This window comes from Microtus pennsylvanicus, chromosome 2 (assembly GCF_037038515.1).
Source record: "Microtus pennsylvanicus isolate mMicPen1 chromosome 2, mMicPen1.hap1, whole genome shotgun sequence".
Taxonomy (NCBI): domain Eukaryota; kingdom Metazoa; phylum Chordata; class Mammalia; order Rodentia; family Cricetidae; genus Microtus; species Microtus pennsylvanicus.
The window spans coordinates 51264444-51841159 of record NC_134580.1 but is presented as its reverse complement, the minus strand read 5'-3'; the positions used below and the strand labels follow the sequence as shown (position 1 = coordinate 51841159).

General features: G+C 42.4%; 2 protein-coding genes and 1 pseudogene across 3 annotated transcripts; 2 read left to right on the top strand and 1 right to left on the bottom strand.

Annotated features, from left to right (window-relative positions):
- Positions 1-36780: 36780 nt before the first annotated feature.
- Med30 (mediator complex subunit 30) lies at positions 36781-52509 on the top strand. 2 transcript variants are annotated; one of them, XM_075961026.1, is made up of 4 exons: positions 36781-37053; positions 44458-44616; positions 46044-46148; positions 52130-52509. In XM_075961026.1, exons 1-4 carry the CDS (start codon positions 36877-36879, stop codon positions 52223-52225), a joined length of 537 nt encoding a protein of 178 aa, XP_075817141.1. In that variant the 5' UTR covers positions 36781-36876; the 3' UTR covers positions 52226-52509. The 2 variants fall into 2 exon arrangements, with proteins under 2 accessions (XP_075817141.1, XP_075817142.1); XM_075961027.1 differs by lacking the exon at positions 46044-46148.
- Positions 52510-171363: 118854 nt separating this feature from the next.
- Positions 171364-172054, top strand: LOC142844813 (phosphatidylinositol N-acetylglucosaminyltransferase subunit P pseudogene; annotated as a pseudogene).
- A 127772-nt stretch (positions 172055-299826) lies between these two features.
- Positions 299827-576279, bottom strand: Ext1 (exostosin glycosyltransferase 1). The gene is made up of 11 exons (XM_075961024.1): positions 574655-576279; positions 337389-337482; positions 335825-335932; positions 331029-331148; positions 322248-322380; positions 320725-320843; positions 318887-318982; positions 313566-313655; positions 308054-308214; positions 304781-304952; positions 299827-300156 (listed from the first exon to the last, which is right to left on the bottom strand). Exons 1-11 carry the CDS (start codon positions 575614-575616, stop codon positions 299971-299973), a joined length of 2241 nt encoding a protein of 746 aa, XP_075817139.1. The 5' UTR covers positions 575617-576279; the 3' UTR covers positions 299827-299970.
- Between the last annotated feature and the right edge of the window lie 437 nt (positions 576280-576716).

Here is a 576716-nt window from a genome sequence, read left to right as displayed (position 1 = left end):
TGTGAAGAGCAGCCCATTACCTTAGCATCAGCCTTGGTTGTTTGGAGATTTCTATGGGACTCCCTAGACCAACAGTTCAATCGAATGCAACTCATTCCTGGTACAGCAAGCCTCATTTGGTGACAAAAGATGGCCAGTTGGGATTCTGGTACTGATGGGGAAGCTCAGCCAATCACATCTGGTTAGAGTGTGGCCGCCTGTAGCCCAAGTAGAAAAACGGGGGTAGGTAGGCACGTAAGCTCTCTGTACGCGGTACTCGCCAGACCATTTTGGATTTCGGACCTTCCACTCTTGTAGCGTGAGTTCCCCCCTTTTTCAATTATTAAATTATATCTGTTGTTCTTGAGCTGGTCTGGTTATTTATCGTACAGACCGAATACATCAACATGTCACCGCTGCTACTAGGAGACCTTGTTAGGATCACCTTTGTATATATTAGAGATTTTCCACTGCACTAGGTTTCCTTACACTGTTTGCATTTTGCTGGATTTCTTTAAGGGATTTATCAACTTTTTTTTTAAGGATCCCTATCATCTTCAGTTTTAAGGTATTTTTCTTGTGCTTCAGTTATGTTTAAACATTCATGGCCTACTGTGGCAGGATAGCCGGACTCTAGTGGAGAAGTATTACCTTGGCTGTTAGTGATTGTGGCGTTTCTCTTTGTTGTGGTTTTCTGGCATTTAGGCATTGGGATTGCATTGATTACAGACCTAGGCGCTGTGTCCATTGTGTTTTGCTCTTTGGCTTGAGTTTCTTCTCCAGATTTTCATAGAGTATGATACCTGTGTGTTGCCTGACCAGAAATTTCGTTGGACCTGATAATTGTGCCTTCTGGGCTATACAGGTAAAATGTGTTTCTGGGTGTTAGGAGCTGACAGAAATGGGGATAGGTGTAAGGGGTTGTATAGGAGGGAGGAGAGCAGGGTGTTTAATAGCATCTGCTTATTTCCTCCCCTTGGAATAGGGGGAGACGGGAAAGAGAGGTCACCCCAGAGGGCCTGGTATAACATTGAGGGATGAGACTGGAGAAAGTTAAATCTAGAGGAACAGAAGGATCTGTCAACATCCATAGACAGCCTACTTGCTTTCTTGTCAAAAGTGGTCTGTAGGTTAATCAGTAGTACATGCTGGAGTATGGGTACAGGGACAAAGCTACAAGAGGGACAAGGGAGGACAGAAGGGGAAGGTTTGTGGGATCCACAGAAAACGTGGGTATGGGAAAGGAAGGCAGCTGGTGTTCTATTGCAGAGCCAGGGATGAGCCTGGGGTATTGGGTCTGGGGGACAAAGGGGAAAGAAAAGATCTCAGATAGCCAACCAGCTTTCTGGCAGGCATGGCCTGTGGGTTAGCAGGGGATGCCTACTGGGGTTGGGGGCTGAGATACTATGACAAGGGGTGGACAAGCTAGAAATGGAAGATCTGCTGGATCCACAGGAGATGGGAGAGGGCAGGAAAGGCTGCCATAGGGTCTCTGCTGCAGACCTGGGGATGAAATTGGTAGATTGGACACAATGGGAGGAGGGAATGATGAAAGTCTTCAGTTGGTTTACCGTTTCTCTGGCTCTACTCAGCTGCTGTGTGTTCCCAGTCAATGCCTGCAGGTGTTGGAGGCTGGGTTTCTGGGATGAGTTGGGGGAGGGCAAGTTGGAGGGGAGGATCTTTGTGATTGTTGGGGATGGGGTCAGAGAGTAAAGGGAGACCACAGCAGGTTTTCTGCTACAGAGCTGGGGATGAGACTGCGGACTGGATCTGGGGTGAAAGAAAGAGAGGTGTGGCTCCTTTGTTAGCCTAAGTGTTGCCCTGGTTGGAGTGGCCCTTGAATTAGCAGAAGGTGTCTGCTGAGCTTTGGGGCTGGGACAGAGAAATGCATGGGGGCAGGGAGGTTAGAAGGAGATCTGTGGCATCCATGGGAGATGGGAGCAGAGAGGAGGAAAGGCTGTTCTGCAGAGCTGGGGATGAGCCTGGGCTATTGGATCTGGGGGCAGAGAGGGAAAGGAGAAGATTTGCAAGCAGTCTATCTGGTTTTCTGCCACCTTTAATCTAAGATATTTTACAATCCGTAGAACAGTAATCACATGGACATGCATAATCATTTGTATGCACAAACGTTCATATACATTGAAGCTGTAATCTGACCATCCTAGAATTCTCTTTGAGGTATTTTAAGCATGTTTTTATTTTTAACTTTTAACATGTGCTTGAATGAAGACTTAAAAACTCCCACAAGCAAAGTCAGTCCTAAGTGTCCCAGCAGGCGTTGAGGTAGGAGAGAATATTAGGGGATCCCTGCCCTCCTCTCTTTTCTTCTCCTTATCACTTCTTTGCCCACAGAAACCGTGTTTTATGACAAGAGATGAATGAACCCTCCCAGAGTTATTACAGAGATGGTCTGTGTTCTTCTTTTCCTAACACATGGATCAATCTAGGAGGAGGGGTGCCCTTTGCATCTTTACCAACAGAATCTTGATAAAGATGGCAATGGAAACTAAAACAAGCATTGTGAAAAGGTTCTCTACATTTATGCTGTGAGTTGTGATGTTGATCTAAGTGTCTAAGAAGCCACCTATTAGTTTCCTGTTATACACCATTACTCTGCCTGTCTCAACAGTAAATACAGTGGCAGCTGGCTTCTCAGATGGCAATCTTTGACTTCTAAAACTATTTGGAAGAATGACTAACTAATTGCTTACTTTTGAACTCTTGTCAGTCTGCGCATTTGCCTAGGTTCTCGGGGTTCAGTTGACCAGGATCTCTATCAATTTATTCATGCGAGCAAAGCTTTATAAACCACTCTTTATGCTGCCTTCTTGAGGACATGTATCTGCTATATAAATTTTGAAAAATAAATCAGTTTCCGATGAGAGGTAGGCTACTGACACCATATACATTGCATGATGGCTTTTCTCTATGGGCCAGAGAGATTCCTATTATCTTAGAGACAACTTCAGAAGTGACATGATCTATGCTAAGTTAGCTTTTATTGTCTTCACCACCATCTTAATAGGGCCATGCCTCAGTGTAATAGAGAAAGTAGTTGGCATTAAAATGACTTGTTTGTGCAAATTTTATAGCAAACAACTCCTGAGATGGCCAGGCACAGAATCTGCCCTAGAGCATCACTAATAAGTCTCCAGACACATGCTAACAGAACACTCTATACCTGTAGAGATGCACACATATATAAAATCATCCAAATAGTTAGTCATTGCTGTTAAAACTCGAGACTACTTTTCTTACATAAAGCAATAATGATGTAATTAAGGAGAATCAGCTGTATTTCATTCCAAATGTCACTCAATTTAGTCGCAGAATATTGGGCAAGAAGCAGATATTCCTCATACTGAATAATAGGAAATTAAAGACAGCTCCAAGTGACATGGTGGATGAGTCACGGGAAGGGGACCACGTAGAGCATCCACTGGAGTTAGCAGTAGACTGCCAGGCAGAAACAAGAATTAGCATGGACCATAACAACAAGCTTTGGTCTTACCATTGACTAGATCAAAACTGGGTAGGAATCAGAAAAAAAAATATCCACTCATTAACTATTAAGTTTGATCTTCCATAATGTAGATTCTTAATAAAAAATATTTGCAATCTAACAAATATGCTTTATACAGTGTAATTGAATTCTAACTGACATTTAATAGCCCAGTGTTGTGTAACAGATGCTTCCGAGCTTGAAACATCCCACCCCATAGGGAAGCTCCATAAGCAGGAAGGTAAGCAAGTCAAGAGAGCTTCAGAAAGTCTCTGAAACTGACCAGATTCACCAGGCCTCTCCCTGTTAGGGTAGGCAATAAAAGCCAAGAGTCCATCTCGGATTAGCAGAATCAAGTTGTGAAGAGACTCTCAGACCCTACCAGTTCCCTGGAAGAAGCAGAAACCAGCCAAGGTGCCTGGAAGAGTTTTAGGCTAACTGAGATATCAGGAGAGGACACTTTCTAACCTGTTGAGCTGCCTGCAGGCTGTGCGGTGTGCTCTAGATTCCCATCTTTGTGGGCCGTCACTGACTCTGGGGTGGGCCTTGGTGACACAGTAGTCTTTGAGTCATTTCTGTTCCTGTAAGTAACCGCTCACCCACATGCCTGGAAGTAACCCTGATAAAACTCTTTGGTTCACCAAACTGGACTTTGGTGGTATCCTTACTTTGTTCTCTAGTGAGATCCCTGTCTGTGGGTGAGGAGACATATGTGCTCCATCTCTCCAGGAAAAATTTGTCCATACAGCACCCAATTATAAGATATATAATGTACATGGTGGGAGCCTTGTCTTTAGCTTAAGAATGAGTGTCCACTCAGTTCTGAGCTCCTCTAAAGCTTGAGAGAAAATAACATTGATCATATACATATGGGAAGAATACGAGTGCACTGTATAGATCTGCGGGACCCATGATTTCACATGGCGTAGAGTCAACAGTCTCTCCTTAATATGGACATGGAACGAACATCCTGATAAACTGCCTGTACCCAATGAAGGCCTCAGGGAACAGATGCAAGGGAGTTGTAGTTTAAGCAGAGGTTAAGAGTCTCATATCAATAAGAAAGTTAAAGGATATGTATAAACAATTACCCTTGAAAAAGTCTCTCTGTTATGGATTGCAAAGTTTTTGAAAATGACTGATCTACACTCTAGAAAGAGAAGGGAGCTCTAAATTCAGGTGCCAGGCTCTGAAAGCCATCCAGTTTTAGAAAATAATTATCAAGTCCCTAATGGTTAATGAGGGGCTGATGGAGCATTTTGGAATGTTCCACTATGCTAATGGATTGCCCTATTCTCTTAAAAAAATGACATCTCTTAAACTTGAACATGTAGCAGCAGACTGACAGACTTGTTAACTCCTATGAGGTCGTGGATGAACGAGGTTGGACGGGAATTGCAAGAGTGAGGGGACTCCATTGGAAAAAAATCCCTGACACAACAGTGACCCCTGAAGACTTGAAAGGAGTAAAAGTTTGGTCAACCTCACTTTTTACATTGAAACTTTCCTCATTTTACAACTGGGCCTAAAGTTCAGTTTCCTAAAAGGACAATGAAAGAGATATCATGTACACAGAAAAGAGGGAGATAATACGCACCAGGCCTGAGCTAGCTCTGCACAGAACCTCAGGGCAAGGACCAAACAGGGGTAGTACAAACACGCCCAAAGACGGAAGAATTGCATCCCTAACCAGCCCCTGCTTGCTCTAGCCAATCTGACTTATACTAACATAACTGATGCTTGCTTAGCCAATTACATGTGCCATGATCTAGCTGTCCCTGAAACTCCCCCTACCCCCAGCTGTGCTTGTGTGCTCTTCTCAGGGTCGCCATTTGTCTGTGTGCCAGCTGTGTAACCCCAGCATGCTGGAACCTGTACTCTTGGGATATTACATGCTCTTGCTGATTTCATATATGTCTGCTGGTCTTTTGTGGGACTTCTCTAAGACTTTGACTTTCCGTGATTTCTTCTTTTGTGTTGTACGAGTGAAAAATAACAGGGAAGCAAACGACCAGGGTCAGGGATTTGTTTCCATCCTTAACAGAGAAGCTTTCAGTGGTAGAGGGCCTACTTAGACCTGTTTTCAAAAGGTGGGATACTCAGAGTCATGTCCAGTAGCTTTCACTTCTTCACACACACACACACACACACACACACACACACACACACACCCCTAATGTATGATAACAAGAGCCAATTTCTTATTTCCAAGGAGTAAGATCCTTCTATGAATCGACACTAGGTTGCTGTGTAGTGATCAGCAGATGGCCTGTGATTAAAGATGGGAAAGGAGAAAATGTGCTCTCCTAATGGTGGTGACTGTGTTCTCATGCAGAGGGCCATTCCCTAACAAAGCTCAAGAATGGATATCAATTCCAGATGTTAAGTCAAATCCTGGGCTTACTTATAACAGCACTTTTCAGATTGAGTGTTTTCCTTTGCTTTCACTGAAATTGCCATTTAAGAAGAGATTAACATTCCCAAATTAGCTAGCTGTCAATAAAGAAAACCCCCTTCTATAAACAATGGTCCCTCTCTCCATCATTAGTTTAATGAAAATGGCACAATTAACGCTTCTCTGCTCCTCACTCTTCCTGTGATTAAAAAACAAAAAATATCTTCCCAGCAAATGTTCTTTGCAAAAATGTAAGTGGCATGGTAGAATTATTTCCTGACTTCACATACGCTGTCCTAGTCTAAGAAAGCAGTTCCCAAAGTTTCCAGAAGTTAGCTGAGTTACAATATAAACAAGCACTTTAAATATGACTAAGACCGTATCCCCTACCTCCCCTCCAACCTTTTATTAAAAAACACATACTTTATTTCAACATTCCGAGCAGGTCCTAGACAACTCTGTGCATGTAAGTCCCAGAGCAGACATAAAAACCAGATGGGAAAGAGATTTACAAGAACCAATCTCAAAAGAATATTTGCAAGCAGAATGTCAACTCAACATTGATTTCTGCAATGTATTTTGATTTACAATACAGATGTCTTTTCAGAATTTTCATCTCTCCTTTTGCTTGAACAAAGTGCAAGGAGGATATAGTCCCAGATGCTCACTTCAGATGTTCCAGCCCTAAACAACAACAAAACAAAAAACTCCCCAAGTCATCATTTACTTTTATACTCTGGGAAGTTCAGGAGTTTTCGTAGATTTTATAGGCAAATTGTTAAATTGAGAAGTAGTTCCTGTGCTTATGAATATTTCCTGAGGCTATGATACTGTTGCATCTCAAGGATCTGAACAAGGTGGAGGGAAAAATCAAAGCACAACAGTATATTTAGAGTTTATGGTGGTGACACTGGACACCAGGACAGATACAGAAGATGTAAAATATACCTCCTTGTTCAGAGTCTCCTTGAAAGAGTGGTGAGGAAAATAAAAGGTGAAGTAGAATGTAAAAAGGATGTTTGAACACAAAGAAAGCAGCACATAATTCTGTTAGGTGAAATGGGGAGACTAGGAGGTAGGAAGCAGTGAGTCACAGTGAAGCCTGGCCCTTAAGGATGGCGTACTTCTCATCCTCATGGGAAACGAAATACTTTCTGAAATCTCATCATCAACAAACATTTATTGAACTAACTAGAATAATTTCCAGTTCATAAGCAATAGCTATTCCATGGAAATTCTTAAATATACTTTGGTAGCTTGTGTGTGATATGCCCCTGTTTTTTTTTCATTGTTTGAAAAATGATAATCCTTAAATTTTTTTTCTAGAGCCTTATGTTTCTGAAGCCATATGTAGGTATCATGAATTCCTCCCTCCAAGATGTGCTGAGTTCCCATTAATTTGATAATTAGATTTATTGTAGGTAAAGACAAAATGATGGTCAGACTGATCATAATGAGTATGTGTGCATTCCTAAAGCACTGCGATCACATGATCTAATATCTTTTGGAGGGCCTTATGCATTAATTGGCATATTAAAGTTTTGATGGTATAACTTAAGAAAAATATTCAAACTTCTTTGATTCTATCAACCTATTGATTGGTTTTTGCTCATTTGGTGGGTTATGGATGTTTGTTATTGTTTAGAGGGTTGGTTATAAGTTGTTGGTCATGGTCAGGGAAAAAGCTGAAAAGAGGAGATTAGATTCAGAAATCTTGTTCTAAAGGGGAAAAGGGGATGATATAGTATAGAAATTATGGTATTAACAAAATAAATTGTTGAGTCTACTTTTGAACAACCACTAGTTTCAAGTATTTTACGTTGGTATATTGGATTTAAGGATATTTTTGTTATATTGTTTATATGTTTCCATTCTTGTTTAAGGTATTATACTTATGCAGCTCATTTAAAAATGTAATGTAAAATTCTAGTCCTAAAAGCTATTTAGGATAACTAATAAATACAGGTTAGTAGTTAGTCATCTATAATAATCAAAGGTGTAGTCTTGTGAGGTATGTTTTCAAGGTCAAACAAAGATTTATTTTATATAGATGGGTGGTCTTCAAATACTTCAGAGATCTACAGAATATGGCATTTAAGATATTTTAATAGTGTAAGGCTTTTCAAGACAGTGAGACACATGTCTTTCTGATAGTACCAATTTACTTCAAAAAAGAATGAGAGGCATCAAACACCTCGATATACAGTTTGACAGTTTGCTTTCAATATAACAAAGCTAGTCATTTGGGTAAGAAACTGTCCTTGTCTTGACTGCTGACAATATACTGTCCAAACTGGACAAGCAAGATACAGAAGAAAGGAACAGTTAAACTTCACCAAGACAAAGTGGAACAGCCCTTCAAAATTCCTGCTTCACAGAAAGTCTGTCAGATATTTAAGGCCTGTAGGCTGAATATTGATGCTCCAACATTGCAGAGGAATTTTGTGTAACTTTCCAGGAAGCCAGATATTTTTGTTACTATAGTTTTGGAAGTTGCTTGCTCTGTACTTCCTGTGTACTCAGGGAATATTATATCTTTCTTGGATCTTTGATGGGATTGAGTACTAGATAGTTATAGTTACAATTTTTCTTGTTACCAAATTCATAAAAGAAACTCACTAAAGAGGTATAAAATATATAGGATTGAGAGATGTAAAAGTTTAAGTTATTTAAAAAAATGTTTTGAGGTATAAAAAGATAGTTTGGGGTTGTTAATACAAGTTAGGATAAAAAGTAAATTAGGTACGAAATTTTGAACATACAAAGACAAGATAGATACTAGAATATTTTCTCTGAGTTTGACAAATACAGATAGACTGGACAATGTAAATGCAACTCTTACCTGATAGTTGTTCTTATTGTATATAGTTTTACTATGTTAGAGCTAAAAACTTTTCTTTTTATGTTGTGGGATATTTGTACACTATGCGAAGATATATTGCTTGATTTGTGTAATAAAAAGTTGAACAGCCATAGCTTGCCAGAAGGTGTAGGTGGGACTTCCAGGCAGAGAGAGGAAGGAGGAGGAGGAACCTAGTCATGAGAGAGACACACAAGGAGACACAGTAGAAGTGGGGTGGGTGGTAAGTGATGGAATGTATATTAATACAAATGGATTAGATTAATAGATTAATGCATAGATTAATAGAAATGGCCCAAAGGAAAGTCCAACTACAGATGATAATGGACTAAACCTCTGAAAGTGTGAGCCAACGCCAGTTAAATGTTTTCCTTAATATGAGTTGCCACAGTCTTGGTGTCTCTTCACAGCAAATAGAAACCCTGAGACAATCTCTGTTTCACTGCCCATTTTCATCATAAGAGTTCCCATGATTTGAAAGCACTTCCATATTCATTATTTCACCTGCTTGCTAAAGTAAGAATTGGAGGTAAGTAAAGTGTTAATAGGCCCATTTTTAGATGAATAAGCATTTTCAAAATGCTTATGAAACTTAACAAAGGTCATTCATCCAGCGATGCATATTCATAGTGGTGAACTCTAGACCTCATAAGAATAGCTGAACATGACCTACACTGCTTGTGTTAATTATCCAGTCTTATTTTATTTCAATTCATTGAAAATATGCAATCTAAGTGTAATAAAAGGGGACACTCAGGATTATCCAGAATATTTGATTAACCTTAATGCCCTAAAACAGTATTGAACAACCCAGTTTTGATGGTTTAGAAATAAGCCCAGATTTGTAAATGACTTTAGGAAAGCAGAGCAACCCTGGGTTAGATTTTTTTGAGGTGTAAATATCCAACGTTCCCTTGAAAGCAACAATACGTCAAAATCTGTCTTTGATGGAAAACTGGGCTGAGACCTTGGAGGCATGTGATTGCAGTTGGTTTATGCACCAAGTTTCCAAGAACATATTCCACACCACCGACAGCTTCAAGAATGACAGGGAGATCTGTGAGAGTTTTTCTTTTTCTCTCCAGTTCAGCCTCCTTGGATTGACAAATTGGTTTCCCTGCACCCTTCCAGAAAGACATTACTCAGGGCTTTGCTGATTTCCTCGCCCAGCACTGGGTAGAATCTGGGAGGAGACTGAAAAAAAGGAACTGAGTGTCAAACTTAGACTCCAGCGGAGGGAGCTCTTACTTAAGAGCTAAACTCTGAGAACACACTGAAATTTTCAACTTTGGTTACCTGTGCTTAAGATAAGTACCAGCCATTGTTCTTGAGTTCTCAGTAGTCCTCATTGTCCGCTATATTCAGCTAGTCCGGTTTTATCCCAGGCTTTTTCAGACCCAGGCCAGCTGGCCTTGGTGAGTTCCCGATAGAACATCCCCATTGTCTCAGTGTGTGGGTGCACCCCTCGCGGTCCTGAGTTCCTTGCTCGTGTTCTCTCTCCTTCTGCTCCTGATTTGAGGACTACTGAGAACTTAAGAACAATGATCTTACTGCACGTACTGGCTTTGTGGGAGCCTAGGCAGTTTGGATGCTCACCTTACTAGACCTGGATGGAGGTGGGTGGTCCTTGGACTTCCCACAGGGCAGGGAACCTGATTGCTCTTTGGGCTGGCAAGGGAGGGGGATTTGATTAGGGGAGGGGGAGGGAAAAGGGAGGCGGTGGCGGGGAAGAGACAGAAATCTTTAATAAATAAATAAAAGATAAGTACCAGCAACACACAAAGCTGCATCTGGGTCTATGTTTACAGAGGCATACTGAAGAAAGTGTTGCATTTTTCATCTGCTAAGCTACTCTATCAATTCCGCAAGTGTTTACTACTGAAAGGGCCAAAGAATTTAACTCAGGTATTCTGATGATAAAAACAAAATTTTGTAGTAAAAGGCCTTTCTCGTTTCATTGGGGTAATTCCACTTAAAAGTGGAATCTACATGAATTTTTAAGTCAGGCCTATTGATAATTTCATCACCTTTAGAATTCAAAAATATTTTTGCCCCTTTTTGATCAAATCCTTTTAAAAGGTACTAAAAGATTTTCCAAGAAACTCGGGGTTCTTTTAGAGACAATGCAGTACTTGTCACACATACTAGTAAAAGTAGTCTGCTGTAATGAATTACTTAAGAAATGCAAAGCAGGTGTGGATCTGAGTAATAATGAAGGCATTGGCAAAAATGCCTTCCCGCTCTTCTCTGGGAGGCAGTAAACAAGCCACTTCTTAGCAAGCTACAGAGGTCTAAAGGGAGGCAACCAGGGACAACTCTAAATCCGTGATAAAATGGACACAGCATTGTATGAAGGGCGCTTGTTTGTCCCTGACTCCTCAGTTTCGAAATAGTCACATAGAAACTATATTATTTTTTTAAAATCAGCTTCTCAGTCATCATCTGGAAAGAAAATATTCTGAGCAACATCATTAAAAACAGCTCTGATAAAGCACGGTCACTACTGTGTATCATAAAGCAGGGACAAGCTATTTTACACTCACAGAGGTATGATACAGTGCTGTCCTACATCTACAATACTGGAGGATACAATGGAAAAGGCATTTCCAGATGATGATTGAGAAGCTAATTTAAAAAAAAATGGTTCCAGGTACCACAAAAGTAACAGAACTGTTCCGTTTTCTGGGATTTTGTTTTTTACTTTTTTTAAAAAATGGAGTGTGCTGGATGTCTTTACAGTTTTGTTCAAATGACTGCAGAACCTGGAAAAGCTGTTGCTGCTATTGATGGATAACATACTGCTATTATTGGTCTTTTTATATAAATATAAATATATATACATATATATAATTTGAATTTTTGGAAACTTTAGCTGTGCTGTCAACTTTGGAAAAAAGTATCCCAGTTTACCATGTTGAGTTGGCATTGTACAGAAATTAACACCCATATTGGTCTAGAAATGTTGAACTTAATTTTTTTCTTATTTGTACAGGGGTAACGCACTGTATTAAATATGTAAGGTCTTATCTACGTGGGTTTGATTATAAAAACTAATAAAGTATTCTCTAAAAAAAGAAACTATATTATTTAAACCACTGCTTGGACTATTAGCTCTAACTTCTTATTGGTTAGTGCTTACATATTACTTTAACCCATCTCTATTAATCTGTATATCACCATGTGGCAGTGGCTTACCGGCAAAGTTTTGGTATGTCTGACTCTTGGCGGCGGCTCCATGGCTTCTCTCTTACTACACAACCTCATTCCCATTCTTCTTTTCCAAGGCTTTCTTTAGGTCAATGTTTTGAATGAGAGTTGAAGGTGGAAAGAAAATAGGAGGAGGAAAGATAAAGGGTTGACTCAACTTCTTGATCCCTTAGTCTTTCCAACCCATATGGTTTTATTAACATGTCTGTGCTGGATTCTCTTGCCACTCTATTTCTAATAGAAATTGATGGCTATGGAAGTAAACCGTGAAAAAATGAACATGTTTTTAGGTGATCACTGAAAGTGATCATTCTGCCTCTATTTCCCTTCATTTCTCTTTATTCCCTGTGCTAGGTGATGCAACAGCCTACTGGATCATAGGATGACCTCCCAGCAGCCCTTTCCTAATCTAGAGTTTATCACTGCATGACAACAGTTCATGGCAAAGGAGTCAGAATGTTACAAGATAAATGACTCAGTGGGTAAAGGGTCTTGTGGTAACCTGAGTTCAATCCCTAGAATCTACATGAAGGTGAATGAGAGAATCAAGTTCACAAGTTTGTCCTCTGACCTCCATGCCTGCACAGTGGTATACAAGGAGAAACACATGTACACACACACACACACACACACACAAACACACACACACACACACACACACAGAGAGAGAGAGAGAGAGAGAGAGAGAGAGAGAGAGAGAGAGAGAGGACTACAGGCATTCTGGGGACTAGAGTGTATTAAATTCAGGCCAACCAAACATTGTGCTTCCTATGGTACAGGGTGAATTGTAGATGTAGTAACTTACTTGAAAGGAAATAACCCAATGCACCCTCCACCCTGCATGCTAACATGGTTAAAGACTGGCAAGTCTCTGGGACCCTTTCCTCCTCCTGTGATGCCTCATCCAGACTTAATAGGAGAGGAGGTGCCTACTTTTTTTTTTAACTTGATACGCTGTGGCTGGCTGATATAGATGGGAGGCCTGCCCTTTTCTGAAGAAGCAGGAGGAGGAGTGGATGGGGGATTGCAGAGAGGGAATGGGAAGAGAGGAGAGAGGGAACGGAAACTGTAATCAGGCTGGGAAAATTTAACTAATTAATTTTTTATAAAAAAGAATGGCAGGCCCTTCCATCTCCTATAGGGCATATTTCCCTTCCAAGGTCTCTAAATGCTGCCCTCTTTTTGCTCACCTTCCCTGCTCATCAGCACTCCATCACGTAAATAACTGGCCTAGTGCCTTGAAGGATATGCTCTAGACTTCTGCTGCCTTCACCATGACAGGGACTGAGAAAATTCTACCTTGAGGCAAAATGATAGATAAAATTGGGTGTCTGTTTTTTTCTTGTGAAAGGGGATTGTTTCTAGTCTTCTTTCTTGACTAAAGGAGAAACAAAAAGCCGCTCACTGTATCACTGAATCTGTACTGTTTAATCCACATTCATCTTCTCTAGCAGTGAACACCCAGTGCCACGTCCAGCGCTATGCTCGGTACTGCAACACAAATGACGTGTGTCTGTGGTTATTTCCTCGGACACATATGGGTTCTATGTGTGACGAATGGAATGAAACTGGAATATGCTTGAGACCACCACCACAGAATTCTTTAGATTTTAAAAATTATTTTTTTCAATTTTCAATCTGCTCCTTAGGTACAGTACCATTTTTTTTTAAATTTGTGATTATGGCCAAAGTATAAAGAGACACTTCAACTTACTCCATATAATGGTTATTATGCCTTAACACCAAAATGCAATGTAAAAATTACCACCTAGCAATCTCAATTATTGCTACACATCAAAATACTATGTCAATTTCATGATACATGTAGGACCTGGGTTGACTATTAGGAGCCTTCAGATTTAGGGGGTCAACAAAACCCACTATTGACAAAGGTTCATTACCTTCCACCCTTATACTCCTCGATAGCATAAAGATGCTTTTACATTCTTAGATATTCATGTCAACACAGATCTTGCATCCAGACAGACTTGAGACAATTAAGTATTATGCTCCCTTTAATATAAACTCACACATGTAGGTTATTGAATCCATTGAAGGAGGACTGGAAGGATCCTTATGATTGGTAACTGGGACTGGTCACCTGAGCTACCTATCCTATCCACTTAGTAGATTCTACTTTAAAAACTATTTTTTGTCCAAAAATCATTCAAAGAAATATGGCTTTACTTGAGAAACTGTAACTGGCCACCTGCTAAACAGCTGTTCATCCTTTACTGCAGTTCGACTATTCTACCCAATGAGAAAGCTCTCTTAACCACCTCCCCAGTTTTCTGCAGGCCAAGACCCTTTGACTCTCACTCTGACCTTGTCTGTTCTTGAAAAAAGGAATTGGTTTAAGGGGGAAAGTAGATCAAGCTAGATTCCCCTATTCATTTTATTTTTACTTGGAAAAGTTTGACTATAATTCTGTTTAGATTTAAAGAATGCATAAGACTACTTTTATGCATGTCATCTGCTGCCTTGAAGAGAAGCATTAAATTAGTGGTGAGATGTTCAAGTCTATGTAGATGAGGCTAAGCAAGATCAAGCTGAGATGGTCATCCCTCTGTCTTTGCCGATGACCGGTTTGAGAGTGCATTCAATGGACTGTACAAAAGAGTGTATTATAAGTAGTTCAAATGAACTGTTTTACTAGAAAAGTTTACTCCACAGTCAGAGGAGCACTGAAGTTATGATTGTACCACCTATATTTGCAACCAACTGATGCTACTAGAGCACAGAGAGCTGCTGACAGTTTAAGATAATACAGAAATCCGCTAAAAGTATCTTCAGGGTTCCATCCAGGCTAGAAAGCTCAGAATTCCTTTACAAGCCCTTCCTCATTGTCCATCACTCCTCCCGCAGATTGCTACCTTCCAAATCAAGATGGGAAAATATAAAGCACCAAATTTTAAAATGCTAAACTTAAAAATCTACATATTTCTAAGAGTAGTAACTAGTGGTTTGTTTGTTTGTTTGTTATAAATGACTGGGGAAATCTTTTCCTCACCTTTTGCTGAACTAAAAGGCATTCTGCTCCCTTAACTACATAGAAGCAATATGAAATGCAAATGCCTGGCTGAAAAAAATTGGAGAGATGGGAAATACGAACGGTTAATGATTAGAATGGACAGTTCTCTAGTGAATGTGACTAAAATACACTCAGGAGAAGGATCTTGGAATGAAATTAAAGTTAAAGTTGGAAAAATAAATTTGGAGGGATGCCATGGCAGATTTAGAGGCAGGCAAATTAACAGTAGTGAATTTCAAATTAATTTCACAGATGGTATCCAATTCTGGTGTGGCTGGCAAGGGTCCAGATTATATAGGAAACATAAAGAAAAAGAAAAAAATCTTACTTCAGTTTTCTTGTGAGATGTGAGATGGCTGATCTCTGTAATTGTATGTTTATATATATGTTGGTATGTGTTTGTGCACATGAGTGTGGGTGTTTTATGTGTATCTAGTCAATATGGTATAAAAATTAACAAGGAGAAAAAGTAAACCAGCCTGCTAGTCTGCTAGGAAATAAATTCTCAGACACTTGTCAAGGGAAATATCAAGTAAATATTTATTCGATCTACTTTTAGGAACCGCCAGGCACAGCTTGTTATGACATTGAAAATAAACTTGATCCTTACTCAAGGGACATAGCTGTGCACCAATGACATATACACTAAAGCTGGAGTCTTGAATCTACGCTACTCGCATAAAAGTAGCGAAAAACATAGCTGCCCCGAATCTATATAATATTGACTACTTTATAGCCAATATCACATATATGCACATTTTACTAACCCAGAGAACTGTAGGATATTATTTCACTGGTAGTTACATACATAAGGATTGTTTATCTGGTACTTCCTTCTTGTCCCCTGAGAGATTCTGTTCTCTTTTTCTATTGATAAGTATATCTGTATCAATTTTGCGACTTCTTAATCCCTCAACATTATAAAGTTTAAAACCTTCTATATAATTTAATAATTCTATATAATTTCAAACATAAGACTCTTATCAGATTTAAATATAATTCCTCTATAATTTTAGATACTTTTCACAAATTTTAAAGTACATGTTTCCTTAAAGGTGAATGTTTGTTTTGCTCTCATGAATGACATTTATAATTTTCATAACTCAACACAGATGGACTGAAATGCACTTCATGTAATAATACACTTTGTGGGCATTTAATTATACTTGTATTAATTTCAAGTTTTAGATTTTTTCCCCTGATTTGAAAGCCAATAGATGTTTTTCCACATTTCAAAAATTCCATTGCAAGGTGGTAGACTCATCTAGACACCGTGCCCATAACACCTAATGGCTAAAACAGCTGTTACGTTACCACTAATGATCCTGTATTTGGTATAAAACCAAGGTTTCCATGCTGGCCTAAAATGTCCCACAGGCCCTTTTTTGTGCCTTCCTCAGTTCTGTCTCTTACATTCTTTTCTTTTTGACTCTGTTCAAGCCACACCGTGAATGTTTTATTTTGTCTTAAAGATTTTCTTAGAAAAATGATCAGAGTTTGAGAAAATACCAGAGGAGGGGAAAGCTTTTGGTGTTTCATTGTGATTTGAGCAAGACAGGGAAGACCTGACCACACTCATTGGCAGATAGGAAAAAAAAACAGCTGGAAAACAGAAGACTTCCTTTTTTTTTTTTTTTTGATTTTTCGAGACAGGGTTTCTCCTGGAACTAGCTCTTGTAGACCAGGCTGGCCTCGAACTCACAGAGATCTGCCTGCCTCTGCCTACCTAGTGCTGGGATTAAAGGCGTGCACCACCACCACCCAGCTAAGACTTCCTTTTTATTATTAAACTTCTTTCCTAATTTATTGCCTGTAAATAATGGAAGGAGACTTCAGACCAATCTTGAAGGAAAGAGTCAGGTACAGCGGAATTTGCCTGAAATCTTAGAATTTGCAAGGTTGAGGGTTGATGATCAAGAGTTTAAAGTTCTTGGCTACATATCAAGTTCAAGGCTAGCCTGGGAGGATACATGAGACCCTGCCTCAAACAAATAAGGAAAATAATATTAATAGTATATGTAATGTGTATGTTTTGTAACCAAAGAAACAGGGATTATTTATTACTGGAAAAGAGTGTCTTCTAAGCCCTTTCAAGGGATTCTAGACAGGTACAAGTTCTGCATAGGCTATGAATGAAATGCTCCATTGCCTACCTTCAGCTAGAAACTTCCTTCAGTTTCTTGTGACACGGGTGTCATTGCACAACTCACAGCATGGCAGCTGTCTCCTCTCAAAACAACTAAAAGCAAGAACAAGTCAGCACTCAAGACAGAAACTGTCTGTGTAACTGTTTCATTGCTGTGAAGAGACACACTGACTACAGCAACTCTTATAAAGGAAAGCGTTTAATTGAAGGATTGCTCATGGTTTCAGAGGTAAGCTAAGGTACATTATCATCATGTGGAGGAGTATGGTGGCAGGCAGGCAGGCACTGTGCTGGAGAAGTAGTGGAGAGTTTTGCATTCTGATTCTTAGGCAGCAGGCACAAAGAAAGAGAGACAGGGACAGAGACAGAGAGTCAGAGATAGAGACTAGGCCTGTCTTGCACTTTTGATATCTTAAAACCCACTCCCCATCCCCAACCTCACCACTGAGACACTCCTCCAATAAGGCCATGGGTACTCCTATAAGGCCACACCGCCTAGACCTTTCAAATAGTTCCACTCTTTGGTGGCAAAGCTTTCAAATACATGATCCTACAGGGCTATCCTTATTCAAACCACCACAGAAGCCACAGCCTTTCCCTAAAACCAATATAACCTGTTCAACATGGATCCTATTTCTTCTACCCCTATCCCAGAAAGGGGATTTCACCTGGGCATGACTCCCTGGAAGTGAGCATTGATGGGAGTCATCCTAAAGTCATGATCATTCCTAGTAGGAGATTCAGGATACTTGAACAACTATCAGTAGAGTATGCAGAGGAATATTTTCAAAAGCAGAATACTTATGCCTGTTTGATGGAGTAAAAAAAAACTTCAGTGAATGTGACATTGAAACTAAAATTTGGAAAAAAAAACAGAAGAAGAAGAAGAAGAAGAAGAAGAAGAAGAAGAAGAAGAAGAAGAAGAAGAAGAAGAAGAAGAAGAAGAAGAAGAAGAAGAAGGTAAGAAAGAAAGTCAGATTTTCACATGTTTCTGGCACAATTTGAGGGTTCTAAAATTTCAGTGAGCTTGAAGGATGTTAGGAAAAGGGAATTTCTCTTCCATTATACTGAAGAGCTTAGGGTCCATCATCTATGCATGCATAAGTAACCAAGGAAATCACAAAAGTCATATTCTAGGAAAGTACTCCTAAGTTAACAGGGTACAGACAAACTGAGCATGGGAAAACACAGAGGTCAAGTACGGCCCTGTAGCATGGCCCAATCTGGTAAACACGGCTCTAAACAGAGTCAGAGAAACTCTAAACAGAGTCAGAGATTGTGAAAAAAAGAGGTAGAAATGTACCTGAAAAATATAGACATAGATTGAAAGTGGAAAAAGAAACCGCAACAACAAATTGACTTTAAAGATTCCTGGCATGCCTGACTAAGCAGATGTTGTTGGCATGAATCAGATAAGGGAAAGAAAGAATGGCTTTCTCTTTAGATACACAGAGTTTTAAGGACTTTACAGCACTCATCGTAATACAATATGGACAGGCTCGACTCCAGAGACAAGGAAAGGGGGGCGGGGACTCAGAGCTTTGGATGGAGACATGTAGGACTGAATTTAGTTTTATGAATATTTATTAAACGTTTGCTGTAATTCTTGGCAACATCCTGACTATAGTGTCATAATGACTTATACCAAAGCACTAACACACAAATTCTATTATAAGGGGGAAAATGAGTGTTCTGACTTATCAATGAGTTCTATTTTACCCTTCTAGCCAAACTGTCCTCAGAACACACTCTGAACTTTCAAAATAAATGTAGACATCAAGATGGATATGAAGAATAAGGAAAATGAATGGCTGATACATACACCAAGCAACTCAATTTCATCATGTTGCAGACACATATACTGCTTCCTTTCCCCGAGTTTACCTTTGATTGGAATTTATTTCCTCTTGATTCAATTAGAACTGCAGCCCATAATTTGGAAGCAAGTCCACACTTTATATGAGTGAGTTTCACATGAACTGCTAATAAAAATGTATTATTAAAAGACAATGCTCAATGAATCTTGCAGGCTCCGACTTGATTACTAGAATTAACATGGCCAGTTCCATTTAGCACATAATGCTCATGTAGCTTGGGCCAGTTTGCATTTCTCCGCTTCGTTAATTAAAGTTGTAGTTACTTATTAAAACTGTAATTGCACAGTGTTGTGATTGGGGGACTTTTAAAAATTAAACTGTTGTTTACCCAAGTGGTGCTGAGGTTTTAGCGTTGGGTATGTCTTAAGAGTAAAATATTTAAGACATTTTCCCTTCGTAAATCTGTCCTTACAAAAAAAAAAAAACTGGTTACAGCTGTTTCATTTGGGTATCAGGTTAGTTTGCTCTGGCTCCAAGTGCATGCCTTCCTGCTTTTTCTCTCACTTGCCAGAAGCACGACTTGACGAGCTTTCTGTATTATGTAAGGCTCCTATACTTCACAGATTTTGCTTCAATTTATACACACTTGGTAGGTGGCTAATTTGGTAAAGTACTAAACCTGAGTTTGGATCTCCAGCACCTATATGAAGAGGCAGATACAGGAAGTGCTCTATAACCCTAGCTCTGGGAGGCAGGAACTGAGGACCTCTGGAGCAGCTTGGCCTCCAGCCTAGCCAAGTCAGTGAGTTCCAGGTTCAGTGATAGACCCTATCTAAAAACACGGTGACTGAAGAAGGTACCCAACATCAATATATGACCCCCATATGAACACACATTCTCATGCACACAATGATATGGGTGGAGGCCCCAAAAATGTGAGCCTATTTCCACCTTGTCTGACAATCAAAGACAGTTTGGAGGCTGCTCAAAATGGTTGACAAGCGTAGCTGCACATCCCAGCTCAGGATGTGATTACTTGGTTCTTTTACCAGTAAGATGGCTCATACAAATAGATCCATTCCATCCTGACAGATGGTCATCACCAATACCAACAGTCATGTGCAAGTACCCGCACATATATCCAAATGCACATATATAGTTTAAAAACATTTTAGCCTTTACAATGCTTACCTGCTGGAACACCATCTTCTTTAATGACCAACAATTAAAAGTAGTGAGCTAAAAGTGCAAAGTTAGAGATGGAAACCACATGCTCTCCAATGAATTCTTCCAAGAGCTAGCTGATAAGTTCTTGGCTCCAGTTCCTTCACTTTGATAAGTGAAAGAATTGATCTCCCCTAGCTTTACGTTTTTCAATACAATCAATAATTTATTATGCCTTTGTATTACATGCCAAAGTACTCTACAATTTACAATTTCTTCTTACTAAGATTTTTGGTAATTGAGCAGAAATCCAGTATTCTCTGCCAAAATATTCAACCTCTCCTCACTCCTCTGAATACAGCATCCACCCCTTTTTCTTGGTCTGAAGTCTTCCATTATGTCCCAGACTCCATTCTTTCTCACTCCTATGCTCAGTCAATGTATCCCATCTCTCCTGAATCAGTGTGTCTTTTTATGGGATCAATCTAGGGATCCAGAGATATGGTATGCCTTCTCTCTCAACTTATTAAATAGGAAGAGCTGTCATGAGTCTTCATGTATCTGCAGCTACTCCCTATTGTTTCTCCCTTTCAGAAAAAGCTCCAAAAAGTATTTATTATTAAGTTGGCCATCTGCTTTCTCCCTCTTTCAATTATCTCTGAAAGAGTTTGCAGCCCGGCTTTTGGATCCTCTACTCTGATTGAACTGATTTCACATGACCATGGGCTCCAATGGCCTCCACATTGGTGTTTTTTGAGTTATTTGATCTGTTAGAATCACTAGTTCATCTATTGCTAACACTTGACCTCTTTTATGAATTTAGGATCTAGGACATGATCCTGTTTTCCTTTGCTTCTCACAATTCACTGGCCACACCTCGCCAGAACATCTCTTATTGATCCTCATCTCTTATTGATGTTCCTCATCTCACAGATCTGTTATTTTTATAGCATTCTGTGTAATGAAGAGGGCTTGTTCATTCCCGCCTGCCCAGCTAGCTTAGACCCGAAATAATTACACAGTAACTGTATTAATTAAATCACTGTTTGGCCCATAAGCTATAACTTCTTATTGGCTAACTCTTACATTTTAGTTCAACCCATTTCTAGTAATCTGTGTATTACCTCGAGGCTGTAGCTTACCAGCTAACGTTTCAGCATACCTGATTCTGGCAGCAGCTCCGTGGTGTCTCACTTTCCACCTTCCTTTTTCCAGCATTCCGTCCAGTTTTCCCTGCCTAGCTCTGTTCTTTTGCCCTATCACTGGCCAAGGCAGTTTCTTTATTCATTAACCAATAAAAGCAACACATAGACAGAAGGACCTCCCACACCAATTCTGGGGTCCATAGGGTGCATGTCTTAGTTACTTTTCTATTGAGGTGAAGAGATAGCATGACCAAGGCAACTTAGAAAACAAAACATTTATTTGGGCTTTTGGCTCTAGAGGCTTAGATCCATGGCTATCGTTATGAGGGAAATGGTAGCAGCAGGCAGGCATAGCTTTGGAGCAGTAGCTGAGAACTCACCTGTGGAGAAAACAATCACAAGATAGAGAGAGAAAGATAACTGGAACAGGGTGGACCTTTTGAAATCTCAACGTCTTACCCCAGAGACACACCTCCCCCAATAAATTTAAACTTTCTAAACTCTTTCCTAAACAGTTCCACCAATTAGGGACCAAGTACTCAAATATGTTAGTCTATGGGGGCCATTCTCATCCAAACCACTAGAACAATATAACCATACTCGTGGTATTAAATGACACCTATAGTCAGATAACACCCAGGTTACTTGTCATCAGTTTGAATTCTGGATTTTTGTATCTGGACACCAACTGACCACTTCACTTGGGTATTTGAAGACCATTTCATACTTCACATTTAATACCTATATTCTTATTATTTGATCTCCAGCATGGTTCTCTCACACCTTTCTCTCTCTTCATTAATGGCAACCATGTTGCTGCTGCAGCTGCTTTGAATTCTCCAATTAGTTCATAATCCATTCAGCAAGTCCTTTCAGCTCTCCTTTCAAAATGTACCACTGTGTGAGCACTGTTCATCTTTCTCCCTGTCATTGTCTGGGCTCCTGTTTTCAAGATGTCTTTTACAACTGTTTCGTCAGCCTCACCTACTTTTCTCCTGTGATCTCAGTTTCCTACAATCTCTCATGTTCCAAGAAATTCTGCTAAATGAGAGTCAGACCATCTATTTCCCCTGCTCATCTAAACTACCTTCATGTCTTAACCTAGAATAAATGCTTTCTGTGGCTTGGATCTCTTTCTCTGTCTCTCTCTCTCTCTCTCTGTCTGTCTCTCTCTGTCTCTCTGTCTCTCTCTCCCTTCCCTAAAGTGTGCTACTCCAACTAAAATTCTTGCTGAAACTCCCTACTCAAGGCCTTCTATGAGCTGCTTCTTCAAAGTTGATTCTATGAACTGCTGGTGGCTTTGGCTTTGCAGTACTTTTATCCAGTACCTCACAATTTGATCTCATATCTTTTAGTTCTTTTGCTTAAAGTCATGTGCTATGCACATAAACTCTTATTTACCTACCTTATTTCAAACAACATGGTCACACTTTTCTTTCTTAAGTATTTTTCCATATCCCTTATCACTACTGGCACAGCATATATTTAACTCTTATTAGTATTGTATGTAGCTAATCATTTATCATTTGTTTCTCCCACTTAAATATGGATAGCAATGATTTTTGTTATTTTACTCACTGCTTTAGACCCAGGACCAAGAACATTACCTGCCATGTTTTAGATTCTAAATAAATGTTTAGCGAATGAACACTGAATGAGTCAAAGAAAGAAAGAATGAAAGGAAGAAGAGCAAGCCATTTCACTAATCAATTTCACAGACACAAACAGAAATATAATGTTGTGTTAATAATAATAGTAAGAACATTCGCAAGATTTTCTATTATTGATTTAAAAAAAACAACCAATAGACAAAAACCAAAAACAGAGAACTCTACAAAAGAGTTATTGTTTTAAGGCTGTATAAAACTTCCTGATATTGACATTTTCATTCATTAGTCTTCATCTCTTCTTGTGTGAAACAGAGGGGGAAGAAAAGAAAAGAAAGAAGTCTTGCAAGTGAAGGCAACCATTGATCATCAGAGACAGAAAACAAGCTCCTAATGAGCTCTGAGTTGTTACAGTGAAGGAGCTAATAGATCTAAGCTCTGTATAATTCTGAGCAGGCATGATCCATTCAACCATTTGTTTGATCTAATACTTTCCCAAGGATGCAATTCATTGCATTGAGCACCTATCTATTCAAGGTTTCTATGAGTAAATACCTGTAGTGACATTTTGATAAAAGAACTCCCTAGAGAGTAAGTCTCCAATGTTTATAAACTCTGGAAATACATCGCTTAAATGAATATCACTCTGAGAGGGGTTCCTAAGCCATCAAAAATAAATGATGCATATGAAAAAGAAGGTCAAAGACAACACAGTGCCCTACACCTGGAATCTTCCCACACCTGGGGCCTCAGCACTTGGAAGCTAAAGCAGGAGGGTTATCTGAACTCTGAAGCCATCCTGGGATATATAGTGAGTTACAGACCAGGCTGGCGAGAGTGAGATAGCTTGTCCCAAGAAGTGGAGAACAAAAGGGAAGTTCATCATTTTTCTTTTTTCTTTTTCTTTTTCTTTTTTTTTTTTAAGTTTTTCTGAGACAGGGTTTCTCTGTAGCTTTGGAGCCTGTCCTGGCACTAGCTCTTGTAGACCAGGCTGGCCTCGAACTCACAGAGATCCACCTGCCTCTGCCTCCCGAGTGCTGGGATTAAAGGCGTGCGCCACCACCGCCCGGCCAGTTCATCATTTTTCATCAGGAGGAAAATGAAAAATAAGTTACCTTTAAATACCTTTTAGAATAATTAAAATTAGCCAACTTCCCATATTCAATATTGAGGATAATGTGCCCCCCAGAAAAACTGCTGCTGGGAGCATAGGGGGTGAAACAGCCCAGCAGGGCTCTATACATCCACATAAAGGCACTGCAAAAATGTTCAGGTCATCCTTCCTGTGACCATCCAAAATTGGAAATGACTCAAATGTCTATTCGTAGTGACTAGATAAACAAAAGAGGTGAAATCATAGAACCGCCCGAGGGGTTTGTCTCTAGTACATGCTCAACACAGATCACTTTAGCATCAAACAAAAGAATGCTGGGAAAAAAGAAGTGTCTTCAATATGTTCCCATTTTTGTAGAAACCTCGAAATAGTGACTATAGCCCTATAAAGACAGATCAGTGGTTTCCTGGTATACGGTACAAAGACATAGAAACTTTTGTGAATGGTAGACATATGTGCCATCTTGACTGTGCCTATAGGTTCGGGTATAAAAATGTATCAAGGCCTAGCACAGTATTTGGCACACTTCTACAATTCCATCAACAGGGAGGTTGAAGCAAGCCCAACCCAGGCTATGTAACAAACCCCCATCTTAGCAGAAAGTTCAGACTTCTTAAACTATATATAGTTTTTAAACTTCTCAAAACTTCTTAAACTGTATTTTATTTTATATATATATTGTATATCAGCTTTATTTAGTAGAAGTAAACTATTAAAATAGTAAGCACTAATTCTTTTAAAATAAGAATATATGACATCTACTTACTATAAAAGATTTTCATGATATAAATGTAGAATGTGGTAAAGATAAAATGGTCAGTTGATGTGGGAGTGTCATATATCAATCTGTTGATTTCATTGGCTCTAAGCAATAAAGAAACTGCTAGGCCCATTGGATAGGCCCACCCTTAGGTGGGTGGAGTAAACAGAACAGAATGCCGGGAGGAAGAGGAAGTGAGGTCAGACTCCACAGCTCTGCTCTCGGGAGCAGACACCTCAGAGAGAGACGCCATGCTACCTGCTCCAGGGAAGACGCACGCTATGAAGCTCCGACCCAAGATGGACTTAGGCTAGAATCTTCCCGGTAAGCGCACCTAGGGGCGCTACACAGATGATTAGAAACGGGCCAGAGCAGTGTTTAAAAGAATACGGTGTCCGTGTAATTATTTGGGGCATAAGCTAGCCGGAGCCGAGCCAGGCGGCTGGAGTTTTGGGGACTCAACCCCGCAGCCCCGCCGCTCATATTACTACAAATGGCGCCCAACGTGGGGCTCGAACCCACGACCCTGAGATTAAGAGTCTCATGCTCTACCGACTGAGCTAGCCGGGCATGAGGCTGAAAAGCTAAGGAATGGGCTGGATCCAGCCGTCAAAGCCACGCCTTTAGTCCTACTGATATTGCTTGGTAAATTAAAGGCTCTTGTGGTCAGAAAAAGAGAGATATACAGTAAAGAGAGATTCAAAGACAGAGAAAATTTCTGAATGGTTTACTGTGTGTTAAAAATATATGCAGACTAAAAGTTAAAATTCTTAAAGTAAACCTCAAGTAAACTTCAAGGTGTGGTAGCACACGCCTTTAATCCCAGTGCCTAGAAGGCAGAGACGAACAGATCTCTGTGAGTTCAAGGTGTAGTAGCAAACACCTTTAATCCCAATGCCTGGGAGGCAGAGACAGGCGGATCTCTGAGAGTTCAAAGACAGCCTGGTCTACAGATATACGCTCAAAAAGCAAAAAGTTAACCTAGGAATGTCACAGCTTAGATTCTTAAGCGCCTAGTGATTTAAAGGTGCAAATCAAAAGTGCTCCTGGATAGTAAAAAATTGCAGATTCACAATAGGACAGATTCAGACCACTGAATGAGTCACACTGTTGGATGAATGTACGTAGGCTTGGGACAGAGAAGAAAAAGAATATAGAGAATAAAGTTAATGGTTTAAAAAAAAAGGTAAAGTCTTTAAAGAGACAGGATAAAGTAAAGTGATAGAGTAAAAATAAGCCGCGTAAAGATGAAAAATTCACAGAGAGTCTGGATTCTTTGTATTATTGTGTTTTCTTTAAAATTTTTGACTGTGAAGGAGCTAAGTACAGAGAGACATTTCATTACATGGGCTGCCAAGCTAAACCAGAATGGATATAAGGGTATTACGATTTCAGAATTTGGGTCTAAGGATATGATGCTTTGGAGAGAGTCTTCTTTTGTTTTCACAGAGGATGAGACTCTATGGATTTCTTCTATTCCGATTTGGTATGATGGACCACGTCCTCCTGAAGGGTTGCTGTGAACATCTTCAGAAAATTGCTTTGCTCAACTGCCAACTGAGATGAAACTAGCACACAGGTTATACCAAGAAAGACCTAATTAACGACGCCCCCATTCAGCAGGAAGCAGTTTGGAGAGAAAAAACTGCGCCCATGTTCCCAAATATGGTTTATAAATGTTCTTTTACATTTAAAGGGGGAAATGATATAGGTATGAATAATTTGCATTGATAGAGATTTAAGGTCAATTTTGTTATATGTATAAATGTTTCTGATGTAACTTTTACTTGATAACTGTTTCGTTATATGTAATTTTGCTATGTTAAGGTTAAAGCCTTCCTTTTTTTGTTTAAACAGAAAAAGGGGAAGTGATGTGGGAGTGTCATATATCAATCTGTTGATTTCATTGGCTCTAAGCAATAAAGAAACTGCTAGGCCCATTGGATAGGCCCACCCTTAGGTGGGTGGAGTAAACAGAACAGAATGCCGGGAGGAAGAGGAAGTGAGGTCAGACTCCACAGCTCTGCTCTCGGGAGCAGACACCTCAGAGAGAGACGCCATGCTACCTGCTCCAGGGAAGACGCACGCTATGAAGCTCCGACCCAAGATGGACTTAGGCTAGAATCTTCCCGGTAAGCGCACCTAGGGGCGCTACACAGATGATTAGAAACGGGCCAGAGCAGTGTTTAAAAGAATACGGTGTCCGTGTAATTATTTGGGGCATAAGCTAGCCGGAGCCGAGCCAGGCGGCTGGAGTTTTGGGGACTCAACCCCGCAGCCCCGCCGCTCATATTACTACAGTCAGTTGTAAGCAAACCTTTTCGTGGAAACTTCTGGCTTCCCAGTAACTACATGGAGACATTATTCATTATAAAAATGGCCATAGCTTAGGCTTGTCACTAACTAGCTCTTACAACTTAAATTAACCCATTTCTATTAATTTTCATATTGCCACATGGCTCATGTCTTTACCTGTCTGTCCTCCAACATGTCTTGCTCCCTCTGTGTCTCCTGATGACCTTGTCTTCTTCCCAGCATCCTCTATGTCTCTGTGTCTGGCTGTCACACCTATACCTCCTGCCTAGCTAACACATCTTCACAGTGTACCAATAGAGCACTCCACAACAGTCAATAAATAAGGTAGAGTGAGTCCAGAAAGACAATGATTTTGAATTGGGAAGATTTGATCTAACAAAATGTTAAGTGCAACTTTGGATGCATAAGCAAAGCCTACTCGCCATTTATGATTTCTTCCACACAGAAGCAAGCAGGGAATTTGATTATTAGTATTCAAGGCACAGCATGTGTCCTGGTTGTCTGTTTGAGCTTTAATTGAAAAGCACATTAGAACTATGGTTGGGAATGAACCTTAACGTCCCCCAGTGCTTGCTCCAGAGTGCTGCATCTGTGGACCTCCCGTTATTGATCATTAGGGCAATGATCAAAGAAACCATGATTTTAAAGACTTCTAATGTGTGAGGAACAACAAGAAAGAACGGGGTCTGCCCCTGTAGCCCACTTCTGGGGACCCCAGCCTCATCACGAAACTGCCCCACAGACATTTGAAAGAGCAAGTGAGGAACAGAAAATCTTGGCCTAGACAGCTTATTCCTGCAAATTTGGCAGGCAACACATACTTACCTCCTTTATATCCTGAACACCTGTGACTGCCCACACTTGATTTGCATCCACTACCAACACACATGATATACCGTCTTCATTATTATCAGCAGCCCCTCTTGCAAAAGTTTAAGTCAAAGGTGAGGACATTTACCTCTAATCTTAGTAGAGAGGAAGCTGATGCAGGACCACACATGAGTTCAAAGCCAGCAGGAATACCCTGTAAGAACCTTTGTCAAAAATGAGGGGGGGGGGGGAGAATCCTGCCGAATTTCATTCTTCCTTTGTTATTCTGTGAGAAACCCTGTGAATTATCATCCCTTCACTTTTCACCCCTCAGAATATAAAATATTGCATTACAATACAGATTAATTTGACCTAATATTGCCATCCTATGTAAATAAAATCACTAAAGCAATTCTCTCTGAAGCAATCACCTGTTTTGAAAGAGCTCACTGTGTTTACTCTAAGTTTCATTTGTGATAATATGGAAGCTGTAAATTTTGTCTGGTTTGGAATAGACCAAGTCTGGGCAACAAAGGTATTTTTGAACACATGTACGATTTTTTTGCGTTAAAAAAATCTAAAGACTATTTTGTAAACCATTAGCAATAATGCCAAGCACATTTCATGAAGAACTCTCTGAAAAATTGTAAGAACAGGGAACTTCAGAGAATGTGTATGAGAGAACAAAGCAGAAACTCTGGTACATGGATTTTTTTGCTTTACACTCCTTCAATAACTACTCCTCTGGAAATGTTATCAATCGCAAGACCTTAATGTGTTCTAATAGTTCTTTTAATGTCTGTAAAACTTTGAAAAGAGGACGGGGTACTGATTTCTAGCATAACAAAGAGCCCCTCCCCATCACGTACTGGGATATGTGGTTACAAAATGATTCAACCGCAAGCAATCGAATACTTCCCATGTAGCAAGGCTCCTTTCATCCCAAACCATGTTTATTTAATTAAATCTGATGCCCTCGTTAATGGTGTTTTCAAGTATCTTTTGATCCCAGCTAAGTGTTTCTAAATACTGGACTGCAGTTGGCAATAGCCATGACATTAATGGAAAGATGTTAGACATTTAAATTATCCAAAGCAGTTGAGGAGAGCTTATAAGTCACCAAAGTTGCATGAGGAACCGTTCTGCGATGTGAAGTTGTGATTTAAATCTTGCATGTCTTTAAGTATGGGATTCTAAGTGAGCATTTGGGAAGCAAAGGAAACTTTCACTAATGAACCTTCAGGGACCAGTTAGTACAGTTTGTTAAATTGGAATGCTTATTAGGTCTAGGCAATAGTCTAAATCAACCTAAGTGCTTGTTAGTTTGACCAATTATAGGTGCTCGATAAGTGTTTGTTAAAATTCAATAATTCTGTGTCCAGAAGGGATAGTCTATGAACAGTTGAACTGGAAAAAAATAGGTGATTAGTCATGAGTAAATTTTACATAAACTGGACATTTTGTCACAACTACTAGAGGACCAAGGTCGCACCAAGGTTATAACAGTGATAGCTTAGTCACAACCTTTACTTCTGCCAGGCCCTATAAACAATGTTTCCTGGTGAATGCAGATAATTTGAAGGATCTTTTGGTGGCATATGCCACCTAACAAAGAAAGCAAGAGCTGAAGATGAAGCACAGTTATTAGTCAGTCCCAGACACCAAACCATTAAATGACAATAGCTCCATACATTCATATATTTGAATATATGAATATATTGAATGGAATTGTTTAGGAAGCATTAAAAAGTGTGGCCTTGTTGGAGGAGGTATGTCACTGGGGTTGAGCTTTGAAGTTTCAAAAGCCCACACCATTCCCAGTTGTCATATTCTCATTCTCTCTCTTTCTCTCTCTCTTCTTTATCTCTGCCTCGTGTTTATGGATCAGATGTAAATTTTCAACTTTTGCTTCAGTGATAAACTAGCCTACCTGCTGCTGCCGTGTTTCCTGCCTTGGTGGTTATAGACGCTACTAAATTTGAACATGAAATTTATGCCCTGACAATGCTAAGGCATCCATGGGCAGCCTGCATATGGCGGTTTTGTATAGACTCTACTACCTTTGAGAAAATGAGCCTCAAATCAAATGCTTTCTTTTATGAGTTGCCTTGGTCATGTATCTTAGCATAGCAATAGAAAAGTAAGTAAGACAATGACAAGCCAAGTCTGAAACCTACGATGGTCACCTTGAGGTGGCTTCCTCCATATTGTTTTTTAGATCTTTTTTCATTTTATAACTTCATCGCCTATCTCTAAAGCTTCATCCTTCAACTCAGTGTGTTTTTAAATACTAATTCTTGGGTTTAAACAAGCGGAGGCCAATGCCTTTTTAAATTACCCATTAATTACACTGTCCTGACTCCACAAAACCATCTCAGAAATTTTTACATATTTCCTGGGTACTAGAAATGCAAAGGCCAGCATGTCTCATGACAACATACACAAGGCTGACTTAAACTTGAAATTACATAAGAACCAGGGGCACTGCTATGGGGAGTGAGCAAGACCAAAAGAGATTATAATTTGCCTTATGGGGAACTTGAGTAGAGTCAGCGAATCACTGTGTTGAGGGAGGATGCTTTAATTTCAAATACAAAGGTGGTATTTAGGGAAAATGTAACCAAACTGCTGGCTTCAGCAGTAAGTATTAAATTTATTTAAAAGTAGCAGAAAACCCCTAAGCAAGGATTTATTTGAGATACAGTCATGATTTCCCTCTTAAATTACTAGGAAGAAAAAAAGCAGGAAGTCCTTTCACATTAAGGATAATTACCAATAGTCACATTCATAGCTGACTGACCAGATCTTAATGAAATAGCCTGGACAAGATACAAGGAAGGCCGAGACTTATTTTTTTCACCCTGGGTATCCGAATAAAAACCATGTATCCTCTCTTTAGAGAGGAAGATACTGTAGACAGATGCTAGAGACCTCACTAGCACAGGGTCTTTGAGTAAGAATTTTCTGCCGGAAGCCTAAATGAAGGTGATATTTATTGTCTTAGTTGATTTTCCTGGTGCTGTGATCAAATACCCTGACAAAAGCACCTTCAGACAGAAGTGATTTATTCTGGCTTGTGTTCAAGGATCTAGTCCATCGTGGCAGGGAAGCCGAGGCAGCAGGAGCACATTAGGAAACCAAGGAGAATCCGCGCATGCGTGCTTGTCCTCAGCTCACTTCTCTGCTTCATAGAGTCTTGCCCAGGGAAAGCCGTGCCCACAATCAGCATGTGTCTCTCCACATCAATGATCATGATCACGATATTCCCAATCACACATGCCAAAAGGCTCATCTCCTGGTGATTCTGGAGCCTGTCAAGTTGAGATTTGGCACTAATCATTCGGCTTTTGTTGTTTCTTAGTCTCCAGTAGTTTATAATCCTCTCCCGCATTAGCTACTTCTCGGAGTAGTTTTTCCTTCATAGCCTGATACTGTTATGATTTTCTCCGGCTGGCCCCAACTTTTGTTATTATTGTTCTTCTTTGTCCTCTTTCTGTCTCTTAGTGTCCTGTGGCTCTGTCCTGGAAAAAAAAATTCTTCCTCACTTTCCTGTGATGCACACTGAAAGAAAATACAGCACAAATGTATTTATACACACGCTAGGCTGGAAACTATAAATGCTTTCCACACGACATCTCATTAAAGCCTGCTAGTAACCCTGAAGGGAGATAATGTTCTCACTCCTGTATTTTATATGGAAGATAATGTAGTTTTTGCTCATCACTGAGTAGAATATCACTGAGTTGTATCATTTTTTAAAATTTTAGCCCAGGATGTCTACACACACACACACACACACACACACACACACACACACACACACACACCAGGGAGGCTTCATCATTTATTATTCTGCCCCCCCCCCCAAATTTACCTTCCTGGTAAATTCATAGTCCTTTGACTGGTTGTTTATTGAGCTTTAGCATGGTCAGGTCCTGCTGGTGGTGCTGAATCTACCAAAGTAAACAAAAGGAACAATCTGAATTCATGAAGGTTACTGTCTCTTTAGGGAGAGGAGCCATAAAATAAATCAGTTTGTGATAAGTGACAGAACTGAACATAAAATAAATTAGAAAGATCCAGAAGGCTATCTGGCAGATAGAAGAGTGGCCCCAAAAAACATCCATTGCAAATCCTTGGAGACTGAATATCTTAATAAAGTTTACAGAAATGGGGATTTTATAGACATGATTAAGGAACCTAACATCATGAGATTATCTTAGGTAATGTGGTCAGCCCAAGTTTAAGCACATAGGCCTTTAACTATGAAATGTCAGCGGTTGTTTACTATGACAATGAAAGAAGAAGCAGGAAACATTTAAAGGCTGAGAGACCCAATGGTCATGACTATCTTTTGAGTAGAGGGATAGGCCACAAAGGCAATGAATGGAGCATTTTCCAGAAGCGAGCTTGGTTTATAACCATTGATAAAATGTGGGTATGGGTCATCCTATAAATACAAGGTGCAGGATTTCTAATGGTGTGAGCAGAAAGGTTCTCCAGGACTCGCGAGAAACAGTATGGCACTGCTGGTGGATTATATTAGGCTGATAAAACCAGTGTCATCTTCTGACCTACTGAAGCGTTTCTGTAACTCTAAGCCACTGGACTGTGATAAGTCATTGTGGTGGTTGGACAAAAGCATTTCCATAAGCTCCTGTAGGTGAACACTAGTGGTACTAGTTCAAGGATGCTTAGGGGGTACAGCCCTGTTGGAAGAAGTATGTCACTAAAGGAGTACCTCTCTCTGTCTCCTTCTAGCTGGACTGATTAGCTGAGACTTTCTCTGAGGAAGAACCTGATGTATGGAAATGGAACATAGCTCCTTCCCAAAACTAAGAACATGCTTGACAGAGCTGGTAATGGTTTGGGACCAGGGCCTTGGGGGAGCTGCAGCTTCAGATCCTGAGAAATCAACTCTCCCGACCTTAGGGGCTACAGTTATTGGTCCCACCAGTCCCAAGGCCACTATGTACTGGGTCTCTGGTGTATTTCAGATGGTTTGTGTTTCCGTTGTGCAAAATTGTTTGATTTAGTCCCCCACTGACTTAGTACCATTGTATTATAGTTTTTGTCCCATTTCTTTCCTGGATTCAGTGTTACTAAGTTAGCTTGGCCTAACACATAGCTTGTGCAAGACCTCTTCACCCTAGCTTTCCTTTGTCTCATATCTTTTCTGTCTTTCTCATCCACTGGATCCTCCCCTTGAGGACCTTGTCACTGAAAGATGAACTGCTGGTTCAAGTGTTGGTCTCCCCAACACAACACACCTCGTGTGTGTGTGTGTGTGTGTGTGTATGTTTGCCATTCAGTTTGTGAGCTCTCAGCTTGCTGCTTTATCCACCATACCTACCTGTTCTTATTCCCCTGAAACCATAAGCCCAAAAAAGTTCTCCTTTCTATACATTACCCTGGTCATAGTTTTTTATTACATAGTTTTTTATGACAGCAACTGTTGTAGCAGCAAAACAAACTAAATTAGGTTCTTGTTAATTATAGTAGCCGTGGAAAACACTGTGGAGATCTTGAGAGACGAGCTTCCCAAGCAAAAGAATGACCTCAATGGGAAGTCAAAAACGAGCAACAAGGCCACTGTGCCTGGCATGGAAAGATGCTAGGGCAATGGGTGGTAGGAGACCAGACAGCACATGGGTGATATGCAGGTCATTCAGTGTTTATTTTTCTCTCAGAATTATAGGAAGGCACATCAGCCAATGTTTAAATATTCGCTCAAACCTCCCCATGCCTAAGTGCTGCTCTTCCCCTGCTCACTTCATCCTTCTTCTATTGCACTTTTCTACATCTCATTGGCAGGCATTTGTGCTTAGCTATGAGTTCTGCCATTTCTCTTTTCTATCCTAATTCCAAACTTGGTTTGGGGTGAGGAAACTTTCCTGTGTTAGTTGGTTTTCCAACCCAGGTCCCTGAGTCTTGATTAACATGTAGTTTGGAATGGAGGCATGTAGTGAACAGAATAGCTGCTTTCCCAAAATATTTACACTCAAAACCTCTGAATCTATGAATATATTGACAAGGGGCTGGAGATTGTTGTCAGGGTTTCTGTCCTGCCCAGTTCCCGCAATTGTTAATTCCCAAAGAAATCACACAAAGGTTGACATTAACTATAAACTGATTGGCCCATTAGCTCAGGCTTCTTATTAACTCTTAAAACTTATATTAGCCCATTATTCTTATCTGTGTTAGCCATGTGGCTCAGTACATTTTTCAACGGGGCAGTCACATCTTGCATCTCTGTGGTCGGGTCAGGACTGCAGAGGAATGGCCTTCCTCCTTTCCAGAATTCTTCTGTTCTCATTGACCCACCTCTGCTTCCTGTCTGGTTGTCCTGCCTATACTGCCTGCCTGGCTACTGGCCAATCAGCGTTTATTTAAAATAAAATTGACAGAATCAGACCATTCACCCACACCAGGAGATCAAGGTAGTAAATGGAATTGAAGTTGAAGAACATCTGACCTTAAAACTAAAAGGTATCCTGAACTGCTTGGGGGACATTCCAATGCAAGTATTAGATCCTTGAATGAAGAAGAGGAAAGCAGAGGACTTAGAAGCAGAGATGGCATTGGGAGAAAATCTTGAGGGGGTCAATGATAGCTTCAAAGATGCTAGGAGTAGGGTGCTGAGAGGTAGGGAGCTGCAAAGCATAGGATGGATGCAGCCCTTAGGAACTAGAAGAGACACAAAATCAGAAACTCCCTGATAGTTTAGAAAGTCACAGCCCTGGCAACCTCTGAAGTTGGTTCGGGGAATCTGAGCTCTAAAACTGTTGGCAGGGGTGGATACTATCATGGCATTAGGCAAACAATAGGATGCACACCTTCTTTGAAACATGCTTTTTCTTCAGGGTACCCTATCTTGGTAAATGGAAGAAGCTTCACCCATTTATACAGAGCAGAAGAAGCTGCTTCCTTTATTCCACCTCCTTCACATGTATCCATCCTTGTCAACATCAACATCTCTAGTTTCACCGCTAACTCATCCACTGTGCCCTTCCCTAATTCAGGTCATCAGGATCAATACCTTTCAGGAAAGAGGGAAGCAACATTCACCCACCAGCCACAGCCCATTGAAAAGCAAGAGTAAGTCTTCTACCCTGGAGATTCCTTGTGTTTAGATCGCTCTCCTGAAAACACCTCAATGATTTGTGTTTTCACTCAGATTCAGAGCTTTTGGCACTGTGTTGGGTCCTCCAAATTGTCTTCAATCATATTTCCCAGTACTTATCCTCATATTAAATTTCTTTTACTTTATGGAAAGCATTCCTGCCAGTGCTGGTGACGGCTTCTGGGTCTCCGAAGCTACAATGTGGGCATAGTTAGCTCTCCGCCTCCACACACTTTGAAGTCCCAGATTATCCCTTTCATCTTGTACCAGCTCTGCTAAAGAGTTCGCGCCCTGATGTCAGGACCTCAAATCTTCCTTCCAATACAGTCTTCACAGTAATTAGTGCTTATTCCCCACGAGAGCGGTTTTTTACTAAACTTTCTCACTACACCATTTCTATCCTAGTATTCAGCCCACAGTAGGTGCACCGTGAATGCTCTTCTGATCACCAGCAGAGCAGATTAATAAACAAATAAATCTCCATAGCAACGGTTCTCAGCATGTGGGCCATGACCCTTCTGTTGGTCACGCAGCAGATTTCCTGCCTATCAGATATTTACATTCTGGTTGCAGCAAAATAACAGTTATGAAGTAGCAGGAAGGAAAATAATTTTATGGTTTGGGTCACCACAACATGCAGAACTGTATTAAAGGGTCACAGCATTTGGAAGGCTGAGAACCACTGCTCTACAATGTTTCCTAAGCCATTTTTAGTAGCTGTTTTCTGGAAAGTCTGAATGAAGTACATACTTCTTAAGATGTAATCATTCTGTCCCTGTTACCAATTTTCACATTCTTGACTTTTTCTTTTTCATTTGAAATGTACTGTAAACTGTAAGAGAATAGTTTTTCTTTCTTTTCCTTTTTGTAATTGTTTATACATTCCTTAAGCTATTTAAAAAATCATTTACTAATTACTTATTGAGCCATTTCCATTAAATCCAGAGACTATAGGAATTGAATAAAATAGAACAAGTTTGTTTTTTTTTTTTTTTTACTGAGATTGACTTTTAGCATGTCCATAGAGTAAAGGGAAATCAGAAAGTAAACAAACCACACTATTAGGCGGTAGAACAACTGTCCTTTGCTTGCCATTTCACTTTTTACCATTTAGTTGAGGTCAACTGTGGTTCAAAACTGTTAAATTACAATTTATAGAAATAATTACCAAGTCGGAAATAACTGTGACAATATATTGCTATACTTACAATATCATTAATATCTTACACTGTCTAATTTATATTTTAATATTTTCATAGATATTTATGAATAGAAAATGCAGAGAATTATCCGGGGCAGGATACTCTGCAATTTCCGACTCACATTGGGGTCTTCCTGTGAGGGATGGTTCCCGTAATTTCACAGCCAGAAAGTAGTGCATGTGGGCAAATGTGTTACTTAAGAGAATCTTCGAAAATATTCGAGCAGGGAACAAAAACAATCCCCGGGGTTGAGTTTCTTGTTACTGAAGTAAACAAGAAACAGAAATCATATTTTCTGCTTTGAACAGCAGAAAGCTATACTCAAGTGACAAGTTCTTCAGCCCTCTGAGCCTGCAACCTGACAATAATTAGAAACATCTCATAAGTTTGTTATGAGAAAATGCTCCACAAGAACCAATGCAAAACTTGAGCTCTATGAAGACACCTAAGGCAGCCCAGACTGGACTCTGGGAGAATCCATCCAATCCACCACTGGTACCGCCCCCTGGCCAGAACTCCACTGATGATTGGTTAACTTCCCGTCCGTCTCAGGCGCGTAGCCCAATCGCGATCGGTTTTGCGTGGCGACTGGTTCCCAGGTCTTCCGGGAGGACGCCTGCGTCGCGGCGGGGCGGAAGTGGCGCCGCCGGTTTGAAATCAACAGAGTCGGCTCCAGCCCAACGGAGCAGCCGAGTGCCATGTCCACCCCACCGCTGGCGCCCGCAGGCATGGCGCCCGGGCCCTTCGGCGGCCCGCAGGCGCAGCAGGCCGCGCGCGAGGTCAACACGGCCACGCTGTGCCGCATCGGGCAGGAGACGGTGCAGGATATCGTGTACCGCACCATGGAGATCTTCCAGCTGCTCCGGAACATGCAGGTGGGCGCCTGGGGTGAGAGGGCTGGTGGAAGGGGGCCTCTCCGGGCAACCTGGGATGGCCGTGTCGCTTTTCCACCCCGTGACCTCAGCGTGAGCCTGCCCCTTGCCCTGGGAGTGCAGACGCCCCCTCTTCCCCTTACCAGTGTCCCCAACTCTGGAAGAGCTCTGGATGGCAGTCCCCCTTGTATCCCTTGTTCCCGGCTCTGTCCGCCCCATGCCCTGGGAATCTCTCAGGCGTGGACACACCCCCTTACCCCCAGTGTCCGCAGCATGAGTCTGCCTCCTGGCCTGGGAGATTCCAGATGTAGTCACCCCACTTTTCCCAGAAGTGTTTCCCAGTATGCATCTTTCCCCCACCCCAGGACACTCCTGGAGCGGCTGTGCCCATTACCCCCAGAAGTGTCCCCAGCGTGTGTCTGCCCCCCATCCCCACCCCGCTCCAGGAGACATCAGGTGTGATCCCCCTTACCACCAGCTCCACATAGCTCCAGTGCCTATCTTCAAAGATCTAGGACGTCGTCGGTGGTATTAAAAGTACCACCAATTTCTTGATTGGACCAAGTTGTGTCAAGCTTGTTTTATAAACTTGTTTGTGTTCTCCAAAGTGCAAGTGGATCACACCATACCTGCCTTTTAAAATGACTTTAGAAGATTTCTAGCAAAATTTCTCCTTGAAGGAAATGGCTCTGAAGCTGAAGAATTGAGACAATAGTTGTCCCCCTTTCTAGGCTTAACTAGACTATACAGTAAGCTGTGCTAATGGAACGTTTTGACATATTTAGGGATATACTTGTGACTTGATCATAGTCACAACAGTGAAAATAGCCATTACCCAAGAAGTTTCCTTGTACCACCTGTGACTTTTTTGCCTCAATCCCCAGGGAACCGCTGCTAGTTTGTGTTTAAGAGCGTTGTGTAATAGTAATCACATAGCAGGTGAGCTTTGTGGGCCAAGGTTGTTCTTTCAGCATCTATCTATATAGATGCCATTTCTTTTTCTTACTATTTTATTGTATGAATACATCGTGGCGTTTGCATTTGTTAATCTGTGGGTGCGAGTTTGGGTTGTTTCTACTTTGGAGCCCTTATCAACAGCGATGCTCTCATATATAATGTCAAAGTTTGTTTTTTACGGACTTCTGTGTGGGCATGTGCTTCATTTCTTTTCAGTAGATGGTTTAGAAGTGTAATTATTGAATCATGTATATATCGTGTCCATAATATATATGTTAAATTTATAAAGTAATTTTTCTGATGTGGCTGACCTTTTTGAATCTCCATCAGCAGTCTTCGGGGGTTCTAGTTTCTCTCATCTTCATCTTCATTTCTTATTGTTGTGCCTTTTTACTTTGCTGGATGCTCCTGTCACTCTGTGGCTCTCACTTCCTTCAAACCATCTTTTGAGGAGCAGAGATCTTATAATTGTGGTGGAATCTCATAACACTTGTTGATTTGTTCTGCTACAGATCTTTGGGTGTCAGACTCAATTCATTTGTGTGTAACCCAAAGCACTAAATGTTTTCTCCTAGAAGTTTTGCTCTTTAAGTTTTCCTTTATGTTTATAACCTGTCTAAAATCTGGAAGGGTAATTATAATGATTATCTGGGTCTAAGTTCATCTTTGCCTTCAGATATCCATATTGTTCCCACACACTTTGTAAGTTGTTGTTAGTGTTTGCTTATCCTAAGACTACATGATGGAAAAAGCATCTTTGTTGAACTGATAAGGTTTCTATGGGCCAGAGAGTTAAATTGGCGCCCTAAAGCTGCTCAGTGTGGAGTAATTGAGGCCTGTCTTATGACTTTAATAACTTTTACTTCTACGGATGCCTTAAAGAGCATTTTATTGCTTTTCTTTGTGTCAAGAAAAGATAGTTGAGATTTTTGTCTTCTATCTTTATAAATGTGATTTTGTTTCATGGGAGTCTGTGTCAGTTACTCAATGTGCAATGTCATACAAAGATAGTATCATTATAAATGCACTCAAAGAAAAGAATGAAATTCTATGGCAGTTCCAAGGGAATAGATTACTAACAAAAATGACTGGAGTGTGGATTTCATGATGTCTCGAAATTTAGCATGCACTGTTTGTTATTTTTAGCTTGCCCTGTGCCAGCATCTGAATTAGATAGAGCATGGAGAAGCAGGTATGGTCACAGATAGCTAAACAACTATCAGCTACTTGGCTAGGTCCACAAATCTAAGAACAATTTTGAGAGATGTTTTTAATTCCTATTTTATAGTTAAAGAAACTGAAGGTTAAAGAGAGGATAAATAGATGACCTACCATCACAGACTGATGTGAGAGTCCCCTCTGTGTGCTGTCATTACCATTAATGAATAAAGAAACTGCCTTGGCCTGTTGATAAGGTAGAACTTAGCTTAGGTAGGCAGGGAAGACAGAACTGAATGCTGGGAGGAAGAGGGGCAGAGTCGAGAGACGCTATGGATCCCCTGCCAGAGATAGATGTATGGAACTTTGCTGGTAAGTCATGACCTCATGGTGATACACAGATTAATAGAAATTGGTTAAATTAAGATGTAAGAGTTAGCCAATAAGAAGTTAGAGCTAATGGGCCAAGCAGTGGTTTAATTAATACAATTTCTGTGTGGTTATTTTGGTTCTGGGCGGCCGGGACAAACAAGCGGTTCCTTGCTATAGCCGACTGCTTTGATATCCTCCTGTTACATCACTTCAGTTGTTCCTGAGGCATCTGTATTATTAAGAGAGCTAGAGCTGCACTCATCACCTGAGTAGAATGAGACTCTTTCTGAAAGTTCCACAGTGTGCATCTACCTTCCACTTTGTGCTCAGACTCATCTCAAACCCTTTGTGGGACCTTACAATGACCCAAAAAGGCTGTTGCGTTCCAAAAAGTCAGAAGTGATGATGTAAATGGATGTTCTTAAAAGAGAACAGCATGGCTGTTCATCTAATTGTAGGCAGCTTATCCAACTTCCGTTACACGTGCTTCGTAGTAGATATTTAAGAGGACGTTTTGAAAAACGGAATGATGTGTAGACTGTTTGTCCCTAGCTTTCATTCCAGCACACTTATCTTTGCTCTGCTGTGCTTTTATTAATTTTGTACTCGGTCGTCATCTGTAGACACTGGTCAGACCCTACGAATAGGGTTATCATGCCACAGTTTCTGGCATCCTCTGGGAAATGAGGATCTTCTAGGACTCCAGTAGGCGGGACAACCCCAAGCTCTTCAACATACTCGGATTTCAAAACATCTGTATTAGTGCATGAAAGCGAAGCAGCATAAATACACACTGCTAAAGTTACTTCCACACATTTCTTTGAGAAAAAGTTTGTCTGTTAGATCTTTTTTAGCTCCTCAAGATTCTGAAAACTATAGACTTTCCTTAGAAACAAAATAATGAATAAACACATTTTGAAAAATGTTTGCAAGGTGTTAAGAAGCGTCTCCCCAAATATCCCTGAATCCTAGATTAAGATTCCCTGTGAACAAATAGCATTGCTTTGATTCTGCTTATTATCCTTTTAATCTTTTATTGCATATTTTGGCTACATAATATATTCATAATTTAGGAATAGCAGAACACTGCAGAGAGCATTCTCCTTTCTATTCCCTGTCTGCTAGGTACCTAATCCCTCTCTGTGAGCAGTGGCTGTTAATGATTCTAGCCACTGGTTATGTTTATCTTGCAAGTGCTCTTTGCATATTTAATCAAATCTGTGCCTACATACTGTCTCATCTATCCCCTTTGCACAGATATCTGTGCATAATATTTTGTACTTTGCCTTATTTATTTGCTACACTGTAACTTACTCATATCCATAAAGTACTCCCTTTCTCTTCTTATACCATATAGCAGTCCACTGGGTGGAAATACTCTGGTGTTGGAGCAAATGATTATGTCCCATACAAAGGAGCACTGTAGGGCTGGAGAGATGGCTCAGTGGTTAAGAGCATTGTCTGCTCTTCCAAAGGTCCTGAGTTCAATTCCTGGCAACCACATGGTGGCCCACAACCATCTGTAATGAGGTCTGGTGCCGTCTTCTGGCCTGCAGACATACAGACAGAATATTGTATACATAATAAATAAATATTTTTTAAAAAAAAAAACCAAATCACTCTACCTGCTGATGAGCTTTTAGAATCGGCTAACTTATAAGAATTGTAACTGAATGAGTCCTCTTGTACTGTCCTCTGAAAGTTATTCCTGTGTCCTGACTCAGACCATCACAATGGATTGATCATGCTTTTAGGTGCTTGATTACCTGACAGATAAACTACCTAACCTTTCTCCTTATTTGATTGAGTTTGAACATTTCATCATATATTTATGAATCTTGTGTGTTTTATTTTCTGCTATTGCTTATTCCAATTTTACCGTGTGTGTGCTTGCATATGTGTGTTGGTGTGATTTTTTTTTTTATCTCCCTTGTTTTCTGTGATATATTTGCAATTGTTTTCCCCAGGTTTTACTTTTGTTTCTTCTCTTTTGTTGTGGAATTGAGTCTCACTGTGTAGCTGGAGCTGCCCTGGAACCTGTGATGCTGCCTCAACTTCCTAAATGCTGAGATTACAGGATTTTAGACCTGTGCTACTGTGCCTGGTATATTCAGTCTGGTCTTTCTATTTTACCTTTTGATTCCTCTAGGTAGTTTTTGCCCTGCTTATTTTTTTTAATGTATGATTTCTTGATTTTCCAGTTCATATGATTTATTAGGTTACAGATTTTATGTCTAATTAGGAATGCCTTCTCAAATGATGAAGAATTCTGTGTGTTTTCACTGGAAGTTTTGCTTTGGTAAACCTTTGGTCCTTGTGGGATTGATCCTGTTAGGAAGTGTGACGGACAGCACTCACCTTGTTGCACAGTGGCTGATTGAAAGCTCACCTCACTGCTCATTTGGTCCGCTTGCAGCTCTGTACAGATGGATCTGGCTGGGGGTGTTGGGTTCTTTCCCCTTCGCTTCCATCACTGAATGTTTTATTCTCAGATAGTCTTTGAGTTTCTGTGGTGGGTTTATATTTCTATGTCAGAATAAGTGTCCTTTCTACTTTTCCACATACATCTTAGATCAAGAGAAACCTGTTAGTGGTTTTATTAGTTTTTTTTTTTTTTCAGTCTAGAAAACCTTGACACTGTTAAGTCTTAGTAACCAAGATCATGGAATCTTCTTTTCTTGTTTTGCATTTGAGGTTTTTATTTTTATCTTTCCTAGGTTTATTCCTAAATCTTTTCTTCCTTCTTTCTTTTTTCTGATGTACTAGGTTCTTGCTCTTCCATTTTCTTTGTAGAGATGCAAGCACAGCTCTTTCTTCCCCTCCTTTAGCTTTACACTTACCTCCGTATGGAATTCCTTTACCGTTGGTGGCTTTTTATGATGTCATTTGGAAACAGTGGTCATTATACTACTTTCTTTTTTATGTTTCAACCTTTCTGTCTTCCATAGTCACCCTGGCCAGCTCCTTCGCCACAGAGTACATCATCAGTAACAGTGGTCTCAGTATGTGTCTTTTTCTGTTCCTGACCTGAGTGGGAATTCCTCCAATGGCTGCACATCCATCGTGATGCTGACTTTATAACCTAAATATGTTTTTCATATATGGGGGCTTTTATTATAAGAATAGATGATGAATTTAGTTGTATGCCTTTTTAGTATGTGGGAGTGTGATATATTTATGAGGTTTCATCCATATTCATGAGGGCGATGGTTATTGATGAGCTTTCCAGCTGAGTAGCTCCACCACAGCATGCAGCAGGGAGCTTAGGTGCGATTACCATACGTTCTGTAGTGTATGGAAGCCTCATCACTCATTCAAACTGCCACTCTCGCGTCCAGAGCAATGTTTGACACACGAAAGGTGAGGAGGAAGTATAAAAACTAATATCTAAACGTACTCAGTTGGCAGATTTCAGGTGGATAATTCGTTGCATTTCAGCAAGATTGCTTTTCTTTATAATAAGACTCATCAATCATTTTGTGCATGACATACGCTTCTCATAAACACGTAAACACACACTTAGGGGTAAAATGCTCATGAGAATTATTCAGACCATACACTAAAACTCTTGTGCCAAATATGCTACAAAGAGGAGTTCTGCTTTTTACCAAGGAGCAAACCGGGTTAGATGCCATGATTCAGGAGGCCACTGCTTCTCTGCGTGAGATGTAATCGCCACACCGTTATCAGACAGGACGGTGGGGTCATCTGACTGTCTGCGTCGCTGGTGCCTGTTAATGTCTGTAAAAGGGGTTCTTAGGGGAAATCCCACACTGTATGGACGTATGAACCCTTCTAATGCCATCCTGCTTTAAAATGTTGTGAGCCACAGGGCCCTTGGTATTTCGTCATACTTCCAGGTGCATTTTAACATGGGTTAATGCTGAGGATTCCTGAAACTAGAAAGCATTCAGAAATTTCAGAAGATCTGTCTCCTGAGCTGAGAAACTGTAACATTTATCAAAGGGAATCTGGGAAACAGAAACAAATTACTCAAGTCTACCCAAATTCCATCTGACAGTGACTTTATTGTTTTTTTTTCAATGAATATTTCTTTGGAAAAATTATGTTACCGATTAATTAGCTTTGATAATTATACCCTTGGCTGATATACCTTGGCCCTTGTGTTGGCCAGGGGGTGGGGGGTGGGGGGGACACGACAAATGCTATGCCTCTGGGCTCTAGCACCTGCCTGCTTTGTACTCTGTATTTGAAACGTGGTCTCATTACATTTCCCCAAGCTGCCCTTGAATTCACGTTAGGTGACAGGCTGGTCTTGAACATGTGAACCTTCTGAGAGGAGTTACAGGCCTGGCTGATTCTTGAATTAAGAACATTTGATGACTTAGAACATATATGATAAGAGTAATTTGCAATGATTTATTAATGATGTTTGAGTATATGTTCATTTGTACCCATATCTTCTATTAAGACTTTCTATTAAGACTCTGGTGGTTTGTGTTTTAGTTTGTACTTTGCACATCTTACCCTCTTGATCATTATAGTTAAGATTTGAAAATGCTTCTGCAACAGAACAGAGAGCACACTGTTCCAATTCTGCAAAACAAAACCCTACGCTTCAGTTTTAAATGTATGTGCATGTATATAATATATGCATGTATATTATATGGATGGATGGGTATATATGTGTGTATAAAATTCATATAAACTTATATAATACATAAAAAATTGTGTATTCTCAAAGGTTCATCAGCTTTCTGCTTTCATGTGGTAGTGATATTAAAATTGTATATTTATGACATTATAGGGCAAAAGCCTTTCAGCTGGTCAGCAGTCTATTCACAGAGCCTTTTTTAAGACTCTTTTATTGCAGTGAAACACTGTACCAGACTGCTAATAAATTAATGTAGATTACTTTTAAATCTTCAATATTTTTATTGTTTTCTTTTACCTACCAAGCTGCCAAATGGCGTCACTTATCATACCGGAACTTACCAAGACCGGCTAACAAAGCTACAGGACCATCTTCGCCAGCTTTCTATTCTCTTCAGGAAGTTAAGACTGGTCTACGACAAATGCAACGAGAACTGCGGGGGCATGGACCCCATTCCTGTCGAGGTACGTGTCCATAGCAGGAGTGCGCATGTCAGAGGCAAAGGAAGGTCAACACATCAGGTTTTTTCTTTCTCCTTTTAGCAATATTCCCCATTTTTAATATTATTTGTTTTGCTTTTGAGAAGAGATAAAATTGTGAGTGTATATGTTTATTTTTCATTAATGATTTTTGTAGCATTTGTTTTCCAGCCTTGTAGTGATATTTTTGTGTTTATGCATTTGTTGGGATTTTAATGACAGTGATTTCTTCTGTTTTTCTTAGAAAAAAATATTTAGTTATCATGGCAGTTTTTAACCATTGCTAAGAAAAGTTGTATTTGATAGAACTTGATCGAAATGGTAGTGACTAGAAATCAGAACACAGTTGATCTGGGAATGAAACAGGAAGTAACAAGCTGAAGCCAGCGGTCGGAGATCAGACTTTGAGGAGACGTAGATTAGAAGTGAGGAGGAAGCGGTGAAGGGGAGGAGGACTGGAATCGAAGGTTGGGGCACTGACTTCTGCCACCAAATTCTAGAGACCAGAACATATGAACATGATAAAGGGGGGAAAGTCTGTGGAGAGGTTGAAGGAATAAAGAGAAAACAGGAGCAGTGCCATTCTGCTTGTGGATGCAGGTCAGGTATATGTGCCCCAAGAATACGGAACCATTTGCCAAATGGATCCTTCTCTGACCGCTCCTTCATGATAATTTTCCATGTCCGCTGCATGTACAGGGGTTTTCTCCAGTAAGCGTTCACAGGCCGCACGTAATTAAGAATACTTGTTGCTAGAAGTATCACTGCTCTGTACATTTCTTTTTTTTTCCTTTTTTATTAGATTTTTTTTTTTTAAAAAAAAAATACCAATCCAAATTCCCACTCCCTCCCCTCCTTCCATTCTCTCCACACACCCTCCTACCCACCTCCCTCTGATCCTAAGAGAGGGCAAGGCTCTGTTCATTTCTTCCTATTAAAAATAGTTCTCATACCTCAAAGAAATTAAGACAAATAAAAATTCTTGCAGCCACTGGAGTTCTGAATGTCAAGTTGATGGCACTTGCATCACACGTGTCCTCAAAGGTCCGTTCTTGTAGTGTAAAGGAAAGACTATCTTACTTGAACAGACTGAAGGTCTCTGAGTAGACGCTGCATCTCACTTGACATGCGTCTTTCAGTGATTTAGCCAGCATCTAGCAATTACGTATTTGCAGACTGAATGAACAGAGTCTAACTTGATATATGACAGCCAGTAGGTTTTTGAGGGGAGGATAAGCTTTGTTATCATTGCTGGTTTCAGTTAAACACAGTGAACTTTATTGGAAAATCAAGGTTTTTTGTGATTAATCTTTTAAATTTTTGATTAAATGGATCCTCAGTGGATGTGGTCTCTATAGTAGTCTGATTCACATATCTGGACCCCATTTTGTATTTCTCTTGGTCACTTCAAGCAACTTATTCCATATGTGGATGAGGATGGCTCAAAGAACGACGACCGGGCTGGCCCACCTCGTTTTGCTAGTGAAGAGAGACGAGAAATTGCAGAAGTCAATAAAGTGAGTTATAAGTCTGTACATTGTATACTTCAGAGTCCTTGATTAAGACTTAACCCAGAGTCTATATAGTTACATTAGTGAATTGCAGGTTGTTACAGAGAAGAAACATTCAATTTAGGTATTTTAAATTCCCCATTAAAGCAAAACTCTGTATTGTGTGGAAATTTTTTTCAAAGGAATGTGGGGTGAGAGAGGGAGTATGTATCTTCTCTTGACAGGCCAGAGACAGCACGTGTCTGATGACCTCTAGCTTTCCTGTATTGCTTAGGAGTTCTCAGACCTGCATTCTCTGCTTTGCATGCATGTGTGTGTGCGCATGTGCTGGCCAGAGATGTAGGGTGGCCTACCCTATCACGCCTCACACAGTTTCTTTGAAGCAGGGTCAGTCCTCTGAACCTGGAGCTTGGCGTTTTGGCTAGAGCAGTTCATGGGACCTGGGGTTAGAGATGTGCGTGGAAGCTCCCAGCTTCTATGTGGGTGCTAAGGATCCAAACCAGGATTTCTATTCTTAAATAGCACACACTTTCCCCATGGTGTAATCTCCCTAGCCCCTGTTATAGATTTTGGATACCAGAGAATGGTGGTGACCAGAAGTCAAAGATAGAAGGGCTTAGGATTTGATTAACTTAAACTTCAGACCAGACTGATGAATAGAATAAAATTCACTGCTGGAAAAAAAAAAAATGTCAGTAGACTGGGAGGATATTGAGGTCAGAGGACAACTTTAGGGGATTGGTTCTCTCCATGGTGTGGTTCAGTGATCAGATTAGGTCCTTGGATTTGGCAGCTGGTACCATTACCCACTACCAGCCAGCCTTGAAAATATTTATATACTGGTTCTCCTGGTCTGTTGATATACACATACAGGTATATGTTTATGTGTGTATACATTAGATGATGAATGTATAAATCTAATCACATGGTTGCTATACTGAAACAAATATTTCATTGGGTTCATTTGTAAAGGAGTTATAATATTCATAAATGTGATATATTTGTCTTCCTCACATATGTTATGTTAAAGCACATATTCTTAATGCAAATCCATATTTTCTCTTTTCCCCATCAGTTCATACAGTTCTGAAGTAGTCAGGACTGTACCTTAACGTGTCAGTCAGTAGCAAGTGTGAGACAAACAAGCGTAAGCAGAGGGAGCATTTCCTTTGCTTCTAATCTATGGCTGCTGACCCTGATGCTCTGGGCCTGCTGTGGCCCAGCACATTATAGCTTTTACAAATAAGGTGTTTAAAATCTTTTACAAATAAAACCAGTAAACCTTTGTTTTATTATAGCAACCATGTGATTCCATTTATACATTTATAGGTAGCTACTTAGGACATTATATACACATATAAATATATACATATAAGTATACACATGTTTGTGGCGAAAGACCATGAGAACTCAGTATATATAAGTAGTTTTAGCACACGGGACTCTGACAGGTGCTTACCTGAACCGTAGCAGCAGAATATGCAAAATGTGTTTTTACCAATTATGATAGATAATTTTAATTATGAAAATGAATACTTTAAAATAATAGCCATGTGTGGTTTTAAATCTGAAAGGCAATAAACAATAACAACAGAAAGAACAGTTCTGAGATGATTGCCAAGGATTTCCAGTTTCCTGTCTCTGAGGGCCTTCTAAATTTTCTGTTGAAGTTATTTTTAACTTAACTTTTTAATATTCAAATATCTGAGTGCTGGCTATATGCCAAGTGTTGCTGACTGCTGAAAGTCTGGCCACATAGTAGTAAGCCAGTGTGTTTGCTCCACCCTCCTGTGCTTGGTGGACAGGTGGATGGGACTTTAATATTCTTAGGCTCTGGCTGGACTGTGGTGGCACACGCCTTTAATCCAGCTCTAGAGATGTAGAAGCAGGTAGATCTCTGTGGTTCGAGGCCAGCCTGGTCTACAGAGCCGTTCCAGGACAGCCAGGACTGTTACACATAGAAACCTCACCTCAAACAAACAAACAAAAAGATTGTGAGATTCTAGAGAAAGCAGCAGCGTTCCGCACCCCCCTGGCATGGTTAGGGGATATTTACAGAAAGAAGACTATTTGTGCCATATATTAGTACAGTGTCATTTGTATTAAATAAGGTGCTTCATGGACTTTGAGTCATGCACTCGGCCCTCTATATTTGATGGAAATGGCCTGGTGGCCATAGCCAGGTTTTGCTGTTTTAATACCTTTCCCATTCGCATCTGGCTCTTGAGATCCTTAAGCCCTGTTTTCCAAGTAAAGGGGAGTCTGCTTTGGGATCCTCAGAATTGAGTTTCCTCTCGCCTAGCAGTATTCTGTTGATGGGAAATGAGATTGAAAGAGGGGCTGGGTAGTATTGAAAGATTGACGTGTAATCGAGCCCAAACATTTGGAAATTAAAGCATTTTTTTTTCTCAAGTGCCACAGCCTTTATATGAATATTAAATTACATGGTCTGACTTAGCAGAAACTTCCTTTGTAAGATCCACTCTGCTTCCACGCTCACCTGTTAATGGAACAAACTATGCACAGCTGATGGATTTTGAAAATAGCAGCTGTCAGCCCCTGTTAAAATCAATCAGTGGCAAGATTGTATACATTATATCTTATATCGTGTCATGAAAATGTATTTACAGCTTAGGCACTAATAAGCATGACTGTCAGCTTTCCTGTTGACAGTCTCACGGCGTGCTTTGACTCCACAGATTTTACTTGTGTGATAACTTTTTCGTTAAAACTTTGTCTTTTTTGAGTCAAACTACCCTGATACCTTGTTTTATACTTAAAAAAAATAGTGTTGCTCGGATTTTGGTGTTAGCTTAGAAATACCCTTTGGTATAATTTAAATTTTAGGAGCTAATGAGACCAGCATATCAGAATTCATATTTGTAAAAGAGTGTTCTTAAAATGTGACGGCGCCATCAAGGGCGCCCTCTACAAATGCGTTTTGGATACTGTTTAATAAAATCTGTTTTAACTACCCAGGAACATGATTTTGTTTCTTCTAGTTGCTTCCAAGTCTTTACTGACGTGTGAAGGCTAGGCTTGTTCCTGAGACTTAGTTTTAGATGGTTCTCAGCTGTCTCTAAAGCCGAAGTCCCCGCTCCTGCCCCCTGTGCTCACATCTGCAGTTCACCTTTGCATTTCATTTTCATGGCCTTTCGCCCTCCACGACTTGTAATGGTCCTCGTCACCCATCGTCTCACCAAGTCCTTTCACTCTGCTCACTGCCGGCTTGTTGAGATGCCAGGAGGATACTGTCATTTGCTGGCCTTTGGGATGCAGTCTGGTCGTGCCTTCTCCCCACTTGATGCTGAGGTTCCGAAAACCCTCAAGGTGGTCACACTCAAGATATGTTAAAACTTAATACTTCGAATTATTGTTTGTTTGTTTGTTTTGAGAACAGGTTCCACAATGTAGCTCCGGCTGGTGTTGAACTCACTGTGTAACTCAGCTGACCTCAGGCTTACAGCAGTTATCCTGCTTGAGCATCTCAGCTGTTGGGAGCGGCCATGCCCCACTTTCAAAATTAGATTTTTTTTTAAATTACTGTTTATCCTTTTATTCTTTCTCAATAGCTCTCTGTCTCTGTCTCTCTCTATCTCTCTCTTTTCATAACAATTAAAAAGTTGGAATTAAAAAGAAGACCCTGGTACCCAAAGTATTCTCCAGCTAGAAGTGATGGTTTGTTGAAGCACCAATAGACTTGAGTATCCATGGACCCACTGTGAAGCCATGTGTCAACAACACTAACTCAAACTCGGTGCTTTTCAGCCACAAGTCTGTGACTGATTATCACTTCCTTTGCGATAATCACACCGAAAGTGTGATTAGGAAACTGAGGGAAAAACTTAGTCTGAGATCAAATAACCGGTTCCAGAGGTGAAGGCTGTGACTGAGATTGCCATCCTTCCAGTGTAATGCCACCCTTGGTGTCTGTCAGGGCGAAGGGTCCCTGTGGTAATAAAGTGCGTCCTCCTCTGGTCCCGAATTAGACAATATACACACCACTTTACTGACTGACTGACTGCCACGTCGTCACAGGAGATGAGTCATCTGAAAACCTAGTCTGTCAGTCTTCTTTCCCAAAGGCCGTTCAAGCCCTGAGAGAGTAGCGGCCTGTGTGCCGTGCCGTCAGACGTTTCTTCTGTGCCTGTGCTACCCTATTTTCAAACGTGAATTTAATTTAATCAGTATTATTAGTAGCATTAAAGTGTCTGTAATTGCTTCTCTGCTTTCTAGTAAAAGTATTTAATGTCCCCTTTAGTGACCTTCTTCCTGCTTGTGACTTCTGAGTCTATATACAAGTAATAAAAGCAGTTCACTTAATCTCAGCTTGCTTTTTAATGAAGTAATAATACTTTAGACCTTTTCCTAGTGTACATATAATAGTTTACCTGGAGGCAATTAAATAGAGTATTTTTAAAATAATCTAATTAAATTTTTATATCTTTGGATTTAATGTTTCCCAAGTGTTACTGAATAATAATTATTATTATATCTGGTAAGGATGCTAACCAGAATCTCTGTTTGTATCACATGTTGTCTAAGCTGATATCTATCACCTAGAACTTGAAGAAAGGAGTCTTAAGATATGCATGAACTATAGTCTAGTCTAGCCCAGGAATAGAGATGCAGGGGCATATGCAAGGCTTACTGTGGGTGTCTTCCTTGTCACTAGGCCACTTTCTTTTCATTTCTAGAATTAGAAGTAGTCTGTACTTCATCTTAGGACAGTAACTTCTGCTGCACCTGGAAGAGTGATTTTGCATTTATTATGTTTCTTGTCCTGACAGCTTACATTCTGTGTCTATCACCAAGTGTCAAGTGCTTACTTCTGTGTTAGGCAACTGTAATATTTTAGGCAAATCAAACCACTTGATTCTCCCATGAACTCTTAAGAGGAAGAGTCAGTGATTACCTTCATCCTTCTGGTGTGAGGTTGAACAATTTGGCCAGTGTTCTCCATTTATAATTAATACAGAGCTGAGCATTTGATCAACCATAACATCTGGATGGAAAGCGTAGTAGTAACCATTATGTTCCATTGCCCCTACAACATCTAAGTACTAGATTTATCACAATTAAATGTGTCACATAGTTAAGGTAGAATGGGGGCAGAGGCCAGATGCCCCTGTGGACTTATGTTAGAAATAAGGGAATGAATCTGTTAGGGTCTGTGAAAGCGAGAAAGGGTAGAAGCTATGATGCTTCGAACGAGAACGGCCCCCACAGACACATATGCTGTGGTAATTCCTTCGGCCAATAGCCTTTAAAATACTGGCCCACTTTGGGCATGGTCAAATGTACTACATGCACAGATGTGAAAAAGTGTGTGCAGCCCGGGGCTGCTGGATTTGGTTCCTGTTCCCTGCTCATGCAGAGGACTGCTGATCTGAGTCTACCCCTAAATAAAGAAATCTTTATTATGCTCCATTCTGGGCTAATGCGGTACCACTGTATTATAATCAACAGTACTCATATATTGAATATTTAGCCCTTAGTTGGTAAGAAAAAAAAAAAAACCTGGGCAGTATAACCTTGTTGGAGGAGGTGTGTCACTAAGGATGGGCTTTGAGGTTTCAAAAGTCTCAAGCCATTCCTAGCTTCTCTCTCTTTCTTTCTCTCTTTCTTTTTTTCTTTCTTCCTCCGCCCCCCCCTTCTCTCTTTTTCTCTCTCTCTCTGCCTGGTAATAGTCGTCTCAAAATGTGAGCTGTCAGCTATTGCTCCGGTTCCATGTCTGCCTCCCTGCTGCCATGTTCCTTGCCTTGATAGTCATGGGTTCTAAACCTCTGGGATTGTTAACTCTAGATAAATTCTTTGGTCATGTCTTATTACGGCAATACAAAACTAACCAACACAGAGAGCTTCTGTCTGGCAGGAATGTTTGGGTTCGCTTCTGTCTGGAGTCTAAGCTTAGTGCAGTTCAGTCGTCTAGTATCATTATCTATATATTTTACTTCACATTGTGGTAATTTCTTTTGTTTTCACAGAAACTGAAACAGAAGAACCAGCAGCTGAAGCAGATTATGGACCAATTACGGAATCTCATCTGGGACATAAATGCCATGTTGGCGATGAGGAACTAAACTGATATTTAAATCTCTTGTTCTACGTGTGTGATACAATTGGATTTTCCCCCCAAGTATTATCCTTTGGAAAGATTATTTATCTCTCTATTTTAATGGCTAGCACTGAAGTTCCTGTTTTCAGTTAAAGTATTCACTGCCTGTTTTTTTTTAAATGCTCTTGGTTCTATACAAGATTATTATAATAGTCTTTGATAAGGTGTGAGTTTTGTTTAATCTTCATGAATTGAATAATTGCTTTTTAAAAGCAAAATGAAGCTTAATAAATAAATTTTTAAACATAACCAGTATGTTTGCTTCTTTTAGTTATCCTTTTCAAAGAGAGGTAAAGTATAAATATTTCAGTATATTACCAACCAAAGTTTATCTCTGAAAGAAATTAATTAAAATTAAAAATACATTACCACCTAAGCTTCTATCTTAATTCAATTTCATTTTCAAACCAGTAAAATAAGAAACTAGCTTGTTGCTCAATTACTTTTCTCGGGTTCTTCGGGTGTTTTTCTGAACTGAAATGAGAGAGGCGATCCAAAGACTGTACAAGCTGGTCATAGATATGCGCTCAGCTGGGACCCGCCTGTCAGAGACATGCTAGTCCCAAGTGTGTTTCCAAACACTGACTTTTAAGAGTTCTCACCTAGACAGTTCTTAGGACATTGACTCTCACCCTTCCTAATGCTGCGGCCCTTTAATAGAGTTCTTCATATTACGGTGATCCCTTCCCTAACCATAAAACTACTTTTGTTGCTGCTTATAACTTTACATTGTGAATTGCAATGTAAATATTTGATATACAGACGGTTTTAGGTGGCCCCTGTGAAAGGGTTGTTTCACCCCTACCCCGACCCGGCAAGGAGTCACGACCTATAGGTTGAGACTCACTTATTGAGGCCAAGTACATTTTCAGTCTACATGTCTGGTAGTGGTGGGCTTTCCAGCCTGAGTCACAAGCTGCTACCAGGCCTGATTTGACTATGACAGTCCTGCATTTGACTCTTGCTTGTGGATTAAGTCTTTCCAAAAGGTTGCATAAGAAACTAGTAACCAGCTTCCTCTGGGAAAGGGAACAGCTTGGTTGGGGTTCAGAGTTCAGAATGTGCTGGCCTTTCGTCGTCTATGCTTTTGCACCCTCTCGATGTTATAGCCTGTGCAAATAGTACCCCATCAAAACCGCACGTTTCATCCTGAGTCATGCACATTGCCACCAGTCGCGGGTGACAGAGCACAAGAAGACATAGGTTTACTTTTGCTGATGCAGTTCTGGGCAAGCCCATTGTTGGTGAGAACCATAGGGCACTCTCTGTATTGTTGCAGGGCAAAAGCAACTGTATGAAACTGACATAGAGAAGCACTCAGCAAAAGTCTCAGCTTAGTGTGGTGCTCCACACTGAGGACCTACAGATACCACAGTTTGTTAAGACACTCAGGATTTGTGTAGGTTTTTATATGCAGCCTAGTCTGTGTGCTGTTTACCACTGTGACACTGTGGCTTTAGTATATGTTGTACTAACAATACAATGACACACACATGCATAGCTAAGAGTACTAACCTGAGCTCTACTTGGCTTAAACTAAGCACACCTCTGAACAGTTTGAGGGCATACCTGTATGTGTAGAGTATGGACGCCCGTGTGAATAATTCACCTAGCAACCTACTTGCATCAAGCCACATACTCTCTCTGAATAGTGGAATGAGTCTCTTTCTTTTAATGACCATCAAACTTGGACTCTACTCAGTTATCCCAAGAAAGTAGAGGGGGCCTGTAGTGGGAGCTGCGGACCGCGTTCCTGCCACCCCAGCTCCTGGCCGCCTGCTAGCTTATGCCCCGAAATAATTACACAGAAACTGTATTCTTTTAAACACTGCTTGGCCCACTAGCTCTAGCCTCTTACGGGCTAATTCTCATATTTTGCCTAACCCATTTCTAATAATCTGCATAGCACCACTAGGTGCGCTTACCAGGAAGATTCTAGCCTATGTCCATCCTGGGTCGGAGCTTTATCGCATGTGCCCCCAAGAGCTGAGCTATGGCGTCTCTGAGCTCACTTCCTCTTCCTCCCAGCATTCTGTTCTGTTTACTCCACCCACCTATGTTCTAACCAATAAAATGGGCCAAGGCAGTTTATTTTTTAACCAATGACCTTCCTCCATCAGGGGCCAGCTATAGCTTAGACTAGGAAGGCCTAAACAGATATTCAGGGCTCTTGGGTGTCTTCACTCAGTGTATTCTGACAGATTCTATCACTTCCGTTTGAATGAACTTTCCTTGCTACTTTCCAGTCTGTGTGGAACTTTTATTTCATCCTTGAATAAGATGCCAAGACCCAGGAAATATATGGCCACGTTGACCACTGGTAATAATGACACTTGTTAATTTCGTCTTTCATTCCTGACAACCATTACAGCAGTAAAAGGTTTGACCTAGGGTCTGGGTGTTTGAAATGTCCTACTCAGCCACTTAGATAATTCATGGTAGCACAAACCCAGCTCTAAGAAGGAAGGTAGAAATTGTATGCTTTGGGCTTTGAATATATAGAGAATATCTTGGGGGAGCAGAAATGAGTATGGCTATACTGTAGAGTTACCACCCCAAGTTATGGGCTGCTGCGCATGCTCTCTCAACTGGGGCTACTCATTCACAAGTAACAGGTGACCACGTGATCAGTTGTGAGTGTGATGGGGGCTTCTAAATGCAGACCTCGCTAGCTCCAGTTCTGCCTTCTGTAGAAAGACCACACCAATAGATTAATGCACAAACAAAGGGACTTTATTGTAATCCATGTCCCTAGGCAAGATAACCTGCTCTCTCCCTCTCCTGGGAATTGATTTATGAGATTAGCTAATATTCTACTCTAGGTTAGAATTTTGCTTGGAAATTTTAGAAACTCGCTTCAAAACAGGGATTTACTAGTTCCTACGGTGACAAAAAATGAAAATAAAAAATTGCAATGACTAAAACATCAAGAATTAGAGCTCAGATCTGATACTTTCAGAATCTCTTGGTCCACCCAAATTCCCACTTACATCTGCTCCTCCAAATGGCAAGAACAATGCTCTTCTATGGTCTGGACATTTCTATATCCTGACCTCAAAAGTCGAGAGGCCTGTCGATGCTTAAGTTAAAAGTCTTCACAATAGACCCAGAATCCTTGAAATGGGTCTGTTGTGTAGATGGATGCTATGGCTGAACTACCCATGTTATCAATCTATCTGTAGCTAGGATGTGGGTGGGGAGGGCCTAGAAAAGCACACTCCCCAGGGAACAGGATTACAGAAGAAAAGAGGACCAAACAGGAACGTTTTGAAGAAAAAGAAACCATGGTAACCACAGGTAGTGGTGGTCTCCATTATTATTATACCATTTCAAACATAATAAAGGAAGTTATTTGACCTTCAAAACCCCCCAGGACATTTGCAGAAAGCCAAATGCATCATTCACCGCCTTGGAGAAATGTCTTATCTTCGTCTGAGCTTGCAGACTTCTGACTAGAGTTTTTCTCTGCAGCTGTTTTCCTTGCAGCTGTTTCTGTTTATTACAAGGCGAACTTGTCAGGCCTCCTTTTACGGGTTAAAGCTCAGACAGGACGGAGTTAAGAAACTGAAAATTCCACCATACTGGTAAGGACGTTATCTTTAAATGACTTGGCACCCTCCGGCCTTCATCATTCAGACATTACATCCCATGGCACCGTTACAAGCCAAAATGTGTTAATTTGACAGTCTGATGTAGTTCCAGCTTGAGTGATTCATTTTCTTTCCCTAAATTCCCACTGCAGCATATGCTAGACAGAGGGGATTTTTAGCTTAGGCTAAAATGTGTGCTTATCCTAAAGCCTCAACATGTAAGTTACCCTAGGCACCCTTAAGTTGTTTTAACATACTGGATGCCTTAAATTTTTCTCTAATCCTCTCAAACACAGAAGTGTCAAGGGTTATTTTTTTTCCCCTCAAACAAACTAAAAACATTCTCAGTGGAGGAATTTTTTTTTTAATATGAGAATGCTGAATTCTTTTCAGTTTTCTAAAACTGAAGAATTGAAGTTATTAGGCTTATTGAGTACTTTGTTAGTTTATATTTTTAAACAGATTGACATTGCATAATGTCAGAGATTCATTTTTCCCCCAAAGTCTTACTTCTGCCAAAATGTATTATGCATTCAAATAATTACTAGAAGATTATCAAAGATAAAATAAATCCGTATTTTCTCTGTAGTCTGAAGTACATATTAATCTAACAATGGGAACACAACACCATGGGGTGGTGTGCCCTGGGTAAGACCTACTTGAACCTGTTCTCATGTTCTCATTAGGTGTGCTGTAGGAGCAGCATGCAAGTAAGCACACACAAGAATCACTGGTGTGGCGGTCCTTTATTATATGCATATTTTTGGAATTATCACCAAGCTAAAGTGGACTTCTGAAAGTCCGCACCTTTGACAGGTTTTCTAGGTGATCAGCCACTGGGTCTGAGCAATGTTCTCAGCAGTTTGCTGAAAATGGCTGCAAGTGTTTCAATAGGAGAAGCTTCAAAAATAGTAGTAGTGGCACAAAATAAAACTCACGGGACCGTATTTGGAGCTCTGGCTTTGAGTATTCGGGGTTCTGTCAGCGCATCTCAACCTCAGCTGCACACTAGAGCCCCCTGGGGAAATGGCACAATTCTCTATGCCAAAGCCGCAGCTCAGACCAATTAAATTAGAAGTCTGGGTGGGATCCAGACTTCAATGGGCTTTCCATTTCCTCTGGTGATTTCCACGTGAAGCCAGGGTACAAGCCATTGCTGGATCTAGGTTTGGAGGCAGGGAAAGAATCTTGAAAAACCCACTAGTCTTTGGAACAAGAAACTCTGAGAGGACAGAAATCTGACACCCACCTATGCGTGCTAGTGTTTTGGCGTTGGAGGTTTTGTTTTTGTTTTTAATCCTTATTTTTATGTGTATGAGTGTTTTGCCTGCAATTATGTCTGTGTGCCACGTGTGTACCTGGTGTCCTGCTGAGGCCAGGAGAGGGCGTAGGATGCCCTGGGATGAGTTACAGTGATTATTAGCATCATGTGGGTTCTGGGGATCGAACCCAGGTCTCTTGGAAGAGCAGTAAGTACTCTTAACTGCTGAGCCATCTCTCCAGCTGTATGATTTGTCAGTGATACCCTTGCCCTCCACACTTCCACCATCAACAGAAACAAGAGAGGACAGCATGCTACCAGCAACACTTTTAGGCAAAAGCATAGAACATATTTATTGTGTAGAACATGGTTATTGCAGGGTCCTTTCTCTCTAAGCAGGTGTGGCACTTCGAAAACATTACAGGTCAAGTGGAGTCCAAGGAAAGACTACACTCCCCTTTGTTGCCAGTTCCAATCAGCACAGGGCCAGCCACAGCTTGTTTTACACTGACAAGGTAGTTAACCTGGATTCTTAGTTTACTTTCTAACTACCACTCATCACAGACCCTAGGAAGCAGACAAGGAATGTGTGTGCCAGAATCCCAAAATTCTGGAATGCAAGTTGACTCTACAACAGCCCTTGGATTTCACTTTGATAAATTCGATATATGCCTCTCTCTCTCTCAAAAAAAAAAGTTAATGGACTGACCTTATGACCTTATTCTCTTGAAATTTAAATATTTCATGGTGCTTATAACAAACTTGGAATTCAGAGTCTTCTGCTCATGTTGCACAAAGCATTTCGGTGGTAAAAAAAAAAAAAAGTTAACAGCTGTATATGCCCAAACCTGTAGCAATATAACCAGACAAAGAGGCAAGCAGACAATGCTATAAAGATGCTCAACTCTGAAAGAGGAGGAAGCAGTGCAGCTTTAGCTGTAGCAAGTGGGGGAAATAGTTTTCCAAACTGCTTGAAAAATCTAGGGGAAAAAGTTATTTGTGAAAGCCGGGTATCTACAATCTGCAGATGGCACAGCTACCAAATAAATCAATTAAAGACTGCAAAGTGTGAGCAGAAACATAAATGTGAATTAAAGCCATAGAAACTTCAAGTTATGTATGAAGTAAGTATTTTAACCACTGGCACTAAAATCTTAAATTGAATTCTCCAATGAAACAGAAAGCTGATATAATTGCCTACATAAAGGGTAGTTTGAGAATTACAGCTGGTGGAATAAAAAAAAATAAATGTCTCTGTATTTTGAATAGACAGTAAAAGCATGACAGATGAATAGAGAGCCTGCCAAGACACCGACAATGGTCCAGGTGAGGACGAGCTAAAGTATAATGCAGTTTCTGTGGCAGACGGGGATTTAGGAAGCAGCGAGTTTGTTGTCTTGTGATGCTTATGGTGAAGGTTTGTTCTCCCCCACCCGTGGAAGGTGTTCTGTGGTCTGTTGACTTAGTTCAAAGGATTCAGGGTGTTTCCCGGAGCAGCTGGCTTCTGGTTTATTTATTTTTTCACTGGACTGTCAAAATATTTTATAATGGGTACCTTGTTCAAGTATTGGGTTATTTCTGGGAAGATTTACTTTGTAGTAGTAGTATGTGGTATTATGGTGTGTGTGTGTGTGTGTACGTGTGTGTGTGGTGTGTGTATACACAAGTGTACAGATCAGAGGACAACTTTTGTGAGTTGATTCTCTCCTTCTCCCTTGGGATCTAGAATCTAGCTCAGCTCCTTCTTGTTGCTAATACTTGCTGCATGTGGAGCAGTCGGAATGGATAAGGGAACTCTCTTCCTTGCAGGAAACAACGCCCCCTTCATTCAGAGGTTGCTCCCTCTTCCATAGCAGAGCTGGAAAGAGTCAGTGTGTACCTGAATCCCCATTTCCCTTAGCACCTGGTCTCTGGAGAAAAAGTATCAACTTGCCACTCTTCAAACTTTTACTGAAACTTTCAGACTTTCAGTTTGTCTTCTGTAAAAGGGACAAATAGAACCTCTTCAGTCATTTTTTTTCTTTCGAATTTCAGAAGAAAGAGTATGAGCACCACGTGCAAGGCTCTGCCACTGACTGAACCACCAGCTCCGCCACTTGTCACTCAGATCGGGCGCAGTGTAGCTGTTTCCCCCAGATTTAAGTTTTCCCTCCTGAGAGCCCTTGGAGAGTTGGTGAGGAGTTGTCTTGAGGCTCATGAGACAAAAAACTAGGAGTTACAGAAGCCTAGGAAGCTTTTCACCCAGTGCTTGCTCAAGGACATATAGACAGTAAAGTACTGTAGGATGGTCGACTCCAATGGCCGAGCCAACTTCAGGCTGTGATTGAGGTTGCCATGAGTCCTCACCCACATTGAGATGGGCTTTTTGGTGATGTAGTTGCTGTCGTCATCATTCCCAATTAATCCCTCAACTCGCCAAGCTGGACTTCAGTAGAACTGACTACTTGGTCTGTGTTGCCCTCACCATCTGGAGAGAAGAAACATACCCACCAGGAAACGCCAAGCAACACAAGAGCTTTTGGCACCGTGTGCTCCACAGAGGAGGAGAGACCTATACATGTCAAATATCACTATCACTACCTGGATAAAACACAACTGGTCTTTTAAATAAGTAAGCTCATCTTCACTCAGTTTCCTCTTATCACAGACCAGCCCCCCACTGGTTCCCTTCAGCAGGTAGCACTGGCAGCCTCACACTCACAGACATCCTCAGCATTGGCTGGGCTCTCCCTTAGTTTGATGCCCTGTCTCCTCCTCTTTCTGTCTAAAACGTGGGGTTTGATAGGTAGAAGTAGAACAAGAGCAGCAAGGTTTGCAGGGTTCACACAAGCCAAATGTAATATCTCTGGTAGCAGCGTTGTACTTGCTAAAGAAAGCAGTTGCCGTAGGAAGGGCGTGGCTTTCAGTGGACACACAGCCATCGCAGCTGTAGCAGTGGTTTGTGATGATGTGTAAGCCATGAATCTTCCAGGGTGTGTGAAGCGGAGCAATATGAGTGTCAGCAAAACAAGAGCATTTCCTGCACATCACAGGCATTGAATCAGGATTTGTTTAGTCCACGGCCAACTCTGAGAAGGTTGCCTGGGATTTGCAAAAACATAGGGCATCATATATAGACTTCTGCATCACGCGTGTTTATAGTCTTTGCTTCACCTCATCCTTGCAAGACATTATTGTGAATTATGTTTTCTCAAAACCCTCATTTTGCAAATGGGGAAACTGGGTCGGATAACCTGCCCTTGAAACTTTTTAGTGATAAGTGATAACAGAGAGATTCAAATTCAAGCTGTTGTTATTATAAAACTTCTGTTCACAAGTACTGTGTGCTCCACTCTTAAAGGAGTACCCCTCCTTGACCAGGTATATCATAGAATTACCTGAGAAGGAAGCATGGAGTTTCTGCCCCCTTCATGAGCACTCTCCTCAGGAAAATTATTTTACAAGCAACATTTGGGTTCTCCATTTGGTGACATGTCACAATCACAGAGTGTCATTCTCTGTGGCCAATGTTTACTAAAGAAATAGTTCTCAGATCTTGAAGTGTAGTGTGTTGTAAGACGAGAAAGCTGGGCAGAGGAACTCACAAGTTGTCAATTCTATCCCCTTGAGAGTTTCCCAAGAAGGAAGGGCCAGTTATGCATCTGCGGAGAAGGAAGAAAGACACGGGCACTTAACCCATCACTTGAGAAGCAGAGTGTCACCTGCATTCTTCTCCTCCAGAATTGGAAGGGGCTGGTGCCTTTGGAATTCTACTTGAAGACAGAGAGGAGGTTGCAAGGGCTATTGTTGCCTTGACAATGGAGAATGATTTTCATAGACAAGTTGATTGCTTTTGAAGCTGCAGAAAAATAAAGCCAGTTTCCACAACTACCTGAAACTGAGAGCGGCCACTTCTGAAGGGACAAAGCTAAGGGGAATGAAATGGTGGCAGCTTTACCAGTCAGCTGTCCCCCATCTGGGAGGACAATGAGACTCATGATGTTTCCATATTAGATCATTGCACACCCTTTCCAAGGTTCTGGCAAAGTTTGTGCCTGCTAAAGTTTATGCAAGTTTATAGAATATAGCCAGGAAAAAGGATAATGAAGCTCAAACCCATGTGTGTGCTCTCTATCGGCACTAAATGGATTAGTTAGTGTATATCAGAAGCTGTTTTATGAGCCCTTGAACATTGAACTCTGAAAAAAAAATCTATCTCCTCAGATAAGAAGGGACTATCTTACGTAGGATCAAAACCCCTTGCCATTGTCCTTGGCGTCTCATCAGCTCTCATTGTTCGCCATGTTCATAGAGTCCAGTTTTATCCCATGCTTTTTCAGTCACAGTCCAGCTGGCCTTGGTGAGCTCCCAATACATCAGCTCCGCTGTCTCAGTGGGTGGGTGCACCCCTCGTGGTCCCGACATCTTTGCTCATGTTCTCCCTCCTTCTGCTCCTCGTTGGGACCTTGGGAGCTCAGTCCAGTGCTCCAGTGTGGATCTCTGTCTCTATCTCCATCCATCACCAGATGAAGGTTCTATGATGATATGCAAGATATTTGTCAGTATTGCTATAGGATAGGGTCATTTCAGGTTCCCTATCCCCAGCTGCCCAAGGAATTAACTGGGGACCTCGGCTTGGGCACCTGGGAGCCATTCTAGGTTCAAATCTCTTGCCAACCCTAAGGTGGCTCACTTAACTAAGAATTGTGCTTCCGTGCTCCCCTATCCAACCTTCCTTTATCCCAATCCTCCTTTTTCTCCAAGTTCCCCCCTTCCTCCCCTTCTCCCTTTTCTCTCCCCATCTCCCCTTACCCCCATCCCACCCCACCCCCAAGATCTCAATTTTCTCCCCAGCAACTTTGTCTACTTCCCATAGCCAAAAGGATAACTATGTTTTTCCTTGTGTTCACCTTCTTACTTAGCTTCTTTAGGATCACCAATTGTAGGCTCCGTGTCCCTTATTTATGGCTAGAAACCAATTATGAGTGAGTACATCCCATTTTCATCTTTTTGGGTCTGTGTTACCTCACTTAGGATAGTGTTTTCTATTTCCATCCATTTGCATGCAAAATTCGAGAAGTCATTGTTTTTTACCGCAGCATAGTACTCTAATGTGTAGATATTCCACACTTTCTTCATCCATTCTTCCATTGAAGGGCATACCCAGTTTGGATGTTCACCTTCCTAGATATGGACGGAGGGGGGAGGACCTAGGACTTACCACAGGGCAGGGAACCCTGACAGCTCTTTGGACTGGAGAGAGAGGGGGAAAGGAGTGGGGGGAAGGGGAGATGGGTGGGAGGAGGGGGAGAAGGGTGGGAGGAGGGGGAGGGAAATGGGAGGCTGGGAGGAGGTGGAAACTTGTTTTTTTTCTCGTTTTCTCAATAAAAAAAAGAGAAAAAAATGTTATGTAGGAGGTGTTTCAGGATTGAATGTGATCAAATGACATTGTAGGATATTGTAAAATAATTAATACAAGTATTGCAAATAATAGATTATCTATACACAAATTTTCTTCTCCAAAGAAAATGAACTGCAGAATAAATCACAAAGGAAAACAAGAGAATACACAAGTTTTATATGCAAATTAACATATTATAAATTTTAATATTAAGAGATTGTGGATAATTTTAAAATAGATTAATAATATGTATCTCTCTAAACAATTAATGATTCAAAATGTATTCTTTTACAGATATAGATAATGTTACACTTAAATTCTGTGGAATTTAAAACAAAGAAAGAATATTGCCATCTTCCAAAATGAGTACCACTAAAAAAGTTATATTTTCTGATTTCGTGTGATTTTACACAACAAAAAAAACATGTAATACTATCATGAGAGCATTCAAGAAGGTTTGAACTGGTACAAAGAAATACTCTTTCATATACTGTGAGGTTTTATTTTAATGTGATTTTTATCCTTTCAGTTTCTTTCATTTCAAAGCCTGATGACAGTCAACAATATGGCAACAAAGCATCTTTCTTTCTCTTTGGACCATAATTTGAGTTAACTATTCAAAGTTAAATTTTACATTTTTATGTGAAGAAGACTTAGAAAATATTTTGTGATAATTTTCTATGTGAATTTTTATATCATTTTCATTAAAGATCTTTGCAACCCCCCCCCCAAAAAAGAAGGGACTACCTTCTTGTAAAGTCAGAAAAGTATGGTAGGAAGAAAGAGATATGAATGGAAGTACACATACTGGCACATCCATGAGATGTGTCTGTGAAGTGATGATATACAGCCGACTTCATGACACCAGGCACCATGCTACATATTCATTTCCTCTAATAGAAGGTTCGCCACTCAGCTCCAGCAATCATCACATTACCCCAAAGCAAATCTCTGCACGGATAACTGATGAACCAAACGGGTGGACAGCATCATACCCAGTGGCCTGTGTAGATCATATAGATCAAATGATTAACTACCCCTCACTTTCCTGGGTGGTATTGTCCTACTTCTCAGATGATTCATAGAGATTTGGTGACTTGTGTGTTAATAAGATACAATGGCACAGGTACTGTATTAATCAGAGTTCTCTAGAGTCACAGAGCTTATGGAATGAATATGTATGTGTGTGTATATATATATATATATACACACACACAATATACACACACATACACACACATACACACACACACACACACACACACACATATATATATATATATATATATGGAATTTTTAGAATGACTTACAGGCTGCTGTCCAACTAGTCCATCCAGTAATGGCTAGTTGTGAACGGAAAGTCCAAGAACCTAGGAGTTGCTCAGTTCCATGAGGCTGGCTGTCTCATCTGGTCTTCCGCATATGCTGGAATTTTAAAGAAGTGGGTTCCAGTGCCAGTGAAGGAGTGGATGTGCTGGCAAGGCAAGGGCAAGCAGGCAAAGAACCCTTTCTTCTTCCATTGTCCTGAAACAGGCTTGTAGCTGAAGGTGTGGCCCAGATTAAAGCCTTCCTGCCTCAAGATCTAGACCAAAGGTGTGGGTCATCCCACTTCAAGATTCGGATCAAAAGCCTTGTCTTTCTGTCTCAAGATCCAGATCACAAGTGTGCCCTCCTTTTCTGGATTGTGGCTCACTCCACATATAGTCAAGTTGACAACCAAGAATAACTGCCACAGGTTAAACCCTAGACCCATATGGTAGAAAGAGATAACCATTTATCACAAACTTTCCTCTTCATATCCATGGACTCACCTACTCCACACCACCCTCGCATATAAAAGAAATAAATGTAAAAAGTTAAATAATAAAATAACCCTTTTATCCGTGTGTGGAAAAACAGTAGCTCTTCCGCTAGTAGGCACAGAGCAAAATGTTTAATATTAATGCCATCACTTTGTAAACAAGGAGAGATTTGTCATACTTGCTAAGGTTGGCTTTCATAATTCCCAGGAGCCAGACCTAACCTTTCAAGGGTGTTTCCTGAGTCTTTAGATGGTATTTTAAACCAGCAGCAGCATACAGAACTCCTGTCTCAGTGGCCATCTCTGCTCCTTCAGTGGGTATAGCTTTTAGATATGGTAGTTTGATGATGTCCATGCTGGACCATCCATTTATGATATGTATAACCATCAATAAAGCAGGTTTCATGGTGAGATTTTCCTGCTGCACAATCTTAGTCACCCACATGATCTGAGGATTGACCTTCTGTTTTGTTTTGCTTTCAAGCCCAACAAAATATTGTGAGTTGATCAGATGGATACCTAGACAGTCTCCCAGCGTCTGATGCTGTTTCCACTTCCTCTGATGCTAGTTAGAGTGCTGCTTCTTGCTGCCTTATATTAATAAATCCTGTGGCTTTGGTCAGGCCTCAAAAAAAAAAAAAATAGAAGCTTAGTGGGTCAGTTCACTGTGAGTGTTATCCATGATTAGGAAAGTCTGGTCCACAGAACAACATCCTTAGCCCCACAGGAAGCTTGTCAGCAGCATCAACTCTCATGCCATAGCCTAGGGTGTGCTGAACTAGAAGATGCATTTTAACACGACTCATAAGAATTCCATCTGTAAACTAATTTTATTTAGCTAAAACAGTTTTATAGCTAGTCCAACCTGGACCACTGTCCTAAGATTTACTGTAAACTCTGGTTTGTATATATTTGGTACTTTCTCCTTTACACAGTTTCTTTATATACAGTGTTGTCTTTGCCCTCCCTGTGTTTACGTTTCCCTCTGTGCCTTCCTTGTGAGGGGCTCCCCTTTGGTGAGCTCCACCAGCTGGCACAGGCTCTCGGGAGCCTATTCTTGATGATCTTCCCAGATCTGCTGTCACCGATGTTCTGTTAGCTGCCTGTGTTAGTCACTGTGAGAAAACAGACAGCCTTGAGATAGGAAGACACTACAGCTCAGAGTGTTGTGTTCCCAGAGAGCTAGCTTATGAAGCTAACCTGGTTATAAGTTATAAGTCAGGTAGACCGAGTCATGGCATAGTAACTTTCCAAAAGTTTCCTAATCTACTGTCATTTCCAACATATTAGTTCTTCATGCAATGGACTAAGCCTTGGTCAAAATGAGCAAATGATACCATCTGATAATCTCAATGAAATGCTATAGCTCCAGATTTTAATATCACAAAGAGAACCTGAGTAATCCATTAAAATGTTCCTTTAGGGCTGAGGTTTACGCCAAAGACATTTGTCTAGCCTGCCTACAGGCCTGGGTTTAATCTCCAGAAACACACACACACATGCACTCTCCTTTATAACTTGACTCCTAGAATTTTTATTTGCTAGGTTTACAATTGGACATAGGATTCCTCGTTTTAAGGCTATCCCCTGATTAAATGCAATTGATTTTTAGAATATCATCAAGGAGAGCAGCTGAAGTGATTCCAAAGTAAAGGCACATACTGAAAGTTTCATGAGACCCAGGTGGTGGGAGGACCGAATCTAACCAACCCCTGCAAGCCTCTCTCTATCTCTCTCCCTCTCTCTTATGTGTATGTGCACACACACACACACACACACACACACTTGCACACACACAAGGGCATAAAGCTATGTGCTCTGTGAACACGGTATCCCAGCTTCCATCTCAATTGCATACCATCAGCAAGACAAGCAGTCTACAGCAGCCACCTATTTAAGTCCCGCAGCATGGTCATGCAGCCTGATTTCTACTTTCTTGGCTCCTCCATCAGATGTCAGCTCCTCTGGGATAGCATCTCCAGTTGAAATCCGCAAGCACTTCCAAAGGCTCAGGTTTCCTAAGTCCATCATTATTATTCAAATGGATTTGGTAAATTACATGTTTCCTATTAATAACCCACAAAAGCAACACACAAATAGAAATGCAGAGAGAAGTGACTTATTAGGGGCCTTTGGAGGTGCTGGTGAGTGAGTAAACTCAGCTGTTCTTAATTGATGGGATTAGATTAAGTCAGGTCAACTGGTCCTGGCTGACTAGAAACCGTGGAATTTTCCATCACAATGTATATTCTGGGCTTGTGAATTAAAGTGAGAAGGACTGACGTCACTGGGCTGACAATGTGTGGGGCGCTAGCTTGGGGCAGTGCAAAGGCAAGTGTTTGTCATGAGGCAGGAATTTCTACAATGCAGTAGTTGGGATGGTTGCTACTTCTAACTTTCCTTCTCTGTCGGTTTCCAGCTGAATCTCTGCTAAGCTCCACTTCCTTCCAACCCCTCTGAAAGCCTTTCTTGAGGGTGAGTGGTAATTATCTCTTTTACAGAATAGCTTGGGAGGCAGGCCTGTGGGAATGCCTATAGAGGATTGTCTGGCTTATAATCATTGAGGTTGTCCACAGTGGGTGGCAACATTCCTTGGCTGTGATTGTGAACTCTAAGAAGGGAGAGCCGGAAGCCAGCAGCAACATGCTTTCATCTCTCTTGGTTCTTGTTTGTGCCTGAGATGTGACCTGTTGCTTCAAGCTTCTGCTGCCTTGATTTCCCCACCATGCTCAAGTGTACCTTAGAATATAAGCCAAAATAAACTCTTCCTCCACTGGGGTCGTTTGCTAAAGAACTTTATCAAACAAACAAGAAACCAATACATCTGGTAAACGTCCCAGCACATAAAGACCCTAGAAATGCTTGCTTGCTGTTACAATCTGGTGCAAACCAGCCTCCCACTTTGTAACTATTATGATAGCAAGACCAAGTCCATAAGAGAGCTCACCCAACTTTGATTTTGCCTTGAATCTCACTGAGATCCTACACAGACTGTGTCAGTAAGTCATGGGTGGCCTGATTCTGTGCGCTAGCACACCCCCAGCTGGTGCCCAACTCTGTACCATGGCTAGCAAAGGTGTAAATTTCTGTCCCCAAAATTCTGTGCCTAGGGCTATGAGAAATGCAATTTAAGCCATGGATAGTGTTCACAGAGAAACAAAACAATCACAAAATCTACTGCATAAAGTGACTCTGAGTAGTTGTGCTCACAGCTCAGCATAAACCCAAAGTGATGGTAAAAGGAGGGGAGTCGATTAATCTGGAAGACCTGGGCAACCTCAGAGTTGGTTGCTAGATGAGACAACTGCCACTGCAACAGGCATTGGAACCAAGCTTCGGGCAGCACTGTGAAGAGTTTGGACTTCGGGCATTGTCGGATGGTTACGCTCCATGTATGAGCAGGAATGCCTCCATAATATTTAAAATAAGCATAGCTAATTTGCATATTTATGATGCTCATAGCTAATCTGCATATTTTGAACACCAGCAGTTTTGTCAGAGTCAGCCTGTTTATGAAAACATGCTAATAGCTGAACCTCTGGTGTCACTGGAGATAAAGATAGCTGGATATTTGTAGTAACCACTGCTGTACTTTGCCTTTTGATTAAATGCCAGCAACCCCCCCCCTAGAATGTGTAAACAAATTAGGGCAACTAACAGCACTTATTTTATCAGTCTTTGGAGAGATATTTTAAAATAAATTACAGACCACATAACAGACTCTTAATAAAAACAGGAGATTCAAATTGGACTCTGAGGCAGGAAAGATCAATTTAACAGCTGAGAGCTGTCAGTGCGAAGGCAACAGGCGGAAATAGCCTCTTTCCGTGGGACAGAAATGTTCTACTAACATTTCCTTACCAAGAACTGAGGGTCACCCCCAAAACTTGGTGTCTGTGACATACATTATTTTCCCAATACATTTCTGCCTGGTCACCTTTGTTGTCACGACTCCAGAACAGCACAGCCTCCTGTCAGCCCATGAAAAACAGAACCACATAATTCAAATCAGAACTGACAATCCTAGAGCTTCTATAGCCAATGCTTTCCAGTCTTCGCTTTAAAACCTTTGCTCAGACCTCTTATTGCCCTGTAGTGCCAGCACATAGCCCCCGCAAGCAACAGAATGGTCCTAGGTGAAGCTCTCCTTCCAATCTCATTGAATCTTTGTCTTTGTCCTTGGAGGAAAGTTAACCTGATCTAGCCAGTCTTCAGTCAGTCACTTAATCAGCTAGGAAACAGAGCCCTCAGGAGATAAGCAATGTGCTCCAGTTCACACAAATGGGTGACTCAAGTTTTGAACTCATTTTGTCCTAAAACATGGTCAATGAGGCAGCGAGGTGGAGTTGCGCTCTCCTCTCCTGAGATGCTGGAAGCTCTGTAGAGCTCAGGGCATTCCTAGAGCTGGATTCCTCACTTCTCCAGCCAGTTAGCTCTATGCTTCGGCTCCAGGAATACTGGGCCTTGCTTTTCCTTTTATCCGATAGAAATTTGTCTTTCCATAATGCCTGGTTTCACCCCCCAAAATCCACAATTAGGATTTTCTCTTTTCTCGGGGCCTTCTGGCACTTGAAAGCAAGCTGCTAACCAGACCCATTGGCAACTCATAGCAAAGACAATATGGCTATTCCCCCACCTGAGAACATTTTTCTTGAATTTCACAAGTGTGCAATGCTCAGAATTAAACTTGTTTTACACACAGCTCATTCACTGGTGTGTGTCAAATCATTTCATTTTGGATTTCCCCTTTTTAGTCTTCACTTCTTAATCCATTTTTATACTTAGTCTTTTTATGTCCCGTGAGATCTCAAGTTAGACAAAAATAGGCTTCCTTGAAGTACTCTTGCTCCTCATTGTCACTAGTTAGAGTGGCAAACCATAGTGGGAAGGGAAGATGGTAAGGGGAGGAGGCAAAGAAGAATGGAAACAAAAGCCATGGAGAATCTGGAGGTAACACCACACAGTATAAAGAATCTGAACAGGTCACTTCCCAGAGTACTTTGCTAGGTCGTTATGGGGAGAGTCTTCTACTGTTGCCAGTAGAAGTACTGTTCCAAACCTTGTCTCATTTGTGTGGGTACCAAGGCTTAAAATTGACTACAACTCAACTAGAGTGGGCCTTCCATTTTGTTTGTTGTTGTCTTTATGTTTGTTTTGTCCCAGGGTCTCATAAACCTCCAATGGGCCTTGAACTTGCTGTGTAGCTGACACTGACTATGTTTTGTTTTGTTTTGAGACAGATTCTCTATGTAGCTCTGGCTGTCCTGAAATTTGCTCCGTAGGCTGGCCTCAAACTGACAGAGATCCGCCTGCCTCTGCCTCCCGTGCGCTGAGATAAAAGGCGTGTGCTGCCACTACTGTGCCAAGGCTTGACTTTGAACTCCTGATTCCCTTGTCTCCACTTCACAAGCACTGAGATTTCAGGTGTGCACCCCTAGCTTTTTTGTTTGCTCTTGTTTTGTTTTGTTTTTCAGCCTTTTCTCCTCTGACACCCAGTGAGATAATTGACAGAAGCATTCTTAGGAGCCTCCCACTAGCAGCTCCTCTGATGACAAGTTGATATCACCTCTAGACCGCTCCATTTTCTCAACTGTAAAAGGAGGCCTTGGCCCAATTGCTCAAAAGTTCTCGTGAATAACTCAATACAGAGCATTTATTCTCTCATATCCTATGATTCTTCAGTTGGTATCTAACCCACACAGGTTCAATGTCTGGGGCCTCTCTGGACATATTTCATCTGCAGGGCTCATTCACACCCACCCTCTTTCTCCAGCACCAGCTGACATCTCCTCAGAGCCTCAACGATACTTCAAGCATGAAATAAAAAGCAGTTCCATTCCCCAGGCGCCTGCTCAGAAAACCTGTAAATTCATCTCTTGTACTTTTGTTGCACTTTTAAATATTACCATGACGACAGCAGACAGTGATAATGGGCAGTCATTGTACCATAGGTTCTTCTAATTATCTTACATTTAATTAACAACTATTTTAACATTCCTAACAATCCCATGACTTGGTTATTATTAGTCGTACTAGGAGAGGGAAGCAGCAACTGAGATCGCCTGAGCTGCTGGGCTAGGAATCTGCCTGGGTCTTGGGGAGTAGCCAGTGGAGGCGGGGAACAACCAAGTTCACAAGGAGAACAGAGGCAGAGAAGGCTGCTAAGTCTCCTGCAAGGAGAGACAGCCCAGCTGCTGCTCCTGGCTCATGTGTCAACTCAGCTCTGACAGGGCCAGCAGCTGTTCTCTGCCAGCCCTGCATAAATCTGCAAACTGGAGACGACTGCCGACCTCCGTCCTGTTCTACGTGCATTTCTTCTCCCTGGTGACATGCCACAGCAGAGATGGAAGGGCCCTTGTGTTCTCAGATGTCAGCAAAAGGCTGCTGCTTGATTTCCTCATCCTTTTCCCTAGGGTGCTGGGTGCATGTGGCCTCTAGCCAAGCAGGAGGGAGCTCTGAGTACTGGATAGGAAAGGAAGCAGGTACTGAGAGTGGAGGAGGTGACTTTCTGGATACCAGCGAAATGGTAACATGCACCCGAGGAGACCTGCTGTCAGCATGGTTATCAGACCAGCTCTGTCATTTTATAATGGGGCTGGGGGACAAGTTGCAGGCTTGGGTGGCTGTAAAGGGGTCAAATGTCACCATGCATTCAGAAAGCTAAGGAGATTTTGTATCCCTAAGCTTTGCCTCATGAGACCACAGGGTGGCCTGCCCCTTCTGTTCTCCCTCTGTGTGCCTGCTGCTGCTCTCCCATCAATGAAGGCAGCTCACTGAGGGACAGTGATTTTACAACAAGGGTCAGAACAATTTGAAAAGTGATGTAAATTCACCTTAATTCTATTCAGGGGGGAGTGGTTGTTTCTTTTCCTTCGTTCCTTTACAAAGTGGCTTTGGGTTCTTTTCCAAAGTTTCTTAGTCTCAGAAGTTGCCAAGACATGCTGAGAGAGATTTATGTTTTACCATGCCATTTAATACTTGTTAACATGCATCCTGTTTCACACAGGAGTGTCTTTGCTCCTCAGAGACAGGGTGAATGTCAACATGGGTAGAGACAGCCTCTTCCCCTTCACGCACACTGGATACTGTGTCGACTGCATTTGCATGTCTGCCTAGAAACTAAGAAACTGAAGCAGCTCCCAGTTCTTTAAATTTCCGTGTCTCCTCCCTCGATCTTCCCTTCATTCTTCACTGAGGTTGATAACAGTAAAGGCTTCGGCGGTCCAAGGGACGTATCTGAAGGAATCCTGGAGACAATCTCAGTGAAGTAAGAAGTCCTTCCTGATACCAGAAATATCCCAAAATGCATTTGCTTTCTTCATTTGCACTTAGGTCAATAAATCTTAGAAATTGACAGGAATGTAGTCAAGGAACTTCAAGAATTTCCAGTACAAAAAGAGCATTATAACATCTTTCTCCTGTGATGAAATCTTGACAAGGCCAATGTATGTAGATAGCTTCAGATGCAGTGAGTCAGTTCATGGCCATGGCTAGGCGCATCCAGAAAACGTCCATATCTCTCCACCCTCCAGCTCTTGCTCCTCTTCCTCGGTGTCCCTGAGCCTTGGGAGGGGCTGTCCCAATTGGGGCCAACACGACATAGTCTCAGCTTTCTGGCCCGCTATGGTTTTCTCTGTTAGCTTTAATCCACAGCAGCAAGAAGCATTTCTCATGAAGGTTGGTTACAGCACTAATCTCAAATGACGCACTGAAGCTGGGCTTGTTATTTTTAAATTAAACTTGACTTTTATCAAAACAATTTATAAACACAGTCAAAAATCCAAACAGTAGTTTAAAAAAAAAGCCTGCACTCTATAAACTATCATTCATGCTTCAGTATCAATCTTTCTGGTTTTCAATTGTTTTTCCTAGAGTACATACATAATTCTATAATACATTCTTTTTTTCTTTATGTGTCAATTTAAAAGTTTATATTTTGGTGAATGAACTCAGCTCACTGACACACATGACTGCCCTTCAAATACATTTATATCCATATGTTTAGATTAAATTATGTTGCATGTTCATGTTTATTTTTGTGGCTGCATGTAACATTTCATATAAAGCCTTTCCTTTATCCTGGAGTTTGCATCGTCTTGCTTCTTATTTGGTTAACTTTCCTGTGCTGGTCACTGAATCACCCCTTCAACTCTGACAGATCTATGCTCTTCAGTTCCACCATTCCTGCTATACTCCTAAGTAAAGGAATGTAACAATCAGCCACAACTTGTTCCTAGGGCTCTGGCTCTCAGTCTGTAGGTCACTATCCCCAGGGAGTCAGGCAGTCCTTTTACAGGGGTCACATATCAGATATCCTGCCTAGCAGATATTTACCTCACAGTTAATAACAGTAGCAACATTATATAGTTGGGAGTCACCACAACATAAGGAATTGCATTAAAGGATTGCAGCATTAGGAAGGTTGAGAACAACTAGCCAGCAAGCAACTATCACTCATTACCTTGCCAAGTAATAGGACCAAGAAGGCAAGCTCTGGACTCCTTGAATCTCTGAAGATCTAGTTGGGCAGAGTTTGGAATTCATAGTTGACAATCTGTTTTCTCATCATGGATGTGGTATCTTCTCTTTATCCTCTTGGCTGGATCTAGTGTTTCTCTAAAGAAGCTGAATTTCATTCTTATTTTAGGATCTTCTCTGTACTGCCAGCATGTGAAATTTCAGCATGTCTTAGTGTGGGTTTTCTTCATCTGGCCTGTGGAGTGCTCCAGGAGCCATTTTAATGTACGAACTGGTGCAGTTCTCTGATTGGCAATTTTCTTGGGCCATTTCTTTGGTAATTTGATCCCTTTCTTGTTTTTTTTTCTTCTGGAATTTGTGTAAGGTAGATTGAAAAAAGACAGTTATTTTGTGTTTCTACTTTTCCTATGTTTTCCCCTTTAATTTTGGTGTGATTTTCCATTGTGTTTTTTCTTCCAGAATGTTCCCTCAAATTTACTTTCAAGACTCTGAATGCAATTTTAAGTTTGACCACATGTTTGCTTAGTTCTAAGAATGTCCCTACATCCACGTTTTTATTTTTCTTATTTCTGATGCAAGAATGCAATATATAAATATACTTATATATTTATAATATTGTGTGTGTGTGTCTTCCTAGTGGGTAGGGAGAGCATGAGAGAAGAAAGAATGGAAGGTAAAGGGAAGGAGGAGGATGGGAAGGGAGGGGAGGGAAGCAGAAGAAAGGAGAATGGAGAAGAGGAGAAGGGAAAGGAAGGGAGGGGGAGGAGAAAGAATAGCTTCAGGGGTTTGCTCTTTTTCATCAGTTCATCCAGTTCTTTTTTTATGTTTATTACTTGGGGATCAGGCATTTGTGGAGAAAGATTTCCCCAAATGTGAAGAGACACTTGGATGAGAAATTAAACTTTTAATGTGTGTGTGTTGATGGGTCTTGTGAACTGGCAATTATGACCACTGGGCAATTGAGATTTGTGTTAGTCTTTTGTTGCAGGATTTCTACATATCATTATCTCTAAGTCTTTTTTGATAGAACTGTTCAGCCTCTTCATCAATGCCCACTCATCTCTTCTGTTTACACACTCGGCTCTAGAGATAAGGGGACTGAAGTCTCTCCGAGCTTCAGCTTTGACTTAGCTCCCTCATTTTCAGCCTCCTCTCTTGCCACTTTGGTCCACTTCTGTGATTAAATTTTTATAAAGAATAATCTTTCATGTGTGTTCATACGCTTACTGTGTGAATATGTGTGCAGTGCACATCTGTGTATGTGTGAGAGAGAAAGAGAGACAGACAGACAGACAGAAAAACAACAGAGGGGGGAACAACACCAAAATCCTTATGAATGGGTGAATAGATAAAGAAAATGTGCAGAATACTATTTAGCCATAGAAAGGATTAGTTGTTTTTGTTGAGATAATAAGGATGGAACAAACTGGAAGTCATTTTATTAAGTGAGACAGACACAAAAAGATAAATATCACACGACCTCATGCATGAAATTTAAAAATATCAGTCTCATGGGAGTAAAGAGTAGAGTTGTGTTTTCCAGAGGATGGAGTCAGCAGAAGTAGAAACAAACATCAGGTTGATGTCTGTAGTGCATTTACAGTTAGATAAGAGATCTCCAGGTCTACTGTGCAGTGAGGTAACCACAGAAAACAATTACATACTGTGTATTTCATAAAAGTCAGAAGAAAATATTTTGAATACTCCATCACAAAGAAGTCTGTGTTTGGGGAGATATATGTTTAACCTGATTTGAAATTATGTGGTGTATACAAGCAGTGAAACATCACAAATCAGCTCTTTCTTCTTCTTCTTCTTTTTTTTTTTAAGATTTATTTATTATGATACAACATTCTGCCTTGATGTATGTCCGCATGCCAGAAGAGGGCACCAGATTTCAGTGCAGATGGTTGTGAGCCACCATATGGTTGCTGGGAATTGAACTCAGGACCTGTGGAAGAGCAGTCAGTGCTCTTAACCTCTGAGCCATCTCTCCAGCCCCAGCTCTTTCTTCTTAATGCATCAGTTAAGAAAAGAACGTTAAAAACATGACTACCAGGATGAAGACAAGGGTCCAGGAATCCGAATGCATGACACACACTTTTCACTAATCACCTGTCCTTAGCCCCTGTTTCTCTCCTACATCCCAAAGCACTAGTGTCCAAACTGTGGCTTCTGAATCTCGGACACTCACTTAACTTCCTGTGCTTGCCAATCACCTTGCAGACACCCACCCCTGTTGTTTGGCTGGTGCCATCCTTTGGCTGCGTTCTCGTCCATGGTGCTCTCAGGATTTTCCCTATACAATTTTTCTTCCTCCATCCTCGTGTTGTTTCATGAGGAGGGAAACACACACTGCCCATGTTAAATCTGAAGTCTCTTGGCCTTCTTCATGCTCATTCAAAACTCTGTACATAGCCTTTATCTAAGGGCACTTCATTTTTTATGAAGAAATAAATCCACCACTTTCCTCAAGAGTGGCTCTTTTCTTGCAATGAACTCCGTTGTGTTGTGCTTGATGAGTTAGCAGTTAACTTTTATGGGATGGACAAATATCTCAAACCACACAGACACACAGACATAGACACAAGCACAGATACACAGACATACACACACATACACAGACACACGCACACACACACAAAGGTACACACACAGATACACAAACACACAGACACACACACATAGGCACACACACAGACACACACACAGATACGCAGACACACACATCAAACTCGGTCTCAGTAAAAAGACATCACAGTTGTTGTTTTGGGAAGCAGAGAGTGGTTCATACATCCAAGTTTAATTCCCAAATCCCATTGTACAGTTCCAGTTCAGATACACAGAAGCCCAGAGGAAGCTTGCTAAAGACTCACAATGTATGCACACATATGCACCAACACATCTAATTCACACACCCTAGCAATCTCTGGTCCCAGGTAAAGGAGATGCATTTCGTTTCCATCCTCTCTGACAGAGGCTTCTTTTAAAAGACAAGGCATTTATCTATCTCAGGCCTGGAGGTTCTGTCTCCGTGGCTTATAACTCTGCCCCCAGGCATCCTTCCTGATTGCCGTTCACCTGGAATGTGCCCTTGCCAAATGGAACTAGGTTTACTTTCTGTACTCGTCTTTCTCTGCCAAACAAGGACGCAACTGCAATCCATAATGCAGTGCCCGCAACTTCTGCTGCAACTCAGCCTTCCAGATGATAAGGGCCTTCAAATTCCAGGTCCCATAAAGAAAATTTAGAGCCCTTAGTTGAAGATAAAGCCCTTATGTTGCCCATCCATCAGAAACTCCCCCACTCTTCCCAAATCCCGCTCTGGCTGTGTTCCTGGATTGTGAATGCACCTGGAGTGAAGGGCAACCGGGCGGCAGAGTTGAGGAACACATAGAGGGGCAAATGATTAGCAATGTGACTATAGAACATTTAGAAAACTCACCAGGAGTTCTGCCTAGGTGTACCACATCCCTCCTGTAATGAATCATGTCCATGTCTTCTAGGGAATAAACTTTCCTCTTGGAAAAAGACCTTTTTACTCAGAGATCCTGAGTTCAGTTCCCAGAAACTATGTGGTGACTCCCAAGCATCTATAAGGGGATCTGATGCTCTCTTGTCTCTGATACCCTCTTCTGTCATGCAGGCATACACACAAGACAGAGTACTCATATACATAAAATACATGAATAAATAAATCTTTTTTAAAAGTTGTTAGGGTAATTCTCTTTACCTTTTAGTTATCAAAATCAGAGACTCATTGACATTGAGAGGTAATTTTTTTTTTAATAGATATCAAGGGGAAGTAACTAAGCAGGGCCATCTTCACCTGCTAAAGTATCCAAAAGTCAGCTGTATTTTTAGAACACCTATCAGAAACAGCTTACACTGTTACGGATGCCTTTCTCTGAGACAGTTGTCTTGTGTGCATGTATCTAATAGCACAGCCTGGAGGAAGGTGGGTTTCTTTGCAACAGAAACAGTTGCAAACTCCCTAAATGGAGATCATACCTTATCCGCCATCACATTAACTATTCTGCATGGGTCAACAACAGCTTGATGAGGTACCTGATTCTGCAGAAAGAACATACTACTCTGGACTTTCTGTTCCTTACAGGAGCAGGGGAATGTATTCTTTTATTTATCAACATCGGGTCTCTCTGAGGCTTAGTACCAAGGGCTCCGTTTTTAAACCATGCGTAGTAGCTCCCTAGACAGCCTAGGAATTAACTGGTCAATTAGACATCTAGCCTGGATGTATGTCTAATTGACAATGACTACATTTTGATACTATATCTGCTTAGGAGATTATCTACAAATTGCTTTATGCTTTGGATGGTTCCAAATTGCTCTACGGACATCTGTTTTTGTTGGCCACAAATGTGCTATTTGCAATGACAGTCTTGTCATTAACATGAAATCATGGCTTTACCTACCTTATTATTTTCTCTAACTTTCTTATAAATAGCTGGGGTTTTTATTTTGTAGGAGTATGATATTTATAAGGAGAAGAATTTCTTAGGAAATGTCCCCGATTCAGCCATCCAAAAGACTTCTGCATACATGTTTACTTTCTCTAATGCTGGCCCTGGAGTAGCAAAGAATTCCTTTTGTCATCTGTACACATAAGACTTAACATGAGCTTGTTTGCTTTTTTTAAGGGTGTGTGTGTGTGTGTGTATATACATGAGTTCAGGTGCTGGTGGCCCCAAAGGCATTAGATTCCACTGGAGTTGAAGTTACAGGTGTTTTTAACCTGATGGATATGGCTGCTGGGAACTGAACCTGGGTCTTTTGCAAGATCAATATGAGCTCTTCCCTGCCAACTCATTTTTCCGGCTCTTAGTTATAAAAGGCTTGCTGTGTAAACCATAAGTACTTAGGTTCAATCTCTAGAACCTGGATTAACAATAAAAGTTGGATGTAGCGGCACCCACTTGCTAGTCCCTCTTGGAGGGGCAGAGACCTGCAGACTCCTTTGGCTCAGTGGCCAGACAGCCTCGAGCACTCAGTGAGTCCCACATCCCAGTGAGAGACTCAAAACTCGAGTATCTAGTACTACACCTGAGGAAGGAAACCCAAGGTCAACCTTTCACTGTTAGGAACCCTTCTGCAAACACACGCAGACACCCAGATATCAACAACAACGGATCTACATTCATTGTGAAAAATTTAGTGGAAAATAATCTGATGACTAATCTATTGGCTGTGGAAAGTTATCACACTAAAGTAAGATGTTAAGAATCAATACAGGTGCATAGTTGTGACTTCTTTAAAGGGATAAATATTTGAGTAGTTTGAAAATAACTTAAAAAACAAACAGAAAAGGAGAATGCCTTAAAGGCATTTTAAAACTTGTTCTGCAAGGGTCCTTGAGTTCTGGGTTAAAAATCTCAGTCACTAATTATATTCTCATGCTGTGATTAATGTATACCTGAGGGCTGGAGAGATGGCTCAGCAGAGGTTAAGAGCATTCGCTTTTTTGGAATAGGACTTAGGTTTAGTTCCCAGCAACACAGGTCAGCTCACAACTGCCCAGAACTCCAGTTCCTAGGATCTAATGCCATCTTTTTACCTTCCGACACACCAGCCATATCATATGCATATGGTACACAGACATACATGCAGGCAGAACATGGTACGCATAAGATTATTTAACTCGTCTTAAATCATTTGGGTAAGTTATTTTCTGTGAATCCCTGCATCCTCACCTATAAAATGGCAGTAAGTATGTCTACTTTACAGCTACTTCCAAAGACTCATTGGGATAAGGTTAAAAAATGCTCCATCCTGTATCCAAATAGGGGGTGTTTACATAAGTAGTGACTGAGGGAGAGACGAACAAGAGGGGCCCATCTCTTCCTGGAGCACTGGACAGATGCTATGCGGTGTTAATTCACTGGTGAAATTCAGTAAAAAAAAATTTATCATTACTCCCTCTAAAAATCATTATTACTGATAGGAGTGGTTCCTCGCTATAATAATTTCTTCTAACCTGATTTTCCTGTAAATAAATTTGCAAGGACAAAGACTGACGTCACTCTGTAATTGACAGCTGTTCATCTCTTCCTTGCTAGCCTGGCTACCGGGAGCAATGGGGCTTTTGTTTAGGCAGAACCATTCCTGCCCCAGTGACAGTCACTCTGAATACTCACAGAGTTGTTGCTTTCCAAGGGTTGTGTCACCACCAGTCCCATAACCTGAGTGACAAGGGCTGCCACTTGGATCCATGGCATTGTACGGTGTCTGGGTCTGTGGTCCCGCCACAACCAGGGTCCACATTGATTTCTGAGGCTCCTGTGGCCATCTGGGTCACCATCTGGGTCTTTGTTGGTGCTTGAGAGCCACTCTGCCACTGGATCTATGCTGATCAGTGTGACCAACTGGGGCAGGGGTGACATCTGTGCCCAGGCTACTGCCAAGGCCATGTCTGGGTTCATGGAAGGCCATGTCTGGACTTGTGGCCCTGATGCAGCTTCATCTGTGTTGAAGTCCATGGCTCCTGTTATCACTGCAGGAAGTGAGGCTGGAACTACACAGAGTTGCCCCACCCCTCACTGGCTGAAGCACTGGGGGAGTGGATAGTTGAACTTTTCTTTGGGTCACCAGCTCACAAATAATGACATGAAGGCTTATTATTAAATATAAAAGCTTGGTCTTGAGCTTAGGTTTGTCCCCAATTAGCTCTTTTAATTCAAATATATTATCTATTTTCTGTCACATGGCTCTTATCTTTCTCTGTTTGTCCAAGCTGTTCTGCATTTTGCTTGTGTCTCTCTTGTGCCTAGATTTATCCTGAGTTCCTTTCTTGGCCAGAAAGTCCCACCAATTCTCTCCTGCCTAGTTATTGGTCATTCAGCTTTTTATTAAACCAATCAGAAGGTGCCTTGGCAAAGACATATCTTCACAGTACACCCATAACACCCTTCACCCTTCACCTTTCCTCGGCAGCACAGCAGAACTGTCCCTATTTGTGGGGGTATCAGTCAGCCGGCCCTGGAGATGACGGAGTGGGAGAACTAGTCTGTCAGGAAGTAGTGGGGGTGAGGGAGAGATCCCACCCTTGCTTCTCACCCCTTATCCCTCACGACCTACTGCAGGCAGTAAAAGCTGGGCCCAGGCTCACGAGAATGAGAGCTGACCCTGCCCCTCACTGATTGCAGCCCTCAGAAGAGTTGGTCCTGCACCTCACCCAGGTAGCACATTAGAACTGACTTTCTTGATAGGGGCAGAAGTGATTTGACCCATGAATGTTTGTCTGAGTGGGAGATCTGGCCCCACCCTTCATCTGCCATATGGTGGAGTGGGCAAGGGAGAGAAGACCTCTCCCCTCCAAGGCCCTTGACTTCTGTGGTGGCTGGAAGAGCAGGTCCTGCTCCTCACCTGGGCAGTACAATAGAACTGATCCTTTAGTGGGGGTGCAGTTGAGCCCACCCTAAGTGTGAGATAGCAGAGGAGCCAATATCCTTACCCTCACCTGCCTTGTGGTGGCATGGGTGAGAGAAAAAAGGTGTCCCCCACTTGCTGTAGGCAGAAGAGCTAGCCCCAGGTCACAAGAGTAGAAGAGCTAACCATGTCCCTACACTTAGAGCTGATTCTGTTGATTGGAACACAGGTGATCCAGCCCAGAGGGTATGAGAGTTGAAGAGCTGATCCCACCCCACCCACAAGTTCCCCCATAGCAATCACGAGAGTGGGCCCGGCACCTCATCTGGGCAAGACACTAGAGCTGGCACTGGTGGAGCGAGTGCAGGCAAGCTGGACACAAGGATCTGAGATTGGGAGAACTAGCGCTGCTCCTTGCCACTTGATGCACTGGGTGAGCTAGCCAGGGCAGAACTATAGAGATCTCTGGAGTGGTGACGGCAAGGGAAAGCTGGGGTGTAAACCACCCCAGCTACCACCCAAGCCAGAACCAGGGCTGTGAGTTAGCCTACCCTAACGCCCACCTCATTTTGAACTGCAGGAGCTTGTGAAGGGGCTGGACCTACAGATCCAAATCTCCATGACACAAGAAAACAGGATATCCAAGGGGAGCCCCAGTGAGGACCCATTAGTGATAGAGTAGCAGAAACTGGAGGCCTCGAACCAGACCAATGACTCACAGCAATGAACACTTACAAGTAAATATGTACGGACTAAAGGGTAGACTGTGTGACTCAATGGGCCACAGTACAGCTTCCACACCAAGAATTTAGTTGTTGCTATTGTTTTGTTTGTCTGGTTTTGGTTTTGGTTGGTCTTTTAAATTTTATTTCGTTTTGGGGGTAGCCTGCAAGGGTAGAGGGCAGAGGCAAGGAGACGAGACAATGAGTGGTAGCAGGATGTTTAATGTGAAATCCACAAAGAATGAGCAAACGGTTAAAAACAACATTAGGTTCAATCAAAGACTTCTCTTGCAAAGCTCCTGCCTACTTTTGCTGTCTGCCGTTAGTGCAGGGCGCCCTGGTAACATGAGGAACAAAGAGATGCTAGAGGAGATGGCCACGCTCAGAGACTGGAAGGCCAAGCTGCAGAAGCAGCAGAGGTAGAGAGCGGCAGGCGACTTTAAGAGCCACAGAAGTCTCCGAGCCACAAGCTTAGCGCCTTCGCTGGAGTAGTAAGCAGCGGCGGCGGCAGTCAAGAGCAAAACCAGCTGTAAGCAGAAGCAGTGGCAGCTGCCACCCAGCAGCAGCAGCCTTGGCAGTGGCTGTTGCTACAAAAGCCAGCTGAATAGTTCAAATGAGTGCATGAGACAGGAATAAGAGGAACGGCAGAAATAAAAGAAAGCAAGAAAAGGCAGAGAGCCAAGCCTATAAGGCTGGAAAGAGGCAGGGAATAGAAGCGTCTGGCCTCCATCGACGGAAAAATTGCAGAGACCTGTCAGATCTTTTCTGCCAGAGGTCTAAGGCACCATCGTCCCAGGAGTTATAACACTGGTCACTCTCAAGGCCTACGGGATCCTAACCTCCCAGAATGGACAAAGATTTCCTTCAGTAATGAAGGGTGGAGCTGAGAACTTGCATGACAGCTGCGACACTAGAGGGCTCCACCTGCCGCTACTTAGGGCTGTCTGCTGCCACCACTCTCTGCTGTCAATCAAACCATGAAGGAAAACAAAGGCTGCCCAAGTCCAACGGTGGGAGAGACTCTCCTTTTCCACTGTGGTTTGCAGCACATAGAGCACAAGGCTCCCAGCTGATCTGTGATATAGGCATGCCACATAACAATAGAAGTTTGAATTCACCTGTTCTCCAGCTTCTAGCATCCAGAGGAATGTCTTAAAGAACCGTGCTCAGTTTTCTTGTCAACAGAGTTGCTGGGTTTTAGGAACTTGCATCAAAGATGTTCCATGTGGACAAGGAGAGCCCAGAGAAGGGAATGAAGTTTGTGAAAGCAGAGGTCTCTCCTAAATTGAAGGAGATCAATGGCGTAGGAGCCTAACATAGATTAGTCACACATTGTTACTCGGCTTAAATTCATTGAGACATCTCAGCGGCAGGTCAGGCAGTGGGCAGAAGGCGGAGAGACGTGAGTAAATAAGGCTGCCCTTGTCTGCTCTTTGTGAGGCACAGCCTTCCCTGCAGGAGTCTGTGCATCATGGCGTAGCCATCTACATACTTGTAGCGATGATGGGTCATTGATTTTCACATTCAGTTTGATGCTTGCCTTGTGGTTTGCGATCTTAAAAATCTATTCTGCACAGAAGGAAGCCACAAATGACCATCAGCAATAACAAATCTTGGACTCTTAACTACCCAGAAAACAACAGTCTCTGAAATTGATGACCTGGTAGTCAAGGGCATTTTGTCTTCTGCTTCCAGAACTCTGACAAACAGCCACTGTATTCAGGGCAAAGGAAACATACCCTCCACTTTCCAATCCAACTGATAAATCCAAGTCCTTCCCAAGCCCTTTAGGCTGTTTCCTTGGGAAGTCTTCAGTCTTCAGAGGGTCAACCTTACTTGAATGCACCGTTAAGAGGGCTATTTCGTTTAACATGTACATTGCCCATCTGAATGGCCTGCTGTGCTAACAGCCATATGAAAATCAGTTGCTGGAAGCATTATTTCCAAGAGTAGGACACCATCAATAGCTGGGTAACAACCTTCTTCTCACATTCCCATTGCCAATTGGGAGAGAGGTATGTAATTGACTACTTTAAGGATAACGCCATCACCTGGATTCACAGAACCTAGTTGGGAGCAGCATTACAGCCATCATCCTGAATTCAAGTCCATCATAGTAAAAGTACCCAGAAATAGACGAGAAAGCAATTGGTATGTTTTCTAGCTAAGGAAAATAATTGTTAAATATATGTACTGCACAGCCATACTGGGTATTTGTTTTTCTTGGTTGGTTTTTTCTTTGCTTTATTTATTATTAGCAATAGTATTTTTGGTAGTTTTGTTTTATTTGTTATTATTAGTAGTATTTTTTATTTTGGTAAATTAAAGGGCAGCCAATTCTCCACATACGCAAGCACAGTTGTAACAAAATGAGGTCAGTGTCCCTGTTCTGATTGCACTGGAGAGTTCACAGGTAATGACCATTTTAGCAAATACCCATCAGAAAAAAAGCTGCCATCTCCTGAAAAAGAGTCCCCAGTCTCAACCCTTGTCTGACTATTCTCAATCATCATCCACTCAAAAAGATTCCAACGCACTGAAAGAGTCCATGTCCTTCACTGACGGTGTTGCCAAAGACTGCATGCACACTGTAAAGAGAAACTGGTTTTCAAACATACTTCAAACCCATAGAAATCGCTTCAGTAAAATACACTCTGTGGGGTTGCTGCTTGGAAGGGGTGGTTTCTGCCCCTTGAATTCTCTATCTTTTATCTCTCTATAAATAATTATATAATAAATAATCTATTATCCCTCTGCTTTGAGAAGGAGGAAACAATTCCACGTTTCCCAGTTAGCACCATTCCCTCATTTCCATAGAGTCATGTCCACTATGGCCATGATTTCCTGCTTTCTGATACAACATCCAGAAAAATATACAGATCCCTATGGGCAAGGTTACCCACGCAAATGTTTCCATACCATGCGATCTTCATTTCACGCCCTACAAAACTGGCACACTAGGAACAACTAAGCATGTTTTAAAGCTATAACCTTCTGAAAAGTTTGTGTTTATCCAGCATGGTAGACTGAGGTTCTTTGTGTGAATTACCTTAACCACCTCCTCGTCTACAGGAAGAAAAAACCCACCTCAGCTCACTTGAAGGTAAGAGAAATACCTTACTTGCATTTTAATTTCTATTCTATTAGGCAGAAGACCAGGAAGCAAGCAAGTGCCTCCTGTAATCAATTCCTGCCAAAGCCACGGCAGACATATTTCATCTTCCGAATGGACCCTCAAGGGCTGAACTTGCAAAGAGAGCATCCTAAGCCATTAAAGCCAATAAATGAACCTATTTTCAAAGGGCCCATTTAAGCAGTTAGCTCAGTCACTTAGAGGGGATTTGAAAGTATGAAGCTTTGGGTTGAGGGATGGAGGGGATGCAGCCTCGATCTCATTTTCTGTTCCTACTGAGCTGTCACAAGGGAAGCTGGTGGTGACAGTGAACACACAGTTGCCCCGTCCATCCACTTCTCTGTCCCTGGCATCTAGATGCATGAAGAATTACCCGCACACTGCCCCCCTTCAACTTTTGAGCCCACACCAGGGTTGAATGTCTGTCTGCTGCCATCAAGTCAAATAGCAACCAAAAATGAGTATTAAACTTTGTCTGACAGAGAGGTAGGAACTAAAGGATTTAATTCCATCCTGATCTTGTGAAAATGGTGTGAAAGCATCTTTCTCTTTACTGTGTTCTAATCTTCCATGTTTTATTATAATGAATTCCACAGTAACTGTGATTCAGTTAAAAATGGAACCTAATCGCTGTCTTTTCTCTCAGGGCTTATGAGCAAAAGCAAAATTTCTTTGCCAGCTTTCTCTTGGCTCACACTTCAAATCTGTCTCCTAAGGCCCAAGGATGACGCTGGGGTTTTATTATTTATATGATTGCCACACAAAGGTCACATCTAGTGCTCATGTTTCTCAACGGAAACCATCTGCATTCATCTCTGCTTCTCAACAGCTTTGCCATGAGGAGTCCCACTGAAGGCAGCTCTGACAAAGAGACTCTTAAAGGACAACGGAGAGGCTCATAGTTAAGTCAGTGTGGGACCATTCCATTCTGCATCCTCCCATCCAAGATTCATTATGTGTGACCTCCAAGGTTAAAGGCTTAGTAAGGTTTGCATCTGGAACATCACCCAAGCCTTCATGTGACTCCAGTGGATTTGCTTCTCAGCTTGGTGGCACTTCTGCGTGGAGACTTTCAGAAACAAGGCCTATTTGGAGAAAGTGGGTCACGGAAGGCGTGGGCTGGAGAGTATAAGTTGTCTCCAGCCCCCTTTCCTGCCTGCCTTTCCAGCTGCCTCAAAATAAGCAACTCTGCTCTCCGTGACTCACTCCCGGCTCTGATGTCCTACCCTGCCTCAGTGCAGGTGGAAAAAGAGTAAAGCTTTTACTCTTACATCAGCTTTTACCTGTGAAACCATGAGCCACAATAAACCCTTTTCTCCTTAAACCGATTGTCATCAAGTATTTTGTTCATGCCAATTGAAGACTGAGTGATACAAGATTCTTCAAAGTCCTTCAGGAAACCAATCCTAGAGACCATGCACCACCAGTTTTTTAGAAGGCATCAGTAGAAGGAGAGATGACTCAGTGGTTCAGAGCTCTCGCTGTTCTTCCAGAAGACCCAAGCTAATTCTTAGCACCAACATGGCTGTCAGAATTGCTTATAACTGCAGTCTCAGAATATCCACCGTCTTCTCCTGGGTTCCACTGGCACATGCTGCACAGACTAAAGACACACATGCAGGTGAAGCTCCCATTCACATAACATAAAAATAAGTAAATCTATTTTTTAAATCATTAACTGTTACAAGGTGGCTACCGAAAGGATAGGTTTCCCAATTCCTTCTTCTCCTCTGTCCTCAGCTTTTATTTATGGAAAGTTTTGGACATGTATACATTGTATTTTGGTCATATTCACCTTCACTCCTTCCCTGCAATTCCTCTTGGACCCTTCCCAACCCATTTATTATCCTCCCAGCTTCATGTCCTCTTTTAAGAAAATCAGCCACTGAATCCAATTACTGTTGCCCATATGTACACTGGTGGGCTGAGTCATGGGCAGCCTACCAAATGGATACTTTCCACCAAGAAAAGTGCTTCTCCCTCCTTCAGAAACCATCAGCTCCCCTGAGCTCCCCAAGTAGTGTGGACATCAGGAGCCCCTCCCCTTTCCAAGCTGGAATTTTCAACAGGCTTGTATTGGTGGGAGTTCCTGTGTATCACAAGCCTGTCATGTCCCTCGACAAGCCCTTCACACCACTCGTCTCCATTGCCTAGTTCTTATAGTCTTTCTGTCTCTTTCCCAAAATGCTTCCTGAGGTTTGGAATGTAGAAGCTCATCTAGACATCCTCCTAAGATTATATTGACTGGTGAGGTCATAGTCATTTTGGTTTGAGTAAGCATACTCTGGGATGGTCAGGCAATGACGACATTGCCTGTTGGCATGCTTCTGAGAGGACGTCACCATCATTAAGCAATGTACTAAATTATGTTGTGATTTTAAAACTGCAGTTGCACGCCTGGCTTCAGCACTCGCTCTTAACCACCAGTATGTGAAATATCATTGTATATAAATCATCCTTAACTATGTCAGCCTTTTCTAGTTCTCATTCTTCTACCAAACTGTGAAAGGACTGTGTATTTCTAAAAGAATTAACATCCAGAAAGTATACTTAGATGTCTAGGGGACTTTTACATAACAGCACAAACCACCACATGAAGCAGAGAAGACTCAATCTCCCTGCTGCTTGTCCATAAATGTCAAACAACCAAATTCTTGTTTTGATTGATTTTTCAAATGGTACTGAATGAGTGGATTGACAGTTCTTATGTAACAAGCATACTACTTAATCTTTCTCTTTCCAAAATGGCTCTCTGTGCTCAGCATCAAACTGTATCGTCGCTAATTATGACGATACCCACACTATGAGTATTCCCCACTGTGAAATGTGTTACTTCCCTGTATGAAGAGGCAGTTGTGTTTATTAGATTTTTTTTTTTATGGAGCCTGTACTGCAGAAAGAAAAAAATACTTAGACATGGTCTCTGCCTTTGAAGTATTTTAAAGAAAGCAACCTTCATTTGTAGTTGTGAACTCAAGTAAGGATGGAGCAAGAGGGATTCAGGGAGATGATAGGTTTGACCCGAGTCTAGACTTGGAAGGAAGAATTAAAGGCACTAGGAGGAAGGGGATCATGTAAGAATACCACAGAGAGCTAGCACTGTGGTCTCATCGGCTTTGGTCAAGGTGTCACACCTACGGCAAGGCCCTTGGTCTGATCAATAACGTGGGAGCCAACTTGCAACAGTCATGGGTGTTTAGATTCAGTGCCTGAACCTCACTAAGTGGATGTGGAGAGCTTCAATGTCTCGCCTGTGTCCTGGGAGCCTATAGTAGTGTAGCTGAGAGCTGCTGCTTCCTGGCGCATTATTTAATGCCTCTAAACTTTGGTGGCTTTGTCTACGCATTCGTGTCTGTGTGGTCCCTTGAATGTCTAAGGGTATTTTATGTAACAGCAGAGACTACCTTGTGATGCAGAGGAAATTCAATTTGCTTATTGTTTTGTCTCCAAATGTCAAGCAACCAAACACCTGGTTTGATTAATGCAGAACACAATAGCTCCGTTCTGCCAGGGCTGAAGTGAGAATTAGGGGAGTTAGTCATTCAAATACAAATATTTATCAAGCATGTACTATTTCCTAGGCTTTCTTCTGAGTTCCAGTGACAGCTCTGACAGCAATAGGATGGACTCCTGAGCAGGGCTCCCTCCTAATGGGGGAGGCAGACAGGACGTCCGATAGCTGAGGCTTATCAATTATGACAAGCGCTGCAAAGAAAAAGTAAATATGGAAAGGGAGTCTGAAACAAAGAAAAAGTAAATACGAGGAGATTTGAAACAAAAGGATATAACAAAAGGCTTAAGAAGAATTCACCGAAAGTGACTTTCAAGTAAAGACTAGAAATGCGTATCAGTATATAAAAATTGCAACACCAGTTCTGAACACACTATTTTCAGATGAGAAACTTACAGGAAGGTCCTGGGGTAGAAGAGTGGCTAAGGTCTTTAAAGGAGAGTGAGAAAACCCATTGTGGCTGGGCAAGATGAGAGGCAGGTTCATAGAGGTTACAGTAGGTTTGTGGTAGGAAGCCTGTAGGTGAGGGCTATGCAGAGCTCTTGAAGTTTATAACAAAGACTTATGATATTGGAAGCTACTGAAGAATTTCAAAAGGATATGTAATAAGCCTTTCTTTAAAGTAGTATATTTTATGCTACAAAATCATAGATATAGATGACATAGATATACAGATATACATATCAACCTAAGACTAGAGATTTGATATAGCCTCAAAAGATATTAGCTATTATTATTTTCTTTGCTGTTAGCATTACAATATATAGGAAAAAGCAAAAGCCCTGGTATTAGCCGGGATCCACGGGATAAAAGAGAATAAAGCTTTTTCCTATAACTGTTTTCATAATATGGTGTGTGCGACTGTGACAATGGGCCCCTCAACTGGAAGACAGTATCAGATAGTTCAACAATCAGCTGTGCCTTCCTCAGTGATTGTGTCCCCTGACTTGGGGAGCTGATTGCCTATGCAAATGCTAAGCTATTGTCAAGTTGTAGCATAGAGATCTAGTAAAATTCTATAGGCGAGAGTTGCCACAAAAACACTTTATGAAAATTCTAGAGGCTCTTGGATGCAACATTGGGTCCCTACCAGGATAGTTGGTGACACCCTGTCACTAAGACCCCAACACTCAAAATTCCTCCAGGAAGACAGGGAATTGCGGCTTCTAGTGTATGCTGGATGCCGATTTTTCTTGCTCTGCTCTCAGAAACTAATAAACATAACAACGTAAGAACAATACTAAGTATAACACAGGAGAGGACGTATCCCAGTCACTCATCTTCCCACACAGTCTGTGCAAACATACATTATGAAAAGCTTCCTGGAGAGAACTTATGTAATAGCTATAAAGAAATCTCCGCCATTTTACGTAGTAATTTCATCTTTTAACAGTACATATTTTTTTTTTAAAGAAAGTAACTTGAAACATCTACTTTGCTCCTCAACAACTTGAAAAACAAGGGAACGGCTCTGTGTCCTTCCAAGGTGGTCTCAAAGCTGTACTCCTTATGGACACAACATCCACTGAGTACAGCCAAGTAGTGGGCGAGTGGTACCAGGGGAAATTGAAGTCACTCAAGAATGAGTGTTACCCAAAATGACAATGGTGGCAGGAAGCGTCTGAGCTGAACTTTGCAGAATAAATGCATGGCTTTTGGCTGCATTTTTTTTTCAAGTCAAGCCCACATCTCTTTCCATAATTACAGTCCCTGGGTCACATTGGGACAGCATGTTCCAAGCAACAGGAGCCCTTTTTCCTATGCAAGATTTTCCAAACCATGCTTTGTACCCTGTTAATTGATATGAACAGGTGTTACTAGAAACTGTTTCACAATTGATTACTTGGAGTGATGTGGTGGAATTTATCTAAGTATCTTGGGTACAAAGTTTCTCAGAACATTGATTTCATAATTGATACTATATATTTTATATTACATATAAAATTGTATATTAGGAAGCAGAGTGAATCAACATGGGCAGAAGAATGGCCCAGACAAATTATAGTGCCAAGATTGGGTGGGTATCTTTTTAACCTATTAAGTTTCCATCAGCCAAGAATAATGAACACATAACTTTGGAAATTTCTAGATTTACAAAAGAGATTTTTAGATTGGGCCTTGTCAAGACAGGAAAGTCCGTTTTCAGGCCTGCCTTTTGCTAGAATTACTTCAGGAGGGTGACTTGGCTTGATATACTGGCCACTGAAGAACCCCATTTAGACGAATTCATGGTAGGAGAAAGAACCAGCAACTATAAAGAGTGCTGCACTCATGATCTTCCGTTCCTTCCAAAAAAAAAACAAATGTGCCCGTTGCCAGAAGATTTACATGTTTAGACAGCAAAGCCATGCAAGCTGTCACTCAAGAGAAGCCTGCAGAATTCTCAAGAGGGTTTTCAATGCCCGGGCAGATGTGTATCTGGAGCACAATTCCACATTCCATTCTTACCCGAAACACTATCTTGAGGGTAAGGGATCCATATTTGAGAGGACTGCAGGGTTCACCTTGTGTTGTCAACAGTAAATATGTCAATCACACACGGAAAATGCCTGACAGCTTCTTCTTCGTGTTTGCATTCCATCTAAAATAGCTACCCACAGCTGCCTTTGGGTGGATGACAGGCTCAGGACTCAAAAGAGGAGCCTGTCCCGAGGACATAGTCACTTGCTCTTCATTTGTCACTTTGAGCATGGTATGCCTAGCCTTTACTACATGGAGACCTTGAACCTCAGAGATCTGTTTCTGTGATACCGAGTCGTGGTGTAAGATACATCAGCTCGGCCCAAGACAGCAACACTTAGCACTCCCTGGCTCTGCCAGTCCAATTGCGAACCTTAGGCAAGAAAAGCTACTCAGAGGGTTCTTACCAGATGATGAACCATCAGGTGTCTGCAGAATTAAGTGCCTACAGTTAACAGAGAGGGTTTGGGTTTACAGCTAGTGTTGACAAGCTAATTCCTATGATATACTACATCACATCATGGTAAGGTTTTAGGGAGGTGGAGTGGAACATGCTGGCGGTAGATCTCTCAGATTTGACCTTTTACTGCACCACCCGTGGTCTTTATCCTCCTCAGGCATGTTTACTTAATCTGCCTGAGTTTCAGATGCTTCTCCTGAAAGACAAAGAATGCTATAATTTTTTATTTAATTTGCTCCCATTCATGAAGCCCAGACCAATATACTGAGTATTTTGAATGTGAATAAAGTCCAACTATGGTCCTTTCTTCAAAGCTAGAAGATTCTATTTCTGAGCCAAGAGGTAGATGGAAGATGCTCCATTTTCTTCCTTCGGATGTTTTCTCTAACTCTCCATTTCTCCCTCTTTTCTCATGTACACTCGTCAACAAAATGCATGGTTCTCTAGGGAGAAAATTGAATTTCCATCTCCTTGTGTGTCTGAAATATGTTTGCAAATCACACAGAATGGGTAGGAAAGGATGTTGTAGGTTAGGTACCAAGCCATTGCTAAATCTGGCCTGCCTGAACCTTTCATCCTTTTGCAGAGGTTAAAAGTTGACTGGGTATCACAGCTAAGGTATGTGTTTTAGTTTAATAAGTTGCCCTTGGGGATCTATTTTCAGGAACCTCATTTATCCCATCCTAAGGAACAATTCCATCCTATGAAAACAAATGGTTGTAAACAGAATCCATCCATGACCAGAGGGCCTGATCAATAACCCAGTATTAGCTGTGCAGTCAATGATGGATCCCACCTACATGAGGGTTATGTAACATCTCCACAGGAGTCCTTATGCCTATGCATATCTAATAGGGTGACATAGGGACCAGGAGGAAACTCTCAAACAAATGGATATACTTTCTGTCTAGAATTCTTTGGATCTCACCAGAAAGTCAGCTAAGTTATCTCCACTAGGAGGAGAAAGTAGGGTCTGGCAGAGGCTAAGCAGAGAATCTGAACATGCAGAAGATGTCAAGAAAGCTAGAGTTAAGAGCCATTGATGTTTTTGTAAAGATCCAGTCTTTCAAATGAGTACAAAATCATGGCCAATTTCATAGACTTTGGGACTGAGGAAGGAAAAGAATCCCAGTGAATGCCCAGACTGAATATAATTCTAAAATGCCTTTGGCATTAACATCTTCTCTGCTCCAGAGGAATGACTTCCAATAACAAGACACTTTAGACAAGGACAATATGGTGCTAATAATAATGCCTACCATTTATTCAGAATCTCTAGGCATTGTTTCAAGCTCCTGAAATAAACGAATTCTGTTAATGCTCACAGTTCTATGACGCAGATTTTTATTATCTGGGAACTAAAGCCATGCCCTTAAGAAGATAAGTGTGAGCCTGAGACTTTAATGGCTGAGCTATCTCTTCAGCTCAGACTTTTATCATCTGTACAGGTCAATATTCTGAAGCATAATGAGGCTAAATATCTGACGTCACAGCAGTAAAGGGCAGAGCTAGGCCTGGAACCCAAGGAGCCTGTCAGCCTAGCCTATAATCTTAGCCTTTATGTTTAGCTATGATAGATAAATATGTAGCACGAATTCTTATTTGTGCTAATAATAAAAACCCAGAGTCAGATATAGGGGCTAATGCTGAAGATCAGAGAAGCAGAGTGGCCAGTCACTAGGGAGCTCTTTTACCTCTACCAATGCTATTCTCAGAATGCATCTATTGACTGCACCTGTCTCCACCAAATCGTAGACTGCACTGAGCTCCTGTCTCCTCCTGCTTTATATTCCTCTCTCTTCACGGCCATATCACTCCTGTGTCCACCTCCCTAGTGCTGGGATGAAAGGACTGGAATCCCAAAAGCTGGGATCACCTTTGTGAGAGCTCTGTTGCTCTCTTAGACAGACTCAATCTCCTATAACCCAGGGTGGCCTTGAACTAACAATAGATCCCTTTGCCCCTGCCTTCCAAGTCCTGGAATTAAAGGTGTGTGCTAACACTCCCTGGCCTTAACTTTGAATTCTGATCTTCAGGCAAGCTTTATTTGTTAAAACACAAACAAAATATTACTCCATAAATACCATTGCATCCTTGCCCAAAATCTGAAAACTCTCTTAAATTAAGTCATATTTATAACTAAATTTTCAGATTACAACATTTAAAATGCAATACATTGATTGATTGATTGTATATGTGTGTGTGTACATTTGTAGATGCATGCCTATATGTATGTGTTTGGATGTGTGTTTGCCACAATGTGTGTACATGTGTAGATCAAAAAGACAACATGTAAGAGTTGGCTCTCTTCTGCCATTTAGGGACCAGGAATTGAACGTGGGTTATCAGGTTTGACAGAAAGTAGCTTCATATGCTAAATCATCCTGCTACCACCACATTAAAACTTTTATCATTCACAGATTTCTGTGCCATTCATGCTCTGTGATACTTACCTGAACTTCCAAAAGACCCTATGCTTCTAAAAACGAGGTCCTTCATATACATATATGCTTTGGGTGGACCAAACGCCTGGCATAGAGCAATTGCCCACTATCCATTTGGCAAATAGATAAAGAAGCTACAGTGAAGAATTGGCTCATGCCATCAGCATCCTCCCAAATAGGAAGGCTCCAGTTTTCCACTCAGCCACTGAAGTATAAGTAATTGTCTCTTGTCTCCAGTGTCTGTCTCTTTCAGTAGACCTACAGGTTGTATGAGTACAGGGACTGCATATTTATATTTTGTTTTAGCCCAAGTGAAAATCAAAACACCTGGGACATGGCTGAATGCAATAACTTTTTGGTAAGTAGATGAATTAGGTTCATAGACCCTCATAGCTCCCTGTGGAGAGAGCTGAATTCAGTGCCAAGAGTTAGCTGATGAGTGTTGCTTGGGTCACCAGGTTTCTGCTATGATCTCATTCTGACTATGGGAAGGATTTGTTGTGTTAAGTCAACCCGTGTTCCCTGAAATGCTGTGGTTTTTCTTAAGCACAAGAAAGTATCTGTGGCACACTAGAGCTGGGGAAACTGGGGCGATGCCCTGCGAACTAAGGGAATGAGAGACAAAAGAAGTCACCAAGTACTCTTCATTGAGGAATCTCTGCCTCAAGCAGAGGGCTGCAGCTCAGAATGTGGACTGGATGCACTGAGAAGTGATGGAAGTTGAAGTTGGAAAGGAACAGCAGGATTCATCCGTGGAAGCTCTTGAACCCGGGGAAAGAAGTGACTCAGAATCTCTTTCAAAAAGACAGAAGAATGAAGGAAAACAACAGAATTTCAGGGGACCTTTGTGTAGAAAGTTCTGAATTAAGGTGGGGTCTTTTAACTAATGGCATCCTAAAAGCTTGACCGCCTAAGACAAAGACAATTTTGTTTTTGTTTTGTTTTGTTGGGGGTGTTTATTTTAGTTTCGATATGGGGGGGGGGGGTCATCTATTCCAGGCTGACCTGGGACTGCTACACTTCTGAGACTGAGTCCCTGTTCCTCCTGCTTCATCCTCCCAAGTTCAGGAGTATGCACCACCGCACCTAGCTGGGAAGATGATTGTGATCCAAAGAGATGCCAGGAATGACACCTTCCCAGTAATAATGGCAGCTTTAATAGACATTGAAGATCTGAGAATTAAATTTGACACTTTTTCATAAAGACACCGTGTGGTCCCCAATAGTCAATGATTCTCGGTGCTCATGTCTCAAGTCCCATGGCTGTGGTATAAGATACAGATGTCTTAAATGTCCTCTTCTGAGAAAAGTGCCTGGATGCTCCAACGTACCTGGAAATCACAGCTGCAGAAGGGAGTTCTGGATCAGAAATCAGGATACCTGAATTCACATTCCAGATCTGCCACTTGGTGGTCATGTGGACTTGGTAAGTCCTTGCATCTCTAAATTCTCAGCACCTGGGATTCTCAGTATAAAATGCACTAATGCCAATTCCTAACCAAATGCAATAGCATGTGAATCCTTCTGAAATGAACACAGAGTAAAGCCACATGAACAGAGTAATGAAGATTTGTCACGAACCTTACACCTTATCCATTTTACATATTCATATCCAATACTCAGACTCTAACACATTTTGATTGTGCCTTGACAAAAAGCTTTTGATTAAGGTTGAATGAGTTATAAGAATGAAGCCCTAATATAATAGGGTTGGCGACTTTATGAAAGGGAGAAAGAGATCATTCCCTCTCTCCACACACTCAAGAAAAGACGTGCAGATGCACTCAAATATATGTGCACACACATGTGTGCCCACGCATATCAAAACAAAACACACTTATAAACATTTTAAACAGCAGAAAAGATCCTTGGAAACACAGCGAGACTTTTTATTTCAAGAGTTTATTTTCTTTTTAATTGTGTGTGTGTATGTGTGTGTTCATGTGTGTGCAAGTGTCATAAAGGCCAGAATAAAGTGTCTGATCTCCTAAAGCGACATATAGGCAGTTGTGAGGCACCAGACATAGGAGCTGGGAACTGAACTTGGGTCTTCTGGAGAAGCAACAAACTCTCTTAACTGCACAGTCATATTTGCAGCCTCCAGATGAGGACTTCTAAATGGCACCAAGAGGCTGGACGAGGTCACATGATATCAAGAAGTCATTTGAATGTTGGGTCTGCATTAATTCTTGGATCTACTCATTGTACCAGATTATTGGTTCATTCCTTGATTCATCTGCAGCAGATAGATAGCATTTATAATAGCAACAGAGAAGTTCATAGAGTTTAAAATATAAAGAAAAAGGCAAACTATAAACTGTTAATTGCATGATTCTTTTTGCTTAAAGATAACATAATAGCTATAAAAGAAGTATCCAAGAGTCTGACACTATCACATACAGGGTCCTTATCTAACCCAGCATAAGACAGGAAAGTCTTCCCTAAAAACTCGTTTTGGCACTTGGAAGTCGGGAAAGGTGATAAAAATGTAAGGAAAAGGAGAACATTTATCCTCAGGAAGGGGTCCAGGTGTGGGACAGGACAGCAGGAAGACCTCATAGTGGGGTGACAAGAACGACAAATGCAGTCGGAGTGTGAGGCGCAACAGGGAGCCTACTGCTGGAGAGAAAGGGTCAAGGTCAGGTAATTTATGGGCTCATGAGCATTTGTGAGACACACGTGCTTTCAGAGTCAAGGGAAATCTCTGGAGCCTCATCTAAGAGGCTGTAAGTTGGGAACAGGATGACTTTCTCTGTCCCCTTTCACACCATTGTCCGTCAGGGCTTCACTTTCCCAAGCAGCCTAGTCCTGCTTAGAGGAGAACAAAAGGTTCTTCCATCTGCATTTAATGATGTCAGGGACTGGTCTGGCCAGTTTTAGTTGAGGAACTGTAGTACTTTTTGGAACACAGTTAAATATTTAAAGGCAGAGCACTGGGCAGCCATGGGCATGGATCAGAGATAAGCAATTAGTTGATGACTGCAAAGTGTTTTATGGATGGGAAGGAAAGTGGAAAATAGAATTAAAATGATCTGCATGGACAATAGCCATTGATGGAGGTGCTGGGCAAAATTTTCTACTCTACTGTGTTGTGGAATAATCTTCTTTTTGTACACTGTGAAGATTTGTCACTCAGATTGGGCTAATAAAAAGCTGAATGGCCAATAGCTAGGCAGGATTTTTAGTGCAGAGAGGACACTGAATACAAGAAGGGCAGAGACACAGAGAGTCAACAGCCAGATGGGGAGGAAGTGTCATGGGCAGAAAGTATACAGTAAAGATAATAAAACCATAGGTCAGAAAGTAAACTGATAAAAATGGGTTAATTTAAGTTGTAAAGGCTAGTTAGTAACAAGCCTGAGCTATTGACTGAGCTTTCATAAATAATGATAAACCTTTATGTGGTTATTTGGGAGTTGGCATGTGGGACAGAAAAATCAGTCTATATTACTGGTCTTCCTCATCAGATTGGCTAGTCCTGCTATCATAGATAAGCACAGGCCATTCTAGCAAGAAAATCTACACAGAACCTGTTTTCTGTGTTTCCACTCCATCTGGGCACAGTCATTAGAAACTATGTAACTTGCCTGGCCTCTCACTGTCTTTTCCTATCCAGCAGAAGGTACCAAGTCCCGACACAACCAGCAGATGCCCACATAAACTTTGTGCATTTTAGTTAATTGCTGTTAATTAATTAAGTCAAATCTTCAGTTGTTCAAAAGCTTCTCCATTCAAAGGCTCATTAAATAAATAACTTGAATGTCCTTTACTAAAAGACATCCTAGACCTGGAGGCATAACAGTAAACAGGATTGAGTTCTTGTCCTCAAGACAGAACTGCAAACTGTAGGGTAAGGATCATATAGTCCATAGTAAGTTCTGTAAAAATGGAGAATTACTCCTAGTGTATCCATTGCTTCTAAGTTTTCATTATTAAATAATTTCATATTCACAGGAAGTTGGTGTATCCTCCCTATCCTCCCCTCAAAGAAATATATTACATGACTATGGTACGGTGTCATATGTGACTATGGTACAGAACATTGATAGTACAAACTACAGAACTTATTTATGCTGCACCATTTTACATGCATGTAGGTCAGCATTATTTTATTGCAAATATAGATTTGTGTAACCTACCATTACTTGAAATGTGTGGTGTGTGTGTGTGTGTGTGTGTGTGTGTGTATGTGTGTGTGAAACAAACATTAAAGATATAACAAAATGAGGTATGTTTGCACTGAAGATGGTATTTTTCTTAGTTAGGGTTTCTCTTGATGTGAAGAGACACCATGACTACGGCAACTCTTTATAAGGGAAAAACGTTTAATTTGGGTGGTTCACTTACAGTTCAGAGGCTTAATCCATTATCACCCAGCATGGTAAGAAGCAAGGCAACATACAGGTGGACATAGTGCTGGAGCTGAGTCCTTACAACTTGATCCAAATAAAACAGAAAGTGAACCGAAACATTGGGTGTGGCTTGAACATGTATGAGACCTCAAAGCCCACCTGCACAGTGACATACTTCCCCCAACAAAGCCTCACCTCCGTAGAGTGCCACTCCCTTTGGGGGGTCATTTTCTTTCAAATCACCACAGGTTTCTTGTCCCAGCTGAGCTGCTCTAGAAAAGAGAAAAAACGCTGGGCTTCTGAAACCTTGTTACAAGTGTTACCTTATCAACTTGTGTTTATCCCACAGGTCTTCAATTTCATCTACACAAGTCCTATTCCTGTGTGGTTGAAGGGGCTCAGTAAGTTCATAGTGTAGGGTGTTTTGTTTTCTAGATACTCAGGTACTCAGTAATGGTCATGAAAAAGCCAGTGAGTGGTACTGGACCATTCCACACTGGAGGAACAGAACAAGTTGTTTTTTATTCTTTGTTACTTTTGAGAAATACCCCAATGTAAGTTCTTTGCTGATAAGAATCATTTATTCCATGGGAATATTTGTATTTCCAATAAGCACCATGTTACCAACTGCAAGATACTCAGTATCAGGTGATTGCTGTCTCTGACTTGTCAGTGAGTCTTGACTAAAACAAGACTCAGTTTTTTACACTCAGCTGAAGATAGACGGTTAATGAGATGAATGATAGAGCAATGAGCTTTGCTGTGAATCTATTTTTAAAAACAAAGCAGAGAATAGACTATTATATTACCACACTGAAATCTATATTTTGCTCTAAGTATATATTATTATTCACTTTTTCTCTTCCCACCATATTATATGTGGGGGAACATGTGTGAGGAAGTGTCTTTGCATATGTGAACACATATGGAGTCAGTCCCAAGGTTGAGGCCAGGAATCATCTCCCATCATTCATTTCATCCACATTATTGATTGGGGCAGAGTCTCTCGGGCAAACCCAGCACTCACCAATAACGTCAGTTTCCCTGTCGAGCTTGCCTGTCTCTGCCTTCCTAGACTGGAATTACAGGTTCTCCATGCCTGCCTAGCATTTAAATGGATTCCGGGGGATCTAAATTCTGGTCCTATGTTTGCATGACTAGCTCTTCATCACTGATCCATTTCCCCAGACCCCGTTATTCCAAACAGCACTCACCTCCCTAATGCTGCCCAGGGAGGAAATCCTCAGTGAAAGACACTTCTTTGCAACACTCACCTATAGCACTTAGCGTTCTTTTCATGTGTCAAACTTGATGAAAAGACTCAATGAGGTTTGATACACTTTTGCCTTTATCTGTCGTTTACATCCCAGTAAGAAATAATGAAAACTTGGTTCCTAAACACAGCTAGAAATCAGGCTGAAAAACTGGAAAATGTCTGACTAATGGAGCAAAAATGGATGAGCAGGAAACCAAACCCTGCCTATGTAAGACAAGAACCACTCTATAAAACTCTATAAGTTGTTCTAGATGGTCAAAAGAGCTATTCTTGTGAAGGCTTGATCTTGACTGGTTTCACATAAGCCAGTTATCAGTAAGTTAAAACTAGAAACATCTATGTACATTAGAACATGATGAACTATTACATAAACACCCACAATTTTCCATTCATCCCAGAGCCTGTGCCCTTCACATGCCTATTTTGTTTGTTTCTTATTTTTCGAGACAGTGTCCCTGTATGACCCAAACATGCCTTGAACTCCCTGTCATCTTCTTCCCTGTGTGCTGAAATTACAGTTATACCCCATCATGATTGGCTTACATGTGATTTTGAAGCTTTTTCTATGTCCTTGAATCTGGGTTGCTGAAGATTTGCTGTGGCCAGGAAAACATGAGAAAAGTCAAAGCCTCCCCATTCTGCCCTGTAGCCACTCTGAACGAGTGCTTTCCCTTGCTCTCTTAGACCCTGTCTTCCCAAGAGAACAATCCAGGATTAGCCTATTGAAGAACGAGAAGTCACCGAGAGCAAAACCAAGACATGTGAGCCATGGCCACCATCAAAGCCGCCCTTAGAAGACCTGCCAACTGACCACAATGCGTTTTAAGCCCAGATAAAGGAACCACACCTGACCCAGATTATCAACATCTCTTCACTCTCCCAGAAAAGGATAAGCAAGATGGAAGTCTTATTAATACATCGAGATCTATGCCTGCTTTTCTGCCGCACTACAGTGGCAATAGCCAACACAGCAAGACTCTTAATCCCTTCCCTATCAGTGTTCCATTTTCTCTGCCTAGATACGGGGACTCTGAAGCTTTATCTGGGTTAGGCTGGATTTCTGCCTGGTGAGAGCAGGCGACACCCTTCTGGTAGAAAGACAGTGATGTGTTTCCCTCTTGTGTACAATACAGCCCACAAATCTCTCGTAGGCCGCTCTGTGGCAAAGCCGGAGGGGAGATGCTGGCATCATCTTTCAAGCCGAAAGAAGCTAAATCGAACACTAGCTCCCGGGCGCAACCATTTTCCATCCAGTCCCTAGGAAGAGTGAGAGCTGAGGCGAGAACTTCAGCCCCTGAGTTTCGAGTTTGAAAGGCGGGAACCACAATCTTTCCCCATGCAGATATGCGTTACAAATATTTATAGGCAAGGGAAAAATCATCTGGGTGCTGCCTGAATTGTGATATTCTCTGCCGTCAGTAGATGTCATGTGACTCCATAGTTTCTCTGCCCCTGGTGGATTTTTTTTTCTTCTTAAAAATTGCTTCAAACAGAATATTGATCTTCCTGGATTCCTTTTCAAAGGCTGAAATTTTCTGCACTAGAATAGGAAGGAAAGTATCGTGAGGATCTATTAACGAGAATTTCACCAACTGATTCTTACTCATACTCTATGGCTAAATCTAGCAAGTCAGCTAGCCTTGGGTATCCTAGTTTGTGATTCAAAATGCAAAGACATCAATAACATTGACAAGCGCTTGTGTCCATTACCCGTCCTCACCAGAATGCAATGCAAGGCTTTCATTTCTAGGCAAGCTACTAATACAACTCAATTGCGCCATTGCTGTGCATCAGCAGACTCAAGGCCGGCTTTAACCAATCAATAGAAACACTGAACTCCCTCTCTCCTGTGAAAACAGAGGCCAAGGACCCAGAATTAGCTAATCAGTAAACCTGAAAAAGCTTATTTGTATAAAGAAACTAAAATTTATTATAAATCTGCCTACTTGAAGGCTCATGTTGTTCTTTGTAGACTAAAATACATACACATACACACTACAGTATTCAACTTTACACTCAGTAATATATATTGGACCAACTCAGAAGCTTCTAGAAGTGATACCCTTCCACTCACAGTCTTTATTTTTTTTTCTTCAGAAATTTGGAATGAGACAAACACAGAAATAAGAATAAAAGAGCTAGTTGTTGCCAGCACTCAGGAGGAAGATGCCGTGAGACAGAGAGTTCAAGGCTACTCTGGGCTTTCTAACAACACTCTGTTAAATCAAAATATAATGATGATAATAATAAATAAGTAAAAACTTAAAAAATAATTTTAGTAGAGTCATATTCAATATAGCAATTAAAATCTGGTGAGATTAGACTCCAACTGAGAAGACAGTCTATCCCCTGTGTCCTTACTCAGTACAGAGACTATTCACTGACATGATGTTTATTGGGCATGGAACTCACACCATTTAGTTATTAAGTATTTTTTCACTCTGAGCGCATGTCATCTAAGTGGTGACTGTTAATGCCTCACAGTGAAGGTCCAGTACGACAGTGTAGCAATTATCTTTATCACTAGGCTTTAAGTGCCTTAAGGCCAAGGACCACATTTTTCTGTTTCACTGCTATTGACTTAGCTCCTGGAGAGACCATTTCCTCTGCAGTGAACACACAACACCTAGTTGTTGAATGAATGTATAAGCAAATGAATTAATTAGTGCATCAACAATTGAGCAATTTCAGGATTATGGTGATAATGGTCACTCTGTTCAAATAAGGGGTTTAAAGCTCTCACACGTCCAGAAGATTCCTTAGCCATTCATCCCGCAGAAATTTCTCTCTCTGTAATAGGACTGTTGGCACCTTCCCCAGACCCTTTTACAAGGCCAGTCACCCATCCTCCACCTTTTACGAGTGTCAAACTCCAAAGACACATGGCCGTGCCAATTTTTTTTTCTGGAAAACCTCCCTCAGCTGACAAGAGGTGCCTTGCCTGTAGATGTCTGGAAGGTTGCAGAGTCCTTTCCTAAGAATAGTCAAGCTTCAATGTCAGGATGAATTAAGACTATGAAAATCCATTCCTTTGCCTTAAGATAGAGCGAGGCTGTGGCATTCTTTGGTTACTAGATCTCCACTTGCGAACAGGAATAGACTGGATTTTAGCTAGTCTCTTATCTAGACTCAGTTTCACTCCCTGCCATATACCACATCCTTAATTCTGTATAGGTTTCCCTAAGAACACTAGCTTAGTAAATACACTCCACAAGAATCATGATTTCATTTTGCTTTTACTTAAAGCATCCTTCCCAAGGAGAGATGAGTCATCAAAAAGTCTCATGTGCATGTATATATGGATACATCTTTTATCTAGGATGAACTGGCCTTAGTACAGGTTGACTTTGCTTCTGTGTAATGTCCAGCATCGGAGAGGTACTATATTCTACAAAACCTGTAGAATGGAGTATCAGAAATTGACAACTATTTGTTGAGGGGAAAATATTACGATTTTGGTAAAGTAACTTACAGTCTTTTTGGTGTGACTATCTATGATTGTTTGAATGTTATTGTACCCTGTAAGTTCATAGGGAGTGGCACTGTTAGAAGGTGTGGATTTGTTGGAGTAGGCATGGCCTTGTTGGAGGAAGCGTGTCACTGTGGAGATGGGATCTGAGATCTTATATATGTTGAAGTCATGCCCAGTATCTTAGACTTTCTGAATTCCTTTAAACAAGTTTTTGGATAGTGTCTTAGGGTGTCTATTGCAGTGAAGAGACACCATGACAAGGGCGCCTCTTATAAAGGAAAGCATTTAATTAAGTTGGATACACTTTAAAGATTCAGTCTGTTATCATCATGATCTGACATGGTGATGCGCAGGCAGTCTGGTGCTAGAGAAATAGCCAAGCATCCTGCATCTTGACTTGCAGGCAACCGGAAGACCCCTATTTTCAATAATTGGAGAGAATTGTTCTAAAGTCTGAGACCAGGACCTACTTTTAAAAAGCAGAAAACTTTTCCAGGGATTGTTACTCTCAATTTTGACAAGGCTTCTAGCATAAAGTCAGGTACCGACAGCAGAAGGATTTGACCTTGATACGGAAAACAACCCGGGAAAGGAACTTCAAGGTGCTGTCAACAAAGGTAAGCTATGAAGCTGGAAGGGGGATAATTTACTGATATGGAACACCTCCCATGACCCAAAAGTTAATATCCTGAGATGAGTCAAGGCACAGCTTCTGCTGCACTCCTGGGATGCCTCCAGTAGATTGAAAAACGTAATAGCTGCATTAAGTACAATAGAGATGTCAGGATTTTAGTTGCAGGGTGTAGAGGGATAGATTAAAATCTCCAAGAAATGAGGATGCAAGAATGATTTCACCTATCTGGTCAGGAGCCTGGGATATGACACCATTACTTTGCAGGGCCCAGGGAGCTATTTGTTTTAGAAGGTGCGGGTGATGGAGTGAGCAGCATTATGAGAAATCCACAGTGAATACCCTCGGTGGACCAGGATGGACAGCAGGCACTGTTGTTATAGAACTGGCTTCCCTGGGAACCATGTGGATAATTAAGAAACAGAGCTGTACGTGCCAGGTGGCAGCACCTGACCATCCAAAGGAATGTGGCTTATCTTAGTTGGCATCCAGGTTGAAACATCTGCTAAGTCTATTCCCCGGAGCCTCCCATGGCAGCCTGTATTGTCCACTGTCTTAGCAATGACAGACTTGTCTGAAACCAATATTTCTAGTATGCGGAATCTTATACTTAATGCAACCTTGCGGTTTTCATATATAAAAGGACATTTTGGGGGAAAAAAACAATCTTTTCCACATTGCATATTATGACAGAGTGGGTTTTGACCAGAAAACTGGGGGAAAACATATGTTTCAAACAAATGAATAGTAGGCTATGACGAGCACATACGCTTGGACACGAACGAAAACACTGGTCACTTGAGACGCTTAAACTATGAATTATCTCATTCACTCACTCAAGTTCATTTCCCATTCGTACGCACAACCTGGAGTGTCCTTTTGCATGCTCCATACATAAGGAGGTGTATGCTCCAAAAGCATCTGTAGTTTTGAACACCTGATTTCAGCATTTGATTATGGAACAATAGCTGTGTTAGTAAGGGGACTGCGATCACAGCCGTCCCCAGACCTCCATCGCTTCCCTTATTAACCATAGTTCTCAGTTACATCGCAGGCTGGAAGAAAGTATGCCTCGAGAACATTCTGTGCTGGGGATGGGGCCGTGGTTCCGTGGTGAAAAGCACTTACTGTTCTTGTTAGAGGACATGGGTTCATTTGCCAGCCCCTGTGGCAGGGGGCATGAACCATCCTTAACTCCAGCACCAAGGGGATCTGAGTCATCTGGCCTCAGGGGCACCTGCATTCAAGGGCACGCATACCCACTCTCAGACATATGCACATATGAATAACTAAATACACCATGGTGTGCGTCTCTGTCTAAATGAAAACGCTACAAGAATGTCATTCAGTGCAGGATAGAGAGAAAGGAAGGAGAAACAAGATCTCCGGAAACACCAGCTCTCTTTCTTTCAGCGGGAAATTTCCATTTAAGTGCTGTGTTCTTTAGCACCCCCTGGGAGATTCAGATAGAGCCTCACAGGAAGGGACTCCAAGAAAGCAGATCTCCGCTCCTCTCAGAGGAACACATCACATCGTAAGCTCTTTGCCAGTGGCAAGGCTAAATGGCAAGCCTGCCAGTTCTCTGGGAGACAAACATCTCAGCAGTTGGTATTCCTAATATTCTGGGAAACAGAACACGTATCTTTTGACTCCTTAGGCACCGAAGCTTCTGCAGTACATCACAGTGTGTGTGTGTGTGTGTGTGTGTGTGTGTGTGTGTGTGTGTGTATCACTGATCATAACAGTTGTTAAAAAGGTGATGGGCAGATTTCACAACTGGCAACACTGGAAAGGGTGTCTGCGGGACCACAGCCACTTTTAAAGCTGCTTGTTACCAAGTACTTTTCTACTGTTGGGGGAGAGCCCGATTGAACTAGATTGTCATTAGTTCTCCTCTACTTTGAATTGCCCCTCCTACCATCATCCCTGCCTCCTGATGTTGGTGCCCTTCTGCATCCCCTTCTTCTTGAGCATTGGCTCAGTGTTTTGATTTACTCGTGAAGAGTGTGACGAGCGTCTCAGAATGTCAGCCCCAAGTTTACATTCTTAAAAAGGTTGTGACTGTCATCTTGGCGCTCACGCACTAGCATGAAGAGGAGCCAGCTGCTTCATGATGAGCTGAATTATGGTGAAGCCCAGGTGGAACATGGTGAGAACTATTTAGGAAATAAAATGAGGAATTGAGGTCTTTCTTCTCACAGTCAATGAGAAGCTGGGTGTCTTAGTTAGGGTTATCATTGTTGTGAAGAGACACCATGACCACAGCAACTCTTATGAAGGGAACATTTCATTGGGGAAGCCCACTTACAATTTTAGAGGTTCAGTCTATTATCATCACGGCAGGGAGCAAGCATGGCAGCAGGCAGGCAGATGTAGGGCTGGAGGAAGAGCCGAGAGTCTTACATCTTGCAGGCAAAAGGAAGTCAACTGTATCACTGGGCAGTGTCCTGAGCATAAGAAAACTCAAAGCCTGCCACCATGGTGACACTCTTCCTTCAACAAGGCCATACCCACTCCAACAAAGCCACACCTCCTAATAATGCCACTCCCTATGAGATTATGGGTTTAATTACATTCAAACTACAACATTCCATTCCCTGGCCCCCATAAGCTTGTAACCATATCATAATGCAAAAATCATTTAGTCCAATTTCAAAAGTCCCCATAGTCTATCACAGTCTCAAAGATATTTTAAAGTCTGAAGTTCAAAGTCTCTTTTGAGATTCATGAAATCTCTTAACTGTGATCACCTGTAAAAATCAAAATCAGAAAGAAGATCACATATTTCCAGTAGGATACACATTACCATTCCAAAATGCAGGGAAGGGAGCATATCAATAAAATACTTGGCCAAAGCAAGACCAAAACCCACCTGGACAAACTCCAAACTGTACCTCCATGTCTGATGTCAAAACACTGTCCACATCTCCAACGCCATCCAGTTTTGTCAACGGCAACATACTTCTTTCTCTTGTGCTGGACCCACTCCCTGTTAGCAGCGTTGCTTAGCAGGTATCTTACATCTCTAACATCTTGGGTTCTCCAAGGCAATTCAAGCTTCACCTCCACAACTCCGTGCAATGACCTCTCTATTAGGCCACCATTCAGGGACCCCCCCCCCCACACATGCCCAGTCTCAGCAACTTTATTCCATAACTCCTTTCTTCTATCCTAAACTCTAAAACCAGAACCACATGGCCGAAGCTGCCAAGTTCTGCCACTGCTAGGGCTGGAATACGTCCCCTCTTTCACTTACATCTTCACCAGCTCTCTGTCTCTCACTGCCTAAGCTTGGCTGTCCTGAAACTTGCTCTGTAGACCAGGTTGGCCACAAACTCAGAGATCTGCCTGCCTCTGCCTCTCTGGGATTAAAGGCTTGCACCAAGACACTCTGCTCTAAGCTGTTCTTCAATTTCTTTCCACAAATTGGAAACAAAATTGGGGGGCAGGGATCCTGCTCTGAGGTCACTACCCCCTTTATTCAAATTTTTACCTTGAACACAGGGTTTAGCTCTATTCCACTTTCTCATGCTCTTTTTCTCCTCAAAATTTACCTTCCTGTAATTTATCCTGCTCCTTTTCATTGTATATCTTCATTAGAATTACCATTAATATCATATAACAGAGTCTATCCTAGGCTGTTTTGAAATTTCTCCTACCAACAGAAATAATACAAAATTCTTCACTTTTAGCCTTAGGCAGACTCTCTGGACACCAGCCACTTTCTTCATCAAAATATCACAAGAATGATCTCTAGGAAACATACTAAAATTTTTCTCTGAAACCTCTCGAGTGAGCCCCCAACAGTTCAAATAACTTAGCACCCTTGTCTTCCATGCTTCTACTACTAGTTTGGCCCATTAAGCAGAGTTTAAATCGTTCCACTGTTTTCCTAACCCAAAGAACTAAAGTCCATATAACTGCAAACAAATGCATGGTCAGGCCTATCACAGCAATACCCCAGTCCCTGGTACCACCTTCTGTCTTTGTTAGGGCTTTTATTGCTCTAAAGAGACACCAAGACCAAAGCAACTCTTATTGTGACAGCAAAAGTTACATTTTAAATTTTAAATACCATGCCTAAGAGATCCACAAAACAAAAATGTCTTTGATCTGCAAACCTCCTGCTCAATGACAGTTCTGGAGGCTATTGTGTCTGGGAGATAACAAGCCACATGTTTTTCAATCCCCTTAACAAGTTTGCTTGACCCATCTGCACTGGATGTGCTTGATCACACTGTAGGCAGGAGGTTCATAGGCAGAAATTAAGTTAGGATGGATGCTTGTCCCTGATTGGATGTAGGCTGGAGGTACTTCAGGATGTATGATTGCTCCTGATTGGACCTGATGGGAAACACTTATCTCCTGCAGAACTTTAACTGGGGCCATCTTCTGGAAACCCAGAGCCCATTCACGTGGCCAGTATTTGCTTCAAATCTGGCTTTAAATTGTAGAGATGGTCTGATTCTTGATTGTTGGGATTAATATTATAAAGGAAATGTTTCATTGGAGTGGCTCACTTACAGTTTCAGGAGTTCAGTACAGTATCATGGCAGGCAGCATGACAGCTTGCAGGCAGATGTGCTAGAAGAATGACTGACAGTTCTACATCTTGCAGGCAACAGGAAGTCGACTGTATTATTGGGCAGTATCCTGAGCACAGGAAACCTCAAAACTAATCCCCACAGTGGTTTTTTATTTTTTTTTAGTTGTTGAAAAAAAAAATTACCGCCTCCTCCCCGTTTCCCATTTCCCTCCCCCTCCTCGCACACATCGCCCCCTCCCCCTACTCCCTTCCCCCTCTCCCCCTCCCCCCACTCCATTCCCCCTCCCTCTCGAGAATGAAGAGCAGTTCAGATTCCCTGCTCTGCAGGAAGTCCAAGGTCCTCCCACTTCTATCCAGGACCAGGAAGGTGAGCATTAAGCAAAGAAAACCAGCCCACAAATCACAATACAGAGAACCATAACACAACACTTTAATGGGAAAAAATACTTTCTGATTGGAGTAGGGGATGAAAACAGAGTCACTACTTACATGAACTGAGCACCGTGGGTACATGGCCATGAGTCAACAGAAAAGACATTGACAGTAATGTTAAGCTCATGGTCTTAGAACCCCTCTATTCACAAAACAAATGAATTAGAAGGGCTTATAGTAGCATAAAGACAAACCAGTATTTCTCACAGTGTCTTTCAAGCAAGAGAGCAATGAGAGGCAGCTCTCTGAATATGACATAGGCCAAAGGGAATCCATGTACTAGACAACGTTTGATGGATATTTGGCTCACAAATATAAAAAAGCATTGCTTATATCCACAAACTTCTCATCTAAACATTTGGATTCTATAGTTTGGGGTTTACAGACAGGATTCTTCCCCTTTGAACAAGCTTTAGGAAATGATTCGGAGGCATTTATCTCAGCATCATATCTGGAGAAATTCCATTCTGTTGCGTTTTTCCTTTCCCTGGATGTACCAGTCTTAAAAGACTTTCCCATTTCTTTCTACCTTTGATAATGCAACTCACTAAGTTAACACTAGTCATTAAATTGTATCTAGAAAACGGGCTTAAAAATGGCACTGGTTTGAGACATGTCCTGTTAACCCTCCCTCACACAGCCTGTTGGCCGAACTTTGAGCTGCTTCTGCATGCTGGACCTGTTACATTCTTCCTACAGTTTGTGTTCAGCTCTCAAAACATTCTTTGACTTAAGCCAGTACATAGTAGGAGTGCCATACACCCTAACTAGTTTTTGTATAACTCTTCCCCTTCCTCATGCATTATTTGGAAGCCTGGATCTGCAGGATCTAGCTAACCTGTCCCTTCTTTTTCGGCTATTGGTAGTCTCCTGGTCTGCTGCTGTGTCTAGGCTATCGATAACCACAATGCATTTTGTTACTGCTTTCACTTCTGCTGTTCAGGTGGAAGTTCTATGGCATGACATCCCCCACATTAATAATTTCTGTGGGCCAACTGCCAATAAAAATAACCACAGGAAGGACCTAAAGGCTGATTTTGTTTTTCAGTACATTTTCCCCTTTGTAAAAGACACCATTATTAAAACATTCTTAACAATTTCTGGAACCAGTTACCTCTTTACAAGAGTCTCTGGTTGGTAATGGAAGAATGAACGTTAAATGCTTTTACATAAGTGGCTGGGGAGGAAAATAGGAATGGGTATGTTAAGAACAGTTATTTAATTATGAGCATTTTATGGTACTGTTAAGGTATCAGAAACCCACAGCTTGCTTTTGCCAACACCACGTTTCTAAATCTAGCTTATACTGGTTTCCTTCCATTTTCAACATTTTGTTTCCTGGGCAATTTGAAAACAGCAGGCCAGTTCAGGGATAAACATTAAAGTACAAATACTTCAGCTCTAGTGACTTTGCAAAGCAGCCACACAAAGCACTTGTGGGTTTGAGAATATTTTTCAAAAATGTACATTTCTGGGGACCGCTGTGCCATAATATCTTACCTTCAATGGGTTGTTGATTCGTGGTGACACATTTAAGGTCAGTGCTTTTATTACTTAGCATAAAATTTGGCAACAGGCCTGGTCCCTGATTCAGAGGGAGAGAGTGCTCAGAAATCTGCTTTATTGATCTCTTTAGTGGAGAACCTGAATTTGTAAAAAGGAAAAAGAAAGAAAGAAAGAAAAATACATTGACTGGATGCATCTAGGGGTCCTTTTAATAACATGCCATTGTAAATGAGGCTTCTATCATGATTATCAGTCTTGTTAATAGACCGATCACCAAGGGTACTAATAATAAGTGTGTCTCAAGTAATACTTGCAGTCTGCAAAGGGATGTTTCTTCCATGCATTGACGCTGCTGAAACAGTTGCTCAGAGGGTTTCTGTTTTTTCCATCCTGCAGATGTGGAAGCAGAGGCTTTGGTGAGTAAAGAGCTTCTATAAGCACTAACTGGGAGAAGCTGAGTTGAATTCAGACGCCTTATAAATCTCTGCTTCTCTTGTTTTATATTAATGCTTTTTAATCACTCTGTCAGATGCCTGAGGAAAATAACTCCAGAAAGGGAAGGTTTGTATCAATTCATGGTCTTAGTCCTTGGTCTTCTGGCTCTGTTACTTCCCGATCCACACTTGGTGAGGCACAGTGTCATGGGAGCACGTGATGAAGCGAAGTGATAGAGGGCAGATGGAAGGGAGAGACTGGAGATGAGGTGCAGCTTTTTAGAATACCCATTCAGTGGACTGCTTACCAAACCAGGCCCCACCTACTTTCCACCACCTCCCCAGCATGTTGTCATATCATGCCATCAATCCATTAAGATATTAACTGTTTGAAAAGGTCAGAGTTCTCTGGCTCTAATCACTCTCCAAAAGCCCATCAGATGCCAATCAAGCCTTGAATGGAAAAGCCTTTGGGGAGGTATTTCCTATCCAAACCATAAAATCGAATACAAATTTCCCGCAGATGCCAAAATAATGACATCTTTCAGGTAAACAGTAGATTCATGTAGTATCGATGAATTCAATGGCCAGGTATTTAGGAGTGGCCTAGCGGTTTGAAACATCCACATGTGCGTTTCCCCCTTCAATCCTATTCTGGCACACGCAACCCTCCACGTTCTCACCTTCCACAGCAGTTATATAAAATGCTTTGTGCATTTGGAATTATGCTAAGTGTTAGAGATTTAGCAGGACGCATTCCTGGGCTTTAGGATATTGCTGTCAATTGTGGAGAAATTATTAAACTTGAAGTTACAAAGGAGACTTCATAACAAGAGCAAGGGTTTTTCTTGGACATACAGTGAGAACATGTGAGCTCGGTGGGGGTAGAGAAAGGAGGACAAAGATGGCAAGGGGGTATAGTTAGAGCATAGGTGATAGGCTTCTCTGAGAATGCAATATGGCTTGTCCTGTCTAGATAAGAGCTGATAGTTTATGTATTCTCCAATTAGTCTCTTTCTTCTAATGAAAGAAAACACATTGCCCTTGTATTTCATTCATATCTATGTTTAAGATAGGAATTCAGTGACATTATAATTGGGTTTTTTTTTTCTTTTTTGTACCCATAGAAAAGATGAGTCAACTCTCTTTTCTCTCAGCCACAGGAAAAAGGATAGACTATATCAAGTTTACAGCTGCTTATTCTGGACTTGTCAAACAACATACAACATGGCAAGAACTGTTTGCTGGAATTTCTTCAGTCATGTCCTCCCCTAGTGTTGCTATTGTCCTTGGTAAACTCTGTGTTATAATGTTCATTGTCACATATGTCTTTAAAAGTATCTCCTATGTCCATCCATCATTCACAGGTGTTAGCAAGACACCATATAGTTATATTAGCTATGATTTATTATATTCTTTAACAATATCACTTTTATAGAACACTTACTTTGTCCTGAAGTATTTTCAAGCCCCTTCATATTTTCTCGTGGAGAGGAATTAGGGTTTCCCAGATGAGAAAACAGATACAAAAGTTTAGTGGGTTGGATCAAGGACCAGTTAAAGGTAACCGCAGAATCTGAGCTCGTCGGTCTGCACTTGGAGCCTGCAATCTTGGGGCTGTACAAACAGATGTTTCTCTGTGCTTTAGCTCACATGACATCCACTTGGCCCAGTTGTCGTCCTTATGCTGCCAAGTTTCCTGTTTCATTTGAAAAATAATAGTTCTGTGGCTGGCCCACGAGTCAGTGCCTTCAAACCTGAAACTACGTCGTGACAGCAATTCACTAGGGGAAGGTGGCACTTTTCCTAAACCTATAGATAAAGGGGTGGGATGACTTTTTAATCAATAACCCACCAGTTGATTATCTGACTGACCTGACCCATTAAGAGAAGGTTTGAACTGTTGTTTGTTTAATTAATAGACTTTACAGGCACTGAAAAAGTTTCAATCCGCCGGTCTCCTCTAAGGAATTCAGAACTATTCCCGGATTAAATCTGCAGATCTTCAGCAATTTTATTTTGCTTTGTTTTGTGTTTTTGTTTTTAAAGAGACAGTTTCGCTGTATGACAGCCTCAGCTGTTCTAGAACTATCTCTGTACACCAAGTTGGCTTTGAGCTCTCAAAGATCTGCCTGCCTCTCCACCCAAGTGCTAGGATTATAGGCATTTCGGCAAATTTTGATAAACACAAATTACAATGACATTTCCGTGTCTGTTCTGTAGAATCTTTTTCTTTTTCTTCTCACATGAGAGGAGCCCCGGGCAGATAGACCAGGATATTTGGAGCCAGCTTATATATTTGCCACACCACACACGTTTCTCTCATGGATCCAATATGGGAAGATCAAACAGACTTCCACTGCCTCTACTACCTCCTCTTACCCCCCTCCCTAGTTAGTGCTCGATTCTCCACACTACGAAACACAAGGGTGAGGAAATATTTGGTTGACGCATCCATTCATCTCCTAGAAGGGCTGTCATCCTCGCTCCCCTTTAATACCACATGAGAATTCACAGTCCCTCCTCGTTTTCATTTTTGATCCATTCTATTTGCTGCCTTAGGATGATGATCCTCTCTGTGTATACATAGCTCCTGATCGTTTCTCTTCATGGACCTCTCTTAGTTTCCTTCTTTCCCACCGCTTGGCCACCAGTCTTCAACGTCTCCTGCTTCTCCAGCTATAACTGCTGCCAAGTGCTTTGGAAGGCTTAAAATGTATGTTTGGTCTAAAGAGTCTTCTCCAGAGTCAGTCAGATGCTCTGATCCCCTCCTAAGGTCATCTTCTTTATATATACAGTGATATGTGAATAGGTGGTTGGATCATGAAGGACCTTGCCAAATGGAAATTTTTTTTCCACTTTTCTTTATTTCTGATTGTTGTTGAAAAATTTTGACTTTTTTTTCAAAGTATAATGGATAGAGAGTGGACCCAGTGAGACGGCTTCCAAGGGTAAAAGCACCTATAGTGGAAGGAGAGAAATAACTCTTGAAAATTGTTTTTTGATCTGCACATGCATGCTGTGGCATGCCTATGCCTACACTCACAAACATGTGTAATAATAGAGAAAGGTCAGAATTAGGTAGTCAAGTATTTGCCAAGTATGACTTGGTCTAAATTGCATTCACAGAGAGGAGAATAAACAGTCATTCTTGGTTCACAGGCAGTTTCTAGGAAAAGCAAATCATCTTGCAATCCTGTACCCTGTAAGTGACAGACCACACAAGGGGCAAGGATAATCCAAAACTCGATTTTTGCCATGACCACACTTGACCCTGTTGGCATGTCTTATCCAAGTAACTGACTCTTATCCAAATGGCTATCTACCAAAAATAGGCAGAGGGAAACTTAAGTGTTTGTGGATTTGGGTGGTTCTTCCTGATATTAATCTCCTGTCAGGGGATTTGTCCCTGAACCCAGAGCTGGCACCACGCATGGTATGAAAAAACAAAAGTACTGCTTTATTTTATTTGATATTTCTAAAACTTCATCTTATCTCTTTGCACAGTTATACAACCCTACAGATTTGGAAGTCACCCTCTGCACAATTCCCAGAGACTAGCATGTTTCTCTGTTCCTTTCACAGCTGGTTCTTCAGAAGAACAATTTTGAAACTCAGACAGATGTGGGATGTCCTTCTGTATATGTGTTGTTTTTATTGGTTGACAGATAAAGCTGTTTCAGCCAATGACTTAGCAGAGTAAAAACAGGTGGGAAATCTAAACAGAGATATATAGAGAGAGTAGGAGGAGTCAAAGCGACCCTATGTAGCTGCCAAAGGAGAAAGATGCCAGAACATTATTGGTAAGCCACAGCCTCATGCCGAAAATAGATTAATACAAATGTGCTAATTTAAGATGTAAGAGCCAGCTAGGGATATATTTGAATTGGCCAGACTGTTATAACTAATATAGTTTCTGTGTGATTATTCTGGTCTGGGTGGCAGGGAAACGAAAGCTCAGTCTCAGTCTACACAAGACAAGGGCAGTACGTCACAATGAGATACTTGCTGCAACTACAGGTGTCTATTGTAGTAGTTGTATCCCCTCTTTCAAAGTCTTCCCACTAATGTGCTTGAGGAAACATCATTTGCCCTTGTAGTTGACAAATAAGTAGTGTATCTCTTTAATTAATATTCATGGCTTGTCTTGAATTTTATACTATCAAAGTTTTTAATTAAATATTGAAAACTTCTGTGGCACAACATGACAGCCTGCTGCCAGATCAGTTGCACTATTATGCTACATTATTTTTTAAAGCATTTTCCCTGGTATACAGAATTTTTAAGACATGTCACCTACCAAAAACACTCAGGTTTTTCTACAAACTAAATTGTATGAAAAAGGATGATTATAATTTTGGTTAGCATTTCTCCTTCTACAAGACTCAAGGAAAAATGTCTTTCTTTAGCATACTTCTTAATACTGAACCATTCAACTTCTTAATTTCTACTTTATGTGACAATATGTTGATTTATTAAATACGTTACTTTGTAAACAATCTGGAGTTTCAGATTGTATCTATACCATACCGCATGCCCTATGATTCAGAGGACATTGCAGAAGAGGGAGCAGAAATATTTCAAGAGCCAGTGGCTGGATAAGACCGTTATGAAATAGTGTCTTCTGGATATGACAGGCGGTTATACTCATGAGCTCATAGCACCTCAAGGTCCTGTTATGTCCAGAAGAGACTGTTTCACAGAAGCCACCCTCACACCCTCCTAGTTGAAGGGATGAGATGAGAATAAAGATGGCAGCTGATGACTGCAGGGGTGGGGAGAGTCAGTTGCCTTTAAAGGTGTTGTTTCTGAACGCACCGTCTAAGGTCTAGTGAATGGCCACACATCCATGTGCACACAGACAGCACCAACTGAACTTGGTGAGTTATTGTGAGAGCCAGAGAAAGAACTTGAAGTTGAGAGGGGGTGCTGTGTTGTGTGTAAGAGGATTTGGAGGTTGGGAGTGGAGGGTAGATGTGATCAAAACACATCGTATACATGTGTAAAATTGTCAAATAATAAATTAAAGTATTTTAAAATGGAGCATAATAACTCTTACTTCCCTTTAAAAAATGAGAAAACTGAGGTCGAACTGGAAGGGTAGTGTGTATAAACTCATGGGAGAACTGACTGATGAAGCTATGATTTTAGTTATTTCAACTCACAATATTTTCTCACATTCTGGCCCTAGGCTTCTTTCTATTTAACTTCATTAGCACATTTTCCCCTGAGATTTGAGAGAATGATTGGTGATTTTACCACTTTCTTTCTAATCCTGTGATCTTGTGATATTAGCTAATTCATTTCTTCCTTCTTCTACTTTACTGAGCATCTTTCAAGTTGCTACTGTTAAACACAGGCCCAAAGAGAAACTGTAAGCCATCAGTCTTGGGATGTGTATGTCTTCCCATCCTAAGGCAGTCTCTAGTGTTTACCTGGGCAACCACTCACTACTTTACAGAGTCTAAGTCTTGGGCATAATAAACCCTTAAAATGGAACAAATAATTTCAAGCTTCCTTCCTGAGCTCAAACATGCTGTGTGTGTCCACCTGGTCCCCTCTTCATTTTCTCTCTTTGTTCTACAAGCTATGTCATGGGGGCTTTGTTAAGTCATCAGTCCTGGCAATCTCAGAAGGTTAGGGGCACATTTACCAGTTGAAATTAGCATTATGAGATGTTCTATTAGCCACTTATTTCTGTGGATTTCTTAGCCCTTGTGATGCTGGATAATCTTTCCTTTATTCTGTTTCTACTTTTCCTTATTTCACTTTTATATGACCTTTTATGTATCTTGTTTACACTTCCCCCAAATTCCCTGCAAACTCTTTGAGCCACTCCATGATGGCTCTACACACAGAACTGGCTGTAAAATATCCACTGAATAAATTCAAGTCCATTTCTCTGTCTCCTGTTGCTGCTGTGTGTCTATAAACATGAGGTGGCAACTCTGAAATCGAGTAATACCAAGCTGTTGTAAATATGAATAATACATATACCCCAAGAAAATTCACCATCCTAGACAGCCAACACTGCCCATAAATGATTTGACCAGTGACTATAACTTCTTGATGAATAAAAAAATGCATTCCTAAAAGAAATTCTCTCCTAAAAAGAAAGTTTTAAACTTTTCTTCCCTTCTCAATAGAAAAAAAAATTAGAGTTGGGTGGTAAAAGAAGGGGTAGAAGAACCGAAGTTGTCACATTGATCTTGACATTAACCTTGTTGACCTCATCTTGGATGTACTGAAGACAGAAGCTACCCTAGCTACACTTCTAAGGCATGAGAGTCTCTTTATAAATAAAACAATATTTATAGTGTAAGCAAGGTTTATACTACATATTTTACTTACCATTGGAAAATATTTATTTTTATTTCTTCACCTCCTATTTTCTGCTTTCATCATGACAGTTTAGTGGCTCGTTTCTTTAGGGATATATTCTCAGCTCTAACTATTTATAGCTGGATGATCATACTAGATAGTGCTTCATTAGCAGCTGACTCCAGACTACATTAATAGCTTAAGGATCATTGGATCTTTCTTCCCCAAGAAGCAAACTAAGGTAAAATTTAGAAAATTGGACACTATTCATCCCACAATTTACAAAGGTCTATGATCTTCTTGCTTCTTCCAAGACTAACAAACCTTGTTGGAAGATCTCTCAATGTAATACTGTAGAACAGTCAGTTATGAATGTTTAGAAAGAATTACCATGGTTCATTTGTGGCAGTTTGACACACTAGACATCTCTGGGAAGAGGGAATCTCAATTGAGCAGTCACCTCCATTGAAGTGGGCTGTGCGCATGTATGTCTCTGGGAATTTTCTTAATTGCTAATAGCTATTAGACACATCCCTGTGTGGGTGATGACATCTCTGGGCAGGTACGCCACAGCTTTATAAGATATGGAGCTGAGCAAGCCATGGAGAGCAAGACATTAAGCAGAATTTCTCCATGGTCTCTGCTTCAGTTCCTGCCTACAGGATACCAATTCCTGCTTGGGTTTGCTCAGTAATACATTAGAAAGTATAAGATGAAAACAATATCTTTTTCCTCCCTACGTTAGTTTTAGTCAACATTTTTTACAGCAAACAGAGAAACAAACTAGAACAGAAAATGTAAATAAGAGTTAATATTTTTCCACCCTTAATTAACACCTATGCCAAATATAATCCTGTCATATACAGATCAGTTAAGTCTTCACTGCAATCCTGAGAAAAGAGGTATTACCTTTCATTAGTAAGGAGAAGCAAAAGGCCTGGGTCCATCGGTCTAGCCTCTGACCTGTCCAGTCTGTTACCCAGCCATGATGAGTGCCTCTGCAATGGTGACTGTGAGCCCTCAAAGTTTCCCAAGAACTATGAGGCAAACAAAGATCCCTGGTTCTGAAGATTCACAATACCTGATCAACAAAACTCGGTCTCATCTTTTTTCCCCGCCTAGTCTTCTTTTCATGTATTTTTAAAGCCTCTCATAACTTCATTTTGGTGCATCATCACCATTGACTAACACTTATTCATTTCCCAGAAGTTAGCTTACAGTTCACCTCCACTAGGCAAATACAGATGTTTCTGATTGTGTTCCCATTGCCGGCCATGCACTTGCCTGTGCGTTGGTAAATGAAGGCCTTCCATACTGTCAGCATCTGTTTACCTACTCATCCAGCAGAATTCCTCTCCTAGAAAGCGAGATGAGCTTTTCCTTCTCCATTTAACAAGCCCCTTGCATGCTATTTGGCACAGGAGGCATGATTTGCGGCCCATCATCTTTGAGTAGAACCGGAATAAAACCAATTTTATATTAATGAAAACTGCATCAAGAATCAGAATTCTGGAAAGCATTAGGTATTTCCATTTTCTTCTGTGGTTTTCCAACTCAGGGAACTACCTGGGAGGCATGTTAAATGGCTTAAAAATTGAGTAATGAAATGAATCACCCATGTCTTGTAATCAGTACTGTGCCATATGTAAGCGGATTTAGGGGGTGTGTGTTTTCTGTTTCCTTAATTTCTGTCCTTCTCATGCTCCTTCAATGAATTTTTGTCCTACTCAGTCATTAGAACATTGGGTGTGGCATTTGTAAATTGAATATAAAGTGGCAGTCTCTGGAATTCTAGACAAGAGGAAGATTAAGGCAATGAACTCAGCTGACTTCATTAATTAAGAACAAGCTGAAAAGACAAGGCCAGAGAAAGCAAGAGACAGCCTTGACTGAGTTGGGGAATATGGAGAATGGATGAATGAAGATATCTGCAACAGCTGCCAGGTAAGGCGAGCAGGGTGATTCATGGGAGTTATGACAGATAAGGGAAGACATGACCTCTCACTTGGTGTTCGGGTATATGTGCTTTTGCTTAGGTGCATAAACTTGTGTGCCTATGAATGTGGAGGCCGGAGGCCTATGTCAAGTGTCTTCTTCAATAGCTCCCCATCACATTTCTTGAGACAGGAGACTCTTACTGAATCTTGAGCTTGTATGTTTGGCTTGACTGATTGGCCACACATTTCAGGGAGCCTCTTAGTTCTGCTGGCTAGCACTGGGATTACATGTTTGTATCCAAACTCATGCCTGGCTTTTTTTCCATGCATGCTAGGGATTGAAGTCAGATTCTCTTGCATGTATGTCAAACACTTTGCCCACTGAGCATCTCTTCAGTCCCCATTCTTTCATGCGATGTTAGTGAAAACAACTTTTCTTTAATCTTTTTTATTGTTTTACAATTTCCTACATTTGTATTGTGGTCATTTTCACCCTCTTCTCTCAGATCCCTCTCTCTGACATTAGAAAGCCACTTCTCAGCAAACCCCTGTCCTCCATTAAAAGCTTCTTTCTCTGTCTAATTAGAGTTTCTTTCCTGAGAGTGAGTGGGGAGTTATTTACTGGGGCAAGGACAATTCACCAGGGGCTGTACCACTGGTGAAAATGAAACTTTCCGTTGATTACCAAGAGTCCCTCAGGGAGGGGTGGAGCCTCAGGAACTCCCCCTCCATCCACCACAAAACACTGGTTGGCTCGATCTTGAGTAGGTCTTGTGCAGATAACCTCTGCTGCAGAAAGTTCGTTAGTTCAAAGGCTGTCATGTCCAAAAAACATATCTCCAGCCTCTGGTTCTTGCATAGTTTCTTTCTCTTCACCCATGATATCCCTTGAGTTTCATAGGGACACGCTGACCCATTTAGTGCTAAGCACTTCATTATCATGTATTGTCAGCACTTTGGCCAGTTATGGGGTCTTCATTAAGTGCCTTTCTCTGAGTAAAGCTGGATGCAGCGGTAATCTATGAATGTAATTATAAATACTTTAAGAAAAGTATTGCTGCATGACAATTTGGCAAATTAGAGGTAGTGTGTGTCCTCCCCATCCTCAGAGCCTATGATCTTCCCAGCTATAAGCTCTTGGCCAAGGTTACAGAACTAGGCAAACTTTCCCTTGTGGAAGACAGAATTCAAAACCAATAAGAGATCGGTTCATTACATTTAGAACTCTCATCAATTCTAGTGCTCTACACACACACACACACACACACACACACACACACTGCTAGAAAGAGACAGAGAGATAAGAGACAGAGACAGAGAGAAAGAGATAAACACTATAAATAAATCTAAGAAAAATTCAATAAAAGCACACACAAAATTGTTTACACTTTGTATAGACTCAGAACTCTCCTAAAACCCTTCTATGGAACTCATGGACAGTTCAAGACCTGGATTACCCATCCCCTCTCCTAAAGTAGTTTCACTGAACTTCACATAACACCATGTTTGGCTATTCCATCTTTATGGTTCAAACAATCTAGCACTATTCTGGGAAACCTGGGATTTTATTTAACCCAAATCAATTTGTGTATCTAGAAATTCCAGACTTATCCTTTCACCTATAACTGGAGGTCATAGTTTCATTCAGTGTATTAATAAAGGCAGCTACTGATTTGGATGTCCCGTAGTGGGCATTGATTAATACTTGATCCATGTTTATGAGTGGCAGATCTGTTAGAAACAGCGAAGGTTCTAGGGAAGAAGAGTAGCCCCAAAACAAAGCAGGCTAGAAGAAATCAGGGATACCAGCGCTCTTCACATTTCCCAAAGGAAAAGCCTTGAGGGCACTGGTGCTGTTTATAATTGATGGTTTCAAAGCCATCTGCAGCTAACATTTTGCAGTAAACCACTCAGACTATATTTACTTACAGGCTATAAGTCTCTTAACTCAGAGTGTTCACCTGAATCAGCCCTTGGAGAATATGAGTAGAGGGTGAGCAGAGATTGGAGATTTTTCTCCTTGTGCTCTTTACATCCCCCCACCTCTTCCTCCCTCAATAAGCTCATTACCAATCTTATTACCAAATGAAATTTTGAAATTCCCTTTACTGATCCAAATAAATTTTCTACAATCAAAGAAGGTGACAATTCCAATCAGATGTCATATGCTTTTAAGGTACAGGTTTTAATAGCCAGCTTCTTTCCTTTAATCATTTTTATGAGGAACATTTATATAAATATTATGCTCTAAAGAAATACACTGTGCTGCTGTTTTGCCTTTGCTGAGGTAGAAGGCTTTCTTTTCCAGTAGGATATCAAGATCACAAAGAGGCTTCTTTTTCTGAGACGAAATTAGAGTTTCTAAGAAAAGGATTTAATTCAGATTCAAGCTTGAAAACTAAAAGACAAAGACACACACCCAAGAGAAGAATAATAGTACATGTTCAAGAGTACATACCAGATATCAAAAGCGAGACGCTGGCACAAAAGACAGTCTTACTACTGAACTGCCAACAGCATTTACACTATCAGACTGGAGTAAAAACTCAATAGTATAGTCATAACTGCATTTATATTATATAATAGGCTGAGCTGTGGACTGGCTTTTACTCCTCAGAGACAGGCAATAAGCACTCTCAGAAACAAAATGTCAAGTTCATGTGAAGTAATCTAAAGCCTGTACAAGCGGGGGGCAGGGAAGACAGAAAGAGAGAGAGATGAGAAAATATTAGAAAGCGATTGAATGAGAACAAAGGACATTAACAGCGTTCAGAAAAGGAATATTCATGATAAAAATCAATCTAATGGAAAGTAAAGGATTCAGTTTTGTGCCAGTTAACGCCAGAAGGTGGTTAAGCCTCATCAAGAGTAATTTCTTCCATATTAGCCATACCTGGAGTATTATGACTTGGGTCCTAACATCTGTGTGTTGTTTCCTTCTTTCAAGTCAAGAGAGCACATCTTCCTTCAATCTTGCCTTCAGTGGAAGAACTTCACGTGTCTGTGTTGATATCATCAAACAGGAACTGCAAGTCTGTCCTGTGATGAACAGTTGTCATTCTCAAAGAGAATGGCTTAAGTTACCCCGGCAAAATCTGAAGTTGGCTTAATATTGATGTAATTCTGGGGTCTAGAAATGTTGAATTTGATCCTTTAACCTGTAAACTCAGATCGCCAGCCTCCTGGTGGACACAGCAGAATTTGAGTATCCTTCCAGAGGCTGAAATTCTTGGTGATTATTCATAAGAAGATCTTCCACCTAGACTCAGACACGTGATTTGCCTTCACCAAGCTGACTCTATGCTCTGGACTTCACGTTGAATATGCTAAAGCTTAAAGCAGAGGGCCCAGCCTCAGATGGTAGTCATAGAAAAGATTAACCATCATGAGCAATGACAGTCACTATGTAGATGGTATTATCTTATTGAAAGTCAAGTTTCCCTAAGGCAGCATCACACTTATAGAGGTGGCGGCAAGGCCCACCGTGATCTACCTCCAACTTGTGGCTTATACCATCATTGACTATTTTGTAATTCATCTATTCTTAAAATAACATATCTCATGGCTTACCTTCATCATCTCCACAGAGTAAAACAGTGTGTTGCTGCAATTAAGCCTTCCATACATGCCTCACTAGTCAATTAAAAAAATTTTAGTATAATCAACCTAAGCAAAAGTGGCATACAGTTTAGAGAGTGGTGAGATATCCCTTCATCCCTTCATTCAGATTTCTAATATTAATGGTATTTTCTTTATAAATATTTTCTCTGTATCTCTCTGTATTTCTGCCTGTCTCCCACACTCACAGTTAGTTAATATAACCCATGCTGTCTTTCTCTTGAAATATCATTGTGTGCTTACTGAAAAGGTCCTCTCATATAATCACAGCACAATTTTGAAAATCACAACATTAACGTGGATATAATTGTATTATCTGTTCTACACATCTTATTCAGAATTTACAGTTGTCCCAACAACTTTTATTATATGAAATGAAAATTCATAATCATTCCAAAATCATTTAGTACTTTTCAGATAAATTCCTCCCTGGTATAAATCAGCCAGAATTATTTGCTGCTGCTTATGACAGATAACTCAAACTAATTTTTTTTTAATTTGCAAAAGGAATAATGAACTTTAAATGTACAATTGCCTTTGTGAAAAAGATAGGAGTCAAAAGGAGAATGGATCTCTGTGCTGGGCTGGCAAGGTGTGGAACTATTTCATGTTGAATCTTTGAGACTGCCGACATACATAAAGAATCCAGTAGATGAATGCTGAGCCTAAGAATTGCTCAAAAGCTTGGCAAATGCTTGTCTTTTTTATAAATACCAGTTAAACCCTAAAAGAAAAACACACAATGAAAAATGTCCTTCTTTCTTCCATGAATATACTTATAAATATCTGTAGCTCATACCTGGCAACCAGGAAGAGCTCCCGAGAACGGCATGCCACCAAAGGGTGACACTGGGACCTTCAAACAGTGCCTAGCATTCAACCCCTAGACTCTGTGTTTACTTATTACTTAGCCTGGTGTCTGCCATGATTTTCTGTTATTCACAGCTGAAAATACCCTAAAGATAGACAAACTCAGTTAAATGACGATAGACACACTCTTAAATGACTCTAACAACTGTGCTGACATTTTGTTTGATGGGTTGGACATTTTGGTAAGTATAAAACTAGAGATGGGGTCATTATCTTCAACTATATTACACAGCTGGCTTCCTAGATCCCTGTAACACACGTCTTCTCTTTTTAAGGCATCAAAACATAGAATAAATATGTTGACGTACTATAATACGCAAGAAAACAATATGAAAGGTCCTCTTAAAATTAGCTGCATGTACAGATAGGGAGGAAGCTGTTATTCTGTGGCCTATCTGGGTGAATATAATTAACAATCGTGTATTATAATTCTCAAAATAACTAGATGATAAGATTGGGGACCTGGAGTAAGGCAATGGTAGAGCACTTACTTGCAATTTGTAAGACCCTGTGTCAACCCACTGCAAGGAGGGGAGGGATTTAGAATCTATGCACCATAAAGACATAAATGCTATGCAAATTACTCTGAGCCAATCAGCATCTGATATATACAAGAGTCACAACAAAACACGGAACCTTATACATATGCACAAGTATTACTATAAGTTGATAAAATAAGGAAATGATTTTTAAAACACTACACATGCTAAGAAACCAATAGGATGTCCCATTAGCATTTTTTTAATTCAAGTCACCCATTTATATGGATTCATTTATTAATACACATTGTGCTGTAGAGCAGTGATTTCCATTTTCTAGATGATGAAAGTGAGTATTGGAGAGATTAATCAACTTCATCAATTTCACAGGTATCCTCAATGATAGAATTAGGATTCTGACTGAAACAGTCCAGGTCCAAGATGATGCACTACCTTTTGATAATGAGGCCAAAGTAATGGCTCCCCTCAAGGCAAAATTAATTTAAAGGTTCATTTAAAGTGAGATCTCTGTGTTGAGTGAGGGGTGTGGGGGAAAATGTCATTTCTAAATTTTGCTGGGTGCTTTCAAAAAGCCTGGAACTGTGGAATGTGGTAATAATTTGTTTATGTCTTAACAAAGCTTGCCTGGAGATCAGAGGGCAGAGCTGAGCCACTTGAGGCCAGGGAATGGTGGCACACACCTTTAATCCCAGGACTCAGGGGACAGAGGAAGAGGGATCTATGTTAGTTGAGTCCACACAAAAGATTGAATCTGTCTGAAAGAGAAACAGCTCACACAAAGGTAATCCCAGCACTTGGTATCACATGCCTTTAATCCCAGGTGGAGACAGGAGAGATATAGTTGGGTGGAGATAGCAATATAAGACAGGAGACAGGAGCTCAGTGCAGGCTGAGGTTTGGTGGAGACAGACAGAGTCTGAAGATGCAGTCTGAGAATAGGATCACCCCTTTGGTCTGAGCATTGGCAGAGGTAAATGAACTTTCTAGTGCCTAGCCACTCTGCTTCTCTGATCTTCAACATTAACCCCTATATCTGACTCTGGATTTTTATTATTAATACCAATCAGAATTCATGCAACAGTGGGCTAGTGGGAGGGGGATTCAGAAGCACCCATCAACAAAGTGTCCTGCTCTCTCTCGAGCGGTCAGTGCCCCCCAGCTGCCTCTATAGTGGAAAGTGGTTGGCACAGATGAACCATAGGGTAACTGGAACATTTTCGAAGGAATTGTTATGTTTAACAAAACATTTTCAGGGAGCAGCTAAGGCTAATGGCCTCATTTTCTGCAAAATGAATCTGACATACTTGCTCAATTATATCCCTGACCTGTTCTCTCATGCTTCAGAGGATAAGATAGGCCTGTGAGCTACCTCACAGGTAGAAAGGTGTGGAAGGGCCTACTCATTTCAACACAGTTCTCGACCCTGTCTCAGCTCTGTAGAGCTCCTATTCCCACCATATCTGCTCTTGCTCAAACTGCTACTCCAGTCTCGGAGTCAATTCTCCCCTGGAGAAAACCCTGCAGCCTGTATCTCCTAAGCCATGACTCTTATGTTAACACTCCCCTTGGCTTTATAAATTCAAGTTCTGAAAGAGACAACGTATGTAGTAGACTGTGTAGAGTCAACGTTAGAGAATTTGTTGATTGTATTATGCCTTTGATTTGCATCGTTCAGCAATAATGTCTAAATGTTCTCTCTCCAACATCCTTCCAATTCATTAACCAATTTATCTGTGTAGTTACCTTTATATTACCATGACTAAATATTTAAGGAAAGCGTATTAGGAGAGGAAGGAACAGATATGGCTCCCAGTTTCAGCCTGTATTTCTTGACTTCATAGATTCCAGGCCTGTGGTGAGGTGGAACATCATGGTAGCATGAGCAAATGGCAGAAGATGTTCGCTTCCTAGTAGTCAAGAAGCCCAAAGAGCAGGAAATTGCAAAGAAGACATGAGGCGTGACAAGACACAGTCCTAAAGATACCCCCCACCCGGCGAGCCACTTCATTCAGCTAGGCCCCACTTCCGAAAGTGTCCAGAACTTTCCGAAATTTAGCCACTAGCTGAAGATAAAGGTCTTCCTTTTGGAGGGAGACCTCCTATCCAATCCATGGCATCATCTTCTGAGAATTATTTGAGAGTAATACAACTTCAGAGTCAGCCAATCAGAGTATGGGAAAGAGATAATCAAAGCTACCACCTGAGATCTGCTTATCAGCTGCCTGGCCCTGAAGACAGTGCTTTCTACACATCAGTTAATATCCAGAATAAACCTCTGCATAAAAACTGGTATCCCAAGATAGCAACAAGGAAAAGAAGGCTCTCAGAGACTGCACAACCTTCTCACACTGGTGGAGTTCATGTTCATGTTGCTTTTCTTGTCAGGAAGGTCAATCCTGAAGCACAGACAGCTGCCCCTCCTGGTTAATCACTTGCCTTGCATTCAGCTAATATAACCACGTAAAGGGCAAACACAATCCAAGAAGCACTTTTCATTGTCTAACTTTGTTTCTATTGCAATCAAAAGCTAAGGAGCAAAGCATGGGGCTGTGTTTGTGAGAAATATAATCCAGAAAATGGACTAGGGCGTTAACTGATTTGAAACCTGTAACTTCTTCCCTGAAGAAATGCCTGCCCTTGATGTTCGGAACAGTTCTCACGCCTACTTCTCCTCCTCGGATTCCATTTCACACCCCTTCTCCTCTGCTAACCCTTAGCTTTGTCCTCCACCCTCTTTTCTCACTAAATTCCTTTCGTAGGTGATCTCATTCTCTTGTGTGGCTTAAAATAATATTTTTGTCCCAGTGACTCATAACTCTCTATCCCCAACTCTTAACACTCCCTTGGGCTCTAGATTTATTTATCCAACTGCCTAGTTGACATCACCTCTTAGCCATCTAATAGACATCTTAAGTTTAGCACGTTCACAATAAAATTCTTGATTTACCCACATCCGTCTTCTTTATCACAACTAGTGATGTCACCCCTACCAAGCTTCTTAAGGCAAAAAGGTAAAAATGACCCTTACTTAGTTTTTTTCCTTATACTTCTCATCTAGTCTCTCTCTGCACAAATGTTACCAACACTTATGTCCAAATATATGTATCCAAGGTCCCATCACTTATTACCATGCATTTGGCTCCATTCGTAACTGAAGTCACCAATCCACCTGGGCTACTTTTACTCCTTCCCAACAAAAGCTCATTCTTTGTTCAGCAGCCAATCGAGGTGACTATTCCAAAGTGCAATTAGGTTCATTATCTTAAAGTGTGCTATGGTTCACTCAGGTCTAGAGTAAAACGTAGCCAGCACAGCTGGGTATCACACACTTGTTGCCATGCTCTCAGACGTGACCATTTTCCCCTTTCCCCACCATTCTTCCACACCCTTGGCTTTTTCTTCTCCTCTAACACACTGAGTTAAAAGACATTCACATCATGGACTTTGCCACCTACTCTTTCTTCAGTATTGTGAGCTCAACCCTTAAATCTTCATTATTACTCCCTTCCCCCTCATTTGAGTCTCACCGAAAATGTCACAACCTTGGCACCACTTTCAATGGTTGTTCTAGCTAAAATGACTTCTTCCAGTCACCTATCCAAATTCACCATATACCCTGACCCAGTGTTACTATTTTAAAAGCACCCACATTGCTCTGTGGGCATCGAGTATTCTCTATCTCTGCTCCTTAGAATGCAAAACACAAGTCAAACCTGGCTAAAAGAAGATGTCTCAGTTGGTGAAATGTTTGGTTCTGTGGTGTCAGAAGGGAGGTTAATATCCTAGAGATTGGGTAAATTAATCTCAATGTCATCTACTTGTGGTGGAGCAATCCACTAGCAATTGGTTATCAAGAAGCCTTCAGATTAAAATAGTGGTTTCTGTATTCTCCTGACTCATATTTCAAAACAGCAACAGCCCAGCCTCTTAGGTGTACTTTCCATTTTAAAATGTGTACTTTCCATTTTAAAAATGTGAAACCATCACCCTTGGCTGTAATCCCTTAGGGGTTTGAATACGCAGTCATGTTGCCTGGGAGCAAATCACTTGATGATAATCAAATTTCAGGACCCTATAAAACAAAAGGTTACATACATTTCTCTTTTCCAATACAACAATGCATGCCTAGAGTCCAACAACTGTATCAAAGCCACAAAATATGTGGTGCTGGCTCAGTGGTAAGGCGGCAGGTAGTTAGGAAATGTCAGTGCTGCTAAAACTGCAGCCATATTATTAAGCATAAATTTTATACTATGGACATAAGAGTGTCACCTGTAGAAACTTGCACATTTATAGTTTGAGGGGAAAAGACATGAAACAAAGCACTAAAAAAAAATAAAAGTGGCGATTTACAAGCAAGTGTAAGTCATGGGGAAGGTCTGAAAAATTTGGGAACTCGAAAGATTGGAAGGAGCAATTATTATCATCACCAATTGGTCAAAGTATTGATTATTGAAAACATAAGAGCCAGAAGATTGGGAAACTGGCTTTGAGACTGTGTCTCTTAGGAGTGTCAGAAGCTATGCCCATAAAGTCTTATTAATATGACTGCCTTAACGTGAGTCAAACAAGGACAAAATCAAATGAAACACCAAAGTGGATAAGGGAAAAAAACCCACAAAGTCTCAACCCTACAAAAAGAACTGTAGGCAACTAAGAAATAAATGCTGAGAGTGGAAGAAATAGTCTTCTTCGGGGAAGAGCACAGCAACTGGTTATCCAATACCAAATGGTCAGCCCTGAAAGCATACATACAAGTAACATTATACAAACCAAGCAGGTTATGTTTAAGAACATGTATATATGTGTATATACATAAGCATATATGTAACAAATATTACTAAAAATAAGCTAACTATTTAAAAGAGAGCAAGGAAGTGTGCATGGGACGACTTGGGGGGAAGGAAAGAAAAGAAGAAATTAAGTTATTTTTTTCATTTTTAATTGTTATTTATTTATTTATTTATTAAAGATTTCTGTCTCCTCCCCATCACCGCCTCCCATTTTCCTCCCACTACCCCAGTCAACTCCCCCTCTCTCATCAGTCAGGGTTCCTTGCCCTGTAGGGAGTCCAAGGATACTCAAAAGAAAAATAATTGATTCTAATAAAACTTTCTTACAAAAAGAGTGAAAGGTTTATACCAGTATCATATCAGTTTACTGACCTAAAAAAATAGGTTAATATTTACCAGTTTAATAAAAAATACTGAAGTTGTGATTCTTTATCTGAATTTCAGTTGGCTTAAGATACCTACATTTACATGAAGTAGAAATGCAGGTATCCAACAAAAAACTGGTGTGTGTGTGTGTGCACACGCGTGCATGTGTGTGCATTGGCACAAGATGTTGATCAGAATCAGCTATCAAATGAAGCTGATTAAATTTTTGAAAAGTTATCCAGGCAAATAAACAATAAGCCTATTTGTCGCAGTTTTATGTGGCAAAAAGTTTAAAACACAAATAGTTGTGTTTGTGAACTTCTATAAGTACACTGTTGGCTCAGAAAGCTTCTCCTTCCAGAAGGAGGAAATATTTGAAAACCCACTCTTTAGTCCAAAAGGCCTAGCCAAAGGCAAGAGAGGCCCATTGACTGGAGAATCTCTACCCAAGGGAAATTTAATTTAATCAAGAACACACATGGAGGGGGTGGGGGAAACTTGTAATATGATTTTAGAGCAGATGGGACTCACCTCCTTCTCTCCAAATGGGAAATATACACTACCACTCTATACTAGGTGAAAGAATAGGGGGAAACTTTATTTCCTCTTTGTGCCTTGCTTAGAAAGAACAATATCCACATGTGAAAGTGAGACTACCTGATTACCATTCAGAGATCGTAAACTTGGAGTTCTATACCTTGCGCAGATAGGACTTTGGTACACACAAAAAGCTCTAAATAATCTCTTATTCAAACTGAATGCGTGAAACATATGACTGATTTCACCACTGAGGTGGGATGAAAAGCGACACATCTTTTTTTCCAAATTAGAGTACTTATGGGAAACCATGCCTTGAAAAGCATACTACTTACCAAGGTAGGGGCATGGGGATTAAAAAAAATACGTAAAGAGAATGAAGATGTGAGTGAAAAAAAAACAGAAAAACAAAGGATAGTACAGGGAAGGAGTTCCAGTGAATACTGAAATCGCCCTTGTTTAATTTTCATTGGCTTGAAATATCCTGAACCCAAAAGGTAGGAGTAAGATTTAAAACAACAACAACAACAACAACAACCCGCATTAACATGATAAAAGGAAATGAACACACGAGTTGAAGGTTGTGGACTACATTCATACTTAAACATTCTGTTTCTAGAACAAGACAAATAATGCTCACACCCTAGACCCAAACATTCTGTAGGCAAACCACTCCCTGAATAAAATCCAAAGTTTTCTCCCTAAGGGAGTAGAAACTTAGTTGGATTCTTAGACTTTTGTTTGAGGTAGAAACAGATCTTCTCTATACCTGAATTACAAGGTCCGGATATTACCCACACCTGTTGACAATAACCTTGAGAGAGCAGAACTCTCTAATCTAAATTTAGGTAGGACCTTTGTTTGAGGTAGAAATAGACAATAACTTTAAAGGAACAGAAGTAAGTTCCAACTCTCTGACCTTTGGTGAGGGTGGAAAGGCAACAACTGAGCAAGCTAAAACACTCTGACCTTCAGACAAGGTGGAAATAGGCTCACAGTTTTGGGCCTCAACAAGTAATTAAGTCCCAGTGGGAAACCACACAGAAGTCCTTTGCGTAGAGACTGGTGGCTAGCTGTAGTTTGATAGGCTTCTCTTTCTGGACTCCAGAGCAACATAATGAGCAGAGCAACTTCCTCACAAGAGATGTATGTACAAACCATTGCTATTTCTGAATTTTAGCTGAGTTGACCTGTGTCTCAGCCTCTGGTACACTCTTTTGAAATTCTTTATTTTTTTAATTCTTATTTTTATCATCTCTAACAATCTACACACTATTTATGATCCACTCATAAAACAGGTTCATGTATCTTTCTCTAACATTTGATGTATTTTTCTGCTACATCAGTATTCATGGATGCCTAATAATCCAAGTAAGAATGGTATAAAAGTTTTTACACAATCCCATATTTATAAACCTTGATGAGCTATTTCTAGGTTTTAGTACTATATGTAATAACAAAATGCATAGTCTTACAGCTAGATCCTAACATTAAGTTCATAATGATTACCACCACTTCCTATAATTTGTACATCAAAGCAATATGAAATTTTAAATATTTGGGCATTCAATCATTTATTCCCATTGCATCCCAGGCAATGACGATAGAATAATAAATATGGCATATAAAGGATCTGTGAAGCTTAGTAACAAATTGCTTGCAAAGCATTTACTAATACCCTCAATACTTGTGCAGGAAAGAGTGCATAAGTACCACCCTTCTCACACTCTTGGCCACTCTCTCATGGACCCAAACATAAGTGTCCTTTTGCCATCCATAGCATTATATATCTGGAATATCCTATGAACTTTTTTGAAGATGACAAGATTATAGTAATTTCTCAAGCACAGTGTGATCCAAATGCATGAGATTTTTTTTCACTTTCAGAAGAATGTGCACCGCAAACTAAATTAAGCTGAGTAAATCTCAAATATCCATGGAGCTACTCTAGTCCACAACATAGCACTTTTATATGTAGCATTTATTTATTTAATTAGTTAGTCTTTTTTCCTCCATAGATTATGAGACCCTTGAAAAAGAACAAGAAAGAATCTCTAAAGAAGTACAAAGGTAGCCAATTGTTGAGTCAAGCTGAGGGAGATGGAGGGTGAATGGATCACACCCTTGCTTACTCTTCAGAAGCAAGACAGTGAATGCCTGCAGTCTCTTTCCAGTGTTCCATGCATCACCCAGATCTCATAGCTTTACACTTACTTATATAATGGTTGCATTTGTTGTTTGTTGTTTGTGTTTTGTTTTCTCAAAATTTTGAGGAGATAAATTTTTCAAATTTACAAAGTATCAATAAGCTTTGTTTTTGCACCAAGTTAACTTCCTGTGTGGTCTCCCATTTTATTGCAGTATTTTTATTAGCTCATTAAGAATCCCATGCAAGCATGCAATGAATTTTAATCGTATTCAACACCCCCCATACACGTCTTCCCCTTGCTATTCCCAGATCTCCCCACCCCCTTTTCAGTTTCATGTCCCAACTTTTTCTTATAAGAAAATCGCCCACTGAGTCCGATTTGTGCTTCCAATATATAAATGGATGAGGAAACATTCACTGAACCATTCAATGGGCCATGTTGTTTGAATCTTACATTGAAAAACTCACCTAAAATGCTCTTGAAGAAGTTTAGAGGTGCAATAGCATCAGCTCTCAAAAGTATCTTTGCATAGTATCTATTCATTGTCTTTGGGTTCCCTTATTCCTTTTATGATGTCTAATACACAGAGAGACAAATAGACCTGTAGTTAGCATGCTACATTTGGACATAGATGTGGGCTGATGGACATATATAGGTTTGTTATGCTATTGGCCTTATAACTCCTTATGTCAGTGGATCACTTTAAAATAAAAATCCTCAAACATTGAATTATCCCCTTTCTATGTTGATCACACATATTACTAATGAATATAATTCTAACCCTGCTCATATTTGCTTCTCAAATCTGTTCCAATAAAGGAAAATCTCTAGCTCTCTCCAGAAAAGCCCTTTTGGAAGTTACCTGATTAAATAAGTGTATCTAGCTGTTTTTACACTCTTTGTCAGGAAAGAAAAGAAACAACTCAAGACTGAGAAATGTTAGGTAATATTTTTTGCATGATTAGTCCTTATGAGATGAGATGGTATTGTATAACTGAGACCTGAATTGTAACTCTCATTTATGGTGACTGTTTTAACTTTAGGAGATCATTTTCATTAGCCATTTGACAGGGAGAAGCAAAAGCAAACAGTCCTGTATCCTCTAACAGCTGCAGATTCTGAGCAGAGTAAATGGCAGAAGTATATTTGGATCAAAGTGTGAACATAGTTTTCTTCCAACACTCGTTCTCAGCTCCATTTTTAAAAACTAAGAACAAACTCTCAAGTGCACCCTCCAACTCTAGATTGACGTGGGAGTCACTAATGAAACCCACAGCCTGTAATCCTCCAGGATTCTGGAGGGAAGCTCATCTCAGTATCTTTTCCAGAAGCGGAACTTCTTGCTGCTCCTCAGCCCAGCACAAGCCCCAATTCTCAGATTCCATCCTCCAGTAGCAATACAACAGACAGCCTGTTAGGGTCACTCCCACATGGAAAGCAGAAGGACATTATGATTATAATGTAAACCCTTGCTGCAAATATCCAAACCCTAAGACAGCTCTCTTCTCAGATGAAACACTTCATCTTGCTTCTGGCTTAATGAAAATATCTTGTCTACTCCAAACCATGGCAGAGGCGATGAGGAACCACACAGTGTAGATTCTAAAAGACAAGGTCAATACTTTTTTGTTATTCTTATTCTGTTGTTTCATTTATTTTATTAAGGTTTACAGTGAGTATACAAAACAAATGGTTTTATCAACAACCATACTTATGAGTGCAAATATATTGTTTCATCTTGCTTATATTAGATCCTCATTGCTTCCCTTTCTCCTTCCAAATAGTTTCACCGTTATGTCTTATATAGTACATGAATATTATATGAATATATCTTAAGTCCAGATTCCACATATGCGAGAAACCATGCAATATGTTGTTTTTTTTCTCTCATTTCTATTATTATCTCTTGTTCCTGCCTCCTACTTCCTTTTAGGCCTCCTCATCCCCATCTCATAGTCACTCCTCTACTTTCATGATAGGTGTGTGTGTGTGTGTGTGTGCTTACATTTAGATTCTATATATAAAGAAAACATGTTATTTACTTTTTTGAATCTGAGTTATTACAAGTCATGTGATTGTCTCAAGTTCTATCAATTTTCATGCAAATGGCATAATTTCATTCTTTGTGGCAAAACAGAATTTCCACATATATATGTGTGTTTGTGTGTGTTTCTATACTAGTTTTATCGTATGTACATATATATAAATTTTATTTTGTTTTTTTGAGACAGGGTGTCACTGTATTCCTGAAACTAGCTCTTGTAGATCAGGCTGGCCTTGAACTCACAGAGATCTGCTGGCCTCTGTCTCCTGAGTACTGGGATTAAAGGTATAAGCCACCTTTAATTTCTTTATCCATTCATCTGTTCATGTGATTGTCCTGTATGACTCTCATTCAAGTTCACACTACTTACAGATTAAATTTCATTTCTTAATATTGATTATGTGGCCACCATAGCCATGCTCATAAACTAATTTTAGAAAATTCTAGCAAGATTTTGTTCATTCATATAATGTAACCGCATGCCAACTAGAAGTCAAGTACTATGCTATAGTTTTGAGGTACAATGATAAATCAAATACAAAATCAATATGAAATTCATTCAGTCTTTAAAGGGCCAAGTATTTAGGCTTGTGGACTGTAGTGTTTTTCTACTCACTGTCAGGAGCCAATTTCCTCCTAAAATCATTACAGGAACCATCACCCTGGGGAGTCTGCAGAGAACCCCACACCCCTAATTGTGTTAAGAATGGTTCTATTGACAGAGCCTACCCCACACCCAAATTGGTTGTTAATGAGAGCTATCTGTTAGCGGAACCCACCCCGCATTCCAAACTATCTAGAGAACTAGGTGTGTCATCTCCTAGTTGTAACTTCTTGGCCTACTGTGACTTGACCGAAGATAACCTCCTGCCTACGTGACCAACGAGGACCATGTGACCAACGTGAACCACGCGGCAAGAGCCCAGAACCCTGTGCCCATCCCCCCAACTCCTTACCCTATAAAAGGTTGTATCTCGTCCCTAATAAACGGAGGCTTTGACAAACTTTGCATAGCCTTCTTCCTCTTTCTTAGCCCATTATCTTCCAGGTAGTGCCTCTCCGTGACCCTGGAATAACTGAACTGCCAGGCGGGCTACTAACCCTAGACTAAGTAGCCTGCCAAGGCAATCGACAACTCACAGTTATTCAACTATGCTCTTGTTGTAGGAAAACATGCATAGACTCATAAGCCAATGAACCGGCTCTGCTCCTGTAACATTTTATTTACAAAACATATGACAGACTAAATTTGGTCCTCCACTGTGGTTTGCCGACCTCTGTTCTAGTCATTAACCTAGGAGTCTATGTTGTCCAATAAGGATGCAGTCAACACAGAGATATGTAAACATCTAAATTTTGAGCTTAGAACACTGAAAAAAAGTAAAACACTTAGGAAAGTTAGATCTGATAATGTTTATTGACCTTGGTTTGCATAAAGTATTATTACTTCATCAAGAAACAGTGTATTTATCTTATTACTTGCTTTCATCTTTTAATTCGAGGTCTTTTATATGCACAGTTCCTTTCAATGCATCCCTGCCATGTTGCTAGTGCTCAGTGGCCACCACAATACTTAGCGGACAACACTAGACACTTGTCTAGGTCTGTATAGAGACATAGATTGTTGTATGAATTTTCTTAAGGAAATAATTCCTACTTACCCAAGTAGAGAAGACCCCCCCAAAAAATGCCAGTTAAATTATTCCACTCAAGTCCAGCTTGATACCTATGAGTTTATTTAGGCTGATGGGGGATAGGTGACTTACAGGATCATGGGTACTCTTGGGTCAAAATGGCCATTCCGACATGGGTGATGACTGATAAAAGTTGCGTCACTGGAGCCACCCTGCACAACCTGTAGACAATTATACTACCAAAGCCCCTTCTCTAGCGACAATTATTTACATAATCTTCAAGTGGTGCTTATGAGTCTTGTGTGTGTTGTATAAGTTTCATAAACCCCAAGAGTTTTCTGAGTTGCAGGAGCCTCCGGATATCTGCCCTTATTACTTAGTCCCATTCAATAAGAATAAAATGTGATGTACAATTGCACACATTGATAGAAACATATACATATATGTTGGTATATAGTTTGAATATTTAAATATAGATGCCCAGGTGATTTAGAATAAACATAGAAAAGGAAAAGACAATTTCATAACTGTGGAAGATATGGCTGTTAGAAAGGGTCTTTAAGACAAAAACAATCCTGTGGGATGAGCAAGGCTTCCGGAGATGAGAACAGATAGAAACAGGACTCTAGTTGGAGGAAAAGATGCATGTAATGACCTGGAGAGAGGAAAGGCAGCAGCTTCTTCAGAGAATAAAATATATGTCAGTGCACAGAGCCAGATGGAGGTGCTGACCCCGAGCCTAGGCAACACCTTGGGAGCAGTGTGCAGTGAGATAAATGGACGTGAGCCAAACTAACAACAGAACTGATAAAACCAAGAGATCTAACACAGGACAAGGAAGAAGCCAGAGGGTAGGATGATGTTGAGAATCTGGGAGCATACCAAATGCAGAGATGGAACTGACATCTGCCAAGATAAGACATTGAGGGACAGGGACAGGTTTGGATAAAGATGAACGGTTTAGTCCTGACCTTCTTCGAGCCCTTGGGGAAATGTGAACCAATAACAGAAAACAGAAGCATCACGCACACAGCAGACTTTTACACTGGGAAAGCTCTTTGTGCCTTTTCTGATGAAATCAGAAGCTCTCTCGGGGCTAGGGAGATGGGTCAGGTGATAGAGCATTTGTCAGGCAAGCACTGGGACCAGATAGAGTTCAGATCCTCAGAACTCACATAAATGGCTGTGGAACCCGGCCTGTAATTCTATGGTTCAAAAGATGGAGGAAGGAGATGCCCCAGGAGAATGCTGCCTACTTGGACTAGCTGTATCAGTTCAAATATGGGGTTCAATATGGATTTAAATAAGGGGCCCTGCCTCAGTAAACAAGAGGAGAAACATTTGGAAAATATACCCCACATCTACCTCAGGCCTCCATACTCACGCACATACTTGTGCACATTTACACACACACACATACACACACACACACACACACACACACACACACACACACACATGCTCGTGCACACACATACATACAGAGACACCTTCACACACACAAATTCATACCACACATACACATACATGCAAATCAGAATAAAAGAGCTCTCTCTCCCCTCCTTCCAGCTCAAACCATTTGTATTAACTCTCTTCCACTTTTAGGAGAATGAGACTGTCCAGCCTGTCTAGCTCTTGGGCTTTTTCTGCTCTTTCTGTAACTAGCCTCTGTTCATTTTCATATGTCAATTCTAATATCACTTCTCGGGAAGAATTCCCAGTCTCCCAGATGTGGTCAGAGCCCCTAGCTGTCTCGATTCCCTTATATATTTCCTCCGGGGAAACTTTCACCGTTGTAATTTCACATCTATTCACACAACTGTTTGATTAATGACTTTCTGCCTCAAAAATAGTGATTGGTAAACAACTCTTCTGTTCTTAGTTGACATTGTAACAGTAGCCTCTGTCACTTGGCCCAGGGTAGATGTTAAATAAATAGTTACCAAATGAATAAACATAATGCTAAAAGTCTCTTTTGAAACCCAAAGTTATCTGAGAAGGGACATAAGCCTTAGCATGGATTCTACTCTTCAGCCACAAATGCAATCAAAGGTATTAACTTTTTTTATTTTCTACAATTTGACTTTGGGTTTTAATTCTTCAGTCACAACTGAGGTGGTAGAAATTTAGTCCTGGTTGTTTTGTGTTTCCCAAGACTAGTAGAGGCATTCCCTGCCCAGGAATCCATCTACTAGCCTAGGGAAATGGAGAAGAACCCTCATTTTCCCCAGGTTTCTTCTAAGTTAGGGGTTATGCTAAGGGACTTTTCCCTTTCTTTGGTGACACATTCACACAGACGAAGTTGGCCCCTTATGATTATCTGCTTTGTAACATCTATTTTCATAGGCAATAAATGTACTATACTTTAGCTATACGAATGGAGATGGAGGAAGAGAAAAAATGAAAGCGAAATTCTAGGTTAAAAATGGTAGGCATTTTTTCCAAAACATGATGCTTATTAGCTTCTGTGAAAAATTAAAGGTGACAGATGACTTTGGGTGAATAGATTTTACAACTTCAGAAGAAATATACAGAGGCAAGAGATGCACAGAAGAAAATGGAATTGTTTTCTAGGTCAGTGACGCAGTCTGGGAGACAGGAGACCTTTGCTCATAGCCCCTACATGAAGCACCAGCTCACATTTCTCCCTTGTAGTTATTCATTCATGGCTACTGGGTTGTAGGATCCCCAAAGGCAGGGATGCTCAATCAGAAAGTGACCACCTGAGCCGCTGCTGTGTTGTCAGCCCTGGCACAAAACAATGCTCAACAAATTATATTGAATAAACCAATCTGTTGAACGGTGTTCTAACCTTGTTTATGTTGCTATGTTAGAACACTCTCACCAACAATGACTTAGGGAGGAAAAGGCTTATTTGGCTTACATGTCCATTAATGAGAGATGCCGGGGAAGAAATTTAAATAGGAACTTGAAGCAGACTGTGGTGAAATTGCTGCTTCCTGGATCACTCACAGACCCATCTAAGCAAGTTTTTATATACAGCCCAGAACTACCTGCCCGATGAATGTACACCCACAGGAGGCTGGGCCTTCCTATACCAACTAGCAATCAAGACAACTCCACACAGACATACCCAGAGATGGACCTGATCTGATACCTAAACTACGGTTCCTTTTTCAGGTAATTGACTGCAAGCTGTGTCAAGCTGATGGCTGAGGACAAACATGGAAAGCGTGGATGAGGATATAAAGATTTGAATTCCCCTCTTCTTCGAGTTCCAGCTCTCCTCTGAACCTTTGGAAAGAAACTTTTCATTGATGCCTCTCACCACCCTGAAAAGCACCCCTCATTCCTTTTAGAGCATTTATCAAGAAACAGTGGTTGCAGCAGTTTAAAGGATAAACTCCTGGGACCAAAATTATTTGTTTAAATAGCAGCTAAGTTTTCTAACAAGAGAAAATGAGTTAAAAACCCTGAGCACTGTTTCCTACAAAATGGAGAGACAACTGTAGAGTCAATGTCATTAGGTTTATTATGAAGAGTAAATGGGGCAATATATATATATAACTTTTAGTTCATTAACACATTTAAGCACCCAGAAGTCATCTTTTATACTTATGACTCTCCAGTTTTAGGATGACAATCTCAAAACTGCTACATTTGCTGAATACATGCTATTTTGAGCAGTCAGAATCATATTCTATGTGGGCTTTCACAGTGAAGTCATAGTTAATTCTATGGCTTATTATTTTACCTCTCCACCATTATGAAACTTCGGCTCAAGGGGGTTACATAAATTGTCCAAGGTCTCATAACTAGTAATTAGATTTATTGTCATTGGACCCCAACTGATAACACAACAGCTTTCTACACTGTCTCCAGAGATGTACGCATCTTACATCTTGTGCTAAGTTATAAATTTCATGCCAGGCAAGGATTTGGTCTGATTTATCTTTGTATCCCCCAAAGCATCCAGCTTAATGCCTTATATGCCAACAATGAGTAAATATTTATTAAGTGATTGAACACAGAGTGAAGGGACCCCAAAGTCAAACTCCATCAATGTCATAATATTGTTCTGGCACTGAGTCTGCAGAAGGCACTCCTGTGCATGTTGAACAGGAACAATCTTTTCATGGTTGGAGCGGCACCTTCAGGAAGACTCAGGTTATAAATAGAAGACCTGTCGTGTGCTCAGGCACATTGTGTCACCCGCGTCTCAGTGTTGTGTGGACTCATCTGGAAATATGTACATCTGCACAGGGGACCGCACCCCATTACTGATTTAAAGAAACGTTTTTCCAAGACTGAGAGGATAACTCATTGCAAGCCTGAGATACTGAGTTGGATTTTCTAGAATCCACTTAAAGAAGCTGATCACGGTGGTAGGATCTCATAATCCCAACACTAGGGAGGCACAAACAGGGAGATTCTTGCAGCTCACTGGCCAGCAGCCCAACCTACTTTGGCAAGCTTCAAGCCAATGAGAGCTAAGTTAGCACCTGAGTAAAAAAGAACCCGAGGCTGTCCCCTGGCCTACATACATGCACACACATATTCTCTCTCTCTCTCTCTCTCTCTCTCTCTCTCTCTCTCTCTCTCTCTCTCTCTCACACACACACACACACACACACACACACACACACCTACAGAAAAATGATCTGAAGGGCAGAGGGGGAACATTGAAATTCTTTGTATGGCATTTGGTATATCATTCCTGTGAGAGCTGAAGAAAATTTTGGTCAGATTAAGTTTATTAATGTGTCTATAATAATTTTGCTTTGGGGGCTATGATCTACCCATCTTCCAGTTTCAATTTTCCAGTCATTTTACGGCCTGTCAGGGATAGATGGTCATGTCAACATCCCTTGAAGAACTGGCCATGAAGGAATTTCAAGCTGTAACTACTATACAATAGCGTCAATGATAAATCTTTGCGTTTGTATAAAATTTCGAATCCTCAAGGCTTTTATATTATATATAAGACTTAGACATCGGATTCTATTAATTCCAGAAAGTTTGAATTACTTCTCAATAAACTACTTCATAATAAAATTGCATACTTTAAAAATAAAACCTCACTTGTGATGGATAACAGTTAATTTGCTCAGAAAACACCACAGCACCAAGTGATGTGTTTGGAACTTACAGAAAAAAAAAATCCAAGAACAGCTAGGCAGTGCATGGTTATCTTGTGGGCAGAAAGGCCGAAAAGTTTGAGTCTTAAACTTTAAGAACTCACACCATCCTAGAATGGCAGCTCTTAGTGCTGCAGGAAGTCTTACAGCTAATGGTTACCCTCCCACTGGGGCGTGGCCTCTTATACTATACAGGCTGATGTAGAGCCTGCATCCGGCCTCTTTTCTAGCCTCTCTCTTCCATTTGTGGATTTCGGTTTCTGATCTCCGTTCCAACAGAGAATTCTGATTTGTGAGTCTACCCCTAAATAAATAACCATCTATTTCTCAATTCTGAGCCAGCGTGGGATTTCTTTTAAAGCGTCCTTCTTCATCTTAGCATCTGGTCCATTCACCACCAGCATCAGGACCTCAATAATAGTGCATATACTCAGTCCTCACTCTGACCTTCAGAATTAGGACATTTGTGGGGACCACAGAGATCAGTGCTTTAGCAAGATCTCAATGATAGTTCATTTAATGTTCATTTGTGAACACTGCTGGAGCTACTGCCTTGATCTTTACCTGTGGAGATGAATACGAGAGCCATTCACTTTTCTTATGGGGATGAACGTCCCGATAAGTAATTTTTCACCACCACCACACAAAGTAATAAAGAATATCTAATTTCTAACTTAGGTTAAAAGAGTAGAGTGGTTGGCAAGGGTGCGGATGAGCCAGCCCTGAGGGAGTGAGGGTGGAATAACGGGCCATGCCCCCTCATCTGCCAGGAGGTAAGATTTTTTTCCCCACTTGCCCCTGAAACCTGAGACAGGCAAGGGAGCTGACCCTCTCTCTTACCAGCTCCAGCACTCAGGAAAGTGCATCTTGCACCTCACCTGGGCAGCACGGTAGAGTTGAGCCTATTGACTGGGGTCCAAGTGAATCACCTGAGAACCTAAGATACCTATCCATTCCCCTCATTGGCCACATGGTGGCATGGGTTGGGGAGAGATGTCCCCCTTGCCTCCTGTGATGAGTGGGAGAGATGCCCCTGCCCTCACCAGCTACATTACTCAGGAGAGAGGCCCGTAAACCTCACATGGGCAACACAGTAGAGCTGGCCCCAAAGGTGTAGGTACGGTGAGCCACCCCTGAGGGTGTGAAAGTAGAACTGGCCCCTCCCCTTGCTCATGGCTGCAAAGGGTGAACCAGTGGGGACAATGCTGGAGAGCTCACCCTGGTAGAGAAGACAGGAGAGATCTGGTAGATTGACCAATCCTATCACTACGCAGGCCCAGTACCAGAGTTCTGAGTTGGCCTACCCCAACATCCACCCCATCTGTGATCTGGTGGAGCATGGGAAGGAACACATCATGCAGATCCAAAGCAACAGGATTACAACGACAGAGGGCAAACACGGGATATCCAAGAGAAGTCCAAGTGAGAGCCCAGCATCAGTGGTATAGCAGAAACCAGAGGCCTCAAATCAGACCAATGATACCTTGCAATGAACACTTGCAAGTAAAGATACATGGAAGAAAGGGTATACTGAATGACTCGCTGTGACACGCTATAGCTTCCATGAGGAGATTTTTCTTTTTCTCTTAAATTTTACTTTATTTTATTGGGGGTGTATTTCAAGGGCAGAGAACAGATACAAAGGGACGGGGAGATGAATGGGATCCAGATGTGTTGCGGGAGGTCCTCCCACTCCTCCAGCCAATAGCCGCTGAGATACCAGCCCATTGGGGCGTGGTCTCTCTCCCTTTAAAAAAGCAGCCACTTCCCTCTCCTCTCTCTCTTCACTTCCTCTTCCTCCCGGCATTCTGTTCTGTTTACTCCTCCCACCTATCTCCTAACCAATGAGAGCCAAGCAGCTTCTTTTAATTTAACCAATGACCTTCCTCCATCACAGATGCATATTGTGAAAGACACAAAGATTAAATAAAAAGAAATTTTAAAAAAGAGTAGAGTTGGGTTATGATGACTAGGAAGTGATTTTATATTCCCCGCTCCTAGTTCTCATTGGTACCTTAAAATTCTGAAGTGGAAGCTCCTCAAGACCGATTTTGTGTGTGTGTGTGTGTGTGTGTGTGTGGTGTGTGTCTGTGTGCACGTGTGTGTGAGAATTTGTATGCATGAGTGTGTGCATGCATGAGCACGCGTGTGTATGCATGCATGTGTACATGTGTGTGGTGCGTGTGCATGTATGTGGTGTGTATTCATGAGCATGCATGTGTGTGCACAGGTGTGCACATGCATAGGAATGGACACACCATGGTGGGATTGGGGAAGTCATAGGAAGCATTCAGGAGTTGCTTATCTTCTTCCAGCGTGAGTTTTAGGCTTCTCATGGTGTCAAGTTCACATGCAGTGTGAGTTCCAGGGTTCTCCTACTATCAAGCTTGCATACCATCTGCTTTTACTGACTGAACTACCTCATTGGCCCAATTTCCAGATTTCTTATCTCAAACTTTATACTAGGAAATAGGATTTTTAAAAGTAGGAATTCCCAGGAACCATAAAGTTTGCCTGTGGCCACCATACAGTTCTGCTTCTGTTTTTTAATGCCAGATGTTAGTTCTGGACTAATGTGCAGAGGAGGGAAAGCAATAGGAAATTCTGATCTACACGAAGCCAAAATAGCAAGCAATTTTTGTCTTAAATGGTTGATTTATATAAAAAGTGTCAATCAAGCCAGCCAGAATCCAAACTGCTTATCGCATAGTCTATAGATTGCTAAAGAACCGTGGTTCTCAAGGGTTGATCCCCCTTGGGATCATAAGCAGCATTTTAAGAGTATGGACTAACTTGATATGTTTCCAAGACATTTCCATAGAGTTTTGCTATTTTTCTGTGGAACCTATAACTTATGCAATCACTGGATAATTTCAGCTTCATGTGGATGTAGACAAGAAAATCTGGACTTTTCCTTTAGTTTCAATTCTCATGATTTCTCGTTTTTTCCCCTTCTCTCCTCCCTCTCTCTCTTATTCTTTTTATTAGCATATATTCATTGTACCAAATAATGAGCTTCACTAATACATTTTCATGCATGATTATAATGTGCTTTGAGCATACTAATACCCCATTACCCTCTCTTGATTCCAATGATTATTAATTATGCTCCTATAAAATATTCCTGTGGCTCATTCTCCTTCTATTCTGCTCTCATTTCAGTCTGCATTCTAGTTTTCTTAAACTCCAAGCCTATTACACGCAAGCTTTGAAAACCTCCGACCGAGCTACCGTCACCCTCCAGTTCACACACAGGGCTTCCGACCTCTCACCAGGTTCTGGCTACCATGCCTTCCATTTCCTGTTTGGTGAACCCTCCAGTTAATGGACAGCTTGTTTCTTTGAAAGACCTTTCGACTTCTGATTTATCTCTTTGGAGATACCCATCTCTCACTTGCTCTTTTCTCAACATTCTTTATGCTCTTGACAAAAGTTGCCTCTTTCATGAAATCTCCAATTGTGTCCCTGAAGTCCCGATGTCTCAATGCCTTTGTGAAACTGTTCATATTTGAAACTACACAAGTATTACTGGCACACTGGCTAGCCTCCAAGGCTAGTGTACAGGAACTGATAAAACTATAATTTCCATTTTGTCTCTGCACATTCCTTATGGTTTACCCTATTCAGGAATACCACTAACAAAGTAATATTGGCCCCTTGTGTATTTCTCAGAAATGTCTGAATTTTTTCTTTCTGTTTGGAAACCCAACTGTAGATATCAACTGTATAGTCTGGCTTTTTCTCAGATGAAAGAATACAGTTAAGACAGACTAAAAAAAAGAGAGAGAGAGCAAAGACCCTTTTCCCATCTCTGCTCTGTGAAGTTTCTGCTTAGGAGTCATCATATGTTTTCAGAAAGACGAGTCAAAAATAAAAAAAAATATTACTATTTTACATACCAACCACAGTTCCCCCTCCCTCTCCTCCTCCTACTCCCCTCCACCTTTCCCCAACTCAATCACCCCCATCCACTTCTCAGAAAACATAAGGCTTCCCATGGTGAGTCAACAAAGTCCAGCATATCAAGTTGAAGCAGTACCAAGTCCCTCTCCCTGTATCTAGGATGAACAAGGGATCCCTCCATTGGAATCATGGTTTCCTATATCCTATCTACAATGCCTTGGTTTTGTTCTTATTCCCCTTTTCTTCCTAGCAAATGCATTCCTACCAAAGAAGAAAGGAGGTCAAGAATAGAAAATAACAATAATAGTGGCAGATGGAAGTAGATGGTTGAATTTATGATCCTCAATTATTGTTATTTCCTATGCTTGTTCTCCTTTCTTTTTTGGTAGGAATGTGTTTACTAGGAAGAAACGGGGAATAAAAACAAAAATAAGGTATTGGAGATAAGATGTAGGAAGCCAAGAGTCTTTTTTTTTAACATGGTTGGAGAATTCCGGACTATAAAATTCCAGCCAAATTTGGAGCACCCAAGACATACAGGGAGTTAGAATTCTATGTGTGGGTTTTCTAGAATCACACTCTTCACAGGGACTAGTAGACTCAGCCGGGAGGAAAGAAGATATGTCCCCCACTTGTGTTCTGCGAGATGTTTTACTCTTTTGGCTGTTTTTTTGGGGGGGCACCAACCAGCTCCCAAATAAATCACACATGGAGGCTTATTCTTAATTATGAATATGTGGCCTTAGCTTGGCTTGTTTCTTGCCATCATTTCCTAAATTATCCTGACTACCTCTTGCCTCTAGGCTTTTATCTTTCTCTATTTCTGTATACCTTTCTTTCCACATTACTCCGTGACTGACTGGCTGGGTAGCTGAATCCTAATGTCCTCCTCTCCTTGTTCTCTTTCTCCTCTTCTTCATTGTTTCTCTTTCTATTTATATTCTCTGCCTGCCAGCTCCACCTATCCTTGCTCCTGCCTCACTATTGGCTCTTCATGTCATTGGGATCATCAAGTGTTTTAGATAGGCACAGTAACACAGCTTCACAGAGTTAAATAAATGCAGTGTAAACAAAAGTTACACACCTGAAAATAATATTCCCCAACACACTTGAGCACAGGGTTCTTTGGATTCTGCTTTGGCCAGACACTTCAATGAAATTGTGGTAGGAAAGAGTAGCAGGTGCCTGTTTTAATTGCTTTTTTGTTACATTAGAATACTATGGTCAGAGGCAAGTTAAGGAAGAAAGGATTTGTTTTGGCTTACAGTTCCAAGAGCAGGAAGCTGCTTGACAACATTTTATTCACACACAGGAAGCAGAGAGAGAGAGAGAGAATGAGAACGAGAGAGAGAGACAGACAGAGACAGAGAGACAGAGAAAACATGAAGGTGGATTTCTTCCAGTGGGGCTATTGCTCCCAAAGGTTCTATAGACTCCCCAAATATCACCACCAACTGGAGACCAAGTATACAAATATGTATACCTGGGGAGGACATGTCTCACTTAAGCACCCATGACTGTGGAAACAGCAGCGGTGAAGGTCAGCTCTTCTGTGTGTAAGGAGCTGGAAGATTCAGCTCTTCCAATGACCTTCCTTCTTTTCAGAAAGGAGGGCTTCAAACAATCTCTTAGTTCTGGTTCCATTAACAAACTAAGATGCTGTTTGTAAAAAAAAAAACTTAGAAATAGAATTTTAAATTACATGAGAAAGCTAAATTACCGTATCCATCACTTTGCACAGTTAAGACCAGAGATCATTTTCCCTGGTCCTCCTTCTTCTGGCTGGTGGGAGACTGAAACCAGAGGCCAACAAATGATTGGTAGATGCAAACTGCAATGCTGGCTTTGCAAACGCAGGTCTTAAACCATCAACCCCTCCATCCCTTAGTGTTTAAGCACTCTAGATTCCATTGCAGAGCTCCAAACTCAATGGTTTCTTTTCAACAGAATTCGATTATTCCTGGGATTCTCTTTTCTAACTAATTCAGCTTTGGTAACCGTAAAAAAAGAGCAGTGTTTCTAGGATAGACTAATTGGGCCTGGTCTCTCAAATTTTTCTGTCTGACTCCAGGCAGCTCTTTACTCTACCTGCCTGCTTTGGTTAATCTCTTTATAAAATGGAAATAAAGTATTGTCTTTCTCATTAAATCTGTGTCTGCTTAGAGTTGTGTGATGCTATAGTTCAATACATGTTAAATGATGCTAATGGTTGGCACCTTATCCTTGACAAGCAACTCGAGTGCTTAAGATGAATCCAATAAATAATCCAAAATAATATAGATCCCTAGGGTAACTTTTTAATGGAAGAGTAACCAAGGTGCTCCTGAGTTAATTATCACCATCTAGAATGGGAGAGGGGATTTGTTTTTTTTTTTTTCAACTTCAATTTGTGGGATGGATTTTATGGCTTCTAAGGTCTCCTTAACTGGTGAACTCCTTTTTTAAAAAAAATAATCAATAAAAGAAAAACATGCCTTTACTTTCACCTGGGTTCTGGTTATTTCCATCTTCCTTTTTTTTTTTTTTTTTCAAAATCAGTGCTGTTTTCAAGGTAAACACCTTTTAAATTCGGTTAGAATTTAAATGTACATACACAGCTTTCTTTTTATAACACAAATCCTTATGGGTAATGACATTCATTATCATGGTCTTTTATATGTGCTGTTTACTATCCCAAAGCATTGCAGAATTCCATGTTCAAATACTAAAACAGAAACCCTGCATGAAACATGCAGTTATTTTCACCTGAGCTTCTCTATTTAATAAGCCATTTGATCTAGAATCTTCTGGTTGCTATGCCTGAAATTTGACTCATTTGCTTTCTTAGGAACTGCTATAAAGATTGTGATATTGCAAAAATCATATTTTATTACAATTTTATTTTGTAATAATACAGAAAATGTGGTCCGTTCTGCGGAATGACTGAGTCGGTAATATGGAGTAATGCCCCATTTATCCAGGATGGCTGTGTAATGAGGTGGCCTTTTCTGTGATCTGTCCTGATAACTGAGGCTTATTCCCTGTACGTGCAAAAGGCTTTATTCCTTCTTTTTTTTCTTGTGTACGTGATGTATGTGTGCATATGTGTGGAGGTGTATGCATGCCCATATATGCAAGCGTGAAGAAAAAAAGTTGATGCTAAGTGTCTTCCTCAGTCATTCTTCACCTTATATATTGAGGCAGGGTCTCTCACTTGAAGGCAGAGCTAGCCAGCTTGTCCCAAGGATCCCCTCTGTCTGCCTCCTAAATGCAGGGATTACCAAGGGCGAGCAGCCATTTGTGGCAGGCATTTCTGTGGGTACTGGACATCTGAAGTCCAGTGTTCATGCTGGTACAGGATTCTCACTGAATGATTTGTCCATCCCATCTTCACTACACTTACAACTCTTGCTTTTTGAGACAGAGTTTCTCAGTAATCCTGGAACTCATCATTTCTGCTAGTCTTGGTGACCAATAAGTCCCCGGGTTCTGCCTGTCTCCCCCACACCCCAAGTGTTAGGGTTACAGATGCAGGCCATTGCACCTAGCTCTCATGTGAGGGCCAGGGATCCAAACTCAAGTCCTCTGGCCTACACAGCAATCATTTTATCGACTGAGCCATCTTTCCAGTCTTCTAATTTTGATGGGAAGATTCTTTACATACATTAGACAGATCTCAGCCAAATCAAATGTTCCCTGGAGCTCTGTACCGGCTTCTAATGATGAAGACAGCACCGTGACAGCCATTGCAGAGGACCACACCATGGGCAGACAAGAATCTGAAAAGGGAAGAGGCAGTGTCTCTGCTGTGCAATGCTCCTTTCTCCGATAATCTATATTTCCTTTCTCGCCATTGTTTGCTATTTTTAATCACTTTTCAATGATTCTGATCCAAATATTTTCCCATTCAGTTTTCTCACATAATTTAATCTTACAGTGGCAATTGAGCATGTGAGAATACAGGACTCCCAGGCTGGCAGTAGACATCCTAGTCCCTTGGTTCTTTACCAAAACCTAGCAAGGTGGCAAAGCATCCCATTAAGCATGAGGTTTTCTTACCGTGCTCCCCATTTTTAATCTCAGAATATCACTCTGACAGTGTATCCACAGCTACTTTGTAGAGTCCCCGGGGCCAGGACAGTCATTTTACCATTAACTGTATTCATTAAACAATGAAATACAGAATGCTGAGTGTGTGAAAAATTTCGTGTGGTTTGTCTCTATTGTATCTTCCAACCTTAGGAAAAATCCACATTGAAATGTTAATGTAATGTGATACTTAAAATTTCTGACATTTGGCATTATGTCTGCTGAACTTTCTCTCCAATAGAATAGATTGCTTTGCCTGAGGCTTTTACTGTACATAATGAGAAAAAATTTCTTGTTTAATTCAGAACACTGACTGGGGACCGGCCTTTGCCTCAGTTGTTCTCTTTCCTTGACTTGTGGTCCTTTCTCAGAGATTAGCATCTTCTAGACTGTGTAACATATGAATAGCATCTTCTAGACTGTGTAACATATGAATAGCATCTTCTAGACTGTGTAACATATGAGTAGCATCTTCTAGACTGTGTAACACATGAGTAGCATCTTCTAGACTGTGTAACATATGAGTAGCATCTTCTAGACTGTGTAATATATGAGTAGCATCTTCAGTTAACCAAATCCTGATTGTAGCCTTCATTCTTTTATGTGACTTGTCCAGTAACATTAATATTTTTAATATATATATCTATATATTAGATACACCAAATAATCTCTTTCTTTTGGCAGGCAAAGGAGTTTTCAGAAGAGAATAGTTCTCAGAAGACAAATGCAAAGGTACTTTATTTTTAACAATTAAATGACTCTGACGCCTTCCAGTACTTATTCTGATTTATTTTTCCTTTGTAATGTCAGGTTTTCTCAATTTTCCTGATCCTGTGAAACTCACTTCAGAAAGCCATCTTTCCCCGTGACATTAATTTCTTCAGTGTCAGATTCTTGATTTGCTCAGGACATTGCAAACACTTCTTTCCTCCATTGCTAACGCTCTGCTGTCTCCCAAAAGCGTTCTTCAAACCTGTAATATACCCGTGACACTTGGACACACTTGGAAAGTGGGGTCAGCAGTCCTGGTACAATGTGCTAATGCCAACTCTTGCTTAGCACATTGTGCCTGTAGAGGGGCTTGTATAGGGCACAGCCTTGTGTATCTTACCTGAACCCCAATTCTCCCAGGAATGATAAGATCTGCTCCCTTTCTGGTGATTCACCAAGGATCTTGTTCAGCATGACTTTATTTTCTCAGAGCTAACTTTTAGAATCACTGTGTCTTTAGCTGTAAGAAAGCAAGGGCAAAGGTCACTCTGTGCTCAATGCAAACATTTATTTTTCTTTGTGGCACTCCTGAAAATCTGGAATGAATCACAATCTACCCTTAAGCTGTATTACCTATAAACAGAACAGAGAAATGAAAAAATATAGTCCAATACCAGTACTTCATGGTAAAATGTATGCACTGAAGAGTGAATAATATTGACGCATGTGAATCTCAGAAAGAAATAATAAAGTACTCGTGCTTTTCAAGTATTAGCACACTCCGAGTTTTGATGCCTTAGCACTCTACAAAGCCCTTCAAACATACTTCCCTTTCTCCTTTCTAAAGGGGCCCAGCACACTGAAGCCTGTCTTTCTCTGTGTCTGCCTCTCTACCATTTTATGGCTTACCAACCATACATGGTTTCTTTTAAAAAATAATTTATTTATTCTTATTTCATTTACATTGGTGTTTTACCTGCATGTATGTCTTTGTGAGGATATCAGATCTTGGAGTTACAGACAGTTGGGAGCTGCTATGTGGGTGCTTGGAATTGAACTTGTGTCCTCTGGAAGAGCAGTCAGTGCTCTTAACCACTGAGCCATCTCTCCAGCCCCCATACATAATTTCTGATGTGGGATTCCCTTCTGTATGCTGTAAATACAGTTGGTTAATAAAGAAACTGTCTTAGGCCTGTGATAGGGTAAATTAGAGCCAGGTGGGGAAAATTAAACTGAATGCTGGAAGAAAGGAGGTAGAGTCAGGGAGAAGCCATGGGGACACTGCCAGAGACAGACAGGCTGAAACTTTGCTGGTAGGCCATATCCTCATGGTGATGCACAGATTAATGGAGATGGGTTAAATTAAGATGTAAAAGTTAGCAAATAAGAAGCAGAGATAATGGGCCAAGCAGTGGTTTAAATAATATAGTTTCTGTGTGATTATTCCGAGAGTCTGGGTGGCCAGGAAATGAACAAGTGGCCTCCTACAACAATTTCTTAAACAGTATTTTGTTTGATAGTTGACATTTTAATGTAGACAAGTAAAATTTCTGTGTAACTTTTTTGATGGGATTTGTTATTCTCCATATTATAAGATTCACCTGAGTTGAAACAAAGGTTGTGTGTCATGCTTTAGTCTTTGCTTAATAATGTGTGACAACATAAGAATCCAGTCAGTTAGTGGGGGACAATTCAAGTTGTTTCCTGTTTTCTGTTGCGTTCACTGCTGCATGAGTGTCTTGTGCTCTCTGTTACGCAGGTATCAGGACTCCTCACTAGTGTATATCTAGAAGCAAAATGATGTTTGTGGAAAATGGGTCACCCACCTCTAGTATACCTTCCCCCACAATTCATGCAAGTTCTGTTCCTGATAGCCTTACTATACTTGACATTAATCACATTTTATCTGACCCACTGGTAGGCATGAAATGATGTCTCATTGAGCTTTTCATTAGCATCTTCCTGATCCATATCGAAACCGAGCATCCTAGCTCATCTTTCCATCATTTGCATTTCCCCTTCTGTAAGACATGTTTGGTTTTTGTTTTTGTTTTTCATCATATTGTCCACTGTTTTATATGTTAACTTCATCTGTATTCTATTACCATAACTGCATACCTGAGATGAGGTAACTTATACAGAAGCTCTTCTAGCTCATACTCTAGTGCTCTATAGCATGCCGAGTACTATGAGGTAAGTGTGTGCTAACTTGGGTCTCTTTTTCTATATTATAAAGCCATTGATACCCACATGGTGGCACCACTCTCATGACCTCATTAATCCAAATTACCTCCCAAAGGCTCCATCTCATAGTAGCATTAACATATGAATTTGGAGATTAAGTTTCAAGCACATGACCTTTCTGAGTGGGGGACACATTTAAACTATAACAGACACAAATTATTAATCATTTCTATGAATTGCAAATACCTTCTTTCAGTATCAGGCTTTCTTTTCGCTGTCTATATAATCTTTTCATTCTATAGTCATCTTAAATTTGAAAGTAAAAAACTATTGCCAGCAATTTGTACATTCTGTTTTTCTGATTAGAAAAATTCTTTAGTTCATGAGATTATTCTTCCAGAAATTTCTCTAGTCTCAAAATACTGCCGTTCATAATTATACCTTTTGTTTTGTTTAGAACTAATTATTATTTATTGTGTGAGATACAGAACCAACATTTAATATTTTTCTGTGTGAATAATCAATTTTCTAAATTATATGTATCTATAATATGTTTTTCCCTTGATTTACAAGTCATTCGGTGTAACTGAGGTTCTGTGTGTGTTGAGGACCTGTTTCTTAGCTTTGGTTTGATTCCGTTTGTATCTTCCTGCAGCAAATCACACTCTTGTAGTCACAATAGCTTTGAATAGAGTCACACATAGTAAGCAAGGCTCTTCCCTTATGTGAGAACCTTGGTCTGTGGACATATGTGCATGTGTGCATAGCTTCATGTTAGGCTGCTACCTCAAAATCACTTATTTTAGTATGGAGTGTTAAAAATTATTCTTTTAGAATGTTTTTAATATGAGAAACACTTCAAACATACTGAAAATCAATTGAAAGTGAAATAGAAAAAAAAAGAGGCATAACAAGATGACTCAGAGGGTAAAAGCATTTACTGTACAAGTCTGATGACCTGAGTCCAAGCCCAAAATTTTACAGTAGAAAGACAGGACACCTAAAAGTTATTTCTTCTTTGACTTCCAGTTATCATCAGAGAGCCTTCCTCCAGTAAGTGTTGGAAACAAATGCAGCAAACACTCGGCTGAGCTCAGCGAATCTTGTTGAAGAGAGGGAGGAAGGACTGTAGAAGCCAGAAATGTCAACATTATAAAAATAAAATTACAGAAGCCACTAACATGGCTCCTAGGAACTCACAGAGTCTGAACCAACAACCAGAGAGCCTGTATAGGACTGACCTAGGCCCTCTACAAATTTGTGATAGTTGTGTAGCTTGGTCTACTTGTGGGACTCCTAACAATGGGAGCAGGGACTGTCTCTAATGCTTTGGCTGGCTTTTGGGAATCTATTCCTCATACTGGGTTTCCTTCACCCAGCCTTAATACAAGGGGAGGTGCTTAGTCTTAAAGCAACTTGATATGCCATGCTTTGTTGATACCCATGGAGGGCCTGCCCCTTTCTAAAGAGAAACAGAGAAGAGGTGAATTGAGGGTGGGGGGAGTAGGGAAATAGGAGGAGAAGAGGAAAATGTGGCCGGGACGTAAAATAAATGAATAAATTAAATTTTTAAAAAGCTGGATAGATGACTCGGAAGTAAGTTATAGCTGATTAATATTTAGGGACATCCTCCCAAAGCTGCCTACCCAAGAGATCGCCCAGATTTATTGAACTTTTCACTGACTGAGATTTGACGGAATGTTCGAGTTTTATTTGCTCGGTTCTCACCTTCCTGATGCTGAGCTGGTCTGCGGAATGTCCCCAGCCGTGCTGAGCCCTGTGACTCTGCTGCTCTTGTTGAAATGATCTATTTCGATGGCAAGACTGCCAGCTTGAGACAGGCTCTTGCCTGCTGAGCCATTTGCAGTGATGGATGGCACCAGGAAAGTAACGTTTTCCAATTTGGCATCTTGTAGGCATTAACTGGGTCTTTTATTCCACATCTTTTCAGTCCTGCCCTGATTTTTCTGTGAACTCATTGACTTCTAGACAAGAAAATGACATATTTCCTTAAAGAATGCCCCCTAGCTAGGAATTGGTGTCATTTTTAAAAGAACCTCTTAGAAAAGTCAGAAATGGCTCTTAAAACCTGATGTTCTTCCATTAGAAACAAAGAACTTTTGTTAAAATATGTGAGCAAGGGTTTGTCTACCTGGTAATATAGTATATTATTCAGGGAAACCAGCTAAAGCTTGAAATAGGGGATTTAATGAAAATTTTTAAAAAAGATAAGAATTTGAAGCATTTATAATGACATGTATACACAATGATTATTCCTGTTTGGCAAATATTTTGTTTTTCTACATTGTACATGTGCAGAATAGTGCTGCTTGTCCCCTGTAGTTAGATAAGATGAGGCCATTTGTTTTGCCCAAAGACTTGTTTGATGATATAAATCCGTCCCTTCTTGGGCTGCATGGCACAGCGCAGGACCCTAAAGGCTCCATGGGCTCCCGGGGGGGGGATGGGCAAAGGTTCAGCAATGACAACCTGTAATGACCTCCAAAGGCCAGCATATTAGCATTCCTCATGGTGGTGCCACGGATGTTCAGAGATGGGACATAATGCGAGGTTCATCGGTCACGTGCATGGGGGGGGGCAATATCAGAGGTGAAACATTAGGGAGGTTGTGTGGGAACCCAGTCTCTCACTAGTTCTTGTTGCTGTTAGCCATACACTCTACCACATGCTCCTGCCACCCGTCTGCAATGATGCCAGAGGCAGAAAGCAATGGGCCTGCTCACCTGCAGTTTATAACATTGTTAAAGGTTACTATTTTATCCTTAATTGTTTCCTTGCTTGTTTGTTATTTATTTTTTCTTGAAAGGGTTGGAATATAGGACATTTTACATGACATGAAACATTTTGTCTTTCTAACTTGATTGCCTCGGGCATTTCATTACAGTAACATGAAGTTCCCTAAATTAGCTATTTTGTTAATCTGAGTCCCCAAGTCCCTATTCTGGGCAGTCAGCCCCTCTGATCTGCAGTACATGAATAGAGTGACCAAGAAACTACCCAGATTTAGGGGTTGGTTCTGCAGCACAAGCCAATTTATGCTCTGTTTTGACAGAACAAAATTTATTGTTGTCAATGGGTAAAATTAAACATTTTCTCAGGTTGCCATTTAAATAAATTTAGGTATTAACTCTCTGTTATAGGAGTCTATGGGTTTCTAATTATTTGAAGTTGCTACTAGGTTTTTTGAGTTGCCATACCTAGTAAGAACTCTGTGTTTTCCTTTGAAATCTTACTTTGTATTGAACAGGACCACTATTAGCTATTCCAGATTTGGGTAAACAGTTAACATCACTAACTTCTGAGAAATAATGTAGCCAGGGACTGGCATTTAAAGAGCACAGATTTATGAATTTTGTTCCTGAGTGCATTCCTTGCTAACTCTTGTTCTCTAACCTGGTGAAGCCTCAGCTTCTTCACCTAGGAAGTGGAGATGATAATAATGTTGCCCATGTGGTGGTCATGGGAAAAGATAACAATGAAAACAGGACAGTGATGATCCAGTAAGAAGAGACTGTCTGTTCCAGAGGTGGAGTTGGCGGCAGCACTCAATAGACCACGGCTCTTTTGTAGTGTAGTAATGTAAATCTGAGAGCCCTTATCAGTAAGCAGAACTGGTACTCCACATCATCATCTACCCCAGAGCATCTGCAACAAGTGAGCTCTTAGAGGAGTGTGGGGAGGATGCTACCTCACATGGGAGGGGTCTTCTTGGTGTCCATAGTTTTTTCTCTTGGTGATTAGACCATAATTTCCCTTGCAACATCACGTAAGGCAGACACTTTTCTTTTTCCATATTCTTTAAAAATTACAAATTAAAAACAATGTGGCGGTGTGAGTGAGAAATGTTCCCTAGGGGCTTAAATATTTGAACACGTGGCCCCCAGCTGGTTACACTGTTTCGGCAGATTTAAGGGATGAATTCTTATGAAGGAAATAAGTCACCCAGGGGCTGGCTTTAAGAGTTTTACACCCTCACCCCACTTCTAGTCTCTCTCTCTCTCTCTCTCTCTATATATATATATATATATATATATATATATGTGTGTGTGTGTGTGTGTGTGTGTGTGTGTGTGTGTGTTAGAGATATTATCTCTCAGTTTCCTGTCACCATACCTTGTCCTTGTTGCCGTGACTCCCTCTCACAACGTCCTCTAGTCCCTCTGGAGCCATAAGCCCAAATCAGCTCTCCCTTCTACAAGCTGCCTCTGATCATGGTGTTTCAGCACAGCAACAGAAGAGTGACTGACGCAGATAGATATGTTCCCAAAACAAGGGATCTGTTCATCAACAATGACAGCGTTAGATCCAGGATAGTCTGAATATTGAGCTGAAGAGAGGAATTATATATCAAGGATTGCCTTGAACAGTCTCTCCAGGTCTAGGACCCTGGCATCCCATCTGGTCTGGTATTTTTTAATGAAAGTATTACTATTTATTTTTATTATTTTTATTGAGCTCTGCATTTTTCTCTGCTCCCCTCTCTATCTCCCCCTCCCCTCCAACCCTCTCCCAAGGTCCCCATGCTCCCAATTTACTCAGGAGATCTTGTCTTTTCCTACTAAATCTATTAAATCTATTAAATCAAAAGCTGCCAGGTTAACTGGGCTTCCGCTTACTTCCCACCTCTGCCACAGTCTCACGGTGGGCAACCCAACAATCAAAACTGTCAATCCCACACATGGTTACATCTGAGAAAAGAAGCAAGGGTAAGTTTTCCTCCTTCTTCTGGCCCACTGGGAAGGCAATGAGGCTATGAGCTCCTTCGGAGGAAGCTAACAATAGTTATTATATAGAGGCTGGAGCAAGCTCACTTTTTGTAGTCTCTGGTGAGGGTAATCATGGAAAAAAATTGTCCCAATATGCCACTCGTTATGACAGGTTTACATGTAATTTGTGCCCCTCCACTCCAAAGTTGATTGACATAAAATATTCTCAGGGTCTATCAGGATAGATCAGTGCGTGAAGTGTTGACAAGTCTGTCAACGTGGGTTCCATCCCTGGGCCCCCACACCATGAGAGGATAGAATCCATTCTCTGAGCATCCATGCTCACGTTCACACATGCATGTGCGCAAAATAAAATTAAAATGTGATTTTAAGAAGATATCTTCAAGGCATTCTAATGGTGGTCATGTTAGTACACGTGAAATGATGAGATGTTCGCACATCTCATTTTAAGCCTGGTCATCAAGGCCTCCTTCTGTGGCAGAGTTCCTTGGATTTGCAGGTTCTATTAACATCTGAAGAGAAAGAGGTTTTATTCAATTAGAAGTATCATATGCAGGTCAATCACTTGAATATACCAATAATTTTAGATTTATTAACAGGAAACCATACTTGGAATGAGAATTCAGGCATTTTATGAAAAGAAAATTCAGTAAGACCATGTTGAAAAAGATAATTTTCAGGAAGATACCAGAAAAATAGCACTAAAAATAGATGCCGGTGCCAAAGTGAAAAATGTATGCACAGTGCACTAACCAGAGTTGTTCTGTTTGTGTTGTGTTAAATGTTTTGATAGGAAGGTTTTTATTTTGCTTAATGTGAACAGATGTCTGTTTATGGCTTGAAGTGGATTTTTCAATGGGAATGCTTAATAAATATAAACATGTTTATAAATATATTAATTAATAAATATTCCAGAAACTAATTTTATTTTTACACAAGTCCTCTGATCTAATAGTTAATTGGCCACTCCCCCCAGACAGAATTCACACGCCGCCTAGAGAAGGCACGTTGTGGGATGTGATGTGTACCTTCCATTTCTTCCCCCACTCCAGGATAAGGCTGCCAGCCTAGCCCACAGCATCGCAGACCATTCCTTAGACAGCTATTTTAAGCAAAGGATTGAACATAGTATCTTGCTTCCTCTTGTTTAAAAAATGAAGCTTCTTCCTTATGGGTTCTTTTTGATTCCATGGCATGGAGGATTCCATACACAGCAGTCACTTGAGTATCACGGTTGACAAATATCTTCTTTGCCTCAAAGGAATGTCCCAGAGCCTTGATGCTCTCCAGAACTGCCTAAATTCCAAGCAGACCTGCATAGCTTTGTGACTTTGAAGATTAATCTCTGTCACTCACAGCTCGTTGGCTTCTCTTGCTCATTTCTGCTCCATCTGCAGATGGTGTGGTATTCTGTGCCAGCATTATTTATCCACAAGTTTGCTTCTCACACAGCTCTCTCTTTGAGCAATTGTAAAGAACGTTAAAAACTCAACAGTTATTCCACTCTTTCATCAGCTTATGGGTTTTACAGTTCTAGTCCAAAAGAACATCCCTGTATTAACGCCCTCCCTTGCACAAAGATACTGCTGATAGAGCCTCTCAATTTTGTGCAGCAAGAACATTAAAAGAAGTCTCCCAAGCCACAGAAACACACATGAACAGCAAACTTTCATTTCTATATATTCAATGACACTCTTCAAATGCTGCCCTCTGCTGCATCTTTCTCTCAGAGCTTGAGTTGTGGTTTTCCATCCTCTGGATTTTTTATTAATCCATGAGTGGACATTTTGGCGTTGGAGATGATCACTTTGGAAGAATAGAAGGTAAAAGGAAAAGTTATATAAGGAAAAAAAGAAACAATAATTGTGATAGAAAAAAATCTTTTGATCCATTGTTCATTTTCCTATCAGTGCTATAAGGGAACTTTTAGCATCTCATCTTATATATGAGGAAACTCAATAATTTACATTTAATCACACACCTAATAATTGTAGCATAAGGATTTGAATGTAGGAGTTTACATTTAAAGTCTGTTGTCATAAACTCTGTGTCATCTACACTTGAGAAGGTAGAAAAAGAAGAAAGAAACAAAAACACGGGAAGAAACGTTAGGAAAAAGGGTGGAAATGAGGAAGACACTAAATAGAAAAGCAAGGCACAGTGGAAAGAACAGGAAAAAACACTGCAGAGAGACCTCATAAGACCTCCCATGGTTCACAGCACAGGTAGCATATGCCTTAGCAACGCTTAGACACATTTCACAGTCTATAAAATGAAAAAGGATATCAACACCATCTTTCAAAAATATGTTAGTATAATTAATTTTACAAGAATTTCATATACATCATATTTTGAATATTTTTATCCCTCTCCCCACCTTCTCCCAGATCCACCCTCTCCATTCAGTCCCCAGCCCCCTTTGTGTCCCTACTTTTAAAAGCTACCCTGAGTTCTACCAGCACTGCCAATAGGCTCGTAATGGAAAGACACCCACCAGAGTGAGGTAGACCTACCAGAAAACCCACACTTAAAGAAAACTAAGACCTTTGTTCAGATTCAGAAAACATGTCTCTTAACCGTGGATAAACTTCACAGCTGTTAAGATATACACTATATTTCACTCAACCCTTTTATCAACATCCTTTCATCCTATATGTATTACCACAGGTGTGTGGAAGGCTCTAGAGAAGGCTGACTCTGATATCGTTAAGGTCCTTTATGTATGGGATATTGGAAATACCTATCCACCTTCACATCCATTATGGATGAGTTCTGTAAGAAAGGCATTGGAAAGTGTTGGAATTTGCACATCACAGCTTCTTTTGCACTGAATACAGCCACTTTGGTCATGGAACGAGGACATAGAAAGGAAGACAAAATGGGGGTGAAATCCTACCAAATGTCACTTACCAAGATCTCTGATGTACTAAAGGCTGTGTCTGTCATAGTATACTCTAGAAGTTTAAACTCTCCTTGGTGCTCTCAAAAGAAAGCAGTGGTTCTTATCTTGAGCCAGACCTCTCAAGTCCCACACAAGGGGTCGAATCATCTACATAGCTGTGAAAATGGGCTCCGAGTCATCCTATGCTCGATTGTTGAGTTATCACACTCAATGTGGTGTTTTAGCCACTGAAATGGTATTTGCTTTTGGGAGCTAAGCTCTGAGGAAAAACAGCATCTGTCCCCTGCTTTACTTCTAAAGCGACCCAGGCGTTCAAAGACATAACCTCTCTCTTACTCAATAGGTTTTGCTTTATGGTGTGTGTGTGCATGTGTGTGTGTGGGAGGGGTGAAGACTGAATAAAAGTTGCATGAACATTGGTGCTAAACACCTTTTCAGGCACATAAGAGTAGCTGTTACTATTCCCCGCCTACTTAAGAAATATAAGAAGCCTGTAAGGTTGAGTGAATGTAAGCTCCTACACATACCTCTACTTCAGAAAGTTCTTGGTTGTTTCCATAATCTTAGTGATTATCTCTGTTACAAGGTTTCTGGTAGGTAGTTCATGATTCATTCTATTTCCAATAGATTTAGAATGCTCAGTCTTTCTCGCTGAGATTACGAAAAGATTGAAAATTACAAACGATTGATGTCGAAAAATCATCAAAAAGGATGATGAAGCTGGTCTGTCTCGCTGAAAAACAGAAGGTTGATTCATTGCATAAGTGGGGACTTATTCAAGTCCTCCTTCATTCTTCAGACCTAAGGAGCCCCCAAATCATCCCCATAAGGAATAAATCCCATCATTGTACAAAATGGCCTTGCTGCCTGTTTGCTGATGACATCAAAGTATGAAGGGCTTTTCCGTAAGACAATAGAAAGGGTGGTGGGACTACGGTGACTTAACTGCTTCCTGTCTCGTGATACCCTCCTTTGCACCCTTCTCCTCTAGCCTCTATTTCAAACGAAAGGTAATGACGGAGATTACAGACACATTTTCTCATTTATGCCTCTCATTTTTATGAGCATTTTCATTCAGCAGTGAAATTATAACACATACTTGGTATCTGTTGCAAGCATCTGGGGATGGTTTATATTACAGCGATTCCAGAGATAGAGCTCTCTACCGGACAGTGATTCTGCAAAAGATGTTCAGCATAGCTGACTGAGCTCATCTCCTCAATGATATGTTCATGCAGCTAAAGGCAAATGTTTAAACATTTAGTTAATGCACCATATGTCTTAAATGTTTCAGTTCCATTTGACATTTTCAAAATTCATTTTAATGGAAACTCGCCAAGTAAATTTACTTCCATGGAAGATGATGAATCCATTCATCTTAAACCCAATTCTGGACCTCTCAGACACAATGAACTCTTAATTAGTAGTCTTCCAACTCCAGGAACAGGGCTTTCTTCACGCTTGCCCTTCTGAACATGGGAAAATGCCAAGTGGCTCAAGAGGAGGCAACTTGTATCCTGAATACCACGCAGCTAGTTATTGACAACAGAAACCCTGGGGCTCAGTGGAAGGGTAAAGGAAGAGAAGCATGGAGGACCAATAAAATAAAATGACCAATACCAAAGAAATTGCAGAATCAAAACAGGAAAAATAAAGGACAAAAGAACATTTACAATAAGATATAGTTATAACTCTCATTGTTTAAACCACATTTTCTATGAGTTAAAAACAACGCAGAGGAAAACTACTAGTAATATAAACATGACACTTAAGTCCTGGGAAGATGGCTCAGTAAATAAAACACTTGCACCTAAATATGTGGACCAGAGTTTGGATTAGCAGGACTCAAGTAAATTCCGAGTGGATGGGGCAGCTGGAATTCCAACATGCAGAAGATTGAGAAAGGATATCCCTGGGGTAAGTTGGCAAACATTCTATGGGTTCAACTGAGAGACCTGGACTGAATCAAAAAGCTGAACAGTAATTTAGGAAGATCTCAACTGCCATCTTTAACCTTCACCAGGCACGCACACACATGTTTCTGTATAGTCCCCCCACAAATATGTATAATACGCACATACACACAAAGCAAACAAAATGATACTTAGACATAGTAGTTAGAATCCTACTTTTATATCAAATACATTAATATCTTAAATTGTGGTTCTGCTTATTATCACTGTAACCTTGGGCAAATTATTTCAACCTTATGAACCTAGGTTCTTCACAGCATTGATTAAAATATTAACCACATATAAAAATGAGACTTATTTTTAAATAGTAAATTAATTTTTTATATGTGAATTTATCTTCATGTGTAAGCTTCCAATCTCTCCATTGCAGGAGATTATTTTACCACATTCTAGTACCTTCAATTTGTTTTCAGTGATTCTTATTTTTTTAAAAAAAAAAGTTTAAGTATTATTCTCTCAGCCTTTCCCACATTTCCTCTGTAGACACTTTTGATCCAGGATTCTGTATCTCTAAGGTATCTGCTGCTAAGCCTCACCATCTGCCAGGGGTAAGCAAGTCAACAGAGAGGAGCTTTATGTAATGGCCTAGCTTCCAGCCCTTGCTGATTTGCATCAGAGGCACCTTAATCTGCTTGGCCTTTGGCCATTGGCCTCTGTCTCATTTGCTCTGGTAAAGATGCTCTCAGGAAACACAGGTTATCCCAAGTAGCCTTGTCCCTCTTTTTGGTATCCTGCTGGTACCCAATGCCTCAAAAGTCCTAGATGTCTGTGATTTCTTTGCCCCAACTAAAACCCTTCCTCACCGTTGGTCTTTCCTGCAATTCTATTGGCTTCCTTGAAAGCCTAGAGAATGTTCTTCTTTTTTCATGTGACACTAGAAAGCAAAGATCCTGGGGAAGACTTGCCACTCACACGCATAGGCCCCCTTTGATCACTGACACTCCCTACTTCTCCTGCAGTATTGAATATGGGATAGAGCCAGGAACGGGATTTCTCTGCACAATCCTTCTGGTGATTCTCACTCTGTGAAATAGAGAGTCTAGGCTAATCACAGTTGGAGACTTGGAAGCTCAATATCTGTATCTGTCCAAAAATGACATGCAGAAATTACCAGGTGATGAAGAAAATGATGACCAAAAACAACTCTAAAGTCATTTATTGGCACTTCAATCTGTCAAGGACAAAGTCCTTTTTTGGAAAGGGGAGGATAATACTTAGAGTTATAGGCAGTAAAATCATCAATTATCATGGGGAGGAAAGAGAGTTTAGGGAAGTAGTGAACCATAAGAAATTGGGGTGCACCACACAACATGGTTTTTGCACATAGGAACACACACCAGCTGTGGATACCTGCCCAAGACCGAAATAAGATCAAACTACTGTAACATTTCTAAATACATGGGGAAGGCGCCTAAGACCCCAACCCTAGCTGAGAAGTTAATGGCTGTGCAGTTGATGGTTGATGGTGGGGGGATCACTTTTCTTTGGTGGTATAGCCAGGTGTAGGTTCCATATACACCCATATGTATATGGCCGGCACCAAACTGGATTCAGTAGGCTAAATATAAAATAAAATTGGAGAACATGAAGTCGGGAGGGAGATGTTATGAAATCCCAAGGGGAGTTGGAGGAAAGAGTGAGGATAGATAATATTAAGACACCTTGTATGCATGTATGAAATTGTGAGAGTATACTTTGGGGATATTTATTTATTTATTCTTCATTTATTTACAGACTGACCACTGTTTCCCTGATATCCTCTCCTCCATTCTCTCTCTCACCTCCCATCTAACCCCACCTGCATCCATCTCCATTCAGAAAGCAGTAGGCCTCCCATGGTAGTCAACAAAGCATAGCAGGAAGAAGCTCTTCCCCCTGCATCAAGGCCGGGCTAGGCATCCCAGCATAGACAACAAGTTCCCAAAAACCAGCTTAAGAGCCAGGGACAGGTCCTGATCTCACTGCTAGCACCCCCACAAACAGACCAAGCTACACAACTGCCATCCACATGCAGAGGGCCTAGGTCAGTACCATGCAGACTCCTTAGCTGTTAGTCCAGAGTCTTCTGTGAGCTCCCATGAGCTCAGGTCAGCTGTATGGACTTCTGGCTTATACAATCCTTCCTCCTTCTCTCCAGCAAGGCTTCCAGAGCTCAGCCCAGTGCTTGGCTATGGATCTCTGCATCTGCTTCCATCAGCTCCTAAATTGAGTATCTCTGATGATAATTAAGGTAGTCACCGGTCTTCAGGTACCCTCTTCACTACTGATAGTAGGCTCAGCTGGGGTCAATCTTGTGGATTCCTGGAAGTTTCCCTAACACTAGTTTCCTCCCTGTAGTAATAGGAGCGGCAGGGCTGCGTCCCCAGCACCCTGGCCACCTGCTAGCTTATGCCCCGAAATAATTACACGGACACTGTATTCTTTTAAACACTACTTGGCCCATTAGCTCTAGCCCTTACTGGCTAATTCTGATATCCCCGATCAACCCATCTCTAATAAACTGTGTAGCACCAGTCTTACCGGGAAAGATTCAGCATGTCTGACCTGGCGGCTTGCTTCATCACGTGTGTCTGCCCGGGAGAGGGGAGCATGGCCTCCACTCCAGAAAGCAGAGCTGTCGAGTCTGAGCTCACTTCCTCTTCCTCCCAGCATTCTGTTCTGTTTACTCCACCCACCTATGTTCTAACCTATGAGACCAAGCAGTTTCTTTATTACTTAACCAATGACCTTCCTCCATCACCTCCCTATCCCCAAAATGTACCCCCCATTAAGACATCTCTTTCACTACCCTTTCCCTCCATCCTGCCACCAATTTACCCAGGAGATCTCATGTATTTCCCCACCCCATGGAAATCCATACATCCTTCTTTGGTTCCTTCTTTTTACCTAGCTTTTCTGAGACTGTGGATTATACCCTGACCATCCTTTCCTTTGCAGTTAATACCCATTTATAAGTGAGTGCATACCATGTTTGTCCCTCTGGGTCTGGATTATCTCACTCAGGATGTTTTTTTTTTCTAGTTCCATCCATTTGCCTGCAAATTCCACGGTGTTTTTTACTGCTGAGTAATACTCTATTGTGTAAATGTACTACATTTTCCTTACCCATTCTTTGGTTGAGGGGAATCTAGGTTGTTTCTAGGTTCTGGCTGTTAAAAATAATGCTGCTATGAACATAGTTGAACAAAAGTCCTTGTGGTATGATTGAGCGTTGTCGGGTATATGCCTAAGATTGGTATAGTTGTGTCTTGAGGTAGATTGGTTCCCAGTTTTCTGAGAAACAATTTTTAAGAAAATTGGGATAGTGTTTATTCAGAAATCAGGTTGAAAAGACAATCCACAAGTAGAGATATCATCCACAAAGTAAAGTTTGAGTTATGGCAAATGTATTCTCTCTCTCTCTCTCTCTCTCTCTCTCTCTCTCTCTCTCTCTGTGTGTGTGTGTGTGTGTGTGTGTGTGTGTGTGTGTGTGTGTGTGTGTGTGTGTATGTTTCTCCTCAGCAAAGTATGAGGCAGGTTTTTGGCTTCCTTAGACACTAGAAAAGCAGTCCCTCAAGCTGGGTGCCTAGCAGGTAATAGGGTAGAGTGTCACCATCCACTTCTAACCCTTAGCCTTGTCAATCAAAGTGCTCTCGAAGTTTCTTTCTGCTCTACCTGCACTTGTGACTGAGCTTCTGTGGACAAAGAAAAAGAGAGCGAGCAGAATCTGCTGAGACCTCAGCACCCTTTCTAGGAAATATGAATACCAAGACAGACAGAGGTGCATAGAGAGGAGTGAGGAGGAGGAAAGGTTTGCTGATGATGAATATAACAGAGAGTATCGAAAAGTAGTTAACCCATGGGCTGTCTTTTCAACCCTTAATTACTGCTTGTTTTCTTGTCACTCTTGAGGTATCCAGTACTTCTGGGGAAAGCAAGAAAATCCTAGATCCGATAAATCACTGCCTGGCTTTGAGCTGTGAAACACAGACTTATTTTTGGGGGTCATAGGTTAAACACAATGTGCTTTTCATTCTTAGAATTCACCATTTTGATGAGTGTTTTCCTTTGAATTCCAAAATTTGAGTTTTACAGTGAAAAATGACAAGAACTGAACTGGAAGGCTGCTTTTGTCACTCGAGTCTGCGTGGACATGGCCTGGAAAAGATGTGAAGACAAGTGAACCCATTTCTCTGGTCCCTTGAGACAAACACTGGAGGAAGAAGACATTTCTACATAGGGTCAGTGGGCATAAAAGCAGAGGGCTCACAACTTGCAGCAATAATCTTGTTTAATATGACATCAAGGATAGCCTGACTTTGAGGCAGAAAGGAAAGTCCTGATTGCAGGACCAAAGATTGTATTCTTCCTCATTGCTCTTCTTTGGCATGTTCCCCCATGACCCAGGGGAGGTTTGATGTGACCGTGAAATGTAAAAGTGGAAAAAGAGACACAATCATCCTCAAAGGACCAGTAGCCCCAGGGATAGCTACCACAAGACTCAAATTCACCACAGAGACATTACCAGGTCCCAATATAATAAGCCAATACAATCCCCTGCCACAGGCAGGACACAGCAATGGCCACAGTGTGTGATCCACCAGGAGAAGACAAGATGGATTCCATACCGCAGTATTCTATGAACTATGGGTTCCTCTTTGCCCAGCTACCATCCTGGGCAAGAAGAATGTATGGACAAATAAGTACTTAAACGGTGTGTTTTAGATCAGAAAGCTAGAAAGTTTTATCTGACAAGAACAAGTAAGTGTTCTCTCTACCAGAAGGGCTGTAAGTTAGAGAAAAAAATCATAAAGTAAATTAATTAGCGAAAACATAAGAAGGTCAAGCAAGACACTGGTTATTTGTTTATTTATATTTAATGGTCTACTTCAGTTGCCATCAGAGAACACCACAGACTCAGTGGGTCTAACAATAGAATTCTATATTCTCTGAGCTCTGGGTTTTCAAATTTTAATACCAAGATTCTATAAGGATTGTTTCTGCCTGGACATTCTTACTGTGTCTTTATCTGGCCTTTCCCTGGGTGTTCAAAAAGAGTGAGAATCCTGGTATCCAGTTCTCATCTCATAAAGTCATGCTTCCTATTGTATTGAGGCCTGGCCCCTTTGTCCTCATTTAACCTTAATTGCCTGGAGAGAGGCCCTATCTTGAAAAGGTAAGTCACACCGGAGATGAGCACTTTGGAATAGGAATTTAGAAGACACAATTCATTCCATGAGCATAAGAAATAACATTGTGCCAAGAAAGATATTATCTATAGCTAGAAAGATGGTTCAGATGTTAAGGGTTAGGCTTATTAATAAGACAATAATGAAATGTTAGCTATTTTATCCAACCAAAGACCTTAGTCTGATAAGTTAAAAAGAGTACTATTATAATGTACATCAAGTAATTTTTAATCTACTGAAGCACTGTTTTAACTGTGCTGCCAATACTAACTTGATTGAACAAAGAAATGTATACATGCCATCACTCCTATCAGCTCTCCCAGGAAAATAACTTCCCAGCCCGTACCCAAAGCCTCATCAGGTGATGATCCATGGAACTTTCTTCCTTAGCATCCTACTTTAATTGGAGGCCGCAGTGCTTCAGCTTTCTTGCTCTACACTTTCTCTGGCTTACTGGCGTGATATCTTCAAAGACTCTCAACATCAAGAATGTCAGTCTTGCTTGTCATTGGTGCCCACTGAAGGCACCATGATGAGAGCTTTACTCTGATCAAGGCTCCACTGCCAATGCAACCACCGCTGACAGTATGGACCATCCACATTCACCAAGAATGTCACTCAAGCTGTTAGCCATGTTCCTTGTCTAACCAAAGCTACCTTGGCATCTCCCAAGACAGTGGTCCTTCAGATCGGGTCACTACCGGGAATTCCTTCTTTGAGTCCTACTGTGCTGTACCCAGTACCACCTCCCCAAATATCTGCACTTTTTTACTCTTGGATTTACCCACCTGCAATACGGACATTGGCCTTTCTGAATTTTATGATAAAGACATTGTGAACTCAACACAGTTAAGAAAGAAAATTGAGACAGAGAAAATAGAATAAGAAACATATTCTAAATGAATTATCCATTGGTAGCAAGGCTGAGGGACAAAACATAAAATAAAAACTAATTTTGAATTAAATGATCTGTTATAAATTCAATCACTGGGCACTGTGAATGCGCTGCTTGAAATGTAACCCAATGTGCATCATTCCTTTTGTGTCCAGTAATTGGTCAGTAAGTGGTTAATATCTCGAGAGATGCACCCTTTGATTCTCAGCAAAAAAAAATTCAAGAAAAACACATGTTAACTAGTAAGTGGAAAGAATCCTCTCTGAAGGTTTCGCTCCCTTTCTTTTTATTTTTGCTTATTTGATGGGAAGCTACTATTTTTCTCTGACTAAGCCAGAGTCTGGAGTTTAGATAGAGAAATAAATCTACAGTTCATCTTCTCACAGATGTCGTTTTAGAGCAGCTCCATTCGATGGCTCCTAGATAAAGCAATCAACCTGGAGAGGAATGAGGAACCCATATACTAAAAAGTGACATATAATTATTACCATACCTATTAAGTGAATAAACCAGCCAGAGCCCAATTACACCGTTGCAACATACAATGAAATATCTCTTAAACTATTCTTCAACAAAGAAATAAACCTGTCATGGAAGAAAAATTTGCTGAACATCAAGGCTGTGCATTGAGGAAGTAACGTTGGTGTCAGGGTCTCGTTGGCCGTAACTCAATGTGCAATTAAGGAAAATTAGAGGCAATCCTCATTACATACATTTTGCACTTTGTTTATTGTGCTACAAATTCTGTAGTGGAGCCACTGACTTGTAGCAACAATAGCTCATTTAATGGAAAATGAGAATGTTAACAAAGAATGTTTGATGGTGGAGGAGCACAGCACAGCAATTTACATTTTCTGTTGTGCACCCCTGCTCTTAAACCACCTCGTTGATTGAGCATGAAGTAGCCCCAGTCAGGGCCAATAGGACACAGCTGAAATCCTACTTGCAAATCAAAGGACTGGAACAGTAAAATAAAATAGGAAGTAAAAGTGTGTCAGTCTTTTTCATCTTGGCGAATAAATTTCCAATCAATCATTTCTCAAAGAATTAAGAAGAAAGGGACCAAGAGTGGCTGAGACAGGCATGTCGGCCCAGGACTCATTAGAAGACAGTGCTGGTGTATAAGAATAACATTTGAAGGCTATCTGTCCTCGCCAAGAATACTCATTAAATTTTTCCTGCATCTAAATTTTGGCATACTTGGTCTGAAGGCTCTACAGTCACCTAAAAAGGATTTTTCTGCAGCCAGAACTCCAACATTCACTTGCAGAAATAACAGAAAGGACCCATTTCAGGGTGGCAGGATGATATTGAGATGGTTGATCTACTGAGAACCGTGGACTTTCGGGAAGGAGTGGAAATTAGTTCCTTGAGCCATACAGCTCGTACGCATTATGACATGGCTCTCGGATACCAGACCACTTTGTAAATATCTTACTGCATGAGTTTTGGGTTCTCTGAGCATGAAATGAGCTTCCTTCCTTCTTCTAGTCTTCTTGTAACTTGGGACAGAGAGTTCAAGGTGTGTGGTAGTAGTACAAAACCAAACAGCAGAGAAATGGGACCACAAGGTTTATGGAAAGTGCCATGGCTGATTTTTGTTTGATAGATAGAGTTATCTGAGAAGAGATAACCACAATTGAGAAAATACCTCTATCAGATTGACCTCTAGGAAATTCTGTAGATGATTTCCTTGACTAATAATTGATGTGGAAGGCCACAGCCCACTAGAGGTGGTGACATCCCTTAAGCAGACTGAACAAGTCATGGCGAACAAGCCTTTAAGTGCTCCTCCATACCTTCTGTTTCAGTGCCTGCCTCCAAGCTTCTCTCAAGTTCCTGCCCTGACTTTTTTTGGTAACATAGAGTGACCTGAGAGTTCAAAGCTGAAATAAACCCTTTGCTCCCCCAGTTGTTTCTGGTTATAATGCTCTATCACAGCAGAGAATCCCTAAGACATAAATACTGTGACAAGAAAGAAAACCCAGGGCTAATGGAGGATGTTTCTGAAGTGCCTGAGAATAAACATTTGACTTCTTCAAGCCCTGGAATTTTGATGATCCCTGACATCTTGACCATTGGTTGAATCTCCCCAAATGAAACTGGTTTGTGTGTGTGTGTGTGTGTGTGTGTGTGTGTGTGTGTGTCTAGGAGGTTGAACTCAGGTCTTCATGATTGTTTGGCGAGTACTGCACTAAACTCTCTCCCCAGTTGAAGATGTACATCTTTAACTCTCTGCATCTCTCATGCCAACAGCTATTGATAGCATTGTTCTATTGCAAAAACAAATAAGAGTGGCCTAAAGACTTTGGCCTATCCCTTGTGCACTCGCTCTAAAATACCTTCAATTTTAAAAAGGAAAAGCACTCCCAGTGTCTGAGGTGAGACAGATGTGGGTTGTTGGGGAGTGGGAAGGAAGAGACAGATGGCTGCAATGCAAAACTAAAATACTAATTCACTTGCCAGGATTCTCAAGGAGGGCAGGTTATGCGTCTGAGCAATTAGAGACATCTTCCAAAGCCAGAGCTTTGCCAAGCTGGGGAAGAAGAGCTATTTAAAAAATTTACTTCTCTTTCATGGGGAGAAAAGAGACTGAGTCACGTGTTTAACCCTTCCCAGATTTCACAGCCATATTTATTTCATAAAATTTTATGTCCTCAGACTTCTTTATACTCCTTTGAACAATTGTTCTGCATTTCTGGACAGTATTTTCTTTTAGTACATCAGTGTCAGATTGTAATTAAGCTTTTGAGTCATTAGATACTCTGATGGATGTTGGTACCCAAGGTTACTGCAAGGAATATGTTGAAGAATTTGGTACAGATCTTACTTGCATTGTGGATAGCTGATTCAGTGAAGATTATCCATGGCTATCCTCCCACAGTTCTCACACTGGGTATGGCATATGTCCAAACCCTGGGAGGTCAATGGGCCTCCATTGACCACTCATGTAATAATTCACTTAACATACTCATTGTATTACTTAGCCAGGGACTATAAGCACTTGCTATGCTGGCAGACCTTTTGCAGCTGAAAGTGAAGGCCTTTATCCCCCCTTTTCCTATCTCTCTTTCTCTCTGTGTGTGTGTATATATGATATGCATGTTTAGATGTGTGGGAACGTGTGGGGATGCCTGTGCACATGAGAGCATGTTCATGTGAAGATCCTAGGTTGATACCAAGAATCATCCTTAAATCTCTCCCACCATGTTCAGTGAAAGGGAGTCTCTCAGTCATACCCACAATTCCCTGTTAGGGGCAGACTTCCTAACCAGCATGCTCTGGGATCCCATCTCCACCTTCCAAGCTGAAATTGTAGGCTGGCTGCCTTCCCTACTTTGCATTTACATGGATTCTGGTGATCAGAATCGCAGTCATCACATTTGCAAGGCAAGCATGTCCATCATTGAGCCACTTCCCCAGCCTGGCTTCTTAACTGTACAGTTATATTACTCCTGTAGAGACATTAAATGTATTTGTAGGAACTATCCTCAAGTGAGATGACAAACTCTGAAGCTCTCTACAATCTACATGGTCAATAATCACAAAAACGAGAGTTTTCTGGCAAATAAGGTAAACCTGAAATAAATGTTCCGTTTCTTTGGGACGGTGGTGGTAAATCTTTCTTTAAAGTTTTATGAAAACTGAGCAAAAAGCTGGAGAGATGAATCAGTGCTTAAGAGGATGTTTGTTCTTCCAGAGGACTGGAGTTCAGCTTTCAGACCCTCATGGAGATGAGCAACTGTCCATAACACCATACTAGAGGATCTGATGCCCTCTTCTGGCTTCTATTGGCACTGCACCCAGGAGATATTGACACACAAGCAGGCAAAATACCCAAACATAATCTGTGGGGCCACAGGATTTATCCTTAGTGCATTAACTAGCTTTTTGGAGCCCATTCCCTATGGAGAGATACCTTGCCCACCATCAATACAGGGGAGAGGGCCTTGCTCCTGCCTCAACTTGATATGCCAGACTTTGTTGACTCTCCATGGGAAGCCTTACCCTTTCTGAGTAGATGGGGGAGTTGGTTGGGAGGAAGGTGGTGGGGAGGAGCGAGAGGAAGGGAGGAAGGGAGAACTGTGGTTGTTATATAAAAAATCTTTTAAAATAAAATAACAATAACAATAAGGAGAGAAAAACTCAGGCATTGTTCACAAACAGGCTAGTGATGGGTTCATGAGGTTTGGATGTATTTAAATTCCCAGATCAGGTATATTTATAAGCATAGGAGGGAAGTTTGGCTATAATAATATTTTTATTCTACCTGCATCTTATCTCCACTGAACTGAAGCTTCAGGGCAACGGTTCTGAATAATTGTGTGCTTCGACACACACACACACACACACACACACACACACACACACACACACACACACTGTGTGCCCACAAAGCTGAACCTCATGTTCAACGTCTGGTCCAGTCATTATGTGACTGTATATATGCATAACACACAAGCATCCACATAACTATGAGCCAGAAGCAGACCCTCACCAGACGCAAGTCTGCTGGGACCTTGATTGTGAACTTTTCAGCCCCCAGAACTGTTAGAAATTTCTGTTGTTTATAAAATACCCACTTGGTGGTGTTTCGTTATAACAGCCTAAAGGAGTAAAACTCTGGTTTCTCCCCCAGAACAGGAATCCTTCTCCCATCTTTATAAAAATGTTATTCCTTCCCTCAGTAGTGGCTTGATTTCCACTTCTACCGTAGATTCGCTTCCTCACATGAACTGCTATCATTTTCCTCCACAAGACATGACAAGTAGAATAGTCTGTGCTGGAATCCATGCTATGGGTTGTGTATGCATTTAATTCTCATGAAAACAAAACACCATAGATCATATTAACACCCCTTTTCTATGATATTAATAACTAGCATTTCCCGGTCTTGCTTTCTAAACCACATATTTCATGGGTTGAATTTAACTTCATTTTTACCTGTATTATAAATTTATCAGGGAGGAGCATTGGACAAATTTCCTACGTTTATAGCTTCTTTGACCTCCTCTCCTTCAGGAACATGCAGATAGTCACTCCTTTGGGAACAAACTTTTAGAAAGGCTGGTTTACATTAATTATAACTGCTAACTCATATCAAGTACTGTTTGGTACTCCACAGCCAACACGAACATCCTCGTCTTACATTTCCTCCTTGGTTAACATACATATACAGTGAAACAACCCCCGCCACTACACTTTGACTTTTGTTACTTCTCTTTCTATGCTTCCTCTAAGCCAGAGATTCTCAGATTGTAGGTTTCAACTCCTTTGGGAGTCAAATGACCCTTTCACAGGGGTCACATAGCAGATCTCCTGTATATCAGATATTTATATTACTATTCATAACAATAGCAAAATTACAGCTATGAAATAGCAACAAAAATAATGGTATGGGGCTAGCCCCCGCGCACTGCGCCTGCGCCAACTGCGGGGCGCCTCTAAGCCCCCGCTTTTTCCTCGGGTTTTTTTTAATTTTTTTCTTTTTCTTCCGCCCCCACTGCGGCTTTCTGGGCGGCGCCTGCGCAGAGGACTGAGTGCGGAGGGGCTGAGAGATTGTCTAAAGCCACAGGGAAAATGGTGGAAAATTCACCGTCGCCATTGCCAGAAAGAGCGATTTATGGCTTTGTTCTTTTCTTAAGCTCTCAGTTTGGCTTCAATACTGGGCCGTCACATTGCCTGTCTACCTCCTCATTGCTGTTGTGATTGGTTATATCCTCTTATTTGGTATTAACATGATGAGCACCTCTCCCCTCAACTCCATTCACACCATCACAGATAACTATGCTAAAAACCAACAGTGGAAGAGCTACCAAGAAGATGCCATCCCAGCCTTAAGAGATGTGCCCATTAGTGAAGTAAACAGAATGTTCTTCCTTGAAGCTAGAGAACTTAACACCCAAAACTGAGCTGTGTGGCAACATCCTAACGCCAGATAGTTACAAGTTTGGGGCGAATAACTTTGAACATAATTATATTGACTGTCCTTTTAAAACCCAATGTTGGCATGAAAGTTGATTTCTTAGATTGAGTTCAGCTGATGTTGTAAATATTTTCAATTGACAGAATGAATAAAATGCCACTTACACTACAAAAAAAAAAAAATAATGGTATGGTTGGGGGTCACCACAACATGAGGAACTGTATTAAAGGGTCACACCATTAGGAAGGCTGAGAACCACTTCTCTGATTACTAACTACAGTCCCATCTTTACTTGATCACACTGTTTCTCTATCTTCCCTTTACTTCTAATTTGCTAAGAACACAATCATCAGCACGACAGCTTTCCAAGGGCAATATGTTTTAAAAGTATAGCTATACATGGTAAATAAATTAAAAACCCACAGTACTAAATATTCTTCAAAGAGAATACATCTAATTTAAATTCTTTCAGCTGAGACAAGACTATATTGTCTCAAATCTCTTAGGAATTACTGATCCATTTAACAAATAAATATTGAGTAAACAAAGAAGAAAAAGAATTCAAATTTGAAGATACAAGCAGGTAAAGTAATACGGTTCAGTATGGCAAGAATTATAATAGGATGAGCGCAAACCTTTGGGAAAGTCATATAGTACTATGATTAAGGAAGCCGGAACCCCCTGATTTTGTCTTAAATCTTGACTTGACTTAAATCCTGGATTCTTTTAATCAACTTACTGAATCCTTCTGTCATGACATCTTAATCTACCAAACAGGAATATATCAATATTCTTTACCTTATGATTTGTTTCAAAAATACTTAAAATATATATGTACCTTGAATTGTCTGGATTACAGAAAACTCTCACTAAATATAGGTTACTGTTTAGAGTAGAGAAAATTGTTCCATCACCATTATCAAGGTTTGTCAAAGTATATTGGTGGGAAAGCAATTTCACAGCAGAGTCTAACTCAGGGTGGGGAAGCTCAATCAGCACAAGATATTTGAAACTTTAGAAACATTTCCAGATAACAATAAACTAAGGCTTCTGCTTTCCCAATCTTGCCTAAATGCCCCCTCTTTTCTGTGTGTGTGTATGCATGTTCTTATGTGTGTATGTCAGTATATAAGCATGTGAAGGCCGGAAGTTCACATTGGCATCTTCCCCTAGTCCTCTCCATTTTCTTTCTTTCTTCATTTTAGCTAATTTTTCTCTGCTACAGACTCTCCTATTGAAGCAGAGGCTCACTGGTGAGACTCCACTAGCTAGTACATGCCCAAAGGTGCTCTTGAATGTCACCACACCTACTTCTGGAGGGCCAGCTAAGACTCTCACACTCACACAGCAAGAAATTTACCAACTGAGCCATCTCTTAGCTTTACTTTCCCCGCATTTTAACATTTCTTCTGAAACTTTTCACACAGAAAGAGGTGGCCCATGGTGTTTTCCAATAGGGGCTGCAGTCACCTCTACTATCTTTCGTGTTCAGTTTGTCGTAATGGACAACACCTTACTAGTCCTTCTGTTAGGTGATGGAGTCTCTCTTTCCTCTGCTATTAACTTAGTATTTAGCTCTGTCTTCAACCATAAGTATGGATGAGAAATAGCCTGTAAGGATATATCATAAAGATGTCTGCACTCCGCTCTGCAGTCCTGAAGCTGTAAGGTCTATTTCAGCCCAAGCAGAAAGACCACAAAGAGAGGCTACCTACTAGTATATAGTCAGCCATCTAGCTGAGCTTCCGGTCAACAGCTAGCATCAGTTATGAAGACTTCAACTGCCATGACATAATACCTTCAACTGAAGATCTTATAAGCAACAGAAATTCATTTCTCAACGCTGCAGGCTATGAAATCTAAGGTATTGGATGGTTCAGATTCAGGTGAGGATTCATTCCTCTTGCCCATTGTCTTCTACCCCCTGCTTACATGGTGTTTAGATCTGGCTAGTTCCTTAGGGTGACTTTTACAAGTTGTTAATCTCAACCATGAAAGTAAAGCCTCTCAAACCCCCATATCCCATATCCTAACACTGTCACTATGGAAACACCACAAGCACTGTTACGGAGACATAACACATTCAAACCATAGAAATGAATCCCCGAAGTGAAAACACCTCCAAGTGATCCCAGTAGCCACCTGACATGCCATTTCTAGGCTTCAGATCTTCCCAACTGAGGTCTTAGACATTAAGTATCAAATATCAAGTACTTTTGGTTTGAACCCTTTTTCGAATTCCCAATCCACAAGTTTTTAAGAACAAAATCAAATGGTTGTCTTTCCCACTAAGCTATGAAACACATCACACAATAATAAGAGGTTTATTTGGGTGATAAGGACAGGGAAGTGGGCCTGAGGGTAGAATAAGGAAAGAAGGACAAGATGGGCTCACTATTGATGCCACCTGCTGCCTCCTTCCCTCCGTGCCCTGTTCCACACTCATGCTGTTTCTTTTGGCATCCAATTGTCAGAGTTTTCCTAATCAAGTTTTCAAAACATCTTTTTTTTGTACAAACAAGTGTTTAAGATATATCTTATTATTTGTTTATGTGTATATAGCAGTGTGTGCATCCAAGCACATGTTTATGGGTACCTGCAGAGGCCAGAAGAGGGCATCAGATGACCTGGAACTGGAGTTACTTGCAATTGTGAGCCACTTGATGTTAATGCTGGGAATTGCACTTGAATCCTCTGAAAGAGAATCAGGGAGGTGAGGTGCTTTTAATTGCTGAACCATCTCTCGGGCCCCTCCAAACAAGTTTTTTTTTTTTATCAGTTTGTATAGTGTGCTTCCACCTAGAAACACAATCTTAGTGCTCTTAGTGCTCACCAGAAGATAAAGGTGGGAGATGTCACAGATGTGAGTCCTTGGTATGTGTCCACTCCCCCTCAAACACACAATGGAGAGTAGGTATTTTTAGATTAAATAAAAATCAAGAGAGTGTTAATTTAAATTCTTGTTTTCTTTCTGCCTCTGTTCATCTGAGCCTCTAAGTGGTCCGGAGTACAAGGTTCAGAAAGAACAGTAAGGAGGGGGCTTTGAAGAGTTCTGCCAAACCACAGTTTAGAGACCAGCCCTCTTTTGTGAAATCTGACATTTCCAGAGAAGCCTCGGTGTTAAAGGTTGAGCAGCTGGGTCTAGGATCTGGTTGGGCCTCTTTATGGGGAATCTCATGATAGGTCGCAGCTGCTCCAAAGAGAGATGATTTCTTGACCAAGCTGAGGCAGCGATGGCTGTGTTTTGCAACTCTGCCTACCCAATGGTCTTAACTGGCCCCTTCATTCCTAAGGGGAAGCAGTTTGACTTGGGTGGAAACATGCAAACTTAACAAAGACAAGAGTTTGTACACCTGGCACTAGCATATAAGCCCCCTTGGGAGGACTATTTACAGAGGGCGACCTTTAGCCAAAATGAACACTTTGTGCTGACTCAGACTATTCCTAAGAATCCTGAAATCCATCCCACTTTCGTAACCATTTTGGCATGAGAAAGTTTACTAGGAAAGGAGCGTTTGTTCAGGATTATCCCCCCCTCTATGTAAACATCCTATTCCATACCCTCTGTGTATCTACACAAGTTCCTCATTGCCTTAGACACTGTTCTGCTGCTGTGCAGAGACACTATGACCAAGACAACTCTTATAAGAGAAAACATTTAGTTGGTGTCTTGCTTACAGCTTCAGAGGCTTAGTCCATCTTGGTAGGGAGCATGACAACATGCAGCCAGGTGTGGCGCTAAAAATGTAATTGAGCACTCCATCCCAACCTGCAGGCAAAGAAGAAAGCAAGAGACTGGGCCTGGCATAGGCTTTTGAAAGATCAAATCCCACCTCCAGTGACACACTGTCTCCAGCAAGGCCACCCCTACAATAACACACTTTCTCAAATAGCATCAATCCCTGGCGACGAAGCATTCAAACATATGAGCCTACTGGGACCTTCCTTAACCAAACCATCACAATCGTGTTATTTGACAGCTTTCAAAACACATGGTGGAAAAGGATAAAAGAATTTAATCAATGGCTTGTAATTTTGCCCTGTGAAGCCAAACCACTTGTGTTGCAAATGGAGTTGTGGTTGTTCTCTGGTAAGTAAAAGAGATGGGAATGTTAAGAAATAGTGTCTTCGTTGTAATTTTATGCTATGGTTCAGATGTGAAATGTTCCCCATAAGACCAGATGTCTAAACACTTAGTCACAGCTAGTGGTGTTGTTTGGGAAGGCTCTAGAGCTGTTAGGAGTGGAGCCTTGATGGAGGAAGTGGGTGACTGCGGATAGACCTTGAGGTTGAATAATCTGGCCTCACTTTCTGGTCACTGTCTCTGCTTCCTGACTTCAGAACCAATGTGGCCAGCTGCCTCCTGCTTCTGTTGCAATGCTTTCCTTGCCACAATGGACTGTAAGTATCCTTCTGCACAGTAAGCAAAGTTCATTCTTCCTTTTTTCAGTTGCTTCTTGCAAGTATTTGTTCAGAACAACAAGAAAGCAATTAATAGAGAAAATCAGTACCAGGAAATGGGTTTGTTGCTACAATAAACCTAACCGTGTGGTTCATAGATATTTGGAGCTAGTTTGTGAAACTAATGCAAAAGTTTGGAACTTTAAACTAGAAAAGCCCTAAAGTGCCATAAACAGAACTTACTGGCTATTTGATAGACAAGAAGAATGAGAGCGATGCCATCAGTGAAAGCCCAATTCGTGAGGTCTCAGAGAGGAAGATGATTCTATTGGGATCTGGCCTAGAGGCCATTCAAGTTATATTTTGACAATCCATCTTCATTCTGCCTCTATCCTGAGAACTTGATTAGGCTGAATTTAAAAGAAACAGGTCAATGTGTTTTGTAGCGAAAATATCAAGATAGGATTGTAAACAGAGATTCTGTTTTTGTTTCCTGGCTGCCCAGACCAGAATAATCACACAGAAACTATATTTATTCATTATAACACTGCCTGGCCAATGGCTCAGGCATATTTCTAGCTAGCTCTTACATCTTAAATTAACCTATTTCTATTAATCTGTGTATTGCCACAAGGCAGTGTCTTACCAGTAAGGCTCTGGCATATTTTTCCTTTGCTAGCTACATGGAGTAACCTGGACTCCACCTACTCTTTCTCTCTATCTCTGTTCGAATTTTCCACCTGGCTACATTCTGATCTGCCATAGGCCAAAGCAGCTCCTTTATTAACCAATGGTAATAAAACATATTCACAGTATGCAGAGGAGAATCCCACTTCACAGGACAGTATTTGTGTGGTGATATGGTACTACCTACTATCATTATCCAGCTCTATATTGAAGTAGAGCTACAAGCTGGGCAGAAAGACATTTAAAAAGTGCAGTTTGTTGAGGAATGCAGCATAAGTTACCATGTAGCTATTCTTATAAGCAAACCCTACTTTCAGTCTTCTCTTTGTGCTGGGTAGTGGTGGTATGGCCTGGTTTTAATCCCAGCACGCAGGAGGCAGAGGCAGGCAGATTTCTGTAAGTTCTAGGCCAGCCTGGTCTACAGAGCTAGTTCCAGGACAGGCTGCAAATCGACACAAAGAAACCCTGTCTTGAAAAAAAATCAAAAAAAATCTTTGCAATGAATGATAGTGAATACAGAGACTATTCGCAGCTATAGTTAGAGCTATAGGTAAATAACTATAGGTAGTCAGAATAAGTGACAATTCAGTGGTAAGCCCTAAACAGGACATATACAGTATGGCCTCTAAAGCCAAGAGAATATCAAAGGGTTGAAAGAACATAAGAGCAAGAGAAAAGAGAGCAAGCTGCTGTAGATGTCTTCTGTGCATGGCACAGCCATTGCCTCATGACCCATGGTACTGAAGTTGTGCCCTGAGCCTGCATAAGACAGAACCTGTCATTAGTCAGTCATGGGCTTGGGGTGGGGCTCACAAAACCCTGCTCCTCCTCGTTGAACTATTGGCTACTGGTGAAGGGACAGTCAATGTCTTTAGCTGAGTACACAGGGGAGCCTACCGAGTTTTGATGGATAGTTAGGTATCAAGGTCACACAAACAGCCCCGGTTATATTCAGTAGATCACAAAACATAAGAAAGAGAGATGAATGTGAAAAGGAGACCTGTATGGAACAGCTTGTGGTGAGAGGAGTGACCGAGAGATAGGAGACAGTAGGAATGGGAGTTATATTAAGAAATTTTAAACATTTTTTTAAAGTTATAGAAGTATATTTGTAGAATAACTAATGCTAATCTTAAATTCTTATCCAAAAATTTGTTATCAATTTATACCATCCCAGGGCATATGAATATGCTTTCACAGATCTTCCCCAAACTTTGCATTACTAAATTTTTAATTAAAAACATTTTTAAAATTTATTTTATTAAGTATACAGTGGTCTGCCTGCATATGTCCCTGCAGGCCAGAAGAAGGCACCATATCTCATTACAGATGGTTGTGAGGCACCACGTGGTTGCTGGCAATTGAACTCAGGACCTCTTAACCTCTGAGCCATCATCTCTCCAGCCCTAACTAAAAACATTTAACTGGTGTTTTGAATTGCATTTATTTTCTTACTGTTGTAGTATATTCAAGTGTCCTAAACTTAGAAACGAGTCTGCCAAAGGACTGGACCTCAAACTAGCCTACATTTAGTGGAAAATACCTGAATTATAGAAATGCCACTGAGACTCAACCACCTGACTTTTTTGTACTTTTAGTTTTATTCTGGAGGCTAGCAAAACAATTTGCCTTGCTGTGAGATGGCGTTGGCAAGAGGTTTGCAAAGGGAGAGCCAAGCCCCGTAATAGGATTGTGGCTATTTTGGGTGGTATGATGAGAAAGACTTTAAGATTTGGAGCAGGTACAGCGAAGAAAAGTGATGTGATCCATTAGCAATGTCTGCCATGAAGTTAGCGAGAGCAGCAATAACATGGAGAGTGTCCATTCCCATTTTTTACCATTTAAGCTCTAGAGCACTACCAGTATTTTGGTCTTTGATGCTCCTGTTTAATTCATCTCAATTCACAGAAAGCAGCTATTAAGCAAATTCCTAGTGAAATGGTGACTTGGGTTCATTCCATGCCTTTCCTGTCTACAAAGCATGAAGCTTCAAAAAGTTCATGATGGATCACTTTTGAAAGGACAATCATTACATATTTTGGTATATAGCCTCTATTCTGCCTTTTTATCCTTAGTAAGTGGCTTAGGCTTTTAGAGATACTTTTACCTTACCATCAGAATATTATTTCAATAACTCATTTCCTGGTGATGTCTGAAAGATGGTTAATTATTGTGGGAATTTAAATACAGTGTCAAAGTAAATGATAGCAGGATTCTCTGGTCAGGCTCAAGGTTAAAGGCAACCACATTACCCAACTACAGAGAAACACAATCATTCCCTTTCCCACAGATAACGAAGGTCTTCCTGTCAGCCTACAGGAATCCCATTCCTTCCTCCTCCAGTGTAACTAGACACTTGCCGCAGAAAAATAACCCTCTTCTCCTTGGCTTGGCCTCAGGGTAATCAGTCAAGGCTAGGAAACGCCAACCTCCAACGCTACAGTAACCGCAGAAACCACACAGTGCTTAGGCAGAGCTCGAGGTCTGAACAGTCATCATTTTCAACACAGGGAGGTGAAGTCACACAGCCTTGGCTCTGATGAAAATAAAATGCCGAAGTGCGGCATTGGAAGCAAATGTTCTCCCGAGGGAAAAACGTTACACTGAAAAGATGCGACTCTGGTCTAGATTCCTGAGTCAGGAAAGGCAAGTCCAACAGACAGATTGTTGAGACGCATCACAAACCAGACTCTTCCAATCTTACGTCATCCGAAGGAAAAAAAATTTTTCCCAAAAGAAATATTGAATCATTCCAGTCCTTCAGGAGTGGGAACACCCAGAGGAAGAGAAATAACAAACCCAAAAGCATTGAAAAATAACTCAGCTAAGAAAATTTTGGCTTTCAAGTGGCAATTTTTTTTCTGGTGACTGAACAGTAATCTTCTAAGGAGAGTAGCAAGAGCCCCTCTTCCCAACAGACTTTAAAGCTTCAGCTGCCGAAAGGCTATGCGTGGCTCACCAGCTCAGCTGCTCATTTATCTCACCTTGAGGCAACTCTGTAACCTTGCTGGCTGCCTCAGCTTCTCAGTCAGCCGGGTGGGACATCCGACTTGCAGTCTGCTTCATTTGATAGGATGTCACGAAGATTAATTAGCAACATTAATACACTAGATGTTCTTTGGGATGGCCAGGGAGAAAGTGCGATTATGATCATCATTGCTCTGGATTAGTAAGTAGGATATTGCCAAAATGAGGCGGTAGCAGGGGACGATACCTGGAAACAGAGAAACAGGCCAAAGGGTGATTTTTTGTATGGTTTCCCATGACCCTGGCTCAAGAACACATTTTCTTCAGTATTCTTGCCCAGGGACTTAAAATTCCCACCATCTTTGTAAGTTGATTGAAAGTGGATTGGTCTCAGAGTCAAAATGGTTCAACTCCACGGTGTCTCTGCTACTTATTGGCTCCAAGGTCTGGTGCAGATGTAGGAAGTTGTTGCCACTCTTAGCTTCTTCATCTATAAATAAAGCAAACTTATTCTCCCTTGTCTCTGTGCTTCGGTGTTTAAGTTCATGCTCCGAAGATTTTCATGGTTTCTAGAAACTAAGCTGACTATACAAAGGCAGCACATTAGCCATGAGAAAATACGCCAATGAGCTGGAGAGATGGGCCGGTTGGTAAAGTCTTGCCACATAAGCATGAAGACCTATGTTCAAATCTCCAACTTTGCATAGCTGTGCACGTCTGTTGTCTCAGACTTACTACAGTGAAATGGGAGGCAGAGACAGGAGAATCCCCCCAGAAACTTGACAACCAGCAAGCCTAGAATATGCCCCACAACAGAAAACACAAAGAGACCCTACTTCCAAAAAGTTGGGATGCAAGGACGAAAACCCAAGGTTATCCTCTGACCTCCACAGGTACACTTTGTCATGCACATGCATGTACACATGTGCATACATCATACACACACATAGATACAACAAATAAACAAGCAAGCAAACAAATAAATAGTTTTTTAAAGAGAAAATAGCGTTAGGATCGTCCATATTACAACTTGCTTCCTGAGACAATCTACCAGCATAAGTGCATCTAAGAAAGATGTCTTTGACTCTGAACAGTGACCAGAGATGATGATGTGGCTATCACACTGAGAGCTTTGGTATTCAGGCATCTGTCTGTGGTGCTGAGGAATCTGAGAGAAGTTGGGAAGATAACAAATAAAGCTATCATTCCTTCCTGACATGAGGCTCCTCTGCAAAGAATGGAGGAACATTTGCCATGCTTTTTAAGTCATTGTATCTTATCATGATGGGCATTAAAAAGAAGTAGAAATTATTCTAGTTCAATTTCTCATTTTATAAAATGAAAAACTAAGGCTCATTGTGACCCTGGAGCCCCTTCCTTCCTGATACCTAGACTCCAGTTATTTCCACAGTACACCATCACCAATGTACAAACCTGGTTGCTAAGGGCTCTGGGTACCAGTCTCCTGAGTTGTTCCTCACACCCACATCTTTTCTGTACTGTTGCCAACCTGCATCCAAACCCCAGCATTATAGGTTTTCACTATAATATACTTTCATTGAATTTCTTTTCTGACCCCTAATCTCTAAATACTGCTCTCAGAATAACCTTCTACAAACATCCACCGGCTAATGCCTCCTCCTCTCAAATGTCCACAGATGGTCATCGTGTACGGATGATTGACAGCAGGACCTGTTTACACTAGGTTAATATGAAAACACTTACCCAAGGGGGTGACACCGTGCGCCTTCCTCCCTGGTGTTCGAGTTCTCGAAAAGGATTGACAAAAATGATAAATGCACAACTTCCCCGGGTTTGCTGTTCATCTTAAAAAGAAATCCAATTACAGTTTGCAATTGCATTTTGGTGAAACATAATGAGCTCTCTTTGGAGTTGCCTTATTCAGATCAAATTACTTCTTAGTAATTTAAAGTACATTACATTTCCCAGATACCTCTCAATGCCCCCACAGTGTTTGGGTCCCTGTGTAAAGTATGACACAAACTTTGGACTGCCAAGTCTATATGAGTTCATCGCAAAAAAAAAAAAGCCCATGGTTACCCACAGATAAGTCACTCTTCACGGCTCCCAGGCTGAGACATCAAAAGTCGTGTAACTCCTTGGAAGTCAGTCATTTCTCAGGAAATGAGAGCGAAGGCAAATTTCCTTCTAAGGACAGCACTACAGAGAGGTCTGGGCACTTCTGTATGAGTGATCAATATTATCAGTCAATAAAATTTCCCGGTCAATCACTCTTGTGTATTGACATAAATGGCACAGGGCCATATGTGACCGACAAAATTGACGAAGTCTGAAACATCGACCATAACTCTCACATATGACATTTTCATTTTAAAAAAATTGCAGAGGTAGAATAAAATATTCTCAGAAGCTATGACAGTAAGAGGGAAACAGAACTAAGGTTTTGGGGTGTCATAATGTGCCCCAATTTCTCCAAGAAAGTTCAGCATAAAACATCAATAGATCTTTAAAGTACTCTTCACTAATAATGTCAACAAGCCAGAAAGGTCATCTAGGAGTTTTTAAAGTGCAGCTTGACCTGATTTTCCTGTTTTATTGAGCTAGGCTTTTCCACTTCCATGCAATGAGATCTATGGCCTTCAAGATCCATGTTCTTGACATTTTTAGCTTCATAGATGACAGTATGTGTCACTGGACTTTGTCAACACTTGTGTTTATGTTTGATGATTCACTTGCTAGTTGTAAGCAGCAGTCTAGATCTGAAAGTTTTGGGGATAGAAACATTAAACTTCCGCTCAGCTGTTGGCATCATGTATTTATCAAGCCTGATACCTGATTACCAAACAACACCTTAGCATTTTCAGTTATATGGAAAATCGTTATTGGATGGTAGGTGACCTTTCAGGTAGAAGGTCCGTTTGAGTCCACATTAAATCTGTACTGTCTTCTGTCTGTGCTAAAGAAAGCAAACAAGATGTTAGCAGCACAAAACTTTGGCAGCCACAATTAGCTTTTTCCCAGAAACAAAGTAGATTGCCTTTGAGGGGCAAAATGCAAAACAAGAACTGTGGGTCAGAACACATGCACATAAAAAGACTTGGTGGACATAGGATGGTTGCCAAGACAACAACCAGACTCTGAAGGAACCTATTTTACTCTAATCATCGTTTAATGTTATTTCAATCTTAGAATTGGGGAGGAAGAAAGAGGGAAAGTTGGTGAATTGTGAAAACAAACCAAAATGGAAATCATGAAAACCAACATTAGCAGTGCCGACAATCGCTAACAAAAGTTGTTGGAGTTAGCATGTTCTAATGTAATGATATAATTCTATTATCATTCTAATATAATGTAATATAATTCCAATATAGAGATGAATAAAGACATATTTTATATTGATTTGGGTTTCTGTTTATTTATGGCAACATAGGTACATGACATGGCTTGAATGAAACGTGTCCTTCACAGGTTTGTATGTTGAAACATCTCTGGTATTGGTATTTGGAAAGGTAATAGAGTCTTTGGGACATGAGACCCAGCTGGTGGATGGAGATCACTGGGAGATAGCTCTGGAGATTATAATTTGGTTCTGCTTCCTTCCCACCCTTTGTTTCTAGATCCGCCCATGCCCCAGTACCTGCCTCCATGCGCCATGCTATCTTATTTACCCCTTGGTACCCTCTGAAACTGAGCTCAAACAAGCCTCTCCTTCCTTGAGCTGCTTCTGGTGGGTGCTTTTCCCAGAGCAATGTGAAGAGTAACTAATAAGATATGTGATATCTGTGTTCCTTTGTACCTGTTGTCAAGATCGTCTCCACCTCACTATTGAAAAGCTAAGGCTTTGTTATTCTCACTGTCAGCTTTCCAGGTAGAAGTTGTTCTCTCCTGAGAGGACTTATCCAATACACCTAATTCACATTTCATATTCCTCCTATTCACTTGCAAAGAAAGCATCACGTACTTACTTTCACTGAAACATTGCGTATATACACTTGCCGCTATAAACGCCTTGCTATTTCAAGTCTCCTCAAGATTCCACGTGCCAAAAGTGAGACCTTCCTATTGTCTCTTATAGACTCACAAAACATCACATATTCCAGAAACCCATGGATGTTCAATTATTAAGACAAAGCAAAATAAATTACACCTATGAAATCACTCTGGAATCTGAGCATGTTCTGGTTGGGCCAATGTTATTTTTTTAATATTATTTCTTTATTGATTCTTTGGGAATTTCACATCATGCACCCCAATTCTGCACACCTCCCAATTCCCCCATATTCTCCCCTACCTCTGCAGCACCCTTCCAAAAGAAAATTTCAAAACAAAATGAAACAAAGTAAACAAACAAAGACAACAACAACAACAAAGTCCTCTTCACTTCTCCGTCTTTCCTGCCTCTCCAATACTTCTCCATTTGTCCTGTTAGTACTGGGAGCAGTGTGCTGTATAGTATCGCCTTTTGTCCAATCAGCTGTACTAGCAAATGCTCATTGCAATGAGTTATTAGTCTGGTTCACGGCCTCTGGCTCCTGGTATATCATCATCACCGGATCCCAATTGAAACTCCTCTTGACATCCCTCAGCCAAGCTAAGGCATGAAGACCCTGCTGGTATCATTCCACAGGACCAGTCCCTTCATGACTTCCAGCGGGTCCTAGATTGGGTAGATGCTAGCATGGGCCATACCAAAGCCTTGCTATGGGTCTGGGGGTAGCTGAGTTGATCAGTCTGGGTCAACTGGGGCTGCCTGCCTCAGGCAAGGGGATGGAGGCTGTTCCTCTATGCCCAAGTCATAAGAGCCGGTTCTCCCTTGTCTGTGGTGCGGATGAGGCCTACCCTGGCTGCTATAGGGACACAGACTCAGACATAGCACTTGGCAGCATTCCAGTCTTGGATGACACCAGGACCAGTGTCGTTCAATTCAGCTGTGCAATATCTCAGATTCCAGAGTGATTTCATAGGTGTAACTCATTTGCTAAACTGACCATTCCCTGGGCATTGACTAAAGGAAGGATCTCCTGATTCCTTAAGCAAATCTGATTCCGCTGGCCTCTTCTCAGGTGGAGTCATTTTTATACATCTTATATTTTCTTCTAAATTTGTCTGTGAGCATTTACCTTTACCAGGCGTCTGACCTATGTTTGTATCTCTCAAGGGTGTAATTTCCGTTATAAACAACTTGATTCACCTGCATTCTATTTGAAGCCTTCACAGGGTTTCCTGAAGTCAGGAGGTGGGTGTGGCAGGGGTATTTGAAGTCAGCAACTTAATCCGAGCATTCAAAAGCACAAGGGACCAGTCTGTGGAGCTCATGGGTTTGTGCTTTGGCTGTTTATGTGACTGTTGAAGAAGAAAATAAAGGAAGGCTGAGAAGCACTCTTCCACCCTACCCTATGGGACAGGAGGTTGGGTTTGAAACTGGGACATGATGAAGGATGTCATCAGACAACAGTAGCGCTGTGTTCATGGGTAAAGAACAGAAAAAGGAAGAGGAAGAAATGGGGATGACCCAAGTCATTCCTCCTGGTGAGGGATGTCAAAGTTCCTGATGAAGTAAAATCCTCCTAAATGGCTAAAAATCAAATGTTTACACTTTAGGGGTACTATTGGTATGTCAGAAAATAAGAGATTACTCAAGGGGGTCTCCAAGGCCCTTTTAAAGGCCAAGTAAATTTACAGGTTTAGAACACTGGAAACTATGTCTGAGATGTGGGGGATCCTGGCGAGCTTCACCGAGCTTACAAATTGCTGCTCCCTTTGGATGACTAATTGTTTGAAAATGACAAATTTGGGGAGAAACTAAGTGTCTCAAAAAATCCTACAATGTCATTCTGGTTAGAAATCTAAAGACTAAAACTCCCCAAGGTTTTCATCCATTGCCATTCACATCCACTAGTTTAGGGGTTTGTGAAGTAGAAAAAATAAAAGAAGGTCACGAGGTTCAGACCACACCAGCATAGGCACAGTATTCATCTTGGTCCTCACTAGAACCTCAGTGTCCAACACACAACCTGGAAAATGGGTGCTTCTTAGATCACAATACTGCAGAAGGAGAAAGGATGACTGTGTGGGGGCTGTGCTTTACTGTGGATGGATAAAACATGTACAGGGTAAATGTGGTAAATCAAGATGTCAATGAAGACAACCGGATATGGTGTCTCAAACTTGCAATCCCAGCACTCAGGAGGCAGAGGCAGGCTGATCTAGTGTTCAGGGCCATATTGGGGTGCATAGCAAAACCCTAACTCAAAAACACAGAAGAGAAATAATGCTATAAATGAAGACATAACTTTAAAGTACTTGATTCACTTTAACCAGCGGGACAAAAGAAATGCATTCCTCATACTGAGGACATTCTCTAGGACAATGGCAAAGCTACAGCTAGTGTCCAGTGAATTGGTCAACTGAAATGGAAGAGATGCCAAAAACACAAAGATAAGAAAATAGTATTCAGATTTCTCTAAGGCAGGAAAGGTAGTTATGGGAAATGACAAACAGAAAACACTGCTGTCTATCCATAACTGTATTAATCAATATCTTCTTACATATATTAAAATAAGATGGTAGTAGTTATGAAGGATCATCAAGAGATACTCATAAATGATTCTGAAGGCAACCTGAAAGAATATGAGCATGTTTATTAATAAAATTCTTGGAAGAAGAGCTAGGAGGGGAAATGAAACATATGACATATTAAACTTATCCGTAATAATGAGACCCATATGATAATATTTCACATTTAGGAAGTTAATCCATAAAACATGATAATTTAATATATGATTATAATGCTATTTTAAAAGGAAGAAGGAAGTATCATGTAACATATAGGGTAAAGATAAGATTAAGAAAAACATCAGATGTATGTACTAGTTCAAGAACTTTACATATTTTAATTTAATAGAGCTAATGTGTATAAGACACTAATTAAACAATACACTATTAAGGTCATTTTGGAAAATATAAAACAAGTCAAATCGATGTTATGCAATAAGTATTACTAAGCTTCTACCATGTGGCAGACACTTTCTAGGAACGAGAGAGGAAGTGAAAAATGGGGCCACCAGGTTTCAGGCTAGCAACCCTACATTCTGGAACAGAAGAACTTACTCTGCACGTAAACAGTTTTAAAAAGAAAGTTCTGAGGGGTGATAATGTGATTGAAAATCCACTATAAAATTATACAAAAGGAAAAGAGCAGGCATTGTAATTGAACAAGAAAATATTTGCAACAAAAATGAAAGAAAAGAACAATTCCTTAATGATCTCAGAATACATCCATATATTTTTAGAAACTACCCCTAGGACTCCACAAACCAAGTGATCAAGTCTCAAACCAACAAGATTTACACGGGAGAAAACACAAATAGGAACCAAATGTCTGGGAAAATGTTCAAGCTAACTTGTAATCAAGAAATGCAAATTTAAGCAACTTTTTAACATCTGCTAAGTTTAAAAAAAAGTTGAAAAGTAAAAACCAGACTCACAGGAAGGATGACAACATAAACACAGTCCCCACTCTCCTTGAGGATAATAACTGAAATTACCGAAGAGGAGGGAGATGGGGTGTCGGGTACAAACGCCAGCAGTGGCCTAGGGAACGGTGCCAATCATACATGAACTACACAGCGAATAATTTCTGCCAGTTTCAGCATCTACTGAGAAGAAATGACTACCTTCCTTTAAAAGCAATTGCAGGAGGAAAGGGCAATGATGACAGAGGCCATGGGCAGGCCCTGGGCAGACGGAAGGCAGCTAACTTGGAGTACATTTCTTTATGGCTAGGGACAGCGCACAGGCTTAGTGGCAAAGAGAGGATGAGAAAGCCTTTTCCTCCCATTCGGAAAAGCGATGGAGACATTACTCATCTTAGAATGGACTTCAGAATGATAGGGCTTTCTATAGGGTCTAGAAGCAAAGACCACATGTGAGAGAAATGGGAAGGAATGGAATATGAAGAACAGAAAGAAAGTTAGTCATGTTTACAGCTACATGAAGTACAAACCCACAGGCCAAAATATTTTCTCTTTACTGAATTGTTTCTAAAAGTCTCATTGCCCTGAGCCTGGGGCTGAATATAGTGCTAGAGAGATCCTGCCCAAAGGACTGGAGACAAAGTCATCATTTCTGCAATAACCACACAAAATGCCCAGGTCCTTAATACCATGGTTCAAGGAAACTTTCTATCTTCTCTGAAGCTGATGAAGGCATAAGTCTACACCCACTGTTACTTCATCCACTTACTCTGTGCTGGTACGATTCCGATGACTCCAAAACCACCACAGAGGCAGCTAACACCTATGTGCACTACTTACAGATACGTAGGATATCTGGGAGAAACTGTACTCATTTGAAGAATATTAAGGCACTGGAGTCACCAATATGACTAAGAGCTAAAAAATAGTGAGAGAGTGTTGGGTTGTTCAGACGATTGAATCATAATCCCAGTTCCAACATTTACTGCTATGCAACCTTAGGCAAAATCATTAACCTTTGCACGCCTCATTTACAGAAGGAAGGTAATCAGGATGCTTAAGTAAATATGCAAAATACCACCAAAATATTCAACACACGGTAAATATTAGATATCACTGTCATCATCTTTATTTTATTATGCCTAAGTAAAAAAATTTGCCACTAATAAAAGATAAACTTCAGATACACCATCCATACTCTGTGTCAAATATTTCTGGCTGTTCTCCCAGGTACGTGTGCTTCCAGCTCCTTCAGACTTAGGCAACGCTGTGTGTCTTGCATTGATCATTGGCATGGATGAAAGACTTGCATATTGCCTATGAGGGCCAACTGTAAGAGTTAGTGCATGCACTGTAGAGCTATTTCACCTTCAGTCACGGTGACTTTCCAGACAGCAGTGATTCAGTCAACCAGGATCCTAGAGCGAGGATATAGAGAAGCAACTGCGTTAGCATGGCTGAAAAGAAACCTGGTGGTACGGACACTAAGAAACTGAGGTTACTTTGCTGCCGTGGCATAGCTTCCCCTATTGCTGACTAATAAAGAAGAAGGAGAAAGAGAGTGCTTGAGAAATGCTATTCCAGAAAAGGAGCACGGTGGTTTAGACAATAATTATTTTATATACTTCGAGATGATGAAGATAAAATGGGCATGAGAAGAAATTTAAAGTTTAAGATGCCACGGTCCCCAGATAAGATTAACAGTGAAGTAGCAAAGTCTAAGAAAAAACATCAGGAGGTAACCATGGCAAGGGCTGAACCCAAGCTGAAACAACCCTGTGCTGTAGTTGAGCTTGCTTCCCTGTGGAGTGTGCAATGTAACCACAAACGTACACGAAGAACTCTACAAAACCACTGGCTTCAGTATTACTTAGGAAGCAACAACCACGGAGACCCTAATTACGCAGAAGAGGGGATTTGCTCAATCAACCTGTGTAGACCTTTGAACTTTATCACAGGGCTGTACAGCACACTTTCAGCACTAATGGAAATGTTCTCCAAATGTGCCTGTGCAATACAACTGTCTGCAGTCACAGGGAGCCTTTGGGCATGAGAGTGCACCCAGTGTGACTGGGAAATGACTATTTTAAGACTGTTTTATTTTATTCAGTTCTAATAAAAATGTAAACATCTACATTAGCTTTTGTGCTGGATAGCTTATATTTAAAGCGTTACCATAATTGAGGTTTTAGTGCATTAAAAATAACTATAGCTCATCACCAAAGCAGTATAGACAGGACATTATTAATAAACTTATTGGAGTATTCACACTGTCTGTGTACATGCATGAAACTAAATGCTACATGAAAATGTCATCGTTGAGTCCTAGAGAATGGCATAAAGATTGTCGGAAACTTTCTGTATAGTCTAAGATTTGTCAAATGAAATTATATCTTTATACAGAAATCTATAATTATTTTCTCATAACATAAAAAGTTATTAAAAACTACTGATAATCCTGCTGCAGCAAAATGTTGGTGGTATTACAATTCAATAAATTGATTTTAAAATATTAAATGGGTTTGTTTATACCCCAAGTAACTTTCAAAAGAAGGAAACACAACTTTTCCCTCAGTTCCAACTCTAGGGAATTCTTACTCCAAATTATTTTGCAAGAAGTTGATTTAAAAAAAAAGAAGTTGATTAAAACTCTTTTAAAATATGTCTATGGATTATACTGGAACTAGATAGGGGAAATATTAAAAGTTGATTTAGGACAATAGAATGTTATTTTTATTGTCCTTTAATATTTCGCTACTACTCAAAAAAGAACTCTTCATACAGCTAATACAAAATGGATATAAAACATTAAATACGAAGAAAGAAAGAATCCTCTAGTTACCAGCGACTCAACACAAGGAAGTCTGTTTCAGCTGTACAGACCACAGTCTGACACAAGAGGTCAGCTGCCTTTGATAGCTACCCTCTGAATCGTCACCCTTTTCAGCCAACTGTCTGCAGCCATCATGGAAAGCAGCAGAGGACATGAAGGGTTATGCAGGGAGTTTGATGGCTAAAATTAGAATTGGCTTATTGCCCCTACCAACATTCTATAGAAAAGAACAACGTCACATAGCCCAGACACAGCTTCAAGAGATGTTGACAAAGGCTTGCCTTAGAGTAGCTTCGAGGAGTATCTAGCTAGGCCGTGCTGAGTTTCCAGTGTTGAACCAAAAGTGCTTACTTCCCTGACAGGCTTATGAAGCAGATAAATCGGTGCTGCTAGTGACAAGTCAAATACATATTTTACAATTATGAAACTATATGTATATGAACAACAAATGTATGTAAACATTGAAAATATCACATGAAAGTGAGTAGCAAACCCACAATGAGATCTCATCTCACATTAATTGTTTTTAAGGTAACAAATGATAATGAACTGGAACACGTGTACAATCATTGGTAGCAACGTTAAATGGTGCATCTGTTTTAATAACTGATACAAGACTTTCTCAGAAAGTTAAAAATATAGCTACCCTACAATTCAACAATACCTCGTCTACTGATCTAAAGTTAATTGAAGTCAAGATGACTAAGGGATATTTACACTCAAATGTTTATAGCAGTATTACCACAGCACAGAAGATGTAACAGTAACCTGCTTCTCCGTCAAATGGCTGAGTCAGTAAATCAAGTGTAAGAATGCACAATGAAATGTCAATCAACTTTCACAAAGAAAAAAGTTGCACCGTTTGTGAAAACATGGATTAGTTTCAAAGGCATTAGATAATCACAAGACAAATACTGAATAATTCCACTTAAAAGACGTACCAAAATAATAAGAGTCATAGAAGCAGAAAGTATAGTCACAGTTTCCAGGGTCTTGAGGAAGGAGTGGGTGGAAGGCACATTTCAATGTATCTAAAGTTTCTCTTACACAGATGAATAAGCACTCAGAATCCACTGCTCCAGCGTTGTGCATATAGCTAACAGTGTTGCATTATGTACTTGAAATATTGAAGACTGCTCTCATGTAATTTTCAGTATAATAAAATAAATTTATCTTTTTAAAATTCCAGTCAGATCATTTATTTCACACAATACTAGAAATTCTAGATTTCATAATGAGACGCTCTTTAAAAACACAGAAATCCACAAGTGGAGTGTAAGGATGATCCATGTTTGTACCCTCTAGAGTTGATCAGTTTTTAACATTTTGTCAACAATAGTCTGCTACAATATCACATGGCAATTTACCCATCGCTTTTATTCAATGAAATGTTTAGAAATCAGTGCTCACACTTAGCATTCTAATTCCTTACCTTCAACTGCAATAACTGAGTTCACAGAATAACTATGTAAGTGTCTTATCTGTCTGCTATCCTGTTCTTCTTGCAGCTACTCTTGTTTCTCTCTAAATGTTTCTGCAGAGGACATACTTCATCAAGTGTTCTTATCAGGGCATGAGAGGAGATGTGCATAAAGGAAAAAAGTCATTTCAAACTTATATAATGCATACACATGTGAAAATATATAAAACAATATTTCAAATTTTCAGATGAAACAAATTAGGAAGGGAGAAATTACACAAAATTCATCTGAGTCCTATGTCTGGGCCTTAATGACTGCCTAGACTTGGGAATAACGGACACCACAGTTTCACCACCTGTAAACGGGGAAGGACAGCGTTACTGTTTGCAACCACATGCTGGGATGATAAAAAACAGCCACCCTTTCGTGCACGAAGGCATGCAGCAAACTTTTTGTGAATATTGGCTAGACTTAGATCTCCCAGATGTTATTTCCACAGTAACTTCCTGTGCAGGTCCTAGCAGAGGACATAGTAGTCTTGGTTTGGATATGAACGCAGCTTATTCCTCCTGAGGGTGCAAGGAGGACCTCAGCCATTTGCAATTTCAGAGCGCAGAGCTTACCTAAAATCCATTCAGCTAAAAGTGAAACACCATTTTTTTTTTCTTGCCCTGAACTTAATTTGTCTTTTCTTCCATTCTCTATGACTGAAAGGCTCCCTTGCCCTTCTTAGCCAAAATGTCATTTGGTTTCCTCCCTGCCCTTTCATGCCTAGATCCTGAAGAAAAAAAAGAAATCTCTGTTTTCCCAGCACCCTTTGTCCTCGGTTAACTGGAAGTGAAGAAAGAGTTCCCTCCCTTCCTCCAACACTGATTTTTGACTTGTAATTCCATTTCCACAAAACCACTGGCACTAATGCTGATATACAATGTAAATAATTCATTAGAAATATATATTTGCTTGATGTTTATACACTCGCAGTGTGTCTGCAGAGTCTATTATATCAATCAAGGGAATAACAGGACTCTGGCTCACCGAGAGTGAATGGAAAATCCTCCTCTGTAAATAGGTAAAAATTTAAGGGCCATGCAGATCAACTTGGAAATGTCGAATGCTGAAGCAGCAGGGGACTTCCAGGTATATATATTTTAACACTCTAAGTTTATAAATGTGGAAAATAAGTCCCAGAGCACTGCAACACAGCCACAGCAGACCTTACAGTACTCCAGAATTGAGAGCCCTGGCGCCAGGAGGGGAAGACAACAAGAATGGCAAAGTCACATAAATGGTGAATAACATTCAAGATGTCATATGGCAATCACCACCGTCAGCATCTCAGCAACAAACAGTAATATAACCATGTCAGAGATGATCTTGGCGCAGAGATTATCTTGGTAACATAAATAGGGGGGCGACCTGCCCTGACCAATACTTTGAGAATCATGCCAGTGTCGATGACTGCGCAATGTATTTTTTTGACAATGTGGAACTTGGTGGTGCATTGTCTGATAAGCTTCTCCAGCAAGCACAGAGCCCTAGGTTTGCAGAGACAACACTCAGAATGCATAGGGTTTAGAAGACACAATGCAGGGAACACGGGAAGAACTGGTACTCCGTTATCCTCTCTAAGCTGGGCTGTAGAGAAAGCCTCAAGGGGCTGGGGATACAGGCGAGAACATTCGGTGAGCAGAGTAGTACTTGCTTCACACTGCACTTGGAAGCAACATGGATTTGACTATAGCGAATGTGAAAAGAGCCCTCAAGAAGTGAAAGAGGGCAAGTACTTATCACTCTTGAACAAGCACTATGCCCTGGAAACCAGAACCTAAGAAAGTCTGTCCAAGGGCTACGCTAGACAGAGTGGAGAGTGAGCAGGACTTAGCCAAACACCAAGAGGAAGAAGGAGGAAGAACAAAAGGGAACCAGAAGAGGAAAATAAGAATGGTTTTACCAGTTAATTCATCTAAATAAGGAAGAATTCAGACCAATTCTACTTTACTTGCCAATGATTCTATGAAACCAGCCTTATTCTGACACCAAAGCCATACAAAACCATTTTAAGAGAAAAGACACTATAGAGCAATATCACCCTGGAAAGTACAAAATTCTTACAAAATTTAACAACAGAAGCTTATGCTATTTTTTATAATAGGGTTATTGATCCAAAATGCCAGCCAGAAGGAGGAAAGTCAAGAGCAAGGTAGCAAGATGGATATACAAGAAAAGCAAGCCCACACAGCATTAGAAACAAGTGATGGGGGAAGTGACCGAGCACGCAGTCCTATTGGTCAGCGCTTTCCCAAAAGCTCTCAATTGCCTGCTTCATAAATATCCTCAGATTGGGCTCTCTAGGAGCAGAAGCTCAGTCAGGGATTCTAGTACAGGGGCCTTACAAAAGAGCAGCTCTCCTGGGAAAATAGATGAGGGAGGGAGGGAGGAAAGAGAAAAGGCAGAAACTTAACTAGATATATTCCCAAATAAAATCTGCCCGAGCCCTGCTCCACAGGGTGCTCTGGGGTGGGGGGAGATGGCAGTTGTTCCATCTTGAGGCAAGAGGGTGGGTATCATTTGTATTTTTCATCTGTCAGATAGTCAATGTTCCTGCAGAAGAGGAGACGTCATCTCCCAGTATGCCTGGGTGAGATGGATCTCATAGACCAAGGGTAACTGTCAGCAAAGGCCAGCAAATGCACTCTCCTAGATTCAACATTCTGAGATGAAGCCGGTCGATGGTGACGCACTCCTTTAATCCCAGCACTCGGGAGGCAGAGGCAGGCGGATCTCTGCGAGTTCGAGACCAGCCTGGTCTACAGAGCTAGTTCCAGGACAGGCTCCAAAGCCACAGAGAAACCCTGTCTCGAAAAACAAAAAAAACAAACAACAACAAAAAAACCACTCTGAGATGAATGAGGATGAGGAAGAATGTACAGGATAACTAAAGCGGCTTTACAACTTCCTGGAGAGGACTTTGGAGAGTCACGTTATCCAGAAAACCTGGGTCCGGAGTGAGTGTGATAACGTGGATGTTGTAAGAAGAATAAGGATTATCCAGAAACAATTTCAGTGGTAGAATTGGCGGGAGGTCTATTTGGTTTATTGCATATGGGAGCCAGGGATAGCGAAGGAGCACTTATCTGATAGACATAAGAAGTGTAGGGTGAGAATCAAGTCCCGGAGACTGGGAGGAATTCTGGAGGCCATTGTCAAAGACAACAACAGTAAGGAAAATGTGGGGGTTGTGGACGCTACGGATTCAGCCTGGGCACTTTCAGTTTGAAGAAGGGATGAGTAGCTCCTACATCCCATATCCAGAGTCCCAGGGGAGTTTAGGGACCTGCTCAACAAAGAGGAAAGGAGCCAGAGTCAGGAGGGAGGAGGAAATTAAGTAATCTAGCACACTGGTACTTGCCCTCCTCACAGTACAGCAGCTCTGTTGCCTTGGGTTGAGTTTCCAAATGCCTTCTGCAGGAAGGACTATGGCACAGGTTCGTATGGAAAGACGGTGCTGGCGAATGACAGCAGAGACAGCAGAACAGTAAGAAAGACTGGCAAAGAGGGCATTCAACAGCCGCTCATCCAGGTGACAAGGCCTGAGGGACTGGAGTCCCTCAGGTAATGTGTGAAGCACCCATTTCAAACGTCTCAGGCTAAGAATGGAACACTGAAGCTATTTTTCCTGCAAATGTGAAACTCCTTGAGCTGTATATCAGAGATCCTCAATTGCACCTCCTGCTGAAGGCCAGCAGAAGTGAGTTTGTGGGTAGGGAGCCATGCCCACCTTCCTGGGGCACTCCTACCCACTGAGGTGGTAAGAAGCCTTATCAGCAGCTCCCATCCCATCCCCCCCACCCTCGTTGTTTTATAGGTTGACTTCCCAGGCAGGCATTTCGAAAGGAAGGCTATTTGTTGGCTCCTCTGGTCTCACCTCCCATCCTCCATGTAAAATTAATAGTGTACTCTGGGGACATCCCTCCCATTATCTAGTCTTGGCAAAAAAGGGACAACCGTGGAAGCAGCCTAAACTCTGCCACATCGATTTCCTGTGTGAGCCTCTCTGTGCCTCCAGGGAGCCATGGCTACTCCCGGTGACTATTAACAGTTCTCTCTCTTAACCCCTTGGTCATCCTGCTGGTGCGAATCCCACAGAAGCGCTAGTTCCAATTATTTCTGAGCACCTAGCTGCATTGAATTGGAGCTTATGTTCAAAACTGTGCCTTCCACCGGGACAAGGACAAGCAAAGAAAGAGGAGTTCAATAAAGCCCAGGCTACTGTCTAGCATGGCAGGGTGGCAGGAAGGTCCCATATCCAAATTAGCTGGGCTGCTGTGGCCATCAGTCAAGTATGACCTAAGTTCTCAGCCTGTACATCAAACCTGGACCCTGCTATCAACATCACACTGGAAACCTGTCCCCAGATGATGCTTAGGACAACTAACCCTGCAAGCGGCCAAAGTTCTCATTCCCTCAAAGTACTATAATCTCACAACCTAGAATGGAAACATCAAACAGCCAGCACTGTATTAAAAACATACAGTTCTTATAAGAAACAAGTCTCTGTTCAATTGAATTCTTGAAAGTTTTGGCCAATCTCTTACCTGCCAAGTCAAATTAGATGTAGAAATGACAACAGAATACATCAATATTTGTCATTTACTTTGCAGATCTATAACTATTACACCGTTGACAAAACAAAAATATTGTTTCATATTTTAACATTTCCTTTATGTTGGTCCAATGCCTGGGGAAGTAGTGATAATCTTCCACTTACATGTGTTTTTTTTTTAAATTATCCACTAGTAAATTCAGTTCTGTGCTTACTGTGTTCTCTGTGGAGCCTGAAGCATCCCTGTTAATTTGTGAGCTGCTATTAACTTGCATCTTCCCTGTTATTTCAGCATTCCCTTGTGGGCCTCAGCAACATGCTCACATGTCCATTCTCTTCGGATCGTCTTTTGACCCTCTTCCAACGTCTATTCATTATGAGTGGTGCCCCCTGGTGCTCCAGAGCAGGACGCTGGGGCCAGGCTGCCTTTGTTTGATTCCCATCCTGCCATTTATTAGCCGTGCAACATGGAGTAATATAACCCAGCAGAGCCTCAGGTTGACCATGTATTAGATGAGGATAGCGGTGCCTGACTTGTTGGTTAGCGGCCTGGCACAAGAATCAAATGTTATCTCTTCTACCAAGGCCTTCTACTCAGCATTTATCTCCTTCTGTGGTCACTGTGGTGCCTTGAACTTTGTTTAGATCTTGGAAAATTTTCTTTGAGTGGATGATTCAGTATAGTTGGAGTGTAAGAGCAATAAAAGGACAAGTCTTTCTGGGAGGCCAGAGGGGAGGGCTAGGATCGGATATATTTCATAGTCAACTGTGGTCTTCAGCATAGATGGCCTAAAGTTCCAACTGTCACGCAGGGAGAAAGTAAGCTGTCACTGTTGGAGGGAAAACTTGCCTTGTTTACAATGAGGATGAAGCCCAGGCTCCAGGACCACACAGTTTTAGGTGGGAACTCAGTTCAGCTAAGATGCGTCTTGGAGCCCAGCATGGGGACAGATAGTAACCTCGGTACCAAGGCTCTACACTGTGGCCTTTATGCCCTTTCCAGGTAGGATGATCCCCAGGAGCCAAGCTGCTCTCAGACTCTGGTCTTTGGGCAAGACTCAGTGGAAGGCAAGGCAATCATTCAGCCCTAGCTACTTCCTAGTTCCCTCTATACTTCAGCCACAAGTCCACGGCTGCCGTGAAAATAGCTGATCATGAGAGAGAAATGACCACGATATGTATTCTAAGAAAGGACTCTAGTGATTTTACAAAATGCTAAAAAAAAAAAAAATACATCCCACTATTCTAAAGGGTTATTAAAATGTTCTGGCCTTGAATTTTGTAAATGAAACCTCATACAAGGGCCACATATAAAATCAGAAAATGTGGGATGAATCTGTGAAAGGGTGTGCCTAGCATCTCATCACCTGGCCTTCCCTAAACTCTGAGGCAACTCTAGGTGCCTCTATACACAGGGTACAGATTTTGGAGAAAGCAGGTCCCATGTTTAGTGGCTTTACTAAGGGATCAAGGCCTTCCACCCAGGGACTTTCTCTGAGGACTTTTTCTCTGCATGTCCAGAAGTTCTTTGACGCTCTCTTCCTATTCCACCTCTACTGAGGTCAAAAAAGACCATTGCAGACCTTGAAGCAAACCGAGGCTGGTACCTAGTATGGGTTGATGGACATAAAAGATAGGAAAGCAATGTGGAGAGGATGTGAGATGATATTCGTACAGAAAAATTACAGACTAAGTGGATCAAGGCACCCCAAGCCTTATGAGGTTCTCCAAGAAGAAAATGAGCCCTGCTTTTTGAACTAGAAAGTAGGTTCCTGGTGGAATTATCTGAGGCAGCTCAGTGATTGACTTGCTGCAGGCTGTACGAGTCATAATCCCCTATGGCGTGTGTCACCAGGTTCACTTTTCAGACTAGCCACTGTATCCTAACAGGTCACTGGATTTCCCAAAGGGTCCTCTAATAGGCCACTGGATTTCCCAAAGAGGCTTCCTCTTCTACATGGTTTTGAGGTTCTGCTGTTTCAATGAAGCAAACAGCAAATACTGAGTGGATAAAATGTCCTACCCACGTCATAGAGAAGCCTGATACCACTGAGAGCTTGCATTCTGTGTTTGCATGAAGCCTGAGGAATAAGGAACACAGAAAACTATCCGAAGACTCTTTCCTCATGGAAAGAGCCTCTAGCTGCTTCACAGAAAAGTGTCCCTTAGTCAAAGAGACCAAGATTATTATCAGGACTGATTTTGACCAACTTTAATATCAGATTGTACTATAAACCTTTGAGAGCTGGGGCAGCATTCAGGAACCAACATCCGTGAGCGAACACACTGTCCAATGCTTTCGAAATTGTTAGAGGAGTAATATCTACATATTCATGTATGCACATGCACACACAGACACATATTTTTATTATTTCTATAGCTACATATTTCTACAGGTAGATATATAAACACATATACACATATTTTTCTCTCCCTGTACATCACCGCACCTCCCCCCTGTTTCTCTCTGAACCAAAGTAAAGATCCCCATGTCTTTTTCAGTGTTTCACATCAGCAATATCACAACCCAGGTCCACTCAAATATTATTTCATTTCTTAGGGAAATATAGCTCTGTTTGACTTTTTTCATGGTCTTGATAAGAACTCCAACTGCTCCAAGTTAACCTGTACCTTTTTATCTGGTACACACGGTTAAATTCCAGCAATAAAGACAGTCCCTAAAATAATGGGTTTATTGCTCAACATTACACACCATTGCGTCATCTCTAATACTCCAACACACTAGTGTTAGTTTCAAATCCTTTTCCTCATTGTCTAGAAATACTCAGATCATCCATTTTTCCCTTGAATTATCTTTGCCGTATTTTTGGTTTCCTCGGTAATGAACAGAATACATTTTGACATGAATTCATTATATTTTTTATGAAAGCCTTTTCTCTAACTTAATTTGAAAATTATACTTTAAAAGTAGGCAGCTACTTACATACTCTTTGTTGAGCCCCTTAGCTTGCTTCAAATGCCTGGACACTCTACAAATCTCCTACAAATATCCCTCGATGCTGGAAACTCATTGCGGAGCCAAGTCTACCATGTGATAGCCCCTTAGGTGACTGATAGAATAGATCATAAGGGCAGTTACTCATGTGGGCTCTGTGGGAACAGGCTCACAGGAAAGTGTATCATGAAGAAGCAGTGGGGTCCAAAAAGATGTTAGGGAAGGGGGGAGGGAAGACGTGGCTACCAAGCAGGATCAGGAGCAAATGTAATAGCCCTGCTGCTCACGACTGGCGGAAGAAGTACAATATCTAAAGTGGGAAACAACACAAAACAATGATTACTTAGTTTTGACACCAAGTTAGTATGTATAGCCCTATCACGCAGAGATGAGTAAAGGAGTAGGGAAAATGTATCTAAATAGTTGGAGACTGCCCCTAACCCATGGTATTGATCTTATCTTACAGACGTATCTCACCTGCGAGGACTGCCTGCCAGGTGACTTCAGGGAGACTGCCTGCTGTCTACGATGTACACCACCGACGTGCAAGGGCCAAAGACCACCATTCCTCTACTTTCCTTTGACTGTGACTTTGACAAAGTCACTTGCAATCTGCTTCAAAGAAACTATTGCCTCTATTTGGAAATTCACAAGCTCTCCGACCATTGTCCTCCTGAGAGTGTTATGACTCACTGTGGAAAGTCACCCTGGTTCCTTCTTTGCTATAGTCAGGGGGCCTTCCTTCCGGTTACATTAGCTACAGAGCAACTAACTGAGCAAGCAAATCACAGGTCTAAAGTCAGGGCTACGTCCCTCTCCCATCCGCAGCCTGGGTCGTGCACTAAACTCATGTCAGCGTTTTCCAGATAGTTCATCAGCAATAGTAGGAGACCTCTTCAGTAAGGTCATTGAACCCCTAATGCAATCATGTGTGTGAGTGCCCACAGTCAGGCTGAGCTAATTTAACATGAAGTCATCAGAGATAAGAAAAATCTGCTGGAGTCATAAAAGCATACACATCAGGGACTCTGCCCCGGAGGAAGGTGAAGTTTACTGGGAAGTGAAGGGAGTGGACCAAAACGATAAAAAAGCATGAACCAGAGAATGAAATGAAGATTTTATGAGAAGTTAAGATAAATAATAGAACAACTCTTTCTCTAGTGCAAAAGTGATAAGAAGTCAACCAAGGACTCAGCAGGATTTTGCCAAGAGATGAAGGAAAGTTACTTGCCAAAGGAGCTCAGCATTACTGACCAGCAAAGGGATAGATGGATGCATCTTTTCCATGTTCGCCAGGGAGGAAGGCATGCATAGCCAAGCAGAGTGCTTTCCTGAAGGAAGAAAATGAAGTCACTGGGCACAGATGTCTCCAGAATAAAAGGAATCTAAAAGTCAGCTTGGAAATATTAAAGTCAGGGATTTCCAGGGCTAGAGAGTTGGCGCAGTAGTTAAGAACACTTACTCCTCTTCCAGAGGACCCAAGGTCAATTTCCAACACCCATACCAAGTGACTCACAACAGTCTGCAGCTCCAGATGCAGGGGATCTGACACTTCTGGCCTTCACGAGTTCCTGACTTTATATGCATATCCATAGACAGATGTACAAACCTATACATAATTAAAAATATAATAAAAATAAACTTTAATAAAAAATGAAGTTTGCAATGTTGGGGATTTCTGCTGCTCCCAGTAGCCACAAGGAGAAATGCAGTCGCTTGTCAAAGTCTCAGTTCCAGAAGACCAGGGACGAGGCACTGTTTCTGAGAGCAAGCCTTTCCATAGTATACAAAGACTCTACTGATAAACCTGGATGTCCAAACCAGATAGAAACTCCCTCTCCTATGTCACTACTTCTCTTTCATTCATTTGCTAATCCTAAAACTAGGGTTGGATTAAACACTTGTTTTAAGACCAAAAAGAGCAAATAAGAAAACATGGAAAAGGATTTAGCACCCAAAACCTGCATGCTCAGCTCTTACACCCAACTAGGCACCACAGCCATTTTCCTTTATTCTGGCCCCATGAAGCCCACATGGTCTAGTTCACTAATAGGTGCTGAGAGAGTTCACCAAGTATTGGGAATAGATTAACCTCATATAATATAGAAACTTAAATTTCAAATATTCTTTTAAAATTAAAAAAAAAAGAGCAGAGACTGGAGAGATGGCTCACGGTTAAGAGTACTGGCTATACAGGACCAGGGTTTGGTTCTCAGCATTTATAAGGTGGCTTGCAGCCATCAGTAACTCCAGTTCCAGACAAATCCTACACCTCTTCTGGACTCTGGGAGCATTAAGCACACACGTGGACATACACACATGCAGGCAAAACACTCAAATACATAAAATAAAAATAAATTAGTCTGAAATTTTAAAATGGCAAAAGTATGAGAAGAAAACAGAAGCAACTACTGGATCGCACTAGGCTGAGTCAGGGGAAGTGAAAGCAAATAATAATAATAGTAATAAAAATACTCTAATTGCTGTGTACGCATAGAGAAAATTCTTGGGGTCCTTTCCATCTTGGGAATATAATATAATTCCATGCTCTGCAATCACACACACACACACACACACACACACACACACACACACACACACAAAACCCAACTCTACCAGTCGCCTCTGACAGAAAGGGAGGAAAGTCTCTGGGAGTTCTTCTCCTCCGGCTTTTTCCTTTCTCTTTCCTACCCTAATTCTCTCCAAACATGGGTAGTTTTTCTTAAAAACATTTCCCTAACGGGTCACTTGTATTAAAATATTCTCCTAGCCTTTGTTAGGATGCAACTCAACTGTGATACTAGATCTAACTCAATTAAAATGTAAACAATTATTTTTTGTAATTGTACACTAAGGAGGTGCTCTAAAGTCATTCTTTATGTATGCATATGTAAAGATATAGCTCTTTCCAATGGTAGCAACTGTCCTCTCTGGTATTCATATGGTGAAGTTCTAAACTCCCCAGAATGGAGCTATATTTGAAGATACAAATGTTTTACAGAGATAAATCTTAAAATAAGTGCCCTGGGGCAGATCTTACTCCCATCTGAGGAGCCGATATCCTCCTAAGAAGTTGGGTACATAATGATATGCAAAGGACAAATACACAGGGGGACAATTAAGTAAGGACACAGTGACTAAGTGACACTAGCAAAGCAGCAAGGCCTGAGTAGAAACCGAAACTGTTGATATCTTAATCTTGCACTTTTAACCTCCAGAAGAAGAGAAAAATAATTTTCTCAAAATACAAGTCTGTGGTATTTTATTACAATTGCCCTAGAAATTGGACCATACATGTACAATCTACACATGGAGAATAGACATGTTTCTCTAGCTTCCACGTGATGAAATATTTCAGAATATAATATAAACATATCCAAATCATCATGCATCTTTAAAACAATGTATATCAAGCAGTCTGGTGGTTTGAAGAGGCTTGGCCCTCATAGACTCATGTGTTTGAAAGCTTGACCTTTTGGGAGTGGCAGTAGTAGGAGGTATGCCCTTGTTGGAGTCGGTGTGGCCTTGTTGGAGGAAGTATGTCACTGTGGAGACAGGCTTTGAGGTCTCATATGCTGAAGCCATGCTCAGTATGACAGAGTCACTGCTACTGCCTGTGGGTCAAGATGTAGAACCCTCAGCTCCTTCTCCATCACCATGTCTGCCTACACTACACACCATCATGCCCTGCCATGGTGATAATGGACTAGTTATCTGAAACTGTAAGCCAGCCCCCAATTAAACGTTTTCCTTGACAAGAGTCATTGTGGGTTTGGTATCTCTCACAGCGATTGAAATCCTAAGACAAGCAGCATGGACAAGTGATGCAAACAGGCAGTGAGTTCCACAGGACAGGGCTGGGATAGCAGTGATGAGAACTGGCACATCCTGAAGTCTTGATTTGTACCCTGTATTGTCATCAGCCCACAAAGAACTGTCCCGTTTGGTCCTTCATCAAGTCAGTGAAGCCAATGTGATTATCTCCTCAGGTAAGACATGAGACCCACAGTAAAATAAGCCTGCAAGCGTACAAAGCCAGCGAATAGCTAGCCAATGCTTCCTCTTCAGCAACACAGGGTTATTGCCAGGAAGTAAACACTGAGGGTGTTCCCCATTGCTGCTCCCTTTCTCCCCTGTCCTCCCCTTTGCATCCATCTTACTAGGAATCTGCACAACTTAGGGTCTATCTTCAGCAGAGCAAACGCCAGCTGACAGAGGAGAATCCGGTCTTTAAATTAAATAGCGGTCTGAAACTAGGTGAGAAATTCATTTCCTCTTTTGTTAAATGATGTCAAAAAGATGACAATACCATTATTCACCAATTCCACTGCCAACACGTAAGAAATGTTGCTTCCGGGCATTAAAGAAAGTGCTAGGAAATGAACAACTTCCAGTCTTTCTGGTAAAGGAGGCCAATGTTTCCATTCTATGGGATAATTTATTGGCATATATCAAGAGTTTAAAACTTAACAATTTAGTAAATTTTTTGATCCGAGGATTTTCAAAAATCTTCTTAAAGAAAGAAGAAAGGATGTGGGTCAAGGTACACAGTAAGATAAGTCAATGTATACTGAAAATACCTTTTGTATCTACCCAACACATTTCATATATTTATTCATATATTTATATATATATATATATAAAACACATATATTACATATATGATAGCAACTAGCAGAAGTCAAACATTTAGTTAAGGAGAACTGAAAAAAATGTATTTTGTCTACACCTAAGTTACTATGCAGTTATTTTAAATTATGCTGCAAGAGAAATTTAGCACCGTGGAATGATCATGATACATTATACAGTGTGATTTCACTCTTATTGTGTTTTAAAAAACACATCTATATCAGGCATGGATTTGCTCTTTCCATGCAGGTGCAAGAACTATCACATTTCTTCTTTATTCTAATTTAGTTAAAAGCTGACTTAGAACCCCATGCTCCTTGCTGAAAGGAAGTACCCTGTAAGGAACAGTTGGGGCTCCCACACACACATACACATCTCTATTTAGAACACCCTACTACCTGGAGTTGATCTAGTATTAAAAAGAGGAAGAGCTCCCTGCTCTGGGGTCAAGGTCATTGCTTCTGATGCCTCAAAATAAAGCTTGATAATGACGAAGGTTGCAGTTGCTGAGGCACCCTGGTAGCAATGGCCTTCTTTACAGGCATGACGTGTGTTAGTGTCCTCCCAACAGTGGCGGCTGGAGTTCTCTCCCTGGAGATTTCCCACTGCTGGGATATTCAGCTCAGCATGAGTGACAAGCACACATCTCTGAGCCCGGTATAACTGCAACTGTTCTCTTCTCAACCTCTCAGACGTCTTCGTCCTCTCTTGGAAGACTGGTCCACTCTTTCTATAAGGGCTGCAGACTGCCTTGTAGGGTACTTCTCCTCTAAGTCCATGAGAAGTCTAGCATTCTGAATAAAGACCTTGGTTGACTTATTCTTCCATGACCTCATGAACCCAAATCAATTATCAGTTTCCATTTAGCAAATCCAATTTGTATGTGTCTACAGAGAGAGGATACATCCCACATGGAGATGAGCTTTATACCAAGGGCTTTTGTGGTTTCTGTTTTGATAAAAGCATGTATGCATGTGTTAAAACAGTAAAATGAGAGCAAGTTCACATTGACAATAAATAAATAAATAAATAAATAAATAAATAAATAAATAAATGTTAAAAGTAAAAGAAATAAATAGTCAGTGAGATGCCTCATCAGGTAAAGGCACCTGTTACCATATCTGACAACCTGCATTGAATCTACAAAAATCTTATGGTTGAAGAAGCAAACCGAGTCCCTCAAGCTGTCTTCTGACCTGTGGACATCCACCACATTTTCCTTAACAAAATCTTCCTCACAAAATCATGGTTTCCATGATTCCAGCATAGCCCAGCCTTGGATGTGGGATCTAAATTCCCAGGAAGAAGTGGGGAGGCTAAGTGGATGAGAGCACTAATAAACCGTGTCTTGTAGCTTTTTCCTCACCCTGGATTCATCTAACTCTGGAACTCCTTGTGTTCGCTCCTAAACGCAAGGATTATTCGACCCAGATGGATGGAAGCTATCCTTGCTCCTTCTCTCATGTTTCCCTTTGTCACCCTGAGATGGGGAACAGTATTTTTAGTAGAAAAGAGCAATCCTGATGCAGCAAGATGGCCAAGAAATGAGCTAATATGCTCGCTATTGGCTCCGTGTGCAGTTCCTGCTTCCTGCCTGGGCTGGGCGTGTCCTTGGTTTGAGAGCGTGGGCAGAGGCGAATGTCTATGCTTGGAAGACATGGAGCCTCTGTTAACTGTGTCCAATAGTCCATCTACATTCAGATTAATACAAATATGGTCTTTTGGCTTACTGTCACAGTCACATAGCCAAATATTACACTCTTCCTCCCCAAACTTACACTGTTCCAAATCTGAACTGATTATTGTGGTGTTGCTCAGGGCTAAGTCTTTAACTAGCTCAATATGTATTGAGTACTATGTATGACTATCATTGTACTTCTTTCTCTTTGTAAATAAAAGAGTCTAAATCAAAATAACCTTATAATGAGTCTCCTTGTTTCTCTGAGTGACTATTTCTATACCTAGAATGTGAGCCCTAAGATGTCAGCAACCAATTCCTTTCGTCACTTAAAATTCACTGCAAAGTTAGGTAATTAATTAATTGTTGAATCAATAAAGTAATCAATTCCCAACACAAAAACGTGTTAGCTGACTGTGGCAAGTAGAACTAAATTTGTGCAATGAAAGTATCTAGGGTTTAACAGAGTCAAATTTGCGTTTATCTCCCAAATTTTAGTATCCCGATATATAGGAAAATTTATCCGACAGAATCATGACGACTCAGTTCATAAGCACGAAGTGCTTGACGTATTTAATGGACATAAGGTACCTGGGTCTTTGGTAATGTGTCAAATGTTAATGGATCACTTTTATTTGCTGTTTTCAAACCTTAGTTCACAGTTTCTACCCTTTGGAGGTGTTCAGTGTGTTTGAGGCTTGGTCCTGAATGTAGTCACGTTCACGTGGAAAACATTTCTCTCTCTCTCTCTCTCTCTCTCTCTCTCTCTCTCTCTCTCTCTCTCTCTCTCTCTCTCTCTCTCTCTCTCTCTCTCCCACCACACATTCTGAAATGTGATCCTTTGCTCCTCCCCATACTTTTCTATCATTTGCCGTCCTTTATCACCCTCGCCAGAGATCAATCCAATTGAAATTCCTGTCTACTAATAGATGTTGAACCTTTCAAACTGTGAGCTAACTTGAGGAGCCCTTAACTTGCTAGAAAGGAGTTTCAGGTGTTTCACTCTGATGACACAAAGCTGACCAACAGAAAACTATCTCTAAATTCCAAAGACATTGCCCGCTTCTCCACGGTGCTGCAAACATTCAGTTGCTGGGGACAGTTGCTAAAAGAGCACTTGGCACATCTCTTCTGTTTCTCCCAACTTCAATTGTTAGGCTAAAAAATGAAACAGGAAGAAAAAAAAAGTAGATTCACCACAGCTACCAACCTCCAAGCAAGTGTATCTGAGTAGTTAGCTCCTAGGAAATGAGACTGTCATAAAGACAGAGACTGTCTATGCCCTAAAGTTTAATATATTTTAAAAATAAAATTCTCTTAGTCTTGTGTAGAACCCTGCATGTCCATCAATGCACACAGCAAAGAACCGTTTCCTAGCCCTGCTTTTCAGTGGCCTTGTCCATTTGACTGAGTTATCAACAAGACTAACTAGCAGTGGTTAGTTAACTAGCATCTAGACCTTGCCTTTGCAGGGGAGGGATGTGTATCCTACCTTTTCTCTTTCCCACTGCCTGGGTTAGAGATTCGGTCTTAGCAGTGAGCCATTTGGGTCAATATGAGCAATGCCACTAGCCTGCGGAAAGCAGACCATAACGTAACAACAGCCATCCCGGTTGATCCTCACTGCTAGAACAAAACTTGCTAGGCCGGAAAATCTCTAAACAATATACTTTTATTATTCACAGTTAAAACCAACCTGCCACCAGACTTTGTGTCTGGTGAAGGTGCCATCTTTGTTTCATGGATGATGGCCTCTTATTGCCACCTCACATCTTTGACTAAATAGCAATGCTTACCCTGACGTACTTCCTAAGGTAAAAATATAATTGCACCTTCATGACTTACTCATTTCACAGACTCGGTACCATTTCATAACTGCACATTAGGGATTTATCAACATATAAATTGGAAGACATACCCACATTGGCACCATAACAATAACATAAGTTTCTGAACCAAGATAGGAACCAGACAGTCCAAGAACGGTCATATTTACTCATCCAAAGAAGTTTCCTCTCTTGTCTTAAGTGCAAATAGTTTTGGGTCTTTGCTGTTGTAGATGAGACTAACTCTGATTGAGAGTTGAGACATTTAGAGATCTGTGATTATCCAGGCTCTGTTAAGTGCTTCTTCAGTTCTTTTTCTGCTTCCCCAAAAATGGTTCCAGCTAAAAGTATAAGACTGATAAGACTGGCCTGCTTGGTGAGTATTGGTTGTTTCATATTGATCTGTCCTTCAATAGATTTTAAGATCACTCTTGCATCATGGATAACCAATCAGAATCCAGCTCACCCCTCACAGCAAGAGCTCCCTTCAAGGGTGGTATTGTCTATGAGTACACCCCTGTTGGCTGACAATTCTTGGGTCTTTCCCCTTTGTCTGTGCTCTATAAGAGCTGACTGTATACCATTTCTGTCATTTGGTTACAGCACCACTCTCTTTTCTAAGCCATAGATTTCAATTAAAACAATCACATCTCTCTGCCCCCCCCTTATCCCATAGCAAACTTTACTAGCAGCAAGAAAAATAATTTAGACATATTCATCAAATTTTGTATCTTTATCAAATTTTAGAGGTAATTTCTAAACGTGAAATATTATGATTTTTACTCTCAAAAGCACCTTTGGTCTTTACTGGTTTGTTTGTAATCTTTCCTATAATATGATGTCCACCCTCAAAGGTAAACAAGTATATCACAATAATCTCTTGCATCCACAGCATCTGGCTCGCGAATGAAGTTCAGAGAATGTTTACTGATAGATAGGTAAATGAATCTTAGTATCAACCTTGTATCTGCAATAATGGTAGTACTTCATGCCTAATGACTTACTGTGGGTTGCCAAAGAGGAAAGCTGCTTATCTTTGGCCCTCCATTGTAAACAGCATAAGTATGACAAATGGACCTATGCAAGAAGGCATTTCAGCATCTTATAATAGGGGATTATAATGAGTTGTTTGAATATGGCTTGTCAACACATACGAGCTGTGTGGGTCATTCTCCACGTCTTAGATGTGTATCTTCATGATAGCCTTGAGTTGCCTAAGACTTGAATGAACCAATACAGCAGCCAAACAAATAACATGTCGTAGGATGTCTCTATCAATAGGACAAGGAGTATTTTCATCGGATAAGCCTGAGACAAATACCCATACGTGAACTGTTAGAACCAATAGGTTTATGCATTTAACTGCGAGTACCTGGGTCACATCTCTACCTCCGAGGAACAGGGGAGAACCAGCTGAGAATGCTCTATACAGGCTCAAGAAGAGGGTGATATTCCAGAAAAAAATATAGAGATTTTATTATTATATATCTATAATATGCTATATTATATATACATATTTAAACCTCAAAATATATCTATCAACATCTAGCTCATAATTGCTCATAGGTTTGTTCTACCCAAAGTTTTCCAAGAACCTATTCTGATGATTTTAATCCATATACTTGCCTCAGCTGTTATCCTCCAGCTACTTAAAGCCTTTATTCAGTCTCTACACTTGAATTAAATCCTCATGGAAATGGCCCAAATTTACCAAACAGAGTAAAAGGGCATCTGGAGATTTGAGGAGCTGCTTTGCTTCCAATTTCCAGTCTATAATACAGGGTACCTGGAGCAAGTCCCTGGAGAAGTCACATAAAAGTTTTTAAGCATGCCTTGGTGACAGGAAAAAAATTCAAGTTGACCTTATTGACTGGCCCGCATCAACTTGTCAAGAAAGCACTTGGTAATTAATCAAGTGATTTATCTTTTAATTGAGATCAGAGTTGTTCTGCAACTTCCAAAGACACTGGACTCCTCCAGCCACTGAAAAACGGGCTCATTGAACAACTGAGGAGCCATAAGGTCTCTGAGTTCCTGGTTTGCCCAATTTTCCGGTATTTGCTGGACAAGTACTCTCTAGTGAAATAAAGGTTGTAAATTTAAGGGTTCAAAAATATGGGGTTCAGGATAGAAGGCTAGAGCCACACCATTCTTTTCGTGCTCTAGCCACCTTCTACAAAACTACCCTCAAAACGCTTTGAAATCTCAACCCCAGTTTTGTGCAAGGTTTGCAGAATCACACTGTGGTGTACAAGCATTCTCTGCTTTTCCCTCTGCACTTTCTTGGTCTCTTTACCACTCCAGGGATCTCACTAGTTTGGCTACAAGAGCTTTACAGTTTGCAATCATTTTCCCCAAATGTTACCTGATCACCACAGTACCGAGAGATAAATATCACTATTTTCTTTGCGTGATGAGGAAACTTAGATTCAAAGATTATGGAGGAATTTACAGTCACATGACAAATAAGTGACACAGTATGTCTCAAATCCAAAGCCTCTCACTAAAAGTCTCCTACTTACAGTGCTCAAGAGATGGCTCCATCAGGAAAGTCCCTGCTGCAAGAGCGTGAACACCTAGATTGGAGCCCCAGCTCTCATGGAAAAGCTGGGAAAGGTGGTTAACTGGTGAACCATAGATTCAGTAATAGACCCTGTCTCAAAGCACAAGAGGATGGCGAGAGGAAGATGCTCTCGGACAACCTCTGACCTCTACACACAACATGCAAGCATATACACATGCGTCCACATGAACAAGGATGCACACACACACACACACACACACTCCTCCAACACACACATACACACACACACACACACACACACACACACACACACACCTCGTTTCTTCCCCTTTGACACCAGCTCTAATTATAACCTGATGGATGATCTTGACTCAGTAAATCAGCCATGTTGAGGATCTGCGACAGCCTTTTTGTTTCTGGGTTTTGTCTTCATTAAGCCGGCATAGTCCTCTGTAGTATTGGTATTTGTGGTAGTCAGCTTTTTATGGCTATCACATAATACCTTTAAAAAAACATATTGAAATAGAATAGAATGATTCGAGTTCACGGTTTCAGATGTCTTGGCCTGGGCTCACATGTTCCCCATCACTAGGGTAATAGGCATTTACAACCTGTACTTCTAGTGAACCCAATGGTCTTAGGAATTCTGCCTTACAGATAGTACCTTTTAGTCAATTTTAGAACAGGGGACTGTACTCTCATTAAAACTAGGAAGGAATTCAAATGAGCAAATCTTGCCCATTACTTGTTTTGAATTGTGCTTTTATAACTTACAAGCAAACAAATAAACAACTAAAAAAATACACAATGATAATCTCAATTATATAAATCTCAGATTCTCAATCCAGCTCACTCCAAGTCTTCCGGCAAATTGTATAAACAGCTCTGGAAATGTCACTCCCTGTCCAGCTTCCATTGCAGCTTGATAGGTTCTGTGTCCCCTGTGCTGGAATTCCCAGACCAAGGATTGTAAAGTGGAGACCTTGATGGGTGATGACCCTACTCTTGTTCATAACCTTCAGAGGAGAAAATACAATGTGTCTGGGGCCAGGTTTTTCTGAAAGATACCAGGTGTGCAATTTGCAAACAAATGACAATCGACATGACTATTGATTGCTCTGACCAGCTAATTCTGAGCTTATGATTCCCTGAAGCCCTAAGATTCTCCCCCTATTTCCCATACTGAATATCTTCCATTTGCTTGCCCTCAACTCATTCCCAGAGAGAAACATCTTCTCCTGCCAGCTTTCCCCATGTCCATCCTTCTTCAGCTTGCTGGCCTCCTAATAGCTGTCACCAGATTTCCAAGGGGCTGTCAGCTTATTGCATAATCAGCTTTCTTCTGAGACTGCCGCCCCCCTGCTCCCATCATTACCTCAGGGTGTTGGAACTTAGCTGGGAGCCGCTTGACAGATCATTAAAGATCTCAGCTGTTTCAGAGCCCTCACCGCCTCTTTCACCTGGTCTCCTTCCAAGAACAGCTGCGAAAGCTCTTGCAAGGAAGGGTGGAGACGCGACTTAGCATGATAACAGATCAGCAGGGAGTGGCCATTTTCCCAAGAAAAGCTAAAAGGCCTTCCTAGCTACCCAGCAGCACCACACCCACACCCCCTCAGACAGAAGAGAGGCAAATTTATGTTAACTCTGTGTGAAAAACACCTCTTAGCCAAAAGAAGGACATCGAAAGTCACAGGCCCACCCTTGCTGCCAGAAGGGCTGGGAAAGATTCTTGCTCTCCATGATTCACAAAAGGATCTGTCAGTAAATACAAAAATATTATCCTGTGCATGTATTGCATAATACACACTCATTGCACCAAGTTAACCATGGAGAAGCTGACACCCAGTCAAACTCTGGCTGTTGGGCAAAGTACTCAACACGTATTTTCATAGCAAGTCACTCATGGTGGTGGGAACCAAGGTCCCAAGAAATTGAATAATTTGTTTAATATTTCATAATTCAAAGGGAATGGAGCTAGGATTTGAACTAGAGTCTGATTAAAGAGTACAGTCTAATAATGTTAATTACAACATGTGGTTTTTATGTATTTTCATAGCAACCCATGTCCCCCCCCCATAGAATTGGTTTAAGTGGGTTCCTTTTTAATGAAGCCCTAGTCATATTATTTTTTAATTTTTTTCTTTAATTTATTTTTTATTTTATGTGCATTGATGTTTTGCTATGGGTGTCGAGTTCCCTGGGATTGGAACTACAGACAGTTGTGAGCTGCCATGTGCATATTGGGAATTGAACCCAGGTCTTCTGGAAGACCAGTCTTAACTACTGAGCCATCTCTCCTGGCCTTGTTCATATCACTAAAATATTTTTTATTCGTTTTTGAGAATTTCATACACATATTTTTATTATATTTCCCCTCCACTCCTAAATTCACCCCACCTCGCTCCCCATTCAAGTTTGCATTCTGTCTCTTTTAACCTATTAAGTCCAATTGGTACTGCCCAATTACCCTCAGATGTAAGGTTATATGGGCTGGTGTGTTGTCTTCTGACCAGGGGTCATACCCTTAAAGCAACCCCGCTCTCCCTGTCCTGAAAGCTATCAATTGCTAACAGCTCCTCAGCTACTGGACCCACTTTCTCCTTCCATGCTGAGAATCTGTTTGTCTTGAGCATGCGCAGGTCATCACTATGCCATCACAAGGGTCCTGTTGAGTCTGGGAAAGGCAGTTTCCTTGTTTTCAGTTCTTACTCCTCTTTCATGATGGCCCCTGAGCCTTTGGGGAAGGGGTATGACATGGATGTCTCATATGAACATATCGTAGTCTTTTATTCCTTGATTATTGGCCAATAGAATGTGTCTCTGTATTTCTTGTCATCTACCATAAGAAGAAGATTCTCTGATGATGGTTGAGGGATGCACTAACTTGCAGAAATAGTGATAAACCAGTATGAGTTGGATTAATATTATGTTCATTTAGCAGACATCTCATCTGGCACTTATGCCCTATCTAGCCACAGCATCTTGATCCTGATAACAGTACGAGATATGGGTGCCATCTTGGGCTTTTGCTGGTCCCTTTTATAACATTAATGCCAGTACTGTACCAGTAGGCAAGGACAGTCATTATTGTAGATCACCGGGTTCACAGCTGAGTAAGACTAAACATGATTTTTCTGCTCTACTTTTCTACTGTGCCACTAAAAGCCATAGTACCTTCCAGAACTGTGAAAGGGAGCCAGTATGGATGAATCTTCCAGGTTAGCTCTCATTTGATTTCTCCATGTCCTGTGACTCAAGGATGTTGTGTCTTCAGCAACAGTAAAGTTCTGGAATGTGTCCAAGAGAGATAGTAATGTTTGGTAATATCCAGTAATGTCTGGTAGTGTCTATGGGAACTCATTAGCTAACGACTCCAAAAGAGGCAACCCATTCCTGGTTTTGGAATTTTTATTTGTTTGCCTGTGGTGTTTAGTAGGGGCAGTGTCCATCCATTAGAGGATAACTCCTTTCAAATCCTTAACTAGAGCACTTTCTTTTCCTAAAATGTCCTTTAGCCCTAGTCTTTTTATTAAGATAAATTCTAATAAAAATAAATTCTAATAAATTCTAATGTTTCAAGATTTATCTCCATTCTTATGTATAGTGAGGGAAAAATGTAAGAAATACCTCTTCCCTTGTCCAATGAACATTCTTAACCATTTCTTATACATTCTTTTCTTTTCTCTTTTGAGACTCGGTCTCACTTTGTAGCTCTGGCTGCTCTGACACTCACTATGTAGACCAGACTGGCCTTGAACACACGCACATCTGCCTGCCTCTGTCTTTTGAGTGCTGGGATTCAAGACATGTGCTATCATGCCAGGCTACTCTTCTACTAGTAGCTGGTTTTTGTGACACAACCCGCTTTGTAGCAAAGCTTTTTATTACTCTCTGCACCATAGAGCTAAGAAAAGTGTGGTGAGGATCCTGGAGAAATGGCCCAGCAGTTAAGAGCACTGGCTGCTCTTACAGAGGTCCTAAGTTCTATTCCCAGCAGCCACATGGAAGCTTACAACTGTCTATAACTGTCTATAACTCAGAGAGCCAATGCCCTCTTTTGGTATGCAGATATAAATGAATATAAAGCACCCATATGCATAAAATAAATCTTATTTTTAAAAAAATGGAAGTGTGCTGAACTCATTTTCAAGGCCTCAGAGAATGTTGCCTCACTATTCCTGCCAGTCCCCAGGAGTTTTATCCCCCAGCTCTGCTCCATCTCCTGTCTTATTTCCTCTATTATTGCTTTTGTCTGTCACTACACCACTTTGAAATGAAACTCAATACCTTCTCTGCCTTCCACAATCAATATCAGTTTTTCATGTCTGTCATAGTTTTGAGGGGAAGGCATCATATAATACCAAATAACATAGCACGCCACCTTTCACCTTCTTATTTATTCCCTGCCATCCCCCCTCCCTCTTATGAGCAGTAGAATTCCCAAAATCTTCACATATGCAGAATAATCTCCTCCAGAATTTTAGTACCAAGTACCATCAAGGTCTTGGAATACAAGTACTATGAGGGACTGGGAGTTGACTGTGAAGGGTAGGTAGTTAGCATCTCACTCAGAGCCCCTATATTCAGCATGGATTTAGTTTAAATGTTCAGTGCTATCTAATTAGAATACAGAGATAAAGAACACAAAGGAAAGTTTTCTCCATTGTGATGGCAATCTGCCTATTGGAGACTTTTGGACGATAGAAGAGATAGATAGGTAAAATCTTCAGTGTATAAAAATAGATAACGAATGTTTAAAGGAAGGACAGTAATGATGTCTTATGGAATCTGTAATGCATAATGCAACTATAAAATAAGGATACTGACTCATATAAACCAAAGATGACAAGAACAGATACATAAAGATAAAAAATAATCTGCATATTATTTTAAATAGAAAACATAAAGTTGGTGTCAGTAAGTGCATTGGATGTAAATGGCTATTAAAAATCAAGTTACAGAGTAAGTATGATCATATCTGATTAAAAAACACTACCTGCATCTTTATACAAAATATAGAACTTGTGAGAAAATGTGAGAGCAAAAGAATGTTTTAAAAAGCAATCTACACAAAACCATTCAAGAGGAAAATGATGTCGCAACATTAATGTCTGTCAAAGTAGACTTTTAAAATTCTTTTTAATATAGCAAAATAATGGGTTCCCTTACAAGATTTTTACATATTGTTCTCTTCCTTTGCATCCTCCACCACTGCCCTGCCCCACCCTTCTCTCACCTTCTTGCTGGCGTCTTTCTTTCCCCAGACAGCTCCTTCAGATTTCATAGCAATGAAATTTAAAGAGAGAAATAAAAAATATCAAATAAAGGTTAAAAAATTCAACACATTAACAAAATTGATAAACTCAAAAATGACTGAAAGTAAGGGGAGATTGCAGAATCATGGAAAAGACAGTCATCACTAGAGTTCTTGAGTTAAAAGGAGAATAATTCAACACATATATTCTATAAAGGGCTCTTAGCTAGAATATATAAAAAAAACTTCCTACAAACCAACAAGAAAAATAAGCAAGTAGCACTATGTTTACAGAAAAAAAACAAATCCTCAAAAGATAAGTCAAGGAAGAAAGGTTGTAAATGCCAATAAAGAAATGTGTAAATGTGGCATCAAGAATATGTATTTCAAAACATAATCAGATATTACTAGATCTACTGAAGGAAACCTAAAATTAAAAAGAATTAATTAATAAAATCATATTTGAATAGGACAGAAAACAATTAGAATTCTCAAGCATCGCTGGATGGAATAAAAGTTGATACTTCTTGGCAAATTATTCATCTGTGCCTATTAAAGCAAATCTGCATGTTTCTGGAAGCTGCTGATTTCAGTCCCGCATGTGTGGCCCTCAAAATGCACACGTAGGCCATCAAATATGAGAATGCTATTATTGCAAAATTTGTGAACAAGAACTCCCATATAGAAATAACTAAGTATCTAAGAATATAAAAGACACATCTATAACCACAACCAATACCATAAATCTAACAGAGAATGCTGGGCCAAGAAAGACAGCGGATTCATGCTATGAAAGTCCATTCTTATATGAAAACTATAAAGTTAATCTCTAGTGTCACATGTGGCATGTGTTGAACAGGAAGAGGCATAAAATGCCCTTCTAGGGTACTAAAAACGTATCATTTCGATTTGAGCAATAATCTTATAGTCATCTTATAAAAGCTTATTGTGTACCATGCCCAGAATATATGTACTTTACTGTTTGTAAAATATATTCCAGTTAAAAATCTATAAATATATATTGATTACATTTCCTAAATAAAAATTATTTAGCCACGGAAAACAATAGCCATATAGTAATTATAAATAATAATAGCACACCTGTTTCTTTTCCATAAGGCTGTAGGCTCCCTTAGCACAAAGATGCAACTGAGTCACAATTATACTATAATTTTCTGGTCCTCAGTAGGTGCCCAGTGTGCAATTAACTAGAGTAATATAAGGATATAAAACTCTGTCTTTGTGCTCAAGTGCTCTTTCTGGTTCATCTGATGGGCCATTCTGAATCTTTTAGCTCTAAGAGTCCACTGGTCCAACTGAGCTGGGTGAATGGTAAATCATGCCAGCTACCATTTGAAGACAATCACAGTCCTGAAAAATACCACCCAGTCCAGGAATGTGCTGATACCCAGGGATGTTGTGAGATAGAAAATAGCATCTTATCATGTCAAGTAGCCTCTGTGAAGACTGGAAAATGCAAAACATAGAGAGAATTCAAGAGAGTGAAGTAACAACATAGGCTGAAGAGATTTAAGCACGTTTTTGAGAGCATTCTATAAAGATAAAAATATTAAAATTCATCTTACAAAAATTATATCTCAAGCCACCCATCAGGGCTGACTAATACTTACTTGAAGAGTTTGAGAAAAATGCTCCAAATTTTAATCAAAGTCATTAGAGAATATCCTCAAGGAAAGATGAGTTATACAACTTTTCTTCATCATTTTGCTGTTGTTATAATAGAATTCCATGACCAAAAGCAAATTAGGAAAGAAAGGGTTTGTCTTGGCCTACAGTCCCAGAAGGAATACAGTCCCTCATGGCAAGCATTCTGGCATGGCAACAGGAGGAAAGCATGACAGGGGCAGGGAGCTGGCTGATCAGATTTACTCACATACAGGAAGCAGGAGCAGAGAGAGGGAGAGAATAGGAAATGAGTCAAGGCTATAAAACCTCAAGGCCCACCCTCAGGGATTCACTTCCTCCAGCAAAACTCCACTTCCTAAGGCTTTCATAACCTTCCCAACCAGTGCCACTAACTAGGGACCACATGTTTAAATTCATGAACCTATCAAGATCATTCTCATTCAAATCATAGCATTTTGGCTCCCATAGGCTTATGGTCATCTCATAATGCAAGATCCATTTAGTCCAACTTCAAATGCCGGCCCCCATAAGAACATGACTATAACAAGCATAATGGGATGGCTAGAAAGGATCACCAATTGACATATGCTGATGCCTTTGAGGCAGCTATTTACTGTGTGATATACAAATAACAGAGGATAGGCTAACCGTGCCTTCAGAAACCCTCATTCTCAGTGGCTTAACTTAGTAAACATTTTTAAGCTTCACTCATGGTTTGGAGGAAGGTTTGGTAAGGAATGGGTAGAAAGATTCCAAGATACATTTTCAGTCAGGATCCTGGCCCTCTCATAGCATTGACACCAACCTCGTCTGTGTCCACAGAGAATTCTTCATTTAGTTAGTGAGGAGAAAAGAAAAGCAAAGGCTTCACATGGAGCATTATTGGGCCAGCCTGAAACTGACATATCTTAAGCTTGTTTTCATATTCCATTGATCAGAATGAGAAATTCCACCAAAGTATCAGACATGAAAGTCTATAAATTATATTCCATCTTTACCAAATGCTTATCTTACGTCTGGAAATGCTTACCCCATTTCTTAGCGTTCCCTAAACCTAGTGAAGGGGAATCTGAGGGCCAGCTGACTAAGTATCTTACCTAAAAAGAGGTAGCTGTGCATGTATAAAAATGTTACAGAGAAGTTCATTAATTCTTGCAATTAATATTTATTATTAATTGTAAATGCCATGTTAGAAGATACCTGTAATATAAATATATTTATTATAGTGAATTAATAACTTGGTCATCAGCTGTATAAGTCTCGGAGCACTGAGAATGAGTTTGAACTTGCAAATGGAAAACTAGATTCTTAGACACAGTGACTCACCGAAGACATTTCCTCCCATGAGTCCATAATGAATGTCACTAGGTACTGCTGTCCTAGCGTCCCTACGTACATGCTGTCCAGACAAACTGAAGCAAATAAAGACACACACACACACACACATATATACACACTTGCTACCAAATGAAGACCATAAATTGAAAGATTTTAATTCTTACAACTCTACAAAATCTACTATGATGCTACTAAGTATGCCAAGATGTAAACAGATGTTTCCAAGAATATACAGCCAAAGTTGTGCAGACTGTACCTTTGTATTTACAGAGGCAATTTTTATTCAAAGCTTCTTTAATTTTAGAAATTTTTCATTGGTCAATTACATGGAGGACAAGTTGAACAAAGATGATCCCAACAATGAGGTTGTTATATAGCTTTTGTCCCTAGTCCTCCTTGTAGTTAGTCAAGCAGACAGAAAAATGAGCATAATTCAGGTGTCACCTCATCTTTCTGGAGGACAGGGTATGTCTTAATAGAAAATAGCTACACAGGAAATGTTTGTGAAACTAAAATTATTTAAATTATATTAAAATAAAAGACCTACCATGGTACCTTTTTTCCTTTCATGTAGGTCCACACAATAAAATATAATTAAGCATGCTATCTAAATTATTTCACTTAATTTTCATAAAGTCTTACAAATGATAAAATTTTTCTTATGTCTAATAGGTCGGAATACCAACTTTTAACACAAAGTCAAAAAGTGTGATATCTCATCAACTATAAATAAAACCCTCTGGGAAATGCTTCCACAGTGCGTTCTGGGCATCTCTCTGTATGACAGGAAGAATCTGCTCAAGGCTTTCAAGAATAGAGGCTTCTGAAAACCTAGGGCTTTGCTTTCACAATTCTACCTTTTTACTTCCAAGAAAGTCCACTTCTGTGGAGCATTGGTGTGAACAACAGTCACAAGTGGGAAGAGCAATGGGATGAGGAGGAGGAGGAATAAAATGGTCCTATAATTTTAGAAAGGGTGGGAAAAAGCATTAGATTTCCAGGTTCTATTTCTGCATCTGCTTTAAATTTTTAAGCAAGCAGCTCTCTTTACCCTTGGCTCCCTTAATTATAGAAAGTGAAAAAATACATCCTTGGTATATAGCACCATGTTAGACATGGGGGAAAGTTTCTGTGTTGTGGCCAGGGCAGGCCAAACCCAACACATTTTAAAACACACATTGCATAAAATATTGGTTTCACATCCTCCAGAAATACTTTCAGTCTGAGAAAGTAAAATTGCATGTGTATGTGGACACACCAAAGATCAATATAGGACACTGAAAATGGATATTGATCTTGAGGAAAGATGATCCTATGCATCATAACAGTGAATATTGAGGCTCATCTGTATTTTCTCTTTCTGCACTCCTCCTTCCTCATTAAATGTCTCACTCTACCAGATTTTATGCATTTCTGGTGTCTTCAGTATAAATTACTATATATGCTTCCCTTCTCAGGGGTGTTTCTTGTTAAGAAGGAGGTGTGGAAGAAGGAAGAAGTAGGAGGAGAAAAAGAAGAAGGAGGAGAAGAAGGCAGTGACCAAAGAAGGAATATCTGTGCTACCATAGCTCTCTCTATATTCTGATATTCACATTAATGTTTTTCTGTTTGGGGAATATAGTAAAGGGAAAATGGACCTGAAAAACGCTGAGGACCTTCCTAACACTGTGATTCTGGAATACCAAATGCTATTGACCAGTAGACAAGAGTTGTTGAACTTAGATGATTAGTGAGTGTTTCAATACCAGTATTCCTAGCAACAGATATCCTCAATTGCATTGATATTAGCAGTTTTATATTCTGCTATAGATATGAACACTTTACAGTGGTATGGATCTTGGTCTATTGGTATAATTTAAGGTTAATTTTGTTACATATATTTCTGTTATTGATTAAGGTATTGTTTGTGCAGCTCATTTGAAAATGCAATGAATATTTATAAAATACAGGTTAATAGTCATCTGTAATAGTCAAGCTTGTAGATTTTCTAGATGTACAAAGATATATTTTAAAAGGATAGGTATTCTTCAAATCTTTCAAAGACATACAGAATTTGGCGTCCTAAGAACTTAGACTTTTCTCAACAGTGAGATATATCTGCTTCTGACTGAAGAAACTTGTTATGGAATTTGCCTTCAGTGTGACAAGGCTAACCATTTGGGCAAGAAACTGCTCTTGCCTAGACTGCTTGATGATATGCTGTGTGAACTGGACATGTAGGACCCACAAAAAATGACCACTGAACTTGCCTAAAGGTGAGACTGTCCTTTAGGGTTCCATGAAAGCATCTGCCAGACATTCTGCAGGACACAGAAGAAAGTGATTGACAAACTGCCAATGTAAGTGGAACTGTCTTTGAAATTTCCTGCTTCGTGGAAAAGTCTGCTGGATACTGTGGGCCTGAAAGCTAAAGATGGATTTCCCAATGCTACAGAAGAACTTTGGGTGACTATCCAGGCAGCAAGATGTCTCTGTCGATTCTAGAGTTTTGGAGTTGCTTACAATGAAATTCCTATTTACTTTGTAATATTATATCCTTCTGGATGGTGTTAAAGAAATATAGTTATGCTGGGCAGTGTTGGCGCACGCCTTTAATCCCAGCACTCAGGAGGCAGAGGCAGGCGGATCTCTGTGAGTTCGAGGCCAGCCTGGTCTACAAGAGCTAGTTCCAGGACAGGAACCAAAAGCTACAGAGAAACCCTGTCTCAAAAAAATCAAAAAAAAAAAAAAGAAATATAGTTATAATTATAAAAGGTAGATTAGATATAAAACTTTAGACTCACAACGATAAGATAAATGATAGAGTATTTTCTTTAATTTGCCAAATGCAAATGGACTAAAATATTGTAACTATAATTCTTGCTTGATAACTGTCTTGTTGTATGTAATCTTGCTATGTTGATGTTAAACCTTCCTTTTTATTTAGACAGAAAAGGGGAGGTGATGTGTGGTTCCCCTCTGTATGCTGTGAATGTATTTTATTACTATTGGTTAATAAAGAATCTGCTTTGGGTCTATGGCAGAGCAGAATAGAGCAAGGTGGGAATTCCAAGCAGAGACAGAGAAGGAAAGAGGGTGGAGTCAAAGAGTCACCGTGTAGCGGCAGAAGAAGACAGATGCCCCAGAACCTTACTGGTAAACCATAAGCCTTGTGGTAAAATACAAAATAATAGAAATGCATTAATTTAAAATGTACGAGTTAGTTAATAAGAATTCTAAGCTAATAGGCCAAGCAGGGTTTTAATTAATATAGTTTCTATGTTATTATTTCAGAACTGGGTAAACGAAAAAAAAAAAAAAACAGACAGCCCCTGTCAGCAAGTTTCAGTCCTGAAATTTCATAAAACATCTTTAGAGTTTCCAAATGGACTTTAGAATATAGACCATTTGTTTGACAAATAATTCCAAGAACATCAGCTTTTGCTTCTCCAGGGTCATGTTAATACTGTATAGCAGTTAATCCCTTTTGATACATAAGTCTTAAAGATGCCAGCACCGTGTATGTCATCAGAAGTAGAAAGATATCTTTTAACCATGGTCTCTATCATATAGCATCCTATGTTCCCCCCAAACACAAGTTTCTTTTCTTGTTGGGTCCCCAAACTTCTACCATATCCTTTCCCATCCCTCCTTTATGGCACATGTACACATCTATGATCCTGAGTTCAGATACACTGATATTCTCCTCATGCCCTCCAACCTGTTTTCCTTTTATGGACCAATGCAGCAATCTCTCTAAAACTGTCCCTCTTGATTGAAGACACTCAGAAAAGTCGATGACTAAAGATTCTTGCCTCTACTATTCTGAAGGTACACCCAGACATGCAGAATTTTGTTCAGCTTCACTGAAGGCTTTCCTGTTTCATCATACACAAAAGTATTGATGTCAGCTCATATAACTCAATGTTAGAGCATCTTCCCTATGCTATTTCATTTAATTTGTAAGGAGATATGATAAAATAAAAAATCTTCAAAAAGAGCTTAAGACTAAGATTTACCTTTTTAATATGTTTTCTCATTCTCTTACCTTTACCTACCATAGTTCCTCAATTTTCAAACTCATGTATTTGATGCTCTAACAATGAAATCCCTAGTTAGGAATTTGTTCTAGTTAGTTTCATTCCATTGCTGTGATAAAAAATACTCTCTTCAAAAGCAAGTTAGAGGAGAAATGGGCTTGCTTCAGCTTCCATGTGACCTCAGTCATTGAGGAAAAACCATGGCAAGAATTTAAAAAGGAACTTGAAGAAGGCATGGAAGAATGCTGCTTCCTGGCTCATGTTTAATTTGCTTTCTTATACATCTCAAGACCATCTGCCCAGGGAAGGGAGCCTCAGATAGTAGGATGAGTCCTCCTACATCAGTTAGCAGTCAGACAAATCCCCTACAGACATTCCTACAGGCCAATCAGATCTAGGCAATTCCTCAATGGAGACTATCCATCATTATGATGGATAAAACTAAGTGGGACTCAATCTTCTCACTTCAGGACTTCATCTCAATCTCCGAATCACCTCCTGGTAATTTTAGTATCAGACATCTACAACTTTCCCCTATCTCTGGCCCTGATATATTCTCCCAGAACCAACCCAGTTGGCTAAGCATACAATGAAGAAAGAAACACTTTTCTTTGTTTAAACGTAAGAAATTAACTGGGAGTGTCAAGGCTTGAGGTCCTTTTGGATGTCTATGATCTATGCTGCCACCCAAGGCCATGTTAATGTCGATGGTCCATGCTACCACCAGAGGCCAGGTGAATTCCCATGCTCTGTGCTCCTGCTGGAGGCCATGTTGATGTCTGTGGCCCATGTTACCACCAAAGACCATGAGAATGTCAATGGTCTGACTGCTACATGTCTGTGGGTCATTTTGCCACTGGAAGTCATGATGATATTTGGTGCTGCTGAGGTCTCTAAAGGTGTCTGAGGACCATGCTATCACCAGAGGCTGTGTTGAGATCTGTGCTCTTTACACCCACAAGAGGACATGTTGATGTCCATTTTACCACTCAAGGCCATATGGGTGCCCTTCATCTTTGCTGTTGTTTGAATCTGTGTTGCTGAAGTTAGGGAGTAGCAACAAAATAATTTGATGGTTGGAGGTAACCACATGAGGAACTGTAGTAAAGGGTCGTAGCATTAGGGAGGTTGAGAACCACTATTCTAGGTGGTAAGCTATTCCAACAAAGTTGCCAGGAGCTCTGGCTTGTGGAGATATTGGTTGTTTATTCAGCAATATCAGGTTTGCTGTTTTCTATTGGAAGGTAATTCTTGGATCTTTTCATTGCCTTTTAGGAATCTTAGAATAAAAGGGAAGAGTCTCAGCTTCTCATCTCCAACTTCCCAGACTTCTTGACCAAGTCTGTCTTCCCTCTTCACCCTTCTGGTACACTGTCATTCACTCCCTTGTTGCTTTCACACTAGAATTTAACTGGAGCCAAGATCATTCATTCACTTATTTGTTTATTCAATAAGAATTTGAGCACTCACTCTGTTCAGTTCTGTAAAATGTCATTAGGAATTGAGTAGTCTATGAGATAGAACCAGTTTCTGTCTCTGTAAACCTATAACATAGTCTGAACAACAAATAATAAATAAACAAAATGATAACTTAGAACTATGCTTTTCCCATATTTTAAAAAAATGCAACTTAGCTGATCAGCGGACCATGAGATGGACAATCTGAAATATAGGATCAGGGAAGTCTTGCTTTGGGAAAATCACATTTACAGTGTGATATAATATACCCAGATTGAACCTCAGAAAAAGAAGAAAAAAATAAACATTTAAACTTGGAAATAATTTAAGCAAAAAGAAGCAAGCGTTGAGGTGGAAAGTCATGTTTAAAAAGATCTGCATCTTTTGAACTTCAACTTAAAAGCAACAGGAAATTACTAAGGATCTTTGAGTATTAGGGGGACATGATTAATTCTCTGTTCGGAAGTTCGCCTTGACTGCCGAGATTGCAGAGGGGCTCCTGAAAAGACCACTCTAGACGTTTCTCATTAGTCTATTGTAATGCATGAAAAAAGATGGAGTCAAAGCACAGTTCCAACGTAAAGCAACAGGCCTAAGTAATTGAAGAGATACAGAGAACAAAGGCCTGGCAGAGATGCTTCCCACATTTCTGGCTTGAGCAGCTACAGATGGAAGAGTCTGGCCCTGGAGGTGGATCAGGAACTCCTTCTAGACAAGTTGACTTTTAAGATATGTACGGAAGCAGCATTTGGTTGGATATCCAAATCCGTAGCACAGGATAGAAAATGACTGTGATGAAGATACAGATTTGGAATTTGTCAAGCTATAGATGGTATTTAAAGACCAGTGAGGGGGGACTTCCCCTCTCCTAGGAAGAATAAAAAGTGAGAAGAGAGAAGGCTGGGGAAATGAGATCTCGTTACTGCTAGAATAAACTACTGTTAACTGTCACTGAGAGGGTTTGTCATGGAACCCACAAAGAATAATGGGCAAATTTTGCTTTCAATTAAAATGATGGTGTTGAGATGTCAGGGAGGTTTGCTCTGACTTTTCTAGGCCACTCTAGTATTTGGCTTCTCTCTCTCAGGCCTGAAACTCTCTTGTTAAATAGGAATAGAGGATTTGGTTGGATGTGCATTATTTACAGTGAGGCATTAGAATTTCTTCCCAGAGCACCACTTGCAAATCTGTAGTCTGAATGTGCTCACTAGCCACATCAACTGAGAGAATGTCCATATCATGAGCCAGGAAGTGTCTCTCAAGGCCAGCCACTCAGACAACTGATGGAAATTCAGTATCTAAATAACAAGAAAGAACCTACTGGATTCTTCCTCAATCAGCTCCTCGGTTGACAGTAAAACAGAAGCTTTCGTCTTGATTTCAGACCTCCAAATCTATAGCATTTTCCTAAAATCTTACAGAACATAATTGAAGGTTATTTAAAACTTCCCAAAACTGTCAAGAGTCTGCCATTTAGCTTGTGTTTCAAATAGGTCATTTTTGACATGTACCCTTCCTATTATTTTTTAAAATTTTATTTTTTTGAGATTATAATATGATCACATCATTTTTCCCTTCCCCTTTCTCTTTCTAAACCCTCCCATATTACTCTGCCAACTCTCTTTCAAATCCATGGCCTCTTTCTCATTGATCATTATTACACACACACGCATGTATACATATATATCTGTATATGCCTAAATACATAAATATGATTTGCTCAGTCTGTATAATGCTACTATCAACTTTTTTCAATATATACAATATAAATGATGTACTTATAGACCTACCTAGGTCTAACAAAAGAAAGAGGTTGCAAATTTGAGAAGAAATATGCAAAAGTTGGTATTACAAGGTCTCATCAGAGAAAAAAAATAGACTAGAACTAATTTGGAAATTTTCCTAAAGTGGCCTAAAAATAATCCTTTTCAGCCAAATTTATACAGTTGTGAAGAGCACTTCATGATACACTATTGTCCTGTTGATCACATTAGTTGATTCAAGAACATGATAGAAACATACCTTTTCCAAATACATTTTTTTATTGATAAAAGAAGAATAAAGAAAAAAAAACAAATTTCCACCTCCTCCCAGCCTCCCCTTTCCCTCCCCCTCCTCCCACTCTTGTCCCCCTCCTCCCACTCTTCTCCCCCTCCTCCCACCCCTCTCCCCTTCCCCCCACTCCTTTCCCCCTCCCTCTCCAGTCCAAAGAGCAGTCAGGGTTCCCTGCCCTGTGGTAAGTCCTAGGTCCTCCCCCCTCCGTCCATATCTAGGAAGGTGAACATCCAAACTGGCTAGGCTCCCACCAAGCCAGCAGATTGCGTAGGATCAAAACTGCGTGCCATTGTCCTTGGCATCTCATCAGCCCTCATTGTTCGTCATGTTCAGAGAGTCCAGTTTTATCCCATGCTTTTTTGGTAATAGTCCAGCTGGCCTTGGTGAGCTCCCAGTAGATCAGCTCCATTGTCTCAGTGGGTGGGTGCACCCCTCGTGGTCCCGACTTCTTTGCTCATGTTCTCCCTCCTTCTGCTCCTCATTGGGACCTTGGGAGCTCAGTCCATTGCTCCAGCGTGGGTCTCTGTCTCTATCTCCATCCATCGCCAGATGAAAGTTCTAGGATGATATGCAAGATATTCGTCAGTATTGCGCTAGGATAGGGTCATTTCAGGTTCCCTATCCTCAGCTGCCCAAGGAACTAACTGGGGACCTCGGCTTGGGCACCTGGGAGCCCCTCTAGGGTCAATTCTCCTGCCCACCCTAACGTGGGTCCCTTAACTAAGAATTGTGGTTCCGTGCTCCCCTATCCAACCTTCCTTTATCCCGAACCTCCTGTTTCCCCAAGTCCCCCCTCCTTCCCTTCTACCTTTTCTCTCCCCATCTCCCCTTACCCCCATCCCACCAAACCCCCAAGATCCCAATTTTCTCCCGGCAATTTTGTCTACTTCCCTTAGCCAAGAGGATAACTATATGTTTTTCCTTGTGTTCACCTTCTTACTTAGCTTCTTTAGGTTCGCCAATTGTAGACTCCGTGACCCCTATTTATGGCTAGAAACCAATTATGAGTGAGTACATCCCATGTTCTTCTTTTTGGGTCTGGGATACCTCACTCAGGATAGTGTTTTCTATTTCCATCCATTTGCATGCAAAATTCGAGAAGTCATTGTTTTTTACCGCAGCGTAGTACTCTAGTGTGTATATATTCCATACTTTCTTCATCCATTCTTCCGAGCTACAGTAATGAAAACAGGGTGGTACTGGCATAAAAACAGAGAAGTCGACCAATGGAATCGTATAGAAGACCCGGATTTTATCCCACAAACCTATGAACACCTCATTTTCGATAAAGGAGCTAAAAGTATACAATGGAAGAAAGAAAGCATCTTCAACAAATGGTGCTGGCACAACTGGATGTCAACCTGTAGAAGAATGAAAATAGACCCATATCTATCACCATGCACAAAACTCAAGTCCAAATGGATTAAAGACCTCATTATCAGCCCGAAAACACTGAACCTGATAGAAGAGAAAGTGGGAAATACCCTACAACAGATGGGCACAGGTGATCGCTTCTTAGGTATAACCCCAGAAGCACAGGCATTAAGGGCAACATTGAATAAATGGGACCTACTAAAACTGAGAAGCTTCTGTAAAGCAAAGGACACTGTCACTAAGACACAAAGGCAACCTACTGACTGGGAGAAGATCTTCACCAACCCCGCAACAGACAAAGGTCTGATCTCCAAAATATATAGAGAACTCAAGAAACTAGACTTTAAAATGCTAATTAACCCAATTAAAAAATGGGGCACTGAACTGAACAGAGAATTCTCAACAGAAGAAGTTCAAATGGCCAAAAGATACTTAAGGTCGTGCTCAATTTCCTTAGCAATCAGGGAAATGCAAATCAAAACAACTTTGAGATACCATCTTACACCTGTCAGAATGGCTAAAATAAAAAACACCAAGGATAGCCTTTGCTGGAGAGGCTGTGGAGGAAGGGGTACCCTCATCCATTGCTGGTGGGAATGCAATCTTGTGCAACCACTGTGGAAGTCAGTGTTTCGGTTTCTCAGGAAATTCGGGATCAACCTACCCCTGGACCCAGCAATACCACTCTTGGGAATTTACCCAAGAGATGCTCTATCACATGTCAAAAGCATTTGTTCAACTATATTCATAGCAGTATTATTTGTAATAGCCAGAACCTGGAAACAACCTAGATGCCCTTCAATGGAAGAATGGATGAAGAAAGTATGGAATATATACACACCAAATACATTTTTTAAGGCCCTAAAGAACAAGGGACTAGGAGCACATATTCTCAACTCTTTGGTCTCTGTGGTAGATTGTTAAGGTGTGCGTAAAACCATCGCACCCAGCCTCTGAAGTATAAGAACCATGGTTTGGGTGTTTATTAAGATAGAAGTAGAAAAAGATAGGATCTCCTGAGTAAATTGGGAGCATGGAGACCATGGGAGAAGGTTGAAGGTGAGGGAGAGGAACAGAGGGGAGGAGAGAAAACTGTATAGCTCAAAAAAATAAATAAAAGACTATGCAAAAACAGATAGATTCTGCGAGCCATGTGGTGGTGGTGCACACCTTTAATCCCAGCAATCTGGAGGCAGAGGCGGGCAGATCTCTGTGAGTTTGAGACCAGCCTGACCTACAGAGATAGTTCCAGGACAGGCACCAAAGCTGCACAGAGAAATTCTGTCTTGAAAAACAAAAAGAAAAACAAACAAACAAAGACAGATTCTGAGGCTCTGTCCTCAAAGGTTCTGATCTAGCAGATCAGAGTATAGCCCATAATTACACATCTCTAACATGTCTGAAGGTAACGCAAATGCTGCCAGGCTAAGTGCTGTAGTTTTTTTCTACCCAGTCACTCAGAGAATCCCAAGGGGAATAAGTCTCAGCAGCTTGATGACTTGCTCAGCAGCTCTGTCACTATGCATTTTTTTCCTTCCCCAGTTTGATGTTCAGCTCTGAGGCTCATCTACCAGTGTTTTGTGGGAGGATCTGCTTTATAAGCTACAAAACTCAGGCCCAGGATCTTTTTCTTAGATTAATTCAACACAAAGCAAAGGTAGAGTATGCAGTGTGAATGGGGATGAATAGGGAAAGATGGGAACAAAGAAGAAAGGAACGAGAAAAGGTTCTCCAGGCTGCGGTCCCTGTTCCTGTAATGAGTCCAAGCTGCTGCCACTGAGGTGCTGAAGTATGCAGCTGTGTCTTCACAGTTCAGACTGGAACTCAGGACAGAGCCTTTCATGGACCCAGCCCTGCGGTAATGCCCAATTTTTGGTTGCCTAAATGCCCAAGTTCAAAGCTGAAATAATTTTGAGCTCCTTGCTGTCTATCTACTTGGTCATCAGATCTGGTCACTTCAGCAAATTCTGTCCAAGGGTCTTTCCTCATCCACATCATCTCTTCCCAGGCCAGAACTTCATCCTTGTTCTCTTGTCAGATGAGAGAGAAATGAATAATTTCTTTGTCTTAGTTTAGTTCCTTTGTTTAAAACTAAACAAGTTTTTTTAAAAACTCAACAAAAAACTTTATAGCTTGCTTTATAGCATGAAAATATGACCAGTCTTATCAAATCTCCTCATTCTTCAGATAAATATCAAGATCAAAGAATGTTTTCTGTGATGAGTTATCTAGGTACTTCTTCAAGATTTCATTTCTTCAAAGCTTATCTTCCATGCTTAGGTCATATTGAATTGCTTCTATTTCCCCAAAGAGATACACTTTCACATCCATGTTTCTACCCATGTGATTAGAATTCAACTACATAATAACATTTATTGAACTCCAAGGTTGTGCTAGACACTATTCTCAAAAAAAAAAAAACTTGCAAAGCTGAAAGCAAAGGTGAGAAAAATTTTGCCTCTGTGCTTCTTACCCTCTAGCAGGGTGATAGAGGCAACAGGCAATTCTTCAATGGGTAGAATATCAGGTGCTGGCATTGCCAAGGAAAAGCATAAAGCAGGAAGGGTAATGTATGAGAGAGCAAGAAGTACAAGTTTAAGTACAAGTTTAAATGCATTGAATAGAAAATGGAACATTTGGCCAAAGTCCTGCTAGAGGGAGTTATCTGGGGAACATCATCTCTGCAGAGAACATAGCAAAATCTTTGACCTTGTTTCCCAGTTTCTGCCCAGCTTCATTTACCTAATTCCGTCCTCAGGATTCCTTCTAGATGGCTCCCTTTCCCTGGGGTCTTTCTTGACTCCTCTGTCCACTCTCTATTAAGAATCCAATCTTGGTGCTCTCGGAGTATATAGTCACACACTCATGACAGATTGAAAATATTGGTGTTATTAAACTGCAGTTGACATGTATAAAGTACCACTGAATGACAAGTATGGCGCTAATGATTTATATGAATAACTTCACAGGCCTAATCACTCCTGGAAGAAGGCGTATGTTTCATATTATATCATTTTCTCAAAGAAGAAATTATCATTCAGAGAAGTTCAGGAATTTTCTCAAGCTCTACATGGATTCACTTTTTCCCCAAGAACTGAGTACTGTCGGGGCATCATTCCGGGGATGCTGCTATCAAAATTCAATGCAAAGCTCATCTGACCACTACCTGAGAGACTGCACAGGCAGGGTGAAGCAACGGTGATTTCAATTAGAGGGTCTAAAGGAACAACGTTGGGACAGATGTTTTGATTCACATGCCTGGTATAATCAAGCTGCTTCCCAGATGATCAACTCTGTGTTGTTCCCCAGGTGAGAAGCAGGTCTACAGGGGGTAACTCCAGAGAGCTGATGACGGGATATTGGTCAACACTGCTCCCAAGCTATTCCATGAAGACCTCCAAGTCTCTGACATTTTAAAAATTCTTTTAACTATCCTAACATGACTCAATTCCCAAGTTTTAACACATGCCATTCTTGCCTGGAGTTTAAACAATAGTAATTTTTTTTGCTTGTCATTTTGGCTTGCTGTTATTTGTTTGCTTTTGAGACAAGGTCTTTTATGCAGCTCAGAGTGGATTCAAACTCACAGTTCTTCTGTCTCGTTCTCAAGGGTACTAGTATTACAGGCATGAGTCACAGCCCTTGGCCCAACTATTGACAATTTTGTCCCTCAAGAAGACATCAGCAATATCTGGTGACATGCTTTAGTAAGGGTAAAGAGTGAAGTACTACAGGAATGGGGTCAGTAGATGCTACCAATGTCTTGTCATCCCAACAATGTACAAAATATTGTACATTACCCAGCCTAGACTACCTGATCTCAGTGTCTCTGTGATTACCATCCAATACCATGCCAGGAGCAGGAGCACTATCCTTAGTGTTGTTTAGTGGGGAGAATCCTCTTGTTTTTCATCTTATTAGGATGAATCATGCAGCTAAAATCTTAGTGAAGTTGCTGTGTCATCCTGTCATGCCTGCCACACCCTATCCAAAGGGTGCACACCTAACTTCTTTAAGGCTGTAGGGTGTCACTTCCAGTATGGAATGAAGACTCTTCTTATGCCCAACTAGAAGAAATAGCCACTTTCTTCTTCTTCTTCTTCTTCTTCTTCTTCTTCTTCTTCTTCTTCTTCTTCTTCTTCTTCTTCTTCTTCTCCTTCTCCTTCTCCTTCTCCTCCTCCTCCTCCTCCTCCTCCTCCTCCTCCTCCTCCTCCTCCTCCTCCTCCTCCTCTTTCTTCTTTTCTCTTTTACTTTTCTCTCTTACTAGAGCACCTGGCCCTTGTATATTCAATGCCCATGTTGGAAGTGAATGCATTTTCAAATGGTAATTTGTTTCCAGTAATGTTCTATATTCAGCTACCTTAATTTTTACTGTGAAAATGACACTTTCTTCTCTGGTTTCCCCATTGGCTAGGAGCCAGGAACACTACAGTGTCCATCCTTTTGCCCACACCATGTTCACGTGAACGTTTAAGTTCATTCCTATGCTACCCTCAAAACAACAATATGAATTCTAGCCATGGTGGGAAAGGATGACAAAAATAGGCTGCTTAAAAATCAAGCACTTTTGCACAGAAAAACAGCCGCTGGCACCTTCCTGTGAGTAACAGAAGTTTCTATTTTAAAAGGAAGACAGTCAAACAAGAGGCAACCTCATCACAATGCTGCTTTCCCAGATTTCTTGGCCACCCTCACATATCAGCCTCAATCAGACTGCTGGTATTTCATGACAGACCTCGTTTCAGTGATGATGCTCAGTAGTCTTGCAAGGAATAAAGACTTCAACAAGAACTCACCTCTTTAAAGAGAAAAATGCATCCAATCAAAGGTCCAGTTCTGTTGATCATGCCCGCAGCACCCCACTTCTGTCCCTGGCAAATAGCAAGGTGAGCGGTGAGTTCTGCCAGAGGCCTTGCACTGTTCAGATGTTCTCCATCTCTCTCCTCCCAAGCAGTCAACAAGGCACATTATTCTCTTGGCTTTGACATCTTTGCCTCCCCAAACTTTCCTGAACATAGTACAAAGACTAGGATCCTAAAGCTAAACATCTTTTTCCTTCATCCTTATCTTTTCTTTGGTTTTTTGAGTGATCTGTGTAGGTTTTGGATGACATTCGGTGTAAGAAAACAGTGCTACTTACATCATTTTGACTTCCAGGTATTAAGCAATTGAGATTTCTAAGTTTGTTTGTATTTTTGTAGAATTGAAGGTTCTGTCACCCTCCGTGCCCGATAGGCTTTAAGAAACAATGCTAAACGTTTAGGAATACGTCAGTTCAGTACACAAAGGAAGTGGAAGGGATGATAAAATTCTGTGACCTAAACTGAAAACATGGTAATTATTCTTGGGCAAGATGTAGGCTTTAGATTTCTCAGAAGCCAAGCGAAAACAAAAGACAGGGTGCAAGTACAAATCCACCCTAACGGCCAGGTGCATCAAAAAGCAAGAGGCGGTGTTCAGCATCTCTCTGCAGAGTAGCCGAGTGCCTGCTTGTCCCAATATGAAAAACAGCCCCTAGTTGCCGGCACAGAGTCCCATTGTACCTCTGAACTGCAGTCTAGGAGACATGGTGAAGAGTGCAGAACCAGGATAGAGGACCTTGATCCCTTAATGAGAGCTTCCCAGCCTGGTGAGCAGTGTGCTCTCCGGATCTGTGCAAACTTCAGATGATTCACTGAGGCAGCGAAGGCTCAACACCCCAGTGCCTGTTCTCATCAGCAGCCTTTATTCTTATTAATGTGTATGTGTGTCTGTTTCTGTCAATATATTCTTCCTGTGTGCAAGTGTCCATAGAGGCCAGAAAGGGGTATTGGATCCCCTGGAGCTGGAGTTACAAATAGTTGTGTGCTGCCAGACACGTGTTGGGAACTGAACTCTGATCCCCCAAAGAACAGAAGCACTCTTAAGTGAAGAGCTTTCTCATTAGCCCCTTGGCTGCATTTATTAAGTGACTTTCATAGGCAAGAGGCTACACATTCCTTCTCAGGATTACTCAATAGGAAGAATAAAGAACTTGAGGGTGTCATGCTCTGGTTCATGCTCTTCATGTACCTCAGTGCATAGAATCCTCTCAATCACCCCAAAAAAGAAGTCCATCATTTAGTAAGAAAATCGAGGCCCAGAATTCCTCAATGTTGTAACCATCTCCTTTTTTTAAAGACATCATCTCCTTAAAATCACAGGCAGGTCTCAGAGATTTGTCTCCTTCCTTCATTTTCTGAGAGCTGGAGTTACAAGTCTGTGTGTACCACCATACCCAGCTTAATATTAACTTATGTGATGAAAAATATAGTTCATGTATAAAATCTGTTCTTTAAAAGTATACAATTCAGATATATTTACCCCAACATCATAATCAATTTTAGGAAACTGCATCATGCCGAAAGAAAGACTGTTCTCATAGTCTCTGTATTCCCAGGTCTATGCACTCATTAGTTGGCTTTCTATCTCTTTTGATTTGCCTTTTTGGGATATTCTTTATAGGCAAGTTTATGTAATATCTGGTCTTTTGTGACTGACTTCTTTCATTTGGTGTTTCCAAAGGTCACTCATAGCTCATATCAGAACTTTACTTCTTTTTATTGCCAAAGAAATCACAATCCTGACCACTCCACTATTCTTCTCTGTGAGGCTTATATCATCATCATCATCATCATCATCATCATCATCATCATCATCATTATCATCACCATCTTATACATGAGAAAACAAAAATTATGTAAAATGAAGGAATGTATTTTCCCAGGATCACACAGCCAAAGGCAGATGTAGAATCTGCTGTCCCCAAATCCATACTGAGGTCCTATTGAATTGCTTCCAACATGTCCTTCCTTAGAGAAGTGACCCCACCAGGGAAATTAGCCACAAGGGTCCTAGTATCTTTCCTTTTTTTTCCATGTAAAGCAATAAAGTACTCAGTGAGCAAAATGGACCTGAGGGTTGAGCTCAGAAGCAATTTTTGAGTTTGTATAAAGGGTCTCATCATTTACACTTTAGTTTCTCTCTTGTAAAGGAAGAATAATGACATCCACATCATTGAGTCGGGAGACACTACTGTGACATGTATTGGCCGGTTAGCTACACTGAAGGGGCTTCATCAATAACACCAATCTGCAGGGATCAGGGATGGGGGCGGACCCAGAACAATAAGAGATTGAGCTGAAGGAAGAAAGGAGAAAGTGACAAAATTAGGATTGCAAAAGAATGTTGCAAGAGCTCTCAAGCCCCTGACGCTAGGAGAATCAGCAGCAGGGCACATTTGAAAACACAGTTTAATCTACACGCACATCTGCAGGGAACACTAAGGGAATATGGCAGTCTTTCCTTCCTTCTGTCCACCTGTGAGTGCCCCATGGGTGATCTCTTTTATTTCTTTTCATAAATCACTTGCTGTAAAAGAAATGAGAAACTTTTGGTAGGCATGGCGACTGCAGTGCATTTCCTGGGAAGCCTAAATAGGCTGAAACAGTAACCTGAATACAAGCATGCCAATTACACATTCCCCCAGATTTATTTCTTCATTCCTCTTCATGCAATTAGAGAAGATAAGTATTAGGTTCAGTATTCACAGTAGGTTTCTGCGTTCATTTGAAAATAAAATCATTTATAATTAATTGAAAATTGTCGTTTTTGAAAGTAATGCAAGCCTATTTTAAAGATCTTACTAGGATTCCTGTATTAATTTGGAAAATGCAGATATAAAATAGGGTATAAGAAAAGACAACAACTAAAGCATGCGATTCTAAAGGGGGAGCAGAAGGGGAGGATGATTCATATCACAAGGTACGAAAGGTCAAGTCATTTCAATCAAGTGGACTCTTTCCTTTTTCAAGTAAAGCCTTTAGTTCATTTGTTCAAGTGATGTGCCCCTATAGGTAAAGTACAATGGCTTTCCTGTTGCTTTCCATTCCTTGTCAATGCAAACTAAAAGACAAACAAATGAAGTTGTTTGTATAAAGGGAGCAGAAGGAGGTGAGCAAGTCTAAGTACATTTTTAGATTGCATAGACCACTTGTGCAAACTATACATGTTGAACCCAAATTATCGATGCATCAAGGCCTGGACTCTTTATATATTAATGTAAAATGTTTATATTTTGGAGGGTGAGAGAAGCAACACTTTATAAAAAGGCTGCTTGGCACCATCGAGGGCTATTTAAAGATCATGGCTGCATTGATTCAACGAATAATTCATAAGTACCTTTTACACTGAACACAAGAAACAAGTGACTTGAAAGCTTGTTCTGGGTAGTAAACCTCACTTTGGTGGCCATAGACAAAGAATGCATGCCTGTACCTGAAATTACTGTCCCTTGCCCTCTGTCCTCCATTTATTTGAGATGGGATATAGCACTGATTCAGGCCTAGAGGACAGCCGCGAGTGTAAAGTTGCTGTGTAGTGTAAAGAGGACCTTATCTTCTTTGGATACACAGACGTGTATCCCCAAGCACTATGTTAGAAGAACCCCAAATCAGCCAAGTACAGGAGAATCAGGACCCTCACTGAGGGTTCTAGCAGAACTTTTCACTAACAATATCAGCAGCTTGTAAGGTCAGCCATCTCGGCTAAGTGAGTCAACTTAGCAGATCTTTCTGGTCCTTTGGAAACCCTGACAAGCAACACTGGCCAATGCTACGTGGAGTAAAGTGGTGATCATAGTTAAATCCCTATATGACAGAAGAAGAAAATGAAACTTGGAGAAAAGTCATTTGCCTAAGATGTCCCAGCTAACCAGCACTCCAGTGGCGGAATCACTACCCCATCCACTCATTTACCATGAAAGCAGGATTCCCTGCTTAGCTTCAGAAAGATTCTGGGGAGCCACTTCCACAGCCTAGGCCTTGCATGTCCACTATTAAAATAGAGACTCTATTCATCTTCCCACATTCTCTAACCATTATCCCCCCACCATGAATGCCGTGGCTTCTGTTTATCCATGATGTATGTGTGCATGTCTGTGTGTATAGATGAGAAAGACCGAGAAACTTCTTTCTTGTCTTTGGCCCATCATATGCAAGGCTAGTTTGTCTTCACTTGGGGTATAATTAAGACAGGTGGACCAGTCACACCAAATCCTTTGGATTTTTTAATAAGTTGAACAATTCTTTAAAAGAAAAAGAGACTTTCTCTTCTTATGGGGAAGAGGGGAAAGAAAATCCATGTCTTTAGCACCACCGCCTCACAAAGATTCTCAGCCCTGGCTCATATTCTCTCTCTGGCCCCCACAGCATAGTTTAAAGCATTAACAGGACAATCCTCACCCCTACTGAGCTTGTCATACATACGTGTTCCTTGACATACATGCATTTGGGCACAGATAGGAAAGAAGACGGTATAGGGTTGTTTCTCATATGCCAGCAATGGCTTTTGGTCATGGAGGTTAGATTACATGGCACCTTAAGAATGTGCCCGTGTGAGAGCCAGAATCTTTTCAGTTCCTTTCCTCTTCCCCTTATAGAACAATATACCCACTTTTAGGCACAAGCGGGGTTTTGGTGCCTCGAAAGAAGGAAATGGAAGGTATTCTAGAAGAAGAGAATCCATTAAGAGAAACTGAGACTAAACCTGTCTACTGACTACCACTCTAGCTAGCTTTTCAAGTTAGAAAAGCATTGACTAGTAGACTCTATCTCCTGTAATAGACCCTATGTTTTCTTAAATGTTAAGATCAATGAATACAAAGGATGAATGATAGAAATACAGGAGAGATGAATGGGATGGATTTCACGAAGGAGAAAGAGTTCTGCCTTAGGGGTTCCTGCTGCTTCTAACCCTCTCCCATGGCTCTTCTCTATCTGAAAACAACCATTCATTTTGAAGTCTGTCGGCCATGCTAAATCATGAGCTCTTTGACAAAAGCCATCCCGTGTGAGGTAAATTTGCAGCCCCATTTTGGGCAGTGCTGATATGTACATTGCGTGACTGAGGAACAATGAGCAAATTTCTTCATTTCTGTGGTTCTCTTAGTCGCTGGCATCTTCCTCTGGGTCCGGATTCCTTGTTCTATCTCTTCATCATCCGTGGGTCACAAATCATGATATGATGAGAAAGACATGATGAAAACTGTCGTTGACCAAGGTGAGAATTCCAAATTCATGAATCTTCCTCTCCCACAAACTCCATCTTTCATAATCCGAATATATATGCAGAGAAAAAACATAAAAGGTATATTACTTTTGCAGAAGAATCTAACTCCAGTGTCAGTCTTCATTCCTAGTCGTGAAAATGACATGAAGGGCTCTAGGCTGAAAGGTCACTTAGCCACGTCTCTTGTCTTCCCCATTCTGGCCCCACAGCTCCAGTGAAGTAAAACAGGGAGTCCATAGGAAAAATCACGTAAAGCCACACAAGCTGCGAAGAAGGCACTTGTTACTTCAGCTGGTCTCATGTCAGTCACGGAGCATTCTTAGGACAGAGCATGGAGAAAAGAGAATGCTCAAAATGCCAGTGTACTCCAGAGAAATTGCTACCTCGTAGGACTGGGGCTTATTTGGTTTTCCTATTAGCAAAGATGCTGGAAGCCCTTGGAGCATGGTGCCATAAATGACATTGATCTTAATTCTTCATTAGTATTTATCCTTTAAGGTAAAATATGGGCCTGGGAATAGGATAAGAACTTTTTCCAGAGGCAAGAGGGGCTCTGAAATCAAAAATCCCGAAGGTTGATTCATGCTGGAACTTGCTGGCTTGATTTCCTCTGTGCACCATCACTCTACCGATCCCTGCTTTTCTGCCTCGTCTTCGGCCCCCCTCGGTTTTCGCCTTGACACTGGCCATCTCTCTGAGCCTTGAGGTTTCTGTGTGCTCTGTTTTAGAAACAGAGAGCAGGCCGTCTCTTCTGACCAATCTTGGGAACTTCATGCTTGTCCCCCCACTCTCATGTTTTCTCTGCTGGGGAGGTGCCTATCTACCAATCCGTCTATCACCCCCTGTGTACACATGTAAACACAATCCCACACACCTCCTTGACTTCGTTAGTAAATGTGATGCTTGCACTCAAAGCATCCAACTTTCAGGTTCTATTTTTTATACTTTTAAGATCAATTTAAATTATATTTGATATATGGAAGTTTTGAGAGATTTGAGCCTTTGAAAGAAGATGAGAAGGGGCCTCTCCTTACACTTTGCACCCTCCACTATGTCAATCACTTTGGCTGGGACAGTCATCTAAAACACTGAGATACCGTCTTCACTCCAAGGACCACCCTCCCCAAAGCTGCTTACATCTCCTGCCTTTAGAGCATCCACTGACAGCTCACGAGGCTGAACATGAGTTAATACCTAGTGTTGAGCAAAGTCGGAATGAAATGTATCAGTCACTTAACTAAAAGCACACTTCAAAGGACACAGTCAAGCAGATAGCAGCTCTGCACAGATGGCTCTGGCAGGCGTCTGATGAAGACACTGCTTTGTCATGCTGCCAAGGAGCATCTAAGCAGACAGAGTCACCTTTTAAAGGCTCGTGGGGGAAAACGCTTCCGGTGTTAGGAGCCAGGGTGGAGGAAAGAAAAAGTAGAGTACCCTCAGCAACGATCCTACTTCATGCCTCCCTCGTCTGTCACCAGCACTCACACGTTGGTCTTGCTGGAACTGGATCAGGTGCTCTAAGCTACAGATGAGGAGACAGCGCCTACTTTTCTGTTCACACACACAGTGGGTAGTGTTGCCTATGAACTCTGGAGATCAGGAATTCTTTGTCCTTTACCTCTCAGGCGCCGCTGCATGCAGCTTCTCCAGGTGAATGTACTAGTAGCAAAAGCCAGCCAGGGGAGATGGGAATTTGGAGTGGAAGGCAAAGGTGCTACAGGGCTTCTGTTTTTACGTCTAACCATCTCTATTACTTTATAGGCTAATGAATCCATCACTTCCTTTGCCGGGTCTTCTGTAGGATGCTTTGGTCTTGAGCAAGGAGATCCTGAAGCAGAAGTTGAGCAAATGCTTTACTCAAGGATCCAAAGAAAGCTTGGAGTAGACCTTATTTGCTTCTTCAATCCCACCTGCCATATTTATGTTTGAACTGCCCTAGCCTGGGTTCACAAGAAGGAAAAGGACACTGGAATGTGGAGGAACAAAACAGATGTCCTTGGTCGTAAAGCAACCTACCTCAGCCCCACAAAGCTGATTGCGATGCTGAAACATAGTGGCAGAGACAAAAACAAAAATAAATTGTGCTCAAGATTTAAAAAGGCTTCTCTAGGACCATGCATTATAAACTCATTGTCCTTTATTTATGGCTAGAAACCAAATATGAGTGAGTACATCCCATGTTCCTCTTTTTGGGTCTGGCTTACCTCACTCAGGATAGTGTTTTCTATTTCCATCCATTTGTATGCAAAATTCAAGAAGTCCTTGTTTTTTACTGCTGAGTAATACTCTAATATGTATATATTCCATACTTTCTTCATCCATTCTTCCGTTGAAGGGCATCTAGGTTTCCAGGTTCTGGCTATTACAAACAATGCTGCCATGAACATAGTTGAACATATACTTTTGTTGTATGATAGGGCCTCTCTTGGGTATATTCCCAAGAGTGGTATTGCTGGATCCAGGGGTAGGTTGATTCCGAATTTCCTGAGAAACCGAAACACTGCTTTCCAGAGTGGTTGCACAAGTTTGCATTCCCACCAGCAATGGGTGAGTGTCCCCCTTTCTCCACAACCTCTCCAGCAAAGGCTATCATTGGTGTTTTTTATTTTAGCCATTCTGACAGGTGTAAGATGGTATCTTAAAGTTGTCTTGATTTGCATTTCCCTGATCGCTAGGGAAGTTGAGCATGACAAACACATAGTCATCCTCATGAATATTAACCTTCATCAGGTGATGAAAGGAGACAGAGACAGAGGAGCACGGGACAGAAATCTCAAGGTCCAAATCAGGAGCAGAAGGAGACGGAGCACGAGCAAGGAACTCAGGACCGCGAGGGGTGCACCCACACACTGAGACAATGGGGATGTTCTATCGGGAACTCACCAAGGCCAGCTGGCCTGGGTCTGAAAAAGCATGGGATAAATCCGGACTAGATGAACATAGAGGACAATGAGGAATACTGAGAACTCAGGAACAATCGCAGTGCGTTTTTGATCCTACTGCACGTACTGGCTTTGGGGGAGCCTAGGCAGTTTGGATGCTCACCTTTGGAGACCTGGATAGAGGTGGGCGGTCCTTGGGCTTCCCACAGGTCAGGGAACCCTGATTGCTCTTCGAGCAGATGAGGGAGGGTGACTTGATCGGGGGAGGGGGAGGGAAATGGGAGGCGGTTGAGGGGAGGAGGCAGAAATCCTTAATAAATAAATAAATTAATTAAAAAAAAAGATTTAAAAAGGCTCCCCACAGGAAGTGCTCTCACTGAAGGATAGTCAGGAGAATGTCTACCTGTCACTGAAGGATAAGCAAGCTGCATCCCTTACACCAACTGCCGCATGCGCGCCTGTTGTAACCAGGGAGGGTCGTAGAGATTTGATTCCATAAAAAGCGGCTTGTAAAAATAAAGCTCAATTCTTGGCATGCGTTGCAACACTTCCTCTGTTCCAAACTTAATACTGAAGCCACCCACAGGACCGCTGTCACAGCCAAATACAGTAAGGAATCAAGTCTCCTCACAGGAGGCCCGCGAGAACGGCATCCCACAGCCAGCTTCAGGTAACAGTACAAACAGGCTGTGGGGGCCCCAGCACAAGATCCCTGTGTTTGCTTCATCATGGCAAGTCGGGGGTGCTCTATAGGTCGTCTCTAAGTACTGCTCACAAGTATAGACCTGTAGGCCGCCGAGACGGCAATCCCCGGCACTCCGAATTTTTGACTCTAGGGGAAGCAATTCTCAGTTTGCCAGATTCCGTAAAACACGAAATGATGACCACAGAGCCAAAGACCTCTCATGTGATCTCTAACCCCCAGTGCTCTTTCAGCTGCCCTGGTATATCTGCTTTCCTCTATAATTTACTAACCTTCCCCACATATAATTCTTTTCCTCCCAGCTAGACCGTAAGTTATACGCGGTCAGACACTGTCCAGCCCTAGACGGCATCTTTCAGCCATTAGGACCAACCTCCTCAAACAACCTTCACATCGCTTGCCTTCACAGAAAGAGAACTATATTCTGATATGTTGCATCATTCACGCTCCAGTCCTGATTCATCGGCTCTAATTTATTTCATTTCCTTGCTCCCTGAACTATTTTCTTGATATTTTGGCTTTGCAGTCTGCCTGTCTGCAGATGATCAACCCTTGTTTCTTATATTTAGCTTTGAACATGAGGCCTTCTTGAGCATCCAGCAAGAACACTGACTCCAAAGACAGCCTTTTTTAGTCTAAATCCTGACACCACCGCTTATCAATAGAGGGCTCCTGGGAAAGCTAGTCTAGTTCCCCGAGTCTTGGCTTTTTCCAACAATAAAATGGAGTCTATTTAATATTTCCTTGAACTGAGAAGATGAATGGATTTTTAATTAGACAATTTGACTAATATCCAATACCATGGAATTCTTCAGTAATTATTACCAGTTGGACACTTCTTCTTGCTCCTCCAATGACCACATGAATGCTTGAGAGTTTACGGGCTGTGACAAAACCCAGTGTCACTCATCTTTCAGGTACTTTACATGTGATGAGTGACTCCAGGTTTACTTGGAAAGCTGGCAGAGAAAACACCCATGTCTGCTACACAGGCACGCTATTCCTGATACAAAGAAAGAAATTCGTAAATGTTACAATTGTAGTATCTGGTGATTGATTTCTTGTAGGCTCCAGCTTCTTAAAATGGAGCTCCACAGAGCTGCAGCTAAATTAAACACAAAAGGTTTTTCTTTCCCCTTTAAAATTGATTTTCTCTCAAAGAAACACCTATCTTGGGCTTCACTAGATAGCAAAACTCACAAGTAACCTGTAACATTTCCTATACAACCATCCATTCCCAATCTCCACACATGAGTGGGTACCAAGAAGGACAATTCACTTAGTCAATTAATTTTTTTGTCCAAGATCCTGCCTTAGGTAGTTACTGTCTGGTTGTTTTTTTTTGTTTGTTTGATTGTTCTGATTTGGTTTTGGGTTTGGGTTTTTTGTTGATTTTATTGAGCTATACGTTTTTCTCTGCTTCCCTTCCTTCCTCTCCTCTCCCCTTCTAATCTCTCCCATGGTCTCCATGCTCCCCATTTACTCAGGAGATCTTGTATTTTTCGACCTTCCATGTTGATGAGATCCATGTATGTCTCTCTTAGGGTCCTCATTATCGTCTAGGTTTTCTGTGAATTGTAGGCTAGTTTTCTTTGTTTTATGTCTAAAAGCCACTCAAGAGTGAGTACATATGATGTTTGTCTTTCTGTGTCTGAGTTGCCTCACTCAACATGATGCTTTCTAGATCCATCCATTTGCCTGCAAACCTCAAGATGTCATTATTTTTTTCTCCATTGTATAAATGTACCACATTTTCCTTATCTATTCTTTTGTCAATGGGCATTTATGTTGCTTCCAGGTTCTGGCCATGACAAACAATCCTGCTATGAACATAGTTGCGCACATGTACTTGTGATATAATTGAGCTTCCTTTGGGTATATATTCAAAAGTGGTATTGCTGGATCTTGGGGAAGGTTGTTTCCTAACTTTCTGAGAAATCGCCATCCTGATATCCAAAGGGCTTGTACCAGTTTACACTCCCACCAGCAATGCAGGAGTGTTCCCTTTTCCCCACATCCTCTTCAGCATAAGTTGTCATTAGTGGTTTTGATCTTGGCCATTCTTACTGGTATAAGATGGAATCTCAGACTTGTTTTTGATTTGCATTTCTCTAATGGCTAAGGATGTTGAACATCTCCTTAAGTGTCTTTCAGCCATTTTAGATTCCTTTGTTGAGAGTTTTTTGTTAGGTCTGTACCCCATTTTTTCAGTGGATTATTTGTTATTTTGATGACCAATTTCTTGAGTTCTTTGTATATTTTGGAGATCAGACCTCTGTCTGATGTGAGGTAGGTGAAGATCTTTTCCCATTCTGTAGTCTTGGGTAGGTAGAATTAACCTTGTAAAAATGGCAATCTTACCAAAAGCAATCTACACATTCAATGCAATGCCCATCAAAATTCCAGCATAATTCTTCACAGACCTTGAAAGAATGGTACTCAACTGCATATAATAGGGCAAAAAACCCAGGATAGCCAAAACAATTCTGTACAATAAAGAAACTTCTGGAGGCATCACAATCCCTGACTTCAAACTCTACTACAGAGCTACAGTACTGAAAACAGCCTGGTCCAATGGAACCAAATCAAAGACTGGATATTAATCCACACACCTACGAACACCTGATTTTTGACAAAGAAGCAAAAAATACAAAATGGAAAAAAGAAAATATATTCAACAAATGGTGTTGGCATAACTGGATATCAACATGTAGAAGAATGAAAATAGACCCATATCTATCACCATGCACAAAACTCAAGTCCAAATGGACCAAAGACCTCTCAACATAAAGCCAACTGTACCGAACCTCATAGAAGAGAAAGTGGGAAGTACACTTGAATGCATTGGCACAGGAGACCACTTCCTAAATAAAACCCCAGCAGCACAGACACTGAGAGATAGCAAAGGACAAGATCCACTATCTGGTTGTTAAAACAAGGCTAAGACAGAAAAATTATCAAATCATAATAGAAAGTACATAATTAAATAGTGAGTCCAGTAAATGGTGATAATTATGAATACAATCATTCTGAAGAGATGTATCGGCTAGTGGAGGGGATCATAGCGCTCACTTGATGCATGATTAATAAAACCTCAGAGATAGAAACAGGGGTTCAACCTGAAAGTCAGAAAAGCAAAACAGCCAGCCACTGGCTCTTACCTCTACCTCAGTCCAAAATGGCAATCCTGCCTCCAGGAAGCCTTAGAATGAGACCATGACTGAGAGCTGACTCCTCCTGCTTTATAATCCTCTCTAGTGCCGGGATTAAAGGTGTGCACCTCTACCACCTGGTTTCTATGGCATTCTAGTGTGGCTATTGGGACTAAAGTTGTATGTCACTGAGGCTAGTGGGATTGAAGGTGTGTGTCACTAGTGTCTAGACTGTAAGGCTGGCCAGTGTGGCTGTTTTACTTTTCCCATCCTCAGACAAGCTTTATTTATGAAAATAGCAATGAAAGCCCACGACACTCACTCAACATTTTTTGTGCTATCTGTATGCTAGTTGCCATGCTAACCTCTGGAATTAAGAGGAAGATGGTGTGGTCCTTCTTCCCTGCAGTCATCCGTGGTATTACAGACATGGAGCTCAAGGAACTGACTGATCCAACCCAGGCACAGTGACCTCATTCACCACGTCAGTGTCTGGTCCTTAAATGGCTGTTGAGGTTGAGAAGGTTGGTTTCTGAGACAGTTTCGGGCTCAAGAAAGCATTAGAGAGAAACACCTCCCTTTTCTTCTGGAAACTGCTATGTGTGTATCTGAAGTCCATTATTTCTGTTGCAGCTTCCTTCTTGCCACCAGCTTGGAAATGGGAAAAAAAGGAGAGGAGCAAGTGGGGAACCCGAGATAGGATGACCACAGCACAGCAGAGTTTTTACAGCATTCTACTCTGGGGCTTGCCATTAAGCAAGCCCAGATAGTTCTTTAATGTTTATGTTAGCTTGTGCTATTGCTACATGAAGCTAGACACATTCTAACTCAGAATATATGAAGACAAATGAGACATGAACAGTGTTTATAAAACTAATTAGCTGGTGTTAACAGACATGGAATTCCACAGCACTGCAGTTTATTAACTAAGTACAATAAAAAGAATGTTCTGCGGATGAGCGTGGATCAGGAGGAATCGGCAAAGATTTAAGAATGGTAGCTTTGACAGCTTCAATTAGTTCTTGAAAGTGAGTCAGGAAATGATGGAAAGAGTGAATAATCAACACTGCCCTGGAAAATCTCTGCAAAATTGGGCTTAATCTTTATTCCTTCAGCATGTTAGCTGTTGGCTTCAAACTCACGGTCCTCCTGAATGCTGGGATTACAAGTATATACAGCCACATTCTGCTCTTATCGTATTTTAAGAGAGGAAGCAGAAAGCATCTCCCTAAGATTAAAGTAATAAATATTTTCCTTTCGTGGAATCCCTGTGTCTGGATTGAAACTGAAAGCTTCTCTTTTAAAGGCTATTGCTTTTCATCTCTGGAGGTTGTGATTGCCTGCGAAATGTCAGGAAAACAGAGCACCTCACCTGTCTTGGTGGTTATGTGGTTAGGAAACCAAAATGCATTTTCTCTGTGTGATAGTATTAGACGGTGGGAACTACCCAGACTAGGTTAGGCAGGGTTCTTTTGCAAAAAAAAAAAAAAAAAAAAAAAAAAAGCCAATTGAAAAATACATGTGTATATTTAATGTATTAAAAGTGAATTTTTAAGTTGGCTTACACGCTAAGGGCTGGATAGTCAACAGTGTTTGTCTACATGATGGCATGATTGAGAACACAGCAGGAGGCCGTAGAGGTCCCTGTCTGGTGCTGAAGACATGCAGGGCTCCCGGAGTCTCATGTCAGTGGCTGAGGTCAGCAGCAGAGACACATGCACAGAAGTGAGGGGATGGGTGGTACTGCGCTTTCCTGGGACCTCTTTCTATCTGCCCTGCCTGCTGGAAACTTTCCTGTGACTGTGGTTGGGAAAGCTGTGGTATAGAAGCTTTGGTTGGGGTTTAGCTCTTCAAATTAGCTTTCACAGCTTTTTAAACATTCTAAGAATTTCATACATCCCTACAATGAAATATGCTCATATAGATCCATTCCCCTGTCTAACTTTTCCTACATCCCCTCAACATGTTTCCTTCCCAAGTTTGACTTCTTTATTATAGCTCTCTAAATTCAACCAGTGTTGCCTATTGGTTCACGAGTGTGGGAGCTGTCCACTAGAACATGTACTACAATTGGTAGGGTATAGAATCAAGATTCAAACCCAGTGCGGTCTGACCCAAAAGTGTAACTTCTTAATATCTGTAAGCTTCTTTTTTAGTAGATCAGACATGATAAATCAAACTACTAAGCAGTTTTGGAGACCTTACTGGTTTTCCCCAGAGGTTCACAAAGAAAGTACCACAGCAGATTTATTCCTAGTAAGAAGAATAGTAGAATTACTCCTCAGGAGTAAGTAATGTTGTCACCAGACTGTATGAGTTCTTAAATGAAAAGTCCCAAGGCAAGGCACAGAATATTTCTTTACAAGTTACTGATCAGATGTTTCCTAAAGATCTCCCAAACAGCACAGTCGAATGCCATTGTTTGGCTACCCACTGCACTACAGGTCAAGGTCTTCCTTATTGCTGAGAACACCACACACTTTGGGTGTAGGACATAGAGAAACCAACCTCAAACTAACCAGGAAACTTCCTCCATGTTGGACTGGTTTCATAGTACTAGGACTTGCTAGTTAGGCTATTAGGGGAGGGAGAAAAAAAATCATTTCATAACATAATTGACACAAGAATGTTTTGAGAATTAAACTAGACAGTAGCCAAGATAAAAACAGTGCCTGACTCTAGCTGTCTTTCAACTAACGTACTGAGCTGAAAGTGTTAAGAATACCACATTGCCAGGTGGTGGTGGTGCACGCCTTTAATCCCAGCACCCAGGAGACAGAGGCAGGTGGATCTCTGTAAGTTTGAGGCCAGCCTGGTCTACAAGAACTAGTTCCAGGACAGGTACCAAAGCTACAGAGAAACCTTGTCTCAAAACAAACAAACAAACAAACGAGCAAAAATAAAAAGGCCACATTACTTTCACAGAGCTTGTGCAATGATGCTCTTAGGGGTTGGATTCAAATATCTTCCACAGGCCCGTGTTATCAGAGTGCTTGTTCCTCAACAGGTGGCTAACTTGGGAGGTTGTAAAATCTTTGGGAGGTGGGGAGCAACTGAACAAAGTGGGTTGCTAGGAGGTGGGCCTTCACGTTTCTAGACTAACCCCACTTCCCTCTCTCTTTCTACTTCCTGATCTTCAACAACGAACCATAAACCAGCAGCCTCAGTGTCCCGGACTGTAGCAGCTCCTTGCCTGCTGTGATACAGTCCCCATCATATGGGAACTGCCCTATCATACCAAGAACTAGAATAAATCTTTTCTTCTCGACTTTGCATCTTGTCAGAGCTGGTCACAGTAGTGGGAAAAGCAAAAATACAAATTTCCAGTAAGTGAGAACCTTTCATTTCTAATAATGCCTCTTCCACTATTTTCCTTGTGCTTTCCACCCCACATCCTAAATTCTGTTAACTCTGGAGCTAAGTCTCTGAAAAGCATCCCCCTACTTCTATCCTCCTGCCAAAGACCAGGCCAGTATCACGCCAAGCAGAGTCCTTTAGCTAAATTCCTTACGATCTAGGACTTTCTTGTTGGTATCTCCCTCTCCACATGAGTCAATATTTCAAAAACCCTGGTAAAGTAGGGCTTCAGAGACGGGGGGAGAATTTCAAACGACAGAATGCTCCTTGATCTGGAGATTATATTTATATGATGAAACTAAAGTTCCTCGTCTATATGAATGCTCAGAGCTACACCTTCCCCTCCCCCCAGTCAATTAAAAACACCCCTGCCTTGACTGCTCAGCTCCCAGTCTGGCCCAGTCTGGCTCTTAAAGGATGCCCACATACTGAGAGGGCAGTGAAGCTGACCTATATAAGAAAGTGATAGAGGCGGGGTAAGGGAGGAGAGAGATCATAGAACTTTGTAGCTTGGCTATCAGGGATAAATATTTTTGAAGATGTTGCAGCGAGATAAGGGAGAAACAAATCAAAGAGGGAAAAGACGGTGACATTGCAGAGGGTCAAGCTGGCCTAGTAACAGGTTTCTCTTTGATATTCTCTAAGAACTGCAAATCAGAGGCTTCAATTACCTCCAACTGGTTTTAATTATTAGGTTATGGTCTCTTAAGTATGACATACCACTCTCTGCCTGGACTATATGGGTCACTGAATTTATAAGGTTACACATGTGAAAAAATTAATCCTTTATAATAGTTGCACTGATTGGTACTCCTAGGGAGTTCACTGCGCAGCACGAACTGTACAAAGGTTTCTATATTTACTGCTGCATATAATATCTCAGCAGCCCTTTGCCGTATATGCTCCATATTCTTCACTTTTCAGAGAAGGAGACAATAAACTAGAAGAAAGAGAAGTGCCACAGTTACATCAGTAAATGAGGTTCTAGTTAGTGGTAAGACCCATGTCTCTCTGAACCAAACTCCCTTAGCCCTCTCTTGCGGGAACAGCAGCCAGGGTTGTCCAGAAAGAAAAAGGAGAAACATTCAGAGCTGTGAATCCGGAATCCCAAGGGCTTCTGAAACTCTAGGGAGTTCACACTGCTTAAAGCTTGACTCCTGGGCTGGCGGTGAAGCACTCATGCAATACAGAGATCGGAACCAAAATAAAATGATAATTGAGATATCCAGACGAATCCTTAGAAAAAGATCCATACTTTCAGAGGCTTCAATCCCATTTCCCACATTGTCAATTGCACAATTTTAGTAAATAAGTATTTCCTATCCACCTCCCCCCGCCCCCGACCCGGAACACATCAATTTAGAAAACTTAAAACACACAACTAGGTTCATGAAAATGTAATTGATAAAGCTAACTCCTTCCTAGCTGACATTTTATGGTTTCAGTTAAAATGCAAGCTAAACTGAATTCCGCAGTGGACTATACGTCATAATAATTGTACTCCATTTGTATGCAAATAGCTGAACTGGCATCTCTCTATTCCAGACTCTGGCTGTAAACTCACGTCAGTTTGGGGCAGATTCTAATTATGCATCTGATATAATAGGCGTTGAGTCAATGAGAAATTTCAGCACTGGTTTTGAGAGGTAACACTCATTACTCACTGTTTGAAACTTGGGTTCGAATGATGTGTTGTCATGAGAAAGTGCTGGGTGGTACCATTACTTAGTAACTGCTGAAACCGACAGCTATTTAATTTCTCTTTGTTACAGTGTGGAGGAAAGATGGGGAACGCGACGAATCCCTGATAGGCTTATGGGATACTTAAATAACAACATATACACAAAGTACTCAGGGAAATATCTGTAGATCAATGGATAGGGAGTCTTCTTGCTATCTATTGCCAGATCACTCTGAGGTCCACCCAGTACCTCAGAGTAGCATAGTCTTAATGAATGTCTATAGCATGCCTCCAAAAAGGGATTCTATGTGGTGGAAGCCCATCTGAAATAAAAACTAAAATAAAGAAATCATTTAACAGAAACGTGGTAGAGTGCATAACTTTATGAGGTTCAATTTCAGTCTACAACTTCTTCATTTATTGTCACATGGTTCCCTCTGCTTCACATGACACCTACCCCACCCTGCATTTCTGAGGACAAGGGCTATGGAAGGAAAACAGCATTCTTTATGGAGATGTTTGTTTCCCCATTAATAAAAGGAAATTACTCTGTTGGTTGTGAGCCCAGATTTTAAAATTATTCCCATGACTGTATCTAAAAACCAATTCAATATTTTAAAAGAGAAATTTGTTTGTCATAATAGAGTTGATGTTGTCAGATCTTGTGACATGGCCAGCTACAGAATGTTCCGTGGGAGCAGAGTGGGGCATGCTGGGAGGAGTACAAATAGTAAAGTGTCACCACTTACGTCCAGAGGGGCGGAGTAGGTGCCTGGAACAAACTCAGCTCCAGAAAACTGTAAAGCTTCATGCAAATGGGCAGAAGATCTTTACACTGTCTGTTGGTCTACACATGTTGGTGCATGATTAAAGGCACCAGGCTTGGGACTTGGGCAAACAGACCTCGACTTCCCCTCAGTCTCTACGTTTTGTTCTCTGGATGACATTGGGTAAGTTATGGACTGGGTTAAGCCTCAGTGCCTTCATCTAAGAGAGAAAGACTTTTATCATTAATTTCATTATGGGGAGGAAGAAGAGATACATAAAGCCCCTACCTTGGTGTCTAATACATTGTAAGTAGTTCTCAATACAGTGTTAGGGTTGTTTTCTCATTCACACCTCAGCAGCTACTGCTAGTTCAACTACTTACTTTACCTCTTATAGTTCCTTGCTTTGTTATTGCATCTTCTGTCTTATAAAGTAAACTCACCCTTGTGCAATGCTTGCCCATTAAGAGAAAATACTGAAATATGAACGTAGGTCTGTTGATTCCAAAGCCCATGATGTCTTCATTGCATGTAGAAATGGAAGCTTCCTCAAAAAATGTGGGATATAATCTAAGAAAATCTTTGACATATGAGAGTAAAAGACTGAAGATAGATATTTAGAATCTGGGAGAACAAAAAAAAATTATCTTAGAGAGCTGGACAAATGGGACTGTTCAAAAGCATCAGCAAGACAGATCCCAAGGGTAGGACCCAGGTGGTTTCAGGTTACCCAGAAGCCCACCTCATTAGTTAAAAGCATCAATAACAACTGGAGGGGGGGGGGGATTGTGATCAGAGTCTAATGTAGCATCCTCTAGTCTGCAGATGGAGTTGGAGTAAATCCAGATGTGGTAGAAAGAGAGCGGAAACAGGACATCAGCCAAGTCTTAGCGTTGGCAACCAGTTGATTGGTACTTTTTACTTTTTAACTTTGCAAACAGTTCCCCTGCAATTGTGCAGATGCCATAGTAAACCTCTCAATTTGAGAGGCTCTAGATTTACACGTCTACATTGCTTGGTTCTTTTCTAAGAACAGGACCACAGAATTTGATGTTTCTTTCTCTGTATAGCTATCCACTGTTCTGTGACCTTGCGTTTGACGCCAGTTACTTCCCTAGCTATTCCAACAGACAAGCACATTTCAGGACATTGGCAACTCCAACAAGCAAATCTTACTATGTAGTTTATTTTATTTTTTTAAATTTTTTTCGAGATAGGTACTATGTAGTTTATGACTCACTTCTGTGACTTCAGAGTCTACTATAATCCTCTCATCCAGTAAAGAGGTGATGTCTTAGCTATAATGAAGTCCATGACAGAAATCAGTAATCAGTCTCAGCTAGAAATCTTATAAAACTCTCCTGAAACTCGCTTTATAGACCAGGTTGGCCCAGAAATCACAGAGATCACCTGCCTCTGCTTCCCAAGTGCTGGGACTACAGGTGGGCACCACCATCACCCAGCTCATGATAATCTTTCAAGTGACTGTCATATTTAGCACATGGCAAAGCTTACTAGGCAGTGAAGCCCAGTGTTTACCTTTCAAATTATTAAATTCAAAATAAAGTTAATAATGGCAATTTTAAATTAATCTTCTTGGTTAATGACATAACTAGATGCCCAAAGTTGGACACTTTCATCATTCTTTTTACAGAAGACAAATGAAATATTAAAGAGATAAAATAATTTCATAGAAGTAAGTCAAAGTTATCAAGCAGCAAGATTCAAATTCAGACCCACATTTACAAATAAGGTCCCTGAATTCCTACCATTTCCGCCATCTCAAATATACATAGTAAAGCCAAAACAGAAATAAATAATACACTGGGAAAGTAGGAGTGTTCTAGAATATAGATTGTCTCTAATCTGAGATAGTTCATCTTACAATATTGTAATTATTTGTTTGTTTGTTTGTTGTTTTTTGAGACAGGGTTTCTCTGTAGCTTTGAAGCCTGTCCTAGAACTAGCTCTTCCAGACCAGGCTGGTCTTGAACTCACAGAGATCCACCTGCCTCTGCCTCCTGAGAGCTGGGATTAAAGGCATGCACCACCACTGCTGGGCACAATGTTGTGATTTTATGACAATATCAAAACAAAACATATTTAGTAAAAATCTTGTTTTGATCTTTTCCAGATCCAGCCAAATGTGGTATGGTCTTCTGTCTGTCTCGAGGCTGAGTGACAACTGTGAACTAGTCTCCCAGAGGGTAAACAATTCCCTCCTCCGAGTGCTGTACTGCTAAGTTACTAAGTTGGATATTTTCAGTACATGCAACTTAGGATATTTTCAACATAAGGTGGATTTCTTGTGCTCTAACCCCAAAGTAAGTCGAGAAGTATTTTCTTTCTTTCTTTCTTTCTTTCTTTCTTTCTTTCTTTTTTTCATTCTTTCTTTCTTTTTCTTTTAGTATTCTCATTCTTAAGACAAGTTACAGATGCTGATTGTCAGATCTTTAAAACCCTCACTTCAGTCTGCTTGCTTAAGAACCAAAGAATAATAAAGAGCCAACTGACAATTCAGACCAATCATTCTCCACAAACCTGATGGGGCTGGGACATCAGAGCATTTCCCCTTGAGAAATTTCACTAAAGCAGTTGCCTAGGAGATGAAAGGGGGGGTTCTATAGGTGTGCAGCCCCCTGTCTCTCCTTACTTTACCAAGTTTATTCTTCACAGAGCCTGATTTCTCCCCATGATCACACACATACCCTTAACATCCCCTTGCAAAATGAGGAGGTTGAAACATGACAGTCAATACCAAGCTTCCAGTTATAAAGCTCATGTCCATCCTATATGCTGGTCCTTCCCAGCATCGGTTGTGGCTTCAATGTCTTCCTTCCTGTGTAGTTCTAGCAGGAGATGCCCACGGGAATCACCTCTGTCCAAACAGTAGACTAATATTTTGAATCTTCTGCAGTAAGTTGAGGCCTTCCAGGGTGAGCTTGTTCTGCTCTTCATCTCTGTTTTTTTCAATCACTTTATGCTTTATCGTGCTCATTTCCTCATTTACTAGTGTTACTAGGGCTCTTATTCACTTCTAGAGTATTGTTCTATTGGTTGCCTCTTCGTTGTCTTAAAAAAAAAACACAGAGAGAGAATCCAGAGACATTCACCATTCGTCTCCAGCCTGAAAGCATCCCTACCCTTGAGCTGTTTCTCTGCTTCTGCACAACTGGTTTCTGCTCCTGCCTCACCAACATTCTTGGGGGAGCGTTATCTCTCATTCTAACCCCCCCAACCCCTCTGTCATCTTAACTCCGAAAGAAAGGACTCCCTGCTTAACGACATGCCTGCCTGCATCAGATGGCATAATGAAGACAGAGATGAATTCAAACTGATCAATGATAAAGGGAATCAGGGGTGTCAGTTGACTAGCTCATAAATCCAGTCCTTGGGAAGAGGAAGAATAGATTCAAAACGAGCGCCGTCATGGTGTTCTCTCTGATTGTCCATCTGTCTCCCATTTCTATAGCTGGATGCCAATAGAGAAAATGGACCACAAACCATTCAGAGCTCATATTTTTCATTATGTCCACCCACTTTATGGGAAAAGAGAGAGAAATAACAAAATGGGCTTGCATTGAGTCATACGGCCACCTCTTTACCCATTCTCTACGGCCAAGGGAAACAACTGTGACAAGGTTAGTTTGTATCCTGGGTATACTTAGCTGGCTACATTGTTGTAGCATCTGGCCAGCTGGGAAACCCCATGTATGACTGCTGAAAAAAATCATGAGCTGGTCAGCCACTGTGACAGATTGTATACAGCTGAGAATCACACAGGATACAATTAGAGACGATAAAAAAAAAAGGGGGGTCTAGTCAAAACCACACAATCCTGGATGTGGAGCAGAACGATTAAGGCAGTACTGATAGTTGTAGCAAATAACATATTGAAGAGCTTACATGAAGTGGCCTAATGAACCTGTATGATTTGAAGGTATAACCGATAAGGACAGAAGACCTGAAATATTAGCTCCACCTACCTATTGTTCTCTTGATTCTACAGGGCACGTTTACTTTCAAAATTTCACAATTCAAGCTAGGGCTCCTGCCCCAGAAACACGTCTGAGAAGTTTTTTTTCTAGAAAGATATGAACAAGACAAATCAAATCAAACCAAATATCCCTCCAGCAACAGAACCGGAAAATGAGAGGAACTGGGTGGTAGTGGGCAGAGGAGGGGAGAGGAACTCCTTCTGGAGTTACATTTAGCACAAAGTCATTCAATAGTGAAGGAGAATGTGTTTTCTCAACCTAATTCTTCTCAATGGCAGAAGAAAACACTGTGTCAGAAAGATGCATCAGAGAGAAAAGAATCTATGTCATTATTGTGCCAGATACTACATATTTCGCAGGACTTACTCCAACTCCATCTTAAGGTTCCAGAAAGTAAAGAACCAGTTCATACAAATACTGACAGTTTGGGGCTTCTGGTCTACCCCAGAAGCTATCTAGATCTGAAGCACCTGCAAAAGGAGAGTCAAGGGTTAGAAGCTGAATCAGCTGTTAAGGGTTCACAGCTGAAGAACCAACAAACAGTTCAAGGGCAGGACAGTTAAGGCTCTTTCTAATAAGTCACCACTTCTCTTGTTTATGTCATATTGTTGGCAAACCCTTTCCCTCTTCACCTCTGCAAAACAGGCAGGAGGCAGGTGATTTCTCCCACTTAGCAGCTAAAGTGCCCGAGACCCTGATGATATGCATCCCCTCAAGGTCACCTGAGTGGAGATAGAACACCTCCAGACACTGGGATTTTTTTTTTCTTCATATTCCCAGTCCTCAGCTGATCCTGAAGCCAGTGCCAAAAAGGCCATTGTCCAGTCTTCTTATATTCTCCAGGAACTTAGTTTCATTCCTCCTATTTTATATTCTGAGCCTTGCCTTTATTTTCAGTCTCTCATAAAGAAAAGTTGTTACAGTAGAATCGAGTGACTCTGTCTGCCTTGTTACTCATCTCAGACTATATTTTTATATTATCAAGTAAATTAAAAGCCATACATTATAGATACGTGCATTATGGAAACTCATTTAGAATTCTGTTTAGCACACATTTGCAGGACTTTTGCTGATTCAGTGAGAGCTACACTTACTGATCAGGTGTAAATCAGCATTTTGCTTTGCGGAATACTTTAGGGATGATGATCCTGACAGAGTCCAGTTTGTAATTTTTCAAGTTTCAGGTTGTCTTCAGGCCTCTCCATCTGAGAAGATCACTAATGGGGTAGCCCATATCCAGGAAAGAACTGTGATATGCAGCATGGGCAATAACATCACATCTCAAAGGCAAGAAGGAGACCTCAATAGCAGCAATACTACCAAGTGTGAGCAGCCTTCCTAAGTCCCATGCTTAGCTGAATATTCTGCTGTTACAATCTTAAAAATATGGGGTTTTTTGGAGACAGGGCTTTGTTCTGCAGCTCTGGCTGTCCCATAACTATGCAGATCAATTTGCCCTGGTGTTTGCAGGGATCCCCCAGTCTCTACTTCCTAAATGCAGGGATTATAGGTTTGCACCATCACTTATGCCTTTAAAACTCTTGATGCTGTTTGAAAGATGTGTATTATTACTGTTAGGTTTTATTTATTTTAGTTTATGAGTATTTTGCTTGCAAATATGCCTATGTAACACGTGTGCCTAGTGCCTGCGGAGTTCAGAAGAGGATGTTGAATTTCCTGAAACTGGAGTCATAGACAGTTGTGAGCTGCCATGTGGGTTCTGGGTATCAAACTTGGTTCTTTCCAAGTGCAACCAGTACTCTGAATCACTGAGCCATCACTCTCTAGCCCTCTCTTTATATTGTAAAATAATGGTTTCTAGTTTTCCTTAGATTAATCTATTGCTCAGAGTATAAATGTAATGTATATATATGTAAGTATAAAATACATGAATATAATACATTCCAGTCACACTCACCTCCCTACCCTCCCTTATGTCCCTCCTACCCCTATGGAACTCCCCAAGTCCCACTAAGATCCACTCTACTTTCATGTCTTTTTGTTTTGCTTTGTGTTTTTGTTTTCTATCCAATTGGGCTTAATCAGGCCACCCATGTGGACACAGGTGGAAAGCTATGCACTGCAACATGAGTAATTTATAAGTGGTTATATCACTAAAGACAATGACTTCCTCTCCTCTGAAAGCCCTCAATTGCTAATAGCTCCTTCGGAAGGGAGAGCATTACCGGGCTCCATGTAGCCCTCCCTGACCCATGACTAAATGTTGATGGTCTTTGTCTTATGCAGACCCTATGCATGCAACGTTAACTACTGTGAGTTCCTTAGTGCCATAGCAGGCATCACATTCCCCGACCACATTACCAGGTCTTTCTTTCCACTCCTTTCTCTATGATAGGAAGACAGGTAATGTAGCTGTCCCATTTAAGACTGAGCACATAGCAGGAACTTGTCCTTATCTCTGAATTAACCACCACTTGCTGCAAAGAGAAGGTTCTTTAAGCAAGGCTGATACTGATGGCATCCCTAGTTTATCAGCATAAATAAAAGTATTTAGGATGAAGTTTTGTAACTTGTTCATTTAGCAAAACAAAAGTAGTAGACTTATTCCTAATTACTATTACCTTCTCAGCCACAATTCTTTGACCAGGCCCACAGTAACAGACCTGTACTCCCTCCTATGAAGTGGGATTCAAATCCAACTTTTAAAAAAATTGGTTACCCCCATAAAAATCTTGCCACTATTGTGCTAGCTGGCGCATCTTGCCTGGTAGACTGGTATTTGCAGTATACAAGGTCCAAAGTTGGCAATACCATGGGTGGCTTTTCACCCCAAGCTATCTACATAGCAATTTCCAGCATTATGGAAACTAGCGACCAGGGAGAAAGCGTCCAGTTTCAACATCATTTCTTCATGTTCTGTATGTGGTGCCATCAGCAGTCGGGTCTTACTATCTAGTTCTGGTGAGCAACAAATGCAATGTCCTTACTGGCCAGCAACTCCTATGAAAGCATCCCATAGCTGATACTAGAATTTTCATTTAATGACCAGTAGCTTCTGAGTTTGGTATTGCATACCCATGCACGGTACTCCAATCATTTTTATTGATTTTTAATTAGCATATAGAGTAGTTGGTATCAGGGTGGCTTCTTCATACATCTCTACTTTGGGTTAGCATTCCAATCATACCTTCCTTTCTCCCCAATTCTTGACCCTCACTTCCGTTCTGTATTCTATCTTGCACATGGCAAGACTAGTTTTGTCAACAGTAACAATCCAGCATACCTTTTTTCCAGTTTAGATGCTGTGTCTCCCTTGTATGATCTATCTCAATCCTTGTATTATTTGGTTATTCAACAAATATTAAGCCATCCATTATTTCAGTTTCCAGGATACTAAGATGAGCAAAACAGGCATGGCTCCCACATTTGTGGAACTTACATTCCAACAGTGCAGATACAAATAATTCCAAAAGGTGATAAATGCATTCAAGGAAAGCATAACAAAGGACTAAAGCAAGTATAATAGGAAGGATCCATTTGAAATAAAGTATCCAAGAGGGGTCTTTTTGAACACCAAAGCAATAAATTCTCAGACACATTATACACATTTTAGAGATAAAGAAGCTGGTTTCTACATAGGGTAGGTGACTTAGTCTAAGTCACAGAGCCAGAAGATGGCAAAGGCAGACTTTAAAGTCAAGTTGTGGTAGGTATGACTTGGTGGTCCTTATTCTAAAACACACTTTGGAACCTCTAATATGCATAGGAATCAATGAGGGTTGTAATTGACTATACAGTCTTACCCAGTAGGCTTAGGTAATGCTGATCCTACTGGGAACAGAGTGACCTTTTTGAGCAAATTTTTACTGCAGCCTTGTACTAGCAAACAAGGTTAGAGATGCCCACAGCTCAGGAGATCTGGGCACCGATGAACTAGCTGTTGTACTTACAAGTCTGTGCCAGTGGGCAGGATAAAATAGACAAAGCAGGAACTCTGGGCTTCATGTCCACAAGATTTCATGAATCTGTATCAACCTTAGAGGGAAAATGACAAAAAAAAAAAAACAAAAAAACCCAGAAAACAACAACAACAACAAGAATTCTGACCAGGCCCTTTAAGAGAGAGGGATGACCTACAGAAAAAAACCCTGCCCTACAGACTCACCCTCCTCCCCAGAGGCTAGGTTGACCTTGAGAACTGAGGAAGGGCCTCCTGATTGTGTTCTCTCACACTATTCCCTGAGTGGTAAGTGTTCAGATTGAATTTTGTTTTTGTTGTAGTCGTTGGTTGGTAAAGTCCTCTGCAACGATAGAAAACATCAATACACCCTATATTCAAGCTAGTTTTAGGACCTTTTCCATTTCTGAATTCAAATCTGAGTACCTTACTCCATTTTATACTTGTTCTTAAAATATGGCAGCCACTTTTAAAATTCCTTTTTTTTCCTGACTCTTCTGCAGCTTTTTTACGAGTCAAATATAATACTATAATATCTGACTAATCCATCACAAAAATAACCACTTCCCAGCCTTGTAGAACATATTCCTTTTCCAGCCACAGTGTATTAAACTGATGGTGAGTGATAATGCCACGTCTCTTTCTACTGTATGCTCGTCATGAGTCTCCATCCTCTGAGTCCATCATTTTGGCTCATTACCAAAGCCATGGTGGTTAATACTCAGCCAGGCACACAGCAGATAATGACTAAATATCCGTGGCAACTTCTGAAAACCAGTTTCTGCTGAACTGTAATCTGATTTTAAAGGGTATGCCTGTTTTTCAGCTCACTATGAATTTACTAATGGGGAAGTGACCTCACTTTAAGAAAAACTGAGCCACTTAATAAGTATCCTTTGTATGCGGTGGTCAGCCAAAGCAAGAGCAGACTCTGTGAACTCTTATAGAAGAATCTAGGGAATGAATGCACTGGACTTGATGGCAGAACCAAGTGTCTATCATTGGTCCCATCCCTGCTTCACTCTGTGATCTTGGAGAAGTTATGAGATCTCTCTGGGCTTCGGATTCACTAGTCAAGAAAAGACAAGTGAGATAAGACGACCCCTGATGTTCTCTTCAACATCAACAATCTGGGGGTCTGTATGAATGCATGCCTGGATTGGACTGAAAACACAAACCAGTGGGAAAAGAAAAGGATTCTCATAAAACTAAAGAGTCAAAGAAACTTTGATATTTTCTCTGGGAGTCCCATTCTCTACCTGTGTGGCTATTACAGTAGTTATGGATGAACATACATCCTGTATGGTCCCTTTCTAGTCTTCAGAAGTGGCTGGACGTGTGTGGCATGTTGTCGCTTCATCTGGATCAGCATCCCCTGTGAGTGGCTAGAGCTGAGCATTCATAGCTCTGGAGAGAGATCTGATCAGCCCTCGGGACCACCACTCACTTTGGGCACTGACTCCTTACTTCATCAGGCTGACTGAAGCAGCACAGTTATTCCGTGTGAAGGTGGAAAATGAAGCAGTCGATGGACTTGAACCATGTTTGTGAAGGATTTCCCACAGCAGCAGCTCCCTGGATCCTTTGCTGCCTCCAGGGTTCTCCCTGTAGAGCAGAGAGATAAGTCTTTCTCCTTCCTAGAAGCACCATGCTTCTCTTTTCTCAGGATCTGTCCTCTCTTTCTAAGGGCATCAACTTTGCTCATCTCAAGACTTTGGCTGAGTATTTTAGGTGACTTTAGCTCTGGGAGGACAGTAGTGTGACATGAGTCAGTCTCCCTTCACCTCTGTTCCTTCCTGCATGTACTATGCCAAGGACCCTTTTTTGCCAAGAGACTATTATTATTATTATTATTATTATTATTATTATTATTATTATTATATCAGATCCAGCGATCACCTGTTTCCCATAGGTACATAGTGTGCCATCTGCATTTTAGCAAATATTATCTAATCATTCAGTTTGAATCAAAGCCTTTTCACTCAGCATCTAGAATTTGTAGGTAGCCATGCACGCTGGCAGAGCCAACCACAGATAGACACAAAACAATGTGAAATAGGAGAGTACAAGGCCAGAAGCCACGGAGCTTGGAGCAGGCAAAGAGAAAACCACAGCTGTGCTGAGGGGAGATGGAAAAAAACAGTATATGATGTTCTGTGCTTGTTCTGTGCTTTTATTAATGTCAATTAATCATTTTGAGAGGTCCACATAGTTTTAATTTTGGTTTACAAATGGAAGAGGTAAAATAGGGAAAAATAAGTAACCTTCAAATTGAAGAGCGGCCAATAAGTCAATTCAAACCCAGGCCCACTTAACTTCAAAAGTCATTTCCTTTCTGTTTTCTCCAACTACTGTTGGGTGGGTAAGAAAGAATGGGTGAAAAAGGCAGGTAGCGAAGTAGAGAAGGAAGTATGGAAAAGGAATCAAAGTAGAACGCTTGTGGTTGTCTTAAGCAGCACTCAGAGTGAGCCAGCAAAGCCAGAGACTGTCTTCCTCACTTGGTGCCTCAGTTCCAAGAAAGCAATAGTCAACGTGGCTAATTATGACAAGAATCTCTTCTCATCACGCTTCTCCATGGAACACTGATAGGTCCAAACAATGCATCTGCTTCCCATAGCCTACTTCACTGCCCAGGTTTGTCTTCTTATCTCCCACTTTTACAGCCTCCACCTCGGCCCTCCCATATGTAAGCACTGTTATCTAAAATTTGCAAACAAAATTTACACCCTGGCAATACTGAAGAATGCATGGGCAGACGTATATGGGGGTTCTGTTGAATTTGTCCATATTGGGTTTCATGGTCTAAGTTGATGAGGACAACTGACCAGGTCTCTTCCTCAAGAGGGCCCCAGATCTCATTATAGATGGTTGTGAGCCACCATGTGGTTGCTGGGAATTGAACTCAGGTAGGCAGTGCTCTTTACTGCTGAGCCATAGAAAGAAATTCCCAAAGGTGGGAACTTACAAGAACCAGGACAGCCCTGTGATCTGATTATTTCTTATGACTCGAGTCAATGATTTATGTCCCAGGTTTCTCATGTGGCTGTATGACAGGGACCAGGACTGAAGGAATCTCTGAAGTTTCCTTCCTCACATGTCTGGGGCTAAGGATATTCTCTGGATCTGTCTTATACAATGTGTGCAGCTTCCTCACAACCCAGGACTAGACTAAGATAGAAGCATGTGAAATGACCAGTGCAAGCCACACCAACCTTATGACCTGGCTTATGAGGTAGGCCTTTTTGCATCTTTTCTTCTACATCCAGTTTGTCTAGCTTAAAAGGAAAGCCACAGAGACCCGCCTTTGCTGGAGAGGCTGTGGAGTAAGGGGAACACTCATCCATTGCTGGTGGGAATGAAAACTTGTGCAACCACTCTGGAAAGCAGTGTGGCAGTTTCTCAGGAAATTCGGGATCAACCTACCCTTGGACCCAGCAATACCACTCTTGGGAATATACCCAAGAGAGGCCCTATCATACAACAAAAGTATATGCTCAACGATGTTCATAGCAGCATTGTTTGTAATAGCCAGAACCTGGAAACAACCTAGATGTCCTTCAATGGAAGAATGGATGAAGAAAGTATGGAATATATACATATTAGAGTACTACTCAGCAGTAAAAAAAACAAGCGCTTCTTGAATTTTGCATGCAAATGGATGGAGATAGAAAACACTATCTGAGTGAGGTATGCCAGACCCTAAAAGAGGAACAGGGGATGTACTCACTCATATTTGGTTTCTAGCCATAAATAAAGGACATTGAGCCTATAATTTGTGATCCTAGAGAAGCTAAATAAGAAGGTGAACCCAAAGAAAAACATATAGGCATCCTCCTGAATATTAACCTGCATCAGGCGATGAAAGGAGACAGAGATAGAGACCCACATTGGAGCACCAGACAGAAATCTCAAGGTCCAAATCAGGAGCAGAAGGAGAGAGAGCACGAGCAAGGAACTCAGGACCGCGAGGGGTATACCCACACACTGAGACAATGGGGATGTTTTATCGGGAACTCACCAAGGCCAGCTGGCCTGGGTCTGAAAAAGCATGGGATAAAACCAGACTCTCTGAACATAGCGGACAATGAGGACTACTGAGAACTCAAGAACAATGGCAATGGGTTTTTGATCCTACTGCACGTACTGGCTTTGGGGGAGCCTAGGCAGTTTGGATGCTCACCTTACCAGACCTGGATGGAGGTGGGTGGTCCTTGGACTTCCCACAGGGCAGGGAACCCTGATTGCTCTTCGGGCTGACGAGGGAGGGAGACTTGATTGGGGGAGGGAAATGGGAGGCAGTGGCGGGGAGGAGGCAGAAATCTTTAATAAATAAATAAATAAACAAGTAAATCCTGTTCTGTGAAATAATTAGGGGAAAAAAAAGCAAGCATGTGAGGTAGAAGAACTTGCAATGCCATATTGGAGACTATCTGCCAGTCTTTCCTTGGGCCACAACTCATCTCCTTCCCTCATGTACTCATTCTATTCTTCTGATACTACCAGTCCCATACCAGTAAAGCACCACCTTGAATGGGAGGGTCTCATCAACGAAGTATGGTTTGGTTGAGGATGAAATTATTTGGATGTGCACTTTTTTGGGGGGGCCTGTGGAGATGTGTAAACTAGAGAGTCAAGGTTTCTGCTCACACAAGCATCATTTAGTGGACTCTTAAACTATATTAGGCCCTGCACCTAGCATGTAAGTGGGTTATCTCACTTAATTGTCAGTTGTTCCAAGGTTAATTATATTCCTAAGTCTTCAAAGTCATAGCAACTAAATAGGAGTCTTTAGGACTTGAATAAAGTTAGTTGAGCTCACATTTTGGAAGCGACATTACAGATTCCTTGCTGCACAGTTAACTTGAGCATAATTTAGACAAGGCAGTTGTTCTCAAAATGTTCACGAACCCTTGAGGAGTCATCCTGAGACATTTTCAGGAACACTAGCAATGGTAATAACATTAAAATGCTACCTGACCTTTTCACTTGAAATTTATGTTGGTAGCGAAAAAGAAATGGAGACTAAAAGCAACATTCCTTGAAGAAATAGTTAATTGAGTCAGGAAATTGGCTTAGTCACTATTATATTGATATTAAGAGACACCATGACCATAACAACTCTTATATGAGAAAGCATTTAATTTGAGGCTTAGTTACAGTTTCAGAGGCTTACCCCATTATCGTCATGGTGGGCAACATGGTGCCAGACAAGGTAGGCATGATGCTGGAAGAAGAGTAGAGAGTTACATCCTGATCCATAAACAGAGAGAGACTCTGGGCTTGGCATGGGCTTTTGAACCCTTAAAGCCCAACCCCTGTGATGCACTTCCTTTAACAGGGTCATACCTGTTAACCTTTCTAATTCTTTCAAACAGAATCACTTCCCAAGAATCACTTAATATATATATATATATATATGTGTGTGTGTGTGTGTGTGTGTGTGTGTGTGTGTGTGTGTGTGTGTATGTGTGTGTCTTTAAGGGCCATTCTTATTCAAACAACCACAGGAATGCAGCAAGTTAAATTCAAGATGTGCTGGTAACTGCTTATACCAGAAACAAAGAAAAGTACTCAAGAAAAATACTTGATTGGAACATATTACAAAGCAGATGGGATGACATGGAGCCCTGTCTGACTGGCCAGACCTTGGGCAATTTTAGCATGAAATTTATTAGCGTGGATATATTTTAACCCATTAATAATAATGAATGTTTATACTAACAAAAGATAGATCAATGTTTTCCATACATAAATAGTGGATAATTTGTGATAGATAGGTAGATTATAGGTATAGATAGATTGCAATTAAGCGATAAACCAACTGATAGCAGATAAATGATAGCTTCAAAAGGGAGAAGTGAGGGTGGCTCTTGCTCTGCTGTTCAGAGGAGGATTTGGAGGCTACTTGCTCTGTGATGAGGGATGCTGAGTAAAAACAGCACTGCTTCATAGTCACCATAGAAAAGACTGGACCCAGCAAGTCATCAGTATATGCTATAAAGAGGAGACATTTGGATGAGTAATGATTTTCTTCATGGTCTTTTCACCAAGCAGTTATTGTGGTAAAAGAGAAAAAAAACACAATAATACAGTAGAGAACTCAGACAACACTTCAATTAATATAGCTAATAATAAATCATGTACCTACAAATGTGGCCCCTGAGAAGTATTCCTAGGGAAGGTTCCAGCCTAGGGCACATACTTTGAATGCAATGCAAAAATCATTAGAGAATCATAAAATGAACATTTTTTTTAACTGAAGGAAGGTAGCATTTAAACTTTAAAATACCAGTGTTGTTTTGAAAACAGGAAGAGTATATCCATATCCCAGCTTAAAAGAAGCTGAAGACACAAGAGAATTAAATGATATGCTTGAACAGATGCTGGATCTTATACCAAGAGCAACTTCATTGGGCCAACTGTCAAAACAATAAAAATATTAGCCATGTAACTTGATGGAGTTGGCCGCTGCACTGTGAGTGTTGAGCAGAAAGAAAACTCTCTTCTTAAGCAACAATCACTTAAATATTTCTGGGGAAACTACCATGAAGAAATGATTCAAGAAGACAGTAGACCAGAAACGTGGAGAGGTGTAGGGTTAAGCCAGCCCCTTAGGGGGCGGGCTTGCCTTGGGCGAATGTTTACTTATAAATCGGGCATGCGGGATCCCGCCCCTTCTGCTTCCTGTGCTATGCGGGAACTTTGGTTCTGTAAGTTTATTTTTTCATTAAAGCTGTACATATTCTTTAAAAAAGGGGGGGGGGGATTAACTGGTTTGATGGGATGATTGGTATTTGTGACTTACTGTTTTTAGAAAATTATATTGGTACTGTTTCTTGTATATTGATATATTGAATATTGAATGTGAGTGTTCCTACCTCTATTTTTGTATAAGAGTATGCTTATATTGTATTGATACATCTACCATATCACAATGTACATTTCTACCTCTGATACTATTTATGTAATAACATTGTTTACATTTGATATGTAATGACATTGTTTACAGGTGAAGATCATTGTCTTCATATATTGCACAGTTGTTTATTCTCTTAGTTTTCAAGTTAGATAGGTATTGAGAATTATATGTTTGTCATATTTATTTTTAGGTTAATCAGGTCTTTTAGATACATAGAGATTATATTTAGTATAGATAGTATAATCTTCAGCCTCTTTGAAGAGCTGTAGAAAATGGCCTTTAATCTAACCTAGAATTCTGTGCCACCGAGACACAATTACTCCTGGCAATGCCACTCTACTCCCGAGAGAACGTTGAGCACCAAAGACACTCCACTGGGAGCTTGTCTTCTTGGCAGAACTGGCCTTTGGGTTAAGAAAAGCCCATACCTCAACTTCTGACTAAGATATGAAACAGGATTGTCTTATCTTGCCAAGACAGGGTAGGATAGTTCTAAGAAAGTTCCTTGCATTTGATAATGGTATGTCAGTTATGTCAGGCCTTAGCCAAAGTTGGTTGACTCAACATTGCAAACGAGACTTTGGGTGATTGCCCAGGTAGTCAGTTGTCTCTGTCATTTGTTGCACATTTTGGATATCTCTCAATTGTTAAGTAATATTTATTCCCTTCTCAAATCTTTGACGGAGTTGAAGATTATATAATTGTAGTTACTCTCTAATTATTTAGACTCCTTGAGATAGAATGTCTAGCAAAACTTTTGTTCTCAATATTGTTTTTTATATTTATCATTTGTTATTATTGTTTATAGTTGTATTTGGTTTAGTTCTGTCTTATTTAGACAAAAGGGGGAGATGTAGGATTAAGCCAGCCCCTTACGGGGCGGGCTTGCCTCGGGCGAATGTTTACTTATAAATTGGGCATGCAGAAGCCCGTGCGCCCCTTCTGCTTCCTGTGCTACGTGGGAACCTTGGTTCTGCAAGTTTATTTCTTCATTAAAGCTGTACATATTCTTTACAATCTGCCTGCATTTATTTACGCCGCTACAGAGAGGGTATAACAAAGCTATTGGAGCAACATGCTAACTCCAGTGTAGAATGGGGTATTTTTTTATGTTGCTTTAACTTTGAAAACATGTTAGATTTGCATTTATTTACAAATAACAGATTAAAACATTTTAAAGCAGTGGTGAACTCTTCACCCATTGGCTCCTGTGCACTAATCATGGCAATGCCACTAGACCAGTGGTTCTCAACCTGTGAGTTGTGACCCCCTTGAGGAGTTAAATTGACCGTTTCATCGGGGTGGCATGTCAGGCATCCTTCATATCAGATATTTACATTATGAGTCATAACAGTATGCTCAGCCTGCTTTCTTGAGAACCCAGGACCCACAGCCCAGGAACGGCCCCACCCACAATAGGCTGGGTCCTCACTCATCAATCACTACTTAATATAATGCCTTACAGTCTAATCTCATGGAGGCATTTTCTCAGCTGAGTTTCTCTCCTTCCAGATAACTCTAGCTTGTGTCAAGCTGACATAAAACCAGTCAGCATAATGTCCTATTCTTTTTTCCTGCTACACATCTATATGAAGCACTATTTTGTCACATACTTCAAATAAAATAAAACATCCCAACAGAATAAGCCCAGGAGCATATGTGCATTCAGTTATTTTCTGTTAAACCAGACATTAAACAAACATATAATTGGACTCTGTTGCTTGCTACCAATAAATGTTTTGCATGACTGTTCTGTTCTTTATGTTGAGTGCTTGGTGTCCTGGTCCTGAAAGCTTTGTCCTGTGTCCTAGGAGCTGAATGGGAAACACTGCCTTTTGTTAGTATTTCCTTTTAATTTTTATTGGTTCTTTCAGAGTTTGATCACATTTGCCTAATTCCCCAACTCTTTCCTGAACCACCCCATTTCCTTATTCACCCACATTTGTGTTCTCTCTCTCTCTCTCCCTCCAAAAACAACTTGTACTAGCTATATATTCCTGGATGTGTGTTCTTCTACTGGACCATGGTCAATTACCAAGACTACACTCTCAGAGAAAACTATCTCTCTCTGTCTCATCAGCTAACCGCTGTCATCAGGACATCAGCTAGGAGTGAGTCTTCACCTCAAACTCCCTTTTCCACGCTGGTCTGACTTGAGCTTGCACAGGTCTTGTGAATGATGTTGTGTTGCAGCTCAGTCTCCCTGCTGTGTCCAGAAGCCACTGCTTGCTGTAGCTAGCCACCACCTCTGACCCTCACACTGCTTCGTTCCTCTCTTCCACAATAGACCCTGAGTCCTGGGAGGAGAAGCTGCGGTATATATTTTCTACTCAGGGCTGAGCATTTTGCAGTATCTCTTTCTATTTAGCTTGGCCACTTTGGGTCTCTATGCTAATCACAATCTATTGCAACTAGAAGCTTCTCCGATGAGACTGGAGCGATACATTGACCTGTGGGTATAACAGTGAGTCATTAGGAGTCAGTTTAATACTATGTCGGTTTAGCAGAATAGTACGTTTTCCCTCTAGTGTCTGTCAAGCTATAGGTTCTTAGGCCAATAATGGTAAGTATTGGTTTCATCTTATGGAATGGTACTTAAATCCAACAAGAAACCATTAAAGTATGACTAATTTAATATTGTTTGTGTTACTGTTGCACAAGTGGGCATGGCTTGCCGGGCCAGCTATAATTTTAGCTCCCAGGGGGGTCACAGCCGAGTAAGTAAGAATACTGAGTAATTCTACATAGTGTGTTTAGCACCTTCCAGCACTATGAAAGCTAGCCAGTAGGCAAGAAACTTCCAGGGCAGAAACCAACTCAATTTCTACATGTTATATGACTCAAGTACATCACCAATATTAGGATTTTTACCATCAATTCCTGGAGAGTTACCAAGAGCAATAGCAATAGCCATTGTTGGGGAGTCCTATGGGACCTCATGGGTCAACAATGCCAAAAGAAGTAACCTCTTTTTGGCACTTGGTTTTTTAGTTGTTACTCTCTGATTTTGAGGAGAGGCATTGTTGTCTCGTTATAGGGTAACTTGAACATATACACTTATGTTCAGGCTAAAACCTGTTCACATTGGTGAGAAACACGGCTTCCAACACACTACTTGTTTTTCATGGTTATATTTTTCTCTGCGTAGAAGAGCCGAAAATATTTCTTCCTTAGCTATCAAAGCCTCTTATTTTAGTTATGTTTGTTTAGCTATCAAAGCCTCTTATTTTAGTTATGTTTGTTTTTTTCTATATAAGTAAGTGAAATATTTTTGAGAGATACAGGCAAACTAAATATAATTCACTATACTTTTACGGTCATAATTATTATTATATGGTAAATGAAAAATCAAAAGGCATTTGTCAGGATAGACTAAAAAAGATTACATTTTGATTAAAAAATTAGAATTATAATTTTAACTTTTAGCTCACCTACACCTCTCTTGATCAAGGGTTCATGATTTCATTAGTCCCTTTTAGCTTTAGAGTTATATAATGCAGAGTGTTTGTTTGTTTTTAATTTTTTCAGAACAAGGTTTCTTTGTGTTGCCTTGGCTGTCCTGGAACTCACTCTGAAGACCAGACTGGCCTCGAACTCAGAGATCCACCTGCTTCTGCATCCCAACTGCTGGAATTAAAGGCATGTGCTGCCACCACCAGGCATATAATGTAGAGTTTAGCAAAGCTTCAGCAACTCCAAGTCTAACTCCTTGTCTCCTGGAGAAGAACAACAGATGCCTCCTTTCCCTAGCAGTGCTGACTGGCAGCTGATGACACAGGCACTAGACCCAGGACACAGAGGCCCAAACAAGGTGAACTAAGGTATTTCACAGGTCTGTCAATTTTCTCATTTAGAAAATGGGAATGTTGCTGGCCGATGGTAGCACATACCTTTAATCCCAGCAATCCTGAGACAGAGGCAGAGGGATCTCTGAGTTCAAGGTCAGCCTGGTCTACAGAGAGAGTTCCAGGACTCGCTCACTCCATAGCTACTGAGAAACCCTGTCCTAAGGGGCGGGGGGAATAATAGAAAATGAAAATGATCAGATGAAGGTATTGTTTTACAGATTAATGGGGCAATGTATACATTGCACATTTCATACAGAGCTGCAGTAGAACAAATGCTTAATGAGCAAACGCTAGCAACCATGCAGCTCCAGCTCGAGCAGAGCACAATTTCCACAGAACGTATGCATCACCACTGAATATATTTTCTGAAGACAGTTTGCTATTTCTTCTTCTATAATTTTAGATACGTTTTACCTACAACTTGGAGAGAGGCTAAATTTATCACTTTACATAGAATCAGAAGCAACAGTAATAAAGAGCATTCTTGTGAGTAATGGCACATATTTGTGGAGGATCAAGGATTCTTACAAAGGACAAGGAGGACTCAGCACCTCGTAAAAGAGGCCCTCCACTTCTAACAACTCATGGCTGCTGCCCATTTGTCCTTCATGCTACTGAGATAAAGCCCAGGAAACAAATGATGTGGACCAGTTATGGAAATTAGTGCACATTCAGAGAATGTCACTGTTCTGGTATATAGGCAAACTTCTGGGTCCTGACAGCCGGCTTCCAAATAACCACACAGAGACTTATCATTGATTATAAATGCTCAGCCAATAGCTTAGGTTTGTTACTAACTAGCTCCTTCACTTAAATTAACCCATATTTCTTACCTATAATCTACAATGTGATGGTACCTATTTTGAGCACAAGTTTATCTCCTGTCTCCTCTGCACGTGGCTGCTGACTCGGCCCTCCTTCTTCCCATTGTTCTCAGTCTAGATCTTCTGTCTAACTTCTTCCTGCATAGCTATTGGCCAGTCAGCTCTTATTAACAAATGAGAGGAACACATCTTCACAGTGTACAAAATGATTATTCTACAGCACTGAACTGGCTATCCTCCATCCATGATGTGTCTATTACAGGTTAAATTGTGTTCACTCAAAACCCATATGCCAAGAGTCCAGCTTGGTAGTTCATTCCTATAATCTAAACTTTGACATATTATGGCATGAACATGACTTCAAGGACAGTTTGGGATATAATGAGAACACTGACTCAAAGGAAGAAAAGAAAAATAAGTAATAAACAAAGAATAAAAACAATAAAACATCCCCAAATAAAAACACATATTTAAAGCCTTAATGTCTACTACTTCAGAATGTAACAGTATTTACAAAGAAAGTCATAGAAAATATTATTAAATTAAAATGAGGTATTTTGAATGGTCCCTAACCCAGTAACCCAATATGGCTGAAATTTTTTAAGATGAGGAAATTTGGACACAGACATGCACAGAGATATGATCCTATAAAAATTCAGGAAACAACCAAGGAGCAAAGTCTCAGCATGAAACAGCCTACCAATGACTTATTGCAGAAAGTCTAGACCTTTGGAACTATGAGAAAATACATTTTTGTTGGTTAAGCCCACCACATACTTTATTATGTAATCCTGGACAAACACATATAGAAGCCCTTTAGGCCTAGAAAATTATCTTGTACACAGTTAGTGTTCACTAAATGTTGGTTGAATGAACACAACAATAACAGATGTTGACAGTTGGCACAAAGGTCTTGATCGAGGCAAGTTTCTGGCTACATTCAGCACAAAACTAGATTTATATAACTGCAAAAGTATGTCTGGAAGCTCAGCAGATTCCTGGTGCTTCCTGTTCTTTGAAATATAGTTCTCTGTAGGAAAGGCCACTGGAGCAAAGACAATATACCAGCAATTTAGACAATTTAGACAGAAACAACTGCTTCTGGTCTGTGTGGCATAAAGTGCCAAACTGTAACCATGTCACAGAGTCTTGTTCAAAGTAGAACCATTGCAACATATATACAAAAAGTGTGGTCTTTAGTGGACATGACACATTGGAGTTGTCGTTGGTGTACTCAATGTTGATGATTCCCCAAGTTTTATGACACAACTTGAGTGTTCAAATTTTTTCTATTCCTTTTTATTTTCCCCTTTCCTAAAGTATGCATATTAAAGTGACCATAGTGAAGCAATCTGCCTCAGGTCCTAATTTAGTTAGTACTCATATTGTTTCAGCTGTTTTCAGAGGCAAGTAACAGCCACCTGGACTCAAATAGCTATAAATAAGTAGAGAATGTAGTGGTTCCTATAACTACAAGGCCACAATCCAGGGTGTCTCTTTCTGGAAGCTCCACGACGTGCTCCACGACTCAGTCTTTCTGAGGGAAATTCACAGTTTCATAATTTCCCTAATGATACCTCCCTTTATGGTCACAGCATGATCGTTTCTTCCCTAGCATTTTGTAGACAGAATCCTTTTGATGCATTCTTAAAGTGTGAGCAAGAACTTCCTAAAAATGTACAAGAGACGTCTCTTCATTTCTCATTGGCCCAATTTAGGGATCATGTGCCCACTCATGAAACACATACTGGCAAAGGAAATGGTGATTGTCTTGAGCTAATGTGGTTCACTCCTTGGACACAAAAGTGTTTTCTCTTAAGAAAGAAAAGGCAAAAGTAATGTCTCCTGGATAATCAGAAGCATCCATTCCAATGTCCAAAACAGAATATGAATCAGGCCTTTCATAGGCACCAAGCCATATCTTATCTGAAGAAATTTAAAAGTCTACCAAAAATAAATGAATGGAAAAAAAAAAGACTGAGAGTACTGTTAAGTAGCATTTTCTTGCAAAAATAAATAAAATTTTAATTTAAAAAAAAATTACATTTTTTAAATGGTAAACCTTTACTGGTAACTAAAAGAGGCTGCAATATAAAAACTTCAGGTCTTTCCATGATTTTCAAGAATTGGCCATTAACATCAATTGAGATGTCCTTATATGAAAATCATTTCTCTCTCATCCCATCTTTTAGTATATTAATTTAACTGGGGCTACTCCAGGAACAGTAAAGCCACTACTTTATTACAAACAGTATTTTACTGCTCATTAAAGTAGATACATTACAGTTAATGAAAGCTCAATAAGTCAGCAAGCATTCTCAGGAGAAAACCATCAAGACTGCCAACTTTCAAATGCAGAGCCTCCCCATGGGGCCATGTGGAGCAATGCTGGGAGCCTGCAGTTCCTAACTATTGAAACCTTGGCACTGAGGGCTGCCTTCTTTGAGCAGAGCCCTAGAGGCAATTGATGCGGATCCCTTGGCTCAGAGAATCACTCTGTTTTTCAGGTTCTGTAGCAAGAGACCAATACAACCAAATGAAGAAATTAGAACCAGGCTTGGGTTTTATATCTCAGTCCTGAAGAGTCCACTGGGAAGATTCCATATACACCCCATGCCAACACATCAGCTAATATACTAGGATGTATTAGAAAATGTTAGCTTCTACAAGATGGAAAGAAGGGGAAAGGGTAAATCTCTCCTTGTTAGTAACTTTTGGGTTGCTATAACCAAATGTATGACATAACTTAAGAGAAGAATTTTTTCCTTTTTAAAATTTTTTTAAAAGAAAACAAACTTTTTTTATTATACATACTAACCCAAGTTCCCACTCCCTCCCCTCCTCCCATTTCCTCCACATACCCCTCCCCACCTCCATCCAGTCCTCAGAGAGGGTAAGGTACATAGCTCTGGGGAAGGTCCAAGGCCCTCCCGCTTATTCAAAGATAATAGGTTCCCAAAAAGTCAGTACATGCAGTAGGGATAAATCTTGTTGCCACTGCCAGTGGCCCCTCAGTCTGCCCCAGCCATGCAACTGTCAACCACATTCAGAGGGACTAGTTTCGTTCCATGCTTGATCCTTCCCAGTCTGGCTGGAGTTGGTTAGCTCAGGTAGACTGTTTCAGTGGGTGAACCCATCATGGTATTTACCACTTTGCTCAAATTCTCATTCCTCCCACTCTTCAACTGGACTTTAGGAGCTCAGCTCAGTGCTACACTGCGGGTCTCTGCCTTTGTTTCCATCAGTTGCTGGATGATGGTTCTATTGTGATATTTAAGATATTTATCAGTCTGACTACAGGGCAAGTCAAGATTGGGCCCCCTAAGAGAGGAAAAGTGTACTGGGGTTCACAGTTGTTGAAGTTTCAGCCATCAATTGTAGGGGGATGTGACTGAGCACAGATGTTCATATTATGTTGAAAGAGCTGCAGAGAGAAACAGAAAGCAGCCAAATAAACCCTGCCAGGGACCTAAGAGTCCGCTCCCAGTGACCTACTTCCTCCAGTTAGCTCCCGCCACATAGAGCTCACAATATGTTTAAAGCAATACCAGCCAACACTGAGCATTCAGAACAAGAGACTATTGCAGGCATTTTTAGAGTTAAAACCTAACTTTCCCCCCAGATGATAAAGTGTGCCATGAGCAATACCAAAGTCAATCAAGGACATCAACCCAACCTTCAAAGCAGAGAGTCCTCATCTGTGACATGATTCTGATGACGCCGTCACTATCAGCTATAACACATAACTTCATTGTTGTAACTTCTCCCTTTTCTTCATCCCCAATTCCTCATCAGTTGTCAAAACCTATCAGCGCCGCCTCTTTTCTACCTCTCCTTTGTGTTTCTGCATTTCCATTCTATTTGCTGCTGTCCAAATTCATTCCCATTTATTCTTATTTAGGAGACTAAAATGTTCTTATTGCTGGCCTATTCATTTCCTACCTCTTTGGTGTCTGACTAGTCAATTGATTGCTGGATCTCCAAACAGCTCCAATTTTATGACTTACTGCTGAGAAACACCAACAGTCTTTTTTTCCTTATTAAAAAAAATGAATCTCATTCTCTATTCCATATTTTATTATCTACTATCCTGTTTCCATTTCTAACTTCCCCTGTATGTACTAGCCACATAAGGCTTCTTAGCCCTTCAGAATATATCCCACACTTTTCTTTCTAGAGCGAACCCAAGAATTATGTTAGTCCTGAAATCCCTCAAATGCCATTTCCATTAGTCAGCTATTTTCTTACAGATCACGTTCAACAATTGTAATCTCTCTATCTTATGAAATTGTGCTACTGCATTGGCATCTCTATATTTCCTATATAATCTATAGCATTCTCACTGTATCCACATCATTGATTCATTAATTGAACAATATTTAGTAAGCAAAAAACTGTAACTGCTTTAGTACATAGGGATATAATGCCAGATTTACAAAACAAAGCCAAAATCCTGCTGTCTTATTTTAGAGTTTATTTTTTCAACAAGAAAAATAATAAGATTAAGTTGGGCATTGTGGTGGATGCCAGTAACGTCAGTATTCAAGAGACAGATGGGAGGATTGGGAGTAGAAAGCCTATGTGAGCTCAACAGCACGTTTCAGGCCAAGATGAGCAATGTAAAAGACTGTATCCAAAGAAGAAGAAAGGCAATGGGAAGGATGGGGAGGATTAAGAATAAAATCTGTAGTCCATTTGTCTACGGTGAGGGTTTAAGGGAAAAAAATCAAGCAGACGGAGCTTTATTACTGTGCGGCATTTGGCCTTTGACACAGAGAACTCACTGCAGAGATTACTTGAGGGAAATTCTTCACTGAAGTGAGGGAACCAACTCTGTAGAAATCTCATAGAGCACTGAAAGCAGGAGGAGCAGAAAAATGCAAAATCCTTGCAGTAGGAACCTATTTGGAAAATTCAAAGATACAGGGAGTTGATGGAAAGGAACAGACGTTGAGTACTAGAGCATTCTGATGTAAAATTATACTGGAAGACACTGAAGACTAGCGATGGTGCACACCTTTAATCCCTCAGGGGACAGAGACAGGTAGCTTTCTGTGAGTTCAAGGACAGCTTGGTCTGCAAAGCCAGCTTTAGGAGCTAGGGCTGTTACATGGAGAGACCCTGTCTTAAAAAACAACAAAACAAACAACAAAAAAAAAACCCCACAAAAACTAATAAAATTAATTTTCTACATTTTCATTACTCTTTTCATACAGGCCTACTTTTTTACCTGTGGTTTGATATATTAATTGGTTTTAGGAAATTCTCAACAATTTTTACTTCAGATAAAGTTCTGTCCACTTTCTGCTCTGTTTTTTTGGAGTACAGTTATATACATGATTTGTGTATTTACTGTCTTCCATCTATTTGTTTTTATTTTTCTTTTTTATTATGATTTTAGTCTCCTTTGTCTTTTATTTTCTTTTCTCAAACTGTATTTTTCTACTGGCTTAGACTTTTATAAGATTAGCAATAGTGTCTTCATGTGGTCAATCTCTTACAACATCCATTTGATTGTCTAAAAAGGATTGTTATATTATGAAATCTTCCATGTTGCTGTCTGCTTTCTCATGTACTTTAATAATAAATGTTTCAAAGTTCATAATAGACTAACTCCAATTGGGGATCATCTATATCACATGATGACACTTTCTGTCAAAATTGCAGGTAGGACAAAGCAGAGAATCATTGTCTACATGCAACGCTATCTAGAGACATGGTTAATGATGATTCAATGGAAGATGATTAGATCTTTTTAAGTACTCTCAGATCTGGAGCTTTTGTTCTTTTTCAGGTATTAACTTCTGGGGAGTTGGTTCTGTAGTTGCCTTTGTACTTATGACCTGGGCTGGGATGTGGCAACAGGTGAAAACAGGGAGAATTCATTCTCCACAGGTTGTGATTATAAGGCAGCATCTATCTATCTATCTATCTATCTATCTATCTATCTATCTATCTATCTATCTATCTATCTAATCTATTTATTTTGGTCAATAGAGCACCCCAAATAGCCTAGGTAGAAACTTTGAGGTTTATTTTAATATTGGTCTCAGAAATTCTATTTATGTATTTATTTATTTATTTAGGTCAATAGAATATTTCAAATAGCCTAGGTAGAAAATTTTAGGCTTCTTTTTATATTGGTCTTAGAAATTCCCTACAGCAAGGCCACTTTCAGGGGACATCGATGACTTGTTTATATTCATGAAATATTCAAACAAGGGAAAATGGACATCAAAAGAGGAAGAAAACTGATAATGGAGATTATGTCATCTCAATCAATAGATTCATGTTTGGATTTCAGATTTTGGAAGTTTGTCTATTTCTGCTTACTTTCAGTTTTCATGAGGCATGACAGAGACTCCAGGGCTCATTTCTTTCTTGGCTCTTGATTGCTGTCCTCTTAGTACCTGAGACTGAAACAATCCCACTTGCTTTCTGTTCTCACGAGTTTGATGCAGCTTCTTGCCTACTGTCCTTTCTCCCCAGAGTGTTATTGTTTCTTCAAACATATTGTACACATTTTTGGTTGGTATTAACAGTAGGGTTGAGCTCTCCTCAGAAGGAGAAGTCTAAAACTGTGGTTTCTCAGATTCACACCGTCCAGCATCATATGTTCTGTATCTGATTACCTTGTCTTCTTATTTTGTGACATATGTTCATCATACAGAGCCATCCTGCCTGTCTTTTTACCCACTCTTCATGTTCTGATATCCTTCATGACATTCATTATGAAATAATAAAAAATGTATTAATTTTGATATGGACATTGTCTAGGCTTCTTTTTTCTTCACACACAAATATCTTTATAGAAAACTTCTTATTACAAGCTTTAGTTTAAGCTACAGGGTGCCTATAAAGCTTTTCCCTGCCCAGAAATCCAGCATAAGAGTATAATATGCCATAAGCATTTATCACATTCCACCAATGGCAAAAGACTGTAATGAAACATGTTCATACTTATTCAGAAGAGTAATTTGGATCTCATACTCTGAATCATAATTTATTGTATGAGTTTAAGATTTCTGATTTACATACTAACATACTAACTACCAAAGTAGAAAAAAATAGTATTTATTCCTTCCTCTCTTCAGAGTACAGTAATTTTTGTTCCAGTTTCTAAATTTATCAATGAATGAACCACCACCCATCTAGCAGTATAGAAGAAATTAAATGTCAAAAACAAAAGAGGTAAATGGGTCTCAGCTTCCTGCATCACCTGTTATGTTCCTTCCTAAGCTGGGCTTGCCAAGATTTATGTCAACTGGAGCATCAGAACTCGTCTGCATTAGCATAAAGCATTAGTGTCTCCATGAGAAAGTATTTACTCTTATAGACAGATCCAATCCTTGTGCATGGGCTTGTATATGCATGTGTGTGAGTGTGGCTATGTCTATGTGTAAGTGTATACTTTGATAGATGGTAAAAAAGACTTTATAGTTATTCTCATTGATTTTTGTAACTGAAGTGGGTTTTTTTTTTTGAAAGGAATAATCCCTCAGTTGGGTAGCAGATGTTTGACCTTGCTGACATGCATTTCACAGTAACTTTTAAATGGGCAAGTATGAATAATTGAAACAACTAGTGAAATTAAGAATCTCTACTATAATAGAAGCCTTCTTATAAAAATCCCAACAAAGTAAGACAAACAACACCAGATTTTTAAATATGAGCATGGGAAGGGGAACCACTAGTCAGAAAATATGAGAAGGCAATTTCATTTTAACCTTCTACCCTAGACTACAGCCCTACATAGAACAGCATACACAAAGGGAAATTTGCTAAAATACATTTACTGAAGCTGGGGATAACTAATGAAAACAAAAGAAGCATAGACTAGCTATTCTGATTGGCAAGCCAGTGTTGCTCTCTCTAGGCTCAAAAGATCAATTTCATTAACATGTGTCTCTCAGACACATGACTACTCTCCGTTTCCCTATTGCAGAGGGCGTATTTAGCCAGCTCTACCTAAATGGAACATTTCAAGGCTTTAAAATTCTTCTAAGCTTGTCAGTTAACAAACGTCCTTTCAGTGCTAGGTATAGAATAAACACTGTCTGATCACTGAATTGTAAAAATAACCAATACATCATTAGCCTCGCACATCTCTTCTTGAGCAGAATGGTCCCTAAACCAAATGCCCTAGCGTAATCTTAAAGGAGAGCAGCATCCACAGACACATGGTGGAACAGGTAAAGGCAAGGCAACGTGTCCTGAAAAGGTAGCTAGCGAGAAAGACATAGAAATGCTGGAGAAAGTATGGCTAGGTTAACTCTGAAGGTGTAAATGTGGGGAAATAAGAGATGAGATTCCAAGCAACAGAAGGCACAGAAGCAAATGTATTCATACCCAGACCCACTGAAATACGTGCAGGGAAAAAGAAGCAGCTTTCCATGGCTGGAAAAAAAAGACGAAGGGAAATTCAAAAGCACACACAGAGGAATCAAGGTAAGATTATGAGAGATGTAACAGATATGTATAGGAGTTGGGATTCAATCTCATAAGTAAACTATCGAGTGTTTCTAAGTAACAGAGATGTGGCCAAGCTTCCTTATTGAGAAAAAGCAGCGCCCAATGTAATTTTTCCATATGCATTTGCTGCAGTATACATATTTTTTACCCCCCAAATTCTGTACATTGAAACTGAATTCTCAGTGTAATAGTGTTAAGAGGTAGGGCTTTGGGAAATGGTTAGGTTGGAGAGCTCCGCTCTGAAGATTGGGAGCAGTGCCCTTACAAACAAACTTGAGGGTAGATATTTAGACTACAGTTAGGAAATATGCTGGTTTAGGAACGTAGTTGCCATCAGTTCTCCCCAAGATCTATGAATTCATTAGCCCCGGGTAGTTGGCTAGCTTTCCAGAATCACACAGGATTTTCCTCCTCTCGAATGAGCTATAAGTCCAATTATAGATTTGTTGGTTACCACCAAGTACACATGCCACTATTGCACCCGTAGGGTTATCATGCATTGTTGGCCGTTGTTGAGTCTCTTAGTTACTCCCTTCTCTTGTTCTCTGTGCAACAAATGGGCAGCATTAAAGAAAACCACAATTGTCAAAAATGCAGAGAACAAGAGCTCACATGATGACCAGTTCCAACTGATATATCTACAACACAATGCCTACACTTAGGGCTCAGGAATAATTTTGGAAGAAGAGGTGGAAAGAGTGTAAGAGCCAGAGGAAAAAGAAGTTTGCCATGTGATCATCTCTGAGAAATGCGTACATGCATGAAGCCTCATCAACATGCCTGCCTAAACAAGACTGAGTAATAATAGCATTGATGGACATGCTAACATGAAAGGAGCGAATCTCAAAGGGCCTCAACCCGAGGTGTAGAACTGCAGGTAATTTGCAATTCTGAGAGTAAGAGAAATAGTCTTCCCTGGGGAAGAACCCCCAGATTGGCTATCCTAAGATCTGCTCTAAGATCACATACATACAGGTAACGTTATACAGACTGAGCAGGTAGTATTAATACATTGAGAAAAAAAAGTAAAGTAAAAATTGTGTATGTGAACAAACAATGAAAGGAAAAGAAACCACGGATTAAGGAAGGAGAAAATGGGTGCATGGAAGGATTTGGAGGAAGGAAAGTGAAGAAGAAAGAATATAATTGTAATACCAAAAAAATCTAATCTACATGGGAATTTAAAAAAAGACAAAATCTCCAGAGTAAATTGGGAACATGGGGATCATGGGAGAGGGTAGAAGGGAAAGAAAGAAGAGAGAGGAGTGGGAAAATATATAGTTCAATAAAAACACTTAAAAATAGCAAAAACCCAAAATGTTGTAAAAAAAACAATCAAACAGAAGCAAAAACAGGTTTGAGGGACCTTATTTGCCAATTCTATCATATTAGGGTACATGGAAGGCACAATCCAGGAAGAACAGGTCCCTTCTGTACACTGAAACAGATGACATCTTTTTCTTATACTTCTTGGGCTTTAGATCTGTGAGTAACAAATTTATGTTATTTATAAGTTACCAAGTCTAAGGCGTTTTATTAAGAAGGCTGAATGTGTGGGGAGGTTCTCCTTCAGCAAGTAATCCAATCAAATTCTGAAAGACATCCATGATTCCATAATTCTAAATATAGCTGTGTATCATAAATGTCTGGCCATATTTAAAAATATTCAGATGATAGAATATATTTCATGCTTATTGAATCATACTCTCTATGTGGGCTTAGAAATCCATATGAATTATGGAGGAGACATAGCTTAGATTTTTTTTTGTTTTTGTTTCTGCTCTAGAACTTGTACATCTGCGGTTACCTCACTGAGTCAAAAAATGGGCTGGGGCTGAAAGTTAGATTGCTTACCTGAGGGCAGTAGGAGCTTGGGAGAGAGAAAAAGAGGTGTGGGCCAGGAACTGAAAGTCTGGGGAACAGTTGTCTGTCAGGAACAAGAACTAGGAGAACGGGAAGTATTGCCCAGAACGGGGATAAACTTAGGGAAGGGAATAGTAAGATATGGGTAAAATGAAAGTAACAAGGTGGATTAACAGCGGAAGAAAGCTGGAAAGATGATGAGGATGGAGAAGCAGCAGGGTAAAGGAGGCTTAACCAAGTAAAGGGTTTGTGAAGAAACTACATGGGAACCTATGCTCTTTCAACCCATGTAAAGCATATAAACAAAAAAGATAGGTGCAATATGAAAGAATTGCATATGAAATAATTGCAATGTGAAATATTTGCATATGTGCACCAAGAAATAATTGGGAATGGGGGTAGGATACTGTGAGCTAAAGCTTTAGGTAGAGATATGGCATGGGCAGGAAAAAGATGCTCCCCTACACGCATCAATGTCCGAGGCAAGTGGGAGAGCTGGCCCTGAAGTCTTAAGAGAGGAAGAGCTGTTCTTGACCCTCATTGGTTACAACACTCAGGAGAGTGGCCCCTGCACCATGCCTGGCCAACACAGTAGAGCTAACTCGGAAGGTGTAAGTGTGGGAGAACCAACCCTGAGAAAGAAAGCAGGAGAACTGGCCCTGCCCTTGCTCATCACTGCAAGGGGTGAACTAGCCAGGGCAAGGCTGGAGAGCTCACCTGGTGGTGAAGACAGGGGAGAGCTGGTAGGCTGACCAACCGTGCCACTACCCAGGCCTCTACCAAAGTTATGAGTTGGCCCACCCCTACATCCACTCCATCTGTGATCTTCTGGAGCACGTGAAGGTCCCTGTCCTGCAGATCCAAAACTGCAGGATCTCCATGACACAGAGCAACAACAGGATAGCCAAGAGAAGAACCGGTGAGGGCCCAGCATCGACAGTGTAGCAGAAACCAGAGGCCTCCATCCAGACTGATGACTCTTTGCTATGAACACATAAAGTAAAGATATATGAACAAAAGGGTTTACTGCATGACTCAGTGTCATACTACGGCTTCCATGACAAGACTGATTTTTCCTTTTTGTTTTTTACCCTTTTTCTTTTCTCTTTTTCTCTTAAATTTTATTTTATTTTTTTGTAGGGGGTTGCAAAGCAGAGGGAAGACATAAAGGGATGGGAAATGAATGGGATAGAGATGTGTGATGGGAAAGACACAAAGAATAAATAAAGTTTTTTTTTTTTACAATCCAGTGTATTTTAAGCTCCTTTATAGCTTTTGATAAACATTCATCTTTAAGAGCCATTGGCCAGGAAAGACAGGGGTAGACTGTGACTCTTCCCTACCTGGGATTCACAGATTTGTTTCTATTTTCTTTCTCTTTGACATTATTTGTCTCATATATTCTCTCATCCCTCAAGAGAAGCCATGACATCCCATAGACATGTGGCCTTACCATTCAGTAGTATGACAGGGTAATCATAATAGAATAAGGTAACCCCTGTGCCCATGTAAGAGCCATGGTCTACCATGAGAAGGGCAGCTAGGTGATATGATACTTCAAGGTGATCTGTGACCATATTAACTCAAAAAAAAAAGTTCTTAGCCATGGGGTGGTCATTTTGAGAGCAGATAGAAACATTGGTGCAGAAATGACTAAGGAATCCATCTAAATAGCACGAGAACAGTTGTTTCTATAATTAAAGACTCAGTAATATGTGGCAGATTCATTGCCTTTAAGGAGTTTCATGCTTTATTTTTACAGACGCTGGGAGATGATGGGTGAGGGAAAAGGGGGTCCCTAAAATAAAGTATTTAGACAATGTTTGCAAAAAATAGCTGAGGGAATTTGTTCCTGCCAATATCTAGAAGCTATAATAAGGAGATAGGGTGTGAAAAGGAAGAAGCATGCAGCGCTCTGAGATATATCGCTGACTTTAAAGAGAGTTCTTTCTTCAAAAGACTTGAAAACAGATTGGCCATATAGATGACATTCACTGACAATCTGAATGTGCTCTTCCTCACCTAAGGAGATGGAGGGTATTATCATCATTAACAGGAAAAACCAGGTCAGACTGTACATTTCACATATGCTGTAAGCAGAGAGGGGGCCAAGAGCTTGAGATCACAGAAGAATAAGACAAATTAATTAGTTCCAGCATGAAAAAAACTTACCACATCTGTCAAAAATGCAAAATATAGAGCCGGGTATGGCGACAGATTTATAATCCCAGAACTTGGGAGGTGGAAGCAAGAAAATTGAAGGTTCAAGGTCATCTTCGGGGCATGGTGAGTTCAAAGACAACTGGAGCTACGTGTGTATAGACACTTTCCACCACCCCATAACCCTCACCTCCTCTCCCATCTTCAGAGCCATTTTTAAATTATTTTAGACCTATTTATTTTATGTGTGTGAGCTCTTTGCCTTCACATATCTATGTGTACCATGCCTGGCACCCTCAGAAATTAAAAGAAGGTGTTGGCTTCCCTGTAACTGGAGTTACAAATGGTTTTGAACCACCATGTGTCTGCTAAGAACTGAACCTGGATCCTTTGTAAAACCAATATGTACACTTCACCACTGATCCATCTCTCAAGCCTCAAAAAATAAGTTTTACCATGGGCAGTGAGACAACTGTTCCTACTAACTGGTTCAGTGGCTAAATTGTATTTTTGGTAACTTCAACACAGTAGATATTTTGAGTAAAGGGGATTTGGATTTACAAGTGGGTGCATTTTTCCAGTGAGAATTCTCAGAGTAATGAACTCAGTCTTATTTAAGAATCATAAATAATTGATAATTTCTCGTTTCCATTGAGCAGTCCCACAAGATTGTATAGTAAAACCTCCCAGAAGCCTGACTGGCTTTGACATGCTATATTTAGTAGATATGAAGCACGGAATTCTCTCACAAAATCGAAATCCAATTCTTAGAGGGATTATATAAGAAACATGGCTGCCTTATGTGATTCCTCTCTAATTCTCTATTTCTTTTGTGGTTTGATATCAGTAGAATCCTAGTGGCACATGGATGACCTTCAGGGAATTCAGTAAACACTTCCACCATGTCTCAAATATTGTGTCCAGGTGGTTTTGAGTTCCTGTGGCCAGAATGGTGATTGAAGCTAAATGGAGCCTGAGGCTGCCCCACAATTACAAATCAATTGTTATATATTTATCATGAATCTTGAAGTCCTAAGTTCCAAATACCCCTCTAGAGTGTACCCACTCCCTCTAAGCGCTGGTTTCCCACTGGCTTGTATTTTGAAACTTGATTGTTACTCAGGTTGAAATCATCACATCTTATGGTAACTATTTAAAACCGTACGGGGTTTCTTGCTAGTAAATTTGCACATTCTGAGCACATTTTGAGTTAAAGTAAAGGACTGGGGAGAGAGCTCGTTCCACAAAGGGCTTGCCTTGCAAGCATGAGGGCTTAAATTTGATCCCTTCAGAGAGCATTATGGCACACACATATAATCCCAGCACTAGAGAGGTGGATGCAGGCAGACCCCCAGAGTTCCAGGCCAGAAAGAGACCCAGTTTCAAAAACCATGGTAGACAGCACCTGACCATGACACCCAGTGAAGATGGAAGTTACAGAATAATCCCACGCTAGCTCAGAACTGCATATAATAAAGGGTTATTTATTTAGGGGTAGACTCACAGATCACAGGCCACTGCACAAACTGGGAACAGGAACTGAATTCAGAAACTGGGAAAGAGAGAGAGCAAGCATGCAGTTTACATTGGCATTTGTAATCTAAGAGGCCACAACCAAGTGGGCTGGTATCTTAAAGGCTACTAGCTGAAGGAGTTCCCTACAGCAACACAAAGTTAATCTCTGGCCTACATACACACATATACACTTATACAAACACAAATTCTCTGTCTCTCTCTCTCTCACACACACACACACACTCAAAAATGTAAATCAAAGTAAAAAATAAAAATTAAATGTCCACTTTTAAGTGGATAATTCTTCTAATTTTGACAGTTACAGACCCATATGAATACTTTCCAGTCAAGATATAGGCTTCCAATGCCTCCAGCAACTCTCTCACTTTTCTACTCCAATATTTCTCACCTCCGTACCAACCTAGACTACTATTCTTATTTCTATTGTTTTAGTTATTTTCCTATTAGAAAGACTCATGAGATGATTTTCTGAATGCTGTCTTTGGACAAGGAACAACTTCCCATGAAACCTATAGTTTTTACTTTCCATTTTTTATGTTGGATAGTTTTATATCCACTTGACACAGACTGAAGTCATCAGAGAGGAGAGAACCTCAATTGAGAAAATGCCTCCATAAGATTGGGCTGTACACAAGTGTGGAGGGTATTTTCTTAATTAGTGATTAATGGGAGAGGGTCCAGACTATTGTGAGTCATGCCATGCCGGGGTTTATGGTCCTGGATTCTGTAAGAAAGCAGGCTGAACAAGCCATGAGGAGTAAACCAGTAAGCAGTACCATGTCATGGCTTCTGTATCAGCTCCTTCTTCCAGGTCCCTGCTCCGCCTGCATTTCTGTCCTGTTTTCTTCCAGTGATGAACAGTGATATGGAAGAGTAAGACAAATAAACCCTTTCCTCCCCAAGTTGCTTTTGGTAATGGTGCTTTATCATGGCCATAGTAACCCCAACGAAGACAAGTTTTAAATATGTTCATTTGTTGTTGAGGGCATGATGGCACACCACTGTAATAGAGATTCTCATTTTAATTCATTTTTATCCTATTACTTGTAGAGAATTTAAATTATTTTGTTTTCCCCTAAAAAAAGAAGGTTTGCTTCTTTCAAGTTCATGGAGATACATTTCAATCTTTTAAAATGTGTAAATTCTGGTATGCTGACCTTGTATATCTACCCATTTATTTATTGACTTATTTCTATTAGTTTTGATAGATTACTTGAGTTTTATAAACACAGTTAAATGATTTTAGTTCTTCCTTTATAATATTTATAACTATTTTTATTCTTATTGTGTTGGTAGGACTCATAATGATTAATTGAAGTTAGAGTATAATTTGTTTTGATCTTAGAAAATAGTCACGAATATCACCCAATACGATGTTAACTATAGAGGTTTTATAGATACCCTTTATCAAGTTAATGGAGGGTCACTCTGCTTTCTGTTTTCCTGAGAATTTGTTTTATCACAGTTGGCTTCCATAATAGTTAACTTTGTCAACTTGACCCAATCTAAAATAACCTGGAAAGAATTTTAATGAGGTATTGTCTACACTGGGCTAACTTTAATTGCCGATTTAACACCATTTATTGTCATCCAGAAAGAGTATCTCAATGAGGAATTATCTACATCGGTTTGGGTGATGAGCATGTCTATGGGAAATTGTCTTAATAAGTTAATTGACATGAGAAGACTGGGACCACTGAGTTTGTGTGTGTGTGTGTGTGTGTGTGTGTGTGTGTGTGTGTGTGTGTGTGTAAGAGTGGATAAATAAAGCTTAGCAGGAGAGTAAGCAGAATGCATACATTCATATTTCATCAGCAACAGAAATGAAAGCAAGACGAATATTGAATTCTATTGATGATTCCCAGTGTCTATCGAGATGGATACATTCATGTTCTCTTTGTTGGAAGTTTAACATTATCTTACAGCTTTCTAGTTTTCAATCAGCCTTGCATCCCAGGTCATGATGTCTTGTATTAGTCAGCTTCCAGCCATTATGGCAAAGTATCTGGCATAACCAAGTATTAAAGAGAAAGGCTTACCTTTGCTCCTAGGTGGAGAGAGTCCAGTCACTCATTAATTGAGGTCTGTGGCAAATCCTCACATAGGATAGATCATAAATGCTCACCTCATGTCTATTGAGCAACAAGGGGAAAGGAGGAGGAAGAGAGAGGGAGAGAGATCCTATCAGTTCTTCAAGAGTAAATCTCCCATGACCTAAAGTGAGACTCTACCTGACAAAGACAACTCTACTGCCCCTAGTAATACAACCCTGAAGACATGGGAGATGCAGAAGATAAAACTTTAATAGTTATTCTCTTTATATGTTGTTGTAATGTATTTAGAAGATTTTTGTGTCTATATTATGAGGAATATCAGCATGTAATTTTCCTGTCATATCTTTGTTAGGTTTTATTTATTGTGCTCAGTTTGTAGTTATATTGGAATTTTTCTCTGTTTTCTGAAGAGTTTATATGACACTAATATTTCATTCTTGAGCACTTAATATAATTCATTACTGATAATATTTATGTCTCTTTTTCTTAAGCAAAGATCTTTGCTGGAAGTCCAAATTTTAGATATAACTATAAGGCCATTCAAATTTTCTATGTCACTTTATAGAAAATTTGTGCTTTAACTTATTAAATTTATTGGCAAAAATTTAATAATATATTCTTAGTCCTTTAATATCTGGGATTTGGGATCATGAGATGACAAAGTGGGTAAAAGTGTTTACCACACGAACCTGGCACCTGAAGTTTGATCTCTAAAACCTACATAAAGGTGGAGGATGCCACAAAGTTGTCTTTTGGCCTCCACATTCGTCCTGACCCAAACACATCATGCACACATACTCCCTCACTGACACTGAAAAACAGTTCTGAGGATTTGAAGTGATGGCCTCTCTTTTGCATTGGTAAATTGCTTACTTCATTTCTGTAGGAGATCAAGTTTCCCAGAAAATGATATGTCTGAAATTATTTTACTAGAGATGTTTTTATACTGATGCTCTGAGTTAGTGGGTGATCACTGACTCCATACTGACAGCGGGGGAACCTGCATAGGACCAAACTAGGCCTGCTGCATGTGGGTGACAGTTGTGTGGATTGGGGAGTCTGTGCAGCCACCATCAGTGGGACCAGGATTTATCCCTAGTGCATGAACTGGCTTTTGAGAGCCCATTCCCTATAGAGGGATACCTTGCTCAGCCTATCTTCCCCTCTCTGAGGAGTAGATGGGGGTGTGTGGTGGCAGCAGCAAGAGGAGAGAGTAGAAACTAGGATTGGCATATAAAATGAAAAAATATTATTTTTTTAAAATATAAACAATAAGAAAAGAAATGCTGTTACAGTATGCACCTTTACCTTTTGCCTTTTCTTGCATTTTGCATCTTGGTACAGTTTTTTCTATTTTTATTCTGTTTGGAGACCATTGAATTTCTTAGATTTGTGGCTCAGTGTCTTTCATCAGCATTTGAAAGTTTCTTGGGAATTCTCCAATATATTCTTTTCCTCCTTCACTTTATTCTTTGCTTCTAGGGTTCCAATCACTCATATGTGCAATGTTAAGTAATATCCCACTCAAGATAATACTGTTTATAAAAAGATGTATTGTAGTCGCTATCCTTTTTGATCTATGTATTTGGGTTGCACGCATTTTATTAAGGAGTTTTGCATCCACATTCATCGGGGATATTGGCCTGTAGTTTCTTTCTACATTGTATCTTTACCTGTTTTGGTAAGAGCATGAAACTGGCTTTTTAGAAGCATTTGAAAATGCCCTGATTGTTTTTTTCTCAGCTTTCTCTTTTCTTTTTGTAGTTTAAGAAGTACTGGTTGTAGATCTTCTTTGAAGGGTCTGGTAGGATTCGGCTGTGAGTCCATCTGGGCTTTGACTTTTTCAGTTGGAAGACTTTTTTTAATCACTGTCTTGATCCTCTTATTTCTTATGAGTCAGTTGAAGTGTTGGTCTCTTCTTGGTTTAACTTTGTTGGTTTGGATGAGTCAGGAAATCCATTTATTTCTTTTAGGTTTTCTAATTTAAGGGAGTGTGGGTCTTTAAAGTATTCCTTTACAACATTCTGGATTTCTTTGGTGTCTGTTTTATACTTCTCATGCATCTCTGGTTCTGTGAAATTGGGTCCTCTCTCTTTGTTGTGTTTAACTGGGCAAAGGTCTGTTGATCTTATCTTTCCAAAGAACAAGCCTTTATATTTGTTGGTTCTTTGCATTGTTTTCTTGGAGTCAATTTCATGAATTTTTACTATGATTTTTGTTATTTCTTCCTGTCTATTCGGTTTGCATTTAGTTTGATCTTTTTTTCCAAAATTTTGAGTTCCATTATTGAGGCAATTGTTTCTGCTCTTTCTGAGTTCTTAAAAGCATATTTGCTTAGAGCTCTAAATTTCCCTCTTGGGACTACTTTTAATATTTTGCAGAGGTGTTGTTGTGTTGTGGTTTTATTTAATTCCAGGAATTTTATTTCTTTCTTGATTCCTTATTTGACCCATTGCCCCATTTATGAATAAGTTATTTAATATCCATAAGTTTGTGTAATTACTAGACATTTGTTTGCTATTGATTTTAAGCTCTATTATATTGTGGTCAGAAAAGATACATGGAACTATTTCAGTTTTTCTAAATTTGTTTTATGCCCCAAGAGATGTGATCTGTTTTAGAGGATCCATGAGCTGCTAAGTATAAGGTATATTTGGTGTTTGGGTGCAATATATATATATATATATATATATATATATATATATATATATACTATTATATAAAATGTATGTATATACAAACACTATTGTATGTATGTATATATTAGGTATTTGATGTATCATGACATTCAGTTTTGTTATTTCTTCTACATGCATTCTTAGCTATATCTTTGGATCTCATTTCAATATGTCTTTCTTGTAAATATATACTAACTGCTTCCTGTGCTTCTTATAGTCTGTCTAAACTGTTACTGTGAACAGAATGTTAAAGTAGGGACTTTCTTCTTCATGATGCTATTTGATGACCTAGGATGGCTCTCACTGAATTGACAGGACATACAGTTCTCCTGGAGTCAGGATGAAAGGTAGGGTTATGATCATCTAAATCAGAGAATCTGAAAGAAAAGAGAGGAAGGTCTTCTTAACGGGAAATAGGATGCTATCAGTAAAGAAGATATGCTTGCTTTCCAAGAAAGTTGATATTTAAAATGCTTCTACAGAAATTAATTGTTCTAGATGATTCTAGAAGAAAGAGGGTGGAAACATGAAAGGCAAAGCTCTACTTTAAATCTCCATTTCAACCTGAAGATCAAACAAAAAGGGCAAGGTATGGTAATTAATAATTTTCTATTGCTGTGATAAAACACCATAATGAAGGCAACTTTTAAAAGAAAATGTTTAATTTAGCTTATGAGTCTAGAGGTCTAAAGTCCATGATGATAGAGTGAAGGCATAACAACAGGAAAAATAGACCACACCTAACATCATAAGCTGAGGCAGAGAGTGCACTGGGGATGGCAGGATGCTTTTGAAGACTCAAAGCTTGCCTCTACTGACATACCTCTTCCAACAAGACCACATCCCAATCCTTCCCAAACAGTTCCATAAACTGGAGATCAAGTATTCAAACATATAAGCCTATGGGGATAAACCATATTCAACCAAACTATCACAGTATATAGGAAAAAAATTGGCATGCAATAAAAATACTAAGATTAGTCAATTAGTCCATATATGAGGATATGTGAGTGCTTTTTATTTGTTTTTTAATTATGCAGGTCTATTTTCCTTTCTTCTAATGCAAAAAGTTACCTGTGTGCATGTCACAATTTTTATATTTTTATTAATTCTTTGAGAATTTTATACAATGTATTTTTATCATATTTATTTTCCTCCCCAACTCCATTCAGATTCCCCCTCACACACACACACTTATTCAATCCCTCCCTCTCTTTCATTGCCCCCATGGAGTCAAGTTTGTATTGGCTAACTACTCCTGGAGATAGGACCTATCCTAAAAGTGTGGTCAATATGACAGGCATCACACTTTTAAAGAAAACTGATTTTCTCCACCAGCAATCATATGCCAATAGCCTTTTTTTTTGGTAGGCAGAAACAGCTTGTTCATTTCCCAGTTGCCCAGACCCCAAATAATCACACAGATACTATATTAATTACAACACTGCTTGACCTATTAGCTCAGGCTTCTTACTAACTCACTCTTACATTTAAATTAACCCATTTCTATTATTCTGTGTATCTTCAAGGCTGGGTAATGTTCCAGTGTCTGTTTCCTTTAGCAGCTACATTGTGTTTCCTTGACTCTACCTACTTTTTCTCTATGCCTCTGTTTAGATTTCCCATCTGACTTTATTCTACTAAGCCATTGGCCGATACAGCTCCTTTAATAACCAATGGCAATAAAAGATACTCACAGCATGTAGAGGGGAATCCCATGTCAGCTTTTTAACTAGGAGTGGGACTTTGTGCCAACCTTGTTACCCCATATTGGTATTTTGTCTAGTATTAGCTTGTACAGGTTTTGTGTATGCTTTCACAATTACCAGGTGTGGAGACCCAAAAATATGAACTATTTCCACGCAGACCAAAGGTCAGAGAGTTGGAACTTACCTCTAATCCTTCAAGGTTATTGTGCTTCTACCTCAAACAAAGATCCCACCTAGATTTAGATCAGAGAGTTCTGCTCTCTTGAGATTATTGTCAGCAGGTGTGGCTAATAGCCAGACCTTGTATTTCAAGAATAAAGAAGTAGATCTGTTTCTACCTCAAACAAAAGTTAAGAATCCAACTAAGTTCCAGCTCCCTAAAGGAGATAACATTAGATTCCACTCAGGGAGTGGTTTGCCTACAGAATGTTTTGGTCTAGAGTGTGACCATGACTTGTGTTGTTCTAGCAACAGTAAGTTTAACTATGGATGTAGCCTACAACCTTCAACTGGTCTGTTCATTTCTTTGTATCATGTTAATGCTGTTTTTGTCTTACTCCTACCTTTTGTGGTCAGGGGTATTTTAAGCAATTGAAAAGTAAATATGGGCGAATTCCAGTACTCACTGGAATTCCCTCCTGATATAATTCTATATGTTTCTGTTTTATTATTTTCATTCGTGTTACTAACATTTTATAAATCCCCACGCCTCTATCCTGGCAAGAGGTATTTTTGACGAGGCTGGTCCCCGACACCATGAGTTCATAGGTGCATCTTTTTTGTTATGTGTGGAAAACACTGTTTCTATGAAGTCATCCACCACATCTGACTTTTACACTCTTGCTTCTCACTCTTCAGCAAGGATTCCTGAGCCTCGAGGGAGCAGTATGGTATTCACATCATGTTTAGGGCTGAGAATTCTGAAATTTCTTATTCTCTACACATTAACCAGTTGGAATTTTCTGTGTTAACTGCAATCTACTGAAAACAGAAGCTTCTTTGATGAGAGCTGTTATACAATGATCTATGAGCACAGTAAGTCACTGGTCATTTCATTGCTGTTTCCACTTAGCAGAATAATAACAGTTTCCCCATGGATGCCACGGGTTCTTAGCTTCATTGACAGTGTCGAGTTTTGGCTCCATCTCATGAAGTGGGACTTAAATGTAATCTTTCAGAAGTTGTTAGTTAGTTAGTCCCACAGCACGCATGCCACTATTTCACAGTGGACTTCTCTTATCAGGCAGGTTGTTTTTATAACGGGCTTCACAGCTGGGGGATATCAATGATTCCTTTTCTCCTCTGGTAGTGTGTACCTCACCTTTCGGCACTGTAAGAGCTAGCCAGTAAGAACAAAGCTTGTAGGAAAGCACCAGCTAGTTATTCATTTTCTATGACTCAAGTATGAGGTTGAACTTCCGTATTTTTTAAATTAAATTATTTATTTAGCATCCCAACCACAACCTCCCCTCCTTCCTCTCCTCTCACTTCCTGCCCCCACCACCCTTGCACCCTCCATCAATCTACCCCTCCTCTGTATTCACTCAGAAGAAGACAGGCCTCTCATGGTCATCAGCAAAGCATAGTAAATGAAGTTGCCATAAGACCGAGCACCTCCCCTGTATTCAGACTGGGCAAAGCAGTCCAGCATAAGGAATAGGTTCCCAACAGCCAGACAAAGCACCAGGGACAGCCACAGTTCCCATTGCCAGGAGTCCCACAAATAGACCAAGCTACACAACTGTCACATATACACAGAGGGCCAAGGTCTGTCACATGCAGGCTCCCTGGCTGTTGGTTCAGACTCTGAGTTCCCATAAGCCAGGCTAGCCATTTCTGTGGGTTTTCCTCAGATGTCCCAGCCCCCGCCCCCGACTCCTACAATCCCTACTCCCTCAACTCAGTAGGACTCCCCAGCCTTGGCCCAATGTTTGACTGTGGGTCTCTGAATCTGCCTCCCTCAGTCCCTGGATGAAGGCTCTCTGATGACAATCGCGGAAGTCACCGATCTGATCACAGGGGATGGCAGTTCAGGCTATGCACCACTGCTGTCAGGAATCTTAACTGGGGTCATCCTTGTAGAGTACTGGACGTTTCCCTTGCACCAGGCTTCCACCACACTCTGTAAAGCCCCCATTTCCAGTCATCTCTCTCAGCACTTTCCCTCTCCATCCACCCAGAACCCAATCCCTCAAGTTCCCATGCTCACCAAACCCCAGTCTAGCTAGGAGCTCTCCTCTGTTTCCCTTTCCTGGGAAGACCCATGTGCCCCCCTTGTGCCCATCTTGTTATGTAGCCTCCTTGGGTCTGTGGATTATAACATGTATATCCTCTTCATTTAATATCTATTTATGGGTGAGTACATATCTTGTTTGTCTTTCTTGATCTGGGTTACCTCACTCAGGATGATATTTTTCTAGTTCCATCCATTTGCCTTCAAATTTCCTTCAGAAGGGCTAAGATCAAAAACACAAATGACAGCTTATGCTGGAGAGGATGTGGAGCAAGAGGAACACTCCTCCATTGCTGGTGGGAGTGCAAACTTGTACAGCCAACTTTGGAAATCAATATGGCAGTTTCTCATAAAATTGAGTATCGATCTACCTCAAGACTCATAAATACCACTCTTGGGCACACACCCAAAGGATACTCAATCATACCACAAGGGCATTTGCTCAACTATGTTCATAGCAACTTAATTTGTAATAGCCAGGAACTAGAAACAACCTAGCTGTCCCTCAATCTAAGAATGGATACAGAAAATACGGTACATTTACATGATGGAATATTACTCAGCTGTTAAAAACAAGGATCTCTATATTTTTAATAGTCAAACATAATTATGATATAATATTTTGATGCAGATTTTTCATAAAGTCCAAACCATAGGTCTTTAGCCATTGTGGCCCAGCATCAGATCATTATTGACTCATCAATCTGACAACTTACTGGCCAACCAAAATTAATAAGCTAATTTCATATATATATATATACACACACACACACACTTCCTCCCTCAATCCTATGTCTTTCTTTTAGTTAAGTTTACCTTTTCTTCCAATATGCTCTATTGAAATGAGCTGTAACTCTTCTGCAAAATCCTTTAAAACATTTATAATGTTTTAAATGCCAACATCACAGTCTATGAATTACCCTGAAAGAATGGACACAGATATGAACAAAGATTTATATCTAGAAATATTTGCCACAGCATTGGCTCAACCTACTAAACACATCTGATCAGAAATTATAAAACTGCTGCAATTCTAATTGTTAAAAGTTGGGTTAAAATACGACATGTATCGAATAACTGCGTAATGGAGTATTATGCAGGCATTCAAATTTGTATTTTATTTATAAAAGTGTGTTGTAGAACAACGTGTATATTTGAATCAGTGGGGAATAGTTAAAATCTCAGAGTTTCATTATTCCCACTTGACATTTTTCTACTCTAACATAGGACAGTCCGTTCCTGTCTGATTAGAGACACATTTTGGCCAGTTTTATAAGTAGATCTGGCCAAGAAAATCAGGTTATTTATGTTCCGTTTGGAATAGAAATTCAAAACTTGGCAAATAATTTACAGGTTGACAAGAATTATATCTTCTTTCACACAATTTAAACCATCAGGAAAGGAAAAACAATAAGGATTAACACCCAAGCTTCATTTAAGTCCTGAGCTACCTCAAACATATTCCACCGAGAACGCAAAACAGAGCCCCCTCCAGGAAGTTCAGCCAGAAAATACAAATGCAGTTTAGCATAATTTCTGCAGATGGATGGCTTATTCCTGAATGCTGTGATGACTTCATTTGGGTAGGCACTAAAACATGATTTTAATGGAAAATAAGAGGTGCCCATGATATGAGAAAGACCAGGGTTCAATGTTTATAAAATCCTAAACATTAAGATAGTTTTTTTCCTTATAGGTCAAGGAAAAGAGTTAAACAGAAGTTCTTTTGGAAAAATACTGATTATTAATAATAGGTGAGAATTACATACTGCTTATACTAGGTGCTATATTTAAATAACTTTATACTTATTAATTCATGTCCTTGTGAGAACTTTATGAGGTATATAGTGATACTAAAATGAAAAAACCAAGGCATAGAACATTAGAAGAATTTTAATGAAGTTACATATCTACAGAGAAAAAGTCAAGATTCTAGTTTAGGTATGTGTGTACCAAAGGATGTTTTTAGCCAGAAAGCTTGGACAGTTAATATGTATGAGGTTAAAAACTGGCAAGTGTTGAATCTGCTGAGCCAGGTGAGGAGTGCTGGATCTCTTCTATATCCAGCGGAGCATAGCTGCATCTAGAAGAGTGGGTACATTGCTTTACTCCTTGCAATGCCTTGAGTTCTGCAAGCCAGAGAGATAACTCAAAGTTGGGGGAGGCCGGCAGAGGATGACTCAGTATCCACAAATAACTTCCAATCCTCTCACCAGTGTACTTAGTGGAGCTGTGCGGGCCATAAAGCAGCTCCATCTGTAATCTGTAATTTGCTCAAGGTATTTCTGCAAGCCATGGCTCTCGTTGAAACATCTGGGAGGTGGGCTGGGACCAAATTTAAAAGTAACTCATCCAACTAGCCTTCTCATTTGTCCTACAACTGGGGGATGAGTCTATCATTAGTCATATTCTGAGGCCAGATTTTGCAAGTTTGGAACTCAAGAAAAGGCACAGCCACTTCTAAACTAACACTGATGTGTCTTACAATTGCCTTCTCCAACCACATCCTAACTTCACAAAGTGCTTGATATATATATATATATATATATAACATAGATATGGTAGTTGTACACACACACCTATTTTGTCACACTTAAAATATAATTGAAATACATAACACAAACTTTGGTGGATGTCATAATACTCCCAAATGTAATTTGCCTTTTCGTCTCTATTGCAAATATTGCAAAGATATAAGTTGGTGACTTATATTTTCCCATAAAAATATGTAGAAGGTAGAAGAGCAGCAGAGATGGGTAGGACATACCACTTGGGTGAAAAGGATGGTGAGAGGAAAAGGGAAAGGAGCATGTGAAAGGGGTCCATTACCACCACCCAGCCTCACTGCCATGGCCCTGAATGGTAGCCGCGGCACACCTGGAGCCATTTATAAACCCTTTTGAGAAATGCCCGTCTAATAAATAATTTGCCAGCCAGTAATTCATGAGCTCCAGGCAGTAGTTGGAACCAAGGGGGGTAATGGCCACAGCTGTCAGGCTCCAGATGCTCGGGGGCCATCCCTGCCACTTTGTCCCAGCATCCATGTAGAGGAACGCTGTGAACTGGGCACACCACCATATTCATTCTGGCCTGCTTCCAACAGGACCAGCTGCATCTGGCCTGGAAGATGGCTGTTATGGGGTGCTGGGCTGCAGCCAGGCTGTGAGAGTCAGGCCTCCACCCAGCATACTCAATAGAACCTCATCTGCCTGACTTCCCCAGAACCCTCATGGAAGCTTTAGGGTTCCCAAAACATCCCTTCTTTCTGGAACCAGAATCCTTCTGTGCCCAAGAGAAAAGAAGGAACGAGAACCACACAGATGAAAAGTCATGTCGTTTATTAATAATTTCTCTTTTTTTCTTCTATAAATCTGAAGGAAAAAGTCTTTGGTGATACTCTATAAAACAATCTATCTTGGATGGCAAAACCCAGACAAAAAGTTACACAGGTCAGTGAAGTAAATCAAGATCTATGGCTTTGAGATTTCTTGCACTCTCTCACACACTTTGGGACTCCATTGCACTAAATCATTAAAACTCTGTAACAAAGGGGGAAAACACTCCAGAAAAGACCTGTGTTGACACTACAAAAACATGGGCAACATATTAGAAACTGTCCCAAGTGCGCATTGTATACAAAATAAGGGTTACGTTTCTGTTACAGTTTGTCCTCTAAAACAGTTCCAGTTTCTAGGTCTTTCTTTTTTTCTAACCCTCAACAAACCCTATACATTGTTTTTCCGCAGCATTAATATACAAGTTCATTACATGGTAATCAGGTCATTTGCATGGCCATAATTTTAGGAATAATTACAACTGAAATGAGAGAAATGTGTCCCTGTAGAACAGAACGCTATGGCAGAAATCAAATGACCTTTGAGGCCTGAAACGCAAATCATTACAAAAATAGCATGACTCAGAGGCTAGCTTGACTCAGTTTAAACCAGGGTGAGACTGCCTTCCCCAGGGTTCAGCTTGCTCATCGTTGCCTTCCCACCTATTTTTGGGAGGTAGGGGGAAGAAGGGCCATTTGCGGTATCTCATCCATGCTCTTGGTATAGAAAATATTGGTACTCTAAGATACTGACAACTATAGTTCCAGCCAAGTAAAGTAAAACAGCACCCTTTGTTTTTGGGAAAGAACAAAGAAGAGAGATGGCTTCCAGCCAGAAACCACTTTCACTCTCAACATCAACAGACCCTCTATCCAGAGCTTCTGGATATTATTACTGAATTGATGGGGTAGAACCCTCTTAGGATGCTCTGTCCCACATCACCTCTTTTAAAACTAGAAACCGTGAGTCTAGAAATAATTTCATCTCCACATGACGAATTCCAAATACTAAGTGAGATGAGTTGAATGCAGTTCCATATTCATGTTTATTCACTGAGAACTTAACCCAGACCAACTTTATTCCCATCAAGATTGAAAAGAGAAAAGCTGGTGGCAACAAAAGGACTTGGTTGGTGGCATCTAGTCAACAATGGCAGAAGCATTTCAAAGCCCTTGTCCGTCATAAATAGAAAGCAGGTAAATGAATTTAAGAAGTACAGAACCGATGCACTGGCTATATGCCGACGGTAGCAACGATTAGAAGGCAGGAACAGTTTTATCTGAGAGTTCATAGCAAGAGCTGATACCCTTAAAGTTGGAGCTTTCAGAGACCCCTAGGAACATTTGGTATTTCCAGGTGAAGGAAGCTCGCTCTGGGACTAGCAATCATATCTCATCTTGTCGAGCATGAGTCTCATTCAGCTTCTCCCCAGATGAGTCTTTCTGCCTTCTCTCTGTCTTTCAACGAGTCTGAGTCAACATTCATTAGTTGTTAAATCAAGCACCCTATTTTTTTTTATATAGTACATAGATCTGCTCACATCACTCATCTCACCCCTGATTAAATTAAAGTTCAGCAGCCTTTATGAAAGGCCACCGGCACAATATTCCTTCAAGTCACCAGGACTTTGAGAACCACCAGAATAAAGGCTAACATAGCCTACTGTAATGAAAAGCAAAAATCATTTTCAAAAGGGAAACTGAAGGACACCGCTGGGATTGGTCCTTCTGTGAGCACCATTTGGAAGAAGAAGTTAAACTGCAATGCACACTAGAATCCAGGCACGAGATTTCCCTTTCTTCGGCGGCGGCATCTCTGAGACATAGGCCCACATACCTTGGTAAGACCGCCTCGCTGTGTTGTGGTTTGTGATACGACTACAAGGATTATTGCATGAATTTTTTTTCCCTACAGTCTCAACTTTGGGTCATTTTTGTCATTTTGCCAACAAAAGTGATATGCTTAACACATAATGTACATGTAAACCTTGATGGCTATCTCAGTCTTTTCATACAAACACAGTCAACTTTTAAAACACTTATTTGGAAGAACACAGGTGCTAATGTAGGGTTGGGAAAAATGTGTGAATATCATAAGTGGCTGAGTCCTCTATGGAATCTCTTCATGCAATTCATTAGACGGTTTGTGCTATACTCTCTGCCCTTGGCATCTCACCAACTCAACACATGTTGGCCCACTTAGGGACCCCTGGTTATCATTAGAGCCAGCTGAGAGATAACTCCTGACATCCTACAGCAATGGCCGTGATTTGTCAACTTGCTGCAATGCAATCTACAACTCTTTCCTCGGAGAATTAAAATTACATCTTGCTGTTGGGCCTCACTGATTTGCTTAGCATTGTTCAATCCCCAGCTGTAGCTTCCAAATGAGAGAAGAACATGCTAGCCGGCATCCCAGAGAGAATTACTCAGGAGAATGACAGAAAACGCAACCGTGGAGATTTAAAGGGGATGAAAAGTGTGCCAGTCCCTGTTCTCGATTGTAATTATGGCACATGTTACTTGTGGGGACGGTGTGCCCTGTGAGCGTTGTCACAGGTACACCTGGAAAGGCAGTTCCCCGAATCCACTCATGGGAGTGACTGGTATAATGAGGGACGCTGCTTTGCGAGCCAAGGTGACAACTTCAGTTTCAGCTTAGTTTGTGGTGGCTAAACAAAAATGTTACATCCATGTTTGGAAAGGAGAAAGACAGGCGTCATACTGCCGTTCTGAAAAGTCCTCCACCAATGTGCAAATGTGATTCGCTGTTCACCCTTTAACATGCTAAGAATTGCAGGTCATAGGAAGTAGCTGGGGAGCGTTTCATTGACAGACACTGTGAACCTCAGAATTAGATATGGAGAAATACTTAAAGATACATCACATCTACTTAAGGAATGCCCCATGTTTGAAAGAAGGCTAACGATGGGTCACACATGATGAGTGAGTTGTGTACAGAGGTGTTTGTGGGCCACAAAGTTGCAGAAAAGTCCCCTCTGAGTGGACTTCCGAGCCAGTGCACGGCTCACAACATGGCTCTGGTCCCTGCTCTGTGGCTGGGCAGGCAATGGAGTCACTGCGCAGGACCTCAGCAAACACCTTCATCCATTCTAGTGCACGGCACCGCCTCCAAGGTAATAGGCTGGTTCCTTTCTCTCCTTATGTCTACAAAGAAAGGATGAATTTGAGGCCACTGGATTTATCTGGTGTGTACTGACCTGGGCCAGATGAATGTTTCTAAGAGGAAATCGGAAGTGAATGCATAAAATGTTTGAGGGTTCATGGAGAAAAATGAAACTAAAGCGCCCTTGGATTACTCTGTAGTTCCCTAATCATCTAGCTACACCTTATCCTGTTTGGGCTCTTTCAAGTAGAAACAGACTTTTAATGCCAGAAGCCTCCATGTTTCGTGGGGAGCTGCTTCGTGGCATTGTATGTGTGTGTGTTCTTAATGTTCCAGCATCACAAACTGAAGACCGCCTTTGTGGGGGTCAAAGTATTTTTTTTTTTTTTGGTTTTTTTGAGACAGGGTTTCTCTGTGGTTTTGGAGCCTGTCCTGGAACTAGCTCTTGTAGACCAGGCTGGTCTCGAACTTTAACATGAAGCACAACTAAATTTCCTTCCATGTTTCAAAACCCAAGGAAGTCTTCTTCACACATTTGTTTCTGATTAATTTGATTGCCAAATTTTTGCTTAAAACAATGTTTAACCGAAACTGGGATAAGAGTTCCATGGCAAGGCACACCCTCAGTGACTTCCCAGCATCCTCCTGTTAAATGATGTGGAGTTACACACAATCACTTTTTTCTCAACAGAAGATTTTGCAACTTGACTTTTTCACAAATATTAAACCGTTTGCTTGTCTTATAAATAATATGAACTCATCCCCCGCCCTCAGCCTCTAAAGCATAGGGTTCCCCAGATCATCTGATATCTGGGTGAGTGGTTGAACATACATGTCAACCATTAGGAAGTATTGGGTTTCAGCTGTGGGAGAATATTTCCATCACCAACATGCTGGTGGGTTGTTTGGTGCCTTGTGCAATTCTGAAATCTACTAGGCTTTGCTAGATACTAATCCCCACACACACATAAAAAGATTATGATACTTTATAGCATCTCTGACAAAAAGCTTTTAGTTAGGACTGCCTACCTGGAGTCAATACTTTCTCTCATGCAGCAATATTTTAGAGACCAAGGGGGATCTGAGCATACAATTTGCACTGGTAAAATTAGACTATGACCCCATCTTAGTGTATGCCCCGTTCTCTGCTGACACTATGACCAATAAACTGAATGTGCTCCCATGACATCTGTGTCTGTCACGGCATGAAAGCCTGGGGGACCCGGGGCAATGGATGTCCGGAGCGAAGGGAGCAGCAGCTTGGAAACATTCACAGCCAACACAATTTTGATTAAAGAAAGAACTCTGGTTTTTAATAGTTTTGATCATTAAAAAAGTTTAAACCTGCATAGCAATCATTTCAAAAATAATTATTTAATGTTCCATAATTAAACTGTACACAACCTAGTTGTGGGACACAGAAGCCAGTGAGGTGAATGGAGCAGTCTGGTGCAGTCCCAGGAGCCAGGATTCCAGCTGAGTTCTCACTGGCCTTTGCTACTCTTGTCATTGTGTTCATCTAAGGTTTGTTGTTTTTTTTTTTAATTTTTTTTTATACTTGGCACAGTCTGGCTCCCTCGATGAACGGATCTGCACTGGGAAGAGAGAGCAGCTGGACTCAGTCCCATCTTCTTCCCCTCCCCCACGCAGTGGGATCCCTCAAAGCCGTTCAATGTCTCTGTATTTCTTCCTCAGAATGGAGACCTGGTCTTTAAAGAGGACTGGGTCTAGCCTCATCTGAGAGTGGATCAGCGGCATGTAGCCAAACCAGCTGGCAAACGTGTTCATGCAGCTCTGTCGCTGGGCAAAGTGGTCAGGGTCAGCCCAGCGGGAAGCCCGGGAAGTCTGTGGAGAGGGAGACAAACAAGGGAGCCAGTGAGAGAGGACACAGTGCGGTGCAGGATCTCCGTCCAGGCCAGCAGCAGAATGTGGGGCCTGGCTGCCACGCTTGTCCATCGGCAGAGCCGGCAGAAGGCACGGTTCAGGCACACTGACTTACCTCTGACTGAAGTGGTCTTGAGATATGGCAACTCCACCAATGTCCAAACATACCTAATCCTCTGAAGCTTTCTGAGCCGACTAATGCCCATGTAAAAGAATGATGGATCTTTACCAACGGACCCTCAACTACTATGGTCACTAAACAGCACATTCCTTTTTGTCTCTGGAGCTGGATGGTAGGGCTCACAAAGAACTCACTGCTTCTAAGATAGTTTTCTAAATCCTTCCATGAAACTTCCTTAACCACAAATTTATTTTTATTTGCGTGTGTGAGACTATGTATATAAGCTCATGTGGGTGTGTATGGGTGTCCTTGGAAGCCAGAAGACAGCAGGAGATGCCGTGGAGATGGAGTGACACAAGGTTGTATCTAGTCATCTGACACAGATGCCGGAACTAATATCTGGTCCTGTGCAAGGGAAGCAGCAGTCTCAATGGCGGAGACATCTCTCCAGCCCTCTAAATGCTGTTGTTAACATGGTTGGTGTGGAGACATGAATTGATAGAAGTCCCACTCTGGGTTCACTCCTATGCATCTAACCTTCCACCTTTACTAAATTCCCGTCGAATGGCTTGTTAAGAAGACGTAGAACAAAATGAAGCTCTTACACTAGACTCGGGCTAGTGCTGTCCGGCACACAAGAACCCACACTCCCTTATAGACTTCTCTACTGAGATGACCCCTGAGGTACGAGAGGGTCTCAGATCCAATGACACACAGTCTATGCCTACAAAGCATGACTAAACACAAAAATCTTAAAATTCTGCCCAGAACCTAACAATTGTCTGTCTTTTCAATGCTACTAAACCCCTAAGATTATTGTTTTAAACATCAGGTGCTCACTCAGAAAAAAGTTATTGAAGTTAAAAATAAAATGGCTACCATCTTTTTAATTATGTTGCCCCTAAAGCTGGTCACAAATATTTAGACCACATAAATGATTGATACTAAGAGAAAATCCCAAAGGATGTGCTGAAAATTTAAAGAGAACAACTAAAGGTTTTATTTCACAAGTATGTTTTGTGAACAAAGAAAAAAGTTGTTCAATTATGGGATAAAACACATACATACACACACACCATAAACATAAACAAGCAACTGTTTATTACGTGTGTGTGCGTGCGCGCGTGTATGTGTATTTAGAAACACACTTTAATGAAAAGTGCCTTCTAGAGAAAGAAGCACTCAGAGTCACTTTAGAATCACAAGTATCAACATGCTTGAAAACAACGTGATAAATACAAATGTCAAGTTAGCTCTAAGCAGCGGAGTATGAAAACACGGCTTGTGAAGTGTTTCCAGGAAGCACTTCGGAGCCTCCCAGCAACAAGGTGGAGGGGCTCCCCAAGTCACAGCTGGTCCGAGGAAGATGCAGTTATCTGCTGGAGGCTAGACGGAGGCAGAAGGAAGGTTCTGGTTTCTAGCATCTATGCTGGGAGAAATCACCTTCACCAGTCCCAGAAAGGCAAAGGATTAAGATAACTGACTGAGTTCCCGATAGAGGAGACAGTCTTCAAGGCAGGAGCTCCCTACATGTGTGTTGCAATCCCTTTGGGGGAACGTCGAATGACGTTAGGGACTGCCTAAGATCATTGGAAAACACAGAGATTTACATAACGATTCCTAATAGTAGCAAATTACAGTTATAAAGCCAGAACAAATAACTTTCTGGCTGTGGGTCGCCACAACCCGAGGAATTGTATTAGCGGGTCGCGGCATCAGGAAGGCTGAGCATCACTGTTCTAAAGTTAATGGCACTTGGGTCCATTTCGGATTGGTCTGCTCACTCCAAAGGGCCAGTCCCAAGTCAGGCAAATGTGCACACATGCAAACGGAAAAACTGTCAAGAACTTTGGTTCATTTTGATTGATTCCAATGCAACCAACAAATACTAAAAACAAAGCAAAACAAACAAACAAACAAACAAACAAAAATGTTTCCAATCTAATAACAGCATCAGCTCAAAACAATATTCATTTGTTCCAAGGACACAATCATTAATAAAAATAATTTGCATGACAGAAAGAGGGGCTCGAATACACTATACTACCTGGGTACATGGAAACAAACGGAGCATCCAGTTTAGAACTGTCTCTAAAATATGTTACTGGACATGCGCATTACGTGCAACCAGGCAAATGTATGGCAAGGTCACAGAAGCCACCGCTAAGCCGCTAGCGGCAGTCCACCTTGGATGAGTGCACAGCTTCAGAGGAGTCTCAAACTGTCTCGGAGCAAACAGTCTGAACAGAATGTTACGACTCTGTGAGCTAGTGTGTTCTGTGACAAAACATCTGGGTATGCAGTAGGCAATGCACGCTGCTTGGATTCGAAGTGTTTTGGTCTTAATGATTGGAAATCCTTGCAAATGCCCCTGCCTGTTATTTCAGTAGTTAAAGGAGGGAAGATCTTTCCTAGTAGTCTTTGCTCAGAAAGAATGGGTATTTTCTCCATAATCAGGACTTCTAATACTGTCTGGACATGTGTGTTCTCAGTAAACACTGAAGGATACCAATATAACTGAAAATCCTGCCAATACTGTTTTTTCTCTTGCTACAATTATTGAATAAGGAAAAACCCAGACAAGAAGGGTGCCGTAAGAGCTTGCTAAAGTTTCCTTTGCAAAATTTAGATTTAAAGCCAGCGCCACTACAAACCTCAAGCCACTGAATCGACACAATCAGGCTCCCGATGCTGGCGATAGTGCCATTTGTTTGGTTTTGTTGACTTTTTGAAGATATGCTATCCTGAGCTTTGAGCACTCTGTAGCTGGGGCTGGTCTAGAACCCTCATGGCCAGAACTTCTGTCTCCGTCTCCTGTTGAGCTAACAGGCAGGAGTCACTTATGCCCCACGACATTCACATTGAGGATTCATTTTAATCACGCTTGGTACGCCATGATTTAGCCTGGGTAGAAGTAATAGCTGGATTTCAACTCTTCATTGATTTTTAAAAGTCACATCTATTTGTTTGTTTGTTATTTACTTGTGTGTGTGTGTATGTGTGTGTGTGTGTATGTGTGTGTGGCATGGGGTGGAGCCCTGGAGCTTGTACTTGCCACAGCTTGCATATATAGAGGTCAGAAGGACGCTGTGGGAGTTGGTTTTTTCCCTCCCATCATGTGGGTCCACGGAGGGAACTCAGGTCTGCAGCCTTGGTGGGAATTACCTTAACCTACTCTACCCCCACCTCTTTACTTGCTTACTTATCTATCTATCTATTTATTTTATTTATTTATTTAGAGGCAGGGTCTTGCTTTGTAGCTCACATCCACTCTGTAGTCAAGAATGACTTCCGATCGTGTCCCCACCTCCCAAGTGCAGGGATTCTAAGCATGGACTACCATATCCAGTTTATATGGTGCTGGGCACGGAACTCGGCCTCCTTAGGCTAAGTAGGCACTCTACCACCTGCGTGCCAGCCCCAGCTACGTGTCATTTATTACATGCAGTATTGGCTCTGCCAGAGAAAGCCTGACACTTGCAACTGGGGTACTGGAGAACAGCAGAGGGTAAGAGACGAGGATTCCATTCTCAGGTCTCAACAGCTTGGGGTACTTGGAGCAAGAAGTTCAATTGTCTAGTCCCAGTTTTTCTGCCTGTAAATGGGGGGACTTGGGTGATTTTTCCATTAAGGTATCTTTATCATGAAAGTTTATGACCCAAGAAGACATTGGGCTGTACTTTAACAACTGTATCAATTTCATGAAAAGGATTTTATCATTTTACTTTAAAGATGAGCCATGAGAATTTCAGAAGGTGATTTGCCCAGAGCTTACATGTGCTAGTTCTAGAACTAAAAATGGGCAGAGTGACTTCTAGAATTTCACTATGATATTTGCTCAACTGAAGACCAATCGCCGAAGACTGTTAAGAGGGTTGCTTGCTCTACTGCAGGCATCTGCAGTAAACTGACATAAATTCACTGGAGACCTTTAACTCTGCTGCGGACTGAATGTTACTTCTTCCCGGAAAACACTGGTGTCTGATCCTGTATATGAGGATCAGTTAAGTGGGGCATCTGGAGGAGTCTGGTTCAAGAAGGCACAATCATCAAGAATGGGTTGACACCAGAGAGCCTTCTACCACACAGGGACACGACAAGCAGATGGCCACCCATAAATCTCAGTGTGGCTTCTCTAGAGGTATTAGGACTGCTGACACCTCAATTTTGGAATTCCCGGGTTTCGCAGGTAGGAGAAATAAATGTTTGTAACCTAAGCCTCAACTCTATGTAGCTTCTGTTATAATAGCCCAAAGGGACTAGCCAAACTCTAAGACCATGTCACTGTCATGTCCCACTATGGGCTTCCTAAGAGCTTTATATTCTTAATTATCCAAGTGTCAATCACTCCTTCCTTCACGGCTTTCAGATGCGGCTTATTTTCGTGTTCCCTTATGACATCGCTAGATAAAGTGGAGGAATACCCAGCCGTGTGGCCTTGGGAAGAAAGTTCTTTGGTCTTACCTGTCCCATCATTGTCTCCTTATACTGCTTCTTCTGGGTCACTTTGATTGGAGGCAATTTTGTCACAGCAGACACCAGGAAATTCATGAGAATGTCCTCACAATTGGCCAGTTGGTCTACCATGTTCTTCAGGCTGGCTGGCAGGTAATGGGTGTACAGGTAGTGATAATATCTGTAAACGACAAGGGAAAGCCGTTTAGGGGGACAGCATTACATGAAGACAGGTAGACTTCACACATTGTCACTCTCTGAAACCCTGAGCATGCTACTGAATGCTATCTTTTCCATAGCACACACTACAAGCCAAATCATATTCTCAGGCCTTTAACCAGAAATGCCTCATCTAACCTGAATAAGAAATCTATGAGGCAGATGTTATTATATTATTATCCTTATTTTACAGATGAGGAACCAAGGCACAGAGATCCACAGGGGCACAGATCTTGCTTGCCAATCAAAACCTAGTTATGAGGCATGGTCAGCTGAAGAGAGAAACTGAACGCTACAAGGCTGTGATGACAATGGAGATGACCATCCTCGGGGCCAGTTTGGTGCCATTACGAATCACCATGGAAACACACCGCTGGGGGTGTGTCTATAAGAATATTTCCAGAAAGGTTGAAAACAGCGGGGAAGATGCCCCTTGAATGTGGACAGCACTATCCACGGGCTGGGGACCAAGACTGAACAAAGATAAGAACGTGCATTGAGCAGCAGCGTTCATCTCTCTCTGCCCCCTAACTAGAGATGCCTCCCACTCCTGCCGCCAGGACCTCCCACACCATGATGCACTGTTGGCAAACTGTGAGCCAACACAAACTTGCTTTGTCAGGTGGCTTTTGCTGGGTGTTTTGTCACAGAAAAGTGATGGTGAAAGCATTTACTTACAAATAGGACAGACAGAGTGCTTGAATGAATCAGATTCATTTATGTAAAGGCGGCAGGAGGAGGGGAAGCCCTGAGATCAAGATTTACTCAGAACAATGTTTATACTTGGGCATTTTCAGACTTATCTCCGAGATGAGAAGAGCCTCGATTCTCTATTTTAAAATCTAAGGTACGGTTGGTACATTTTCCTCATTGGGATAATATATGGGGGGTTTCCATTAATGATTCAGTGGGAAAGTGGAGATGCTAATTCTACATTCATTCATCTGGCAATTTGACCTTACCTACTGGTTTTATGGACCAAATTTAAATATTACCCATTTTATATCTCTGCCTATAACTTTTTCAACATAGCTTTTGGGTGTTGTAGCATACCCGGGGCAAGATTTTCATTTAAAAAAAGTTACTCCATCTGTAGTATTCTCTCTGTTGATGGCACTCGATCATTTGGGATCTCAAGTCAGAAAATTTGGTGGTCATTACATTCTGATTAAGTATGCTGAATTAGCTACAAAATATCCCTACTGTGTGGAAACCATTTATAGCATTGTTCAGTCCCTGGCTCCATATAAATCACCCATATATATGGCCAATTTCTTCCTAAAAGGTCTTCCTCCCTCTTTCACAATCTTACTGCCTATTCTCATTACAGTATCCAGAGTGGATACTAGGGACATAGCCCTGAAATCTGCTCTGTTCAAGGCCATGCACCGAACTACCCACTAAAGGGAACATCAACTTCTGTCTAGGCTTCAAGGCCTTCTGGACATGCTCACCTACTTCACCATGGTCACCAATCACACCCCTCTTCTCCATGTTTCTACACTGTCTGCTCTGAGTGTTAATTCTTGCTATTCTCAATGCTACAACAGCCTTGGTTAACCTTCTCTTGCTTCTGCTTGTTTCTGAGCACCTCCCATCTGTGTGATGGAGATCATCCCGACCACTCCCCATCCTGCCCCATCTGTGTGATGGAGATCATCCTGACCACTCTCCATCCTGCCCCATCTCTGTGATGGAGATCATCCCGACCACTCCCCATCCTGCCCCATCTGTGTGATGGAGATCATCCTGACCACTCTCCATCCTGCCCCATCTCTGTGATGGAGATCATCCTGACCACTCCCCATCCTGCCCCATCTGTGTGATGGAGATCATCCTGACCACTCCCCATCCTGCCCCATCTCTGTGAAGGAGATCATCCTGACCACTCCCCACCCTGCCCCATCTGTGTGAAGGAGATCATCCTGACCACTCCCCATCCTGCCCCATCTGTGTGAAGGAGATCATCCTGACCACTCTCCATCCTGCCCCATCTGTGTGATGGAGATCATCCTGACCACTCCCCATCCTGCCCCATCTCTGTGAAGGAGATCATCCCGACCACTCCCCACCCTGCCCCATCTGTGTGATGGAGATCATCCTGACCACTCCCCATCCTGCCCCATCTCTGTGAAGGAGATCATCCCGACCACTCTCCACCCTGCCCCATCTGTGTGAAGGAGATCATCCTGACCACTCTCCATCCTGCCCCATCTGTGTGAAGGAGATCATCCTGACCACTCTCCATCCTGCCCCATCTGTGTGAAGGAGATCATCCTGACCACTCCCCATCCTGCCCCATCTGTGTGAAGGAGATCATCCCGACCACTCCCCAACCTGCCCCATCTCTGTGAAGGAGATCATCCCGACCACTCCCCACCCTGCCCCATCTCTGTGATGGAGATCATCCCGACCACTCCCCATCCTGCCCCATCTCTGTGAAGGAGATCATCCTGACCACTCTCCACCCTGCCCCATCTGTGTGATGGAGATCATCCTGACCACTCCCCATCCTGCCCCATCTCTGTGATGGAGATCATCCTGACCACTCCCCACCCTGCCCCGTCTGTGTGAAGGAGATCATCCCGACCACTCCCCATCCTGCCCCATCTCTGTGATAGAGATCATCCTGACCACTCTCCATCCTGCCCCATCTCTGTCACTCCTGCTACTTGACTCTTCATCAGTTTTTTTTTTCTTGCTATCCCACATTTCCCTATATCTATGTTTCTCTGCTCATCAGAATATGAGCCCTACAGTGCCAGAGAGTTTTTCTATTTTACTCAACGGTAGATACTTAGGTATCCACTCTTAATATCCAGCTACCCAACCTAACTGTATCTTTATTCCTTGACTCAACTGAAAATACTACTCTGCCTTAATGTCTAGACATACAGTAAGTCAGGAAGCTTCATAGCACACACTTGCTACTTCAACAAAAACCAAGAATGGACACTGGTTAATTTTCATTAAAGTCATTAACAAAATTTGGCCTAAGTTCCTATTAACGCAGTTGTCGGAAACGAACACAATGCGCATCCATGAGAACCCTCGGCTCCTCACTTGTGGTAGATAGCAGCTCCTGTCAACACCATGGAGTAGTCGTTCGTCCACTTGGATGTGTATCCCCACCGCTCCTTAGAGTTATCCCAGAAATGGCTGCGTGCGGGATACCCCACAATTCTCTCGGGAAAGCTCTGCCACACGGTGAAGGCAAAATCCACCTGCAAGGCAAAGTCAGAGCCAAACAAGCAATCAGCACCATGAACAAATGTCAACAAAACATTACCTCCCCCTGCTAAGTCATAATGCGAAATCCCATGGCTGTTTCAAAACATTAATTCCCCAAATTCATCAGCAAATTAAACTGACTGCTTGACATTTTGCCCTGTAATTATACATGTTTTTTTTTTTAAATGTCCTATGAAAGAAACTTAAGATTAGTACGGGGGTGGGGAGATTACTGACTTGTCCTATAGAAATCCTAGTATGTTCATGCTAAGAAAAAACAAGAAGTGGCTGCTTTCCTCTCCCCCACCCCAAAGGCACACATGACCATTGATTCACAGGAAGCACAGCGGCATCTGTTTTGTAAATGAGAACAGATTCCCTGTGCACATCCAGGGACTGAAATACAGCACGCATTGTAACTAGCGCATAGCAAAGCCCAAGTGACTAAAATTGGAGCATTTTCATTATGGAAAAGTTTTCGTAACGAGCATAACTTTCAACAGGCACTTAGAGAAGACATCACGAAGGGCATACAGCAGGCACGTCAGGTCTGAAGACGCCGGATACTAGGTTAAACCAGCATGACAGCCACCGTGAAGTCCCTGAGAAAAAGGGGGGACCATGCAGGATGCTAGATCAAACCAGCATGGTAGTCACCATGAAACTATTGAGCAAAAGTGGGAAAGGTATCTTAGTTTAACCTTTGATGAACTGAAGAGTATCTACTTCACAGGGTTGTTGTAAAGACAGTCTGAGTGAGTTACAATGTGTCTTTAGGCCTTTTCCACTCAGTCTTGAGAATGTCTTATACTATCCTACAATAATCTCTGCTTCTCTTTACATAATACTTTGCATCTCATCTAATGCTTCCCATGGACATGAGGGACTGCGGGGCATTGAAGCAGCCAGCCAGAGTGGGGTCCTGGTGACATTAAAACAACATGACTGAAACTCAGATACATCACACTCTGTAAAAGAAAACCAGCTAAAAGGGCCATGGCCATGCAGGATACATTTCCACAAATACCAGATGTCCTGACTGAGGGAAATCACTGACGCGGAAGACAGTGGTTGCCAGAGATGGGGAAGCACAACTTAAAACATGCTCAGAGAATTTTCAGGAGTTGACCCTACCCTCTACCTCACTCAGGTAAGGTCTCTTGTTTCTGCCACAGTGTGAACCCCAGTCTAGCTGGTCTGCAAGCTTCAGGTTGACTCTTCTGTCTATGTCCCATCATGCTGTAGGAGTGTTGGCATTACAGATGTGCACCGCATCTGGCTTTTTAGGGTGGGTCCCAGGTTTTAAGCACAGGTCTTTAGGCTTGCACGGCAAGAGCTCTGACTTACTTAACCATCTCAGCTGCCCTGTGGTCTCCCCCACCCTGCAGCTTCTGCACAAAGAGCTTCTACTGCCTTTGGACTGTGACTTAACCATTGTCTATTCTGGTTCTCAGACCATCATTTTCCTGCTGGGACCACAATACCAGCTTTCCTGAGACCCTGGCTCACACACAGGGAGTGCTACCCCATGATCACATAAACTAATTCCACATACACACACACAAAACAAAACAAAAAAACAAAACAAAAGTAAACAAAAAAAAAACCTTTACTGGCTGGGCAGTGTTGGCACATGCCTTTATTCCCAGCACTTGGGAGGCAAAGGTAGGTGTATCTCTTTGATTTCGAGGCCAGCCTGGTCTACATAGTGAGTTCCAGGGCTGCTGCCAGGGCTACACAGAGAAACCCTGTCTCAGAAAACCAAATAGATAGATAGGTAGGGGAGGGAGAGAGGGAGGGAGGGAGGGAGGGATAGAAACAGATGATAGATAGATAGATAGATAGATAGATAGATAGATAGATAGATGGATGGATGGATAAGTAAATAAACAAATATAGACTTAACATGGCCTTTGCCCCAAACCAAACCTTCTGGGAACTGGGAGGGAAGTGAGTGATAGAACAGGCATCACAAAACATTACTGTGAAGGTTAAGACATCTGGGGATAGAAAGTACTTGCCAGAAACCTGAGATCAGGTTGCAATAACCTACACTATCCCCAGTGCTCAAAACTAATGTTGCCAACTGATGGGATAGTATATTCTGCAGCCTCCTGATAAAGAATCTACCTGACTGTCAGCACTCTTTGGGGTTTCCTATTATTCTTTGATAAAGAGACACATGTGTTGGCAATCAGTGTAGAACACAATGGGGTGTTTTTGTTGCATGAATTTCTTACTCTCTCGAGGCTGTTTCAAGTTGTTTCAAAGGAACTCAAAAGTAAATTCAGATAAAACTGTGATTCTTCTGATAACACTGCTTTCATTCAGATCATTAACACATCAAAGAAGGCAAAGGTCAACGCAAGACCCCTCTCTTAAAAAATCAGCATCTGTTTTCTTTTGAGGTTTTGCAACAGCTCATATAAATGTAAATAATGACGAACCAACTATATCTAATGCCCTTTAAAGAGTGCAGTTAAAAATCTATCCTTAGTGTTCCAGTAAGACATTTAGACAAGCTGAGAACTCTTGAGGAGAGAGAGAGAGAGAGAGAGAGAGAGAGAGAGAGAGAGAGAGAGAGAGAGAGAGAAAGAGAGAGAGAGAGAGAATCCAATGGAACCAACATCTATTCACCTAAAAAAAGAGACTAGGGAAATTCTGCCCACAACCATTTTAGGCAATACAACCACTTCACTGATCAGCAGGCAAGAGCAAGCCAGACTGCCTCTTAAATTTACATATCATTTTCAACCCACGTTGACTTCTAATTACTTCACACAGAACACATGTTCCTCCCAGCATGCACTGAGTGGTGGGAACTGCTATCCTTTGAAAGGAAATTCTCCAGCAAAAAGATGCATCACAGTGGTAGAAAGTTACGCCAGCTTGGGTCATAGAAAAACAAAGCCTTGTGCCCTGGAAAAGACGTGAGATGAATCAGACTCCAGGTCATCGGAAGATGTCCGAGGTGTGTTCTGTGGATGTTTTAACTACTCTCTCCGCCATGGGGATGTACTTCTTGTCCTGGGTCTGCTCTCTGAAAGCCTGTGCCCATTCTTGCCCTGAGATGATGGAATACTAGTGTGATGGCTAACCTTGACCATCATCGTGACTGGACTTAGAGATGCCCAGGAAATTAGTAGAACACACTGCTAGAGAGTGTTTTCAGAGAGGACTAACAAGAAGAGGGGAAGGCTTGGTGTGCATGTGGGATGCGAGAGCCAATGAGCTGGGATAGGGTGGAAGCCAAGGGAGGAGAGGAAGCCAGCTGGTTCAGAGATCCTCTGTCCCTCCCAGCTCCGTGGCTGCCACGTGATCTTTAATCTGCCACATCTTTCCTGCCATGATACAGTGAGAACCTCTGAAACCCTGCCAGGTAAATCTTCCTTCCTTTAAGTGGTACGGCCCCAGTACATTGTTGTAGTCACAATATACCAACTAGCACACCCAGAATGGTACAACCTGCCCTCCTTTGCTGGCTAGAGAGTGGCAAGGTCAAACCAATGGTAGCCACCAGCAAAATTACAAAAACAAACAAAGGGACAAAGGAGAAGGTAAGGTCTTTTGGAATGATGTGACAATAACCACATCTCCATGAACAGAGTCTGGGAGGATGACCTCCTCAGCAGAGCTCCCTCTCTCACGGGCTGGGCATTCCTATCCTTCCCGTGCTCTTCCAGGAATGAAGTAAGAAAGCTCTCTGCCATGACCAGGTGTTTTCCCATCCTTAACAAGGTCCAGCCATCCCACCCACACCTCCTGAAGTAATTGAAAGTGCTTTCCTTTGAGTCATCTGAGCTGAATTCTGTTTGCTGCCAGGACTTTGATAGATACAAGCTGGGATGATATAACCCTGGCTTAGAGACCCGAAGAAAGAAATCTCTCAGGAAATACTCAGTGAATGAGTGTGCTCTTGGGATGCCAGCTTCCCTTTGCAGTAAGCTGCAGAAAAATGCAGGCTGGAGTGTCTCAAAACTCACACTCCATTTGCCATCCCTTTGACTGCTGGTCCCATCTTCAGTCCAGTAGCCCATCCTCTTGTCAAAAGATGTGTGACACAGAGGATGGGTACTCAGCCTCTGATTGGCATGGTGCTCCCCCCCTGCATCCAATTATTGAACAAGTACTTATAGAACCCAGGCTAAGTAGACATGTCTGCTCCAGGTGAGACCTAGAACATCTTGTCCTTGGGTATTTCGGCAGCTTTGAAAGCAATGTCTGATCAACTCTGGTAACATCTAGAAACAGCTGTGGAATCTCAAGGAAGACGCTGAGGTAGTCCGCCTATGACCAAACCTGTTATCAGCCTCTTGCTCTAGCAAGTGTGCCTACTAGAACCAGACTGGGGTCCAAGGCAGTACATGCTGGTAAGTGCCAATTACTAAAATAAAAGAAAAATAATTATAAAATAAAAAAATGAAATGAAAGATGTGTTGGCTAAGCCTCTGTGCCTTTAACCACCACTAATAATGTGATCCTGATCGTCTATATTTTCATATAGCTATCTTTGATCTCATATATGGCTTAAAGCTTCAGAGATCAATACCCATTCCAGTCACAGAGATTTCTGCCATCTATCTTCCCTCTCCTTTGTCTCTCTCCATATAACTTCTCTGTGCAATCTTATTTTTTTTTTTTGGCACAAATACTTGAACATTCAAAAGAGACAAGGTCTCTATCTCAGCCTCCAAATGAAACTGCCTGTTCCTTCCCTCCTCCCTCCCTCCCTCCCTCCCTCCCTCCCTCCCTCCCTCCCTTCCTCCCTCCCTCCCCTCTCTTCTTCTCTTTCTCTGTGAATGTGTGTGTGTGTGTGTATGCGTGTGTGCACGTGTGTGTATGCACATGCATGCATGCATGGGGGGGGCAAGGAACATACTAGAGAAGATGAAAAAATGACCTTTAGAACCCAGAAGTGTGCCATACAGGGACCGCCTACTGGGCACAGCCATCACTGTCACTGGGGAAGGGTGGGGACATTTGGCTGCGGACCACAGGGTTTCAGGACTGTGCTAACCAGCTCTTCCATTCCATGGTTCCTATACACCTTCACACAGCGATAATACTTAAAACAAAAGGAGATGGAAGATGGGAGGGGAGAGGAACAGCCCATGCCAGTGAGGACCTAATTAAAAGAGAAAACAAAGGAGAAAGTGCCCTCAGCAGGGTGCCAGGTGGTGGCAAGGCGCTAACAGGAACTGGGTTAATTAAAACCAATTCTTTAGGAAGTTTTAGAAAATGTTTTTAACGCCCACCAAGGCATGGGGTTGAGCGGAGCTGGCATCTCGGGATTGACAGTCCCTACCTGGAGAGGCCCTTCCTGCCCCCAAGGTACTGCTCTTACCTCGGTCGTCGAGAGCACAGTGTCCTCGTCAAGGCTGAGCACAGCGTCTGTGATGATGTTTTCATAGGGCAGAAACCGGCTGCTCATAACCTGGAGAGTAAGAGAGGTGGGGAGAGAGGTTAGGGACCAGGAGAAGTGCTGGTTAGAGTCTTAACCGTCAGGAATATCCCGCCAGCCATATCATCCTGAAGTTGGCTCCACGACCATGCCATCTGCCACAGTGGAAGTCTCCCATCTCCCACCAGCAAAGATTAATCTGGACAGTGATTATTGAACACCTACAGGTACCACACCGGTCACAGCAAGGACCAAAACAAATGTGATTCATGGTCTACCCTCAGGAACCCACAGTCTGTAGAAACGGAGGGCGAGATGACGGGCTTTCACCCAGAAGGAAAAGTGCCAGACACGAGGGCAGTGCAGACAGCTGCCTTAATGAGCAGGTGAAGGCTTCATGGGGTGAATGATTTAAGCAGGACTGACCGGGTGGGAATCTACCAGGCAGGGACAGAAATAGGGCAGTAGAGACAGGGGTTCAGCAAGCACAAGGAGCCCCCAAAGATGACCAGTATCCCAAGAGCAACAAAGAACAAGACATGATTCCATCCTGGTATACATCCCTGGGAGGTCAGACCACTGTAGATGTGCAACATTTACAGTACTGACTTTATACCCATTTTAGCACAAATCATAGAGAATGCAAGCACACATTTATTTTCTATGTCAGTGGAAGGCATTAAGAATGAGAAATAGCCAGGCAGTGGTGGTGCATGCCTTTAATCCCAGAACTCAGGAGGCAGAGGCAGGCAGGTGGATCTCTGTGAGTTCAAGAGCTAATTCCAGAATAGCTCCAAAGCTGCACAGAGAAATTCTGTCTTGAAAAACCGAGAGAGAGAGAAGAGAGAGAGAGAGAGAGAGAGAGAGAGAGAGAGAGAGAGAGAGAGAGAATTGATTTAAATTTTTAAAAATTAGCATGTGTGGTACAAAGTTATGGAAGTTATAAGGGTGGTACATGAATACTGTAATGGTATATTACTTGTACTTTAGTAAATAAACCTTGCCTGAAAACCAGAGGCAAAGCAAAAGCCACTAGAGGTCAAGCAATGGAGACACACACCTTTAATCCCAGGATTTGGGAGACAGAGTCAGACAGGTATCTGTGAGCTCAAGGCCACCCTGGAATATACAAGATCAATACAGAAACAAATCCGGGTGGTGGTGACTCACACCTTTAATCTCAGCCCTAGAAAGTCCCGTGCCTTTAACCCCAGCACTAGAGGGAATATAAAATGGGAGGAGAGAGTGGTGAAGACTGCTTAGTCTGCCATCGCCCAGCCTTGGATGACCCAGACTTCTCTTTGCTGCTTTGCTTCTCTAGTCTTTGGGTTGAACCCCAATCTCTCTCTCTGGGTTTGTATTATTCGTGTTACAGAATACATTTTAGATGATTTTCCACCTGTGGTCATGGGGGTAAGAAGGCAAGTGAAACAAATGAAGGTACGGGAAGCTCATCTCTCATGGACATAGCTTCCTTCTGTGAGGAACGCACCACACACTGACTCACACTGCTTGATTGGCTCGTGTATGTCAGGGAATGTTTGGGGCCCTCTCTTCATACCCATCATCTTGTCCTATCTTTGTAACAAATCCATCTCATTGGGGGAAACAGAAAGGTCATGAACTTCGCCTAAGCTGGACGGAGGGTTTGTTCCCGGGCGGTAGAATACAGCCTCAGGTTTGGGAAGAACTGAAAAGTGCGCATAGGGATAAATGTGAGATGCCAGTCCCCACAATCCTGTGAAAGTTAGGCTCCAAATTCACACAGAGAGACCTGGGAGGCAAGACATACTTGATTTCACTTTGAAGGCATGGGTAGCAAAGGATGGGTAGCCATGCTTTACTGGAGACCAAGGTGATAAAAGGTGACACCTTACAGGTTCACGGAGGTACAAGAACCACAAAGAATCCCATGCTTTGCTTACACGGATAAGCTTAGCTTGTCCACTCATCTCAAATCCAAGATGCCTGCCTGTGAGCTACAGGAGGGCCTTCCAGTCATAAGGATGGGCAGCACCAGGCTAACCCATCGGAAAGCTCAAGCAATGGACCTACAGTGTATGTGGCTGTGGGGGCGACTCCTACATCTGTCAACTGGGTCAGGCTTTCTTTCTTTCTTTTTATTTTTAAAAATCTCTCTCCATCTTTCAAAATAAAATAAAACACAAAGCGATCAGCAACTCCATATACACAGAGCTCAGAAATCTCTGCCCGAAGCGATTCTCCTGCTGCTGTTTACACGTCCACCGAGGAACGCAGAAGCCATTAGCTGGCAGCTTAGCAATGCCCTGACCTTTCCCGTGTTCAGCCTACAGGGGAAAACTGCAAAGACAAGCCCTATCAATTCACAACAGAACTTTGCAGCCAATGCGCTACACATCAGTTCTCAAGTCCCGGCTAGAGAGGGAGAGAGAAAGAGAAAGATGGAGAAGAGAGACCTAGTGCTGACCCACCCATGGGCTCAGTGACTGGCTTTACAGAATGTTTGCCTGTCTTCTTCTCCTTCTCTCTCTCTCTCTCTCTCTCTCTCTCTCTCTCTCTCTCTCTCTCTCTCTCCTTCCCTTCCTTCCTTCCTTCCTTTCTTCCTCCCTTCCTTCCTTCCCTCCCTCCCTCCCTCCCTCCCTCCCTCTCTTTCTTTATCTGAACCTATAGTTTATGAGCCCATTAGTGCCTGGGGCAGAAATCAGAGACTGTCAAGACATTGATCAGTTACCTTCTTGAATGACCTAACACAAGGGGAAGGCAGACACCCACAGGGTCAACCTGGGTTTGTCCTATTTGTTCAGAGAACTGGCTAACCATAAAACAGCCAACTCTTTTAGAAGTTATAAACATGACAATGAAATGGCCAAGACTCATGAAGTTTATTATTTAAGTACAGAGACAAGAATTTGTAGAAATAATTACACACATGTTACACAAAATTTGAGGGGAATTCTATGATGTATGTGCCTACCATTCCTGGCATGAAGAGTATCATCTGATTCTTTTAGTTCTCCTAAACTGGGTATTATGATTATTTCTACTTACTGGAGGATGCATTAAGGCATAGAGATTAAAATACTCCTCTATGGTCGCATAACCAAATAAGTCAGATTCTAGAACCTGCATCCTAAGTCACAATATGCCAATGTATCTCAGAATGATAGCTATCATTTGTTGGAATACTGGTGTATGTCAAAGACGTACTATGTTAAGTACTTGATGCGCAGTATTTCACTGAATCCTCAAAGTGGGCCTGTGTTTTAACCCATACAGCCTGGAGCAAGGCTGAAATGTGAACCCTTCCTTCCTTCCTTCCTTCCTTCCTTCCTTCCTTCCTTCCTTCCTTCCTTCCTTTCTTCCACAGACTGTACCGTCCACAGTGCTGACAGTCAAGATAAAGGCACACTAACCACATAGCCCACTGGAGTTAGTGGCCAAAATGGAGGTGAAAGGTGAACAAATTACCAGGAGCAGAGTTACAGAAATGGGCGGGGAAGTGTGATGCTATCCCATGAAAGGTGCTATCTCCTCATGGTGCTATCCCAAGAAAGGAACTATCACCTTCATCCCTGCTTTCCTGGGAATTTCTTCTCGCCTCTGGGAGTAAAGGTCTCAATTAGTGAGTCAGAGGGTGAAAATGTGGTGCGACCTGTTTTCCAGGATGGCCCAGAGGCACATGAGACCCTATCCACACAGCCCAAAGAAATGCAGGAGGTATGGCCATCCATGGAGGCTGAACACCAAAAAATTCCAAAGCTCAAAGTTGAAAATCAGGCAGGGTTCCAGGTGTTAAAACTGGAACATACCCATCCCTCTAAATCACTATTCTCTTGAGGAGGTGGACGAAAGATGTTGCAGGCAGGTGACATTGTTGTGTCAGCCCCTTCTGTGAAGTCATGCATATGGTGACATGTATTCATAAAAGACTGAGGCCAGGAGGCTTGTGACAGTTCTCACAGTCACCTTTTCTTATCATATGCTAATCACTCAGCTCCAATACCCACATGGATAGACACCAGACCTATGGATGCTCTAAGTACAATGGTCATATCTCCTGTTTCTTTTACATGGATTACATAGTACCCAACACACAGTGGATAGTCTCTGTGGGAAATGAATATGTAACGTAATGTACTCTTTATCTTTTCTCCACTGGGCCACTCTATTCTCAATGCATTATTTTGAACCATATAGAATCGTCACTTGGAGGGTACGAAGCCAGTTTCAAATGATTTGACCTAACAAATAGATATTTTGCTATTCTGACTTGGGGTGTGCTACCTAGTGTAAGACAGTCTCCTTGGGATTGGAAAAAGGCATCTCTTTAAAGGCACTGCTGCTCCAACCTCAATTTTACTTAGTAGTGATTGATTTCTTCACAACTGGGGAAGAACTCACCACTTAACCCCTGGGGAGAGTGAATCCAGCTCTGGTAGTAGTAGGTGAGATTTCAAGAAGGCAGCAGAATGGAGGGATTGAAAGCTAAGTAGGGATGCTGAGAGAGGTGGGAGTTGAGAGAGCGGATCAGGACCTGTGCCAAACAGCCACCCAGATCACTATAACCAGTGGCCTCAGAAGAAAGCAGGGAGAGAGAAAATGTCAGAAGGTTGTCAGTAGCCAGATACATGGCATCAGATGCCGGTTTAAGGCATTAGCAAACCAAGTCCTGAAAGGCCACAGGGCGATCGGAAGGCTGTTGAGTTCTGAGAAGGGTAGACTGGGTAACGTAATGGATGTAACAGGCCAGGGACGTCAAGCTAGGGAAAGTCTTTGGCTGAAGGCATCAAGAGAAAATAAGGAGCAACATCCTTCTGAAGACAAGGGTAAGGAAGAATCCCTATTCTGAGAGACCTAACGCGTTCGTGTTAGCAAACCACACGGACCTTGCAAACCTTACAAGTGCATGAGTAGCAGCAGCCTTATTCCGCCCTCGTCATTTATGGAAACACTGCTGAATTCATTCCACTCCCTTGAATTCATTTAGCGCTCACAGAAACCCTAGGTGGTATGCAGTGTGATTTTCATTTCGTGAGTGAGAAAAAAGCCTCCCAGAACTTAAGGTTAGAAAGCCGCCACAGAGTCTGATGCAAACCCAGGTTTTACTGAGTCCAAAGCTGATGAAGCTGAAGACATTCAGAGGCAAGTACAGTGTTAGGACACATAATCCAGGCCCAAGAACTCTTAAGGGGGAAGTGGAGACGTCTAGAACCAGCATCAACAATGATCTGTGGAGACCTAAGTCTCCATGGTGGCCTCATGTTACCCCCTCCCAGGCCTACCTTGCTTTCTCCTTCAATGACAATGACTGGTACAGCAGTGGCAGGCCAGCGGTGTTTGGCTGGTAGGGGCTTGTCACAATTCCACAGAACTATGATCTGAAAAGGACAGGGATCGTTAGATGGCTGGCTTGGGTACTCCTCCGGTCCTCTTCTAAAGGCTCTGCTTGTAGAAACGACTTGGTAAAACTACATTTCAAAGTCAGTCCACACCCATACACACTTCAGCCCTGCAATCTTCAATAACCAGAGAGGGGTAGAAGAAATCTAAAGAATTATTCCCAGGGACTAGGACAGAACTGAAGGAGAAAGAAAAAAATTGCAAGGGCCGGGGAAGTGGCTCAGTGGGGAAAGAGCTCGCTGTACAAGTGTTTGATGCCCAGGACCCATATGAATGCCCATCTCCAACCCTAGCCCCTAGGAGGCTGAAGATCCCAGCTGAATCAGTAAGCTCTGGGTTAAAGAGACTCTGCCTTAACATACATGAAGGAGAACAATTGAGGAAGACACCCAATGTCATCCTCTAGCCTCCATATGCATACGCACATGTGCACACATGCACCTGAACACATGAGTGAACCCTGATATACATGTAAACATAGACAAACATGTGCATGCATGTATGCGCGCGCACACACACACACACACACACACACAGCAGCAGCAGCTTGAAGTTTGCCGGAACTTAATCAAGTGTTTCCTAACTTCTGATATCTTCTGTTGATGAGTGCGATAGCAACCGTGATCAAGTTAAATAAAAATGTATACTAAACATCTGAACATCTGCTGTGAACTTGCTCTACACCAGGCAATGTGGGCAACATAAAAGGATCTGAGACAGAGGCTTCGGATTTCTCTGAACAGTTGCTGGTTTCATATGACTTTGTGATTCCCAAGAAAGGCAGTGAGCTCAAACATGAACACCTCACTGCGATTTGACTCTTTTCGCATTTGTAAACCATCCTGTCTATACCAATCACAAGTTAGAAAATTAAACAGTGTCAAGACTACAGGAACGGTACTGATTTGGGAAACACTGTTACCATGGATGTCATCCTCTGCTCTCTCCGAAAGTTGACACCTCCTGACACTAGCAAATTTGTTTCCGTTATTAGATGTAGTGTTCCCTGTCCTGCCTGTGGGTTTTTCTTTTTGGAATGACTTTATCATTTGGATATTTATAAATGAAGAAAGGGGCACGGGAGGTGGCTCAGTCAGTAAAGCGCTCCACATACAAGCAGGAGAACCTAAGATCGACCCGCCCCCACCCATGTGAAAAGCTAGGCATGGTAGTGTGCTTTTGTAGTCCTCGTGCTGGGTGGGACAGCAGAGACAGGCAGATCCCTGGAGCTTGCTGGCGGTGGCGTAGCCCTAATCAATGAGCTTCCAGCCAGTGGGAGACCCTGTCTTAAAAAAATGGGTAGGCAGTACCTAAGGGACAACATCCTAGGTTCACCTCTGGTCTAAACACACATGTGCATATGTCTGCATGTGTACCTGCACACTTATATAGAGCTCCCCAACCCCAAACATGCACACATACACACACATCCATACAAAACAAGAAAAAAAGAAGTAATGTGGCTTATATATGCTTTAGAAAATTTGTGTGTATGTGTGTGTGTGGTATGTGTGGGTATACTTTACATCATGGCTGTTCTGCAATCTGTACTTGTGCCGGGGTTCACTTTTTGAGAGTCTCTAAGTTGTTGGCAAGAGAGCATCAAGGCCAGTCCCTAGAGTGACTGGCTATATTGCTGCAAGGGTCCTGGAAAGTCAAGTATAGTTCGGGTCCGAAACAAGGTTCTGGTCTGTCCGCTGCACTGGACAAGCGCACTCACCTGGGCACAGTACTGGGACTTGGCGGCAGCCACGAGAAGCTTCAACACTGGCTGGGACTGAGAGACCAGGGGTGTCACAGCATGGATGACAGCAGTGAATTTGGAGGGGGGCTTTAAACCTGAAAGGGAACGAAGAGAAGAGCTAATGACACACTGAGACACAAAACTCAGAAAAATCTCCGGGCTCCTGCCATTCTTCCCGGAGCTAATGTCCCCTCCGGCACATCTGTCCTTTATTTCGTATGGTACTGACAGAACTGAGAAAAGTGAAAGCCGCTAGGTAATGACTACCAGCCTAGGGACCTCTAGAAACTACTGCCCAGTGTCCATCCCCAGCTTCTTTGGAGATTCTTCTCTTCTCTTGGTGATGCTTGTCATCTTCCTTGCTGTAAGGTACCCAATATCTGTCCGTCCATGTGCCTCGCTCTAGTCATTTACCTGCTACTAGGTATTTCCAGAAGCACATTTTTTTTCCACTAGTGCATTTGCATGTATCTGAACCGTAACTGGAGGGTTTTGTATGACAAACAGTGTTTCATTTAATGATTCGCATGTAGGAAAGGGTCAGAGAACAACACCCAGCACTCACGGCTTTCAAGCTAAATATGTACAATTTTAAAAGGGTAAAAAGTTGCTTTGGAGAACATTAGTCTGGAGTGGACCATCTTGAGTCCTCGTTATATGAGTTTGAAATATGCTTTACTGTCCAGGGTTCCCAGAGTCTACCAACCCTGCACTAATGTGCCAATGATGCCACTAACGTGAGAACAACTGGGGTGCCAACTATGGCAATGCCTATGGTAGCATCACCAGCCTCTGCAGAGGTAGCCCTGTGTTTACATCCTTTGTCCCACTGAAATTCAATTAAAGCTGCCTGAGAGCACAGATTCTATCTGACGTGATCTTTATTTCGACCATCTAGCCTTGCCTTAGCTCGGCATATGAGAGGAACATGAAAGAATTAATAAATTTGCCCTTTTCACAAATTCTTGGTTACTTCTTCTTTCTCTTTCTTAATTCAGGTTTTTCTAAACATGTAGTAAGAGAACCAAGATTGTGAAAAGAAATCAAGGAGCTATCTACACACATGCACACCTATATACACACATGCATATCTTTATACACAGATGCATACCTATATACAAACATGCATTCCTATGTACACACATGCATACTTATATTCACACATGCATACCTACACACACACACACACACACACACACACACACACACACACACACACACACATTAGGTTTGTACTTAATCTGTTGTCATGTTCAAAATTATTTATAATTTAGGAACATTTCTCAATAAAAGTAACACTACCAAATATTTGCCCAGCATGGCTGTTAAGATGAGAAAGAAGGCTTACTTTTTGCCCCCAATACTCTCACGTATTTACAAATCTTGATTGCAAGTCTCCACTGTAAAAAGGGTTAGGACAACAATCTCCAACACAGGCTGCTGGGAAGAATGACCATTTCGGGGTAGCAAAGGCAGCCTCCTCCCAAGCATTCACTTACCTAAATTAGCATAGAAGTAAGGGAAATCTCCCAGGTATGAGGAATACTGTGGTAGGACGAACAATCCTCCAGGATGTTTGTTCCATATTAAACTGTTTCGTGATATGTGCTTGAATATTCTGTCCTGAATAATCTAGAAAACAAAACAGCATGCGGGGAGGGTGAGTCTGGATGACATTTTGGAAAGGTCCTGCACAATCCCAGTTAGGAGATGATGTTAAAAAGACACAATGCACCCTACCTGGTCCTTCTCCAATTCTCTATTGATACAAATGTCTGCAAGGCAAAGCAGTGATTGACCCTCCAGGACAAATATGAGGAAGAGAGGAACTGGGACTGACACAGTTTCTCAAGTCCCATTTTAATCATAAAATTCTGTTATATTTAATTTTTATAACAATGGTCCTTGCTAGTTTCAAAGTACAGTCTATAGAACAGTTCACACATCCCTCGTGGTGGGACATCTATATATGGATCCAGATGTTATCAGCAAGATAACAGTGTGGACCATGCGGAGGAGGATGTGAAGACAAGAGAAGGCAGGCACATTCTCCACTTTGCTTTCTTCTTGTAATTTGGGAGGGAGTTCTAAATTGCCTGTCATCATCATTCATTCCCTTTCAAAGTCAGTTGCAGGACTTTGAATACTGGTCAGCTCAAGTTTTTCTGTATTTCCACTTCAAAAAGTAGCGAGCTAACAACTGCTCAAAACATCCAACATAATAGGACAGGATCCACGGCATATGAAGACTAATAATTGTCAAGCTAGTTCATTAGTTGCCTTGGACTTTGGGACCTTGCAGATCATTAAATTCTACATTTAGAGACAAACCTTCTCCCAACCTGAATCATTTGTCAGCTGAATGTGATTAGTCCACTTTAGGGCTTTCTCTCTGACTTTCAAACTCTTGCAATAAAACCATCGACTCATTAAGATATGATGTGGCAAATAATTAACTTCATACAGAATAGCATGTCTCCGGCACAAAATGTTTTAAACTTCAAAAAAAAAAATTCTAGGGGCTTAGTTGAAGGCTATGCATTAACATTTGTAAAACCCTGAGTTTGGCTCCCAATAATCAATCATCAATCAATCAATCATTCCATAAATCTTAGGAGTCTGAGGAACTAAATCACTATTTTTACAGGTCTCCATTCAAGGAAATGTGAAGGAAGTATGGAATTCCAAGACTTGCTAAGCTATTAAAGCTTTCTTCCATCTCATCCCATGGTAGAGTTACCAAATGAGCTCTGTACATTTTTTAAACCTCCCCACTGAAAGGAAGTAGGGAAGAAATTGAGAAGAACATATAATTTCAACCCAGTAATATCTGCATTTTATCTTTCACTCAGATCAAAACTGCCCATTTTCTATGGTTAGGCAACTTTCTGAGTTGACAAAGATTTTAGGAATCCAGCTATGATGCCAGTATTTACTGTCTATGGTACAAAGGCATGGCTTGCAATGCTGTCATCCGGACAGCTAGTGTGAGCAAAATGTCATAGCTGGAAAGAGTTTTTACACAGCGAGTGATTCTTTGTATAACATTTATTCCATTTTTTATCTCTTATATTTTCCAAATCTAAGCTATTAATTTCCTTTTATAGTGTTCCATTTAGATCTCCTTTTGTTTTCTTCCTAAATTTATATGCCTTTCAGCTTGTGGTCACATAAATGATCTTGGCTATCAAGCACAGGATAAATTAGCAATGGACAACATTAGAAAGTCAAGCTACAAACAAATGGCATAAAACTCAGAGATGTTACAAGTAGGTCATCCTTTTCTTGGGTCTTAGAGAGGCAGGCTTCCCAGTCACAGACTATGCTCTTGATTTAAAGTTGCAGCACTGTTTAAAATTTCCAAATGGGACCATCAGTTATGGAACACTCTTGAAATCCTAATAAGCATTTCACACTGTTCAGATGGATCTTGGCAAAAAGATACGGCACCAGTATGATTGCATAGCAGACATAACCTTGGCCAAGTGATGTGCGGCCTCTAAGATTCACCCTCTCGTTGTAATGGAATGATAATGTATCACTAATATTTATGGCAACCCTCTCAGAATGTAAGATAATCTGACTAAATTCTTATATTGAAGATTTGAGTTTGCCTTTCAAAAGAAAAAATTTCCAGGGCCTCTGTGTCTTCAATGCCAGCCTGGTTTATTTACATACAGAGCTAGATCCAGGACAGCCAGGACTACACGAAGAAACCCTACTTTGAAAAACAAACATACAAAGAAAAAAACAGAAATAATGATTCTCATTTTCTAGACATAGGCAATCTAGCTCTTTTTAACATATTTCCCCATAGTACCCAAGGTTTATTTCTCTGAATTGACCAAAATTAGGGTAATTTTTTTATGCAAAGAAATGCAAATACCCCTAAATAAAAAGCTTCCATATTCAGTATTGATTCATTAGGATTTGGGTTTGGGGTGTGAACATTATTAATGCTGTCTGAATGCGTGGCCAAATGTATTTCTAAAAAGCTTATATAGATCAACCCGCATTGTCAAAGTTTGAAAGAGTTCGGCTCTCATTCACCAAGTAGAAATGCCGTTTTTCAATCTCCTCATGTCTCAGTTCTCCCAGTCCCTTCACTGGAGGACACCTCTCAGGACTCTGGCATGGCACTTAGTGGTCACACCGTGGATCTAGATCTAGAGTCTAAGTGAAGATAAACTAAGCAAATGGGCCTCGAGTCTCTGCTGCCTAGAGTTAACATCCATTCTCACCCTTAGCAGGGCGAAAACTAATCAAACAACTCACTGTGTCTGAGAGGTAGGCCAGTGGGCGCCTGTGACTTGTGACCTTTGAGTTCATCTCTTGAACATATACACTCTGCTGCTTTGTGTATAAGGATGGCATTTCCTTTACCTCCTCTGCCTTTCTGCTTGTGCTGAGTTCTAGGGTAATGCAAGCTCCGAATTAAGACAGGAAAGCAAGTATTATCTCCCTTGCAATTTGGCTGCAAAGTCAGATTGTTACCATCCAATCTTGGAATGATAGAATGATATAGAGGGATTTGACAGCTGCTATAAATTTGAACAAAGTATATGGTTTTAGTGATTAAACACACATACACACACACACACACACACACACACACACACACACGTGTTGCTAAAGAATTGTGTGGCTCAGATCCAAGGGGAAGAAAGCCTTTCTAGGTTCAATGATGAAAACAGCTCAATGTAAGATTCTACTGTGATGGATGTTACACATCCAGCTGTTGTTGTCGGAAAATGGAGTTCTGCTAACTTAATAGACAAGAAGCTGGATCCACACAGTAACTCACCACAAAAGAAAGATAATTAATGAGATATGATCTTGTGCCTGGCAAATTAGCAATGTTGTGTGTTATATTTTAATTATAATCCTAAAGGTACAAGAATGCAGCAAGGGAGGGAGGGTCTCTCCCAGACAGCTTGCGAAAGTCTAGGTGGATGCAACCATTTACCACACTGGTCCTGTTGTACGCAACGAGATGTACCAGTTAATGCCGTCTTTTTTCTTATAATCACTGCTTTATTTTGAAATATCAAGAGAACATATTAATCACCCAAATAAGATAGACTCCTTGAAGCAAATTAACAAAGACTAAAGAGAAAAAAATAAATTCAGTTTCAAATGATCTCTTGCTTAGGAGTGGTTCAGCTATGGGATGCTAAGGACTCAGAGGTCTACAGTGCTTACAGAGGACCCAGGTTCAGTTCCCAGAACCCACATAACAGCTCACAATCATCTGAACCAGTTCCTGGGGATCCAGCACCCTGTAATAGCCTCTGAATGCATGTGCTCCACATACATACATACATACATACATACAGGCAAAACATTCCTACACACAAAAAGGAAAATACATAAATCTTTTAAGGATACACCTAGCATTTTATATTGCCTCTTAAGAATGTTTTTCCCTCAATGTGTATGAGTTTCTCTCATTTTGACCAAAATGAAAGATGGTTCATACTGTTTGAATTACTTCCTAATCAGTTTTTAAAAACGCACGATACATACATGCCCTTACTGCATTTGGCATCCGTACAATATTCCTCCGTGCAGATGTATCACAACTGGTCAACCTGTTTCCAACTACCTGACTGAGCATGTGCAGTGCTATAACTAAAATAAACACTATGGCCTATGTTGCTAGCAACTTTGTTCATTAGGTCATTATCTTTTTAGGAAAATTGCAACACGGTCAAGTGCAGGGTAAAAATTATGCTCTCTTCTAAAGGTTTTAGCTTTTCCAAAAGGGCTCATGGTGTGGAGCCAATCTCCAGACACTCTAATGTGAGAGTCTTTCTCCTGCAGCCTTGGTGGCACCGGTGCCAGGATTTCCTGTGACAACTACTGACATGTGATAGGTGGAAAGTGGTACTATATTTTTATTTTAACTTCTTTGAGTGAGGACAAACATCCTTTTCACAGTGACTGACGCATATCTGGCACAACTGTATACCCTAAGGAACAATTAGCTAGCAATTAAGTCAATCTACACTTATATTCCCATCTGTTCTCTTCATTACACATACACACACACACACACACACACACACAATACCACAAAGGATTCTGTAAATACTCCTTAAGACTAAGAGGGGGGTCACATACTGATAAGGTCATCATGGACTGAAAATAAAGTAAGTTGAAAATGTATTTACTATAACCAAAAGTATTTACGATACCCAAGCTAGCACAGTAAGTTAGTAACACAGCACACCGAGAGCATGAGTGTGGCTGACTGGGAGACCGAACTCACAGCCACTGCCCAGTTTCATAGCACATTTATTACTTCACACATATTGAGGGCCTGGGGAAAGACACGAAGATAATCACTCAAAATATAAACTTACTGAATGCAAGTTACTTTTGCACCATATGTAGAAAAAACTTAAGTCAAACCTCTGTACATGGAGGTTGTCTGTAGACATCTGCTTGGCCACCATATATGTGCGTGTGTATATGTATGTATGTATGTGGATGATTATATGTATATATGTATGTATGTATGTACACATTACTAAAATATTAGGAATTTTTCTCTAATGAATCTTTTTCTATCCTGCCAACAAGCTCCCAAATACTGATATGTAGGCAATATTATTAATTATCAAAGCTCAGCCTATAGCTTAGGCTTGTTCCTAAATAGCTCTTATAACTTAAGTTAACCCATTTCTATCAATCTACATTTTATCATGTGGCTTTTTATTACCTTTCTTTCAATCTGTTTGTCTCTTCATGTCCCATTGGACCCTCTTACTTCCTCTCTCAGCCTGGAAGTCCCACTCATACCTTCTGCCTAGCTATTGGTTGTTTTTCTCTTTAATAAATCAATCATAGCAATATAGATATATCATACACATCACAAGGTGTACAAATATCCCACGGCATTTTCATTTTAATAATATCAGCAATTCTTCATTTCATTTCACACCGTAATCCAGAATATTTGTGAGAAGACAAACCTAAATTGTCCTAATCTGAAAATACAAGTATTTCTGTTTGTTTGTGACAAGGTCTCACTCTATTTAAGGCTAGTTGGGAACGCGAGTATTTTCCTAATTTATTTATCAGTTTACGTGTCAAAAAGATTCACCTTTTCTTAACCTCGCATTAACTGTGAACCTTTGCACTCAGTTTTGCATTTTCTTTATGGTGTCTACAGCTATACAGAAATTTTCATGGTTCTTATACTCACATTTAATAGTGTTTTACACCCCGATCATGCACACAACAGCTTCTTTAACTTAAAATTACACAGCTCTACCCAATATCTCATCAATATTACTACCTTCCCTGTTTGTGAAGTGGGGAGTGTGTGGGGAGCCCCACCTGCGTGAAGTCCTGTTTGCAGCGCAGAGGACATCTTCCTCAGTCCTTCTACCGCTCAGTTTTTGAGACAAGGTTTCTCAATGAACCAGGAGCTTTCAGTTTTGGGGAGACTGGCTGGGCATCAAGTCCTGGGATCTGCCTGTCCTTTTCTCCACCAGCACTGGGGTCACAGGTGCACATCACTACAGCCGGCTTTTACAGCCAACACTTTTATTATAGACCCACTATTATATGAGCAAATTTAACTTATTCGGAATCAAATAACATAACTCATATCTTCTGTCATTTGAAAAGCTGGATCAAAGCTGTCTTAATTATGATGGCTTTATAATGTGTGCTAATTAAACCACGGGAATAAATGGTCCTTACTGCTTTTCAATAATGCTAGGCTGTGTTAAGGCATTTATTCTTCAAACTAAAGCTCAGAGTAATTTTTGTCATCCTCTTTTAAGACTTTGATGTGCAGATCGAGGAAAATTGCTATCTTGACAATCTATTCCCCAACTTACTAGACTTTTTTTTCAATGTTCCCTAATTTCTTCTGTCATTTCAATCAAATAAAAATAAAACAATATTTTTTCAAGTTGATAAAAACATAGTAATTTACCAAAATATATTATGACCTTGGTAACGCCCGAACTCTTTGGTTCAGTAATCTCATTTCACGGACACTATCCTAAAAGAATAGGTAAAGATAGGGCCTAAAATGCATGCAGAAAATGGGCTAAGAGCCGGGCGGTGGTGGCGCATGCCTTTAATCCCAGCACTCGGGAGGCAGAGGCAGGCGGATCTCTGTGAGTTCGAGACCAGCCTGGTCTACAGAGCTAGTTCCAGGACAGGCTCCAAAGCCACAGAGAAACCCTGTCTCGAAAATCCAAAAAGAAAAAAGAAAACGGGCTAAGGCACTGCATACATTGCTAGTCATCTTTGCAGACAGCAGTAATTACAGACAGGATTCACAGTGACCTGCACCAGATGGGGAGAGGCTTACTACAGGATGGCATTAGGATGAAGACAGATTAGAACACAATCTGAGGGTATCAGAGGACAGCAGCAGGACAGGATAAAAAGACGAGGAGACACCCGAAAATGCACCAAGTAGCACAGCAGAACACTATGGAAAGAGTGAACTAAAAGCATGAGAAAACAACTCAGGAAATGGAAAAATAAAAGGAGAAAAGGACTACCCTTTTAACACAGATCATGATTAAAAGCCAGCTGACTAAACTGATATAAAACAATAACCAAGAAGGCACTAAAAATATTTGTGTTTATGTATGTATATACATACACAATAAATTATGAGGCAAAATGCTCTTCCTACATGCAGCCAGCAGAGAAGTCACAGCTCTTTCCAAATGCAGACACTGAGACTATGTAACACAAACAGAACAGAAGGAACTTGACTAGTCAAGGGGGAATGTTTAGGACAAAAGACAAAGGGTTAATATTTAAAGTATTATAAACTTCTGAAATATATAAGCATCCACAATCTTATGGCAATTTCTTTTGTGTATCTGTGGGCTTCCTGAGACAGATGAAATTCAGTTATAGCTAACACTCTAAGAATTAGGAGGTTAGAAAGTAATTTATTATTTTTTAAAGGAAAAAAAATCTTCAATCTGACCAAAAAACAAAACCAAACAGGAATTCAAAATAATCAAAACAGGCCTTCCGTTTGCCTAGCTTCGGGGCATATGCCAGGCATGTACATGGGAAATCCTGATGATGTGTTGCCAGGGCTGAGATCTGGAGCCCAGGTGAGGCCCATATGGAAACGGTCCCACTGTGCTTCTCAAAGCACTGACTCTGACTCTCTCCACAGCAAGAACACTATCCTGTGGACCCACAGGTGACCTCAGTTTCCACAGTATTACCTGGGTGTCTTGTGTTTACTCTCGATTATATTAGCTTTCCGAGTGACCATTAATTTCCAAAGTAAAGACTCCCCAAGTGTGGAATAAATCGTCCCGGCCATTCTGTAAGTACCTGGGTCACCTCAGGAGCTGTTGGATCGCTCCCCTTCCCACAGATCTGAAATCCATGAGTGTGCAACTTTCTCCATTTTTTCTTAGCTCTCTGCACTGCTCCGTGTAGCCTTGGGCCATTGCTATCTGCTCTGCTTCCTGTGGTTTTAATCATTTCCATGATTTTCTATTTTTCTCCTGCCTTAAACAAGACAATTTAAGCGAATGAGGCTATGCCTCAGTGGCAGAGGGCTTTCTCAACATGAACAAGGCTCTATGTCCAATTCCTAATGCTATATGCATGCTCACACGCACGCACACACACCCACAAAGAAGCATGCATGCAGAGTAAAGCAACTTGAAGACAACTATCCACTCCCCTGCCCGAGTTTCTGTTTTTATAAAGGCTAACACTTTCTATACCAGCTAGAAACAGTGATGATAATGATCTTTCCTCTTGCCATAACCTTATATAACACAGGATGCTGGTTGGTGAGACTGTATGTGTCCACAGAGTCAATTTGGCTGCCTCTTCAAATGCTATATACTTATGGCGGTGACTAAACCATTCATATCTTTAGAATGGTAGAGGTTATTTCCCTTACTTGGTCATTATCTTCTTTTCTAAATGCACTCTGGAACTATGTCTTTAAAGGATACCATTGCGCTTGAGTGACAGGAAGACGGTCATTACCCACGTATCTCTAAAATTATGTCGGACAAAGTCAATCTCTGTGTCCAGAGCACGGCTTCTCTCCAGGTCACTTCTGCTCTGAGAATTTGTCAGGAACAATGGCATTTGCTTGGAAATGGCCAAGCAGATGGTGGGGGGGGGCAGTCACTCACATGTTCAAGGACAGAAAATTTGATTTTGTCCCATTTGACCAAACGCACAACCCAAGAGTGAAAAAGAGGTTGAGAAACAAAAACATCATTATCCAAGATCAGGAGCCACGCGGTTTCGCTTACCTCTAGTGTAGTTAATACAATCTTCTCAACTGAAGAAAAATAAGCCTCCCACAAGAACTGTGTCTGTTGTCTAAGTGCTAGGATTTTATCCTGATGAATAGACCTGATTGTAGAAGGAATCTGGAACATAAAGGGAACACACGGTAATTATAACTGTAAAACAGAGAGATGTGCTTGGTCAAAACAGCCCCGTGGGCTGCACTTTTATTCTTCATAGCCTTCAGTGTCTAGCAAGTAGGTCTATTAAAAATCACCAACCACTAGGTAGATATGTCCCCCCAAGAAACGCCAGAACAGACCACAGGTCTAGAGAAGCAGCCTGGAAGGCAGTCAAATGCGTGAAAGTTGTGCATTGGATTAGCTCAGTCCTCAGATTCCATAGTAGCAGGTCAACTGTACACGGTACTCCTAGTTCTGCCTCCTCCTCAAGGCCAAAAAAACTTTGGCCCGGACATGGACAGTCACATTTTCCCAAGAAGTAGATACAGGCTTTGGGGAAAGGAAAAAAAATTTCTAAGAAGTATCTCTCCAAGAACCATAAAGTATCTAAACATGTGTTTCTAGAGACTGTTCATGAGCCTTTGCGTTCAGTACAAACAGATTTAGCCATGTCTATGTGCAGATGCTTCCTCTAGCTTTTTCTGAATCTTTGTAGACCTGAAAATACTCTCCTCTTGGCTTCAGCTCTTTCCCCAGTCTCACCGAATCTCCCAAACACTGTGTTTCATCATAGGCTGCTTTATACCAAGTTAGGTAATTTTGAAGGAAGGCCTTCCTTGCTGTTCATACTGCTATACATTTAGTGGCTAAGAGAATCATCCTTATGCTAGCTATAGAAGAAATAAGAGCCTAATTGAACATGACCACCTGAAGCTATCATCAGGATTTTGTTATTTTTTTTATTTATTTATTTATTAAAGATTTCTGTCTCTTCCCCGCCACCGCCTCCCATTTCCCTCCCCCTCCCCCAATTAAGTCTCCCCCCAGCCCGAAAAGCAATCAGGGTTCCCTGTCCTGTGGGAAGTCCAAGGAACCCCCACCTCCATCCAGGTCTAGTAAGTTGAGCATCCAAACTGCCTAGGCTCCCACAAAGCCAGTGCGTGCAGTAGGACATTGAGCTTATAATTAGTGATCCTAGAGAAGCTAAATAAGGAGAACCCAAAGAAAAACATATAGGCATCATCCTGAATATTAACCTTCAGCAAGCGATGAAAGGAGACAGAGACAGAGACCCAAATTGGAGCACAGGACTGAAATCTCAAGGTCCAAATCAGGAGCAGAAGGAGAGAGAGCACGAGCATGGAACTCAGGACCGCGAGGGGTGCACCCACACACTGAGACAATGGGGATGTTCTATCGGGAACTCACCAAGGCCAGCTGGCCTGGGTCTGGAAAAGCCTGGGTTAAAACCGGACTCTCTGAACATAGAGGATTTTGTTATTTTTAATAGCAGCATAGCTTGACACAACTACAGTACAGGTGTTAATGGTACTAATGCGGCATTCTGGTTCTACCATTTACTAGCGATGCTTCCTCAGATGAGTTAGTTGGTCTCTCCGATTACTCATTTATAATATGATGGTTGGAAAAAAAGGATTATGTAAGTGCTTAATACAAGGTCTAAAATATGGGAAGGCTGCTTTATGGTTTATTATTACTATTACCATTGTTGACACAGGGAGTTGCTATTTCAAGCTGGACCAGTTGATTCTACACAAAGCTAGGCAGTTATTTACCGTCTGCTTCTTAATTCTAAGATGCACTCCTTAGATTTCTGGCTAAGTTCCCTAGACTTGTTCCCCAACTGCACGGACAGCTCAAGATGTGACTGCGTTTGTAATCTATCCTCTCACGGGCGATTCTTTCTGATTATTGGCTGCCCTGTTGTGCTCCCCATTCTGCATGCTCACCTCCCTCCTATGCGATGAATCAGGAAGACATGGGAATCTGGGCTAGACGAGGAACACTCTTCCAACCACATTAAATAGAAAGATACCCCAAATACAGGACTACGCTATACCTAAGTTCCCCTTAGAGAGGAAGGACGTGGTGGCACACTGTTATATTCCAGACTGCCCCTAGAAGAAGCAATGAAAGTTCCACACAATAAGAATGGAAGGAAAAGCTGACTTTCTCTGTCAACATCCCAACCTGGGTACTAAATTTGTGCTTTGAAGGGATCATAATACTGCAAAATATATGGAGGCAGCAGGTAAAGTTGAAACACTGGGAGGCTCAAGGTCAAGTGGAAATAAAATACCCTTAGAGGAGATAAACCATTCATGACACAGATCCTTGATAAGTCAGGAAAATTTATTTTTATTTACTCACTGAGAAAATGACCTAGATTGCCAAGGGAAAATTAGAAAAAAAAAAAAAACAACCTGATCCTCTATTTTCATAAGCATGCCCTTTTAAATGTCAAAGGCATTCTCTAAGTCACACAGGTTGGCATGGCTGTTTTTATCATGGGCACGAGAATTAATCCATCAGGAAAATGCCAAAGCTACCATTGCTGCACGGCCTCCAAAAAAATCAAGTGCATGGAGCTTCTAAAGGGAGGAAAGAAGCGTCGCAAACTCAGGCTCGAGCCCAGCCCTCTCTCTTCCATGGCTGCATCATGTCTTCATGACTTCCGGAGCTGTGTGCACTACCCTTTCCTGTGCAGAACTGCACTGTCTTACAGCGCTTCGCCAAGTGCTCTGGAGGCCAACGCCAACTGACCAGCGGGATGGAGTTCCAACTTCTAACGGCATGTGGCTGGTGGTTATTAATCAGCTTGTCCTCAGAGACAGGTAGGGGGAAGTGATAAATTAATTCCGATTTGGATGGGATGATTTGGAAGTTGAAGAGCTCAATGGAGTCCTAATAAAAGGTTATGTATGGTAACAAAGCTAATGGGACCGACCAGAAAAGATGCAGGAAAGCCACGGGATGTTTCTCGTGACAGGATGACAAGAACATATGGAACAAACACCAGAGCTGTTCTGAAACAGGAAATGGAAAATTGTAACAGAACAGAAAACATTTCCCAGAGCGCACACTTGGGCTCCGAGCCAACTCTTTAAACTATTGTTAACAACATTGCAGCCACTGTTCATTATGGAGGCAGCTGTGTAAAGACAGACTGCAGACGAGGAGGGGAAAACACTAGAAAATGTGGGCACCAGGGTATGAAAGATACAATCTTTACAGGCAAGTAAAAAAGGAACTTTAAGGCTCGGCGGTGGTGGCACACACCTTTAATCCCAGCACTCGGGAGGCAGAGGCAGGCAGATCTCTTTAAAAGTTTGAGGCCAGCCTGGTCTACAAAGCGAGCTCCAGGGCAGGCTCCAAAGCTATACAGAGAAACCCTGTCTCGAAAAACAAATAAACTTCAGAAGGTGAACTATTCATCAGCTTTGGTGAAGAGATAGACACTGGACAGACAAACTTCAGTGTCGGGCAAGTTTCCCACCCCAAGACAAGCCCCAGCTTGTCACAGCAAGGAAGCCATGATGCACAAATGGAGAACAAGACCGATGATTTTCATACCCGAAGTTTTCTTTAATGAGCATATATTATTAAAACAACATAAAGGGAAAGACAGAGGCAGTGTGGGAAAGGACCACTCACTTGGAGCGAGTGACTACTATCTCTGCAAGGTGAGGGTTTTTTCTCACTATGTCTAGGAGGATGTCCCTATTGAATTACACCAAGCAATAGCTGCTACAAGCCTTAGCTTTTCATAAGACTCCCCCCAACCCCTTTCTCAGAGAGCATCTAAGAAACTATGTTTTGTTTAGAACAGAATGGGCTAACTTCAACAAATGGGCTCATCATGTTCAGAGTACACATTCTTCCACATTTGTGCTGAGGTTCCAGAAGGGGCAAGATCCCGGACCTGAGGACCTCATGAAAGGAATATTCTAGAACTGTCGTGACCTAGGCTTGATGAGTCCACAGGGCTCTCCAAGAGAGGCTGCATTACCAGAGACCTTCAGAAGATGACTATAATCCCTCACCAGTCCATCCACAGACCAGCCAGGAGCCCAGAAGAAAAATCAAACGCACAGTTAGGAGCTCAAGTTTATGGATATCAATTATTTTTGTTTCTAAAGCAAGAACATTAGAGATAATACTTCTACAGAAGCTTGTGGAGGTTTAAAGATAAAGTGTTTAATGCCATGAAAGGAAAACATTAACTGTGCGGTGAGCGTGTGTGACAGTTTATTGTGAACCTCAAACACAATTGCAGGGGGCTTGGGAAATCTTCATGGACTCTTGTTGCCCTTCCATCTCTCTGTGCAGGTTGCGTTGCCTTCCCTTGAGCAACCGACACTTTTGTTAGGCCCCCTTCTTTTGAATATTTATCCAAGGGGCAGCACTTCTGCAAGAACTCAGGGCAGAGCCGCACTGTAGTGGGAACACTGGACACAGCAGCCAATCCTAGGGTTTGTGCTCTGGCGTTAACCGGAAACAAATATAGGAACCAAGGCAAGGGATCTGAGGGAGTGCCAAGCCTAAGAATTTTGCTGCTAAAGCTGGGCGGGGGGGAATGCCCCTCTCCTCACTGAACAAAGCTCAGGCATTTTATCAGCTGCTTCCCAGAATATATTCTGTGGACCTGGACAGATTTTGTGTTGGAAAGCGAACAATATCATATTCAACGACTTCATATTCATGACGACACAGGCAATTTTCTCCTGATAAAATTTCTTTTATGGAGCTGACCTTTTGGATCCATCTTCTTTGAAAGTTTGGGTGGGGGCAGCAATAATCTGCTGTCCTGCACAAGGCCACAGCCCCTTCCTTACCTGTAATAACAATCTCTCATCGCCGATGATGGCAGCTTGGTTCCAATTAATCACTTCGGAGAATGGCAACTCCCATCCATTGCTGAGCATCACAGGGACACAGGCAGCCTGAGCAGAGGAAAGATTTCGTGAGTGTGAGGACAGTGACAGTTATACCCGTTCCAATCAGGAAAATAATCAGGACAAACTCAATTGCTGGCACTGCTTATGTTACATGGGTCCCAGACTGCTCAGGCCAGGAAGAAAGTAAGTGGTTCGGAATTAACAAATCACATGGATTGTAAGACTTCAAGTCTTGCCTTAGACTGATACTAAACTTTTCTAGTCTAGTATGCGTGATTTTGGCTGACTTTACTTCCGTGGAGATGATGGGCCTTGTTGCATAAGTTTTATTGATGCAACAAAAGCTTTCACCAATAGAATCTGAGCATAAAATCAACCTTGAATATAGTAATTTTGTCCATGTAAGTGCTACAGATCCACTTCTGTCATGGTTCACCCCAATGTCATGAGCTAACGAAGAGCAGGAGAGGGCCCAGCCTTTCCAGGTTGGCGAACTTCACGATCGTAGTCTCTAGCTTTCCTTTGCCCTATAAACACCTAGCTCAAAACTTGGTTCCCTCCAGCATGGAGCCTTGCCAACCACAGCCATGCCCATTTCCAGTCTGCACAGTCAGTACACACCAATAAGCCAAAGACAGTGTAGCTTCCAAAGAAGTCTTTATCCAACCCAGAGAGCAATCTGCTCCTCGCAACACCCATGAAGCTGCAAGAATGTTAGTGGGTGGTGGCATGCTTCTCAAAGTACACAAAGCACCATAGAATGCCCCACCATAGAAAGGAGCTCTTTAGCCTGAGGATACAACAGGACTCATAGTTGGCACGGCAGGGTGAAGACGCTACATAACCCTCCTCAAATACACAGATTCAGACAGGGTGCAAATTACTGGGAGGACAGGAAGGAAGGACGAGAGGGAGAGAGCATGTTTCACCCTGCCCTCTAAGAAGGCCGGCTGCAGGAGCAGCAGGAGAAGGGTTGATCAGCAGAGCTTCCTCTGAACTGCAGGGCTCTGGAACATCAGGGCAAGTAAGTCCCTTCACTCTCTGAGTTTAGAAGAATTCACAGAGGACCAAGATGAGGACCTAACCCACAGTTTCATTTTTGGGGGGGAAATAATAGCAACAACCCACTGTCGGTGGACCTGAGACTGGCTTGCTGGAAAAGAGGAAGAGTCCCTTCTTCAAACTCAGGAGCTAGATTGCCAATTATATCTACCCATCTACCCTCTGTTTGCAAATGTGTCCCTGAAGAATCCAGTTCCTGGGTGGTGAGACCATTTGGTCCTCTTATGTCCAAGGGTAGGGAGTCAATCTTGTTCCCAATTCTGACTCTTCAAACTAGATCAGATTTTTCTTGGAAGTAGTTTTTTGTTTTATTTTGTCTTTTTTTACATCTGCAGCAAAAGCTATGGCTTCTTTTAGACTATTCTATAAGAGTAAGAAGGCGTAAACCAGTTTGGCTTCCATCCTCAACGCAAGGATGAGAAGTTTCATAGTCTCTTACCTGCAAAGCCTCCAGGAATCTGAAGGACCCAAGCCTGCGACCACGAGGAACCAGACAGAAAGTGGCATTGTGCAGCATTTCCCGATAATCATACCTAGAACAAAAGGGGTGTGGTCAGCAAGAGAAAATCCAAGAGGAAAACCGGACAGCTGAGGGTCATGGGGTGTGTCCATTTATCCTGCACAACAGCCCCGGGAAAGGGCTACCCTCCCTTTTCCATGTGTGCTCAGAGAGCTCGTTGCATGGGGAGAACAAATAGGAACACTCAAGCTATATAAAGCAATAAGGATCTCTTCTGCAAACAGTTTATAAAAAGACAGGTCTAATGATTCTCATACCAAGTTGTCTTGCCTAGCTTCTGTTCCTCAAAATCAGATGGGGAGAGGCAAGGTCCCATTATGTAGCCATGGCTGGCTCAGAACTTGCTATGCAGAAGCCAGATGGCCTCAAACTTAAGAGATCCCCCCACTTCTGCCTCCTGTGTGCTGGGATTTAAGGCGTGCACCATGCAGTAGTTTTTGTCCGAGTGAAATAGTTTGCTCCAATAGGCAGGAGCAGCATCCCTTCTGCATCTGCTTCTCCCTTAATGCCATGCCACTCAGCAACACTAAATGTTCCTGTTCTCTATTCTATTAAAAGATACTTCGGAAACCTCCACCCTAAGCACAAGCCAACATTTGTTTTCTCTTCAAACTGGAGTTTCTACATTTAACCAGGAACATTCAGTGACTCCCGACAAACAGTGCTCCAGTATAAGAATGGTTGCTTTGACTTTCAGCAGAAAGACTGGGGGAGGGTGCGGGGTGGGGGGGAGAGCAGGGTTGTGTGGGGCGGGGTGGGTGGGGATCAGAAGAAAGCTCACTTGCAGATGAGAAAGAGGGATAACAAAGAAAGAAAACTAATAGGGAAGCATTGGAAACTGGGATAGAGAACGGGTGATTATTCTTTTAACTCAAATGCCATTTAATAGTATTGTACTGTTTTGTCAGTTTTTGTTTTATGGGGGGTGGGGAACACTCTAGACAAATGATCATACCACAAGTATCACCTGTCTCTTGTTGTCAGCAAAATGTTCGGACCGACGAAAAGCATTTAATTGTTCGAGACACCTGCTTTAAAAGTGATTAACAGCAAACACATCCCTAGCCGTGCAGTTTTGACTTCATTAGGAGTTTAAGAAAACTTGGGGAGCTAGCGATACCTCATGTCCTATAAAGGCTCGGAATCGTACAGCCGAGATGAAATCACTCTCGTTTTTCAAGCACTTCCAGGGCTAAGCAGACAGGTGCGGCTCTGACAGTAGCATATGTCACCAGCATTTTCCAACTCTAATAGTCTAATTTAACCATAGCCTGAAGGCACTGGGTTCTTCCCTCTTCTTTTTTGGGGGGATATTGATATATACATTCATATTTTTAAAGTCCACATCTATTTTTATATTCTCATATAAACTAGGCATATGGGAGTAAGCCAATTTTCAATTATAAACCCGTCATTAAGAAGAGACATCATGCAAAAGGACCATTTGCTTAAACAAGCATGTACAACTAATTTGCACAAGAAAAGGTCACTGTGAATAGATTAAGATTATCTCCATTGAGAGCAAAATAAAAAGCCCTTGCTGCATTAATTAAGCTGCAATGGACTTCAAAGTGGAAAGGATTTTTAAGAAGGATCAAATTTAGCTAAATAAAAATATTAAATTTTGATGGCAATGACGCCTCTTTTTTCACCAAACACAGAAAAATAACTGACAAGTATCTTCAAGTTCAAATGTTGATAATGTCTGAATTCTACCTAATAGGTAGAGAAGAGGGAAAGAATATACAGACACAAATTTATGCGTGAAACTTAAACTGATCTTTTTTTTTTTTAATATAGAAAGGTCGAATATACTTCATACCACTGCAAGGTTTAACAGATACCCAGAATAGAAACCCCCGAGGGACCAGCACAGAGTCCTACATCCTCATCATTAAACTGCTAAAAATGTAAAATCTTATTAGTGTTCTGGATGGTAACAAGTTTCAAAGTCTTCACTTGCAGAATTTAATTTCTAGAGTGTGTGGAAGGAAAAGAAGGGCAGAAAACTCTTGGGGAAAAGTCAAGCGACAGTTACACCAGGGTGTTGACTTTTAAAGGGGTCTACAGAAGCATTAGTTGCTGATGTAGTAAACGAAGCCACATGATTGAAGCTTGAAGCCATTCATAGCATGAGATGTGTGAAACCGTGTGGGCCAGTTAGTACCTGCTATGAGACCATGAGCTTAACACAGATGTCTTTGGGGCATCCATTTTCTCAACTGAATTGGGTCTGGCCTTGTTGGAGGATGTGTTCCATAGTGGGTAGGCTTTGAAGTGTCAAAAGTCTTACATCAGGCTCAGTCTCACCCTTCCCATACCCCTGAGTGGTCCAATGCTTTGCTTGCCTTCTGCCATGTTCGACACTGTGATGGTCATGTGTTTACCTTATGAAACTGTAGGCAAGCCCCCAATTAAAAGCTTACTTTTGTAAGTTGCCTTGGTTATACTGTCTCCTCATGGCAACAAAATAACTGAGAACTGAGATAAATGTTTTCCATTCCAACTTTTCAGCATGCTCAGCCCATAAACTTTTTTCTCTTTTGGATTCTATTGGTCAAGGAGTTCATGAAATACGGAGGTATTCCAAGTGAAAAGATATCGATGCCCTTTAATCAGGCCGGCTACCGGTTTTAATTGGGGGCACTTCTTGTTTGCTATCCTTTAACTCAGCCTCGTGTGATGCCCTTTTACTTAACGGAACCATTCATTGATTCATCTGTCCTTCTAAGAAACACTTCTGATGATACTGTCACTTTCAGACAGACCCTATTCAGAGGTAGTTGGTTTATCCACCTAAGAACGAAGACAATGGGTAAGATATAAAATCTTCTAAAGGGGATCATATCAGCAAAGAAAACTAGAGCCATCACTTCGGTGTGGCACATAGGAACCCTGTGGAATGTTCCCCCAAATATTTTACTAGTAAAAATTAAAAAAAGTTGGATTTAAACTTTCTCGAAATAGTGCCAAAGGCACAAAAGAAAGAGAGAAACATCCGTTTGAGAAATCTGCCCCCCAGCCTTAGGTGACTGGCACCCTGTCCCATGACCTGCTCCGTTATGCCTGTTTCCACTTCTGCCTATGAGGACTGAGAACTGCACGGTGGGAGACACACCCACACCCAACTCCTACCGGGAAGGGAAAAGACAAGCCATTGAAGCCGAGTAAACATTCCCAAATCACACGTCTGATATGGAAGTTTTGTCTAAAATACATAAAGAACACTTCTGACTCAACAAAACGGGAATCCAATGTAAACACGGGCTAAGAATGTGAGCTGATATTTTCCCCAAAGAAAATGAATAAGGCGCCAAGAAGAGCACAGGAAGATACTGAATATCGCTAGTCATTGGAGAAATGGAAATCAAAACACAATGAGGCACCACTAGGCATTATTTAAGAGGACAGCTGATAAGGTGTAGACAATGTAAATTTTTTCACTGTGCCAGTAGGAGAGGAAAATGGTGAGGTCGCTTTGGGGACAATTTGGCAGTTCCTCCTCAAACTAAAAATGGACTTTTCATATGACCCAACACTTGGACTTGGGCATTTATCCCAGACCCAGAGAAATGAAGACTTATTTTTACATGGAAAAACTGTCCGCCAATGTGTAGAGCAGTTTTAACTGTAATAGCCCCAGAGTGAAAAGCACCAAGATGCCCCTCAAGGCATGAATGAGGCAACGGACGACGGTATTCACATAGCCTAGAACACTTCTCGGGAAACAAATAGAATAAACGAAATGGATCAAACTACTCGGATATATGAGAACCTCGAGGATGCTAATGCTAAGTCCAAAGCCACCCCCTAAAGGGTACACACTGCATTGCTCCATTTTCACAACACTTGTGGCACATAATTACGGGGATAAAGAACCGAGTGGTGGCTATCATCGGTTAGAGGTGGGGGAGACAGACCGGCGGGCTTGAGAGGTCAAGTGGGAGGACAATCGTGTAAAGTACACCAGTTCTGATTAAGTCAGGAAACGCAAAGCATGGTCTAATCACGCACAGCTTAAAGGCAAACACACCAGCCTACATGAGTGGGAAAGGAGTTGTGACAACCGCTCTCAAGGAACTTCCACCTTTAACTGATAAACCACTTTGCTCCACTGTGCAGACAGGCATGACAGTCCCCACTCCAGCGGTAAGGACACAAATGACACAGGAGGTAGAAGAGTTTTCCTAAGTGGCTACAAAGAGACGTGCAATAAAAGGACGTGGCCCTGAATTTACCCTAGAAACAAGGACCACTCAATAGTTCTAATACTTTTCTTCCTACGGTTGTCCTGAATAATGTATGGGATATACCACGTTTAAAACAAGCTATGGAACAGCACATGTTTGAATTTTTTTGTCACCCTACAAAATGCATTGTTTCTAGTAGTGAGTCAGTGCAACTGGCAAGGGGTGGTGCAGAATGGTACCCATCATACGGCCAAGTGTTCTCCCAGCCTTCCCTGGGAACTGCAGAGATCTCAGGATTACCCAGGCCTGCAGAATCAAGAACTCTGGGGAGAGAGCCCAGGATTTTATGTGAATTCTTTGTAAAACACAGGACATTTTGAGCAGCCCGAGCCTGGTAGTTAAGAACTTAGTAATCAAGAGCTCGGTGGTCAAGCAGCCAAACCCTGAGGTTCACATTCCAGGCTTGCTGTATGCAAATGAGGTGATCTGAGGAAATGGTAATTTGTCTAGGTTCAGTTTCCTTGTTCATCGGAAGGGGATGATCCTTCCGCAGGGCTGATCAAAGGATACATTTTAACTAACGCAATGGCACCTTGTAAACAATCAGGAAAAACGCTCATTATCATCACCACAGTTGAAGAAAGACAGCAGATAATAGGGAATACAGGCAGTTGTGAACGAGGAAATCTGGGCTGGAGCATCTAGAGTTTGCATCGCCTGTGTGACCCCCATGCAAATCTCTTAGCTCAGTCTCAAAGCTGTGGAGCTCAAATGAAATTATGTACATGCAGCGTAATCAGGAAAGCAGTATGCAATTGCAAGTTATTATGGCAAATTATATCAGAAGGGATGGAATAAACATTTTTTAAAAACTACCAACAATAAAAATAAAATAAAATAAAAACAGATTTGCCGAGACAGCTGAGAGACAAATGTGAAACAGGCCCTGGAAAAGAAGGGAAACAGAAGCCGCACGCTGGACCACAGCAGCAGCATGGAGTTTAAGAGCATCTTTCTCATCCTCAAACGCTGCACAAGGACGCTACTGGTGTGGCTTGCCGTCTTCCTGGGGTTCCCGTAGACCCAATGTCACAGCACATTTGCCAAATGATCCTGCCATTTTGCTAGCCACAGAGGACAGGGAAGAAGGCGGCAAGGGGCCTCTAACCTCCAGACTCACACAGTTCCGGTCTGCTGGGGGTGGTGGTTTGTTTCAACTACTTATTTATGAACTGGGTGAACATCCATGGCTCATCTGCTCCTGCCAGCCCTGACCCTTATCGGTAGTTACTCTTCCTCTGTTTACACCCAGGTTTGAGTCCCACCTCTTATGAAAAGAATCAGCAGGAAAATGCTTGGGATGGTTGAAGTTCCACAGAGTGCCCCGGGATGAGGAAAATGAATCGCAACTATGTGCAGCAACTTCTCTCTCTCTCTCTCTCTCTCTCTCTCTCTCTCTCTCTCTCTCTGTGTGTGTGTGTGTGTGTGTTTTCTTCCACCCATTCGGCAAAAGTCAGGAGGATGTCTCTCATGTGCAGCACTTAAGAAGCTCCTGGTCCAGTCAAAAGACTGTGAAGTTGTTGGAAAATCATAAATCAATGTGAGGAGGGGGTGGGTGGGTGGAGAGATAGTCATGTGGGGGCACGGTCTGGTTTATGCAGGGAAGATAAGGCATGGCCACAGGCGGCATTAATGAAGAAAGGGAGAACAAGGATCACACAGATTTATAGGACTTCTGGCTAAGTACTGATGGGGGAGCGAACTAGCAGGTTCAGGGAAGGGATGGGCATTTCTAGGCTAGAAGCAGCGGGCATCAGGAACAAAGGGTCCAAGGTGAGGGAAAGCACACAATTTGGAGTGAGTTGGAAAGGGTTAAAGAGGCTGCTAGCTCAGAAAGGGGACCAATAGGATGACTTTGCTTGCTCCTTCCTGGAGCTCAGACCCTAGTCCAGGAGGGTGAGTCTGAGACGCTGAAGAGCTCGGGAGAAAGAATGACATGATCCCAAATGCAACCTTCACAGGCAGAGCTCAGAATACTGGGAATGGAAGTCACCACTAGGACCGTGACACCAGTGTCCCAACTCTAGGGTCCTGATTCTTCTGGCCAGTCCACGTAACGTGTGGTGTCTGAAAACATGCAATTCTTATGGAGACAACTATGAAGCAGTTCAACTCATCTCTGGACCCCTCACCCAGCAGCTGCCACTTAGAGGGCTCTTTCTCCTCAAAACGTTGTCCCAGGTCACCTTCGGTGGCCACCGTGCTAAGGTCTCAGAAAAACACGACATGGAAATGTACTCAAGGCATGGGAAAGCACAGGTTCCAGTGGTTACAGATTATCTGTTCGGTTGGCGGAATCTGTGTCCACCTGACACATACTTACAGGTCTTTTGCACATAACTGAGCTGCTTTACATACATGTCAATCAGTTATCCAAACACATGGAACTGCGTACTGACTATGACCGAGCAGAGCAGCGACAGCCTTAGGTATAGTCAGCAACGCCCCTACAGCAGCAGCTGTTACTTAAAGGTGGTGCAATTCCTTGTCTTGAAGATTCAACAGGCAACCAACCAGTCATGGCAAGGATTAGATGGTATTCCTTCCTTTGCGACCTATGATGTGAGACTACCAATTCTAGGCTGTCTGCTGCAGGCAGGGATGGGTGTACAAAACCAAGCATGGGCACTGACAACCATCTTTTCGTATTTCCTGGCTTCTACAGAAGACAGTTTTCTCCATATGTCAATTTAAAATCTACTTCAACACAGGGACAGGAGGCGAAAGGTAGCACTCTGGAGGCCGAGAGGCACTGACTCTGTCATCACATGACCGCCATAGGCATAGGTTTGATATAAGGTGGGTAAAGTGACACCTGTCTTTCACCCCCAGAGAAAGAGAGAAAGGGGATGCTCGGTATCAAATATGCTCTTGACCACACCGAGTCAGAATCCCTATCGTTTTGAATCTTGTCCATTGCACTCCTACCTTGAATAGTCACTGGCAGTCACTCACACTCACTCACAAACTTAGCATGTATGATTAATATATCATGTACTTCCAAAAGGGTAGATAACATCCTCGTGGAAAAAGCCTTTAGTCCCGGTTCTCAGGCAGCAGAGGTAGGCAGATCCACACTGCTAGCTCCAGGGCAGTGAGGGCTACCAATAAAGACCTTGTCTCAAAACACCATCCTGGTTCCTGCTCATTAAACAGTAGCTCGATGGTTAATATATAAACACATGAATAAATACGATAACCGCTAATGATAATAATTATACTACTAATAATCCCACTGGTTCAGCCTTTGCTGTGGGCAGGGCACAGTGCCACGCAATCTATATTCCCCATTGCATTGTATCGTTAGAACTGCTACAAGGAGTAGGTGCAACTATTGTTCCTGTTTCACAGGCGATGGTGCAGGCATCGCTCGAAGGCTTTGTGGCATTTGTGTAAGGAAAGCAGCGTTGGCTGTGTGCTCTACAGTCCCTCAGAGCCTTTCCTAGGAGAGAGTAACACAGAGGTTGCAAAGCTGAAGACAGAGATTTGTAACACACTGTGCCCTGTGACATCAATCTCAGGAGCTTTCAGGAGGACACGTTGCGCCCGCTTTTATACTTTCAGTGCCGGATTTGAAAACTATTCTGAGAGGAATGCAATTCCAAGACACTTGAGTCTAAGTTCTCCGGTTAGAGGTACAGCATTTGTGACAAGGCTAAATAAAGGGTTACTTGGGTACAGAGGGAAGAGGAGACACTGCGACAATGGCCTTGCATGGATAAATGGTTCAGAAGAGATATATAACAGGCCACTCAGGAAAGGAGAAGGCCAAGGGCATTATCTTACCATTAGCGTTTCCCTAGGTGCTGTGCCACAGGAGACGGCCAAGTGGAACGGGGCCAGGAAATGTAGAGTAAAGGTCACGAGGACTTGGCAGGATAGGCAGCAGGGAGCATATATTCTCAGGACAGCTTCCCTCACGTGGAGAGGTGAGGACGACAGAGACTTAGAAGTGAAAGCTTCAGCCTCCACTGCCTTTCTGCTTAACTACTCTACTCCGGCTGCCTAGAGTAAGTTCCCTGTGACCACTCAAGTCCTAAACCAGAAATGACCGCTTCAGCCTCTTCTGCCTGTCCGCCTAACTTCCTCCCCTGATGTCTAGAAGAAGTCCCTATGACCACTCCATCCCATGCCCTGTCTTGAATCTAATGTTCACTCAACTGAGTTGTTCATTTTTATGCCTTCCTTCCCTCAGGCTTCCCAAGTCAGGACTTAGGTCTTACTAACTCTTGGCCCACAACCCACCTACTTACCTATGACTAGCATTTGCCGGTTTACATTGTGTTGATAGGGTCTTTGAAAGAAGAAAGGTGAACATGAAATGGTATAACTCTTCGTTATGACAAGCTCAACTTTTAACCAATAAGCATATATCCAAGTCTTGATAAAACCAAGCCTGCCTAAGGTGATGCTCCAATTTCAACGGGACTCGGAACAAAACAAAACAGAAATCAATCTTGTGTTCTTGGTTTTCCTTTTGTATAGTTAAACCCCCATTTTCTCTGTCTTTATTTCTAAAGGTCTGGCAACTTGTTAAAAAGTTATCTTCTCCTTGAACAGTGATGAGAATTGGAAATTTGTGCTTCACCAGGCCTGATAAATAGCATTATGTGAAAATCACGTCAAATGTATGCACAGTGGTGTTCTCACTGAGCACGCTCCTGCCCTTCCTCCATGCCTGAGCTGAGGAGAACAATTGCAGACCCTCCTGGCGGCTTCTCTCCAAGGACAAACACTGACTTGGTCCAAAAGGAAGGGCTTTCCACCCACAGAAGAAACGGGCTCACCCTAATGTTCCACAAACTTCCCTTAATGAAGTAAGAAAAGACACCTTATCCTCCCTGGCTACCCCTGTCTGCCCTTAGGTGAGGCAAATGGTTGGAATTCCTGATGGGCTTTTCTCCTAGCCAGGGAAGACAAGGATGGAGACAGAGCCTGTCTGAGACACTGCTCTCTTTGTCGGCTCTTAAACCTTCTGTCTGATCCCTGTACTTAAGTGATTAAAAAATACCTTGGAAAATAGCCCTGTTTGGGTAACCTCGCCTTGCCATCTTCTCTCCCACTATCACCATTACTGGCTTTTAATTTTTGACTTAAGACAGGAACAACTCAGTCCTGGGCCTTCGACACTGACCATGCAAACAAGGCCTTGGAATGGCCTATATTAATATGGTTGAGTGCTGCAGTAATCTAGGGCGCTTAAATGTAAGATGTAAGTTTCATCAAAGAAGATGTCAACAGAAAGTATAACTTTCCCCCTTTGGTATGGGGGTGTATAGACATGCAAATGCAGGGGTGTGACCAAGTGACATAAAACATTTGTGCAATGGTAAAAAAAAAAGAGTGTTACATATTGATGGTGGACTGGACCACCAGTGTATGACAGCTGAGTTCTTAGGGACTGGGAAGGTTGAGTCTAGATTCTGCCATTTCCTTTGGCAGACACACAATATTACATTGGGAGAGACAGTAATGGAGCTGAATCACCTCCCTTTCCTCCAGCTGGTTATCTTTTCTACAAGTCTCTGGAGAAGTTGCTAAAGAGATGTCTCATATTGAAACAGGGCTCTGGAACAAGGAAAATTGATGCATGTGATGGGAAGGAGGTAGACCAGATGTTCCTGGGGATGTCTTTGTGCCCTGGCATTGTTAGATGTTAAGGTTTGAACAGGCTCATGTGTTTAAAAACTGGTTCCCAGCTAGTAATGCTACTTTTGTAAAACAGCGAAAACTTTGGAAGTTGGAACCATATTGGAGGCAGTAGATCACTGAGGGCATGTTTTAGATGGTCACATCTTATTCTGACCTCCTCCTGTCTCTCACTGTTTTCAGTTTACCAAGCTCTGAGCATATTCATATCTCCCAAATGCTCCTACTTCCTTATAAACTCAGATCAACAGGGCAAAGGATTGTAGACTGAAATCTCAGATACTGCTAAATATCAGAATTAAGCTAAAATAAGGAATTCCTTCTTTGGGAGCTGGAGAAGTGGCTCAGTGGTTGAGAGTACATCTACATGGTGGCTTACCACTGCCTGTAAATTCAGTTCCAGGGGATCAGACACCCTAGTCAGACCCCCAGTTGTTCTTGTACACACATGGTTCATTTACGAATAGCCAGACACACAATATACACATAGTAGCACGTAAATAGAGTATATTCTTTTAAGAACTCCTTCTTTGAAATTCCCTTCTTAGGTATTTTTATTGCAGCTATGAAAAAGTAACTAGTGTATTGAACAAATGAGTACAGAGCCAGGTAGTGTTCCGAGAGCCAGGGAAACAAGGATGCAAAGTGGTCTAGGACTGCCTAGTAGTAGAATTTGTCATTCTGCAGATGCCAGAGTGTGCTCCCATGATTCACCAGCGCTATTCTCCCTTTCCAAGGAGAATGACCTCAGCAACAGAAGCGCATTCGAGTTCCTGTTGGCTTTAAAACAGACCAAGCTCAATCTTATCCCCTTGAAATCTGCTTCCTACCAAATGACTAAAGAACCCTGTCAAATGCCAGGCTCTAGGTAAAATTATCCCAATGGCTCCTCCAGCCGCTTCGAACAGTATCTACGCGCCTGGATATGGGGACCCATTAAAACTGGCCTCCCCAACAACTTCAACACCCCTTTTCCTGCTGACCATCTCTAGCTGCACAGTTCTCAGTTTCTCAGCACAGCACACTTGCTTTCATTCTCATACTTGCTGTGCCCTTACACGGGAACATTCTTCTTCCAGATATTTTCCAAGATGCTCATCAGTGTGCATACTCTTCAGAGAGGCGCTCTGAGACCAGACACTGAGAACTGCTTGAATTCAGGCACATAGTCTTTTGAGGGCTCCCTGTTATTTCTTGTCGAAACCTAACATACACTGTGTAACAGCAGGAAGACACCTTTTCTTGTCCACTGCTATTACCCCAGTCCTGAGTACATGTCCGGCCTAGAGTAATCTTTTATGATGTCTTTGTTGAACAAATATCAGAGCGTTCAACCCTCAGCTCATTCTTCAGGGCCTGTAATACTTATGAGGGTTGCAAAGCATCCAACGGCTGTTGGCGTTCACAAGACAGCGTCACACACGTTTCCAAACAGATCTTGAAAAGTCCTTTTTCATCTTTGTCCTGTGTAATGTTAGCCTTATTTCTTCAGTTAAAGCTAATATTTGTCAACATCTCTAAATGCCATCTGCTTTAAAAGCAAGACCCATTAAAAATATCTTCAGGGACAATCTAAAATATTTTTTGAAGCATCATTTAACCTGTTTACGTAGAGTGATGGAGTAAAGCCTGCAGGAACTAATAGTCACATAAACTTTCTGCTCTGGACCTGGTCCCTGACTCATCTTAAGCAAGCTATATTGACTTGAGTCGACTTTTGTTGATAAAACTGAGCATCATTTTGGTCTTGTCTACTTAGCAAGGTGTCCTAAGGACGTAGCAAGGCAGGTAATCAGAAAACACTGAGCAAACTCAAGTACCTGCAAGCATCAGAAAGGATGAGACTAACCCTTCTTGGAGCAGCTTTTGTTCTGAGTCACAGGTAGATGTCAAAGGCATTATGCTCGTCTTTGCTTAGGAAATATCAGCTGTTTTCCAAAAGCATCCGGAAAAGTGAATTTGTTACCATGGCCAAAAGTGAGGAAGAAAAAGGGCTACTGGAGGGATTTCCCATTGTATTACATTTTAGCTGTCAGCCAGTTGGGCTGTTTGCAGGGTGTGAATCGGAACTGAAGTTGGTTCGGAACTCTTGGGTATGGGGCCCTTCAAGAGCGAGCACTTCCGTCACGTGGAACATCTTACCGCGCCGTTTCCACTAAGGCCTCCCGACTTTCAAATAAACCGCCATGTAAAGCTTGGCATCAAAACAAAGTGAGTCACTTCCTTTTTAGAGAAGGTGATGCCTCAGCTGTGTGTCAGACACACAGCTGTGGGGAGCTGACGGCTGCGGTGGTTCCGTCCTCTTCCTATGTATGCCCTCACGACAAACTGTCTCAGGATGGATTCTGAGCAAAACTTAGGGATGATCTTTAACGGAAAGTTAGCCCAGCAGCAGCCAATCAACCATACCCCTCTCCACAAGTGTTAGGTTTGGAATTATAAAAGTTTTGGAGGTGTGAAAACATAATTGGAAAACTTTTTTTCCCCCTGCTTAAAGGGCTAATTGATTTCACAGGTGTTTAATTATCATTTGCTGTGAGATAATGCCTTGTAGTGCCATAAAAAATGGATTTAATTTTCGAGTGCTTGCAAAACCATTGCCAAAGCCAAGTTGGAGCTGAAGTTAGATAATTATTCTATAAATCAAACACACTGCCTCCTTTCTTTGAAAATTTTAATACTTGGGGATAATGATATCTGACAACCTTGAAACTAACATGAAAAAAGATTTGGCTGCCAAGTGCCAAGAGGCAGCCACTGGAGCATCTCAGGCCGTCTGGTTCATTAACAGTGACTCAGATGGCCTTAGGACCCTGGCTGCAGGCTTCCAAAACCTGCCAACAGCAAGAAGGCTGGTGTATGTCCCGGCATGGGGAGTTTCCACTGAGATCAAATGACCATGCATCCAGCAAGGCCTAGAGAAATGGAGAAATAAAATCTAAATTACCCTTACCTCTCAAAAAAGGAAAGGGGAGTAGAAGGAGGGAGGAAAGGGAAAGGCAAGAAAGGAAAGAAAAAGGAAGGGAGGAGAAATAAGAAAGGAAAACATGAATGCACACACGTGGACACAGCAGCACTCACACTAAGTCAGAACACACAAAGCCTAAGTTTTCAATGTGATCAATGAAAACTTTCCTAGGTTCGAGGCATGGTTTTCGTGCTTCCTGTAACAAAGAAGGAAAATCATGAAATCAAACTTTTAACCAGCTGGAAGACACCACAAAAGGTTAGTTAGTCTAAACATCCCAGATAAAAATCAGGGAAGTCAGAAGAGGTCGAACCACCTGCCCAAGATACCAAGAGATGAGACCTAAGCTAAAAAGACAAGCTCCAAGTGAGCGGAGAAAGAAAGACAGCTTGACAGTAGATCTGGACTCACACTCTCACCTCAAATCTAAAAATAAAAGGAGGGGGAAGGGGCCAGAACTCTAAAAGAACAGTGCCCAATTTCCACAGAAGTACCCAAGCTGCCTTAAATAACTCCCCTGGGGAGCCTAGCTAGTGCCATGTTTCAGATTTTTTCCCTCCCCCAACTTTTATTCAGAAGCTGCTGAAGTCATAACACATTCCATTACATGAAATGTGCTTAAACGATCTAAGGAAGCAGGGTGGCTGGCTGGGCACACACACACACACACACACACACACACACACACACACACACACACGCTGTCAGCACTATTTAATTTATTTCATGCCTGTGTACACAGCCCACACCCTAGCTACTGCACACTATGGATTATCAGACAGTTTAAGGTTGTCTCAATAGCCCTTGTGAAAACATTTGAAGGTGAAATGTAGGATGATCAGGGCCGTTCTCTGGACACTGTGTTTGGGTCCTTGTAGAAACTGTTGGGGACAAAGGCACTTAGGCAGACAGGGTAGAAGAAACTGTGGTTTCTGTCACGGCCTGAAAGGGAAGCAGCCATAAAGCTTGGCATAGAATTCCCATTAGAAACTCCTGCAGCTAGTCAAAATGATGCTACTGATGGCATCGAGCGACTATCCACAATCTGTGACATGTCCTGTCCTCTGCAAAACACTTTATGTCCACTTGGCCAGCTGCCTATCAGAACACCATAAGCTGAATATGTACCCTGTTCCACACCACCTTTCCTTGACACACTGGGCACGCATCACATTACGTATCCCAGCCTCAACTCGAACTCATCATTCTTCTGCCTTGGTCTGTGGAGCATTGGGATCGCACACTATACAAAGCCCAGCCTTTCTTTCCCCTAGTCTATGGAAGAAGAAATGGAGGCATACGACTAATTTGTCTAAATTCACTTTAAGAACAGACAGGAGATACAAACTGAGACAGTTTGTTCTTAGTACCCAAGGAGCAAATGCCACTGCTCACTGCTTCCCTGCCTTGCTGCATGGAGAGGATGTCTGGGGCCAGATAAGTAAGCTGTAGCTTGAAGGATCCCACAAGGACTATAAAGGAATCTATTGGACTCGGTTATGATTTTCCATCCTGAGACATGTCTGGTATTGGTCAAAGCTCTTACGTGCTGCTGAATCAGACACAAGACACTTCCCGAGGCCAATCTCTGCCTCTGGGGTATTCTTCCCCATCCCTGAGGACACAGAGCAGGGGCAAACCAAAAGCATCCTCAGTTCTACATCCAGATGGAAGAAATTTGAAAAACTTTTCCTAAGACTTTATGTGATTTTCACTTTCCCAACTTGCCACGGGGCTTTGAGTCCAAGACCTACCATCTGCCTTTGGTCCCCCCACAGGCCATCTTCTAGGATGTCTGTGTGTGTTCAGTGCACACTTGTGAGGGAGAGGTTGCGGGTCCTCTAGGTCATGAGGATAGGCTAACGAAGAGACATCAAATAAAATGCAGGACATAGGAACATTTCATATATTCATCTGTCCATCTATCCATTGTGCACCTAGCCACCCATCAGTAATTCTTCCTGGAATCTTACTAAGTACCAGGTATCTTATCACCAGGGGCACCACCACAAACCCATTGAGCTTGGAGAATCAATTCCCTGTCTCGTGTGGGGAGAACAGCAGTGACTCATTCAGCACGTGTTCAGTTACGGTGTTCATGGGTGGCTCAATGAGAACACGCAGGAAAGAGGTTTGATCCTCTTAGAAGGTAGGGATTAAGTTGAGACCTACAGGACAGTGCCCAGCGAAAGTAGAGCTGGAGACGCAGCGCCGACAGTGGCCGCAGAGGCCATTAAGAACTTAAAAATACATCAAGGGAAGCAAAATACACATGCCACAGCTATTCGCCTCAAGAAACCAAAGATACCTTGCTGTGAGCTAGAGTTAAATCTGTAGGATGTTATGCAAAACGAAGACGGAGGCTTCTTTCTGCCTGGGAAATGAGTGTGATTAGAGACTGGGGCTCTAGGTAGGTAAGCACTTTGCCTTAACAAGTTGGTTTTGTTAGACACTTGCGGATGCCTGCTGAGCCACAACTGAGGGGCAACTGGCATGAACCCATGTTACAGACAGGAAAGAGAGGCAGGGATGCACCTTCACGATCTGACTGCAGCCAACGAAGGATGCTGAGGACGGTTACAGTTCACGCTGCTTGCTCTTCCCCCAGGACCTGCCAACTTACCTATTTTAGTCCTTATTCATGAGCCCCTATTCCTGTTGCTGCAGAAAATTCTGCAGGCTCTGCAGAGATGGTGCCTTGTCCCTAAATAATCATATTTTTACAGTAATTAAAAGGCAAATTCCCCAACTCCCTGAATGCACGAGCAGCATGAATGCCTGTATTTTGCCCTAACATTTTACATCTCTAGGGTGAGAAAACCATGATATGAAATAATGGAAATGACTTAATTGCAGGAAGAATCAGTAGTGGTAGGGGTCTGGGAAAGAAAGGAAAGCCATTCTCAGCCAGGAAGTCCCCCTGGGGAACAAAAGTGTTGGTAGGAAGAGCCCTGGGGTCTCGCTTCTGCCCTTCCGTAAGTAATAACTTCCTACCAGTAGTGATGGCTGCAAGGCCCAGGCTGGGAGAAGCCACTGAAGATATTTTCTGCTACAATGACAAGGCTAGCCTGCTGATTCTGGTCGCTAAGGGGAGAGAGGTGGGCAAGGGAATTTTAGATATTAAGGAATTAGTTTGGACCAGAGCCAAAACAAAAGTCACAACTGGGTTTTGCCGAAGCAAGACAGATTTCATCTATCATCCTGTTAGACTAATTTAGGAGTTATAGCACCTCCTCAAGAATGTTCCGTGCCGCAACAGAGACAATAGTGTGGGGTCAAGCCAGGCCAAACCACCAGCTGCTGTTCCCTTTGAAACAAATTAGAAGAAAGGGTTGGGGAAAAAATACAGATGCCCAGATTCTGTTTCTATATTGTACATCAAAGTCATATATAGAGTGGGAAAGTAGCTAGGTAGAATCCACAGAAGGGATCAGGAACCACATGAAACCCACAAAATGATACCTTAACGCATGGAAATGATGCTGATATAACAGCCATGACAACTGACCACACATGTATGTGCTCAGTTTCACACACAGTACCACAGTCTGTGAGTCCCTATGTGTGGGTGCAGGATGTCAAATTCAAGTAACAAATCCATTCCACTGGAGACTGAGGCTGGCACAGGCTTGGCCATCTATATGTCCAGAGGTGTTCCCCCTCACTCTGATACAGGGGTTCTCTGTGTAGCCATGGCTGTCCTGAAACACACTCTGTAGACCAGGCTGGCTTCTAAATCAGAGATCCACCTGTCTCTGCTTCCCAAATGCTGGGATTAAAGGTGTGCGCCACCACTGCCTGTAGGTCTGTAGCTAGGATTACAACATGAAAACGCCCCATGAACACACAGTGTGAGATGCTGTTAACTTCACTGGTGTTTCATACCAGCAGAAATAGTTATAAATGAGCTCTTTCAAAACATTGTCACACAGATGATAATGATGCTCATGGGTAATCCATATAAAGTACCAGGAAATCTTAAAACACAGAACACACACACACGCTGATTTCCAGGCTGTGTGGAGGCTGCATCCTGCATAAATTAAAACATTCATATTCTGTCCCCCTTCCCTCCCCCAGGAGGATGTTAGGCATATATATGTTCAGTTGTCTGAAATTACTCTGAGCAAGCAATCATTAAACACGACAGGTACATTCAGCTCACCCACCCGGGGAAATATCTCAGGGACTGAACAAGCACCGGGTCGAGATACCATGATCGCACCCTGGACACTTGGGGTTAATGATGAGGAAGATTGACTCAGTAACTGCATATTTAAAATATTTTAAAGGAAATAATAAAATAATTGAGAATGATGGACATAGTACCATATGTATATAATCCCAACACTAAGGCTGAGAGGAAGGAAGATCCCAAATTCAAGGCCAATATAGGTTAGACAGGCAGCTCGCACCTCAAACAGGAGGGACTCAAACAAAATGAAGCAAGAGACAGCTCAGAATATTTGCCAAATTAAGAAGACTTCAAACACCACTCTTATTAATCCTGCTGTAGAAATCTGAAGAGTAAGATATTGGAGGGATTACTCCAGATGGGTGTCACCTCTACAAAATATCAGACTTTAAAGACAGAAAACACCTAACAGACTTCAGGCCCAGGGTTTACACGGATGCATTACTTCTGAACTCTTTCAATCCTATCATAAACAAGAAACAGGAAGAAAACTGTCTACCAAAGAAGTGTGTTCAGGAACTTTATTCTTATGGGACACTACTGTACATTTCTTTACTACTGAGATATTTTAATTATATTGAGTATATATTTTGGTTTCACACGAATACATACACATTTTATATTTTCAGCTGCACACTAGTGACTCAGGAGTGTCCTTTGTAAACACAAGATGTTTACATGTGTCAGAGATGAATTTCCAATGAAGGCTCGAACTTGGGCCACCAATTAGTATCACGAGCATCCGCCCTGCTCACTGATACATTTGCTTTGGTCTAGATGGGGCCTAACGATGCCAACGTTTTCAAAATAGCAGATTCCACATGAAGATTGAGATCTTAGACTTCTCATGATAAATAAGACATTCCAGGAGCTCCAGACTGCACTTTCGCAGAGAAAACTGGCAGGCACTGAGCTGTCTTTGTGTCCATTGTGATGACCTTTATGGCCACATCGTGCTAAGAACTCCTTGTACACATGTGAAGAGGCTGGGGATCAGAAATAGTTCATTGGAGAAGTATGTCTTCTCCTATGAAAGAGGAGCCATGCCCTTCAATGACAATGAACTACTTGGCTTTAACAGGAAAACCCTTTATGTGGTCTATAAAATTAGCCATATGACACACAGACACCTTGAGCTTCTTTCCCAAGGACCTGACTGTCCTCGACCCACCCACACAATTTTCTAGGTTACTCTGCAATGGAGAAGCATCTGCCGAATGTCACAGGCCAGCCTGCTGACCCTCAGCAGGCAGACCCTGCTGGGCTACTCCACCAAGCCTAATTCATAATTTACACAAGAGATTCCGGCATGGAGGCGATGACATAAAACATTTATTGACAAAGGGAACAGCCTGCCACTTTCATACACTTATGCAAAGCAACAGACTCTATTTATTGAGCCTTATAGGAAATTTAAGCCTGTATGTGGGGGCTGTAAAAGGAAAGCCAGTAGATTCCGTGAGCTCTTTGAAATTTTTATCTTAGAACTCATGGTTCATAAAGGTAGTTCCCTCACACTTCCAAAGTGGGGGTGGGAGACGGGGGTACACATCCCTCCGTCTGTTGTCTCTCTTGTAGGGAAAAGCATTTGTTGTATGCTATACTTTTGGTCCACATCATAGACAGAGGTTAACTAAACAATGAATGATGTTTAAATACATGTCACTGTGTATTTTAACCCTTCAGTCCAAGTGTGAAATACTGTAGAGCTTACTGAGCAGAGTTGTGAACTGGGAAACGTGTGCTCTGAAAGCAAACCCTGATTCATGGTCGTTCTGGCTGTCAGAAGGGCCACTGACTGGGATCCAAAGGATTGCATAGCCTCAACCACGTTTATAGGTGACAGGGCCAGCTACTCAGGGCTTCTCATTCCACTGTGAGTGTAGGCACCAGATTCAGCCAGTAGATGGGGCACGTCCATATGGCAAATGTCCTCACTGAACTGACCTGGCAAGAAAGGCTGTGAGATGCTTCCTCCTTCAGCCAAAAAGGTACCAAGTAGGAATGTACTGCTCTGAAAGAGGTGTTTGATCATTTCTTTGGCTTCCTTTTCATTCCTATTACATGGTAAATAGTACAGGGAGATGGGATTAGTGTGGCAAGGGCGAGAAAGGCATCATACATAAAATTTGGAGTGGGTACCCCACTCATTCAGTCAACTTACGCTTGCTCTGAGCCTATTCGGACTGAGCATTAACCGCTGGAGGTAGTGGCTGGAATATGTTCTGCAGGATATCCCACCGACCAGGACCACACACACTGACAATGTACCAACTGGAGGTGACAAGCAGCTGCAAAGTGAGATGGGAGCTAAAGAGTCACCCAAGTGACTAGAGAGGCTGGGTCTGAGGACCGCAGAGAACACAGCTCAAGGGGCGAGGAAAGAACACCCCAGAAAGCACACACAGGAATGCTGGGCAGCAAGTTACAGCATTCTCCACACATGCAAGAACAATGGAAACAAAGTCAGTCAGGTGGGGGTGGCGGAGGTACTGGTGGAGAAAGGAATGCCAGTGTTAGGGCCAAACATGACTGTTTGGCAGGGCAATTGGTGTCTCTTATTCCCATCCATTAACACACACCCCTGGGGAGCAAAGGGAGATGAACACACACACACACACACAACTAACGAGTGCTTAATTTTCCAGGAGTTCTGTTAAATTTCGTCTATATAGAAACTTCTTTTGCACTGCAAAATAACCATAACAGCTAGTACTGTTACATTAATTTCCCTTGCAGACAAGAAAATGAAAGGACAGAGACGTTAAGAGATTTGCCCCTAGTCACACAGCATCTACACGGGACAGCCCAGAAGAGGCCCTCAGCAGTCTCTTTGCAAAGTCATTCTCTTCTGCATATTCAGAGGCATCCTTGAATTTCCATATTACTTTATGGTCTTTATGCAAGGTTGTTAAAGTCTAGGCTTTTGGGGAGGCATGGGTACAGTTTTGGTGGCAGTGAGAACCAATATGATCTAAAGAGACAATCCACGACTTGGCACTGAGTATAAGAATAAACAGACCGATAAGTAATCCCAACAGCGCAGCTGCTCCTGCGGGACACTAACTTCCTCGGGAGTTTGGGTTCTATACACAGACACCTGCAAGGACCGTCAATAAGGGTAATGGACTTCCCAGGGAAATTTCGAACAGATACAACCTGTGTCTGGACTCTCCCTTGCTCACAGGCTCCACAGCCTGACTCCTTGCTCCTGCCAGCTCTTTACACCTTCTATGAGCGCAGACTGAGGAAGCACGCAGAAGCAGTGCTGTGGTCTTGTATGGAGCTAGATAGGTCAGCAGTGTTCCACAATGCACCCCAGGAACCCTGAGCCTGGTCAGAGTCCATTAGTGCCGCTTTTACTAGCTCTTTCACATCCTTTGGGAGATAAAGCTGTTTCACACACGAAGGGAAAGAGTCCTGCTTTCGGTTTACCCATCATGTGTCACTGTGAGATCCAGACTCTTCCACAGGTAACAAGCTGCATGGAATTTTACCAAGCTGACATATCGGCAGTACATATCCTCTGTGTCTGGAGGGAGGGGAGCCACAGGGAGAAATACATCCCAGCAAAATGTGAAAACAACACATCCTGGGCTGGGGACGTGGCTCAGGTGGGATGCGTGCTTGGTAAAGACGCTTAGGGTCCTTGGGTTGATCCTCAGAACCTCCTGATGGGAGTGGTGGGTGCGCCTTTATAGCTCGAGCATGTGGGACTTAGAGGCAGCAGGATCAGGCATCTGAAACCACATAGCCAGTTTTAGGCCAGACAGGGCTGCAGGAGACGCTGTCATGAAAACAAAGAGCAGCTGTAAAACCACAAAAATCGAACTTTTTCTAGGCCAAGGGACAGGTTAGCACATTTGTTTCCACCTAAATGTTGAGTACCCTTGACCTTCTCTAATGATTTCTGCTTGGGACAACCCATGGTCACCCACCCTAGCACCGTGGTCCTCTTCTTTAGTATTTTTTGTTTGTTTGTTTTCTGTGTGTGTTCCCTTCTTTCCCCTTAAATAATAAGAAGCCGCAGCTTCAGGGCTAGCAAGCTGTCTCAGGGGACAAACATGTTCACTGCCAAGCCCAGTGACTACACTTCCCTGATGACTTCCCAGGACCTACATGGAAAAAGGAAGTGAATCGATTCCCCCAAAAGCTGTCCTCTGATCTCCACATGCACATCACATCATGCTTATGCGCGCACGCGCGCGCGCACACACACACACAAACACATGTGCGCGCAAACATACATACATACATTCATACATACATACATACATACATACATACATAGACCCCAAATAAAATGGAATAAAAATATTTAAAAAGTAGAAGCTGTGGTTTCCATTGTGGAGTTCATACTTCCAGCATTTGTTCTTAATAAAAGATGAATTATCTTGACAGAGACCCAAAGCTCTCAGGGCCAGAATGAATATTTGAGATGAGCCTGCCAAGCTATGCAAACAGTTGTTGATTTTGGTGGAATCCCTTGTAAATTTCACTTTCTATTCGTTGGATTTTTCCATAGAGGCCAGGAGGCTCAATCAAACCCCCTTTACCGTAGCCAGTGGTAGAAAGGGACCTCTGGGATTATCTTCTAGGCTACAGTCCCCACACTTTCTGACAACTGGAGAACAACACCCATCGAGATCACTTAGATGCAACTCGCTCCCTCTTGTCTTTCACTTTATGAAAATTCTCTCTGTTTTCTCTCTCCTGGACCCTGGGCGGCTGGAGGATTTCACACCCATTGTCTCCTATCTTGTTTTACAGACAGGATAGTTATGGTGAGTTAAGCATATTTATTTCTGACTGTCATAGCTCAGAGCAAGGCTAACTTGCTCAGATAGCCATCCTATATGGAGATGTTGGTGCTAAGACTATAAATCCTTGTTTAAAAAAAAACAGGTGTCTGTGCACACTGAATGTTTAGAAATACATTCGAATTGACAATGCTAATACGGAGGTATCCTGCTTTAATCTTCCCACAGTTGCAAGGGGAAGAAGCAGACAATGTCACATTAATGAAGAACGGAGCCTTATGTTTTATCCTCAGACGGAGCTTCTCCTTCCCTGTGTAAATTCTACATGTACAAGCATCAGACCACGAGAATCTAAGCAGCATTAAAATATGTTTACCACTATAAAATATAATTTTGAAAAAAGCAAACCTTCTACCTCAAGGAAACTGATATAAATAGGTTCAGAAAGGTTGAATGTGTGTCCAAAGTAACACAGCTCATGAGGAGCAAAGCCAGAATTGAGGTCAGGTCCTCTGGGTACAACTACTCTACTGCATTGCCACATGCCTGTTCAGCTAACTAACGGAAGCAATCAGCAACCATCCCACCCGTCCCTCCATCACTGGAGTTTGGGCACAGTAGAGCTGCTCCAGAACCACCTGTGCAGGTAGAAAGTGTACTTGTTCATTAGGAAGCAGCTATCCATCAGTGATAGCAACTCAGACTGTTTAGGGTACATGATTATCCGTTCTTGGAGATGCACTCTGGAAGCTGCTAGATGTTTTTCTGGGTCAGTAGCTCGGTCTGAATCTACTACCAGGCTGCAGGAGTGTTTGTCTAGGAATTTGTTTCTTTAGCCCTTTCACACAAAGACAGAAAATGGAGTGTGATTTGCTTCATTCACAGACAATTTCTACCCTTGGCAGGGAAACCAACTCCCAAAACATCAACGACCCTAATGACCACACTGAGTTTCCTTACTTCAAATCTACTCATTCCTTCAAAAAAAAAAGAAAACTTCTGGAAATTTGCAGCCCAGGAGGATGTGTGTTATTTAATACAAACAATCACTGCAGTAGGCAAGTGTAGGGTTTGGGATGGGGGTAGCCAGGGGTGGGAATGGAGAGAGAGGGGAAGAAAGGGGGAGAAGGTAGGAAGTGTTCGTCTCTGTGGGCAATTCAATTTCCAGCTGCTCCATGGAGACGAAGTAATTAGTGTGAATTGTAAAGGTGGTTTGTGTGAATTGGCTACCTGCCCATTATGAATTGTACTGGGATTAACCAGCTCGTTCCAAACACTCCACCAAACAGCAAATGGCCATATTAAAGTGATGTGCACCCACCAGCCATGGAGCTGGATTAAAGCCTTAGGGGTAAAGCCTGCTAACCTCCCAGCAGCCTTCAGTAAGTCTTAAGATTCCTTACCATCTACCCACTGTCCCTAAACGGTCCCCTCTCCCTACCTCATTCTCTTGCTTTAGTAAAAAGCCCTCTTACCCATTGGGAGGCTCAGAGCTATTCTGTAAATATGTATACATACTACTTCACTGAACAACCCATGGCTAATATTTTTATTAGCAACACCCTATTTTCAAAACTTCAGGAGAAAGACAGGAGCAATTAATTTGCAAGTTACCTTCAACACACACACACACACACACACACACAGACCTGGCCTACCTTTAAAAAGAATAAACTTGAGTACTCTAACATAAGACCAATGTCACTAGGTTCTATGCCTCAACTTTTAACTAGACGTTCCGGTGGTTCCGGGCACCAAGCCTTTCCATTCTGGGCTTAGAACGTGGGATTTAGGGACTAACACTAGCCAAGAGCATGATCTCTCCAGAATGAATACCTTCTAGAAAGGGCCCAGGCAGACTCCAGTAGCAGCCATCTATGGTATCCTGTCGGTGTCCATGTTGTTAATTGCTGTCTTCTTCCCTTGAATGCACTGCCCTTTCTGGTCAGGTGAGACAGCACCTCCATCAGCATGTGGCCTATGAACATACCACCAGGCACCATCCCTTCCCCAGGCCATGGCATTTAATGTGTGGAGCTGGGAATCCTTTGAACCAACATGGCTGCTTATCTGGCAAAATTATTTTCTTCAATACTGTTTCTCTGCACCAGACTTAGGAAGATACTAAACCTGTTTCCACGCATCTTTACTCCCATGGAAGATATGACATGGATTCATATTTCAGAAAAATGTTGAAGTTTGGTCCAAATCCCAGGCTGTAACCTTCCAACAGACCACAAGTCTCCCAGCCTCCTGCAAAGGCTGCCTTCTGGATTCTTTTGGCCTATCTGCTAGGGGGCCTTCAGGACCTCCCCAGAGTCAGGTGGTTGTCAACAGCCTCATTTTCCATGCTCATATCTGTGTGGGTTCTGTCTGGAAGACTGGACTTAGCACCAGCACCATGGGCTCATACCACTTACTGAGTCACTGTGGTGGGCAAGGCTTCCCTCCGGACCCAGAACTTCCCTTTCAGTGTGCTCTGTGGACCTGGAGTCACCGGCCCAAATTAGTTTCTAGGTCCAAAATGCACAGGCATTAATGAAAGGGTACCAACCTGCAGGTCACTGGAAGAGAAACTCCAATAAGCAATGACGCCCGATTTTGCCATTAACTGCAGTTTGTTTCTTCTTCCCATAGCATTAGAAACTCAACCTGCAGGCCCAGATGTGAGTTGCATCAGCCACAGAGTTGGGAGAAGTTCAAGTCTCTAAGCACAAGCTGCTTTGGCAATATCCTGAGCTCAAATGCATAACATAGTCAACTACCAGAAACTTCGAAATCACCCCCGAAACATCTGTCTTCTCATCATAAATCATCAGTGGAAACTCAAAAAAAGCAAACTTGGTAAGCATCCCTTTCTTCTGACTGTACTGCCTCTGCACGAAGAATGCAAGAGCAAGACTGGAGCCTGTTTCCAATGTAACACTGCATTTTACAGTATCGTGCCTTAATGCCAAACAAAAGACACTGACATATGAATTCCTCACTTAAAAATAATCCCATTTGATTATGATACCTTTTAATGGTTTCTATTTGAAAACAGAAACTAGGGTTTGAATACTATGGTCATAAGTATTCATTTTTTATTCATATTAATACACATGTTTATCATATCTATCTGTCTGTCTGTCTATCTATCCATCCATCTATCCCATCCTGGAAGTAAGCTTTGGCTACTAATTCATACTTTCAGAAGGCTGGTGAAAGCTACATCAAACATAATCATTCTTTAGATAATAAATTAGTTTTTAAGACTTGGAGGGAAAAAAAATACCTGTACTTTAACATGAACAATAAAGCAGGAAGTAAAGTGAAGTGGGGCCATAATGTCTGCTTAGCAAGAATGGTCCCAGGGTTGAGCATCGCAGATTTCAAAGGAAAATGCCATTTCTGGACTTTCAAGGCTTTGTTCTTTACTCAACTACAATCAGATTCTGAAAACTTAAAAGGGACTTCATCTTGAAGATCACCAAACCTGCCATAACTATTTCCACATTGGCTAATTTTTCTCAACACACCTATGAAGCCAATGCTAAAAAAATTCAATATAACACTCCAAGAGCACATGGATGATTTCATGGTGCTTGCTGCTGGAGACACCTTTGACAATGGACTCCAGAGCAGAAGCAAGGTTCTGCCGGGTTCTGTAGGAATGCATTTCCCGGAACACTCTGACACCAATAGCAGGATCAAGTGCCAGGTTCTTCCTGCAGAAAGCTCAGTCAGAAGTGCCCATCCCTCACCTAGCAAAGGGGCTTTCTGCATACATCTGTATCAGCTCAGCCCCCTGGAGATGTCTAAAATCTTATTAAACAACTAATTTGCAAATATATTCCAATTTATTCAAGGCATATTTTATTGGATATAAAAATTATTTCACAGCCAACCACACATGGTACACAAGAGCAGGAACTCACTGAAGGGCCATAGGTTACTCGGCACGAGAAAGGCTTCTTAGACTCTGGTTCACACAGAATTTTCTATGCCAGAGAAGAAATGAACTGGCATTTTCCCCATCACCACCGGGATGCATATTGCTCAAAACTGTTTAGAGAGCACAGAGGTGACGCAGCACTTCCAGGTGTTACCATAGCATCTCCTTGAGGGCAGCAATGCGCATCACTGCTCGGGAGCAAAGAACTTTTTATCCGCAAAGGATAAAAGAAAGGAACAAACATTTTGTCTTAATCTGTTTTCCTGTGGTGGGAGAAGAGAAATTTAAATTATGGGGAAAGTATAGTGTGCCATCCCGGGAATTACAAACCGCGGTTAATCTCCCTGCAGAACTCTGCTCTTACAGCAAGGCCTCCACAGCAGGCGACACTGTTTACTCAGACAATCAAGCGGTAATTTAGTGAACCTGTGTATTTTTTTTTTAAAAGATGTTGCCTATTGCTACACTGCAGCATTTTATCCAGCTCAGTGGCTATGCAGCCATAGGTACGAACTGAGAGTAACAGCATGAAGTGCTACGAGACTGTCTAACATACAGAACGAGGAGTATCACCATGCACCTGCCACAGCTCACTTAACGAAGCACCAATCAATGTTTTTATGTCAACCTGGATAACCACTAACTTTTGACTTTTTGTTGACTCTACTTTATTTTTCTTTAAAAAAAACTTAATTTTATAACTTGTAAAAAGGAAGAGAAAGACATGGTGATATTGTACTGTTACCATAGTTTTTAATATGCATTCGTTGACTATTACTACCTTCTAAGATGACCAAACATACAAAGATAAAATGCTGAGTCAGAGAAAACAGATAATACGAAATGCATGTCCAGCTCAGGGCTCAGAAAAACCAGATGGAACTCTACACACTACACTAGATTTTATTCAAGGGTTATAAAGAAATTAAAAGTTAGTTGGACAGTTAGCACTCGGGATAGAACCCAGGGTCTTGGACAGAGTAGTCAAGCGCTCTATAACCCAGCAATACATCCAAGCCTTGGTTTTCTAGATGGTCTTGCTCTATGACCCAGACCGACTTTCAACATTAGATAGTCCTGTATCTGCCTTCTAAGTGTTGGGATGTACTTTCAAATGCAGCAACCTACATTATTAGAGTCGGCTATGTTATGACTATGTCCTCATAAATTTTCCACACATGAGAATCATAACCCCAATAATACTGTGAGATGAAGTCTTTGGAACATAAGTAGGTCAAGAAGGTGGAGCCATCATGAATGGGGAACGAGTATCTGCTTGGCCTTTCTTGTCAAGCAAGTAAAAGACAAAAGCCACAGTAGTTGCTGACACTGGGGGAACCAAGCAGCACTGCAAACCTTCCAGGCAGCCAACAGGACAATGGCAGCAGCAAGGACAGATGCTACCGGCTAACTGAAGCTGTCTTTAGACCAAAAGAACAGAAGCGAATTCAGGCAGGAAATATTTGTACCTACTGATGCCAAGAAACTCCATGCCATGCCCACCATGCAGAGATGAGTAATATCCAAGCCTTGGCCTAGAGGCGCTAAGAGTTTAATCATCTAACCATTGATCAAACAGCCACAATAAAGGGTGATAAACAGGATGTGCTGGAAGTATACTCCGGGAGCGCCAGGGTGCTCCAAGATAGAGAAGCATCTAATTCGTGAGGGGTGGATCCGGGAGAAATGACACTTGAAATGAATTTTAAAGAAAGATAGGCGTTAGAGGCCACGGAAGGAGGGGCGCAGGCATGGAAGGAGAGGCGGCAAGAGAGTACCGGGAAATTGAGAACGCTGCATTGCAAATACGGAGCAGCACAGAGCTCTTTACTGCAGAAATATTCAAACTCCTCTTGGAGCAGATTTCATGCCAGACCAGAGACTCATGACAGAATCTTAGAAATGGGCTTTTTAAAAAATATGCCAGCCTTTCACTCTTTCTTAAACCTCACTCTTTGTTGATATGTAGGCTTTGGTAATTTGGTGGGTTTTTTAAAGATTTATTTTCTGTGTAGGAGTGTTTTTGTCTGGGTATATGTATATATGTGTATCATGTGAGTACCGAGTCCCTAGTTCCTGAGGCCAGAAGACCATACTGACCCCAGAGCCTTGATCTTAAGCTACCTCTGCTTGTAAACTGCTGTATAGGCGCCGGGAACGGAATCGTGGTTCAAATGTTCGAGACTACCAAGGACCTTTCCAGCCCCAATTTGCTATTTCCTAAAACACAGACTTTTCTCCTTGATAACGTAAGTGAAGAGAATAGGAAGTGAGGCCCAGTAGCTCTGGGCTATAACTCTGTAATCCCAGCAATAAGGAAGGAAGAAGATCGGGACTCAGAGGCCAGCCTTACCTACATACTAAATTCAAGGCCATCCTGGGCTATACAGAGAAAGCCTGGCTGAACACTATCCCCTCACCCTATGACAAAAAAAATGCAAATAACAATAGCTATAATAATTAATAGTAGGGGGTGCAGGGCGTGCTGGGTCACCTCATTGTAAAACATCTTCACTTGGGCTCTCTCTCAGTTTTTTTCTTAATCGGATACAAAGCTAACAGTAAACTATTACAGACCAATGTAAAACTGAAGTTACTTTTTTTTCTGTTTGCCATTCCATTCTTCATTCCACACATCCTTGCTGAGCAATGCCATAGGCATCCTTCTGAGGTATTAAAACCAGAAGAAGAAGAACAACAACCAAAATTACAGATGTCATAAACAGTCCCAGACACTTGATCTCTCTGACTGTGGGAAAGAGCAAGACAGTAAACCATGAAAACTGTATGACCAGCTGGGGCTGATGTTCCTAAATACAGGCCCTGCTAAGCCTGACCCAGTCCGTGTCACAGAGACTTAGGTCTTCCGGTCCTAATGACCTAATGTCTTGGAGACCTTACATCTTAATTGCAGCTTTTATTATTGTTGTTGTATTGTTTTTGCTCAAGTTTTCCCTTCATGGGCTCACCTCTGTCCTACATGACTTCAATAACCAGAGGCCAGTGTTGCTAGGCTTTTGTTAGTCTCCCAAGGGAAGGTCACGGAGTGAATGATGAACCAGATGCAGGGAGGGCTACGCAGTTCACGCCACCACCCAGGAAAAGCCCCAGAGAGGGGAAGGGAAGTGAACAACAGTCATGAGACCTGGGGGCACTGGTGGGCGTGGGCCATAAACTGAAACTCATTTCCACTAAAGCATAACTATGGTAGAGCTGAGATGGGGGGTGGGGGGAAGGACAATTAGTTCCCAAATCCAGGAGCAAACATTTCCACAGGGTTTTGTGCTTGACGAGGAAAACTGTTCCCACAGGATCTGTTTTTAACCATTTTATTGTAAAGAGATCACACACCCTCTCTGTGTTGAGATTTCTCATTGGGAAATTTTTTTGCACAGTTCTTTTTTTTCCAAAATTTTATTATTTATTAAATTAATGTTTTTATGTTCATTAGTGTTCTGCCTGCCTGTATGTCTGTGTGAGGGAGTCAGAAGCCCTGTTACTGAAGTTATAGGTGGGTGTGAGGAGCATGTGGGTGCTGGGAATTGAACCTGGGACCTCTGAAAGAGCAGTCAGTGCCTTTAACTGCTGAGCCATCTCTCCAGCCCTTATAGCAACTTTCTTAAAACTGGACTAGTGGTGCCAATGCAGAAGTGAGCGAAGTGGGCTTTGTGGGATTACACCAAAGGCAAGGCTCAGGCCGTGTGATGCGGGTGGGATGCTAGTCAGATGGGGCGAACTGAACTGCAGAAACAAAGGAGCCAGGATCTCACAGCCGAAGGAGTTACATAGTGAGCTATGTTCCACATGCTTCCTATGGGACCCAGTAACTCAGAACCTTGCCTCTAGGACATAACTGTGTCCACAGTAGCGGGAACAAGGACAATGGTGCTCAGCGCTTCTTCGAACTTCTCCTGCTAAGTGGGGCGAGCTGGTTTTATCTCACAGAGCACAGACCAGAGCAGGAAAACAGCCAGGAGCCAACAGAGTAAGAACATATTCTGTCCTGAGATGGGAAATTAAGCACTCAAGGATGGATAGACAGCTTGCAGCTTTTTTTTTTCTTTCAGAGTTTAGCCAAGGGCTGAAAGAAGGTACAGGAAGAGTTTCCAACCATGTTCATCTCTCCAAACTTGTCATCACCATTAAACTGTGACCAAATTTCCTGAAGAGAAGTAACTCTCTTTCGTGTTGTTGCTCCTCACTGGAAGTATATGGATGTAGAATACAGCGAGAACCGAGAAAGTCCAGGAGACTAACTTTTCCTTTGTGGTTAGATGTCAAACAGTTTCCTCTGATCCTCCATCATCCTTTCCCACAAGTTAATGAGCTCAAGAGGCTGTACCGTGGAAGAACCCGTTTCAGGCTCCAGCTAGGAAGTTCTCCCTGGGCCTTAGAGATACTTGGTGGTGGCCAGCAGAAGGAAGTAGAGCTGGGGAACAAAACGTGCTGGAAGCTTTGCTAGGCAGCGATTAAGCAGAATTAGACCACTAGAAAAGACAGAACTCCACGGTTCTCAAGGGCATCTGAGGGCTGTGTTTCTTAGCAACAGGTGGGACTCACCAGCCCAGCCCAAACCCCCTTTCAGCAATTACCAATACTGATTTCAGTTACTGTACAGAGAAGCCGGGTGAGTCAGCAGCAGTAAGGAAATCTAGGTGACAGAAGATTGTCTCTTTAAAAAAAAAAGGGGGGGGGGGGTTAAAAGTCAGACGTGGTGGTACTGGCAATCTTAACGATAAGGAGTGAGGAACTCAAAGCCAGTCTCAGCTACACAGTCCGTCTGGGGCCAGCTTCAGGCTTCTAAGACCCATCTTTTTTTATATTTATTTACTATTGTGTGTGTTGGGGGGGGGATGCATACACCTATGTGTGTGTTAGAGGACAACCTGATGGAGTTGGTTCTCTTCCTCCACCACGTGGATGGCATGGGCAGAACTCGGTTCATTGGGTTTGGGAACATCACTGGGTCATTCCGTAGAACCCCCCCAAAACAATCTCTCTCTCTCTCTCTCTCTCTCTCTCTCTCTCTCTCTCTCTCTCTCTCTTCCATCCTTTCTGCCTTCCTCCCTCCTCCTCTTCTCTTCCTCCACTTCCTGGAAGTGAGAATGAGCAGGGTCAATGGCACTGTGCAATGTTTATGGGTTTTCCTCTAACATGAAAGAGCCTAGTGTAGAGGTACACACCTATGATCTCAGATACTCAGGAGATTGAGACAGGGAGTGGGCGGGGTGGGGTGCAGATCAACTGAGCCCAGGAGTGGAAGACTACTGGATAGGCCTGGGCAACATACTGAGACCCTGTCTCAAGCAAAATGGGAAGACAACAGGAGAGGGAGGGACACGGAAGGCATAGAGGGAAGGGAAGGGAACCCAACAGACAACTAGATATGATCTGGTTTTGTGTTTAGTAACCCCTAAAGACCCACAGTACCAAAAAGATAAGAATTAATATCTCTTTGAAAACAGCTACCCACTTGCTCTGGATTCAAAATCCATAAGCCCTATAGATGTCCATCAGACAATTCTTTCAAATTTTCTTTGAAATATGAGTTCATATATGAATATTTGGAAATTCATATAATTTACACATAAAATGTTAAGGAAACATGATATTTAAGTGCGGAATTGATTTCTGAGGTGGTGGCACTGAACACACAAGCAGGAATGAGCCCCCTTCACTGTGTGGGAATCTCGAATAACCACTACAACCCACAACTAGCACCACTGTACTAGCATTCCCCTAAGAGCCTTTTATGCCACAACCTGTACCTAGAGCTGTGCCTACCACCTCACGTTCATCTGCCCCAAATCAACACGCCAAGTCATCACCAAAGGAAGATCCGTGACTAATATGCTGACTTGATGGAATTTGTGAATAAGTTGTTTCTTTAAATTATTGATGGCCCTTGTGGGTGAAAGGACAAAGCGAGACTCTAGTTAGGGACAGGTTTTCATCTCGTCTCCATGGCTTCAAAGGCATAGTCAATTCATCAGAAGCTAAAGTTATATGAGCTTTCCTGTGAATGGTGAAAATCTAGAAAACTCAATGCACAATTAGTTAGCAACAATCCACTGCAAGTTTTAAAATATAAAAGAAAATGCATTTTCTGATGTTTTTGATGCAACTGACTTTCTGGTGAGTCTACTAACCTCTTAACCTTTAGGATTCCATGCAGAACACGAGTGTCTGTGTATAGACATGGAAGAATGTCTGTGTCTGTGTGTGTGCATGCATGGAGAGGCCAGAAGGCAACTTTGGGTGTCATTACTCCGGACCCCATCCACTTTACCTTGGACATGAGGTCTCTCACTAGACTGGAACTCACCAAGCGTGTGAGGCTTGCTAGATCTGTCTGTTTTGGTTTTTTTTTGTTGTTGTTGTTGTTGTTTTTTTGAGACAGGGTTTCTCTGTGGCTTTGGAGCCTGACCTGGAACTAGCTCTTGTAGACCAGTCTGGCCTTGAACTCACAGAGTTCCACCAGCCACTGCCTCCCGAGTGCTGGGATTAAAGGTGTGTACCACCACCACCTGGCCTATCTGCCTGTCTGTACTTTGGCTCTGGTATTGCAGGAACACACATCATTACAGCCAGTTTTATTTTATGTGGGTTCTGGAGCTCAAATTCAGGCCTTCACGCTTGCAAGGCAAGGCGAGCACTTTACAGAGCCCCCTTGGAAGATTCTTTGATTCGAGGAACCTAAGCGGTCAACAGCGCTGGATGATTTTGCTTTGAATGAGGCGCTGTGTTTAGGAGCACACCGTCTCACAATAAACGTAACTACCTGGTGGAAATTCAGTGTAGATGGTGAGGACGCACACTCATCAGAGCAAGCTGTGATCTGACGCAAAGGTGGTAACCTACGGTCCATGTTTTACCTGCTTTTAGAAATCAACTTTCATTGGCATTCAGCAACCTTCGCTTTATTGCTGTTCTGTCTGCTTTTGTGCAAACCTCAGCTAAGCGCAATAGCTACATTAGGCACAGTAAAACCGACAGGGTGTAAAATGCTCTCTGGCACTTCAAAGAGAAAGTCTGGAACTCTGGATCCAGTTCGTTGCTCTATCTACCATTCAGGAGCATTGCTTGGTTCATCGTGTGGCTCCCTATGAAGTGGGCAAAGGAACGAATTCATGAATGACTCTTGGTTTTGACAGCAGGGCCAGCCGACATTTTCCACTCATTGAAAAGCTATTACCTCACAGGCTCACAGAAATTATCACGGGTGTTGATCATTTGTTGACTCTGTCATAGTTACACAGAAGTGAGGCAACTTGAGTCTCAGAGTTCAGAATACCCCTGTGGTTTCAGAACTGGAGGCAGCTGTAAAAGCAATGACTGGAAGCAAACACCAACCAACCCACATTGCTACAGAGACTCTACTGGGGAACTCCAAACACCTCAGGCAGCCAGCCTCTGAAAGCCCAGGTCACTGTTTATCTTGAAACAGAAAATGTCAGTTGACCAATATGGCTTCCGCCTTCGGAAGACTGACAGTGATTTCGTGGTCAAAGCCACTCGGAAAAGCTGAACGGAAACACCAAAACCCACACCACAGCTCCTCCCAGACTGCACAGGGTAAAATATGCATGCTCCCCACCCAGAGAACTCAGGACAACGGAAGTTAAGTGTTCACCAACCTTACTCCAATGAAAAACACTATTAAAAGCCAACACTAATGAGCTTCGTGAAAATTTTCTACTATGTAACAGTATGTTCAAGGTGACGGCCTAGTAAGAAAATGGTAATCAGAGAAATCCAAGCAAGCTAAATTTGCGATTGCTTAATTTAGTTTAAAAGGCAAGAAGACAGGTAGGAGAGAGAATAGGGACAAATCCTGACCCTGAACCTGAGATGTGCCCCAGAAGTCAATTTTCCCTAGATAGGCCATTCAATCAGTCCCTTAGTGATAATCATGGATTTAGGTTCTCTGTGTCTAACACATCTGAACATTACATTTTGGGCAGACAGTTGGTGGTCTGAGAGCAAAGGCAGGCCCAGGCCCATAGAATGCCAAGGATCAAGATAAGCACAAAAGAGTACAATTAAGACAGAGTACTATAGGCTATATACTGTTGGTATTAGCTAGTTTTATGCCAACGTGACCCAGACTGGCGTCATCTGGAAGATGGGAATCTTAGTTGAGAAAGTGTCTCCACCAGGCTGGCCTCTTGGCAAGCCTGTGATGCAATTTCTTGATTAATGCTTGAAGAGGAAAGGTCTTCCTCACTGTGTGTGGTGCTTTCCCTGGGCCCAATAAGTGTCCTGGATAGCATGAGAAAGCAGGGTTAGCAAGGAGTGAGGGAATCATAAGAGCAGGCAGCACTCCTCTATGGTCGCTGCCTCAGCTCCGACTTCCAGGTTCCCTCCATGATTGAGCTCCTACCCTCATTTCCCTCAGCAACAGAGCTTGTGCCAAGATTTGTGAGCTGAAATAACCCTTTCCTCCCCAAGTTGTTTGTGGTTATGGTGTTGCATCATGGCGACAGAAACATGAAGACAGGAGTCACTGCACATAGAAGTTTATCTCGTTACCCTGTCCAGGGGCAGTTTTCTCCTCTGTCGTTAATAAGCAAAGGTCCAGAATGAGTGATATGAAATTTTATAAGTACTGGAACTATTAAGTAGTCCTAGGTATGTAGCATTTAAGTGGGGGGGGGGGTGTGATGTGGGATTCCCCTCTGTATGCTGTGAATACCATTAATTAATAAAGTAACTGCCTTGGCCTGTTGATAGGGTAGAACAGAGCTAGGCAGAGAAAACTAAACTGAATGCTGGAATAAAGGAGACGTAGTCAGGGAGAAGCCAACTTTACCCAGTAAGCCACAGCCACGTGGTGATACACAGATTAATGGAGATGGGTTAAATTAATATGTAAGAGTTAGCCAAAAAGAAACTAGAGCTAATAGGCCAAGCAGTGATTTAATTAATACAGTTTGTGTGTGGTTATTTTGGGTCTGAGCTGCCAAGCAGCCAGAACAACAAAGAAGTGGGGTGGTGGACACAGGAGAATTGATATCTAAGATCCGTGTGTTCAGCACTATCTCCAGGCCAATTATTGCTTCCTTGGTGAACCTCCTTTGACCTCCATGCTGCCACTCTTAAGATTATAACCATTTCCAAGTGATTTCAGAAATCACTCTTCAGCAGACAGTGCTCAGCCTTCTTCTCCTAAAGGCACAGCAAGAGAAAACAGCAGCAAAAGCCACCAGATGGCTGCAGCTACAGAACATTCATCGGCCATGCACACTAGCTAGGATTTAAATCCCGTGCCCACACAGACTCTACACTAAAGATAATATCTACTGATACTCATTTTTTGCTATTGGAGACCGTTTACTATTATCACATCCAGCAAATGGTAATCAGAGTAGTCCTTGCCATGTTGACCTGCTAGCAATGGCTACTTGGAAAGGGTTTTTGGAGGTAAGGAACCATGCAGGCAGCTGGGGTAGGAAGAGTCTATTCAAGGACCTCAGACCAGTTGGAGTACAGGCTACCCTAATAGTATCAGCAGGTGAACTATAGACTTGTATGTACATTGAAAAATCTGAACTGTATGAAGTCTGAAGCTCATTTTAAAATGTAATGTAAAGTTCTAGTCCTTAAAGGTTATTATCACAAACTGTTTAGGATAATTAAGAAATATAGGTAAGTAGTTAGCCATCTATAATAATCAAACTTGTAGTCAGATTAAGTATGTTTTTAAGGTTAAACATATATTTTAGATAAAGAGGTTATCTTCAGACACTTCAGAGATTGAGAGACTATGGGATTTAAGATGTTTTAATATCATAAGGCTTCTTATATGTCTGCTCTTGGCAGCACCAATTCACTTCAAAAAAAGGATAATGGGCATTGAAGAAACTTCAAATGAAGTTTGCTTTCAATGTGGTAAAGCTACACATTTGGGCAAGAAGCTGCCCTTGTCAACTACTGACAGTATGCTGTCCAAATTGGACGAAGGGAATACAAAAGAAGGTGACTGCCAAACTCTGCCAAGACTACATAGGAAAGCCCTTACAAATTCCTGCTCCACAAAAACATCTATCAGATATTCCAGCCCAGTGACATGAAGATAGGTGCCCCAACAACGCAGAGGAACCCTGGGTGACTGTCCAGGCAGTCAGCTGTTTCTGTCATTCTTATAGCTTTGAAAGTTGCTTGCTCTGCACTTCCTGTTTCCTCAGGTAATATGATATCCTTCTTGACTCTTTCATGGAGTTGAAGATGAGATAGTTATAGTTACAGTTTTCCTTGTTACCACATTCAAAAGAAAACTTACATAAGAGATATAAAGCTTATAAGGTTGAGAAACATTAAAAACTTAAATTGTGTATGTAAGAAAATGTTTTGACTTCTAGAAAGATAATTTTAGAATGGGAATACAAGTTATGATAAAAATGGTTTAGGTATAAAACTTTAAATTCATCAAGATAAGATAGATCATATTTTCTCTGAATATCCCAAATACAAATGGACAGGACCTTGTGAATGCAATTCTTACCTGATAATTATTCTTATTGTTTTATTCTTTTTATTATTATCTTATTCTTATTATCTTATTGTTTTTATTCTTATTTTACTATGTTAGAGTTAAAACCTTTCCTTTTTATTTAGACAAAAAAGAGGAAATGCCATGGGATGTTTGCACACTGTGTTAAGATGTATTTGATGTGATTAGTGTAATAAAAAGCTGAACAGTCAATGGCTAGCCAGGAGGTATAGGTGGGATTTCTTTAAAGGGAAAGGAAGAAGTGGAGGAATCGAGGCACACGGGAGAAGTCAGGAGACATAGAGAGGAAAGAGGAGGTGCAAGACGGAAAGAGGTAATGCCATGTGCTAGGACATAGATTAATACAATCATAGGTTAAGTTATAAGAGCTAGTAAGGGAAAAGCCTAAGCTACGGGCTGAGATTTCATAATTAATATAATTAATAACCATATATATTTTAATTAAATAATTAACAATTAGTAATAATGCCCCTCTGCCATCATTTGGGAGCTGGTTGGTGGGACAGAGACTTGCTTCAGAAGTCATCACCTGTAAGAAAACCTCAAAGATTTCAGAGCAGGAAGGTATAACCTGCTTCTACCTTCACACCCTGTGGCTCTGGCTCGCTCAGTCCACTTATGAGAGGCATCAGGAGACGAGGAGAGCGTGAATGCAAGGAAAGCTCTTCCTCTGTCTGTGCATCCTCCAAGAGCCTCATGGGTGTCTCTCTGTGCTAGTAGAGGTTAAAAATGGACATATCCCTGAAACAACACAATTCTATTCTGAAAATTCCTCAACTCTGGTTAAGCACGAAAAGAATAAAACTAAATATTATGATTACCCCCCCTTTGCATTCCCACCTCTTTCCCTGGTATCAGTTGCTCCACGCCAGACAGCGTGAAAGCCAGAAGAATGTCTCATTTCTAATCACAGCCCACAATGAATGGAATTGTGTGTGGGCTAGGGGGGCTGGCACAGGCCCCGGTGAAAGCAATGCTTAATAAAGCATAGAGTCACACAGACAAAAAGGCGAGGATGCACAGTTGCTGCAGCCTGCACCTACTTGGAGAGGGCAGAGGTAAACATGAAGGCTTTTCTTGAATGAAACCATCAGCGGTGGATGTGTGAGATGTACAGCGAGGCCCATCCACCCTTGACGCACAGCCACTGATGAGTCAACAACACACAGAGTGATGCAAACCAAACGATTCAGCTTTCTAGTCATGTTCTAGTGTGTCGCATGTGTGCAACAGGCTGCACACTTTTCTTAGCAGCAAGCTTGAAACAGACCCTGCCCCAACCTAAAACACTCATCCGTTCATCCATTGCACGGAAATGAACTTCCTCAAATCCCACTAAAACTCCAATATTCACCCGCTGTGCAGTTTTATTAAACAAGCACCGAGGAGAGGGAGGCTTGTTGAGGAAGGAGGTGGGCACTGAACCCAGCTATATGCGGTGTGATTAGTAAAAAATAAAATAAAGGAGGAGCTTGCCGCGTTTCTCCAGCTCCGTAACACCAAGGAGTAACAGCGCGGCTCAATTTCCTTTGATTAGCACAAGGATTTAGATTTGCTTTTCAAAAAGTGTTAATCAGTTTAGCTTAAATGGATCAAAATGCAACACAGAAGTGGTTTCTCGGTTAATACAGGGCTGCTGATGTTTCCCCCTGAGGGCTACATTAGAGACCTACCTACAAAAACGATCTACATATAGTGGTTTGTTTAGAAAACATCCAGTTAGGCGCTGCTGAAGCCCACAGAATAGTTTACCAAGGCAGAGCCCAACCGTCATTGATTCTTCAGAATAAGAAACAATTGATATAATGGCCCCCTTCCAACACACTTCAGGATAGCCAGCATTATCCACCCAAGAGCGAAGCAAATAAATCAACACGCATCTTCAGTGCACTCCTACAAATGGCCAGGTATACATGCAAAAGCAAATATTTTAAGTAAATATTAAAAGATGGAGCTTGCCAAGAGATCCACATGTAAATTTAACTGCAACATCGAACTGTGATATTAGCTCAGTGCTTCTTAATATCTAAAGTCTAAAGTTGTTCTGGCAATATTGACATTAGTAGTAGCAAGGGAGGAGAAAGGAACCCTAAAGTGGATTTCTAGTTTCCCTTAAAATGAAAAGCAACAGAGAAGGAAGTAAGACCTAGAATTGTCAGTTCTGGTACATAGTGAAGAGGAGCTGCACAGTTTCCACCTACAGGTACGCGTGATAGCTCAGCAAGAGAAGGGGAATGGATGCAGCCTGGCTCCAGGCACAGTGGAGGAGCGCTTGCTGAAACTGCCTCTTGGACCCACCAGCTCTTTCTTTGCTGCCCTTCCTCTGTTTCTTCCCGTAGTCCCAAATGCGGGATATCCGAGTTTCTCTTCAGACTCTAAAGTTTATAGGCATCCTTTGACAAAATGCTTCAGTTTTTCGTTTGCTTCATATTTTAACTCAGGGCATAGTTGGAGTCCTCCTGGCTCCTGCATTCTCAGGAAAGTCAGAACCCCTGTAGTCTTCCACACCAGACAATGACCCTTTGCTCCCTCATCAGGGGCCATAGGAGGTGGAAAGGAAAAGTAGAATGTGCTTAACAGTCTGAGCCCAGGGGACCAAATTTCAAAACCAATGAGATGGAGGCATGACTGGGTACAAGTTCCTGGGATATTTGAGATTTTTGTGCTCACGTGGTGGCTCTGACTGTGTATCTCTCATAGTGTTGTGATAAACCACGAGGGAGATGGTGCATTTGCTGAATACCTGGCATGTGGCTTAGAGAACAAAAAAAAAAGGGGGGGGGGGCTACTCTGCTATATCCAAAGTTATATTTTTAGAGAGAGCTGGTTTCCAGCATGAAATTATTTGAGTATTGCAGGAATTAAATCTTCCTGAGTTGGGTATAGAATGAATCATAAGGAATGCTGTTCACCAGGGCTCCAGGGTTTGCGTGTTTCTCGCCCCCTATAGGGGTTCTAGTAGAACCACAATACAACAGACCTGGCACTCAATTCCATTCCACAAAGATTTGGTAGCTACTAAGAACAACATAAAAATGAGCTTGGTTCTTCCACCCCTAAAAAGAAATTAAAAAAAAAACAAACAGAAAACAAATAACAAACAAAACGTAGCTAGGCCCTTAATAGTAAGCCTTGAATCAGTGAGACTCCACAAGTGTGTCTATCCCATTTCAAACTGGCTGAGCAAAAAACATAAGACAAATTCCAAAAGCAAGTTCAACTTGAGAGGTAGAAACCAGATACTGAACCAATCGCCAGCCACTGACAGGCAAAACCTTGCAGAATGGCTTAGTTTCTGGACATTTATTTCATTCTAACCAAGCCAATTGATTATGTCCATCCCAGTTATCAATTTCAGAAAGTTGGCATTCTAGAAGCTTGAGGTAGCACAGAAATAGACTTATTCTGTTATTGGAAGGCTTCAATCTTCCTGGTTGGAAAACCCATAAAATACAAGACAGAGATCAAAAGCTTTAAACCAAAACACGGAAAAAAAGAAAAAAAAAGAAAGGGAAAGGAAAGGAAATGAAAGAAAAGAAAAGCTTAGAACCTTCTATCAGATGGTGAGAATGTGAACTTGGAATTTCAATTTTGGACTCACTAACAACGTGATTGAGTTGTTGCTCCCTTGTCTGTCCATGCCTCAGTCATTCATCTATAAAATGTGAACATGAGTCAGGAAGCACATGCCACGGGCAATGCAACCTTGCAAAACAGTCCTACCAAGAACACTTTCTTTCCCTGAGAAGGCACCATCTTTGTCTTTGTTCCTAACATATAACAAACACTGCTGATCAGATGCTCTAGGGGACAGAACGTAATTGCTGCAGGTCTCAGTTTTCTAAAACATCCACTGCAAACTCTTCAGGTAGGCCTGTCTGTTCCTTCAGAATATTTCTATAACTGATATTTCTTTATCCTGCCTCCACGAGGAACGTACTGTAGTCAGTCTTCCAAGACATGGCTTAAGACTTAATACCAAGCAAAATGTCGTTCTAGCAATGCTCCAACCACCTTTTAGGTGTTCCCATCTGAGCTTTCCCACTCTGCTTAGCTGACTTCACTTTTTGATCAAATACCCACAAGTTAGAAGATGATTCTAACAATATAAGGTGACTCTATTCAACTCTAGTGCAGTTTTTCTGAAAAATATTTATAAGAACACATTAAGAGCAAAAACTCAGCAAACTACAGCACTAGAACAAACAACTAAAGTTTACACAGACACCTCACCTGCTAAGTCTTTTTCCTGGAGGCCACCACTATATGCTGTATGGTCTTACATATAGCATACAAGTCTTAGCTAATAGCTCTTGAACCCTGGCCCCAAGGAAAGCCAGAAGGCAGCATTTCCTTGTACTGCTGACCACACTTGTGTTCTCTATTTCTCTGCTTATCTAAGCTACATATTTGGGAGGGGCGTCGAAGTGTTGCTATAAAATCTCATGTAGTCCAGGGTAGCCTCAAACTCCTTCGTAGCGGAGGCTAGCTTCAAAAACCCAATCTTCCTGTCTGCCTCCCAAATACTAGGACTACAGGTACAGAGTACCATGCCCAGTAGAACTCTACCTTCTGGCCAAGGCCTGGGGAAAATTCTCTCTTCTCCTTTGCCTCCCTTGACTGGCCCTAGGCCCTGATGGGGTCGCTGTTGGCATCTGGCATGTACTTTCCGGTGCCTTAATTAGTAAGCAGGACAACCAGGGTACAAACCCCAGCTAGCCCACACCTATGTTCTCTTCCTAGTTATTAATCCAATCACTTTCAGAGGTAAAACCCATCCTTGATGATATTCATATGGTTGATCCAAATATATTATGTCTAGACCCAGAGGTGGCTTACAAGAAGTTCCTGCAGCCATGAGGGGAATGATAGAAAGCAAAAGTTATAAGAATTGTCTAGAAAGGTAAGAGTCCTTCTCTACCCTTTTTCCATGGTATGAAATGCAGTTGTGGTAGGTGGATCTGGGGCAGTGATCTTTAATTTAAAAATGGAAGTCACGAGTTTAATATGATGGGGCAATAAAACTCAAGGAGCCAAGTCCCTGGGGTTCATGGAGCCTACTTCCCAGTCTCTAGCCACCTACTTTCTGGCAAGTAAGAAAGGAAATCCTGTTTTACTTGAACCACAGTTTCTCTGAAATTTCTGACACTCTTACCCATCACCTTCATCAATACTGTAACTAATTCAAATTTTTTTTAATTAGTGTGTGTGTGTGTGTGTGTGTGATGTATCGGGGTCTATGCACATCCATAGAAGTCAGAGAACAAGAAGCAATCCTCTCCTTCCACCGTAGGTTCTGGAGCTCAAACTCCACCATCATCAGGGTTCTGTGGAGAGTGCTTTTAGCCCACTGAGCCATCCTGAGTATTTAAAACGTATATGGTGCGTTAAGTAAAAACACGTGGCTAATAGTTTTGGCTGAGAGTCTCCTTGCACTATAACCTGTGTTGGGACTAGCATTTTAACTAAAATATGCAGCCAGGAGACCATAACTTCCCTGAGGAGGTGGAGTTGTTTTCGCCGATGATTTCACATTTCCCAGGACTTGTCTAGAGCCCAGCTCTGGGGACTCCAATAAGACTCTGATGGGCTTAACAACCTAACTACTTTATCCTCACAGTGACGTGGCAACTTCTGATGTTGGCAATCACTATTTACCCCAACACCATGACTATACACAAAGTGTTCCACGTAGTACACCTTTTTGGATACTGCTAGAAGACATGTGTTTCTCTTCCTTCCAGCCTCAGAAAACAGCATCCCCCAAATAACTTCTCTCTCAGTGGTCTTGTCTGATGAAAGGACAGCAATATGGCAAAGTTAAGGCATCATCATCATCATCATCATCATCATCATCACAGGTCTAGCTCCAGAGGAACAGTCACAGACTCCTTGTTCTGCCTCATGCTCACGATACTCATGTTAGCTAATTACCCAGCTTGGTCAGAGAAACCTATAGCTGAACTTTAGCAAATAATTAGAGGTTTTACATGAACAAAACAATTATTTCCCTTAGAAGGTCATTTTAAGCAAGCTTGAGAAGTGGGTGAAAAAAAAATAAACTAAGGAGCATATATATCAACACTACCTTATTTGTCATATAGTATTACTCACTAATGTTGATCAAGTATACGTCAAAAGTCTTGTATATGAATATTATCAAAGATATTAGACATTTATAATGTAAAGTTTGGATCACTATCAATAGTTTTTTTAAAAAAAAGTGGTCTTTAATTCCCAGTGGATCTTTGACAATTTCTAGACTTTGGGGGGGGGGGGGAGTGCATGCCAGAGATGCTCCTGAAATTCCTGGAAAGCACAGGCGATTCCTACCTATAAGGAATTTTTATATGTAAATAAGATTGAGAAACTGATATTTTAAATTTATGTGCACTGGTGTGAGGGTGTCAGATCCCATGGAACTGGATTTATAGACAGTTTGGAGCTGCCATCTGAGTGCTAGGAATTGAACCTGAGACCTTTTTAGAAGAGCAGCTTGTGCTCTTAACCACTGAGCCACTTCTCCAGCCTCTGAAAAACTCTGATTTTTAATTGGCTAGAGGCTAGGGGCATCCCAATCCTGAGTTTAAAGTCAGAGGAGGCAAAGCCATGCTGACTATCAAGTTGGTTAAGGACCCTGTGAGCCCAATAAAACTGAATCAAGTTTGGAAATATTGATGTTGCTCTCAATTAACAAGGCATTAGCATTGGTCCCTTAGTTATTTAGTTGATACTGCGAGTTCCTCAAGTGCATCAGTAAAACTGAAAGGAGGAACAAGCTCAAGTTCACAGGTCCTCTAATACATCATCTCATATCCTAATGTCCAGAGTCCATCTGGACACCCACTTCCATCTCTTTTTACAGACTGTCTTTCCATTGCAATACACACACTACTATAGTAACTTCTTTAGCTGGAAGAGCAAAGATTAACAGAGGGCAATTTCTGTCCCTCTTAACCACAGTGCTCCTTCTCTAAGATGCATTCCTGGTGATGCTGGTACAAGCTCTTGCCCCCATGTCTGTAGCTCCTTCTTCACCCATGAACTCTAAATGTTGAGTTTCTCAGTAAGCTTGCAATGGTGTGGCATTTATCTACATGAAACCTCTTTGGTTACAAGGATCAACCTAAGGAAAGCAAACTTCAATGAGTTGCCATTTTCCTGCACTTTGAACCTATGTGAAAATGCATTTATAAATAATTTCCTGGTCTGTGAATTTATTAGATTGATCCCCATTATCCAGCGTCGTGTGTGTGTGTGTGTGTGTGTGTGTGTGTGTGTGTGTAATATTGTCCCAAATTTGACCTTCCTGTACTGCTTTATGCGAACTAGCCTCACATCCTCTAGACAATAGGTTGCCTCTCCTAATTGGAATCAGTTTTGCTAAGCAGGACTACAGCCCACTCCACATGCAGTGCTGAGGAAGGCCGTATCCATTCAGGTCACCGGGGTTTATTCTAAACATTCTGATGGTATGTTAAGCGCTCTCCAATACACGGAAAAGTCCTATCATTAAATTTAAACAGCCTGATGATGTGCTGAACAAGGCTATGAGAACGGCAGACAAATTGCTGTAATCGGCCGTGCTGTCACTTACCCTGCTCTGGAGCAGTCGTAATTGACTAATAGGATAATAAGGTGGCAGTTGACAAATCTCAAAGCTAGACTCCTTTGTTAGCAATGCCCTTGAGGAGGAAAGTCACGAAGACAGAGAAGGTGTGATCAAAATCATTGCTCTGGTGCCACAAATGCAAACATGCAGTTCAAATGAACTCGGGAAGAGCCACTCAGCATCGTAGGTAGACATGGGGCTCAATGCCACAGGCTTTATTTCATCTTTTACTTTTCTGACATAGGTAATTTTCCTTCCAGAAAAGTTTCCCCTCATAGACTGCGTCTACACTGAAGAGGGCTCAAGCTGAAGGATTACCCTGAGTGAGGCTGAGAAAGAACCTCTTTGCATCAGCACAACCAAAACCCAAGGTAGGGACCAATGACATTGTCTCTCTGCCTTGAGCCATTCCCTGTGCATCCTGAAGCCCCTTCAATGCTCACAGTCTAGAAAGGGAAGGTACAGATTCTGAGCACTTTGTACATACATTCATGTATATTCATGGCATACACCAATCCAGATAAGATACTTCAATTGGCCCCATCTTTGCTAAGCCTTTGAAATAAACTTTGCCCAGTGACATCCAGAGGAAGATGGCACCTACTCCCAACTGTAGAGGCCACCACTAGGCATTGCCTGAACATCTGCCAACAAGGTCTGAAGGTTAAACACCAAGCATACCATAGAAAATTAGGTATTTCATAGGACATGTTTGATGGGAAAATCATTACTGGGAAAACCACTTTAAACATGGGAAGAAAGCAACTTCTGCTGGTTTGGGCTGTGCATCCCTAACCCTCAAGTCTAAAATACTTCAATGTCAGATTTGGGGGTGAAGGAGAATCAACTTTCAAAAACCTATGCAAATAAACCACTTCTACAGCCTAGTGTTTCCAACCAGGAAATACTCACTTGATTGCTACTACTTACAGAACACTTGTCTGATGCAAGAATAGATAGGAAGAGGAGTATTAGGGAATGGCATAAAACCTTAGGACCCTGAGGTCACAGTAAAGACCATGACTCTCACTGGGAGATGGGGGTATCATTGATGATTCTGAGAAGAGAGGGGATGATTTGTGCAAACATTCCTCTGGTGGCAGCTGAGCAGTCCAGAATTTGTGGGATGTGGAAACAGAGAAGGCAAGGACATGTCTGCCATGGTCAGACAGGGGATGACCACAGATGGGTGGGCGAGATACCAGGAGCAGTGTATAGATTACTTCAGGATCCATCCATACGCTCCAGCAAGCAGGCATGTAGATTCATTGGATGTGGACAAGGAAAAGGAGCAGAGGCTACCAAGATTTCTGAGAAGCCTTTCTAAGAGAAAAAAACTTGTTTTTCCTGAGATGAGAAGGCTGTAGAAAAGAACATCTGGGTAGTTGCAGGACATGGTGTGTGTTTGTGTGTGTGTGTGTGTGTGTGTGTGTGTGTGTGTGTAAGAGAGAAATGAATCAACAGTTTCATTTTCGATAAGTTATTACAAAATACCATTACAATTTTCTACATCTAAGATTGTGTACTCTGTCTCATATCTGGACACTCTGTAGGATATTTATATGTCTGTAACATCTCTACATACACTCATGCATGGAAGCATGCATGCAGGCGCACACACATACAAAATTGGACTTCTACAGGCGTACTGAAGAAAACTGAAAGTTAGCATGGACTGATGAGCAGGTGAATGACATCCCCTTCTTTTATCTTTCTTTCAGAACCAGAAATAGCCATGATTTGCCATCATGTTGATTTCTAAGTGAACTTTCTACTGAACAAACACCTCCTGGCATATCAGTACAATGAAATAAAAAGGGAAAACATTAGCATTTTCCAATCTGTCAACAAATGAAGCACAGAAAAGCCATTTGGACAGAAGCAAAGGTCTCCAAGAACAAGTCAGCCATGCTGTTAATATTTCAGTGCTAGAGAAATCTGCTCCATGCCAAGGCCATATTGGAGGTCTTTAGGGAGAAAGGCATGGGGGAAAAAAAAAGATCCTTGAGATCCACTGAGGATTGCTGTGTGAAAATGGACTTGGGGCTGTGAGGCAAGAAGTATTCAGGCTGACCACTGTGGGATGCAGCCTAGCCATTTGAAGTGCTGGCACACCTGAAGGATGCTAAGGCCCCCCATGGAGCCCAGCATGTGAGCTCACCCCTGATCCCAGGGGGCGGGGAGGGGAGGGCTTCCATCTCTCAGGCCAGCCTGGATAAGCCATCCTTTAAAGCAGGGCACTAACCACTTGCCATAGCCACTACACTTCTGGTTCAGAAAGTGGCCAGTGACCAAATCCGCCCATGACTCAACTTCATCCAGGATCCTGAAAGCCCTGCTTGTCCATCCTGGTCACATCTGTACTACAGCACTTTAGCAAGCATCATCCTGAGTCAGTTTAGAAAGAGCGTCCACTCCAGGGGGCTGGCCCAATCTCCCCACGGGGGGTCTGATAGCATCCACTTTGTAATAAGAACCCCAGGTAGCTTCGCGTTGAAAAAAAAAAAAAGAAATCAAACAGTAAACAACTTCATGCAAGAATAAAGGGAAGTTATTAAGACCCACCCTGGCCTGAGTGTTCTATGAAAATGTTACTGTCGTTAATTACCTTTCAATGATGATGCAAATGACAGAAAATAATGAGAATGTTTACCCAGGAAAACTAATGGGATTTGGCATTACCAGAATAACAGGACACAGGCAGAGCTCTCATTCTTCTGCGCCTGGCTCTGCAGACCCGCTTCAAGGGTTTCAAGCCTGAAACTAATCATGTTCTCCTTTAGAGTCAATGAAACAAATACCGTTTGCTTCCTTCCTGCCTGGCACCGCCACTCACATCCAAAGCGACTTTCATTAGTGGCCACTCAGAACTGTAGGTGCCCATGGGCATGCCCCAACACTCAGCTATAGTCGACACTGCTCCACTGTGGTGCACACATCGTAGCTTCCTGAAAGTCCTCAACCGGCATGTGACAAAAGCATCAACGTTGTAAAATGCAAAACCGGTTATGGACTTACACTGTACCTGGAACATCATAAGAATTGAGGCTATTGGATGTTTACTCTGCTTACAGAGGAATTACTATATTGCAGGGGATTAAACCTGAAAAAACCCACACATCTACATGCATGCATGGGCATATGTACACATATCTATGTACCCACACACACACAAATTAGAGCTTCAATTTAAAGAAAAGTGTCACTTAAAAAAATTCCCAAATTACCACGCAGTAAACCACCTCTTTGCTATAAAGTCTTCCTGTTTATATATGAATTTCTAGGCATCTTTTACAAAGTCATATAAAACACACAAATACACACACACACACTTTATCTCCCTCTTCTCTCAGAAAGACAGACATACACACATATGCACGAATATGCATGTTCATTCTCTCTTGTGCGCCTACCCCCTTCCCTCCCTCTCTTCAGTACTAAAATTCAGAATCAGAAAAGAAATTTAAAATCAGTCAAAAAGAAAACAAGAAAACTTGGGATTTGAGCAGGAGTACATTTGGAGCAGGAAGGAGCCAGCTGGTTAGCTGGCCTTTGAAAGGGTATCAGGGAAGCAGGCGCAATGCCATTAATCCTGCACTTTTCCCTCTTTTGCCAACTCTCAGGGCTTACATTACTGAGCCATCATGGAGATTAAAAATGGGTCTCCAGAAAGGTTTCCACTTCCCCAGGAACCCTCCTCTCTCTCCTCCCCACCTGCTGCCCCTTCACAAGGCAGCAAAGTCAAATCCAAAAGAAAAATATTAAAATCAAACTCGGCTTTAGGGATTTGAGGAGAGAGATGAGCGCAGCCTCTTAGCTAGGCTTTAGCACAAGATTCCTCCTCTAAAGTCTCCTTAATTACATCCAGGGAAAGAGCAGGGACCAACAGAATAGCTGCCTTCTAAGCCCACTGCCCTTCGGGGAAGGGTCCTGACTCACGGGGTGCATCCATCCCCACAGGAAAACTATGGTGCTCCTGACTCAGCGCCCATCCTCCCTGGGTGGCACCCAGCCTACATCAGACTTCTAGCCTTGTTCCCCATCACCCCCATTCGTTCAGCATCCTCCAAAGGTACCCCCTGCTTGTCATTCTTTCCACAGAATTTCCCTGCCGGGCGACTACATCATATTTATCAACTGGAAAGAATGCACGAGTGTGGCCATGTTTCCACAAGGCCAGAGCAGCAGACAGTTTAAAAGGGAGTAATTGCAGCAGACTTGCTCGGTCCATCCTAGCTAAACATGAGTATTTCCTCAGTAATCTACAGCCTGTCCAAATGCTCAGGGTCTAAGGAAGACCATTAAATGACACCCAGCTGAGCACAGAGCATAGATATTGCCCTGCCCAGGGGAAGTGATTTCAAACATGGCTGGTCGTCACAAAACATTACCCTAACCATTGTTTCTAACTGATGTCCTTCTTCTTAGAACACAAAGCAGAACAAGGTGGCACACTACCTACCCAGAAGCCTGAGGTAAGCTGGAGGCCAGTTGTGGTTCATAGAAAGACTTCATGTTGGGGTGAGGGTAGTAAATAAATGAATATTATTATGTCCCTTTGAGAGAGTCCAGGCACGCGGTCCCAAATATCGTACTATGGGTGTGTTTTGAAAACTCATCATTTTGTCATATGGTGGTGGCACACGCCTTTAATCCCAGCACTCGGAAGGCAGAGGCAGGCGGATCTCTTGAGTTGGTAGTCAGCCTGGTCTACAGAGTTCCAGGACTGTCAGGACTACAAAGAGAAACCCTGTCTCAAAAACCCAACGGGAAAAGAGAACTCTCACCTTCAGTTTTGCAAACTGGGTAGCTAGACAGGGAAAGCGATCTCAAAGCCAGAGAAATGCTAGGTAGTAGCGTTCTCAGAAATTCAGCCCACTGATCAGCACTTCATTACCAAGCCTGTCACTTTTAGATGTCCCTATTACATAATTATACCGCTACGACAAAGTGAACCTAACTTCTCTCCCTGCTGCCTTTTTTTTTCTGGGTTTTGTCAAATGTGTGAACCACAATGGGGCAGAGGAAGTGGGCCACCACTAGCATAACTTCCTATGTTAGTACCAGATCCTTCCTATGTTAGTCTGCGAAGTCACCTGAAAAAAAAAAAACCCTGACTGTCCTTGTCAAGCAGAGATGGATGTGAAGAGAAACTCCCCAGGACAAGAAAAGGCAGTCAGGGACTCCAGATCCGAGGTGTCTTAATCTATGGGGCCATTTAATCTATGTGTGAGGGTTTCTACATTGCCCACTAAGCCCAGTCCGCAGAAGAAAACTAAGGATGAATGAACACAGCGTTCCCTAGCTGGGAAAATGACACCAATCAGATCAGCAAAGAGCTAGGAAACCACCACTTGCCAATTCTTGATTTGTTTTGATTCAGAACAACTGGCCCCCAAATGCTTTCTTGCTCTGCCCTCCACATCTAAAACTGGAGGGAAATGAAGAGACTGATAATAAAGCGTTCACCATTATCCAGGGGGTGGGGGTGGCATGCAAGAGCCATCTGAATAAAAGGCCATTTACTCTCCCGTTTCTGAATACATTTATTCCATTTTGATAAGTACACATTTACACTGGAGAGAAGATGGTCTTCGGAATAGGCACCTACTAGGATTAAATTTACATTCTCTGTCCAAACACAGGCACACACATTTTAAACTGACAGAGCTATGTGTTGGGATTTACATTTGCAAACAAAAGTTTAAAAAAATGCAACTTTCAATGCTTATAAAAATAGAATTTTCTGTTACTCATGTTCAGATTTGGGAAAACCCAAGAGAAGTGACCGGTTTTGATGGCAAAGCATTCATGACATTTCTTGCCAGGCTTCATAGCCAGCACAGACTTGACCCATCCCAGGAAGGGGGAGAAGTTTGTGTGTATAAATAATTAGGTAAAATGAACTTGCAGACACCGGGAGATGAGCCTAGTGACAGAGTCACAGTGACAGCTTGCTAATGTGTTCGGAGGACATCAGATGCTCCTAAGAGTCACTCTGGACAAGATCAAGTGGGTTCTTACTGCGTAAAACATGAACATTCGGAGGAAGCCCGTGTTTAACAGCTATACTAGACTCTGTGAATCCTGCACAAAGAATGGGGGAGCCTGGAGATTGTATCCCCAAGATACCCCAGGCCTTTGTTTGGAAGAAGCAGTGAGCTAAATGAAACCCACATGAAACCAAAGCTTACTGGCTGTCAGCGTTCTTTAAATGATGCCACCTTTGGAGCTGAAGAGTCAGGAAAGTATATATCTAAGGGGAGGGAAAAAATGCCACTTTCTATGTGGCAATCTGAAGATGGAAAACTCTGTGTCCGGACATACTTTCTGTTCGTTTGGAACTACTGATCTAAATCCAACAACTGATCTAATCCACTTGGACTTAAGTGAGCACACAGTGAGCTTTAGCTCAACCAGAGCAAAAAAGGACCCAGCTAGGCCTAATGGAAGCATCCACCAGGTGACTGCAAGAAGCGCCATGACACCAAGGAGCAGGAATCCTAGTAGAGCAAGCCAAGGTGTTAGCGTTCACTGTGTTCCATGGGGACAAGGAAAAGGAGGAAAGCCCTGACCAGAAGCCAAGACGTGGTCAGATATGATATGTGGCCTGAACAAAAGGGTCTCAGGGTCCCCAGGCTGAGAAAGACATTCAATACTTCTCCCTTGAAGGCCCATGATTTTTTATGCATAGACAAGTCAGACGAAGAAGCTCTTCCATTCTTTCATAAAAACAAATTCAAACACTTAGGTTGTATTATTACTGTCTGGAAGAAATCACCTGGGCATTGTTGCTCAATAAATTCTTTCTAATTCATGACTAAGAACGGGCAAAGATACAGAACCCAAAATTACCATTTACATCAAGAAGCAGAACATTTTCCAAAAATGCAAAAAAAAAAAAAAAAAAAAGAAGAAGAAGAAGCAGAACATTCACTGCTAGAGAACATTGGTGACCTCAAGAGGAATCTACTCTGCTTTTCAATCCCTCCCAGAATTGACAAATGGAGAAAATCAGCACACTTCGCCAACACATGGCTACCAAGCTGGACAGACTCAAGTCCTGGAGCAGCAGAGACCCAAACTCCATGTCGGCATTTGCTGTCTAACTAGGCCCTGATTTCACAAGCCTTGTGTGTACATTCTGGCTAGCAATCAATCACTTAGTGGCCAGCTGAACCAGAGGAAGACAAGGCCCAAAGCAGGGCGAGTGAGACGGCTCGGTGGGGTCAGGTGTTTGCTGCCAAACCTGACCACCTGAGTTTGAACCCTGGCGCCTCTCACATGGTAGAAGGACAGAACCAGCTCCTGTCAGTTGTCTTCTGATCTCCACGCATGTGTACCTAGACAAGACATTCTCTCTCTCTCTCCCTTGTCCTCTCACTCAAAATAAAAAATAAATAAACAAATAAATAAACACAATACATTAAAAAACAAGAGAAGAAGAAAGAAAAAAAGGAAAGGAAAAGAAAGGAAAGGAAAGGAAAGGAAAGGAAAGGAAAGGAAAGGAAAGGAAAGGAAAGGAAAGGAAAGGAAAGGAAGAAAGTAAAAGGAAAATTGGTATCAACAAACCACTGGCCACAGTTTTGTTGGTGCCTACTGTTGATTAAGCATTTGACATTCTTTTCTTTTTTCCTTTTCCCCACCAAGTTATCAGCACACGCAGAGAGGAGGTCAAGCTTAGGTGTACCCAATCCGAAAACCCATTCTCCCATAGGCAGCATTCTCCATCTCCTAATAAGAAATACATTAGCATAAGCCCTGTGCACAGACTCTGCCCTACAGAGTGGTCAAAGATACAGGTGAAACTGGAGCTCTGCCCTGCAAGAAATGCACACTCCAGTGTGAGAGCCAGCGTTTATTTACCAAGGAGTTTCTTAGCAAGCCCAGAGTGCTGGCTTAGGGAGCACTTGTCTGCTGTGTTGGTGTGATCCCTTGCTCACCTGCACGGCTATGTTGTGCCAGGCAGACAAAGTCAAACCTCCCAGGAGAACAACAGAAGGACCTAACCCAGCCTTCAGCCACCCCGTGCAAAGAGAAGAGACGACACTGAGACAGGACAGCAAGAATCTTCTTTATCCCCATCCCCTTTCCTCACTGTATTAGCCCAGGAGCAGCCCCGGCTCTTGATCTTGCACACTTAGCCTTAAATAGAAACCATGCCGTTGTCAGCCAGGGCAAGAGACATTGCAAGTGCACCCAACCATCTAGACACAAGGAATTTCTTTTTTTAGCCCCTTAAGTGTTTCTCAGTATTTCCCATCAACTTCCTAACTTTTAATGGGGAGTTCATTTATTTATTTACTTATTTGTAAAGAATATTTATTTATTTATTATGTATACAATATTCTGCCTGCAGGCCAGAAGAGGGCACCAGACTCCATTACAGATGGTTGTGAGCCACCATGTGGTTGCTGGGAATTGAAAGCAGGACCTTTGGAAGAGCAGGCAATGCTCTTAACCTCTGAGCCATCTCTCAGCCCCTCATTTATTTATTTTTTATTCCATAAAACAAAGGAACAAACAAACAAAAACACACAACCCTAGAATTTGTGTGTATTATCGCCAAGCTAAACAGACATTGCTGTCATAAATCATTCATTCACCCCATCTGTATTTATTAAGCTCTTAATATGCACGCGGCATCGAGTTTGTCTAGATCTGTGCCCAGCAGCACAGAGGAGGCAAGAGACCATGTGACGCTGTCCTTTGGGAACTCACCTACTTGAGAGCATTTATTTATTTATTTATTTATTTATTTATTTATTTCTATTTACTTATGTTCAGCTGTATTTGAGTTCTCAAACCAAAGAAAGGAGGGAATGAGAAACTCTCAACAGAAAACTCCAGCACTTTTCAAGACGCGAAGACAAGCAAAAGAGAAGACAGTTTAACTTGATTCTTTGTTCCTCTGTTTTATTTGAGATAGGGTCTCACTATATATCCCAGGCTGTCCTGGAACTCAGAAGCCTGCCTCTGCCTCCAAATGCTGGGATTAAACGCATGGGCCACCATGTTTGGCTGACTCGATTTTAACAGCAATTTAACTTCATGGCTTGTGGAGACATTTTCAGTATATCTTCCCCTGGTGAACTACAACTGCCCAGTGAATGAGTGATTGGAGGAAAGAAAATACTCTATTTTGAAACTCTGGGTTTATTATATTAATGTTAGAACATTTTATATGTTTCCAATGTGTAAGATTACCACTGAGTTAAAACTGACTCATAAAATGCACATTTAATGATTTATCATTGATTCAACGGAACATGGATCAAAACAGAATTACTGAAAACAAAAACAGTCTAAAATATTATTTTCCATTTCCAGTGACCTATAGTTAAACCCCAGTTCCTCTAGTTTTGGTCAGACTTTTGCTTGCCCAGAGATATTTAGTCTTAGAATAAGTTGGCAGGCAGGCTTTATCAAAATATCAAATTCTAACCAGGAATCTAAGGACAGGCCAGATCCCAGTATGCCAGTGCTTTCTGGGTTGTCAAAAGTGCGAGGGGAAAAAAAACTGAAAATAATAAGGTAGGTCCATATCCCCAAAATCCACACTATAAATGCCATTCTAATGACAGATGTCGGAAACAGTCAAATTCTGAGATACAGCTCTCGCTGATTCCATGTGTACCATTTCCAAAAGTCTGGAAAATAACATCTGTCACTCAAGGGCCAGTAACTGACCAGAAGTCCTTCAAAATCTGTTCATTAACGAGAACACAAGGGAGGCTGAGTTATTTTCCTCGTGTCTCTTTGGGATCTTCTGCTCTCCCGAACACACTGGAAAAATTAAGTGGCTTGCAAAGACCAGATCAGAAGGGGAGCCCAAGGCTTTTCGAGTCCTATTTCCAGGACTGTCCATCTCTGGAATCAGAGTTCTCCTAAAAAGGAAAGAAGAGTCGGGTGTAGTGCACACCTTTAATTCCAGCACTTGGAAGGTAGATGGGTTTCTGTGAGTTCAAGGCCAGTCTAGTCTACATAGCGACTTCCAGGATAGCCAGGGCTACACACAGACACCTGTGCTAAAAAAAATAATACTAATGACAAGACAAATGAATGAATGAGTAAACGATTAAATAAAGGAAAGGGAAGGAGAAGAAAGAGCAACTCCAAAAGCAAACCTGGTGCTTACAATTTTCTTGTTCTATTTTGTTTTATTTTTAGGTAGGCAGGATCTCCTGTTCTTGCTAACACACTGGAATTAAGGGGCCTGCGGAGAACAGCTTGGAAGGGGAACCCAAGACTTTTTAAGTACCAGATTCTGTTCTATTTCCAGGACCACAATTATCTGGAACCAGAGTCTTTCTTCTAAAAAAGAAAAGAAGGAAAAACAACTCCAGTGACAAACCTAGTGCCTACGCTCTTCTTGTTCAATTTCGTCTTATTTTTAAGCAGACAAATATGTAGCAAGGAATAGCGGTAGGAGCAGGTGGCTATGTGATATTTTAAGGGAACGTGGATGAAGGTAAGAAACTCACTTAAACCTCTTTGACTTCAGTTTCATCGTGTGGGAAATGAGTACCTCTGACGGAAAACTAAAAGCAGCACCGTTTCTAAACTATTACAGAGATTGGGCGATCCTAAGTACATGATACTCGAGACAAGCCACGGCCTGGAGTGGAATGAAATCATCCTCATGTTTGTGCTCTGTAACTCGAGTGATTCCCCAAAGGGGGCACCTTGTCCCTGCGACAGTGACTGTTGGATGTCCTTGGGATGGAGTCCCTGTAAGTAAAAAGTCTAGGCAAGCATTTTCAGACTAGAATAAGGAAAGAGGTAAGGGATGGGGAAAAACATAAAAGAGGAGAGAACAAAAGAAAAAAAAGGGTGGAAGTATGGAAGTTCCCCCTTATTCACTCTAGTAATGAAGTTGACTTGCTCCATGAAGAACTTACAAAACGTGGTCAAACTCCACAGCCAAGTCCTGCCATCTTGACATGGGGCCTCGCACATGGGAAGGAGCTGGATGAAAGAAGGTCACCAGTTTCTTACATCCTAAGGGAGCTATAATCTAGAACACTGGAGTGAAAAGAAGACAGTCATGGGGGTGGGGGTCATCATTTCCAAGCCCTTCACTTCTGGGTCGCTTCATTTATTTTCTAGTTACAGGCAAGCTCTCCCAGTAGGCCATGCGCCTACCAGGCTTTAGAGAAGAGCGTTACTTCTGGGCTGTGGTAGATCATGTCTTTAATTCCAGCACTTAGGAGGCAGAGGCAGGCAGATGTCTGTGAGTTCGAGGCCAGTCTGTGCTACAAAGCGAGTTCCAGGACAGGTTCCAAAGCTAAAAAACAAAAAACAAAAAACAAAAAAAAACAAAACAAAACTATATCTCGAAAGACCAAAACATCATCAACAACAACAAAAAAGAGAGCATACTTCCGCTACACAAAACCAACTCCACTGAGCCTTCCTTTGTTGTGTCTTTCCACATACAGGAGCGTGTTTGTTTCCCTCAGAGATTGGAGCACACAGCAGGTATTTAACAAATATTTCATTTTAATTAATTCATTTCCCCCATAGGTCTCTAGCCTAGAGTGACCTTGAACTCCTGATCTTTCTACCACTACCACCCAAGTGCCAGAATTATGGGTGTCTGGTGCCAGGCCCAGCTATTAATTTGCTTCTTGAAACTGGATTTAATTCTTTGAACAGTGTTCCAGAAGCTGTCTAAATGATACTTTACACCATCTCTCTGCTCAACTAGTTTCATGTAAGAGTAAACAAGGACTAGCAATGGAACAAGAAAAGGGCAGGACTGGTATCCTGGCCGACATAAGTAATAGATCTCATACCCATTGAAGTCAGGAGCACTGAGAATCCTTCTAATACTAAAAACCAGGAAGCCATAGCCAATCAATCTGAGTTTCACCAGTTTATACCTGTTAATCATTTTCAGGAATAAACACCCTCCAATGTCACAGCTCAGTTCAGACCTCATAGCCCCAGAGCATGTGTTTAGAAACTCTCTTAATACAGGCAGTGAAAAATTCCTTACCACATAAAATATTCATATTTTGTGTGTCAGACTTCATACACAACTGGTATGTGTCAAAACCAAATAATGATATAGACCCTGGGAATCTGAAAATTTAATGGGTGAGAAAGATCTTACAAGGAAAATACTTGTCTCATTAGGAAGGACAGCATATGGCTAACATCTAATTTTCAGGAGGACAATGATGACACAAGTCACCAGAGACAGCAGAAGCAAGAAGGTGTGTCCTACGGGTCTTCCTCCACAAGCCCCGTCTTTAGATCTTTACTACTTCAAAACACACGGAATCACAATTCCAAGCACAGAGAGCAAACAAAGAAGGGGAGGTAGCTTGTGTTTATCTATTGGTCTCTTTCTGCACCAGATACAAAGACAGTCTAGATCAGGTCTGACTATATATGTCCACCTAGAAACAAACCTAGTTCTCTGCAGAAGAGGTAGCATTTTCCAAGAATTCCTTCTTCCTCCTCTCCTGGTCACAAGCTCATCTTGGAACCGGCAGCAAGGCTACTTCAGCAGGCAAATATTCCCGTAGTTGCCCAAGAGCTGACAGTGAGCTAGCTGTCAACATTTCAATATGTAATAAAATCTGCCCTTCCAAGAGTACAGCAAGTTTCCTTATCGTTGTTTATCTTCCCACCCTCACTCCCATTCCTCCTGATTTTGACTACTACAGAAGAGTTGCTACAGGCACCCAGCACCAGAGTCCTCCGCAGAGGCCCCCTGGGTCAGCATTATGATGACCTTTTGATGTATGTGTTTCTTATATGAGAACTTTTGGTATCTGTGGTGTAAGGAAAGTTCTTGTAAGAACTACACCTTGCACTAAACCTTCTGCAAGACAGATGAACTGATTGCAGCTTCACTGACTGTGAGTTTGGATTACTCTGTGTTCAGAGCCTAACAGAATAAAATGTATCTTGGGCTATCTTGCAGACCTCTGTGTCTGACCTAACTTCTTTGTAATTATCAGGTAAAACCTTTTAGCATATATTAGCAGAACCCTACCTTCCACCAAACACAAAAGCCCAAGAATGTTGTCAGACAGCATCTGAGGCCTACAGCAGAGAATTCCCACCTTGGCACTAACCAGCCTACCTGTTATCTTCATCAATGTATTTTAAAGGGGTCTTATTTGGCTTTCTTTGTTAGGTGGCTATAAAACCTTCACGGAAACTGCTACCACATTGAACATGGAATTTAGGGCGAACTGTGTCTGTGCTCCTGGGCTCGGGTCACTGAAGTCTGGCTCCAGAATAAACCATCTCTTATTCCCCTTGAGGGAGGGCTGAGTTTTTACAGTGACAGTGGAGGCATCATGGCTTCTATGCTTCCTGCTGAGCGCGCCAGCACTTTCGGCTGGAACACTTGAAAAACGAAAAGCTCAATTCATTATTAACGCTGGAAAATGAATGTTTTGAATGAGAAACGGGCTCTCAGTTTGCCGTTTTTTTGAGGAGCCAAAAGTGATGGCATGTTGTGTAGCAATCTATGAAATACAGTGTGAAATCCACTGTCACAAAACAAACCCATTCTAGGTCTTCCTAACTACGTTCACATTTAAAACAAATTACCTTAGAATTATTTCTCTGTGATTAGGAGGTGCTCACTTCTGAGAGCAAGTCATAAAGCTTGGTGATCAGCTTTTTAAAAGTTCAGGTTTTATATGCCTATAAAATACACCTGTCCCTGTCCCCCGTGGAATGGTTCATTGGTTCATTTGTTTGCGGGTTTTTTTTTTCTTTTTTCTCTTTTTTCTTTAACACTTGAACTTTTCAATTTACTAACTAAGGGTGGCTCTGAGACATTTTGTAAGAAGGTAAGCACTTACTTCCTTGTTCATAACACCAAAGGGCAATCTATTAACTCAACTAGGATCTAAACTTTAAAGAAATAATTTCTTGGTTCATTTACACCAAACATTAAAGTTTCTGGTAACTTGGGCAATAGTTATTTGTTATAGAGAAATGAGCTTATCTGTGTGCTGGGGTGGGGGTGGGGATCTAAATAAAGAAATGCTGCTACTAATAATCTAGAATTAGGAAGAACTCAAGAGAACTCTTTTCCAGAACTGGATTGACAAGAAATAAATGAAAGTTAAGACTATTTCCTATCTAATACAGATTAGTCTCTTAAGAATTCAAGGATCAGATAATAAAAGCTTAGAATCAGTGGGACACAGGACTTGTGGGACTAAACACTGTCTAGCAGACTATAAACAGCTAGGTCATGAGGAAGATGGGCAGCCTTGGGGGTCCACATACCAGGCCCTCCAACAAGGGAATCTGGCAGAGTCTGATTGTTGTGCGAATATTGATCAAACATAAAACAAAATGAAAACAGAAAAACCCAAACAAGCCTTTCTAGAATTTACTTTTCTGTCTTAGGAGTCACTACATCAAATGACGATAAACCCCTGGCAGCCCACCCAGGGACAGCCGCACACACACATGCACGCACGCAAGCACGCACGCATGCTGATACCTTTGAATTCCGGTGTTGAGCTCTCATCTGTAAAATGGACTAACAGGATTATACAGATAACCACGCCAGGGGTAATCTTGAGTGATACTTAATTACCTATAAATGAAATATCTAGTTTTCTAATTCCCGCTGCAGCGGAACGGCCGGACTTGGCATACTTCTCAGTGGCTTCCTCTAGTGTAGGAGATGGTCACACTTAGGAACGTTTGCTCTTTCTTAGGCGTGTCCGAGGACTTATCTACATCAGCCTCTGTAAATCATGATAAATGGATAGGCCAAGTAAACCCCATTTTAAAAAACTGACTTAAACAAAACAGGGCCATCCGGCCCGACATCAGTGTCTCCCTGGCCTGGGCAAGCCTAAGAAAGGAAGCCCTGTCCTTGCTGTGACAGAGGCATCCATAGCCTCCAGAGTCTTTTAGCACTTCCAGGCTTTTGAGCTTCTGGTTAAGGTCTTTTCCGCGGACCCTCAATTTGCCACTCCTATGACAATGGACTAATAGAGCTGTCAAAGGTAACAGAACTGTTCAAACCATGACACTGTATTATCCTTAAGGAATCTAATTCAACTCCAACTGTTTGGGAAAGAGGTGTCCTATTGTAATCCCCTTAGGAGAAGGGGGGACAGATTTCTCAATAAGGCAGACATACCAATGGGCTAATGACAGAGCTGACATTAACTTAAATGCCTTTTCAAACACTCATCTCTTTTCCTGCTATCTATTCGTTACACCATTCAAGTCAAACAGAATAAAAAAGAATAGGCAGCGTTCACAAGAAAAAAAAATCTATTATGATGGCAGCCACCATGAAGGTCTCCAATACATTGTTGTTGAATAGGTGACTCAGAGCAGGATGCTTCTCAAATGCCCCAGAGAGTGTGAGGACAGCTCTCTTGTTCCAAGGACCATCTGCCTAGAAAAAGGTAAGCGATCAACAGATAAACTAACAAAGTGTGTGTGTGTGTATGTGTTGCTACAAAACAGCATCCCCCAACAAAAGTGTACCTATTTCTACTTCAGTTCATCTACTTTGCCATTTCTCTGGACCAAGAGGCCAAACACCAGCCTATGCAAGATCACAGACACCCTGGATTTCAGCTCCTGGCTTCAGTGCTTGGTACCATTCTGGGGAGTCTTCATGATACAGAAAATGAGCAGGATGAGCATCCATTCTAGTGGGGAAAAACAGCAACAAGGGAGAGAGACCAAGAAAACAACCAAGAGAATAAATCACAGTGGGGCGTGGCACAGCAGTGTCCCATATTAGAAGGCACGGTCACAGAAGGTGGATTTCAGAGAGCCTCCAAATAGGTTGTTTGGGGCCAAAGTCAGTAGAAACACAGAGGGAGGGAACCTAGTGATATTAGACAAAGGGTAGCACAGGTAGAAAGAAAGACAAGAGCAACATCCCTGAGACAGGGACTGGCAGGAGACAGGCCACTTGGCCAGAAGAAACCAGAGAATGGATAGAATGGCTGGGGCTAAGGTGGTGGGATCAGACTGAGGCTGTGTCTCCCACTGTGGGAGCTGGCTGAAACAAATGGGTTTAATTTCAAGTGTGATGGGAAAACTGAAAGTTCTCAGGAAGAGTTTTAACACACTCTCTGACACCTCTTCCATTTACTGCGTAGGAAACTCTGGCGACTTTAGTACGCATGTGTTGAAATGTTCGTTTAATGGGATATAAAGTGAAAAAAAATGCAACGATATGGTGACAATGGCTCTAACGCAAAGATAAGGACTAAAGGGAGCCCCAAATCATTAGCAGCAGGGTAATCCGATTTAAGGGAAGGGCCTTTCAGGTAGAAGACTTGGAAGACTAAAGGAGTTGCTGAATCCCTGATTAGAGCCTAAAACGGAGGAGAATGTGTGTGTGTTGGGGGAGGGGGGGTGTTGGTAGGGAGGGAGGGAGCAGAGCAGAACCCAAGTCAGTGGTTTAAGCTACAACAATGTAAATTCTTAGTTTGACAACACTGTGGATGTTCTTTAGGGGACTTTAGCGGAGGCTGGGTGGAGGGGAGAAGAGAAGCTCCAGACAGTCTCCGTGTTTTAGAAGTGTCAAATTATTTCCAAATGCTAAAACAATGAAAGGCTGGTTTACAGTCATATAACTGAGGGATGGTGATTTGTACTTACAACCAAATGAAAACCTTGTTTCCAAGTCTTTTTGTTGTTGCTGCTTTTGTTGTTTGTCGAAACAGGGTTTCTCTGTGTAGCCCTGGCTGTCCTGGAACTCACAGAGATCCACCTTTCTCTGCCTCCTAAATGCTGGGGGGAGAAGAGGGGGAGATGGCACACAGCTAAGTGGATCCCTTGAGTTAGGCTAGCTAGGCTACACAGAGAAATCTTGTCTTGAAAAACAACAATATAATTTGGAAACAAATTCACAGCTGAATGCAATATGCGTTTGTCATCTATCTGTCACCATTCATTGCTACCACATCACTTCTCTAGCAATTCTACAGGACAGAAGTTTACAGATTGATCTGTAATGATGGCCAGGACGTGGGCCTCACAGACTTTGAACAATTCTGTCCCCGAAACGGGCTACCTGTGCCTCGGGTAAATTGTCTCAAGCAGACAGTCAATAGGAGTCATCAGTTCACAGCTCCAGGTACATCACAGAAGTAAAGGCAGGGGAGGTCAAAGTGGCCTGCTAAGGAAGATGCAGTCAGTACCGGAGGAAGCTAAATCCAATCAAGAGTACCATTTCCTAGTCAGCCCATTCACTAAAAGATAACACATTTGTCTGAGGCCAGGACACACCTTCCTCTGCAGAACTCCAGGTAAGATCGTCACCCTGCCTGATACAGTATACAACCATATCACACACACACACACACACACACACACACACACACACACACACACACAAAAAAAAAAAAAAAAAAAAAAAAAACAGCAGAAATGCCCTGTGAAAGTTCGGGAAAGTTCCTGCTTTCCTACCCCTAGGAACCATGCAGCTTAGCGAGGGGTGCACTGAAGAACAGAGACAACAGGGTGAGAATCTGAAGTGTAGAAAGGGAGGAAGCGTCCTCGGGCAAAGGGAGAAGTTAGCCTGAGAACCAGTCGTGTGTGGGCTTCCCTTTGTTTCCTAGGCTCTCCAGTTAAATGCCATGACCACCTCATCTAAGAGTCACTGTGCCCAGTGTTCAGATAATTTCACCAAAGCTTAAAAATGGGCCAGAGTTTAGGAATAACTATAGGAATCTTTCTGGATAGTCATGGCCATGAGATCCTGAACCAGAAAAAAAAATTAATATATCCCAATAGTGTTCTTTGTGTGGCCGAGAAACAGCTTTGCTGTTGGGTACAGCTAGGACATGGAAGGAAACACATAAGCCTGCAAGGCCTAAATCTACAGGATGCCAGACGACAGTGATAATAGATGCCAGACGAACCAAGACCAAGAGTTTGGACACCAGAAACAAACCACCCAAGGCTGGCATCTGGTGCCAAGACTCTCTCTGGCTGCGGGACCGTGGTTATCACCACACTCTGCAAAACTGTGACCACCTTTGCTCTCAATGGTGTATGACTGTGGTACTGGCCTCACTGAGAAGTTCATGCTGAGCCCAGGGCCTGGCTCATAGTGATTGTTTGGAATTATTACTAAGTAATTTCATTATTAAATTTTCTGATCTGTATAGTTAAACTATACACAAAAGACACAAAAGAATGACAGTTTAGAGGGCCACAAATTATCCTTCAGCGCAAGAAGTTGCCTCTTATGTCCTCTGAATAGCTGGAGCTGGAGAGCATGCTCGCTCCACTGACCGTCTAATGAAGAAAGCAGAGACTCTCAACAGTGATGACTCCCACCAAGAGAACCTAAGCAGAAAAATCTATCAGTCCAAATGGCCTGTGAAGAGTCCCCACACAAGGAGTAATTATGTCTCGCTATCACAAAGTACTAGAAGGGACAAAAATCTACAGCAGACATCCTAGCCACTCAAACTCAGAGAGCTACTCTGTCTAATAAACAGCAAGCCAAGAACCGAGAGCCATGACAGGTATGTGACTCGCGTCTGGAATCCACTCTGGTGAAAGAGGCAGGAGAAGGAAGAGGCACAAGTTCAAGGCCAACTTAGGAGGCAAGGCAGCCTCATGTTTTCTAAAGAGTAAAGCCTGCATTGGTTTTGATAGTCGTTCTCGTTTTGTTTTGTTTGAGACAGGTTCTAACTTTGTTTCCCTGGCTAGCCTGGAACTCGCAGACATCCACCTGCCTCTACCTACAGAGTAATGGGGATTAAAGCTCAATGCTACTTTACCTGGCCTCTGCTAAAACGATTATTTTCACTTTTAAAAACACTCACACTTGGGCTTGGTGTATAGCTCCGTGGTCAAGCACTTGTCCAACATGGATGGGGACTTTGGATTTGAACTCTACCACAGACAACCATATGGTTACAAACAATTGCTAAAGCAACGGCTGTAACCCAAAGGTAAGGACTGAATGGATTAACTTATCTCTGGTGTCATTTTAAGGATACTTTAGAAGATATTTGAAATAAGAAAAAAGGAGGGGGGCAGAACGACAAGATAAAGAAAGAGGATAGGGCTGACTATAAATTCATTAAGAAACAAAGACTCCTGAAGGGGTATGGGAACAGGTGCTGCCCACTTCATGGCCAACAGTGGAACCACACTACAAGGGAGAGAAAAAGAGAGGAAGAGAGGAACACCAAAACTGTTACCCACTTGCCTACAAATGCCTCGCCCTACCACTCAGCCTAGTACACTACTATGCCATGCGAAAACCATATCCCGCCACCAGTAAACATGGTCCCATCAAGTTTCTATTTCTGAAATTTCTGCAAAACTGTCATTCTCAGGGAAGAGACATATGAACATCACTTTTCACTTTCTCGTTTTCGTCCCTGGTTTATTTATTACAACGCACAAGTCCTCATTTTATTTACAACAAGATCTTCATAGCTGAATCGTATCTGGAAAGAATAAACTTCGGGGATCTGCTAAGTAGGAGAGACAACTGGGGGCCTAGGGAAGACCTACTGGGGCCAAAATGTTCCTGCTTTATGTTTTACACAGCACTCTAGGGGAGCCAGTATGCAGATGGCCAGCAGGGAACAGCAAGGAAGAATGGGTTTTGCTTAGCTAGACTGGCTTCTTAACGTGAGTCATCCACGATTATACAACATGAGCACCAGAAGGCTTAGAAAGACATTGGGCTTATAATGCATGTTCCTAGAGAAGCTAAGTAAGAAGGTGAACCCAAAGACAAACACATAGGCATCCTCATAAATATTAACCTTCATCAGGCGATGAAAGGAGACAGAGACAGAGGAGCACGGGACAGAAATCTCAAGGTCCAAATCAGGAGCAGAAGGAGACGGAGCACGAGCAAGGAACCAAGGAACTCAGGACCGCAAGGGGTGCACCCACACACTGAGACAATGGGGATGTTCTATCGGGAACCCACCAAGGCCAGCTGGCCTGGGTCTGAAAAAGGATGGGATAAATCCGGACTGGCTGAATATAGAGGACAATGAGGAATACTGAGAACTCAAGAACAATCGCAGAGGGTTTTTGATCCTACTGCACGTACTGGCTTTGGGGGAGCCTAGGCAGTTTGGATGCTCACCTTAGGAGACCTGGATAGAGGTGGGCAGTCCTTGGGCTTCCCACAGGTCAGGGAACCCTGATTGCTCTTCGAGCAGATTAGGGAGGGTGACTTGATCGGGGGAGGGGGAGGGAAATGGGAGGCGGTTGCGGGGAGGAGGCAGAAATCCTTAATAAATAAATAAAAAAAATAAAAATAAAATAAATAAATAAAAAAAAAAAAAAAAAAAAAAAAGAAAGTTAGTGTTCCCGAGTCAAGACCAATCCGAAGAAAAATGCCCTCCCAGAATTTAGGAGAATACCAGGAAACCAATGCCTGTCTGAATAGCCCTGGGCATCATGTCAAGGATATGAGCTAGATTCTGGGTAATTACAGTATAGCACAGAACTAAGACCACCTATGATGACATAACACTGAGAACTTATTAACAGGCACCGAGGTAGATCAAAAAAAAAAAATCCTAGCCTGTCTAAGGTTCCTAGTCCCCACCTTGCCTGCCTCACCCATCACCAGAAACATCAAAACTGACAGAGTGCAGAGAATGGTCTAGAAACTGAAGCCTGAGCTTACCTCTAGTCCTGGAACCCCAATGTATGGTGATTAATTAAGGGAACTATTTTATTCTCATACTCTGTCTTCTTGCCCTCCTTCTACACACACACACACACACACACACACACACACACACACACTACTCATCTCTCTCCCCCTCTCATATACCTCTGCCGTTATTTCAGAACCTGTAGGGTAAACTCTCCTACTCACCATTTGTCACGTGTAAAATCAGAACCAAAGAGTTCTTTCCCCAACCCCTTTTCCAGAGACTATCAAGGAGCTTCTAGCCTCTCCCTTAGCTAACAACCCCATGATTCACGCCATTCATGGCACCATCAGCAAAGACAGAATCTGGGGACCTGCTTCCCTCAGCTGCACACTCCGGGAGGGAAGCACTCAGTGGGAAAGATAACTCCTTGGATCGACGCCAACAACATTCCATAATAATAGGGGCTGAGTACATTACATTTCGCAAAATAATTCCATAACCATCATCTCATTTGCTCATTACAACAATATTGGAAGAATGTATAACTCACTTCATTTTTTTCCAGTGAGAAATCTAGGGCTCCAGGGTTAAACAAAACCAATGACAGGAAAGATGAGGCAATTTGCCCGTGTCATGACTTGAACCTTAGCCAGGCAGTTTTAATGCTAGTGTTCTTCCATATCAACAGAATGCGCATATCAAAGCTAGGGGGATGACTTGCTACCTAAGGACCCACAAAACAGATAACAAATTATACTTCTCTTCCATTTGTGGGGTCTGTAAAGTACTGTGTGGATGATTGCTTTATCTTGGAACTATAAATGATTTTTCTTAGAAGTTAATGGACATAGGAAGGGATCTTCTACTGAGAAATTCAGAGTGCTTAACACTCAGCATCCCTCAGCTGAGAAGAGGTACTCAGTTAAGGAGCCCTTGCGTTTGATCCCCAGCACCTCAAAGCCAAAAGTTTGGAAAATATTTTAGCTGTCTTTTTGACTGACACTTGAGTTGAATCATTCTACAGATTTTTTTTTTTTTTTTTTGGTTTTCCGAGACAAGGTTTCTCTGTGGTTTCGGAGCCTGTCCTGGAACTAGCTCTTGTAGACCAGGCTGGTCTCGAACTCACAGAGATCCGCCTGCCTCTGCCTCCCAAGTGCTGGGATTAAAGGCGTGCGCCACCACCGCCCGGCTCTACAGATAATTTTTGAGAGCTCTTTCTACCCATATATGATGAGACTTTTGCGACAACCTAAACAGACAGGCAGGCATCTGAACACAACCCAGCTCCTTAAAATGTCGCCACTCTTTTCAAGCTGCACCAAGTATTCTACCCTTCGGGTATGCTTGCCATGTTTTCAGGCTTCCACTGAAGAAAACTTAGAATAGTCTAATCTTTTAATTCTTATAAAATATGAAAGTACCAAATACCCTTGTGAAGTCAAATACAGAACTGATAGATGAAGTCACTGTTGGAGAGGGTCTGCAGCATTCTGTCTGGGCTGAACTGTTGTGTGAAAGCTGTCCTGCAGGATTAGGAGCAAGAAACCACTGTATTGAGAATTTCTTTGATGAAAAATGCTAAGTTCTGACAATTCACTTTTATCCCCAAGAAAAAAAAATGAGAATTCTGTAGGGACTACACGATGCCGTATTCTCCATATCCACGTGTTATTTGTACACACATTATGGTAATGTTGCCCATGTTAACAAGGCTGTTATCCTACTGGGTGATGGGCTGTGATCGTGTCACGGGGAAGCTTTGTTTCGCTGGCACTTGGGTGCAGAGTAGATTGATAACTCTGGGCTGCCAACGCTTCCTCTCTCTTGCTGGAAGATTATAACAATCCAGAGCGCCCTTTTCAAATTCGAACGCCAGTCTCATGGACACTGGTGTACATGTCTGCTCTCTCTCTCTCTGTCTCTCTCTCTCTCTCTGTCTCTCTCTCTCTCTGTCTCTCTCTCTCTCTCTCTGTCTCTCTCTCTCTCTCTCTCTCAGACACACACACACACACACACACACACTGAGAGATGGAGAGAGAGGGAAGGAGAGGGAGACAGAGAGCGAGTTAGCTGTACTCACTACTCAAGAAGCTTATAGAAGCCCCATCCTTCTTCAAGAGAGGCACACTTCTCAGCATGGAGACCCGTCCTTTCTTGGCCATTGGTTTTGGGAATGATGATACATGCATAACCAAAACACCAGGGCAAGGTGGAAAGAAGCCTAAACTGGCAGGGAACTCAAGCTGGATATGAGCACTTTAACAAAGTACTCATACTTCTGTTTAAAGTTTAATACCCCTACCAAAGAAAAGCTACTTGAAAATTGAATGGATAAGAAGGAACACAAATAATTCAGGAGAGCCTATCAAAATCTATCCCCTCTCTGTGAGCGTTACCAAAGCAGCAATATCGGTAATCATGTCAACGAAAAGAAAACCAAAGGACAGAGGACGTGGCCTCCTCAGTGACAGCCTTTCCTCACCTTTATCCCAGTGCTCCGAGGAGAATCTAAAACCTCCTGGTGCTTCTGGAGCATTTTCACTCATATGCTTTCCAGAAAATGTCTGCTCTAGTACTCATCTGACTGAACTAACAGGGCAGCCACTGACACAGGGCGCTTTGGCCAGACCTGGGATAATCAGCGTGTTTCCACCTCTGGTGGGCGAGTAACACTGACGCCTCTTTGCTCTTCCTTTGGATGGACTCTGCCAGGAAGAGGCCTGGAGATGAAGGTAAACCTGGGCGGGCAGCAAGGCATTCTATCCCACAGGCGTTTGCTCTGAACGTCTGAATGTGTTTCCACCAAAAAGGGAACAAAAATGAAAACACGTGTGCCCGAAAATTAACGCCTGGTACAACAGTGTCGTGAGCTCAGGCCTAATGGGAAGTACTTCAGCCATTAGGACTCCACTTTCATGAATGGACTAATGCTGATGACAAGAGGACTGGAGACTCGGAGCCCCAATTTGTGCTCCCTTTTGCCACAGGAAGCCTTCTCCCATAAACGGCCCCAACGAAAATGTAGCTTGTTGATCTTGAACTCTAGCTTCTAAAACTATGAGCCAGGTAAAGCTCTATTTCTGAAAGATGCTTAGGCTATGTATGGCATTTTGCATAGCGATTTAAAATGGTGTCATCAGAGAGTGCTCAGATCCTCCCCGTCAATAGGTGACAACATTTATTGAGTATCTCATGTGTTTTAGGTACTAGGTTCTCGCAATACACAGGTGGCCGCAGCTTGGCCAGGATTACTGGGGATTAGGCATTGGTGACAGGATCCAGCCGTAGTAAACGGCAATGTGTTGAGCTGTCTGCCTTTCCTAGGGATGTGAAACCCCAGTCAGCACTACTCTCAGCTAAATAGCTTCTTTTTGAACTTCAAAGCTCTACACTACTGAACGGCAGAAGATGCTGTAACACAGGCACCTTTGCAGGGGCTGTGAAATTGCTATTTTGTACTTCCCAGCAACGCTACTTTGCAGGATTTTAATAGACTTAACTTCATAAAACTTCACAGCAGAGTCTTTGAACAGAAATAAGCTTTTGCCCTAAACCCAAAATGGCATTCCATGGACCATATTCATTTGCCAGCATTGCCCAGTATCCCAGGATGCTCACACTAAATAGATTAAATGAATACATTGATCTCCAAAGATGGTCTCCAGTAATATAGCTTCCTTCCCAGAACATATTTGCCATGCTGCTTCTTTCCGAAGCGAAGGTTAGCCATTTTCCTCCACCTCAATCAGCTGCCGGACTTGCTCTGACCTGTAGAAAATACTGTGTCTGTGTGGAGTGCAGCCCTTAAGAGGCCTGGTGTGTCTCTGCTTTCACTCCTTAGCACTCTGACCTAGCAGCCACGGTGTAAGGAAACCACATTCTCCACTGGAGTGGATACTAACAGGGAGCCAGCCAAGACACCCAGCGGAGCTGCCGGCTAGATGCAGTACTGCAACAACAGTCAGACTCACGGCATCTGGAGTGGAGGGACCACAGGTCAGCATGCAGCATCCCCTTAAAGCACGAATGGCTGATTTAAGTCACACACGAATAATCACACGAGAATGATCACGATGAGGTGGGCTCATGGTCAGAGCGGAGCATGAAAACGACGTCCATGGACCTGTTTCCCTCGGTGAACTACCGGTTAAAAAGAAGGGCAGGAGGGGCTACGTTTCTTTACTTCCACCGCGGAGAGCCAAGAATGTAACTTCATAGAAAAAGATATTAAGAAGCATCACCTCTCTTCACTTTCAAGTTCCCACCAAGTGAAAAGTAAGACGGTAAGACGATGTCTAAGCTTTTAAGAGCTAATTGCTTAATACTCCCAAACTCAAGTTCCCAATAGCGACTCAATTGCACATTATTCCGTGGGCTAGATAATACAGTATTTCATACAGCCTTAATATGTACCTGTGAAGAATCAAATCTTCGCCCCTTTGGTTTTTTAAATTCCTTTTGTAAAATTAAATTTATTGTGTGTGTGTGTGTGTGTGTGTGTCCCCGCACACGTAACTGAGAAGGGACATGCATATCACCACAGGCACGTGAAAGTCAGAGGATAACACTGTGGAGTTCTTGCCTTTCTCCTTTGAAGCGGGTTCTGGAGATTCAGCTCAGATGAATCTTCGGTTCTATCTTTCCATCCTTAATTGTATTCGAGTAATGGAAGCCAAGTTGTCAGGCTTGCATGGCTCTGCGCACAGCGACACACAAGCTCGTGTCTCTATCACCGAGCTCTCTTTCGGGCAATGTTTGGTTGTTGACAGCAGTTTACATGATAACCCAGGCTGCCTGAAGAACTCAAATCTCTCCTCATACCCAGGTGCGAAGATTACAGGTCTAAACCACCACCCACCCCTGGCTCTGATTTGCTTTAGGTGAACGTGTGACACAAGGCCACACAGAATCTTGACAGCTGATGTCATGAGGATGGAAGGAAAAACAGGAATAAGTGAATGGGGTGAGGGGAGATGCTATTTTTGTTTTCTTTTTTTTAAACAGCATCAGCGATTAAATCACAACGGCATACCATTTGCCAAGGGATAACACACTCCTCCTTTCTTGTCTCCTGTGCATTTTCCCCCATGTTTTATGCCCTAAGCAGGGGCAAAATTGTCTTTTAACACAGAAAGCACCACTGAAAATAACTGTTATGCAAAACCACCTGGGCAGTAAGAGGGGCTGCTGCTCTTTATGAATGGTCACTGCTGGGAAGTGTCTGCAGCACACCTTCGCACAATCAGCTTGCTGTGTGGTCCCCTGGTGGATCCTCTTTATAAATGCCTAGGGAAGTGGTAGGCATACCTTCTCAGGGATGACCAAAGCAAGAAGAAAATACATCTATTGCTAGGAAAACAGCACTTTCCCAAATAAAGCAGGGGTTCCTTCAGAGCAGGGACCTGGGCCTTGCTAGCTTGCTCTTGCACTAGACTAAGTATACCCCCTCCTCAATGCTGATATGCTGTAGGACAATGGTCTGTATTCTGTCAATTATATTTTAAATAAACACTGATTGGCCAGTAGCCAGGCAGGAAGTATAGGTGGGACAACCAGACAGGAAGTAGGGGTTGGTCGATGAGAACAGGAGAATTCTGGGAAGAGGAAAGCTCTCTCTGCAGTCTTGTCCCAGCCACAGAAGCAAGATGTGACTGCCTCACCAAAAAAGGTACCAAGCCACATGGCTAACACAGACAAGAATAATGGGCTAATCTAAATAATAAGAGTTAATAAGAAGCCTGAGCTAATAGGCCAATCAATTTAAAACTAATGTAGAACTATCTCTGTGATTTCTTTGGGACTTAACAACTGCAGGAACCAAGAGGGACAGAAAACTCAGTCAACACTGATGGACAAGTGCCCCCCCCATGCACATTCCACTGCCCCAACCCACACCAGAGAAACTCTGAGACAAGTCTGTGTTTCAAATCTGTAAGGCACACCATCTCAAGATATCCTCCAGCATTTCCCATCAAAAGGGTGATTCTTGCTGCCTTTTCTCCGCTTCAAAAATGCAATTACAGCTAGCAAAGGAACAGCCTAGTGGCCATGGACGTGGTTGGCTAATAAAGGCTCCAGGCAAAGCCGCACCTGCAACTCCTCTGCCCAGCTTCACTAACAACAAGGACATAGGTAATAAACACCAGCAGGCGCTGCTTTTATCTGAGGATGCTAGTGCACCGCACACAGCTCCTCGTTAAGTCTTATGGGGCTTCTCTGGAGACAGACCTGAAGAGACACATAAAGGGGAACCCTGGTGCTGACCAAAGGGAGAAAACAGCAACCCGTTCACATACTTGACAGAGCAGCAGCAATTTTCCTGGAGGACATCATTAGGAACATTACCCAGAAACCTCTAATCTGGACGCTTTCTTGTAAGCAATGGCCAAATGAGAATAAGAACATCTATTCCTCCAACTTCATGGCATTAGAGTGAAGATCAAATGCGGGAACAGCTCAAAGGTGCTGAGCAAACTCTGATGTCCACGCAAATAAAGAGCTATATTTATCTTATCGAAACCAAATGCAGACTTCGGGCAGAAAATGCCATTTCTAAATCCCGGACACAATGCAGGAAGCCTTTCTCCAAACAGCTTGGGTATTATTTATACAAATGCAAAGTGCATTTCTATGCCCATGATCACATTCCTATAGGGTGCAAGAGACGACGAAAGCAGAGAAAGCAAAATAAGAGCACACAGACACAACAATTATCCTTGATTTTAATGTTTGCACATCTTCAAAAGGGAAACAATTTTATCTGCCTAGAAAACATTCATGACAGAAAGATCCAAACTTCTCTCTCCCTCCCTCCCTCCCTCCCTCCCTCCCTCCCTCCCTCCCTCCCTCCCTCCCTCCCTCCTTCTCTCTCTCTCTCTCTCTCTCTCTCTCTCTCTCTCTCTCTCTCTCTCTCTCTCTCTCTCTCTGTGTGTGTGTTTATAATGTGCATCATGTTTTCCTCCTGACTGTGAGTGTGGGCATGCATGTGACTCACGGAGAACAACTTTGCATGGTTGGTCCTCACTTTCTTTTTTGCTTTCCTCTGCTTACACCAGGCTACAGGCTTCTGAGGAGTCCCCTGTCTCAACTAGCCATAAGAACACTAAGGTTATAGATACACATGTGTATGACTTTATGTGGATGCTGAAGATTGGGATTGAAATCCTCATGCAACAGGAGAGATGAGGAAGACCACTCATGGTCTAGAGTAAAGGTCAACCCAGTCCATAGCAACTGCATGAATCATCCTGAAGCTGTATCTTGGCTCAGGGACCTGAGTCCATCAGTCAACCAGTGTCAGAACAGGGGAACGCAATGGCATGTATGTGTTTTCTATTTGTACTGAAAAGGACTCCAGGACTTAGAATTTAAAACAGGTGGGTCCTGCTCTAGTTTTGCCTGTCTAGGAGAAACTGCATCATCTTGAAACACGTTAGGAAGAGAGGTTCCAGGAAGACTTAACAGTGAATCATAGTCAGAATGTCTAGAGAATATCTAAGTAGGACTGGGGGTGCAGTTCAGGTTCAACAATGTATAAACCAGGTGTGGTGGCACAGGCCTCTAGTTTCAGGCTGTGGGAGGCAGAGGAGGAAAGTGTGTAAGGTCATCTGTGCCTACTTCCTGCCCTCAAGGCCAGTCAAGGATCCTGGACTTCCTCTGAAGAGAAGAAAGGAAGGGGAGGCGAGCAAGACCAGAGGAAAACAGAATTATGTGATTTGTAGAGCATCAACTGAGGCTTTTCTGACTTGGGAATAAGATTCTCTTTCTCTGACTCTATCTTCCTAGTGAACTACTTATTAAATGCTCACTCTGTGTAGCGCTCTGGTTATTAGAATTCGCACGGAACTGACCGATCAGATCTGGAGTTCACATGCAATTAAGAGATTTACTTCGCATGTCATCAGCTCCCCTCCAGAGTGGTGTTCTCTGGGGTTTTATGTTTGGCTGCTACAAAAGCCGGCAGGAACAATGCTAAATGAGTGGGAATCCCTTTGGGTTGCACGGCAGAACAGGACATCGAAGGAAATTATCTATTTACACCTTTATACTTCATCTTTCCAAAAGCACAAAGGTGATCAGTGGCTGCCACTAATTACTATACCTCGTGGATGCTACTCTCCTCACACAGGTCTCCTTGGTTACGCGGAGTGCTTCAGAGAGAAATACTTATGACTGTAGGTCAAAATAGGTAAAAGAAAGAGTCAAGAAGGACAGTATTATCTACACCACAGCCACCTGTCAAGGGAAATGGCGGGGACCAAGGGTCCAGCTATCATCTGGGAAGAAATAAAACCTAACCCAAATTTTATTAAGCAATGGTAAAATAAGAACCTCTTTGTTCTACATACTGGGGTCTACCAGTTCAAAATCCATTTTGTGCTATATGTGAGTCAAGAGAGTCTATTTCAAGTTGTTCCGGATACACACACACACACACACACACACACACACACACACACACACACACACATTTTATATATACTGAAATATTCCATTTTATTGTCACTGAAGACTACTTCAAACCGCCCAAGTCATTTTCTTGACACAATCCCTAAGTAACTATTGTGATCATTTCAACTCTAAGATGGTTTTAATTAATAACTTGCAGACATGTTTTCCATGGTCAAAGAAAACAACGACAACAACCATCCCCCAATAGAGAGAAGTATTCTCCTATGTAAGAAAGACGAGGTTAAGGGCATTACCAATGTCACCCCGGGCACCTCTAAGCTGGAAACAGGAATGTTGTTGAAGCCCTTTCATGAACACAATGTCATTCCCCTTCACCCATGATATGTTCTGTGACTTTCCTCACACGACAGCTGGTTTAGTGGGTCAGAAAGACTAGGAACAGTCACTGACATATATATTAATAATTCCACATACTTAGTATAGTCCTCAGCATATGACCGTTGAAAACACTAGTGTATAAAAAGCAGAGTGTGTAATAGCAATAAAATTCATCGTGGTTAGTTGAGAGAGAATGGATACCATATTCCAGGGCTGAAGCAGAAGTATGTAAGAAAATTCTCCTGTTCTCACAGAACAAGGAAAATGGCATGTTAACTCCTCAGAATCTATAGCACTTTTCCAGTTTTGGGGTCGGCACCAATGAGCCCGTGACTGGGAGCAGTCATCTGCAGGAGCAGCGACATGAAAACAATTTCCATCCCTCCTCTCTTGTGAGAGCTATTTCACATGTTTCCTGTTTTAGTTTTTTACTCAAAATCAAGAAGGATCCAACAGTCTGAACAGCCCAAGGAAAGGGCTGTGACATCAGTAGGGGCTGCCAACTCATCCAGCTCCATGCGACATTTATTTACCCAGCCTGGCAACCGTGTGCCTATAGGAGGAGCTGTGATCTTCAACCTCATCAAGTCCTCACTGGAGTAAAATCCCAAACACACTGGCCATAGTGACTTTAGCCTTATTCTCTACATCCAAGAGAAGAGGGTCTTACTATTTCTCTCCTTTGCTTTTCTCCCCTCTCATCTCCTCTTCTCTCCTTTCCTTTCCTTCCTCTGTATTCCAAATATTTTAGAAAGTTTTACTGGTTCCTGAAATGGACCTACAGTGACAACTGCTAAAGATTAGATCTCAAGAAATGGCAGGTAACACAGGACAGGGCAGACTCCTCAGTGTTCATCCAGTTCTCTGCTTCTTATATATGTTCTTCCTACTTCCATTCTAAACAAGTTTATCACTTAGGCTGCATCATTAAGGATGGAGTCCCAGTTGCATGCAGGAATATGGTAATAGTGGTACCCAAGAAGTAAGCGCTCACACACACACACACACATGCAAGGACACATGCACTCATGGACGCATGCATGCACACGCACTCACTCACTCACTCACTCACTCATTCACACACACACAAAGCATTAACTACCAAAATCACCGAGAAAATGCAAAGGCTGTTCATGCATCTAGTAATAAAAGCAATAATCTGCTCCTAGAAAATTGACAAAAGAGAAGGATTGGTGAAGCCAAAAAACAAAAAAAAAAAACCAAAACAGCATAAGAACAAAAGCGCCTAGTGAGGTAAGAGAGCGGGTGATTGAACGCTGTGGATCTGGAAGATATACACAGCAAAACAGCTACAGAAAAAGCTTTGTCTATAAACATCTTTATTTACCTACTACTTAAATGGCTTTCTAAATTTTCCTGGAGAGTCCGCGTTAGTGAAAATAACTGCACCGCTGCTGTCTCTGGGTTAACAGAGCTGCCAAAATTTCTAGAAGAAATCTAGCAACTAAAGACTCAAATGTCAGAACCTATTTCATCAATCTTTCCTCAGAGGCTTCACTAATGCTCAAAAGTCCAGCCATTGCATGTGCGATTTATAACTCCTTCGATGTGCCCTCTTCAGGTTCTTGGCCATGTGGGATGTGCACAATAATAACCTGGCCCTGTATAAGAAAACGATTTATTTAAAATATTCTCCGGAATAAATGCAGAATAACAAAAGCCCATGCGTCTGCTGGCTGACCTCTTAAGTCTGCCCCAGCTAGTTATCTTTCTTGAACTTCCAACTAGGAACAAAAATGATTACTTGTGTCATACCTAAGTGGTCTTTTAAAAAGCCATTTTCTTAAGAACTTCCCTCTTAGGCTGCACGGCCCAGTTCTATTTGGAGACACCTCCACCAGGGGCCCATCCTGGCTCCCATGAATATCTTATTAAATGGTACCTCAGTCTAACTAAGATGTATTTTAAAAAATCCTTTTTCCCCAGGTTGGGGGGGCGGGGAGACAAAAACAAAACTCTCCTTATGACAAATGTATGTTATGTCCACTGCATTCAGGAAATCCCCCACACCTGTTACCCGGCTGAAAGTGAGCAAGTCTATAAACGTCAGTCTTGGGGCTGTTTTACTCTCACAGAGAAAAATGGGCAGATGAGTACTATAACGGAAAAAAGAAAAGAAAAAGAATACGAACACATTGTTGGGGGGGGCCACTCGTTGGTGGATCTACCTACAAAAACAAAAGGCCTTCAGATTTTACATCAGATTTACTGACAGCGAGGGCTGACTGCAGAGCCACGTGACCCTGAAGACTCTCAGAAGGCACTTGATTTAATATTCTGCTATTTCTTGAAATGCTCACAACTTTGAATGAAGGAGGGCGGTTCTACATTTCATTTTGTGCCAGACCGGTAAGTTATGCCGTCCGTCCTGCAATTAGGTTAAAGGCTGCAGATCTTAGGTTTCTCTAGCTGTGAAAGCTCCCCTTTCATGTTACAGACCCTGGATCACTGAGAAGTTGAAAGGGGAAGTTGCCAAGCCAGAACAGCCTGGAGGTGAGAGGCAGCTTCCTCCCAGCAGAATGGGCCTATTGTGAAGACTCTCTGAAGGGCTGGCTCATCCCTATCTGAACAGCTTAGAACTCTGGAGTCCTTAGAGACTCTCTAGGCCAATGGCCTCATTTTGAAGGTGAAGAACCTGGACACTGGAGTGACTCAGCCCTGAATGAACAGGTAGTTCCTGGCAGAGAGGGTGAAGCCAAGGCCAGCTCTTTCCAGGACTTTCAGTTCTGTTTGATAAGCCTGAGAAAGCAGGCTGGAGTCATTTGTCAACTCATTTTGGTAAGTCAGCACTTACCACGGGTGTCTGCTGTGTTATAACTATTTGGTTGAATGCATGCATTCAAGCAAACAAAATAAAAGGCCAATAAAACAATAAATTACATTCCACTAGGCAGGAAGCTTAAACATTTCTCAGTTTTTGTTTACTTAACCTCAAACTTTCTCAAATTCTTCTGGTTTTGCTTTTCTAAATCTTTTTGGCAAGAATCAAAAAGGGAAAAAAATTTTCTGTCGAAAAATATCATGTGGGAATTACAAGCGGAGATGCTAACACTTATATTTGTTTGGAACACACAATCAAGGGGAAGCTGAGAGTCCCAAAGGGCTCTGCTCTCACCCCCAACAGAAACCAGCTAGAGCACGTCTCTGCCCCTCTGAACTGTTAACCCTGAGACATGTGAGAACCACAGGCTGGGGTTCTGGCTGCCATGAAAAACTGTGTGAAGACACTTGTATTCAGGGCCCACAGAGTCTGTTGACACATCAATCAATAGTGCAAAAAATAAAATAAAATAATCGACCCAGGGCATTATAGCATGGAACATTCTTATTTTTAAAGCAAGGTAGAACCAGCTTCTTATGCAACAACCATTTATAACAAAGATGAAAGCGGGGGAGGAGAGAACAGCCCATTGACTTTGAGTTACACACTCACTGAATGACCATAAAAGGTCAAGGCGAAGAGAAAATGCAAAGACTTGCATTCCTGGTCAGTTAACTAGCCCTCAAAATGGTAGATACTTGAAGTATCTCTCAGTCTTTTTTATTTTTGTTCCTTCCTTTCTTTAGTGAAGCTGATCAGAGAGACATACACCACACTGACTGCTGGACAGAAATGAGGCCCTACAGAAAGGCCATGATGGCAGGGTTGAGGATGCATGAAGTCGTCAATAGGTCAGGGGAATAGCCTGACCAATTTGTGACACCAGTGCACAGTAGAGGAAAGAACAATGAGGCAGATCAAAAAACACAGACATAGTGGAGATACAGGACACCAGCGAAAAAAGACCATCCATGGGCAGCTAGTTATTGTCACATGGTGGGAGTGCTTCTCCCAGCTACCGCTTGCATACGCTCCAACATGAATGCTTGACTCCATAATGCGACAGGCACAGAGACAGCATAATCAACTCTTGTCCTCCTCCCAGACCAGCTGAAAGAGTATGAGTTCAGCATCTTGGGCACGAGTGAACCTATGATAGATCATGGTACCTTTCAAAAGCTTAATGAGTAGTACAAAACAGATCTTTCTCGTAAGTCATCACACCAAATCACACGTTTCTGTTCCCACTAAGGTCACACGGAATAAGACAGAAGCAGATCTTCCCAGAAATGAGAAATGATCAACAGGAGATTCCACAGCCATAATAATTACATTTTTGACTCAAGATGGGTATCTGTCTATAGATGGGCGTTTGTCTCAATATGGCTTTCTATCTATCTAGTCTTGGTATCGGAGTGGGAGAGGAGACCAAATGGATGCGCTCCTCATTGATGAAGAAGTGCAAGACTATGTGTCATTCACTGTCACTTCCAGAAGTGGAGCCAGTTAATGTCTTTCTGGAGAGGCTCACACTGGGTAGGCAGGAGGCGGAATGAAGGCAAATGGGAGCTGTGGTGGGGATAATGACTGACGAGCCATCATCTCCTTCCTCAGGCTATGAAAATCTGGGTAACGGAATGCAAGTTAATTCTTTCACCCTTATAGTTAAAAGGGGGGGGGGATATTTACACACATACGACCAAGATGTCAAAGATCATATAGACTTCTTCATTCTCTAAGTGTTATCTCTAAATACTTGTATATGGTCAGCCCTCAAAACCACTTCTAAAAATGGATTGGAGCTACAGGAATCTGGGAGGGGGAGAATGTGATCGCAGAGTGTCTATCAAGGTTTAAATATATAGTTCTATATTTATATATGCAACATGACAAGTTGACAGCGTCTTCTTAGACAGGCAGAGAGACTGATGATAGGATACATTCCCTGTATATTCCCCTGAACTCCCAACTCTCCACAAGACAGGATGAGATAAAGGGTAGGCTGAGGTATCAGCGATTCATAAAGTATGTGACCTTGATAAATATATGTACACACGCACACACACACACACACACACACACACACACACATATATATGAGAGAACATATACATGGCAAGCAAAGAAAGGTAAAAGGGGCAGAGAGGTGGTATTAAATACCGATATACTGGTTTTCTTAAGGTTATCCATGTTACAGAGACCCAAATGAAGCAGACTGAATACTTATTTCCAACGACACACTTTCCAGCCTGCCCTGTGTCAGACACGCCCATGTGTTGCAGTTGCAAGCAACACTATCTTATTCTTTATCACTCCATATCCCCATCCAATATGCCCTCAGGGCTTATCCTCGCTAGGGGTGCCAGGGCACTAACTGACTTCACTCCTTGGGCTCCCTTTACAGCTAAGGGCAGAATCCCAAAGCTCCTTTGCATCCTACTCTCTGGGACCTACATTTTTCCATCACTTGAAAGACCTACTTCGTCACCAAAGCTGTGATTCTCAAAATAATTAAAGAGCATATGAAAGAAGAAACTGCCCTTATGGACAGTAAGTGAACACAGTTATTTTTATCATAGTGTTACTCACTGTGCACTCATGCAAAATGTATTTTTAAAAAAAAACTCAAATTACTGTGATTTGGGATCATGCGTTGTACTAAAACTTGTAGATTCATATTGAGTTTCAGAGCAGAAAAATGGAGTCTTTAGTCAAAGAATGGGTTTTGGTGCATCAACTCCCAGAATGCCTGTCTCTATAAGCAAGCTAGACAGAAAAGGCAGCCTCTGCTTAACTAAGCACTGGCCAGAGAGCAATCCCTATTGGCAGATTTCACTGATGCGCTTGGGAAAATCGGAGAAGGTGTTTTGTTTGCCTCAAGATAAAACTGGTTCAAGGCACTGAAAGCTGCTCCAAGGGCATCCACTCTAGTTACTGGGGTTGAGGGGAAGAAAAACAGGAAAGCCTATAGCCTAACAGTGCTAAAATTACCTTTAACCAATGTGCCAAGCCTGGTGGGGAACCCTGGGAGTCTACCCTCATTATCATCATGATTTTGAGCACCTGGCTTGGGTTCTTAAGCGTGGGACAGATGACTCACCTCCTGCTCCTGTTCCACCTCCTTTCCTCCCTCCTGACTCCCCGAGTCTTGTTTTGGCACAGATCAATTGCAATGCCACATGCGAGGTCAAGACAGCCCCAGTGTTGCTCAGGTTTTGCAACGTCAAGATGCCCCAGAAAAGCATGTTGTGAATGTTGTTAAAATAATCATCAAAATGATGAGAAGGATGACTTGGGCTAGCATTCATGAACGACCAAAATCCAGTATGAAGTCATGAGTTTTATTATCTTTTGGAGGGAGGTGGAGACGTCTACAATGTCTCTTAATGAAAACAAGGGGTCCACAGAGAAGCCAAGCTGTCAGTGTACTGTACTGCACATATTAGAAACATGTATACTAGTAGGGATAGCTAAACTACACAGTATGGTGCTATGTTCAATGCTTCCCGGCCTGGTTTCCACAGAAGGAACTCGTGACAAAGGGGACCGAATGAAGAAAAGTCACGTTCGTGCAACCTGCCTCAGCGAAAAGCTCTGGGGATGCTTTCCCTTTCAACTGAAACCATTGTGCCCAAAGGCCTCTATCTTTTGAAAACTGCAAAAATTCTATATCTTCTCAAATGAAACAGTGGTCTGACTTGTCACCATATCTCCACTGAAAACCGTGTAAGAGAAATAAAAGGGGCCATGAGTAGGAGGAAGTGACCGATACATCCACTTTCTTCCTACAAAGAAAACCGGGAGCAGCAGAAGTTTACTCCCTACTTCTGGGTCGTTAGGCCTAAGTCTGTTCTTTATATCTCAGACAAAGTAAGGCTTGAAAATCTTCAAATCCCATTATCCAACACATTCATAAATCCACGTGTGATCTTTCTCGTCTATAGCATCTCACAAATCACAAAAATTGTCACTGGTCACAAAGTTTGGGAGTAGCTGCCATTTTTATAAATGAAACATTGCTTAAAAATAATCTAGAGAAAACCAAGAGGACAAAGCCTGGTACACTAGCCTACCAGGATGCTGATGACAAACGAGAGGTACCACAGTACAAATGACACAGAGCAGTCCACACCCTCATGTTTTCTATAGTTTAAGCTACTGTGAGTTGGTCATCTTCCGTGTATAGTCAAGAGCAGCCACACTCACTCCAACTTCCAGGTTATCACTAAGGCCATCTTTGGAGTTACTATGACTATACACTCTCTCCCTCCAATATAACCCCATCTGTCTAGCACCCAACCATAACCGAGCATCCCTGCTTAGCTCACTCAAAAGTCTATTGCAGATTGTTGCCTGTTTGGCATCCCCCGGGCTGGGGGAAGGTTGCATGTATTTGACATGATTAACAGCTTTAGTCATTAAACAGTGTTTCTTTAAGAGGATTGCATGAGATTACCCGTAGGGTCTGGGACTGAAATCTCAACACATGTACTCAGGAGAGGCAGGTAAGGGGAGTTCATCATAATGCAACAACTTCACTTAATACTTCCTATAACGGATGACACAACCCATAAAAATATTCTTCCTAAACTAATCAAATCATTAAAATGTCAGCCTCCACACAGACACTCCACAGCATGCCTGGCCCTGGCCCTGAGTCAAGTCCAATGGAATCTTGCTGAGTCGGACTGCTTGGTGAAGTCTGTGTTTCTTTCTGCTCTCCTCTCCCTGATGGACGCTCACCTCTGCCGGCTTGAAGAAAGCCATCCCACAAGGCAAACGTGCTGGCTGCAAGCCAGAAAACAAGACACAGAGTGGGCTCTTGTCACTGGCCCTCCACACACAATAAAGGCTAGAAGGCTTTTTTTTTATTCTACTCACTGTGCTGCACGGCATTTCCCCACTGTTTAAAATATGACACCAGGAAGGAAACTAGCTCTGGTGCCCTCTGGAGCAGGCATGCCCTGGATTCAAAGAAAGAACAAGACAGCATGCACACACATTGGCTTGGGGACTCTGGTTTATTAACAGGACCTGGTAATGACAAATGTTGCTCCATCTTAGCAAATGTCTCCTGGGGCTCCGTCTTAGGGTTACTCCTGTAGTGATGAAACACCAGGACCTAAAGCTACAGGGGTTTAGTTGGTTTATGGTTCCATACTGTTCATCCTGGAAGAAAGTGAGGATTGGAATTCAAGCAGGGTAGGAACCTGAAATCAGAAGCAGATGCACAGGCCATAGAAGGTTGCTGCATGCTGGCTTGTTCTGCATGGCTTGCTCAGCCTGTTTTCTTTTAGAACACAGGACCACCAGCTCAGGGATGGCACCACGATAATGAGCTGGGCCCTCCTGCATCAACCACTAATTAAGAAAATTTCCTATAGGCTTGCCTATAGCCCCATCTTACAGGGCATTTTCCCAAATGAAGTTCCCTCTTCTCTGATGACTCTAGCTTGTGTCTACTTGACATAAAGATAGCCAGGATCAGTCCTAACATCAACTTGTAATTTGCAGAGCGCTCCACTGGGGCACAGCTTTATTTTGTCTTAGTTGAGCTGAACACCCACTAAAACGATATTGAACAAAATAAACAGGTAATTTTATAGGTCTCCACTTTTGCAACCAACCAGAAGCTTCCTTAGAAAACCCCTCCCTCAACTCTGAACTCAAGGATCTGAATTCAATGTGTCAGAGTCTGTTCCCAGCATCATAGTTTGAAACTTTGTTTCAATATTTTTTGAAACTTTGTTTCAACTTAGTTTCAACGTTGTCAATGTTGCTGTTGCCGGTACTGAGATGGAACTTGGGCCTCACATACAAAGTACACTCTACCATGACTTCATGCCCTAGAAATTAAATTCTAAACTGGTACACACTTCCCTTTCTGTAGTATATATCTGATTATTTCCTGGGTGAGCATGAGTTGGGTACATATCTGTCATGTCCATCTCATTCCCTTAATTATAAATTCCTAAAATGCACAGAGTCAAATCATATTCATGCTGCATTGACCTAGCACCCGGTACATTTAGCAGAAGAAACTGAGTACATAATAAGTATTAAGTACATAAATAAGTGAATGAATATATTTCCATTTGGCTTAGTGCATTTTAACTGCAATATTTAGAGTCGAATTCCAATCCAAACTAGGAAGTGCTCACCATCTTCAGTCCCTAAAATGATTCTAAAAGTCTATTGATCATTATCAAGTTCTTCTGGAAACAACTTTCATGGTTACTCTGGTAAAGTCACCATTCACTGACAGAGCCAGATTTTGCCAGATTCTGAGAGGTGCCAAACCATCATAGAAAATGTGATGCTTGCTAATTCCCTAGAGCCCAGACCATGGAGGTGGCACACCACAGCAGGCCATCTGTCCAAGTTGACTAGGAAGATATAGAAGGGTAGCCCATGCTATGGGGTAGGTGGAAGTCAGTGATAGACCCACAAAGAGTATCTAGAGATGCACTGTAAAGTCTCATTGGTGGCCAGGCAATGGTGGCGCACACCTTTAATCCCAGCACTCGGGAGGCAGAGGCAGGAGGATCTCTGTGAGTTCGAGACCAGCCTGGTCTACAGAGCTAGTTCCAGGACAGACTCCAAAGCCACAGAGAAACCCTGTCTCGGAAAAAAAAAAAGAAAGAAAAATCTCATTGGTGGTGGGATTCTGGGGAGGAAAGAGAAGGAAGCTGAGCAGCAGTCTAGAAGGGCTTCAAGAGAGGGAAGAAAGGCTTGGACAATAACCGCCAGGAAGTCTACATGGCTACTGTTCCTCATTTCAATTCAAAGGCCCTTTCCTGAACAGCTACACAGGGACAGCCTGGGGTCTGGGGAGTAGCTATTTCAAGGTGAATTAAAACTTGCTGTGCCCTCAAGAAACTCATTAGTCTAGCAGGGAACCAGACATTAAGCCAATCTGTGCTGATGGAAAGTAGGTCTTGATCAACCCTATAATGAGACACCAAGAAGTAAGGGTTGGTAACATTATTAATTCAGAAAGAAGCTTCTTGTCTGGGGAAAATGTCTCCAAGGTGGGATCTGGTTAGGTCTTGAAGGATCAACAGGAGTTTAATTGGTGGGTATAAGGAAGTATACCCTGCCTGGCTCCCTTTTGCTGGGCAGCACAATAGACCTGAGCTGCTGGTTGATAAGCTCTCCTGAGCACTGTCCTTGTAATGAAATCACTGTAGTACTACCAACAGGGAAATGACTGTGTGATTTTTTTTTCCCTCTACCAAGGGTCAGCCTACAGCCAATGACTGACAAGGATAGGAGTCTGAAGGGAAATCTCCCATTCTTAAGGTGAGACTGCATCACCACGCCATTAGTGCTGCATATGCCTATGTGATAAGACTTAAGGTTGAACTTCAACTAAACCCAGCAGCCAGCTTCAGGTCCTGTCCTATCCTGTCTCCCTATACCATTACTGGTATCTATATTTTATAGAACTCACTTGCATACAAATCTTCCTTTCAGGCTGACCTCCAGGGAACCCATCCTAAGACAGATAAATGGGTACAGCAACCAAGGCAGAGGATCTGTTGTGTACACACAACCGGGACACACACATAGCCAATGAATGCAGAGGGTCTGTTGTGTACACACAACCGGGACACACACATAGCCAATGAATGCAGAGGGTCTGTTGTGTACACACAACCGGGACACACACATAGCCAATGAATGCAGGCAGTCCACCAATGGGTCAGGCCAGCATCTGGAGTTGTGATGCAGGCAGCAAGGCCACTGGCCAGTCTTAGGGAAGCGGACAATAAAAGTTACTACATCATAAAATCTCAAAACAAAGACTTGGCCGTTATTACCTGGGGGTGGGTTAAGACCATCCTCTAGGAAGCTGGCGTTCTCAATGAAATCTAGAAGGGCTAAATCTAAGTAGAGAAAATACCCTGTGGAAAGAGGGACGGTAAAGGTAACACACAGGGCAACCAAGGGAAGCGTGCACCACACATGGTATAGAAGAGGTTGATTGTGAATGAACCTTTCTCAGCCTCAAACCATGTAGACTTCCTAAGAGGCCTGGCACAGAAAAGGCCTGTTCAGATACACTCTGTACCCTCACCCTAAGCACGCAGTTATTCTAAAATGGGTCTTCCCGTAAACTTTATACATAGAACACAGTGTCATTTAAAGCCCAACCCCCTTAAATGAAAACACGGAGAATCCATAGCCTCGCACAGTCAACTTACTATGTATAGGTGAAAAGTGACATCCGTTGACAGTTTCACGACCGATGGCAGTCCACGTTGCTTGTAAGACATATTACTTCTGTTTAACTCTTATCTGCCAAGCGTTGTGCTCACGTTCTGGTACTATAGGGTAGTCCACAGCATCACCCCATTTTCATATAAAAGTGGAGGCTCAAAGAGAGTGCACACGGAACGGCCGAACGATGACAATTCCCCGACCCCATGCCACCTTCTTAGTCTCATTAACACTCAGCATTGTTTTATGCCTAAAGGACACACGGGTGTATAAAAACCTGACTCCTCGCCTCTTTAAACTCAGCTCAGGGTTCCTCCTATTAAGTCTGTGCCTGGGAAGAATCACACTGTCTCTGCAGCCCTTACACAAGGTGTACAGATTAGAATTACACTCCTGGAGAGGAGACATGTATTTACCCCAACCCTTTCAGGTCTTGTCCCAAGGTTGGGTATGCCTAACACAGTAGGCCAAGGGCAGAATAGCCTGAGTCTCTTAGAGCCCAAAGCCTTTCACAGTGGCTGGAAGGAGCAACCGATAAAGAAATGATTAACTTTAATCCACTAAGCACTTTAAAACATTCTGATATAATAAAAATAATCACTCTTGATAAAATGTCAAATGGCCAGTCTCCACTCCAAGCCCTAAGACACAGCAGCCAGTGACCCCAAGCTCCCCTGACACCATGGATTACTGGACTATTAGGCCACTCCAGGGCCTGGGTCTTCAAGAAGCATGTCCAATATAGACAGACTATGCCTTATCCATAATACATTCAACCAGACATGTTTTGTGTTGTGGATTTTTTTTTCAACTTCTGGGACATCTCACTACACATAATGACGCTATTGGGGGTGAACCCAAAAATCTAGCTGCATGATTCACATAGGATTTTATATACATACTTGTACAAGGAGTCTGAAGGTCATTTTATGTGGTATTTTTGCTGTACCTGCATTTGGACTGTAACCTGACATAGAAGGTCTAGAGGAGGAGAATTTTCTCCTGTGATAGCATGGCATTTCTCAAATGTTTTTTATTCCAACACCTCAGATTCTGGACCCTGAATCTGAAAATCCTGTAGGAAGAATCTAGCCAGTGTCTACATTTATATTCTAATAGACAGCCCATGTCCAATTTTCTAGTGATTCCTTGAAAGATGTAGCTACAACAGCACTCATAGAAGCCCCAAGTAGGCCAACCAGAAAATCTGACCACTCTCCTTCTGCTTAGAAAGCGTTTTCTAAGGAAGAATTTACTTAGGCAACTTCAAGCAACAGTTTTGCTTATGTTTGTCATGCCTGGCTTTTACCTATGGGGACTAAGCAGGTACTCACACGTTGCAGGTTAAGAGAGTGAATTGAAGCTGGGTGAGGTGGCATGAGCCTCGAATCACGCCACTCAGGAGGTAGAGGTAGAAGAATCTCCGTGAGTTTGAGGCCAACCTAGTCTACTTATTGAGTTTCAGGACAGCCAGACATGCATAGTGAGACGCTATCTCGGAAGGAAAGAAAGAAGGGACGGAGGGAGGGAGACAGGGAGAAAGGAAGAAAAAAAATGAAAGAACTTCTAGGGGGTAAATTTGACAATTTAAGCAACAAAAATACTCATGTGCTATGTCCATCTTCTCTGATAATGAGTTGGCTATCTAGATCTCACAGGCAAGGTATGCTATGCCAGGGTTCCAGCATGTACCCCCAAAGTCTCACTGTGATGTATATCTTCATTCCCACAGTCTGCCCCTTGGCAATTACTCTATTGCTTATAGGCAGGTCAGTTCTGAGAGCTATGGACATCAACAAGGTGCAAGACTTTATGTGTGTTTGTATGTCATATCTACCCCTGACTGTATAAAGTAGGAGCAGGACATCTAGCCCTGTCCAGGCAGTGAGGACGAGGATGCTGTTCTAGAACTCAGCAATTTCAACTCTTTTCTTGCTATTCCTGAGCACTGTTGATTTGATATTCCGTTCTCCCTTGAACAAGAAAAAGTGAAAACTCACCAGATAAGAGCTCTGCCCATTACTACCACACTGTGCAAATGAGGCTGCTGAGACATGACACACACGGTGTATTTTAAGACAAAAAACCATTCCATGGTGTTTAAATCGGAAACACTCTGACCACGGCTGAAGTGCTTACTAAGGAAGAATGCACACATTAAAAGAACAGGCAGTTTCTATGATGGGCGCTACTTCTACTTGAAAGCTTATTGCCTAAATTCAAAGTACAAAAACTGCTATTGACTCTCCCTACCAACAATGAAAATAGCAGTAATACTGCCGTGACTTCCTGGAAACCTCTGTGGGCCGAGCTTGTGTGCCATACGGTAAAAGAGATGATCTCATTCATTATCCTCATGTGACAGGGAGACTGAATCGGAGGGAGGTGGAGAGCTAAGGTCACACAGCAAGCTGCAAGGCGGGGCACTGACCTCACAATTCTTCCCCCTGTATTCTACACTTCCTCCATCAGATAGATTAGCATGCCGCACTGTAGGGCAGCTAGAATTTTAGCATCTGAAGGGAGACCCAGTAACTTAGGGGCTCATTCTGCTTACACTGGGCTTCAAGTGCTCTCTGCATGACCACTGCCCCAGCTCCCTCGGACAGATGGGTCTTTGTACATAGGCTCAACTGTCCTGCAACTCACTCCAGTACACAGACTAGTAGTAGGCAAGCTGGCCTCGAACTCACAGATGTCTTCCTGCCTCTGCCTCCCAAGTGCTGGGAGAAAGGCCTGCACCACCACACCTGGATAAGATGGTCCTTCCTTTTCCTAATCAAAGTGCTCTGTGTCTATTTTATATGCTGGGCTCTATTCTACATCTGCAGACTATTTGAAAGTCGTCAGTGTATAAGATTCGACATTAAAGATGAGGGGGAAAAACTTATCAAAGATATGTTGGGGTCTAGAAAGTAAGTTCTAATTTAGACTCGCTAGTAAAAACAGCTGACTGTATAACTCAGTTACCCACTTGGCATCAAAAGCCAAGTAGTGATTTTTCTTTTTCTTTTTGCTTTATGTCACTGTTCCAGGGAGAAGCAGTAAAAGGCAAGAAAGCACTTATGCATGGTAAAGTCCCGCTTGATGCTTTGAGGAGTTTAATCTGAGGTCCCCTAGAGCCTGTTTCTGAAGCCTGAAAGGAAAGGGGAGGCAGGCCTGTGCCTGCAGAGACTCAGCCTGCAGACAACAACCTACAGGAGCCGGCAGGTAGCTTAGGATGGCAAGGGAGCCACAAAGAGTCAGCCAGAAAAACAGCCAACTCTTGGCACTGAGATCAGGTGCTGGCTGAGGGACGGCTTCAGCAAAGGAGAGACACTGCCTCAGGAGTGGGAGAGACACCAGCTTCTTAATGATTAACCTCTCCTGTTTAGTCTTCACCATCAATGCTGACCGCCACCTGGCACGGTGCTATGGGATTTCCCACCATCTTCTTTGTGGAAAATGAAACTTATATTAGAGAATGAAAACAAACTGACTTCTGGCTCTGCAAGTTTGCTTCCTGTTCCCCTCCTGCTCCATCAGCATTTCATGGAGGAAAAAACCATGGGTGGCTTTCTGGCTTGTCAAAGACATTTACAGGGCATGTTTTGGAGATATGTGTGAGCCTCCTAAGCCTAGAATCATCACAAAGTTCCTCCTTTGCCTGAATACAGACCTATTCTGTCTTGTTAAATGGGACCATGGTGTGCTATTAATTCTACCAAAGAATGGGGGAGGTGGAAAGGAGACATCATGATGATACGGATACGTGGAAACCACAAGAGTCAGAACCATGGGAAAGGATGCTTGCACCCCAGTTACAATGGAACAGACACTCTCTGGTTCCAACTGTGCCATAAGACGTAACAGTCAACTCAGGGCTCACACCCTAGACCTTTGTCATCTCACTTTCTTCTCATCAATTTCCGTTGGCCTAATATTTATATGAAATAAACCCCCAAAACTACATTTTATAGATTTTAGGGATCAGCTACTATGAACTAATTGGATCACTTCCATTCAAGATAGGTCATGTATCTCTTAAGAGCTAGGGCAGCAAACTGTGCTGGAAAAATACCAATCATGGCTAAGCTTTGAAGCTTTCCCAGAGCTAATTAGTCACTTTCACCACAAATGAACCCATGACACTCATGACAGTCTTGATATTGAGAACAGCCTTATTGGGATGTATGTGAAAGCCAACATTCTCCTACTAGTGTCTTAATCATTAACTTGATCCTCATTTCTGCTGACTCTGGGGAAAACATTACCTCCAAAACAAACGATCAACACACAGGGGTAACAGCCTTCCTTCCCAAGGAGCTCAAAGTCTAATGACACCGGATTAGCAACCCCATAGCAGACTGTAAGTAATTGTATCAAAGAAAACTTAAGGTAGTACTGAGACAATCCTAGTTAAACATTGGAGTCAGACAGAGGCCCTGTTACCCAGCTCTAGGGTGTCCATTCTAAAAGGACAATTCCCCGACTTCCATCAGCAGAACCAAACTCAAAGGCTGCATGCCTGCCCCCAATTATAGTTGCAGGAATACAGGCACCCTGTCCCTGTCGTCAGTTTCGACTACTACAACATGGAGAGGCATGGGTTTTATTTATGTCTAAGTTCCTTCCAAAAGGGATTGAAGGTAGCTTATGTAAGCACTCATAGGTCCAAGGCAATGCTTGAAAGATAACTAAATACATATATGGATAGAAAGAGATAGACGGATTTAGTAGAAGGTCGAATATGTCAGAAAGAACTATCCTTTTACTGCATTTATTTAAGCATTTATTGTGGGATGCGGATTATATGTATGATAGACTGATAGATTTATAGAGATAAATGGATGAATACGTAATAGATAGATAGATAGATAGATAGATAGATAGATAGATAGATAGATAGATAGATAGACAGACAGACAGACAAACAGACAGGATACGCAATTGTGTATGGTGTAAAGATTTATGGTATATATGTATATGTGCACACAAACATACATGTGTTCACTAACTGTCATTTCGCACATATGATGACCCAAGGACAATTTGTGGGAAGTGGTTCTCTCCTTCCAGCACGGAGGTCCCAGAGATCAAATCCAGGTCACCAGGCTTAGTGGCATTGGCCTTAATCCTCAGAGTCATCTTGTCAGTCCAAGACACCATTCTTGCATGAACACATTCTGCCATTCACAGTGAAGTCTGGGGTTGTTTTTTTTTTTCCAAGTCTGAATTTTCTTGCTTTAAAACAAAAAGAGCAAAGGCAGTGTTTTGGGTGGGTATCTCTGGTTAAGCCTAAATGACAGAGAACTAAGACAACAAATGCCCACGTCATCCAAATAGCAGCTTTGAATTCCTACATTTAGGAGAATGGATGCTTTAAAGTTTGCGGAACATTCCGGAGCCTTTCCTCACAGAAACGTTATGACATACAGATGTTGCAAAGACAATAAAGTCCATAGACCCAAAGGAAACCCGTGCTGGGGGAGTTTCCGAAGTCTGGATTCACCCAGGAAATCCTGACTCTGCACTTCTCCACCAAAAGCTTGGAGAGCTACGGCTGCAGCCAGGCTTGCTGGCGTCATCCTGGAAGTATGGCTTCTTGCCCCTGCCTGCCACATACAACCAGCAAGGCCTGCGGGCGTAAATCAGAGTCCTTCTACTTGAAAAGATGTGTAGCAAAACACCAGTCATTTGTCTTTGCCTAGCTTTCCCTCCTTCTTTAGCTTGAAACCTGCTTGCATTTTTTCTGCTGAGATGGTTTCCCTGCTGATCTACTTACATTTTTGAGTTGCTGGTTTTGAATTCTTGATGTTCACATACTCTTGCATCTTAAATCCTCCTAATTTACTGTGTAATTAAAACACACGTGCACATTTGTTCACACTTAATAGAGACAAATTATCCCCCAGTGGAAGACCGCACTATTCCAACTTGGAACCAGATGAGGGGCCGATAGGCCTGGATTTTAAATGTTGTCTAGTGATTCTCATATATATTTGTTGTTGTTGTTGTTGTTATTGTTGTTGAGTGAGTTTAAGAAGTAGGTTATCCAGGGGCCCCATTAGATGGCTCATTTGGGTTCAGTCCCCAGGACCTATATAAAGGTGGAAAGAGGGAATTAACTCCTGAAATTGTTACAGGACTTCCAGATGTCTCTCTGTATCTCCCTCCCTTCTTCTCCTTTTCTCCGAGTCTCATAAATTAAAAGAGAAAAATACCCATTGGCTCACAAAAAGAAAGGGATTTATTCTCTAAAGAAAGAGAGAGGTTAACTTGTCCTTGAGAGACAAGTATTCAGTGGTCTCCTTCTCACCTGCAGAATCAGAGAATTCCAAGTCCCCGTCTCCTATTCTTTATTATCTTAAGCACAGTAGCAGCTTGTTCCAAGATCATCTTCAGAAATCAGAAAAAGAATAAAGTGGAAAGGGCAGCCGAAGCTGGCAGGATGGTATTTAGGTTGAATAACAAATGTCTGTTTGCAGTCAATAATTCCACTGTAAGCGTACAAAAGAAAGGCTTTTGACATATTTGGAAACATGAGAAAAATCGCAGTGACCCAAAGAGATAGCTGACATTATTTATAATATTTAAATAATTCTATATCAGCTGTGTATATAAGTGTGTGTAAAATCACGGCAAGAAAACATACAAACATTTCAAAGTTACTCATTTGGGTTTGAATATGAGTTATTTGCGAATGGTACAAAGTGAGTTGAGACCAGAAGGCAGCAGTTTTATACCTAAGCAAGACTATGACAGCAAACGCCCACGATCAAGAGTTTGGTTTTTTTTTCATTTAGCATAACTTTTTAAATGGATATTGGGAAAAGAAAGCGCAAAAGAACCAATCACTCCCGTAGATCAGTAATCTGAGAAACTGTACTCAGAATTTATAATGCCTCTTTTGAAAAGTCCCACATTAGCTCAAGTGGAAAAGGAAGTTATGCACGTGTGTAGACAAGATAACTGGGCTTAGAGAACGGCGATTAAATAGCCTCTAAGTATCCTTCTAAAATTATTGACAAGGAACTTCCTAGAAGGCTCGCCATAAAATTTACAGCATGTGCTTCCAAAGGCCACAGACCTTCCAACCAGCAGGTAATTCACAGAACAGATTCCAAGCTGCCTCGTTGTAAAGAACCAACAGAGATTTACACTGAGTACTTTGTTCAGGGTTCAACACACTTTAATTACATCAGATAACACCTGCTGTTCTCATTTTTCCTGGAAATGGGCTATGAGTCCAACTCCTATTTATTTAAGCTCCTGTCACAATGAGCCTCTACTGTGTCAAAATACGAGGCCACAACTAAAGGAATTGGGTAAGAACAGGAAGAAAACTGACTTGGATCAGTGTCTTGATGGGTCCTGAATTGTGCTTTTGAGGCTTACAACAGCTTAGCCTGATAGAATCGGGCAGGAACCCACTGGGCAGAAATGCGTTGAAAAGAAGCAAGGCATGGAAAGAGGCCGAACACTGTGCTAGAATGTTGCAGTGATGGTTCCATAAACTGGGCATGGGCAGGAGTGCTGATCAGTTACTCTGGTTGTTCCAGGCACTATCTGCTCCAGCTTTGTTCCTTTTTCATAAGCTTAGGACATGTTGGGTTATGTTGTGTCGATCCCAGTCAGGGTCTTGTCCATGATAAATGCTCTACCATTAAGCTACATCAGTGACCCTGCCCCCCGCAAATGTGCAAATACATCTAATTTTAAACAATCTGACAGTCTGTATTTATGGGAGGCCACAGTGAGTCTTGGGTCCCAAACTATATAGGACTAAAGTGCATGAATGTCAGGGATAATAATAACAAAACATGAAGGCCAGGCTCCTTGATGGGAAACCTCATCCTCGTTGGGAATCATGTCCCTTAGTAAAATCAGAAAGTGGAAGTACCTTTAAGAGGATCCATTCTCAAGAGTCAAAATTCTTAGGCATCAGGGAGCCAATGAAAATGGAAGCCTTTACTTGAATGGCATGTCAGTCCCCTATTTAAACAGCCCCCATTTTACTGATCTCTCTTTTAATCTTTACGCAAAAACTACCTAAGAAGGTGAGGAAATGGGTTCTGGTCTCATAGCCAACCAAAACAGTATGTGGAACTGGATTTAAGCGTCCTCTTCAAATGGTTCCTCATCATTTAGAAACCCGAAAACCCAGACACCAGTTGTGACATACAAATCTGACATAGGTCTTTATTCATTGGATCCTTCCCTGGTAATAAATATGGCAATACCAGGAGAATGGTCCATGCCTTTACTCTTTAGAAAGGTACCTGGTACCAAATAAAAAAGACAGACAGCAAACCACAGAGAAACCCTGTCTCAAAAAACCAAAAAAAAAAAAAAAAGACAGACAGCAAGAATGTATGGAATTATCACCGATAGAATATGAGAACAGCAGCATGCAAGCTCCTTCCCCACTCTTGATTTTTCATCGTAAGCTCCTTCATAAAACCGTTTACTTGATGGGTAGCATACTTCCAAGGTGACTTACTCTACCTCAAGCCTACAGACCAGCCCAAGGCCAAACTGGTCTACTACTTACATGGGCATAGTCCACAGTTAACAGTTATTTCTTCACTTCGTAATGGTTGTCATGGAGAGAAACAAACAAAAACAGTAACACAAAACTCCAATTTCACTGTCTTAAGCATTTTTATTGCAATACAGCCACTATCATTCATTTATGTGATGCTGATGGATATTTGCGGGGAGTGGTTCAAGTCAGGGCTTCTCTGTGTAGCTCTGGTTGTCCTGGAACTCACTCTGCAGACCAGGCTTGCCTCAAACTTAGAGATCTACCTGCCTCTGCCCCTAGAGTTCTGCGATTAAAGGTGTGCACTCCGCTGCCTGGTGCTTATGGCTATTTTCAAGCTCTCATGGCAAAGGTTAAAATGGTATCAGAGATTATAATGAAAACATGGCATTGATGGATTCTTGGCACCTAGTGATTACCAGAGGTCAATAACCCATCACATGTAGTAATAAGAAGCGGCGGGGCTGCGTCCCCAGCACCCCGGCCGCCTGCTCGGCTAGCTTTTGCCCAGAATAACAACACACAAACTGTATTCATTTAATCACTGCTTGGCCCATTTCTATCTAGCCTCTTCTAGGCTAATTCTCACATATTAATTTAGCCCATTTCTAATCATCTGTGTAGCGCCCCTAGGTGCGCTTACCGGGAAGATTCTAGCCTATGTCCATCCTGGGTCGGAGCTTCATCGCGCGTGCCTCAGAGAGCAGAGCTATCGCGTGTCTGCCCGGAGTGGAACATGGTGTCTCTCTGAGGCATCTGCTCCCGAGAGGAGAGCTGTGGAGTCTGAGCTCACTTCCTCTTCCTCCCAGCATTCTGTTCTGTTTACTCCTCCCACCTATCTTCTAACCAATGAGGGCCAAGCAGTTTCTTTTTATTTAACCAATGACCTTCCTCCATCAATCACACAAGTCATAAAGAATCCCTTTCTCTCAAAGTACAACAATGTTCTGTCTTTACTGTCGCATACATTCATTGTGTAGTTAATAGATGACGAAATGCTAAAATGATATTTAAATCTAAAAATTAGTGTCATGTTACTTTAAGACACACTGTTTTACTTTAACACATAAGAGTAGAAGGGGGGAAAAAAAGAAAAAAAGAATAGAAGGGAAAAGATGAGGATGTTTCCGGACCCTATGATTTAGAAGGAATGGCCAGCTCTGGACATACAGACCTCTCATTTAAAGCACTCCTGGACAACTTGGTGAGATCCTGCCTCAAAACAAAAGATAAAAACAAAAAGAAAAAAAAATAATGCCAGCATTCCAGAGGTTCCGTGTCATCTCCAGTGGCATTGTGAGTTTAGTATCTGCCTTGGATACAAAAGACCATGCTCAAAGAGAAAACATATAAACAATGACGTCAAAAGGCATGGATTTCAGTTCATGGAAGAGTATTTTCTCAGTATGCTGAGTCCCTGGGTTTCATCCCCGGTGTCCCCTGGCCCTCGCCACAAAACTCCCAATAAAGCCTCTATATCCTCCTCTTCCCTCCAGGTCTTTATTATCCTAAATAATAAACAAGAACAAAAGAGAGACATATGTACTAAAATTCAGGTCATCAAATTTTGCAAACAATTATTCATTGACTGACATATCACAAGCCATATTTAGCAAAAGCTGAACAATATCATTTAGAAAAATCAAACACTTAATAGCTTTCAATACTGGCAAGGATATGTGTGTTAATTATCTTAATTACTTTGCCTTTCTTCTCTTCAACCGCTTTCCCCACTGTGCCCCAAATAACAATCCACCTTTGGTTTCTCGAGGCTTCCAGGAATTTGTAGATTATTATCTTATTTGAACCCTCACCTAGTTGGCAGCTTACCCATCAACTGCCAGTTATACCAAAATCAAGATGTCCACACAAATGTATGCACACCAACACACACTTCACACACAACATTAGCCTCTTCTCGTAGAACTTTCTACTTGCCATAGCTATGCTAAGTCACTTTCCTACACCAAGAACTGGGACTAGAGACACCCTGAAGGCTGGCCCGCAGGGGGCAGAGGAAATGTCTGCCCAGCTGTGAGAGAAAAGTCTTTCACTGGGCTCTGAGCCTCACAGAGCACACACAGTCTTGCCAGAGCCCCAACTGAGCTCTCAATGACTCTGCTCCCTCCACTCTACCTGCCTCTTATCTCCCTGGCCACAGTCCTGGTGACTGAGCCATTCTGAAAGTTTCAGGTACATATGGCTCGGGGTGCCAAACGAGAAGGCCCAGATTATCAGAACTAAGAGCCACCTTTGCTCCAGCTCTGATTACAACGCACGATGCATCATTCTTGCAGCTGTACTGGAACACGTTCTTAAATAAAATGAATGGAATATAAGACTTTCAATGTCATAAAAGGAGTGGCCGTTTATTGAATGTTTTATTAGGGGCCTAATAAAATACCAATGTTTATTATGGGCCCCGTTTTTATATCATTAATTCATTGGATTTTCACAATTATCCTATTGAGCACTGTTAGCATTTCCATTTTACAATGGCAGAAACAGGTGCAGCGAGTATCGTGATTGTCCATTAAATATCCATTGCAGACTTTCTTTCTCCTTTCTAGAACAATTGATTCTCCATGGGGAGCTGCTGACTGGCAGAAAGTCTGGTTCCCACCAGCTATGACACAGAGAGTAGTCCTCATGGTTCAGTCATTCACGGAACTCTTCTCCTCTCCAACGAGCAATTTAGGAAAAGGTGTTAAGAGATTTGGGCCTCAGAAAAGTCACTATGTTGTTTTGTAGGGCTGCTCTGGATTTACAGGTTCTTTTCTTATTTTGAACCCTAAACCAGTTGTCTCCTTGACCAACTACATGTGCATATGTATATGCATTCTGTTGGACTCAAGGAAGCCTAGCTAGGAATGCTACACCTGTCCTGTACCCAAGAGAAGAATACATTTGTCACCAAAACTGGTGTGCTGAGGTGGCCAGTGGAGATCATAAAGTGTCTGGAATCCCAGGGATATGACTAAGCCACAGAATAAACCAACCCCGAGGCTCCCCTATGAATCTGCTCCTTGCTCTGTGGATGAATACATGTCCCTGCTAAAACATGCAATAAATAAGGGTGAGGTTGGAGCCAGAACTATATCTGGAGCCTTATTTTTAACCCCAGCAGGGCTCAGTGGGGTTATAACTCAAAAGTCTATTACTATTCTACACATTCTCTGCAACTGTGAATTATTTAGAACCAGTGCCCCACTAACAGCACGCCACATCAACCGATGAGGGGAAACGGCTGTTTCTGTGCTCACAATGATGTTGACACCAAATGGACTTTCCCCCACACAAACAATTCCCCAGCTCGCTGGATACTAGCAAGTTGCTAAATGGTTCAATTCATGTCTGATGCACTGCATGCAATTAGCGCAGGCCCACAGGTGCAGGGACTCATTCTCAAAGGCTGCAGCCCCCAAAAGCCAGCCGGTCCAACTGCTGAACTCACACCCTTTCGACATGGTGACACAATTAGTTGTCAATCAGAGCATTCCACAGCCCCCTGCAGCGGTTCAATGATTTGGTAGAGCCAGTTAGAGAACTCAGGAAAACGATTTTGTTTCTATTGATGCACTCTGAAGGACAGAAATGAGAAGCCAAGTGAGCAGGGAGACGTTCTGCGATGCAGAAAGGTCCCAAGTAGAAAAATGTCTGCACATGGATCGTGCCCCCCCCCCCCCGCCCCAACCACATACACACTTCAGAGTTAGGATGAAATTCATTTCTTTCTGTTGCTCAGCCTGGTTCCCTCCATGAGGAGTCTGCTAGACCAAAAAAATCTCTGAACCTCTCAGGCTAGGAACCTTTCAAGGCTGTGCCTCATCATAAAGATGTGTTCAGTTTCTAACACCTCTCCCTTACACGCAGGATGCAGGAGGGGACGGAAATGTCTGGGTTTGCCATCTTGACCTGGTCTTTCTAGTGACTGGCTCCTATCCTGAAGCTGCCCAGGAGTCCTAACCTTAGAAAGAAGGCGGTCCCTTCACCCAGGAAGTTCTAAGAGATTTGAGAACCACGTAGGATGCCCTAATCAGGAAATGCTTACCTAGCTGTGTGTCAGAAACTGAGATCAAAGCCCCAATAGTTTAGAACAAAAGGTTCTCCCAGCATCCCTGTCACTCAGGCCCCACAAGGCCATCAACAGCTGTTTCAGGAGTATATATTTCTTACAGTGTCACATCTGCCCAAAGTACAGAATCTTCCATGACTGGTATCACCCTACAGCAACGACGCACGCAGGATGTGCTCAAGGACAGACGAGTTCCCACACAACAGTAAAACTACTTCAAACTAAGGGTCTTAAGGTACCAACCACACACTGGGGAGGCAGAGGCAGGCGGATCTCTGTGAGTTCAAGGCCAGCCTGATCTAAAGAGTGAGTTCCAGGACTGTCAGGGGTGTGCAGAGAAGCCCTGCCTCAGAAAAAACAAAAACAAAACAAACAACAAACAAAAAAAATCAAAGAAATGAATTTAAAGATAAAGCAAGGGCCAGGGACAGAGTTTGGGGGCAGAGCCAGCACTGAGCGCTACAGTCAATCAAGAATAAATCAAAACAACATTTGCCCATCTATGTCTAAGTGTGTTAATAAGCCATGCAACAAATGAATGACAGCGAGCACCCCAGAGCGATCCCTACGAAACTGGACGGCAAAGGGTGAACTCCAAAGTATACATGGAGTTTCCTCGCTCCTTTGGAAGCCATCAGCCAAGATCCTACGGGAAGGGAAAAGGATCCCAAGAAAGGACTTTAAAACAGGAACTTAAAAAGAAGAAAAGCTTTCCTTTGCTTCGTTATCTTAAAATTTTAAAGGTGAGGCATTATTTGTTTTGCCAAGAAGGGCGTAGTCCTAGGGGAGGAAGAAGAGGTTTGGGCATGAAAACAGCCACTGGGGGTGCAGGATTCCCGCCTCCTTGAAGAAAGGGCTCAACTGAGGAGGAGGATGTGTGCCGGGGCCTCAGTGCCAGGCTGTGTCTGGGCACTGTCTCCTGGCTAAATGATCGGGCTGGTCTGAAACACACTGTTCTGCTTTTCCCAGGCTGTAGCAACACAGACTCATAATTTTCTTCTTAACTTAAACCATCTGACAGTTTTGGAGAAGCCGCTCAAGGCACATTGTCTGTCTTTGTGTCTCAATGACAAGGCTGTGTTAACAGTCGCTGGAGCTATACGGGCGGGCACCAAGGGGAAGAGCCTTGAAAGTCGGGAAACCACAGAAATATTAGAAGCAGAAAATCCTGCGTGTGTATTTTAAGACATCCAACATCACCTCATAATTGCTGTTTCCCGACAGGGCCAGCTTAAAGCACGGGGCTAGAAGCAAGGACAGCGGTTAAAAGCATTAGTTTTGACAAAGCTGCAAACTAGACAACAACTCAGACATTGCTGCTGAACCAAATCATCTCCAGAGAAGCCAGGGTCTGCGATAGACAGCCAGTAACTCCTCGAATGGCAACGAGAATGTGATGCCCAGAACACAGGGGCTCGTCCTTCCTCAGGGACAGATCCTATTTCACAGTAATCTACCACAGTTCCTGCAGGAACAGGAAATGAAAATAGGTTCCTGGGTTTCTTTTAAAAAAGACTGGGAACCAGTAAGATGGGTATGTGTGAGAGTGTGTAGAACACAGACTCATGAGGAAGGTTTCCTAATGTCCCACCTTCTCAAGGTCCCTAAGAACATTTCTTGAACAATTAAACTCTGTGTTTGTAGCCAGCGCAAATGTTGGAGAACTGGAATGATGCAGAAAGGCTTCCAGACAATGTAAGAATATCTGTATTTCTTAAAACTTAAGGTGGATCTGGGCAAAAAGGCACTGAAAAGAGTTCATCTTGCACTTCTCCTTTTGCTCAGCCCCCCAAGCGGATAAAAATGTTGATTTCCAGCCTCTGAAAGCCTCTATGGGGAGTTCAAGATACTTGACTCCCTTTCTGTTGATGTGGTCTTCCTTAGACAGACACCAGCTTGTCAGATAATGGGATGCCAGTGGGCAGTGACAGGAGCTTACCATGAGCTACTACATAGCTCACTGGAAAACGGCATTCATGAGACCACTCAAACTGGGACTCCATGGTTAGCCTAGAAAGGAATAGAGGGGGCGGTCTTTGATGAGTTGGACAAACTGGACCCTGGCTTGAGTTCCTATTAAGTCTTTTTTGTTTTCTAAATAAGCACATGTATTTAATTTTTAAGACTTGGAAACTAATTTAAATGGAGACTAAGGAGGTAAACTTTCAGACCTTTTTTTCCCCTCAGGCATAAAGTACTTTGGGTTTTAATGTTTTAGCTATTTTAATCTCATCAGTGTGATCTAGAAGTTGAAAGGACAGGGAAATAAGAACTGAGAAAGAGAAAGAAATGGTTTATATGAACAGAAAATGAAGTCTAGGGAAACGTCATTACAGTCCTACACATGACCTCAACCTCCTAAAAGGAACTCAACTTCCACGAAGAACTAAACCTGAGCCTCATTTCACACTTGAATTAGACAGGCATCACCTCATCCATGTACACCCCAAGGCTGTAGCAACAGGAAGCACTGACTCAGGCTACACATAAGCTAAGGCGTCAAAAACACTTTCTGGATGTAGACCTCAGGTGAACATGCCTTCTAGTTCTGCATTATACAATGGTTAGGTTGTTAACTTGTTTTCCAAATCAAGGTAGCAGTAACGAAGAACCAGACTAGAAGCAAAATTTTTCTATTATTAGTTAGCAAATATTTATTGAGCTTGGCATGGTTGCTAGCGCCTTTAATCCCAGCACTAAGGAGGCAGAGGCAGGGAGATCTCTTGAGTTGGAAACCAGCCTGATCTACAGAGTGAGTTCCAGAATAGCCAGGACTACACAGACAAAAAATAAATATTTACTGAGCATTTTCTGTGGGCTCACAAATATTCTCTTCAGTCCTTCCAACGGAAACTGGGCCTTTACTAGGCTATCCCAACTAAGAACATATAATGTACTTGCTTAAATTATTCATTTTAAAATCGGTTTTTCTTCTGCACAAATACACTGTGTTCCTCCATAAGTCTGCTAAATGACATTCCAATTTGACTTCACAAGCAGGTGCCTACCTCACCTGCCCCCACTTATTGCCCTTGATTTTGCTAGGTCATCTAGTGCCAGCCCAGTGTGGTTGGTGAATGACCCAACTGCCTAAGGCGGTCATCTTGGGCAAGTGATAAGGACAAGCCAGATACTAAGGCAACAAAGATGTTGAAGAAATCAAATTAGATGCTTGACTTGAGACTGCTACTTATGAGAAGCCTAGGGCAGATTCTGTGAGTGTTGGCACAAGGAAAGGGTTACAAGGAATCCTTTGTTTTCCAAATAAAGGGGAGGAATTCCACCGCGGTGAGTGTGCTTGGGACCTTCCAGGCTACACCCCTACACAGTTGACTCTATCAGCGCCAGCAGGCGGGGCAATAGCCTCTTCCGCATTCTTGATTTGGGAGGTGGGCAGTGGGGAGTAATTAAGGAGAATCCACCTTTAGCCAAATCTCAAGGCACTTACTTATCCAATAGATTTCCTGTTTGTGAAGCACAGCCTAAAAAGGGAGCATATGGAATCCAAGGAAAAGAGAAGAGAATTCCAGCATACAGGCCTGGGGATAAATAGTTATCTTTAACATTAATCACTGACTTGAATATGCTTCGCAATTAAAATTTATAATGAAATTAAGTACAACTATCTGACAGAAATTTGCATGTACCAAAAGGAATATTAGGAGTAACTTGACATTATGTGTCTCTGCCTATGAGTTCACCACAGGAAATTTTTACACAATCTTTCCAAGTCAGTTTTTATTTAGAAACATGCAACTTGCATGCATTTATTTCAAGAGCTGCCACAGAAAGTGGGATCTGAGTTGTATTTTGATAGAGAAAAATATATTTTCAGCCGTTATTTGTTCATATATCACTCTCATACCGTAAAGATAGATCTTTCTGAAAGCTACATCCAAGACAACCTGAAGGTAATAACAAGTAGGTTGTATGACTGCCCTGCTGCTACCTTGAACTGTGTCTGGTATCTTCTCAAGGATGCTCTCCACAGGGCCTCAAGATGTCACAGGTAAAGGGACCATATCCATCTCCAATCTTTGCTGGAACTGTGCATGCCTCATTCAATACCACCTATACGTTAGTGATGTAATTTTTTTTTTCAAAACAATTTTTGGGAGGAGGGATGTGATACTTACATCCCATTCACAACTGAGCATTTGATGTCCCTTAGTCTTCTCAGGTTGACCGACTGTGAATTTGCCACTGAAAGATGGAGCGTCTCTAATTCAGATTGAGCAACAATAGAAAGAGAGAGTAGGGGCTGGAGAGATGGCTCAGTGGTTAAGAGCGCTGTCTGCTCTTCCAGAGGTCCTGAGTTCAATTCCCAGCAACCACATGGTGGCTCCAAACCATCTGCAATGAGATCTGGCGTCCTCCTCTGGCATGTGGGTATACATGGAGGCAGAAAGTTGTATATATAATAAATAAATAAATCTTTAAAAAAAGAGAGAGAGAGGATAGAGAGGTAGAATCTGGGAGGAGGTGGGGGGAGGGAAGAATATGTTTACAACATACTGTATGAAATGCTCAAAGAACAAAAAGCATGCTTAGAAATAAACATATATTATATATAGTATGGTATATATGATTATATATATATATATTTGTATGATATGTATACATGTACATACACACACATTACATAGTTCAAACACTGTTCTTTCTAGGCATCCACAGTAAGGAAAACAGAGATTCCTTAAGATGCTTCTGTAGAGTATGGAAAATCAAATTTTAGCCACCGATTCTCACTGTCCAGAATATGATGTCTGTGTGTCTGTTTACTCCAAACACGGTTGATTTTATCATAATCAGCTCGCCTCCACTTCTTTGAAGTCGGGTCCCGTAGTGAAAGTCAGCAGTTTTGACTTCATGGCTATGCTAATGCAAACTATAAAATGTGGAGTGCTAATTCTAAATACAAACCATTGTGCATTCTCAAAGAACCAGCTTTGGGAAATTAGAACGTTTCTTATCATTTGTTTACTTATATACTTTAGAGAGTCCCCCTCAGTCCTTCGAATTTGCATTATCTTTGAAGATAAGCTTCAGTCTAGACAACCCTCCCAGCAGATCCAAAATCCAGAATGAGTAGAATTCCAGCGAAGTGCTTTTAATTCTTGTCGGTTAAGTTTTTTTTATAAGACCTCCCTGAGGCCAACTACCACCCTGGCTTCTAGAATACCACACACAGTAAATACTGAACTATCTATTCTCCCCCCTCCCTCCAGAGTGTGTGAGTAAGCGTGGTGTTTATTGGCGGAGGTGATGGAGAAGTGAGAGTAAAGAGAACAGCTGTCCATCAAACTACCAGGATGGAATGCGGAGAGGATTTCATCTCCTAGTTTCTTCTTCTTTTTCTTACCTAACAGAACTCACACAAGGCAAACATTTCCAGCCACCTCCATTTAGATGAAACGTGAATTTTAACAAAGAAGAAATTTTGTTTAGACTCCTCACGACTTGAAACACACATTTAACATTCAATTAACAACAGCCGGATAAATAAACAAAGGAAAATCATCATAAGGAAGAGATCCCATAATCCTTTACTCTTGATTATCTCCCATGATACTTGAAATATTGACAATTTTGGTTTTTTGTGTGTATGAACTTGACCTCAAGCACAGCCAGCACAGACTCTGGAACCTGAGGATAAACACGAAACATGGTACAAAGTATGTGTTGTTTTTCTTCCATCTTAACAAACGTCTGTCTGGGCACTCATTAGTCAGCAGCACTAGAATATTAAAGATCACACAGGTTGATTGTTCCTGAAGATTAACAGCCTGGAGCAGGATCTGGGCAGTCAGCCTGAGACCTCCCTCAGTGCAGAGCCCTCAGGATCTCCAATGAGCTTCTCAATGGATTTAGGAAAAACAACAGCACACCAGGAAGGAGGCTGGGGCATTCTGAGGTCAGGGGTGACTGGGTAAAAGGCTGAGATGGATGGACAGGGCAGCAGTAAGGGACAAGCTTTGGAATGGAATCTTCTACAACCCTCTTCCAGTTTGCTACTTATGAGTAGGAACTTTTTTTTGTTTTTGTTTTGGAGCCTGTCCTAGAACTAGCTCTTGTTGACCAGGCTGGCCTCGAGAAGATCCACCTGCCTCTGCCTCCCAAGTGCTACGATTAAAGGCGTGAGCCACCACCACTAAGCCTCTATGAGTAAGAACTTTTATTTCCCATCTCCAGTTAGGTGGGGTTTTGTTGTTGTTTTATGAAGTTAGAAAAAAAGCTGTGAACAAACCAGCACACTGTCAGCTGAGTATCCACAAAAATCAGTAAATCTCTTGGGCTTTGCTTCAAATACCCCAAATTAATGCCTTTTCTGTAACTAGTTAACCTTTAACCCTAGGTGTGTGCTAACTATCCACACACGTGTAGTTCAGACACATGTAGTGACTAAAATATCCCCTTACCATGATCAAATGATAATGTCCCAAATTAACATGGAAGGAGACCTAAGAGAGAGCTTCTTCTTCTTTTTTTTTTTTTTAAGTTTTTCCGAGACAGGGTTTCTCTGTAGCTTTGGAGCCTGTCCTGGCACTAGCTCTTGTAGACCAGGCTGGCCTCGAACTCACAGAGATCGACCTGCCTCTGCCTCCCGAGTGCTGGGATTAAAGGCGTGCGCCACCACCGCCCGGCCAAGAGAGAGCTTCTTTAGGGGCAACGGCAGAAAAATCTTTGCAGAATTCAGTGATTTCATCTTAACACAGACCAACTTATTGTGAGTAAATAACTTAATATTTTTCCAGCAATTTAATGTAATGAGCCAAGGAGCAACACAAAGCTAATTCTCCACGTGTTCTTCATACAGGACCCTCAGCAGAGCAGCCCCCTCATGCTGTACCCCGTAAGGTATCCAGTTTCCAAAGCAGGGATTCTCTCCCCATGAATGAGAGCACACACTCCTCCCCACCTACCACTTCCTTTATATCTTTTAAAACTGGTCAGACCTCCAAAGCTTCACATGTTCCTCTTGTGATTCTATTTTCAATCAGCTACATACTGTTGATGGGCTAATAGTAACATCTAATATTAATTTAACACCATTGTGTTTTCTCATGTACTTTGTATACATTATTTCATCTACTCTCCATAAGAAGGTCTGTTAAATCAACATCCTATTTCACTGATAAAGAAAATGAAAGTCAAAGGGGACACGTGACATAGACATCACATAGCCAGCAAGCCTGGGGAAAGTGTTTTAACTTTGAGGCTTCCTTGACTTGGGAAGCCAGGCCCTCGACAACTCCCATGCTGAGGTGACATGCTATCACTGATGACTTTCTCTGCTTTCATGAAGAATTCAGTCTTCCTCTTTCCTTTTTCTTTTTTTCTTTGTTTTTATTGTTATTGTCTTTTGCTTTTTGAGACAGGGTTCCACTGTGTAGTTCTGGTTGTCCTGGAACTCACTCTGTAAACTAGGCTAGCCTTGAACTCACAGAGATCCTCCTGCCTCTGCCTCTTGGGTGCTGGGATTAAAGGCGTGCTCCACAACCACCCAGTGGATTCATTCTTTTCTGTATTTCACTATATCTGAAACATCAATTCCACTGTTACTTCATTGGACACAAAATGTTCTTGACTTGGTCAAATAAAGACAAGATAGATATCTATCTTTATTTAAGACTGTGGATAAATATCTGCTGGTAATTTTAATAATAAAAATCGACCTTTTTTCCATTTTGTAATCTAGTGTGGTTCACTGTGTCCCTTAAACAAGGTACAGTACTGCTATTGGGAAACCAATTTTCTCTCAAGACTTTACTGCAATATGATCAGGAAACTGGCTACATAAACAGCAGGTAATCTTTTATTTCATGCATAATTACCATGCACTATATTTTGATTCGATCCTAATGGCCCTAAGTACATTTTAAACAAACCCTCAACCTGCCCAAATGAAAAACACTTTGCTTTCCCTGCTGCATTTGCATGGCAATGATAATTAACACATCTTGGGAGATTTGAGCTACATCTGATGAAATCATAACACACCATAAAGGTCTTTACAAATAATCCTTTGAAGAATCCAGCTGAGAAAATCATGAAAGGAAGAATTATGAGAGGGAAAGCTCATTATGGTTTTGTGCCTGGCACTTAGAGGTGACCCTACCAAGGTGAGTGTTTTGAATTCAGCTAACTTTCCCAGAATGCACCTGAACCCTTGAGAAAGGAGAGCTGCAGACAGGACCAAGCTGTCACTCACAAAGTCAGTGTTTCTGTTCACTTCTGGCATTGGTCTTTGTTTTGGACAGTGGCCAAGGAAACAAATTCCCCTTCCTCTGACAAAGAGTCACAGAAGGAGTCGTTAAATTAAAAAAGAAAAAGATCCTTTAAGAACAGGATCCTCTTTGAATGGCATGCTTAAAAATTTACCTCAGTCAATGTGGGAGAAGATCTTTAAGATGAAAACCACAAAGTCAGGCTAGGAATTGGGAAAAAAATACTCTTAATTCAAATATTGAAGTTAAAACTAAACCTGCTTTGTTGCTTCCAAAGGCCAAAAGCCAACCACTAAGAGACTGTGGATAACAGCACAGGTCCAAAGAAGTGAGCATGTAAATAACTAGCCCCCCATCCCTCCAACGAGGAGTCACTGCGTTTGACATTTTTCTGGGCACTTACTCATGAATGCTACTACCCCTTAGTACAGAAAAGAGAGTGTCTATTAACTTAAGAAGAAAGAACAAAGGTATTAAGTCATTTGCCTGATAAACGGGAAAAGAAGTCTACAGAGCCATACATAAGAACTGGAGCAGTTAAAAAAAAACTATCTGAAGTTCACCCCAAGTCTCCTAATGAGAGTCTGCCTAATTCCTGAGCCCCAAAGTATTTATGAAGCAAAATTATCCTCAGGAGGATGCGAAAGAAGGACAATGTGAAAAGTCAACCTGGTTCAAAGGAGTTCGTCATCCTTTGTAAGGCAAGATAAGATTTTTAGGGATGAAACAAAGTTAGAACAAAACTAATCAGTTGTATTTATCAAAGCCCGAGGCAGGGTCCAAGGCTTTCATGGCAAGCCCAGCTACTCAGAATCCAAACAAAGTGAAAATGTGTACAGCAAGCACTTAGACCTCGAGACTAAAAACTTTCACCTAGTGTGAGTCCCTCTGTGTTGAAGAAGCAATGTTTTCCCTTCAAAATGCATACATTAACCCCAATAACAATATTCTAGGGCCCACTTTTTAGTTCCTGTTATTCTGGGATCTCCTCTGAGACTCCAACTTAACATTTACAGAGCTATTTCAATATATAGTTGAAAAAAATGCTTCCAAATACTGAAAATTTTGCATCAATTATAGGTGCTTTCCAGTTCCCTCTCTCAGATTTTGACAGACCTGGACTCGACTCTCTCTCTCTCTCTCTCTCTCTCTCTCTCTCTCTCTCTCTCTCTCTCTCTGTGTGTGTGTGTGTGTGTGTGTGTGTGTGTGTGGTATGAAATAGAAACCCTTCTATACAGCTTACTGAATCGTTCCACCTCCTACAGAGAACTCTGAAGAAATGTACTGTTTGGTTTCTTTTCAACATTCAAATGAGGGTGAATCAGAATAGCTGATCTCCTAGGATTCATCTTTTATGTTGAGTGTAGGGTCACTGACAGGATTGAAATGGATCCAAGTTGCTGTGATTAGCCGATTTTTAAAAGGCTGGAGGCAATGAACTATGGTGTAGAAGAAAGAAAACCAGTTCTGGTCTCCATCCATCATAAATACACCAGGAGAATTTTAACACTATTTTATCCTCTGTGTAAATCAAGAAAACAAGCAGATGTTCTTAGAGACGGTCACACATGGGGTAGGCTAAGACAGCAACACTCGTCCCTATCTCCAAGAATATTTCTGTTCTGGGGAACTGCAAAGGGGTTTCATCATATAGCCCTCAACCTTCAACCTTTAGTGAACAATAGAAATTTCCAGAAGGCCTCCATCTGATCACCCAAGTCCAATGCACTCTGCCTTTGCAGCAAGGGCTCTGGAGCAATCCCAAGATTACTGCTCCACAGATCACCCTTAGAGAAACATCTAAGTTCCACCGAATTTTGGGTAGTTGAAAGCACATGTCATGATTTGGGGCCTAACACAAATGAATCCAATACTTCACTCAAAGCAACTGAGAAAATGCATTTAAGCATGTTCCTCTGATGCATTATACGTAGAGAGTAAGAGCACAATTCCAGCACTTTTTAAAAAAAAAGTATAAATAATTCTGTGCACTTTCAGTTTTTCCATTGAGAAAAACAGAGGCAGGAAATATATCCCAGAATTCTCTGTGGTTCTTGTGACAGAGCAGGCTACAATACCCCTTCTTGGCTCTATTCACACACTCTACTGCCCTGCTGAGCAGGAAGGGGCCCCAGGTGTCTGCCCACAGTCTGCCTTTCAGGTGCTCACCTGCACAGGCTTGCCCTCCGCACTTGAGAAAAATCAAATGATCTTCATCTTCTCCTGCTTGGGAAAGCAGGAACCTGCAGCCACCTGCACTCCTTTCAAACCAGGCCACTTTCCTCCCCACCCAAACTGGCAAGAAAAATGAATCTATTATTCTCTGTTCACCACCCGATCCATCTAACCCCAATCCCCGAGTGACACAGGCAAATTCCTGAAATGGAAATGACCTGGTAAACTTTGGCCGAGCCCTAAGACACAGAAGGGACTCATTACAGACGTGAATCCCCATGATCAAATCCTTCCGAGGCACACGTGTCTACAAGCTAAGGGACCTATGCAGAACCGAAGGAAGGACGAGGGTGAGTTATGAGGAGAAATTTAAAGGCAGCCTAGTCACACTCAAGTAACATATTCTTTGAGTTTTATATATTAATGAAGATTAAATGCAATGTTTATAAACCCCACATGATTATTAATAATTCAATTTAAAATGGGGCAGAGGAAGAAAGATAGAGAGAGAGAGTGGGAGGGAGAGAGAGGGAGCGAGGGAGGAAGGAAGGAAGGAAGGAAGGAAGGAAGGAAGGAAGGAAGGAAGGAAGGAAGGAAGGAAGGAAGGAAGGATCCAAAATGACCTCAAGAGTAGAAGACTGGAAAAATGTCATTATCCTTCTGATTTGCACACATACGCAAGAACATAAAAATCTTACAGAATAAATTCATTTATGGTTGTGAGCCTAGCCTTTAACGGCTGAGCCATCTCTCCAGCCCCAGAATAAATTCATTAAAAATTTTAGCTGCTTCGTAATAGGAGGATCAGGCTCATCCTGCAAATGTACCCCTTTCTTCATTCTACATATCAGTATGTGCAGGATAACTAAGAGGACCATTTATAACACAGAACACCTTCAAGAGCAGATAAAGGGAACCAAAGTGGACATGAGGAGGGGCTGCTGGATGTCTGGAGAACAGCGGGGAAGATGTTATACAACAGGAGATATTTCATATCCTCCACTCATGAGCTTCTTGGTGCAATATGGGTTCTGAGAAATATTTACTGTTTTCTATGTGAATGCAAACGTGTGGGAAGAGCGTTAGGCACCCAGAAAATTAGCGAGTGATGGGCACAGGAAAGGTCAATTGCCAGATGATGATAAATGAAATTGCTCTTGATCAGATGGCACAAGGAAGTAAAGTGTCAAGCGAGCAACTTCATCATACTCCCGTTGCCCCTTTACGTTCCAGGGAAACAAGTGAACTCGCTCACGCAGCACACGTACACACTCAGGCTATGGTGGCAGAAGGCGTCGCTTTGCCTTAATAGTCTCAGTATATCTGACCACTCTCTGGAGAAGCCAAGAAATAGACCTATGCAGGTTAAGTATCCCTTACACAAGCTACAGGTTAAGAATCCCTTACACAAAAGACTTGGGATTAGAAACTGCAGATTCTGAACTATTCCTATATGCAAACATGCATGTACATGCCCACACACCTCTCTGTACACCACTGCCTGGCTATATAGGGCATCTTAGGGGCAGAGTTTTCCCAGGTTAGTTTTTTCCCTGCCCAGGGATTGATTAGTTCAGTTGGTCTTCAGGGGCAGAGATGGCTGAACTCAGAGCCAAATTGTGTTTCTTTCATTGGCCTTGCTTTTTAGCTCTAGTTTTGGTGCCAGGGCATACTTCTTTCACTGACTCTGATTCTAGGGACATAGTTTCAGAGTCAGGGTGGGTTTCTTTGGCTGGCCCTTTTGCCCTACAAGGGGTGCTGCATATGGCCAGTCTGGAATCACAGTAGAATGTTTGATGTTGTGAGAAATTAAGTGCTGGTACACGTATGTAGAAGTGTGAAATTTCCTCTCCAGATCTCATTCCATGATTCAACGTTGACATCATCATGAAAAGTAAACTGGTGGCAACACGTAATAAAGATAAAAGGATGAAAGTGGAAATGGCCAAAAATCCACCTTGTGGTTGTTAAAAGCCCAGTTGCTCGGGTGGGTGAGAGGAGGGACATTGATTGATCCCATGGGTGTCGCTCTGTAGTGATATGTGTGCAAACAAGTGAATGAAGCCTCTGGCAAACTGCAGGATCAGAGGTGTTGACAACAATTTGCAAATTAACAGTTATTGAGTTAATTAACATGGGGACTTAACACCTTTTAAAAATCTCAAATATGTTGAGAAGGAAGGTAAGGGCAAAAACTGATTTCAGAACTGAACTTTTTGGTATAGGCATTTTTCTCGAGACAGGTTAAAGAAAACACACATGAGCTACTGGAAACTAAGGGATGATTCAACAAACCAGGGTAACGCAGTCTCAACTCTTCAGATGTTCAACCAGTAAAGTATATATCAGAAAAACTCATCATTGCTTTTACCCACTTCCAACCACTGGGTCTTAAAACATTCCTAACTTCAAAATAACCAGGTTTGACTCAGCAGATAAAGATCCTGGATCCCAAGCCTGACAATCTCAGGTTGATGCCTGGAAACCACGTGGTGGAAGGGAAGATTTACGTGTGCATGCCTACTATGGTACCCAATCACGTGTGCCTGTGTGTGCGCATGCATGCACACGCACATGCATGCACACACTGACCTACGTGCACATGCCTACTATGGCACCCACTCACGTGTACATGCCTTGTGTCCACACATGCACATACACACTGACCTACGCATGCATGCTGACTGTGGCACCCATTCATGTATGCATGCACATACACAATAAAGATGTTTTTTAAAAAGAACATTTAAAAATTTAACTAGGCTTGTTTCAATCTACTCCAAGTGGGAAATAAAGACTAAGATTCACATTGACAGCACAAGAGGCTTTCTCTTTGCTTTTGTTGCCATGTTACACTAGTGGAGAGACTAAGAATATATCCTTGGAGGAAAAACATTGATAGATAGCCTTTGCTTCCTGTATCTCCTGGACATTCTTGGATCACCTGCCTTCACCAGTCCCCTATCCTCCTCCACCAGCCCCATGTTCCACTGTTTGTGGATCTGTCTTTCTATTGGCTCTAGTCATGTGGATCTGTCTTTCTATTGGCTCTAGTCATATGGATCTGTCTTTCTATTGGCTCTAGTCATGTGGATCTGTCTTTCTATTGGCTCTAGTCATGTGGATCTGTCTTTCTATTGGCTCTAGTCATATGGATCTGTCTTTCTATTGGCTCTAGTCATATGGATCTGTCTTTCTATTGGCTCTAGTCATATGGATCTGTCTTTCTATTGGCTCTAGTCATCTGACGCCATAAATGATCAATGCCTAGTTTCTATTTTTCATTGTTGTCCCTACAGGGCCCTTGCTCCTACATCTACAAGCTAGGTTAGCCCAAATTAGGGTTAGTTCAATATGTCCTTCCTCACAGAGCCCTTGGACTTCGTAGAAAGTACACCTCTGCTCTGGTACCAGCTCTTCTCCCTGCCTCACACCGCATCAGATGAACTCACTTTAACATCAAATCACTATGACAGAAACCTGATTGACAGATGGCTCTCTGGGACACTTATTCCAGGGATAGGTAATTTCTGCCCACAACTGGCATTTTGAAATTGGTGTCTGAGTTTGGAGGCACGCACATCCTCTGAAATGTCTCGTAGGGGTAGCTTTTAAACCTTCTCAAAGCAGACTGTTTTCTTTGGAATGAGCAAAAGTGCTCAGAAGACAAATCTAGTGAGTCTCCAGCTGGGAAAAGCCACTTGGATCAACGCTTTAAAGTCTCGAGAGCGATTTTCCTGGTGTGGCTTGAAAATTAGCTGTGAGAGGCATTTCGGAAATGTATATAGCTGTAACACCGTCCATGGACTAAAAGATGTTTTAGCCTTAAACTGACAGCTGATGGCTACAGCTATTTCGTGGCCTCCATTCCATTAAATATGCTATTCAGTCCCCTTGCCTAGAATACAGGCACATTCCATCTCCCAGTACACCCAAATTTTCTCTTCCTTCAAATGCACTACCCCAGAATGTTTTCTTTGATTTTCCAGGATCCCTACCTCTAGGCTGCTACACTTGCAGGCAGCCATAGCCTGACTTCTAACACATAGCCAAAGGGCACGGCAAACAATGTTTCCTTCTGTCCTGATTGGCTGCTTCGTTTAAAGTAAAATATGTTTTTGTGGTATCAGAAAGAATAAGTGCTTTACAGCTGCTTGATACCCAAGTGAACCCATTTGAAAAGTTAACCCCCTAATACTTTGAGTTCATGTGATTTGATAAACCTGTCTGTCATCCTGTGTCAAGCCAGGAGTAGTTTCTCTAGAAAGACTTTGACAGTAGGGATTCTAAACACATTAGTATTCTTATCAAAAACAATCTAGATAATAGAAGAGAAAGATAACAAATAGAGAAAATGGAAACATGATGTCATGATGTCTGAGACTTGAAAGAAAAACATGTAAATTCATGATCAAAAAGACAAATAAAATCTAAGTAAAATGCATTCAGGACTATATCAGAGCTATCTCTCAATCTGTGAAATACAAACTCCAAAAAGTGTTGGGAATCATAATTTTTAATATCAAACTCTCTTATGTCCCTTAAAAAAAAAAAAACCTCATGCAACTTGCCCATTATCCACAATCCCACTTGTGGCTGTACAAGCAACAGAAATAAATGTTTGGCTTCATCAAGATATGTATCAGAATATGCACAGAGGCTTCATTCATAAGTGGTCCCGGACTGGAGCCAAGTAGAATGTCCAGTGAGAAGAATGGGTGAACGCAATAGAGCTGTTGCTCAGCAATAGCAGAAATGGATACAAACACATACAACTTCCTGGATGAACCTCAGAGCGAGATCGCTGAATTACAGAAGTAGGAGCCAGAAGAGTACGTAGTCCTAGGCACCCCTTGTATGAACTCTAACAAAATGCAAAAGAAATGATTGAGACACCAAGGGCATTACAAGGTGCTGGAAAGGATATTTATCTTGAACCCACTGGCACTTATAGAGAGAGATGCATCAAAGTTCACGGGGCTCTAGACTTAAGAGGTGGCATTTCATATAACTTCATGCATGAAGAAAATTTGAAACAGAGACGTGTCTAAAGAATTCAATATTAAATGGGAATTTTTTTTTTCGAGACAGGGTTTCTCTGTGGTTTTGGAGCCTGTCCTGGAACTAGCTCTTGTAGACCACGCTGGTCTCGAACTCACAGAGATCCGCCTGCCTCTGCCTCCCAAGTGCTGGGATTAAAGGCATGCGCCACCACCGCCCGGCTAAATGGGAAATTTAATCATGAAATAATGGGAGCAAGAAGGCTGGAGACCCCCCCCCCAAAAAAAAAGAAGGCTGGAGATCCACAGGGTCTGGGAACAGGAATCCTGGAAAGATTCAAGAAAGTGATTTTATCAAAGGATCAAAACGGGAAAGTGGGCAGCAAAAGTTTGATTGGGGAGCACTAGCATCCTAGGTCCGGCTCCAGAGGAGGGAATATGACCCTGACACTGGGGTTCTGGTGTTTGTATTAAGATACACAGAGCAGTGGATTTAACTACTTGGTCCTGAGATTTTCATCTACGTGGTATGTCTGTGAGAGTCTCCTCATATGGGTCCCCTGGTCAGGCAGGTTTCTTTGTTTTGCTTGTTATGGTGGTTTTAATATTAATAGAAAAAGGAATAACCAGACTCTGGGATGAAGATAGAGTGAGTATTCATAGTACGAGTTGAGGTGATGTGGAGATCACGGTGCGACAGTTAAAAGCAGTAACCGCAAGCGCACACAAAAAGGGAAGGAACGCAGAAGCAGAAAGGGCAGATTAATACTTGCGTCAAGACACACCAGTTGATGCCAGTTCAGTTCTACCTTCCCTGGATCATCGCCTGGCTTGGCATCTGACCCACAAAGGATGAAACTAGAGGAGACAATGCACAATTCTGTAAGTAGCTCCAGATTCACACAACACCAATGGTCCGGCGTGCACACACTAAATACATTTAACCTGAAGACTCAGGGAAGCCAGCCATTCGGTTTTTCTCCTCCGGTGAAATCGCTGGCCCTCCTTAGGAGAGCGAATACACAATCCGGGTAATCGAGCAAGGTGCAAATGAAGGACACCATGCTGCCCTGGCTTTACTTTCAAAGGAAAAAATTTGCCACCACAGTCATTGCCTAGTATCCTGAAAAGCAGGCGTGTCTGGAGAAGTCCACAGATTGCAGGCTAACATATTCTACTTCCTGGGACGTGAAGGTGTCTCTCTACTGATGAAGGTGCAAGTGGAAAGAGTGGAAATATTACCACAGACCTCACTTCAACCTGAGATCATCGTGTTTAGTAAGCAACAATACAGGATGCCCAGGGTCAAGCTGAGTGTCTGCCAGGCCGGTACTTAGGATGTCTAAGTAACCACATTCCAGCTCTCACATCATATCTCCACACTCATCGTCACACATACCCTTCTTCTAAGTGGTTACAACATAAAAACCAAGTAATAACATGCCCCCCCCCCCCGCCACATCCTCTGTCAGGCTCCTTCAGCCAGTACATCACCCTTGTGGAATTTTAATTCAAATGCTAGGACACATATAGGAGTCCAAGTTCACATTCAACTATGCAAAAGTACTTCCTGTAATATTAAATTAGGGGCATCATCCCAGCCCCTGCAGTCATCCATAGAGCACCAATGGAGCAAAAATCTCCATCTCAGGCCCCTCCCCCTGGGAGTTGCCTTGGCCTGGACTCCAACTCCCAGCCTGCCAAGAGCTGACCTCCGCCCTGGGGAGGGTCAGGACCACTTCCAGGGTCTAAATTTAGGCTCCTGCAGGAAAAAGAGTGGTCTCCGGGGTTTGCGTGGGCTCCTCTCCCTGCCCAAGAGTGCTGCATTTATTAAATACGGGCATTTTAATTTGGTCTAATCTGGTCTAATTGGCATCGTTTGTGTGATTGGAGTGGTTTTTCTTAAGATTAAACCAAACACTTCCTATCTGACATTTTCTCCCCAAGATACAGCTCTAGGAAGGAGTAAAAAGAAAGGAGGGAAGAAAAGAAACATGGGGTTGGTGGCATGGCTCTATAGGTAAAGGCCCTGGGCATCAAGGTTGACAACCTGAGTTAGATCCTCAGGTTCTGCTAGGTAGGAGGAAAGGACTCCAGAAAACTGTCCCCTGACCTCCACAGGCATGCAAGTTGCATGAGGGTGTGTACGCATAAACGTATTAAATAAATGAATGCAGTTGTTAAATTCTATAGTAGAAAGGAAGAAAGGGGGACGGGGAGGGAAGGTCATGTTTGTTTATGAGGATGTGGTGGGAAAGTGTGGGGAAGCTCGGGTGTTTATCTACAAATGTGTCCTAGCTACCTGAGTCACACTCTCAGAGCTGACCTCCTAAGGCTTGTTTCTGGTGATTATCACCAGAAAACAGAGAAGCTGTGAAGGTTGAGTCTGGTTTGTGGCTAACCCAACCACTTCCATGACTAAGCCCCATGTAACAGTAAGAGTGAGGGGGAGACTGCACTTTCGATAAAGCACTTTCTGCTTGCTTCTTTTCCCTCTGCAATCTTGTGACAGAGGTGGGGCAGGATATTGCACATGAAGAAACAGAAGATCAGGGTGGAAGAGCTCCCCAGGTCTGACACTTGGACAAGTAGAAGGGATTCAAAGTGACAGACCCAGCCTTTCGTCCATGACCTCAAGACATTACTGGGCTTGGCGACACTCCAAAAGGATCACTTGATTTCTACAAACCCTCGCCCGCAATTCATTTCTGTTATATTTCAATGACAACTTGGGGTGGGGGGAGGTCACTGGAGGGCAGTTAGCAACTATTCTGTCAATCATTAAAACCTCCCCCAGATCACAGAAACTTCTGGAGTATCGAGATAGAATGTTACCGAAGAAGAGAGGGGGCAGCTTCCTACCGCAATAACCAGAGCAGGAAACAAGCACACTCGCTTCCAGCACATTCATGCACAGAAGTACACGTAGGTAAAACACCCACACACATAGAGTGAAAAAAATATAAAAGAATTTAGGAGAGGCTGGGTGGTGGTGGCACACGCCTTTAATCCCTGTACTCTGGGGCAGGAGGATTTCTGTGAGCTCAAGGTTAGTTCTAGAACAGCCAAAGCCATTTGTTACACAGAGAAACCCTGTCTCTAAAAAACAAAACAAACAAAAAAAATTAAGAAAGAAGGAGGAGGAAGAAGAGAAGGAAGAGGAGGAGGAAAAGATGATGACCATGTGGGCCACGTGCTAGGAGTTCTTGCTTACCTCTTTCTTGCTCTTCATCTGCTCCACCTGCCATGTAGAACATGCCTCTTCTGTGTCCCTCCGCCCTATCTGGGATGACCGACCCCAGCGCCTCAAAGGCCTGCTTTATCCTGATTTTCCTCCTCTGTTCAAAGGCCACCCCTTCGGAGACCTTAAAGTGACTGTGCCTCCCCCTGTCTAACCCGGCTATTTTTGAATCACTGCGTCGTCTGTGTCATCTGCATCATAGCGAATTTCTAATGATAAGGTTACAGTATACAATTATGTATTTAACTCCCAATTGAAAATAATTGGTATTTGCAAGCTCCGGGAACGGAGAGATCAGGATGTCTTTTGGGCAAGTTTCCACTGAGAACACAGCTCCCTTCCTGGCAGGGGGTGGAGACACAGCTGAGATCCCCATCCCCTAACCCTGGAGGTGAGCTCCCTTTTTGACTCCCCTAAGATCAGCCTGAGGAGCAACCACAAAGCAGCTCCAAATGACCTACAGACTGCAAGTCATCCTAAGCTAACGAGCAGCTGTTTCACTTTGGGAGAGACCTTCAGAGAGGAGGGTCCCTTCCCCAGAAGGAACGATTAGCGCTACCGTGAAAAAAGTCATTACAAACTGTGGATACGCCTTCTGCATAGCTTTCTGTTTCTCATCATGGGCCCTCTTCCCAGCTTAATATATGGAAATCCCACCCAGAGAGTTTGCTGAAGAATAACTATTCTCTTTCCATTTTCCCATCATCTGGGTTCTAACCCAAAGGTCTGCGTTTGATCCCAGATGATCTTTCACTAATGAAGTTTTATTGGGGGACTCCCTCCTCCCCCGCACCCCTACACACACACACACAACCCCAGTGAGCTGTAAAGTGGAAATTTCACTCTGGTTTTCCAGCACTGTTTTCACAGCAGCCGGAAGACAGGTCACTGTCCTCTCTCATGTAAACAAAAAGGCCAAGCAGCAGGCCTCAGGCACCAGGACAAACACACACTCCTGCTGGGAGGGCAGCCCCTTGCGGGGAACGCACAGCAGGGTGGTGTAGGCCAGGAAGCAGTAGTCTGCAGTCTATGACTTCACTGTCATTCACAGGAAAGCTGGATCCATCGGTAGCTTCTTTTCAAAGGGGCCATTTTCATGTTGACTGACTGCCCATGTATGGTGGCTTCTATCAAGTGACTGGGCTTAGCCTCATTTAAGTAAACGAGCACACTTAAAAGGAGCGTCTTGTAGGATAAACGTCCACAGACATCACAGTGTTCCTAAACACCCTTGCTGCTGCTGTCGTTTCTAAGGTTATCAAGTTTGATTTTGCTAATAAGGAAACTACAGTATGCAAAGGAGAGGAGGGCCGTAAGTAATCTGTGTGCCGGCTATGAAGAAAGAATTGCTAAGCAGATTATAATGCATGAATAAGGCTCTTCCAAGAATAGATAAAACACTTGGCAGAAACTATTTTGGGTGCCCTGTAGGACTGTGAAGCTACCCATTAATTTATAAACAGTTGATCTACTAATTACAAAACCTTTTTATCTGTTCATTTCACCAGGTCCCTAAGGAGCAAGGCGAGCAGCCCAAGTTCCTACTGCCTTGCATTGACTAGCTCTCTGCAATTTCCAGAAGTAAATAGATTAAAAAAAAAAACTTTATGATATCTTTAATTTTTAAAATCGCATGCAAAGCAACAGGTTTGCATATGGCGTTTTCATATGCACTCAGTTTGGGTTGATTCTTCTTTCTCCCGTCGCCCTGGGCCCTGTCCCACTGGGCTCTTCCACGCTAAGCATTGCCTTGGGTACTTTCATATCATATATATTCCCTTAAAGCCGCTTCTGCCCATCTCCTGGGCCTGTTTCTCGCTTGCTGACTGCTACCCACACACGCTTCACGTAAATACACATATCCAACAACTAGAAGCTAGGACCCACACGAGAAAACGTATATTTGTCTTTCTGAGTCTCACGCAATCAAACTGTACGTAAATAAAAATAGTCTCCTTTATATATTTTTTTTCTTTATCACCAGGGTAACTGCTACCATAAATAGAGCAACTGGGAAGACCACCCACTGGCTGGTTCCTAGGACAAAAGCCTAGGCACAGACATAATCTGGCAGGCAATATCACTCGGGATCTCACAAGGTATAAGTTGAATTTTGCTATTACCACTTGGAGTCCTAGGTCTTCTCAGTACACTTGGGTGTGGCGGAATTAATCACCTGTAGCTGTAGGACTGAGATCTCTGCTTGCTGCCCACCAGTCAAAAGCTATTCTCTGCTATCACAGGATGGCTACTTTTCTTGTCCACTCTTTTTAAAAGCAAGGAGAAGGTCCAGCCCACATCAGCCCTTATCTGGAGGAAGCTTCTAGAGCCTTAAAGTTCCAGCTCATCAGATTAAGACAGGTCTGTTAGATAACCTTCCTATCTTAAGGCCAACTATTTAGAAACTTAACTGTATATGCAAAAAGATCTTTTCAGAGCAGCCCTTACGTCTCTGTTCAACAAGACAATTGAAGATTCTGATCCTAAAGTATGGAAGTCTTGGTAACCATGTTCAAATTCCACCAAACAGGCTAGAGAGATGGCTGAGCAGGTTAAGGCTCAAAATGCCAAGCCAGACAAGATGAATTCAATGTTTTGCTACATGGTGAAAAGAAAAAGACCGGACTCTTAGACATTGTCATTTGATCTCCATAAGCACACACATGCTTGGGAGTGTGTGTGTGTGAGCGTGCGTGCATGCGCACACACACACCAAAAAATAAATAAGTGCAAAACTGTTTAAAGAATTCTGCTACTTCTCCATTGCAGCAAATCAGTAACATTTTCACAACATGAAGAGCAGACTTTAACTTTCTTCTCAGTACCCTTATCCTGCTCTAAATTAAATATTCTAGACATTTCAATAATTCAAATTAAGACTCCCTTCCTCCCAGATAAGATTTATAAACTTCTTGAAGGCAGCTAGCAAGATTTGTCCTTTTCCATTCTCAATATATGTTACCATAAACCAGGGTACAGTCTTGGGGGGAAGGGGGGAGAGAGAGAGAATATTCAAAGGTGTACTTGCTAACTTAAACCCAGTAACACACTTCCTCTTACAAGGCCACGCCCACTCTGACAAGACCACACCTCTTAATCCTTTGAATCCTTTTAAAAAGTTCCACTCCCGCAGAAGGAGGGAGAACAGGAGCAAGGAAGTCAGGACCGTGAGGGGTGCACCCACCCACGGAGACAGTGGGGCTGATCTATTGGGAGCTCACCAAGGCCAGCTGGACTGTGACTGAAAAAGCATGGGATAAAACTGGACTCTCTGAACATGGCGAACAATGAGGGCTGATGAGAAGCCAAGGACAATGGCACTGGGGTTTTGATCCTACTTCATGTTCTGGCTTTGTGGGAGCCTAGCCAGTTTGGATGTTCACCTTCCTAGACCTGGGTGGAGGGGGGAGGACCTTGGACTTTCCACAGGGCAGGGTACCCTGACTGCTCTTTGGACTGGAGAGGGAGGGGGAGAGGAGTGGGGGGAGAGGGAGAAGGGTGGGAGGAGGGGGAGGGAAATGGGAGACTGGGAGGAGGCGGAAATTTTTTTTTTCAATAAAAAAAAAAGGAAAAAAAAAGTTCCACTCCCTGACAACTAAACATTCAAACCCAGGGGATCATTCCTATTTAAACCACAACAATGAGCTAGGGGGAAAGACAAGCAAAAAGCTGAGCATCACCAGGGAAAATATCATGGGGGGAGGACTGGCTTGGAGTGCTTGCTCAGTGTGACAACTGCAAAGGGGATAAATGGGGCTCCTCTTCTTTTTTTTTTTAAAAAAAATATTTATTTATTTATTATGTATACAATATTCTGTCTGAATGTATGTCTGCAGGCCAGAAGAGGGCACCAGACCTCATTACAGATGGTTGTGAGCCACCATGTGGTTGCTGGGAATTGAACTCAGGACCTTTGGAAGAGCAGGAATGCTCTTAACCACTGAGCTACCTCTCCAGAATGAGCAAAAGCAGTTCCAGTATCTCTACTGACAGAATGTTTGGAGAAGTCAGGAAGCCAGGGCTGAAACAGAGCACTCAGTCGGCAGTGAGGCCTGGAAAGTGGCTGGAGCCATAACATGCAAGGGGGAAGCCCTTAAGATGGGTTCTGAAGAGCTGAGTATACGAAGTGGACTTAACATGTGGAAAAGAACATCCTGGGGTTGATGCTGAGCAGAGTAAAGGAGGCTGGAGCTGCAAGGGCTAGGGGCCCAGCTCTCAGGGTGAGGTAAATGCAGCCACTGGTCACCTCCTACAATCAAAACGAGAGGAAGAGAAAATTGAAAAGCTGGTTTTAACTTTTTAATTCTACCACTTCCCTATTACTCATCAAGAAAAGCCATCAGACAAATCATGGCACAGCCGAGACCCTCACGAGCCTGAAGGAAAGGTCTTCTGGGTGGGTAGGTAAGAGAAAGCACCGTCGGCTTTCCTGGTGCCCCAAGAATTATGAAGCAGATCAGTAACTGCCCTCTGGTACTTTAACTATCAAAACTGAGGAACAAAGACAGAATAAAAGGAGCCCGTGCTAAACCAAACTCTGGAGCACTCAGGGAACTGCTAGAACCTTGGACTACTAAGCAGGCCCGTGCTTCCTCCCACTTCCAGCTCTCCTGGGGGAAGCCAGGCTCTCTCTCTCCACAACTTCTTTCTGCTCAGCGCACAGCTGCCCTTTCTGTGTGTGTGCGATTTTGTTTCCCCCGATGATATCAGAGCAAAAGCCTGCAGCTGGCACTGATCTCGCCTGTTATCACCTTGTAGCTGGGTCCCTAAAGGAGGCCTTCAAAGCACTTAGCGCAGACACGGTCAGACATTGGCAGGGCATCCTAAAAGGGTTCACCGGGGATCTAGAGCATGCCTGGAGCGACCAAAAGTGGGGTACTTTACACTCTCGTTCACATGCCTGGTCCTCTGTAAGTGTATAAAGATCTGTTCCCCCGGGGACAACAAGAAACTTGTGAAAAAGGTTTTATTAGAAAGAATATAACGGAAAAGTTGTGACCAGACTAGAGAGATTGATGTGGGATTGCCCTCTGTATGCTGTGAATACCATTGGCTAATAAAGAAAACTGTCTTGGGCCTGCGCGGGACAGAATAGAGCTGGGGGGGGGGGGGGGTGACCAGGACAACTGAATGCTGGGAGAAAGAAGGCAGAGTCGAGATATGTCACCAACAGAGACAGACGCACTGGAACTTGGCCTGTAGGCCAAGCCAAAAATACGTTTAAGTGACTGGCCAAGCACTGATTTAAATAATATAGTTTCTGAGTGGTTATTTCGAGTCTGGGCAGCCGGGAACAAACAAGCAGCCTCCTACTACAAGAGATGGCTCAGCAGTTAAGAGCACTTGCTGCAGAAGATCAGGGTTTACCTCCCGGATCCCACATAGCAGCTCATAACTGTCCCTATCTCCAGCTTATGGGGAGTAAATGCCTCTTCTGACTCCCATGAGCTCCTACCTCCATGTGGGAACCGAACTTTGTTTGGTTCATTTGCTCTGCTTTTTGTAACTTTGTACAGAGACAAAGTGATGGGGGTGGGTAGTTGCTTTGATTTAATTTATTATGTTTAATTAAAAAAATCTTGCTCATTTAAGATAATATAATTACTCGTTCCTCATTTAGTTTATCATTCTCTGATTTAAGCAAATCTGAAATGTTTGAACCGGTTCACAAATAATATTCTTCAGTACCGAACTAAAGCAGGACTTCATATGTGCCGACTATTATTCCTCCTGCCTACTAGTCTCCATCTTGAGCAATAGAATTTGATTCTGTGTCATTCATTGTTTCTTCAATGTCTAAAGGTGGGTTTCTTCTCGGACACAAAAATTGAACTAGAAAGTTTGAGGCCACTTGCTGAAAAGACCCACTGAGAGGTTCGATACTGTTATGTTACCGTAAGAATTGAGTGAAAACACAGAACCAATGAACAGTTAAAGTTCAATGTCTCAGGTCTGACTCAGGAATAGAAAGGTATGAAACTATTTCCACCTGCGATAGCCAAATGACTCTTAAGACCACAGGTGTGCGTGCCTCTGAGCTTGCATATTCGAGGGTTTATGTGCACAGGTACAGAGATAAGCTGCACAATGTATCTTATCTCTACTGTATACAAAATCTGTAGCTAGGCTTTCCTTCACTCCCTTTTCTGTATTGTCTCAACCCTTCCTTTCCTTCCTTCATCTCTTCAATCTCTTATGCCACACAATCCATTTCTACATAGGGTCCCTCTCCCGGTGTGTTCACAGGACTTGTGGCTACCATAGACACATAAAATCTTTACATTATGTTATCTGTTCCTTTACCGAATCCTGTAACAAACAAACAAACTATACTTGTTTCTATTTCACAAAACCCGGGCCTGAGACAGCCTGATTTCCTTAAAGCACAGAGCTGAGAGGCCTTCGCGTGAGCTTTAAGAACAGTCCCTCTGCATAGCAGGATAATGGTTTAGTCATCCGAAATGCATTGTGGTTGCTCCTTTTTACCCTGCTCCATTTACTATCCGGTATGTGGAGGATGAGGACTAACAGGGGTCTGAGGTAGCAGGACGTGACACCACAGCCTACTTTTCCTCCTACCTGGATACGGAGTTTCGCTGCACAGCAACTTCAGGACGCCCTCCATCTACACGACCTTTGCTCAGAGGAAAGGGCACCTACAGTGACAGCCACCAAGGGCAACTCAGTCCATACCCAGTCTGGTTGACTGCTAAGACCCCAGATTCCACAATACATTCGGAGCAAGCATCAGGACTTTAAAACATAGCTTGAATGAGTGAATTGAAGCAAATTCCAAACTTAAAAATAATCAACCTACAAACACGCAACTAGTAGTGATTTCCTACGGTCAATTTAAAAAAAATTAAATACGTTTTTCTTCAGAGTTTATGCATCAAATAAAATATTCATAGTGTTTGATTCAGGACAGTTGCAGGCATGGACACGGAGACTTCCTTCCTCTCCTTTTCCATCGTCTTCTGTTCTTCCTCATCCTTTCTAAGCTGCTGCTAATAAGACAGGAAGCATCTCCAAGGAGTGTGTATGACAAGACATGCTAAACCGCGTCCCCCTGAGAAGTTCAAGCTTTTGGGGATCCCAGTCTCAGCTTCCACTGCCTCTCTTTAACCTTCCTTCTTCCAGAGTAACTTTGGAGCTAAACACAGGACCAAAGCCCATTCCCCCAGCACTAGATCTGCACAGTCATGTCTCCCAAGTAGTTACGTTCAACACTAGCTTTTCAACAAAGAGAGGAAACTCAAATTAACGATGAGATATAAATAAATTCCAAACAAAGTTACACAGGATCACAGGCTCAGTTTCTGAAAACTTGCCTGACAACCTCACGGGTTCTCATTATAGGCAGCGGGGAAACTGTATACCAAAGACAGGGAAACATTCGGTCAGCGAGGAATGGGACAATTAGTCATAAACCTTGAGGCTGCCACAACCAAACCAAAATTACCATTATCGAATGTGAAGGCCTTGTACATTTTAAAAGTCATATTTTAGTAAAAGTTAGGCCTTGTGTTTTCAGTGTGCTCACATTAGTGCAATTACAACAAACAAAACCACTTTCAGAAGGCAAATAGGACTCACTCTGAGGAATAAGATGTGTTGTTTTGAAAGTTCAGAACCTGAGAGATTGGAGAAAATCTGAGCAGAAACACTCTTCCTCATATTGTTGTAAGCCATGCTGACCTAACCACATATGAACTGTCTCTGCCTGACGTGATTACTGAGGTCTCTTTAGCAAATTCCTCCTTCACCAGGAACTAAAGGAACTGAGGATTAGGAATGGAAGGGTTGATGTGTATCTTCAAACTCATTCGGGCTGTTCCTATTTCAACAACAGCTCAGATACTCTGCTGGAATTGCTAAGAAGAATTTCTTCCAGCAACCATGAAGCACTGGGGACATGCCCAGATCTCACTCCATGCATGGCCTCTCATGATGCAGCTTCCGGCGAGGGTCCGTGTGAGTGGCAACATTCTACCTGTGCAGGTGGCGGCCAATTACAAAAATGATATTCCAAATGCAGGTACAGAACTGCGCAGGCATCGGACCACACATAGAGGCATGCAGCAGCGCAAAGGGTGCAAGAATAGCATGGCTGCCTTCTGGATTTTCACTGAGCCAAGTGAGAGAACATGGATTAAGAGTAACTCACTTTTGGGGGGGAGGGCACAGCCAATTCTGAGTTGAATCCTTGACTTCACTGTAATCTCAAACTCAGCCAAAGTAGGCTGTCTAATATATGACCCGTTACACAACAGGAAGTCGCTGGAGTCAGTTTAACAAAGATGCATTCATGGAATGCCATCCTGCAAGGGAGGTGGGAGAGACTAGAAGGACAGGACTGTGGACTGGGACACAGAGACTGGCTCTTCGATCTGTAGGGAATTACATTGGCCAAAGAAGACTAATTTTGTGTGTGTGTCACTTGGACAGCCTTGGGAATTCACTCGTTCTCTATAAAACACCAAGCATCATCACGCAATTAACCTTCAATAAAGATTAGCTGTTGCTACTATTTCAAAAGTAAAATTACCTTCTGTAAAGAAAAGATTATCAAAACTTAGAAGGCCCAAAGCTTATAAAATTAGGACTTCCTAAAATAAATGAATGAATAAACAGATAGATGATAGACAGACAGACAGACAGACAGACAGATAGATAGATAGATAGACAGACAGATAGATAGATAGATGGATGGATAAACTGTTTCCACCCAAAGCAGTTCTTAGGGCCAACCCTAATATTCCAATATGGTAGGTCTAGTGCAGTGGTTCTCAACCTTCCTCATGCTCAGAGTGTTTAATACAATCCATCGTGTTGCGGTGATCCCCCCAACCATAAAATTATTTCAATGCTACTTTACTACGTCCTAGTTTTGCTACTGTTATGAATTGTAGTGCAGATGTCTGATGGGCAGGATTTCGAACATGTTCTCCAAAGGGGTCACGAACCACAGGTTGAGAACCACTGGTCTAGAGCAACAGCAGCAGAGCCATTTATAGAACTACCTTGGGGATGCTGATGATGCTGATGATGCAGAAGATGCCTGTATGTCCTGACTTTGGGAGTCACTCTGCTAACTGGAAACCAGTGCATTAAGGGAAGCCGGTGAAAGCTGCTAAGAATAGCCAAACAGACCTGCGACTTCCACCTTCTACCCTCAGCTGCTCCACCTGCAGCATTGTCCAGCTGAAGAGTCAACAGCAAACCCTGCAGGGGTGGACGCCAGCCTCTTTCCATGCAGCCCCACGACACGTGCAGTCTAACAGAACGACAGGAGAAGAGAAGACAGGGCAAAGAGCCCAATAAAGCTAACTGCCTGTGGATTCTGGTGGACAGGTAAGCATGGGTCCCTGCCGGCCCACATTAAAGCGAGACAAGTCACTTCTAAAAAGAGACAAAGGACTCTCCTCTGCAAACAAGGTGAGGGTCTCATTCCTGGGTACGCACTTAGGCAGGAGGTGAGAACTAAAAAATTATTTTGCTATAACCATGACAACTGTGGAATTCACAAGTATCTCCCTTTTAGAAAAGACAACAAATGGAGGTTTTGAATAGACAGAAAATAGCACACGAAGCCACAGCCGGAGCAAGATCTAGCAGGTCTGGGCGCAGCCTCCGAAACACAGGATGAATTCTTTCTCTGGCTCCCCACGTCCCCTTCTCACAAGTCTAAGCCACATTACCGTGCTCTCAAGTACATAAAAGAGTCTGCTCCGCAGTCCCCCTGGTCCCACACACTGCGCCTCCCAGTCTTGCGTATCCAGGTTTATGTTGGCTTCTGTTTTTATTGTCTGCCTGTGGCTGCTAGATTATACTCGCTTGTGAGGTTCATTGCTTGGCCGTGTGGCTCATTCCTATATCCCTAGACCTCATGAAGGTGTGCTCGAGACTCACTCCGTCCTGCTTTTTAGTTGACCAACTTCAAGTCCACTCTGTAGGCAATTTCTATCATATGGAGTCCCACTTTGGTGAAACCCTGCTGAATTTCATTTACAAACCGCAAAATTGGAGTCTGAGGAGTCAACCACTCAATAGAAAAGTACCAAATCAGAACTTGACTTTCAACATCAACTAAAACAACCCCGAGTTATGCTCAGGAACAACTGATGTCACACCTCTCAGGAGGATGGCTACTTTCTACCTACATTGCTCAGATGGTACCTACCAATGAAGCTCCAAATCAAAACATTTGTATCAGTGAAGGGGGTGGGGTTAAAATCAAGTGACTGTAGCATAAGTTAGCTTTTACTTAATTATTACTGGGAAAACAGTAATCATTAAGAAGAGAACAGTTTGGTTTCATGGCTGTAGAAGAAACCACTGACCACTGACTTTATTTTAACAAACCTTGGAGAACTAAGACAACACCATAGTTGGGTCCAAGTATCCATGGAACCAAATAACAACAACAACAACAACAAATCCCAGCATGCTAGCAAGGGAAGGTTGTACACATTTACCTAAACGTGACTTATGCTACTCACCGGGCAGCAGATCTCAGCCGCCACTTGTACCAGTTCCACCGGCTGATGCCGCAATACTAAGGCAGCAGGACAGCCTGGGGTCTACAGCTCCAGTGCTGGAAACAGTGGTGCCTTACTGCCACTCAATGTGTTTCCTCTGGTGTCCTTGAGGCTTTGACGGATGCCCAGTTCCTCGCCAGTAATGCTCATCTCTTCCTTTCCATCTCTGGCTCTTGGAGAAATGGGACCCCTGGTTTGTGTGGCACTGAACAAAAAGCTCAGAGATATACTATAGAAATAAGGGCCCTTTTTACCCAACCCGATGATGTTTGAGATGCCACTACATCAATGCAAGAATCTGAAGCCTAGTACTGGCCATTCTCATCCACGCATCATGGGACGTGGTGTTTCTACTTAACAGATGGGAAAACTGAGGCACAGCCTATTCCACGGCCACATGAGACATGGAAGAAGACTTCAAACTCAGAGCTGCAAGGTGCCTGTTTCCAATGTGCAAACAGGGCCTCTAAAAGTCATGTTGTGAAGACTCACTAAATCTCAAGACTGGAAAGGGATGGGCCTGGAAAAAAAAAAGGAGCAGAGCCAGAAGACCATCCCTACCAGGATCGCAGTCTAGCACGGCCCTGACCTGTCACACACACACACACACAGCAATCTTGAAAGCCTATTTGCATGGTTACATGCATCAATAACCCAGAAAGGGAAATTGTCACAGGCACAAAACTGCTGGCTAAGACAATAAGCATCTCACCCATAAAACATGCTAGCAGCTGCTCACGGGGATACCCCCCATCTCTAGAGTTTTCTTCCCTTTTACTTCATCTCAAATTCAAACACTGGCTAAGGTAAATATGGCTCACGTCTCTTAGGAAGAAAGCCGTCTTATATACATACTTGCAAAGAATTACTGCCTCCACTCGGAAGCCTCCCCCAACACATTATAAACTCTTCCTTACGCTATTGTAAATATTAAGGTTTGCATTAAACATTCAGGGAAGCTGCTCTGGGTGAATAATTAGACAGAGCAAATATTTGTTCCCATAATTCTCCACGGGACCTCCTCTTTTCAACAAGTCAGAGAAAGACAGATAGATACAGGATGCAAAGGCTTTGGCCCCCAATCTTCCTCTAACCCCATTACAGCACTCTAGCAAGACCCATGAATCTTCTTAAGAAACAAGAGGTTTCATCCATTAGCCTAGCACTTCCTCCAGGAACTTCTGGGCTTCCAGTTCCCCTGCTGAGGAAGAGTCAGGTTGCCACTGGGCCCAGGCACCTAAACTTCTAGACCCTTTGTCTCCAGACAAGAGAGTCAGTCCACACCAACCAGATAATCACTGACCAACAGTAAGTGGGGGGACCCCCACTTAGTGGGGCAACGGCTGCAGAAGATGAGGCTGGGAACCCAGAATGACAGTGGGACAGCCATGTGCATATACACGCTTACACTCACATGCACAAACACACAAACACCACACACAGTAACACACATACACACGCAAGCTCACCACAGTAACACGCACCAGCACATACAGTAATACACACATACACACACAACCACCACACACAGTAACACAATACAAATGCCAGCTCATACAATAACACGCACCAGCACATATGTAATACACACATACACACACAAACACACACAACCACCATACATAGTAACACATATACACATACCAGCCCACATAGTAACAAGAACCAGCACATACAATAATACACACATACACACACAGTAACATACCACACACACCTCAACACACACACTAGCATACAGCGTGCGTGAACACACACACACACACACACACACACACACACACACACACCTTATGTATCTCTTCTCAGAATCTGTTCTTATTCCACCATGGCGGCACTGTTGAGCAGAAAAACCACAGTTTTTGCTACTACCTTCCTGTCATCTTGGGAAGGCCAACATTTCCATTAAACCAACAGCATCTCACTGATTTCATGTCAGTTGTGTGGCAAAAATGTTTTCTTCTACCCAGAGGGGGGCATGCAGAGTTTAGAAACCAAATTATATTGATTTCAAGGGAGATGGATGCTTCCTGCAGGTAACTTGTTGAACAATCTAAAGGGGAAGCAAGGGAAAGAAAGGGCGGGAAGGGAGAGAGAGAGAGGTCGCTTTTCCATTTTTATAATTCTCTTTTCCTCTGCTTGACTTATGTGATAAAGGAAGAGATATAAACTACCCATTTATACTCTGCGAGCTGATGAAGTTTATTTTTTTAAAAAAGAGAAATAACCATACATTCACAGTTGTGCTCCCATTTAGATGAGGAGTAACAAAGGAACGGTTTATGATAGAAAGAAACAGTAGTATTTGTACAACTGGCAGCACCAAACTCCAGCACTCAGAACGTCAATGACAATCCATACAAAGGATATGCCCGTGCCTCTGCCCTTGTAGGGTGTGCAGCATAGCCCAGAAGAATCTGGACACTTACGCTCCTGAAGGGTGAGCTAACAATATGCAAGGCCGAGCCAAGTTTCACACAGGGGACCTTTCAGAACTGCAGTGGGCCGGAAGCTCCCTGGAGCTGGGGGTTACGCTACCTGCACATGTATCTGAGTGACTTAGGAAAAGGAGTGCCAGAGTAACAGTGACAGCTTGTGATGGCAGTTTCTCAACTCCCCATCTCAGCTCTTCACCTGCCGGGGGCAGCAGCAGCCTCTGCTTCTTCCGACAGTGTGAAAGGGGGAAAGAACCGAATCCCAAGTGAAGATACTGTTAGCCCGGCAAAGCTCTCGCCACACCTCAGCAAACACCATCACTAAAAGCAGAACCGAGGCTCTGGGCTACAGGATGGTTTCGCTGGCCACACAGGGCTACTTAAACTCTTTAAAAATTTAAACCTAATTCACACTACCTACATTTCAATATTTAATATTCACACGAAGCTAATGGCTGTCCTGTACCTTGACAAAGTTCTCTTAGGGTGTGTCGCTCTCCACATTCACCAAAATCGGAGGTTTAAATGCAAAGGTCCATTTCAAGATTTTTTTTTCATTGAAAGGATTCTAAATTAGGCTTCAGAAGCTCGACGTTTCAAAAACAATGACTGAACGGAAGCCAGTCTCATCCACAGAGAGACAAGCTGCTTCGGTTGCTCTAGACCTGTGGCGCTAGAGAGGCTGATTCACTCGAGAAAATGCTCCTTTTACAGTATCGCCTACATCTGGCAGAGACCAAAGTATTTCTAACCCAGTTGACAGTCAGATGCAATCAGATAGATGCAACCAGCGCATCTTTCTACCGGCGCAATATGAGCACCAAGTCGATGGTCTGAATCCCAAATCTGAACACTCCCAAGCATCAGCTTTTTGGACATATTCTTTCAATTAAGTGGATCCTGCACAGCGCTTTTAAAGGGGTAGGGGGCAGAGAGGGAAGGAGGGAGCCAGAAAATGCTACGTCACACAGGCAATGAGAAGGATGGGCCCAGAGGAAGTAAGGCCCACGGGAGAGAGGCCATCTTTAGCCGGTTTCCATTCTCACCATCTCTCCTGGCCTTCTACTAAACATTCCACTCCGGTTTTTGAGGTCTTCGAAATAAATGGAGCTAACACACTGACCCATCAGCACGGTAATGGCTTTCCACACCCCAGCACTCTTGACTTCAGCCTCTGACCCACTCCAGCTCGGCTCCTCAGCGGGGGCCAATCAATATTTGTTTTCAGTGCTGACCATGTGTTCAGGCATCTTTGTTTTGGAGCCAGATCTTCTTTAGAGAAGCCAGCATGGTAGAAGAAGTCTCTAATCCAATCCATGCTTCCTGCTGACAGGCAGCTTGTCTGTAATTCATCAATGATATCCCCTCGGGCTATGGATTTTTCTGGATTGGTGACCTGCTGGGTATGTTCCTGGTTCTCAATATGCATGGTGTGGGTGGGGAAGCCTGCTCCCAGTGAAAGATGTGGCCGGCAGGGAAGTTGCAGAGCAGTCTCTAACAAAAAAGGCATTGTCTGGTGGAGGAGTCCCCAGAAAAGCTTAGCCTGTTGCCTTTCTTCCTTTGTGTGTGCTTGCTTTCTTGCTAAAGGACCCACCTCTCTCTCTCCCTCTCTCTCTCTCTCTCTCTCTCTCTCTCTCTCTCTCTCTCTCTCTCTCTCTCTCTCTGGAAAACGCCCGAAAATTCTGGTCTACAGCTAAGATCCAGTTCCTCCTCTCTTTTTCAGACAGACTGACGTGTTTGACCCAATTGCCCCCTGTACATATTCCCCATATCCCCACGCCAGATGAAATCTTGGCACGCCTTCCCATCTACTTTATTACAAACAACACTGTTGTCAACTGTCTTCTCCTAGGCAATGGTGTCTGGTACAGAGTATGGATTGTATCTCCACAGAACTAAGAATGAATGACTTGGGTTACCTGGAGCAACAGTGCAGGACTCTTTTCAGACAGAGACATCTCTAATGTCCATACAGAAACCTGCCATTCCTCATCAAAACATAAACTATTTCTGCGGACTCTGAACCTGGAGAGACTCAACATAATACGGAAAAGGCAGAATGGCCTCCCTCAAGACTCTTTTGGCTCCTCTCCAGTTGCCTACCCTTAGAATCCAGCTACCATAAGAATGAGGAAGGTGTTGCACAGAGAGGCTCCAAGGCAACACGACCAGCCTCAACTAAATGCAGAGTTGGTGGCTAGTGGACTGGCAACGAGGGGTAAACAGACAGTATTCAGATTTATGTTATCTGATAGGTAGGCCGCCATTGGTAACTGAAAAAAACAAACTAGAATTTAAAATTCAGTTCTGTAATTAACTGCACTGCGCAGAGTTCCAATTGCTCAAGAGTCATGTGTACTTAGGGGCTACCCTGTGGGCAAGTAAAAATATACAGCTAACCCCCATCACCTAAAATTTCAAATGTCCATAGTCAATAACAGCCTAAATCTATGAAATGGAAATCTCCAGAAATAAACATCTCTAAATACCATATTCCATGCTGTTCCGGGTAGCAACAGGAACCCTCGTGCACAGTAGTGAACCCATCCTCTGTCCAGCATATCTATGCTGTATGTGCGAGCCGCCCGCTATCACTCAGAACCACGTTAGCTATTGAGAGAGCCTAGCGCTTGTGTTTAAGGAGCCCTTCCGTATTATCATAGAGCTCACAATGCTTATGTCATTTCATTTCACCTCACAGGTAGAGCATAATCTCGCATCGTCACAAGACGCAAGACAGGAAACATAATAGATTGAGAATTTAAAGCTGAGCAGAGTGACACATTCCTTTAATCTCGGGTGGCAGAGGTGGGCAGATCTCTGTTCACTCAAGGCCAGCATGTTCGGTATAATAAGTTCCAGGACAGCCAGAGTTCCATGATAAGAACCTGCCTTTAAAGCAAAACAAACAAACAAAAAAATGTTTTGAGGGGGGAAAGAAGAGGTCGCAGTCACATGGGTTTTGGGTGTGCCACAATTTTCAGACACATACTAGAAGTCATGGGGGTTTATCCCTGTAAATAGTGGAGGCTTCTTTAGGATTCTACACAAAATTCTAGAAATTCCTATTAATACTGCTTCAGGCAAACTGAGCGCCATTCTTCAGCCAAGGCCCTGAACAGCACAGAGCAAAGGTATCTATGTATGTTCTGCCCTATCTTAATGCTTAATCCTGAACACGTCATCTTCACAAGCAGCTGTTCACGCTGGCAAACTGTATAATCATTTGTGATGTGGCCACAGTGACTAGGAAAACAAAGTCTCCACACTGGAACTCTGCAAAACTACATTATTCTTCCGTCTCTTCAAATAAATTGGAACAGGGAAAAACAGAGCCACAAGCAAATGGGAAACAGTCGCTTTTCTGTTGTTTTAATGGCTTATTGTGACGCCACTGAATATGCCTCTCTCCCTGACCCTCTTCCCATCCTAAGCCAAGTAACTGATGTTTTTGTTTTGCTTTGTTGAGAAAAAAAGGGCTGAAATTTTCCATGAGTGCTCTTTTCACAGACCCCGCCTGCTGAGTACCAATTACATTCTCATGATCTTACCCAACTCTGGAAGAGGGAGAAACAAGATGCCAAGATGTCCATCGTCCGGATCTCCATGGTTCAGCCACACTTGTAACAACCCTCCATTGCAGTGAAAGCCACTAGCTATGGGAAAGGGAAGTCTCCTTCTGCTTGTCTCTCACTACACTGAGGGAGTCATAAAAATTAAGCAATGATTGCACCATCCTTTTTAAGAGAGTCTCACCGTGTAGCATTGGCTGGCCTGGACCTCAAGGTCCTTGGATGCATAGAGATCCACCTCCAGGCCCACCCTGCATACTTGCTTTTTATAAATCTCCATTGTAAACTACAAGAAGACTTTCAGCTCTCAATAGCAGCAAGTAGGATACATTACACTCAATTTGGGTTTTTTTGTTGTTGTTGTTTTTGTTTGCTTTATTTTGTTTTTGTTTCATTCTTGTTTTTGCTTTGATTTGATTTTTTTAGAGGTTTCTTTGTAGCTTTGTAGCCTCTCCTGGAATTCGTTGTATAGACCAGGCTGGTCTCAGAGAGAATCACAGAGATCCACTTTTCTCTGCCTCCCAAGCTGGGATTAAAGGCATCCACTACCACCTGGCTTACACTCAGATTTTTATCCTTATTTACTTTAAGAAAGGATTTGTAATTATTTACTAGAGGGGGAAAAAGGCAGATACAAAAAAAAAACAAAAACAAAAAACAAACAACTCAGAATCATCAGTATAGACCAGCACGCATCAGTTTTTCAGTAGTGAGTCAGACATGGGCAATGGGTCATATTTTGTCAACTGTTGATATAGACAAAAGGACAAATGGCTAATGCCATTAACTCAGAATGAAATTGGTTACAGAAAGAGATGAAGAAAGATAAAAACTTAACCCAGCTCAGCTGACACATACACTTGGCATCATTTAGTAGGAACACAGACTAGGAGACAACCTATTTCATCCTTTGTCTGAAGGCATTAGCTCAGATTAGCTCATTTCTTTTTTTGTAAGTTATTAAGTATGGCTTACTGTGCCATTAAAATCTCAGAGCACAAGAAGCCACAGAATCATAAAACCCTTTCCCCCTTGAGTGTCAAGCATTTTAAACGACCAAGTCTGCTTGGATGGCATCTTAGTCCGTCCATTCAGGCTGCTAGGACAAAATAGTAGCCTCGGTAATTTATAAACAATGACATTTATGGCTCGGTCCTAGAGTCTGAGAAGTTCAACATGAAGACACCAGATTTGGTGCTCAGTGAGTGCTTGTTCTGGTTCATCCATGATGCTTCCTTATGGTGCCCTATGGAGTATGCCAACAAGCTTCTTGTGCCACTTCCAGAAGATAGCTAAGACCTTTGATGAGGATGGAGCCCTTAGGACCGACTCACCTTCTGAAGGCTCTACCTCTTACCCAAATACGATGACGCTACAGAGTAGGTTTTAACCTGTGTTTGAGAGAGCCCCTAACCTCAGGCCATAGCAGATATCCAGAATGTTCCTTTGATTACTGGAAACAAAAGGAATGAATCACAGATCACAAAGGTCACACAAATCAGAGGTTAACTTCATTACAACCCTTTATAAAACCAGGAGTGACTGACTGGCTTGACCCCAAAGACAGACATTGGCCCATCCAGAATAAGGAGAGCCCCTGTCTGATGCGCCCCCCCCCTTCCATGGTATCTTCATGTCCTGTATGACCACGGTTATTGTTTTATATTTGAATATATCACCCAAAATGTTGAGATATTGAAATTTTATTCTTGCACTAGTAGAATGAATCACTGAGAGGCAAGTGAATGAGGAGGGTTTGGATCCATCAGGACATCTTTCCTGGATAGATGCATATAATGGCATCCTTAAGTGGAAAGAAGAAGGTCCCTGCTGGGTGTGCCCTGGAAAGAACTGCCTTGTCTCCAGGTACTTTCCTTTGTCTGTGTCTTTCTGCTTCCCAGCTGCCATAACACAAAGCATCTGTCTCCATCACTCTTCAGCTATGATCTACACCTGCACTGCCACGGTCCCCCAAAAGCCAGCTGGAGCGGCTGAATCTCTGAAACCATGAACTAAGTAAGTCTTCCTTATGCTGCTCTCACACAGTGGTGAAAAGGTAGTAAGGACCCAAAGCCACAGCATGTCCGTTCAGTGCATGGTGCTCAGCTTCTCCAGCTAAATCCCGGGGGAAACTCTGTGCCCTTCACAAACAACCCTGTGTGTTCTTAGGAACACATTCAACCTCTTTATAAAACCAGCAACAGGGGCAACTGTCTTGCCTTAAAGAGCTTGACGAAAGGTAAGTGCTTGCCCGTGTCCCTTTCTAAACTGTACCAAACTGCACCTCCCACCATGCTCTCTTCCTTGTTGAACCTTTCATAGTAATATTGCTGAGCGGCACTCATTCAGAATGCTGGTCAAACGCAACAACGTGCTGCCGCGCTGACACGTACAACTGTCGTCACCGTGTCTGACCTCCTCAAAGACAAGAGATAATAAGATAGCCCCTTACTAAGCTAATGAACAGGACAAGATGGGTGCTTTGCTACATCTCCACCTCTCATTCCCCACTCTGATCCCCAACAGTTGAACACAAAGCTGTTGTTTATTTGTGCTCCCCTCCCCTCCCCAAGGACTCTTGGGGACTTCCTTTCTCAAGTGAACCAAGTTTGCAGAATCATCCCGATAGTATGCTTGGTGACTGGCATTTTTATGGTTTTTTCCAAAGGGTCTTTTTGGAGAGAAGAACCCTGGTGCCCTTCATGACTAGAGACAAATTTTGCATTTCCAGGAGGGAGATGATTTCTGTCTAGGGATGCACAAGAATCATCAATATGAAATGTCCTGGACCTACCGCGCAAATACAGAAGAGCTGAGCGTGAATGAGGAAGCCTAGGTGCACGTTCCCCGAGGCAAACTTATCATGACTATTGAAAGAGTCTGACTGCATCGTCCATCTTAGGAACACAGAGGCAGAAAGGCTGCAAGGACAGAAGTCAGAAGCATGTGTCGGCTCTAGATCCACGGCACCCTAGGGTTCCAGGCTCCAAAGAAAGAGAAGAATGAAAGCCATGGATGACACAATGCCGGGAACACACCTTTCTTCAGCTTCGAGTCTGTCACGTCTGTCTCACAGACGGACAGTAGGGTCATAAAGAATGAGAAGACCAGCAGCTACTTGACAGTGTATCACACAGAGGCTCGGTTGTTTTCATTGAGTCTACTAGACTGTTTAAAACCCTTACTTTTGGCTAAAGCAACCCAATTCTGCACAAAACATCTTCCACTGACTAGACCAATGAAAATGCAATCATATAATGTCTAAGCAACAAACAAGTCAATATTTATTTCAATTTTAAAGGGGAGTGGTTCCAGCACAGAGAACTAAGGTCTACAAAGACTATACCCCCTACCATGCCTTTTTCATGCAGACACATGCTATTTATTATCTTTGCAGATGCGCAGAATAAGATTAAGCAATAGAAACCCAAAGACATCTGTGCTTCGGTTTTAGATGCTCTTTTGAATCTCTGGTAGCATTCTGATCAATGCCCCATAAAATACATCCTCTAATATGCTTCTTAAAGAAAAATATAAGCCAGCAGTCGGAAAACACAAGATTTCTGAATTTTGTGAGGCTTTACGCATTTTTAATCCTCAATGATATTTCAATTCCAGGAACCACAATGAAAGGCCTCTAGCATGGTGCCCAACAGCAGGACATTGGCTTTTAATCTGTAGAGCCCTTCAGTCTCAACTCCTATTGTTTTCCTTCTGTCTGCCTCTGCCTCTGCATTCAACGGCTCATACATGGTACTTTCTACAACCAGGAAGAAAATAGACAAAAATGTTATTTTAAAAACTTCAGGAAAACACTTTTATTTTTCATGGCCAAAACACAATCTTAGTTAAGCTTCAAAACACAACACAACACAAAGCTAAGGCTTTAATATTTTTTCACTATGTATTGAGAGGGAGAAAGACGTGGGGGGGGGTTGTATGTGTATGCAAAATGTACCTTTGGATTCCTTATTCCTCTAAAAATGTCCAAAATGTGTTTATAGTTCACCAGATGTTACCAAAATTTCTCATTCAACCTCATCCCATGGTGAGTTATATTTTCAAAGGAACAAAATTGTAAAAAGATTTGAGACGGATGACAGGAACAAGAAAGAGAAAGCAGGCAGAGAGGGAGAATTCGGTTAGCATCAGGAAAGATAGGCCAGTACCTCTCACCTAGACAAAGCACTGCCGTGAACTTGAGTTTATCTATAAAATACTTCAAATTACAATCCTTATCTCCCTTTAGAGAAGCTGAGTCAGAAAAGCCATGGGGCGCTGGGTATGAAGTTCAGTGGTAGGGCCCTTGTCAGAAGGCCTTGGCTTCTCTTCCACGTACTAGAGGGGATAGGGATGAGGTGAGTCCTTCATCACGGCCATATCCTGAAGCAGAGCATCTGAAAGCTGTGCAGGCATACAGCTTGGTTCCATCTCGCATACTTGCTCATAAAGAGAAGTTGCCTGAGGTGATCTTTTCCTGCCTAAAAGACAATGTCTTGGCTGTGTAGCTAGGCACTATTTAACTTCTTATTGGTCAATAACATGCCCTAGCAAGCAGTAAATATGGCCTGACCCTGCCACTGCCCTTAGCACTACATGCCTCATTGATCTTATGGGTCCTTGGAAAAGAGCCAATCTGAATAGAGCTAAGCAGAGGCCGAGAGCTGTTTCCCAGTGTGTCCCCCCCGAAAGTCCGGAGTAATAGGAGTACTGCAGTACTTTCTCAGGCACCCCGTACATTGTGGATGTGTCTGTGATGGAGTGGATGACAATGAGAGAAGCTTAAACCATGGGCACAGAGGAAGAAATCTGACCCAGAACAGAGTGTGACCTCCCAGGCTACACAAAGCCTAGCACATCCCAGACAAGGAAGCCCAAAACAATAAAGGGAACGCTCAGTCCCCGGATCCTGTATGTTGTCATCATTCAATAAAAATGGGTTTCCTTCCAAAAACAACTAGAATGAACCACACGTTGAGCCAATCCTAGGAGGGCCCTGTCAGGTGAGCTAAGTAGAATTAACCCCGGTGCATCAAGAGGATCACCTCTAACGGAAAGTTTCTAGATTTTCTACTATATAGTCATCTCAACATTTAAAAATATTTCTGAGAGACAAGTGTATCTCTGTGAGTTCAAGGCCAGTCTGGGCTACAGAGTGAGACCCTGATTCAAAAACGAGGCAAACATCTCTAGACACTGGTTTATTTTTAGCTAATTAATAACATCGTCTACAGGAATGACAGAAAATACACATCGTCAAGTACACAAAATAAGATTGAGGTGCAATGCTTGAGCCACTCTGTATTTCTGAATAGTAAAGACATGAATGAAAACGAGAGAGAAGGGACATGCCCCTTTCTTTGAAACCCCAGTGTCCACTCTGGAAGCCAGGGATTCACAAAGTGTGAAATTGGCGGGTTTTTCCTTCTCCCACTATTTGGAGCTCATGAAGGTCGCAGCTGCGTGTGAAAATAAACCCAGATACCAGACAGCAAACAGTAACTGATCACACACCAGCACTGAGGGAGCTGGGCTGTGGCTGGAAGCCTACCCAGCACTTTCAGAAACAAAGGTTTTCTGAACTCTACCAGGACTCTGGACCGTTCCCATGGCCTCAACAGCTTTCCTTCAAACCCTCTCAAAGAAACCATGAGTTTATGTTCTAGCAAATGAAGTTTTAAATTATTTCCTGTTTTCTGCGAGAGGGTATTTTGCCTGCTTGGAGGTATGTGTATCGTGTGTGTACACAGGGCCACGGAGGTTAGAAGTAGGTGTTGGACTTCCTGGAATTGGAGACAGTTGTAAGCAGCCACATGGGTGCTGGGTCCTCTGGAAGAGCAGCAAGAGCTCTTAACCCTTGAATCATCTCTCCACCCACCAACAAATAAATTTATAAAAGAAAAAAATTAATTTTTAAAAGACTGCAAACCATATTGGAAGATACTTACAAAAGGGATTTTTTATTGGTGAGAGGGAGTTAAGACAGGGTTTCTCTGTGTGGCCGTTGCTGCCCTAGATCAAGTGACCTTTGAACTCAGATCTACCTGCCTCTGCCTCCCCAGTGCTGAGATTAAGCCATGCACTGCTACAGTCCAGAAAAACAGTAACCTTGTTAGTTTGTCTGCTTGCCTTTTTTGTTTGTTGGTTTGTTTTTATTTTTTTAAGACAGAGTTTCTCTGTACAGTCCTGGATGTCCTAGAACTGAGATCATCATCCTGCCTCTGCCTCCTGAACACTGGGATTAAAGGTGTGCGCCATCATGCCCAGCTGCCCCCACCACCACCCTTCCAATGCTGCTTTAAAGAGAGAAAGCGGGAAGTCCCTCTGGGAAGAATACATGTGAATCCTTGTGTTGGCTTTTTGAGAAGAGGACTCATGTTGTAGCCCAGGCTACCCAGGGACTCATTACGTACACAAGGTTGACCTCTGACCCTTCAGCTTCAGATTTCCAAAACTTTGAGATCACCCGTCCACACCTTCTTGCCCAGAATATGCCCAGCCTTGTACAAGAAGAACAGTCCAAATAAAATATGTTCAAAATAAGATCCCAACATAGCGGCCTTGCAAAAGAAGCAATTTTGATGTATTAACCATCATAGTACACAGAATTAAATGAAAACATACATTTGCACATTTCCTGGTAGATGGTTCAGCTCCAAACAGTCACTAGACTTCAATAGTTCCCAGATACCACCAGAACTTTTGCATGACATTCATGGGGAACGGGACCGCTTCATGTTAGGAACAAAAGTGAAACAGGGAAGGAGAAAAAGCACTGATTTTCTTGAAATCCAGACAGTGAGACAAGCAAGCTCAGAGATCTTACAAATTTTTATTTAGAAGCTTAGAAAACACACACACACACACCCCTTCACAGACATTTTAAAATCTCAAAGGCAACAAACTTGTACTTGCCCATAATCAGACATACACATCTAAGCCAAAATATACACTTCCTACACTTTGATTTCAATTTAAAATTTTCAATATAAAACATACCAAACCACCATTTATTATATCCTTAGAGACAGACCCCAGAGAAAAACAGAATTCACTGGAAATTGACCTCCAGCATAGGTAAATAACATCCTTCATTTTCTTATTTCCTTACTTCAAACATGGCCTATTTCCTGATTGTGTACTTAGCTATGCTTTTACTCTCAGCGCACAGAACAAAATGACATCAACACCATCGCACTCTAATATGGTGACAAGAATTCTTAACAAACAGCAGATCAAACATGTTTCTGAAAATCTCGTTGTATTAAAAAAAAAATAAGACCTCTTAAGAGTCAATCTGAAGTCGGTCTGAAAAAGATTAGTACAGTTTAAACAATTAGGTTTGTAAATCAAGTATACAACCTCCCAAATCTTAGAAGCAGAAACCAAAATGTGGATAAACCCATACCAATCCTAAAATAAACATGCTGTATTTTGTTTCCAGCTAGAATGGAAACTTCAGAGAAGAGGGATTTGCATACATGTATGTGTCTGTGTGTATGTGTATGTTCACATGTGTGTATGTATATGTATGTATATATGCATTGTGTGATTTACTGGCACCTCTCCAAGGCCTGAGATGTTATCCCCTCGGTAAATATTCAAAAGCTAAATAAACTTTTATTGGGAGGATGAGCAAACACAGTAGGAAAAGAGAAGGGTGGAGTGGAATATCAAAATACTAAAAATCTCTGGCTAAGGAAGAGAAAACATGGATGCTCCGAGCTTCCAGCCACTAAGGCACAAGGTGGACAGGAAACAGTGTGACAGCCACTGAGTGCAGTCTGGTGATGATCTCGCAGCACTCTGCAAGAGCCTGTACCCTCTGTCTCCAGTCCCTGCAGCTGGAGCCCAGAATCCTCAGAATTTTAGTTGAGCTTCCCATGTCACAACCCAGGAACTTCCTTCTGATATAATCTCAAGCACGTCAGCCCCAGCCTGCAGCAGCCAGACTGCCCAGATTCTCCGGGTGACACACAGCGTGCGTGTCTTCAGATGATCTAGTGAGTTTAGATTACCAGTGTCGCTGAGGATTAGGGTATAGGATCTGGGGCCTCAAATTTTCCCCATAATAATCCTCAGAGCTATAAGGACTAATGGAACATCTGGGTACAGCATGATCTATGGGCTTCCAACATGTGAAAGACAGAATTTTTATCCCAACTTAATTGAGAGAAAGGAATGCAGTCCTGAATCAAAAATGATTTGTAGGATACCACAGAGCTACTGATGGCAGTAAGGACTCACTTCCAAAGTTTATGTTTCTTTGAGTTTTGACACCTGGCAGCTTCGGAACAAAAAGGTGACTCGGGTCACAGGCCTCACAATGTCACTTGTCTTTGGAGGCCATCCCCAGTTTCTCTCCGGCTACAGAGACAATCAGAGTTAAGGAACATGCACCTCAAAAGACGCCCATCTGCTGCTTCTATTCCTGGGTTTTCACCATTTTCTCAGCTCTAGGTGACCTTTTGTTACCACAGGGGAATTCCAAAGGAGGTATCTGAACAGTAATTCAACAGAGGCAGCAGCAGGTAACACCTATGTACTGTTTAGTATGTGGTAGGCTTAATCACACACATGGAATCCAATAACCTCCACTGCAGCCTCTCAAGGTTATAGCACAGGAGAAAACTGTGGAAACAGGCAGTCAGTGAGGTCAAAGGAACAGGTAAATGGTCATCCAGTGGTTGAGAGCGTCTTTAAGCCCAGCACTCAGGAGGCAGAGGCAAGCATCTCTGAGTTCAAGGCCAGCCTGGCTACACCTTGAGTTCCAAAACAGCCTGAGCTACACAGAGAAACCCTGTCTCAAAAAAAACACAAACAAACACAAACAACTGGTAAATGATGCCTGGCAAGCGGTGTCTTTGCCATAGAGACTGTCTTCTGAGACAATGGGCCACTGTTTTCTGTATATCAGGATTGTAAAATGACTTGAAACTCTTCAAAAGAAAATAGATAATCCAAGAAAATAGCACATCTACGATTCTTCATTCTTCCCCGTATAAATGTGTTCCTTATTATACACAGCAATAACTACGATGCTCAACATACTCTCAAGCAAAGAACTGCCACAGGTCTCCATCAACTTTTCATTACTGACGCTGCACAACAGAACATTCTTTCCACAGTATGAACACAGTTAAGACAACCATTCATATGGTTTGTTGATACTCAAGTCCTTTCAGGTGTATGGGGTGAGGTTGCACTACCTAATTTTATAGGGCACTGGAAAGCAATTCGTTATTCCAACCTTACAACGTCTCCTCTTTGCAGCCCAGACCTTAAAACTCCAAGAGCCAGTTAACATTTTGCCAGGAGCTGGTCTCCTCCAACCCATCTGATTGACTTCAGGAACTTTCCAGGTCTTGAGGGAACATCAACAATAGGGCGCACCACCTTTCCTGCTTCTGCTTGATATCAGACATGTTAGAATCATTAATGTCTTCGCTGCGAAGCACATCTAAATTCTTCTGTATCTAAAGTTTCTGTGAACAACTAATAGGCTAAGGTGCCTGGAGGGAGGACATGGGGCGACTCTGGACCTTCCTCGCAGGCGTGTCACTTTCCTTAGAGAGAACACGATCAAGTTTTGGGTTGCTCATTTGCGAAATGGAAATAACGCCTTGCCTACTTCCATGATACTGTGAGGTCAAATGAGATTATTATGGAAGACAACTAAAGCTCAAGGGACACCATGCTAGAGCTGAGTCAAGCAGTGCTGGGCCCACATTTCCCGTTGCCCTCATCCCCTTCAAGGAACATCTCAGGCTAACGCCTAACCTCTGGATCTCTGCATTGGCTGTCAAACACTACGCACTGGCAGCAGTGGCTTCGGAAAGAACACAGACTAGAACTCACTTCTCATCTGCCCAAGCTAGTGAGTATCATTTAGACTACAGCATGCTGGAACTTATATTAGGAGGGCCTGGAGGAAATTTGGGAACACAAGGGCACAGAGGCACAAGGCTTTGTCAGACTATCTCCAGGTAGAATTGCAACCATGGGCTGTCTAACCTTCCAATGTTCCTTCCAAGCACAGAACCCAAATTTTTATTTAGAACTGTTAGAGATGCAGTAGATTCATTTTTTAAATGATTATTGCATTAACGTTCTTCTTATTATGATAGAAACAAGCTAAAGGAAGCATGTAATTCGGATTGCAGTTTGAGGGTACAGTCCATCATGGCTGGAAAGGCATGGTGCGAAGAGCAGTTTTAGCTCTGAGGGCAAGAGAGGAAATTGGCCGCATTGCACCCAGTCAGGAAGCAGACAGACATGAGCATCTGCTTTCTCCTTTTCATTCAGTCTGCAGCCCACAGGATGAGGGCACTCACATTCAGGATGGGGTTTCCCCTCCTGGGTTAAACTTCTCTGGAAATTCCCTCACTGACAGAGCCCCTGATGCCTCTTAAGGTGACTCAAAATGCAGCCAACTGATGATCAAAGCTAAGTATCACAACTATAAAGAACTTGTACAGGGAAGAGGCAGTTTATATATATAACCCTTTGTATCCTTGTCAAGGTGACAACGGCAGTTTTACTAGTTTGAAGTAATCTTGGTGGCTCCTGAAGGTCTTTGAGACCTTAGATATATCTAGAGACTTCCACCCAAGGAAAGAAGCCCTAGAAATCAGTATGTAGTTAGACCAAAACCAGCCTACAGTTTCATGGAGCTTTGGGGATTTCTGAAGGCCCACATAAGTCTCTCAGGTTAGGTTACCGTTCCCCCCCCCCGGCCCCCAAAAAACCGAAATTCAAAATCTTGCCAAGATAAATTGAAACAGAGAAGCTAACAGTCACTTCTCGGAGGTAAAATATAGCCCAGTATTCGTGCACACAAAGTCCTGGGTTCAATCCCAGCAACACACACACACACTCACATGCACTAACACACACATACATACACACAGTCTCACTCACTCTCATGCACACATACATGCGTGCCTGCAAACACTCCTCTTATTTACTTTTTATCACATCTATGTATTTTATTTTGCATATGAGACTGCCTAGATATAAGTCTGTGCACCTGCTACACACACATGCCTGCTGCCCAGGGAAGTCAGAAAAGAGTGTCAGATTCCCCCCCCCCCCCAAGAGCAGTGATGGACGGCTGTGAGCCACCATAAGAGTACTGAGACCCAAACCTGGGTCCTCTGCAAGAGTAACAAAGGTTCTTAACCACCAGCCATCCCTGCAGCCCTCTTTCTTATTTTAAACAAAACCTCTCGAGGAAATAAGAGCAAAGCAACAGCACATAAGCATTCAGCTTGGCAAAGCCATCCAGTTAACGCGGCAGCGTCCCCTACTTCAAAATTCACACTTAAAGCACACTTTATTTATCTTTGAGCCCTCAAATATACCTACTTCAAAAATATACCTTTTGCCTTTAATACCAACACTCAGGAGGCAGGTGGATCTCTGTGAGTTCAAGACCAGCCTGGTCTATGAAGCAAATTCCAGGACAGCCAGAATTGTTATACAGAGAAATTCTTTCTCAAAAACAAAACAAAAAAAAAAATACTTTTACAATTCAGCCAAAAAAAAAAAGTTTAACTTAATTTGCCTAAGTTCTCTTTTGAATAGATGTAAATAACCAAAGGGGTAATCCAGTAGCATAATGGACTTCAGAATCAGCCAGACCACAGTCTCAAAGCTAGATCCTTCATTCATCAGCCTTCCTCATGAGCCTCCTCCCCCACCACTTTCTACCTGTGAAATAATGCTAAGAATACCTCTACCAACAACGGCTAGCAGTCAAAGGCTGTTGGGATGAAACCTTATATAGAAAGCACCTGGAGTAACAAACATTGGCGGCAGCTGCCATTCTAACGGCTAGACTACAAGGTTGAGTGTATTCATTCGTGTTCCACCAAAGCAGTGCTGCAGAAATGTTATCTTTGTAATTGTGAACCGCTAAGACACCCACATGGTTCCAAACAAACATCATGGAAAAGTCTCCTCTATCTGCTTCTGGGCTCTCCGTACTATCCTCTCACCATAGATAAGGACTATCACTAGTTTCCTCAGGAATGTTCGAGAACTTGCAGCAATCTTCCATCCAATCCCTTGTACAAATATGGGATATTATATTCTACATATACACTCATCGGTTTTCCCTTCATACATATGGTGCTCTTTCCATGTTAACAACATGTGAAGATATTCATCGCCACCTTCCTGAGGCTACACCCCATCCCACAGTGTCAACAAGGAAGCCTGTAATCAGAAACACACATTGACTAGGCTGTTGCAATCTTTGCTTAATAAGAACAAACTCTGGAAAATAGAAAACAGCCCTGGTTAAGTTTTACTTACTCCTGCCTAAAGTTGCTTATCTGTAAATAAAGGCGCTAACTATCCCACCCAGTTCGTTTAAGAATGAAGCCTGGAATCCCCCTCACTAGGAAAGAACAAGACAATGTGGCCTGTGTGGGCTGTACAGGGAGACAGACTAAAGCAAGTCACCAAACCAAACCCAAACAAACAGAACAGAAGGTGCTGGCGATGCATAAAACCCTTAGTACCTGAAGTCAAGGAAACACTCAGCAAGTGGGTGAATGGTGATTGTTATTTCTTACCTATATGTTCAGGGGGAAGAATTCAAAGTGATGACCCTATTAGAGCATTTAAAAAGAAATGGTAAACAGGCATTAATGTGTGTTGTGTGAGAGGCGCCCAAGATATGAGGTACCTAGCAAGCAAAGGAAGGTGGCATCGGTTTAGGGAAGCCTGAGATAGAATGTGCCCAGAAGCCACATGTGATCCCAAAGTCAAAAATTTTTAAGTCCTCAGGGTGAAAGACGCCCACACCAATCTGGTTTTGGAAAGCAACCTCACCAACCAGATCCTAACACACCTTTCTGATGTCCCAAGAAACCACCAGTGTGTCCCAGAAAAACAAAGTTCTTGGTAGACAGATTACATTTCCCGGATTCCCTCAATCTAAACCCTACCACCACCCTCATTTGAAAATAAGGCTAGGACAGAACCTGTCATGGTTCTGATGGGGCAGTGAAGAGAAGAGTCATGTTAGTCACCTGACAGCAAGCAGTTCACCCTGGTCTCAGCACTGCCAACAATGCTCCATTGGGAAGTCACGTACACCAACATTCCAGCTACCTGGACAGCTAGTGTTTTGATTGTCAAGCAAGTAGCAGGGAAGAGGCAGAAAAGGAACTGGGTTCTACTAAGTGGCCTCTATTACAAGGTCATGGGTTTGCTCACTAACTTGTAATAGAACAATCGTCCCTCATCAGTGTCTTTGTCAGCCTAGGAAAAGACAGGACTCAGCACTCGGATCTGGCAGGGCATATCCAAGCATATTCTCTGATGTTTTGGTTGATTCCACGCCTCCCACCTCCACTCCAACTTTCCGAAAATCTCATCAAAACAAATGAGGAGCAACGCTTTGGCCGCCAGCTGGGAAGAATTCCAACTGTGACTGCTTACCAAGAAATCCGACAGAAATAGCACCTGGAAGTGTCACACTGACCTCCTGAAATCCATCTTGCCTGTTTCAAAGTGGAGGTTTTAGAGCAGCGACTCCTGATACCTAGCATTGACATCCTCGTGGATGTGTGTGCCTGGCACACTACACCTGCTGTGCAGCTCCTGTTGCCAGGCACAGACAGAAGAAGGCACCATTCTCCCGGGCGGGAGAGCCACACTAAGGGCTAGTGCAAGCTCTCCTGGGCCCCATGAAATGTTTAAGGACTCCCTTGGCTCACATCTCATTCCTTCTTGCTCTGCCCCATCCCAGACTCCAGTTTCTTCCTTTGCTAGAAGCTCCTTCTTCCATGGCAGCCTCTCTCAGTGCCAAGATTTACAGTGAAACCCCGGTGGGGAGCAAACTTAATGCCAGCATTCTGCAGGGTAAAGAAACTCCTTTTTGAACAGGATACTGAGAGGACCAACGAAGAGCGAAGGAAAGAAGGGTAAAAAGAGCTGAGAGCCAAGAAAAGAAGATGGGCGTGCACTCATGAAAACGCACACACAAACACGATGATATGTATGCAGCATTGCAAACACTTATCGGCTCAGCTTCACCACGAAAAGGAATATGTGCAAAGACGTGCTCACAAGCCTCTGTAGCCAAACCCCGTATGTCAGCGTTTCTTGCCTGGGTGTTCTTCAGCATTACACAGGCCCTCTGCTGACTTAGCCACTAACGGCCTCCCCGTCCACAACAGAAACTGAGTTGGTCAAAAACCTGGCCCATCTTGCTAATACTGTACCACAGTGAAATACATTGGGATGTCTAGAGATGAAGAAAACCTCCAGTAAACCCTGGGTCTAAAGTCACCATGTCTGACTCCCTTGGGCAGTGCTGGGGACTGAACCCAGGGCCTCACACATGCTAGGCAAGCACTCTACCACTGAGCTATACCTTGCGCCATGCCTAGCATTTTACACATATTTCACTACATTCTCAGGACCCTCGGGGGTCAGAATTATTAAGCCGATTTCACATTAGGGAGGAGAAAGTGGTTTGGAGAAGTGAAGACAACTTATCTACTCGTATATGTAGAAAGGACCGTTTCCAGTGTGCATAAAACCAAAATCACCCACAGCTTTGACTCGCTCCTCCTGGGTCTCCGCCCTTCAAGCTCCCTACAGCTCTCATTTTGGTTTACTAAGATCAGGTTCCCCCCTGACATGCCTCTCCAACATGCAGTTAATATTCACTTTGAGGGAAACTTGAAGAGTGTCTTTGATCACACTATTTCAAGGAACCCCTTTAATCACTTAGAAATGGGAACAGTCTGTTTTCATAAGTGGTTCTAGAAAGGAGGCTGCTGTGACAGTCAGAGGGTCCCTGAGGAGGAACAAGAGCCCGTGAGAGAGGATCCGTGCTGCTAGGGTTCACAGATGCACTATCACCCGTGATTTCTCTACCCACTTCCTCCTCACACAGCTGCCACTGCCATCATGACCTGGTTCCTGTCTTTAAAATGTTTCGTGATGGTTTACCAAGAAATAGAAACTCTCAGGCTCTCATCCAGGTTAGGGGTCTTCACATAAGCTGTGCCAGATGGCAGGTTTAAGCCCCAAGCAATTTTGTGACGTCAGGAGTTAAGAGTGGTTCAAGGCCAATCTAAGCGACATAGTAAGACCCTAGAACCCCTTCGCCATCCCCTAAAAAATTGTTAAGAAAGCTACTTAAAGCACTCAGCATATAGAAGGCAGGTCTTCAGATCTAAGCCCTGAAGGTGTTACTGTGGCTCCCAGTTTGCCACAGATGTCAAAAGTGACCTCTGGAGTGATCCTTTGTGTGGGGAAACTACTATTCTGAAGAGAAAATGGGCTAAGTAGCTGGTGTCTGCTAATTAGAGCTGATTGTCAATGATGCAGCCACGGGCCTCCCAAAGTCCTCCAGGCCTCCAGACAGGAAGTCACAGAGCAGACAATGCCATTGGGTTGGATTCTTTTTTAAATTTCTAATATTTTTATTATGCATTTGGAGGTTTTGTCTTTATGCATGTCTATGAGTCTTCTGCCTAACGAGGTCAGCAAAGGGTGTTAGATCCCCTGGACCTGGAGTTACAGACAGTTCTGAGTCACCTTGGCATTGCTGGTAACTGAACCCAGGTCCTCCAGAAGAGCAGCCAGTGAGTGAGTGAGGCATTATCCCAACCTCCACCCCCACCACACATGAGCACACACACACACACACACACACACACACACACACACACAGTGCTGTCTCACTAGGCTGTCAATCGTAACCAGGAGGAAGTCTTCAGTATAGGTAGCAGTACAAGGATTAGAACAGGACTGTAGAACGACCCTGGTTGAAACTGCATCTCCGCGCATCTCTCCTATTGATCTGGACTGTGTGCCTTATTTATCTAATGACTTCCGTATCTTCCCAAGGGAAGATATAATGTTAATCATGGCCACCGCCCAGAGCCTATAAGAACTATGTATGCAAATGTCCTAATGTGCCAGACATTAGTTCAACTTCAAAGCAATTCGAGAGTTAAGAGAAGCCGGGCGGTGGTGGCGCACGCCTTTAATCCCAGCACTCAGGAGGCATAACCAGGCAGATCTCTGTGAGTTCCAGCAGGACAGCCTGGTCTACAGAGCGAATTCCAGGACAGCCAGTGTTGTTCTGAAATCATGTTTTAAAAAACAAACAACGAAAAAAAAAGAGTTAAGAGGAGCTGAGACAGGAGGGTAGGAAGATTTCCATCAGTCAGACGCAGGTTTGGGCAACACAGTGGGGAGCCTATTATTCTTCACACTCACATACACGCACGCGCACACACACACAAAATGAAAGTTGATATTGTCTTACTTTTAAACTCATTTTCATCTTCACGCTTCGATGCTAAAACACTAAGACAAAGACTTCTCTATTCGCCATAGACTGCATCTGGTGTAGTGTATGCGTGTGTGTGTCGGGGGATGATTCTTGTATCACTAGGAAACCACCTGACCAGCTCTCACTTTTGTTGCTGAACTCAAGCAAATAGAAGCTTCCAGGCCGCGGTGATGGGGATTTGAGCTACTCATGTGTTTACCGATGGCCTTTTACTACCTGAGCTACATTCTACTTCCCTTACCAGAGAGAGCTGACATAAAGAAGCCATTGATTCGGCCCCAAGGAGGACAGAGGGATGGGACAGGACAGAGCATGCCATTTAGAGTGCAGGGATGGACTTGGAGTCAGAAGGGAGGTGGATGAAACTGAAGACCTCAACACCACATAAGGCTGCTAGATTCACCCAATGAAAGTACAGGGCAGGGAGCCTGCTGAAACTTAGAGGCTTTAATATAAACAAGATCTACTACTCTTTAGCCTAATATGCTGAAATACATCCTGGGCTATGCTTGTATTAGAAACATATGACTTAAAGTTCATACTGGCCATCCTGCATTCCGCCAGAAATCTTATTGACATAGAACATGGACTTGGGAGGTCAAGAAACCTGCGTTTGAATCTGGGCCATACCACAAACTACATGTGCAAGCCCTTATTAATTGTCTCGCCCACCTAATTCTCTCTTTCACTACCTGCAAATGGCATCTCCACAGGGCCATTCCGTGTGCGAAAGGAGACAAAGGTAACGGCGCAAGGAGCAACTACTAATGACCAGCCGCATTTTAAGTGATCAATAAATTTTATTTTTCTTCACATCTTGCACCTTAAATATTATCTACCAGTAAAACAGGGTTAAATGCACTGGTGATAAAATTCAAAACCATTTTCTCATGAGCAGAAGAATACTTCAGCCTTCTCATAGATTTTCAAGGATTCTATTTTTCCCCCCAAACAAAAAGGCCCCTCTTACCTACTCAGAACATAACAACAATAACCCCCCTCCCTTAAAACGTCATTATTTTTGATTATTCACACGGTGATAAGTGCCTTTGACGGAAACAGCCTTGAAGTTCCTCTCGGGAGTGTGTACGCTGCCCTGCACAGACAACACAGTACTCCTCCAAAGTGGGATCCGAGCAAATCAGCACTGGCAACAGCTTCCAGGACCCACGGCAGAACTGCCCCAATAGAGTCTTCCTTAAAAGCACTTTACTGCAAGTCCTGGAGCCACAGACTCACCTTCCCCAAAGTTAATGCTTCCCAAGAGAAATAAGCCCTGGGTATCCTGCTGAGAAGGGCAATGGCAGACTCCACAGCCATCCTGTGGTGGAGGCGTCAAAAGTTTTCTAGGAAGAACTGACCTGCTCATCCAGCACTCTGTTTTGGAGCATTTGTGTCAAACTGACATTCCAATTTCAAGGCCGTACATAAAACCCCATTCAATTATTTAGCACTATACAGATTTTACATAACTCCTGAAGTTACTGACTCAATTCATTTTGCTTCGAACTACAAGACAGATTAATCTAAAATGAATTAAGACAGGCAACCAGAAGTAATGTTAGCACAGCCAGCAAGCAGACGTTCAGCCGCTGGAGCAGGAAGCTGCTTACCACCCTTGCACGTCCTGACACATCTGCTCACAACGGCAGAGGGGAGCATTTGCAAACCTCCTTTGCCCAGGATCTCAAGAAACACCAAGGAAGGGTAGAGCTTTAAAAAAACAAAACAAAACAAAACAAAAAAAAAAACCAACAACCTAGGTATTATTTCCCACTCCCAAAAGAAAACGATGACCGCTTAGACACCAATATTTCCAGGTGCACCATAATATACAAATATTATATTTGTATAATATATATGCCAAATTCAATAATGTGAACCTTCCAATACTTTGAATATAAATGCTTATGTACGTATGTCTGCATACAATGTGGTAAACACATACGTATGTATAACTAAGGTAGGAGGTATAGGTTTAATGATAGAATGCTTGCCTAACATTAGAGTCGTGGGTTCCATTCCCAAAACATCAAAGAACAAATTAATTAATAAATCTATCTAAAGTGCCCTAAATTGTTAACTATTATGGGAGATTCTTATTAGTATTTAGCAGGAAGAGAAAAAGCAAGAGTTAGGATAAAACTGCCTAAAACCTGGGATATATGATACCACCAGAAGGGGCAAAGGCAAGGAAAGGAATCTAGACGCTTCCAAGTCAGAGCTGCCCTGCCAGTCTCATGATTCTAGGCTTCACCCCTATTGCTTAAAGTTACAGTACTTTCTTTCAGGAGCCCACGGAAACCATGACACAGTAGCAAATCAAAGCGGACTGACCCCATCCAGGTACATATTGGGCCCAAGGCCTGCAGATCTACAAAACAGACCTGGTTTCAAGTAAACACAAAAACTTCAGTGTGGTGGGAAGATGGGAAGGCAGGTGGTAGCTGAAGGACTTGCTCCGCTAAGGTCACCTTCTGCTCTGTGCCTTGCCAACCAGAAGGCTCAGCTCTCTCAGGAGCTAAGCCAGCCTGCAGCAGAGTGAACGGGAAGTAAAAATCATCCCAGGGAAAATTAACCTACAACTTCAAGAGCGCCAGCATTCTGAAAGTCAGTGGTACTTCCTGCTGGCACAAAACAAGGCAAGTTTTCAACACCATTGCAGAACAGTAGGTTAGTAACTACGACCAGCCACAGCGACACTCTGGGTCATAGTGGGCCTCAGCCTCTTTCTTTGTGCTGGTTAAAAAAAGACATAACCACTGTGCAGAAACCATGAAGACGAATTCCTGTGGCGCGTGGAATACTGATATACTGTCTAGTAGATTCCAAAGAAGGAATATGTGGCTCTTAGCATTCTGTGCCCTCAAGAACTGCTAAGTTCATTTATAAAGACAAGGTAGTCAGCACGGAGAGCACCAAATACAGCTCTCCGTCTGAACAGATCCAAAACTGCTCAGTGGAGGATGGTTTTTAAGCCTCTAAGACATTCCTAAGTAAAACCTACCTCATTCTCCTTAGACTGTTTCCTCTCTTGTAGGCTAATTAAAAAGCTTGTCTCAGCTGGTCTGGTTTAATAATAGAACACTAGTTCATATTTAAACAACAGAGCTCAGTTTTGAGGGATTCTGTATCTTGTAAAACCTTGGTTTTATATGAAACAAACAAACAAAACTATATGATGCATTTAGAAGTGAGTCGTTAAAATAAATAGTAACGAAACTGAATCAGATCCTTAGGAAAGTCGCTGTTAGGGCCAAAGACACAGGATTCCCCTCCCCTCTGGCTGTCGTACAAACACGCATGCCACAGATTTATAAAGCAGGCAAAAAAATATATTTAAAACAGGCCCACAGTCTAATGAACAAAACAGGTATCAGACAGAAAACCCTCCTAATTGGAAGATTACATTTTTAGTTATAACCTCCAAACGGATTTTGCAAAATTATCAAAGCAACTCCAATCTGCAGAATCTCAATTTAAAGCAACGTGATTCGAGACGGTGAGGAAGCTAATTGCTGGCTAAGCAACTGTTTCCAACTGTAATTGGCTTCGCACAACCCGGCACACAATCGTGCACACACATGCTTCAACCACCTGACGTGGAAGGCATCTGGACTGGGCCCAGTGCTGCCAAAAGAATCTTTGGAAAAAATGCAACAACAAAAAAAAAAAAAAGAATGAGCTCTCACACAGGATTCTCCCCATGCATTGGCTCAGAGCTGCCTCACTTTCCAGACTCTTTCCCTGAAATGTCAAGAAGGAAATGAGTGCTGTTCATTGCATAATGCTTTTTTCCCTTCCAACCCGTTTCAAGATTTCTGAGAATTACTCAACAACCTATCACAGAACACCGTAACACACACAAATACCAAGAACAGCAAATTTATAAGTATGTCTGAGGTTGAACTATGTTCCCTTCTCAAATCTATATGTTGAAGCGCATAAGCCTCATCACCTCTTGACTGCGATTTTGTTTGGAAGTAAGAATACTGTAGACGGAACCACTCATGTTAAAAGGGATCATGACGGAGCAGAATGGGCCCTGAAAAGCATATGGTGGATGTCCTTAGAAGAGGAGAAAATCTGGGCACGGATGAGCCTGTATTTGGAGGGGAAGAGAGGGGAAAAGAGAGAGAGAGAACCAGAATATACTACTGACTTGAAGATGAAGGCACCAATCGGGAATTGGTGTAGGGTTCTGCAAACCAAGGAAGACCAAGGACGCCAGCAAATGAGCAGAAAGCAGGACAGAGTCACAAAAACAATCTGGCAGCCTGATGAAGAAAGTACCCTGCCAACACTCTGGCCTTTAACTGTAAGACGGTCTCAGCCACAGATTTCATGGACTTTGTCATGGCCGTCCAGTAAACTAACAAAGGGTACAGCCAGAGATTCCTGCCAATAAAGCCCTGTGTGCCACTGTCCCAGCTGTGTTCACAGGTCTATACGGCAAGAGAGACCCACCCGTGAATAACCTTGAGTATTTCTGACTCCCTCGGTTGTTTGATTTGCAATGGCTGTGGGTACATGAGGTTAATCACAGGGCTGAGGAAACTCTGACTCACTGCCCCAAGAGACTGGAGCGGCAGATTTTGTCAGGCAGCCCTGAATTCACTCCAGCTCTGAGAACCTCCAAATCCCTAAGAGCCCACAATCTGGTTTTCTCTCTCTTCCTTCTATTACAGAGGTAGGTATAATTTAATAATACTATCCTGCTTCCCTGGCGCAATTAAAAATGGCCTTCATTCCTCCTCCGAATGAGTATGCTTTACAATGCTGCAATCTACGGTTCAATAAAAAAGCAACGATTGCACCTATCACGGCGAAGCTGTAAAAAGTGATCAATGTGGTTTGGGGAGCTCCAGAGGCAGAGGAGGAAAAAAGAGAAAAAAAACAAGTAAAAAACCTCAAAGACATAGAAACAAGACAACAAAGCATATAATATGAATGCTTTAGAAACCCAGCCTTTCATTTCCAACCTTCGGTTTCCTAACTTTGAATCCAGTTCACACTCCTTTGAGTTTTACTTAGTTAGCACTGCAACGGGACAAGGAAGGAAGAGATGGCAACAGGAGAGAAAGAATCACATCTTCTGTAAAGGCAGCAATTATCCCTAGGCAGTGCTGTGAACCACTGCAGACAGTGTGCGTGTGTATAAAAGAACAGAATATGATACAGAGACATGCTTGTGCATGGAATAATCATTAAAATGTAGAACCCAGCACTGAAGTGTTTTTACTGAACTGTATTTACTGAACCACACAGTAAATAATGGGTACAAATTCTATTGCACGAAAGACTCGTGTCCTGTGATTATGTATCCCTCATCATCTGAACCCAGAAAAGGAATGCTTGAGGCTCCTTGGAATGACCTTAAGCTGTACGATGGTGGGATATTTCTTTCCCTATCGGTTGCCCCATCCTAATAAGGTAATAAGAAAATCTACTGTGTGCCAAACACTATTTTCAGTACTTGATGTATTGTTAAAAAGTTGCCTGCATCCTGCTTTTATATTTGGATTAAAGCAAAGGTTAAACAATTCTTCCCAAAGGTAATGATGGAAGGTAGCAGAGAGGAGAGCTCACGTTCAGCCCTTGGAACCAGCACCAACAAAGCCTTCCAGCCAATGGTGGCTAGGAATGGAAGGCAGCCATGGGGAATGGCTCTTCAATGTTCTCCTGCTGCAAAGCCCTCACAAGCCCACTGATGGAAAGCCACCCAGAAATGTCAGGTGACCCTAGCTTCTCAGGCCCCTCCAGCAGTCTTTCTCTCTGAAGCAAGCTGCTTGGTGTATTTAAGAAGGAAGAGAATATAGATTCCATAGTTGGAGCTTTATTAGTAATCCTTAGAAAAATGTTTGCCCAAAAGCATTTTAATAGAATTCCACACAGAAATTGTCAACCTATGTAGTAGACCCCATCTCAGTTTCTGTGGTCACATAAAAGGTAATGAGGTTGGAGACTTTCAACCTTGCTGGAATTGGAAAGAATATCTCAGTCCTTTCTTTACATATCAAAGGATGTCAACTTTTACGCTACATTTCAATCGACCCCTTGCTAGGGACTGGTATATGCGTCCAAAGTAGCCTTGGCTTTTAAACCATCAAGTAAAAAACAGAACTATTTTAATTACGTTATCTAAAATACATTATAGATGTGTTGATGTGTTGATAAGACTCTCTACAACTATGCTTTAGTACATGATCTGATCAAACACAGAAACAGTTTTTCTAAATAATCAGCTCTCCAGAATGAGACGGCGGGGGGGGGGGGGGGGGGGGAGCGCAGTTCATCATCGCTGCCTCGTAGGCTTCTTAGAATAGAATAAGCCTTAACCGGCATTGTTTCAGCACCTGATCAAACAGCATTACACAAGGGGGCTAGCCTGATGAAAGGGGAAAGAGCAGGGTGTGTAAGGTGTGATTCTGTGTGGTTCTTTAGCTCTCATTGCTATTTCAATGGTCTTCCGAGGAATCTTTCTGCTCTCTGGACCCCAGCTTCTTTGGCTATGAAATCAGACACTAACTCACACTGCTTCTGACTTTATGCTTAGTTGCCCAGAGCAAATTAAATGCTACAGGTAAAAAGTATTAGGAAAAATTGTTAGGTTTTCATACAATAATATTACTGAGCCATATGGAGAAGGCAGAGTTCAACCAAATCTCTTTCCTTTAATATACGTTCATTATTTTAAAAAATAAGGCATAGTGCACTTTTAGAGTATACAGTATATTTTGTACTTTAGAGTAATATTTAGGAGTTCATTTTAAAACTTCCTAATTTCAGTTAGAATTGGTAGAAAACATGCATATTGCTGAGGGGTAGTAGCTCATGTCTTTAATCTTAGCACTCAGGCAGCAGAGGCAGGCAGATCTCTGAGTTCAAAGCCAGCCTGGTCTACAGAGTGAGTTCCAGGATAGCCAGGGATATACAAAGAAACCCTGTTAGGAAGAGAGGAAGGAAGGAAGGTAAGGGGGGAGTTGAAAGGAGAGAAGGAGGAATAAACATTAAAATTTCCCTACAATCATTTATTGTGTAAACAACTTGTTTAAAAAAAAAAGATGAAGGCTTTCATTAATAAGAATCCTCCAGCAGTGTACGTTACACGACTCTACGAAATTTTCTCGTGTGCCCAACGGTAATCGCCTATTACAAGCACCGTTATTCTGACTACTAATATTAGATCATCAAGCGTGTCTCCCCTGAAGCTCTGGGAAGCGATTTCAGACGTGAAAACGTGCTCCATGTTATGTCATTTGGTCACTAAGTTCTAAGATATATATATTTAATCTCTCTTTTGAGCTAAACATTTGGCTAATAATTGTCAGGATGGTTTTGACATTAAAAATTTATGACTCAAATAAAATTTTCTGCAGAAGCCCAGGTACTGAGACATAGCACTATAAAAATGGCCACTTCTAGAAGATAACCAATTTTAAAAACATAAAAAATGTCATTCAGGGTCAACCAGAAGTCCAGTCCCCACCAGACTTTATGTCTGGCAGTGGTATCACACAGACACCGTGCAATAGAATCTCTTCTGCGGCGGATAATGCACCTGAGGATTAAAGAAGGTGCCTGGGTAGTTCTAAATTATCCTGAGACCCTATCAGCAGGCTGTCACTCACCACTCTAGAGCGCATAACCTTGAACAGTACAAGCACACTCAGGAAGATGGACCCTATGTGGTTGTTGTCATCTGAACACACGCATCCTTTTTCCTTTCATTTTAAACTACTTCCTTGTATTACTGTAGGGATGTGTCCTTCTATGACAGCCTTCTGAGACCTAGGAAGCAAGTCTGAGCTGCCCATGACTGAGCTCCTCACATCTCTGTTCATCTTCCATCTCAAGCCATACTCCTTTTGCTCTGTACCCCAATCTACACCATCGTTTTGGTCATTTAGTTGCCCTGATCTATTCAGTGACTATGGAGAGAGAAAAGAAAGGAAGTGAGGAAGGGAAAAAGGGAGAGAGAGAGGGGGGGGGAGGGAGGAGAGAGAGAGAGAGCGCTAGGTCATACATAAAGATCTGTCTACCTGAAATCAAATAAAACTTGGCTAAATTCCATGGTTTTCAAGCAAGTCTCCAAAGTCATAAAATCCCAGGCAAAACCAAGCACCACTGAAACTGCAATCATAGGTATCTATTTGGTACAAATTATGCTAACTATGAACAATAACATATCTATGAAAAAAGAAAGACTAATGTTGGGAAAGGAGAGAGGGAGGGAGAGAAATAGAGAACACACACACATACATTTTTTAAAGATACATTCTTCATTCCCCTGAGGATTCACTATGAACTAGCAAAGTTAGCGCCCAAATGCCTAAACCCACTTCTTATTATTTCCATAATTTCATTGATTTATTATTTTTCGGAACACGGCCAGGCAGACAAAAAGGAAAAGAACGCATATTCTTTTATGATAAAAAGAAAGCCTGTAGCATAACAGTTATGGAGGCATGGACAAGGCAAAGACAAGGACAAGGCAGATATTTTCTATGCTGTAACGTTTATAGCATAAGGCTTAGCATCCAAGCATGTCCCCCACTTCCGATTTGGCATGGTGTATTACAGTGAGCATACACACAAAATCATGTAAACTTCACAAAATAAATTATCTATCCCCACTGCAACCCACAGAGACTTTGCCATGACCTTTCATACCCTATTTTGGCAGATATTGCTTTCACAGAAAACAACAATCACACAACAAGGGTTAGAATATGATTTTTTAAGGAAAGGAATTGTTTGACCCATATTTTCTATTAACAAACAAGATATATCCTTTCTTATCCAAGCAGATGTTGATGTGATGATTTTTATCAAAAGTCAAATGAAAGAAGGACAGGAAAGGGGGCCTGAGAGCTGCTGTATTTAGGGCTATAATATCAGTCATTGTTCTAGCTGGTTGTTTTTTTTGTTTGTTTGTTCTGTTTTGTGGTGGTGGTGCTGGTGGTGGTGGTGGTGGTGGTGGTGGTGGTGGTGGTGGTGGTGGTGGTGGTGGTGGTGGTGGTGTTAAAAAGCTGACCAAACCAGCTTGGGGAGAAAAGGGTTAATCCAACTTATACTTCTAAGTCCACCACTGAGGGAAGTCAGGGGCCATGGAGGAGTGCTGCTTGCTGGCTTGCTTTCCATGGCTTGCTCAGCCTGCTTTTATACAACCCAGGACCCTCTGTCCAGGAACGGCACCGCCCACAATGGCTTGTGCCCACTTTCTTCACGCAGGTCAACTTGATGGGGGCAACTCCTCAGTTGAGGTTCCCTCTACCCAGGTGACTCTAGCTTGTGTCACAAGGGACAAAAATAGCCAACACAATCAGTATGGTTAAATGACTTGTAATTTCAATGCTAGGTCCCAATATTTCCAAGATAATCACTGATTATTATGTAATGTCTCACAAATGAGTAAAAGAGTTACATCACTTAAAACAAATGAGGGTAAAGTTTACTTTCCCCTTAACTAGAGAAGAAGGAAGTTTGCTCTTAATAGGGAAAACAGGAAGATACATCAAACTATTTTCAGGCACTCAAACAGCATGACTCGTATACAATGGACTAATTATAAACAACTCAGTAATTCTTATTAATCAGTAATGTTCCTGACTCCTGGCAATTAAACATGGTGTTGCCAGATTCACAACCATGGGATACCTTCCCTGGCCATTACTCAGAAGAAAGCTTACTCAGCCCAATGGCAGCTTCAAAGGAGAAAGGGTGCACATCCCTGGGCAGCCTAGAAGAAATACAGACTGAGTTCCAGGCTGCAGAGAAAATATGGGAATCAGAAACCAGGTCCTCCACCTTCCAAAGCAAGTAAGGATCACATCCCGATGCAAACCATGCCTGCAAATTATCTTCCTGTGCCGGTTCCATCACTAGGGCTGAGGCGATGCCTCCGTTGGTAAAGTGCACACCTTCCAAGCAAGAGGAAGTGAGTCCCGTCCCCAGCACCCAGGGAAGAGTCAGATGTGCTGGCATGGAGGGTACACTTACAGCCCCAGTGCAGGGAAGTGGAGACAGATGGATCCCTGAGACTGCCTGCCAGCAACCCCGGCCTAATCAATATGTTCTGGGCAAAGTAGGCAAAGTTAGTCGCTGTCTCAAAAACAAAGCTGATTTCTGGCTCCACACATACACATCCACTGAAGCACCTATGCCAGAAGATACACACACATGAACACCACACCACACCATACAGTAATGCTGAAACTGGGTGTGGTGGTACATAGCTCAGGTCATCACCTAGAGGTCCATGAAAGCCAGTCTCGGGCATAGTTAGACCCTGCTTTAAATAATAACAGTGAGTAATAATAATAATAAGTTTCTTTTTAAAAGAAACTTATTGCTTGAGACAGTAGATGGAAAAATGACAGAGGAATGAGATAAAAAAGTGGGTTCCTGAGGATCACATAACCCTAGCAGTTTCCTGTCCTTGAAGACTGTTCATAGCAACAAGCTGTTCCTTAGAGACAGTGACAGCACCAGGACCAGCAGGCGCACTTCCTTTCTTCCCACTGATGAGGAACTCATCCTCCTGTTCCAGGGCCATGATGCATACGAAGCAGGTCCCTGACTCTAGGTGTCAGGAACACAAAGATGCTGAACCCCGAACTTGCCTTGGGCTGACAGTGAGTCTACAGTGCACTTTGTGGTCACTGCCTGTCCCCTTCCTTGATCATGTAACTTCCCCTTGCAAGGACAGACAGAGGACTGCGGGGAAGAAATCCTATACATGTATGAAACTGTCCAGAAAACAACGCATTGGTTCATTAATAAGATAATAGAGAGTCCTTATGCTTCGGAGTTAAGGCAATTAGAGGAGAAAAGAGTGGGAAAGTATAAGCCCAGGGGCTATTCTTAGTAACTGTCAAGATATCTCAGAGCTTTGCTGCTAGGCTTCTTAGGAGGCTTGTCCTCTCAGAACTGTTAGGAACAACAGAGAGAAAATGCCAGGAGTCTATGGATAGAACTGTCTTAGGGGGGCTGGGGACGTTGACTGGTGAGTATTTACCTAGCATGCATAAGACGAAGGAGGAGAAAGATAAAAAAGGAATAAAGAAAGAAGAAAGGTCATGGTGGAGAGAGGAGGGGAGGGGAGGGAAGAGAAGGGAGAAGAGGGTAGGGGAGGAGAGGGAAGAGAAGGGAAGGCAAGGCAATGACGAGTCTAGGAACTGAATCATGGCTTTTTTTCCAAGACAAGGATGGGGGTCAGAGGACAACCTTCGGAACTCAATCCTTTCCTTCCACTGAAGGCTGTCTGCAAGATCTCTTAGATCCATCTCTCCACCTCCAACACTATTTAAATGACCACAAAGATAAAAGACTCTACTAACCAATGGCTGCTCTCAAGAGCTAGTCCAGGTCATTGCAGGCCAGGGCAAGGAGTTGGGGAAGGACATTCACCTGAGCAATAGCTGAGGAATGGGGGAACCTAGAGGGCTGGGGCAGAGGGGAGAAAAGGGCTAGAGGAAGCTGGAAAGCTAAAAGGAGGGCTGGCCCTTGGAGGAGGCATCAAGAGACATCTTTCCTATAAGCACAGAAGAGGCATACTAGATACTGATGGGTTTAAATGGCAAAGTCCAGGTTTATGAATCTATACTGTATCTGGAGGTCAGTGTGTCTGTGTGTTTCCACAGATGGGTGTTGGAGTAGGTACTTACATATGAATTGAGCTGCCTCCCTTTAGACACAGAAAGTACTCGGACAGGATCTGCTTCTGAAGAAGGAAACTGAGCACTAGATGCTGTGCACACACGCAGGACAAGAAACCTCTTGTTACTGTGCTGGTGTGGGAAGTCCTTCTGTACATGTGTCGCTTTTATTGGCTAATGTTTGGGCCAATGGCTTAGCAAAGTAAAATCAGGTAGGAAATCAGAACAGAGAGAGAAGGTGGGAACAAAGATGCCATGTAGCTGCCAAAGGAGAAGGACCTGGAACCTTTCCAGTAAACCACAGCCTTGTGGCAATACACAGATTAATAAAAATTGGTTAATTCAAGATGTAAGAGCTAGCTAGAAATATGCCTGAGTCATTGGCTAAACAGTATTGCAATTAATATAGTTTTTGTGTGACTAGTTGGGATTTGGGTCTGGGCAGCCAGAAAACAAATGAGCAGTCTCTGTTTACTCTGTGCCTGGCAGATCCAGGAAGGAAGAGGAGAAACCTACAGTCAGAAAACTTCTCTAAACAGGGTGTGTAAACTCAGTGTTTCAGAGGCTGAAACAGGGTGAGCTGGAGGCCAGTCCAGGCTCCATAGCAAGTTCTGGGCCAGCCTAGACTATACAATAAGACTGTCTAAAAAACAAACAGAAAAGAGAGAGAAGGAAGGGGAAAGAAAGAGAAAGGGTGAGAAGAAAGTAAAGGAGAGAGAAACAATGGGAGCATGTGCCCATAATCCTAACACTTGAGAGACAGAGCAGGAGGATCAGGAGTTCAAATTCATCCTCTAGTCTACATAGTGAGTCTGGAGGTCAGCCTGTACTACGTGAGACCCTATCAGAAAGATAGAAAGAGAAAGGAAAATACTCAGGAGCGAGGGGGAGGGGCATACCTTCTTGTGTGAAGGACCTAGAAGCATGCCTGACTCCTGGCTGATTTCCTTGCTTTCCCAGGAGGAGAGTTTCAAAGCACAGGGGCAGATTTCTAGGTTACAAAGGCAGCCAGAGACCTGCCGGACTGGCATTCCAGCCAAAGAATGTTGGCTGGTGGGGTAGAAACAGAAGCAGAACAAACCACACCAGGTTTAAGATAAGAAAAGAGGCTGATAGCATCTGGTCACGGCCCACTCACAGCTACCCGCTCAAGGGGCAACCGAGGAACTTTTTCCAAAGTGCTACTTTCTTTTTGCTAGTGTGGCTGTTTTGTCTTTTGAGTCGTTGATACTGTTTTATGATAAGGTATCAGGTAGCCCAGGCTAGCCTCCAACTCAGTAATGATGCTCTCGGACTCCTGATCTACCTCCCAAGCACAGGGATTATAGGAGCGCACCGCTGTATCAGGCCTCACAGTGCTGCTTTCAAAAGCATTTACCCTGTGGACTAGGGAAGACACAAACAAGCAAAATAGGAGACCTGGCAAACACAGGCACAGAGGAATGCGAGGAGCAGTTTGCCAGGTCAGCAAGTCACAGAGAGGCCAAATGATGGGGGTGCGAACCTCAGTCTAAAGGTAGTTTGGGAGACTTGGGGTGGGGGTGGGGAGAGGAGATGCAGTAAAGGAGCCTTTTTCTCTCCCTTTCTCTCTCTTACTCTTTGATAATCTTTTTTCCAGAAATACCACTTCAATCAAAGTTCTGACAATTATGAAACATGCCAGCTGATAGCAAAGATCCGTCAAACGTGACACAGGTGACAAGAAACGAGAGCCTGGATCCCAAAATTGGATGGGCTTCAAAAGTCACTGACAATCACTGCCATAAATCACTGAGGTGCATCCGTGTCGGGAAGTGGAGGCTCTGCAGAGCACACGCCGAAGTGGGAGAGGCTCTATTTCCACAAGTCACAGAGGCTAAGGCTGCCGAGACTGCAGTTGTGATAACCAACGCCACCCACCACGGTCACTACGGGATAAATGCAGATGTCCCCAGTGGTCAGGCAAGAGGTACCGAGTCCACTGTCAAGATGTGTGATCTTAGGAACCCCACAGACGCTGCTAAGACAATCCTGGTGACCTAGCTCACACATAATGCATATTTCCCTGGCCACAGCCTCAATGCTGGCAGCACGCAAAAATGTAAAACAGTACAGCCAGAACATTGGCTCAATTAGCTCCCCAAGATAAAAGCCCTGAGTTATTGTTTTTTCCTATTTACACAGTTAATATTATGCTATTTATTTATGAAGGTAAAGCAATGGAACAACCTCCAGGCCTTCCTTTTTTTTCTCTTTCAACCTATTTTTTTTTTTAAATTCAAGCAAATACAACAAACTTGCTCAGTTACAGATGCTAAGCAGACAAAATAAGCTTCTGGAACACCCCTTTGAGATAGTGATGAATAGATTCACCATCGCCACCCTCTTCACACCCATGACCCATGCTAAGCCACATGGGGAAGAACAGTAGCAAGTTGACTGTCGTCTGATTTCCAGCTCTGACATGGACACTGTCACAGTTGGAACACGTCATTTAATTCTTCTTCTGACTCTTTCATCTCTCCAAAATCTAACGGGTGGGGGTGGGGACTAGTTTCTACAGACAACAGTCAGCCCCTGTTTCTTGGTGTTGTTTGGATCCTATCCAGCACCTGCAACAACCCACTAGCACACTTTTGAGTAGGACCTTTTCCAGTGAACCCTATATGGTTTGTGTTGGAACACAGAAAACATACTTCTCAGGCATCAGATGGCTTGAGGTAATAACCCAGAGTCACAAGGACCTGGCTTTCCAGAAAGGTACACGGGTCCAAATGGGTCACACACTGACTTCCTCTTGACGATTTCTGAAGAAACTGCAAGCAGTACGCGGAACTCATGTTCTGAAAGAACCTGGGGTGTAAAGTGTGATCTTGATAGAAACTTACAAAAGGACAGGTATTCACGACCCTCAGGGCTAGAAAGGGCTTTTGACTGTACAAAGCCATGTTAGGGATACATCTCATTTAACACGCTGGACCACTTTCAGGGGATGGCTACGCGTGCAAATGTGGAAGAAACTGAGGTTCCATGAATGGAACAGCCAGGTTCCAAGTCTTTTCCATGGAGGCAGAGCCAGGCTCAACTCAACTCCAGTCTTCTGAGTGCTTGTTACAGCCTGGTCTGTCCATCTGCCTGTCTGTCTCCAGCTACCTCTCTCTCTCTCTCTCTCTCTCTCTCTCTCTCTCTCTCTGTGTGTGTGTGTGTGTGTGTGTGTGTGTGTGTGTGTGTGTGTGTATTCATTGACATAAATGTGGATCCAAAGAGCAGCCCCCTTGTCCCCACACAGGTTCTCAGCCAGTGGCTGGAAAGCACCTGCCTGGTGTCCAATGTCTCCACCAAATGCCCCCTCCTCTCCAACCATTCCTACTTAGTTCACAAACACTCCCAGCACATGATCATCCCTGACACGGTGATCGGCACCAAACAAAGGACAAAATGACAGAAGCTAGATCTCGCAGCTGTTCCTCAGTTCCCCTCCAGGTTGTCATGGGAATTCTTAGCTTTTATTAGTGGTAGCCTCATAGTTCACAGTTACCAACAGGATGCAATTATCAATATGAGCCACGCTGTTTGATGCTCGCACTCCCTTTTCCGTTAATAGAAACAGTGTGGATTCTAAATAAATTACAGTGGGAATTAATGGCTGCCAAGATGAGTTTGCTCCTCCAAACAAATGTTTTACAACTAATTGTGTGGCTGCAATGGGAGAACAGGAAAGAGAGCTGTGGCCCCATTCCTAAAGGCCCTTGTAGTAAGGAAAATATTGAAAACGATGACTATCTACAACACTGTGCAGACAGTAAAGTGGCCAATGCTTGGGTCCCTGCAGCAACTGTTCCCCTCCCAGAGCTACCAACCCCTCCACTGGTGGCCCAGGGCCATGGAAGAGAAAGGGTAGTATCACATCTGTCCTCAATGAAAAAAATAAATTCTTTATAAATACACACAGGGAGCACCAGATAACTCCAGAAAATGAATGCATGAGAGAACCCTCAATGGAAATTCCAACATGCTCCAGTCACCAAATGCTATGCCATTTTGTACACTCTCTTTAGGTGGCTGTATGAAATCTAGTATTTTCCAACTTTTCTGAATAATAATAACCTTACATGTACATAAGCGATTGCATATATACATAAGTGTGTATACAGTTGTTTGGTGGATAAATCAGCTATGAAGAAGAAAAAGGAAAGGGAAATTGAGCAATAAAAAGTGATACCAAAGTAAATATGTTAGTATACATGAAAAACATACCATTGTCTAGTAGGATAGAGAGTATATGATAGAGACATTACTAGATTTACAACAATGATTAAGACTAATTTTTCTATTCCTTTTTTCTTCTCTTTTTAAATAGTTCCCCCTCCCCCAGCTCCTCCCAGCTCCTTCCCACATCCACCTAACTCCAAGCCCTTTCTTTCTCTCTCTTTAAAAAACAAGCAAATAAGACAAACAAGAAAAGAGGAAGAGGAAGAGGAAGAGGAGGAGGAAGAGGAAGAAGAAGAAGAAGAAGAAGAAGAAGAAGAAGAAGAAGAAGAAGAAGAAGAAGAAGAAGAAGAAGAAGAAGAAGAAGAAGAAGAAGAAGACACAAAAATGTGGACACACACACACATACACACTCACACACCATAAAATCACCAAATTGGAAACCATAATATAAAGCAAAAGATCAGTAAGATAAGAGAAAAAAAATGCCCAAACAAAGCAATATGAGACAAAATGTCTACAAAACTTCAACTGCGTTCACTGTGTTGGCCACCTACTGCCGCTGGGTCTGGAGTCACCCCAGGTTTAAATACGCAGTGAGACTCCGCTGGAGAAAATTCATTTTTCCTTTCCACACAGATGTCAACTGGGGATGGCTTCTGAGTTAGGGATGGGAGCTCCTACTTCGTCCTCTCAGCATTGGCTTCCCCTGGGACTTGAACTTGCACAGGCCCTGTGTGTGCTCTCGCAGTTTCTGTGCACTCATTTCTGCATCAGTTCTGTTGTACTGGGGACATATGGCTGCCTTGGCATCATCCATCCCTCCGGCTGTAACAACCTTTCCACCTCCACTTCTACAGAGCTCCCTGAGCCCGGGGTTGGGGGGCTGATGAACACATCCCATTTAGGGTGCTAAAATCTTTTGCTCTCTATACATTGTCCAGTTGTGACTTTTTCAAATTAAAATTAACCTTTTTTTAAAAAAAAAGGCTTATGACATCTATAGACATAAAAATCCATCCCATTAGTTATGAGACCATGACAATGTTGACCAACTTCGCCAACAGCTTCCACGTCCCAAGCAAGGATTTGGAGAATGCAAAAACCTGTGCTATACTACCTGGCACCATGAGACTGCTGATTACACTCAGTGGTTACTCATTAGCAGATAAACTTGATCTGAGCATCGTAAACCAAGTAGCCAATAGCAGAGCACCTTAGACAGGCCACTGTCCCCAGTCAAGAAGCAACCCCTCGCTTTCTATCTACTCTGGCTCTTCACAAGCATTACTTGGCACTAACCTCACCTGCAGACCGCAGCTCTCAGAGTGCCACATTTTACATTCCCTATTGATTTCCGAACACAATATTTCCCATGGGTATCTGTCGCCTTCCGCAAACTCTTGAAACACATTATTTGAACTTCATGAGCAGGGTAGACCCCATACCAGAAATATAAACACTGTCGATATATAAGGACAGTAGAAAACTCCCAGGGACATCTCCTCAGTCAGGTAAATGGCAAATGCACTTGGCTCTCAACCTGGTAATGATTGGATTGAAGCAATGCTTCTGGCTCTGAGACTCTTTAAACATCTCCCCCCTGCTATCTCTCTAGAATAAAATAACCACAGCGTGGCTGAGGTGAGTGATAATGGGGACTGTACTTTGCCATCCTTAAAAAAAAGAAAGGAGGGGGGGACAGCAACTAGTTCAAAACTAAAGAGCACTTTGAGCCAATAAATCTTTTGGTGGGCAGTGAGCATGTCTGCAGAGCTCTACAGTTAAACAATGATTTCTTTTCTGTCCTCCCCACACCTGACCCTTAAAGGGATGATAAGGATCTATCTCAGCAAAGAGTCATGTTCAACCAGTGCTTTGAAACGTACATACATATGTGATACCGGAGGACACTGGAGAGGCTTGATTGACATGAGAGAAATGGATAAGTTGGTTGAGGCCCAAGCAGAACCTCTAACTAGCAGATGCCTGGAACGGGTAATGTGTCCATCGGGGTTGCATTGAAGTTGACATCAAGAGTTGACATCGGAGTTGACAACCTGATGTCCACTGCTCAGCATTTCCAGCAAGCCACCAAGCATGATGCCTGGACGAGACACCTGGCTTCAAGTGGCTGGCAGAGCAACTCAGTTGAGAATGAAATAAAAACACCACCTTAAAAATAGTACCTGTATTAAATTGACGACATAATCTGGCATTCTCTAATATAGGAACCTTCAACATGAATCCCGAAGCACAAGCTGTAGGAATTTCACGGAAACTTATTTAGTAGACACCTGATTTCGCAGAGCCCCCTGGACCTAGCAAATGGAGCATTTTGGAGTAAGGCCTAGGGGTCTGTGTCCACAGACACAAATCACTCTTTGAGAAGCCCTGCTTGACAATAATAAAAGTGAGTTTTAGGGTCTGTGCTAATTTTCAGGACTCTCTAATAACCTGGTTTCAAATTCCATCAGCGCTTCAACAGTGCCTTTCAGAGAACAAGACCTTAACTTTTAACTAAACTGAAATTTTATCCCGAGGTATATAATTGAATTAATAGGTAACCAGGCAGCGGGTGTCAAAACTGCTCTCAAGCGGAAATTCTCCCAACACTTCTTCCCACTTCAGCCACTGTAATTATGAAGTGCATCACTTAGGAAAACGGAGCACCATTTCAGTTTACAGGTTATTACAATAGAGTCAAAGAGAAGAGGTCACTACAATCTGCCTGTCGAGAGTCCTTCCAGGGCGAAGGGACGTTGGGGGTTTATGCCAGCTCACTGCACGCCTCTCCACGCCAAGCTCGGCTACACTAGACCCGTCTACATATCTCTTAAGTCCTGTAGCATGGAGGTTGAGATGGTCAGACCCGCGACCACCCTAATCTTTTATCATTTATGAACCTGAGATCTCTTTCTCTGTTGCCAAGCGCTCAGAAGCCCTCTGCCACATATAGAGATGCGGTGGTATGCTGATGATGTTAGCAATCCATACCACTGTTCTAGGCCTTGTGCCCATGTGTGTAGATTCAGACGCATACATGGCTTCTGACTCTACCTGTCATGACGTGGTGTCTCATTTACTGACTGACACAAACCAGGGGAGTGGCTCGGCTGGAGAACATGTGCTTAGCAGGTGTAAGCACTAGGCTGCATTTAGGCACCATGTTAAAACGAAGAAAACAAGTTTGAGAAAGATCATCTTATAAGTCAAGTCCAGTTTCTACATTGATGTACATGAAAAAAAATATGTTAGCAAAATCTATACCCAAAGGATTGGTAGCTATTGAGTAAAAAAAATTTCACCAAATGGTTTTAATGACTATTATAAAAGGAGCAGAGAGACGCTAAAGATTGAGAAGGCAAACAAAAAATGAAAACAATGCAAATAAAGGAAGAGCACAGGAAAGGTAAATCCAGGTGGGATTCATTACACATCTATCCAAGTAAAGCACTGACTATTGAGTGGTGGCACACTGTGCCCACAATGCACTGGGCACCCCTTCTAAATGCTGCAGGGTTTAAAAGGTGACGCTCATGTGCTCGGCTAAGCCTTGATTCAGCGTCTGACGATGACCTAGTTTACCTTCAAATCCCTTTGGAATCTTGCTGAGGGTGATTCTGAGACAATCCCAGAAGGGGACCATCAATTTTTTTTAAAGAAGGAGGCTTTGTATCTAGGGACACGTTTCCTTGGTTACCATAACCAGAAACATGGATGCCATTTCAAACCCTTCTTTCCAGCTCTCTTAAGAGGATGTGTCTTAAGTCATGTGGAGTCCACATCTTCTCAGAGAGAAAACCAAGAAATGTGATAACACCTTGTAGTGCTTTGTGATGTGTGCAGCTCGCTGGAGTCTACAGTTTCAGGAAAAACAGAAACAAGAGCCTGTTGATCCTGATGAAAACACGTTAGCACAATGATCACACACACATCGGGGAGACGATGGCTCAGCCTTCTTCCCTTCACATCTTCCACGTGAAGTCACAGAGCTCTTGGTACCCGCAGCATCTGGGGATGGAGTGTGGGGATGGAGAGTCCCCATCTGCTAGATATCTTAAACTGGTCCATGATCTGAGACTGCTACCACAACGCTGGGGGCTGAATCCAAAAGCTCTTTTGTTCAGTCCTTAATCTAGACTGCAGAGGGAAAAGAGGCAATCAACCCAATGGACAAAGCACCATAGCAATTGTGTTTCCATCTGCACAGAGCAGACCAAACTCATCACTGTAGAACAATTAGTGGCCACCAGAAAAGCAGACATAGAAACAAACACCTATAGCTGCCATTCGCAAAAGATGAAATTTTAATTGGAAGAGTACAATTAAAAATTGGAAACTAGACTGAAGAGACAGCTCAGCAGTTACGAGCACTGACTGCTCTTCTGGAGGACTGAGGTTCATTGCCCAGCACACACATGACAGCTCATAACTGTAATTGCATGCAAGTCCAGGAGTTCTGACATCTTCACACAGACACACATGCAGGCAAACACCGGTGCACATAAAAAAAAAGAAGATAAAATTAAATAATGTAAAAAGATAAAGCAAAAAGATTTGTTTATTAAAAAATAGAAACTGAACTGGGTGGTGGTGGGAGAACACCTTTAATCCCAGTATGCAGTATGCAAAGGCAGGCGGATCTCTGTGAGTTAGAGGCCAGCCTGATCTACAAGAGCTAGTTCCAGGACAGGCTCCAAAGCTACAGAGAAACCATGTCTCTGCTGAAATCTACCACAAATCCACTTCTAAATACATCTCATTACTTTAAGACTTAATAAACATCTGTCCTGATAGTTCAGCATTTTAAAACTAAGAGTCCAGTCTTGGCACTTCTGTCCTACACGGAGTGTTGGAAAAGAGGAGGAAATAGGAGGGAGAACGGTTTTCCTCCAGAAGTCAAAGAGTTGATTCTAGGTATTATTTCATCAAACTCAATTCAAGCAGGTATCAATCTCCAGAGCTCACAAGTCATGGTTTCCCAGCAGTACATTCGTTCTTTTTTGCTGTTGTCATTTGAGACTGTGTCATGCTTTGTGTCCCCGGCAGGCCTGGTATTCACTATATAGTCTTGAACTCAAAACAATCCCCCAGACTCAATCCCACAATCCCTAACATTACAGACATACACCACCCAAACTAGCGTGTTGGTTTTGGAAATAGGAATCAAAGTATGCAGCCCTGGTGGGCACGGAGCTTGGCAGAAATCCCAGGCTAACCTTGAACTTAGGAACTTTCCTGCCTCTGCCTCCCAGGTGCCTCCGTGCTTAGAAGCAGCAGATCATGTTAAAAGGTGGCTGCCTCAGAAACACATTTTCTTCCACCACACAACTATGGGAGACAACATGCCTTCAATTGAGCATTTCTTTAATCCGTAAACATTCTGTGCTTTGGATTTCTTCCAAGTTAAGAGAGAGAGAGGGAGAGAACCGGGCTGACAGGATGGCTCCTTCAGGAATATCCACCTTTTCATTATGAGAAGTTAGATTTGGTGAATTCATAAGAGGACTCATTCTGTCACCTCTTTGACCGGCCAACATATTTTTCTCATGTCTCTTCCACTGTGGCAATCTGTGTGAACCCTTATCTCATTAAGTCTCTCTTCCACTGTGGCAATCTGTCTGGACCCTTATCTCATTACGTCTTACAAACAAAAACACTGCAAAGCAGCAGAGCTTGCCTGGAATATACATTCACCAGGCCTTGGCTTCACTCTCTGGGGCTGCTGTGCAATTAAATGTAAGTAAATAAACAAATGAAGAAGCAAGAGCATCTCAGGAATAATGACCCACTTTAGGATGGTGTCTCTCTCCTTGCTCTCACACGGATTTATGTGAAGATATTAAATTATTCATACATATTCTCACACACATGAACAGGAAGAATGCAGAATTCTGAAGCGCTGGCCACCGAATCCCTCTGTCTTGAACACCCAGATCAATCAATCCTTGAAAGACCAAGAGATGGCTCAGAAAAAAGAAACCCTCTTTTAAAACCTGGAACTTACTTTTGACATGAGTTTTGATACATACAAGGTAAGTTTGTGAAAACAAACAAAATGTGTGAGGCTGATGACGGAGGCAAGTTTCTTTTTAAAACGTTACTTAGCTCAGCCAGCAGTGGTAGCACAGTTCTTTAATCCCAGAATTTAGGAGGCAAGCAGATCGAGCCAGCTGGTCTGAAGAGTGAGCTCCAGGACAGCCAGGGCTACACAGAGAAACCCTGTCTCAAAGAATCAAAATAAAATAAAATAAAATTAATGAAAACATGTAGACTGAACAAAGATTGGCCCTGCCAATTTATTTGCCAATTCTGTTTTCCTCCAAAGTTAAAGTTATGCCTTGTTTCAGCGCAAGGAGCTGGAATACTCAATGAAAAGTCTACTGAATGGTAATGTCAAGTCAAAATACCATAAAAATGAGAATTGGGAAAGAAAATGCTGCTGGGCAATTTTCACAGAACACATATACAGCCACCTATAATTCACACAAATAACAAGTGGGAGGAAGGAAGAGGTTCAAAACCCCCTTGGACTTGATCTGGTGACGTGGACTATTATTGACTGATGGTTTCTTCCAAACAGGCACACCCCAGAAACGAAGCCACTGAAGTAGAAGAGCCAAGTACGCATTGTCACCTGGGATTGTCTTCCTGAGGTGTGGCCCATTTAGAAAATTCTTAAAAAGCACTGATCAGGAAACCGTACAGGCTCACACGTGGTTACAGGATAACACTGTGGTTTAAGGAAGAAACATCCTGACTTATAAAAATAGAAATCACAAAAGTTTGACCTCTGAACTTTCCTTCTCATTATGGGGAGAAACCTGATTTTGATCTTATTTTTTTCTAAACATAACTTTAACAAATTACTCTGTAGTTTAATAAACCCTGTTGGCCCAAAGTACCAGTGCTCAAAGCGGAGTCACACCAATGGATCCCTCTTTTGTCTTCCTGGACAATTGGATATTGAATGTAACATTGTCTCTGGTCCCGCAGAGATGGGAATCCCAAGGGCATTTATGATGACAGGAAGCTACAGAAAACTATCCACGCAGAACTACTTCCGTGCTATAAGGAGAGTTCAGGCATATCTGTTTGGGTTCTCATTTTAGGAGGGTGCCGGGAGTCATGACCTTGTGCGCCCAGTCTCTGCTACTCTCCCGCTGACCTACACCCCAGCCCCACGTGTAGCTTGCTAATTACTCCAAATGCATTTCCCTCCATTGCCTTTTCTCGATAAATTAGATTGCAAACCTACCGGGCAAGGGCAAGGGCCACGTCCGGCAGTTTAAGTCTTCCTCCCACGGGAGCGCCACGCTCTTAGACTCACGTGGAAAAGGGAGCACCGTGGGTCTTTCAGATCGAGAGGCCACAGATAAATCTGCAGAGCAGCCACTTCATTTCCCTCCTCGAAGCAACCGCGTCTCCCACATTCCACCTTGTCTCTTACATTTATCCCCTCCATCAGAAAATAAGCTCTCTGGCTCAAGCAACTGTCTTGTTTTTTGTTTCTCATGGCTCGGGCTCAAGGTCTGAGAAAATGCCCGAGAAGGGAAAGAGCTATCCCCAGTTACTAAGCAGCCGTAGCAATCGCTCACAGGAGCTCTGTCAGCTGAGCCACTAAACTTCCAATAAGTCTAAACTCACGCTCATGCTTATTGTCACAGGTCCCCAATCTACCAGTTTTCAGCGTCGTGTTCCCGCATGGGTACCCAATAGTCCCGCAAACCAGGCACAGCCAGGAGGAGGAACTGGGGAAAGTACCAATACATATGGCTGCAAATGTCTGAAACACAAAGCTAACTTTTAAAACATTACTTAATTCGTTGTAAATATTTATCTAAAACAAATTGGAGGGTGGCCTGAAGTATCAGTGGAGGGAATTTTATAACACGAATAAAGGGGCGTCCAACAGGATGGGGAGTGTAAAAGACTGAGCCTGCCCCCTCCAACCTGGCAGCAAGAAACTCACAGGCTCAGTACTTAGTGCTCTATAGCCCTGGTCTCCAGTTCCCACAACAATTATCACTAGGTGGTCAAACTGTGCCTGTATTTGACACTTTAATTCATCTATTAATAATCTGGTACACAATGTGTATAGCTTTCTGGGCGAAGGAGACTGAAAGGTAAAGAAAACGATTAAGGAGGTTCCTGCAGTAAGGACAGACCAAACAGCAACACACTGTCCCATTCTGAGGTTTCTAGAATTCACTAAGTAACCAGGTTTAGCACTTCGGAAGCAGAGGCAGGCGACTCTCTAAGGGCCGGGCCAGCCTGGTCTTCAGAGGACAGCCAGGACTACACAGAGAGAAACCCCGTCTCAAAAAACCAAGGAGGAAAAAATAAAAAGAATTCACCAAATATTACAGGTGAACTCTACTTACATAATCTGGCCCATGAATCATGTCCGCCTATAATTAAAACAACTAGTATCTATAACAGAAAATACAAATTCATGCAAACTAGAAAAAAAATATTGAGTTTCTTTAAAAGAAGGGAAGCAAGGAAGACGTGCAGGCAGGCTAGGTGAACATCCCTGATCTCACTGAAGCTGGAGTCAGCCCAAGAGGACCAGCCAGCTATGTGGATGAGGCCCCTCCTCTGCACCCTTCAGTACTTCTCCGGGAGACCATGCTACTCTCCCTGGTAAGGATGAGGGATGCTGTACAACTAGTCTTTGATATTTGGAGCTGAAGCAGAGTTCTTAGATGAAACAGTGGTTCTTCTCTAACATGAAGAAGTCACTAGCAAAGGAGTTAAATTATGGAGTGCTAACTACTCTTTAATTCTACCGTACCTCTGCCCTACTCATTCTCCTGCTGGGAAACCCTTCCCTAATACATACGAGAGGGAAGACTACTCATCCAAGCAGAATGACCAACTGTGCCTCAGTTCACAGGACACAGATGACAGCATCACAAGCAGCAAGAGAAAAACCGGCCATGCTCACCTGTGCCTCTGGATGTTCAAGGTAACATTAAATGCAGGGCACGGGCCAACCTCAGACATTTATCTCAGCCATTAGTCAGAAGCAAATGGGCACAACCTCTTGGTGTGTTCAGAGGTTTTTGGATACATGAGAACGAATCCAGGAGTTCCGATGTGCCCAGTTTCATAGGGAATTGCCCCCCATATTTTTCCCCAACTGTTCATTAGCCTCGCAATCATTCCAGGGGCAAGGAGCAGAGACACAAGGCATTGGGTGTATTTGCGTGAATAGTCACCCTCACTTTTTAGTTCTTTGAAGTGTGAAAGCAAAGCCAAATGCCTTAAGGGGTCGCCACAAAGTTCTACTTCTAGGTCACCATCTTGGCAACCCAGTGCCCTGTCTTTAAAGCAAAGATATACTTGCCTGCCAAAGATCAACCTGCATGCCTGGGCTGAGATGAACAGAGCTACTTCCTAGGGAAGAGAGCTACCAAGACTGAGATGAACTCCATGCACAAAGCCCTGCTCCAGATTGTTCTCTGTGATGCTTCTGTGGTCTGACACTACCTGGTGTGACTCTGCCCACGTTCACGTCTTTCAGCAGCTTTACCTCAGTGTATGTGCTGCACGAGCCCGCGTTTATTTATACATTGCCTTGGCATGTGTGCCTGGCCGCTGCATGCACGTCTGTTTCTCTCCAAGTCCGTGACAGGCCCTGTGATTATTGCACCTCCCTCCACGGCGGCAACACCTCCCACAATTTGAGCACGTAGCAGGCATTTGATAAATGCTCCCTACATTGCGTTTATACGAAAAGCTCTTCTGACACTCTAAAGTGGGGAAGCGAGGCGGGTGTAAGCCAATGCCAAAAACTGAGTCAAAGTTTAACTCATATCCAGAAAGGAAAGGAAACACAATTTCTAAGAAGAAGGAGGCGGAGGAGAATAAAAGAAGAGGAAGAGGAGGAGGAAGAAAAAGAAGGAAGAAGGATGAGGAGAAGGAGAAAGAGGAGGAGGAGGAGGAGGAGGAGGAGGAGGAGAAGGAGAAGAAGAAGAAGAGGAGGAGGAGGAAGAGGAAGAGGAAGAGGAAGAGGAAGAGGAAGAGGAAGGAGAAGGAGAAGGAGAAGACCTTTCAAAGAATAAACAATCTGGAGTTCTCCATGATCTGAGCTTTTTCTAGTCTGTTAAAAGCCAGTATCTACCTATTTCCATCTGTCCTTTGTACAGAACTGTTACCCTAAATGGCTTCCTAAAATTTGCTTTGCTGATCTCTTCTTACCTTTCAATGGTTGCCATTACACCTCAGAGTTACTGTGTAATACAGACTAAAACAGATTTTATCCCCTGTATCTAACCTTTTCTATAACCTTTCCAAACTACCTAGGAGATCCCATTTATTATCAAAATAGGCCCTTGAAATTAGTTTTCCAATTAATTTTAACAGGTGATAAAATGAAAACTGGGAGGCGAAGCACAGAACCCATACACCTGGGGTCAGGAAATCTATGGCCTGAGGCTCAAACCCAGCCCACGTTGTGGAAGCAACGTTAGATTGTAACATAACAAAATTAATTTGCTTACACACTATCTGCGGCTGCTTTGCTGTCAGGGCAGCAGCATTGAATAGTTGGGACAGAAATCCTACTTGCAAAGCCGAAAACGTTTACTATGTGGTCTTTCTGGAAAGCGTGCCAGCCCCTAATCCATGCTATGCCAGCAAAATGAAGTGAAGTGGCTAGCGACCTTCAGAAAGGCTCAATCACTCCAAAGTACAGGGTTTGCAACTGCACATAATCATGTAAATGACCTTAAAAACCTAGAGTGGGAATGGTCCTTGCAAGTCATCTACCTTCTGCTTCTGAGTTATAGAAGTCAAGCCTGGCATTAGTAAATGCCTCATTAGTCTAACTCGCACTTAGAAATAAATATGCTCAGAATATTAGAAGCATTTATTGCTTGCAGAACTATCAGGTAAAATAAAAAGAGCCTGCTCCATTGGTCAAACAACAACAGAAGATTTATCGACTTCCTATGCAAAGAATGATGCACAGACCTGAACAAACTGGAGGAAGAAAGCACAAGTTCGACATAAAGGACAGATGGGGCGGTGGTGTCAGTGGGAAGCTTTCTTCCAGCACGTCCTGAAACCACTGGAAGTTTGATATTGTGAAATTCTACATTATCCCCAAATGCACAATCACAGCATGTGTGTAATAAGATGGGATGTGACGCCGCACTGCTTACAATAAAGCTTGCAAAGAGAACTCTACCCAGAACCCAATTTTCATCCCCTTCCCTTTGGGCAATCAGTCTCTTCCACGCTGTCCGTCTCATCTCTGAAAGCCTCTTAGACTGACAGGTGGGTGGGTGGCGGTGGCGGCAGAAGAGCTCTGTGAGTTCCAGGCCAGCCCAGTTTACAACGAACTAGTTCCAGGACAGGCTCCAGAGCTACAGAAAAACCCTGTCTCGAAAAGCCAAAAACAAAAAAAACCCTGCCAGGTTCAGTTCCCCATACCCATCACATGTGCTCCGAGAATGCTCCAAATGCCTTCACTTTCTGTTGCTGCTGAAAGACCCCTTTTTCGGTTTTTGCCTAAGTAGAGTCTCTGATGGCTCCCAATTCTAATCCATGTTCAATCACATGTTATCTTATCCCAGCCGATATCTAGTTTCCAATTCAGATACCGCCAAAGCTCCTCACCAGTTATCAAACTAAGATAAACCCTGTGAATTCAAGGACCAATAGGAAAAAGCTTAGTAACCTGCTCATGATACTCTCAGCCCATCAGCATAAGCCTCTCAGGTCAGATGCAGAGCACACGGATCCTGGTGGTGGCTGCTGCGGACCAAGCCCTTGCCCCGAGCCTGGTCAAACACTAATTTATCACGACCCCACTGAGGGGCAGATGGGCTCAGGATACACTCAGGAGTGTGAGCTAGGCAGGGACCAACCCGAGGCAAGACTGGGGCCACACATCTCCCCGTTCCCTTTTTGCTTCTCCTGACTCGGAAGTCCTTAATCCTCTGTCCCTCTGAAGTGACTCTTAGAAAATTAAACCTGGAATTGCATTTATATACTTCCCTTCCCAAATTGAAAACTCCTGGAAGGTAGTGGTCTAGTTTTATTAATCTGTAAACCTCCTCAAATGCCGAGCCTGGTACCCAGCTGGAGCTAAATGAAGAACAAAGGGGCACTCCCCCCCTCCAGGAAGTATAATGGGGGAGTGAAAAAGAAAAGATCGCTCAGAAAATCCATCAACAGAATACCCCCAAGAGGTCTTTCTTTGTGGTTTGTTTATACCCCAACATATATTCCACCAGGACTTCCTGAAAATAATTCTGAAGAAACAAAGACCACGAAAAACTAGCTGCTAGAGTTGGAATGGTGAACTTCTGTGGAGGAGGGGGAACTAAAGGAATGGCTACATAGAACGACCAGATTTCCTAAGGAGAGTAATTCCTTTGACTCCAAAAATAGGGGGAAGCAGCGGGCTTGAAGCCTAGGACTATATTAGCATGCCCTGGGGAAATTTTGAATCCCAGCCTGGCCCCATGCCAGCGATAATATCAGACCCACTAAGTGTACCTCTCTGGGCATGTGCCCAGACGCATGTGTTTTTAGGGACATCCAGTGGGTTCCACATGTGTAGCCAAGATAAGAACAACTGGAGAAAAAGAAGTATCTTGGAACCCTGGCTCCATCAAAAACTCGAACAACCCTGGACTAAATCCCCACCCTCCCCAAGCTGCATCCTTTTCTTTAACTTCAATCAGTCCCTTGCTCCCTGGTCTCACTCAGTTTCTCAGTTTCCCCTCCTGTGAAATGGGAATCACAATAGCCCTTCACCTTCATTTTTTAAAAACACTGGAGATATATATATATATATATTTCTACAGACAGTAGAATTCAGTAAATATCAACTGTACATATCAAACAGCCCATGACTGACTGACAGCAACTATTAAATAAACTGAGGACTGAAAAGTAATCAGTATAGAAAGTTCTTAATAACTGCCAGGCTCTTTTTCCTGGGAGGACAATTACCTTCCCATTCACAATAGCCTCTGAATACTGAACTAACTGAAGGGCCCTTACTTACCCACGACTGTCAGAGGAGAGCAGGAGCTGCTAATAAAACATTATCTGCTACTTATCCCAAATTCAAATTGACTTGGGTGTCCTGGATTTGGCTTTGCAAAATCTGTCAGGCCTTCACTCACCTCTCACCTAGATTTAGGTTACAGTGGACAAAGGCTACATCTAGTTCATCAAGGTACCAAACACCTTAAAAAAAAAAAAAGCCAGTACCCAGTACCAGGGATCTTGACTACTCTACTCCTTGGAAGTCAGAGGCAACGCCCAAGCAATCAAGCAACGGGCCAGCAAGCAGGCCCAGGCAAGTCAATGCTCTGTTCCTGAGACCAGAACTTGGAACTGGAAGAAGCGGTTCAAGGCAGAGAGCAAGAGGGGAGAACGCTTTCCACTCTGCTTCAGTTACTTGGTGCAGAAATCAAATGAGGGAACATTTGAGCAGAGACTCTTGCCCCCGGAGCAGAACCGGCAAAAGCTCAGCTGTCAAGTAAGTACTGGTAGAATGCCACAGTGGCAAAACCCAAAGCCGTGTCCTGGGCTCTGAGAATCCTCTCCAGGTCTCCAAGATGGATCCTGATTTTCTGCAGAGGTTTGGGTTCCCCCTCCCTCCTTGGTATTTTAGTTTGTTTCGGTTTAGTTCTTGTGCTTTAACTCCCCATTTCCACAAGAGCTAGACTGAGATCAACCCTTCACTAGCAGAAGAAAGACAGAATAAGATGTCTATCAGAAAAGCCACCTTCTTGAGACCCACTTGACAGGACGATATTTACTCTGAATGTCCCGCACCAGAACCGAGGAACTGTTAAATTCTGAACTATATCCACCACACTAAGATTAAAAACGCTGCTGAAGACATTTAGATGCACTAAGAGCCAATGAGTCAGACAGTTCACTAAGAGTTGAATTCAATCAGCCACTAGATTGTTCATTGATGATCACAAGCAGCCCAGGCCCTCCTACAAAGGCATGTTTTCCAGTTCGCTTGGCTAATCCCTTCTGAACAAGGATCCAAGGAAGGAAAATTATTTATCCAATGGCAAGCTGCACAAATTAATCACACCCAAGCACCACGCTGGCAGCCAAACACAATCTATAAAGTAAGTTCAGACTATCATCAGAAGCCAATAACAAGAAGGGAAGCTCAGTCCCCTGCTCTTCCTCCCTGAACAGACACCCCAAGTCATGAAAGAGTGGAAGCAATGCCTGCAGTCATTTATAAACAGTGACCTCAGACCCACTCGGTCACACGACAATTCTACTTTTAAACAGAAGAGGAAATAACTGTTCAACAGCAACAAAAGAAAGGTAAGAGAGCCAGGCAGTGGTGGTGCATGTCTTTAATCCTAACACTCAGGAGGCAGAGGCAGGCGGATCCATATGAGTTTGAAGCCATCCTGATCTACAGAGCGAGTTCCAGGAAAGGCTCCAAAGCTACAGAAAGAACCCTGTTCTCAAAAAAAAAAAAAAAGAAAGGCCAGGGAACACACAATTCATCAATTTATACAAAACTCACACGTAGGAGCACACAGCGCCTGCCTCATCCTTGATTTCTTAGCTACACAGACACTAGTAACCTAAGTGAGGCTTACACAATCAGATTGTTTTTTCTACAAACAAGAGAAAGTAACTCATTGGACTTCATAAGCAGTAGATGTTTTGTTTGCAATCCCAGCACCCAAAACAACCCTGGCAAAGTCCCCACGTCGCGAGGTATTTAATAATACATGGAAAGCAGACAGCACAAGGGAGGAGGAGGAGGATGCCCATTCGTGTCCCCCTGCATCCCTGGAGCCAGCTGCTTGAACAGTGTTCCTGTGAGGCCACAGCTCAGAAGGGAAAAATAAGGTGGGAAGCACACATGTGACTTAAGTTGGAAGACGAGAGGTCTCCAGTCTCTGCTTAGGTAGAGACAGAAGCCAGTCAGAACCCTCCTCTTCGTCTGCGGAAGCTTTCTTTCCGGTCGGTGGCTAGACGTGCAGGTTAGCCAGCACCTTGGCTTAACAAGAATCATGGAAATGGGAAAGAGTCATGGAGACTGAGGCAGCCAAGAGCTGCAGAGGCTGGAGGCAAGGCCTTGCTTGACTCACCCTCGCCTAACTCTAACCAAGCTCTGCTTCACCAACTAGCTAGACACCAGTGTCTAGAATGCTTTTCATTCACGGAAGGTCAAAGCCAATTCTACAGGGAATGCCACTAATTTGGAGAAAAGGATGTGTGTGTGCGTGTGCATGTGTGTACTAGGGAGCATGCCACAGCACATATGTGGAATCAGAGGACAACTCTCTGAAGGTAGCTCTCTCCTTCCATAGTGCAGGCTGAGCTCTAGGGCGCAGGCTCAACTCATCAAGCTTGGCCACAGCGCTTTTGTCCACTGAATTACTTGCCAGTCTCCGTCCCCCCACCTCCCTCCCACCACTCAGTTTCCCTTTAGAATCATCACAGGTTCAGTTTCTAGTCTGTGAAGAACAGCTACTCCAATGAGAAACAAGAACTGAATGAAGTCAACCTTGAAAAAAAATCACTAAAGAGCATCTGATTGGACGGAGAAATCACAGGGATGGGTGACACCTACAGACATTGTGGCAGTGTTTCTGTGTCAGCAGATGACAAGCCGATCTCCTAACTTCGGAGCGTAGAGCCAACTTACCGACTAATGGATGCAGTTCCTCCCCCAGTTCTTCCCAAGCACAGTGCTGCCCAGTAGCTGCGGGTGAACCCAGTCAGCTAGAAATACTACATTAACGGCATCCGTGAGGTCAATCATGCTCTAAATTGCTCCTGAAAATATAGTCTCTTCTGGCTCTGTATTCCACATGGCTGCTCTTATGGTTCTGCTATACATCCCTGCATAACATTCAACCACTTCGTGAAGTCGGAAACCGCCTTGCCAGTGGCCCTGGGAAAAGAGATTTCGGTACTGTGCACTTCCGGAGAACCGCAGGTACACACGGGTACAAGGGTCTTCCCAAGAATTAGTGGCATGCTCTGAGGCTGACCCATGAATTAAGACTTTAAAGCTGTGGCTCTTTGCCTTTTCAATGTCACTGTAGGTTAAGGTTATATGCAAACTGTAACATCTAACACCATTTTCCTAACTTTTAATCATGGGCAGGAACATGGTTGGCACCGAAGATTAAGATGACCACTTAGGGTGGGGGTGGCAGTGCTCAGTAGGTAAATCACAAGCCTTGCAAGCATGAAGGCTTCAGTCTGATCCCCGGCACAGGCATATAAAGCTAAGCACAGTGACCGGCCGATCTAACCTGATTAGTAAGCTCCAAGTCAATGAGAACCCTTGTTTCAAAGGAGATAAATGGTGTCCCTGGGGATGGCACAAGAAGCTGCCCACTGGTCTCCAGAAGAATGTACACAGCATACACACAGACACATACCTGTACACTCACAGGTATTTAAAAAAAAATCACTAGCAGTAGGGCATAGAAACACATGCCTGCAATCCGGTATCAGGGAGACAGAGACAGGAGAATGACTACGAGTATGAGAGCAAGTACGATTCCTACATAACAAGTTCCAGGCTACCTAGCCAGACATTATCTGAAAAAGACAAAACAACAAAAGAGACCACGTCCTAGGACTCAAGGGCTAAGGCTGTGGCTGAGATTTCCTAGAAGGAAGCTATGTGTGTGTACAAAGTCTGACTATTTAGGACGGCGATGACGGGAGAAGCTGGGATGCTGCGGGCCCAAAAGCACAATAAAGAGCCATTCTCTGCACACCTGCAGTGGAACTAACACCCCGTGACTTACAGATGAAAACCTCTCAAATGTATTAACTGAGCAGACCCAAGTTTCCACCAGCCCAACGCTGCCTCCACCAACTCGGAAGCCAAAATGTCCTCCGAGAGCGTCTGAGGCCTACAGAAGAGCTCCGGCAATCTTGCTGACACTGCCTCTCGGATACACTCACCACTCTATTTGAAACTTGCCATAATTTATGGCTCTCTTTGCTCTGGGAAACTATGGAACGACTTCCACATCGGACCATGGAATTTGGGGTAACCTAACCTGTGTTCTTGGGCCACGATCACTCAGATTTGGATCCAGAATAAACTACGTCTTAGTCCCTTTAAGGGAGAGCTGTGTTCTTTGAGTCAGTGAGATCTAGCAAGACATGAGAAGGTAAACAATGTGATGCTATAGAGCATCTTAAAATATTTAAAAAATCATATTCAGAAAAATCTTCTGTGTGATTTCTTCATAATATATGCAAAAAACCTCCTTGTGTATCTTACTTAGGGTTAATATTGCTGTGATGAATCACCATAACAAAAACAACTTGGAGAGGATTCACTTACACACTCCAGATGATAGCCCATCACTGAGGGAAGTCAGGGCAGGAACTCAAAGACCACAGGAACTAGAGGCAGGAGCTGAAGCAGAGGCTATGGAGGGTTGCTGCTTACTGGATCCTTCTTGTGGCTTACTCAGCCTGCTTTCTTATAGAAGCCAGGACCAGCAGCCAGGGGTGTCACCACCCACAATGGTTTGGGACCTCTCCCATAGATCACTAGTTAAGAAAATGCCTTAGAGGCGGATCTTATGGAGGCATTTTCTCAATTGCAGCTTCCTCTCTGATGATTCTAGTTGGTGTCAAACTGACATAAAACTAGCCAGCACACACAGGCAACAGGTCAAGGTGACAAAACAAGGATAAACATTTTGCTTTTGTCTGCTATCCTATTTTTTATATAATATTTTGAGACAGTGTCTCATTATGGCGCCTTGGCTGGCCTAGAACTCACTATGTAGGCGAACTGGCCATGCACTCCTACAGAACCCCCTACGTCTGCCTCCGCGGTACTGGGATTAAAGGTGTGCGTCCCATGTCTGGCTATCCTTTTCATCTGTATTTCTATGATTTTTCATTCCCTAGCTCTAACCCTGGTAATTTAGCAAGAATGTGCAATGAGCCTAAATTGCTGGGAGGATTTTCCGTTGTGTTTAAGACAACTGGGTTAATGCTGGCATCGTATTTACAGGATGATAGCTGTGCAAGGTCATAAAACGGGCTCCAGGTCTTAGAGGCAAAATTATTTTTTTTAAACTTTAAACCTTGTTTAATACTCATTTTCTAAAAGAAGTCATGAGCAAAATGACTTGCTTTGTTTTGGAACATCTCAAATTGATGTTCCGAAGCAGTTCAGAGCCATTCCATTAGGTGAGAAAGCACGTTAACGACAGGAGGCAAATGTTACCAATACCCTCTGTTTAGGACAGAGCAGCCCAGCCGTCTATAGAGACGGCTTCAAAGTGGCCTACCTTAGGATGGCTCCAAGAATGGAGACTTCCTTGTGCATTTGGGAGCTGAGAAATTTGGGAGGCACTGGGGAATCCTTCTTTGAATTGGGGACACAGTGGGGCCAGCTGCTACTCTTGACCTAGATAAACCAAGGCATCCATCACTCTGCCAGAATACACTGTCTCAACTATTGTCAGGGTCGTAGGGAAGAGATTCTAATTTGCTGAAGCCTGGCACATCTTTAATGTGTTTCAGGCACCTTCTAAAACAAGGAGGTTTAAAAAGCAGCAGGAGCCTGGGGTTGGAAAAGGCTCACAATCTGGTCCTGAGTCACTGGGAAGTTCCGTCAGAGCTCTGTGCTGTTCCCTGGTCAGCTCCAGGGTCTGAGATGGCCTCCAGTCTGGCTGAGTGCAGGGAAAGACATTTCCCCGGGGCAACCTCGCTCAGGAGTTTCCTCCTCCAAACCCTGCCATTGACATAATAACAGCCACTCCATGCCCTCGATATCATTTTCAGCTCTGCTCAAGGAGACTTGGCTCTTATATAAAACTCAAGGATCTTTCAGTGGGCCGAGGGAAGAAGAGTCAGCTCAGGGACAAAGTACCATTTCCTACATTTATCTTTCAATACCGTCATTGCAGAATAATTTTTTAACAGATCTCTTCAAAGTGATAACCACTTTAGAAATCAACTTGAGAGAACCCCAGGCTGGAAGACTCTTTTCCCCGTTAGGCTGCTGCAAAGTCTCTTGGGGGGAAAAAAACAGAGAAAAGAACACCACTGTTTTCTTCCAGCAAACACTCAATGCTTTCAGCTTATTTATTCCTCACAACAACCAAGGTAAGTATTATTATTGCCTGGTGGTACAAACAGGGGAGCCAGCAGACAAAGTGTTGGTCAACGGCCTTCAAGGTTAATGATCGGAACCAGCTATTTCCACTGTAAACCAACACAATGAAAACAGCGCATTCTATCACTGTCAATGAGTTTTGCTCACTTCTTGCTTCCAGCACTGAAATTAATATCTCAACTTCATCAGTGCTGCCTCTCAACACAGCAGTTGCCCCCCACCCTGTACACGACCCCAGTATTCAACTGTCATATAGACAAGAGGGGAACTTCCTACTGGCATCTAAGGAACCTACAATCTAAAGGGTGGGTTCACAAGCACAAGCCATGCAGACCAAAATATAAGCAAAGAGAATGAATAATCAACACAAAGCTTTCACGACTTGAATCTTTCTATCCTCATGTCTTTTCCCCATCATTATATTACATCCAAAACTATCAAGGAAAGGATGATTTCCTCTATGTCAGCTTTCTTCCCTGATCCTCCTCTTTCATTTACCAAAAGATCCAACTACTTTGTGTGGACTCATTCCTGCACTTTCATTTGACCCCTAGACATACTTCAAAACTTACTTTAAGGGCACGTCTGCTGGTGACGGCCATCCCAGAGCAGCCCCTGGGATACAGATGGCCTCAGAGTCAATGGCTCCCCCTGGAATAGGTACCTCGGGTTCACAGTTCAACGTCACCTCCTCACATCGCTGACAGCATAATCACTACCTCCACCTTCCTTCCAGTTGTCCACATTTAACTCAAGCAGTTAATATTTATTATTGCTAACCCTTACAATGGCCCTGAAATAGATGCTGTCATCTGAGTTTTCCCAATGACCAAAATGAAATCATGGAAATAAAAAAATCACAAATTGGCTTTCTATTATTGTCAATTAATTTGCATCTTCTAGAAATTTACATGAATTGCAGTGTATAACTGAGTTCCTCTCTTCTATATTCTTTCATTCAATAAAGTATTTTGGCATTCATCCATATTGCCATATATGTAATTTCACTACTTTTTATTGTTGGATATTATGCACTGTATAGACATGCATAGTTTATCAATTCATTTGATGGCCATTTGCATTGTTTGAAGCTTCGACAAATATTCATGGGTGTGTGACCATTCCTTTTAAATTCATTTCTACCTCAAGAAAAATTCTGCACGATCATAACTTACGATCCATTTTGAACATGTTTTCTATCATAAAGAAAGAGGAAGAAACCAAATTTTACCAGACTGGAAAGATGGCTCAGCAGTCAAGTGGGCTTGCTGCTCTCGCAGAGAACCCAAGTTAGGTTGAAAGCATCTACATCAGATGGCTCATAACTACCTGTAATTCCAGGGGAACTGACACCCTCATCTGGCCTCTACAGGCACCTGCATTCAAGTGTACATACACACATAATTTAAAACTACTCTTTTGGGGAAAAAAAAAGAAAAAAAAAAAACCTTAGCTTTTTGCTTGTTGTCCACTGAAACATAGACTTTCAGGACAGATGGCCTGTCTTGTCACTTGGACCTGACCCTTCATAATAAATTCATTTCATTTACCTTATATATAAAGTAAACACAATAGAAGCTCCTTCTGTTCACAGGGCTACTGTGAAGATCACCTGGTGATGCTTATGCCATCTCAATGTGTGGTAAGAATCCATAAATATGAGACATGATCATATTAATATTAATGTCTATTATAAAAAGAGACTAAGCTTCATTATACTTTCAAACAGAAATACCTGCTATGTCTAGCCATTTCCCAACACTGATTTTACTGGCGAGATTACTCTGCCACTTTGAGACAACAACGTAGAAAACAAACAAAATCTAACATGGTACTTCTAAACCATTTTAAAACCATAGTTGCTTGGGGATAAATAAATCCTGGAAGAGTCGCACCTAAAAATGCATCAAATGCAGATTTCCCCCTTGGGTGTCGTAGGACAGACTGAGTAAGAACATGTCACAACCTCCTCACTAGAGGGTCACCATGAGTCACTCGACTATTCATTAAGAGAGAAGGAAGTGAATCAACGTGGGAAACCCAACCAGTTTTCGGGAAGATCTGAACAAATATTCCCTGCATACCCTAGTGCTGGCCCCAACCTCCCAAACTATAAGTACCCTGAGCTCTGTCCCTTGTCCTCTCACATGTGTGAGCAAATCTGAAAAGGGAGCCATCCGCGGAAAGTCATCAGCCTGAGTGAGGAAGAAACAGCCTCTGTCACTGAGCCCAGGAGACCATCTGTGAGGAAGTCAGAAAGCGTGCTGGGCGGTCTGGCCCAAGCAGACAGCAAGCTTGCCCTGGTGGTAGCAGGAGCTCTAACTAGACAGTGATATAATCACAGACACTATTTGTCAAGGGGTGCTCCTAAGGAAGAGAGTCTGGAGGGGAACTCTGTGAGCTTCCAGTCTTGGCTGGGAATGCAGGACCTGGTGGTGGGTTTGGCAGGCAGAATTCAGGAACAGAGGAGGGCATTGCCGTCAACCTAGAGGAGAACAATCCCTCAGAGACACAGTCAACAATGCCTGTTAACAAACGCCTATGGTGATGTGACTTTGTTTCCCAAGAACAGGGCCTGGGTGGGAGGGCAAGGCCACCCTCCGAGATGCTCTGCTTTCTGAAGACAGCATGCAGAGGGCTGCAGGGTTTTGCATCAAAGACTTGAAAGGCAGGATGACCCTCGCCCAAAGCATCTCTCTCACTAAGGCCTGCCTTATCCCAGTCCTCTCATGGTCCATGCCCCCTTCCGAGTACCTGCCATAATTAATGTATATGTTTATTGAAAGACCGGGTTATTGTCTCTTCCCCAGCTATTCTATGAGTTCCAACAGGGCAACCATTTAACTCATTGCTGTATCCTCAGCACCCAGTCTACTGCTCAATACCTAATAGGTACTCCATAGGCATATACTAAATTAAGGGATGAGATATATGGATTCTTGAATGTTAATTGTCCATTCCTTTCATCTACACCTGGGTCATGGCCAGGTTCCTAGGGGCCTTGAAAAGGCAATCTTCCGCCAGGAATGGTGCCTCACACAGGCAAGATCAGCCCTTAGGGGGCTAAGGTGAGACTTGGCAGCCAGGCTGGGCTAACATTGAGTTTAAGGCCAGTCAGAGCTACACAGCAAGATTCTATCTCAGAATAAATATAGTCTTCCCACTGGGGAAGCTTGGCCTGAGGAAGCAAAGCATCAAGAGAGTGATTAACTATCATTTTAAAAGGTCATTTTCATGATTTGTCTGACACTATGACAAAATCAACAAGCGTTAAAAGGTTTCTTTTGGCTCATGGTTTCAAGGCGATCTCCACTCGTCAAGTGATGAGTTCCCGGTAGGCGTTGGACGTGTGTGGTAGTAGTTTTCTCCAGACAGTTTGACAGAGAAGAGTGGTAAGCTGAAAGAACATTCCAGAACCAGAAGCAGGTAAACCTTTCAAAAGTCTACTCCTATTGGCCTTCTAAGGACTCGTGTCTATGGGGTCTCCCATTTCTGATTCAACCAAAACCAGGGGTCCAATGAATATCTTCTGCTCTCTTAAACTTCTAAAACGATCTGCCCCTACTCAAAATACAACCTTTACCTGTCAATTAACTGCTGCAGGAGACTATTCCCGACTAGGAATACCTCTATACCACGCCACTCCCTGACCTGCACCCATTCAGACAGAGGTACACATGCAAACACACGGCATAAGGAGCAAAGCCACTGGTCACTTTTATGACAAGGATCCCTCACTAAAAAGCATTGAACAAACTGGAAGTCCGTGCTAAATTGTTCAGTTTTCAGGTAGGAAACGAGGAAGAAAAAACCTGCCTCTGCGCCTGATCTGCACTTCCAAATTAATGTCCTATGGTCTGAAAGCAATTTTCCTTATCTTCTTCGGCAGCCACAGGAGCTACCAGTCAAGGAGTAGATGTAGCCAATATTTCAATAAAAAGTTGAAGTATCACCGGCGAGCAGCTTCCACTTTGGCAAAAATTGCCAACTCCAACCACAGACTTAGAAATATGCTTCCCTTTCCGGCATAGATTTAACCTCTCTGGCAACACTGTGGTCGGGTAATGGGGTGGCAAATTAGGTAGCAGGAGCTCATATTCATCCTAGCATCGCCTCATACAGAGAAAAGCCAATTTTTACACCCACTGGTGGGGAAGAGGCAAAGCAATGCTAAGGCTGCTCTGAGTTTCCTATGTGCTAGAAATACATCCTTTGAAGCCTGCCAATCCCTACAACTAGATCACCCTGCAAAAGATTACTGTCTGATACAGAGCACTTTTAATTCCAGATCGTCAAATACCCATAAAATTTTCCACTGAAAGGTTTTTGGGGTGTGTGTGTGTGTGTGTGTGTGTGTGTGTGTGTGTAGCATACAGTAGACTGGAAAAGCCCAGTGAATATACACTCAGATAGATACACGTCTGGCTGGAAATAACCGGAGATAAAGGGAACACGCGTACGTGTCTCCTTGTGTCTAACCCAAGGTCAAGTTTAACTCAATTTCCCTCAATCCATCCTCCAAATTTCCTCTCTCCCATTTTGTTTCTTCTTTTTTTTTCCGGTTCTGTTTTTTTTGTTTTGGGGGGGGGGGGGAGTTTGTTTGCTTGGTTGTTTTGTTTTGTATGACAAGGTTTCACAGGCTTTGCAGACCAGGCTGGCCTTGAACTCGAGAGATCCGCCTGCCTCTGCCTCTGCCTCCCAAGTGCTGGGGTTAAAGGTGTGCGCCACCACTACCCAGCCCATTTTGCTTCTTTATTTCAACAATCTACCAGACCAAACTTGTCCAGGAAAAAGACAGATAATGATCATTCATCTTAATGTGCATATAATCTGGGGATGAAATGCTAGGAGGAAAGCCGAGGTGGATCCTACAATAAAAATGCTTACTGTCTGGGGCTCAGGAATCCCCTATTTCAGTCCTGAGTTTAAGAATGGGCGAGTGTCTTTTCATGGGGTCAGGAGACAGAGCGAACAATTCTCAGGAACAGTTTTAGGGTGTGGTTCTTCTTAGCCATATGGTATTGAACTTGGTCCGCATGCTTAGCTGGGAACTCCCACTCCTGAGAACTTCCCCCTTGTCCGATTTCCAAAGTGAAAGCAAGGCTATGGCCACCACTCCCAGAAGATGCCCTGTGAGCAGGACAAAGGTCACTGGGGGCTCCCATCCTGCCCTTGCTTTCTTCTGCTCTCGCCTTCTATCCCACGGTCTGGTTGATGAACAGAGGCTCAACCCACCAGCAACCACCTGGCTGTAGGTCACAATGCTGAGAACTACTGAGACTGGGAGGCAGCAGATTTTAGACCGTTCCCTTGTGGTCCCCTCAGCAGCCTCCACTTCTGAGCTGCCCGCCCCTACCCTAGGGCTTCCCATGAAACTTTCTCTAATCCTGTGCCTCCCCTGCAGGACCTTCATGGCCCCTAGCATCTCTCGCATTTGAGGAAAGGCCAATTCCTATAATAAATCCCTTAATCCCATAATACTCAGCATGTTCCTGTTTCTGTGACTGGCACCTGGTTGAAAAGGAGGATAATACAGAGGAAAGACCTCAATTCCTAGACCCTGGGAACCTACCGATGGATCCATGTATTAAATACCTTACACTCTAGTATAAAAGGATGCTGTTACTGAAAAATGAGTCCATAAAGAACATGCTTCTACAGCTCTGCACTTATGAGCAGAGCACCCACAGACTCGATGGAGCCCTACAGATACCCCAACAAGAATCAGGTGTATCATAAATGCCTCCAACACACAGACATCACCAAGGCCTGCAAAGCGTCCAACATTCTGCAAGATGTACAAACAACTCCTGAGTACTGATGAATAAATGGCTTTCTTCTTATAGGTTATGCACTCCTGGGTATCAAGGAGGGGTTCCTAGGACAGATTCTTGAAGGCTGCCTAGCCCATAAACTTTTCAAACACACTTAAAGAAGTTAGGAGACTGCCCCTAACCTTCCACAGTTCCAGCTTTTGACAAACCATTCTATCACTTCCTCCCTACAATCCTTTCCTACATGACAACCATCTCCATGGCCACTCTGTACTGACAAAGCCTACTTGGACCTTGAGAAACGTTTAAGATGGTAGCTGCTGGGGGGCTGGAGCAATGAACAGCTCCGGGGTCAATAGCACCAACTGTTCTTCCAGAAGACCTGGGTTTGATCCCCTGCACTCACATAGAGGCTCACAACCACCTATATCTCCAGTCCCAGGGGATCCTCTTATGGCTCTCGAGGGCACTATGGGCCCCATTAATGCACAGACATACATGCAAGCAAAATATCCAGAGGCACAAAATAAGAAAGAAAAATAGAAGCCGCTAACTTTCACTCAGGAAGCTGATTCCTGAGGCCGTGGAAGAAGGCGTTAACTTTCTTATATAGTATTTAAGTTTCCCCAGCAGGAAGCACAGGCTTGAATGGTCTCTGCTGGTGAAGGTCATTTACATTCCTTGTTGCTTTAAAAGCCTCCATTTTCCAGGTCGTAGTGCCGCACGGCCCTTCTCTTAAAGGAGAGTCTGTTAAAGAGAGGTCTGTACTTTTAGCAATTAAGGGCTGCATCAACAGGCCCAGGAACAAGCTGGAACACCACCGAGCACAGCTGCCGCTTGTCCGCATCACGTGACAGAGCCTCTGGCGCAGGACTGGGGCTCTTCAGCGAGGACTTTGCAGTCCGAGGAAGACAGCTCTGCTCTCTGTTATTTCAAAGTCTCTGCCTCATGTCTCTCTGTTCCTTCATATCGTGAGAAAGTAAAAGCAAAAGCGGAAATGGCTGCTCTCACGTGAGGGTGATCTGCACGGGGGTGCCTGAGTTCGAAATGGGAAAGCGTCGCCCGGACACAAAACCACAGCAAACTGTACACTGTGGCTGAGTGGCTTAGGTTACGCTATTTCCCTCCACCTGACCCTGGGTTTCTCACCTCACAAGTCATTCTAAAAGCACCCTGTGCAACCGGACTGCATCCTGCCAAGAGAGCGCATTCAGTAACCATTGAAGGCACTGTAATTGGCTCATTAGAATCAGTCAAGAAAGTCATGCCAAAATCAAAATCACATTCAACCAAAAGAGGGAGGAATTTTCCTTGGGTGGACATTCCAACAGATGGGAGGGGGAGGGGGGGAGGAACCTGAAAATGAAGGCTTTCCAACATGGAGAAATATGTTTCTTGAGTTAAAGGGAACCATTAAATACATCCCATAGAAGCGGTGCTAATAAAATTGTCCATCTGTGAAAAACCATAGTGTCCCTCGATATACTCCTAAAAACACTTCATAACCCAGAAGGTTCAACAGCCCAAGCTTTTTGCTCAAACGTTCAAACATATAAAGGTTAATTCTTAACATAAAAACATAAATTCCCCATGGCTGCCTCAGGACATCCTGATGTCAGAGGAAGAATGTTCTGGTCCTGGGATAATTGGAAAAGTACTTCAGTCAACTCAAACCTCAAGACGAAGCTGCCAATCATCTATAATGAGGCACACTAAGCAGAACACTTTCGTGTTAAGTTGGTCAGCCAAAGAACATTCCATGATTTTAAATGGGCCGTCATCAGAGCTGTGTGTCTGTCTTCACAAAGGACCTGAAGATCACTCAGCCCCTTCCATTCTACCCTCCTTCCTTAAGATAAATTAACAGAAAGGACATTACTTTACACATTTAAAAACTGAGTAGGTTGAAGGAGAAAATGCTTGGAATAAAATTTTTTTGAAATTAAAAACCAAAAGTAGAGGCTTGAGCGATGTGTTAAGAGTCCTTGGTGCACTTTCAGAAGCACTGGGCTCAGTTCCTAGCACTGACATGAAGGTTCAGACCATCTGTCACTCCAGTTCTAGGAGAAAGGAAGCTCTCTTCTGGCCTCCAAGGGCAGTGCATGCAAGTGATATACTCGGTAACTACAGGCAAATTAATGCACGTAGAATACAAATAAATAATTTTTAAACACAATTCAAAGTATTACTTCCTAAATAAGAAAAGAAATTCCACCAAAAACTTCCAGAGAGTAAAAGGTTTGCCATCCTAAAACTTAAAAACAAAAACTGGCTGGAGAGGAGGTTTGGCAGTTAAGAGGACAGCCAGGCTCAAGGCCAGGCACCTACCTAGTAGCTCATACAAATCTATAATTTCAGTTCCAGGGGACCCAGTTCCTTCTTTTGCCCTCCACTGGCACCAGGAAGGCAATTGGTACACAGATGCACATGCAGGCAAGACACTCATCCACAAAAAATAAAATTAAATATGTTAAGGTTTAAAAAAAAACAAAAATCAGTGGAATTAAAAAAAAGAAAGGGGGGTGTGCTGGAGTGACGGCTCAGAGATTAAGAGCACTGACTGCTCTTCCAGAGGACCCAGGTTCAACTCCCAGCACCCACATGGCAGCTCACAACTGACTGTAACTCCAGCTTCAGCAGACCCAAAACTTCCCATAGCAAAATACTTATGCATAGCAAAGAAAGAAAGAAAGAAAGAAAGAAAGAAAGAAAGAAAGAAAGAAAGAAAGAAAGAAAAAAGGAAGGAAGGCCCACCAGATACCAAATAGTAGGCAGCATTTACTCATGTTGAGAAACTAGATGAAAAGGCACCTGTTGGGTGACTTTATCCCATTTCCTAGACAAAGATGTGTCCCCAGGGACACAAATGTCATGAGATGAAAAGGTCATTTGTTGCTTGCTCAACAAAGTGGACACTGACTTGTTCAACAGACAATTAAACAGGCCTACTGGACATCAGACTCTGGGTAGTCTAGCTAGAGACCCAAGAGAGAATAAGCTGTAACCTCAGTGGAGGAGACAGGTAGACAACATGGATTTCCCAAGGCTGGTGCTTTATGCGGAACAAAAAGACTGTGGAATGGGGGGTCAGAACGCCGAGGAGGAGCTAACCTCACCCCTCACCCATGTTCGTAGCCCAGGCTGCTATTACAAAGGTTAGCGGCACAGCGTGAGGGCATTTGATCTCCGTCTACATAAATGCACAGAAGGTCACCAGCTAGGGAAAAAAGAAGGGACACATCATGCATGGCATTCAAAGCAGAAGCAAGAGCATGGTAATGACCCAAGACGTGTGACCTCCGGGAGTGAAATCGGAGGCAAATAAAAGTGACCAGCAAGATGGGATGGATTTCAAAAGAGCTGGGTATCAAATTGGGATTTTGCCCACAGGAAAAGGGCAGGTAGGTAGAGTGGGCATTCAAACAGGAAACAGGCCTAATTGGGTCCTTGTTTGAGAAAAATAGTTCTACATTTAGGCTATAGGAAGCACGCTAGAGCCTGCTTGCCAAAAAGAAGAATGCACAAATTTATTCTGGCTAAAGTGCTTCTGCAGCTCACCCCTCTCCTTCCGGCAAGGCACCTCCTAACCAGGACTGGGTCACTTCAAATCCTGAGGCTTCAAATAATGCAGATGAAAACAAAACGTGACCTTCGTGGCAGGTGATGATTTCTGCACAGTTCACTGAATTTCTTAATCTGAATTACTTTTCAAAACTTGCCAGCGTTGAGGAGTACACCGCAGGTTGAAATTTTTAGGAGTGGGAGCTGGGAAACAACGAACTGAAAGCGACCGAGATTAAAGAACTGGCAGTTGTGGTTTAAAAAAAAAAAATCAAGTTCCTTTTTAAGACAAAGAAGCGCGTATCTGCTGGGGATCTATAGCGCTAATCACTGACAATCACACTTCATTCAGAGTTATCACAAACGGGCATTTTCCACTGAGGTTCAGCTGGCAAGTTTTGTACTAAAGGTGTACGCTGTAGCAAGGTTTGAAGTGTTTCCTAAAAGCAGCTGCTTGGTACTTTTCTGACTCCCACAAAAGGTCAGGAGGCATTTTCCTCAGCTTCACGACAGCGCCCCCCCCCCCCCCCCCCGAAATCACACTAGCGAAGTTTGAATGGTGGCCAGGGATGGGACCACGGGTATCACAGCACTGGCTGATGGTCTTGCCACAAGCAGATGTTTTATTCACTGGGTTCCTTATCGTGGTGGCTTTACTTCTCTGTAGGAATTCTATGTGCTGAATGGTGACAAACGAGAAGGCTTTTTATTTTTAAAAGCGAGTCAAAAACCCAAACAAAACAAAGCATGGAGTCATTAGGTATGAATTTTCTCCTTCAGCTTTCAACTGGACTTGCCTATGGGATCAGCCAAACTGAAGAGAGCCTTCCTGTACATTTGTACGTGAAGGATGAATCTGTTGGGTCTTGCAGTATTATTATTATTATTATTATTATTTATTATTATTATTACCCTGTGCACTCATTAAGACTAGAGCTTTGTGTGGTAAAACGCTCTAAGATGTACTTCTAAGTGGGCCTCCAGGTGGAGCCTCTGCAAACACCTCTCAATCCTCTGGAGACAACAACTATCATCTCGGAGGCTCTAAAGTGGGCACAGCCACAAATCAAATTTAAAATAATAATATGTTGTAGCATCAAATACGGGGGGGGGGGAGATGAGCACAGGACCAGACATAACTTCACAAAGTTAAGGCCAAAAAAGAAGTGTATCAACTCTCTTGTGGATTTAAATGGGAAAACCATTCAAGGTTTTAATTTGGAGGCTTCAAATGAACCTAAGAATCTGCGATGTGTTGTAAGAACTGCAACACGGTACTGAAGTGTTCAAGAGAAGAAAATGTCCTCTGCATTTGAACAGCATTGACAGCAGTCTGTCACTCCGACGTCCCACCAAGCACACAAACCAGGGTTGGCTGTCCGTAGTCTGTTATGCACTGGATGATATTTGTGTATGGGAAGAATTAGGAAGATGAAATTTAGTCTGGGAAAACTTTAGTTTGGGAAGAACACTTCCTAGCATTTTGTCTATGCCAACCCTGCTAACTAGACTGTGGGAAGCTGCAGGAGTCGGGTAGAGTCTTTGGTGTCTGTCACACTTAGTATCTGATGTCTTTGTACAAGGGACTCAAATCTGTGGCTGCCACCCTTTTGGAGGTAAGATGAGACTGGTCCAAAATACACCTTCCTTTCTTTGACCTGCTTTTGTCTGCTAGTTTACCTCCGCAACAAGAAAAGTAACTCTATCTGTCACCTCTATGTTTTGATTGCAGCATGGTCACAATAACTCTCCCCACTTTGTATATGCGCTGCTGAATGGTCCCCTCAACCACTAACTCTAGGTTTATCCAGTGACTTGTTTTGGCCAAAAGACTGTAGTAGAAATGATCCACCGAGACGCATAGGCCTGAAGTCCATGAAGTCTGGCAGCTTCTATCACTGCCTTCTCATGATACAAGGAACAAGGCGAAACCAACCTGCTGCAGAGGCCCCTTTACCAGACTGTACAGTCTCTGCATGCAGCGGTGCCCGGCTGACTGCATCTCTTTATTCCATAGCAATTCTTACCTAGAGAAACACGCCTCTCTCTAGCAACAAACAAGAATGAGCACACACAGGAGCAGGAAAGAAGCAGCTCGGGAGAACTCACTAGATGTTGATGCTTCTGACAGGCAAACCCACTGCAGACAGAGGGAACTCTCCAAGGGAAGAAAGAGCGACAGAACCTCGCTTCAGACTGGACTGTACAGACTACATAGTGCCGCCTAAGAAGGCAGACCAATGCAAAGCTATCTGTCCAAGACCAAAACTGGTGGACGGGTCGATCATAATGGAAATAATGGCAATTACATTACCTCAATTACAAAAATTGCAAAGCAACCATGCAGAGATCCTATATCAGCAAGAAAAAAGCCAGTTAAACGCTGGTTAGTTTTTAGAAAGTGCACGTTAAATCAGAGACATTATCATAGTACTGGCTACTTCTGCTGTTTTACTTGACATTTGTGCTCTGACCCCATGATTCACAGGGTCAGTGCCGCAAGCTATGTGAGGGTAGGTTTAAGTGACAAGCTGTATGGCATGTTTACGAAGCCTTTGCTATGACAATAACTGCAACCATCTCTTTCTGACTCCCCAAGATGCCCCCAGCCACCACCCCCCTTTATACCTGGAGCCATAAAAAATATACTCTCAGGTCATCTTCATAGCATCATTCAGTGGAGACACTGGTGTTATTTTACATTAACACCAGGCAAATCAGTTCAGCAAGACCGTGTGACCATGGCACTTACAAGGCTGAGCCTGGAATTCGAGGACTGTAGAGTTAAGTTCCCAACATTTCTTCAGACTATGTGGCCAGCCTTTCTGCGGCACGCTGAAAGAAACTCAAAAGTGTAAATGCCCATCTACGTCAAGGAAAAAAAGTCACAGCTGCTCCCAAAGCCACATGTTAAACAGTCAGGCTCATGACATATCCAGAGCACATGGAAACCAGAATTTGTTAATGTTTAAAACATCTGAAGGCAGATAAATACTGCCTCTTTTTGTGTATCAGGGCATTTTACTTACACACACACACACACACACACACACACACACACACACTCCTAAGTCTAAGTTCATGTGCCTGAAAAATTAGTAAACACTCAAGACAATTTTTAAAAAGTCTTTAGTGGGGAAATATTTATTTTTTTGAAGTTTATCAAGCTTCCTACCAGGCTATTTTCAGCGTTCCACTACGCTTCTCTGTGTCCCTTAGGTGTTTGCTCCAAGCATAAACTGCACCAGCATGCTTCCCTTCCTGCCTTTTGGAGGCAGCTCCGAGCAGTGAACGGGGTTGGAGAAGTCCTCTTCCTGGAGGTAGCTATGTTCCCTCTAGTTCAGTGTCTGGCTCAGAGCAGTTTCTGATTCAGACATGGCTTGCACAAGCTGGAAGAAGCAAGTGGCGTGCACTAACTAGAGACTGAGAAAGGGATGCCGGAGTATGGACAGAAGCAAGCTACTTTGTCCTCAGCCACAGCTTACTTCGATCAGTATTCCATGATAGAAGGCAATACAGCTGTCATTTTCAGCAGAAATTTTCTTCTAATACATGTTAATCACAAAGTTTGGGTGATTTGATTTTCATTTCTTCCTCCCGCCATGAGGGATCTCAGAACTCCTCCACGAGAATAGTCTTGCAAAGCTAACACAGGCTCTCAGTGCTTTCCTGCTGGGCAGAGAAGGGAAGATAAACACCACTAAAGCAGAAGAGTGCGTATTTGGAAGGAACGAACACCAAGAACTAGATGCAAGAGACATTAGACTGCAGAAATCCAATGGACACCCAGAAAGGACATCGGAAAAGCCAACCTCATCTCCAGGGTAAAGCTCTCTCTAAAAGCCACCTGAGACACTGTTGCAGGATTTATGTTTTCCCCACTACTCTACAGCATGCAACATACAAAAGGACGGTCCATGGAAGACACGGGTTGAAAGCCCATCTCTAGGAAACCTGCGATAGAACAACCATCGCTCTGTAAAGTGTAGCTATAATCCCAGAACACTTCGGAAAATTCCAACACGATGCCTGCAAAGTAGGTGATCTGGTCCCATACCTTTTCACCCATGAAAATGTGGTCGTGGGTAAAGTGACATTGTCATCAACAGCAGATGTAATGAATTAGTTTAAAGTGCTTGTAAAAATCTTAGATTTTAGTCCCAAGCATCCCGAAGAACATCATAAATTCGTGTGTGTGTATGCAGGATACACACACAGAGGACTACATGTACGTTTTAAAACATCTTCCAAAATATTGGAAATTCTTTCTCTCTCCTACAATTTATGTTCAGTATCCTCAGAATAACTAATTTCTGGTTGCGAGAATATTTTAAGGGGCTGGAGAGATAGCTCAGTCAAAGACCCACATGGACCTCCAGTTCTAGGGCATTAGAGCTTCTCTTTGGTTTCCTCCGGCAGGCATTGCATGCATGTGTATGCACAGAGATACATGCAAAGCAAAATATCCACTCAGATAAAAAACAAAAATAAATATTTTTGAAAAGTATTATTTTGGAGGGTTGTAGTTTTGTTTTGTTTGGCCTTTGGTTTTTGGAGAAAGAGTTTCTCTGTGTAACTCTGGTTGCCCTGGAACTTGCTCTATAAATCAGGCTGGTTTCAAACTTAGAGATATTTGTCTGTCTTTGCCTCCTGAGTGCTGGGATTAAAGGCATTCACCACTAACACCCAGCTAAAAAGAAATATTTTAACAATTAAACCAAAAATACTTTTCTTTCAGAAATATCAGAAGGTAAGATTAATTGAGCCTGAACCAAGAATTTGAAAAATCACTAAGAAAACTGCAACTGATTTCTGTAGAAAGACTTCACACCTAGAAAAAGATACCAGCTTTAGATTTCATTAACAATAAACATCAGCAATAAATTTTAAGAGCTAAAGTCAAATTAATTACCTCAACACTACTAGTGAAAGTTAAAAAACATTGTATCTTACAGTGTGCAAATACCCTACTAGATTCAAATGAATATCCCAGAAACAATTAAGTAGAAGGAAAAGCAAGAGCAAGATTTTCCTGGAAACTTCCCTTGGTATAAACTAAGTTGAAATTATCCACTCTTGCTGGATGATTATGTCACATACATCTCTAATCCCAGCACTTGGGAGGCAGAGGCAGGCGGATCTCTGTGAGTTCAAGGCAAGCATGGTCTACAGTGTTAGTTCTAGGACAGCCAAAGCTACACAAAGAAACCTTATCTTTAAAAAAAAAGGAAAAGAAAAGGAAGGAAGGAAGGAAGGAAGGAGGGAGGGAGGGAGGGAGGGAGGGAGGGAGGGAGGGAAGGAGGGAAGGAGGGAAGGAGGGAAGGAGGGAAGGAGGGAAGGAGGGAAGGAGGGAGGGAGGAGAACCCACTGTCACAGGAACCTGTGCAATGGTTCTCTCCAACCATACTAGAAAAGGAATTCGCGGGGTACATGCACCAGTAAGGGGAAAGAGACTTTACATGAAATGCCCAACCTAAATATAAAGCCAAATAAAATATTGCATGCTCCTGGGGCTGTTATGAAACCTCCATTTGTGATACTGACCCTTTCAAAATAAATACTAATTTATTTGTATCAAAGTAGCTTTTATGAACAAAACAGCCTCTCATTTCAATCATGTAAGTGGGTGTAGTAAACACAGTTAAGCTGCAAAAAGAAGTGAGAATTTAAATAAATAAAAATAGTGTCACTAAAAAGCCACTTTAGCCTGCAAATGATTCCGTCACTCAATTTCTGTAAATTGGTAGGTAGACGTTTCCCACTGTCGGTCAGCATTCGTCTCCTTTAGAACGAATAAATAATTGGAGAACAAATAAGTTTGCCAGCGCTTGGTCTGGGGGGCTACTTTTATAGATTGCCATCTAATGACAGCACCTTCTGTGCTGTGCTGTATTAGTCCACGGTAAAATTACACATTCCGTTGTTTATTCTGACATTCTGTTACAGAGTCCTTTAATGCTGTCTGGAATACAAGGCAGGGTAATGATGCAGTGAGCTGTGACTCTGAAAACCTCCGTCACGGGAAGTGAAAACTTTGTTTATGTTCTCCCAAAAAGACAAGTTTGGCGCTGACCATTAGCTGTCATAAAAGCAGTGGAAGGCGGCTCTTAAAAAGAATGTCTCAATTAACAAAGGATGAAGGGCAAAGAACCGCTAACGTGGAAAATCACGCCTTCCAGTTTCCGATCCCTCCTCTTGTCTATCCTCCATCTAGCCACATATTGACATATTCCTAAAAGGCTCATAATATACATCATACCGTGCTTTAAAACCCACCCAGGCAGAAATGAGCCCCTCCCGTACAGTTCAAGCAGGTCTCTCTGGGTGAAAAACACGTAGCAATGGTCTAAGCACTTTGAATACACAACAGCTCCCATTCCCTGAACATCTATTGCAGAAAAACTATCTCAAACCCTATAATCTACTCTTTTCTACCTAGAAACTCTGAAGGGTTAAGCAAGTTGCCTAACAACATACAAAGTAGGAAAAAGAAAACAAAGCCAAAAAACCACACAGGTGAAAGTCCTTTTCCCAGAATACAACATGCCTACACTTGGTTCATACTCAACCAAAGTGCCAAAAGGGGAAGAAATTAATGAGAGATCCTTTAGGGCTGCAATCAGTCTCCCTGCCTAGCTTGGTTTCCTTATCTGCACGGAATAAAAAGGAGACTAGCCTTCCGAAAGGTACATGGCAGGGATTTAGTAACTATCAACAGAGTTCTGAGATCACCAGTGCCGTAGCATAGACTTGGCCATCACAAAATGTAGCTTCAAGAAGCAGGAGGTGGAGGGAGATATGGAGAGATGGCTCAGTGATTAAGAGCACTGGCTGTTCTTTTAGGGGATACAAGTTCAATTCCCAGCACCCATATAGCAGCTCACAGCTATCGGTAACTCCAGATCCAAGGTACCCAATACCCCCAAACAGGCAAAATGCCAGTGCACATAAATAAAGAAAAAGAAAGAAAGAAAGCCAAAAGGACACAATGATTGTGAATAGAATGCATACTCTTGGAGTAGAAAAAAAAATCAAAGAAAACAGCTCTACAACCTCCTAAGATGCTGGAATTATGAAAGTCACTTCTCCATTTCCACATTGCAGCCACTCTACATAATTTAGCACTTAATTATATACTTACATTGTTACCTAATTGTCTGACCCAACAAGACTCTCACTCACTGTAAAGCAGAGGCCCTCTCCTCCTCCCTCTTCCTAGACTCCAGTGACTAGACCTTCAGTACTTGTTGACTTAATGTCAATTAACATTTGTGGTGCAAACCTTATTTTAAAAAAAAAAAATCATAGGAAGAGATCAAAAGCAATGTGGCAACTGGCTTGTTGTATAGATGGAGCTGACTGAGTACATTTTCCTGTGATTCACAGCCTAATCATTTCAACAGCTGTTTACAGATGTGCTAGGGTGTTAGGGAGGCATTGAGTAAAATCTTTCCAGACAGCTTCCCGGCCTAACAAAGAGACAGGAAGGCTCTGCTGCTGCTGGAAACTCTTACTCAAAGGGACCTGCTAATGAGTCAATCCCAGCTCAGGCAGGTAGGTCTAAGAGAATGAATCTAAGGGTGCTGACCTGCTACTGCTCTGTCAACACAGCATCAGAAAGGCTAATGCGAAGCTTATCAGATCAGAACACTTGAAGGCATTTGTGGACAACCCGGTACTATAACTCAAGGGCAGAATCCAAGAGTTATCCCATCCAGCTAGATCCTGGCACAGTTATCTATTAAGAATTTTTAAACGTAAATATGTAAATATTCTATCCAACAGGACATAGGATGTAGTCAATTGATAATCTATGTAGAAGTCATTCAAGGGACTTTAGCTGATTGTAACTATGCCAGGAGCTGTGATGTTAAGTCTACGCATCAGCTAATTCATTCAATGGAGAGAAGTATATTTCACTTGGAGAGAAGTGTATTTTCCCTCCATTTGTTAAGTCCAATGAGTCGGTGGGCATCAAAGACTAGCAGCACTTAGGAAGGAGCTAGTCAAGGGAAGAGGGCTAGCTCAGTCTGCTTCCCAAGCATACAGCATCCACATCCATGTAAACGCTGGGTATAGTATGCTATGCTTTTAATCCCAGCACTGGAGAGGCAGAGATTGGAAGACCCCTGGGGTTCACTAGGTCCGAGTGAGGCATGCCTTTAATCCCAGCACTTGGGAGGCAGAGGCAGGCAGATCTCTGAGGCCAACCCAGTCTACAGAGTGGAGTTCTAGGACAGCTAAGTGATACCGAGAAACCCTGTTTTAGAAAAACAAAGAAACAATGGGAAAAAAAGTAAAAAATAAAACAAGGTGAATGCCTCTTTAGGGAAAACACCAGAGGTTGACTTTCAACCTCCACATGCAAATACATGCACATTTAACTGCAAGCACACACAGGAATTCAGGAAAAGGTAGCCTGACATGCCTTTTCCAGTGTGCACAGGTGAATGACTTCTCAGAATGAACCTTACCTGTGCCCCCACTCTGTTCTCTCAATGGCCCCTCCTATACATAGAGTTAGCGGCTTACCCTACAGGACACTGGTTTTCTACTGTATCCTTAGAAGGCGACAAAGAGAGGACCTACAGGTTAACACAGGTGCCTACACTTTGCTTCGCTAAACTTGGAGAATGTAACCCTTCTCTGTAAAAATATATGACTCCAGCAGTTAAGAGCACTAACTGCTCTTCTAGAGGACCCAGGTTCAATTCCCAACACCCACATGGCAGCTCACAACTGTGACTCCAGTTCCAGGGGATCAGACACCTATGGCAAAACACCAATGCAGATCTCTCTCTCTCTCTCTCTCTCTCTCTCTCTCTCTCACACACACACACACACACACACACACACACACACACACACACAGACACTTGGTCTTTCAAAGGAAACGTGACCTTCAAATATTTATGGGTCTGCTACCCCATTTCACCAAGAATACAGACAAGTGAAGCGCTCGCTGAGAAACTACAATGGCGAGACAGGAAAGGGGTTAAGTTTCCGACATTCCGAGCACGGAAGAGAGTGGAGGTACTGCTGTCCAAGGAAACTGACTCAGGGAGAAACAGGACTTGGGGCAGGGCTGAGCACCTCAGTTTGAACACCCACTTACAAGCTCCTGTAAGCGCAAAACCGCGGGTGAAATGCCTGCAACTGGGCAGTTGGGGCCGCAGAACCCATGAGTTCCAGGTTCGGTGCAAGACTGTCTCCAACAGTAAACGAACAGCAAATGGAGAAGACACCCGATTTTGACCTCTGGTTTCTGCGTGCAGGTTCACATGGGAACATGTGCACTTGTGTGCAATATGCAAACAAAATACATGAAACTGGATCATATTGAAGAATTTCAGAAAAACGACTAAAAAGGTGGCTAATGTTTATTAAGCAATTACTATAGCCAAGTGCTGCATTAAGCATGAAGATTTCTTTGTTTAATCTTTCAAAGATTTGTCTGAGGTGGGGAAACCCAGGCAGGTACGACTTCTTTAGACACAGAAGGGGTCCTAAGCTGGAATCTTCCTTCTCAGTTAACCCTTGAGCTCTCTGGGACCCCCTCTCCCAGTCTCACCTTTTCCCACACAAGGGTAGACAAAGCCCACAGGAATAAAAGGAAATTCGGAATGGGGGTTGGGCAGAGAGTGGGACTGAGGCTGAGAAATTCCTTAAAGAAAAGCTAGGATGAGAGGGAGGGAAAGAGGTAGGAGGCTGTTGCACCAACAGGGAAAGTGCATTTCTCTAGGATAATCACAAAAAGTTCAGGGGTTGCTCCAGACACGGTAAATCTTTGAGGGTCTTCAAAAGTCATTTTCTGTCGCAGACATTCGCCCTTTTCCCTGTTACAAAGAGAAAGGAGGCAGCGACCCATGAAGTGTCAGGAATGCATCCGAGGGAGCCCCAGCTAAGTCTCGGGGAGGCCTTTGTGTGGCTGTGAAGTTCAAAGGAATTGGCCGGCTGTTGAGCTGGAGGCGGCGCACAGCGGGAGGAGCACACAGGGGACCCTGGGAGGACAAACCCAGCACAGGACTGCATCACAGGCGCCGCACCCACCTACCCGCCAGCTGCCAGGGAGACCGGGAGAGCGGGAGAAGGGGGCACGAGTTGGGGGTGAGGGTCCCTCCAGACTTGGTCAGAATTTTGAGAACCGAGTAAGCTCAGCCTTGTTTAGGGATGCCGCCAGAGGGTGAGGGGCCAAGATATTTACATTGTACCAGAAAGGAAGGGGGAGGGGGGCACGGTTGGGAAAGAAAGCAAAAGAAAACAAACTGTTCTGGCCATTAAATATTCATGACAGCAGCCTTGCTAAGGTCTAATGGAAACACATAAATCCCTGTACAACTGTGTTAAATGGAAGGAAAAAAAAATGGCCGAGGGTCACAGCACCGGGCCAACTGGGAAAGGATGAAACTGTAGCTCAGGAGGACCTCAAGCTCAGAGAGGCTGGCTGCTGGGGTTCTAAGAAGTATTTAGTAGGTGTGGACGCTGGTGCCATTCATTCCTCCCTACCACAATAAACCACAACTCAAAGGGTGGGTTTTCAATTACCCTATCCTCCTGAGGGGCATTTGGTCTCTTGGAAGCTTATTCCCTCAAACAGAGTGCCCTGGTTCCCTGCAACACAGGTTGCTGTTTTGAATCTTGCTGCAACTTGGTTTAAGTCTCAAAAGAGACCAGCTGACGAAGAAAACAAAGATCCACTAACCTAAATCAGAGAACTCTTTCCTGGTGATATGCCCGGAAAATCTTCAGAAGGCACGCGGAGCTGCAGAGTTGAGGCTTAAGCAGAGGGAAGGACAAAGAAAGCCAGCTACAAAACCAGGGCCTAACTCATCCCCGGCCTCCAGCCTTTGAAGCAACGAGAGGGTGCATAGCCTCCACTGTTCACACCTCAGCATTGCAGAACACTGGTAGACCGTCCTAAAGAAGCAACAGGAGGGACAGACAGCGCAGCATGGGATGTTTCTAATGGAGTATACCCTGCACACTACAGAGTACTGCGAAGAACTCAAACCGCCTATTATTTAAAGGGAACAATTAAGCTTTTGAGGGAAAAAAAAAGGTTGATATTTGTACCGCAGGTGGTAAATGTTCTCCCTTTCCTGGTAGTTTAGGTTTTATTAATGCATTTTTACACTGTTAATGGGAAAGAGAAAACAAGGAAGCAAGGTTATGCTTCCAACTGAGGGTTAGATTTACAAATATCTCCACTAGCATAGCTCAGGAAAGGCGCACATAACCCTGAAATAAACATGACACCATTCCAAAAGGTCCTTGAAGAAAAGTCAGAAGTCCTTGACACAGAGCTCTATGACCTCAAAGGCCACAAACCCCAAACTGGGCTCCTTTAAAAAGTAAACATGGGGCCTGAAAGGTGGCGTGCTGTTGTACAAGCCGGAGGAACACATCTCCAGCATCCATGGAAAAGCAGGGCATGGTGGCTCACCCCGATGCTGGAGTTTGGGAGGGCACACACACGTAAGTAGCCGACTCCACGACTCACGGGCAAGCTGGCTCTTGCCTAAATGGAGGGCTTGTTCCGTGATTGTCTCAAATAAATAAATAAATAAATAAATAAATAAGAGACAGAGACCCACACTGGAGCACTGGACTGAGCTCCCAAGGTCCCAATGAGGAGCAGAAGGAGGGAGAACATCAGCAAAGAAGTCGGGACCACGAGGGGTGCACCCACCCACTGAGACAGTGGAGCTGATCTACTGGGAGCTCACCAAGGCCAGCTGGACTATTACCAAAAAAAGCATGGGATAAAACTGAACTCTCTGATCATGTCGAACAATGAGGGCTGATGAGACGCCAAGGACAATGGCATGCAGTTTTGATCCGACGCAATCTGCTGGCTTGGTGGGAGCCTAGCCAGTTTGGATGTTCACCTTCCTAGATATGGATGGAGGGGGGAGGACCTAGGACTTACCACAGGGCAGGGAACCCTGACTGCTCTTTGGACTGGAGAGAGAGGGGGAGAGGAGTGGGGGGAAGGGGAGAGGGGTGGGAGGAGGGGGAGAAGAGTGGGAGGAGAGGGAGAAGAGTGGGAGGAGGGGGAGGGAAAGGGGAGGCTGGGAGGAGGTGGAAATTTGTTTTTTTTTTCTTTATTCTTTTATCAATAAAAAATGTTTAAAAAAAAAAAATAAATAAATAAATAAATAAATAAATAAATAAAACAGGGAGAGAGCTGGAGAGATGGCTCAGCAGTTAAGAGCGCTGACTGTTCCTGCAGAGAACCTGAGTTCAATTCCCAGCACCCACATGATTGCTTACAACTGTCTGTAATTCCAGTTCCAGGGGATCTGATGCCTTCACACCAGTGCCCATAAAATAAAATTAAATGCACTTTTTGAAAATTTTATTTTTCAAATTATGCAAAGAGCGACGGAGGAAGTACTCAAAGTCAGTCTCTGGTCTTCACATACACGTGCAAGTTCACCCTGTTGCGCGCACACGCGCGTGTACACACACACACACCACATACACACCCAGTAAATGAATAACAAAAAGATGCAAACTTTTAACTTCAATGTTTCAAGAGCTAATTTCACACTCTCCGTTGGATCTATCCTGCAGAAGGGATGTAGTGCCCGGACCACCATCCACTGTCCACTGTAATCAAGCTGGGCTTCCGTCCTAGGGCACACATACTATGGGGGTTTTCCCCCTTAATTTTTATTTACTGAATTTATTGGGAAGAAGTGAGGGGTGTGAGGGACACATGTCATGGGCAGGCTAATAGCAGTCAGAGGACAACTTGTAGCTAGTTCTCTCCTACTATGTAAGTCAAGAGGATCAAACTCAGTCACCAGGCTTACAAGGGAAGTGCTTTTTCCCACGGAGCCATCTCATAGGCCAAGCATTTCATGGTGCTGTGGATAGAATAAACTCAGGGCCTTGAGCATGCGTGGCAAATGATCTATGCTACAAACACAGGTCTTTTTGGATAAACTCTTTCAAATAAGAATAGGACTAAGTCTTCAGTGGCCCACCACCTGGGCCTCTGCCTAAATCTTCCATGATTACTCACCAAAACCTGGTCCACAGAAGGTGCTTACACGCAGAGGAAGCTCTCAGTCCAAAGATGCGAATGCTGAATGAATGTCTGATGGAATTCAGTGGGTGTCTTTCTCTTTACTTAAACTATTTGTGTTGTTTTGATTTGATTTGAGACCGGGTCTTTGCAATGCACTGTGTAGCCAACCAGGGTCTTAAACTCCCGGCCATCACCTTCCTAGGTCTCCTGAGTGCTGATGTTCCAGTGTGAGCCACACCCAACTGATCTCATATTTGGATTATAGAACTGACTGTGCACCCCCCCCAAGATTTAAATTAAAAGGTAATTGTTGCTTGATTTCATATAAACAGAAAGTTAGGAATTATTAATGGAAAATCGGCACAGAGCAATAATAATAAGAGGTCTCAAACTTTTTAGTTTTTTTTTTCTTTTTAAGTACTCAGAAAGCAATGTTCCAATTTCCTCTTTTTAAAAGAGGGATCAGTCTCCAGACAGAATTTTCAATTAAAGAAACAACACACAGAAATGCTGCTGTAGTTAAATAAATAGGTTCATTTTTCTGCCCCAAACGTGTATTTTAGACCATGTATAAACAAACAACTCTACCAAGCCCAGAGTTCCTAGGAAGCAATAAACTATCTTTTCAAGGTAGTATGCAAGGAATGCCAGGGGCTCTGCAGTACCGGGGAAAGATCACCAGGAGCTCCTCCCAGCCTCAGGGGTTCTCAAGCCTGGGAGGACTCAAGTAGGTTTCCCACATTCCAGCCTTATGCTCACCTCCATCTGGCGAGCATCCCTTCCTGGTGGAGAAATCTACTGTGCCCGCCGTGATGATTCCCACCAAGGAGGAACTAAAAGTATATTTGGACCAAAGGAAAAGCAAAACTGCAGCCCCCGGTAATTGCACCATCGATAGCCCTCCACAGACCTCATAGCAAAAGTAAAGTGTCCTTACTGATGCCAGAACCCGTGGAGGGGAGGGTCCTTTAAAACAGAGTGACCTTGCTTTTTGCGTCACAGTCTCAGCGAAGGCTGCAAACAGAAATGAAAGCACCAGGGAAATCAGTAACAGCATGCTGCTCCAAAGACCAAGATGCTACCTATCTTAAGAAGCAATAAAGCCAGAATTATTAGCAGGATGCCTCTGGCAATAAATATCAAGCAAGTGATAATAAACGTACTTAATCCATTTTAAAAAAAAATTGAGATGGGGGTCTCTCTCCATAGCACTGGCTGTCCTGGAATTCACTATGTAGAACAGGCTGGACCTGAAGTCACAGAGACCACTGCCTCTGCCTCCTGAGGGCTGAGATTAAAGGTGTGCACCACCACCGCCCAGCTTCATAATTTAAAATTGAAGGAGTCAACTTTCTACCTAATATTTCTAGCTGGCTCCATCTTTCTGAAGGGAGGGAGACTGAAAATACTGTGACTGGCAACAGTGCTTTCACGGTAACTACCACAACTGGTGCTTACCGCACAGGCTGATTTCAACTGTAGTTTCTTAAAACGGAGACAAATGTCATAATCTGGGTGTCCATTCTATATAGACCAGCAAGTATTTGTAAGCTATTTTAATACTAATCATACTTTAGATCTGCTTATCATTTCATTCTTCAAGTATGGTCTACGATTTGGTCATATCCACTTACTACATAATAATTATGTCCAGTGAATCATTTTTAATACACAGGTTCCTTTCCCAACTCTTCTTGTCCAGGTCCCAGGTTATATGTTGAGCAACAAAGGGATCTCGAACTTGGCTCCTCATTTTTCAATTTTATTCATGATCCTTTCTATATTAAGTTCCATTAAAAATTAAGTGAAAATACATTCTTACTGGTTTATATTTTTTGCTATAAAAATGTTACTAAAACACCCCTTATGGTCACGCTTCTTCAGGGGCAAAATTAAGCAAACTGGATATATTATTGTGTCAGCAAGATTGAAAATAAAACTTTAGATCTTTTATTTCATATGAAACAATAATTGTAAAGGTATTAAAAACAAAGGACAAAAATATCAGGAAAACTTGGCCTCCCCATCTTCAGGATAAAAATTATCATACAAATAAGGCAAGCAAGGCTGAAGACGCGTAAGCTTTCACCATGACCACACATTTGAGCTGCGTTCCCTCTGCACCTTAACAGTATTAATTACTTGGACTTTTTTCCCCCCCTAAAGCACAGAATTCCTTTTGAAGTCAAAAACACAGAAAGTTCAAAGGTTAGGCTGCCACTCAACATTACGGCACGTCCAAAACCCAGCCAGGAAACCCATTTCTAAACTTCCTTATACAAGGTATTGCAATCTGAAAGCCAGGGCCCGCCAGACAATGCAGGGCCGCTGGTGTTTTTGTCCTCTGCTTAGGGATTTATTCATAGGGGTGACAATGCCTACCTCATCACCAAGGAGAAACATTCTTTCAGATACAAAGAATCCGGGCCATTTCATCCAAGGACTCACCCCCGCCCCCTTGGCCCACTAATTACTTTCTCAACATTCTAGAAAGCTCAAAGAATCTAGTGGAGTTGAATAGCCTGGGATTTAGCCCGCATTATAGTCTCTCTTGTACTTCACACCCCTCCAAAAAAAATCAAAAAAGAAAACCTTAGCCATACTACATGTAGAGGGGAAGGGTGAGGCTCAAGATTGCCATAGAAATAAAAAAAAATAAGTCCAGGAGAGATGAACGGGGTGGCCCTCAGATAAAAACTGGCTTTGCTTAGAAAAGACTTCACTTAAAGGGAGCCAGGTTTGCATGAAACATGATCCATCCCCCACCCCCAACCGATGAGCATACTCTCCATCCAGTCCCCACTGCAACAATTACCTGCTTTGAATGGATCTTCTTATTACGTGGGCAATCACCCACGAGTCACCAGAATGTCCTGAGCCCCACTCCCAGCTCCATGCATATCAGGGCTTTGAAAAGTCCCTGGATGATCTGAAAGCACAGCTTCTGGTAAGAGCCAGAACACAGCACCAGGTAAGTGTCCAGGTTCCAGAACCCACTGCAAGCTGGGCTCCCATTCCAACTCTGCCTTCTTTGAGTGGTTCTAGGGAAGCCATGGATCAAGTCTAAGTCTCTCTCTGCTTATCTCTCAAGCAGAGATCAGCATGATGTATACCTCGTGGAGCTTTTGCGAGGACTAGGGAAAAGAGAGCGGGTATGTACAGTTCCTCCCCAACACGCAGCCAGTACCTAATTTCTAACAACACTGAAGCTGGTGACCCAAGGCACTTCATCCCCCCTGTATTATGCCATGATGGTTCACTGAAAAGAGCTGGCAGGAGCCTTTTCTGCTAAGAAGGCATGGAAGCTTCCATTGCTAATCATTATGAACCATCAGCAAGCACTCTTCCTCCAAAGACTTTGTGATAAATCGGTGAAGGGTTTGGAGAAAATGTTTAGAAAGTCCCAAACATAATTTTTATGCTCGTGTTAATTTTTCGAAGCCCGTACATCAGTTTTATAAGACCTGAAGACAAGGATGCTGGAGTTACTGAAAACGACCCATTTTGGAGACTGTGGGTGCAGCTCAATAGTTGAATGTTTGCCTTGCATCTGGGAGATCCAGGGCTGAATTCCAGGCACCTCAAATAAATAAACAAACCTATCTGCTAAAGCCTTCCTGTCGGTTTCCATCTCCCACAGGAAGAATGGGATAAAGGGTGAGGAAAAGATAGCAGTGGCCTTCATGGTGATAAAGGGATTGTAATTCACCAACTGATTATTAAAGTCACGTACGCCATAGTATGAGTAAAGGGGGACAGTATTTTGAGTGCCACCAAAAAGTGTTTCCTCTAGATTTACAATATTTAAAGAGCTTGTTTTTGGGGGGGGTGGCTTTGGGGGTGTATTGTCATGTATTGAACATAATCACATTCACAGTAAAGTTGAAGACCATGCCACTTTTATGGAAATCACGGGTGGGGGAATAATTCATGCACTAGACAGTCTCCTTCCTGTGTACTTTAATGGAATGATCTCTTTGATAGCTGGGAAACAAGAATCATATGTTCACATACACTTGTCTCCCACAGCCGCGCAGGCTCATGTGCGCATAGAAGCCGGGTGCGCTGTGTGTTTACCGGGATAAAATTGACCTGTTTGGCTGGACTACGTTCCAAAAGGAAAGCTTTCTGCATTCTGCATTTTCATGAGCAACAAATTCTATGTCCCTGTTTATTCTCTCTGATAATCTATTTTAGAAGAACATTTCGAACACACATACAGAATAGAAAAATAATATCCCTTAGGTGAATCTGACTTGTAAATAAGAAAAGCTATTAAGCGCTTAGTGTTTTTTTTTTTTTTTTGGTTTCTCTATCATAAACACGATAAATAATCTCAGAATATACAGCTTACCTGGCTTTCTTCAACTAGGCTTTGTTTTACAGGAAAGGCAAGCATGGCAGCTGGGGACGACTCTGGTACCCCACCACCCTCTCTTAATAAAATCTGAATATAAAGTTGGAGGAAAGAGATCACCAATGAGATAAATACAGAGCCTGAGCCTTAAGTGACTCTTATATCAGATTATGGATATTTATTACTACCACTCAGACAACTAGTTATGCTCACCAATTCCCTAAAATTCTAGGGTGGAAAAGAAAGTCTTCAGAATGTCTTGACACCACCAACATTTTTCTAGAGCCAGGAATGGAACTTCTTGAGATGAGCCATTCTAGGAGTAATAAATCATCCTTCATCAGGCAGAGGCCTCCGATCCCAACCCCCTGGCACCGGGCTATTGTGTCCGGTGATTTCACGTTATGGCCTTCCACACATAAAGGAGCTGCTCTAAAGCTGAAAGGCTAATTGCATGTCCACAGACTTCCTCTTTCCACAGTGCTTTTTAATTGGGCACTCGGAGTTGCCAAGTATGTTCAGAAATGGTATTTCCAATAACCACGCAAAGCGGCGGAGGCTGCTCGGAGCTGGAAGGCGCAGCATCCCCTTGGATGAGGAACCGATGCACTTATTTTAAGCTGTTCATTCTCCAGAAGATGAAAAGGAGAAGGGGGAGCACCAAGGGCTCCCGTGCACTTCATTCAGCTCGCCAGCGCAACGAAAAGAATAGCACTGATGACATCTGTGCAAAAAGTTAGTGCAAAAACAATGGCTAGAAATCTAAATATAAAAACTCCTACTCAAGCAGGACATAGACATTAGGAGGACTCGTGCTTCCTATAAGCAATTAGGCTTGTAGTAGGCAGAACAACGTAGGGTCTCGACTTTGCAGAAATTGGTTATTTCTGAAGCCTCCCTTCTCCAGCCAAACCCTGTGGTTTGATTGAAAGGAGGAGGGTCAATATCACATATAAGATGCAGCAACCTCACACAACCACATAAAGCTGTCAGCATGAAATACACTGCTGCACAGTTCTGCCGCCAGGCCTTTTTTTCTTGCAGCAATGGGCACACAACCTCAGAGGATGAATTCACCACCTCGAGGCTCACGGAAAGAAGCAACAAAAATAGTCCCAGCAATAAAAGCCCCCAGGGACATCGGCCCTGCCATCAACTTGACAGCACATCCACCTTTGAGTTAGAAATCCCGAGCCTTTCCACATTCTCCATTTCCCCCCAGATAACAATATTCCTCCATTTTTAGGAAGGAGCCCAACCCTGGAATTAAATCCAATGCCACAAAAACATTGGATGAGTTTCTTTCAGCTGATACTCATTTGCTAAAGATAAAACGTTAGCTTCAGATTAAAAATACAGTTTTCAAAATAATTACCAGAAACTGGCATAGGTCCCTAACCAATGGCCAGAAGGCTTAGGAACCCCATAAGAATGTATGTGATGGGCAAGTCAGTAAAGGGTTTGTATAAGGACCTGAATTCTGTCCCCAGAACTGGCATCGGGGCCATCATGGCGGTATGCAGATGATCTCCTAGTACTTGGGAGGCAGAGATGGAGAGGGTAGCTGGGACTGGCTGGCCCACCCGCCTAGTAGCATCAGCAAGCTCCAGACTAATAAGAGACCCCTCAGTGCCTGAGGTCATCCCATGGCCTACACACGCATATAGATGTGCATGTACACACACACACATAACACGCGTGAAAGTTTAATGTGTGCTTTCCTGCAGAGTGGACTGTGACCTTAAAAATCCAACAACAAAGCATAAAACTCCTTTTTTCCTTGTACAGAGGAAAATAAGTCACAAATACTACCCTGCCAGTTAAACAGAATTATAGATCAGGAAATGGAATTTTCTTCCAACTTAATGTGCTTATATAGACAGAATTTTAGCATGCACACTATAACCAAAAGAAACCCCGTTTAATAAAGGCAGGTCCATGAATATAATCGTGAAGCATTTGTTGCTATTGTTATTGTGTATTAATGTACAAAGAGAGTCCTTATCCCATGAGGAGAATTGAAAACCTGATAGAAACAAGCCCATTCTCAGGCTTATAAAACAAGCCTTTACAGATAATTATGTTTTATTACTCTTCATTTTATGGGGATTGTGTTATACAAAACAAATACCAGATGCCTGTTTGTTTTATTCATTTCAGAGGGAAAAAAAACTACAAGTGCCTCTGCGAATAGAACTGCTTTTAATTAAACGCAATCCACAAAGAGCACATAAAAATTAATACTGTTGAAAGCCAGCAGGTAGAAAGTAAATGTATCAACCAGCAACTGCGGAGAGCCCCTTCTTCTCTGAGCTGGCAAGGGATACACGCTCCTCAGCTTATTACTCAGGAATTGGATTCAGCAGGGGATACTTGATCAAGGTCATTCATTGGCCTGTTTGGGGGAAATGAAGGCCAACATTCATGGAAGCATAAAACCAAGAAGTGAGAAGAAAATACAAAGTCAATGTGTCTGAACCACACACAGCATATGAGACCTTCTTTATGAAATCAAGCAGGTCCCTTCTGAGACATCTAGGGAAAGCCATTGAGAGAGAGAATGGACTGGATAGGATCACGCATGCCCATTACCCAGCACTTGGAAGGCTAAGGCAGGAGGATCATGAGAAGTTGAAGGAGAGCTTCACATAAGTAGCCAGTACCAGCCCATCAGGACTACATGACAGGACCCTGTGCCAAGGTAGGGATAGATAGATAGATAGATAGATAGATAGATAGATAGATAGATAGATAGATAGATAGATAGATAGATAGATAGATAGATAGATATAGATAGGTAGGTAGGTAGGTAGGTAGGTAGGTAGGTAGGTAGGTAGGTAGATAATTAGTGAATTCTGATATGGTTCTGACTTCATCTGCAAACAGCACAGAGAAATGCTGATGAATAGTAGGTATCATCTAATTAAAGCAGTCATGTGGAAAGAAAGAAAGAAAGAAAGAAAGAAAGAAAGAAAGAAAGAAAGAAAGAAAGAAAGAAAGAAAGAGAGAGGAGCAGAAGGAAGGAAACCCAGAAAAAGGGAACAGTCAAACTAAAATCTGACAGCTTCCTCCTGGCCCCACAAAGTAAATCTTATCTGCTCAACTGTCAGTTCTAATCAAAAACTAAAAACTCAGCATGCAACATGTAAACCTCACAATGAAAAGGGGTGGAGCCTTCCCTTAACTTTTCCCTTCTCTGCTTTTGTTTTTTGTTCAAATCTTTTGATTCAGGCATGGTATGGCCCACTCGTGACAGGTCCTAGACTTGAGATGATCTGTCCAGTTAGGATGTGGACTTACTTGTGCCAAGACAGAAAATAAACACATTTTAAGATGACTGCAGGAAGTCACCAGGAACAGCCAGGAACTGGGGCTGGCAGCTTGCTCCCCACCAAGCCTACCCAGGCAGGCACTCTTTCTCACAGGCCTGGAGCGGAAGGGCTCACACCTCAAGTGCCACTCTCTAAGTCAGACTCTCTGGAGTCCAGACTCAGCGAAAGCTTTTCTTTATTTCTCTCAATGAGACCAACAGTCTTTGGCTTGTGGACTTTGGCCTTTTAGCTAAATGAGGAAGAATGTTTAGTTTTTATATTTTAAAAAGTCAACTCCTACAGCTTTTAAGATTTCTTTAGTAAACATAGGTAACTGAAAAGGTGGCATTTAAACCAAAAATCCACACCCCAGAATTTTGCTAAAACAAACAAAATCAAAGCACTTATTATTCTCCAAACATCAGAGGTGAATAAAAGATATTTTTCAATTGCACTCCATTATAATGTAATCAAAGAACTGTTTTCAAAACAAAATGCCTTAGGGCTATCAAAAGAGAACCAGAGAGAGCTAGACATGCTGATGCAGGATATGGCTGGATACACAATTGTGTGGTCTTTTTGTAACTACCCCCAGAGAGCATGCGCATAATCACTCCACTGTCATGACAATGGATCGCATGTGCTCAGCACACACTGACATGCTAAAGCGGTCATGGGAAACACGGCACAAGGAGCTTTCACTCCTGTAAGCTGAAACCTTTTACACGTGAGTACTATAACTTCAGTTTCTGTTTCTCCACACCAGACAACCAATTGTGACTTCTGCTGTAATCTTTGCACGACTCTCTCTTAACAATTCAATATATAATCAAACTTCTAAACCTCTTTTTTTTTTGCTTTGAGACAAGAATCTCACTTTATAGCCCAGGATGGCTTCAGTCTCCCCAGTGCTGAGATCAGATGAGAGCCATCACACTCAGCTCTGAGATGGGAACTCTTATTGGCTGGAAGAGCTTGGCTGAAAGCCAGCAGAAGACCTAATACTGGATAAAGTAGGGGACTGTGTGTGTGGGGGGGATTATAAGAGGAGAGGAGAGGAGAGGAGAGGAGAGGAGGGGAGGGGAGAGGAGAGGAGAGGAGAGGAGGGGAGGGGAGGGGAAGGGAGGGGAAGAGGGAGGGGAGGGGTGAGGGGAGGGGAGGGGAGGGGAGGGGAGGGGAGGGGAGGGGAGGGGAGAAGAGAAGAGAAGAGAAGAGAAGAGAAGAGAAGAGAAGAGAAGAGAAGAGAAGAGAAGAGAAGAGAAGAGAAGAGAAGAGAAACGGGGCACCCTAATGTGACAGGTAGATGGGTTTTTGAGAACAGCCTTGATCCTGGAGAGAACCTAGAAAGAGAGGGTGTAGAGAATCCATGCCTTTCAGGGACAGGCAGAAGTGCTCGTGTGTAGTAATATGAGCGGCGGCGGGGCTATCCCCAAAACCCCAGCCGCCTGCCCCGGCTAGCTTATGCCCCGAAATAATTACACAGACACTGTATTCTTTTAAACACTGCTTGGCCCATTCTCTTCTAGACTAATTCTCACACCTGGACTAGCCCATTTCTAATCATCTGTGTAGCGCCCCTAGGTGCGCTTACCGGGAAGATTCTAGCCTAAGTCCATCCTGGGTTGGAGCTTCATAGCGTGCGTCTTCCCTGGAGCAGGTAGCATGGCGTCTCTCTCTGAGGTGTCTGCTCCGGAGAGCAGAGCTGTGGAGTCTGACCTCACTTCCTCTTCCTCCTGGCATTCTGTTCTGTCTACTCCTCCCACCTATCTTCTAACCAATGAAATGGGCCGAGGCAGTTCCTTTATTGCTTAGCCGATGAAATCAACAGATTGATATATGATACTCCCACATCACTTCCCCTTTTTCTGTTTAAACAAAAAAGGAAGGCTTTAACCTTAACATAGCAAAATTACATATAACAAAACAGTTATCAAGTAAAAGTTACATCAGAAACATTTATACATATAACAAAATTGACCGTAAATCTCTATCAATAAAGCAAAATCTATACTAATGCAAATTATTCATGTCTATATCATATCCCCCTTTAAATGTAAAAGAACGTTTATAAACCATATTTGGGAACATGGGCGCAGTTTTTCTCTCCAAACTGCTTCCTGCTGAATGGGGGCGTCGTTAATTAGGTCTTTCTTGGTATAACCTGTGTGCTAGTTTCATCTCAGTTGGCAGTTGAGCAAAGCAATTTTCTGAAGATGTTCACAGCAACCCTTCAGGAGGACGTGGGCCATCATACCAAATCGGAATAGAAGAAATGAACAGGGTCTCATCCTCTGTGAAAACAAAAGAAGACTCTCTCCAAAGCATCATATCCTTAGACCCAAATTCTGAAATCGTAATACCCTTATATCCATTCTGGTTTAGCTTGGCAGCCCATGTAATGAAATGTCTCTCTGTACTTAGCTCCTTCACAGTCAAAAATTTTAAAGAAAACACAATGTACATAATCCAGACTCTCTGTGAATTTTCCATCTTTACGCGGCTTATATTTCTTTATTTCTTTTAATCTCTTAACTATCTGTACTCTGTCTCTTTAAAGACTTTACCTTTTTTTTTTAACATTAACTTTATTCTCTATATTCTTTTTCTTCTCTCTCCCAAGCCTACGTACATTCATCCAACAGTGTGACTCGTTTAGTGGTCTGAATCTGTCCTATTGTGAATCTGCAATTTTTTACTATCCAGGAGCACTTTTGATTTGCACCTTTAAATCACTAGGCGCTTAAGAATCTAAGCTGTGACATTCCTAGGTTAACTTTTTGCTTTTTGAGCGTATATCTGAAAACCAGGCTGTCTTTGAACTCTCAGAGATCCCCGTCTCTACCTTCCAGGCATTGGGATTAAAGGTGTTTGCTACTACACCTTGAACTCACAGAGATCTGTTCGTCTCTGCCTTCTAGGCACTGGGATTAAAGGCGTGTGCTACCACACCTTGAAGTCACAGAGGTCTATCTCCCTCTGCCTCCCAAGTGTTGGGATTAAAGGTGTGTACTAAGACACACAACAACTCTCTTCCTTATTTTGTTTTTTGCTTTAAGAACTTCAACTTTTAGCTTGCATATATTTTTAACATACAGTAAACCATTTAGAAATTTTCTTTGTCTTTGAATCTCTCTCTTTATTGTATATCTCTCTTTTTCTGACCACATGAGGCTTTAATTTACCAAGCAATATCAGTAGGACTAAAGGCGTGGCTTTGCTAGCTAGATCCAGTCCATTTCTTAGCTTTCCAGCCTCAAGGCTGAGGTATTGGCTGTAGCCATGTTTATAGCATTTCAAGGTCCCTGCCAGCCAACAAGCTACAACAGACAACACTCAAGTCCTCTCTCGGTAGCCGGCCCTCCTGCCTCAAACAGTCAGAGTTTGCCTGGCAGGATGGCCCAGAAAGCCGGCATTTTTAAATGGCGCAGCTTTTTCCTGCTACGGCTGAAAACCGAAAAGCATGCATTCAGCTTTTCGTCAACACCATTTAAGTGTTTCGAGGCAGGACCTCTTAATGAGCTTCAGGGATTTGCAGCTGAAGCTGAGTCAGGAAAATTTCAAAATGGAGGACGTACCATTTTGTGCTAGCTCTGGGGCTACCAGGTAGGAGCGGCACTCAGCACTTTAATTCTGAGACTGAGCGTGCAGCACAGAAATTCTTTTCATCCAAGTTACATCCAAATCTGACACGCAGAGCACTGCGCAGTCTGAAAACACATCCCTGTATGGCAGCAGGAATCCGCCATGCTCTTCCGCCTGCCTAAGCCTGATTCTGCCTTTTGCCCAGGAGCAGGCGGGGAGCTCTGAGTCATCGTCAAGGTCTCAGAGCACTCTCCTTCCAATCCCAAGCGGGAACACAAACATAAAGCCAGAGTTTGCACTGGTGGCAAAGCCCCAGGAAGCCACACTTTAAAATAACGCAGCTTTTTTTCTGCTGCTGTTGCCGAATCAGGAAATCTCTCTACAGCACGCCACCAACAAACAGCAAAAATCTGTGTTAAACTCTCTCTCCATTATTTTTAAGCCTTCTCAGGTTTTTTAAGTGGGTTTAGTCCATCACGTGGGGCGCCATTTGTAGTAATATGAGCGGCGGCGGGGCTATCCCCAAAACCCCAGCCGCCTGCCCCGGCTAGCTTATGCCCCGAAATAATTACACAGACACTGTATTCTTTTAAACACTGCTTGGCCCATTCTCTTCTAGACTAATTCTCACACCTGGACTAGCCCATTTCTAATCATCTGTGTAGAGCCCCTAGGTGCGCTTACCGGGAAGATTCTAGCCTAAGTCCATCCTGGGTTGGAGCTTCATAGCGTGCGTCTTCCCTGGAGCAGGTAGCATGGCGTCTCTCTCTGAGGTGTCTGCTCCGGAGAGCAGAGCTGTGGAGTCTGACCTCACTTCCTCTTCCTCCTGGCATTCTGTTCTGTCTACTCCTCCCACCTATCTTCTAACCAATGAAATGGGCCGAGGCAGTTCCTTTATTGCTTAGCCGATGAAATCAACAGATTGATATATGATACTCCCACATCACTCGTGTGAAAAAAAAAATGAAGTGGCCTAAGGAGTAGGTGGAAGCTGAGACTGGTTCCTGGGCATTGGAACCCAGGTCCCAGGAGATGACAGCACAGAATTCTATCTGTGAGCCTCCATGGACGGCTGGGGCTGCGAGGGCAAAGTCCCACAGATCTTGGCTGAGCACAGCATGTGGTTCTCTTGGCCAGTGTTGGTCTGAGAGGAGCCAAAGCACCAAAGGAATGAGCAAGGGCTCTTCTGCGGTGGTGCTGCCAGAACTCCATGGATTTTTCTATTGATGTGATAAAAACCACAACCAAAAAGCAACCTGGGGAGAAAAGGCTTTGTTCGGCTTACTTAAACTTTCTCACATACAAATCATAGTCCATCTCTAAAGGAAATCAAGGCAGGAACCCTGAGGCAGGAACTCAGAGATCACGGAGGAATATCGCTTACTGGTTTGTTCCTCCTGGCTTCCTCAGTTTATATCCCAGGATCGACTGCACACAGACAGAACTGCCCCAGAGAGCTGGACCCCTCCACACCAGGCATCAGTCAAAAAAATGACCCGCAGTCCTGCAGAAGAGCATGTTTTAAGGAGGCATTTTCCCAGTTGAATTTCCCTCTTAGCAAATGATCCCAGCTTATGTCAAGCTGACATTAAAACACACACACACACACACACAGGACAAGCATCCCTCAGCCTGCTCCTTAAAAGGAAGTCAGTTTCGATGCACTAGCATCTGCACCTGATCAAGAACGAGTTGCCCATCCCAGACAACACAGTGCAGTTCCCATTTTAATACTAATAATGCCGTATTCTGCGGACCAGAAGTAGTTCTGCTTGTCACCAGAATAACAAAGACTGAAGCTATTTTCAACCTGCAGATCATCATCTCATTTTGATACATCTCTAATTTTATTCCTATTATCTTGAACCTCAAGGGAGAAAAAAATAATCTCTTCTAAATTTACTTTTCTTATTCAACATCCCTTAGATTGTTTATTTAAAAATATATATCGAGTTACACCTATCTGCTCCAAAACCTTCCTTTCTTCACTAACAGGCCACCGTGACCAAAGATACTCGTTTAACAAATATTTCTTTGGGATTCTAGATAGGCTAAGTACCAGGGAAACAAACAAAAAACAAATAAACACCACCCCTGTTCTCATGGCGCTGACATTGGAAACTATGATCAGCTTAAAGAGCAGAGCAGAAAGTATCCAAATAACCTGGTGATAAAATCTATTTGGGGCAAATGGTGGAGGGGGGAGAGAAGGTCTCTTCAGTACATGTTTTTTATCAGAAGCCAGGGAGGGCTGGCTTCCTCGCAAATTGGAAAAGACATAAACCAAAAATATCTTCAATATTTTTTTAAGTCTAAAAAAATGTGTGTGCAAGTTTGTTTTGCCTGAATGTATGTTGTTCATTACATGCATGTCTGGTACCTGTGGAGACCAGAAGAGGATGTCAGATACGATCCCCCCCCCCCCCCCCCCCGCTGCCGCTGCCACCAAAGTCCCCCAGAACTGCAGTGATAGACAGCTAGGAGCTGCCTGTGGGTGCTAGCAATCAAACCCAGGTCCTCTGGAAAGGTAACAAGTGCTCTCTCCTCTCCTCTCCCTCTTTTCTCTTTCTCTCATTTTACATGTATATATATATATTTTGTCTATATGCATGCATGGTACTCCATGTGTGTTTGGTGCCAGCAGAGGTCAAAAGAGGACTTTGCATCCTCTAGAACCGCAGTTAGAGATGCTTGGGAGCTGCCACCTGAGTGCTGGAAATTAAACCCAGGTCCTAAGCAAGAGCAACAAGTTTTCTCAGCCACTGAGCCATCTCTCCAACTCTCTTTAAAGACATTGTTCTAAAGCCCAGAACTGGACATATTCTTGTCATTTGTTTTGATTCTGGAACTTCTGCACTTAAAAAAAAATGACTACAGGCAAAACAGAGTTCAGCAGTGGAGCACTCATCAAGGAGACCTGAAGTTCAATCCCCACCCAACCCCACAACCGGCTCCACCCCACCCCGCATAGGCACACAGCATGCATGCATACACGTGCATGCATGCATACGTGCGTGTACACACACACATACATACACAGAGAAAAAGAGAGAGGCACACACACAGGCACACACAGGTACAAAGGCACACACATGTACGCATGCACATACAGACACCTCTAGTCAAATGTAATAACCCTTGCTAAGCACCCATCAGGCACACTAACACACTGGGAGGGAGGGAGCCTCTGGAACCCTAAGAATGAACCAACATCCCCCACGAAGGTGCAGGAGTCTGGGAAGATAAAAACTTTTTTTAAAAAGAAATTACAATTCAGAGTAGAAAGATGTATGGTCCCAAAACAAAGAATGAGCTCTTAGCTGTCAGTCTAAACCCCAGAATTCACCGGGCCTTAATGACACAGGAGAACCCAGAAAGCCTGCATGCTTGATGTATCCCTGAAATTATGAAGGATAGGAGAATTAAAGCGAGGGAACTTAGAAGCCCCTCCACGTATGTTGGAACTTCCCTCCAAGATTACCATCTCACCTGCTCCATGCGGACAAAGAAACATTTAATAGAAGCTTCGCTAAACGAAGGCGGTGATTAGCAAGGAAGGCCCGGCTGAAGCCCAAGCCAAACGGCCTGCTGACTTGTGTTCTGCTATCTCAAAAATCACTAGGCCATTTTTACACCCCCAAGGGGGCCTGAAATGACAGGCTTCAAATGATAGCCCTTAAGCCATGTCCTGAATAGAACACACTGATAAAGTGCCCAGGCCATCTTGCCTACGAGTTCCAAAAATAAAGAGTTTTCTACTTTTAGAGATAAGTCCAAAAATTCTAATTATTGTACCTCATCTAATGAAAAGCGTTTACTGGAAATACAATGTGGCATTTTATAACACTGCTCCTTGTCTCTCTAAGTCAGCTTACTAGAAGAAAGGCCATTTCTAATTTGAAAAGACATCAAGAGAACAGGACAAGGCTGCAAGAAGACTTGAATTCAAACACACAGCACCCATACCATGGTTTAGGCATGATTAAACATGACCCCAACAATGAGGGGCAGGGACAAGTGGATCCCAGAAGCTCAATGGCTAGCCAGCCTAGCTAACCAGTGAGCTTGGAACTCAGAGAGATACCCTGTCTTTCAGGTTTGTTTTTTGAGACAGGATTGCACTGTGTAGCTCTGGCTATCCTGGATCTCACTCTGTAGAAAAGGTTGGTCTTGGACTCACAGAGTTCTGCCTGCCTCCTGAGTGCAGGAATTAAAGGCGTGAACCACCACCACCCTGCTGAGACATCCTGTCTTAAAGGATTAAGAGAGTGCGATAGAACACACCCTACAGTACTATTCTGGACAATGAACCAAGGGGTGCCAGCGTGCGTACCCCATATAACCATACACTCCCACAAACACCCCCCAAATACACTATACAATCATATAAACACACCAAAAGAGAAAGAGAAGAGAGAAAAGGGGGGAAGAAGGAAGGGGAGAGAGAGAAGGGAAGTGGAAAAAAAAGATAAGAGCCATCACAGGAAAGAAAGGGAGAACCCTCTCTCCAAACAAGTCTTTTGGAGAGCATGGTTCTTGAGTTTTTGGGGTTTTTTTAAATATTTATTTATTTGGTATGTATACAATATTCTGTCTGTGTGTATGTCTGCAGGCCAGAAGAGGGCACCAGACCTCATTACAGGTGGTTGTGAGCCACCATGTGGTTGCTGGGAATTGAACTCAGGACCTTTGGAAGAGCAGGCAGTGCTCTTAACCACTGAGCCCTCTCTCCAACCCCCGGTTCTTGAGTTTTTATTTTCAATGCAGAACAACAAGCCAGGCTCGGCGCTTTACAACTTTAATCCCAGCTCTTAAAAAACAGAGGCAGGTGGATCTCTGTGAGTGAGAGGCAAGCCTGGTCTTTAGAGAGATCCAGGCCAGCCAGAGCTACATAGTGGGGTGTTAAAAAAAAAATGCCAACATCACCCTTGTGATATCCTCAGAGATGGGGAAAAAAATAAAAAGATATTGATTGGGCTATATGCTCCTTATACAAAATGCTGTTCCCAAATTACCATTATATATATATATATATATATATATATATATATATATATATATATATCTCACTATAAAACACACACCCTGCCTTTCCCAAGCAGTATCAAATTTGGGGTGACGGCAAAAAGATACCTTTCTTACACATGGGGAACCACTCACCAGTCACTCCTCACAAAGCATATGCCAGCTACACAGCACACGAGCGTCCAGCTGAAATAAGAATACAATCCCATCCCAACACAGTTCCCACCCTACCCCCATTCTGGATACGGTAAGGTTCCACGGCACACAGCTGACCCAATAACAGCAAAAACTTCTTTAATGTGGGCTCCAATAGGAATCACATTAAAGTGCTGACAGTGTGCTCGTGTCCCCAGGGGAGAGAAAGAAAAGTGGGGCTCCAGGGTGTCGGAGTGCACCCAGATCTTCAAAACCCAGTCTAAAAATCTCCTCCCTGAACCCAGTCTAAAAATCTCCTCCCTGACTTCACCATGGCTGCAGTTGCAAGTTCATCGCCAAGGACTGGTGCGCACTGCTTAAATCTAACACGCAGAAACAGCACAAGGTCTTGGTCCTGCCGCTGGAGAGTGACACCATCCTAAAGGAAGTGTCGCTGCTCATTAATAAACACGCAAATTGTTCAAAGCGCAAGGTTTTCTGGTTTGCTAATACCCCGGCAGGATGGGATCTCTCACTTGAGAGCCACTTCAGGGGGATTTCACCGTCATGTCTGCCATCACATTTTGATGGTTTTGCAAGAAGCAGGAATGAGGCCCATGCACTGATTTGGTATCACAGGACTGATGAGAAACCAAATACTTCCATAAAAGAAGCTTGTTTTTTGTTGTTGTTGTTGTTGTTGTTTTTGTTTTTTTTAAGACACAATATCATACTGATGATTGGCGTGCTTGGCTGAGCCACTGCGGGAAAAAAAAATCTTCTGTGTTTCGGCAATGGTTCCGACAGGTGGTTGGAATTCTGGGCACTTGCCAAGCCACCAGGAGTTTCTCCACGACTGGCGGGCTACCATATCACCTTGCACACTACAACTGTAATGAGCTGTACACAGACAGGTCAAATGAAAGAAATGAATTAAAAGAACGATGCGCACACACGGTGAGTCTGTAATCCTGAGTCTCATGGGGTCTTATTGAGGCAGGTGAAGAATGGCAGGGGCTGGGGCTTCTCACCGAGTGTTTACCATGCGCCAAGACCTGGTCTAAGCATGGGGCGTGTATCCTTACCTAGTCACCCCTCGCCACAACCCTAAGATGTGGAAACTATCACCATCCCATCTCAAAAGTGAAGACGCACAAACAGAGAGGCTGCCCTACACCTCACAGATGGTGACAGAGACCCCACTGGAACTCAAACCGCTGTCTCCAGAGCCTGCACACATCGCTTGCATGTGCCTCTGAGCTCCAAGTTGAAAAATGAGTGCTCCTTTACTGCCGACATGCTGAGCAAGCTGCCCAACCTCCCTGGTCCTCTGTTTGCTCACCTACACCGCACAAGACTTTCACGACATAGGAAGAACAGGTCTCTGACCCCCCCCCCCCCGGGAGAACGGGGTGAGGGGTTGGATTAACAGTTGTGGTTCTTTTAGCCTAGGATGACCCTAAACTTCAGATCCTCCTGCCTCCACCACCTGAGTGCTGGGATTAGAGGCGTGATTCAACCCTGCCCATCTGCTTCTGTAATCTCACTGTTCACCTCTCTAAAGGAGACTGCCTGACCCCAACGGCTTAGAGAAAACCGAACACAGGTGTCGCCCACACATACACACACACAAACACACTTCCAGATACAGACAGACAGATACTGTGTGCAGACCTGACACCCCTAGTCACCAGGGAGCTTACGGAAACTCTAGAGGAAAGAAACGGAGAGCCACCTGAAGAAATGCCACCCTGGCAACACTCCTCACGTTCGCTTCTCCTCTCCGACTCCCGCTTCTTTGACTTACAGGTAATGACTTCTTCCCTTATCTTTACTGAAGCCTATCATTTATTTTGACACTTAATCCTTTCTGCCCTCTATTATCCTTACTTGGGTTTCTCCTTAGACACGGCAACACATAAAATAAATTCATTAAAATACTACTGGAATCTTTTACCTGTACTAAACGCTGAGGTAGTCAAATTTTATCTTAACATAAACTACTGCTCATTTAAAAGAAATGTACTATAACTCTACAATCCAAATATAAAGAAATTTGTACATTTCTACTCCTTGAATCAATAAAAGACCACCGCTCTGCATTTAAAGGTTTGCTACATTGCACCATACTCAAAAATCATAAAACACTCTGTTTCAAGGTAGCTTTTTTAATGTGAATTTTAAATACGCCTGTAGCACATAAGAAGCAGTGTTTTTGCACACAAATTTCTCTGCCTCTCAGCAAAGCAAAAGCATTTTGGTGTCAGATTCCCCGCTGATTGGATTTTCCAATTACTTTGGATATTCAGAGCTAGCCATAATTTTGGAAAATAATATTACCAACCTTTGGAGGAACAGAAAAACATAATTCATACTTAATCAAGTGTCATATGATCGTCAGCAAATACAAGTCAACGTTTAAGACCTACTAAGAATCGAGTCACTGCGCCGCAGCGGATCATCCAAGCTAGACACCCCCAGCATTGCCATGCGACATGCCTAGTGCAGGCCCTCGGGAGCCACGGCAGATTCTAAAGGCAGGAAATAAAAGCCAGCAGGAGAAATAACAGTACACCTTCCGCTCACCCCCTCCCTTTGCTTTTTAATTGAATGAAAAATCTCCACATGAATTCATTAGAAGCCTGATAGCTTTATTAAGTACCATGTTGCTGTGTGCTTAGCAGCAACGCTTCAAGTACCAGTTAACAGAGCTCAGATGAAAGGGAGAAGAAAAAAAAAAAGAACACCAAAATTTTTATTCCTCCAACCTCTGGGGGACAGAGGAAATCTCAGAAATACATAACTGCTGGCTTTCCCATGTCAGGATGGAGCCATGTGCGTATGGGTACAGAGTAACATGAAGCATGACAGCAAGGAAGCATGACAGCATGACAGGAGTGAGGAAGGCCCGAATGTGGAGCCGGATACAGGTTGCGCCAGCGGACAGACAGATGCTTTTCGCTCCAGTTCTAATACTGAGTGGCCTGTTTAGCTTGTGTGGCAGACAGCTACAGGACACACACCTTATACGGAAAGGCTCAAATTTAGTGTGAAATTCCACAGCTTCCATTTCGAAGGCCATTTCAAACTGTAATGAGTTCTTGAGTTGTATAGACTTTGGGTCTAGTTCATTTGGGTTAAGATGTTTTTATCTATTTGTAAGGTTTTTTATAATAGTTTATTCTTTTAAAAAAAATTGAAGGCAGGGAGTTAGTAGCTGGAGACTATTAAAATTAAATGATAAAAGTGGACCCTGGTACTTTTTCATTTAGTCCTCTTGGGTTTGTGTACAGCAAACCCTCTTGGTTTATTTGCATTTGATTCAGCTACTTCTCACACCAGCACAGAGTTGTTTTTTAAAAAGGAACAAGGACAAAGTACCTCTCAAAAAATACTGGAAGGAATTTCCTATTTGAAAACAAAAAGGAAACCAGGTAAATCACCAAAAGAACAAAATGAACTTGCAGGAGAGACTGGAAAGCCTGTCCTATAAATCAAAGAGAGTGAGGCCTAACAGACCTCATGCTTGGAATCTACGGTCAACAGTGGCCACACTCCAGGTGGTTCAATAAAAATGACCAATTTTGATGATGCAGCCAGGGCTAGGGAGATGGCTGGGTGGGTTCAGTGTTTGCCATGCAAGCATGAGGACTTGCATTCATATCTCCAGAACACAAATAAAAAGGACAGACCTCATAACTGATGTCTCTAATAACAGTTCTCCTACAGCGAGATGGGGTTAGAGACAGGAGACTCACTAGGTGCTTAGGAGCCTGCAAGGCTGAGGTTCAACGCAACAAGCAGCAATGAGACACTGCCTTGAACAGAGCAGACAGGCACCTGAGGTTGTCCTCGGAACCCCACCAGGGCTTTCCCAGAACTACGGTGGGCAAGTCCCCAGCCATGTGTCCAGGGAGACTTTCTTCCCTCCATAGTAGAAAACCCCAAAAGCATCTCTTAGTCTTACTTTTTTTTAAGATTTATTTATTATGTATACAACATTCTGCCTCGATGTATGCCCAGGCGCCAGATCTCATTACAGATGGCTGTGAGCCACCATGTGGTTGCTGGGACTTGAACTCAGGACCTCCGGAAGAGCAGCCAGTGCTCTTAACCTCTGAGCCATCTCTCCAGCCCTCTTAGTCTTACTTTCACTGGGCTTCCAAAACGCTGGCTGACGCGTGTTTTCACAAACCCAGAACTTCATCGCTAGGGAGTCTGGAGCCAAGACCTGTTCTCAGAAGCTCCAAGGACATCCAACCACATCGTGGGGCCACTGTACTTTCCATGACCTTGCTCTTCTTCAAGGAGCCTGGCATCTTCTAACATGGGATACCATTTGCATGATATCAGAGGGCAGGATGCATGTCACCGCTGAATAGCTAGTGTATATGCATCTGATAGGCAGCAAAGGCTGTTTTGTGGACACCGATTGCAATAACTAAACCAAATTAAAAATAAAACATTAATGGATCCATGGCTCCTGCCTTCGGCATACGGGCAATATACTGGAAAGAGAGAAACAAAGAGTTAAATAAGCGGAAATCCAAAGTTAGAGTAACCATGAAATGTTCTAAGAAAGCACAGACCAGGAGGGGTCCAAGATGTGACTCCGGAAGTGAGAAAGAGCAGGAAGCTGCTGGAAAAGGATGTAGGAAGAGGGGTGAGGCTCTCACTTGAGGATGGATAAAGTTGAGGAGGCAGGCACAGCTGGACCAGCAGCCATAAGGTATCACCTCCCTGTGAGGAGCCCTGGGGCATGTTCACAGAAGGCAGTGCTGCGATCCTGTTTTACACCAGCAACACCACAGACGGTTTCATGAGCTCTCAGGGCGCTGGAATGCACACAGGGTGCGTGGTGGAATCCATTCTGCCTTTCCACTCATTGGTTCTTATTGCTAAGGGGGTGGCTGTTGTGTACCTCGGCATACCTACCAGGGACAATGCGAGGTCTCCTCATCCCCTCCCGGGCACCATCTTTCCCTGCATCTCAATTCCTCATGCCCAGTCACTTAGTAGCCTGGGCATGCAGGCAACATTATGCTAAGGTTAGCCTGATGGACATGTTTTCAAAGGGACAGCTTAGTCTTAAGAGCACCCAAATATTTTTATATCGCCCATATGCTGAAGCAAGGGATAAAAATGCACCATTTTCCCACTTTACTAAAGAAGAGTACACACAAATGATGCCTTGGGGCAGCACTAAACTACAGTATAGCTCATCAAATATTTGCCTACACTCTACCGGGTGACAAGCAAGGTACTTACTACCCAGGACTCAGAAGCACAGCCACTGCTGTGCAGTGTGGAGGGCACTCTTGAACACACACCGGGCCAGCTACTCATACACTGCCCGGCAACTGCTCCCGAGTGTTGTGGCCCACAGGCCTACTTTCTTATGTCTGTCTTGTCGGCTGTCCCATCTTCCCAGATCAATTTGCAAGAATCCAACTCTTGTCTTTAGATTTACTGCTTCAAATCATTATATCTGGGCAATCCGACTTCCAAACTGGTTAGAATTTTCTCTCTAAACTTGGTGAAATCAATTCTAGGTGAAAACCCAAGTGATGGGTGGGGACCCGTCAATCAAACCTGACAACTGGTGACAGTGTGGTCCTGTGGCTGGAGAGAGGACTATGCATGCAAAAGCACCAAGGTTACTATGGTGGAGCGCACAGGCCTGGAAATCAGAAGCCCTGCATTTGCATAGTCTCTGCGCGCTCTTATGTAGGTCAATGTAGGTCAACTTAAAGGTTCTCTGCCTCTGTTTCTTCAGTTGAACAAATGGTACTTTCCTGCTTAGAGCTCAGCAAGATGCAACCCACTTACCAACACACAGTCCAAGTGTGGCCGTTCCCATCTGCTGGGTTCCGATACACAAGTGCCAACAGGATATGGCTTCGATAGTCCCTGCCACACTAACTTCCCCTAACCACAGCGCCCTGTTCCAGGAAACGACTTCAAGATGTGCTTTGCAAAAGGATGTCCACCTATTCTAGAGCCTAAGGCCTTGCGAGCGACTGGTGTCCTGTGTCCCAGAAGCAGAATCTCCCAATATTATTGGATCACACAACTACCTGGGGAATTATCATTTTGGTCCCCAGCCCAGGGAGGTTCATTTATAATTGCCTTTTGCAATCACCTACTTGTTAAATAATCTTTGCAAAAACAAACAAACAAAAACACTCCATTTGCAAAATAGAGACTGTTCAGTCAACAGTGGAGGTGTGATAGGGAGACCCCTCCACGGCTCAGGTCTCTACCACACCCAAGTCATGGCCTAACATGACTCCTCCCTGCAAGAGTGACGATCCCTGGAAAAGTCAACCAGCCTTGGTTTCCCGCCAGACCCGGACAACAGACACCTTTGAGAAAAGGCTAACTAGTGGCGGCTGGCAGACTCCGAGAAACAGAAAAGCTGGCCCGGGCAGGAACAAAGCTCCCTGTTCACGTATACAGTGTTGGATCCCAGGAACTTAGTGGTTTCAGTTTAGTTTCTGTCTCATGTCGCCTTAAAACAAATCCTGTGACTTACAGTGGCCTGAGAGATTTTGTGCTTGTCACTGCAGCCTAAGAACCTGCTGAGCCAGCTCAAGGAGACGGCTAATGGCCCAGTTCCATTCACACAAGGTGGCTCTCCATGTGTCATCCTTGGCTGGTAATGGCAGATGCAAGAGGAATAACCTGCATTCTCGAAGAAGGGAACCTGGGATCAAGGAAATACTGGACTACCCCTGAGGCCACCCTCTCCCCGCTGCCAGCTGCCAGGGTAGAGGTGTCTAGCCTGAAGACCCCCCCCACGTCAGTTCTTTTGACATTCCACAGAGGAATGACTGAACACCAGAGCACCAATTACCTGGGAATTCGGTTTCAGGGAAGAGAAGAGCAGAGTTACTTCAGGGGCGCAGTTAGTTTCCTAACTAACTGAGCCACTATATAGTTGCTTAGACCATGACGGGAAGATGGTTTTAATAACACCACCACCCTAGAGCACATATTAGCATTTACAAGGTACATTCACATACGCTCCAGCTCTTTTGATCTTCTTCATGACCCTGCAAGGCTGGTAATCTAATCTCTGTTTCCAGATACCACAACCGAGGCTAAGAGGTTAAAAACCTAGTCCTGGAACCCTGTGAGTCAGTTATTCCCTGGCTCGGAATCCCAAGCTCTGCTTTCTAAGGCTTCATATAAGACAAAAAGGTACAAAGGAAAATGGAAGTATGCATTGCTTCAAATATCTCAAGCTATTGAAAGGAGTGACATTACTAAAAAATAAAAAAGGCTTGAAAATAAGAACATAAACTGTTGACTCTGTGTGTGTATGTGTGTGTGTGCGTGCACGCATGCATGTGTGTGTGGTTTTAAAGACACTTAAAACAATGCGATTAGGTTTAAGATTCCTTACTTGGCTGTCCAGAGGTGAAGAACCTGCCCAAATTCACTCCCCATGAATCATGGAGTCTACAATCAAAGGGAAAATAGAAGCAAAGGTCGCGACTGATACAAGATGCTAGAAGAAAGGTATCTTCCCCAACTAAGGTCAATAGACCCTGAGATTCCCCCAGAAAGCTAGCATTGTGTTTGCTGAGAGAAGTTGAGGGCTGCCAGCACTGTAAAGAGACCAGAGAGGTTTTTGGCTGGAGCCAAAACAAAACTTCAAAGGGAAAAGAGCTGGGAGCTTCAAAGACCCCCTGCAGGACCAATTACCACCTACAATGTTTATCTAAGCTGTCATTTAATGACTGGCTACTTCCCTAACTGGGTACTCACCCTCACCTTAAAAACATCCTAGAGGGATGAGGGGGGGGATGGGCACATGAGTCCTCTGTTGTTTTTGAAAAAGAGATTGTTGGTCAGGAAGCAGGCACTCTGGTGAAATTCGTCCTCCCAACTGAGAAAATATAAAAGGTTAAATTATAACATGAATTAAAGGCAAAAAAAATGTGCTTTCAAAAATCTCACTTTCAAAGTCGTGTTGGTAGGACAGTAGAATGCTCTTAAATTATGGGAAGGGAAAAAGTCCAAAAGCACACTTAGACCTGATTTCAACTTTCCGAAGCAGACAGAGCAGCCTGTGGAAGGCTGGGAGGTGTGCTCACCAAAGCAGCTGCCCCAGCTGCAGCTCGTGGGCAGCTCGGGCAAACAATGAAGTTAAGATTTATTTACCACTGACTAAATAATTCACATAGCTGGACAAAGTGCTAGGCTAGGCAGAGATAAAACAATACAAATAGAAAGTTAGGTGGCTAAGTCAAACTTTAACGTGGCCTAGCTCTCACGACGGGGTAAGAAATGAACCATAATGTCGCTTTGCTGTATTCTGTACCATCGCCATTTCTCACAAAAAGCTGTTACACGGCTTGTATGGCGCATGTGCTTATGTGTGTGTGCATGCGTGCAGCAGTCATGTGTACAAGCCATTTGGAGGGCAGAGGTCAGTGCCATTATGGGGTTCCTGGTTCAATCACGTCACCTTATTTTCTGACCCTGAAGCTTACCAACTAAACCAGACTGGGTGTCCAGGAAGCATTAAACATCCTCCGGTCTCCAACTCTCCAGTACTGAAATTATAACCATGAATAGCTGGCTTTTGACAAGCGTACTAGTAATCCAGACTCAAGTCTTCGTGTCCACTGAGCCACAGTGCCATTTGTGTTAAAAAAAAAAAAAAAGTGTTACCTGAATTATGTGTGCCTGGGATTGCTAACATGAGCTCGACCACCAGGCTCTACTCCTGAGCAGCACCTCAGCCAAGCAACAGTTTTGCTCCAGACCACTGGCTCTCAACCTTCCTAAGGCTGCAACCCTTTAATACAGTTCCTCATGTTGTGGTGACTCCCCCCACAACCATAAAACTATTTGCCTTGCTACTTCATAGCTGTAATTTTGCTATCATTATGAATCATAACATAAATATCTGTGTTTTCCGATGGTCTTAGGTGAGGACTGTGAAAGGGTTGTTTGAACCCCCACAAAGGGGTCATGACTCATGGGCTGGGTTGAGAATCACCGCTCTTCTAGAGCAGAAGGCGCCCTGGGTCAGAAAGCTGTATCTCCCAGTGGGTCTTTCTAGACTATTGGGTCACACATCTACCTGGGACAACTATCACACCAGTCCCCATCCCAGGGGGGTCCATCCCAAGCTGGCAGGGGACTTTTCAGTGAGAGCAAAGGTCACTTTGACAAAGGCTTCCCTTCTAGGAGTTCAAAGTTTCAGTGTCAAAACCGAGTTCCTTCTCCCACACGTGCAAGCTGATCCATTCCTTGGAAAGCATGCGCAAAGCAAGAAGAGGAACGTCAGACAGACACGCGCCTGGCTCTCTTGCTAACTAACGGGTGAATATTTCATTCTCCAGGGCGCCACCATTTTGAAGGACTGAGAGTATGTAGGCTCTGGGATCTAAAGCCCCTGGTTACAGGATCATTAGTTCATTCGATGCAATCCCGTGCTTGCTTTCCTCCCCTCTACACCCTACATTCTCATGTGTGAAATGGATACACAATTCACTTGCTGAACAGTTTCAATGAGTTCAGAAAGGCGAAGTTAAGTAATAAGCACACTTCCAGCTTGGAAGGCGGGCAGCAAGTTCGAAGCTGACCAATGTAGAAGAGATGTGAAGTGAAAACCATTAGTTGCAACATTCAATCCAAGAGGTGTTCCCACGTAGATGCCTGAAGACTGCAGGCTCCAGTGACCACTTCACCTGACCTCACACACTCTGTTGCCGGCTGAGTGTCAGGAAGCAGGAGCAGGCCATGGTGAGGAAGCAGAGAGTGGGGAGCCAGAAGGCCTGGGCTACAACCCAAGTTCTGCCACTGAGGAGCTAGGAAGCCTTGGACAAGCTCCGTAGGCACCCCGGCTTCAGCTTACACACTGGTATATGCACTAACAAGATCTGCTGCAAGGTGGTTGTGAGCCAGGCAGCCAGGTCCTACCCACCGAAACCTTTGATAAGACAAAGTCACTGAGAGAGTTTTCTAGAACCCTGGTCTGCGACAGCAGATCCTCCAGGATATGAGGTTAAACCGTAACCACCGGAATGTATGGTGTCTCCTTTTGTCAATTCTGTGCCGCCCAACCGGTGTCAAGAGGAACAAAGGTGGCCTCCTCTCAGGAGGACATGGTCAAACCTTAGCAGTTTGTCACGAATTGTAGTGCAATCTTTTAGGCCCATAGCTCAGGTAAGAGATACCATTCAGAGACTCCTTATTCAGCACTCAAACAAAATGCAAATATCCCTCCAAGGAGTGATAGCACCCCCCACCCCCAACCTTAATTCTTTGTGAAGCAGACTTTCAGGTGGTCTCTGCAAAAATGGGTTCAGAGAGGGGAGGGAACCTGGGGGAAGGGGTACAGCTTCACTGTCAGAAACATGCCTGTCGGCTTTTTTCTAATCTGTAGCTTATCTGAGAAACACTTTTGTGCCATCACACAACTGTGGGGAGAAAGGTGCTAATATTGGACATTTGAAGTCTGGGACACGCAGCTCCTGCCTCTCACTTCCAAGGAGGAAAGCATTTAGCAAAGAGTTAGGCCTGGGCCATCAGGAACTTGCTCCAAGAGTCTGTCAAGCCACTTTAGGATAAGGGAGCCAAAAAGAGAAAAGCCCTTCTGTGTTAGGACCTGTCTCAAGCACATTTCCCTTCCTCTACCACGGCGTCTTCATTCAACTTGTTTGGTCAATTCGATCTGTTCCCCTAAATTCTTCAACCCATATAGAGAGCCGCAATAAAGTAAAATATTTAAAAAAAAGAACTAGTTAAGCTAAGCACTTCCTGGGACACACCCACCTTAATTAACAAATAAAAAGAAATATGAACCCCACAGCAAGACTCTGAAGATATCCTTTTAAAGAGGAGCACCAGCTCTTTAAGCTATAGCATAAACTGGATATGACTTTTTTTTTCTTTTTTTGCTGCCTGCCAGGCCCTTTGGAATGTTTTCATCAAATTGCAGGAGCACCAACCACCAGCACCAGGTCAGATGTCCTGGGGGCTGAGAATTTCCAAAGGGTTTGCAATTAGAAACAGAAGAGCGCTAACTAATGAAAGATCCCAAAAGCCATCCTAGAACTACTCCTGACAGCCGTCAAGAGTTCCGACTGGTCCCTAAAATTTGCCATCCTCTATTTCCTACTCCTAAGAACTGAGAATGCTAGAAGCCTAAGGACACCTTAAATATGACAAGGCTGCAGCTGATGAGATGTCTCGGTGGGGAAGGGCACTTGTCTCCAAGCCTAAGGATGTGCGTTCGATTCTCAGAACTCACCAAAAGAAGAGCACTGGCCTCCATATGGACACGTGCACACACTTGCACTGAAATGTTTTTTGTTTTTTAAATACTAGTGGAGTACAGCTTTAGGGAACACAGAAAAGGGTCCAATAGGGAACACAGAAAAGGGTCCAAAGATCTACATAGTCTTGACTGTTCTCACAAAAGCTGCTTGGAAACAATCATGGGGGCGTCAAAAGTAGACGCCACCTCTCATTACCGTCTCTTCCTTCTGTTTGGGATAACCAAAATTGAAGTTCCAGAATAATGACCTTCAAGGGGATCTGAACTGTGACCTTCATGCTGAGACGTAGTAAGGATGCCTAAGAAGCCAAAAAGGATTAGGATGGAGAGCATTGCTCCAAGGCTTCACTCCAGATCACCAAATTCCATCAGGAACTTGTTTCAGTGGCTGTCAGGATGTGTGACTTAATGCAGGGTGTGGCGGGGTTTGTACTGATCCCCTCACTAAGGAGGCAGAGACAGTGGATCCCTGAGTTCAAGGCCAGCCTGGTCTACAGAACAAGTTCCAGGACAGACAGGACTACACAGAGAAACCCTGTCTCAAAAAACTAAAACGATATGTAACTGGTAAAAAAGATATGTACATCATTTTAAAAAAATGGATTTTTAATATAATCTTGGAAAGCTGGGTCAAAGTTCACAGGAACTAATTTTTTTTCTCTGGGATAACATTTCCATTCACCCGATAGAGCTGCTCTATGCTGGTGTGACCAATGTGTGAGTTTTCACAAAATCATGAGTGGGACAGGAATCCTCACCCACCTGACTTTAAACCTACAGCATCATACACTATCACTAAAAGCAAGTAACATGTGTGGGGTTGAAGCATCTGCTCACGTTCTACCAGCCTAACACGATCAAGGTACCGCAAATTTCCAATCTAATTATCAGATCCGGTGTCCAAAGCAAACTTGTACAAGACTTCCCGCAGAAGCAAATTAAGTTGAAACCTTTTCATAGGCACTTGCTAATGAAGACGAGAAGTAGATGAAAATTGATCCTGTCTTTCCAATTTGTTATTAAGTGAATACTTGGAGCACCCTGAAAACAGCCTAAACCCTGAGTAGAAACCAACTCAAGAGTTGATTCCACGCAAGAACCCAAACCCTCAAGGATCACTTCCACAGACCTGACATCAGTATCTCCTGCTCTTCAAAGGCCTGGTGTGATCAGCCTCAGTGGGGCTGAGGAGTTCTGCAGGCCCCAGGGTAAGGATCACACCCATCGTTTTTATTGCTTTCAGAGTGTAGCATAGGTGTGTCGTGTGTCTGCTCTGTGACACCTTGCTTCCAGGTTTCTGAGTTCGGGTTTCATCCCTGTGTATTCCAAAGTCAAAAGCGAAACCCGATGACACTTGCAAGTAACAACTCCAAGATGGGCAAGGAATTAAAACTTTAGGAACTCCAGGCTGGTGAGTGCAAGGGCTCTGCACTCCTAATCCATCCTATTAAGCAAAACCAGGGCTGGAAAAAGTGTAAAAGTGAACATAAAACCAAGGAAAACCCCGCTCCGAAGAAAAAGCAAACTTGTTTTCTATCTAAATGCCACATGTCCAAAGAGATGATCGTGAGGCCCTGACCCAGGTGCTCTTTCAACATAAATCAAGACAAAGGTGGAAAACGTCAGACTTTTTTTTTTTTGGCCCAATCTCAGAAAGGTGGAAAATCAATCACATTAAACAAGCAAAACAAAGTTGCAAGGAAGCCAGCCAGCCACCCCTTTCTTCACCCCTGCTCTCTAGAAAACGAATGTAGGCTTCCCACAGAAAGTGTAAAGACTGAATATTGGCTGTGGCGAAAAGACCACAAGGCAGATATGACTGGAGGTCCAGGACTCAGGATATTTCCCAAACGCACGCGCAGTTGCCTACCGTGCAAGCTCCCATGCTCTCCCAGAATGAAGAACATCCTGATCTTTCTATAAAATGGGGTGAGATTTCTTTAGAAGACATCAAAAGATCAGGCTCACCTTATCAAGTTACTTTACCACATACCAGCCAAAGAAATTCCTAGAAGGCGCTGTTTTCTTACAAGCACCCCCGGAAGATATCAAAGTGGATGTCCTTTAAACAAAGCAATTTCTTTCGGACCACAGTTGAAGAGTATTTTTTTTTGGGGGGGGGGAAGGATTCACTCAGTCACAACACTCAATATTCACACATAACTTCCCTGTGTAAGAGGAAAATATGGATTCACAATTGATCCTAGCCTCAGCTTTTCCTATGCTTGAACTGGAGAAGGTCCTAGGGGTTCAGAAGCAGAACCCAAGTACTTGGTACTTCCTCCCTCATTCTCTATGATCAAATTTGGGAGGACTTTAATTTCCCTTGCAATCACTTCCACGAAGACCAGAGAGTCTGAGGAAATCTGTGGACACAATCAAACCTTTCATTTCAGGGCCCCTTTCCCACCCAGTTCCTTCCTGATCCAATCAGGTTTGGGAAGCATTTCCCCTATTCTGCATTTCATGAATCAATTGCACAGTCGGCCAACCTCTGCCAGTTCCTGTTGTACTCAGCTGAGAGGTTCCCCCTTCCTTCCCTGGGTAGCACAAGGCTGCTCTGATTTTTAACTGGCGTAAAGTGGAAATGCACGGTAGGAGCTCACTGACTTTCCCAGCCAGACACAAGCGAGAGTCTGGGCCACTGACCTCAGCTATCAGGAAACTGACCTGCTAGCCTCGGTTTAAAGCAGATGTGTGGATTCTAACTTTGACCCGCAATCCTGTGTGTCAGCTACTGTTAAAGACCAGGAAAAGGAAGACTGAAAGGGGCTACAAAGTAACCAACTCAGTTACTTAGCAACTAGACAAAACTCTCCTCTCCACCGAGGCTAAGGAGGCATCTCAAGCCCATTCAAAGAGTAACAGTCTACATTTATATGCAAATAGATAAAGACAAAGAAGAAAGGGAAATCTAAATTAGCAAGGGTAGTTTACTGCAGAGGGCCTGAGGCCCAGATTTTAAAGTTTCTCCAAAGAAGCCAGGACTTGTCCAAAAGAGTGAGGGAATGAATGAATGAATGAATGAATGAATGAATGAATGAATGAATACATTCAAAGCCACTGGCCTCAGCCAACTTACAGTCTACCTTTAATAAATAACAATGCTGTGGACGGAGTAAGAAGCAGTCACAAGTTGGGCGGCTAAAATTTAAATATTCCTGCAGCTAGCAAGAATCTAAAGCTTAGGGGGAAAAGAAAGATGAAAATTAAAGGCTGGCGAACTCCACGGAGAACAGGTACCCATGTTCATGAGGAACACAAACAGCATAGGGCCGAGTGTCTGTGGACCTGGAAAGAATCAGTCTCTCCGGGTTTCCAGACACCTCACAAACATTCTCTAATACCCCTCAGTGAAGCGCAGTTTCCAAACTTGGATTAGAACCCGGTAATGCACGGAAGACACCCGGTCCTGAATGGTTTTCAAAGTATCGGCGAGACACCTTCACCTACTTGACTGTCGAGTTTGCCTAAGAAGCTCAAACTTGGCCCCCACGCTGGAACCAAGCTGCTTGGAAGAAGAGATCTGAGGGCTTCTCCGTCTCCACCCGGCATCCCCCACCTCACACCTGGACTCCGGCATCCCCCACCTCACACCTGGACTCCGGCATCCAGGGCCCCGAGCTGAGCCTCGAAGGGCTGCAGCCCTTACTTACTTCTCGTACTCCGTGTTGTCTCTGTCACAGCGAGAATCCTTGTGCTTTTGCCAGTCTTTGCCGTGCTTGCAGGTGGTGAGGAGCAAGACGTCCTCCCCGTTATGGACGTGATATAAGGCATTCCTGGTGTCTGACCCTATCCCTGTCAGGTACCTCTTCCCCTTGAATACCAGCATGTACTTCCTGAGAGGAGGGATGGTGTTAAATTTCAAAAAACCCCTCTCCCCTCCTGTCCTGGGATGATCCTTAGAAAAGAGGGGAATAGAAACATCAAAGTTGGGTCGGAAGTTTTCAGTACTGATGCTGGCTTTGGCCAGCATCGCCTGGCCGATGTCAAACCCCACGTCCTCGGTGTAGTCAGGCCAAGTGCCAGAATATAAATTAAAAATTAAATGATTCCTACCATTGTTCCACAAGTGGAGACTCTGCACTTTGGATCTCAAATTGTGCACATACTGAGGTGATAACTGGTCTCTGTCTAAAGTATCCAGACTCAGGACAAAGAGGCACGCCTGGCTGGGGTCCGAGGTGTAGAACCTGGAGCCCTCGATGGCCGCTAGAATGTTTTGGTAACTTTCGGCGATTTTCTCCCCTTTCTGCTGCGGGTAGACGTAGACTTTGAAGCCGTTTTTCTTGCAAAGGGTGAAATCGAAGCAGGACTCCATGCGGCACTTCTTGCCTTTGTAGATGCTCGAGTTGGCGTCTCGCTTCTGCCGGGGGGAAATGTGCACGCTGGAATCCTCGTTTTCCAATTGATCCCAAGGAAAGAAGGGGCGCAGAGCGTCCGGGAAGCGGGGCCAGAAATGATCCGGACTGGGCTGGTGCAAGCCATTCCGACCACTGTGCTCTTCTCTCCGGCTGTGGCTCCTCGATGCCCTAAACTGCACGCCTCCAAAATAAAACAAAAGGGCGAGACAAGAGCCAGCTGAGAGCAGAATGAAATAGCGTTTTTTGGCCTGCATGTGTCCTGCCTGGGTCAAGAGGATTGTAAATAAACACAAGAATCACCCAAGTTTCCCAATCAACACTTTCAGCTCCAGTCCGCCATCTTCCCGCCTGTAAAGACTTCAAACTCTCCGCTCCCACCTTCTCTGGATGCCTTTCCCCAAGCCGTGGACTGATCCAGCGCATGTGGGCGATTTCTTTAACTTTCTCCCCTTCGGTCTTTCATCTTTGGGCTGCACAATGCACGGGAGAGAGCCGGGCAGAAGGTCTCGCACCCAGGGCGGGCGAGCAGCGGACTGTAATTTTCTTGCATGCAACAAGACGGAGGAAAAAGAAAGAGAACGGTGAAGAAAACGCTCCCGATACCCAATCAATGGCAAGACGAAGTGCCTGCCTCGCCGCTTGGATTCCTCTCGGCGGCGTGGAGAACGAGCCCGGGGAAAGCAACTTCAACTCATCCACACTCCCGTGCAGAGCACTACGGTTCCAACAAGTCAACCCGCCCCGGCTTCAGCCGGCTAGTGCATCCTGCAGCTGGGGCGCCGTAACCTCACAAATCCCTGCATGTCTCTTTATTCCCTTCTGCAGCGGCTCCCACACTCCGCCGGTGTTTACTCCTGCGCTCACGGGGCCGGCTCCCCGGGCGCGCGGCGGCCCGGCCGGCTGCTGCACGAGGCGACGCCGGGCGGCGGCGGCGGCGGCGCGTCCTCCCCGCGGGCAGTGCCGGCCCCGAGCGGCGCTTCGCAGGCCCCGCGCTAGCGCTGCCGACCGCCGCGATGGGTCGCCGAATGTTACCCGGTTCTGAATGTTACACTTACACATTCCATTCCCGACACGACAGCGCTGACCTCATCCATCCACGCAGCCCGTGCTGCCATTGGCCGGGCGTCACGTCCGGGTGGGGCGGGGCTTCCGCTGCGCCCATTCATAACCCCCGACGGCCGGCAGAGGCGCCGGCGCGGCGCTGGCGCGGGGGACCCCGGAGTGCACGAGCGACGGGCGGAGCGCGAGCCTGGCCGGGCGTCGCCCACCGCTGGCCTTCGGCTCCGAATGCGACCTGGACCAGGCTGGCCCTACAGGCGCGGGAGGAAGGGTGGGGACACGCCCGGCAGCCAGC

Coding starts and splice junctions, on each gene's coding strand:
- Med30 (XM_075961026.1), top strand. CDS start 36,877: ATGTCCACCCCACCGCTGGCGCCCGCAGGCATGGCGCCCGGGCCCTTC. Junction 37,054..44,457: donor AGCTGCTCCGGAACATGCAG/GTGGGCGCCTGG, acceptor TTACCTACCAAG/CTGCCAAATGGCGTCACTTA. Junction 46,149..52,129: donor AAATTGCAGAAGTCAATAAA/GTGAGTTATAAG, acceptor TTGTTTTCACAG/AAACTGAAACAGAAGAACCA.
- Ext1 (XM_075961024.1), bottom strand. CDS start 575,616: ATGCAGGCCAAAAAACGCTATTTCATTCTGCTCTCAGCTGGCTCTTGT. Junction 331,149..335,824: donor ATGAGAGATTGTTATTACAG/GTAAGGAAGGGG, acceptor TTTATGTTCCAG/ATTCCTTCTACAATCAGGTC. Junction 304,953..308,053: donor GGAGCTGCTATCTACCACAA/GTGAGGAGCCGA, acceptor TGTCGTTTACAG/ATATTATCACTACCTGTACA.